At 42.2% G+C, this 544,081-nt stretch overlaps 1 protein-coding gene and 2 long non-coding RNA genes across 8 annotated transcripts; all 3 read left to right on the top strand.

Annotated features, from left to right (window-relative positions):
* Window positions 1-143,926: 143,926 nt before the first annotated feature.
* On the top strand, window positions 143,927-490,635 carry CADM1 (cell adhesion molecule 1). 6 transcript variants are annotated; one of them, XM_081544811.1, is made up of 12 exons: window positions 143,927-144,074; window positions 424,834-424,980; window positions 426,581-426,733; window positions 433,969-434,106; window positions 436,580-436,738; window positions 449,310-449,409; window positions 452,664-452,836; window positions 457,318-457,401; window positions 467,926-467,958; window positions 475,763-475,816; window positions 488,190-488,321; window positions 490,349-490,635. In XM_081544811.1, exons 1-12 carry the CDS (start codon window positions 143,948-143,950, stop codon window positions 490,465-490,467), a joined length of 1,419 nt encoding a protein of 472 aa, XP_081400937.1. In that variant the 5' UTR covers window positions 143,927-143,947; the 3' UTR covers window positions 490,468-490,635. The 6 variants fall into 6 exon arrangements, with proteins under 6 accessions (XP_081400937.1, XP_081400940.1, XP_081400938.1 ...); XM_081544814.1 differs by lacking the exon at window positions 457,318-457,401; XM_081544812.1 differs by lacking the exon at window positions 475,763-475,816.
* LOC145527209 (uncharacterized) lies at window positions 154,386-161,724 on the top strand. The gene is made up of 2 exons (XR_014069576.1): window positions 154,386-155,045; window positions 159,631-161,724. It is a non-coding gene; the product is annotated as an uncharacterized LOC145527209 (long non-coding RNA).
* A 22,876-nt stretch (window positions 490,636-513,511) lies between the features above and the next one.
* LOC145527935 (uncharacterized) lies at window positions 513,512-533,559 on the top strand. Its single transcript, XR_014070010.1, has 4 exons — window positions 513,512-513,804; window positions 520,665-520,798; window positions 522,564-522,765; window positions 531,171-533,559. It is a non-coding gene; the product is annotated as an uncharacterized LOC145527935 (long non-coding RNA).
* The last annotated feature ends 10,522 nt before the right edge of the window (window positions 533,560-544,081 follow it).

Genomic DNA, 544,081 nt, shown 5'->3' with positions numbered 1-544,081 from the left:
ATTTTTCTGGACATTATGGATTGTTAGTAGATTGCCTAGAACTTCAGACAATTTGAATACATGTCCCAGTTCTGAAGTAGAAATGAACAGGCACTCGTGGCCTCAGTTTTTTCCATCTCTGAAATGGAACAGCCATCCCCTTGTCACCACCCAGCTTTCCAAAGCTAAGGGGAAGATAAAGACATGATCCCAAGTGAAAATAAACACTAAGACAAGCTCAAAACCTTTTTCAAATGTAACTTGATTACCTCTAACTGAAAATCTGTGAGCTTCTAGGCCTATCCAGATACAAGCGTAGCTCCCACCCAGAGCCTGAGGGAAAGAATGCACTATTGTTCCTAAACTGGGGCTCGGCATTGGTGTTCACAGTGCCTCTGACCCTGCACACAGCCTCTGAGCAGGCCAGGGCCCTTCACTCCCATCCAGATAGCCAGAGGAACCCACCCCCTACTCACAGAGTCAGTTCAAGGATCTGGTGGGAGCCAGCGCCAAATACTGACTGCATCACCTCCCACCTAAAGCAAGACATCTCTGCTGCTCCAGAGAGGAGAGAGGAAGCCAGGCTGGGGAAGAAGCTTGAGCCCCCAAACCTCAGCCCCCACCCCCAACCCACGCCCCCTCTCCTCTCCCAGCACCTCCGAGAAGCCAGTCCTCTCCCCTTCCCTGGGGCAGTGGCTGCTTGGTATTCAAGCCCTGTCTTCCTCGCCCGTCTCCATTTGGAAAAGTCTCTTTTTGACCTCTCTGTATCCCTCGGTTGCCTTTGTGGGGGGGAGGGAGTGAAGGGGAAGGGAGAGAGAGATCATCTCAGCATTTACCCAATTAGTGGTAATTAGAAGGCAAGGCCCGGGCGCCCTCCTCGCAGCTGCTCCGAAGGGCAGAGACGGCTGCAGAGTAGCTGCTAAATGGCCAGTGGACACACTCTGTTTGCAGGAGCTCTGACCAGCCCGCTCCTGGCCCATCAGCCCTGCCTCACTCCCCAGTCAGAGGCCACCCTCATCTTTCTCCCCACAGCTGCTTCTCCCAGGTTATTTCTGGGGCTTGCCCTGAATCCTCAGTCCCCAAGCAGCAACCTTGGGCTGTGTCAACCAGGGCCCCCTCTGGGCCTGTACCTGGGTTTAGGCCTGGTTCCCATGGTAACCGAAGCCCCACCCCCAGAAGAGTACAGCTCCCTGAAGTGGACATCTATTTTCCCAGGGCACTTAAACTGCTTTGGTTTCTAGCTAGCCTTGAGGTACTCTGGTCTGAGGTAGGACAGCTGGTCCGAACTCTATACTGTTGGGTCACAGTTGGGCAACCTTCAGCTCATTTGGGTCCAGACAGCAGGTCTAGAACTGCAGTGAAACTTTCAATGTGACGGCATCTCAAGAGGTCAACATGCCTACCCCTTCTCAGCAGGTAGATCTCAGTAGGCGAAAGGGAATTGAGAAGCCATTTTTACTAGGAGCACGGCCTGCCCTGACCTCAACATAAGTAGCCAGCTGTTTGGAACTGTCCATTCTTATTAATGGCTCTGATTACCCTCCATGGAGATCCATTATCTCCATGCCAGGGAATATACTATTAATTCCCATCTGTGCCGGATTACTTACAGTTAGTGGTTGGTACTTTTCCACGGTCTCACAACACATCTTAATCAGATGGTGAGTGGGTTTAATTAGCCGAAGTATAGGTTTTACTTTTTTTTATTCATATAACTACTTAATCTAATGGAAGCCTATTATCTGTGGCTTTTTTCCCATGCATAATTATTGCCGTTTTTAATTGATGGTGCATCAGGGGTTGCGGCTACAATATGGCAGCTGGAACACAAAGTCGCCTCTCCCCAGAATGAAGGTTGAGAAAATGAGTTGTCAGTGAGGCATCAGATTTCTTGTTTTCACTGAGATGTGAGCTCCCATGTGGAAGCTGCTGACTCCTGCCAAAAGGAAGAAAATGTGGATCTCAGCTGGGCAACCCCTGGGCTTCACTGCTGCAAAATGCCCTTCAGGAGCCCTGGGGCTGGAGCCAAATCAGGAACAGCTGGGGAAGGTAGCTATTTGTCAATCCAACCAGATCATAAGCAACCCCAGGGCAGGAACCAGGTCTTTTTCTTGTTCTGCCTCCTCCATCTCACAGGCCCTGGGATGGGCTCAGGTACTTGTGTGTTCTCCATAGGCAGGCAGTGAATTAAATTCAGGGCTGAGATGGTGCAGGAAACCCAGACTCTTGCAGAGAGAGTCACTGTTTTGAATGTGAAGATGATCCTCAAGTTCTTCCCACCGAGAGGAGGAGTGACGTTCAAATGTGAACTGGGACTCTCAGCCAATCCACGAAAGATCCTAGCCATTCCCCTTCAGAAATAAGAACCTGGTCTTTAAATGGGATGGGCTGCCAACATTCCAGTGATTGATTGGGACAGAGTAAGATCTCTAGGAACCAAAAAGTGCCCATTTATCCAGATTGTAAGGGAAATGAGCAGAAAAGTGCAATGATACCTGGTCAAAAGTAGGAATCCATCCATTTTCTTTGTGTCCGCTTGTGTATGTGTGTGTTTATTGAAGTATAGCTGATTTACAATGCTGTGTTAACTTCTGCTGTACAGCAAAGTGATTCAGTTATACATATATAGACACTCCTTTTTAAATTCTTTTCCATTATGGTTTATCACAGAATATTGAATACAGTTCCCTGTGCTATACAATAGGACCTCACTGTTGACTGTTCCATATATAATAGCTTACATTTGCTAACCCCAAGTTCCCACTCCACCCTAAGCTCAACCCAACCCCCTCCCATTTGGGCAACCACAAGTCTGTTCTCTGTGTCCACAAGTCTGTTTCTGCTTTGTAGATAGGTTCATTTGTATCCTGGGGAATCCATTCATTTTTTTTTTAATAGCACTAGAAGGCTAGGGCTTCCTAGAGATAAGCTATCTTGAAGGCGTGGTAGGAGAGCCTGGCAGCCAGTAAGCAAATCTACTAACTGACCCAGAATGAAAGGATTCTGAAGTCTTTGATGAATTTCTCGAGTCCCTTGGGCTGAGCAGGACAGGGAGCCCTATTCACCCATGAGGGGAGCTGAAGCAGTGTGGTCAGGAAGTGGGTCCCCCTGACTCACCCTCACATCCCCACCCTCACTACACCTCTTGCCTCTGGCTCTCCCTGACCCGTTAGCTCCAGTCAGAGGAAATCTGCATAGCTGGGTTCAAGGTTTTATTTCCCCTCCTGCTTGTCTCTTCCTGTTAAATAATGTGACACAGAAAGGAGGCCACAAGAAGGAAAGGTGCTGGGGCTTTGGGGTTGTACCATCTCTTCCAGAAGCCTCCAAGTTACCAAGGCAGCAGGCATGGACTTTCTCTCCTGGCCCCCCGGCTCTGGCGGGCTACAGTTGGTGGTGACACTGGGCTTATTCCTTCCTTCCCATTTTGCAAAAATATGTGTACAGAGACTCCTGTGCCCGACCCACAGTCAGCAGCAGACAGGAGCCATGGATTCCTCTTGCAGCGTTTTACAGGGTGACGGATCAGATAATGTACACTTAGCGAGTGCACAAATAATGTGAATCAGGGTTGGCATAGTGCAGTGAGGTGTAAAAAAAGCAATTTGAATTGTTCTTGGGAGACGCCAGAGCCGCTCTGACATGCTTGCTTGCCAGAACGCTGCCCTATGCCCCTCCGGAGAGCTGAGCTCCAGGCTCCAGCCGGACTGGCAACGAGGCTGCCCGGCATGGCTGGTCTGGAGGGGAACTCCCCTAGAGACAGGAGAAGCTCTGCACACATGGAAGGGAGAGGGCAGGTGTGAGCAGGTGAAACAGAGCTTCAATTTGTGCTGGAGGGGACAATTGGACCCACAGAGCTGTCGAGACAATTGTAGGAAGGAGAGAGGGAAAGAAAAGGAGAGAGATAAAATTCTGCATCGCTGGCAATGGCCACACCTGGGCAGCAAGTTGATGTGGACGTGTGTGTGCTGGAGTAGACCTATTCTTAGCTTCCTTGGACTGCCAGGAGTCATCGTCCTGCCTCCAGACAGGACGATGCCTCCTCTCCCACACAGCAATGGGTTTTGAGTTTGTTTCAAAGCCTCTTCAAGAAGAGATTTCACATCCTCTCTTAGTCACCTGTTCCAAGCATCTGAGAACGCCCACCCTCTGGAACTTCTTCGCATGCAAAGTCCTCTAACAGCCTTCAGCTTACACATTTTCACAAGGGTCTGGCCACCCTCAATCTATTGATGGCACTCAAGATTACCTGTGCCCAAGCAGAGACCTGTCCCTAGTGCCAAGTCCTCCCTCTCCTGGTAGGAGGGGGGCTCATGAGGGGGTAACCACCTCATCTCTCAGGTCAGCCTTCCTCTTGCTGTCCTTTCAGACCACCCTGGCTGCCCTGAGCTGCTCTGTCGGGCTCCCCCCACAATCTGACTCTGCAAGCCAGACTCCCTGATGACACAGTATGGGTTGACAAGGCCGATCCTCCTCTGGTGCTGTCCCTATCAGCCTCTGTCCTCACTGCCCCTCCTCCCCCCACGCTGTTTCCATGAGGTTTCCTGTCCTGAGCAGGAGACAGGCTGTTTATCACTGTGACACCCGCCGGGCAGCCTTACCTCTCAGAGCCGCAGCATCTCTTCAATCCTCCCGACCCTCACCTCCCCCAGCCCCGACCATCATCATCTCCCGGCTTCCAGGGACGGGGAGCCCAGTCTCTGCACATAGAAGATGGTCGATAAAATGGTTTGGATTTATTTTTCAATAACAGCAAGCAGGCATTGCCAACCGCCTCCATTAAGTGCCCCAGTCAAACCAAGCTCCAAGCCCGAAACTCAGCATCTCGGTGGTTTACGAGACCTGGTCAGAGGGGAAAGTGGTAGGAAATCTCTTGATTGTTTCAAATGAAAGCCGATTACAGGGAGCAAGGGAGTTTCTTGGTGGCTCAGGAAGCTGAGAGGTTCAGGATAATGGATGGCCGGGCTGCCGCCTGCCCACCTGCATTACTGACCTCAGAGTGGCCGCAGGGAGCCCAGCGCAGATTAAGAACCCAAACAAAAGGGAAGATAGGACAGGCCTGGGGACAGGCAGCCTGCTGAGGGACTGGCTGAGGCCTCCAGATTTTTTTCCCAGGAAATCTGGGGACACATTTCCATGTTGTCTTTGCATAAATTTGTGTGCTGATTTGCATGCATTTGCATTTTTGCCTTCAAAACACCCAAACTCCCAGAATATAAAATTAAATGCAATTAATTAATTAATTAATATGATGGATGGCAAATGCAGCCATACTAAAAATACGGGATCGGTGAGGGACCTTGATCAAGGGACAGATTTTTGAACTTGTCCCCCTAAACCAGGATGGATCCTGGGGATATGGCACAACCTGTTCTGAAGTTGTCTGTCTCCCTGGCTAACAGTAAGCCCTGGGGAGCAGGAACAGACAGAACTCTTTGATCCTTACATCCCTGGGCTCCAGTGTAGGGCTTGTCACATATGAGACTATTAATAACTGTTTGTAGAATATGTGACTCAATGGCCAAATGCATGAGTGACTCCCTTGCAAACTTATGATCAGAAGATAAGATCAGAAAGAACTGACACTCCACCCTTCTAGGAACCGACTGGATGGGGTTCAGAGTTGCCCTCGGAGGAAGAAGTCTTCACAGGCGGCTAATCAGAGACATGATTCAGAATAAAGCCTCTGAGGAGGAGTTCTGGGAGCAGATCGGGAGTGAGTACAGAGCATGTGGGCTGCCCAGCCCAGGGGCTCTCAGTCCTGAGTAGATGTGGACACCGATCTGGACCACGTGATGGCATAAACCGGAGGATGAGGTAAAGACAGTGGAGTCTTCCCTCTGTGCCCAAACAATGAGGCTTTATGGTCTTTTTAACCCAGAAAGAACCCATTAAGTGACCTGGCCCATCTGCCCTCTGTGCCTAGCACAGGGCTTTGCACAGAAGTGACTCTCAGCAAGTTTTTAGTAAAGCACCTTCTACTGAATACTCAACAAATATTGATTAATCCATTGATTGGCTGATCGATTGATTCTCTGGTCACCTTTCAGCAGTCCTTAATCTTCTCCCCAAACCCAACAGCTCATTCAGTAGATCCCAGCCCTCCCCCATGCTTAGAGACACACGGTTTTCACAGACTCCAAGAGAGCCACCATCTGGTACCAGGTAGCCCACACATACGATGCTGTTGGCCCCACTGTTAATTCTTTGAAATGGGTAGTTCTACCTGGTGGCTCACCTAATCCCACTTACTATGACAAAAGTCTGTTCTTTCTGATTTCAAATTTTGAAGAAGTATCAGGAAGAATTGCTTTCTGTCCTATACACATCTCCCATATGTTGATCCACTGTGATAGTCAAGAGAATGGACTTTGGAGCTGCGTGGCCAGATTATTAATAGAATCCTGGCTCCACCCTCCCTTGCAGAACAAGTTAACTTCATCTCATCTGTAGAATGGAGATAATAATGATGTGATTCCATAGGGTTGTTATGGGGATTAAATGAGACTATATCCACTGCTTAGAACAGTGCTGGGCACATAGTAAATGCTACTCCAGTGTTAGCTCTTCTTATTATTTTACAATAGACCCCTTCACCCTCTCTTTGGAGAAAAAGAAGAGACAGAATTGAAAATAATGAGGAGATGGAGGGAGTTTCACAGAAGTGACTCCTCAGGACGCAGAGAGGAGATTGAATCGTTTTCTCTTCACTACGTATCACTTAAAATATAAACTCAGAATCTAACTCCCGGAGAGAAGCCAGGATGCTCTTTGGATAAAGAGGTGAGAGGTTCTCAGAAACTGACCCAGGCATCTTTGGCAGGCTGGGACACATGGCCTAATCAGGGACACCAGTAGAGCCGGGCATTGGGGGATGTGCCCTCCGGCTTTGGGGATCGGGCTGATATGAGTCTTGGAGAGCGGCTGCAAAGGAAGCAACCCTGCCCCAGGATTAGCAACCTGGGCATCCTCAGGCTTTGGGTGTTGCAAAAGACAAGTAAGAAAAGTCCTCAGTTAGGGGAGGCTGGAAAATACCAGAAGAGGCACTGGTGCTGACACTGTTTCTCTTCCCCTTGCCTGGCTCTAACTGCAGGTTGGACAAATGACCAAGAAAGAGGAGAACTTGAAGAAGAAACCAGCTTATCCATAAACTCCAAGGAAAACACCAAGTAGGGACCCCAGAGACTCAAAAATTTCCTTACTTGATGTGAAAGGCATCAAGAAAGAATCGGGTTTCTATCATGAGGCCAGATCCTTCTTTGCTGACTTTAATTCATTCTTCGCAACAACTCTGAAATGTAAGTATTATTGTTCCCATTTTACAGATGAGAATAGGAGAGACTATAGATTTGCTGAAGCTCAAAAGATAACTTAATTGAGGATGCCATGTTAGAGGGTAGGTCTACCTAGTTCCAAAGCCTGTGTTCTATTTACTACTCGGAAGGAAGAAGAGTACAAATTGGAAAGAAAAACAGGAGCAGAGGTGTTGGGAAAGGAAGGAGATGAAGGCACTTTGTAGAGGTTGGGGAGGGGAAGAAGCAGGAGCTAGGAAGTTGTGTGCATATGACATTAAGTGAATAGTATGCAAATGAGATGCAAAACAACATGCAAATGAGTAAGTGGAGGTTTTTTTTTAGCCAACCACTCAGCTCCATTTGGCACGATTGCAGCACGAGGCATACCTGCCCAAAGCTAGCAGTATCTGTGCCTCAAGCAGAAATAGTGTCTAGGCTGCTGAGGTCTCCTTCCTCCCTCCTCCTGCTCTGGTCCTTCACCCCCTCACCCCTGAGGCCAATCGCACCAGCATCCCTCCCTCCAGACACCACAGAAGATAATTGGCCTCGTCAACCTCCTAATGGACTGACTTCTCACCCCTGATCTATCTCCACTTCTGTTTACCTTCACTGGGAGGCTTTCTGGCCACCTGGGATCAACAGCTGCCATTTTCCTGACCCCACTTGTCAAATGAATCTCCCAGCCCAGTGCCTTCCTTTACCAAATGGCAGCAGAGATGAAACGTACCCTTTTAAGGGACTGCCTCTGACCCTGACCACACTCAGCAGCTTCTTAAGCTCAGTGTGACAGCTGCTTCCCTGCTGCTAGTCTCTGGGGAATCTGGGAGAAAACTTACAAGGTGATCTTGTGATGCCTCAGGTAGACAGTAGTTGGTAGCCCCTCCCTTTCTTAAAGGTGCTTGAAAAACAATCTAGGGCCAGTCCTGGCTATCAATGCCAATTTTAATACTTTCCTTTCTATTTAGAAGTTCTTGCCAATGTCTACCTTATATCCTCATGTTTATAGTGTTAGTCTATTCTCTGCTATTTTGTCCTTAGAGAAGATGGAGAATCTCTGCCCTTTCACCTTTTAATGTAAGAAAGGAATGGGGAATTGGAAAGAATACACTTAGCAATACAGAGTTGAGATACTTATTGACAAAATACTGGGCTTTTATTTTCTCCTGCCTGCCCAGAAACCATAGCTTATGTCAAGGGCTCAATGCCAAGGGTCCCAGAGACCTCCTGGCTCTTAGCATGGGCAAATCATGGAATCCAAGGAGGGCTGTGATCTCTTTGCACTATGTTCTTTATGTTTCCAAAAGGAGCTCAGGGTAATCATTTTGTTTTTAAAGTCAATGTCAGAAGAGCCATTTGCAAGATAGACTGTCCATGAGGGAGGTCACTGGAAGGCAGCATCTTATTGGCCAAAATGTTCTTAGCAGTTGACCTAGTCCAGCTTAGAGGCCATCTTCTTTGAGAAAACTTCCTCCTTTCTCTAGGATTCAGATCCAGATTCAAGCAACAAATATTCGTTGTATTTTGTACCAACCACTGTGTTAGGTGCCTTCACATACATTATCTTTTAAAAAAAAAACCTTCATAAAAAAAAAAACCAAAAACTCATCATCATAAGGGACTTCCCTGGTGGTCCAGTGGTTAAGAATCTGCTTACCAATACAGATGACACAGGTTCAATCCCTGGTCCAGGAAGAGCCCACATACCGAGGAGCAAGTAAGCCCATGTGGCCTAGCCACTGAAGCCCACTCACCTAGAGCCAATGCTCTGCAACAAAAGAAGCCACCGCAGTGAGAAACCTGTGCACTGCAACTAGAGAGTAGCCCCCGACTGCCACAACCAGAGAAAACCCACATGCGACAGCAAAGACCCTGCACAGCCATAAATGAATAAATAAAACTGGGGAGCTATAATAATATAGTATGGTTTAGATACAGGAGTGACTGACAACCACTGGGATAGAATGGCCAATTCAAATATAGATCTATACTTGTGAATAAATTTAATAAAAAAAGAAGAAAAATCTCATCTTCACAAATGCCTTCAAGATAGGTAATCTTGTTCAAACTTCACAGAAGAAGAAACCAAAGGTCGTGGCTAATTTAATAATTCCTCAGTCTCTTTGGGGACCTTAATATAGGCAGTTCGACCAGATATCTACCTAAATGCTTTCTTAATGATGCTTTCTTCTTATCACCTTCTGTTCCATTTATAGAAATCAGACAGTAAGCTTAAACTATCTTGGTGACACAAGGTTGGAGATGGTTGCAAATCCCATTCCTCAAACCCTGCTCCATCCCCCAACATTCAAACCCACTCCTCCATCTCCACTGGAAGGAAGGCAGCTCCCCAGAGAAAGTGAGTGAGCGGTGGTGGAAAGACCCTCTGGCAGGGTCACCAGCAGAGTGCCAATCCCTCGTGACCCTGTGGCTTCATTCTACAGTGACTCATGATTCCAACTTCACTCATCCTCTCTTTCTTTTGATCTTGCCATTCCTGGCATCTTCAGTAAAGAGGCTGGGGAAGCAGGCTGGAATATTAAGGGGACACACACAGGCTGGTGACTGCATTAAATGCTGTAACTTTGGCGTCAAAGTGGACTGCCGTTTTGATAAATAGAATTTCGTTTTCTGAATCTTTCTGTCATTGGGCCTCTGTTGATCTAAGGTTGGGCTGAACTATGTATGAAGTTAGTGATACAGATACTGTTCTGTCCTCTGGGAGTTGAGGTCTGACCCCTCTTCAAGATGGAAAACTCCATCAGTTGACACAAACACCCTAAATGCATTGCAACTACAACGTATAAAAGAAATCAAAGATATTAAATTGGGGTAGAACACAAATTATGAGGCTTCCTCTAGGCCATTAGAAAATTTCTATTTTCCCCTGAAAATTGTTCTATACTGATTCTTCTCCATACGTGGGGTCTCATGAGCTAGAACAGGTTGGGGCACAGAATAGGCAATGCATATATGTTATGAATGGCTAGATGAATGGATCTTAGGTGAATGGATAAATATAGCTGAATCAAGAGACAGTGTGGAGAAAGCCTTCTCTGATCCTCTAAAACACCATCCACATTTGGGCAAATGACCTTGTCTTATCCTCTAAGCCCGTCCACGCTCTGCCTATACCAGCCACCAGGGAACTTGGCTGTACCTTCCTCACATCTCTGGGAGAGACACTTTAGACACCTGTTTCTGCCTGGGAAAGCTTGTCTCTAAGTCTGGGGACATCTGGGATTATGCCTGGCCTGAAGTTCTTTATGAGGAAACCGTCGACAATGGAGGCCCAGCTCCTTGGGAGCCAAAAAGCTTTGTTTAAAAGACAGCTAGTTAGAGAGTGGACAGTATTTTTAAACGCATGAGTGTGCTGAATAATTAAGCAAAAAGTTTTGTTTTCATGGAAAAATTTCCTCCAAATGCTGCATCAAGGAGGGTACTGAATTTGCCACAGGCAATTGTTGGCAAAGATAGTGAGGCTGTGTTTCTTCCAGTCCAGGGAAAGGGAATTCAGATCAGACCTCCAGGCTATGGCCCCCAGTTCAAAGAGAGCCCATTCTTTCTGATGCAGAACAGTCACTCTGGGAAAATCAGATAAGGTCTTCCAAAGATCATTAAGCCTTTCCCCTGCCTGGTTACCAAAATCATTCAAACTCTTCCCCTGTCTAGATTCTCGTTGGGTCATAAAATTTTGAAGCAATTCATCGAGTCCCTCATTTTGCAGAGGAAAACATTGAGGGCCAGAGAGGTTAAGAGATTTGCCAAAAGTCCCACAGCAAGTGGATGGCAGAGCTGATTATTTTAAATGTCTGATTATTACCCTTTGCTACCTTCTCTGCCAACAGAAATGCAACCCATCATTTAATACCCTGCTCAAGTCTCCCCTCCTCCTCAAATACTTTTTGAACACAGCACCCTACAAATATCTCTCCCCCCTCCTCTGAATTCTTAAAACAGTTACTTCTTAAATTCTTAAAACAGAACATCTAGGGGCTTCCCTGGTAGCACAGCTGGTAAAGAATCTGCCTGCAATGTAGAAAACCCTGGTTCGATACCTGGTTCGGGAAGATCCCCTGGAGAAGGGATAGGCTACCCATTCCAGTATACTTGGGCTTCTCTGGTGGCTTAGATGGTAAAGAATCCACTTGCAATTCGGGAGACCTGGGTTTGATACCTGGGTTGGGAAGGTCCCTGGAGAAGGGAATGGCTACCCACTCCAAAAGTCTTGCCTGGAGAATTCCATGGACAGAGGAGCCTGGCAGGCTACAGTCCATGAGGTCACAAAGAGTCAGACATGACTGACTGACTTTCACTTTCACTTTAGAATATCAACCCTCAGCATCATTCATGAAATCATTGGTTTCCACTAGGCCATATGGTTAGTGAAGAATCACCTGTCCATATCTTTTTCAAAATTTATTTTGGGTCTGGGTCTTCATTGTGGTGTACAGGTTTTATCTAGTTGCAGCAAACAGTGACGGGGGGCTATTCTAGTTGTAGTTGTGGTGCACAGGCTTCTCATTGTGGTGGCTTCTCCTGTTGTGGAGCACAGGCTCTAGGTGTTTGGACTTCAGTAGTTGCAGCATGCAGGCTTCAGTAGCTGGGGTACACAAGCTTAGTTGCTCCATGGTATGTGGAATCTCCTGGACCAGGGAGATTCCTGCATTAATAGGAGGATTCTTATCCACTGTGCCACCAGGAAGGTCCCTGAACATATCTTTTTGATAAACAGATTCCAAGGTCTTAAAAGGAAGGAACTCTCTGTTACACCTCTTTTGCATCTCCCTTCATGGTAGAGCATGTAAGTGATACTTAATGGATATTTGTCAAAAATGTAACTCAGTGGGAAGATGGATGGATGGACTAAGGATGAATGATAATACTTAAAAGGTACTTAATGAATGAGAATAAATAAAATGCTAAAATAATAAAATTGTTCCAAGCATTTGCTTAAAGATGCAACATCTCTTTATTATAATATATATGTGTGTATAAATGTACAATATACATGTGTATGTATGTATAGGTACATACACACACATACTCAGAGTAACTAAGAATAGCAGTCCTCATCCCATTTCACCTTATATTCATTTTCCAGGTAATGAAACTGAATCACAGAGTAAAGGGAAGAAACCAGCCCCCTCCCATGGCCAGGAAAAAACACAGGAGAAATGACAGACCCAGTTGGAAATACACAGTGCACAGTCTACCATGATGAATTTTTGTTTCTTTAAAATGAAGGATGAATAATAACCTAGGACACCCTCCCATGGGTGCTCTCAGGCCCTGGGGGGCTGAGAGAAAATAAATCTGCTCTTCAGAAAAAGAAAAACAAAAACCCATATAGTTACTGTTTCTTCTTTATACCCCAAATTACAGGTATGACTGCTAGGTCATTAATTACAAGACTGCCTTCATAAGCTCTAATGGAAGCCTTTTTAAAGAAATTCTCTAAGTACTTGTAGCAAATTTTAACATTAAAAATTACTCAAGTCAAAATTATTTACCAGTATGGTAATTCTTTCCAAGACAACTCTAGACTTGAAGTCATTTTCCTTACCAGTACCACCCGATAGAATAATTGGCTGCAATTAGCAAATGACTTTGTCATTCCTCCCAGAATCTGGCTTCAGCATCCGTGAAACACGCGGATTCTTTTCTCTTTCCCAACAGGGACTCAGAGCTTCTGCAAATCTTGTCCCCCCTGTGCAATGCATCACAGCATCACAGAGATGGAGGGGGCATGCCATCGCTCAGCTCAGAGTTCCGCAGAAGCTGGGACCAAAGGTAACTTAGAGCCTTGAAGAAAATTAATAATTAAGTTTCTTTTAATCCACATTAGGAAAAAAAAAATGACTTGCACACCAAACCTGGGTATTTTGCATAGTATGTTTAGAGCGAGGACAAAATTTTTAACTAAGCCAATTGAAAGAAACATATTTAAAGTTCTGACAAAACTCATAAAAATACTACTTGAATAAATTGAAGTTTGGAAAATACTGATAGCCACATACCCTCATCTTTTGGGACCAGAAATTGAAGCCCAGAAAGGCAGCTATGGGACCAGAATTCAGCTCTGGGAATTGCCAGACCAGGCTTCCTCTCCTCTGGGCCCTGTAACATCTCTCTTCACCCCGGAGCAGCTGTCGGTAACAATGTGAGGTTGACAGATTTCTTCTGTGTCTAGGAAGCCGCATTTCAGGATTGTCCCTCCCTTTCTCAGTCTTCACCCACTCTTTTCCCCACCCCTCAATGTTCTGATTCCCCAGTGAATTAACATATGTTCAGATCATTCCAAAATCCACCATCTTATGTACACATATATGTACCACATCTTCTTTATCCATTCATCTGTTCATGGACATTTAGGTCTTTTTAAAATAGTGCTGCTATGAACATTGGGGAGCATGCATCTTTTCAAATTCGAGTTTTCATCCTTTTCTGAGTATATGCCTAGGAATGGGACCCCTGAACCCTATCATAACTCTATTTTTAGTTTTTTAAGGAACCTCCGTACTGTTCTCCCTAGTGGCTATACCAAATAACAATAATTTAATGTGCTGCTTCCCAGGTGGCTCAGTAGTAAAGAATCCACCTGCAGTGCAGGAGACCTGGGTTTGATCCTTGGGTTGGTAAGATCCCCTGGAGACGTGAATGGCTACCCACTCCAGTATGCTTGCCTGGAGAATTCCATGGACAGAGGAGCCTGCCAGGCTACAGTCCACAGGGTTGCAAAGAGTTGGACACGACTGAGCAACTAATACTTGCTGGTTACATCAACTGGATGATGCTATCTCAACTGGCTAGGTTTGGGATTTTGGTGACCCATTCTATGAAACAGTTGCTTGATTAACACTGCTTTTCAGATAGTTTCCAGCCAGGGCACCCTTCTTGCTGGCGTTATCCTTGCCCTCTGGTTTGAACTGCACAGACTATATTGATGACATTTTGTAAGGTTTGTATGCATCTCATTGAATCTAAATACAGGGGCAACCAGGTCACTGACTCTCCAGGCCAGGACCTTCCAGGGAGCCAGAAGAAAGACAGCACTGGTTGGTTAGCCCAGTTCATTGACTAGCAAAGGATGCCCCATGGGGAGTTGGGGCCTCAAGGACACCTGTCCCCTTTCAGAGTTTGGTCATCTAGGGGAGTGTCAGTCTCATGATTGCTCCTTAACCATCTGGCCAGTGCTAGCCTCCTTAAGCCTCTTTTTATCCCAAGTCTAGGTCTAACAGGGGAAGGTGTCCAATTCCCTGGCCTCTCCTAGCCAATCCCCATACAGTTTCCAGAAAGTGAAGTAGATCTGTCTCGGGGCTGCAGCTATATCAGCGTGTCTCAGCTGCCAAGTGAAGGCAGGAATGAGACCCGCCCCTCCCAGGCCTGTTTCCTTGACTTTAAAATGAAGGGATTTGGTTTAGAGAGCGTCTAGGGTGCCCATCCAGCAGTCCTTGACCTCTCCCTATCACCAAGCTTTCAAACATTTTTCTCTTGCGGTTTCCTTTCTGTGTCTCTTAATCGCATTCCCCATGAATGATAAAAGCGCTCTGGGTGCATCCATTAGATATCTTGACAAAGAGCTCTTCAGAGTTGCTTCTTGGCCTTGACAAAGACTTTAAAGCTGAAAGAGTGACAGCATTTTTTTTTCCCCTCTTGAAGGCCCGGTGTTAGAGAACAGAGGGCGTGAAGGAAGAAGATACTCTAGTTGGGAGGACAGGCTGTGGGGTCGGGCAGACCTGGGTTCTGAGCCCAGCTACACCATTGCTGGTCGAGTGCTGGGAGCAAGTTACTTAGTCTCTGTGGGCCTCAGTTTCCTCGTGAGTGAACTAAGGAAAAAATGGCACCTAGTAACAGAGTGGCTGTGACCATAAATGAGATCACTTGTGTAGCTGATACATGGAAGGTGCTCGGCTGGTGCCAGCTGTTGGGTTTGAACAACTCTGCCAAGAACAGAACTGATCCCCGTAGAATCAGTCTGCTTTGGTTAAAGACATTCTCCCAAACCCCAGACTTAAAATCTGTATTGAGTTTTATCCCAAAATAAAAGAGAGAAGGGGGAAAGACTGGATCAAATAGAGAAGAAAAATAACAGTGTTGGGGCTTCCCTGGTGACCTAGTTGTTAAAACTCTCTATTTCCAGTGCAGGTGACAGGTTCGATCCCTGGTTGGGGAACTGAGATCCCACATGCCGTGTGTCATGGCCAAAATACATATAAATTAAAGGATGTCTACCACTTTTATCCTCATAATGTAAAAATAAGGAGCATTTCTTTCTTTAACATTGACAAAAAAATACAGTGTTGCTCCAACTCAAATGGCATTGAACAGAGAGGGTGCCTGGAAGTCTGAGTCCAGGTTTCGGAGTTGCTACTTAAATCTGGAATCCGTATACCCACCACTATCCCCACCCCCACCCCACCCCCATCCCTTTTCATCTCTTCTCCTTTCAATCAAACACTTCAAAGAGGAGCCCGGAGAAGAGAACTGTGAATTCTCTGCTCACTAGTTTTCATGAGAGGAAACCAAAGAATCTTTCTTTTTGAAACTGCATCTGCTCATCCAAACCAATTTTACTAGCTAGGGGACCTGAGCTCACAGGCAGGCTCAGGGGCTGATGAAATTCAGATGTGAGGCTCCAGAGAGACTTCAACACTAACAGGAAAGTGGGGGAGCCCCGCGTGGCTGGGCAAAGTCAGGGCATTGGGGGAGGGGATTTGGAGATGGAGAGAGGTACCCAGGAAGAGACAGAAGAAGAGAGGAAGGGGACCAAGAAGGGCTGAAAAGGAAGAGAGAGATAAGACAAAGCCCAAGAGAGCATTTTATTTTTCTTCTTTAAAGAACAAAAAACAAACACGCTGTTTCAACTGATGGGAAATGCTCGTCTGCCAAAGGCATTATTAGGACAAGAGATAAGGAAACCACGGAGATAGGAAATAATTATTTTGTATCTGTCTTTATAAATGAAAATGAAGGACATTAACTTAAATAGGATTTAGATTTTCAGGGACAGAAGGGAATGAATTAGGGAATATTCTGATAACACAGGAAATGTTTATTAAAAGGTCAGGGGAGGGGGACTCTTGAAACTGACAAGGATTCCTGGGCCAGATAAAAACCAGCTAGACTGAAACGGAGACCAAGAGGACAGAGCTGTGGGGTCAGAGGGCACCACTTGTGCGAGATAACTCAGATCTGGATGGAAGATGGAAAGAAAAGGTGACTGACCCCTTCACCCTACTTGGCAGTTGGTGACCTAACATAACAGGTGTGGGTCAGGCAACTGTACCCTGAGCAAAACAGATGTGGGCAGAGGTATGTATCCAGGGCAGAGGCATCCCTCCTCCTCATTTCTGCACTCCCTGTAGCTTGTGGATGGGTGAAGTTTGGAGAAAGTGTGTGGAAAGGAAGAAAGGGAGGGAGCCATATCAGTGAGAAGGACAAGCTCACAGTCTCCGAGAATTCTACACTCGTTAGAGACTCACTAACCCACAAAATCCTTAACACTCGTCTCTGTCTTCTGGGTGTACACCCAGCCGGGCCAGACAGAACTATCTTCCCCATTTCTCCACTCTGTCCAGGGAGGCAGTGGAAGGCAGCAGTTAGGAGCCCAGGCTCCGGCATCAGATCGCCTGTGTCTGAATTCTGGTTCTGTCCCTTTCTAGCTGTTGGCCTTGGATAAGTTATTCAACTCATCTGAACCTCAGCTTTCCTAGCTATAAAATGGAAATCTAATGGGCATACCTCTTCCATAATATCATTGGTGGGATTAAATGAGACCATAAAAGAAAGTTCTTAGAACAGCAAATAGACTATACAATAAAATATAGTTATTATAACAATTTCTAAAGGCATTCTGGCTTACTTTCAAAGCCCAAGTTCTTCTTTACGTCTAAGCTTCATCCCTCTTGCTGCCATTTGAGCCTTTCCTGATTGAAATAAACACCTGCTCATGTCCACCTACACAGCTTCCTGCCTCGGACCTTGAGCTCTGTCCCGAAAAGGGCTCTTCCTCACTCTTTCCTGTCCACCCACTCCGACACCACCTTCAAAACCCCAGCAAGGCTGCAGGTGGAAAACTTTTTGATCACTGAAACCAAATGTCTAGTGGTTATGTTAAAGTCCTCACAGGAGAGAGAGCCGATGGATCGGGTTTAGGACAGAGGGAAGTACAGACCTGCCCCCTAACCTCCCCGAAAAATCCCAGAACCCCTGGAAGATGGTCACCGCTTCCACCTCCACTTCTACAATGGACTGGGTGATGTGTGCCCAAGATGCTTCCCAGAGGCAGGACTCACACAAGGACCCCTCTGCAGGTGTCTGAGCTTAGCATCTCCTGGAGCAAATCTGGGGGCTGGCTCCTTAGACTCGCTGAAAGCTCTCTGCTGACAGAATCAGATAATCAGCTAATACCCGACCCCCGTGGCGTCCTGAGCCTTGGGACGGATACATAACAATGTCATCAGGCCTGCCTTCTAAGAGCCTTAGCCAGCTTACTGCCTCTGAGTGAGTCTACCCTGGGTAATTATTCCAAATTCTGCTTGTGAGGAGGGCTAAGTGTCATGTCACCATAATCCTCTGGAAAGATCTGCCATTGGCACCATCAAAGGGGCTGCACACGGCTTCTTCTCTACATACAGCTCTCCCGAATTTCTGTGGCAGTTCCTGGAGAAAGTAGCTCACCCCTGATGTTCTCTATAGATGTGTTTCAAAGAGGTTGCTTCTGGGGTCCACAGGGGGCAGGGTCCAACCTCCAAAGTACCTCCCGTTCCAGAAGTCTCGAGCTGGAGTCAACCCTTCCCAGCCAGCCTTACAAATAGCCTCTGGCCCACTCCTTCAGGTCCAGGGAAAACTGGTACAAACTGAGTAGCAAAGAGGCCTAGGACATCTGACTGCCTCCAGTCCAGGGCATTCTTCTGCTTTTTTTTTTTTTTTAATTTTTGGCTGCATCAGGTCTTAATTGCAGCACGTGGCTTCTTCTTTGTGGGGCCCACAGGCTTGTCTCTAGTTGAGACTTAGTTGCCCTTAGCCTCTTAATTCCCTGACCAGGGATTGAACCCATGTCCTCTGCATTAGATTCTTAACCACTGGACCACCAGGGATGGCCCCAGTCCAGGGCATTCTGAGGAAGGGAAAATCTGTGATACAGTGATAAATCAATATTTGTGTGCAAAACTGAGAGAGTAAACTGCTCTTCCTTCTGCAGGGAAGACCAAGATATTGATGATGATGATAGTAATAATGACAATAATCATACCCTGCTGCTGTGGTAAGAATAGGGTCTCGGGAGACAGTTCTGAGTTGACATCCCAGCTGGGCCCCTCCCAGGCTGTGAGCTTCCCTTCACCTCTCTGAGCCTCATCTGTAAACAAGGGGATAATATGGTACCAACCTCACAGGGAGTTTTGTGAGGACTAAATGAGCACATGCACAGAACATGATGGCCAGTACATCGTGAATGCCCGATACATTTCAGCCTTCCTTAATTGCTTTTATAGTCATTCGGTATTTTACAGTTTACTAAACACTTTTACATATATTAATTAATGTAGTTCTCACCTCATCCCCGGAAGAAAGTCATGATGGCTCTAAGTTTTGCGTATGGAACCCCGAGGCTCAGAGAAATCTAATGACTTGCCCCAAAGGTCCATAATTCACATTTTAAAACAATCAAATAGATGCCAGAAGCTTGCGTAAGATTTTGAACATTTGGTTCAGGCATCGAGCGTTCAACACCAAACGAGCATCGTGACCTGCTCCTGGAAGGTCTGGCCCTCTGGTGTGACAGAGATTTCCCGTTCACCGGGCCTGCAGCTGTACCAGTCAGACCAGAACGCAGCTTTGTAGGGGCCATTTGCAGGCCTGGGGAGAGATAAGTGTCACAGAGCAAAGTAGTTCAAAGCCACAAGGATTCTGGCCTCTGTTGTAGCTCAGCGGAGAGTGTGCCGAGGGGGTGACAATGTCACACATGAATAATGCATAGAAGGTGCTAAGCTTCAGTTTCAGTACGGTCCAAATGCTCATTTCATCTTTGATTTTCCCTTCTGGCTGCGCCATTCCCTACAGCCACTGATCCCGGGGGCTTCGCTGGAGCCATCCGGCTGCCCGCTAAATCGGCTGTTCTTGATGGTGAATAGAAAGGGGGAGGGGCTGGGGACAGAGAGAAAAAGATAAGTCGAGGGGAGGGGATTAGGGAAGATGAAAGAGGGAGATGAGAGAAGGAAGATCTTTCACTGGACTCCTCTTACGCAGACCTCCACGGCCCCCGAGAACTTGGGGAGGTTTTGTTCCAGGAGAACTTTCCTGGTCTTCTCACTGTGCGGCTGTCACAGACTGAACTCTCCTCTTCCCAAGAAGTGGGAGGGGTGGAGGGCCAGTTCCTGCCAGAGACGGAGATCAGAGGAGGATCTCTGCCATGGTTTGTAGGGGAAGGAGAGGAGAAAGCAGACCCTCCTGGCAGGGCAGGACTGACCCAAAGCCCAGCCCAGCAGCTGTGTACAAATACAGGAGCAGCAGCGTGGGTCTGGATGCAGTTAGCCTCTGTTCTAGCTGCAAATCTGGAAACAAACAAGGGCTTCAGCCCGACATGTTGGGTCTAGTGAGAAGGCAGGCACTAAAGCAGCAAATGTCACCCTCACTAAGATTCCCACCCGGCCTGGGAATGCGATGAGGCCTCTGTGGGGTCAGAGGGTCAGAAGGTCAGAGCCCACAGCAGCATCAAGGGAGCTGGGGATGGGCGGGAGGAGGGAGGGCACAGAAAGGCTTGTGAGTCGAGTCACCCCTTTGTGGGGGACGGAGGGGGTCTTCTTTAAGGAGGTGCTGTAAAGTCAGACCCAAGGCAGCGGGGTTTGACAGTCACAACTGAAGATATTTCCTGTTGTCCCGTTCTTGAAAATCAGTAGGCACCCTATTCCAGGGTAAATCGCCCATTGCTTTGTTTTCTTGGGGCCGCCAGATGAAGCAGCTGCAGCAGATTTTAATGAGATGTAATAATATTCTCTCAGTTCTGTGAGCTATAGACTGAGCCCACCGAGGGAACCTGCTCAACCCCCCAGATGATCAGAGTTGTCAAAATATGATCATTTTGTTTCTTATTATAAATGAAAAGAAGATATGATTTAAGTGTCATCCTCTGGGCGTGTAAGCCAGATTCCTATAAATCAATCATCCAAAATAAACTCTTTGTAGTGATTTCACTACAAATATGCTGGAAACAATTTCTTTAAACAAAGCATGAAAGTATTACTGTAGCTCTCCAACATCAAAATGGCTTTAGACATGCATTATTGGGTTGCTGGTGTGTTCTTTGCTTAATATATGTTATTTATGGTTTTGTGCCTGACAGGCAGAGTCAATGCTTGTCTGCAAGAAACCTCCTACTTACTTCACATCAGGTCCCTGCAGTGAAACAGGGAGAGCTGCCAGGAATGGGGAGAGGTCTAAGGACCAGGCTGGGGTCCCTAACCTCTGCAGCTGGGACACTCCATTTCCAAACTGGGTCCCAATGAATGGAAGAATGGTAAGCCTTTAGTGGCAAGCTACATCCTGCTAGGATAGGATAGGATTCCCAGGTGTGTTACTTACTAGCTCTGAGATTTGGGCAAATCTTTCTTTCAGTTTTGTATCTTCAAAATGGGGACGATGAAGACAGTCTGTGTGTGTGCGTGCTAAGTCACTTCAGTCATGTCCAACTCTTTGTGACCCTGTGGACTGTAGGCCACAAGGTTCCTCTGTCCATGTGATTCTCCAGGCAAGAATACTGGAATGGGTTGCCATTTCCTTCTCCAGGGGATCTTCTCAACCCAAGAATTGAACCCACATCTCCTGCATTGGTGGGCAGGTTATTTACCGCTAACGCCACCTGGGAAGCCCGATGAGGACTGTAATGGCAGCTAATTCATGCAGTTGTCCATGGGTTACGAAGAGTGGAACATAACTTTACCACTAAACAGCAACATGAAGTTATCATAAGGAGCCAAGAGGGGTTAATACGGTAAAGCACTGAGAACAAAGTCAGCCATGTGTTGGCATTAGTAACCTACAGTTCAGTTTAGTTCAGTCGCTCAGTCGTGTCTGACTCTTTGCGACCCCATGGACTGCAGCATACCAGGCCTCCCTGTCCATCACCAACTCCCAGAGCTTACTCAAACTCATGTCCATCGAATTGGTGATGCCATCCAACCATCTCATCCTCTGTCATCCCCTTCTCCTCCCACCTTCGATCTTTCCCAGCATCAGGGTCTTTTCCAATGAGTCAGTTCTTCACATCAGGTGGCCAAAGTATTGGCCAAAGTATTGGCCACCTGATGAGAAGAGTGGACTCATTGGAAAAGACCCTAATGCTGGCTAGGATTGGGGGCAGGAGGAGAAGGGGACGACAGAGGATGAGATGGTTGGATGGCATCACTGACTCGATGGACGTGGGTTTGGGTAGACTCCGGGAGTTGGTGATGGACAGGGAGGCCTGATGTGCTGCAATTCATGGGGTCGCAAAGAGTCGGACACGACTGAGCGACTGAACTGAACTGAACTTAATGGTCTAGTGGTTTTCCTTACTTTCTTCAATTTAAGTCTGAATTTGGAAATAAGGAGTTCATTATCTGAGTCACAGTCAGCTCCCAGTCTTGTTTTTGCTGACTGTATAGAGCTTCTCCATCTTTGGCTGCAAAGGATATAATCAATCTGATTTCGGTGTTGACTATCTGGTGACGTCCATGTGTAAATTCTTCTCTTATGTTGTTGAAAGAGGGTGTTTGCTGTGACCAGTCGTTTTTCTTGGCAAAACTCTGTTGGGCCTTTGACCTTCTTCACTTTGTACTCCAAGGGCAAATTTGCCTGTTACTCCAGGTATCTCTTGACTTCCTACTTTTGCATTCCAGTCCCCTATAATGAAAAGGACATCTTTTTTGGGTGTTAGTTCTAGAAGGTCTTGTAGGTCTTCATAGAACCATTCAACTTCAGCTTCTTCAGCCTTACTGGTTGGGGCATAGACTTGGATTACTGTGATATTGAATGATTTGCCTTGGAAATGAACAGAGATCATTCTGTCATTTTTGAGACTGCCTCCAAGTACTGCATTTCAGACTCTTTAGTTGACTATGAGGGATACTCCATTTCTTTTAAGGGATTCTTGCCCACAGTAGTAGATATAATGGTCATCTGAGTTAAATTCACCCATTCCAGTCCATTTTAGTTCACTGACTCCTAAAGTATTGATGTTCACTCTTGCCATCTCCTGTTTGACCACTTCCAATCTTTCTTGATTCATGGACCTAACATTCCAGGTTCCTATGCAATATTCCCTTTACAGCAGCGGGCTTTACTTCCATCACCAGTCATATCCACAACTGGGTGTTGCTTTTGCTTTGGCTCTATCTCTTCATTCTTTCTGAAATTATTTCTCCACTGATCTCCCATAGCATATTGGGCACCTACCAACCTGGGGAGTTCATCTTTCAGTGTCCTATCTTTTTGCCTTTTCATGCTGTTCATGAGGTTCTCAAGGCAAGAATACTGAAGTGGTTTGCCATTCCCTTCTCCAGTGAACCATGTTTTGTCAGAACTCTCTACCATTACTTGTGCGTGGCTCATAGTTTCATTGAGTTAGACAAGGCTGTGATCCATGCGATCAGTCTGGTTAGTTTTCTGTGATTGTGGTTTTCATTCTGCTGCCCTCTGATGGATGAGGATAAGAGGTTTATGGAAGCTTCCTAGTAACCTTAGCCATTCTTGTTGTGTGTTGTTTTGTTAGTAAGCCAGGCATTTCCTGTCCCAGGGAAGTGCCATGGACCAAAGCTTGGACTTCCACAGACTTTGTCATTTGTCTTGACTTGATGTTTTCACTTCATTCTGTGAAGGGAAGTAGACTTGCAGAGGACAGTGGGTGGCCCAGTGCCATGGAGCTTTGAAGCCCCATTGGTGTTAGAAAAAAAACAGTACAGGGAAGGCGCGGGTCCTCAGAGGTCTTCCACAGAGTAGGATTTGTCTCTTGAGCCCCGCGTCTCACCCCTTCCCATCTCTCCGTGCTCACCAGGAGAGGCCTCACCTCCACGCTGCATTTTGTAATGCTCCAATCCATACGCATTTTAACAACCTTGTACATCAGTCGAGATAAAGCCTGAAAAGTTTAATATCATGTCAAATGAGAGAGCCAATAAAACTTGACATTATTAATAAGATGTCAAGGGTTTTTTTCCAACTGCTTAGGGAAAAAACATTGTGTCCCATTAAGTGTAGCTCCTTGCACTGAGAAATATTAAGTGACTTTTCAATGACTACCAGCTGGAACTATTAGTTTTTCTTCATAAGCGTTGATGCTGTCGATTCTGAGAGGCCAGTCGAGAACCTTTCAGGAAGACGCGGGATGAACCTGTGCAATCAGAACAGCTTTGAGGTTTCCCTGGGACCTTCTCTGCAAGTGGGCCTGAACATGGAAATGGGGCTGTGAATCATAGAAAGACTTAAATACCCTGGGTCGAGTAAGCATGAGATTTCAGACTCCTTTTTGTCCATTTATCCCCTAAGGAGCGCAGTGACCTATCAGGGTGATTTGGTGTGAACTTAGAAATCAGGCCAGTGCCTCCAGAAAGAGGGAAAAAACAGGGCCTCCTGTCCCTGCCCTGCTGCCCCACCCCAGCCTTCAGTGGGCTCTCCACAGGCCCAGAGCTGCTGGCGCTGCATGTCGACCCACCCCTGCCCCGGGGAGGGAGTGGGGTTGGCCACAGATGTTCTCACCTCAGCCGACACTGGGCTTAGCAAGGAGGAGGCTGTCAGGGAGCCGCAGGGTCCTCTGTTTCCCTTGGCCTGGGGCCATGGTCGCCTTCCAGCACGTGGCTTTCCAGGCCGGATTCCCTTCCCCGGGAAGAGGTCAGGCCTTAAAATAAGCTGCCGTGACTCATGTCTGAGTTGGGAATGCTTCACACAAGTGCTAGCTTTTCAGGAACTGCAGCTGGAGCAGCTGAAAAGAAAACTCCAGAGGCTCAGACCTGCGATTCTGGAGTCTTTTGGCTGCTCAAGCCCAGCTAAGATTGTTTTGTCTGTTCCCACCTAGGCCACTTGGGAGCCAACACCTTTCAGCCTCCCTGTGCATATGTACTTAGCCATATCCGACTCTTTGTGACCCCACGGACTGTAGCCTGCTAGGCTCCTCTCTCCGTGGGATTTCCCAAGCAAGAATATTGGAGTAGGTTTCCATTTCCTTCTCCAGGAGATCATCCCGACCCAGGAATCGAACCTGCATCTCCTGCAGCTCATGCAGTGCAGGCGAATTCTTCACCACCAAGCCACCCAGGGAAGCCCCGCTAAGCCACCCCATCCCCAGAGAAATAGATTCCATAGCATTTATCCCCTTTTGCATGCCACCATTTGGCCCCACTGTCTCGCCACCTTCTCTGTGGGATGTCTTTCATGGTTCCCAGCCCAGCTGCTACAGCCTCCTAAGACATGTGCCTGTGTGTTCATTCTTAGGAATCCAGGGCACTGGCTAAAGAGATGGTCAAAGGCTGGTGCTTATTTACATAAGGCTGCAGAATTTATTGGAATTTATTTATCTTTTCATAAGATCAAAAGGAAGACCTGGGCAGCAAACAGGACAGTCCTTATTTATCCTCTTCTGATGTTCTGATCGACATGCTTCTCTTTGCCCTTTGATCCCCCATCCTGTACCATCTGGGGGCACCTGACCCCTAGAGTGGACAGATGGAAGGCAGCTTGTCACCTGAGACTTGGGAGACCCTGGGGAGAAAGCCCTTGGGATGACCCTCGTGGCACCCGGAGCACTTATATCGCAGCTGCAGCTGTCAGGATCAGCGATGAAGACAATCTCCACTGGTCGATTCCTCTCTTCCCCGTGGAAGCTCAGGACTGAGAGATTCACCCAAGAGCAAAGGAGGCTGAGGGAGAGGTCTGTCTCTTACAGCGTAAATGACAGTGGCATCCCCTCTGTTCCCACAGAGCTCAGGACAAGAGGGAAGAAAATTATTATGATTGTGGAAGAGACTTGGGTCAGATGCTAGAAGGAATCTCCCCGCTCATAAGATGGTTCCTGGATGAAGCTATGGAATTGCAATTTCAGGTGTAATTTGGTCCCTTTGCTCTGAGCTCCCATCTTCACCCCAGCTCATATCTGATAGTGACTAACTGGCCCCTTTTCTTTCCTGGGACATGATCCTTAGATCATAACTGACTTGGGACTCTGAGGCGGAAACTCCAAGAAGATAGGAAAGAGGTAAGTGATCCTGGGATACAGAATGAAATATTCGGTTGGCCAAAAAAATTCGTTCTAATTTCTCCATAAGATGTTATGGAACAACCTGAATGAATATTTTAGCCAACCCGACACAACCAGCGTTACACACCGTGTTAGCGTGGAGGCAGCATGGTGGCGTAGAGGATGGAGACTGGAAGCAAGAGGTCAATAGATCAGGAGCAAATTCATCTCTACTCTCTTGGTGTTGACGTCACTGCCAGTAAAGTGAGGAAAATAAGACCCGCCTGGACCTACCTTAGAACGACTGTTATGATCATGTGAGATAATAGATATAAACTCTGAGGGAAAAAGGTAAATTGCTTTTAAAAAATACTCTTATCAGCCCACCCTTCCACTCAGAGGTAGAAGTAAGGGTGTCCTCTGATGTCCGAAGGCAGAGTCAGGTGACATTTAAGGTCTAAAGGTCTAAAGGTCTGTAGATATATTCTCCTCTCCCCCCACTATAAGTTTCCCGTAACTCACTCTTCATTTGAGGCAGGGCAAAGAGGCAGAGTGCATAAGCTGGCAACCCTCCGTTTATTAAGAGGAAAAAGCTGACATTAGGGGTACATCCTGTAACATGGATAAATCGTGAGGACATTGTGCTAAGAGAATTAAACTGGCCACAATAGAGAAATACAGTATGATTTCACTTGCATGAGATACCCAGAGTGTCAGATTCATAGAGACAGAAAGCAGAACAGTGGTGGCTGGAGGCTGGGGTGGGTGGGTGGGGGGTTATTATTTAAAATCATGATCCTTCAACCTTTTCAGCATCAGGGATGGGTTTCATGGAAGACATTTTTCCATGAACTGGTGGGGTAGGGGATGGTTTCAGAATGATTCAAACACATTACATTTATTGTGACGCCACTGATTTACTGTGGCAGGAGGTGGAGCTCAGGCAGAAATGCGAGTGATGGGGAGAGGCTGTAAATACAGATGAAGCTTCACGCCCTCCCCCACTACTCACTTCCTGCTTATGTGGCGGGAGTTGGGAACCCCTGATCTAAAAGGTATAGAGTTTTAGTTTGGAAACATAAAACAGTTCTCAAGATGGATGGTGGTGGTGGTAGCACAACAGAGTGAATGAACCTGATGCCCCTGAGCTGTACAGTTAAAATGGCAACTAAAGGTCTGTAGATATATTCTCCTCTCCCCCCACTATAAGTTTCCCGTAACTCACTCTTCATTTGAGGCAGGGCAAAGAGGCAGAGTGCATAAGCTGGCAACCCTCCGTTTATTAAGAGGAAAAAGCTGACATTAGGGGTACATCCTGTAACATGGATAAATCGTGAGGACATTGTGCTAAGAGAATTAAACTGGCCACAATAGAGAAATACAGTATGATTTCACTTGCATGAGATACCCAGAGTGTCAGATTCATAGAGACAGAAAGCAGAACAGTGGTGGCTGGAGGCTGGGGTGGGTGGGTGGGGGGTTATTATTTAAAATCATGATCCCTCAACCTTTTCAGCATCAGGGATGGGTTTCATGGAAGACATTTTTCCATGAACTGGTGGGGTAGGGGATGGTTTCAGAATGATTCAAACACATTACATTTATTGTGACGCCACTGATTTACTGTGGCAGGAGGTGGAGCTCAGGCAGAAATGCGAGCGATGGGGAGAGGCTGTAAATACAGATGAAGCTTCACGCCCTCCCCCACTACTCACTTCCTGCTTATGTGGCGGGAGTTGGGAACCCCTGATCTAAAAGGTATAGAGTTTTAGTTTGGAAACATAAAACAGTTCTCAAGATGGATGGTGGTGGTGGTAGCACAACAGAGTGAATGAACCTGATGCCCCTGAGCTGTACAGTTAAAATGGCAACTGTTATGCTATGTATATTTTACCATAATAAAACCAAACACTGGCATCAGGTCAAACAGCTATCAAGTCATTAATTCTGACTGAGTCACACTAGGACTAGCTTTAGCCACTGAAATGTACTCTCATAACAAAGTGACCTGCCACAGTCCCTCTGTTGGAAGGTTGGGAAGGCTATCCTATTCGCTGTCCGGTCAGTGACGGAGTAAGGCAGGGTTCAACATCGGGGTGGGGGTGTCCTCGGTACCCCTGCACATCCCACACTATTTGGGGTCCTGAGAAAGCATCACAGCTGCACCATCACAGCGGGGAAAGCCCAGTACCATCCTGAGCCCAGAAATCGGAGCCTTTCTCCAAGGGAATGGAAGGGAATTGTTCCCACTCCCTCTCACTGCAGCTCAACCTTCCTTCACCTTCCTGCTTTAATGTCTTAATCAAGTGGCAGATGAGAGGAACTGATCCATGCAAAGGACAGAAGGTTCGACAAGATGTGTGGAACCTACTGCTGCTCTTATCCCCTGCCCCAGAGTCCCCGCCCCACCAAAGAGAAAGACAGGGGAGCCAGCAAAAGAAAGAGAAAAAGGCGAGAAAGATTTTGTACCCTTAAGCCTCCACTGCCGCAGTTCAAAAGACCAATCTTTACTGAAAATAAATTTAAAGGAGAATTTTTGATGTATATTACGGTCTCTGGTGGTAGACAAGAGCGCTGCCGGCGGTATATGGAGTTATGCAAAGCCAAAGTGGGATTACTTTAAAGTGTCTGTAGTGCTTTGATTAACTGGTGTGTGTTTTATTTTTTATACGACACAATCACAGGCCTACATTGATAATATCTTGCTATTATTGTTTGACACTTAAAACTCTATTTTTCCTGTGACTTGGAAGTGGGTCTTGTTCAGTCTAGGGCAAAGGTCAAAGGATCAAGATGATCCCAAAAGGGATAAGATGGAGACATGCCCACACTACATTTTTTTTTTTTATTTTAATGCGATGTGCAAAAGCTCTAAGACCTATCAAAAGTGAAGAACTGGGAAGGCAGACCTGGTGACTCAAGGAGCACACGAGTGCATGGGCTATAAGAGAGTCCAACTACCTTCTGAAGTTCCTTATGTCTGTCTGGAAAATGTCCCCCCATTAATCCATCTTCTGGGAATAAGGCTCTGGGCCGGTCATGAAGCTGCAAACCCACCTTTCTGTGTTTTGCTTTGTGCTGTTGGGACTGGGACTCTGTGTTCTGGGCTGAGACTCTGCACGTTGCTTTTCTCATGCCACCCCCCACCTCCCACTCCCAAACCCAGCTTCTGTTTGGTTCTGCCAATAGAGGGAGGTAGAGGCAGACTGGAATGCTGGGGGCGGGGAGATAGCTCTTTCCTGTTCACTTGCTGCTTCTTCCCCAGCATAACAGCCTTTCGCCCAGAGGCGGTAGTGTTTCCAGGCTGTCCCAGTCCTGGGCTCACTGCACATCCCTTTAGAGGTCCCAGCACCAGCCAGGCAGTGCCCCTTCTTGGCAAATGGAGTCCCAGCTCTGCAGAGCGTCTCCTCCAAACTCCTGAGACACGGGCCCCTCCTTCAGGCTCTAGTGCATCAGAAGCTCGTTTGCCCCCCAACCCCCCACCCCCGTTAAGGTCTAGATTCCAGCTGTGCAGGGTCCCTCCCAGGAGCTTCTAGGTTCTAACAGCCCCAAGCTATTCTCACCCAGACCTAGGTAAAAACTGTCTGCGTCTGTTAAATCAATCCCCTGTGTCAAATCATTTCTGTTAAAATGCCTGGCTTGGTTTCCACCTTCCTAACCAGAGCCCAACAATATAAGCTCCTTGAAGCAACACTATTCTGAGCACAGAAGGTACCATTCTTCCTCGTCCCTGAGGCAAAGATGATGCAGACTGATGCTTGGGAGTGGCTGGGCTGCATCTCTGAAGCTCACAAAACCTAGAAGGAGAGGCCCACAGAGCCACATGAGAGAGGAATTGGGGGTGGGGGCGGGGGAATGGGGGTAAGTGCACCAATTTCACTTAGACTTGGAAGGAAATGAAAGGATGACTGCGCCTGTAAGATGAGGCCAGGGCAAATCCACTCTGGGAGCCCCTCTGACAATGAGACGGACCCCGGACCACATCTGCTTCACTTATGCAATGGGGCAAAGCTGCTGTCTTCCTGCCTAGCTTTCCCTGCCTGAGTCTCATGCCACCTGCCTGTGGAGCTCACAGGACAAACTCAGAGACAATTTTCTTTCTAATTTCCAGCACCCTCTCAAGGACAGATCTGCTCACACTAGACCCTTGTTCGTCCTCTATTCCTACTCGCTACCCTCATGAGCTCACACACAGCACCATGGAGCCTTGTCTGAAGCCTGGGCAGAGAATTCCATTGTGGACCCCAACATCTTCCTCCACTGGTCTCTGCAAAAGGAGCAAGTCTCTGTCCTCACTGGGCTATGAGGCATGTGTTTGAAGGCATGACAATCACACTTCTATGTCCATGGCTATGGCCTTCCTGCCTGCCTAGCTGCCCTGGCATGAACATGGGGCCTTCAGGGGTCATTTCATTTCCCTCCCCACCAGCCAGAGTCTCTCTCTAAAATTCATTCAAACACAGGAAGGAGGCCCCTGTTCTTGAAATGCACCCATGAAATTCCTTTAGCACTGACCTGTGTCTCTTTCCTCTCACTCAGGTAGACCTCCTTTTAGCAGAGAGAAGTCAGGAGATGGAAAATCTGGGTGAAGACTGACTATTCACAGGGTTGTTATGAGGGTCAAATAGGATAATATATGTGAAAGCATTTTGTGCACAGTCAAGCTCTGTACAAATGGGAGGAAATATTATCACAACAGTTGCTACCCAAACCACTCACTACATTATTATTATCTAAGTCCTCCTTCTGGTGCTTTAAACTCATTTCTTTTTGCTCTGTCTGCTTGGGTAATGGCTGTAGATTTCTCCCTGGGGCTCGAGCTGCACAGATAGAAGAAGGCTGAGGCAGCCGTGTGTCTCCAGCCCCGATTCTCAGAAACCCCTCCAGGCCCCAACCAGCCCAGCTCCCCAGAGCGTGGCCCCGCGGTCCCAGGGGGACCCTATTTTCAGGCCTATCTACTTCCAACTGCAGAGCGTCTTCAGGCCAGTCTGGCAGGAGCCCAGCCAGCATCTCCATGAATCATCTGTGCCGTGGCCTATTGTGCAGGGCAGGGCGTCTGTGGAGGAGGCTAGGGCCCTGACCTCAGAGGTTGCTGGATTATTTATTACCTTTGGCGTCATGGGCTAATTTGGGTCTTTGCTCAAGCCCTGAGGAAATGGCTTCATCCCCCTTCCTCCCCATGGACTCAGGGAATTCCTCTCTTTATGTTCTATCTCATAAGAATAAACAGTGGGGAGAGAGAAAAAAATGTAAGCACTCTTATATACTATACCGAATTATGCAGTTTAAAAGAAAAACAGCAACAACAGATTCAGGGGACACCAGCCTTCCAAGAGCTTATAAGGGGAGTGAAAATAATCACCCATGGGAACCATGCTGCTGCTGCTGCTGCTGCTAAGTCGCTTCAGTCGTGTCCGACTCTGTGCAATCCCATAGACGGCAGCCCACCAGGCATGCTAGACCCTTGCAATCAACCCAACCCAGCACCTGTGCTCAAACAGTACGAAGCAGTGGGGGCCTTCTGATCCGGGGAGGATTAAGGGAGGAAAGAACCCACCTGCCCATGCGGGAGACCTGGGTTTGATCCCTGGGTTGGGAAGATCCTCTGGAGAAGGAAATGGCAACCCACTCCAGTATTCTTGCCTGGAGAACCCCATGGACAGAGGAGCCCGGGAGGCTACAGTCCAGGGGTGTCATAAGAGTTGGACACAACTGAGCACACGCGCATGAGAGGTGAGAGTAATTAGGGAATATTTCTTATAAAATGTCCATTTATCTTTCTTTTTGAACATGTACTTTGTAGAAAATGAGAAAATGAATAAGTAAAAAGAAGAAAAAATTACCCTTAATCCCTACCTGAAGATAACCATTGTCTACAGGTTGATATATGTTTTTTTAGACATTTTTTGATGCATATATTTATATTCATACAATTTTAATAAAAATCAAATTATTCTGGGTGTACTATTTTATAACCTACTATTTTCACTTAATTTCCTGTCAATAGACATATATATCTTCATTATTTTTAATGACTACTAAGTATTCTATTGTGTGAATATAAAAGAGAACGTGCGATTTCTTTAACCAATCCTCTCTTATTGGACATTCCAGGGATTTCTTGTTTTGTGCCATCTTAAACAATGCAGCAGTGAACATCTTGGCATTTGCCTCTTCATATATATGTGTGTTTTGTTTTTTTTTCTTTAGAATAAACTCCTAGAAATAAAGTCACTGAGGCAAGGATTAACTATTTCTAAGGTGCTTATTGGGGTTCCCAGGTGGTGCTAGTGGTAAAGATCCCTTCTGCCAATGCAAGAGACATAAGAGATGCAGGTTCAATCTCTGGGCTGGGAAGCTCCCCTGGAGGAGGGAATGGCAACCCACTCCAGTATTCTTGCCTGGAGAATCCCATGGACAGAGGAGCCTGGTGGGCTACAGTCCATAGAGTCACAAACAGTCGAATACAACTGAAGTGATTTAGCACACAGGCAAGGTGTTTATTATACTTTGTCAAATTTTGGCATATAATATATAGTTTAAATTTTGCACCAAGATCCACTTATAACCAACAGAAAAATATCAAGTTTCAACTTAGGCTTTGAGGGTACGGAGAGATATGGACTGGACACTAGGCATGGAGACAAATTTGGCAGCTATAAATCACAGAGATGGGATCTAAACAAGTTGCTCCTTTATTCAACAAACATTTGTTTAACCCTAACTGTAAGCCAGGCACTACGCTTACTCAGCTCTGAGGTACGAAGACAACAAGACCTTTGAGTAACTCACAAAAGAATGGGAGTTGGAAGAAATATGAGTTTGGCTTAAGCAGAGCATATGTGTTGGAAGAATGGTATGTCATGGGGAAGTGCCTGGCGGTGATGGGCTTTGAGGACCTGGCTGAGGGGTGGGATGAAAGTCAGGTTCTGATAGTCTGTGGAGTGATGCTGAGCGGTTAAGAGGGAGGTGGTGAGTTACACAGACCTGGATTGCAATCCTGGTTCAGCCACTGTCTAGACCTATGGTCCAAACAAGGAATTTAACCTTTAGAGTCTCATTTCTTCAACTATAATATGGGGAATACTGCTGCTGCTGCTGCTGCTAAGTTGCTTCAGTCGTGTCCGACTCTGTGCAACCCCATCGACAGCAGCCCACCAGGCTCCTCTGTCCCTGGAATTCTCCAGGCAAGAATACTGGAGTGGGTTGCCATTTCCTTCTCCAATGGGGAATACAATAGCTACCATATCTGGCTGTCGTGAAGGTAAAACAAGGTACGCTAAGGGCATAGCATGGCACTAGCCATCATTCTCGTGTTGAACAGAGGTGGACAGCAGGTTGATGAAGATCTGAGAAGGTGCAACAGCCCCACATCCAGGGCCCAGAGGCAGGCTGTGTTTTGGTCAACCTATACTTTCTGTACATCTTAGGGCCCCTTTCATGTGGACCTTGTAAGGGTTGATATGAGGTGGTTAGCTCTCTGAAAAGGAAAAAAAAAAAAAAGCAAAAAGAAATAAAGCTGGCAAAAAAAAAAAGAACATCTCTGACCCTAAGAGACCCATGAGGTCCTTGGGACAGGACCTCATGTTGAGTGACCACTGTTCGACCCAGCACACCTCCTGCCCACCTATCACAATGCTGGCAGAGTTCTGTGGAACCCCCACCCTCCAGAGCCTGGCCTCGAGTTTCCAAAGCAGCAGGTCTTCCAGGCATCTCCTGTGAGCCTGTGATCTGTCTATTTGTCCAGTGACTACCTGTCAATCTCCCATGGTGTCACTTCTGATAAACAACTTGGAGAGAGTGACACCTTGATACATCAATTCCATCTGAGATTTCCCTGACAGGCCTCCCAGCTCCTGAATCACCAGGGATGATTCATGGCCAGGCATGAGCACTGAGGCGCCCTTCCCTCCTGGCTGGGCTCCATGTCAGCCTCACTCTGTCAAAGCAAACTCCAGCCGTCTCCTCAGGCTAGTTTTACCATCTCTTGCCTGCACCCCAAGGAGGAGGAGGGTTCTCTTCTGCATGCATGCACCCATGCACCCATCCATCCATCCATTTAGCAAATGTGTCTAGGAAAGAGCAATGTTATCAGGAGGCTCAGAGGGGAGGGAAGAGAGCTGAAGTCTGTCACAAGATCTGGGTTCCAGCGGCTCTTGAAAAGTCGTTTAACCTCTTTTAGATGTGTATGTGCTCAGTTGTGTAGCCTGCCAGGCTCCTCTGTCCTTGGGATTTCCCAGGCAAGAATACTGAAGTGAGTTGCCATTTCCTTCTCCAGGGGATCTTCCTGACCAGGGATCGAACCCACGTCTCTTGCATCTCCTACATTGGCAGGCAGATTCTTTACCACTAGTGCCACCTGAGAAGCCCCTCTTTTAGATTGTCTAACTGCAAACACTTCTGCTCTACAGATAAGCAGACACATTATGCAATCACAGAGTGTTAACCTCAAAGGGGAGATCTTCAGGATTGTCACGTTTAAGTGTGTTTATATTCATCCATTGAACAAATATTTATTGAGTGTCCATTTTGCATCAGGCACTATTTTAGTGTTGGGAATATAGTGAACAAACAGATTGAAAAATCCTGCACTCGCGGGGCTTATAGTCTAATAGAAAGAGACAGACAGTAAATGAAATAAATAAGTACAATACATAGTATATTGGGTAGTGATAAGTGCTAAGGAGAAGAATAAAGCAGGAAAAAAAAGGAATGGAGAGCATTTGGATTTAATTTTAAATAGAGTCGTCAGAGAAGACCTCACAGAGAACGTGATCTTTGAATGGAAGGAGGGATAAAATTCACGTGGCTCTCAGGAAAAGGAGAGGTCCATGTGGTGGAAGCAACAGCCAGAGGAAAGATCCCTGTGGGTGCCAGGAAACGCAAGCTCCGAGTGTCTGGAACAGAACGCACATGGGAGAGGTACAGGTGATCAACACTCACACGGCTTTGGAGGAAAAGGACTTTGGATTTTATCCTGGAGGAGATACTGAAGATTTTGAACAGAAAAATGATAGGGTCTGATTTATATGTATATTATTTTTGGCTGCACTGGGTCTTCCTTGCTTCACAGGGGCTTTCTGTAGCTGTAGTGAGCAAGGGCTACTCCCCGGTTGCAGTGCACAGGCTTCTCATTGTGGTGGCTCCTTTTGTTGCAGAACACAGCTCTAGGCACACGGGGTTAGCAGCTATGGTACACAGTCTTAGTGCCCCTGCAGTACATGGGATCTTCCCGGACCAGGGATGAAACCTGAGTCCCCTGCATTGGCAGGTGGATTCTTAACCAGTGGACCACCAGTGAAGTCCTGACTTATATTTTAACAGGATCATTCTGGTGCTGTGTTGAGACTAATATAAATCAATAATAACAGCTAATACTTACATAGCACTTCTTATGCACCAGTCAGTCCTCACAACAACCCTATGAGGTAGAGTCTATTGTGACTCCCATCTTATAGATGAGAAAAGACAAGCATAGAGAGATTATCGAGAACCTGGCCACACAGCACAGATTTCCCTAGTGACTTCAGATGGCAAAGAATCTGCCTGCAATGCAGGAAACACAGGTTCAACCTCTGGGTCGGGAAGATACCCTGGAGGAGGGCATGGCAACCCACTCCAGTATTCTTGCCTGGAAAATCCCACGGACAGAGGAGCCTGGCGGGCTACAGTCCATGGGATCGCAAAGAGTCAGGCACAACTAAGCAACTAACACTTGATGTTTTCTTTTTGCCTTTGGCCACACAGCTAGGCAGTGACTGAGCCGGGGATGGAATCTAAGAAGGGTGGCTTCAGATTCAGTGCCATCCACATCCTATGCTGCTGCCAAATCACACCGAGGGTGGAGGCAGTTAGAAATGCCAGTGGTCTCCACCATGGGGACGCTGGTGGAGAGAATGTCGGGCTGTATATGAAGGTAGAATCAACATGGTTTGCTGTCAGATCAGATGTGGGAGTGGAGTCATATTGTTGTTGTTGTTGTTGTTTTAACTTGATCAACTGGACAGATAGACTTGCTTTAAATTGAAGCAGAGAAAATGGAGGAAGGGAAAGAGCAGGAGTTTGGGATGCGCTGATTGAAATCCCTGTCAGGCATCTAAGTTGTGGGAGATATGAGCTTAAAAGAAACAAAGGACCTGAGAGTCTGGAATAGTTGCTCCATGTCAAAGAACTGGTTAGTGAAGGGAGGTTAAGCCTTCAAGTATGAGCTTTTCCCCCTCTTCATGCTTCTGAGCACCTTTCCACTTGCAAGTCTACTGTGATACATCATTTGTTTGTCAAAGTGGAAGTCAGGTGCTAGAGAAAGCTTCTCCTTACCCCCTCTTCCCAGGCTGGGGTGATGGTGCATGCCCTTGGTGGTCTGGGGAGGGATGAGGGCACTGATGGAGATGGGTAACCCAGGTAACCATCTCCTCAGGTGGTGAGGGAGAGCCAGCTCTAAATGTTTACAGTATTCTACTGTTTCTCCCTCTTCAGAGGGAGGAACTCCTGAAACCCACTGCAGCTGGGGTGTTTGGCCTCCCAGAAGTCCATCCCATGTTGACTGAGAGGTGGGAGATTCTGTGGGGGTACCACAGCAGCCCCTGGCGTGCAGAGCTGGAGAGAGCTGCCGGTGTTTATTTGGGTGGCGAGCTGCTATTTAAAATCAGGTTTTGTTTCTGAAAATGAGACAGCTGGGGCTACATTTGGTGGATAAAGACATTTTGTTGAACTTTCAAAATGGGGTATTATTTTCCATTTACACTTATTTCACGGAGAATTGTAAGAAGATGAGACTGTAGACGTGTCTGTGATATGCAGTAATGAGTGATGGATCTTTGAAGGTGAAAATATCTGTAGGATATTCTTTTTCTTTTTTTCCTTTTTCTCTCCTCTCTCTCTCCTCCGGGCCTCAGGTTGGGAGTGTTTAGGTTTGGTTTCGTTTTGTTTTTAATATCGAAATGGAGAGTGTCTCTGTTGGGAGTATAGACTCTTCTCAGCTCAATGTTTGTCTTAATAAAGGTTAAAAGAAATGAAATAATATTAAAAAGGCTCTCAGAAGACAGGCACACCAGATGCTGCCTACTCCCTAGATTGCTGGAGGAGGAGGCAGAGTAGCAGAGCTAGGGAACCCACGGGTACCTGGAGCAGTTGATCCCACCAAAGCGAAGAACCTCCAGGAACAAAGAAACAAGGGAAGACCACGAGGGCTAGAGGAGAAGAGGACAAAGAGGAGAGGAGGTCAGAGTCCAGCAAGACACCGCCATCTTCCCCCATGTTCAAGGCTCTCTCCTTCTCTAGGCCCTGCCATTGCAAGGGGTCTACATCCCAGAGGAGCCAAATTCAACATCTCACCCCCTGTTGCCCTCTACCTCCTCTTAATTGCCTCGGAGGGAAACCAAGAAAAGAGAAACTAGAAGGAGGAATAATGTTCAGCTTGATTTTCTTGGATAAGAACTTAGATAAGGAAATCCACGACTGTTTATTGAATAAATAAATGAATGAATCATTAGCCTATCAGCCACTATAGCAAAGAACCAATACTTGAATAGGGGAATGAATTACAGAATCAGTGAATCTGGCATAAACTCTCAGATTTCTTAACCTCCTGCTCCTGAACACAGACCTCTTTATCTTTGTCTATTGACAAAGTTGACATTCTCAAAACAAAACAAAACAAAACCCCCTTGGAATTTATCACCATCAAAGGCCTATGTCCAGCTATGGCCCCATAAAAATACTGGAAAAAGCTCTACCCTTTGTACGTAAGTACTAGGTATTAGAAACAAAAGTTTTAAAGCAAGAGAAGCAAATATTTTCCACTATACAGAGTTCAAACCAGACACTGCACACTTGCAGCCTAACTTAATGACTGGGCAGGGTTAAATTTCAGAGCATTGCCACCTACGAAGGTCCCTCCATCTGTGCTTTCCTCCTCAGTGTGTTTCAGCTATAACCTTCTTCCAGGTGACCAGTACTGATTGCTGTGATCAGTATTCCCTTCTTCTTCATGAGCTCCTCTGGGAACAAGTCAGTGTCTTCCCCCTCTTGGTGTCACCCAGCATCTCCAGTGCCCAGTGATGGCTCCAAAGCCATCAGTAGCTGCCTCTTGAACTAAATGTGGTGGTGTCCAGAGTTTCAGCTTTTCTCCCAAAGACCATGCTTCATTAAGCTTCAGCAGGTGTCAATCGGTGGTCAATTGTAAATAGCAACTTTGTTTTTCAAGGCCAAATACCCTGGAGTCATACTTGACTTCTCCCTAGGATATAATCCATAAATTCCACAGACACTGGTGAACCAGCCTGAGAGACACAGCAACTCGCTAATTAACTCTTCCTAACTTGAGATAGCTGACAACTTGGACACCTAAGATCCGGTGAAGAGAGTGCCTTGAACTTTTATCTGAGGACAATAGACCATACACAGAGCAAGAAAGGAAAAACTATTTGTCTCTGAGAGCAAAATTTGTATTCAATAAGTTGAGAAGGACCACCTGGAGGTCAAATACCAAGGAAGGTGCCAAAAGAAATTCTCCAGTCTGGGAGGGACTCCCTGAAATCAGAAAAGGAGCTGGAGGTCCTGAACAACCCAGGGAAGATCACATTTGTGGATTTTGGAGACAGAGGGTAGAGTGAATTGCTTTAAGGTTTCACCTCTGTTTAATGGGGAGAGAGGGAGGGAGACTGAGTGGAAGAAAAAGGTGGGAGAGAGGCAACAGGCTACATGGGAATGACACTTAGGGTACCCCAATTCCTTTTCCTTATCTGGAAGCAGAAATGACCGCCTTCCTTGATGTTAGGCCATGCGGGGGTGGAGACATTTGGCCTGAAGACCAGAGACTCCCAGAGTGTCAAGTAAAGAGCCCCAAGTAATCATCTCCCAGCTCCCCTACCTTATAGATGCGGAGGCTCAAGCTCAGAGAGGGGGCAGTGAACTGCTCCACCTAGAATCACTTCACCTCCCCTCTCGTGGCCTCTCCAAGGTCCTCCCCGCCATGCCCATTCTCAATCGGAGGAGGAGACTGATGCTTCTGGAGAGCACACCACATCTCCGGTCACATTTTTTTTTTTCCTACTGCCTTTCAAAGGAGTCCTGGATTTTGAATATAGTCTCCAGCCCTGATAAGTTTGAAACTGGTCCCTGTGAGTCCTTCTATTAAGAAAGTAAGAGGGACAGCAAGGGTGTAGGGTTCCCACATGCCAATCGCCTAGGAAGTAGTTGGAAAACCTGTTAAAAATGCAGAAGGGGATTCCCCGGTGGTCCAGTGCCTAAGACTCTGCACTCCCAAGCATAGGGGCTTCCCAGATGGCACTAGTGGTAAAGAACCTGTCTACCAATGTAGGTAGATGTAAGAGATGTGGGTTCGATCCCTGGGTCGGGAAGATACCCTGGAGTAGGAAATGGCAACTCACTCCAGTATTCTTGCCTGGAGGATCTCATGGACAGAAGAGCCTAGCAGGCTACAGTCTATAGGATAAGGCAGAGTCAGACATGACTGAAATGACTTAGCACGTACACACATACTTCCTATGCAGGGGGCCTGGGTTTGAGCCTTGGTCAGGGAACTAGATCCTGCATGCTTCAACTAAAGATCCCGCAGGTGGCAACAAAGATCCCACGTGATGCAACTAAGACCCAACACAGCCAAATAAACTTTTTCAGTTAAAAATGTACTTTAAAAATGCAGATAACCTTACCAGACCCCTGAAAACTGACTCCATACACCTAGCATGGAGCTCTATAGTTTTCGCCAGCACATTTGGTGATTTCCAACCACTGAGTTTGGGAACTCTGTCCTAGAGGAGAGCAGGTGGATGAAACCATGCTTGTAGATGGATGGGGCTGATTTCGATTGTCCATCCATACCCTGGGACCTGCCCCGTGAGTGGGTAAAAACAATCAATGGATCAAAAAAGACACTGGGCTGCTCTGAAGATGCTCTGCATACCTGGGTATTATTGATTCCAAGGTCAATTATCGTCAGTTTTATTGTTTATTCCTTGAGGGAAGGCTGACCTGAGACAGCACCATAACTGCTCCAAAGTGACACTTCACCCCACGGTCCACCTTTCGCCAGCCTCACCCAAAATACATATTCCAGCAACTGACCCCCATTTTGGATTAGCCCTTGATTTAAGGCCATGGGGAAGTAATTAACAATAATTGAGGATGCAGCTTGTAAATGAAGACATACTGCCACCCGGACAGTAATTAATCATCTCCTCTACCCTCCCCCACCTCCCTCTCCACAGCTGGCATTTGGTCGAGACCAAACTGGGCTCTTGTATCCACAGACTTCCAGTTCTCTCCCAAACTTTGACATGGTTGACAGACTTTGATTACCACCACTGCTCATCCTTCGTGTTCCTCACTTAAAACTCATAGTGCTCCCCACACAACATATGCATAAGCAGAAGCCCCCACCCATGGTTTCTGACCGTCTCACTTCCCTAAGTCTACCGTGGAACTTCCAGAAAAGATAAAGAGCAATGCTTTCCAGGTAGTAAATGTCAACCACACAGGTTCTCTGCACAAGCCCTGGGTTTTACGTGCCCCACAGTATTCTAAGCTGATAACAGTGATAACCCATCTGGCTGTGGCCTGCTTTGCCTCCCAGGGTGGGCAAGGGATTATGGCTGTTTTAACACTGGGAGACTCAGAGTTTGTAAAGAGCCCTGTGCTCTGAACAGGGGGACCGTTATATAAGTCCACTGAGTTTGGCACTGCGGGACAGCGGGCTCCTGGTGGCATCCAATTACTGGGAGGCTGATGGCCACAGCTGAAGATACTGTCACAGGACCCGGGTCTCGGCCTGCTGATGTCCTGCCAGCAGTTGCAGTAAAACGGAAATTAAGTGCGGTGTCATGGCCATTTAGGGCATTAGGAACGGAAGGCGCCCGGGAGCTGCTTCCTGGCCCCGTGCCCACCTTATTAAAAAGGTGCAAACAAGGACCTGTGCTGGGAGAGGGGAACAACTGGAGAAAAGAGACCTTCTCTGCAGGTAGAGATGTGAGGGGAGGAAGGAGATGCAGGGAGGCTGTGTCCCAAATCACCTTGGCCGAGAAGGAAATTGGCTTGATAAATGAAGAAAAGGCATCGAGCTCTAAATGGAAGTCTTTAAGGAACATTTTCCAGGTTGCGTATTTTCTCCAGGTCCTGAATTTCCACTCTGCCCACAACTCCCCACCCCAGCACACACGGATGCACAGCGAGGTGCTGGGGAGAGGCTTAGGCAGAGGATCAAGTCTGCATTCTTTGACACCCCCCCCACATCATCTGCAATTTGCTGGAGGTCTTGAGGCCCTGCAAGCCTTCACCAGCCTGCCAAGTTCTCTAGCTCTGAATCTGGGGAAATCCTGCCCTTGGCCACCAGCCAGCCCTGGATACTGGGGATATTTGCTAAATAAAGACCACAGGTCCCAGCGCTGGAGGAGGGGGCTGAGGGCTGCCTGCTTGCTGCTCACTTGCCATGCCTGTCCCCATTCCCATACACCCCAATTTCCTCTTTGCACTCATCCCTCACTCATCCTGACCTTTTTCTTTTATTGAAGTAGAGTCAATTTACAATTTCGTGTTAGTTTTAGGTGTATAGCAAATATATGTATATTTTTTCAGTTATATGTATATATATATATACGCATTGTGCTAAGTCACTTCAGTCGTGTCCAACTCTTTGAGACCCTATGGACTATATCCCACCAGGCTCGCCTGTCCGTGAGATTCTCCAGGCGAGAATACTGGAGTGGGTTGCCATGCCCTCCTCCAGGGGATCTTTCCAGCCCAAGGATTGTACCCATATATCTTATGTCTCCTGCATTGGCAGGCAGGTTCTTTACCACTAGCACCACCCAAGAAGCCCATATATATATTATCATTATATATAATATTATATATAATCATTTTATGTATATATTCATTTTCAGATTCTCTTCTGTTATAGATTGCTACAAGATATTGAATATAGTTCCCTGTGCTAAACAGTACATTCTTGGGTTTTTTAATTTATTTTTAATTGGAGAATAATCACTTTACAATGTTGTGTTTATTTCTGTTGCACAACATCGTGTATCAGCTATAAGCATACAGATGTCCCCCACACTCTTGAGCAACATGACCTTTATTTCTGGTCTTTGCCGATTCCTCCTAGAAAAGGCAGATCAGACAGATTTGGGGAACGCAGCAGAGGGAGGGAACACCATGGTTCCCTCTGCCTCTTTTTCACCCCACTCCCACTGAAACACACACACACTTCAGGGGCGTTTTTGTCACCTGCCCAACTCAGTCTGGCGTTGAGAGGACCTCAGGAACCTCTAAACAGCCAGCCTGAACCTTCCATTCTGTGCTCTGCTGTCTTATTTCTTTGCCAACAGCTGTAACAGAGGTGAACTGGGACCTGGGAAACACCAGCTCCCTTTGGATAGGGGAAAAAAATTAAAAAGCCCGTTTTTCTGTCCTGTCAGGTCTATTTAAGTATTTAATGAGGTGAGATAGTACCAATAAATTTAACATGGCACAATAACTCTGATGATGTGGGCCACAGACTAATAAGCTTCCATCCCAGGGACAGGAGAGTGATCTCGCCTTCGCTAGATCTTATCGGGTTTGATTGCTTTGTTCAGATATTAAAAAGGTTGAGCAAGGACTTTCGGGCACTGCCACAAATCTGTGCGTCCCCTCCCGGCCGAGATAGATTGAAGCCAAGCCTCGGAATACAAGGCTGTTTATTTTAATTGACAATCGAGAGGAGTGGAATAGGTGGAGGGTGGTGGCAGCCGCAGGGGCGCCCTCTGATTAGGTGGCTGGATTGTGTGTTTTCTCCTCTTCAAAGCTGTGGCCCAGCTTCAAATCTGAAGGTCTGTCCCATGGAGTGTCTGCTCCCGAGGCTTCAAAGAGTCTTTTCTCCACTTGTCTTGAGCAAGGAGACAGGCCATTGACCCACGTGTCACCAGTGGTTTCTGCCCTCGTCTCCCATGGGTGAGGCCTGTTGCGGGCATTTTCCGGGAAACTCATGTCCAGCCCAGACTTCTGCCCCCAGGGGCACAGACCCTGTTCTCCCAGTCATCCACAGATTCATGGGGCTCTCACTAAAGCTCTTTGAGGCCAGAGACCACATGCCCCACTTCTAATTCCCCTACCACACACAGCAGAGACCAGAACTTCTAGAGGATGACAGGAGGCACACTCTGGGGGCAAGTGCAACAATTTTACACTCTTGGCCAAGAACGCCCCCTTGAAGTTAACATTTAGATACATATCTTAATATTAGTGGTGTATAAGCCTAGTGCCACAAATTTGCCAGTGGTTACCTATTTGTCCTACAGTTTTCTTTCCTAGAACTTGTTGTTAACCACCAAAAGCAGTTTTGAACTGTATATTTGACCAGATTGCTAGCCTTTTCTGTTTCACTTCTTTTGAGAAATCTGAATTAAAAACATCTCAAAATTTTTAAAAATCATATATAATTATAGCTTATTGTGTATATATATGTATATATACATATACACAATGGCACACACATGCACACACATATACATATATAGTCACAAAGGCTTCCCTGGTGGCTCAGACAAGAAAGAATCTGCCTGCGATGCAGGAAACTCGGGTTTGATCCTGGGTCAGGAAGATCCCCTGCAGAAGGGAATGGCAACCCACTCCAGTATTCTTGCCTGGGAAATCCCATGGACAGAGGAGTCTGGTAGGCTACAGTCCATGGGGTCACAAATAGTCAGATACAACTGAGCGACTAACATTTCAAAATCACATGAAACTTCACAGGTATTATTATTCGGGATGAGGCAAAGGTAGACCATAAGTTTTAAAGATGAGTCAAGTTCAAGTAAATTACTACAAGAAGAATCCAAAAGAATCAAGTTTGGGAAACACCGTATTAGCTGATTCACTAATTGATTTGCTGGTTGGTTGCTCGGTGGCTTTCTAGTTGACAGATATTTTCCCCACAACATTTTATTATGAACATTTTCAAACACAGCAGAAAAGTTGGAACAATTGTGTGGTGAACGCCCATACACCCACGAATTAGATTCTGCAATTAACGTGTTGCTGTATTTGTTTATTACATAACTGTCCATCTAGCCATCTCCAGTCAATCTATCTTATGTTTTTGAATGCATTTCAAGGTAAACTGCAGACATTAGTACTGCTGTTGCTGCTGCAAAGTCACTTCAGTTGTGTCTGACTCTATGCGACCCCATAGACGGCAGCCCACCAGGCTCCCCCGTCACTGGGATTCTCCAGGCAAGAACACTGGAGTGGGTTGCCATTTCCTTCTCCAATGTATGAAAGTGAAAAGTGAAAGTGAAGTCACTCAGTCGTGTCCGACTCTTCGCGACCCCATGGACTGCAGCCTACCAGGCTCCTCGGTCCACGGGATTTTCCAGGCAAGAGTACTGGAGTGGAGTGCTATTGCCTTCTCCGGACATCAGTACACTTCACCCTTAAATACTTTAGCATGCGTATCATTAGAGTTCAGTATTTGTTTATGGCTGTTCCTTTTTTGTTGTTGTTGGAAGTAAAATTTATATACCACAAAATGAATAGGTCTTATGTGTATCATTCAATGAGTTTTGATAAGTGCATCCACCTGGGTAATCCAAAACCCTATAAAATTACAGAACATGACCATCACCCCAGAAAGTGACGATCATGGCCCTTCTCATGCCCCTTCCTTCCTACAGAGACAATCACCTGTTGTGACTTTTTTCACTGTATATTGATTTTGCCTTTCGGAGAACTTCATGTAAGTAGAATAGTACTCTGTGTACTCTTATGTAAGACCTCTTTCAAAGTGCAAGGCAAAATATTTTGCCTGATGATGTATATGTCAGCAGCTTGTTCCTTTTTATTGCTGTGTGGTATTCCTTTGCATGTATTTGTGCTTCCATTGATGGACACCTGAGCTGTTTCCAGGTTGGGGCTATATAGTCAATAACATTGTTATGGACATTCTCCTACAGATCTCTTTGTAAATACACATTTTTGTTTCTCTCGGATAAATCACTGAGTCATATTAGTGACCAAAAGATAGGAGTATGTTTGGTTTTAGGGAAACTCCCAAATCTTTTCCAAAGTGGTTGTGTACTGCCATCTGCAATGTCTGAGAATAACTGACACTCCAGTTTCTTTGCCAACATTTGATATTGTCAGTCTTTTTAATTTTAGTTACTCTAATGGATGTGTAGAAGTTGAGCACTTTTTCATGGGCTTGTTGGTCAACTGTAAACTTTCCTTAGTGAAGTATTTGTTCAAATCTATTTTTTTTTATTATATTTTTTATCTTTTCATCATTGAGTTGTGGTAGTCCTTTTATATTATGGATACCAGTTCTTTTTCAGATGGCTTTTACACTTTTGTCAAAAATCAAAAGTCTCTATATGTCTATTTCTGGGCTCTCATTTTTGTTCTACTGATTGATGAATTTTTAAGAACATATCCTTAGAATGTTGGAGCTTGCAGAAGAGGTTGAAATTCTTTAGTCTATTGGTTTGTAAAAATTTCTTGAATAAGACCTCTTTTAAAATGTAGTGAATATTTCGGATCATCTCTAAAGAAATTGCATACAGATACATATGTTTGCATATAATTGGGGGGTCATATAACTTTGATGCCTATATCTCAACTCTCATATTAGATAGAAGAGAGAATTGATGTGATTTAGCCAAAGCTATAGAGTTTAGCTAACAACAGAGCTCAGGCTAGGTCCCAGAGTCTTTCACTGTGCTGTACTGTCCCCCTCAAAAATGAACGGCACATTCTTTTTTATCCAAGAGCTTATGTTTTAGTGACAGAGTCCAACATATTCACAACTAACCATTAGAGAACGTGTTTTCAAATAAGAATCAAACCAGGAGTATGTGCCACAGGAACATGGAGATTCTGGGTAAGAAGGGAAGGCTCTGTGGAAAAGGAGGCCTCTGAGCTGGACCAGAGATATACAGAAAGAGCACTCCAGTCCAGGGTATTGCAAAATGAACAAAAGCTCTGGGGTAAAAAAGACTAAGCTCCTCAATGCTAACATCTGGATCCGCGTAGGTATGAAGCAATAGACATTGGCATATTAATAGAAGCATTTTGATGGTCATAATAATCCTCCTCACATTCCTTCTGATGGAAAAAAAAAATTCAATGGCTGGGGAAAACTTCCTACAGGTTGATATTTTTTAACACTCTGTCCCTGAAATTACCACAACTCTGAGTTGAAAACCCTGTGTTTCTGAGCGTATTTAGAAAGGCAGGTTGAACAATCTCAGGGTGAGAAAAGTGAAGGCAGTGGAGCAGAAAGAATTCATAAGTTGGTGTCGACAGACCTCAAACTGAAATCTGTCTTTTAAACTTACTAATTGTGTGATCTTGCCCAAGTCACGAAATCTTTCTGATCTCTCATTTCCCCATTTCCCCATCATAATACCAGTTTCCCTAGCCTGTTGTGATATGTCAAAGAAATAAAATTTGTGAAAGCACATCATCGTGGGCAGAAACATGCAAAAGAAAAGTAAGTCATCATTATTATAAGGAATTATTTGGGCCTCAGTTCTAAGAACCCAGACTACTGGGCAATGACTCAGGCAGGCAGTAGGGACCAAGGAAAATGAAGGCACCCATACTTACCCCCAATCCCTGAACAATGCCTTTCTTTCTCAAAGGCAAAGAGTTGGTGAATACGCACATGGATAGGCTTTACTTTTTATCTCTTCCATTTAAAGCTGTCCTTCACATTTATTTAACTCTGTCTCTACTGTGTCTTGGGGTCAGGAGTAGGGTGATCTTAGGAGGGGAGAGAAAATAAAACATGTCATCATTTCCCCAACTGCTTTTACTCCATCAGTTAGAATAGGCTAGGTTATGCTGAAGCAACAAATAAACACAAAGTCTTACCAACCTGGAACAACAAGGGGTATTATTTTGTGAGCAATATCATAAAATGTAGAAGAGAGCTGGGGACTTTGTTCTTTATGTCCTCACTCCAGGACTAGGCTTACAGCACAATCACCACTGCAAAAATTACCAGTCAGTGCGCCAAAAGAAAAGCCAGTTTGGGAAGATCCTGCATCAATAATAACAAGCTCTGGCCTGGAGTGACACTCGTGACTTCTGCTCACAATTCATTGTCACCTGGTCAAACATTCCAACCCAACTCTAAGGGGGTCAAGATGTGCAATCCCACCATGTGTTTAGAAAGCGCAGAACTAGAAATGGGATAAATAATGGCCCTCTTCACTGGGCCATCACGCTGTTCCACATTCAGTGGCTTTGTATGTTCTGTTTCTTCTGTTTGGAATGCCATTATCTCTTCCCAGAGGGCAGCTATTCATCTTCCAAGACTCATTCAGATGTGTCCCCCTCTCCAAGCCACTCCACAACTCCTTACCACATTGCATTGCAATGTTGAATTTATCTGTATGTTTCCCCACTACACTGAGAATCCCTTTACAGAACAAAATAAATGCCTATAGGCTGAATAAATGAATTCTGATCCTCCTTGCCCAACGTGGCCTGATCTGAATCCCCCCACCCCACGGCAGAAATGGCCCAGAATGTTATGGAAGGAGAAAAACAAGTTTTACCATGTCCTTTCCCTGTGCTTTCACCGTAATAGCTCACATTTAGGAAGCACAAGCTTGTACTGGGCACATTTAAGAATGCTGTTTATATCATCTCATTTAACCCTCCCAACATTATAAGGCCCATTGTGTTAAGAGATTACAATATGAAATGTTTAGCGAGGTTTCGTGACCTGTCCAAGGTCACATAAATCGTGAGAGAACTAGGCCTGGAACTTGTTTGATCAGAGGATGAAATTTGTGCTTTTAGCCACTCACTGGGTTGCATCCACAAGTTACAGAGATACACCACTGATACAGGCCCATCCCTGAGGGACTCCGATTGTTCCACTTTTCCGAAGCATGCCGCTGGCAACAAAGACAGAAGTCCCTCGTTCATTGTCCCTAATCAAATGTGTGCAAAGATTAGAGACTGAGAATATACTAGAAGCCTCACCCCATCACAGTTCCATTTGGCTGGAGCCCAAAGGAAAACCCAACATGGAAACTAGCCTGCTTGGACCACAACAAAGAGAAGATTGGAATGAATAGTTCGTTAAATTGAGATTATTTAGCCTGAAAAAAGAAAGCTAAGAGTGACTTAATAAATGTTGGTTGATGACCAGCTGTTCACTAAACCCACTGAGGATAAAAAAGACAGCACTTAAAATTCAACGTGGGGGATTTCAATTAGGCAGCAAGAAGACTTTTTAAAATATCTTTAACTAGTGAGGGGCGATGGAGTCTTCTTTGAGTCTAGAGGCCTATTTAGTTATTTGTTCGTTTATGTGTTTAGCTCCTTATTCATTCTTCAGCAATCATTTATTAACCAGATACTAGAAATACAAATATGAGTAAAAATAAATCTCTGCCTTTGAGACTCTCTTCCTGGAATCTTTTTGCAGGAAGTGAAATGTCTTTGAAAGATACACAACATCTCACAACACTTGAATGCAAATACATTGTTACATTTCCCAGGGAGGCCTTGGTTACCAGACATGGTGTATATTGCTGAAGAGGGTAGAGGCTGAATAGAAAGGGAGAGGAATTTTGGGGGGTTAGAATTCTACCGGTTTCCTATGGCTGCTGTAACAAATCACCACAAATTTAGGGGCTTAAATCAACATGTATTTAGTCTCTTACAGTCCTGGAAGCCAGAGTCTGAAATCAGTTTCACTGGCTAAAGTCAAGTTGTCAGCAGGGCTGACTCAGTCTGCAGTCTCCGAGGGGAGAATCTTTTCCTTGACATTTTCCAGTTCAAGTGGCTGCCTATATTCCTTGGCTAGTAGTCCCTTTCTCCATCCTCAGAGTTCACCATCACAGTCCTTTCCTTCTGTCATCACATCCCCTATCTGTGACTCAGATTCCTCCTCTTTCTCTCTCAGGACTGTTGCGATTACATCCTGCCCATGGTTATCATCTCAAGGTTCTTAACTTTGTTATATCTGCAAAGTCTGTTTGCCATACAAAGTCACGTTACCAGTTTCTAGGGATTCAGATATGGACACATGGTGGGAGGTGGGGTTGGGCATCATTCAGCCTTCCACAAGAACAGATTGACTATTACAGCAACTTTGCCCATTTGACAGTTGAATCAGGATTGACCCTGACGTTCTACCTCACTGAGGTCACCATGGATTATGGGAGAGTGTCTTGGCCAGTGGCACATAACCAGCTGATGCTGGCAGATTCGCTGGATTTACCCCATGATACGGTCGACCCTGTAGTGGAGTTTAGGTATTGTACTGGCTAAAGGCAAGAGAACAGATGAAAGAAAACTTACATCCATTCCAGTTCTAGAATGATTGTTAACACTTACTAAGCAATTATTATGTGCCAAGTACCATGTTAAGCATCTTATAGCTTTTGAAGTTATTTATCAAAGTAATCTGAGTACAAAGTAAACTTATCAAAGTTTAAAAAGATAAATAGTGCTAAAAGACTCAATCAGGAACTTCCCTGGTGGTCCAGTGGTTAAGACTTCACCTTCCAATGCAGGGTGTACAGGTCCGATCCCTGGTTGGGGAGGTAAGATCCCATATGCCTTGGGGCCAAAAAACATAAAACAGAAGCAATATTGTAACAAATTTGATAAACACTTTAAAAATAAAAATGGCCCACATCAAAAAAGTCTTTAAAGAAACATATATGAATTTTTTTTTAAATAAATAAATGAGTCAAACAACAGTAGTCATCTCTTCTACCCCTCCTCATCTCCTCTGTCCCACAGAATTAACCTCTCTCAACTCGGTAATTTCTACTGGCCTTCACCTCCAATTTTAAACAACATGCTTACACTGCTATTTCTTGAGTTATCAGATTTGTACAGTTTCTACTAAATTCCTATCATTGCAGTTGAGGATTTCACTCTCTTGGACACTACCATCTTCTTTCTATTGTCTCTCCCTTATCCTTCTGGTGTAATTATGTAACAATTAGGGGTTAAATTAGTAGCCTGTTTTTATACCATCATGACTGCACGAGTATTATTCACTGTTGAGCCAGATAGCTTACCATAATTATGTGTCATTTCTCGTAGATTGTTTTTCCTGGAGTTTCTAATTGCCTACTTTTTAAAAAAATTACTGCTTTATGTGAACCAATTACTCTTTTCTTTCTTCCAAATGTTACAACTGATTAATCACCTAGCAGTAATTTTCAAAATATTTATATCCGCCAGTTTCTTTTCTCCTCATGGTCCTCTATCCTCCCACTCCAACCTGGACTTTTCCTCTTGAGGTAGGTACAGGACTATTGCCCCAGGACTTGGCTCTTACCATCTTCCTACACGGGATACCCAAAGGCCCCACAGCAGGTAATTGTTAGACCTCAGATTTGAACCTAAGTGTGGCTGCATCAAAATCCCACACCCATAGCTACCATGCTGTGTGGCTTCTATAATTCAAACGTTCTAAAGAGTGGTTATAAAGTTTGAGCAGGAGCAAACTACTATATGGAAATAGTTACTATTGGTGGTTGTGTTGCTTCTGAACTCTACACTTGCACAAACTTTCAAAACAGATGACAGTTCTCAAAGTGTTGGGATTTGCTCCTCACACCTGGAATAAACAGCATGCAAACGGGGAATTTTTTTTTTAACCTCGCAGACATTTCCATGTGAGTTTGTTACCACTTTGGGAATCCTTCTTTCTTACTGTAAGGCTTTGTTCAGAAGTAACATGTGGTGGCTGTGGGGTGTTTTTCCCTCCCTGACTTATTTATTTTCTCTACCTTTTCCCTGAGGTCTAGGAAGATTTCCAGTGGGCATACAGTCTGCCCAAGCAGAGAGGCAATGTAGCTTCTATCTGAACCCCGCATACCTCTCCCTACCTACCCCCTGTCCTTGTGCACTCCCACAAATACACAGACTCCTGGGCACTCAACCCCAATTCTGCTGAAGACAAAAGAAAGGTCTGGTCAGTGTCAGAAGATAGGAGTCTTATCAACCTGTTTGGACTGGAATCATGAGAATGAGGGACACAAGGGGGAAGAAGAGAAAGAAACTAAGAGGGGATTTAAAGTTGCTTTAAATATTTCTAAATGCCATTCTGCATCTTCTCTTAAATACTTCCAACTCCAACACAAACCTAGACCAGATACCATGGAGAAGCCAAAATTGCAATCAGATTTTACCATCTACCTAGGTGACACCACAGAGTCCCCATGGGGTATAAATCCTTTTGGAAGCAAACGTCCACTGATGCATTTCCACTGCTCTAACTCCATAGCGCTCTCTCCAGCTTTCTTTCTCTTTTGTCCCTTTTCTTCCCCCTTCATTTTTCCTTACTCTCTTGCCCTGTTTTTCTCTGATGCTCCTTGCTTTAAAAAATTTTCAGTCACCCTCTTGTTTATCTGTTTGTGCTCTGTGCACAGAGCTTGGGGACCTCCCCAGAATAGTTTATAATGGCTTTTCTGTTTAGCTCGACTGCAGTCTAGCAGAGGTAATACAATCATGTCTCAGCTCCATATGGTCTCGGAGGCTGACAAGCAGAACAACCTCTGCTTTGTTTGTGTTTTACTTACGGTATTATGGGAGCCACGTGGGGCTGCTGGGCTAGGTTCCTCCCGCAGGACATATCAGAGAAGGAGCCAGGCTCCATGCGTCCCTGCCTGCTGCCTTCCATGCTCGCACGCATGTGCACGCGCACGCACACACACACACACACACACACACACAATCCATAGCAACTCAGGGCGTGGTGGAGGTGAGAGAACAAGGATCAAACCCAGAGAACATCAGGGGACACACAGGGAAACAGAGAAGGCAGAGTTTCAGGGACGGTGGAGGTGAGAGGGGAAGTGGAGTCATATTTATTGAGGTGTACACATATTCTGCTAGATTCTTATGTAATAATATACATCTCCTTGGAATGTATATTGTGCCCCATTTTCTCTCAGAAAACTGAGGTCAGGAATCTACTTGGCCTTTTCCTTATTAACTAGGAGGCCTGGCATTGAACCCTTGTCTATTTGATCCTCAAAGTTATTCACAGTTCACTACAATGTTTCTGTCTAGAGTGGGTGGTGGGTACAATTCTTGACAGCTCTTCTCAGAGAACAGCCCAGATACTATAGGCAGTGACACGGGATAGATCAGCACCCTCCCAAACTTGAACCAGAGCATGGTTATACAAAGTCACAGAGTTGTACCATCATCTTTAGACAGACTCTAGCAGACACAGGCTCCCCCAACCCCGGCCACTAGAACAAATGAGGTTCTGTGTCTCAAAAGCATTTTGAAAATGGTGAGGTTTCAGTGCAGCATGCTCACAAGGTGGTGTTATCATTGCTACAATTACAGTAATGAGGTTTCACCTAAAAATGCAGACGATGGCTTGGTGGGGAGGAGTTAGGAATATGTTAGAGATGAAACAATGGGAGACTCAAGCCACAAGTAATTACTGAGTGTCTTTAGGGTACCAGGGGCTAAAGAAAAAAAAAATTAATTTTAAATCATGTGGTAGGTAGATCCATGGACCACATTGCTTAGATTTTTCTGGACAATTCCAATTCTAAATATTCTCTTTAATGGAAGAGAACCAATGACAGGTACTGGAAGGTCCACAATCAAGCATCTGAGTCATATGAAAAAATAGCAACAGCTAATATCTGTTCCAGGCTCTCTGTGGGCAGGTTCTGTGCAATTCACTCACTATCTCATCTAATCCGTGCGACTACTCGTGATGCAGATACTGTTATTAAAAGTACCTAGCTCACAGAAGCAATCAAAAAATATTGTTAAATGAACATCACCCCTGTTTTCTAGACTGCTGCTGCTGCTGCTGCTAAGTCGCGTCAGTCGTGTCCGAATCTGTGCGACCCCATAGACAGCAGCCCACCAGGCTCCTCCGTCCCTGGGATTCACCAGGCAAGAATACTGGAGTGGGTTGCCATTTCCTCCTCCAGTGCATGAAAGTGAAAAGTGAAAGTGAAGACTAGACCCCAGAAAGATTTCATAGCATGTCCAGCATCACACAACAAATGAGGGCTGCATGGGATGTGAACCCAGGTAACCTAACTGCCACCTGCCCCCTAGATCCCCACCCGGCACAGCCTGCATTTCTAACCTCCTCACTCTGCTGTTTCTCCATAAGGCTCTTAGATGGACTTTCCCACCTGAAAGATCATGTGCCCCAGTTTCTAATTTACGAAATCTGATCACCCTGTGTGCAAAAAAAGGGGCAAAGGGATCCTGTGTGCCTCCGGGGGCAATGGGAATCCTCCAAAAGTTGAAGAAACATTAAAAGGGTGAGAGCTGGTTTCCAAGTAGATGCAAACTGTTTCCCTAGAGAATACTGAGACCAGCTTAGGCAATGGGCACCACCATTTGGGAAGACCCAAGGGTGGCTCCTGGGCTTCCCCGGTGGTTCAGATGGTAAAGAATCTGCCTGCAATGTGGGAGACCCGGGTTTGATCTCTGGGTCAGGAAGATCCCCTGGAGAAGGGAATGGCAACACGTTCCCATATTCTTACCTGGAGAATTCCGCGGACAGATGAGCCTGGCGGGCTACAGTCCATAGGGTCCCAAAGAGTCAGACATGACTGAGCGACTAACAGTTCACTTTTCTTTTTTTCAAGGGCGGCTCCTACAGATTCTGGGCCTGGAGGAGGAATTGGAGGGGAGCCTCTCTGTTCTCAGGAGGGTGCCAGCTCAGCTCAGGAAATGCCCTGGTCCCAGCCACGAGCCAGCAACGAGCAACGACTATCTTCTCCTTTCCTCTTTGGGCCTCAGGCCTGAATCACAAGGGGTGGTCCTAGCCACACATATGTATCTAGAAGCCTTCATCAACTTTACTCGCAGCAGTAGTAGTGGTAAGGGTCAGCATTTACAGGGCACTTCTTATGTGTTAGTAACTATTTACATTCACTCGTTTATTCTCCTCACCCGCTTTACGAGATTGATTTTATGAATACCGTTTTGCAAATGAGGAAACTGATATATTAGAGGTTAAAACCAAGGTTACACAAAGAGTCAGCATCCAAATAGGAATAAATAAATGTTATGGGTAGCCTTGAAGAAGAAAAAGAACTTTTTAAAAATCATACTTAGGACCTTAAACATGGGAAAAAAGTAAGAACAGAAGGTTTTTTCCTTTCCCCTGGAAACAGGAGAGGGTTATGGGGAGGGTGACAGGTACTTGACCACCTGTATTTTTTAGTACAAGCTAACTGAACGCCCTGATTCTCCTCCATCATCTGTGTGCCAGACGCACAATATTCCTCCTATCTACCCCCTCAGCAGCCCGTCACTACAGTAGCTTGGAGTCCACAATAGCTCCTAATCTCACCAGAGCCAAGAAGAAAGCTTTGCACTCTCTGCACCCACAACTGGGTGCTCCTATAAGAGTGTGCCCACAAATGAACTTATCTACAGAACAGAAATAGACTCATAGACAGAGAATAGACTTGTAGTTGGTTGCAAGAGAGAGGGGCAGTGGGGGAGAAATGCATTGGGATTTGGAGATTTGGAGATGCAAACCAGTATATATATGTAGTATGGTCCTACTGTATAGCACAAGGAACTATATTCAATATCCTGTGATAAATCATAATGAAAAAGAGTATATATATATATATATATGAATATATGTGTACATATATAACTGAATCACTTTGCTGTGCACCACAAACTAACACAACATTGTGAATTAACTATACTTCAATAAAATAAATTTTAAAAAAGAGGGTGCCCAGCATTCATTCATACTACAAATATTTGTTGAATCTCTGCCATGTACCAAGTACATTTCTAGGTACCAGAATAGACCAGTGAACAAAGCAAAAAAAAAAAAGACCCTGCCTTCATGGAGATTATGTTCTACCAAAGGGCTTATAGCACTGGGGACCGTCAGCCCACTCACCTTCGTCCAAGAAAAGTCAATCCACCAAGGAGCCCAGAGACAGTGCTGGAGCTTTAGGTGCTAAGTTCTGCATATGGCGCCTGTTGTCACATACTCTCAGAGCTGCCCTTCCCTCACCAGCCTTTTGTTCCAAAAGGGTAAGGAAATTCCAATTCCCCCAAGTCAAATTCTGCCCTCCAGAGCCTCTGACTCGGCCCCTCTCAGCCCCTGTTCTGGAGCCCTGTCTTCTCCAATGGTTTGCATCATAAATGTATAATGCCAGTCGAAGGAAGGCACCCAGCCCAACCCGCTCTGCCTTGCATCCATAACAACCTTATCAAAGGGTTTTTTTCTGAGCACGAAGAACAGAGAGCCCTCCAGGTTTTGATTCATAGCAGGTGAAGGCTGGATGTGCTGAAAGCTGATTGAAATCAGCGAGGTCAACAAAATACAGCTGAGAGTGCACAATAATTGGGTGAGAAGCACCGCTTCCTTGTTTTTTTGTGATCCCCTGCACTTTAGAGCTCCCGCTCTAAAAGGGAAGCCTTTGTCTTACACACTTCATGGCATCGGTGTGTGCTGTATTTGTATAAACTTCGGGTTTTGCTGACCCACAATTTCCTCTCCCTTTGTCCTACAGTCGACTGGGTATTTTGTTCGGGGTGGGGAAATGGAGACTGAAGGGGGAAGGGGCTTTAGACTCTAGATTTTCATGTTTGGGAGGAAACACACCCACACATCTTTACGTTTTGTTTCGGGAGAAGAAAGTCAGCACTCCACCGTAGCCCTTTGGTGTTGATAAGAGTACTGTATAGCAAGGCTGCAATTCTAACCAACTCAAGGGCAAGTGACTACACCGTATTCAAAGTCTGCATCCACACATCCTTACACACACATACACGCACACATACACTCCATTTAAAGTGGTTTTATATGAACTGAGCGGTCCCTGAAGGTAGGATCTTTGTCTTGCTCAGGGTCTCCCGCATACATATCACAGAGCTCAGCACAGGGTATTTGCTTGAATGGATGATTGCCCAGCTGAACCTTAATGATGCTTCTAAGTGTCTCCTGAGCCTCTGCTATGCCAGGAGAGATGGATCTGTGGGTGAGCTTCCATCCTCAGAGGAAAAGAGAAAACCAGCATGTGGTCACCACTTCAAGGGGGGATACTGGTGAGGCAGCAGCTAACCCAGAGCCTCAGAGGACACCGGCAAGGCAGTGAGGACTTAAATGGAACGTGACGTTCTCTCAACCAGGTCAGCACCTTGGGAAGCAAATGCTATGTGTTGGAAAGTGGTGCTGATGGGGAGGATCGTTGAGACTGGCTCAGGCAATTTTATCCGTTGGATTCCAACCAATCAGAAGGAACTCAACATCCTGCTCTCCAAAGTGCTGATGATTTATTGCATCTCATTCTGCATCCAAAGGAGTCTGCCGTCTATTTGAGCCCCTCCGTGTGAAGACAAGGCCTGCAACCTTAATCCCTGGTCACAAAGCTGAACTAAGGAAGTTCTCACAACCACCATCTGACCCCAGAATCTGTCAACAGTAAACCCAGAAAGATGTCTCTTCTTTGATTAAAAGCCCTTCCTGCTGGCTTAAAAGGGACCCTGAAGGCATATGCTGCCACCCACATAAAAGAAGTGGAAACTTCATTGTCATGTTAGAACATTCACCTCCCCTTTTGTAAATTTCTTAGAGATTAAGTCAAGAAGTTTCTTCAGTCAGTAATAACTTGAGCCACATAAGCAGCCATTCTGCCATCATCACTCATATAGGCCATGGCAAAGACCTCCTAATGGGACCCCCTTATGCCTGTCTATGTTTCAAACTGCTACCCTGTAATACTCCTGAGAAACAAGTCTGGCAGATAATAACAAGTGTTGGCAAAGACATGGAGAAACTGGAACCCTTATACATTGCCAGTGGGAATATACATTGCCAGTGGGAATGGTACAGCTGTTTTGGAAAAGGTTCGAAAGGTGAAACAGAGTTACCATATGACCCAACTATTCCACTACTTCCTAGCTAAGAGAAATGAAAATGTTGTTGTTCAGTTGCTAAGTCATGTCTGACTCTGCAACCCCATGGACTGCAGCATGCCAGGCTCCTCTGTCCTCCAGTATCTCCCAGAGTTTGCTCAAATTCATGTCCATTGAGTTGGTGATGCTATCTAACCGTCTCATCTCTTATGCTTACGTTAGAACTTGTACATGAACATTGACAACAGCATTGTTCACAAAAGCCAGAAGGTGGGAAAAAAACAAACATCTGTCAACTGATGAATGGATAAGTAAAATGTGGTATAGGACTTCCCTGGGGGTCCAGTGGTTAACAATCCTCCTGCTAATGCAGGGGGCAGGGGACAGGAGTTTGATCCCTGGTCTGGGAGGATTCCACCTGCCATGGGGCAGCTAAGCCTGTGCACCACAAATACTGAGCCCGTGCTCCAGAGCCTGAGCTCAGCATGAAGAGAAGCCATCTCAGTGTGAAGCCTGTGCATCACAGCTAGGGAAAGCCTGCATGCCTTAACGAAGACCCAATGCAGCCAAAGGTTTTCTTCTTTTTTAAATGTGGTATATCCGTCAATAGAATATTACTCAGCAATATGAAGGAATCTTGAAAGCAATATGCTGATGAAAAAAATCAGTCACAAAAGGCCACATATCATGTGAGTCCATTTATATGAAATGTCTAGAGAGGGCAAAGCTATAAAAACAAAAAGTAGATTAGTGGTTGACTACACACACACACACAAACATTGCATAATAGGTGAATTGTATGGTGTGTAAGTTGTATCTCAATATTGTTGTTGTTCAATCTCTCAGTGGTGTCTGACTCTTTTCGACCCCATGACTGCAGCACACCAGGCTTCCCTGTCATTCACCATCTCTCCCCGAAGCTTGCTCAAACTCATGTCCCGTTGAGTCAGTGATGCCATCCAACCATCTCATCCTCTGTCGTTCCCTTATCCTTTTGCCTTCAATCTTTCCCAGCATCAGGGTCTTTTCTAATGAGTCGGCTCTTCCCATCAGGTGGTCAAAGTATTGGAGCGTCAGCATCAGTCCTTCCAATGAATATGCAGGGTTGATTTCCTTCAGGATTGACTGGTTTGATCTCCTTGCAGTCCAAGGGACTCTCAAGAGTCTTCTCTAACCCCACAGTTCAAAAGCATCAATTCTGTGGCACTCAGCACTTCTTTATGGTCCAGCTCTCACATCCATACATGACTACTGGAAAGCCATAGCTTTGACTATACGAATCTTTGTTAGCAAAGGGTGTCTCTGTTTTTTAATATGTTGTCTAGGTTTGTCATAGCTTTTCTTCCAAAGAGCAGTATCTCAATATAACTGTTACCAAAAAAAATAAAGGTAAAAAGTTAAATCTGCTCATATCCCTGCTGAAGACTTTTCTGATTTCCCATCACCCCCAAACAAAACCCAAGCTCCTAGGGATTTCTCTAGTGGCCCAGTGGCCAAGACTCTGGGCTCCCAAAGCAGGGGGCACTGGGTTCAATCCCTGGTTGGTTAGGAAACAATGGGTTTGGTTGTGGTGGTTTAGTTGCTGAGTCATGGCTGACTCTTGTGATCCCGTGGACTGTAGCCCACCAGGCTCCTCTGTCCATGGAATTTTCCAGGCAAGATTACTGGAGTGGGTTGCCATTTCCTTCTCCAAACTAGGAGTTTACATGCTGCAACTAAAAGATCTGACCTGCCACGACTAAGACCCAGTGCAGCCAAATAAATAAAAATAGATATTAAAAAAAAAACCACAACAACAAAAAACAAGCTCCTTGGCCTGCCACCAAAAAAGTCCCTTAACAGTTTGGCTCTACCCTATTTTCCAGCCTCACCTTCCACTCTACTTGACAAGTACCCAAACCCCAAGCCTCTTTTGTCCTGGAACAGAAAGTGCTGTCGGTGTCCTGAGAACATGCAGTTTCACCTTATGCAATTGCAACATGGACTGCCTTTCCAGTCTGCACCTGACAGATGCTGCCTTATTCTTCAGGATCCAAGATGAACATCACCTCTTCTGGGAAGCCTTTCCCAGCTTTGCCAGGGATAGCTTCTGGGCTGCCAAAATATGCTTTATGGTCTGTTCTGGTGCTTATCACATTTTATTTTAATTACCTGTCTACATAATGCCTTCCCCCACTAGCCTGAACCGTGGGCACTTCAAGGACAGAATCTTTGCCTTGTTTATCTTCGTATCCTCCTCTCTGCCCCACTCCCACAACATGTCGATAAACAAGTGGACAAAGAGAGAGAGAAAAAGAGTTAGGACCTTGCACAGCTGCCACCCAACCCATAAGTAGCTAACAAATGTAAGAGGGAACTTTTTTCTTTTTCTGTAATTGAAGTACATTGACTTACAGTATGATGTTAGTTTCAAGTGTACAGCATAGTAATTCAATGTTTTTATAGATATAACTCCATAAAAAGTTATTATAAAGCCTTGGCTATATTCCCTGTGTTGTACATTACATCCTTGTAACTTATTTATTTTATACCTAGTAGTCTTACCTCTTGATCCCTTCACCTAAAAGGGAGCATTAAATATTTCCAATGTTGAGGGAGGGGGGAAGGGAAAGCAAGTGAAGGAGACAGACATTGGCACAGAGAAATAGGATTTGCATCTCATCCACTTGTTCAGACTGCGCTACCTTGGTTGACAACTTCCATTTTCTGTCACAAAACATAATACATAGCTGGGTGGTCTGATGATCACACATAATGACAGTAGCTGAGTGGTGACCCTGTGTTGGTCACTCGAGTTAAAGGAGTTTACATTAATCCCTGCAACAAACCTTTGAAGGTTATTGTGCAGATTTCACAGGTGGGAGAGCTCAAGGCATTCAGAGGTCTGTTTCTGGCCCCTAAAGCCAGAGTTTTTAAACACCTTGACAATTTGCATGTATAAACTGCTAGAGGCTACTGATTATTCCACTTTCAGAGGATCCTGGTAGTAAAAAGTGCTGAATACCATCCTAAGAACAGCTTCCCAACTTGGACTGGATTCGGTTCCAAGTGAACATTGGTTGACCAACCCAGGTCTCCCAGACTTTACCCCGAGGCCAAGTACAATGTCAATCTGCCTGCCCTGCTCTCTGCTCAGCCAGGCCTCATTGACTTTGAGGACCCAACTCAAATGCAGTCTCGTTGTAGACATCTTCTTAAACACTCCTATATTCTTCAAGGTCTTACACTCGGAATCACTTATTTTAACCACAGCCTCTAAATTTCTCCTTCCATTCATAGACGAAATTGTCCATTTATATATCCACTACCATCTCCTGACTGCCCACTGATTGGCTGGCACCCTGCAATATAGATTGTATTCCTCACCACTCCATTAGAACTACGTTCCGTGATGTCAGCTGCAGCCCCGCCTCAGCGCCATCCTCAGCGCCAATCTGACACATCCTCCAGGGTGCTGCTGCCTGGTCATCTCAGCACGTGACACATGAGAGCCCCGACTCTGCCCCCTGGAGCCTCCCCCTTGCCCCCCTCATCGGACATCCCTCCTCCACTGGCCCTCCCTCCCCGTTCCCCGCACTCCTTTCCCTTCCTGGGCCTGCCCGAGGCTCAGGTGGGTAGTCCTAGACCCTCCAGTCTGCACACTCTCTACCTTGAAGTGCAACGTCTTCTGTACCCCAGGCTCCAGCCCTGTCTTCCTTCCTTATCTCTAGTTGAGCATTCTCCAACCGCCTTCTGGACATTTCTACTCAGATACCTCACTGTCACTTAGCATTCGATCTTTCTGGACCCTGTGAGTGCTACTTTTGTATAATAAGATCTGTAAATATCTTGAGAAAATATAAAATACCTCTCTCATTTTTCATCTGTCCACACTAACCTGGTCTCTATTAAACCATCATATTAACTTGTTTATGCTACCAAGTGAGTCAGCTGAGATGAGAATATTCACTTTTTCAAGAAGATATCTAGACCTATCTAGATCTGTCTTAATATCTATCTATCTAGATCTAGACCTATCTTGATATAATATATCTATACCTATACCTAGATCTATATCTATATCAAGTGTTAGTCACTCAATCGTGTCCTCTTTGTGACTTCATGGACTGTGGCCCACCAGGCTCTTCTGTCCATGGAATTCTCCAGACAAGAATATTGGAGTGGGTGACCATTCCCTTTATCAGGGGATCTTCCCAACCCAGGGATCAAACCCAGGTCTCTTGCATTGCATGCAGATTCTTTACCATCTGAGCCACCAGAGAAGCCCATCTATGTATTTATATCTGTATCTATATCTATCAGTTCAGTTCAGTTCAGTCACTCAGTCATGTCCAACTCTTTGTGACTCCATGGACTGCAGCCCATCAGGCTCCTCTGTTCATGGGAATTCTTCTGACAAGAATACTGGAGTGGGTTGCTATGCCCTCCTCCAGGGGATCTTCCAAATCCAGGGATCAAACCCAAATCTCCTGCATTGCAGGTGGATTCTTTATTGTTTGAGCCACCAGGGAAGCCCAAGAATACTGGAGTAGTTAGCACATCCCTTCTGCAGGGTATCTTCCCAATCCAGGAATTGAACCAGGGTCTCCTGCTTTGCAGGTGAATTCTTTACCAGCTAAGCTACCAGGGCAGCCCATCTATATCTATGTGCTATGTGCTAATCTCTTTAGTCATGTCCGACTCTTTGAGACCCTATGGACTTACACTGCCAGGCTCCTCTGTCCGTGGGATTCTCCAGACAAGAATACTGGAATGTGTTTCCATTCTCTCCTCCAGGGGATCTTCCGAACCAGGGATAGAACCTGTGTCTCTTATGTCTTCTGCATTAGTAGACGGGTTCTTTACCACTAGTGCCACCTATACCTGTATCTATATCTATATCCATATCCCTATCCATATCTATATCTTGCCTGAGATATCCATATCTATATCTTGCCTGTATTTTTTACCAGGACTCCGTCAACAAATCATCAAGAAATCATTTGGTACCTACTCCATGCCTGGTATTGTGCTAGATACATCTTGAGACACAATGGTGACTGCTACAGAAAACCTATCATCAAGCAGATTACAGTGTGTGCCATCTCAAAAATAACATCATATAAAACCAGATTCATCATCTTCCCCCATGGCTGACCATCATTTCAGTCATCCATGTTTATAATATGAAGTTTTAAAAACACCACCAATAAAAAAAAAAAAAAAAGTGGTTTTTTTGTTTTGCTTTGTTTTGTTTTTTGGTCTGTTGCCTCTTCATCTTCTCCACCCTTGCCCCAAATCTGATCAATCCCCTAATCCTGCTGGCGCCTCTTCCTTAGCATCCCTTGTACCCATCCTTTCTTCCTCTTCACCTTGGCACATGAATTTAGGCCCTAAGTACCTTATGATGAGGTCTCTGCAATTGAGATCTTTCCTCTGCACATTTTTCCATGACATCTTACTCTCCTAAAGAAACTGTTCCTCAGACCTTCCAAATTAATCTTCCTAATTCACAGCTCCAGGAACTCACACCCTCCCATTACAGCAGATTGCTCAAAACTATGGAATCCTACAGTACAGGAAAAACCATGTGGGTCTTTGGGTCAAAACTCCTGCCCATCATCACCATCCTTCTCTCTACAAGGCAGCCTCCTCTGGAATTTACCAAGAAATAAGGAACTCACTCCATCTCAAGTGGCCCATTCCATTGTTGACCCTGATTGTTAGAAAAATCTTCTCAAGCTGCTTTGACTGTCATCTTACCATTTCCACCCATTGGTTGAAGTCCTCTGTTCCTGCTTCCTACTGTTCCCCTCCATTGCTTTTGTCTAGTTCCCTAACCCCTCAGAGACATTCTCTGCCCTCAGATTGCACTCCACCCAGCCTCTCCCTGACTCAAATCAGCTTTTATCCTCTTTGCCTGCATCTGTTGGGCAAAGAAAGGAAAAGGGCAGAAGGCTGATTGTAAAAAGAACATGATATCTGTAATGAAGAAGCACTGCCTTCCTCCCTCTGTATCTCCCCTGCCCATCTCTCTCTCTCTGTTGGTGTTTGATGCACTTGGCATGTAGTTTGTGGATTCCTATGCATGCAGCTCAGTTCAGCTGAGTTCCATTTTCCATGTTCAACCAGTGTTCTGGAGGATGAAATCACACATAAGCAATGCAAATGTTGCATGATGCTGAAATTGTTCACTAAAATACCAATCGCATTGAAATAAATCCACCTTTAATCAGAGAAGACTCTTCCAGGCATTTACTATTGTAACCACATGCTCACAGAGTACCTTATAAGAGTCAAGTTTAAAAATAGAGCCATAGGTCAATACTAAATAAATAAATAAAGCTGAGCTGTTGTTTACTTCACTGTTTATTACAGTTGAATCTGTAATACTCTAGACCAGTGGATCCAAGACAATTACCTCCACCCCCAGGGTCATGTGGCAACGTCTGGGGACATTTGCGGTTGTCACAACTGTGGTAAGTGCTCATGGCATTCAGTGGTCAGGGTTATTGCTAAACATCCTACAGTGCCCAGGACAAGCTTATCTCCAAAACAAAGAATTATGTGGCCCAAATTAGAGTAAGTCGAGGAACCCTGCTATACACTTACTCCTCTATTTTTATTTTCTCCTCTTGGCCTGCCTAGATTTGAAATCCTATGTACGTGGGATGGGTCAGAGCACTGGGAGACTGCCAAGGGAACGCCCACTCCCAGGGAACCTGGAGGTTTGTGGTGTGACCTCTTGTTCATGCCCTGACCTCCCAGGCCCCAGGCAAGCCCATTCAGATAATCAGGTTAGAAAAGCAGGCACTTGGCTGACTACCAGCTGCTGTGTCCTGGCTGAGTTTTCCCTGAGGGAGTGAGGGCAGAGGGCAGAAAAGAAAACAGAGGCAGGAGAGCAGGGTGGGGGAGAAGTCCAGGGAAGGAGTATGGATGAGGTTGCAACATTATGGGAAGCCTGAAGGTTTCTTACCTTCCATCAGCTAATATTCGTTGGAAGGACTGATCCTGAAGCTGAAGCTCCAATATTTTGGCCACCTGATGCAAAGAGCCAGCTCATTGGAAACGACCCTGATGCTGGGAAAGACTGAGGGCAGGAGAAGGGGACGTCAGAGGATGAAATGGTTGCATGGCATCACCGACTCAATGGACGTGAGTTTAAGCAAACTCTGGGAGATGGTGAAGGACAGGGTAGCCTGGTGTACTGTAGTCCATGGGGTCACAAAGAGTCAGACACGATTGAGCGACTGAACAATACCACCAAATCAACTAATGATAAAAACATGTCTCCTTACAGCCTAGTCAAGCCTTACAGGTTGCAAAGTGTTCTGCACCTATTAAACCTCATTTAATTCTCACAACCACCCAGCAACACAGTGAGGTGGTCACAACTGGCCTGTGGATAGACGGGGAACCAACTACTGGGGAGACTCCAGATCCCAAAGTGAGCTCAGCACCAAGTAGGTTCAGGAGAAATACTTAGAAGACAAAGAAAAGGAGAAACAGAGGGAAGAGAAAAAGGAAATGAAGTGCATATCAAGCAAGTAGAAATTCTTTGAATATAAGAGATGCTCCATGAATGCTTGAGCTTCACTCATCATTTGTCTTGCAGAAGATGAACTCTGTGTTAGGAAATGATATCATTACCTTAACAGCACAATGGAAGAACTCTAGACTGGGAACCTAACCACACGGGAACCTGAATCCTGGGGGATACCCCCACGTTTGCACTCCCTGACCTGCTGCCTCACCTGGCTGGACCAGGCTCATCTGAAGATGGGGTAGTTAAGTTCTACCATCTCAGGGGCACCTTCCAATTCTTCAATCTCCTATCTCCTCTTTTTTCAACTTCCCAAGCTTCTCAGCCCCAACTTCATTTGGCCACTAGGTCTGGCCAGAGTCTGCAGCAGCTGAACAAGGGCCATAAGGCAATAGCTGATAGCCGTATTTGTAAACAGAACTTGCTACCTTCCAAAGCACCGTCAGAGGCATTGCCTTGCCATGGGATGGTAGGCCCCTCCCTTTCTGGGCAGAGTCAGCACAGAGTAGCAGGAAGAACATCAAATGAAGCATCAAGAGGTGTCCTCTCCCCTAGGTTGGCCCATTCCCTTGCTCTTGCATCCTTCCACTCTTACAGCACTCCAGAGATTCTGTTTGCCATTAGCATGACACCTAGTCTCTTCACCTGGACCCACAAAGGGTCCCCATGACCCAGACCCCGCTTATCTTTCTGATTATGTCTTCCATCACTCCCTGCTTTGCCGCTCACTCCAGCAACATGGGCTTTCTTTCTATTCCTTGACGATACCAAGCTTAGTCGCTATGTAGAGCCTTCACCCTGGTTTACTCCTGTCTTGAGAGTTTTTCCCCAAATATTCAAGGGGTGGCTCTTGCCCATTATTTCAGTTTCTGATCAAAAGTCACCTTCTCAGGAGCCTTTCCTAACCATTCTAGCTAAAATAAGCCCAATATTCCTATACTCACCTGTTATTTTCTAACCTCTGATTTTATATTATTTCTTCACAGATTTAGGAGGGAGCATCACTGATGTTTCCTTACATGTGGGGGGGTGGGGGTCCTTGCATTAGACAGGGTAACACTACTCATCTCTCTCCCTAGCTTTTATTCACTTCTCCACAAGACAAGTGTCTTACCTGATTGGTGAGCTTGGAGAAGGTGCTGGGACCATCTGGTGTGGCCCTCTCTTTCTAGGATCTGCTGCACGCAGAGGGCATGAGCACTGCTCTGCCCTGGACCAAGAAGTAGGCTTCATGGTAAAGGTTCTGCCCCTTTAAAGGAAGGCTTGTGACTGACCATCTCTGCCTGGGACTGGATTACAAGTCTCTCTGATTCCAGGGTCAGCACCATGACGTCAATCCATTGCTACTGCACTCCGGAGCCTCATCCTCCAGCCTAGCTTTGATGAGCCATAAAGCTGCTGTTTGTGTCTCCTCTGACTCATGCATCTGTCTCTTCAGTGGTTCAGAACTCAGTCTGGGAACAGCTCTGTCATTAATGGGCTCCACTAAACCACAATATTTCCCTCTTCCTGAAATCATCATATTTATTGGTTGATTCATTTGTTTATACATCTATTGTTTACATCCACACCCGCCCCACTCCACCAACACACACACACACACACACACAAACACCTCCCTCTTCTACCATCCTCTACAGAAAAATAATTCCTTGAGAGCAGGAATTCTCTTTTGCGCATAGATCTTGTGCCTGTAACAGTACATGGTTCAAGTAAGAGTTAGAAAGTGTCTGTTGAATAAATGAAAAAATGTCCCAATGCCTTGGCTCTGCATGAGATGCCAGGGTTTCTGCATTGATGGGGAGTCTCATTGATGACTAAAACTAAATTTACAACTTGCTCAGAAGAATGGGAACTCAGATTTGGATTCAAGTTGATTTAAAGAAATTTTTAGAGTATGTCTTATAATCCTAAACTGCAGAGGAGATTCCTATCTGTGAAATATGATTTCCCTGAGATTAGGAATCTGAGGCACACCGAGGTCCACTTGCTGAGGACCCACAACCAGTGGTCAAGTCTGGATGGCTGCTGCTTTTCTCTACATCTTTCTGCACTTGCCACTACCTCATCCAGAGAACCACCGAGGCTGATTTTCCTCAGTCCTCGCCTTCTGCTGGGTCTCTCAGTCCCGGCAGGGTCTCCATTCCATTCAGTTGTATGCCCTGAGGACCTTTACTCTGCAGGCCCAGACTCTTCTACTCTACTCTTCTGGGTAGAAGCTGACTTCACCCAGGGGCACGTGAGAACTCCACCCGCACCCAGAGGATTGGCCTGGATTTTACCGTCCTAAACTCAGTGTCTCATGGGCTTAGGTCCCCTACGTCCTCCCTGAGCTTCAGCAGGCCCTACCAGTGCTGGCCTGGGCAATGCAGTGGGTTCCTGTTCCTATTTCCTGCTTGAGTCTGGGGCTGGAGAATGACCCTGACCCCTTCCCTACTTGGTCAAGCTTCCACCGTCTTACCCAGCTCTGCTAGTTTCCTGGCTCCTGCTTAAGGACTGTGCCCACTCCTGTTTCTGAGCCACTGCAGAGGGCTCTGTGTCAGACTCCAGAGGCCTGCCAGAGGCGAAGCTCTATCTCCTGACTGATGTCCAGAATCTCCACTGTCTGCATCATCTGGCTGTGGGTGAAAGGCCCAGCGTGGCGCTAATCTGACTTCATCTCTGGGGGTGTTGGCCTAGGATTTCTACACCCATCATTGCTCTAGAGGAAACCCTTCAGGACTGCCCGGTCCACCTGCCAACCTCATCCTCAGCTGCCCTTCCTGTGCATCGGGCCTTGCCCTGGTCTCAACCAGGCCCTCCAAGGAGCCATTTCTGTTTAGTACCTGCTGTCTGGCCAGCCAGAGGAGCAGCCCTGCCCTCCAGGGTGACTTTCTCCCTCCACTGGCTGGCCATTCTCCAAGAAGGCTCTCTTCCAGAGCATTCCAGCTCTCTGCCTCAACTTCTCTCTCCTCCCCCAAGTCCTTCCTGTAAATTTCACATTTGAAAAAAATACTGACTTCCTTACTAATGCCCATTGCCAGGGATGTAAGACACACACACAAACACACACACACACACACAGAGATTGCCGCAGAAAACAGAAAACATGGGCCTGCTACCACTTCTGGAAATGAGTGAGGGGCAAATAAGGAAAATACAGAGAAAAAACAGTGTGGTTTCTAGCAAAACACAGCAGCTGCTATTATTTTCTAAGTCTCTTCCTGACCCTGGCAATGAATTAAGAGCTCAGGTGGTGTGGTGAGTGTTGACTGGGAATGAGTGACCCAAGAGGGTTGTTTTTACATAAAATTAAAAACAAACATAAACAAAAAAAGTGTTGTAACTTTTCCCTCTTGTTATCAGAAATGAAGAGAAAGCCCACGTTCTGCTAGAATTCCGTGGATGCAGGACCCTGGGCCTCCGCTCTCTTTGCCCTCCCCCTCCCCCAACTCCCTTTTCCCTTGGCTAATAAGTAATCCTGAGGTTTGTGCACTTTGCTTATTGTATTTGGCTCAGAAATACATTTCCTTTATCACCCCCAACCTCAGGCAAATGCTTTCTGCTACCCATTTATATGCCTGAACACACGGAGCAATTGGGTTTAATGTCATTTTCTGGGTAACAGCAGGAAGCGGAGGGTCGCTGGGCACAGGGCGAACCTGGCCCCTCTGGGGGATTCGATGCCCAAGGCCTGGCCAGTTCCTGTCTCAGGCTCTGCCACCTTCTCCCAGCCCCACTGACAAGCCTCCAGGGCACATAACCAGTTCTACATCTCCAGCCTGCTCCCCTCCTGGGTAAATCTGGAATCTGGAATCTGCCAAAGACCACTTCACCCACCAAGGAATTTGCAGAGAGCAGGGCAATTTATTGAGACTTGAACAAAGCAGAATAACTGATTCCGAAATTACCTGAGTCTTGTTTTTCTCTGCAGTGGGCTCAACACAAAGGCACGAAAGGTATTTCCTTCCCCCCTTCCAGCCCCTCCCCAGGCTTTTGTGTCCTTGAGGTCTGAATTTCTTCACTTGGTTAATAACATTTACCTCTGTTTTGTAGCACAAAGGAGGAGTTGCCAGGGGCTATTATGTTTGTTAAAACTCAGGGACAATATAGTGATTAAATGGGATTTGTCATCCAGGGGAGGAGGCTGGTGGCTTCCAAGTTCTGGGTTTTGAAAAGAAAGAGCTGGTGGAGAAGGGCCTGCCACTGACCCCAGGGAGGATGACTGATGCTCGGGAGTGGGAAGAAGAAGGAGGAGGCCAACAGCTTCCAGAGAAGCAGAGGCCTGAGCCCCAGGGAACACAGACTTCTGGGCAGGGAGGAGTCAGAGCAGAAGAGCTGGCTGGGTGCCTGTGAGGACCAAGCACCCTGGATGTGTCCTTGGGAACCTTCATGAAGGGCCCCCCATGGCTGAGCTAGCACTTCTGCATCCATTCACCTGTGTGGGTCTGGACAAGGAGCACAATCACCATGAGGCAGCAAGCAGATCGGCCCCCCTCCCAGGGTAAAACGATTGGAGATTCATTCACTATGGACAGAAACTCCAAGATAAGACTAGCAGGACAAAAAAGGGAAAAGGCTGGATCCTGCGCAGACTACACAGTTCTCATTCTCAAAGTCAGGAGACCTCCCCGACCACACAGGCACAGAAGAGCTCCTTGGAGGTCAAAGGGCAATGATGCTAACTAATGCCAGGCTACCCACAGGCCTCTTTGGTAGAATCCAGTTTGGCTAAGAGATGTGTGCGCACACATGGGAGGATCCTGAGATATACCAAACATAAACTGTGAACCAGGCAAATCAAAATGATTAGCCAAAGGAAAACCTGAAGAAATATCCCAAAAAAGTAATTCAAGCTGCCATGAGAGCACACGGGATGAGATGATTAGATGGCATCACCGACTCGATGGGCATGAGTTTGAGTAAGCTCTGGGAGTTGGTGATGGACAGGGAAGCTTGAGGTGCTGCAGTCCATGGGGCCGCAAAGAGTCGGACATGACTGAGTGACTAAAATGAACTGATGAGGGCACAACTAACAGACTTACCCTCTGAGTGTGTTTTTCCATATGTACTGTACCTTTTTTCCCTTTTGTTGTTGTTGTTTAGTTGCTCAGTCGTGTCCCGTGGACTGCAGCATGCCAGGCTTCCCTGTCCTTCACCATATCCCAGAGCTTATTCACACTCATGTCCATTGAGTGGCTAATGCCATCCAGCCATCTCGTCCTCTGTCGTCCCCTTCTCCTCCTGACTTCAATCTTTCCCAGCATCAGGGTCTTTTGCAAGGAGTCAGTTCTTTGCATCAAGTGGCCAAAGTATAGGAGCTTCGGCTTCGGCATCAGTTCTTCCAGTGAATATTCAGGACTGATCTCCTTTAGGATTGACGGGTTTGATTTCCTTGCAGTCCAAGGGACTCTCAAGAGTCTTCTCCAACACCACAGTTTAAAAGCATCAATTCTGCAGTGCTCAGCCTCACATCTATACATGACTACTGGAAAAACCATAGCTTTGACTAGACGGACCTTTGTTGACAAAGTAATGTCTCTGCTTTTTAATATGCTGTCTAGGTTGGTCATAGCTTTTCTCCCAAGGAGCAAGCGTCTTTTTAATTTCATGGCTACAGTCACCATCTGCAGTGATTTTCGAGCCCAAGAAAATAAAGTCTCTCACTGTTTTCATTGTTTCCCCATCTATTTGCCATGAAGTGATGGGACCTGATGCCATGATCTTCGTTTTTTGAATGTTGAGTGTTAAGCCAGCCTTTTCACTCTCCCTTCATCAAAAGGCTCTTTAGTTCCTCTTTGCTTTCTGCCGCAAGGGTAATGTCATCTGTATATCTGAGGTTATCGATATTTCTCCAAGGAATCTTGATTCCAGTTTATGCTTCATCCAGCCCAGCATTTCCCATGATGTAGTCTGCATAGAAGTTAAATAAGCAGGGTGACAATATACAACCTTGACGCACTCCTTTCCCAATTTGGAACCAGTCCATTGTTCCATATTCGGTTCTAACTGTTGCTTCTTAACCTGCATGATATTTCTTAGGAGGCAGGTAAGGTGGTCTGGTATTCCCATCTCTTTAAGAATTTTCCACAGTTTGTTGTAATCCACACAGTCAAAGGCTTTAATGTAGTCAATGAAGCAGAAGTAGATGTTTTTCTGGAATTCTCTTGCTTTTTCTATGATCCAAAGGACGTTGGCAATCTGATCTCTGATTTCTCTGCATTTTCTAAATCCAGTTTGAACATCTAGGAGTTCTTGGTTCACATACTGTTGAAGCCTAGCTTGGAGAATTTTGAGCATTACTTTGCTTGCACATGAAATGAGTACAATCGTGTGGTAGTTTGAACATTCTTTGGCATTGCCCTTCTTTGGGATAGGGATGAAAAATGACCTTTTCCAGTACTGTGGCCACTGCTGAGTTTTCCAAATTTGCTGGCATATTGAGTGCAGCACATTTTTCCCCTCTTAATAAATGCTTTACTGTGTCAACAAGTTTTTTCTCTGTCTGTGTCTCATTGCGGCCCTGCAAATAGGTTCATCAGTGCCATTTTCTAGATTCTGTACACATGCGTTAATATACAATATTTGTGTTTTTCTGACTTATTTCACTCTTATAATAGACTCTAGGTTCATTCACCTCTTTAGGATTGACTTAAATCCATTCTTTTTCATAGCTGAGTAATATTCCATTGTATATATTTACCACAATTTCTGTACACAGTAGGGAAAGGAGAGTGTGGGATGAATTGAGAGAATAGCATAGAAACTTATACATTACCATATGTAAAATAGATAGCAATCAGGAATTTGCTATGTGACACAGGGAGTTCAACCCAGTGCTCTGTGATGACCTAGAGGGGTGGGATGGAGTAAGAAATGGGAGGGAAGTTCATGAAAGAAGGTACATATGTATACTTGTGACTGATTCATGTTGATGTATGGCAGAAGCCAACACAATGTTGTAAAGCAATTATCTTCCAATTAAAAAAAAATATTTGTTCCACTGCTTTCCATATTTGTGGGAATTCTTTTCTGCAAAGTCAAAGGCCAGGGCCCTTGTCACTGACCCCTGGTCTAGTGGCTAGGATCTGGTGCTTTCACTACCGTGTCCCAGCCTCAGTCTCTGGCTGGGAACCCAAGCCCCGCTCCAAATCATTGCAAGCTGAGGTTACTCAAGATCAATGTGACCCCACAGACCAAGGACTTCCAATCAAGGACATCTCACCTCGACCTTCTGACATCTGAGAAGCCCACCTGCATTATTACTAAATGGGAGGATGCCCTAAAAACATACAGATATTGGCAGCCTGGGAGTTTGTTCTGGGCTTGTTTGTATTACATGCTCACCCACCACAGAGCCAGGGAGTTAGGGGGCTGCTGCTTGTCTCTGGAGACCCAGTAGCAGTGCCTACCCTCTGGGGGCAGGAGTAAGAGGGGCTTTCAACAGTCACGCAGGTTCCCGGAAGCTGCTTCAGGATGTTTGCAGCTGGAGCCAGCAGGCATTTAACTGGATTCCTTGTTAGCCTGATGCTGCTCATCCGATTACTGGACTTCACCATCTTTATTTCCTCTCTGTGTTCTGTTGCTTTCTGGTCTGTGTTATTCTCTGATCATTGTGTCTATGATCCTATTACCTCCCAATTAGATCTTGGTGTTTCCCCTATTAGTCTCTGACTTCAATCTACTTGCCTTTAGGATTCAATATATGCTTTGGGTCCTTCTTATATTAAATTTTAGCTACTCTTGTTTTTCAGCCTTTGGAGCCTAGCTTCACATTGGAACAAATATCTGTGTTCAGTTTTCCTTCTCTCTGGAGCCTTTAAGCATACTTCCGGGATCGACAGTAGACATCTGCTGATCTCAGTCACTCTCATGGATTTCTGTAGATCTTTGACCCCTGGCTTCCTCCTACCTGGACCTCTGTCATCATCCCCATGGCTTCAGTCTTCAAGTGAATGACTCATCTAATAACTCTGAAGTTTTTTGACTTCTTTTACTTCGACAAATTTAACCTCCACTCCATTTAAGTGATCCACTTTTACAGCAGCACCCTAGAACTTGTCATCACCTAAAATTGTTCCATTCCCCAACTCCTAAGTTCAAAAAGCCCTCTCTCCAAACCCAACCTCTTATCTTTTCATGTATGACTCCTTTAGAAATGTTCATCCTTTTAAAACTTTATTTATTTATTGTATGTCTGTGGATCAAATGGAAATTTTTTTTTTCCCCATGAAACTGATAGATTCACAGGATTTCCAAAATGATTTTTTAACCAACTCAGATAATGTAATTTGTGATTGGTTGTTGGAAGAAACCTTGACTGCATTCTCCAGACAGTCACCTAGACATGAGAACAAAGATCTGACCAAATCTTTGGCCAAAGGTGTTACTCCAGGGAACCTTGACCCCACGTTTCTGCTTCAACCTGCCGCTTAAGAAAAACAACTTCAGAAATTCCACTGATGAGGGCAGGAACAGGGGATCAACCTTCCAGAAGAAAACAAGACAGTGAGCTTAGGAAAGATATTTTTAACTACATTAATAGAATCAGGATTCAAAATGTTTAAAAACACAGGGTTATATATCAACAAAGCCAATAAGAGCAGGCTCTCTTTTTGATCAGTTTGGTTTATGCCAAGACCCCAAGACCTCCAATCTCTTAAATTCTTCCCATCTTCTCTTGGCTGGTCTTTCTAATTTTCCTTCCTTTAGCTCCAGTTCAGCCATGTAGCCATTTGTCTAATAAGAGTGACAAATGCATGGCATTATTTGTGGCTAAGCCTAGTGAGTGCCTTCCCTCATCTTTTCCATCAATTTACAAATGAAGAAAATGAACTTGAGTAACTTGCCCAAGGCCCCAGCCAGAGCTAGCTACATAATTTGTAAGGTCCAGTGAAAAATGAAAATACAGGTCCCCTTTCAAAAATCAGAGGGAGAAAGAGCCCCTAAAATACTAATATATAAGGTTTTTTTCCTTTGAAAGATTTTATTACTTACAAAACATAATGAGATAAATCATCATTCTAAGTACTTTGGCCACCTGATGCAAAGAGCTGACTCATTGGAAAAGACCCTGATGCTGGGAAAGATTGAGGGCAGGAGGAGAAGGGGACGACAGAGGATGAGATAGTTGGATGGCATCATCGACTCGATGGACATGGGTTTGGGTGGACTCCGGGAGTTGGTGATGGACAGGGAGCCCTGGCGTGCTGTGGGTCATGAGGTTGCAAAGAGTCGGACATGATTGAGTGACTGAACTTAACTGAACTGAAATAAGGTAAGAAGTTTAAATTATTAGCATAAGTTTTACTGTTTACATTGTGTGATGCCAGTTTTAAATGCAAATAAAAGTGTTTAACTCTTATGCAGCTTGTGCATGCATTTGTATTTCACTCTTACCAGAATAGTGAAAACACTGCACAAAACTAGCTATTTTTATTTCACTTCTTGATATGCACACATTCTATCAATACTTCTTATCTTCAACTGGAAAGACTTAAAACTACAAGCAACTCTACCTTTTCCTCTTAGGTCATGATTTTCAATGTAAGTGACTGGCTAATGCAGGAATGTAATGCAAGTAAGAAAGGATGTGAGTGGGCTGCTCTGTTGTTCGGAAAAACTCCATTGCTTTTGTGTTCCCAGCAAGTTCTGGTTGGTAGGAAAGCCACACCTGGTTGGGGCTGTCAGGGCCCCATTTGCTCAGTTCTAGATTTGTTGGTATGCAGCATAAGAATACAATTCAGTGGACCCACAATGCATGTGAATTCAGCAAGACTCAGTGATTAGAAATTTCTGTTATGGAAGCTGCAGGGCATCTGGAGTGCTACCTGCAAGTGAGACAGCAAGTAACCAGGGCCATGCACATGGCTATTTCCTCTGCTCATATCCACACTCTGTGGTCCCATCCACCTTAACAAAATATAAGTTCAAAGACACAATTATTAAGAATTTCAAGACAGTGTCAACAGGGCTTTTAACCAAGTGCAGGACCTTTTGAAGAGCAGGACCCTCCCTTTCAATGGCACTTTTTGCATCCAACAAACCAACACTGTCCTTAATTAAGTGATGGTGTCAGGATTTGATGGGTGGTGCTCATGGTAAATGCAGGAGATGAAAGAGATGAAGGTTCGATCCCTGGGTGGGGAAGATCCCCTGGAGAAGGAAATGGCAACCCACTCCAGTATTCTTGCCTGGAGAATCCCATGGACAGAGGAACCTAGCGGGCTACAAAGGGGTCTCAAAGAGTTGTACACAACTGAAGCAACTTAGCACTCACGCACACAAGTCAGGGTTTGAACCTGGTTTTGAACTTAGGCTTTGAACCCTAAGTCCAGAGTCTAGGCTCTAAACCACTATAAACAGCTACACACTCTCAATTATATCACTTTTCTTACAGTATTAGTTTAGCTTTGTCCTGCTCATCACTGCTTCTCTGTCAAAATTATTGGCAATAATCATATCACTAGCTGTTTGGGACCATCAGGCTACTTGGCATTCCATTTATCAGACTCCAGAAAGCTCCCTTTCCTGTTTCCATGGTGGCAATTCTAAACCAGTTTTCAAACTTCCTCTCTAGATTTGAGTTGCCTCTTTCCTACTAAACCACGATTGTTCTGTGTTGATACATTGTTTTCTTAATTACTGCGTATTTTGTCCAAATAATATACCAGAATTTTCTCAGCCATTTACCTATTGCTGTCCATTTAAGTTATTTTTACTTTTTCTTTTAACACAACACTGCAATGAAAGGCACGCTTCCCTTATGAGATGAACTTGCCTTCAATTTCACAGAAGAAAATGGAACATCACATGAGCGAAATCCTTCTTTCCCAAATGTAGATACATTTCCACCTAAGTGAATTCTTCCTGTCACTGGCTGGGTTCACTGGGAAGCAGACTCTGAGAAGGAACTTAATATTCAGGAGATTTATTAGAGGAAGTTGTTCTCAGAGGCAACACCTGTGTGGGGAGGGAAGCAATCAAGACTGGGCAAAGGGAGAAACCGGGCTGCCATGACTGTGTGGTCTCAACGAAGCCTGCAGGAGGTCTGGAGCTGGGATGGTCCTTAGAATTGCCTGGGTTAGAAGGACGGAGCTGTCAACCATCCTTGGATGCAGGATGCCCCAGAACAAGGCTGGGCTTGCTTGAAGCAACTCTTTTCAACTGAGGCAATTTTCAAAGACGCTGGGAATGCCCAGCCATGGAAAAGATAAATGATGCAGTCCTGAAGGTCAGCTGTGGGCAGCACAACCTAGCATCCAGGGAACTCCCCACCCCCATCCCACCCCCATCCCACCCCCCTGAGAGAGATGCCCTTCCTCCTCCACTTCCCTCGAATCTTGTCCAATTAATTGTCCCCATTTTTCCTTATCTCTTCAATCTCTTCTCCCATAACAGCTCCTTTCACTCACCCTAAAAGCCTCAAGTCATCCCTTAATATCTTGTAGATACCCAAATCCATAACTGTTCAAGTCCTTTGTGTTAAATAATGCAGTATTTGCATATAACCTACACACATCCTCCTATCCTCCCATCCTTCCATATACTTTGAATCATCTCTAGATTAGTCACAATACCTAATACAATGTAGATGCTACACAGTTTCCAGGTGAGTGGCACCTCAAGTTTTGCTTTTTGGAATTTTCTGGAATATTTTGTAAATAATTGAATGATTTTAGTTGGCTGAATTTGTAGATATAGGGGATGTCCTACTGTTCTCAAATTTCCTCTCATTAAAAACATCCCATTATTATCTCTGCTTTAATGCAAATGTCCTTTCATCATTCTGCCCACAACCATCCTTCAAAGAGTAGTTTCCACGTGTGATCTCCAATTCCTCACAATGCGTTTACCACCCAACTCGTAGTCATCTGGCTTCTGCCTCCTGAACTCTCCTGAATCTTCACTCACTTAAATTATCTGCTCATCTTTATGTCCAGGAACTGCTCTTGCAACTTCCCTGACTTCCTTGCTGTACACAATACAATCAATCACTTCTTTATTTAAGACACCTCTCCTAAGACTTGTGTTTGCCAAGGGAAATGAGGGGTGAAGGAGAAATTGATTTGGATTTGGGGATTAATATATGCAAACTATTATATATAGAATGGGTAAACAACAAGGTCCTACTGTATAGCACAAAGAACTATATTCAATATCCAGTGATAAACCATTACGGAATATGAAAAACAATGTGTATATATGTGCAACCAAATCACTGTGCTGTATAGCAGAAATTAACACATAATTGTAAATCAACTCCACTTCAGTAAAATAATTTTTCTAAAAAGACACTTCTCCTGCTTTTATTCTTCGTCACAGTATACTTTTGCTCTTGTTCTACCATCATTTCTCCACTGTTCTTCTCAGGCTTCTTGACTGACTCCCCTTCATTAACTCTACAAAGGTTGATATTCTCCAGGACTCAGTTTTGCTCCTGTCTGCTCTTCATGATTGATTTCATCCTCCTTCACCTGTAAGTCAACGACTCCCAACTCCTTGTCTTCAGTGCCCATCTCTTCCCAAGACTCAGATCTGTTCATTTTATAAAAAATAGTCTTGATCATTCAATGCTTTAGATTTTAAAACACTTTTTAAAATAACACCAGTAATATTTGGTTTCTTTTTTTTTTAATTATTATTTTATAAATTTATTTATTTTAGTTGGGGGCTAATTACTTTACAATATTGTAATAGTTTTTGCCATACATTGACATGGATCAGCCATGGGTTTACATGTGTTCCCCTTCCTGGACCCCCCACCCACCTCCCTCCCCATCCCATCCCTCTGGGTCATCCCATTGCCCCGGCCCTGAGCCCTTGTCTCATGCATCGAACATGGAATGGTGTTCTGTTTCACATATGATAATATACATGTTTCAATGCTATTCTCCCAGAACGTCCCACCCTCACCTTCTCCCTCAGAGTCCATAAAATTGTTCCATGCATCTGTGTCTCTTATTCTGTCTCGCATATAGGGTTATCGTTACCATCTTTCAAATTCCATATATATGCATTAGTATACTGTATTGTTGTTTTTCTTTCTGGCTTACTTCACTCTGTATAATGGGCTCCAGTTTCATCCATCTCAGTAGAACCGATTCAAATGTATTTTTTTTAATGGCTGAGTAATATTCCATTGTGTATATGTACCACAGCTTCCTTATCCATTCGTCTGCTGATGGACATCTAGGTTGCTTCCATGTCCTGGCTATTGTAAACAGTGCTGCGATGAACATTGGGGTACACGCGTCTCTTTCAATTCTCGGTGTATATGCCCAGCAGTGGGATTTTAAAACACTTTTTAAAATAACACCAGTAATATTTGGTTTCTACCAAAGATTGGGACATGTAGGAAAGCCAAAAGAATATAAAATGCAAAAAACTGAAATTCAAACTTCCAGAGATAAGCGCTATTGATATTCTGATGTATTAAATACATCTGTTAGTCCATACCTAACTTTATGGACTTTTACTATGCAAAATATTGAATTTTTTGCATAAAAATTTCTCATTTTTAAAAATTTTGGTCATACTTTATAAATGACTTGGTAATCTTTTTTTTTAATTTTTGTCTTTCAAATTACTAAATATAATTCTACAACATTTTAAAGATTGTACAGCATTCCAAGGTACAACTGTATCAAAAATTCTTTTAAACTTTTCTTCCAATTTTTATACATTAACCTCATTTCAACACTTTCCACTACTATAAATAACACAGAGTAACCATCCTTGTGACTGAATTTCTGGGAGCAAGCATACAAACATTTTTAAGGTCATCTATAGATATTGTCAAATTACCCGCAAACAAGATTGTATCAATATATATACCAGCAGCAGTGAATAAGAGTACCAGTTTTCCCAAAACCTTACCAAGAACAGATAACAGTATTGGTTTTAATCTATCTATATATGTTTCTCATTATTTCCATAGTATTTCTTAATTCTTCCTATTTGTTGTCCATTTGGATATCTTTCTTTGAAAATTGCCTTTCTGTTTTCTTTGTCCATCTTATTCTATAGATGTTCTTTTATTTATGGATCATGAAACACCTACTCTTTTTAAGTACTTACATGTTGGCAATAACTAGGTTTCCCTAGTTATAGACCACTTTCAGACCAAAATTTCCACAGCCAAATTGATTGTCTCTTCCATAAAGACCAGTTAGCCCTGTTTCCCCTCTCTCTCTGTTAAAAGCATCACCACCTCCCAAGTCAGCCAAATAGAAAGAAGCATATATCCTCCCCTGCCTCTTCTAATCCAGTTACAAAGTCCTGTCCATTTGCTTTCAAAGAGTCCTCAGGTCTCTCCCATCTCTTCTATTCTCCCTGCCACTGTTTTAGCCTGGCAGTCGTCACAACCTCACACGTTAATCTCATCTCTTGCTTGAACCCCTGCAAAAGCCTCCTAACGGTAGCCATCTGTCACCTCCTGTTTTACCCTCCATTCTGACTCAAGAATATTTTTCTATCCTGATACAGCATAGGAAAGACAAATATAGTGGTGTCGATCCCCTCAAAGTCCTGCAGTATCTCTCCATCACCTCCCATGTAACATGACCGTCCTTAGCATTGCACATGAAGCCCTGTGCAACGTTGTTCCCGGTTACTTTCACATTCCTCTACACTATTCTAGCCTTTGCACCCACAGCCAGTCCTACTGAATACTGTTGCCTCCAAATGTTATGCTTTCATACAACTTCATGTCTAAGCATTTTTGCCTGAAGCCATCTGGTCACGACTCAAGACAGTACATCTTGCCCCTGGAAACCCCTAAGAAATAAGTCAAACACATACAGACTTTGGATCTCTAGCTAACTGGGAACTGGAATAAAACCTGACCCCTTATAGCTGCAAACTTGACTCAAAACAGCTGAAGGCGTTATCCTCGGCATAGCACAGTATCTAAGCAACGAACTGCCTGAGTTCAAACCCCAGCTCTGCATTGTACTGATCCAGGGCAAGTTACTTAATCTTTCTGTGTCTTAGTTTCCTCATCTTTGAAAGGGTAATCACAATTATTATTCCCTATAGGGTCTCATAAGTTAATATATGTAAAACACTTAGAAAAGAGACTCTTGTGAATTAGGGTGAGCCATTACTCAGTGTCACTCAGACAGATGATATATTTGGGGCAACGAATGTTTCTGCCATCTGACTGTACAGGTAAGTGGTTAATTGGATGAAATGGTAAAATGTGAATGCAAGCTCTTTGAAAACTTTAAAGCACTAGGGAATTTTCCAGTATTACTATTACAATACGTCTCTGTACTTCCAGGAATGTATACATCAGGATCTAACTCATAAGAGTTAGATCTCATTACAAGAATTAGAGAATTAAAATCACACTACCCCTATATACAATGGAATATTACTCAGCCATAAAAAGAATGAAATAATGCCATTTGCGGCAACCTGGATGGACCTAGAGGTTATCATACTAAGCGAAGTGGGTCAGACAAAGGCAAATATCATATGATATCATTTACTTATATGTGGGATCTTAAAAGAATGATACAAATAAATTTACTAAACAGAAATCGACTCACAGACATAGAAAAGAAACTTATGGTTACCAAAGGGGAAGTGGGGGAGACATAAATTAAGAATTTGGGATTAACAGATACACATTATTATATATAAAATAAACAAGGACTACTGTATAGCACAGAGAACTATATTCAATATCTTGTAATAGCCTATAACACAAAAGAACCTGAAAAAGAATATATGCACATGGCATTCCTAATCAGGCATAAATGCTGATTGAATGGTAGATGCATATGTATATATATATGCATGCTAAGTTGTTTCAGTCGTATCCGACTCTGCAACCCCATGGACTGCAGCCCACCAGGCTCCTCTGTCCGTGGGGTTCTCCAAGCAAGAGTACTGAAGTGTGTTGCCATTTCCTTCTCCAGAGGATCTTACCTACCCAGGGTTTGAACCCACCTCTCTTGTGTCTCCTGCACAATGGTTTCTCCAAGATCTAAAGATATTTGTGAGGCACTGGGCGTTCAGAAATGGTCATTGTTGTCATTCGGTTGAAAGACCACATCAAGACAATCTTGGCAGAAGGAATAAGGTAGACGCTTAGAGGAAGGAATTAAATGTTGAGGGATGTGGTGTGAGTTCAGAAAAACTGGAGGAAAATGACCACACTCCTCAGGTTACCAGCAGCTCAGCCCAGACTCAGATAGCAGCAGATTGAATCTCCAGGCAGAAGCCATTTCAAATGCTGCTATTTAGCCTTTATTCCATTCAGCCTTCTAGCATAGTTAATTATTTCTAGGTTTGTCTCCTCCATTAAACTGTATCTTCCTTGAAGTCAGTGACCTCATCTTTGTAAACCCAATACCTGCGGAGCACATGGCATTCTGAATCAGGCATAAATGCCTGCTGAATGAGTGGTAGAAAATAATACCATCTGTCCGGTGAACTCTTAGACATGTGTTCAGGCCAGTTCTTTCTAAATGAAATGAATTAAGGAAAGAATACAGAATTCTTGCTTGAAGAGAGAAGTAATGAAGGACTTGGATGGAAAATCCTAATTCTTAGAGAAATGTTTCTGGAATCATGGGGATTCAGACAAATTCTGCCAAACTGGACTCTACATTTATACATGTAGAGCTGGAACATGGCTGGAAGAGCAGCTGGTGTTCTGAGATCTTGCACAATGGCAGAGACAAGCAAAACTACAGCTACACTGTAGTGCTGACTACGGTCCCGGGAGAGCTTGGTGGGTGAATTCTGCTACCACCCCCCAGCCCATCCCCAGCATCCCCCACTAGCTCTGGAACACACTCATCACCATGATAGTCAGAAATCTCAAGTCTGCCAGATGAGTTTCAGGTTCCTAGAGTTTCCAAGGAACACTGGGTTTCTATATTGATGTTCTTTCTTTGGTTACTCACTTTCCTTTGCTTTCTGCTGACCCTGTTCGGCTTAACAGTTGACCTTCAGAGAAATGGTCAATAATCAGAGGCAAAGTTGCTTAAAAAAGCAACAAAACACAGTGACTGAAAGTTTCAAAGTGTTTGTACCTCCAGGGGTAATAAGGAAGTCCTATCTTATTCCACGGCTTCCCTGGTGACTCAGTGATGGAGAATCTGCCTTCCAATGCAGGAGATGCAGGGTCAATCCCTGGGTCAAGAAGAGTCCCTGGAGTAGAAAATGGCAACCCACTCCAGTATTGTTGCTGGGAAAATCCCAGGGACAGAGCAGTCTGGCAGACCACAGTCCATGGGGTCACAAAAGAGTCGGATAGGACTTAGCAACTAAATAACAAATCTTATTCCATAACCTCGGAACCGTTTCTCCCTGCTAGGGGGACTCTTGATCCATAGCTGATCCGGACTCTGGCGATCAAGCCTGATCAACTCTGATTAGGAGTTCAAGTATGATCTAACTGGGTCAAGATCAGCAGCTTGATCCTGATCCAATTAGATCTAGACTGATATAATCTCAGGGATCTAGAACATTAAGGATCCCCTGGGTGATCCCAGTGATCTCCAGAGGTTGCATCTGACCAGGAAGCTGGTGGAGGTAAGACGAGAAATAAGCATTGATCCTACAGAGTGCAACACAGCCGGTCTGGGCAAAATGGGGTCCAAAGCCACGCATCCCTGTGTGTTTTCCTTTCTCTTTTCTTCTTTGTTCCTTTTCTCCTTGTGAATGTTTTCTTTCCCGGAACTGAGGAGTCAGAGAAACCCAACAAACTGTTATTTTCTTCAGTATTGTAGCAACTTGCGTTCAGATTAGCCCTGCTGGTTTTAATCCGAGACATTTGCAATTCCTGAAGCCATGGGTCCTTGGAAAGCCAGCCGCAGATCGCAGATCACATCTCTGTGGTCTGCCAGGAGTGTTTCAGGGCCAGATGGGGGAGGGAGTCACACATAGGAGCCTTTTGTCTCTTGGACTCTGCATTAAAGTGAGTACAAACGTGACATCAAAGAAGAGATAAAAGGGGAAGCTGTGCTGCGTCCCAGTGTGAAGAAAGCAGCCTGTTCTGAAATTATCGGGGCTCCAAATACAATGTAATTTCTTCTTAGGCAGGGCTCTGATAGCCTGACCAGCAGGAAGCGCTAGATGCCAGGCACCCTGACTGAGGGACAGAGTACAGTGGGCCTGATGTTGCCATCCCCAGCCCTGGGCTCAGGTTCCTCTTGGCTCCCTTTTGGGGCACAAAGACCGCTGGCGCCTTCATGATGGGCTTGGACCCAATCTCCAGCTAACCTCCTCTAAGTCCAGCCACGCCTGCCTCCCCCTCGCCTACTCTTGAATCCCAGCCATACTTTGCCGCTCTGGTCGGGACTGTAAAGAGTCCTCCAGACGCAGAGATGATGGATGTGGCCACCTGAAGTCAGAAGAAAAGTTCTGCCAAGAATTCCAAAAGATCCAGGGACCAGGGAGCACAGGGAATATTCGGGTAATTCGCTGGTCCTTGCGGTAGCTTCCTCTTAAACCCTTGGGGAGACTGCCCTGTTGGTCCGGGGGTTAAGAATCCACCTTGCAATGCAAGGGACACGTGTTCAATCCCTGGTGGGGCTCTTTTCAGGGACATAGGGAGGGAGTGATGCTCACACCTCTGGTCCCCTGCCCACCACAAGCTCTAGGGGGAAATGGCTCCAATGTGGAGTGAAGGACTGTGGGGCTGAACTAAGATCCCACATGCCACAGAGCAACTAATCTCCCATGCCACAACTGGAAAGTCCATGTGCCGCAATGAAAGATATGGCAACGAAGATCCCTCAGGCCGCCTCTAAGACCCGATGCAGCCACATAAATGAATAAATATTTGGAAAAACCCCACACCTTGGAGATAGGATTTCTTGTTAAAGCCTTCACACAAAGATTCATCCACCTCCCACTGCACCCCATTCTAACACCTACCGACCCCCACATAACCCTTCTCCCCTCACCCCGAGCCCCCTCCCTACCGTGCAGATCCCAGAGAGCATCTCGTGAGTAAGAACGTCTCCACCCATATACACAAAAGTTTCTGCTACCTGTAACAGGACCCAGGAATCTGGGAAATTCAGAAGAAACTAGCCACATATGGGTAGGGCCAGCAGCATCCATTGTTTTGAGCGGCTCAGACTAGGCTGACTGAAGTAACAGGGGCATGAGCCAGGTGTCACTTCAGTTATCTGGGTCATTGTGTCCAAGCGACCTGGGTCACAGAGCTGCCTTTTCTGCCCTGCCAAGTCATGAAGGAGAAAGCACTCCGCTGGCTGGGTCTCCAGGTTCCTCTTGGGGGACAGAAGGGAAGGACTTGAATGACTCCCCCCACAGAGGCCTGAGACTTAGGAGTCCAGCTGGGGCCCATGACGCCCCATGTCCTTCAGCAGGAAGAGGGGTGTGGGATTCTTTTCAGGGATGCAGGAAGGGGGTGATGCTCCCACCCCTGGTCCCCTGCCCGCCACCAGCTCTAGGGGGAAATGGCTTCAACGTGGGGTGAAGGACTGTGGGACTGAACTGACATGAATCTGTGGCTTGGCTGTGGGCAGCCCACAATTTTTCTTAATTAGCTATGGCATCTTGCCCATCATCGAAATAAATAACAGGTGTCCCCTAAGGACACAACATGAGAGGCGCCATTTATCGCCGCTCTGAGAGGAAACTGACAACATGACGGCTGACATAGCAGAAATAATGAAGAAAAACGGTGGCGAGCAAAGAAGGGTCCCATGGAGGAGCCTTGCAATCAGTCCCCAAGGGGAAGCCTCCTGGCCAGCACCTCCCTCAGGGGAGCTGTGCCACCCACGGTGACCCTCAACTCCCGGTGAGATTGACATCTCCCATTAGCATCAGGCAAGTGCCCTGTGGAGCACTTCCAGGTCACCTGCCACCCCTCCTGTCCCAGCATGGGTCACTGTGAATGTGGGTCAGAGTCCTTGATGTGCTACTTGGAGAGTTTCATTCTTTCAGGTATTTCAAGTTCAGGCCACGCTTATCTGTCTGTTGTGGATTCTCTCTGCCAAATGGTAGGCCACTGATTGGTCACCTGACATCCTCTGGTCCCTCGCCTCATCTCATGGTTGCTAGGGCGAGTCCAAAGGCAAGGAGGTGGCTCTCTCCTGGTGAAGGTGTAGTTCACCACCTGTGCTCGGCATCCCAGGCCTGCTGCTGCACCATTTCTCTCCATCAGTCATGCTCTCTTTAACTGTTACCGACCAGGGCTCCGGGCCTTCCTTAATCAATAGAAATTGATAAAAGGCCAGACAAGAAATTCAGGCAAGGCTTTATTAGGGCTCCTGCTGCAGCAGGAAGGAGTGAAAATAAGTAACAGATTCCCTCTCTTGCTCCCTAAGAGGTGGGGCAAGAGACATTGTTCCTTGTACAGGGTCGGGGAGGGAGGTGTGTCCAGAGGTTGGGTTGGAGGAGTGGTTTATGTGGTTTGCCCACCTCTCTGGTGGTGTAGTATGAACAGGTCATCCCCAGCACCCCACTTTTGCTCTCAACACCCTGCTTTTGCATCAGGCTCTTCAGAGGTGGCAGTTGGGTTTTTGGTCTTTTTGTATCTTGTTGTACACAGTTTGCCTCAACTGAGCATGCATGCAGTTATTGTTAGTGTCTTATAGTTTCTTTGTATTCTGTTGTTCAAGGAGACATTTATCTTGCAGGTGCAAGCTCTGCAGCAAAGGGCCCCAGGCCCCAGGTTCCAGCCTGTCTCATAACCATTATATTTAACTCTTTACTTCCCTCAAAAGACATCGCCCTTATGGCAGAAAGCAAAGAGCCTCTTGATGAAAGTGAAAGAGCAGAGTGAAAAGTTGGCTTAAAACTCAACATTCAAAAAATTAAGATCATGGCATCTGGTCCCATCATTTCATGGCAAATAGATGGAGAAACAATGGAAACAGTGACAGACTTATTTTCTTGGGCTCCAAAATCACTGCAGTTGGTGACTGCAGCCATGAAATTAAAAGATGCTTGCTCCTTGGAAGAAAAGCTATAACAAACCTAGACAGCATATTAAAAAGCAGAGACGTTACTTTACCAACAAAAGTCCCTATAGTCAAAGCTATGGTTTTTCCAGTAGTCATGTATGGATGTGAGAATTGGACCATAAAGAAAGCTGAGCGTCAAAGAATTGATGCTTTTGAACTGTGGTGTTGGAGAAGACTCTTGAGAGTCCCTTGGACTGCAAGGAGATCAAACCAGTCAATCCTAAAGGAAATCAGTCCTGAATATTCATTGGAAAGACTGACGCTGAAGCTGAAGCTCCAATACTTTGGCCCCTGATGTGAAGAACTGACTCCTTGCAAAAGACCCTGATGCTGGGAAAGACTGAAGGCAGGGGAAGGGGATGATAGAGGATGAGATGGTTGGATGACATCACCAACTAGATGGACATGAGTTTGAGTAAGCTCCAGGAGTTGGTGATGAACAGGGAAGCCTAGCATGCTTTAGTCCATGGGGTCTCAAGAGTTGGACACAACTGAGTGACTGAACTGAACTTCCTTCAGGGCTCAAAAATACACCAATCGCTTCCATTAAAATCAAAACAATCAAACCAGCCCTCTCTGTAGTTTAAACTCCTCTTCAGCTACTACCCCCCAACATCCCTTCCTTTCTCAGTCAGCTTTTCCCAAAGCACCCTCATTTCTTACACTGACTCCACGGCTGACTTCAGGTAGGCTTTTGCCCCTGGACCACTGAAACAACTCTTTCCAAAGTCACCAATGACGTCATATGACTAAACCCAGCAGCCACTCTTCAGCTCTTACGTTACTTACCACTCCTCTTTCTGGAAATTCTTTTTCCCCAAGGATTTAGTGCGGCCATTCTTTTCCAATTCTACTTCAACTTCTTCAGTTACTTCTCAGGTCCTATGGCAACTCGTTTCCCACCCCACATCCCATAAGTGCTGGGAAACTTCAAGAGTCAGGCCTCAGATGTCATCTCTTCTCTTTCTGTGTGGTCCTCCCAAACAGACACCCGGTTTCAATGTTCTTCCATGCCTTGATGACAACTAGGTCTGAGGCCGCAGCCCGGGCTTCTGCTTTGAGTCCTGCCCTCATATATCAAATCATCTACTGAATGATCTCTATGTGAATGTTCTAGAAGCACCTCACTTTGACTATATCTCAAACTGAAGTCCTCTTTTGCTCTCTTCACACTCATGTACATGCATGCACACACATACATCAGCCAAACCTCATGCTCAGGAATGACATTATCAGCTACCATTAAACAGGGGAAGGGTGGAGAAAGAAAATCAATAGCCACGCAGTTGTCACACTGCTTCACGTAATCCCCAGAGCTCTGAGAGCAGCTGAACAAACCTTGCTGGCTGGAAATTTGAGATGGACCCCAAAAGTCTGCTCACACAAAACTGGGCTGAGGGCTCTCGAAGATCAGAGATCAGCACTGATAATCTAGCCACATGCGGCATGACTCCAGTAATGCACAGAGGGATGTAAAGAGATAGAATCCCACCAGGAAAGAACACAAACAAGAACTTTTAGACCCCAACATGGATGAGTTTCAGGGTAGCGGTCCCAGTTGGAGAAAGCTTGGTCTTTCCAAACAAGGAGTCCAGAAGAGAAAATGCCAAAGGGTGGCATTAGAGCAGAAGTCCTAGACAATGGACTGAGTAATAGCAGACACATAAGGACATGCTCTGACTAGCAGGCTCCTGGGCACCCAGAACTCACTGATGGGAACACAAATCAGTAACAGTCTCAGCGGGTGGTTGGACTGATGCCATTGCATCGGTGAAGATTGCCTTAGAAGCTAGGGAGGTTTGGCTGCAATCCCCTTTAGAAGATGGAGGAATGGGAGAGAACTAAGACAGGATAACAAGTTAGGGAGACTGAGAGCCCATGTGCTCTACAATGGGTGACTTGTCTGCGTTCTGTGCTGCGGCGTGTGGGGGTCAGCTCTCTGGTGAGCTGGCCTTCTCTCCCACTGTGTGCAGTTTGGTTGGGTATCGCATGTTTGAGGAATGAGTCGCCCAGGGTGCCTCAGGGCACTTTCTATGGGAAGCAACAGAAGGGTGTTGTCCTGCCAGAAGTTTTGGCCATGGACCCATGGATGGGCCAGGAGGGGCTTTCTCGTGTTTCAATTGAGTCCATTGAAGACAACATCAGGAAAAAATAGCCTTGGTGATGTAATAAATGTGGGCACCGAGTGCTAAGTATAGACACAGCGGGGATCTTTATGTATTGAGGATGTCTTTTGTGGGGGTGAGCTGCACTCCAGGCTCCACTCTGCCTTCTGACCGAAGCATGAAGGGGAGAGGATTGGGAGGGGGAAATTAAGAACTAGGGATGAGAGAAAATAAGTAATGCTTTCCTTTTCTTTCAATTTCTGTTCCATTATTCCTGGATGTAAAGCTACCAGCTAGATGCTAGCTGGGCTTCCCTTGTGGCTTAGCTGGTAAAGAATCCACCTGCAATGCGGGAGACCTGGGTTTGATCCCTGGGTTGGGGAGATCCCCTGGAGGAGGGCATGGCAACCCACACCAGTATCCTTGCCTGGAGAATCCCCATGGACAGAGGGGCCAGGCAGACTACATTCCATGGGGTCGCAAAGAGTCGGACATGACTGAGCGACTAAGCACAGCATGGATGCTACAGGAAAAACCTCTGCTCTCAGAGAATTCACAGATTTGGGGAAATGAATATGTAAATGGAACATCCTAATAGTACAGTACCATATGACGAACGCAATAGTACAGTAATGATGACACCTGACACAGACTGAGCCCTTATGATGTACCAGGTACCATAGAAAATGCTGTAAATTCATTCGGTTCCTACCAACCTCGTGAGGAAAACAACATTATTATTTCCATGTTGCAGATACAGGTGTGGTGGCTTCCACAGGTTCAGGTCAAGGAACTCGTTCATCTGCCATCACTTTGCTACAAGTTGAAGCGCTGAAATTCAAACCCATGATTTGCGCACGTGGAGCCTACTCCACCTGCTGCTGCTTCCCTAGTTAAAAGGAGAGGAAAACAGAAGAAAGGATGAGCAATTTTTCCCAAAGTGTTCAGAGATGGCTACAAAGAGGCAGCTTGAGTTGAATCTTGATAAATTAATAGAAGGGTGGGGGCAAAGCGCCCTCCAGGTAGAAGGAGAGTTGAGTAAAAAGGTGAGGTCCATTTGGAGAACTAGAAAGTATCTCCACCCCAGCACACACACAGACACACTCACATGCTCATACACAGACAAGTATGTATTCACACATTCATGTATGTGTGCACACATACACATATTCTTTATTGGAGTATAATTGCTTTACAATGTTGTGTTAGTTTTTGCTGTACAAGGAAGTAAATCAGCTATGTGTACACATATATCCCCTCCCTCTTGAGCCTCCCTCCCCCCTCATCCCATCCCTCTAGGTCATCACAGAGCACGAGTTAAGCTCCCTGGACATGTATGCATTGTTCGTATACATTCCTTCACACACATATGCACTCACTGTCACACACAATTACATACACAGTCAGACCTATGGGCACGCACAGACCAAGAACACACTACTTGGTCTATGATATGGCTGCCTGAAGGGGACCTTCATTCCCATTATTCCTCGCTCTTTCCCAGTTTCAACTCCACTGCTCCCATGATAGTAATAATAATTGTTCACTGAGTGCCTCCATGTTCCAGCCATTCTGCTAGGCGGTCTCTATACTTTCTCTCTAACACAAGAAACCAACAAGGCAGGTATTGTGATCCTTTTCACCTGAAATGCAGGAGACCTGGGTTCGATTCCTGGGTTGGAAATATCCCCTGGCGAAGGAAATGGCAACCCACTCCAGTAGCCTTGCCTGGAGAATCCCATGGACAGAGGAGCCTGGCAGGCTACAGTCCATAGGGCCGCAAAGAGTCGGACATGACTAGTGACTAACACTTTCAATTTACAGATGTGGTTACAGAACCTCAGGCATGCTTAGGATCTCCCCAAGGGCCACATAATTCATGGGTGACTTTTAAACCCAAATACATCTCTTTCTAGAGCCTGAGCTCTTTAAACCACCAAGCTGACTCTCAGAAGATAACAGCCCCTAGAGCAGACTTTGTCCCAGGAGGGAGTGGTCTGGCCCATACATCCTGGAGAGCAATGAGCTTGAGTGGGATGTGGAGTGTTGGACCCCATCAAGGCCTCCCCTTCTCCCTTCTAGCTGTGGCTCCTGTCAATGACAGCCAAGATGCTGGAGAGTCACTGAGAGATGTGAGTGCTTCATATCACTGTGGAGACAACAACCATCATCACAGAAGTCTGGAGTTCAAACTGACCTTAAAGGATGAGCAAAACTGAGGTGTTGGCCAAGGGTTAATGGATTGGAAAAGACCCTGTTGCTGGGAAAGATTGATGGAAGGAGGAGAAGAGGGCAACAGAGGGTGAGATGGTTGGATGGCATCACTGATTCAATGGACATAAACTTGGGCAAACTCCAGGAGATGGTGAGGGACAGGAAAGCCTGGCATGCTACAGTCCATGGGGTCGCAAAGAGTCAGACACAACTTGGTGACTGAACAACAACAATAACAAATCCATAAATCCAGAGAAAACTAGGAACACACCTGATTCTAGACCCATTCCACTGGCCACACTGCCCCCCAGCATTCCCATTGCACCTTAGAAGTCTTTACCATGGGTACTTTTGAGTAATTAACTTGCAAGAGTAAATATGTAGGGTTGGAGTCATTTGCATGTATGAATTTGTTTTGTTTCTCTGCACATGCTCTGGTTCCCAGGGAGGCGCAAGGCTGAGCAAGACCTGGAAGGAGCCCACCTGAACAGATGGCCTAGTTGTAGCCCAGTGAGATTAGCTGAAACAAGAAGCTTAGAATAACATCTTGAAGACCAGAATCTAGATCTCCTTTGTCCCAGATCTGGCCCTGCTGGGTTGGTACAATTTTTTTCTCTTCTTGTTATTTCCTCAAAAGATCACTCTTCTTCCTTCCTCTGATTTTCTGGGTCCCACACCTCAGGTCTGCATCCTTCCTAAGTGGTTATTTTCCTTCTTACTGGATCCCTCCTTGAGTTTCTCACTCTGTACTGAGCTGATTTATAGGCCAGAGTCGTTCCCTTGGCCGGGGCAGAAAAATAGCAAGGAGACAGATTAATGATCCCATTAGCACCCCCAGGAAAATGCCAGCCCAGGAGTGAGACACTGGTCCAACGGAAGCTGACACAGCCTGCATCCCAGTCCTGCGTGTGACTCACCAAGCCTGATGTACTCAGCTCAGGCCAACACATAGTCATGGGAGAAGGGAGGAAAGAGTTAGAGTGTCTCTGAGCATCAACTCTATCTACTACTTCTTTTATTATTAAAGGAGAAGGGAGGATCTGGGGGAGCAGTGAGAGAGCTGAAAAAGGGGATGGTCCACAGGGATTCCCTAGAGAATCTGAACTCCCAAAGCTGACATAGATTAAAGTTTCCGGATAAAAACAACCTTTGCTACATGGCTCCCCAACTGCACGACACATCATACATTCACACCCGCAGTTGTAACACATCTTAATACGCACGCATTTTTCTATACACATATCTACATGCAAAACCGTGTGTTCCTGGCCTTGGATCCTCCTTGACTTGAGGACAGGGTCTGCCCGTGTTGGGAGGCACCATGGCTGGAAGAGAAGAAAGACACGGACATCTTGGCAGCCCCGTGTCCCCAGCACGCAGCCTTAACTCCCACAGAAGCCCTGGTGGGCTAGGATGGCTCCCCTCCTTCCTCCTTTTCTAATTATGACAGGCCCCGGGGGGCCAGAGCGAAGAGAGGGGAAGGCTGAGTGAGGACTGAGAGTGGGAAAGGAGGGCACAGGAAGCGGGGAGAGAGGCAGGCGCTGAAGTCGTTTTGTTCTGGGGAGAAGAAACAAGGATGTGGCTAGAAGATGCAAAGAGTGGTCACTCCTCACCTTCCCTGCCCCTTTGGGGCTGTGAACCCGTAAGAATGCCATGGCCATGCTTGCTGATGGAAAAGAGAAGATCCTTTAGATCTGAGATTCAATAGTAGGCTGATTTGTCTCGGAAGCATAATTAGGTTGAATGTCATTTATTCCTCCAGTCCTTCTGTGAAGCTGGGAGATGCAAAGGGTTTTATCATTACTTACATGAAGGTAGCCTGAGTTGCCAGAACCACTTGACTAAAACCACAGGATCCAGGCTCTTTGCTCCCAGCCCAGGGGATATGTTACCGCTCTACCATCTTGGAGAAGGATTGGCTTCCTCTTCCATCCTTATAGGTGAACAAATAGATGTCCAACATCACCCATCACCATTTATTAATATAAACGAATTTATAGGTGAACAAATAGATGTCCAACATCACCCATCACCATTTATTAATATAAACGAATTCATAGTCACTGATCTAAATGAGTATATTTTTAGTGAGCATCCTGCTATTTGCCAGGCATTTTGCTGAGCGCTGGAATGAAGGTCTGGATGAACCCAATCTTGCCCTCAAGGGGTTTGTGCTCTCGTGGAGGACAGATGAATGGACAGTCCTAAGAGCCCTACTAGGGCTGGGACCACAGGAAGATGCTCACACCTTCTTAGCTAAAGAGAGATGGAAGGCTTCCTTGGTGGTCCAGTGGTTAAGAATCCACCTGCCAATGCAGGGACATGGGTTTGATCCTTGTCTGGGAAAATTCCACGTGCCATGGGGCAACTGAACCTGCATGCTGCAACTACTGAGGCCAGTGTGCCTAGAGCCAGTGATCTGCAACAAGAGAAGCCACTGCAACGATAAACCTGAGGATCACGCCTACAGAGAGTAGCCCCCGCTTGTTTCAACTAAAGAAAGCCCATCTACAGCAACAAAGACCCAGCACAGTCACAAATAAATAAATCTTTTTAAAAATTAAAAAAAATAAAGAGAGAAGGATAACCCTGGGGAGGAGGAAATCACCATGACACCCACCACTGTCTTAGCAGCTCTTGGTTAACCCAGTTCCCCAGGCTCCTTCTCCTCCCCAAGACCTAGAATTAAATCAGAACATCAACTCCTCTCCAGAGGATGGAATTTCTTCTTTTCCCAGATCCGTTTTGTTGTGGTCATGAAGACCTACCGGCCAAAGATTCGGAAATAGCAACTCTCCCAATTATGTAAAATGTGATTAAAGCAAGTGTCATGGCCCTTCCCAGGCGCCTTTCACTTAATTCTTGCCTCGCCACCCTTGCTTGGGCTGACAAGCATAATAGAGCTGCTTGATACATCTTGTGCTAAAATAAAATGTCTGGTCAAAAGTGCTTAGAATCCGTCAAGGCTGGGGTTGGCTAATGATGTCATTACTCCACAGGGCCGAGCGTTATTTTTAGGATGGCCATTTCCTCCCCCATTAAGGCTCATTAGGATTTTTTTTTTCCTCTGTAGTACTCAACCCACACAATAGAGGTCACACACAGGGCTGAGGCTGAGGAGGGTCACTTACCCTTTCTGAACAGCTGAGTTACCAGGAAGGCCACTTGATGCTGAAGGAAGCTTTTCTTTAAGGGTAGGAAATCAGACCAAGGTCAAAAGCTGTCTGGGTTGGGCTTGTATAGATGGCTTCCAATATTGCAACAGCCAGGTTTAGGTCACCTATGCCCCACTTACCTCTTTTCTCTTTATTCCTCTCAGGTACTAACCTCTTTAGGTCTTCCCTAGTGGCTCAGTGGTAAAGAATCCACTTGCTAATTCAGGAGATGTGGATTCGATCCCTGGGTCAGGAAGATCCCCTAGAAGAGAAAATGGCACCCCACTCTAGTATTCTTGCCTGGAGAATCACATGGACAGAGGAGCCTGGAGGGCTACATAGTCATGGGGCCGCAAAGAGTTGGACACAACTGAGCGACTGAGCGCACACACACACACACACACACACACACACACACACACACACACACTAGCATCTTTAAGACACTTCCAGCCTGGCTCAAATCACAGAGCTAAAATAGCCCTGCAAATATTCCATCATCCACAAGATGAGTTCTCTGCACTCCAGTGTGAGGCAACCTCCCACCATGCAGAGAAAAGCATTAATCTATATTTCTACCAGCACTGACTTTGCAATAAGGTTGGATCTAAGTTCAAATCCTAAGGCTGCCATTGACTGTCGGTGTGACCCTGGTCAAGTTTCTCTTAATATCTCTGAGTTGATTTGCTTCCTTACTAAAAGGAAGGTAATAATACCAACTGCCAGAACTGTTGTTGGAGAGTAAATAAGAAAATATATGTAAGGCACTTAGAATCTCTGGTACAAGAAGAACACTTACTACATGCAACTATTGTTATTATTCATCATCATCTCTAGTATTATTATAAACCACCGATCTGCAATTTTGAAACCCAAAAGCTCTGAATATTGAAAGATCCCTTGTAACTCATTCGGCAATAAAGCCTGACCCAAACTGACCTGGGTTTCTTTGTAGACCTCATTTATTCCGCTTCAGATGAATATTTGCTGCAGAAATTGGCACGGTTTTTCCTTCCAAGGTGCTGCTCCTGACTCTGCTGCAGGTTTTATGTAACATCTAGGATCTGTAGCATATTACTTTTCAAAAATCTAAAAAATTCTGAATTCTGAAACACATCTGGCCCCATGGGGGTTTGATAAGAGATTGTGGCCAATATTGTTTTTCAAGTCAGACAAATCTCACAATGCAGGACCCACACCACCAAGAGTCTTTCCGACCTAGAAAAATAGTAAGGATTTCTTTACTGGATGCATCTTCCTGAAAAATCACAGGGAGCCCCCAGGCAGAGAAATCTGCCTACTTTGTTACTCACAAACCAAATATATTACTAAACCTATACTGGTACCTTTTGGCAAATCTGAATCAAAAAAGCAACAGAACATCTTGGAATCATGTATTCTTATGTGCTCCCATATAAGTAGCATTTCCATTTACTGAGCACCTACTATGTACTTGGCTCTTTACATATGCTTTAACCTCTAAGCAAGCAAAAAGAAGGTATTACTATTCCCACTTTACAGATTTGTAAATGGGGACACAGAGATGGTGGAAACTCAGACAGTTCCCACTCTGATTTCAAAACCACTGTTTTCCTCTACAGCATTGCTTGCTGAGTCTCAAAAATCACAGAAAAAGAACAAAAAGGGAAAGCTTAGTTCAAACTTATGTTAGTCCCATTGCTATTATATTTTACATCTGTAGCATTATTTAAAACCCAGGCCCTAAATAAGGGGTCAGTTTGCAAGTTTGGGAAATAGTGACTTTTTCTACTGCCAATGGTACCCATGTTCTCAGAAAATGACAATGACCTGTTATCACTCAGTCTTTGATCCTTCTTCCATTGCCTGAAACTTGACGTGTGGGAGGAGTTTCAGGATTGCACTGGTGGCAGAGATGGTTGTTTTGGGTGGATCTGTAGCTGTATTCCTTGTTTGATCTGATGAGATCATTTGAGCATGAAGGCCAAGGAAGGAGATTCGGTAACCTTGGCACTGAACCCACCGGTGAGTGTTCAGAGGGATGCTCCTCCAGCACACAGCGTGCTACACTGGGCACGAGGCTCTATCCATGACAACCTGTCTTCCTTGGAGCCGAAAGTAAAAATCAAAGGCAGCAAAAAAGATTAAAAAGCAAGTGTTCAAAACCAGAGAAAGCTGCTCACCCTCCCTCATGACACCCGATGAGACAAAGACCATGAAGTAAAGATGTCGTGCTGTCTGCAGATTAATCTACACTATGCAAAAGTGGTCAGAGTCCTGCTTTCCCCCATAATAAGATACCTGGGAAGCCTCACAATGAATGCTTCAGTCAACAAGATAGCAAGAACTCCGGCAGGCTGGCGATGCATTGTTTATCGGCTACCTGGGGCTTTGAATTATGAAAAGATGTCTGAAAGAGACTTTGTTATCTCATTGTACTTCTGCAAGTTGCCACTCAGTTCCATGAGCAGCAATGCTCCTCTTAGAATTCCTGACTTTTGATTTGAGGATGTGATTTTTCCTCAGACTGACAATGGTAGGTAGGCTTGCAACTCAAGGGTGGCCACCCGGCCTGTGGTCACCTGCAAAAATGGAGGTACCTCTGGGGCTTCTGACAGGCCCTGGTGAATTCCAGGCCGCCTGCCAGGTGGCATGGCTGTCAGTGATCCATGAGGTCACTAAGCTATGAATCAACGTTGGCGGCATCCATGGTTGCATCCATAATATAGATGGTTCATGTAGCATGTCACAGGCCAATGAGAAAGTGACTTACTTGTCTTGAAGAATTTTTTCTTTTCTTTTGTTTTTTTATCCCAGTAGCAGAGAAAGCAATCATCCGAGAAATGGAGAGTGTGAAACAGAGAGCCCTATCCAGGTGGGATACTCCTGTAGCTCTGATATGTGGCCTTGGAAGTGGCATAAGTTCCAGTCACTGTGCCCCAAACTATAAAAAAGTAATGACCCCCTTCTTTCCCCATCACAAATAGTTAAAGCCATTCCCCTGCTCTGCTTTCTCAGTAGCTGCTCGAAGACTCACAGCAAATTTCATCAAATAATCACATTTTACAAACGGGAAAGCTGAGGACCAGACAAAAGAAGGGACTTTACCCAGGTCACAAAATACGTGGTAACAAACCAAGATGAATGTCCTCTTTTCTGATTCCCAGTGCTTTCCTTAGCACCCCCACTCAGAAACAAAGACCCCAAGATTTTCTAAGCCTGAGAAAAGAAACATTTAAGCAGGAGAATGTTGTAATTTAAGATGGAAATCTGCTCTAGAACACTGATGACAACTGGTGACTACTGATGCGTCTGCAGATGGCTTGACACTGACAAAACCAAGTGTTGAGGTGTGAATAAGTGTGATGCTAACAGACGATTCTCCATAATACAGTTTTCATGAGCAAATGAGATGATAGGAAATATATATTGCGGGAGACTGTGTTAATGTCATGTTTGTTTATGCTGTAGCAACCTGATATTCTTTGCATTATGCCGTCTCTGTGCCTGGAGATGGTATGATGCTGAGAAACCCAAAGCTGGCTCCAAACTTTTCACAAATGCAACCGTGGGTCTGTCCCCACCATATACACACACATCCATTGAAGGCTGGCTTCAAAAGACGGGTCTATAGTCTGGCAAACTGATAAATGGTAAAGAATTCCCTCCATTGTGGATCATCATCTAAGAGTCCTAGCTGGTTGCCATTTTGCTTTGGGAACATCCTTCCCAAAGCCCCAGTTCTCCTCCGCCACCATTACATTACTCGCATATTGTAGTCACTCAACATAGCACCTCTCAGTGCTGAACCCCAGGATGGAACTCCTCAGGGGAACTACATACCCTGTATGCAGGAGGAGGAGCCAGTCTCTATTCTTTGGGTGAAGCCCCAGATGTCCCCAGTGAGGCCCTTGGCAGTGGTGGCAGTGGCCACCTCCTACGACATCCCTCTCTTCTGGCACCAAGGAAGGCAAAGTTAGACTAACAACAACACTAACAAAGATTAATTCCTGCATCTGATGAGAGTTAATTTCTCTGATTAGAGGACTCTCAAAGATGTGCAACGACTAAATCCTGACTGGAAATATTCAAGTGGCAGAATGATGGGGCCCAGAACCGCAGTCACACACCAGCGGCAGACACAAGATCTTTCAGGGACCCGGCACGTTCCAAGTCAAACAAAGAATGAGCATGCAAGGGCAAGCTGGTAGGTGTTTATGTATTTATCTATTTCAGTTCATTTATTTATTATTTATTTTCCTTTCCAGAACTTCTCGGAAAGTCTTGTCTGGAACTACATGCATTCAGAGAGAAGAGATGAGAGGTGAGGAGGGCATATCCGCCTGGAGAAATACTGTCTGGTCCCTGCAAACTGATAACTAGAAGGCCTGCTGCACTGGTCCATCTGTCACCCCCACCCCCAGGAATTTGCTTTGATCATGGAAGGGGAAGAAGTTGATGGACGCCTGGGATGATCCCTCTCCAGACCACTACCTAGCTAAGAGCGTGTGCCCATGAGTCAGGCAGGTGGAGAAGGTCATCTGTTTAGAAACAGCTGACATTCTGAGTGACAGCCTCAGAGGGATCTGTGGTCAGAGGGAAAGTGGGAGGTGGTTAGAGAGATGTGAGCTTGGAAGGCAGATCGACTTGGATTTGAATTCTGGAGCCATCATTTACATCTGTGTTAATCTGGACAAGGCACATTGCTTCTGAGAGGCTTAGTTATCTCATCCAGAAGGAATATCACTTCATCTCTGTTAATTCCTTGGCATACACAATTTGTGAAGAGCCCCACAACAAGGGCCCCTTTGTCCAAATGCCACTCCCCACCTTTAGGCCTTAGAAAGAGAAAGGGCCACTAGCTTCACTCCAGGGAGACCATGGGGTCTGCTACTTAGTAGAGAAGCTTACCTATTTCTGGCTAAGGGAGAAATAAAGTCTTCCTACTTGCAGGTGCAGGGCTTCCCAGGTGGCGCTAGTGGTAAAGAACCTGCCTGCCAATGCAGGAGATGTAAGAGACACGGGTTGGATCCCTGGGTCAGGAAGATCCCCTGGAGGAGGGCATGGCAACACACTCCAGTATTTTTGCCTGGAGAATCCCATGAACAGAGGAACCTGGAGAGCTACAATCCATGGAATCTCAAAGAGTCAGACAAGACTGAAGCGGCTGAGCATGCAGCCACACACTGGCAGATGGAGGGCCGAGGGAAAAGCTACTTTTCTTTATCACTCCCCCATCTCTGCCCTCCCCTTCCCCTTTAGCCCTCCCTGCATTCATTCATCTCATAAGCACATACTGAGTGCTAACCAAGGGCCAGCACCAGGCTAGGAACTGTTCATAATGTGATGTTCCAACTCCCTTGAACAGAAGACTCCCCACCTTCCAAAGATGTTTGCCAATTCTGTCAGCATTTATTAAGAGTCTATTCTGGGCTAGGTACCAGACTAGCATCCCCCCAGATAGGGAGACAAAGTCTCTCTCCCAAGGAGCTCACAGACTACTGATGGAAAAGAAGCTGACTTCTGTCTGAAGGTAGTTCATTCCTTGGGGTTTGGGATGTGAATGTCCAACGCTCCGCTCTTGAACTGGGCTAGTACAGATGTAAAGCTGCAGTCAGCACACCGCTAATGGGGCTTTGAAAGTCTCTGCTTTATTAGGGCATCCAGGAAAGCCGATTTCAGCTGCAAATGCCTTCATTGCCTCCCCAGCAGAAATGGCTAATACCTGCTTTCTGGGACGCGCTCATCAAAAGGAGACTCTCAAAGCCCCATTAGCAGTGTGCTGACGCTGGCTGTACATCCTGAAAGAGCAAAGTCCATCGGCGTTAAAGGAATCCAGCCTATTTGTCAACACTTGCGTGAGTCAGAGCTCCCCACGCATCCCAGCCCACACCCCCATTCCTTACGATTTCTCAGCAGGGGGCTCTGCAGTCCTACAACCCACACACTCCCCCCCAACACCCGCCCTCTTTCAGCTCTCCAGCCTCCCTCCCTGCTTGTCTCAATTAATCTTGCAACCCTGCAGAAGCCTGAGCTGCACGCCCAGAAGTTCTCCCTTAGCCATCATCAGACACCACCTCGAGAAGCTCTTGGGCTCTGCTCCATTATCACCTTCAGGGGCCGCCCAGGCCAGAATCTTGAGTTTGGATGGGGCCTTAAAGGTCAGCGCCACCCACATGTGGTCAGTTGGTCTCCTATGGGGCAATGACAGCTGTCACCAGAAAGCCATTGGAAGCAAACAGACTTTCAAGTCCAGACTTGCACACAAGCTGTGAGAACACGCTAGTGCACACGGGGCGAGTAGGGAGAGCTGCCATTACTGCATGAAGATGCTAGGAAAGCCAATAAGATGGTCTTGACTGAGATTTTCCCTGCCAGCTCTCCCCCACCCCAGACCTCCTAAGACCTCATCTCATTTTCTGCAGTGGTCCAAGCTCAATGAAAAGGATACCCAGTACTGAGCAAGACTGTTCTTGCAGACCTCAAGAAGAAAGAATTGAAATTCTCTCCACTTTGTTTATTGTCCCATTATACAGTAGACAAGCAGGGTGACGTGGGCTACTAAGGAACCAGAGTCATTAGAAAGTCTAGCTACGAAAATAAGATTTCAGCAACACAGAGCAAGCCCTGCTGTGCTGCAGGCATGTGCAAGCCCCTGGGTGTACGAGGCTGAATAATAAACTCGAACCTTTACGTTGACGACTCAAAGCTTAGTGGGTGAAGACAGGCAGAAAGAGGAATTATATGTAGCCTGAAACACGCTTTGTTAGCCGTGTGAACAACTGCCTCTGCTTTGTTCCTTATCTTATTAGATGTTGCTATGGCGTTTGTCACTGTTGACCACAGCCCATTTCTTAAAATTCTCTACCTACTTAGTTTCTGATTTCACTTTCTCCTGGGTTATCTTTACTTCTGAGACCGCTCCTAAGTCTCCTTTATTGAATCCTCTCCCTCTGCTGACCCCCTAAATATTGGTACTCCCTAAAGAATCCATTTTCTCTCTTTATCATTCATTCTGCTGCTGACATTTTTCCTGGAAAATATGTTTTGCTCCTAAGTCCTGATGACACGTATATACTGACAGTTCTCAAATCCATGTCTCCTACCCTCACTTTTCTTGGGTGACACCTCTAAGACATACATTTTTTGAACAAACATTTCTTTAAAATACCAATATCAATAATATTCTAAGTGCTTTACAAATGTCAACTCTAACAACGTAACAGTGCTATGAGGTGGGTGCTATTATTATCCTCATCTTAAAGACAAGGAAATTAAGGGACAGAAAAGTTAGGTAACTTGTCCAGGATCACACAGCTAGGGAACACTGAGGCTGAGTTCCAAACGCGTGTGGTCTGGCTCTAGAGGGTGTCATGCCAAGCTGCCTCTCCACCTCTACATATTACAGGAATGTGACATATATTAGGCAAGTATAAATTGGTTATCAAGAAAATTTATGGACTGAAATAACATAAATATGTGTGGGAAAAAAAGAAACTTGGTTATCTTCTCCCCGAGTCTCCTCTTCCATTGGTATAACCAAATCTTCCACTTCTGCAAATGGCATCATCATCTCTTCAGGCTCAAAGAAAGAAACTTACAACCTGACATGTTCAGTGAAGGCTTCTGAGTTATATTGAATTGAACTATTCTAAACTGAATTGAACTGAAGCATGAAGGGAGCTCAGAGTGAGAACTTCCACTGGAGAATTCGGAAAGATTTTAGAGAAGAAGTGACGTGTCAGCTGACCAAAATATAACACATTATATCAAACATTTCATATTTATAGGCCTGAGAGACCAGGCAGTTCTATACTCTCATTTTACAAATCATGAATTTTGGGCAGGTAAGAGGAACCAGCAACAAGTTGAGAACTGAGTGGGGTAGAAGACTTAGTCCCTTATTATTGAATGCCTGGTCCACAGGCTGGTGGGACCTCCGATATTGTCATCACATCAAAGCTTCTTCCCATAGACCTTGTCAATCAGAATCTGCATGTTAACAAACCTTCAGGTGATTTATCTGCATGTGAATGTTGGAGAAGCATTGGCGGAAGGAATCAGATTATTTAGTCAAACCTCAGGATCCTCCTAATTTCATTGACCCTAGAACCCCTCTAAGTTTGGCTGCATACATCTGTTCTCTCTCTGCTCCCTGCCCCTGACAACCTCATGGAGATTAAGAGCAATATGATTGCATGCACACCTCTCTCTACTGTGTAGAGAGGCTTTCATCCTCAGCTGCTCAAAGGAAGCACAGCTGGGAACGATGTGGGTAAATGTTCAGCAGTTGGCTCTGACAAAGGAGGGGGAGACAGAAAGAGGAGGGTTTTGTCCATGGCGTTAACCCAGTCCCCCCGGTACTTGCAGTTCATGGGGATACTGGGCTGGCTGCAGTCTGGAATTAAGTGTGATGAAGGGAGCGAAGAGATCTTGTGGGAGCCAACTGCTAGATTAATGTGGTTGGGGGCAGGGGGTGTTGGCTAAAGTCCTGGAACCTGGAGCACCAGGACGACCTCAGCCTCAGAGTGTTAACGAGAGCTGGATGGAGACTCGAGGCTCCCAGTGGAAAAGAAACTGAGGTCTTGAAGCCTGGGTTTGTATCAAAGGTGGATGCCATCAGGATGGAAGGGAGGGAATGCCTGATAGAACCAACGATGAAGGGTGGCAAACAAGATCAGGAATCAGGAGAAAGTATAAAAGAATAGGCTACAAATAATGGAGAGGAGATAGTTAAATTAAAACCAAACAACCTTCAGTCACAGGGATTGTGTCTGAGGTCCATTCAACGACTGGACACAGGATCCAACCATCCTGGGGATGAAAACTGTTACTGATAAAAGGGGGAGTCTTTCAGGCAGCTCTTCACCCCAAAGTTAACTCTTTTCCTGTCTAAACCCACAGAAGATGATAAAATCCCTTCTTCAACAGCTGGGGAAGACATTCACAGACACTTCGCAGAGGCATTTTGTTGCAGAAGGCATTCATGGAACAAGTTTAAGTTGGAAGACAATTGCACGTCCTGAAATTCCTGCATTTGCATGAATATATGCACTAGCAAACAGGAGCAGAAATAGCTAAAGTGGAAGAAATTCAGGCATCTGTATACTCTGGAGTGAACAGTTGGAAGCTGACTACAGTTCTGCAGTTGGCCTATCAACTCTGCTACAAGGAAGGGATGGGTCCAAATTCCACTGGCTGGGGATACAGAAAGGGACTTGTGGCCAGGGCTGATCCAGCAGAATACAACTTAGGGAGCAGAAGGACCAGGGGTCTGGGGGTATCAGGCATAGGATGGAACCAGAGTTCTATTGGTGTACTAGGTAGAGCTGTTACCTGGAGATAAACTATATTATTCTTTCCACAAAGTAGAGCCTGAACTGATGCTCCTCGTTTCTGTTCCTAAAGAGTTTGGAGTTTGGGGGGAAACCTTTCAAGTGTTAACAGCTAATGGATACAATCTCCAAGACAGAAGATTAAAAAGGTAGCATCCGTCTTCCTTTCCCATGCAGTCTCCAGTCTTCTTCCCTTTTCTCCCTACCCCCATCTTTTCTCCTTTCCTTGGCTTTCTTCTGACTCTTCTGGCTATAAAACTAAACTAACATTGTTCTCTTATTATTTATCACAGAGAATTTTATGTTTCCTGGTCTTGGTTTAGAAAATGCACAAGCCAAGCCACTTTATTTATTGATACATTTAACTAGATTAAATTAACTCGACTTTTATGTTTTGTGTTCCTACCCCTCCCACCCTTTGCCCTAAGCGATGGCACTGTCAATGCCAAGATGGCATCTGCCCAGGTCTGGTACTAACACAGCACTTGCAAAGGATGTTTACAGAGAATGGTGTTGTAGATGTCTCCTGAGCTTGCCTGGTAATTTCAGCCCTTCGGAGGGTAACAGAAAACCTCTTATCTAACACAATGAACTGGGGATAGAGCCAGGGTGTATAGACAGGCAAGTCAGGTAGCAATTCAGCTGTGTCCACTGATTCTAGCGCTCTCTGTCTAAAGGTCACAGAATTCCTACTCACTCACCTCTTAAATCATTTGCTTCCATCTGCAGGGGGTGACAGAGACTCCAATAAAGAAAAAAATGAAAATGGTCATTTTTCAAGGTTAACAAGGAGCTGCTTAGAAGCCCCAGCGTGATTGTCAATAGCCAATCCAAGGGAACTGTCGGCGGCTCCCCTGAGGAAGGGCTTCAGCTAATGCAGAGAGTAAGGCTGGGGAGCCCACATACGGGGAAGAACCAGCTGTTTGGCCTCCTAGGTGGGACCCCAAAGCTGAAGGCAAAGGTTTTGTGCTTTGCCATTCCCCCAAGCAGAATGGATCAGAATGGGCCCCATGGGATGTCTACAACCAGGGAAAACTTGCTACAATCTGGGGCTCATTCAGTAAAATCCACTGTCCTCTCCCCATGATAGGGGTTCTCAGTTAAATTTCTCCTGTGGTCCCTTTTCTCCCCTAGTGATCTGGTTTTTTGCAAGACTTTTTTGTTTTTTTTCCTCAGCTACTGCAAGGTTGACTCAAATGGATATTATAATTCCAGTTTTGGATCAGATTTATAAACATAAGCCTCAGTTTCCTTATTTGTAAAATGATAGAGTGGTCAAATCCAAAAGGAAAACACAAATCACTCAGCCCAACAAGAATATGAGCAGGATTTTTTTGGAAAGAGAGTCATTTGAGACTAATGAAAATTAAAAAGCTTTTCCTTGAGGCTCCTCCATAATCTTTCATCTTTGAATTCAGTGTAGGAAGAAAAGGAGAAGAGGAGCAAGTGACATCATGTCAATTGACAGCAGAGAGAGAGAGCAGAACCTCTCAGTTCCTTTTATTTCCGCCTTCTCTTCTTCCACAGAGACTAATCTAGGTCTGGGAAGGGTAAGATGAACTCAAGTGGAAACAGCCTGAAACCTACAATGGGCAAGGAGATAGTAAAAGAGTTCAAGTCTTCAAGCCTAGAAAAATTACCTCCCAGACAGGAGGGACTGGGGAAACTACAAGCTGTAATCTTGGAGAAATAGTCTAAAGGAAGAGGTGCCAAGTGACTGGCAATAAGCACATTTGTCCCAGTTTTCAAAGAGAGGGAAAAGCTGCATGCTGGAAACCATAAGCTGCTGAGCTTCATAACCAACCCCTCACAAACTTCTAGGTTGCAAGATTAAAGAGAAGATTGGGAACAGTTAGTAAGACAAACAAGAAGCTTCAGACGCTGGCCTGGGGCCATTAACACAAAATCATTCCAGGGACAGTTGTTCTGATAGGATGTCAAGTTGGGAGAAACAAGCAGGATGCTTTTTAAAGTGTCTTTTACTAAAGATTGCATTTTAAATAGTATTCATTCATTCATTAATAAACCTCTACTAGAATATAAGCTTTATGTGGGCAGGGATTTTTTTTGTGGGGTGGAGTGTTACTGTTTTGTTCACTACTATACCTAGAACCAATGCTTGGAGTGTAGAAGGTGCTCAATAAATATTTTTGAATAACTCAATTTATGTGCATAATAAAATACTAGAAAGAGACATAGCAACGGTTAATTGAGATTATCCCTAGGTGGTTAGATCTTGGGTGGTTTTAATTTTCTTCTTAATAGTAGATTTTTTTTTCTCTATTTTCCATATTTTCTATAATAAGCTTAGGTTGCTTTTGTAACCACAGAAATAAAAAAATGCTATCCTCTTTCAAAGAGTCATAACAAACTGGCTTCATTTTATTCTCTTTATAAGTATCATTGTGGGCTTCCCTGGCAGCTCAGTGGTAAAAGAATCTTCCTGCCAATGCAGGTGACATGGGTTTGATTCCTGAGTTGGGAAGATCCCCTGGAGAAGAAAATGGCAACCAACTCCAGGATTCTTACCTGGGAACACCCATGGACATAGGAGGCTGGCAGGCTATAGTCCATGGGGTCACAAAGAGTTGGACACAACTTAGAGACTAAACAACGAGAAGCATCACTTTACTGGTAAACCAGGGGAATGTGGATTTCCATGAAGTGTTTCTCAAAACCTCCTCTGTTATCCTTTGACCTAGATGGAGAGTTATGGACTCAGCAATGGCTTCCCTGGGGTAGATTTGTTAAATGACTAAGTCTAACTAGTATTGATTAAAAGATCAATGCCAAGGAAAGTCTCCAGCAGTTTGATAGAGGGATCTGACTCATTCAGCGTGTTCTTCAGAGGCTCAGATGAAGACTTTCCTTAGAGAAAGACTTACATACTTAAGTTGTAGGCAACAGATATCTGGGAAACCTCACTGATATGTGGGAGGGTAGAATTCAGATCAAAAGATCTCAACAGATTTTATGGACCAAAACTGATGAAGTTAAACTTGATAGGTACTATGCTCAGATTCCAAAAATATCTATAGCCCAAATTCTCAAAGCAAAAGACCTGCTTAAGGATGGCTATGTGGAAAAAGACCCAAGCAATTTAGCCAGGCTGAAGCTCATGATGAGTCCACAGAACTGTGTAGCTGCTTGAAAAGCTAATGCAATCTTGGGTCCCATTAATAGAGTTCATCTGTCTAGATTTAATCTTCTTTCTGGATATAGCATTTTATGATCCATGACAGCATTTTGCAAAGCATCTTCTGGAATATTCCATGTTACATGGGAGTTTGATGGTCACATATTTTTGAGAATCACTTTTTCTGGGTTCCTCTTTTGGAGATGCACAGAGTTTATTTGCATATTAAAGGTGGTGACAAGTGCTGTAATAAAGGCCTTCCTATATTATTTTTCCAGGAAATGGCTATTTGGTTTTGTTTTTTGTGTTGTTGCTGTTCAGTCTCTAAGTCATGTCCGACTCTTTGGGACTCCATGGACTGCAGCACGTCAGGCTTCCCTGTCCTTCACTATCTCCTGGAGTTTGCTCAAACTCATGTCCATTGAGTTGGTGATGCCATTCAACCATCTCATCCTCTGTCTCCCCCTTTTCCTCCTGCCTTCAATCTTTCCCAGCCTCAGGGTCTTTTCCAATGAGTTGTCTCTCTGCATCAAGTGGCCAAAGTATTGCAGCTTCAGCTTCAGCATCAGTCCTTCCAATGAATATTCAGGGTTGATTTCCTTTAAGATTGACTGGCTTGACTTCCTTGCAGTACAAGGGAATTTCAAGAGTCTTCTCCAGGACCACAATTCAAAAGCTTCATTTCTTCAGCACTCAACCTTCTTTATGGTTCAACTCTCACATCTGTACATGACTACTGGAAAAACCATAGTTTTTTGTGTGACATCTATTAACAACTAGAGCAGGCCTTGGGAAAGGCAGATCTACCCTAAACTACACTAGGCATGAACTATATCCTATATATCTTTGTCCTCCTCATCAAATAGCACCGGGCAGGGCACAAAGCAGGTCCTCGGTGCATGCTTATTGAATGAATGAGAAACAACACACCAGAGTGCAGAAGGATCACACACTCTCCAGATCACATTGTGGAGAAGGAGCGCAGACACCCGGAACATTTCCAAAGGAGCGCTAGCAGGGTGTTAAACTTGGGACCTTGGTTCTCTAAGGGAGCCTTTGCCTGGAGAAGAGAAGACTGGTCAGAGGAAAGCCCTGGTAGTAAGCGGATGGGCTAGACTGAGCTTGGCTGGGATCTGCAACTGAGAGAGACCCACTGGGAAACAGCGGAGCATCGCAAGTGATTAGTAAAGTCCCAAGGTTAAACATGGGTTGGGAAGGGCAGTTTAGATCCCCACCGTGCTGGTGTGTACTTCTAAGGGAGAGACCCCAGAGAGGTCATTTGGTCCAGTGATTCTCAACTCTGGTTGACATATTAACCCCCTGCATCATAGTTTTAAAAATACTAGTATCTGGGCATCTTCCTGAACCAAATTCATTGGAATCTCTGGGTGTTGGCCTTGCTACTGGCAGAACTGGGACTAGGATGAGGCAAGACAGACTCCTGGGGCACAAAATGTACGGAAATACCATTCTTGGAGTCATGCAAGTGAGAGGTGAGCCCCAAGAGTGATGCCCTATTACTCTAAGAGCCTGATTCACCTCATCTTAGTCCTTGTCATGGAAACTGGTACTCGGTAAAGTTTCTCTCAGCTGTTTCTAAGTCATGGCTTCCCTGGTGGCTCAGACAGTAACGAGTCTGCCTGCAGTGTAGGAGACCCGGGTTCGATGTCTGGGTCAGGAAGATCCCCTGGAGAAGGGAATGGCTACCCACACCAGTATTCTTGCCTGGACAATCCCATGGACAGAGGAACCTAGAGGGCTACAGTCCATGGGGTCGCAAATAGTCGGACACGACTAAGCAACTAACACATACATGCATAAGTTTCCCTCAGCTGTTTCTAAGTTGTGGCTAGTTTTTATAACACTGATATACTCAAATGCACTTTATGTATGGGCTAGAAACAGGGAATCAGAGGTCAGGTTGGAAGTTGATGTCAACAGCTGGGCCAAAAAGGATCAGTGGGATCTGGCAGCAGGTAAGGGGCAAAGGAGAAAAACTTGGCATCAAACACTGGGACTCAGCCACAGGGGTGGGGTTTGACTCCAGTTCTAGGAAGGCTTTGTGAGGGAAGATCCAATCCAAGGTGGGGAGTCCCAGGCAAGGAGCTGAAGCAGGCATGTAGGCACGAGAGGATAAACATGGCCTTAGGCACTGGAGCTGGACCTCATTGTGAGCAGACATGACCTAGTGATGGGGCTGCAAGGGCAGTGCAGGAATTGGGACCTGCAGTTCAGGGACCCTCTGAGCTCCTTCCTGCAGTCCAGTCCCTGAACAGAGCTGAGTTGGCAGGTCACGGCTCCCCAGCACAGTGGGAAATACAAACATTTGGATGGAAATCATATGGAAAAAGAATCAGATTTATTCCATGGGGGTTTGAAAGGCCAGACTCAGACCAACAAGAGAAATGACGACTTTGCCCCGCGATGAGGCATTTCTACCAATTAGAGATTTCCAAAAATGGAGTCAAGCAGTGTGTGTGATTCGAGCGAAAGGATTAGGGGGTGTTTGAAGAAGGCAACTCCACTGTCTTGGGGGTGGAGGGGGGGGCGGTGGCACTGCTTCATATTAAATGGCTGCTGTTGCATTTCAATTCAAAGATTCCAAATCCCTGTTTTTAATTTTTTCTTACCCCAAGGAGCTCTGCTTGGATTCTCCAAAATGCTCTATCCAGTTACACAAGCTTGTAAGGAAGACCACATGAGGTATTTGCATGCAATTAGATTATGAAAGACTGAAGTTTGAATACACTGTGCAGTCTATTCACAGATAATTTTCAGGTTAAAATTACATCACTGCTCCCCTTATAGTCATCATCCTTTGATTCTCGCTTCTGTTTCTCCTCCTATACCTATTTACATGGACTCAGATCAAAGCTAATCAAATCAGCCAGCATTCCTGGAGTGTTTGTGGTGAGCGAGGCGATGCACTAGATGCAGAGAGAAGAGGAAGCACCTGCCATCAGGTTGTTGTTGTTATTCAGTCACTAAGTCTTGTCCAACTCTTTGGGACTCCATGGACTGCAGCACACCAGGCTTCCCTGTCCTTCACCATCACCTGGAGTTTGCTCAAACTCATGTCCATTGAGTCAGTGATGCCATCCAACCATCTCATCCTCTGTCATCCCCTTCTCCTCCTGCCTTCAATCTTTCCCAGAATCAGGGTCTTTTGAATGAGTCAGTTCTTCGCATCAGTTGGTCAAAGTACTGACACTTCAGCTTCAGCATCAGTCCTTCCAATGAATATTCAGGATTGATTTCCTTTAGGATTGACTGGTTCGATCTCCTTGCTGTCCAAGGGACTCTCAAGAGTCTTCTCCAGCACCACAATTTGAAAGCATAATTTCTTCGGTGCTCAGTCTTCTTTATGGTCCAACTCTCACATCTGTACATGACTACTGCAGTCAGATTGAGGGGGAGTAAAGAAAGTCAGAGTCTTAGGTGAACTTCCTGAGGCCGTAAAACTTCACTCCAATCCCTAAGAGCCAAAGTCAAGACCATGATCCATCCTGGGGAAACCATAGTGTTCCCACAGAGCTTCTGCAACAGAGTGCAAAAAGGAAGGTTCTTGGGCCAAGGAATCTGAGTGGTCAGCTATTGGGCAGAGAGTGTGAGTAATGCTGAGTCTGGAGGAAAGATGTGGATGAGCACTGACCTGCCCCAGGACAATTGCCCATGCTTTTCCACTGAGCCTAAAACTCAGTCATGCCCTCCTGTCTCCCACACCAGCGCCCAGAGTCCCTTCACCTTGCTCCCTAAATCCCTTCCTCCTCAAAGCATTCTTGATCCGCCAGATAAAATTGGTCATCTCTCCATAATAGCTTCAAATTTCCCCATGCAATATTTATCACAATCGTACCCAGTAACCAGTTGTATCATTTTCTTCTCTCTAGACTATAAGCTCCTGGAGAGGAGGGATCTTGATTGAATAAATGAATGAATGCCATGAGTTAGGGGTGTGAGGAGGAGGAAGCAGCAGCTGGAAGCAAGAGAAGCAGGCAAACGGAGGCACCAAAGCTGGAGTCTTGGCTGGAGCTAACAGGAAACCTGAAGGGCAAAGCCTGGGGTAAGACGTACATCAGATAAAGAAGGAAAAAGGGTTATCAGGCTAGGGCTGTTAGGACAAAGCCTGCAAATACCAGATTACAATAGTATCCCTTGGAGGGAAGGTTTGGTGCACCCTTCTTGGCGTGGAGCAAGCTTCAGAGAGGAGGGCTTCCACTGGACACCCTTGCTTCCAGCCCAGGAAAGATAACCTTCCCATGGAAAAACAAACCACCCAATATAAATTAGGCTGCATGTGGGTTTACGGGACATCTGTCTTCACACCACAGGGATTTGAGATCCCTACTTAGCAAGGCTGCCATGTCTTGCTTACAGCTGCCCTAGCCTTCTGTTGACTTTTTTTTCAACTAGAGCTAAAGGAACTCTGTCAGCCCCTCTCTCTGTACCTCGGATATCTGATGCCCTGAGTACCTCTTGATTACCCAACTGAGACCTCTATGGGAACTTAAAAGATAGAAGAAGGATGGTGAGTCCCAAGGGTGAGACAGAGTCATATCTGAGGACACAGCTGGGCATGGACTGATTAACTGCATTAGGACAGGGAAGACAGCAGGAGTGCTGAGATCTGGAATTAAGTTCATCTACTCAGGTGGGGCAAACACTGAGGGGAGACCAGAATGACCAGCCTGGTGCAGGGGACACAGAACGCACAATTTGACAGATGTGGTAACAGGTCACATGACGGTAGGGATAGGAAGTTAGCTTTGGGGCTTCCTTGGGAAATATTGGGGGCCACCTCCTGGGTGGATGGGTAGAGCGATGCACATAAGAAGTAAATCAAATAAGCACAGCACTCAGGAGTCCCAGGAGGCACGAAGCCATCTCTGGGGATGTCTCTTTGCAGGTACAAGGGCAAAAGGCAAGATGCAGACCCCAAGGGGACTGGAGACCACGGCAGGACACTCAAGCAAGGAGTGAATGTCCTCAGCCTCTGAGGCCCTGAGAACCAAGAAAATAACCAAGGCAGTGACTTGGGGACAGAGGTATATGTCAGACTATCCACTTGTCAGAATGAGTCACAAGATGTGGGAAAACAAGCAAGTAGCCAGGGTGACAAGAGCAAATCGACATTATTGGATGACAGCAGCTTGAATTTTCCCAGCCTGAAGTCAGAATTGCGCCCAGAACCTAGGCAGAGCTGAGGCTGCAGACCTGGCAGCCAAGCGGATTCAACATTGCGAGGAGAGGGGCACCAAGTCTGGGTACCAGCTAAGGCCTGATGGGACACAAAGGATGCCAGTTCTGCCCCAGCTCTTTCTGATAGCCTGACTTCTTGCTCGTGGGTTCAGGAAGGATGAGGAGTGAGTTGACTTGGGCCTTGGAAGGCAAGTGCTTCTGGCCAGGAGTAGGAGAGGGGGAAGTGAATGTGGGTCTGTCAGAGTGTCTAGATGTCCTGAGGGGCTGAGAGGGCCTTATCATCTGAGAGATCTGTGATTCAGACCCAGAAGAGGGTAAGTCCTCCATCTATGGGAAGAAAATGACTTCTCCATCAAGACTGAGAAAGGACTTCTCACTTGCTGAAATCGTTTCATATGTGGTTTCTCATTTTTCTTTCCTGTGTATTTGCTCAGCTTCTCTTTTTCCCATTAGAAGATGGCAAGGGTTTGGGCCTCCTTGATTTCTGTAACCTCAATGTCTATAATAGTTGGGCATAATAAGGATTTGCTGAAAGAAGGAAGGAAAGAAGGAAGAAATTTATGGTTCTGCAGTCATCATGCAGACTGCTTCTCGGGACTCATGAAGAAAACCTTATGCCATGTTTCATGTTTTCTGGAGTGCCCAGATGCACCTGGACCAGCCTAGCAGGTCTAGGAGTGCTGGTCTCTATAATGTAGCCACCTTCCTCCTCATATGAAGTGAGGGCAGCAAAACCCACATCCAGAATTAGGCTCCACATGCACGTGTCCAAGGCTGCCTCCTCCCTCTCAGGTATAAGCCATCCAGATGTGTTTCTGAGAATGTGGAACAGCTGCAGAGAAAGATACTCTGACCAGCTGGGAAAGACTGGCTTTTCATTACCCTCCATGGCCAGTCAATGTGTGGCACATGCCAGCACGTGGCATTCTGAGTGACAGATCCATTCATCCTGCCAGGTAACTCTGGGCTGGAGGGAAGGTGGGTCATCACTTGAAGTGAAATGTTTCAAGGAAAACAAAAACAAAAAAGCAACAACAATGACAAAACAGACAATCAGGGTTAGAGATGGCAATTCATTGATTTCCTTTGTATGTGTAAATTATGAATGGGGTGGGAAAGCCTGTCTCAGCCTGCAGCCCAAACTGTTCTATACTCACAAATCTTGTTTCCTTTTCCTCCTAGGCAGATTTTCCCCAGCTCCTTAGAGGGAGGTACGACTGGATTCCCAGCACTGAAATGTGGACAGAGAAGATGTTTTCCACTTACAGGTCTGACCCATAGACCTCTTCTCCTGTAATCCACTGTTTCCATTTCCTTTTTCTAGTTGCACGAAGAGGATTTTGAAGTTCTCCTTCCATAAGAGGGAAGGCACCTTAGTCCCTTCATGATCACCTAGACGAGAAGCAGCTTCACTGACATATAGTGTGAGTGAGGAATGAACTTCTATGGTTAAACTATTGAGATATGGGTGCTTATCCGTTACAGCAGCCAGCCCTACTTATCCCAACTAATATATAGCTTGCCTTCACCAAATTCACTCCACAAAGCCCCAAGAAGAGTCTTACTCTATGCCAGGCTGTCTGATTTCAGATGAGAAGAAGCACCACAGTACATAGAATGCCCATTTCTCTCTCTGAACAGCATTCTCTTATTGGAAGAATACAGATTTCATCACTCCCTCTCAAACTTAGAAGAGCCTCAATATCTCTTCTGGAACATTTTGGATTGCCTGTTCTGATGCCCAGCTGACGGAATTACAAATAAAGTCTCTAAATGGAAACAAGCAACTAAAACCAGTCATTCAATTCTATGTTTTTGCTGCACATAAATGTTCACATGAATGTGACCATGAAATTTTTCAGGAAAAACCACCTAGAGATGAAGTAACTAATGAGAGAAGACTCTTGAGAGTCCCCTGGACTGTTGAGGAGATCAAATCAGTCAATTCTAAAGGAGATCAACCTTGAATATTCATTGGAAGGACTGATGCTAAAGCTAAAGTTCCAGTATTTTGGCCACAAGATTCAGAGAGTTGACTCTTTGGAAAAGACCCTGATGCTGGAAAAGATTAAAGGCAAAAGTGTAGGGGGCAGCAGAATATAGCATCACTGACTTAATGGACATGAATTTGAACAAACTCCAGGAGATGGTAAAGGATCAGGAAACCTGGCGTGCTACAGCCCATGGACTTAGCGACTGAGAGTTGGACTTAGCGACTGAACAACAGCAAACAAACTAACAGGAGACATAATATAGAGTCAGAGAGTTCTAGATGTCGGGGGAAGCTTGTCTAGCTACAGCTAGACTGAGCAGAGATTCGCTTCTAACCAACTGCCCTGGCCCCAAAGAAGTCCGAGGCCATCATCTCTCCCCAGCGCTCCTCACATTAGCTCACAGAGCCCACAAAAGCGCAGAGCTCAGCTGCGGTCCGTAAAAAGAGAATATGCTTGGGGTTTTAGGTAATTTCATAGAAAACTCATAGAATGATTATAGAAATGGTTCTGTATTGCATGGATCAACACGGCGGCTATTATAAACAGCAGTAGCTAGACCTACAGAAATACAGAAATACAGTGAATGCAGATTCTGTACTTACAGAGAAAACTAAGAAGTTGCTGCCAGAGAGACTGAAAATTTTTTACAATTAGTATAAAAGGGAACAGCCATTCAAAATTAGGTGGACTGTCTATAATAGCAGGGAATATAGTCAAAGATCCAGAACAAAAGAAGATGAAAAAAAATTCAAACCAAAACAGGATTTGCTTGGCTAAAGATTTTTTAAAAATTTCCTTCTGAAAAGGGAACTGGAGTTAGAACCACATTAAACATGACATCCTGCTTGAGGCATGTTTACAGTTAATTTGATCAGGTATCATTCAAGATGGACCTGAACCCATAGACCTGGCTGAAAATTGCAATCAGGTTTCCTATGTTCCACAGTGAGGTGTTCAACACCACAGCACCCTAAAAGAATGAGAATACTGCCAGGTTTTATTCTGCGAGTATGTTGCACATATTATATAATTTCTTGAAAAACATGTCTAGATTATCAAAGCTCTTACCCCACAAATAGCCTTTGTAGAATGCCCAGTTAAATGTCTCAGCCATAAATGTGATTTGGGCAGTAAGATTAGGAAGTGTTACCTAGATTCCAACAAAGCCATCTATCAATTCTCATTTTTCTTACTTTGTTCTCCTTTCTCTCCCCAAATAATCCCATCTTTCAGACTCCCTCTCACTTTCCCATCTTCTTCTCCAGCCCAAGTCCTTGGCTTTCCTTGTCTATAGATTCTAGAAAGGATAACCCTGTACTCCTAGTCTGTATCATATTGAATATGTCCCAGTGTACCTGACCTGACTAAATGGGAACATCTTTCTGATAAAAGGACCCTGACCTTCTGCTGTAATTGACAACTATCCATGATGGCCCCTCCTGCCTGTTAAGGCCTTAGCAACTGCTGTGAGAACAACTCTGCATCAAAGGACCCAGGATGAATACCAGCGGCTCAGCTGGGCCCTCAGCAGACCTAAGGGAATTTGGCTGCTATCCTAAGAGATAGAAAGAGCCGAAGGGGCAGGAGAAAGCAGCAGGCAGAAGGTTGGGAGGTAGACTTGAGGGAAGGGGTCCTTGTGATAGAACTTCCAGAAGAAGCAGCCTGTGATGAGCTGAGAGTAACTCTCCCTCTGGGTTGATAATGCAGAGGAAGCCCTATCCCTTCCTTCAGAAAGAGAACGATTTCAACACTCTATTCCAGGACTTCAAAGGATTCCTTCAACTAATTATTATGGAGATGTGTATTAATTGGGAGGCTGCAGCAGCTTCTTAATACTTGCTCTATTACTGGCTTGAAAAGAAACTCGGAGGAGAAAATCCAGTCCAAGGTGATTGGGGTGGTGGGTAGGGGAGGTTGGAAGGGGCTGATGCTAACCCTCAGAGCATTAGCAGAACAAAACAAGATCTTAGCAGATTCAGCAATAAGATCAAAACTACAGCCAGTATGAAAAAATGGACTTGTCAACTTCAAAGTCCTACCATACCTCCAGCCTTCCTGACACCTCACAACCGTGTATCCTAAGCAAAATAAGCCAGACAGAAAAGGACAAATAGTGTGTGATTTCGCTTACATAAAATATCTACAGTAGGCACATTCATAGAGATAGACGTAGATTAGAGGTTCCCGGGGGGCCTGTGGGTGATTACTTAAAATTATAGAGCTTCTATTTGGGTTGATGACAACGTTTTGGAAATGCACATGATGATTCTACATTGTGAGCATAATTAGTGCCACTGAATTGTATCCATGAAAATGGTTAAAATGACACATCTTATGTTACCTATATCTTACAATTAAAAAAATTAATAATGTAATATACTTAAGCATACCCATTGGATCCTATACTTTAAATAGATGAATTCTATGGTATAGTGAATTGCATGTCAAAAAAGCTATTTAAAAAAAAAAGAAATCTACTAATGACCCTCAGCTGCAAGCAGATTCAAGCCTCTTCCAGCTTCTTCCTTCCTCATTCAATGAGAACTTTTTATCTGCCAGGTACTCTGCTACACATGGATGAACAGAACAGACACAGCCAGAATTGTTTAAGTAGCTTACATCTCCTTCTTCTAACTATCTGATGGTTTTAGTATTGAGTATCCCTTTACACTAATACTCAGGTTTACTTTCCTAATGTGAAAGTCGCTCAGTCATGTCCGACTCTTTGTGATCCCATGGACTACACAGTCCATGGAATTCTCCAGGCCAGAATACTGGAGTGGGTAGCCTTTCCCTTCTCCAGGGGATCTTCTCAACCCATGGATCCAACCCAGGTCGCCCACGTTGCAGGTGGATTATTTACCAGCTGAGCTACCCAACAGCATAATTATATACTTCCAGCTTTATTTCTGAGTTTCAGCTCACTGGCAGCCCCTTATTCTGGTACAGAGGTCTCTGTTTTCACCTCCACCCTGGGTTCCTATTCCACCACCTGACCAATCTCCAGTTGCCCTAGAAGACTCTATATTAATAAGTCCCTTTCTCACCACCCAAGGGCAGTAAACTTCATCCACTCTCTGGGTCCCTGAATCCTGTAGAGAGACCTCACTGATGACCATCTGTCTGATTTTTAACACCTACCTCCAGTTCACCGTCTTGTTTTTACCATATTCTTTTCCTTTGACAGGTAAGTAACTTTGCAACTTTCCCATGGACCCTCTGTTATTGACTTAGCATCTGTAGTGCTATTAGAAGGACTGTTTTTCAGTCTTCCTTGTAAGTAAGTTAGCTCCCCTATCAAATGTCCCAAAGAGTAGGTCTTGGTAGAATCTCATCCCTCTTGACCCACTCTGTGTATTGAACCATGACCACAGAATCTCAAGATATAACAATTGTGTCCAGTGCTATATCTGAAACATGGTCCCACTTAAGCTTAGAGATTCCTTACAAACACACACTGATGCATCTAGAGCAGTAGCTCCCAGTCCTTGCTCAGATTAGAATCACCTGAGACTTTTCAAAAATGCTGATTTCAGGGAGCAGACAACCTTCAAGACTTCATTTGCACTGTGTACTCTCCTGGGTCTCTTGCCTTCTAGCCTTCACAGAAGATTTTGGATTTGCCAGATTCTATAATCATATGAGCCAATCATATATATATATACTGACTATAGTGATTGAATCCTAAAGGGAATCAACCCTGAATACTCATTGGAAGGACCGATGCTGAAGCTGAAACTCCAAAACTTTGGCCTTCTGATGTGAACAGCTGACTTATTGGAAAAAACAAACAAACCCTGTTGATGGGAAAGATTGAAGGCAGGAGGAGAAGGGGACAACAGTTGGATGAGATGGTTGGATGGCACCACCGATTCGATGGACATGAGTTTGAGCAAACTCTGGGAGATGGTGAAGGACAGGCAAGCCTGGTGTGCTGCAGTTCATGGGATCACAGAGTTGGACACAACTGAATGACTGAACAACAACAGCTAGACCATATCCACAGAAATGCTGACTTAAATGGTCTGGGATGGGGTCCAGGTATGGGAATGTTTTAAAAGTGCCTCAGGTGACTCTAGGGTATCCAGGGTTAAAAGCTACAAATCTCAAAGGACCAGATGATATAGAAATATATTTATTCACTTAACAAGTGCTTATTGAACACCTACTATGCACCAGCCATAGAGTCCAAAGAAACAGTGAACTAATCAGTAAAGTTTCCTATTCTTCTGGAATTTTCAGTGTTTGGTGGGGGAATGAGGGGGAAAAAAGTATAATTAAAAATAAAATAAAATTAGAAAAATGTATAGATAGAAATAAGGCTTCCCAGGTGACTCAGTGGTAAAAAATACAGGAGACTCAGGTTTGATCCCTGGGTCAGGAAGATCCTCCAGAAAAGGAAATGGCAACCCACTCCAGTTTTTTCTTGCCTAGGAAATCCCATGGACAAAGGAGCCTGGCCAGCTACAGTCCATGGGGTCGCTAAAGAGTCAGACTTAGTGACTAATAACAACAACAATAGATAGAGATAGAGCAATCATAGAGTATATAAAGTGGGTTTGAAAAATACGTACACAAGTCTCAGGTACCCTAGATTTAGGTTATCAGAGCATACGAGTGGATGACTGGCATTAGGGACGGAGGTATCTCAGTGGAGACCAACCAGCATCCCACTGACTTTGGATTTAAGTGTGAAGTAGAAATGTCTTCCTTTAGAGAGTCAGAAACTCTTTCCCTGTGTCTTATTGTTGTTGCTCAATCGCAAAGCTCTGTCTGACTCTTTGTGACCCCATGGACTGCAGCATGCCAGGCTCCTCTGTCTTCTGCTCTCTTCCCGAGTTTGCTCAAATTCATGTCCCTGTGTCTTCCTGAGCTTTAACCCATTCGTAAAACAAGGGCGGTAGTTGGAAGACACAGCAGCTGTGTTTTCATGGGAGAAAGAGCCAATGACAGCGCTCTCCTTGGTACAGGGTTTAAAAAAAAAAAAATCAACGAAACAGGATAAACAGGTTTGAGGGCAGCCTGCGGAAGGCAGAGGGGGACTGAGCCTTCCGCTTCCCTCTTTCCACAATTGACACTTTCTTTTTCTTCCATTTCAAGCTGTTAAGAAGGAAACAGTATGGAGGGGGCAGGTTTCTTCTGTTCATTCTCCCTCCCCTAAACTCAGCAGGCCTTTGATTGGAGATCCCAGGAGAACCAGACTGACTCAGACCATGCCAGCCCATCCAGGCACCAGATCCTGTCAGTCTGAGCTGGGATCTGTGAGGTAAAATTACCCAAACAAGATAGCAGTTAGCTGGTTCGCAACCGTTGGAGCCAGTGTCTGACACGACCATTGTTGCTTTGAGGAAACTCCTGCTCTCAGGGAGCTTATAGTCTGGTGGGGAATTGAATAATAAAGTGCTAAACCAATAGAACATTGGATATTTGCAGGAAAGTGGACAGAGAACAAAGTAGAGTTCCATTTTAGATGGTGTTTTCAAGGAAGCTTTCTCCAAGGAAGTGATATTTAAGAAAAGACCTGATTGAAATAATAGATTCCAAATTCCCAATAAATAGGAAGCCTCTTACCAACATATGGTGCTTCCTTTTACCCATGCAGATAAGAAAATCTGCCCTCCTCCAACCAGCCCCAACCCCAACTCTTCTCCCCAGAAACTGCTTTCCAATGGTTTGGGGATATAAGCCTCCTAAATCTGGGATCTTGCTCCATGCATCCTTCAGTGAATATCTCCATCTACCCCTCGTCTACAGTCCCTAATTCCTGCTCTGAGTTCAAGTTTTCTTAGAGACTTGTGACCTTCCAAACTGATGCTCTTAAGGCTTAGATCCAGCTCTAACTCTTTTTCATAGATGGAGCTGGAAACCCCTTTCCAAGTGCTCAGATTTCTTACATGTCCTATGTTACCAGGGAAGGATGGTTTCCCCAGATTACCAAAGCTGATCACAGTCCTCAAGCCATCAGCCTTGATGCTCATTGTCAGCCCTGTTGGCTAGAAACAGGGAATGTGGGCACAGTGGTACCTCTTCTGACAGCCTCCTTCTCCCAGAGTCCAAGGTGATGAGGCCACAGTATCTTCTGTTCCCCAAGGAATGACCCTGGGAAGTTTTTCTATGTACTTAACTCCAGTCTCTTTTCTTCCGACATCCCCTCTTCTATTGCCTTTACCTGTGTCTCAGCAATGAGCTAGACAGGGAAGGGCAGGTCTTGCCCAGCCCAGGGTGTGTGTGCTTAGTTGCTTAACTGTCTCCGACTCCGTGTGACCCCCAGGGACTGCAGCCTGCCAGACTCCTCTGTCTATGGGATTTCCCAGGCAATAATACTGGAGTGGGTTGCCATGCCCTCCTCCCGGGGATCTTTCTGATCCAGGGATCAATCCCACATCTGTTGCATCTCCTGCATTAGCAGGAGGATTCTTTACCACTGGGAAGCCCTACCCAGCCCACATTCACCCCCAAACTTCTGATGATTCTTCTATTGGTGAAGAATAGACCTGAAAAGAGGCTGGAGAAGAAGGGAAAGGTGGATTGAGGCCCTCCCAGCCGCTCTTCCTGAAGCGATGGAGTTCAGGGCTGGTGGGCATGTCACAGCCAGAAGGATGATGTAGACAAATTAGATAAAACTCAGGAAAGAGCAACACACCAAAAAAAAGATGATGAAGAGGCTGGAGGGATTGAATGATGAGGAGAGATTAAAAGAACTAAATATGGACAGACTGGCTAAACGCCGATTAAAAGCAGCGATCAGAACTGTCTGCGGGTATCTGAACACCAGCAGGGAAGAGGGGCCGCACTGGCAGGTGTGGGGTCAGGCAGGGGGGAGGTGAGGTGGACTGAGAATAAATGAAGGGAAAGTGTAGCAGCAAACTGCTGGGTGGTGAGAGCTGCTATTAAGGGAAGAGGAGGGGGCGGGGAGCATAGCAGGGCAGTGGGCCTAGAAGAGGGGACCTTTAACACCTGGATCTCCCTTGGAGACTTCTAAATATACCCAAAGATGTTAAGTCAACCCTAAGAGGATAGAGTGCATGCCCCAGGAGACCCTAGATGTGTCACGTGGACTGTGTCCTTATGTAACATCTAAAACCATAAAAGTAAATTCCTGCCAGCCAGGGTTCAGGATGGTCAGCAGCCAGGAAGGACAGGATCACTAGTTGGAGCACTGGGACAGCGTAAAGATCAGACTGTGTGACTGTCCAGTGGATACTGACCTCTCATGCCCCCTTTTTGTTTTAAAAGTAAAATCCTGAACCAGAAATATTCCCCCTTCTGCAGAGAAAGAGGCAGCTGGTCAGCTTGACAGGCGGAAACTGCAGCTTTCTCGTTAATGTGCAATCCTGAAACGGTGATGTATGGCTGGTGATAGATCATGTTGGGTTTCCGGAGAGCAGGGAAGGCTAAAGCCGGAGCCTAATTCATGATGCATGAACGCATTGATCTTCCTAGCTCTGAAAATACAGTGTAATGAACCCCCGCTAACACATCATTTTTATTCCACTGCACCTCGCTAATATCTAATGATTTCACCTTCTACTGTGATCAAACATAATTGTATGGGAGTTTCAACTTTGTTCTTTGCTACAGGAACACCGCTGCCCAGCTCTGTTTTGCTCTTTACTAGTGGAGAGCCAGTCTGAAACTTACATGTGCAATGATTAAGATCCTACCAATGAGCTGCCCTGTGGGCTTTTCAGGGGCCCTATATGTGTGTATGGTTGTGTGTGTGTGTAGGTAAGCACAAAAATGTGTTATATGTATGTTGAACTGAAAGCTAATTGAAGAGGGGGGAAGATATTCAGGAGGTGTATCTTCCTTGGAATGGCTATACTCTTTCCCACTATCCGGCTCTTGGGAAATAGCAATTACTTAGAATGGAGATTATCTTGTAAATGTTATTGTTTGTGGAATCCCATCTGCTGATTGAAATCACTATAATAATTTGGTTTGAAGTCCATGAAGCTTCCTGAGGGCCTGGTGCCAGCCTGTCCTTGACAGCAGCCCATCCTGTGTGCATCTCATGTTTCTCGGATAGAGCTTTCAATTGCATGGCTCCATTCTTCATTCTAAAAAGCACTTTTTGGAAAAAATTAATAATAGTTTTATCACTTGAGCCATCTGGCCTGCAGGTAGTTGGTGTCTGCTGGAGGAATAGACATTTATAGCCCTTCTGTGGATGAGTTGAGCTCTCCTTTGCCAGCGCTGTAGTTGGAGGCAGTGGCAGGAGGCCATTTCCGACCTTGGATAAATCACTTGACCAGTTACTTCTTCTGGATCCCAGTTTCTCCCAGAGAAAAGGTAATTCTGATGGTCTTTCCTTGTCTGAATGCAGTTGGCTGAACCAGATGATTTTTTTTTTGATGTATCTTACAGCTCAAGGATTCATGGTCTATGACGTGGCACCCGTTCATCCTGAAACTCCTTTCTTCCTTGTGTCTGTAAAGTCAACATTCCTTGGGGATCCTGACCCTTCCCACAACCAGAGTTGGATGTGAATAAACCATAACCTCATAATTTGAAAAGAGAGAGATCTGTGCTTCTGTTGTCTTTTTTTTCTTAGTCTCATGTTCAAAAAGAAAAATGACAAAACAAGCGTGGATTAAGCAGAATGGTTGCCCAATTATTTAGATTCTTTAAAGAATCTGTAGCAATATTAAGTTAATGCAAACCTCAGTTCTCAAGGTCAAGCTCCAGCACAGCTTAATAGGTAAAACTCTGACCCCTGTCCAGGCCTTTAATTTTGGCCTCTGCTCTGTTCCATGAGGAGCTGCTAGAAGGTTAATACATAAAAAGCTGGTATTCCAGAGAAATATAGTCCAGAGCTTGAGATGTGGGTCAGGGTACAGTATCCGACTGCAATCAATATGCACTTAAATGTTTGGATCATCTAAACCTCCACTTGGCACAAAGGATCTCCAGAGAGACCTTTCTTAGGAGCAGAAAAATTACTATTCCAGAGGTGACTGTGGGTCTTCTCAGCCCATTTGTGTTTCAAGGGAGATGCTGATGAAAGGGGCAAGGGAGGTCCATTTGGAATGAATTGGCTGGAAAGTAAATAGACCAGGGAGTAGGCAGCCTTGACTCTAATTCTGACCACCACTGCTGAGAACAGTTTGGCCCAACTCCTAATTACCATCTTTCACTCTCTGCCTCTGCAATGGGGTAATTATTGAGACGTGTTTAACAAGGTATGTTGAAACCATTAGATAGAAGACAGACAGTGTTGTTTATACTCACAGACCTTGACAGAGCTTGAAGAGAAAACACTTTGAACTTCCAGCCGTTCATTGTTCTAACTGCAGGAGAATGGAATATGTCATCTATTCATTTTCATCCTTGCACTCCCAAATCCAGCTAACCCCTGACCAGAATTGGATTAGAATTCTTTATTTTAGCTTTCAATGAATCACACACCAGGGCTGGATTAGAACTAGAATCATTTTCTTATTACTTTGCAATTTCTTGCGAGACGTAAGGAATCAAAAGTGGAAAAGAAGTAGACAGACCCCTTAGAAGCTTGGGATCATGACCAAGAATAGGGGACAGGGGTGCAAAGTTAGCCTTAGGGTTGAAGGAGAGAGACCATAGTGGCTCCTGTTTTGGTGAGAAACAGAAAGAACAGACCTATAGCAAGATGAATATGTATTGCATTTATCATATATGGATGTCAATTTATATATTTCCTTAAAAGTTCAATGATATTATGGGGAAGATCTTTGGATGGGAGTGAAGCTTAATTACAGGCACTATCCCAGATCAGAACAGTGTGGCTGGTGGGTGTTTTGGAGGGAGTTGAGAGAAATGAAAAGGACGGATTTGCAGCAAAATCTTAAATTGTAAGGCAAGAGTTCAAATAGGCAGAATCTCCTGGTGTTACTTACAGACCAAATCGGAACAAGCAACTGCAAAAGCTAGAAAATCTCCTTCCATGATCATTTGGAAATGTGACACCCTTTCCTGAGTGGCTTGGGTTTGCTCCTACCTAGACACTTGGTACTTGACCAGACAATCTTGTGAGGTAACTATCAGGTGTAGAAGCAATGAAGGTAAGCCTTGGTTCAGCTCATGGATCAGCAATTCACCTTTTCCCTTCCATTCATTATCTTTCACTCCATAAATACGTTTTTTTTTAAAAACAAACAAACAAACAAACAAAAACCTTAAATGTGAATGCAAAACTTGGAGAAGAGGGAAAGATGTCAAATATACGAGCATCAATCAGAAGACATGATGTCTCCGCTGAAGGATTTGACCCCAGTAATCTAATTTTTGCTTTAAATGTGAAATGATCCTTCATTCTCTTATTAATAAGGCGCCATGCCGTTGGCTTTTAAAGATTACAATTTCTTTTCTTCCAATTGTCATAAATCCAATTGGCGCACCCTCTTGACTTGGAAATCTGCACAACAGCATGCAAAGGGCCGCGTATCCCTGAGGTGGCTCTTGGGAGGGCGTGCTTGTCTCTTCTGCTGGAGAAAGATGATGCCAGACTATAAAGTGAATCTCTCCTTCCCCCTCTCTCTCCCCATCCCACAAACCTCAATATAATCTGTGAAAAGAATACTATGTCTAAATTATAGCTGATTCCTCATTATCCGGCAGTAAAAAGGTTAGGAGAGCCAGAAAGCCAGACTGACTGTAGCTTCACATTTTATCTTTCCGCCTGGGAACAGTTCAGTTTCTCAAATCCATTTGAAAACACTTCAACTCATTCTATTCAATCTAGGGATTTTAACCTTTTTCTTCCTTTCTTTTTCTTAAAAAAAAAAATTTTTTTTTAAACTGGCAGTTTAGAATTATAACTGACCAGCCTATAGCCTGCATAGCTGTCTATCTGTCTATTGATCAGTCATGGGTCTAGTGTCTTATAACAGAACTTGACTTTTGGATAACATTTGGTATTGATTCGGAGATAAATTGGATGGATCTTTGAAGGACTTGGTTGTACAATCAAGGGTTTTTTGAGTGGTAAATCATCACAATAATTACAGCACTTGGTATCAACTTAGTAACCATAAGGCCTCTGGCACTCAGAGATATCCTTTGCTAACCAGTAAGTCTCCTTATACAGATGAGAAACTTGACCTCCAAACTACCACAATTTGTTACATTAATTAATATGAAACAAAGGAAGCCAGGTGCTCTGATCAGACCTGAAGCTGGAGGGCAGGGCGCCAGGAAGGAATCCTGGTGCTCTAGGAAAAGAGTAGCTCTAACCCAGAAAACATGGTTCGGTCTACAGGCAGAGCCGTTATTAACAACAAAGATGCGTCTCAATGACAGAGCTCTCTGTCATAAGCATTGTTACCTGACATAGAAATATATAGACAGTAGAAGTCTGGGGGCCAAGATACTAGACCACAAAGATTATGACCAAAACAGTATTAAACACTAACTAAAATATAAAATGGTAACTAAAATAACAAAGCATGGATCAGAATACCTAAACTGTGCTGTCTCCCTGGGACAGAGGGAAGGATGGGGGGAGAGCAGATTTAATGTTGTGGGGGAGCAGGAGAAAGGAAGAGGAGAGATTGAACCCCCAGGATGATTCTGTGTTGGCTGCTCACCAGAATCATCAGAGGAGCTTTTGATAAATCAGTTTCCTTCCCAGAGACTCCAAGTCAGGAGGTTTGGGGTGGGGTTCAGGAAGAGCCCCCTCCACAGAGGCTCTGATGTATATATAGCCAGTTTGAAACCACTGCACTAGACCATACACGTTGTGGGGAGAACAAGTGTCTGCTCACCGTTGTCCTTCCAGCAGTGAGCTTAATGCCTGGCTCGTAGCAGACACACATCGGTTTCATTTCAATGGCTGACCAAATGGCAGACTGACATACGGAATGAATGAATAAGCACTTATTGAGTGCCCACCAGATGCAGGCTCTGTCCTGCCTTATCTACAGTCTCTCCTATTGTTCTGCTGTTTCCAAAGAGGGAGATGTTATCTGTATTTCAAAATTGAGGCACCTAGGACTCAAGAAGGCTAAGTATTGGGTTGGCCAAAACATTTGTTTGGTTTCTCCATAAGATGTGGTAAGAAACCTGAATGCACTTTTTGGCCAGCCCTGTACTTTGTTCACATTCACATCCTAAACTGGAAAAAGGAGTCAAATCTAAGGGGTCGGGGAGAGGCAGAGAGAGGGTCTGGAACATTGACCATTTCAGAATTTCTATAAAGAAAGGATGTACAGATGACAATCTGACTGGAGTTTGCAGACTAGCCCCAAAATTCTGTTGGCCATGCAAAGCATTGACTTTTACCTCTCTGTTTACTTGCGGAACTTGACAGGGGAATGAGTTATGGAAATTTTGGGAGCCCCCCTCCCACTTCATCTTATCCAACTCCCCAGCAAGTCCCTGGTCTGGAGGAAAGAACTTGACAGTTCCCAGTGCATTCTCCTAATGTCTCGGGGAGACAGAGAAGATAGCTCAGGGTTCTCTTAACTTCCCTAATTTCTCTCTGTCTGCCAGCTAATGCCTGAAATTTATGTTAATGAAGAAAAAGTTTTGGTTCTCATAATTAAATATGAAAGCCTTAAAATACAAATGTGATTATATATTGCAACTCATTCACACTAAAGTCAATCTACCGATAAGAGTAAATGACTGATAGCAGACACTTTCTTATTTTGAAAGGCAGAGGGAGGAAAGAGCACGCCTGACATTTGCTACCAAGGTGGAATAAAGGAATCGTCCACGTCTTCAACAGATTTTCCTAGGATGAGCCCTATTTACATTCACCTGGGAAGGGACAAATAGAAGCTGTGCTCAGAGGTATTTTTGTCATGGGCAGCTGTGAATACATGCAGCTTTTCTTCAAATGATTTATGAAGGGTTTTTTGTTTGCTTTTAAAATGTGAAATAAAAGAGCTCCATTCCCCGAGGATTCATTAAGCGAGGTACCACCATCACCAAAGCTGCCTATAGAATCTGCCATGTACTGAAATCACCCAGACGGGAATCTGGGCTTGGGATTCGGGAAGCTCAGCTCTGCCCCCACCAGGTTAGGGTCCTTGAGCAAGTCCCTTATTCTTTTAGGATGAGAAAGATGGGACTTGTGTTCATGGCATATTTATCAAATATCAATGTGGGAAATATTTTCCCTGCTTTTTATGAATTAATCCTCATAACAACGTGACAAAGTACACACTCACATTTTTCAATTTTAGAAATGAGGAAATAAGTCTAACTGAGTTGTTCAAAGGAGCTAAAAATGGGAAGACTGGGTTTGAAAACGTAAGTCTGTCTGATCCTAGAGTCCACTGCCTTAGATACACAATGTTATGATACTACTTCACAGGGAAGTTATGAGGATAAAAAGAAGTGATCTGAGCTAACATGTTTTGGACAGTTATATTAATACATACATGCTCACATATTGTGATACACATACATATATACATATACGTGCTATATATTATTTATATATGTGTGTGTGTATAGGCTTCCTGGGTGGCACTAGTGGTAAAGAACCTGCCTACCAATCAGGAGACATAAGAGACACAGGTTTGATCCCTGGGTTGGGAAGATCCCCTGGAAGAGGGCATGACATTCTCCAGTATTCTTGCCTAGAGAATCTAGGAACAGAGGAACCTGGCAGGTTACATTTCATAGGGTCACGGAGAGTGCGTGCGTGTATATGTGTGTGTGTGTGTATGTGCATACATACATACATATTCATTTAACACTGTCCCATGCAGCCCAGACTGGTTTTGTTATTTAGTTCTAAGATAGGCATAGAAATCCATTTCTTGACACCAGTGCTTTTCAAAATGTGGCACCCAGCTCAGCAGCATCTGGGAACCTGTCAGAGATGCAAATCCTAGAGCCCCCACCCCAGGCTACACAGTTAGAAACTCTGGAGGTGGCACCCAGCAATCTGTGTTTAACAAGCCATCCAGGTGAATCAGATGCCTGTTTCAGACTTAGAGCCACTGAGTACCATTATGTGACATGGCGGAGGGTCTGTTCTCAGCCAATGACTATAAACGCACCAGACTGTGATGCGCTCATCCCCTCAGCTCTCTGCTGTCCTATAGAGGAAACAAAGGCTTGTCTTCTTGTCATTTATTTGTATTCTTGTTTTGAACCTAAATGACCAAGAAAAATTGTGCATGTAATAGTACTGAATTTACCTTGGAAAAAAAGAGGATGACTATTTTGCTGAGTGTTAAAAACTTCATGGAGGATTGAGTTGTGTTAAAATAAATGATCCAGGAAACAGAATTACAGATGGGTACATTTTTTTATATTATGGAGGCCATGGTAAGTCCCACTGTATCCTGGGACAATTGACCAATATATCTAGAAAGAGTAGCAGGAAGAAACTGGTTGAAGGCTTGTCATGACATCTGAGGATCTGGTGAGAAGCAAAGAGCTATTGTAGAGAACCATCTCCATAAAGATGATGTTGAAGAGAGTACATATGTGTATGTGTGTGTATGTGTGCTGTACATCCATATTATTTACCATATATCTGACAATATAGAATGAACTTCAGAATTAAACACACTTAGGTCCAAGTTCCTAACTGGTTCCACCACTTACTAATGGTTATCTTAGGTAAACTACTTAGTATTATCAACCCATAGTTTCTTTATCTGTGGTTAAGGGAGTGTGGATAAGAATAGTGTTTCACAATAAAACATAGTATTAGATATGATAGATAAACCCTGGTGTGCATATGGCAAGTGTTCAACACATTTTCATCATTATTTTTAATCGACATAGTAGCAACATTAATATTGTTTCCTAAAATTAGAAAGGTGTCTTGGAAAAGATGAGGTTTTAGTTGAATCTCCAAGGAGAAAAGGGTGGTACTGAAGAGAATCCAGTGACAGGGCCCCAGAAGTTTCTAGCCGAGCTTGTTCGTGGCTGATGCTGGTCTCCTTCGTGAGAACACAGGCTTTTCAATCATCGTTTTGTCCTAATCTGTGGATTGCTAAGCATGGGCCTTTCACAGAGTCTTTACTAGATTCACTGCAGGCTATATCTCTTTTTTCCTTTCAAAAGTTTCCCCTCTTGCATTTGATTTTGCTCTTCTTCCACTCTTTGATCCCCTGCTTTGGTTGTTTGCAATCATCTTGTCAGTATGGTCCAACTGTCTCTTGTGGGTTTTTGGTTTTTTTTTCAATTGCAATCTTTGGTATCTAGGTGTGTCTCCTTTAGTAGGAAGCTGTCCTCTGAAAGGTTTTTTCTTTTTCCTACAAGAAAAGCTAGGTTGGATCCTATTCACAGCCCTTTGCTCCTTCTTACAGCCCCTTCCACTCACAGCCACTCTGGCTCTCTTCTTCGGCACCAAACTAAGCCTTCGGACGGTACAAACCCTAACACATGGTATTCTATACTGTAGGGTCTAGATGAATGCTTGTGGCTTGAATGGGCCATGTAGCAGTTTACAGTTTAATAGAAAAGAAAGAAGGAGACCTAGAGAGCTCAGCCCCCAAAACTGCAAAAGGATTGGGAAAGAGGGTGGTGGGGAGAAGTGGGGGTAAAGACACAAAAGGGAAGAGATGAGGGGCTTTTCCTCTTTTTCCTGCCATCACAGATGATGACTTCAAGAGGGGAATATTGTCTGAGAAGACACTGCTGGAGTCAGAAAACCCTCATCCAAAGCTGATCCCTGTTTAGGGCCCCACAGCCAGTGTACCAGTTGGGACTTGTTATCTGACAGCTCCCCATGTGAATTACCCCAGGGAAGAAGTGTTGCTACAGGGCATACCTCCCAGACTGGGGAGGGAAGGCAACAGCCCTTCCATATTCTGCCAGTGGTTTCTGGGCAGCTGGCATCCCCTCCCACCATGCTGTGTATTTACCCAACTTCAAAGGCCAGGGCAGTCATCAAAGGGAGGAAGAGGAAACAGAGATGAAATTAACTCCCTCCCCTCCATCTCATCCTCCCTTCTCTGTTAGAAAGCCTCCTTTGCCAAAATGTTAACTAGCAATGCACGCTGTCACCATCAGATATGTGAGATTTGCAGCAGTAGCCCAGGAGGAAATTTGGAGTTTGGGGCCAAGATACAACTCCTGCAGCCAGGTAAGGGTTAAGCCACAGAGCCTGTCCCAAAGGGGACCTTCAGCCCCAAATCATTGTCAGTTTCCACAGCAAGAAGGCAATGGTGTTTTGTTTTGTCAGGATCTGAGTGTATGTGTTGGGCTAGAATAGAACCTGTGAAGCAGACAAAAGGAAAGAAATCTACACGTGTACATGTTGAAGCTGGTTACGTTTCACCTCAGGCTGGGTTATCCTCCCCTGACACAAGCACGACTGCCAATCAACAGTAAAGAAAAGCACTGAGAAAATATGATCTTATATGAAGAGCATGGGCTTGTGAAGTCAGACAGATCTGTGCAAGTTGTTTAACCTTTCTGAGCTGCAATTTTCTCATCCACATAATAATACTGCAACTCAGTTGTTGCAAGAATTAAATGAGATGTTTTATAGAGAGTAACAGACTCATAGTGAACATTCAATAAACATTAGTGTCTGTATTAGTTTCTTGAGGTTGCTTCATCAAATCACCACAAACTTGGCAGCTTAGAAAAAGAGAAATGTATTTTTCTCACAGTTCCAGGGGCCAAGAGTCTGAAGTGTGTTGTTGTTGCTGTTCAGTCACTAAGTCATGTCCTACTTTTTGCAACCCCATGGGCTGCAGCACACCGGGCTTCGCTGTCCTTCACTATCTCCCAAAGCTTGCTCAAATTCATGTCCATTGAGCTGGTGATGCTATCCAACTGTCTAAACCTCTGCTGCCCTCTTCTCCTTTTGCCCTTAATCTTTTCCAGCATCAGAGTCTTTTCCAATGAGTCAACCCTTTGCATTAGGTGGCCAAAGTATTGGAGCTGTAGCTTCAGCATCAGTTAAATACTGAAGTGAGTACCACTGCCAAAAGCAAGGTGTGGGCCGGGCTGCACAGTCTACAGAAACTCCAGGGGAGAATCTGTTCCTTGCCTCTTCCAGCCTCTGGGTGCTACTATTATTTTTTTGCAGTGGTCCTCAACCTTTTTGGCATCAGGGTCCAGTTTTGTGGAAGATAATTTTTTCACGAACCATGGCAAAGAGGATGTTTTCTGGATGATTCTCATAAGGACCGTGCAACCTAGATCCCTTGCAGGCACAGTACATAGTAAGCTTCCTGATCCTACAAAAATCTAATGCCATTGCTGATCTGATAGAGGTGGAGCTCAGGTGGTAATGAGAGCAATGGGTAAAGCGAGCAGCTGTAAACACAGCTGAAGCTTCATTGGCTCGCTGCTCACCTGCTGGGCGGCCCACTTCCTAACAGTTGGGGACCCCTGATTTCTCGGTTTGAGGCAGCATCACTCCAGTCTTCAAGATCAGCATCTTTCAATCTCCCTCTGCTCCTTCTATATACAGTGAGCTTCTCTGGTGGCTCAAACGGTAAAGCATCTGCCTACAATGCGGGAGACCCGGGTTCCATCTCTGGGTTGGGAAGATCTCCTGGAGAAGGAAATGGCAACCCACTCCAGTACTCTTGCCTGGAAAATTCCATGGATGGAGGAGCCTCGTAGGCTACAATCCATGGGGTCACAGAGAGTCGGACACAACTGAGAGACTTCAGTTTCTGCTCCTTCTTTGCATCTCTTCCTCTGTGTGGATGTTCCATCTCTTTCTGCCTCCCTTTTATAGAGATAACTGCAATTGCATTTAGGGCCTACGTGGATAATCTCCCCATTTCATGATCCTTACCTTAATGATATCTGCAAAGACCACTTTTCTATATAATATGAAAGTTGCCTATGAGGGAAGGTTCACAATTTCCAAGAATTAGGAGCTGGAAATTCTGGGGGGGCATTCATCAGCCTACTACAATGTCCTTCAGGCTTTTGAATGGCAGGAAAGGAGTGAGAAAAGAGTAGGAAAGGAGAGGATACCTTTTCCTATGAAATGAAACTACATGCAAACTTAGCATCCTGTTCTGATTTTTTTTCCTCAAGTTTGCCACTCAGAATAATAAGGTATCAATATGAGTAGATATGGGCTTCCCAGGTGGCGCTAGTGGTAAAGAACCTGCCTGCCAATGTGGGACATAAGAGAGGCAGGTGTGATTCCTCAGACAGGAAGATCTCCTGGAGGAGGGCATGGCAACCCACTCCAATATTCTTGCTGGGAGAATCCCATGGACAGAGGAGACTGGAGGGCTACAGTCCATGGGGTCACAAAGAGTCAGACACTTAGCACGCATGCATGCTCATGAGTAGATACATAATTTGGATGTACAATTATAGTAATGTTTTTTGAAATTTGATTGTATTTATGGTCAACTATATAAGACTTATATATATTATATAAGATCTTTTCATTTTACTCATATAAGAGACATAAGCAGTTTCTTGAAATAACTGCATCTGTATGATAAGAAATCATTTAACTGGATTCTAATATATTTGCCTAGCTTTTCCCCTTCTACATATCAGATGTTTTTCATATACTGCCTGAAGCAGTTACTTAACTTTCCACAGATCTTGCCTCTTTAATTCAATTATAATTCTTCAAGATAAGATATCATGTCTTGTACACTTCGTATCTTTCTTAGTGCCAGAACTGGTATATTCATCAATAAATATTTGCTTGATTGATTAAATTTAAAATACCCAGGAAAGCAATTGTAAAGGAAGATGAAGGCAGAACCATTTAACTTTTGAGCTTCATGGAAAGAGATATTAGGAAAAAGTACCTTAACCCTTAAGGGAAATATTGATGCTTCTCTCTCTTAGTCCACGTGTCTCAGCTTTGATTAAAACATGTACACTTTTGTCAAAATGAATTTCAAACTAACCAAAGAAAAATAGTTCTAAAGCATTTGAACACAGATTTTCTCTTATATCCATATCAGTTCAGTTCAGTCCCTCAGTGGTGTCCTACTCTTTGCGGCCCCATGAACTGCAGCACGCCAGGCCTCCCTGTCCATCACCAACTCCTGGAGTCCACCCAAACCCATGCCCATCGAGTCGATGATGCCATCCAGCCATCTCATCCTCTGTCATCCCCTTCTCCTCCTGCCCTCTATCTTTCCCAGCATCAGGGTCTTTTCCAATGAGTCAGCTCTTTGCATCAGGTGGCCAAAGTATTGGAGTTTCAGCTTCAACATCAGTCCTTCCAATGAACACCCAGGACTGATCTCCTTTAGGATGGACTGGTTGGATCTCCTTGAAGTCCAAGGGACTCTCAAGAGTCTTCTCCAACACCACAGTCCAAAAGCATCAATTCTTCGGTGCTCAGCTTTTTTTATACTCCAACTCTCACATCCACACATGACCACTGGAAAAAACATATCCTTGACTAGATGGACCTTTGTTGGCAAAGTAACGTCTCTGCTTTTTAATATGCTGTCTAGGTTGGTTATAACTTTCTTTCCAAGGAGGAAGTGTCTTTTAATTTCATGGCTGCAATCACCATCTGCAGTGATTTTGGAGTCCAGAAAAATAAAGTCTGACACTGTTTCCACTGTTTCCCCATCTATTTCCCATGAAATGATGGGACCGGATGCCATGATCTTAGTTTTCTGAATGTTGAGCTTTAAGCCAATTTTTTCACTATCCTCTTTCACTTTCATCAAGAGGCTCTTTAGGTCTTCTTCACTTTCTGCTATAAGGGTGGGGTCATCTGCATATCTGAGGTTATTGGTATTTCTCCCGGCAATCTTGATTCCAGCTTGTGCTTCCTCCAGCCCAGCGTTTCTCATGATGTACTCTGCATATAAGTTAAATAAGCAGGGTGACAATATACAGCCTTGACGTACTCTTTTTCCTGTTTGGAACCAGTCTGTTGTTTCATGTCCAGTTCTAACTGTTGCTTCCTGACCTGCATACAGGTTTCTCAAGAGGCAGGTCAGGTGGTCTGGTATCCAGTGATAAATCCAGTGAAGCAGTTTGACAATCTAAATCCCTTCAACAAAATTTCAAATAACATTCCATTCACCTTTTTTTTTTTTTTTTAGGATCAGAATGAGCCTAGTTCAAATTTTTCTGCCAGAAGGGACCTTTGTATGATATGCTTATCAGTGGAGAGCTTTCATAAGAGAATGCATGACTCAGGTAAGGCAAAGAAGCACATAGTCTGGCACATCATGTTCTAAAATATCAGCTTCCTCCTGTTGTCCTGCTTTTTCACCCTAATAAACAAATTTAAAAGTCAACGTAATGAGCAACTAACCTTCAGAAAAATTATAATTCCTTCCAGAGTCAAAGGTTTAACTGAAATGCAAAGTGTCTAAAATGATGCATTTTATCACAACTGGGAGACCTAAAAAGACATCCTGTAAATACTCTGAAACAAAAAAGACTATTTAGTAATGACCAGGGTGCTATGGTGGGATTCCCAGGTGGTGCAGTGGTAAAGAATCCACCTGCCAGTGCAGGAGATGGAAGAGACAAGATTTTGATCCCTGGGTTGGGAAGATTCCCTTGGATAGGAAATAGCAACCGGTTCTAGTATTCTTGCCTGGAAAATTCCATGGACAGAGGAGCCTGGTGCAATACAGTCCATGGGGCCGCAAAGAGTCAGACACTACTGAGCAACTGAACACACACAGACACACACACACGCAGGGGGCTATGGTAACGATCCTTTTAATGTGACTTCTAGGTTCTCCTGGTTGTTCTCCTGGTTGTTCTCCTGGTGTCCTTTCAGTGGTTTTGAACTGGGGAGCTTTGTGGGAATACCAGGATCAAGAGTACTAAGCTCTCTTGGATAAAGAAGATGTGTACATATACAGTGGAATATTAACCATAAAGTGTAAAGCGTCTGCCTGCAATGCGGGAGACCCAGGTTCAATCCCTGGGTTGGGAAGATCTCCTGGAGAAGGAAATGGCAACCCACTCCAGTATTCTTGCCTGGAGAATACCACGGCGGAGGAGCCTGGTAGGCTACAGTCCGTGGGGTCGCAAAGAGTCGGACACGACTGAGCGACTTCACTTTCATTAGCCATAAAAGGAGCAAAACTGTGCTATTTGCAGAGATGTGGATGGACCTACAGACTGTCATACAGAGTGAAATAGTGAAGTAATTCAGAAAGAGAAAAAGCAAAACAAACGTGACATAATATCACTTATATGTGGAATCTAGAAAAATGGTACAGATGAGATTATTTGCAAATCAGAAATAGAGACACAGATGTAGAGAACAAACGTATGGACACCAAGGCTAGAAGTGGGGAGTGGGATGAATTGGGAGATTGAGACTGACATACACACACTGCTGTGTATAGAACAGATAACAAATAAGAACCTACTACATAGCACGGGGAACTCTAATCAATGCTCTGTGGTGACCTAAATGGAAAGGAAATGAAAATAAAAGAGGTGATAAATGTATACATATGGCTGATTCATTCTGCTCTATGGGAGAAAATAACACAACATTGTAAAGCAACTATCCTCCAATAAAAATTAATAAAAAAAGAATGCTAAGCTCTCTTTAGTTGGGTCTTTCAAGGGAGAAAATGGGTTTTTTCTTTTCTTCATCTTATTTATTTGCAGTGCCTTTCAAAAGTAGAGGAGGAATCTCTTTTGAAAATGATGAGAATATAGAATTGGCCATTGTAACCTGATTCAGCAAACCAGTTCCATATGGGGTGATTTTTAGCCTGCCTCAGGTAGACAGAAATGGGCAGGTTGGAGTCTCCCCAGACCCTAGATAATTGAGTTGAGCTACAGTTGTGTACTAGATATTTATGCTTTAGCTGCAGCCCTCTTGCCCTCTGCAAAAACAGATATCCTTTCTCAATTATTCAAGCTAAATAAATCAATGATACTTTTTTTTTAAAAAAAAAAAAAGGAGAAGAAACACTAGAAATACTGTCCCCACTGTTTCCATATGGAAAGCAAAGTCTAAACTTCAGTGATTTTAAAGACGATTATAGCGAGGGGAGAGAACCTATCTCTATGGCTTGGCAAATTAATTTTAAACACTAGAAGATAAAAAGACTGAGTTCCTAGGAACTGGCATTAAAAGTCACCATCCCTAACAGTCTGAGGGATTCATGACAGGGGCTCTTTCATTTATTCCAAATACCTCTTTATCACTAGTTTTGAAAGAATACGGCTTTTTGCAAAGCACTGTCAATTCGGAAAAAAATCAGATAATGAAGAAGTGATGCTCCCATGATGACACGCCTTTAGGTCCTCAATAGGATTTCTTTTAAATCAAAAGACTTGTTTTATTAGCACTTACGATGGAGCGGGGGAAAGGAAGGAGAGGGCTTTTTCTTTTTTCTTTTTCATTCTCATAACAAAACACATATTGAATAAAAGCCCCTGGATGAGCTGCAATGCAAACCCAGAGGGTGGAAGACATAATTTTGTAAATTGTAAATCAGAAATTCTATTTGCAGTAGATGCTGAACATATGTAATTTACCAGCATAACATTGTGATGCTGAATACAAGTATGATGGATGCCTTGTAAGTTTGAGAAGAGGGGACAGAACAATTTAAACATCAAGTATGAGACTTCTAGGTTCTCCGTGATTTCACCCTCCCTGGGAGATCCTTTAGGAGAAGGAAAAAACCCACAGGCATTGCTTGGAGATGGAAGGCTGGACAAGTGACTGACTGAGAACCTCCCCCTTTGGGCTTGTTTCACTCTCAAAACAGGAATGGAGTCAGATGGAGGGAGCTGGTGGTATTTGATATTAAGATGAGCTTGCTTTACAAAGTGCATCTTTAGGAGACTAATATGCCAGAGACCTCATCAACTTGGAATTGCTAACCTTTCCTAAGTTTGAATTGACTTCATGAGATTTTTTCCTCCTTTGCATTAGCAAGCAAAACACAGTCCTCAGGCTCACATTATGAATTGAGAAGCCTGGTAATTGACTTTCCCTTGGAGTAGCTCTCTAAGAGAAGTATAGTCATTCCTCAGGATCCATGGGGGACTGTTTCCAGGACCCAGTTAGGTACCAAGATCCCTTATATGAAATGGCATAGTATTTGTGTATAATCTCCTGCCTACTTTAAATCACTTCTGTGTACATGTGTATGCTTAGTTGTGTCTGGCTCTTTGAGACCTTGTGGACTGTGGCCTGCCAGGCTCCTCTGTCCATGGGATTCTACCTGCAAAATCACTCTTAGATTCCGTATAATACCTAACAAAATGTGAATACTATGTAAATTGTTACTGGCACATGACAAATTCAAGTTTTGGTTTTTGGAGCTTTGTGGAATTTTTTTTTCCTGAATATTTTTGATCCGAGTTTGGTTGAATCTGCAACCCTCAGAATCTGTGGATACCAAGGGAAGACTTTAGGAGTTTCTAGGGTCCTGATTCTCAATTTCTCTTCTTTATCCTAGTGTGGTAAGCGGCAGCTCTATGCTTTCCCCAGTGGCAATGCTATTTCTGGGCCAAAGCTGACACAGACAAGAGGGACACTTTAGATGAAAGATAAATAACAATTATTAGAAATCATGAAGAATTTTTTGTGTGTAATTGAAGTCATGAACTGTACTAATTGTCTCTGAAACTATATGCTTTTTACTGCATTTTATTAACTGCAGCATATGAGAGTATGCCTGTTCTGTCTATTGGCATCTTGTAGATATATTGAGATTTTTGCATAAATGTGTTATTCATTACAGACCAAGCCACATAAATAAAATATATAGAGAGATATTAGTACTGTAACGAAAGTCTTAGAGAAATAGCTTAGGAAGTGACAATGCTGTCAACGAACATGAAAAATTGAAATTAAGCCTTGCTTTTCTTCAAAACATGGTCTTTAAACAAACCGAACTTCAGTTCTTCACTCTGGGGACAGGTAAAAGACAATATTCAAAGCACCACGTAGGGTTCCTGCTAGCTGATAGAACGATATCTTTGGAGAGCTGAAATAACTTATAAAAAAGGAAAACAAGGGCTACTTAAATCTGCAAAAGAGTAAGATGAGTCTTCTCCTTCTGGAACCCTTTGGACAAGCCCCTACAGTTTCAAAAAGTTGCATGGGACTTAGGCAGGCACCGGCTTTAATGTAAGCTGCATGGCTACATTACGTGTCGTCCTTTGGAAATTGTGGGTTTGGTTGTTTGATATAAGTCCGATGATGCTTTGGTTTAACTTGACAGTTTGAAGGATGAATAAACACGGGCGCTTCGGTGCAAAACTCAAAATCTCAAACTAACCCACTAGTCAGGCAGGGATAACTAGGAAGAAGAAGAATGTAATATAATATCAATTCAAAATGCAGTTGAAGGATTTACATGTCATTTGAGATTAGAAGGTCAAACATGAAAACTTGGACAGGGCCATCATAAGACCCCCAGGGATGGGCTTGTGAGATCATTTTCCTAAAAGCTTTGTGGACTGCAAGATAAATTATCAAGACAATTTCTATTCAGAACTTGTCCTGTTTACAACTCACATTACAAAAGTTATATTACCATTGTCATCTTTTAGCAGCATGAGTGATACAATCTCATATTCATAATATGGCTATTTTATATTTGCAGCTTTATGAAAATCTATAGATATCAATATCTGTCTTTAATGGATCTTGCTGAAATCCTGCTGCCAGGGAAGTTATGCTGTACTTCTATGAAATTATCACAAAGCTAGATCTGACAATTATGATATCATATCAGGGTAATGTGACTTTTAAAAGTGTTGGGAAAAACTTTTACAGCATCATGACCAATCATATTTTAGTTTGGAAATAAAAAGTAAAGTTATATGTGATAATTAGTTGAGTTACCTCAGTTGCAAGGCTCCCTCTATCCCACCCAAGGTTGTCTGTCAGTGTCAATGAAATTGAACGTCAAATTGAGAAAACTCTAAAGCTATTTCCTCCACATTAGAAAATCACTAGCAAATCACATCTTTCTGCTCTACTGGCAAGATAAGTAAAGTTAGCACATATCTCTCTCCTTGTTCTGTCAAACTTGAATCAAACTGTTTGCATGGAATGTGAGATTGGTCACATACTGGACCTCAGCATTTCATCTCTATTGTCAGCTCTTGATCATTCTTGTGAATGTACTTTTTTACTTATTTGTAGCAAGAAATTAACATGGTTAACCACTGCCTCTTCCTTATTTAGCTCTTTTTTAATTTTTACCCCATTCCCAGGTTTCTCTTTCTCAAGCTCCATCCACTCATTAAATAACTGGTTTTCATCAAAGTGGTACACCTCGCTCATTTTTCAAATGTCCTTCGATAGATTCTCTCTAGGTGACTTCCTCTTCCCCTTCTCCCCACCCCCTACTCAAGTCCATGGCTCAGCTTCTGCCTACATGTCCTTGACTCCTAGCTCAGTCACTTTTCTGAGTTCCAGACCAGCATTTCAGACTTACTGCCTGGCTAAATATTTCAAAGACACCTCGAAGCCAATTTGTCCCAAAGTGAAATCATCATCTTCTTTCTGCTGCCCATCCCCTGAACAAAGAAGAAGCGATCCAATGGACTCATTCCATATCCTTGTACTTGTCTTGAGTACCAATATTTACTAAAATGCTGAAAATACAAATCCAAGCTTCATTTTAAGACTTCAAACAGACAAACAAACAAAAAAACCATGATACCACTTTCATGGGCTTCCCTGATGGCTCAGTCAGTAAAGAATTTGCCTTCAGTGCAGGAGACTTGGGTTTGATCCTGGGTCAGGAGGATCCCCTGGAGAAGGGAAGGGCTATCCACTCCAGTATTCTTGCCTGCACAATTCCATGGACAGAGGAGCCTGGCGGGCTACAGTCCATGGGGTCGCAGAGAGTCGGACAAAACTGAATGAATACCACATACCACTAGCATTATTCTTCCAGAATATAAATCTGACCATGAAATTCCCTTTATTCAATGGGTTCCCATTACCTATCATTAACAATTAAAACTTCTTAGCATATCAGTCAAGGCATTCCCTAGTCCCTGTATATTTTCCTCAGCTTCTTCTCTTGCCTCCTGTCCTCTGGCAACCTATGACCCTAAACTTTCCTAAGAGATCCATATTTTCCTAAGATTTGAGGCCTTGTAAATGACCTCCCTAGTTACATCTCCCTCTATCCTTGTCCACTCTGTGGTGTCTTTTTCAATGTCCAGCACTCAGCTCATGAACATTTTCCTCTGTGAATTTTCCCCTGACACACAGACATTAACACTTGCCTCTTGGGTATATTTATGGTTCACATAGTTCTGTGCACATATGATAGAAACACTTATCATATATAAAAACTGTGCTGTTCATCTGTCTCCCCAACTATACTCTTAAGTTCCTTGATGGTAGTTTCTTATTCATCTTTGTATTTCCATAACTTAACAGTGACTGTTCCACTAGGGTGTGCTATATGTTTTTTTCCTTTCACTGAATATATATTTGGATCATCCATGTTTACCTGTACATATTCCTAGATATGATGGAACAAACTGTGACATGAGTCTCTATAACAAATTACCCTTCCATGTCCATTGGGGCTGCTTCTTGACTTAGTGTATGTGTAGTAGTTTCCGCCTTAGAGAAGGAAATGGCAACCCACTCCAGTATTCTTGCCTGGAGAATCCCAGGGACAGAGGAGCCTGGTGGGCTGCCATCTGTGGGGTCGCACAGAGTCGGACACGACTGACGCAACTTAGCAGCAGCAGCAGCAGCAGTAGTTTCTGCAACCTACTTTGGTGCCTCTCTTTCCTTCACACTGATATTCAGCTCTTGATATTCAAGGATTTACTGTCAACTTTATGAATCTAGAAGAATAAACTTGTGGGTAAAGTGTTTAACTACTTCTTTAAAAATTTGGATGCAGGGGATTAATCTGCTGATTTAGTGGTTGAGAATCTGCTTTCCAACACAGGGGACGTGGGTTCCAGTCCTTACTAGGAAACTAAGATCCCACATGCTGTGTGGCAACTAAGTCCATGACACTGCAATGAAGAGCCCATATGCCCACAACAAAGATCCAGCACAGACAAAATAGTAGTAATAACAATAATATGGATCTACCTGGCTTTATTTTTCACAAAGATTCATAGACTCATGCCTCCAAAGATGAATTGCTTGGTCTTAATAATCTAAGTATAGGTGAGATGTCTACTAGGTAGACCAAGAGTTTCTCCAGTCCAATATTGAACATAATGCTAGTTTAATTTATGGAAGGCTTTCCACAAAAATCTGACATTTGTTATAATTTTAATACACCTTTTGACAATGGAAGCTGAGGCCTAGGGATTATTTTAGGCTGCTCAGGCTGCTATAACAAAATGCCATAAGCTGAGAGGCTTCAATAACAGACATTTATTTCCTCACAGTTCCGGAGATTGGAAGTCTGAGATGAGGGTGCCAGTGTGGTTGGATTCTGATGAGAGCCCTCTTCCTGGCTTGGGATGGCTGCCTTCCAGCTGTACTCGTATGACTTTTAACAGAGAACACCCTGCTGCCTCTTCCTACGGCATTAATGCCATCACGGGTGCTCCACCATCATGACCTCATCTAAACCTAAATAACTCCCAAAGGCCCCGCCTCCAAATATCACCACATTAAGGGGTGGGGTTAGAGCTTCAACATATGAATTTGGGGGTAGGGGGTACAAAAGCATTTCGTCTGTAAACTGATTAAACCACTTTAATGAGTACTCAAATAATCCTGGAGCAAGGCCAATGCTGATGCCAAATATTGTTTTCTTTTCCCTAATAATTAAAAAGCAGAGACATTACTTCATCAACAAAGGTCCGTCTAGTCAAGGCTATGATTTTTCCAGTGGTCATGTATGGATGTGAGAGTTGGACTCTAAAAAAAGCTGAGCACCGAAGAATTGATGCTTTTGAACTGTGGTGTTGGAGAAGACTCTTGAGAGTCCCTTGGACTGCAAGGAGATCCAACCAGTCCATCCTAAAGGAGATCAGTCCTGGGTGTTCATTGGAAGGACTGATGTTGAAGCTGAAACTCCAATACTTTGGCCACCTGATGCGAAGAGCTGACTCATTGGAAAAGACCCTGATGCTGGGAAAGATAGAGGGCAGGAGGAGAAGGGGACGACAGAGGATGAGATGGCTGGATGGCATCATTGACTCGATGGGCATGGGTTTGGGTGGACTCAGGGAGTTGGTGATAGACAGGGAGACCTGGCATGCTGTGGTTCATGGGGTTGCAAAGAGTTGGACATGACTGAGCGACTGAACTGAACTTCTCTAATAATTTGTCTTTTAATATATGATTTCCAGTAGTCATGTATGGATGTGAGAGTTGGACCATGAAGAAGGTTGAGTGTCAAAGAATTGATGCTTTTGAATTACGGTGCTGGAGAAGACTCTTGCGAGTCCTCTGGACAGCAAGGAGATCAAACCAGTCAATCCTAAAGGAAATCAACCCTGAATACTCATTGGAAGGACTGAGGCTGAAGCTAAAGCTCCAATACTTTGGCCACCTGATGTGAACAGCCAACGACTCATTGGAAAAAACCCTGATGCTGGGAAAGACTTAAGGCAGGAAGAGAAGGCGGTGACAGAAGATACGATGGTTGGATGGCATCACCAACTCAATGCACATGAGTTTGAGCAAAGTCCAGGAGATAGTGAAGGAGAGGGAAGCCTGGTGTGCTGCAGTCCATGGAGTTGCAAAAAGTTGGACACGACTCAGCAACTAAACAACAATACATACACACTCAAATAATTAGCATTTTTAAAAAATGCATTTTAAAGTTCTCATTGGTTGTCTCTGATGTGTTCCCCCAAACACAAATCTTCCTTTTGTGTTTATTTTTCATTTATGTTTTCCCAATATTTCTCCACTGTTTTAGGGAAGGGAAATAATCGAGGGTCCCTTTCTCTCTTGCCCTGTCAAGTTTTCTTATGGAAAAGAAAAGAGCCAGGCTCTTGGTGCTTCTGGTAATTTTATTCTAATACAAGCAGCACCCAGATTGTAATTCTGATAACTATTTCAGCTCTTTCTTAAAAAATTAAATTCACAAAACAATTGATTATCAGTTATAAATAGCAAAAACACCATCTGGTTTTCAAAATTGGTTAAATTCATGTAGCTGGGGGAAAAATGTTGGAACTCATAGCTGGCGAGGAGTTCTAGTCCATGAAGCAGAAAATGACGAGCTTTACTATGAGAAAGCCAGAGTAGTCATAACTTGTATTTAGCGGCTGCAGGAATTTTGATACGTTCTTCACATGTTCCATATGTTAAATCATTTGGCGAGATCTTCAGTGTGAAAGAGCTGAGGGTGGCAGAGGAGTGTGGCTAGTGGAAAGGGTTGCAACAGCTTCATCCTAAATTTTCAGCTCTGGTTCTTTCTATGAAGACCTAGCACTCAAGATGTCCCATGACCTGGGAAATTGGATGTGCAAGTTCCTCAAACTTATGGCAAGGGTGGCATTTTCTGGTGGAAGTTTCTAAAGCTATTTGTAATCTTCTGGGGAGGTAAGTCATACAGCATTAGCATTTCCTACAGAAATGTCCCGTGTTGTTCTTTGCCAACTGGAAATCTGCGTAGGTGTTCATTGATGTGCCAAGAGAATGAAGGTAGATGAAAACATTCCGCATCTTCCAATGTCCCCATACTGTGTTCCTTGTGTGGGAGGGCTGGGGCCTGACTAGATTCTCTTGGAGTTACAGCCTCATGAGGAATGCTTTTCCTTAGGAGTATAATGCACTCCTGTTATTTATTTATTTTTTTTTAAAAACCACGTTTCTGAGTTGCTGGCATATTTTCACCTTATGTTAAAAATGTAGCTTATTATTCATGCTCTATAATGTGAAATTTATTCATTCATTTAACAAATATTTATTGAGGCCCGGTATAATACAGTGGTTAATTGCATAAGCTTTGCCTGCACCTTACAAACTTTGACCTTGGGGCAATCACTTAATCTTTCTTCGTTTAAAAAATACAAGACGGGAGAGAATACTATGCCATGAGGATTGTTCTAAGGATTAAATGAGATTACACATGCAAAATACTTAGAACTCCATAAATGCAAAACAGTAATAATAGTAAATACAAATTTATACTAGGGTTCTAGGTTTACTGGGATATACGACCTTGAAAACCTGAAGCTAAGTTGTTCAGTTGTGTCCGACTCTTAGCAACCCCATGGACTGTAGCCCGCCAGGCTCCTCTGTCCGTGGAATTCTCCAGGCAAGAATTCTGGAGTGGGTTGCTATTCTCTTCTCCAGGTCATCTTCCCCACCCAGGGATCAAACACCGGTCTCCTGCATTGCAGGCAGATTCTTAACCATCTGCGCCACATCTTTTAGCATACATATGGTGTCAGTGTTTTTCTCCTGATCATGGTGGGACCCTGCTTTGCATTTAGCCTGATCGAAGTAGCTTTGTTTCCGGGGGTGATAAGAATATGTTGGACTTTGCCGACTGGACATTATCCCAGTGACTATGTGGTGATGGTTTCCAGCCTCCTGTAGTGCTGTCAGCCTGCTGAGCTTTCCGACTTCTGGAGGACTGCCTGCAGTTCATGTATTAGGGCCTGTAATTACAGAGCAGAATATCCAGGGCTGTGAAGACAGGGCAGTCTTGAAATTAGTTTATGCATAATGGATAATAGGAGGCTGTTTTTAAGTGTAACTCATTTGGTGGGTTGGCAGATCTTGATTTCCTTTTTGATATGTAACATTTATTTATTTATTATTTTTTTTTAGCAAGATGAGGACAGAGGGCTCCTCTAGACTATAGCTCAAGACAGCAATTTACATTCAGTAATCTCTTGGTCATTTAGCCACAGATAATTTGTCATGGTTTGTTTTAGCTGTTGTGATATTGATATTTATTATGCAAATTGTATTTCCTACATCTTATTGTTCTGCATTCTATGAATACTTAAATTATTATAAACCTTTACACTTAATATGGCTCGTCCTTCAATTTGATGCTTGAGCAACAGAGGGTCAGAGCGCACACGATCTTCTAGAGAGGAAGAAAATAAGTAATTAAAAAGCAGACAAACAAGAGAGCCGGCTGCCTGGTTGAGAAGAAAGCAAAGGCAATTTCGGGGAGGGAGAGCGAGTCCGGAGAAGCGAGTCGCTTCAGCCTAGAGCTTCTTTCTCCCAGAGACGCGGGAAGCTCAGAACACCTGTTGGTCCCCAGCCGTTTGAGGCGCGAGTAGGGGCAAAGAGGCGGCAAGGGGAGTGGGTTTGAGTCTTGAAGGAGGACGATGGCAGACCCTCTCTTCACATCCCATGCCTCCGCCCTCCACCTCGAAGTCTTCACAGAAAAGATTTTCTGTTAAGTGTGTGTAATCGTAAATATCTAATAATACATGTGCATCATGTAAATACACATTTGTGACATATATATTAAAGCCAGGTAGGAGGCCTTCAGCAAGCTGGGGGGATCCTGAGTCAACCTTCCTCGATCTACCTTTCCCGAGAATCTGCCGCAAAGACACCGACTCGAAAATCCGAGAGCCGGATTCCGGCTCCTTTCTCCCAACTATGCCCAAGTCTACCGCTAGGTTGTTGAGCGGGCTCTCCCGCTCCGCCGGACGTGCAAAGCACGCATGCACTTCTCCCAGATTGTTTTGTCAATCCGGGGACCTGCCTTCTCACTCTCTACTCTCGTACAACCCCCGATTCCCAAAGATCTATTCCGTCGGTGCAAGGTGAGTGACGGAAATTTACAACGTTTGGTTTCCTGGCGGGTTGCACCCGGTGTACCGGGCAGGGGAGCCTCCCAGAGAGGTTCTCGTCGTCGGTCTTCTGGAGCGATGGCTATAAACATTCCTAATAAAGGTGTACAGGAAGCTAGACCCCGCCCCCGGAGCTGAAGCCCCTTACACGCCAGGGGCCCAGGAGAGAACACTTTTTCCTGGATCCGGGGGAAGCGAAAACGAATTTTAACATAAACATATTTGCATACGCCCCTCCCCTAGCCCCGCCCCCAGGTGGCGCGGGCGCGCCGCCGATCGCCAGCGCCAGGGGGCGGGGTGGGGGAGGGGGCGAGTCCTCCGAGAGCCGGGCTCGGCTCGCGGCTACGTGATTGGTCGGCTGGGACTCCGCCTCCAGCGCATGTCATTAGCATCTCATTAGCTGTCCGCTCGGGCTCCGGAGGAAGCCACAGCCGCCAGTCTGAGGCAGGTGCCCGACATGGCGAGTGCTGTGCTGCCGAGCGGACCCCAGTGTGCGGCGGCGGCGGCGGCGGCGGCGGCGCCTCCCGGGCTCCGGCTCCGGCTTCTGCTGTTGCTCCTCTCTGCCGCGGCACTGATCCCCACAGGTAGGTGTGGGCGCTGGCCCGTTGGCCCCCTAAATCTCTTAAGGCGCTCTAGTGGCCGTAGCCATGGAGGGGGGAAACGTTTCCATGACAACCTTCCCCCACTTCCTAAATCCAAATCGGAGGGAGTGTGGAGAGAAAACTCAAGGGCTGAGATGGAAAGGGTTGAGGGGATCGGTGAATCCCCTCTTCCTTGCCCAGCTCGGTGCGAATTAGAGCCCTTGGGGATGGCTGCACCCACACCTTTCCTCCCCTGCTTGGTGCGGAGTGCAGTGAGAATGAGGGGCCCCGGGGGCTAGAGAATGTAGGGGAAAGGGTTGGATCGAAGGCACCCCCCGCAAACCTTCCGGACCCTCCCAAACTCGCCGCCGTCCCCGTAACTTGCAGGTCTTTCCGCCTCCCAGGGCTGCCCCTTGGCCCCCACCTCTCCAGCGGGCCCCCCACTCCCCATCCCCGTAACCTCCCCATGGCTGACTGGCGGCCGCCTCCTGCGCGATTCCTCGCTGGTCCACAGGACATCCCGACTCGTCTGGGCTGACCGCTCCTGCTGTCCCTGCGCTTTGCCTTTCCTCCCCTGTCCCTAGCCGCTCGCCCCTCGTGTCTCCCTCCAGCCGGATCGCGGCCCCCCCCGCACCCTCTGCCCGGCTGCGGGCTGCCTTGGCTGGGCTCCAGGCAGTGAAAGTTCCCCGGGCCCGGCTCCATGGGGGGGCGGTTGCTGTCGCCGCCTCTGCGGGCAGAGGCGGGAGTCCGCAACCCGCCTGCCCCACGGCGTCCTCCGCCGGGAGTAGGAACACCGGATTTCCAGCCCGCCTGTCATTTTCGGCAGCTCGGGGGTGGTGGAGGGAGCCTTCGCGGCCTCTGCGGCCAGTTGGGAACCCTGCGGGCCTCCGGGCGCCCTCTGTGTGCGGAGCCGTCTTGGGAATTTGCCCAGGGACGGCTCTGCACGCCCGGCTCCTTCCCTGAAGACGCCGAGCACTCGGCGAGGAGCACGCTGTGTGGCTGCCCGTGTGCGCGGCGCGTTGGCGCGGTCGGGAAAGAAGAGGGCAGTGTTTGCTTTTGCTAACAAAAGGGAGCCGGAGCTCTTCCCCAGCGGAGAGCCGGGCCGTGCTGCACCCTGCCTCCCCTTCCCGCCACCGCCGCGCTCCGCGGCCGCGCGGCGTCCCCGCGCCCCTGGCCGCCCGCCGCGGGCCGGGAGCGGGGAGCCAGGGCTCCCCGGCTCAGGGCCGTGGGGGCGGGGAGGTGCTGGAGGGGCTGCAGCAGGGCTCGGCGCCTGCAAAGCCCCTCCTCACAGCTCGGGAGCCGCAGGACCCGCGAGCAACAAGTGGCGGAGGACACCGAGAGCTCAGCCCCCACCTGCGGACCCCCCGACCCGGGCGGGCGCAGCTCTGGGGGCCACGGTGCGGCTTCTGGGGCGCCTCTCCACTTGGGCTGTGCCTTTTGTTTACACGCTAGAGGACACACAGTTACGTAAACACCGCAGGAGACACGCCGTAGGAAATGGGGAGATCTGCGGGGCGCTAGCTCTGGATTTGGGGGAATGCCGGGTTGCTTGCTCCCTCACTCCCCGGGCAGGTCTGCAAGGGAGCTCGGCTTGGGAAACCTATCGGGGATCCATTGGGGTGGAAATCTGGCGGCAGCTTCAGTTCCAGAGCTGAGGAGTTTTTCGTCCCTGCCACTGTCTCCGGATGTTGTTTATGTGTTTTTCCACTGTGAATTCTTAATTTATGAGTTACGAGATAATTGGGTTCAGCCGATGCTGTTGTGGTTACAACTTCATTTCGGGTGATGTCTCTGACTGGATGGGTTCAATAAAATGTTCCTGAACGAGATCCCTCTGCTGCTGCATTGTAAAAAGCGCCAGTGCTGTTTAAACGTGAGCGTGAGTACAGGCTCAGTAACTGGCACATAATAAAGGCAACAATAGACTTGTATTGGCTGCAAAAAAAAAAAAGGCTGGGTGGGGGGAGCGCTGGCCAGGGATATTGCTTTTGGACTAAAAATGGGAGCCGTGCAATGCCGCTTGGCAGCAGAACAGGATCAGATTATACGTCCTCTGTCCAGCCTGCTCACTGAAGGCTCGGGGTAGTAGCGGCAGTACTATATTTGTAAGCATCTCGCGGTAAGAAGTTGCCTTCCCCAGCGAGGGCTGTATGCTGACTTGGAAAGGAGCGGTCTGGAGCTCAACCGTGCATGTCAAAGCTACAAGGAAATTCTGTTGCCAGTTACCATGGAAGCAGCTTCTTGCTCTTGTGTACATCCCTGTTTGTACGCTGGTTATCAGATTGTGTTCAAATTAGAAAGTAATTGGGTTTGATTTGTAGTGAGGGGATGAGACAACTTTCTTTAAATCTTTTTTCTTTGCTTTTAATGTGTATTTTGGTGCTCAGTTTGAGAAGGGGTTTTGGCCTAACCCCAGATCCTAGACCTGGAGAGTAGATTTCAGGTGAGGACCCAGGGACTTCTCATCCTTACTCTTCTTTCAGCTTTCTCAGAAGTCTCCAGTTCCTACTCCAGGATTACAGAAACCTGTTGGCACTGCCTTTAAACTTCATTAGGCTTGTGTCATTCACAGCCTCACTGGGGTAGCCATCCAGGGCCATTGTGGAGTGGGGTCCCGGTTCTGTCTTCCCCTGTAACTGAACCAATCTATCCCCTGGAGAAAATCTCCCATCCTTCCTGTGGTGTTTGGAAGAAATGGATGTTAATGGAAAGCAGCTAAAATGGGATCGTCAAAGCTCACTCAGTGTAAATCATGTCCATTAGGTTTGGGGTGCTGGCATGCTGTTGTTTTTGGCCCTCAGTGAACCCCTGGTTGGTCACCCTCCTTTTCCCTTTTCAGCTGTAGAAAGGATGGCCAATGGGTGGGGGTGTGTAGTCTGCTGGGGAGCCCAGGGGCTGAGTTTTTGCTTGTCGCAGCCTGTTGGGGCTTGTGTACCGGGGAGGGTTAGGAACTTGACAAAAGTGCCGCCCTGCTATTGTCGCCTTTCCCTGCATCAAATCCAATAGCCGCGGGAGGGACTCACACTTGTCTGTGATAGCTTTGATAAAATATCCCTCATTAATGCCACTTTATATTTACAGTGTGTCACTGGAGACGCACAAGGCTTCATTTAGTGACTTGTGTGACGAGACAAGCTTGCATTATTTGCCTGGGACATTTTGGTGGAACAAGAGACCCATTGAGCAATCTTTTGAAATGAACAAATACGGAAAAAGGAGGGAAGAAAAGAGCAGGCAGTGCTCCGGAACAAAGAGCTTTATTCATATGGATGTTGTACATGCTTTATCCAGTTTTCCCCAATGGCCCTCCTGGGAAAGGGGAGTGGGACAGGGAAGAAGCCAAGGCAGGACACTGGCGCTTCCTCTCTGGTTTCCTGACTTCATATTCTTTTCCGACTTGGTCCTCGGCTCCCTGGACTCCCTGACTGCTCTGCTCAGCTCGCTCGGGCTCCCTCTAAAACCTCCGAAGGTAATGGTTTCCTGGGTCTAAAAGGGAGATTTTGAAATCCTTTCTTCCAACTCTGAATTTAAACGGAAGAAAGTGGAAGCTACCTGTTGAGACGAATGGTTGTTGGTGGATATATCGGTTGAATGGAAAGAGATATCACTTTTCTATGACATGTGTCAGAAAGTGGTTGATAGTGACAGATGGGTAAGAGATCTTGCAATTATAGTATTAGCCTTATTATTTATTTTTATAAAGAAATGCTTTGAAAACTAAAATCCAAAATTTACATGATCATGAAAGGTGCTTTTGGAGTTTTCAGTGCCTTTTGCCCACACCTGGTGCGTTTTGGCCTTAAACATAAGTGAGTTGTTTTTTTTTTCTTTTTATTCCTTGGCCTACATTGCTAAGTGATTTTCAGGCTTTAAAAACTTTATAATATTGCTGTGAATATAAACTCAGTCTCTCAGTTTCTGTATGTGACATTTTGATGCTTAACTGGCCACTTAGAATTTACATTTTAAAAATGGTTTTGTGTGTGCCTGCGTGTTAACAAAATGTCCATTTTTATGCAGGGGAATCTCTTAAATTGGGCCAAACTAATCAATGCTATGATTTGAATGGAAATTTACCAGCATATGAAGAAATTTTATAAGAAATAAATCCAAAGGATTCAGATATTGTGTCTCTTGGGAAGAATAGCAGTGACCATCACTCTGGGCATTTTTAACAGAAAGTCCAGGACAGAAAGGAGAAATCACACAGCGACATCTGTTGCAGTATTGAAAATTTGCTGCTGTGAGTTGCAAGCAGTTAGTCCCATATAAGCACCTAATGGTATCAGTTAGCCTGTGTATGTGTGTGTTTGTGTGTACTCACACAAATATGTATATAGCCACATGCATATGTGTATATATATATGCACTGACACAGAAGCTCACCCAGTATTCATAATCATATTTAAAATTATTTAATAGAAACTTGTAACATTTTAATGCAAGGTTCTTTTTTTTCATATCACCTGTTGAGGAATCAGAGAGTCTTACAGTCACAGAATTTTGGAAAGGAGAAAGGTATTAGAAATCATCGGTAAAATCTCATTATTTTGCAGTGTGGCAGCCAAAGCCCAAACAAGGAAGGACCACTGAACTGAGGCTAAGTTAGCTACGCTTCCTGGACGAGGAGCCGGTCTCCTGATGTCCAGCCTGTGAACCGTCTCTCCCATCTCCCAGCGAGGATGTCCAGTAAGGGATTTGCATCGTGGGTTAGCCAGCATTGTTGGTAGGAAGAGTTTGTATGCTGAAGGCAACAGGAATAATTGTTGTTCTCGGTAATAAACTAATGGATCAGAGGTGTGATCTCTGGGCAGAAAGGACCAGTTTTTGGTAAGGTTGTCTGTGGTGTTGACAAGTGAATTTGAAACCTGTGGACTTTATCTGGCAGCCACCATGTGAATGTTGTTCAAAGCACCTGGGGAGGGGAGAGCTCTGGATTTGTATTTCGGTCCTAGGTCAGATGCGTGAAAACTAGGCTTCACAGAAGCTTCAGCTTTAGACTTTTAAGCTTCTGTTTTGTCATTTCAAGGAGTGATGTTAACAGTAGAACTGGTTCCATGTAACTGAAGACTAAAGGAACGGCCCTTAACAAAAAAGGCATCTTTGATTTTCTTACCAGGTACTTGTCCTTTGCATTAAGCCTGGGCCAAAGCTGAGCATTTCTTAAAGACAAAAATTATGTTATTGTTGCAAGATGACCTTTTTTATGTTGATTGTATTTTCTTTATTTTTTCACTTTATTGTGGAAAATTTCAACTATACACGAAAGGAGAAAGAATGCCATAATAACCCTCTGTGCAAATCATACGGTTTGATAATTATTTACCCATAGTCCATCAACCTTCCGTATACCTCCTCCCCATCCCAGGTAATTTTTAACAAATCCTGCATATCCTACCAGTTCTTCCATAAATTACTTTAGAAGGAATCTCTTTAAGATACGGCTCTTCTTGTACACCCGAAAGCACAGTATCCTTAGCTGAATGTACATTTTCTCCACTGGTAGAATTTTCGTTCTAGTCTTGCTGCCCCCAGGAAGGTGGAGTGAAGGCTTGATACAGTGGGTAGGAGCTGAGGCAGGCAGCAGAGAAGCCAGAGCGTGATTACCGCCTGCACTGAAGAGACCTTTTCGTGTGGTTTGGTTTATTTTGAGCAAGTTTTGTTTGGATCAGATAAGATGAGTTTTATTGTTGTGTAAATATGGTTGTGTAAATATGCAGTAATTGTAGCTAATCCCTCAAATGTGGCAAGCTATGGAAATCACCCTTGTTGAGATTGGCCATTTCTAGACTTTCTCATAATGAATACTCTGCATCGGGAGACTTCTGTAGGAAAGGCTATTTTAGTTCAATGGCTGTGAGACACCCTCATTCGGTATATTTTTCTTTAAATGTCTCCGTGGTATAAATGCCTTGACGTTTTGTGAATATCTGGCTTAAAAGAAAAAAAAAAGTTTTTTTGGATTAGCTAAGTGCTAATTTCAGCTTGTATTCTGTAACTGAAATCATCACAAAATGCCTTCTTTGGTGTGGGAAACCCATTCAGAGCTGTAAGTATTTGGGCTTTGTTTTTGTAGAATGGGGGTACTGGGTGGTAGGAAGAGAAAATGTTAACTGCTTTTACTTCTCGGTATTTGTACATTAATTTAAAATGTAAATTAAAAATTTCAGCTAAAAATGTTCGAATAGTTCGGTGTTAATTTCGAAACTTTTTTTTGTTTCTCGGAAAACAGGTTGGTTCCATTTTCCAAGGTTCTTGAAATGTGAGGGGGTGTGTGTGTGTGTCTTTTATTTAATTTAATTTTTTAAGTTATTTTTTTATTGGAGTATTGTTGCTTTATAATGTGTTATTTTCTGCTTTACAGCAAAGTGAATCAGCTATATGTATATCTGTTCTTTTTTTTTGGATTTCCTTCCATTTAAATCACCGCAGAGCATTAGTAGAGTTCCCTGTGCTAACTAATGAGTAGATTCTCATTAGTTCATACGCAGTGTGTGTATGTCTTTTAAGAGGTTCTTACTCAAATGTTTTTAATGTAGACTATAAATCTGAAGCATTTGGGTTTTTGGTTTCCAGCCAAACAAGTAATTACACATGAGATGGTTTGCAGGGGGGCGTTGGAGCAGCCTTGGCCAGGTAAAACCCACCTCCTGTACCTCTTTTCTGAGTTGACCTGGGCACCAGAAAAGCACAAAGGAATGCCTACATTCAGGGTTTGGGGAGCGCCACCAAAATCAAGTAAAAAGACTTTGGAAACCATCAATGAACGAAGGAACCCACTGGAATGTTTGTAATTACAAGTGGCACCTCCTTGTTTAAATTTCAGAAGCCACAGTTTCTTTTTCAGAGATTTAAATTGCAGGTTCTAGCCGGCAGCTGCTGTTGTGGTTAATGGGCACTTTCTCTTTGAAGATCTTCCAGTGCTGGTTCTCAAAAGCTTTGGAGCAGTTGGCCTTGAACTAGGGTTAGAAGAAAGGGAGATGGAGGTATTTATATACATGCATGGCAAAAGTGACATGTGCCCTTTATTGTTACTCAAAAGAGGAACTTGACGGGTAAGATTTCTAGAAAGATGAGCAGGAAGGAAAATCTATTATGACTGACAGGTGTCTTGAATGGGGTGATTATCTTACGAGAGATGTGGGGTGGGGAAAATTTTTTCTTTTGGTAGATGTTTTACTGGAATATAGTCATTTGACCCAACATTTTGATCTAGATATTTCAGAAATGTTAAATAGGCTTGAAATGAAAGTGCTCTGATATATATTTAAATGCTACTCAGTGTTTGAAGTTGATATTCTAGTGACATGGACTTTTAAAAATGCCTAGAGTAAGTAGCTTGCTCTTGGCAGTCTTCTGTGGTAAGGTAGGCAGGCACTCTAAATCCTCTTGAGCCATCCAGCACTAGACGGCAATGTCAAGTTAGAATTAAGTTATGAGATCCCCCGAGGGGGCAGGGAGGAATCTGCCTAAAAACAAAAGGTTCCCAGGCCCCATCTCTCCTATTATCTGTACCACATCTCCACTTGGCTAGCAATAATCTAGAAGTTAACATGTCAGAAATTGAACCTTTTATCCTAAGTCTCAACTTTCCTCAGTGTCTCTATTACTGCCAATGAATGACACCATTGTTATCCTGGTCTCCAAGGCCCTGAAATTTGGAGTCTTCTTTTTCTCTTCCTTAGCTTTCACCCTTGGACAGAAACAAGATGGAATAAAATGGGGCTGATTATTTCCCTACTATATTTTCTGTAAGCCTCAATGTCCTCTCCAAACCATGTTTTACTAGCAGAAGCTCCCTACTGACTTCCCTACTCCCAGCCTCTGAGAGTCAGAATTTAAGTCCACCTTCCACAGATGTGGGCTTCCCTGGTGACTCAGTGGTTAAGAATCAGCCTGCCAATGCAGGAGACATGGGTTCGACCCCTGGATGGGGAAGATCCCTGGAGAAGGAAATGGCAATCTACTCCAGTAGATTGGAAAATCACATGGACAGAGGAGCCTGGCGGGCTACAGTTCACAGGATTGCAAAAGGGTTGGACACGACTTAGCAACTAAACAACAACAACTGCAGCTGTAATTTTTTCCTGGACAGGATCATGACACTGCCCTAGCAGAAAACCTAATCTCAAATTCTTGCTCCTCGCACCAGATTCAGAATCCACACTGTTTTGTCTTTAGGTTGTTCCTTCCTCAATTGCTTTTTCACTCCTTCTCTAACTGCCCTCGTTTCTTATTACTTTTCAGCCCAATCCTGATGAGACTGGAAGACTGGTGATTCTCCAGTGAAACCGAGGAAGAAAGTGGTTCCACTGATCAGCCTTCAGCTGGTTGCCTTTGCATAAATCTGCTCTGTGTTCAGTTTTTCTCTTAACTCTTTCGGATTATAATTGTAGGACGGCTGAATCCCCTTGCCCACCTTGAGAATAAATCTCTTTCCTTTGCATCTTCCAGTTTAACTAATACGTGATTATCTAAAATGTATGCCGACACAGACGTTTCTTTTTCTGCTTTACAGGTGTAGACATGACTCTATTTCATTCCAGTAAGCTACAGTGTGTAGATATTATCACCAGTATTTTAATGAAAAATTTAAACCTTAGGATGCTGAAAGTGTATTATGTCTATTTGTCAGTGTGTGTTGGAATATGGACATTTACTATAGCTTGAAAACAGCGTAATTGAATTAACAAATTACAAGCTGGCTAAGTTAAGATTTTTGGGCAAAATGTTAAGTAAGCCTTGAGGAGTTGAAGGCTTTGGAAGAGTCAGAGTCGAGGCCCTCGTCTGGAACTGCTGACTTGGCCCACATGAGATCAGCCCCTCTGAAGATTCCAAAAGACACAGCCTTAGAGGAGCAACTGGTGCTCATGCCTTTGGTGCTGTGTCAGTTATTAAGAAGTTCCTACCCGGGGAGCCAGAAGGAAGTGCACTAAAACCCAGGTCTTTGCGACCCCATGGACTGTATAGTCCATGGAATTCTCCAGGCCAGAATACTGGAGTGGGTAGCAGTTCCTTTCTCCAGGGGATCTTCCCAAGCCAGGGATTGAACCCACGTTCCCCTCATTACAGGCAGATTCTTTACCAGCTGAGTCACCAGGGAAGCCCAGGAATACTGGAGTGGGTAGCCTACCCCTTCTCCAGGGGATCTTCCCGACTCAGAAATTGAACTGGGGTCTCCTGCATTGCAGGCAGATTCTTCACCAGCTGAGCTACCAGGGAAGCCCAGGTCTTTATTAGCTAACACCTTAAATAGCGTTGACTTTGGGAGCAGCACTGCCTTTCTAAACACAGGCTTCTCCCTCTATCAGGGCTGATCGCATTTTAGTTGATTACATCCAGGGTGAATTGTTACTGGCTTAAGAAAAAAAAATGAAATCTTTGTTTCTCAGTCTAACTGCTAAACTTCTTATCTGAAGGATCTTTTCAAAGCTTTTATCTGATATGAATATCTGCCACGGTTCTTCTCTTGTTTATGTTTTTCCCCCCGGCCGGTGTCCTGCCCCTGCAGAGTTCAGTTTTTGCTACCGGAAGGCTTTGCAGCACAAGAATTCAGTGATCTGAACACTTGATTATCATGGAGTATTTGGGGACAGTCTTGGGATTGTCCCCAAGATTGTATGTCAGATGTGGTATGTATTTGGCTGTTGATTATCAGCCTGAGATAAGCCGAGCCTTGCAGAGGTTACTACACACCATCAGCTTCTGAATAGAAGAGGACCTTGCTTCTTGCAGAGACACTTAAATAACGAAAGCCTCAAAGATAGGGAAGGAAAAAACAAGTTAATTCAGTCCTAAATTACTGCTCAAATGGTTTTATCTCGAGGTTTGAATAGAGATTAGCTTAAATGACACCGAACTTACTTTTCCTTGTGCATGTCTTGTACACAGCATTGTGAAGAGACCTTTCTTTTAGTTTTGTTAGTAATCGCATGAATGCTAGTTGCTGTTTGTTTCCTTCTTCTGAAGCAAATCTCTCTATCTCTGGGCCAGGTTGGCAAGAAGAATACCCAGTTTAGGTTACAGAACAGTATAAACCTAGTGCTTTGCTTATGTGCTAAAAACAGCCTGTCTTACAGGGTGTTACAAATAAAATAAGATCACAGATATAAATGTTCTTGACAAGGAAGTATTTTATACATATGGCTTTTATTAAAACAGCCATGGCTTAGTGATGGGTGTTAGGTTTCTGGCTACTATTACTACTAATCACATTTGTAAATCCCTCACACATTTGAGACTATTGAAAAATTCTGTGCTGAAAGGATTAATTCAGGATGTACTCAACTGTCTCTAAGGTGAAACTGAAGAATAAGGTGGCAGTAAGATTAAGATCCCACCCAGAGTTGAATGCTTTTTGGAAGTAAATAGAATTACCCAGTCACCTTGGAGAAATAGACAGTGATTGTAATCTCAAGTTAGGGGACTTTTAACACAGATGAGACTTTGTGATTTTACTTACTCCCTATATTTTATATATTATATTTAAATCAAGAACTTGTATTTCTGTAGCTAACCCATAAGGCACTTGGTAGAAAAGTGAGAATTTAAAAATTATTGTGAAATCAAGTTTTTATACCAGGCATTTTCTTTGGTGCAGTCATTGTGGGGTACACTGACTCCTGACAGATGTGGTTGCCTTTTATTCTCAATTTTTATCTTGAAAACTGTCAAAACCACAGGAAAGTAGAAAGTATAAGGAATGCTTGTACGCTCCTTGCTTAGTTCATCAACTGTCAACATTTTGCTCATTTGTTTTATCTCTAGCTCTCTAAATAATGTATCCACGTATCTTTTTTTGTTGTTTGTTTTTTTCTGAACCATGTGAAAGCAAGTTGCAGGCATAGTAACATGTCATCTTGAATACTTCAGCATGAGATTCTGAAAATAGGAACATTTTCCTCCTTGACCTCATTACATTCAAGAAATATAATATTCACCATTGTTATTTGGGCTTCCCTGGTGACTTAGAAGGTAAAGAGTCAGCCTGCAATGCAGGAGACTCAGGTTCAATCCCTAGGTCAGGAAGATTTCCTGGAGAAGGAAATGACAACCCACTCCAGTATTCTGGCCTGGGAGATCTCATGGACAGAGGAGCCTGGTGGGCTACAGCCCATGTGGTCACAAAGAGTCGGACACGACTGAGCGACTAAGCACAGCATAAGCATAGCATTGTTATTTAATGTCTAGTCCATATTCAAACTTCCCCAGTTGTGCCATTAATATTCTTTATCTGTGTTTCTTTGTCCTTCCTGATCTAGACTCCATCAGAGATCCCATGTTGGATATGGTTTTCATGTCTCGTTTTCTTTTAATCTAGAACCATTCCCTGCCTTCCAGTTTTGTGGGGTTTTTTTGGTTAAGATTCTTTGAAGGAGTGTGTGTGTAGGGGGGGATGTCTTTCATGGCATTGACATTTTGTTGAGTCCAGATCTGCTGTTTTGTAGAATGTCCCATGGTTCTGTGGATTGTTTTCTTGTTTCCTCATAGTTCGATTCAGACTATAACCGTAAGGAAGAACATTGCACAGCTGGTTTTGCCACTTTTTAACATAACATCAAAAGGGACATAATTGCAGTTTGTCCTGATTTTCCTGCTGACAGGTTTGATCCCTTGGCTAACTGTATGTTTAATCACGTGGTGGAAGTGGATTTACAGAATTTTCTACTTTTGTCCTTTTGTCATTAATAAGTAATTTGTGGGATATTTTGAGATTGAAGATCCTGTTCTCAAGCAGTTTGTCTAGTGGTTTTAGCAGCATTGATAAACCTTGTCTATATCAAGTATTGCACCAGTGTTTACAAAATTGTGCTTTTTCTAATTGTCATTCCCCTGCATTGGGTAGAGGCCTTCTTGAGTAAACAAGAGCTTGCCTTACCCCTATTCTCTCTCTCTTTTTTTTTTTTAAATCAGAACAGACTCATAAATAAAAAAATTAATGTGATAATATTTCCTTACCATCAAATTCGGCCAGAGAGAACCCCTTCATTCTGACTCTTGTATCCTTTTGATTTATGTCTGTTGATTTTTAAGTTCTTTCTTATTTTAGGTCACAAGAAGATGTCCAAGCTCACCTTGTATTTTCCTGTTCCAGATCTGGAATCAGCTATTTACCCGAGAAGTCATGGTTCCTTTTAGTGAGTGTGTGAAAAAGTGAAACTAGCCAACCAAGCTCCTTTGTCCATGGAATTCTCCAGGCAAGAATACTGGATTGGGCAGCTGTTCCCTTCTCCAAGGGCTCGTCCCCATCCAGGGATTGAATCCTGGTCTCCTTCATTGCAAGCAGATCTTTTACTGTCTGAGCCGTGAGGGAAGCCCCTCCTCTTAGTGGAGAAATGGTATTTCGATACCAAAGAGTTGTTTTCATTGCAGTTGACTTGTTTCAGTGGACAGAACTTGGAGATTACATGTATATTTATTATTATATAAATAAATTTACATATCTATCTGGATACATTTTTAATTTATACTTATTTATTTAAATGATGAGTTCATATTGATGTCTTCAATTCTAGTGTAAGACTTAAGATTTTTTCTTCCTTTCTCTCATTCCTTATTTGTATTTTTTCTCCATGGTGTGAACCTTGGTTCCTAGCCGTATCAATGTCTTTAATGCAAAAATAGTTTTGGAATTACTTCACAGAGAACAAGGTAAACGACAAAACTACCAAGTGAAGCTGAAGATTTTTGCCATTCTTTTTGCCTTTAAAATAGATTCTTTCCACCTTTGAAGGTTGGTAATCAGAGTACTGTGTTCACAAGTTCACAAATTAGTTCCTTCTACGTGTGAGTGTGTGTGCGCGTGCGCACATGCACGCATGTGTGTGAGATCAATGAGATGTATACTTAGGATCATTAGTTTCTCTTTCTGTTCGAATTTCAGTGTTTTACCTATCCTTTTTGATTTAGTTTTTTATGTTGAATATATAAATTATTACCGTGGCTCGAAAATCAAAACTGTGTAAAGAAGTGTCATCCTTTCCCTGTACTTTCTGGCGCATTCCCACTCATCTCCCTATAGTAGCCAATTTCATTCTTTTCTCATGTATTTTTCCTATTTTTCCTTTTGAAAAAATAATAAGTAGTGCTGTTCTTTGTTTTCATACTTTTTCATGAACCATGTTAACGTCTGCCTATAATATCTTCTTATTTGACACATCCTGGCTTCTCTTAGTAATTTGATGATGTACCTCCATTTGGCTTTATTTTACTTTGGAAACCATTTTTTTCCCTTTTTACTATACTCATGTCTTTTCATTTCTTCCTTCTAGGGTATTAGTTCTTTTCGAGTAGTCAGAAGAATTCTGTATCTATTTTTTTCAATTAATTCACCAAATTGCTTGTAAGAAAATAGGGACTGCCCCTTTTTATATAATGCAATATGTGTCTGATGTTTAATAACTGTGCCTACTTTGCTTCTCAGCAGTCATCATTTACCCTTCTCCTCATCCAATAAACTGGCAAATCTATGCCTCAAGTCCCAGTGCCCCAATTCTTCCTACCTCCCCTTTTCAAAAAAAGTTATTAACACAACTCTACGTAATGTAAAGTAAGTAAACACTTTACTTACTATGAAGTGCATAACCTGTTGCATCTAAACCTTTAGGTCATGATCCAAAGCTGCCGTTGAACATCTCAATCTGATATTCCACAGTTATCTCAAATAATGTTAATGACAAAAGAGCAACTATTATTTAGTAACTTTATTCATGAAATTTAATCCCTACTGTCACCCTGGAAGTAGTTAATCTCTCTTGCTTCATTTTACAGTTGAGGAAGCTGAGAGGATAATAATAGGTCTCTTGCCCAAGAGGCACAGATAATAAGGGATAGAACCAGGTCTATCTTCAAAACCCATCATTTTAAACATTCAACTACAGTTTCCTAAAGCTCAAGATGTCTAAAACTGAACTTAGCATTTTTATTCCCCAAACCTCCTGCTGTCCTATTTTTTCTATCCTGATGGAGATTATCACTGTCCACCCAATGAGTTAAATGAAGCAGCGAGACATCTTAGAGTACTTCCTCCTTTGCTGCCCTTTCCCTCTCTGTTAGTAACTAAGTCTTGCTTATCTCTTGCATTCACTCTTGTCAGTTTTACCACCACTGTCTTAATTTACCCATATCCTCATTCCACAGATGAGGAAAGTAGATTTAAATTGATCTAACAGTCCGTTAGGGCCTCCCAGATGGCTAGTGAGAAAGAATCTACCTGCCAGTGAAGGAGACGCCAGTTCGATTCCTGGGTTGGGAAGATCCCCTAGAGAAGGAAATGGCAACCCACTCCAGTATTCTTGCCTGGGAAATCCCATGGACAGAGGAGCCTGGTGGGCTACAGTCCATGGAGTCACAAAAAGAATCATGTATGACTTAGTGGCTAAACAACAACAATCCCTTAATTGGTCTGTTTACCTGCAGTCTGATCCTCTCTAATGTATCCTTTACACTGCTTCTAGGAAGATATTTCTAAAACACACATTAGATTGTCACTTTCTTGCATAAAATCCTGAAATGTCTTCTTGGCATCTTGCAGAGGGCGCTTATGCTCTTCCTGCCTGGCCCACAGTGCCCTTCATCACTTCTGTCTTCCTCTCAAGCGCACCTCTTGCCAGCTGTGCACACGGTGTTCTTCCGTTAGGATTTGCTTTAGGAGATGCACATTGTGTTCTTTACTTAACGAAAGTAAATGTGCCCTAGATACGCCGTGCTCTCTCAGGCTTTTTATATGTCACCTCCTCCTCCTCAAGCACCCTTATCCAGATGGCTATTCCTACGTATCTTTCAAGATCAAGCTCCCAATTTCTCATGGAAACTTACACGATCTCTCAGGTGGGTTAGGTGCCTTTTCTTTGTGGCCCTCTTCTCTACTTCCTTAAGGGCTTTCCCGGTCTTATCTTCTTTCTTCCTGTCAAACATTCCTTTCCAGATTGCCCCAGGTTCCATCTCCATACCAGCACGCTTGTTTCATGCTTGTCCAACTTGTTTTCACCAGCACGCCCCTCCCTCTGGTCTTCCTGGTCACCAGGTTTCAGTCCTGTGTATACATAAGACCCAAGTGCCGTGCTGCTTTTTCAAATCTTAATGTGCTTTCCAGCCTGAAAGTAATATTTTCCTTCAACTTCTGTTACAGTTTCTCTAGCCATCTCATGATACTAAACATCTCTTACATTATCATGCTTCCCAGGTAGTGCTAGTGGTAAAGAACCCTCCTGCCAATGCAGGAGCCGTAAGAGACGTAGGTTCCATCCCTGGGTTGGGAAGATCCCCTGGAGGAGGGTGTGGCAACCCACTCCAGTATTCTTGCCTGGAGAATCCCATGGACAGGGGAGCCTGGTGGGCTGCCGTCCAGTGGTTCGCAAAGAATCGGACGGTACTGAAGTGACTTAGCACACACACATTATTATATGTTGACGTGTCCATAGATATGTGTTTCCTAGCCTTTCTACAAGAAGGACTATTTCTTATTCATAACAGCACAGAGTGGATGCCCTAGACACAGTATGTGCTCAATAAACATTTGTTAAAGCTATGAATGAATAGAGTTTCCCTAATGGCTCAGATGGTAAAGAATCTGCCTGCCATGCTGGAGACCTCGGTTCGATCCCTGGGTCGGGAAGATCCCCTGGAGAAGGGAATGGCAACCTAATCCAGTATTCTTGCCTGGGAAATCTCATGGACAGAGGAGCCTGGCGGGCTATAGTTCATGGGGTCACAAAGAGTTGGACACAACTGAACAACTAACACTTTGAAAGCTATGAATGAATTGGAAATTAGGTATCCATTAGCCATGAAGTCACATCTAGCCCTGCAGTATAAATGTGAACGAGAATGTGGTGATAATAATTCAGTCTCGAAGACCAATGTAAAGATGCGTCACTTCAAAGGTTGTTTATTTACCCACTGTTTTTCTGTTGTTCAGTTGCTTAGTCTTGTCAGAGTCTTTGCAATGCCATAGATTGCAGCATGCCAGGCTTCCCTGTCCTTCACTATCTCCTGGAGTTTGTGGTTTTACTGTTACACAATCTGACTTCCAATGTGTATATAGCCTATCTTTTCTCATTTGTCATGAATACTGGTAGTTGGGGTTTAGAATTCTCACTAGGCCTTTGTGTATGAATTTAATTTAGTGGATGTCTAATTATCAGTTTTTAGAACTGTAATTCTTGGTAGAAGTTGTTTGTTCTCTCATAATAGATGAAGGGCTGTCACAGTCTGATGCTTTCATAGCCTAAAGGACTGACTTCTGGTGTGTTTGTTCATCCTTAGTTGTTGGGTGGTCATTGGAGACAATTAGATACCAGCTCAAGTAAGAGAACCTCTTCCCATTTACTTAATCACTGTATAATCCTGGCATAGCTGGAGTTCGCGTCATTGCTAAGACCATAATGGCACGTTAGAGTTGAAGCAACAAAACAAGAAACTTCTCTCTGAGGCCATCTGCCTACCCCTTGGCCCCTCAGTTTTCATGAGAGTCTTGTCTTAAAACAGATACGTTCTCAGGAGAGGCATGGTGCACATAGGGAAATTTAAACCTCAGGGTAACAGTTTTCCTTGTACCATAATAAAGATATATGTGGAGTCAGTGACTTCAGGATCAAAAGATGGATCACAGTCGTTGGATCAAACGTGAGACATGGCTTGTTGCTGTGTTTAAAAAAAAATGAGATGGGTAAAGCAGTCTGTTTTGTGGAGATGTTTCCACTATTTGTGTTACTGTATAGTTACTGCTAAATAAGACTATGACAAAATTAAGCTTATAATAAAGTTAATCCCTTCAACTGCTGTAGTTTTAGAAAGATTTCTTGTTGTTCTTCCCTGGAAGATGGGAGAGATTTCATATACAGGCAGAGGGGGAGAGTTTCCTAACATAACCTTTTAATTTAGGAGAAGTTTGGAGTTTGTTCTTTACTGTGAATATAGAGGTGGAACCCACTCTAACCAGAGTTTATTGCTGTAATATTTTTTAAATGCATTTGTGACACTGATATATCTGTGACCTTGTCGAGGCGTTTTTGAAGGGGAGGGGGTGGCTAGCCTTTTTCTCACTGTCATAAGTGATGTCTGCTCAATAACTCTAACTTCCTGACAGTATTGGGAGGGGAGGAGGACCTATCGTAACTTGTTTTTATGGCCTATTTCTAAAGTGTTTCCTTCATATTCACATCCATCCATTTAGACTTGTCTTCTCCCTGCCTAAGGCTTGCATCGAGCCTCGTCTGTGTTTGGTGCTTTAAATGCTTTGAATTATGGAGAATCGTAGCATTTTATCGATGCTTCCCTTGTAGCTGTCTAGCTCTGTATTGTCTTAGGTTACACAGCTTGCATTTCTTAGGCATTGTGGATGGATTATTGCAGTTAGTTGAGGTTTTGAGTGAAATGACATATCTTCTTGATTTTGTACCATTTGCCATTTTTCCTTTCTTAGTAGACATTTTTTCAGGGATTGCCTTCTTAAGAAATCCTTCAAGGTAGAGGCATTAAACCCTTCCTTTCCACTATAAATCTTGGTAAATATATCTTTATCACTGTGACCTGCTGTCAAGTTAATAATGATGTGATAGCGATGTTCACGAAAAATTGTATCTTTGAAATACACATTTTGTCAGTTTGTTAATGTATAGTGTATGATTGGTATTACCCAAGAAAAAGAAAAGATTAGTAAATCAGTTTCTTCTAGCTAATGCTTCAAGCATCCTATTTAAAAACAATTGCTTCTAGGTCCTGTTGGCAGGATTGCTTTTTTCATTATTCTGGTCATTTGCATGAAAACAAGTTGATGATTCTTTAAATAACCACCACCTTCAGTCTTCTTTTCCTCCTGAAATGTTATTCCTCCAGGAATGTATTCCATTCATGCAATAGCATGAATCTGGTCTGGAAAGTTAGAATTTTAGGCTAACATAGTAACAGAACTTTTCTTCACCTTTATTTTTTTTAAACCAAAAAGTTGTCTCATTTTCATATTAATTTAGCCATGATTACATCCCTTTATCCCTGTTTCATAAGGTGAGTGCTACAGTTATGTTTTAATAGAATATTTTTCAAGGTCTTAGTGTTTTTTTTAAATGAGGTCATCACCTTGAAGATTTTGACCTGAACTTTTCATGAACTAAAGGAGCAAGAAAAGGATCGACTAAAAAAAAAAGATGAATATATAATCTACTTATAATGGAATAACTGATGAGAATTAAATTCATTTTATAACATTTATCTGGTGCAAGTTCGCAGAGCACTCTACCGTTTCAGTAAGAGAAGCCCCACATTTATACGTTGGCTCTCTATAGGAGTCCCTTTGAGAAAGTGTTTCCCTCTTTTAAAAAAGATATGAAAACCTCCAAGATCGAAACAGAATGAGTCCTTCAGATTCAAAACAACAAGGCTCACGAGAATGACACCCCAGTTCCTGAGATTACAAGCAGGCTGAGGCCAGAGCCATAGACAGAAACAAGGACTGCTCATCCACCTCGTCTTTCCTTTCCTCATATTCTCTTTGGGGGCCCCAGAAGGTGTGACTGTGGCCATAGGAGAAGACTGGGTAAGGAGCTAAGATTGCAGGTTACTCATCTCTGTCTTAACTTCAGAGGGCTATAAAGAAGGGAGCTAACATGGAGTTGGGGTGTTTTTGGCTTTTCATTTAAATAAAGTCTTGAAAACACGGGGAGGACTTCCACAGGTAAGGAGAGTACATTCCAGGTTGAAGGAGAACCATGTGAATATAGGCTTACAGTTAGGAGAGCCAAAATGGCATGTGAGAGGTGGAATTAGCAAAAGATATCTGGGGGCCAGATTGTGGAAAAACTTTGAATGCCAAATTTAGATTTAATTCCGGAGGTCACTGGGAACTATTGAAGGGATTTTGAACAGGGAAGTAATGTCAGATTGGTGCTTTAGGACTATGAATCTGGCAATGGTTTGTGATTAGATTAGAAATGAGAGATTGGTTAGGGGTATAATAGTTCAAGTATGATTTTATGAAAACTTGCATTAGGGCAGTGGAGGAAAATGGAGGTGGAATTGACTGGAGAATGGGAATTGAGGGGAAATGAAGACTAGAAATGAAGAGGCGTGTTTTGATTTTGAACTTGAGTGGCTTTGAAGGATGGCTCTTCCAATGAACAGAAATAGGAGTCTTATGGCAGGTTTAGTAAGGGAAGGCAATGAGCTTGGTTGTGAACATGTTAAACTTGTGAGCTACCATTAGAACATAGTAGAGATTTTAGAAGGTCATTTCAAACATGGTACTTGAATTTGGGAGAGAAGTTGAGAGTGGAGCTAAGAGATACGGATTTGAAAGTCGTCTGTAAAGTCCATCGCTGAATTCTATATGATGCACTCAATCAGTTACTTCTTTGATACACGGGTACCGAAATGCCTGATGTGTGCCGTTGTGTTAGGGGCTGGAGAGGAATGTATGTGTGGTCCTGAAGAGGATCATAGAGGTGGAACCTTGAGGAGGGTCTGTTTTTAGGGGACAGGAAAAGGATAAGGAACTGTAATGAGCTTGTCAGGTTAATGCTGTGAAAGGAGAAGGGAGCTGTAGGCAGGGCTGATGAAAGTTTGTTAACTTAGTTGCTGAAGAGACTTGAAGGAGGGAGGATCTTCTTGGAAGTGAATGAACTCTGGGGAGGGGGTGGTATAAGAATGAGAGTAGCTGAGATGTGGGAACACTTATTCCTGATTCCAGATTTTTGGACTGGAACGTACTCCAGTGAGTCTGGTCCTCACTGGAGTACAGCAGCCCAGCCCTCTGTGCCTTTACCACGGTATGGGGGGCTGTGAGAGCCTGCTCAATCTGTCCATAGAACTTGAAGGGCTTAATTATGATTCTGGAGGTTGTGATGTTGAATAAAAAGCACATTAGTGAACCTCATGGTTGTCGTTGTATTTCACGTAATGAATGACCACTTGGGCAGGTTTAAGCAAGGAGGCAGAAGAGACGGAAGCTGTTTCTCTGAAGTGTGCTTCTTTAACAACCACCACCAGAGAACAAAAACAAATCCTAGTGTAGCGCAGGGAGCACTTTCAGGATGGCAGGAAGAATCTAGGTCAGCTTAACAGCAACTCCTATTCTTTAGGTAGATGAATGTTTGCTACCCTGGCTTTCAACATGCTGCGTAAAGTCCAGAAAGACTGGACATGGTTCCTTCGCGCATATTAGTCAGTAAGGGGTCACGAATTAAATTGATGTTTGGAAGCATTTTGATTTACAGTTGACTAGTGAGAGTGTAGCACAGGCCTAATACGGCAGCCTGCTGAGTTGTCGTCTGCATTTCCTTAACTCTTCGTCTGCATTTCCTTAACTCTTCGATGTAAAAAATAAATCCTTGTGGAATTTTTGCATATTAGCTTTAGGGCATGATGGGTCTCCTCCTATAGGAAGAAGGATCAGAAAGGAAGTGGTTTAGCAGTGGAGCTCTGATCTAGCAACTTGAGCCTCTTTTTTCCAGCCATGAGTCTCCAGCGCTTTTCAGTAGAACTTTCTATGATGATGGAAGGATTCTTTAATCTGTGCTGCCCAGTGGCGTAGCTACTAGCCATCTGTGACCATTGAGCACTTGCGATGTAGTTCGTATAACTGAGGAGCTGCATTTTTAAATTCTTTTTAATTTTAAGTAATTTGCATTTAAATAGCCCCATATGGCTAGTGGCTCCCATATTGGACAGCATAGCTCTAGACTAAAAAGTAAGAAGCCAAATTCTCATGCTTACTGTTATTGTACAGAGGTTGCATGAGGGTATTAACATTTACGCCAAATTCAGTAGATTCATATTGAATCATGGATTCAGCTGCTGTGGGTCTCCAAACTGTGCATTTTCTCTTCTCTTGCTTTTCATACCTAAAAGCTGCTGGGATATCTCAATTGTCCTTTCTTCATCTGAAGAATTATCCCTTTTGGCCTTAGAGGGGTATAGCTTATCTAGTGCCCAGATTAATAGCTCTAGCTTTGTCCTTAGAAAGCGAAATCTTGAAGGTTACTGTTACACGACTGTACTGCCATATGCCAATTCACATTGTTATCTTTTTTGGATGATGCCAAAAGTGAGTGAAATGTGAAAAAAACATTATTCATTTTAAATAGTTTTGACTGCCAGGTTAATGCGGCTCTTAAGCAAAGCTTCATGAGATCTGGCCATAGTAACTGCTTTTAACTTGATTTAAAGTTCTTAAACATTCTGAATTGCTTCACCTAATCTTTTTATACTGAACGTACAATTTTCAGGCTCTTTTTTATTTTCAAATCCATAACTGACAGCTGCTCAACACCTCATTCAAATAGTTTTAAGAGTTTTAGAGAAAAGTTGCGACAGCCTGGATTTACTGACATCAATTGGATTGAGATATTGTGGATTTAAAGATGATAGAGAGGGAGAAAGAAAAATATGAAATAATTATTGCATGTTCACTGCTTGCCCAATGACAGTGACTTGAAGCCTAATAACGAACCGAACTGAGAGATTAGCAGAAGGACATTGGAGTTAACTTTCAAAACTTAACATTAAAAATGAATATTCCGTTTGGAAACGGAATTTTCACTTGTGGTCCCATTCATTTTATGACATTTTACAGAATACTGATGCATAGAAATGCATATATACCAAAAACTCATCACAAATTTTTTCTTAAAATATATTCTATAGATTCTGAGACTATAAACTCCTGAAAGGAGTCTGATGGCTAGTGCACAGCTATATTTCTCAAGTGAAATCACCCATTTTATAGGAGAAACAGAATCATAAGTTTCCCACTTTTACTTCCCATGACAAATGTAACCCGCTCATGACTCAACTCAAGAAGGCTGTGTGCTATAGTGAGTATAGAGAAGCTTCAGGGTGTGATGTTTGTCTAAGAGTTAAAATTAATGTGACTTTAAATTTTGTCCTCAGCCTTTTAAGTAAATACTGCATGCATATCTGTGTGGGTTGTGGGTGTGGGTGCATGTATGTGTATCCCATACTATGTGCTGGACTCTGGTATAACTACTAGATTTACAAGGATGAATTATATAGGGCTTCTTTCCTTCAGAGACTTACATTTCAGATTTCTTGTGCAGGAGACAGTAAAACTAATAATGCTGTGTGCTTAGAAACGTAACAGACATGGTTTGGGAGTACTGCATGAGTATGGAAGAGGGATTCTTACACTCAGTTTGGAGACTTAGAGTCAGGAAAGAGCTTGAGAGGTCCTTGAGTTGGATCTTGAAGGAACAGTAAGAGAGAGCCATGCGGGTGGTATTAGGATTTTTTCCAGGTAGAGAGATGACATGTGGACAGATGAAAGATAAGGGATATTCTGGGAACTGCAGATAGTTCGGTGGTCGGGGGGAAAAAGCCTTCAAGGGTGCAGCAAAAAGTGAAGCTGGAGAAGGCACATGGGGATCAGATCCTGAAGGGTCTGTGATGATGAAGCTTGGTGATAATGAGGAGTCGAGGCTTATGCCTCGACTTATGCTTGGCTGTGCATGGAATGGATTGGGATCAGAAACCAGAGGTAGGAGAGCAGGTAGGGAAGAGCTGTGGTGTGGCAGCGGGGATTATGAGGGCTTTAGCTAAGGTGTCTGCTGCGTAGCTTGGGAGGAATTGGTTTCAGGGTATTTTGAAGAGCACAGAATTTCATGACTGAACAAGGAGTGAGAGGAGGGGGGTCTAGACGAATGATCTAGTGCTGGCTTGGCCCCCTAGATGGGTGATAGATACACTACCGAAGACAGGAAGTTTAGAAGGTGGACGGGGTTGGGAGTTGAAGATGCTGTGCTTAGCTTTGGAGGCAGCTGTGCATGTCCAGGTGGAGGCATCTCCTGTACTTGTTTGGAGCCGTGGCCATGATGAGCTCTCCTAAGACTGGATAAGGAGAGAAGAGGCCAGAACCTGAGGAAACATCAACAGTTAAAGGTAGACAGAAGATGATGTACCAGGGGCAGGAATGAAGAAGGAACTGTCAAATTTTGAGGAAAACCAGCCAAGACTTTTGGGATCCAAGAGGGAAGGGAGTTCTAAGAAAGAAAGAGAAGCACTTTCAAATGCTACAGGCGGGTCAGATTGCATAGAGGAGGCTGTTCATGGACACTGCTCGTAGGTATGTACAGGGAAGCTCAGTCTAACAATTTCAGTGCTGAGTGAGTGTGGAAACTGCGTAGCAGTAGGTGAGGCAAATGGGGAGCGCAGAATAGGAGTACAGAATAGGAGAATAGATACATGTTTTAAGAAGTGCAGCTGGTGAGGCTAGGGTGAGAGGAGGAAGGGGAAATGAGATGTAGGATTGAGGAAAATTTAAATATGTGTGTGTGTATATATATATATATATATATTTTTTTTTTTTTTAAATTGGGAAGACTTGAGACGGTTTATATAAAAACCAGAGGGATAGAGATGAAGTGGTAGTGATCACTAAAGGAAGGAGGGCCGTGATGAAGGCCAGGATGGGATGGGGGGCCTTGATTTGGAGAGGAGGAGGGAGAGAGAGCGTTTGTCTTGGGATGGAGGTAATGAGAAAGCCTTGAGAAGAAGTATGGGTATAGGCTGGATTGTATGTGGAGGAGCTGAGGACCCAAGAGATGGAGGTTCTCTTTGGGAAAGTTGGAGTCCATGTTGTGTAAACCTGCTGACGTTGGATGTGATACTGACCAGGGTTCTTGGCCTTCCCCCAAACAATAGAAATTGGGCTAGAGGTCAGACAAGAAATTCAGGCAAGGCTTTGTTGGGGCTCCTGAGGCTGCAGGAGGGAGCAAAAACAACTAACAGGTTCCCATTCTTGCTCCTCAAAGTGGGGTGAGCTGGTTCCTAATATGGGGTGAGAGTAGGAGTATGTCCGGTGGTTAGGCCAGAGGGGCCCACTCCTTTGGTGATGTTGACTGCAGGTGGCATGTGTAGTATCCTGTTTTTGCTCCAGTTCTGCAGAAGGAGTGGTTGGGTTTTTGGCCTTTTTGTATCATATTGCCCAGAATTTGTCCCAACTGCGCAGGTGTGCAGTTATTTTTAGACCCTTTTAGTTTCATTGTATTCTGTTGCTCAAGGAGATGTTTGTCCAGGTCCTAGGTCCCAGGCTGTCTCAGATGGAGCTGGAGGGAGACATGGGAAGGCTTGAAATTTCCTCCTGGGGTGAGGTGGGGGCTCCTTAGAAGATTATGGAGAACACCCAGCTGTGGGTGGCAACCTCACATTGCGATGACCTAGCCACAGTCCCCCTGGCCTCTCCTGGGCAGCAGACTGAACCCTCCTCTTTCCCAGATGGATACTTTGCTCACGAGGAGTCCTTGATCCTTCTTCTCTTTTAGAGGGGTGGCGGATCATTATATCATGATCATTTAGAGCCAAAGGGACTTCCGAGGGCATACAGCCTTCCCGTCTTATAAGTCAGGAAACTAAGGCTCTGAAAAATGAAGTGATTTACCCAAGTCCAAGGCCAGGACTGAGCCCCAGGCTCTGACCTGCAGCATGGGGCTCTTTTCTGTACCCTTGCTGCCTCCTTGATAAGGATTATGAATACATTCCATGCATTGTAATGCTACTAATATCCTGTTATGGGGACTTCCTTGGTAGCTCAGTTGGTAAAGAATCCACCTGCAATGCAGGAGCCGCTAGTTTGATTCCTGGATCGAGAAGATCCTCTGGAGAAGGGATAGGTTACCCACTCAAGTATTCTTGGGTTTCCCTGGTGGCTCAGTTGGTAAAGAATCCGCCTGCAATGCGGGAGACCTGGGTTTGATCCTTGGGTCGGGAAGATCCGCTGGAGAAGGGCATGGCAACCCACTCCAGTATTCTTGCCTGGTGAATCCCATGGGCAGAGGAGTCTGGTAGGCTGCAGTCCATGGGGTCGCAAAGAATCAGACACGACTGAGCACACAGCACACACACATCCTATTATGAACACTGTGAATCCAGTGCCATTTTCTTTTTTTTTTTCAACTTTTTTCCCCTTCTCTCTGCCAGGTTCAAGCAGCTATAACCATACTGTCAGCTACTGAAAATAAGTGGGCTTATCTATTTTTTCCTAAGTGGAGCTGATGTTTGATTAGATGAGAATATTATTTGGGACTTGTAAAAAGGTAGAGCTTAAATGGTGAAATGTTTGAAATTTCTAGTCTTAGAAACTATCTAATTTGAAAGATAGATGGATTTATTCATTCATGCATATATTCATTGTAAGTTTCAATTATTCCATATTTCCAGAGTAAGTGCCTGCTAGGTGCCAGCCATTGTGATGATGTAGTAGCGTGAATTCCCATATCTGTCCGAATGTCTGTAGAGAGTTAGCTTTCACATTATACCCTCTCCATCTAGGATATCAAGTTTAATATCAATAACTTGTGAATGCCTCCTTGGGATCTGCCACCTCCAGCCTTGGCCTAGGCAAGAACTAAGAAGCAGATAGTAGCATGTCTTTTAGTTAAATACAGATTTGGCAGGAGTTATTTAGTGTGGAGCAGGGGACCTTTAATTAATTACTATTGTTCATAGTACATTTTCCTCCTTTGTTTCCAAGAATAAGAATTATTCAGCAATATGATTGATAAATAAAACATAAAAAGGTCAGTTATGGTTGCCCTGGTAACTGTATTTCTCAGCAAGTATTTTGTTTGCCATGAAATATGTCCTGGATGATTTACTGGAAATCAGACTCTGAATGTCATGACTTTTTGCATTTGAGTTTCTTATGCACTCATTTTGGAGTGACAGTTTTGTAGGATTTTTTGGGGGGTTGGATTTTAAAGCTGTGTGTGTGATGGGGATCCTTGTGTATGTATGTATTTTTCTTTTTTGGTAGATGAACAGGAAACTGTGATTACCGTGAATCTACTTGAATCAAAAAGAACTACCAAGTCTAATGTGGGACTTAGGAGGATTTGAATGATTTGGTGGAGGGGGGTACAGGAAATTTCTTAAAACTGGAATATTTGCTGTAAAATTATACAAAGTGTATTTTCTAAGAAATGATAAAGAATGTGTTAAAACATACCTTTTGATTTAATTCCTTTGCAGTTAATTTTGAGTAGAATAAATTATTCTCAAAAAAGTATTAAAGATGAAAATCAAAATCATTAAGCAATTAAAGCAATTGCTACCTTGAAGATTTTTGGTAGTATGAATTAAAGTTAAGTGGATAATTAAAAAAAAACTTGAGCATATTCTGTGACCCCAAACAAAAACCTACTTCAAGGAATTCAGCTTACAGGAATAGTTTAAATATAAACACAGTAGGATGTAACTGCTGCATTGTTTTTAATGGCAAAAAACTGGAAATAACCCAAATGTTCATCAGTAAGAGAGTAGTTAAGTAAATTATGGTCTGTACATATAATAGAATACTGTGCAGCCATTAAAAGGAGTGATGTTGATCTATGTCTACTGACAGGAAAAGATTTTCAAGATGTATATCAGTAGGTTGCAAAAAAGCACCTTGCAGAACACTATGTATATGGAATGATCCTATTTTTCTTAAAAACTTATGTTTTGTGTATAATCTATAATGCATACTAGCTAATTAGTATATTCATTTAAAATTTGAAGAGCAAACATAAAGCTGTTAACAAAAGGTATGCCTGGAGAGTGGGATTATGAAGGACTTTTACTTTCTAAGTTATATTTACATGTTGTTTGAAATTTCTATAATGAATATGAAATACCTTTGTAATTAGAAAGAAAAGATGCAAAGCCTGCTGTTTAAAAGGTCTAAAAAAAAAATCTGTTGAAATGGACACTGCATGTAAATATAGTAGGCTTTATAGAAACCTTGTATTTATGGTTTGTTTTTGTCAAGATACCTTGGACTTTGAAGAAGCATTATGTTTATGTCTCTATACCCTTTACACTTGGACATGAAGTTGGCCAACTTTGGGAGATGGTGAGGGAAAGAGAGGCCTGGCATGCTGCAGTCCATGGGGTCGCAAAAAGTCGGACATGACTGGGCAACTGAACAACAACAACCCTTTATACTGACTGATATTTAACTCTTTCCTAGATATCTGCCAGCTGTTTTATTTTTTCATGTTTCATTTGCCTTCCAGTGTACCTTTCTCCGTAGATTATCACTTTGCAAGGCAGCCTTTTTTATTTCTGTTATTTGGTTGCTATCATTTATGCTTTGATGTCTCGCTTTTTTTGTTAAAAGAATTTTTCATGGCCCAAATACTGGCTTTCTTCTATTTTAAAGTTATATAAACTCTGTAAACCATGGAATTGAGGAATAGAATTTGTGGTCTTCAGGATTTCATCTGCTTATGATTTGCTAGCTCCTGACTCGGTTGCACCAAAAGTCTAGGTGTGTTTGTGTGTTTGTGTGTGTCTGTCTGTTTGATCCCAGTCTCTGCCTGGACCCCAACTGCATCAGCAGTCTGGAGAAGAGGCTTGTGTAGTACAATCAGTTTGTGTGTTTTGGAGAGGAGTCATCAATGCAAATAGGATTAGGAAGAAACTGCACATGGGCAAGCCCTTTATTGCCATTTTCAGGGTATAAGCTCAGAGTGTTAGCACACAGAGTGGAGCAGAAAAGACCCTTGCTGTGAGTGAGGCTGTTTCAGTTCAGTGATGATGTCTGTGAGGATAAAGCTGCACACTGAGGAAGATCTTAGGTCACATTGCTGACATTATGGGTATGTTTTACGGATCTGGTGACATAATACAAATTTAGCTTGACATTTTTTATGTTCTCCCCTTCTGCCTTGGCTACATAAAGCTGGATAGGTAATTCTTTTTTTAAAAAAAAAATATCCATTGGATTCTTGTCCTTGGAAAGAGTGTGAAAACATGCTTTTGAAAAAGTTTTAAGACAAGTGATTATTATACCGTGGGCTAAGATTTAAGGCAGTGTTTTTTCCAAAAAATTTAGACCACAACCCATGCAGTCATATACACAATAAATTGCTATGTTTAGTGTGCCTTGCTTTTTAAGTGTACTTGCATGTTTTTCTTTTCCCTTTTCTGTCAGTCCTAACCTATCTCTGTATCTTGTCCACTGTAATCTCTCCATTCATTTTTGTATCCTGTCTTACCCTGCTGTACCCTACTCTCTTCTCCCCATCTATTTCTAGTCTATTTCATTTAAACAAATGCTGGGTGGGACCCATTCAATTTAAGGCCCACCATTTGAAAATCACTGATGGGAAGGATGACAAATTGCAGCAAATGAAATTGCCAGAGGGCTTGGATGTTATATTTATTTCTTGAGTGTTGTCTGCCATTTCCTGTGGAAGTCAGTGTGTTAGCTTTCAGTTATGGTTTGTCCCCATGGTTTGATTGAGAGTGTAGTACGATGCAAACACTAAGCCGCCTCATTTTGAGATATGTTATTGTTGCTCTAAGCCATCTTTCTTCTGGGAAAGTTTTTAACCAGGACATCTTTATCATCCAGAGTCTCTTATCATGTAAATGTTGAACAGTCCAAGTACGTAATGATGCTAATAAAGTCTGCATTTTCACAGTGTGGGTGATGCAGTACAGAGTGTTTAATTCTAGGATGCGTTTCTCCTACCACTCAGTATGTTTCTGGTCCCCTCTTGCTGCCATCTACTGATTTGCATAAAGAATAGAAATCCATTGTCATGTTGGACTAAGCCTCTGGGCCTAAGCCTCAAAATGAGGTAAATATGCCTCTGAGGGGGAGGGGTGAAGCAAACAAACAAGCAACTCACCAATCCCCCCAGTATACTTGAAAGCCACATGGAGAAGACCTTGGATTATCTGGCCTCAGGCCTCTTTTATTAGTGGTAATTTAGTGTTGACTTTGCTCCTGAGCAAGTCTACAGCTGAATTTTTAGTTTTTAGATTATAGAATCAGAACATATATTCTTGAGACATTGGCTAGAGTACAGACACTCTGTATATCTTTTATTTACTGTAGAAGCCAGCTCTGTGTCAGAACATAATTGATCCTTGATAATGTATTGATTTGATTTGAATGTGATTGCATATTAAATCCTGAGACTTGCTAATACTATAAGAATTTTAAAATTTATGGAGTGGTTACTCTTAGTACATATTCATCTTGTTGTGTTCTCACAACTGCTCAAGGAGGTTCTTTTTCTAGTGATAACTTTGTTTAATTGATACTTGTGGGAATTTTAAAAAAATTTACATACACTAAATTTTTTTTTTTTTTTTGAGAGTGCCAGGCCAGAATACTGGAGTGGGAAGCTGTTCCCTTCTCCAGAGGATCTTCCCAACCCAGGGATCGAACCCAGGTCTCCCACATTGCAGGCAGATTCTTTACCATCTGAGCCACCAGGGAAGCCCGCAGTTCTGTAAATTTTGGCAAATGCACAGAATCGTTTCACTGTGACTACCACAGTCAGGATTCTGCTCCCTCACTTACCCACACCCCCTTGTGCTGTCCCTTGGCAGTCAAACCTTTCCCCCGCCCTTTTAAAAGAATTTGTGGTTTAATTTGATTTTAAAAAGACATGTATAGTATTTTAATGAAATAATTTGTAAAATACACCTTTCATTTTGAATGTGAGTCAATAAAATTTTGCAGTGACGCAAAGTGAAAATATAAAGGAATCAGTAAAAATTCACATTTTTAAATTCAGAAGACATATCTGTTAAAAACTATTCATATACTTTACCTTTATTTTGTTCTTTATGCAGAGGGTTTACTAAATTTGCCAAGATTACCATGAAGAAAAAAAATTTAAAAAAAACCATTCTTTGACATCTTTTGAATTGATACTTGGAGTACTGTGATTAACCATGATGTATGCATATCTGCATCTCTTCTCAAGAGGGTAGAAAGTCTGCTTCCTTTAGTGTTAAATTTACTAATCTAAGCCCTTTAGTATACATTTAAAGAATGCACTTTAGTCCACTTAACTTTAATTCATTAAGCTCTGAAATAAGTAGCCACCGACCTGTTCTCCATTCCTATAGTTTTGTGTCTTTTCTAGCATGTCGTCCAAGTGGAGGGCTTCCCAGGTGGCTCAGTGGTAAAGAATCCACCTGCCAAGCAGGTGATGCCTGTTGTATCTATGGGTCAGGAAGATCCCCTGGAGAAGGAAATGGCAACTCCAACCTGACTGCTGTTGTTGAGCATCTTTTCATGTGCTTATTTGCCATCTGTATTTCTTCTTTGGTGAAATGTCTTCTGTTCAGATATTTTGTCCATTTTTTAAAAATTGGGTTTTTTTCTTGACTGGAGAATCGCATGGACAGAGGAGCCTGGCAGCCTACAGTCCATGGGGTCGCAGAGAGTTGGACACAACTTAGTAACTAAACAGTAGCAGCAGCAACAGTGTGTAAGTGGAATCATACTGGATGCAATCATTTGATTCAGTCTTCTTTCACTTAACCTTTTGCATCTGAAAGGCATCAGTGTTGTTGCGTGTATCAATCAGTAGTTCATTCCTTTTTATTGCTGTTACGTTCCATTGTATGGATGTGCTGCGGGTTATCCATTCATCTATTGACAGACATTTAGGCTGTTTCCAGTTTTGCCAATATCAGTAATGCAACTATAAATATTTGTGTACAGCTTTTTTTGTGGATATAAGTTTTCATTTCTCTTGGTTATATGCCTACAGGTGGGATTACCAGGCCATATAGTAAGTATAACTTCTAATAGGTTTAACTTTAATAAGAGCTGCCCAAACTGATTTCCAGAGTGGCTGTACCATTTTTCATTCCTACCAGAATGCATAAGGATTTCATTTGCTGTGCATCCTCATCAGCACTTAACAACATCAGTATGTGTGTGTGTGTGTGTGTTTTAATTTTAGTCACTGTAATAGATATATAGTGGCATCCCATTATGGTTTTATTTTATCTTTCTCTAATGACTGCTGTTGTTGAGCATCTTTTCATGTGCTTATTTGCCATCTGTATTTCTTCTTTGGTGAAATGTCTATTCAGATATTTTGTCCATTTTTTAAAAATTGGGGTTTTTTTACTGTTGAATATTGAAAGTACTGGATATAAGCCCTTTGTCAGATGTGTGATTTGCATTTATTTTGTCACAGTTTGTAGCTTGTCTTTTTATTCTCTTAATAGTGTCTTTTTACTGAGTTTTTAGTTTTTATGAAGTCTAGTTTATCAGTTTTGTCTCTTATGGATTGTGTCTTTGATGAGGTAACCAAGAATTGACTGCTTAATCCAAGGTCATGAAGATTTTGTCCAGTTTACTTCTAAAAGTTTTATAGTTTTACATTTAGGTCTGTGATTCATTTTGAGTTATTTTTTGTATAAGGTAGTAAGCATGGATTGAAATTTATCTCTTTGCATATGAATGTTCGCTTGTTTCTAAACCATTTGTTGAAAAGAGAATTCTTTCCTTTGAATTGTCTTTGTACCTTTGTCAAAAATCGATTGGCCATATTTGTGTGGTTCTATTTTTGGACCTTCTTTTGGTTTAATTGATTAATATGAATATCTTTTTGCCAGTTGTGGTAAATACTCTTTAAATTTCAGATTACTGATGAGGAAACTGAGTTTCAGTCAAATTAAATACCTTGCAAATGGTTGAACCAGTGCTCAGACTGGTTTGTCAGGCATCAAAACCCATGTTATGTTGAGAAGTTGTTTTGCCATCTTAGTTATTTTGCTCCTGGTTTAAATTTTTGGTTCTAAGGAACTGTCTGTGCAGTCTGATTTTGGAAGGCTTGATGTGAGAAGTAGATTGTATTGGATTATCTAAAATGTGTAATCAAAAGTTTTTTCTGCTTACAAGGCTATTAATTACCAGACTATAATTAGTTATCAATACCTTTAACAAGGTATAACCTTTCCTAAATCCAGGGTAACGGTGTGTCATTTTCCTTTATTTTAAAGAGAGCAATAGAAATATATGTTTCTTGTATGGCAAGAAAAGAATGTTTAGGATTTGTGAATGTGAGAACACAGATGGGTGAGAGTGACTTAATCCAGATGGCTTATGCAAGGAACTTAGTGAGAGGTGAGAGTGCTGCTAATGTGGCAGTGAATAATAAATTAACATTTCAATATTGGCAAACTGGGGAATTTTGAAGAATATCATATTTAGTTAACTTCAATTTTTAAAAACCAAGCTGTACATCGATAGGTTAATACCTGGGAGTGTGTGCATGAGTGTGTGCGCATGTGCACACACACACGCACGTGCACACGCACACAGACGCACACACACACCTATAAATATGTAGTTTTTGAGAATTATCTTTAATGACTTAAGCCTAGGCACTCTGTGATTTTTCTTGTTTTTAAGAACGGAGATGTAATTGTTACATAATATATTAATTTCAGGTGTACAACATAATGATTTGATATTCATACACATTGCAAAATGGTCACTAAGTAAGTCTAGTTAATATCCATCACCAACATAGTTAGCAATTTTTCTCTTTTTTTTCTTGTGTTGAGTACTTTTAATATGGCACTCTCTTCTTAAATGGCTTCCCTTCGTAGCTCAACTGGTAAAGAATCCGTGTGCAGTGTAGGAGACGTGAGTTCGATTCCTGGGTCAGGAAGATTCCCTGAAGAAGGAAATGGCAACTCACTGCAATATTCTTGCCTGGGAAAGCCCATGGACAGAGGAGCCTGGCAGGCTACAGCTCATGAAATCACAGAGAATTGGACACGACTGAGCTACTGACACTTTCACTTCACTGTTCTTAAATATGCTCCTCCTTGTGAGAACCCATTTTTATTCACTTGCTTCATAAGACTAATGACTCCAAAACCCGTATCTACATCCCTTTGTTAACCTTGCTTTTGCTCTTCAGCCTCTGATGGCTAAATCACGAGAGGACACAACTGTTTGATGACCTTTTGAGGCTGGAAACTTACACAAACCTGAGTTCTCTTTCTCCTCCGCCTCACAAGTTAGCGACCATTCTCAGTTTTCCCTTTATTTTTTGTAAGATGGTCTTGCTGTTTGGAACCTCAGGATCACTTTAACCTCTCTCTTTCTGGCCCTGGCATGGTTAAGTCCGTAGCCATTTTCCGTTCATTGTTTCTGCACAGGTTGGTTTGGAGCTGGCTCCTCTTCTTACAGTTTCTTCCGGGGGCCCCTTGCCTCTTTCTCCTCCCTTGATTCATGGCCATCAGCTTACTTCAGTGCCTTACTAGTTCCTATGCAAGCACCCCATGTGTTCCAAGCCAGATCTCTCTCTCCCTTTTTTTTTTTTTAGCCAATTTTCGTGCTACTCATTCCACCCAGAACGCTTCCCTTCTTCAGTATCTGCAGATTGAAAACGAGGGCATAAGTCAGCTACCCACTCATCTTTGAAACCCTCCGGTCCTCTCCAGTGGGCATGCTCCCTCCCTCCTTTGATCCTGGAAACTGTCAGCAAGGTGCTCCAGCCAGCAGCAGCAGCAGTGGCAGCACCACCTGGAAACTTGTAAGAAATGTAAAACTCCAGCCCGAGAGGAGCTTGATGCAGGGATGGGAAGGGCCTCGGCTAGCAATCTCCATTTAAAAAGCTACTCCTAGATGCTCACTTATTTGATAACCACAGCCCTCTCTATGCTCCTGTCTGTGTGCTGAGTCCAAAATGCTGCATCGTATTACCCTACTCACATCCGTTTCTTGGCATGTGTCGGTTTTTCATTTTGAATACCCTCTTCTCTCTTTTGCAGCCGCTTGTAGTTCCCCTTGTAAAATATCATGAGAATTCTCTTCCGTGAGGAGGGCTCAGCTTACTCTCTGAGTAAAGGTGTTGGGGTGTGCCGTTCTCATTTCCCCTCGAGCCTGCTCTTTTGGAATGGCTTTGGTTGATTGCTGTAGGTGTGCTCCATTTTTCAAAAGGGAGGATGATGTGAGGTGTTTCCTTAAACAGGTGTAGAATATATTTGGCACATATTTTTGATACATCAATTTCACTGGAATATTTGAGAAAAATAATAAATATAAAAACAGTAAATACATATTATCGTAAAAAATGAAAGTGAAAAGTGTGTTGCTCAGTTGTGTCTGAGTGTTTGTGACCCCATGGACTGTGGTCCGCCAGGCTTCTCTGTCCGTGGAATTTTCCAGACAAGACTACTGCAGTGGGTTGCCATTTCCTTCTCCAGGGCATCTTCCTGACCCAGGGATCAGAACTGGGTCTTCTGTATTATAAGTGGATTCTTAACCATCATAGCCCCAGGGAAGCCCCGTATATGACCATATAGAACGCAGAACATATATGACTTTTCAAGGTTAGTGATATCTGTATTCAGGTAACATTTGGCTATGTCTTAAGCTGCTTAGAGTCATTAATTCTCTCTCCTATGATGCTTGAGGTATCCTGGATAAAAAGGCCAGGGCACTTTAGATGACGTGAGGTAAGGGGACATGCACTGCAGACAGTGGGACTAGTCTTGACTTCTGGGTCCTTCACTACTTATAGTAATTGATGTACGTGTTTGGCCTTAGTTTCCTCATTTGAAAGATCAGGATAATGCAGCCCACTAAATGTGGTTGTTGTATTGTGGGGATTAAGTGTGATTTCATAGGTAATGTCCCGTACAATCTCTGTCCTACATTAGGGGATTTATAAATGGTACCTTTTATTATTAACTCCACTAGAACAAGGTATTTTTAAAGAAAATGTCAATCCACAGAAGCAGTTCTGTTCTCTGCATAGTAGGCGCTTAGTAAATGTATTGGCTGGTATGTATGGCATTTTGTGGTCCTGCTGTACGCAGGCATCCTGATTGCACAGAGCTATGAATTTTTAGTGCTTTATAATTGTTAATGAATAGTAAGAAATATTACTTCTTGACAAATCTATTGCATTTCGTAAAAATTTTCCATTCAACTTTATTTTTAATGAATGATAGCTTACTTTCTAATAGTATCTGAAAGACTTTTATGTTTTTTTTCTAGTAGAATAAATTAGGCTAGCTAAATGGTTGTTTTTTTTTTTTTTTTTTGACACAGTGCCCTACCACGAATGTTGTTTCATAGTCAATGGCTAGTTTAATCAGTGTTATTTGAAGACAGTTTCAAACTACGCTGGGTATTTGGTTCTTTATTTAGTTCTAATTCTTTTTCCTACCACATCTAATTAATGAAACTGTCCAGTGGTCTAACATGAAGAAGAAGAGAAGGTGGCATTATAAGAAGGTTGGCCGGCATCACTGACTCAATGGAAATGAATCTGAGCAAACTCTGGGAGATAGTGAAGGACAGGGAAGCCTGGCGTGCTGTAGTCCTTGTGATTGCAAAGACTTGGATACGACTTAGTGACTGAAAAACAACAAATAAAATGACAACTAACATTTCAGACAAATGCTATAGTTTACAAAGTACTTTAACATTCATTGTATCAAATCTCACTATCATTTGAAGTGGGCATGGTTGTTTTCTTATTTTGCTGGTTAGAGAGATGATGTTCAGATTAACGACTCATCTAAGATCTCGGAACCAGAAATTGAAGGTCATATGGTTATGATTAGCAGTATCACTTCCTCATGGGGTTAGACATAGAGATGAAGTACAGTTTCATGCCATCCAAAAAGCACTGTCTCTCACAATTTGTTTATGTGACACAGGAGTCCGACCACATGCAGTTCAAATCCTGGTCCTGCTACCTCCTTTCTGAGTGACCTTAGACAAGTCATTGAACCTCCCTGAGCCTCAGTTTCCTCATTTGTCAAATAGGGAGGATACTTGTATCTACCTCATAGAACTGTTGTATTAAAGTTAATAAGTATAAAACTATTAGAACTATCCCTGGGACATAGTAAGTACTATATGTGTGTTAACTATTATTTTTATTATTATAGTGGAGAGGCTGAAGTGCCTTGCTTGAAAGGTAAGTGATTGTCCTTAGACGTAACTAAAATTATAGAAGTGGAAATCAGGGCTTCCTTTTCTAAGAGTTTATTTTGACAGAATTGTGTGATTCGTAAGCCAGCCTTTGTTATGGTAGAATAGATACATTTTAGACAGGCATCATTTCCCATGTGAATTTTCATATAGACTTAGTTCATTTACTGCTCTGGGATAAATGAAAATTTGGAGTACCTGATTTTTGTTTCGAAAAACTCAACCCATATAAGAAATACAGTAAGGTGCACCCCTGCCCCCATACCAGCAGACTCTTTTGCCTTCTGAAAGAAACACACTCACACCACCCACATGGATACCATACACACACACACACACACACACAGCCTAAGATAGAAATAAGGTACATTAGCCATTTTCATGATAACTAAGTTGTTAATTGGTTTCTTTAGAAATTGTAGTCTTTCTTTTAGGATTTGTGCAAGTGAAACAAATATCCTATTCATGAAGTTTTGTCTGTTCTTTTCTCCTGGATTTGGCAAATCACTTGTTCCAGGAGAGCCTTCATTATTGTCGAGAATGCTCCAGATCTGGCTGTCTTCAAGCTTTTTTCTTCCCAGTCCTCCTGTCTCATCTCATATAATGTAGTGCCAAGGAGTACAAGACTGACATTACAGTACTTACAGCCTTTCTTTTTTGTAATTTTCTATGTGGCTGGAATCTTTTTTCAGTGAACATGTATTTGTTTTATACAAGGTGGAAAACTCATTTAAAAGTTGAAATTCTGGTAAATGTTGAAAGTAGAGAATTAACATTTGCAAAATTGCAAATTATTCTTAAAGTTTATACTTACCTTTCTTATAGATACTATATACAGGATGCTTTTGCATTAGTGAAGTCTCTTTGTATATAAAAGTCACAGGCTGAGTGTCGCACCTGGTTATGAAATGAAATACTTATAGAAATGTATTCACTTTTAATTTATTAATGGCTATAATCAAGATGAAAAGCTTTTCTTAATAATTAATGTCAAGAAGACAAGTGTAAACTTAAGGCAAGTTTATGACTTCTCTCCAGAGGATGTACAGATGTGACTGAGTTGATTAAAACAATTTTTTTTTCAGTTCATTTGATTTTTTTTTCCCCTTGGTTTGGAGGTCCTTACGCTTCAGCATTGACTTGCTGTAGAGTTAGGAGCCAACCCTAGTGTGCCTATAAACTCATTCGCCTAAAGGATGAGAATGTTTTAGATTTCTTTCCTCCTTTAAAGAAATTGTATGCTTGCACTGGTGTTGGTCCGTGGTCCCTGCTATGTATGTGTCCTCTCTTTTCCATGCTCAAGTCAGCATGTTTATTTCTTAATGTCTTGAAATACCTAGCAGAACTCTAAATGGAAATGTCCTAGAAATCCAGCTGCTTGGGTGGCCCCACCAGCATTTCGGAATCCCTGTGTCAAGCTGTTTGTGGGCAGCTTTGGTGCTGGTTCTGGTGCTTCTGTGGGGATCATGGGTCTTCTAAGGAAAGGGTGTGCTTGCCCCACCCCCTCAAGATTTTCTACCTTCAATCAGTTGGGTGTGCGTATTGGAGCATATTCCATCTTGTGACTGGCAGCATTTGTGTTAGGCACCCACTCTGAAGTGTTCCGTATCGTTGAGAAGGTCGAAGTAGTCATCAGTGACTGAAGCCTAATTTAGATTCTTAAATCGAAATCGTTGTTGAAGAATACTGCTCTTCCACTACAGACGTCTTCTGCATATCATGAGTGTGTTCATCAGAGAACAAGCTCTCACCCGGTCTCTCATAATATAAAAGCGCTTTTTAATCCCTCTTAACAGGTGCTGCTGCAGTTTATTTATAACCAATGCATTAAAATGAAAAATACTGAAAGGGTCCTAAGTGGAAGGCGGCTATTGAAATATTGCCATATTTAAATTATAGAATTTTGTCAGGCTGATTTGTGGAAAGAACGAGTCAATGTTGGCTGGTAAGTGATGTACTCACTGGCTTCCTGTAAGTTTGGAAGGTGCTTTCTGCAGTGGATAAGAGAGTCAAGCAAAATCTGGGTCTTGCTATTGAATTGATTGCTCCCTTGCATATTTATAATCAGATTCATATTTGGCCAGCTTTCATGCTCCTTGACATTTCTGATCTTTCCGAAGTATGACATGTGTTAGAACTCTCTTGGTCTTCTAGACTCACTGCAACGCAAAGACTGGAGATCCTTCACTGAAAGAATTGTCAAGAGGGGTCTCATTTAACCCCTTTCATCCCAGTCCAAGTTTGGGCTCACACATGGGGAAGGTAAATTGATCCTTTAATATTGTGCAACACATTGAAATTCTTGTTGATTTGTATTTCTACTGCATTTTCTCCTTCCTGAAAAATCTCGCCAGAAACTGAAGTAGTTGGGCTGTATTAATGGATGTTTATGTTGTCCTGTGACAGCTGGTTTTGCTAATTTGTTTTTACGGGGCAGTTTATAGTAAATGAATGGCATGCTGAATATTTTACTGAGATTTCAGATTATCTACAGAATATTTTCCGGTTTACTAATTGGTAGATAATGCTGAGTACATTGATGTTGACATGAGCAAATGGATTTAAAATGATTTGAAGTGAGCTTCATTAAAAGATGTTATAATCAGTCAGCAGGAAATGTCAAACTAGTTCTGCCTTTGTTCACTCTGGTGGGCCAGAACCCTTGTAGACTCGAGGTGTGCTACAAGCCCTCACGGTTCTGGTTTTAGGGTGATCCAGCCTGAGAGATAGAGAAGGCAATGGCAGCCCACTCCAGTACTCTTGCCCGGAAAATCCCATGGACAGAGGAGCCTGGTAGGCTGCAGTCCATGGGGTCGCTCAGAGTCGAACACAGCTGAGTGACTTTACTTTCACTTTTCACTTTCATGCACTGGAGAAGGAAATGGCAACCCACTCCAGTGTTCTTGCCTGGAGAATCCCAGGGACGGGGGAGTCTGGTGGGCTACCATCTATGGAGTCACACAGAGTCGGACACGACTGAAGCGACTTAGCAGCAGCAGCAGCCTGAGAGAAGTGATAGAGGCTTTTTCATAGCATTTTTGACTCATAAAGTAAATAATGTATCAATTATTAATTACCTGTATGGTTAAATGAACATTCTTTGAAAATCATGGTTTTACTGCTAGAGTCCCATAATGCATTATGGATTGGATACATGGAAATCATATTTGTTGCCCACTCTGACCTGCAAGGCAGTAAATTACTTGATACCCATTCCAGCAGAAACCTATTCTAGAATTAATGCTAATGTGCTCATCAAAACATCAAGAAAAACCTAGGCAAATGCATTCTAAATTCCCAGGTTAAAACTTACAGCACTGGTTCTACTTGTCATTCTTAGAAAGAGCAGCAGAGGCTTTTTGATCAAAACTGACCATTTGGGGAGAAAAGAATCGAAGGATATCAAATACAAGGAGTAAGTATATCAGTGAAGAAGGCAGACTCTGGAATAAGACTTTTCAGAATTCAAATCTCACTTTTCCCCATTCCAGTTGTGTGTATTTGTGCAAGTAACTTAACCTGTCTGTGACCTAGTTTTCTGGTCTGTAGAATGGGGATAATATCTCCTTTGTGAGGTTATGGGAATATCTGTGTATCTGTGTCAGCATTTATATTTCTGTCTATATAATGCTTATCAAAGTACAAGGCACTTGGTAAGGGCACCATCAATGTCAGTTACTGTAACCAAAGTCAATCTATTTACTCTTTCAGATACCTATGGAAAGGCACTCAGCTTCAAATGCCAAGGCATTAACCAGTCATCTTATTTTTATTGACTAAGTTTTATGAAAACCTCTTCTGTCATTTGGAACACAGCTGTCTAAAACAACTGAGAAGTTCCTGATGAGGATACGGTATTGGCTGTGATGAGACTGTCCCCAGATTCATGCAGTAGGTTGTGTGGGAAGCTTGCTGCAGTCATCTTATTTTTCTTTTTGAATCCCATCAAAATGCCTTTTTTCCTTCCATCACTGACACAGTGTGTTGAGGGAGTAGTGTTCCCAGGCAGAGATCAAGGGCTCTAATTATTTCCCAGTAAAAGTAGTATGACACAGGAATTTGCCTGATGCTAGTGAAATCTAGCTATGTGGCAGGCAGCTTGTCCTTTTCAGTTTCCTCATTAGCATCAGATTCACACTGCCAAACAGCTGTACAGCTGGGGTATCTTCTGAAGAGCAGTCATGGGGGTCAGCCTAACGTGTAACATGGGAAGCTCTGTGCTCAGCAGTCAGGAGAGCCTCCTGGTAATCACTTTACAGTATCAGACCAGATTAGGAGATTGATAAAGTATGCTGATTTGTTGTTTAGTCACTCTTGCTCAGTTTTGTCCGATTCTGTTGTGATCCCTTTGACCGTAGCCCACCAGGCTCCTCTATCCATTGGATTTCCCAGGCAAGAACACTGGAGTGGGTTGTCACTTCCTTCTCCAGGGAATCTTCCTGACCCAGGGATTGAGCCTAGGTCTCCCGCATTAGCAGGTGGGTGCTTTACCATTGAGCCTGTTCGGACCATGCAAACAATGTCCCTAAGTGGGCTACGGTTGTTGATTCTGAGCTTCTGGCTGTGTTATATGTGAATTTGGGTTGTGTGCTTGAATAAAAATCGTTCAGCTTATCCATCCAGGGTTCTGCAGGGTGGGGAGATGGTTTTTCCCTCCTCCTTAATGCCACTGTGTGTTTTAAAGCAGAGAGAGGGAAAAACAAAACAAAATTCTCCCTTGAATGACCTCTCAGCTTTTCACTATTTCCTATAAACTATGCTGGAAATGTAATAATCCTGCTTTTGAGTGCAGGACACAGCCCCTGTTGACAACACCAAATGTGAAAAATGGCTCACCAGACTGTAGATGTGGTTTGTGGGTTAGTACAGACTTCCCTCATCAATGGGGAAATGGGGCCTAAGTCAGGCTTAGAAAATGAGAAAAATGCTTAAAGGACATGACTAGTGTCCGCCATACGCACTATGCTGCATAAACCCATTATGCGCTTTAATTTAACGTTCTCTACAAAGATTCAGGACCTGTCAGGAGAAGGAAAGAAACAAGCGATCCATCTTCAGTGAATTGTGAATAGATTTTTATATTTTTTTAAAAATACACATTCACCTAGAACCTGCTTTTCCCTTCATTCAATTTTCTCCACGTCTGGTCCGTTCCCTGTCTCCCACGGCCACTCCCCAGGCTGCTTGAGAATTGTTTTGTTCAGTGAAATATGACTAATGTGTTAAATATTTAACATTGCTAATTGATTCAATGTAAAGGAAAAGGGAAGAGAGGCAGAATGCCCCGCGTCAAACAAGGCTGCGGAAAGTCGGAATTGAAGATGATTCATCTCCGAGGCTGTTTGCCTCTGGATAATATAGTATTTCTTGCAAGTGGTGATGGGGCTGAAATGGGGAAAAGATTAACTTCCACCTGGGAGCTGGAAAACCGAGTAACTGTTTTCTACAGAGAATTTGACTCTAATTCAACTTTTTTTTTTCTCCCTCAGAGCCTTTTGTTTTCAGGCTTCCGATATAGATTGGGAGATGGGCAGGTGATGTAGACTTCCAGCAGTGTCATCTTTTTTGCATGTTGGGAGCATTAAAACACTTACTTCTTCTTCACTAAAGCAAGCTGAAATTTGCTGATGATTTTAATTGATGAGTGAGGAAGCAGAAACCCCAGTGGGTCAGAGAGAATTTTTCCATTATAAAAACATAACCTTTCAGAGTACCCAATGGCAGTGAAATGTCAGGTACTGGGATTTTTACAAAGGAAAGGGAGGCAGGCCTGCATTAAGTTTCCTTTAATATGATTCTGTAATATGAATGTACATATAGGCTTCATTCTTTCTTGAAGAAAGAATGTTTTGTTGGTCGCTGTGTATAGGTGAAAAGCAATTGTGACAGTGATATCAGTTTTGGCTTTGAATTGATTTTTTTTTTTTTTTTAATCCGAGAAGTCTAATGGCATGGTAAGAAATTACTTAGAACCAGGAGATATAAATGTTGAAGCAAATGTTGGTCTTAGGAGTTAGTCCGAACTCTTCTGTTTTTCTGGATGAGAGATGTTAGTAAACTGAGGCAGGGATAGACTTGTTTCTGTGGTTGTGGTCAGAGTGTAGGTGCTGGAAAGAATCAGTTTGGTGACATCAAGCATTGGGCTTCCTTGTGGAGGTCCATGAAATCCCTTAGGAGATACATGCATGGCCTTCAGCAGGTCTCTTGAGTTTCCTAAATTACATGCCATGTTCGGTGTGCATTTTTCTGAAAGGATCTATGTTTTAATAAATAAATATACTGAAGTTAAGCCACTCCTGCCAGCTATCTCAAGTGCCTATTTTACAGGTTGACATGAAGTTTGTGTGTCGCGTTCTTTCCCTTACTTGTCACTGTCCTCTTCTGCCGAGCACACCTATGTCTGCGCCGCCCCCCTCCATCCCCTTCCCTTCTTTCTCCTCCTTTACCCTTTACACTGCTGCTCTTATTTGTGCACGCCTTAAAAAAAAAAGATGATCTGGGTGCTTGCCAGAATGACTGACACACAAACTTCAGGGGTCTTTCTTAAACCATCCTTGCCTTCACGTCAAGGAAATTGACTCCCAGGCTAGGGCAGAGCCATTAAGCCTTGTTTGATTACACCCCTAAGCTCATGGCTACTCAGCATAATGATGGTTTTCTGACTTCCCTTTCTCTCCTCCCTCCAACTCCTCCACATCAAAAAGAAATTATGTGTAGAATATTTAATGGGTTCATGGGGCTCTGCTCCAGCGTTAGCTGTTTTCATTCTGGATGAGATGAGATGAGGCACTTGTCAGCAGGGGCCACTGATGATGTCGGACCCCCTAATGGAGCACAGGTCACTGTGGCCTGCAGACCTAAATTGGGGGGATCAGCAGAGGAGCTTCATGCTGTGGAGTGGGAGGATTTCTGGTAACCCGAGGTGCCTCTGGCTGTTCTGCAGGTGAGATGCCGGACTCTCTCTTTCCGATTTAACTGTTGCCTTCTCTGCTGCTCTCCCGCCATCCTTGTGTCCAGCTGAAGCAGTCAGCCTTCTGAGCTGGGTCTCGGAGTTTAACTTCTGCCCCCTCCGTGGTCCTGAAATGATACTTTTGAAGGTCACCAAGCACCAGAGGTTCTTAGTTAGGCCTCATCTTCTTTGCTGCCTTGAAGTACTTGGCACTGTTAACTCCTATTTCCTTTGAAAAACGCCACTGTTTCTTCTGCAACACCACCTTTTAGGTTGGTGTTTTTGGTGGCACTTGTGTGGACCTTTTTTCTTTCTTCTCCCAGCTGCATTTTTTTGCGCAGTGTTTTGTCCTCAATGGTTTTGTTTTCCAGAGGCCCTCTTTGGTGTTATGGATCTCATTCTATATCTCATTCACTCCCATAGCTTCAAGTGTGGCTTTTCTCTCCAGACTGATTTTGTTTTTTTTAATCCCTGCACTACATTTAATCCCTGCACTGACAATGCACTGCATTGTCAACTTCTTGCTGTTCTTGTCACCCCTGGAACCCTGGGAGTCCCATTGCCCCCTCAAACTCTGATTTCTAAAAGTTTATCCGCACCTGTTCCTTGTCTCAGATCACAAACAAATATACAAATACACCCACCAAAGACAAAACCCCCAATTGGAAAGACTGTCCCTGCAACCCCCTCCAGAAGCAGGCACCTGCTACCCAGGTCATTGCGTGTTTCCCTTTTTCCTTTCATCACTCACCACCCTTTTTCCAGGCAGCCCCAGGCCTAAGTCTCTGCAGACATCTTCGTCTTCCTTCTGCACTTGGTGTACATGCAGGTGCCAGGTTCTCTTGACCTTTCTGATAAAACCTTTCTCACCTTGCACTTCCCATTGCGATGGCTCACTGTCAGCTATTTATTCCCTTGTGACTTTTGTCCTTACGGACCCCGTCCATCCCATGGACTGTGGATGGGTTTATCTTCCTTAAACCCTCTTCTGATCACTTGTTGGTTCCAAAGCTTCCTTGTTTTAAAAGCAGAATTCTTTGACCTGCTGGACTCACCAGATTCTTCCCTGTGCCAGTCCGTTTGAGACAGGCTGGGACCTGGGACCCTGTGCTGCAAAGTTTGCACCTGGACACACCTCTCCTTGAGCTACAAGATACAAAGAAATTATATGAGACTGGAAATAACTGTGTGCAAATGCAGTTGGGGCAAATTCTGGACCAAAAGATACAAAGAAAAAAAAAAAACCCAGCCAACTGCCATTTCTGAAGAGCCTGGAGCAAAAATACTGGGTGTGTGACACCAAAGCAGGGTACTGCATATGCCCTTCTGCACTCAGCACCACAAAGGGATGGACAAACCACCTAAGCCACTCCTCCAGCCCCACCCCTGGGCTCACCCCTACCCTCACCCATATTTTAAGGAACGAGCTCACCCTGCCTTGGGGAGTGAGCAAGGGAAACTGTTGTTTGTTCTCACTGCTTCCTGCTAAAGCAGGGTCCCCAATAAAGCATTGCCTGAATTTCTTCTCTGGCCTCTAGTCAGTTTCTATTGATTGGAAAAACCCAAGAACTGGCGGTTATCATGTTGACCCAACTTGCCATCATCCATGGTTTGTAACTTCTCACCTTACAAAGTTTTTTTATCTTCTTTCATGTGCTTGCATTGAGATACTATTCATCTTTTTTATCTTTTACATTTCTGTATGAAGATGGAGCCTTCCCTGATTGCCTTGGCTTTATCAGAACTACTATTCTCACTCTTGTATGAGATCTATACTATTCAAGTTTGTTTAGAGTTATTTGTGTTTTCATTTTATCACCCAGTTCTGTGCTAAGTCGCTTCAGTCATGTCAGACTCTGTGCGATTCTATGGACCATAGCCCACCAGGCTCCTCTGTCCATGAGATTCTCCAGGCAAGAATACTGAAGTGGGTTGCCATGCCCTCCTCTGGGGGAATCTTCCCGACCCAGGGATTGAACCCTGGTCTCTTAACATGTCCTGCACTGGCAGGCAGGTTCTTTTCTATAAATACTGACAGACTAGGAGCTTAATCTATTATATATATATACTGCCTAATACAGTACTGTCTACATGTTAGGGAGTCCAATAAATATTTATTGAAAGAATTAATGAACTCCCACACTGAAATTCTGCTTCATGTTGGCAGTCTAACCCAAAGTTACTAAAGACCTCTTCCTACTAAAGATTTTGTTTGTTTGTTTGTTTGTTTATAAATTTATTTATTTTAGTTGGGGGCTAATTACTTTACAATATTGTAATAGTTTTTGCCATACATTGACATGAATCAGCCATGGGTTTACATGTGTTCCCCTTCCTGGACCCCCCACCCACCTCCCTCCCCATCCCATCCCTCTGGGTCATCCCATTGCCCCTGCCCTGAGCCCTTGTCTCATGCATCGAACATGGAATGGTGTTCTGTTTCACATATGATAATATACATGTTTCAATGCTATTCTCCCAGAACGTCCCACCCTCACCTTCTCCCTCAGAGTCCATAAAACTGTTCTATGCATCTGTGTCTCTTATTCTGTCTCGCATATAGGGTTATCGTTACCATCTTTCAAATTCCATATATATGCATTAGTATACTGTATTGTTGTTTTTCTTTCTGGCTTACTTCACTCTGTATAATGGGCTCCAGTTTCATCCATCTCAGTAGAACCGATTCAAATGTATTTTTTTTAATGGCTGAGTAATATTCCATTGTGTATATGTACCACAGTCCATTCGTCTGCTGATGGACATCTAGGTTGCTTCCATGTCCTGGCTATTGTAAACAGTGCTGCGATGAACATTGGGGTACACGCGTCTCTTTCAGTTCTGGTTTCCTCGGTGTATATGCCCAGCAGTGGGATTGCTGGGTCCTACTAAAGATTTTTTGACTAATTGTTTTTGGAGTCTTTCTACTTAGCCATGAAAATTAGCATGGGTTCATAGATTCAGAAACTGAAGTAAATTAATCTATACTTGAAAGAAACCAGGCTGTGACTGCAAAAGGATTTTAGTAAAAGAAAAATGGGGAACAGAGAACCAGTGACGAGTAGTTGATGTGATATGATCTTCTTTTTGTGTTTTCTAGCACATGGGTAGAATAAGGTGGCTTTTACATCCAGTGACCCAGACCAGAACCACATATGGTTAAAAGAGCTGAGACATGGGAGAATGAGATCCATGAAAGAAAGAAAATACAAAAGCCCTGACCATGTTAATCACTCAATAAATAACTTCATTATTATTATTACTGTTGCCACTGTATTTTCACCGTTTATTGTCATTTAAAAAAAAATACTGTGTACAGTGCATTTAAAGATCTTCAGAGGGAATAATGAAAACCGAGTCATAAGAGGTTAATGCATGCTTCTTAGGCCCTTAGACATATTTCTACAACATTTTGTTACTGGTGAGGGAGGATTTTTGTCAGATTTACCAGTAACACTGTGTGTAACTGAGGTGTATTGTTTCGGGCTATTTGTAAATAATATTTTGTGTGACACAGTTCCAGCACCTGGAAAAGCCTGATCTTTGGGATTGATCGGAAGAGCTGTTTACAACTGTGGCAGACCAGTACCCATGGCCAAAGGGAAAGGTTTGCACTGGGAGTCAACTTAAATGAAAAGGGAGGGTGTGTGGCTTCCTCAACCCTGTGTGGACTGGCTGTACTGCAGCATTTGTTGCCGGAAGATAAGATTGAGAAGCTTAGGAAAGCCTCAGCATTGATGAGAGCTCCTCTAGAAACAGAAATCTCTTGTGAGCCTACCTGCCAACTGGAGAGAAAAGGTGCCAGGTGTTCAGGGGCTGCTTTGCAGCTACCAAAGCCCCTCAGTACATGTCCAGTTCCAAAATTTAAATCCTATTTGTGGGAAATCAGCAGAGGGTTTAATAGAAGTTTAAACAAATTATACATATACACACAGAAATAGTCTGGCCTGAGTGTGGAGAGGCCGGGAAGTCCGAATGTTCTGGTGAAGTACTATGAGGTAATTTATTTTTAAAATTTATTAAACCCATTGAAGCATAAGTGTTGAGGATAAGAGAAGCCATATGCACATATGGCCCAGAATGAAATTTTCAGATTTCTGAGATGGTTGCAATCAATGACTAAGCCATTTTGAATGAACTTGGTGTGTGAAAGTCTTTCTGATTTGGCCTATCAGGTTCTCTAGTGGTGGAGAGACAACTAATGAGTCATTGATCTGGTTAGGGGGACTTGCAGGAGGGAAATGGGACCCTTCTCGTCCTGACTCTGGGTTGCTGTCTCTTTTAGGACTAGAAATGGGATGGGGTGGGGGAGGAGATCTCTGCATTTCTTTTCTGGAGAGCAAGACAGGTCTATATGAAATTTTATTCAAAGCTTTTGGTCTCTCGGGGGAAAATTGTGACATTGGATTGAGAAATTTTATGTTTTAAAAACATAAAACTCAGTCAAGAGACTAGACATGGTTTTGGTCAAGTTTTAGAGTTAGGCCTTTGATTGGATGCGGGAAGTAGGTGCAGTTAGTACATTTGTAGTAGAGTGGAGTCTGCAGGAAGATCTAATCAGAGGAAGAATCTAGAGGATGCAGACCGGAGAGACAAATCACTGAGCAGGATACAGAAGGGCATTGTGTGGCAATAACACTTCTTTCCATTCATTATTGCAGTTATAATTATGGAACCCAACATATTTAATTGGCCCGGTGTACTCTTCTCTACTGAATAGATTGCATTGTTCCTGTTGAAAAAACCCTTCTGCGTCGGCGATCCGTGCACATGCTGCTCATCGGCTCTGGAGAGGTTTCTTTGTTTCCATGATGTGTGATGAACTGAATTGTGGAGGCTTGCTAGGCATCATCCACGAAAATGAAGAGAAAAGGGGGTATCTGTCCTACTCTAACTTTGAAGGGCTTTGATTAATTAAAAAAAAGTCTATTAGATCTTTGTAAGTATGTATGCCTTAACTTAGAAATATGTAAATGGAAGGATCGGTTGAGTTTGATATCGGGATTAGACTTTTATGGGGCTTCCCTTGTGGCTAAGGTGTTAAAGAATCTTCCTGCAATGAAGGAGACCTGGGTTTGATTCCTGGGTGGGGAAGATCCCCGGAGAAAGGAATGGCTACCCACTCCAGTAATCTTGCCTGGAGCATTCCATGGACAGAGGAGCCTGGCGGGCTACAGTCCATGGGGTCACAAAGAGTCAGACATGACTGAGTGACTAACACTTTCTAGTCTTTTATCTGATTCCAGAGGCCCTGTTCAAGGAAATTCTGCCTGCTAACATGTTATTGGTGTGTGCAGTGGGATTTCAAGTTGCAGAGGTAGTGTGTAAATTCAAGAATCCTTCAAGAGATGTGTGGTGACTGAACCCCTATAAATGAGAGTGGTGCTAAATGTGAATGGAGACAAAAGGGACCTTATTATAGGACTTGTTGGTAAATACCGGAGACTTTTTTCCCTAACTCACAAGATGAAATGCAGGTACAGACTGGGGCAGGGTGTAACATAATTTTTATTATTAGAGTTATTACAACTAATGTTTATGAGCACACATTGTATCCCTCCAGGCTCCTCTGTCCATGGAATTTTCCAGTCATGAGTACTAGCGTGGGTTGCCAGTTCCTACTGCAGAGGATCTTCCCTACTCAGGGATTGAACCCACCTCTCTTGTGTTTTCTGCCTTGACAGGTGGATTCTTTACCATTGTGACACCTGGGAGCCCTACTGCCTGCAAAGCACTATCCTAAAGCATTTTACCTTCATTGTTTCACTGAATTCTCACGCTAGTCTAGTGTCTACTATTGTCCCCATTTTACTGATGAGGAAACTAAGCCTTGGATAGATTATTTCATTTTCCTGTCTGAAGATCACGGAGTTAACGAAGAGAGGGGTTCTTGATTCCACTTGCTCTCTGCTGTAGCACAGGCTGGAAAGGCATAGCTCATTGTTTTAAAGCCTTTATTATTTTAGTCATGTTGTTCCTCACTACTTATAAGTATTTCTACATCTGAGAGCGAATCAGAGCTTGATATGGTTGAAGCATCTCTGTGGAGATTTGGGAGGTATCTTAGCACCCCTGGAACATCAGGTTGTTGCTTCACCCAAAACTGTTTTCTGTGGGCACCACAAGTAGTCCTGCTGCTCTGGATGCAAAAGATCTCTAGTTCAATTTCTTGCTGGAATGGATTCTTCACAAATAAGGATAATCTTTCATTTGATGTTTGCTCACATGAATTCCTTCTGTATTCTGTACTGTCCACATCAGGCTTTGCAGTTTTTATATATTCTTGCCAGAATTCACTTATTCATTAGCTGTTTTTATTAGTGTTACGGTTGAGATGACATTTTCCATTGGAAACTCCAATTTTCTGTGGCTTTTAATTTTACAAAACAATTACCTATCAGACTGAAACTCCTTAGGCTGGTTTTCCTCTCAGAAAAGAGGTTTGGGGGGAGGTGTTAAAGTCTGTTCTACTTTTCTTGGCAGCCTAAGCATTTAGATTCATGTAAGTGCTCTTTAAATAAAGTTGCAATTGCTTAATTATTTAAATAAACGGGAGCTGAATTATTTAAGGGTTTTCTGGCAAGACAGAAGATCCCTTTCTCTCCTACCCCTCACTCAGTTTTTGCCATCCCATTTTGTGTTGGCCAACAAAGAATGAAGTTTTCACTCGTGTTTTGCTTTTGCTTTATCTGCTAATCTAGGTGCATTTTGGGGAAATCTTACCCAGGCTTAAGCCCATGGAATTTAAACTTTCAGTTTGCAATTTTAGTTTATTGTCAAATGCTTTCTTTTAAGTTATGTCTTATTATGTAACATGGTTAAAATGAAACCTTTAATCAAATACAACTCCTTGGGCATCTGCAATGTGAAAGGGAGAGTAGCAGAGTGGAAAGAAGACACTTTTGGAATACAAAAGACCTGAGTTTGGAGCCTGACCTTGGCGTTAATGTAGCTTTATCACCTTTGCAGAGTTATTTAAACTGTCTGAGCGACAGATTCCCCTTCTGTTACCCACCTAATAGGGTGAGGCGGGGCAGGGGGTGGGGGTGGTTAAGGAACCGTATAAGAAAGTCTGATGGTATCTAGTGTTCAGTAGACACTCAATATGCAGTACCTATGAATTCTATGCCAGGCATTCTGCCAACTTTTAGGAATTCTGAGGTGGTTAAGACAGAGAGATTCCTGAGCTGGTGGTAGTCTGGCAGTAGCGAAGCAGAGGAAATTTCAAGCAGGACTAGCCTGAGCAGAGGTAGGTTTGGAACCATGAAAGTTGGTTATTTGGTGAACTGTTAATGTTCCAGTGTGTTTAATCTTAACACCAATATAATTGGAAATATTAAATTGATGCAGTGTTTTTGAGGTGTATAATACACATGACACATATTATTTCATTTGATCCTTGCAAAACCCCTGTGTGGCAGAAAGGGATTACCGTCTCTATTTTATAAGGGATTTGAGTGATTTACCCACATTCATATAGGTAATGGAAAAGCCAGGATCAAAGTCTGGGTTTTTGCATTTCCTGTCCAATGCTCTTTCCACTGTATCATTCAACTAGTGGTGTAGATCATCTATATACACAGATGCTAAGCCTTTAATGATAATTTAATGAGATTTTAAGGATGTTCGTTTTGCTTTTTTTCCCCTAAACTCAAGTTTGTTTTTACTCAAGTTCATCTGACTTAAGATAAAATTATACAAAATCAAATTGAGGTTTTACTTTAGTCTCTGTATGTAGGTCACTTGCGACCTTGTAATTAAAAACAAAATAAATAAATACATTTTAGTTTGGACTTCCCTGGTGGCTCAGATGGTAAAGTGTCTGCCTACAATTTGGGAGACCTCGGTTTGATCCCTGAGTTGGGAAGATCCCCTGGATAAGGAAATGGCAACCCACTCCAGTACTCTTGCCTGGAAAGTCCAATGGAGAAGGAACCTGGAAGGCTACAGTCCATGGGGTCACAAAGAGTGGGACACGACTGAGTGACTTCAGTTGCACTTTCCCTCTCGCTGGAGTAATGTAGAACAAAATCTCACCCTTGAATTTTACTTAGAGTGTAGGTTCCTTTTTGTATTAATATGTTTTGTTTTCTTACTGAATGGACATATCACTAGTTAGACGTTCAGCTTTGCTGAGTGTACAGTTAATAGCTGCATCCACCCAGTTCTGACTGTTCTTCTCCATTAACGATGAGAGTACATAGTTTGGGGGAGATATTCCCTTTAAAGGCCCACTTTTGTTTCACTATACTTGATTCAAACCCACTGGAGTTTTGCTGAAATTTTTAAGATTACAGCTCTTGCGCCATCAGTGATTTTTAAAAGTAAATGCATGGACGAGAAACTAACCACCTCCACCCCCCACCCCACCCCCAACCACTTGCATTCTCTTTGCTCTCCAGGAACTGTGCCACCGTGCCAATTATAGGATGCTCAGTACGCAAGGCAGAAGTATGGCCCCACTTCTTAGAGAGTACTTACTTGAACCCAAGGCGTTGCTTTTGGATCCTGCCAGTTATTGGCATTCCCCAATGAGAATGCAGAACATGTGAGTGCTGTCAACTTGATCTTTGAATACGAAGTTGCTGTGAATGGATGGCAATGCTAATGTGCCAGCGATCTGTGAAATACTTTATCTTGTTGGGCACACAGCAAATTAACAGGTTCTTTCCTTTGCTGAGGAAGAGAGTTTGCAAGAACTGGCTGCTTCAGGGTTTGCAGGGAAGATAATTTTATAGTTGTTCCTTTCAGTTAGTAAAGAAGTGGGTGGCTCAGGTATGTGGATTGGCTGTGCTGGTCACAGAACTTGTGTGGCCTTCCTGGAATACTGAAAGATTTTCTTCAGAGACTTAACTCTGTTGGAACCTTTTCCACAGTTGAGAGAGTCATTGAACATCCAGAGGCTTTGCTTACATTTTGAATTCTGTTTTTTTTTTTTAGAAGAGAGATATTTATATAACATTCAATGATATTAAACACTTGTCTTAGTACTTCGTTAGATTTGATCATAGTAATAAATATGATTCCCATTTTACAGATGAGTAAAGTATAACTTAGAAAATTTATAACTTGCTTAAAGTTGCATAACTATTAAATGATAAAAGTGAGAGTTAAAAATTTTATTGAACTATATAGAAAAGGTACATATTAATCATACATGTCTCAAAGTATTACAAAGTGAATTACTAGTGAAACTTGTTCTTCAGTCACTAAGTTCTGTCTGAGTCTTTGCAACCCCACGAACTGCAGCATGCCAGGCTTCTCTGTCCATCACTATCTCCCTGAGTTTGCGCATACTCGTGTCCACTGAGTCAGTGATGCCATCGAATCATCTCATCCTCTGTCGCCCCCTTCTCCTCTTGCCCTCAATCTTTCCCAGCATCAGGGTCTTTTCCAATGAGTTGGCTCTTTGCATGAGGTGGCCAAAGTATTGGAGCTTCAGCTTCAGCCATCAGTCCTTCCAATGAATATTCAGGACTGATTTCTTTTAGGATTGACTGGTTTGATCTCCTTGCTGTCCAAAGGACTCTCAAGAGTCTTCTCCGGCACCACAGTTTGAAAGCGTCAGTTCTTCAGTGCCCGGCCTTCTTTATGGTCCAGCTCTCACATCCATACATGACTACTGGAAAAACCATAGCTTTGGTCGGCAAAGTGATGTGTCTGCTTTTTAAAACACTGTCTAGGTTTGGCATAGCTATTCTTCCAAGGAGCAAGTGTCTTTTAATTTTGTGGCTGTAGTCACCATCCACTTTGATTTTGGAGCCCAAGAAAATGAAATCTGACACTGTTTCCACATTTTCCCCATCTATTTACCATGAAGTGATGGGACCAGATGCCATGATCTTAGTTTTTTGAGTGTTGTTTTAAACCAGCTTTTTCACTCTCCTCTTTCACCTTCATCAAGAGGTTCTTTAGTTCCTCTTCACTTTCTGCCATTAAAGTAGTATCATCTGTATATCTAAGGTTGTTGATATTTCTCCCGGCAATCTTGATTCTAGTGAAACTAGATTCTAGTGAAACCAGGAATTCTAAGACCATGGGTTAGTTGTCTACTTCTGAAATTTATTTAATTTTTTAAATTGAAGTATAGTTGATTTACAATATTGTATTTGTTTCAGATGTACATCAAATTGAGTCAGTTATATGTATTTATATATGTATTTTTTCAGGTTATTTTCCACTATGGATTATTATAAGATATTGAATGTAGTTCCCAACACATTTTGAGCTCTTAGCACTTTTTATTTAGAGTACATATGGCGATTTTTCACCAGACACTTCCTCAGTGTCTTTTATCTATATTTCTTACCCTTTTTTTTTTCCTTGAAAGTACTTCCCTGCTTAGAGGTACTCCTGCTCCCTTGCTATACAGGCCTTTTTTTTTTCCTAAATGCATTGAAGATTTGCAAAGAAATGATTATTGAACTTTTCAGTGAAGGTTTCTCAAGAGTTTTTTTGGGCTTCATGCATGAGGCTTTTTGAGTTTATTTTGACTTTGCAATTGTGAAAAAATGGAAGGGCCTAAAGCTTGGAGCTGGTGTAATCCAAGAAGGAGTCGCCATATTGATGAAAAGAACCTGGGAAAGAGAGCCCAGAAAGAATGACTTCCCCTCCTTTGAGCCCTTTTCCAGTTTCTCTTGTTAGGGAAGTCCCTTGTCCATCCCTGGCTGGAAGGAAGGTCTGAAACTTCCTCTCCAGTCCTTCCAAGAGATCAAAAGTTTTTATTTTATAAGCCTTCTGATTGTATATACTGTCAAGAAAACTGGGTAGGGGGCAAGGAAATGGTTTCTTTCTAAAATATCAGAAGATAGGGTACAAGACTTGTCCCTTAAGATAGAAGGTAGACAGAAAAGCAACAGTAAATGACATATCCTTTAGGATGAAATTTGCCCAAAGAAATGGTCTTTGACCCTCTCTCGTGGTATCCTGAAATGAACTCTTGAAAAGACCCAGAGTCTTAGTTTCACAGAGAGGAGGTGGTGTCTTGACAGCAGGCAGGTGGATCCTGGCCTCCATTGGAAGGGCAGGCATGTGCCTTACGTCCCATCTCCTGCTGGAATTTAATGAGCTTTTTGATTTGTCATTTTGCCAGGAGCTTTCAAGGAATTTGAAACGTGATATGATCCAGTGTCATTGCATTTTATGAGGTTACATTGAAACTCTTTTCCTTGACCCCCCGGCAAAACCAGCTTCTTAGGGTTTGAAGATATTTTTAAAACATAGCACAAAAGTGAATATGAAACCCTGAAAGAGAAATGTCTGCCTGGCAGATTGTGATTCTGCTCCAAGAGGAGCAGTTTACTTCCACCTTGATTTACCTGGCAGGAGAGTATCTTTTGCAGGCTTTACTGAAATTTTTCTTAAATTCCTCTACTTTGAATTGTGTCTCTGGGAGCCATTCATCTTTGTCACCTGCTTTACTTCTGCTATTTTTAGCCAGGTGCCAAAGACCTTACAGCTTTCTCAAGTGAAGGATAAAAAATTAAGATCTGTTGTAAACAAAGGCTCATCACAGTATTGTTTTTCTGCTGTTAGAGCTTCCTTCAAGTTTTCCTTTGAGTCAACTTTAATTGCCTAGAACCTAGAGGAGTTAGATTTTCTAGGAGAGAGGCCTTTGTCAATTTTGCTTCCAAATCCTTGGAGAGGTAAGGGCTTTTTTTTTTTTTAAAGAATATTCTAGTAGCAGTGACTTCTACTCGTCCGTCCTTGTTCTCATGGTATGTGTGCTTAGTTGCTCAGTCGTTTCCAACTCTTTGTGACCCCGTCCACTGGAGCCCACCAGGCTCCGCTATTCATGGGATGCTCCAGGCAAGAATACTGGAGTGGGTTGCCATTCCCTACTCCAAAGGATCTTCCCGACAGAGGGATCGAACTTGGGTCTCTTGCATTGCGGGTGGATTCTTTCCCATCTGAGCCACCTAACGATAGATTATGTACAGTCATTTAAAAAAAAAAAAAAAGTGAGTGAAAGTGCCTTCCAGATCTAGGCAGCTATATCTTATATATTGATTGATTTTGGAATTCACCAGTATTTTTTTAGCTCAAGGATAATCTTGGGACTAAGGAATTATAGTGTTTCAACTTCTTTAGGCTGCTGTGTGTTGGGGGAAAATATTCATGAAGCCTAGCCTCTTTGATTTGGAGTTGTGATCAGAAGGTATGTTTTTGGTGTATTAATACTTTGCAACCACCTCTGGGAAGAATGTTAAAGACACTTGCCCTGTGATGAGTGTCTTTCATTCCATGTGACCAGTGTATTTACATGACAACTAGACTAACTAGACAACTAATGTAATTTTAGATTAGATAAAATTAATCTAACTAAACTAATATAATTTTCCACGCCAATGTTAGATGTTTACAGGTTTGGTTTTTCCCGTCTAAGGAAGTGAGTCTACCTCTGAATCATTTCTTTCATCTGAATGTTAATCACTCCCTACTTCCCCCCTTAAAAATTATCTTGGAGACTGAATTATAATAGATAATTCCCAGTAGTGATATTTCTTTCCCATGTACTTCATACTTATATTTTTTTCTTTTTTAAAAGACAAAGAACAAATATACAGTGAAATATTACATACACACAGAACCCCAAAATTGTATTTTACTCTATTATTCTTCCAAGTTGAGTTTTGTTCTGGTCTTATTTTTATCTCTCCATCTATGTTTGCAGGGCTGTCTGCTTCCCCCAAGTGTTAATGTAAATACATTTTATTTTGAGACAGATCAGTTCACTTCCCTCTGGAAATCCATTCCTATAATGTGGTAAACCTCAATATAACTCTCTGGTCCGAATGACATTTCATAACTGTTTACAAATCAAACACACTGTTGATATTAAATGACAACATTTAATGCTAATGTCAACAATTCACTTAAGTCTCATTTCATTAAAATACTCCTGATCGGGAAAGAAGCCGCTTGTCTGAGCAGATCAAGCACTTGACTTTCACCTCTAGTTTCCAGGTGAAAGGGCAGTTGGTGAGCTATAATTCAGATGGATTTCATAGCTTTTGGCCAGGGGGATTGGTACTGAAATCTAGTTCACATAATCAGAGTAAACCTTGGGTCATCTGGACGAGAGAGAGCATCCAAACCAGAGATTTTGGCTTTATTCTGTGTGTAAATCAGTTTGTCTCTGCAGGTGATCCTCCCCAAATCTCTGATATAAGAAAGTTAAATAAGAAATTAACATAGTGAAGAAAGTTAACACATTTCCCTCCTTATTCTCCCTCCACTTCTTATCCTTCACAGTCAGCTTCAAGCCCTTCACACTTGCCTTAAAACTATTTTGAGAACCTTTCTGGTCCCTTCTGGCACTGGATGCGCTGCTGTCTCTACCCAGGACCCTCTTGAGGAGACTGGCTTTTAGAGTTTTCCAGAGCGTAATCCTAATTTGTGTACTGGTCTTTTATCCACATTTACCCCTCTGATAGTTTCCTTGTAGTTAGGAAAGAGGCCCAACCTAATTAGGAACTCCGTCCTAATGCCTGCATTAGCAAGGACAAGTGTTTCCCACACTTCCAAGGTCATGGTATCTCCATTTCAAGAGTAGCTTCTTTGTTGGGATGACGCGTGCCTTATGCCGAAGCCTATGAATAGTCTATAACTTGAAGTGGTCTATGAGGGACATTTGCATAAATAATAATAGTTGCTGCTGTTCTGTGAATAATCCTGTTTTTGTTTCATGTAACTCATTGAAGTGTAGGGCTGGGCTGCAGATCACCATCTAATCCCCTTTTGTGTTGCATCTCCTGAGAGCCCTCAGCTAGTACAGGATAATGGGAGGGGGGCGGGGTGGCATGCACCTCGTGGCTGAGAGTAACTGACATCCTCCAAAGGCTGCAAGTAAAACTCTGAGATTGTGCTGAGTGTACACATACCTGTGTAAACGCAGAAAGACCTTGAGATAAATTACAGCACTTTCCATAGTGGAACCGCGGCCACGTGAAATAAGTGGCTGTTAGGCTTCTCTTGGGTCTTGATAACTTAGGGAAGGCAGATAATTAATACAGTCACGATGACAGTGGGCCATAATTGGCTGTGCGTTACGAAGTTTAGACACATTCCTCCCTACTCTCTCCGGGAGAAAGAAATTGCTCTAGCATATGTGTGTAGAAGACATAAAACGTGCTACAGTGGTATTTTTATTTCCAAATTATTCTTAAAGCTATTTAAAAGTCACCACAGAATGTGCTTTACAGAAGCAATTTCATGGCTCCTTTAGGTTTTTGTGCAAATCCAGGTAAATGAAATGTTAGCCCTGATTCATTATTGAAAAGGAAGGAAGAACACCAAAGCAGATGGTGAGGTCCAGGTACAGTATAAAGGACCTAGTGGTTGGGGATTGGATCTCATCAGAGCCTCTTCAGTTCTTTCAAAGAATCTCTGTTGTGATTGCTAATGTAAGGGGCATTTGAAAGATGATCCTTCTTTGAGAAATGTTTCTGAACTTTTAACTTGCCTGCTTAGAGTCCTGTTAATACTCACTGGCAACGATATCCATTTTCCATTCCATGAGATCAATTTGGAACTTGAGCATAATTTTATTTCTGCTTCACAGTTCTTAAAATCCTGTTTGGAAATGTCATTAGGAGGATAAGGGATGTAATGAAAAATACGTTTTCTCATGTACCAAATCAAAGTGTATAGTTATGGAGCTGGCTATCTATACCGAACAACAGTTAACAAAATGAATTGGCGGCTTTCTGCATTTGAAGTTGTATAGTGTAAAATTCAATGAAACATTCAATAACTGGAAAGATCACATCAGCATCAAGGATGCATTAGCAGGTTTCTTCCTCCCATATTACCAGAGTAGAGGCATAGTTTAGAACCAAGAATAAAAGCTGTGAATGAAGTTGAGATCGTGGGAGGCCTGGAGGTAAAAAGTAAGTAGCAGTGACTGTGCCTGGAAAGCCAAACTTGGATGCAGGTGGAAAGAAATGGACCGAAAGATGGGCCTTTGGGGACTAGTATTTTATAAGAATGGTGCTCTTGTCACATCTTCTATTGAAGCCTTGAAGTCATATTTTGAAATTGGCATCGGTTAGACCCCTCCTTAGGGGAAAGGATCTTGTTTCAGCAGTTGAGCTTGCCAGGTCAAACAGAGTGACTGTATCCGATTCTCATGTAGTATGGAAAAACATAGGATGGATGAAAGGAGCTCTCTTTCTATCCAAAAAAATTTTAACAGCTTTTTAGTGTGGGAAGTTATTTCATAAATAAATGAATTGAATGACTGAATGAACGAATGAAAGAAAAAATAAATGGCAAGGTTTGGTTTTTCCTAAACAGGTTTTGTTTGCTGTTAAGAGATCTGGCATGATCTTGTTTTCTCTGGTATAAAATGAAAAATCCAACAAGAACGCATACTTTTAAGGGGTGTGTTTGTGTTTGTATGTGTTTGTTTCACTATATTATATAAGAGACTGTTGAACTCACTAGAATGCTTGGAACTATAAAGTTAAGCCGTTTTGAAATCTTACCCTGTTACACATTGGTGTAGAGAAATACATGTTTTCATATAAAACTCCATGAGCATTAAGTGATGCCGCTGTTGGGAAGCACACCTTGCCATCTCAAGCAGTAGATGCAACTTTTAAGAATGCAAATGTGCAACACTGACAGTGGAAAATTACAGGAAGCTCACATACTCTCAAGTTTTCTCCATCTGAGTTTTCAGTAGGGGCTGCTTCTGCTTCTGGCTCTTCTCGGGGGATAAAACAGTTTTACAGGACTGACCTTAGTGCAGAATGGACAGTAATTCAAAGCCCTGAGGGGGCTTAAGAAATGAAGGTAGCTTATTGGTTTTGGCAGGGGAAGGGTTGGCTGGTAAGACCGTTGAGCCCCTTAACTGGAAACACTGACAAGCTGAGCAGAAAGCATGTGTGCTATACCAAGCGCGATCATTATTTTCATTGGCAAAATGTATTGCTCACAGTTTTGGGTAGTCTGTCCGTTTTGTCAGTAATTTAATCTAGGTCAGAAAAGGCATGGGGTGGAACTGCTATTGTTGAGCATCCCTGCAGGCATCGCTGGCAGGGTCCATTCCAACTTTTAATGAGGAGCCTTGCTTTATGTTGGGGTCCTGCGGTGGCACACAATATCTATTTTGGGGTGTTTTAACATGGGGGTTAGCTCTTGAAATCGGACAGGGTGCCTGCCTGAAAGATGATGAGGTTCCCCCCACCCCCATCCAGTCTCTGCTCCTGTTAAATAATTAAGTGAGACTTTTAGACACAAGTAAAAATACAGATGACGTGGGATTGTGTCAAAGGTGAGATAGCTTTTCTTTCAGAGGAAGAATAATTCTGAGGATTAGAAATAAAGAATTTGAAGACAGAAACTTAATACATTTGAGATTTTCTATTTTTTAATAATTTCATTTCAAAATATGTGCCAGCAATACATGACACCTTGAATAATGTATTTTTACACTCCTTTACCCAAGAATTAAGCTGGTACATTTGCAAGATGAGGAAGTACATGTTGGTTTTGTAATATTGCTGCTAAACCCACCGTTTCTGCCCCTGGACGTGGTGCTCTCAACCCCATCCTCTAACACAAGTTCATCAGTTATTCGAGGATAGGTAATGTTCTGTATTTTCTATTATTTTTCAAAATATTGTAGTTTATTATTACCATGAGTTGAGACAAGAGGAAATAAAATGACTGCTATTTAAATTTTTTAACATACTAATGAATTTGGTTCTTTAGGTCATTTTGGAAATATCCTTGGCCTGAAGAAGAAGGCATTTTCACACTTTGTCACATTGTCTTAGGTCAACCAAGGTAGTTGCAAAAAGCATTTTCTAAGCTGCATGCTGAATAAGGGCCAGTTAGTTGGAAGGCAGTGTTCTTTTTAATTCTGTTCATATATTGGACAGAAACTTTTGGAGCATTCTTTTTCTACTTATTCACCATGTAGGGGTTTTTGTAGTAAAAATAGGTTCATGTTCTGGTCAGTAGAATGAAAAAGGGAAAGGAGTGCGTTTTAGGAATAGGGATGAGAGAAACTCCAACATATATGGTTGTTACAGGTTTAGTCATTTAGTCATGTCCAACTCTTGCAGCCCCATGGACTCTAACCACTATGCTCCTCTGTTCATTGGATTCTCCAAGGCAAGAATATTGGAGTGGTTTGCCATTCCCTTCTCCAGGGGATCTTTTCTGACCCAGGGATCAAACCTGGGCCTCCTGCATTGCATTCAGACTCTTTACCAACTTGAGCCACCAGGGATGTGCTGTTTATTGAACATAAACTGTATACATCAGACACTAGTCTATGAAACTGTATTAATCTGGGTCCAATTAAGAGAGAGAAAGCACACAGTTATTTGAAGAGGTAAAGACTCATTCTCTTGAACAGAGCATTGGGATAGTGAGGGAATTGCTAGTAGGATTTAAAGAGAATTCTAAAGAGTATAGGAATAGCAGATATAGAGCGGCCACTGTGCTGAGACTGGGACAGAGAACCCTAGGAGGAGCTCCATCCTCCCACCCCAGGCGGTACTGCAGTGGGCACAGCTGTGGCACACTGTGGCAGGAATGTTGCTGTGCTTCTATGGAACTTGCTGGAAATCTGTTCTCTAGTATGCTGGGGGAAACTGTTCCGTAGAATGTGTCTCTTAGGATGCACTTTGATACAGAATTTCCCTAAAGAGCATCCTGGGGAAGCTGCAAGCCTCTGGATGTTCTTGGTCAGTCAGCTCTGTTGGACCTGAGGAATCTGTGAGCACCTCATGAGCTGGATACTGGAGAAGCCTAGTTCCTTCTGCAGTGTCCCTCCAGCGCCCTCTACTGACAAACTTAATAGTGTGTCAGTGGGTTAAGGAAGAACATTTAAAAGGCTCAGATCCATCTTCTCAGAGCAGGCAAAAAGTGTGAATTTGAAGTTGAGAGGCAGTAAACCAATAACGACTCTTGAGAGTCCTTTGGACTGCAGGGAGATCTAACCAGTCAATTCTAAGGAAATAAACCATGAATATTCATTGGAATATTCATGCTGAAGCTCCACTACTTTGGCCACCTGAGGTGGAGAGCCAACTCATTGGAAGGGAAAGATTGAAGGCAAGAGGAGAAGGGGGTGACAGAGGATGAGATGGTTAGATAGCATCACCGACTCAATGGACTTGAATCTTCAGGAGATAGTGAAGGACAGGGAAGCCTGGTGTGCTGCAGTCCACGGGGTCACAAAGAGTTGAACACAACTTAGCAACTGAACAACAACAAGCCAATAACCAGGAAGGAAGTCTATGCTTCTTCTCATTTAATCCTAAAGAGACTAGGACTAGCTATTGTTTATTCCTCTTCAACAGGAGAAGAAATTGATATAAGCTCAAAGAGATTAAATGACATATTCAGCTAATAAATGGCAGAGCCACAACTCAAACTCAGATTTATAACTTTTAAGGCCTATGTTCTTTCTACTGGCCTCTTTGAAGTGCAGATGTTTACATCCAATGTTTACAGTCCAATGTAGAACCTGATAATTGTACCAAAGACCCTTATCTAGGTAATATATCAGAGATAATATATTTAGTTCATCATATAGTTCAGGTCCCACTGGACCTACGGACAAGAGGGATGATGTGGAGAATAATTTGTTCTGTTTTTACTATAGTTGATCGTATTTTAGGTTTTAAAGCAATAGGTTGTACCTATTTCAGTGGCATCCAGAAGCCTCTTATTAACCGTATTGTAGTCGAGTTCAGGCTCCATACCTGTTTGGCCAGTTGACAGCTCCCAGGGTCTCAGCCTGGGCTCTCTGGAGGGTAGGGGAAGATGGTGGTGAATCTTGGCTTTTTATTTGAAATGTTACTTTTTCTTACCCCAGCCTCTCTCCACAAGGCTGCCTTTCCAGGGTACTTGGCTCTTGTTTGCTGGTTGAGGCTGAATTTGTAACCCTGTTCTTCTGGAACCTTTGTGGTCCTGTTAAGCTTCTTACTTTCACCTCATTTGAGATAACGATTTATACTTAACATTTTTGTAAAAGAAGTGTTATTTTCATACTAATTTGTACTATAATTTTTACAGCTACTTTATCTTTTGACTTTAGGTGAAGTACTTAACCTCTCTGGGGCTTAGTTCTTTTCTTTCATTCATTCTTAAGTCTGTAAAGAGGGGTGGCCTTTCTAATGCTCCTCTCATCTTAAAAACACTCAGTGGCTATTTCTAGTTTAACATCTTTTGGCAGCAGTTCCAAACATGTGAGCTTTTGGTTGCCTGATCCTGTCCCTGGCAAGTAGTTGATGAATTACAAATAAATGGAAAACAGTATGATGTACTGGTGAGAATGTGGCTTTGAAGTCAGATCCACGGGGGTACAAATCTTAGCACTATAACTTCATTGTTACGAGGCCTTGGCCAGTAATTTATTTTTCTGTTTCCTAGACTGTTATTTTGTGTCATAGCCACAGCAATGCCTGGCTCATTGTATTCATGTGAAGTAAGAGAAATGACAGATTTAAAGCTCTTTATATAGCTACTGACACATAGTAGGTATAAGCTCCTTAAGGCCAGGGCCCCATCTTGTTATTGCTGTTCAGTTGCTCAGTCATGTCCAGCTCTTTGCGACCCCCATACTGCAGCAAGCTGCCAGGTTTCCCTGTCTTTCACCACCTCCCGGAGTTTGCTCACATTCATGTCCATTGAATCAACGATGTCATCCAACCATCTCATCCTTGTCGTCCCCTTCTCCTCCTGCCCTCAATCTTTGCCAGCATCAGGGTCTTTTCCAGTGAGTCAGCTCTTTGCATCAGGTGGCCGAAGTATTGGCGCTTCAACTTCAGCATCAGCCCTTCCAATGAGTGTTCAGGGTTGATTTCCTTTAGGATTGACTGGTTGGATCTCCTTGCAGCCCAAGGGACTCTTAGTCATCCTTGAATTGCTTGTGGGCACTCAATAATATCCTTGCTTTGAACTAAGGTGCTTACATCCACTAGGAGAGTCCTTTCCAAGCTGAGTATCTTTGTCAGGTAAACACTTTTCATAGGAATAACCACCCTGGAGTTTATCTATTTTGTAAGCTTGATTGTACATATTATTGTGGCTTTAAGCAGTCATCTTTATAATTTTATTAAATTTCTTGTCAGTAGTTTTCTGATGACATGACTTTTTTAAAAAACCACTCTTATATGGCATAATAGTAATAATAGTAACATTATTAAGGATTCACTATGTGTTAGGCAATGGCACCCCACTCCAGTGCTCTTGCCTGGGAAACCCCATGGACAGAGGAGCCTGGTAGGCTGCAGCCCATGAGGTCTCGAAGAGTTGGACACGACTGAACGACTTCACTTTCCCTTTTCACTTTCATGCATTGGAGGAGGAAATGGCAACCCACTCCAATATTCTTGCCTGGAGAATCCCAGGGACGGAGGAGCCTGGTGGGCTGCCGTCTATGGGATCACGCAGAGTCCGACACGACTGACGCGACTTAGCAGCAGCAGCAGCAGCAGCGTATGTTAGTCATTAGTCCAGGCAATTTACATACACTAATCCTTTAATACTTACACCCTTCTTTTAATCTTCACCTTCTAGACGGGAAACTGAGGCACCCACAGGTTAAACAGCTTGCCTCAGATCATGCAGCTAACACGAGGGGGAGCAGCCGTCTGACTTCTGAGCTCTGTTCTTCACTCCGATATCGAATTACCTGGTTCAGCTTGAGTTTTGAAACACTTCATCAGAGGTCACTGATGAAAATCCAATCAAATTCAAATCAGCCCAGTCTAGAATGAAAGGGAAGGTGTATACTTCAAAGCAGCTTGACAAAATCTATTTTTAAGCCTTTAAATATATTTCTGGGGGATTGCCTTCCTCTTTCCAAGTAACTTCTGAGATCAGGATGAGCAAAAGCCAAACATGTGTAACTGTTATGTTTTAATATTAGAACTGTCTTTGACGCCAGGGTCTCTTGCAGTAGTTTTTGGTCTTACATCCCTCACACTTAGCCTCCCCTTTCCTCTCCACATCCCTGTCCCTGACAACAGAACAACAGCAGTAACTGCCTCAAGCTCTGTGCATGTCCACTTCCCTGTGTGGGGTCTAGGGTTAGTTTCTCCCTGTAGTGTCCTAATCTGTTTACTGACATTGTCTTTGCCGTGTAAGTAGTCTTTTAAATATGAGGGCGATAAAGAGGATTTGATTTCCTACTGATGATGTGAAATATTAGTAATTAATTTCACAATATTGATGAATTAAAAAAAAAAAAAATGGGACCAGTGGCTTATTCTCATATTACGTTAAAGAGGCCCCAAAAGTTGTCTTCTGGCTCCCGCCTCTAGACAATTTGGAGATAGAAACCCAGGAACTCAGGAACCTGAATGAAGTATGTGTTCCGATGCCAACAAGCTTATTCTGTTTCTCCCTTTATTTTAGTAGCAGCATGATTTGCACTGTTAGGGAAAAGATTGGCTTGGTAGACTTCAGGAACCACTTTAGTCAGTGTGGATAAATGAAAAAACAGAAGTGATCAGCTTTCATCATGACAAATGGAAACTGTCATTTAATTTTTATCCCCAATTATACAGCTCCGGGACCAATTTTTCAGGTGGAATGTTGGAGCCATTAAAAAGAAATAAGTAAACTATGCCATATTCCATCATTTTTCTGGCAGCTAACCAATGATCTGTAGCCTTATTACATGTACGTTTTTATAGAGATATTTTTCTCTGAAGTTTGTAGAAAGCTTTATTAACTCTTTACTGATTTCTTCTGGAATGTGTTTTTCCAAATGAATTTTCTCTTTATCACTGAGTGTTTGTTGGGATTTACTTTTGATTTTGACTGGCAGCTATTTTCATCTTTTATATTCTTCGATTATTAGAATTGCATGGAGCACTGTTTTTTTTTTTTAATTTCAACTAGAGTTATGTTAATTGTCCTAATGTTGGCTACAGAGTATATTCATTTGGATTTCAGAATTGATTAGAAATATACTACATATAACTCAACCACTCACCTCTCATCTTCTACCTTGACATGAAAAACGTGGGTACTCCCTTCTGTGCTCCTATAGCATTTTGTCTATTCTTCTATTGTAGCACTTCACATGTCATGTTATACTATTATATCTGATTTCCTGTTCCCAAGTATTCTGAAATTTCAGGACTATGGGCAGCCTTACAATTTGGTTGTTTTATCCTTGTATCCACAAACACAGCAGAATGCCTGGTACATGTTAGAAAGGCAAAAAATATTTTTCTGGAAGCCTGATTCAATGCTTTCTATTTCTTCTTTGGGAGTTATTTATAATTAAAAGTTATTCAACAATATTGAGATCCAGCATCTTCTGAGGACATTAAAATCCTTTATAACCATGTATTTAATCATTTTTATTCCATCTAGAAAAAATTTGCACATTACAAGTAGTCTTTGAATTTTAAAGGTGAGAGAAATTGAGATTACAGGTTACTAATGATTTGCCAGCTATTAAAAACTCCAGTGATAGCACTATGTGTGAAATCTAAAATATGTCTCAATGGAGCCTATCTATGAAACAGAAACATGGACACAGAAATTAGACTGGTGGTTGCCAAGGGATTGAGGGATGGGTGAGGGAAGGATTGGAAGTTTGAGATTAGCAGATGCAAACTGGTATAAATGGTTAAAACAACAAGGTCATATTGTATAGCACGGGGAAACTATGTTCAATATCCTGTGATAAACCATAATGGAAAAGAATATGAAAAAGAATGCATATGTATGTATGCTGCTGCTGCTGCTGCTGCTGCTAAGTCGCTTCAGTCGTGTCCGACTCTGTGCGACCCCATAGACGGCAGCCCACCAGGCTCCCCCGTCCCTGGGATTCTCCAGGCAAGAACACTGGAGTGGGTTGCCATTTCCTTCTCCAATATGTATGTATAGCTGAGTCATTTTGCTGTACATCAGTAATTAACTAACATGACATTGTAATTCCAACTATACTTCAATTGAAAAAAAACATCTCTGGATAGAGGCATCACTGGGAATAGAATCATTGATTTCTGGCTTCCATACCAAAAGAAGTTCAGAAAAAACTTCAAGTTACACTGCTTTGGGACTTTGTCCTCAGATTGTACACTCCACCATTACTTGTATTGTAAAAAATACCAGTTATATATTTTTGATGCATAGTTAATGTATAAAATGGTGATGGTTTGAAAACCAGGTTGTTTGGCTTTTAGAGAAGCTGGTTAATGGATGGGTGGGGCCTATTAACTGTGTTTATATACATGTGGATTTTTTTTTTTTCCCTTGGTTCAAATCTTTTCCCCTTCATTCACCTAATTAATAAATCCTGGAAGTCTTTGGATCAGAGCTGGAGAATGTTTGTCTGCTTGATGATGGAATCAGAATAGTTAAATTTAGTTTTCAATAGAAGAGGTCCTGGAGTGTATTGTGAACAATGTGCAGCATTTTCTTCAGCTCTATGCCTTGGCATATGCTTGGAGGAGAAATGATACCCTCTTGTACCTACGTACAGATCTGTCATCTGGTACTGTTACCATTAGAATATGTGAGTAAGCTTATAAACATGCTGATGAGAGGACTCATGGCTTGGAAACTTGTTAAGTAAAAGGTGTTTGATCATGTATCTTGTCCTCAGGGGTTCTGGGCTAAATAGCTGCACTTATCCTTATTAATGCCTGCAGACTTCTGCTTCTGAAGATGCAAATGCCTGTTGTAAGAGTTGCTATAGTACCAAGTTTCTTTTAGACAAGCTGTTTACTGGGAATATTAACAGCCTGATATTAGCTTGGCAAAGAGCAAAAAACTTAGCAGTTTGGGAAATAAATGTACATGATTGCTGATCTGTCATAAATCATTGCTTGTGGTAGGTATCTATTTTTAAGGCTACATTAGGTCTTCCGATGGGAGGAAGAACTTCTGGATTTGGCTAATGTACCTGCACTGATGGAGAGAGGGTAATATCCTGTCTATTCTCTCGTGTTACAAATGAGGACTTTTCTTGCAGAGCTGGAAGAGACCTTAGAGACTGTACTCAGCATAAGGCTTAGAATAGGCTTTTCATAGAGTCACAGATGTAGAAAACAAGCTATGGTTACCTGGGGGGAAAGGAGGTGAGGGATAACTTGGGAGATTGGGATTGACATATACACACTACTATATATAAAATAGATAACTAATAAGGACCTACTTACGGTATAGCATAGGGAAGTCTACTCAATGCATACTCTGTAATGGCCTATCTGGGAAAAGAATCTAAAAGAGAATGGATATATGTATATGTACAACTGATTCCCTTTGTTGTACAGCAGAAACTAACACAACATTGTAAATCAACTATACATCAATACTTTTTTTTTTTAAAGTAGGCCTTTTCATGTTTAGATAGCCGTATTGGAACGGTCTTACATAATGATGATGATATTAATTATCCTCTGTAACATCCACTCCTCTGTCCCTTTCCTTGCATCCCAGAGTCTAATCCTTTCTTGTCAATTGTCCATTTAGTGTGGTACCCTTGACTGTGCAGTCTTAAATTCCCTTATATATCAGATTATTTTTTAGATTTTATTTTTTTTAAATTGAAGAATAGTTGATTTACAGTGTTTTGTCAGTTTCTGATTTATAGCTATATATGTATATATTTGTTTTCATATTCTTTTCCGTTATGGTTTGTCATAGGATATTTCCTGTAGTTCCCTGTGCTATACAATAGGGTCTTGTTGCATCAACTAATCCCCAAACTGCCAGTCCCACCTCCCCACCCCCACTTGGCAACCACAAGTCTATTCTCTGTGTTCATGAGTGTGTTTCTGTTTTGTAGACGTGTTCATTTGTGTCATGTTTTAGATTCTACATATAAGCAATATTGTATGATATTTGCCTTTCTCTGACTCACGTCACTTAGAATGATAATCTCTAGGTCTGTCCATGGAGCTGCAAATGGCATTATTTACTTCTTTCTATCATGGCTGAGTAGTATTCCATTGTATGTATAATTTCAGCTGTTCAAGCATCTCCATGCCATTGTCATATGCTGTGCCCTCAACCTTCGCCATCCTGATCGTTGAGTCATTCAGTTCAGAAGCCAGTTCCTCTGTACATCTGTTGCTATCATTGTTTCTCCATCCCCTTGGGCCCCAGGTAGAGTTAATGATCTCACCATGTTGTGCCCCACTCCCCTCTCCTCTCAGCCTGCTTCACACTTCCCTTCCCACGTAACACATGGTCTTATGTGCCTGTCCTCTCTGTATACTTTTTCATACTTTCCTATTTGTTCACTGGGCTCCATGCTGAACTGAATTCTGTGAGAGCAGGGATCAGACCTTAATGTATCATAGAATTTAGGGTTCCTAATACAGTGCCCAGCTCTTAATAATATATGTTACTCAGTGTGTATTGCTCCTATCAGCTTGAAGTAACCATCACTTTTGTTTTTTTTTCTATAGGTATAACTTTTAAGATATCTGATTATGCATTGTTCATTGAACTTAAGATCAATTGAGACTCTTAGGACTGTCATAATTGCCTGGTATAGGGTTTTATATAATATTAGAGATTGTAAAATAACAAGAGGGATGCTGAAGGGGCCCCTGAACAACTTTTCACTGACTTCAGAGTCCATATTTCTTTCTGAAAATAATTAACCTGCAGTATCCAGGTAATTGGTATAAATGAGGGCCAGTATTTTGCCCACTTTCTATAAAGTTCAATCATTTTCACAGATTGACTAGCACCATGAGCAGTTTTTTCACTCAAAAAATTCCCTTACCTGATCTTCAGTGTCATGAGAAAAATTCACCTGTTATTCCCAAGCAGTGAGCCTAACCTTTTCTCCAGTGTTTTTGCAGTTCCTTGCAGGAGTTAAAATTATTAAATGTCTTGATAGAAATCAAAGAGTGTTCTCGTTTTCTTTCAATCTCGGTTTTGTCTCATGGCATACTAAGTATCTCTGTAAGTTCCACTTTCTATTCGGATGCTCAGACCTTCAAGGAGTTCTCTTCTTTGTTGAGTTCCGCCCTTCCTGGTGCAGAGCCCTGTCTATTCACAGAAGGGGAGAGACCCTCAACCAGCACCTGCAGGGCCAGGCCTGAGAAGGCAGGGACTTCACTCTCTGTTTTACACTTATTTTTTTTCCCCAGGAAAAAGACACATTTCTATTCCTTATTTCTAAGAGTGCTGCTAAGCTGCTAAGTCGCTTCAGTCGTGTCCGACTCTGTGCGACCCCACAGACGGCAGTCCACCAGGCTCCGCCGTCCCTGGGATTCTCCAGGCAAGAACACTGGAGTGGGTTGCCATTTCCTTCTCCAGTGCATGAAAGTGAGAAGTGAAAGTGAAGTCGCTCAGTCATGGCTGACTCTTTGCGACCCCATGGACTACAGCCTACCAGGCTCCTCCGTCCATGGGATTTTCTAGGCAAGAGTACTGGAGTGGGCTGCCATTGCCTTCTCCGATTTCTAAGAGTGGTGACTGCTAAAATCTTGAACTAAACTTAGCTTGAAAGTGAAAGTTGCTCAGTCGTGTCCAACTTGCTGCAACCTCATGGACTATACAGTCCATGGAATTCACCAGGCCAGAATACTCGAGTGGGTAGCCTTTCCTTTCTCCAGGGGATCGTCCCAAGCCAGGGATTGATCTTCCCAACCCAGCTCTCCTGCATGGCAGGGAGTTTCTTTACCAGCTGAGGAGGCCCAAGAATGCTGGAGTGGGTAGCCTATCCCTTTTCCCTCAGATCTTCCTGACCCAGGAATCAAACTGGGGTCTCCTGCATTGTAGGCGGACTCTTTTCCAACTGGGCCATCAGGGAAGCCCAAACTCAGATTATTGTCCTTGAAAAGTGAAAGCCAAAGGGCCACTGAGTATCCAGTTTTCTCAGAAGCTCCGAAGGAAAACTTCAAGAAGCAGAGTCCATTGGCTCTTTATTCAAGTGGTGGTCTCATGGACCCATTGGACCTAGTGGCTCACTCCATGCGGTAGTGGTCTTTGCCCCAAATTCACCTTTGCTGCCTGCATGGAGTTCATACACACATACTTGCCTATGAGGAGGAACAGTTCATGTCTCTCTGAAGTAGTAAAGCACCCTATTGCATTTAGTTGATTCGTTAGAGATTTTCCTGGGTGGAGTATGTCATTTCTGTCTTTATATTTGCTTTTTTTTTTTTTCACTCCAAAATTTTGCAGGTATTTGCTGAGCACCCATTGTGTACCAGGCACCATGCTGGATATTGGGATACTGGTTAACAGACAGATAGGATGCCTTTCCTCCAAGAGCTCAGAGTCTAGTAAGAATAAGGACCTGAAACAGTTACCTCATATTATGTATGATAAGTATAGGGAAAATCTCTGTCAGGGGATGAAATGTGTGCTGTTTGGCATAATGATGCAGTGATGATATATTCTGAACCAACACCCCACAAAAGATTATGAGAAATGAAGATTATGCCAAATAATTTTTTTTCTGCCAAAATGTGGATGGAGATATTGAAAATATAGTTTGGACATTGAGTTATATGAATTTCTGGGACATTTCAGTCACCCTGGTGGGCTCAGATGGTAAAGAATCTGCCTGCAACGCAGGGGACCTGAGTTCTATCCCTGGGTCAGGAAGATCCCCTGGAGAAGGGAATGGCTACCCACGCCGGTATTCTTGCCTGGAGAATTCTATGGACAGACAAGCCTGGCGGGCTACAGTTCATTGGGCTGCAAAGAGTCAGACACGACTGAGCAACTAACACACACACACACACACACACACACACAGGTACTAAGGGGATAGAATATTTGAAATCAGTGCTGCCTTGGCAAATTCAGGATAAATGTTTGCTGTTCTTTCAGATTTCTGCTACTTGTAGAGCTGTTAATACAGGGAACAGATTTAAAAAAATTTACAAATGTATAATAAAAACATAACAGAATTTATTAAAAATATGATTTACTTTAGAAATTCTGAACCCTACTCCAATGTTTTGATGGGAAAAAATAAACTAGAAAAAAGTGAGCAATTGTTCATGTTCTTCGTGCAGATATTATGAAAAGACCTTCTGTACTGCTGCAGTGTAATGGATTCCCTCTCTCGAAACACCACTTGGCTGTGCTTTGTCACTAGAGTTGATATGACAGTTTCCCTTAGATAATTCTGAAATGGGTATACATTCATGACTTTGCATAATAATTGTATGCCTTTAATATTGCTGAGGTCAGCACGTGGACATCTCTGCAAAACATTAATTGGAGAATTGGTTCTCTTAAGCTGCAATCTGTCAGCAGAACACATCCTTTGAGGCCACGAATAGGAATGTGTAGTGCTTCAATGTATTTGTTGTTGTTACTCAATTGCTCAGTTGTGTGCGATTGTTTGTGACCCCATGGACTGCAGCACGCCAGGCTTTCCTGTCCTTCGCCGTCTCCTGGATCTTGCTCAAACTCGTGTCCATTGAGTTGGTGATGCCATCCAATCATCTCATCCTCTGTCGTCCCCTTCTCCTTCTGCTCTCAACCTTTCCCAGCATCAGGGTCTTTTCTAATGAGTCGATTCTTCGCATCAGGTGGCTAAAGGATTGGAGCTTCAGCCTCAGCATCCCTCCTTCTAGTGAATATTCAGCATTGATTTCCTTTAAGATTGGCTGGTTTGATCTCCTTGCAGTTCAAGGGACTCAGTGTATTAATCCACAGCAATCAGTGAACCACAGACCAACAAGAGTGGTCTCTTGTCTCTAGTGAAAGAACTAGAAAGAAAACATATTTAAAGTCCTGAATGGGTTCTAGACAAGAGCATCTATCTGGTCTACCTCTTACCTGCAGTCAAGGTTACACCTAAATCGTCTAAGATGGAGGGACTTGCCGGGTGGTGCTGGTGGTAAAGAACCCACCTGCCAACGCAGGAGACATAGGAGACACAGGTTTGATCCTTAGGTTGAGAAGATCCTCTGGAGGAGGGCATGGTAACCCACTCCAGTATTCTTGCTTGGAGAATCCCATAGACAGGGGAGCCTGGCAGGCTACAGTCCATAGGGTCACAAAGAGTCAGACATGACTGAAGTGACTTAGCACACACTAGGCTCTTTTTAAGATGCCGTGGCACCGAATCTTTGGGTATATGGTCTTCCTTGTGCCCCTAATATCATCTCTCCCTCCACTCCAAGGTGGTAGTGGTTAACCTTTCATTATAAAATCCTTGCACTAAGAGCCCCTTGCTGAAGTAGTGCTGGAGGCTTATAGGTTGCATGTTTGAAAAGTCCTTTGAGTTGGAATAAGTTTTGTAACTGCTTTGCATGGCAGGAAGAAGCCCCTCTGATGACTCACTGAGCCCCTCTCGGAGTGGGTGCTCTGATGATAATACGTCACCTTTAATACTGCTTGACAGGATTTAACCACACATGCAACAAATCAATGCGGTCCCAGCACAGATGCACTTGATCTATATTGTTTGTCTTCTTTTGACTGATGCAGACCAGAAAAAAAAAAAACTTGATAGCTTCTTGGTTAATACAACTTTGGTCTGAAAAGCAGGCTGTGATGTATTTAAGGGGTGCGTATGGCCAAGGCCTGAAACAAAGAAGATACTTATCAGTCTGGACAATAAATAGGCAATATCCAGCTAAACAATGCTACAGGAGGAACCTGGTTCTTTGGCACACACAATGTTATGTCAGAGTTCTCTAATACTTTATTACTGTTGTTGACAAATACAGCTCACTAAAAATCATAAGCGATCATTTTAATGAAAACTGCGTCTTTTGTGAGTGGTACTTGCCTATACTTATTCTTAGCTGTGAAAGTAAATTAGAAATAAGGCTGATGGTTCTACTTTCTTCTTCTATTTATTTTTTGCCCCTTCCAAACCTTCATGAACAGTTTTGACTGTCTGATTTGTTTCATCGTTTCCTTCCACTGCCTGTAGAACATCTTTTGGAAAATAATGCTTGTCCTCTCATTTTCTTTAAGAATCAGCAGCAAACCAAAGTGTGTGTTCAAGGTGGGTGCCAGCATTGCACTGCTGCTGCCACCAGGCTACTAGAAAGATGGGATTGATCCTATTGTGGTAAAATTCACTTTTAAAAAGATCTGGACACCTCGATTCAGGAATAGGACATTCATCCCAAAATGGACCAAGCAGAACACCAGCAAAGATGTGATTTTTGGGCCGAAGGCACAAATACAGGATGATTATTGCCTGTTATTTAGTGTATGATTCTTTGTTCTAAGACTAGGTGATACTGTTTTTGCTGGAAGCTCACAACAGATCAATAGTAATTTTGTTATGGGCCAGATGTCAAAACAGAAATGTGCTCTCAAATCCTACTGACTTGCTATGACAACTAGTATGCTAAAATACATTCGCTCAGCAATCAGGAATTTCACAATACTCCTCTAGTTCTGTTTTTTTTTTTTTTTTAATTCATGTGGAGCGTTAAAGCTAGGCGTTGTTAGCAGAGATTCTCCTGTATTTGTTTTTCTTTCTCTAGTACACACTTCTTTTGATTGAGAGGAGAGAAACCTCCTCAAACTCTCCCTTATTCTCTGCCCTGATAATGAGTTAGGTGATGTCTACACTGTAACTCCTGGTGACAGGTATCATTTTCATGTCAGTAAATAAAAAATCTGTGGTAGGAAAGTGGTTCCGAAGGAAAGCCAGCCAGCAAGAGTGTGTTCTTTGTTTAGCTCCTCTGTCATCCAACTTTGAAGTTGTCATTTTGGTCTGATTTGGACTGGGGAGTTCAACAGTTTGGAATGAGAGGAACTTCAGGGATATTACTAGCCTCTTGCTTTGGGACATTCCTCTTTCTTTTTTCCGCTCCTCTCTTTAGTGAAGTTGCTGACTATCTACCAGCTTTTGGGTAGGATTAGGAGAGCATTCTGTAGTCATGAACACTTCTTCTTGTGCTGATTTGTTATTATAGAGACATTCAAGATGAATCAGGTGGCAACAACTGACAAATTCGGGCACACGTTTTGTCAATGTAACTTAAAGTGGTGTTAGTTTCTTAAGTCTGTTTGGTCTTGCCCTTGATGTCTTATAAATCTGGGCCTAGCTTTTTTCTTCCCTTTCCCTCAAATCAGGAAAAGTAAAAGGGAAAGGCTTTCTTTTTCAGACCATGAAAGAACTGAACAAGCTGAGAATTATTTGTTCAATAATGTGATAGGTGGAATATTACTCAGCTATTAAAAAGAATGCATTTGAATCAGTTGTAATGAGGTGGATGAAACTGGAGCCTATTATACAGAGTAAAGTAAGTCAGAAAGAAAAACCCAATACAGTATATTGATGCATATATATGGAATTTAGAAAGATAGTAACAATGACCCTATATGCAAGACAGCAAAAGAGACACAGATATAAAGAACAGACTTTTGGACTCTGTGGGAGAAGGCGAGGGTGGGATGATTTGAGAGAATAGCCTTGAAACATGTATATTATCATATGTGAAACAGATCACCAGTCCAGGTTCAATGCATGAGACAGGGTGCTCAGGGCTGGTGCACTGGGATGACTCTGAGGGATGGGATGGGGAGGAAGGTGGGAGGGGGGTTCAGGATGGGGGACACATGTACACCCATGGCTGATTCATGTCAATGTATGGCAAAAACCATTACAATATTGTAATTAGCCTCCAATTAAAGTAAGTAAATTAATTTGAAATGAAAAATAGGTTGTGATACGAATATAAATTCAATAAAGTCATTTTCAAATGGTTAAAAAAAAGAAATAATGTGATAGAGGCACTTCCCTGGTGGTCCAGTGGTTGAGATTCTGTGCTTCCAATGCGGAGGGTGTGGGTTTGATCCCTGGTTGGGGAACTAGATCCTACATGCTGCATGATGAGGCAAACAAATAATAAAGTGATAGAACTTTCCATTCTACCTTTGGACAATTCTTGCGTTTCTTACCATTATCGAATTTTCTGGGAGTAGAAATATCTCTTAAGTGGGAAGAAACATTCCATCCAAGGATGTAAGTACTCTGAGAGCTTAATACTCTGCCAGATTTTGTTGTCTATTGTTGTTCAGTCCCTAAGTTGTGTCCAACTCTTTGGGACCCCATGGACTGCAGCACACCAGGCTTCCCTGTCCTTCACTATCTCCCGGAGTTTTCTCAAACTCATGTCCATTGTTGTCTGTTAGTACATGTAATTCTTGGTGCTGCCCCACAGATTTTTCCAGCAGACATTTTACTCACAGAAAGATTACTTGGGTTCTATTGTTCTTTCATATCTTTATTGCCACTGCTATCTAGAGTGCTGAAGCTGCTAGGAGTTAAGTGAAGAGAACAAAGTTCAGCTCAGACTCAGGTACCTTTTGTAGTAGCTCTTCGATTTATTGACTGACCACTGAAAGAGGACCTTTTTAAAGCAAAAATTAAGTGCGCTGTTACTGCATTCCAGGCTCTGTGTTAGAAGTAGAGGGGATGGCATGATCAGTAAGTCAGTCCCTCCCATTTCAGAAACAAGCACGTTGTCATACACGGGACACTGCTCTTCTTCTGCTGGGGTGGTGGGGAGGGTGGGTTTGCAGGCATTTATCCCCATTCTCTTAGTTGTTTCTACTGAAAACTAAGTGCATGAATTACTGAATTATAAGACAGAGTAGCTAAATGGTCCACTGAGAATTAAGTTCAAGACTTGGACTCGTGGGCCAGAACTTACACTTATTGTCATTGTTATGACCACAGATGTGTATAAGTCCAAAAGAGTCAAAGTACATGACAAAGGAACTTGAGACATAGACTAGAGTCAAGAAGAGAATGCCAGGTGGGCTCCCTGCCCCAACAAAATTCAGTAAATAGGTGGGAGTTGAATTTGAGAAGTGCAGTTATTAACTGAGAGCAAAGTGGAAAAGACACTCAGTAGGTGAGTCATGTTTCCAGGAATACGTTTGGAAAAGGCTGTAACAATATTTACTCAAAGGATATAAAAGATTTCAGAATTGGAAAAAAAAAAAGAAGATATGTGATCATCTTGACCCTTTGTGTCATATGATGGACATAAAATAAGCATTTTTAAAAAATTGAAGTCTAGTTGATTTACAGTATTGTGTTAGTTCCAAGTGTATGGCAAAGTGATTCATTTATATGCATGCTAAGTCACTTCAGCTGTGTCCGACTCCTTGAGACCCCATGGATGTAGCCCACCAGGCTCCTCTGTCCATGGGATTCTCTAGGCAAGAATACTGGAGTGAGTTGCCATGCCCTCCTCCAGGGGATCTTCCCCACCCAGGGATCGAACCCATGTCTTTCATGTCTCCTGCATTGAGAGGTGGATTCTTTACCACTAACGCCACCTGGAAAGCCTGAATCTATCTATCTATATACATAATCTATAGATTATATATACATACATATACATATATGTACTTTTTCAAGTTCTTTTCCATTATAAGGTATTACAAGACATTGAGTATCGTTCCCTGTACTATACAGTAGGTCCTCGTTTATTTGTTTTGTATGAGATGTATATATGTGTATATATACACATATAAGTACTTTTTTCCTAATTTATTTTATTGAGTGAAGTGGGTTAGTGCATAAAATGAAGAGCAGAAGATAATTAACTTTTTCATATTCAGAGCCTCCATCACCATGATATATATTATTAGCCTAAACCCTGTTGCCTAGTGTCTTTGTAGAGATACTGAAGCAGTGCCATTTATGGTTTTTCAGAGGGTTTTGTGGATTTCTTAAATGTTCACCATCATGTACTAAGCTTTTTCTAAACCAGAAAATACTGGTCTATACCAGGAATTGGAAAATGTTTTCTGTAAATATATGAGGCCTTTTGGACCACAGATCTCTGTCACTGAGTTCACTCTGTGGTTGTAATATGAAAACAGCCATAGGAAATGCATATGAGTGTGGCTGTGTACCAGTAAAACTTTATTATGGATACTGGCAATCTGGATTTCATGCAATTTTCATGTGTCATGAGATATTACTCCTCTTTTGATTTTTGTCAACCGTTAAACAACATAAAAATCACTCCTAGCTCTGTCTGGGTTTGGCCCACAAATGGTAGTTTGCCAACCCCTACTCCAGATCGTCTACTGTTAATGTTTCCCAACCCATGTTATTAGTGAATCTGAAGCTTTATCTTATTATAATGGAATGTGGTAGCAACTATGTGAGAAAGCGAAACATTCATAATAATCCTCAGAGAACTGATACTCTAATCGGAACTCAGCTTTTCAGAAAATCTCATATAAGAAGTGTTGTTTGTTCCATTTGATTTCTGGCAGCGGCTTGAAGAGTAGGGAGGAGAGGTGAAAACCGGCCGGAGACAGGGTCCTTGCCTCCCACCGATACTGTGCTCTTGCTGGGCGCAGATGACCTCATTTAATCCTCGGGAGATTTGCCTGACGGGAGAACTGTTTTCAACCCATTGTATGGATAAGGGAACAAGGCTTATAGAGCTAGGAAACTTGAAGGTAAAATAGTAAATGGCACAGCCTGGATTCTAACCCAGGATCTCTGCGGCAAGGTAGGTAGGTGGAGTAGGAAACAGAAATCACTTGGCTGATTTAGAGCACTTAGCTGGGGGCCTGGCATATGGTAGGTCCTAGGTCTGTATTAATGTTATTGGTTTGTCTGTTACAAAGGAGAAGGGATGGGTGATGGAGGAAGGAATAATGAGGCTTTAGAGACTAAAGAATATGATACCTTTGTCAGAGATTCAGTTGAACCTTGCAGTCAGCCTGTATCTTGTCAAGCCAGAATATGCTTTTGGAAACCAAAGAGGAGTCATAAAAAATAAAAGTTCAGAGAAACTCATGTATTTAAAAATGTGGCAAATCATAGATGCAGAGAACCCAGTGTGAAGGTCCTTACTCCTGAGTTCATGAACTCCCATTTGATGGCTGGAGTGTCGTGTTTTAGAAAGCTAGAGGGAATTTTTTGACTCATTGCCAGTCATTTACTTAAACTTAAAAGATCTTTGCATTAAAATTACTTACTTGAAGTGCTGGCAGGCTGATAAATTCAGGGGGCTATTTTAAACATTGTCAATCTAAAATGTAATCCTATTAAAATAATGGGGTATTTTTTGAGTGGAGAATTCCCTTGTCTTCCTGTCCACGGCTCGCAAGAGAACAACATAAAAGGCATCCCAGAATGTCCTCTGAACATCATTGAACCAGCTGACGTGTTTGCACAGAATGGTTCTCATCAGCAGAGCATTTCCTTGCTGCACCCCTTTAAAAGGCAAAGCCCCCCCGTAGTGACAGGTTTATTCTAATCCTTGGATAGGGGGATTCTATTGCTATTTGGAATGATCCCTTGTAGGTTCTGGAAACCTTACTGGTTTCTTCATTTATGCTCATTTCTCTGTGTGATCGAAGATCCTGTGTAACTTGAAACGTTAGCATTTTCTTCCTTCTGTTCGTTTCTGGGGCTCCTTTTCATCCAGCAGTGTGGGTTACCTTGAGATAAATTGGTTTATGGCATGCCATTTTCGGTAAAACTCTGCAAAAGAAATGGTCACATAACTCAGAAAGGTTTGCCCTTGGAGTGATTTAGTCATGCTGGATGATAGCTGAGGAGGCTTATTGACTCTGAGCTCCCTTTGGAACCAGATTCAGAAAGCTGTGCACTTCTGTGGCACCTGGGAGACACTCAGTTGAATAGCTCTACGGAGAAAAGCATTTCAGTTATTGGCATCTTTCCTAATGCATTTTGTATGTGTCTATACCACAGGGAGAAATGTGTGGTTATTGTTGAAATATTATCTACATGGCTTTGCAGAAGAAGAAAAGGCCGCGTACAACAGTCAACACATTAAGTCTCGTGATGTTGTAATGGTTTGGGGGCTGTGCGTCTCTCCCCACCAAACACTGGTGCAGATATATGGCTACATCATTTGGATACCCTCAGTAGACTTACAAAAGCCCTTAAAGGGACCTTGAACTTGACAAGTTGAACCTTGAACATTCCATAATTTGGAATGTTGTTTAAACATTAGTGTTTTTGTTGTTGTTCACCTGATTTTAACCGGGAAGCTAGGCTTTGATCATCTGAATGTGCTGTACGAATCTAGGTAGGATGTCAAACTCTCAGAAGTGCACAGAAATTAATTTCTTTCTCCTTCTGCACAGATAGACTCCTGTTCAAATGAAAATGTGTGTGGACAGATTTTTGTTTGTCATGTATGAACTGGGCATGTTGCGTTGGTCTAAAGGGAACACTTTTAAGTGGGTGGATATGTCAGACCCTCCGGCTATAAGAGCCACCTTATTCATTTCCACAAATCTCTTCTCATATAACAACATTGCAGGAAGTTTGGATAATTGATTCTCCTGAGCAATACAAATATTGGGATGCTTAATCATTCCAAAAGATGGTCAGAGCTACTGCTTTTATATTTTTTAAAAAACATTTGTTTACTCTGCTCAGGCATTCATTAAGCATTTATTGATCGACAGTCTACCATGGGCCAGGCTCTAGGCTAGATGATGAGGATGCCAAGGGGGAGAAAGGCATAATCTCTGACCTCATAGCTCACCAAGGAAGGCAGATCCCAGATGGATAATTGCAACGCATGCAACAATTAATTTAGGATGTTTTTATTTAATGAGTATGTGCTAGGTGCTGAGTGGAAGAAGCCAGTGGTAAGCAAAAGCAGGTTTGGCCTCTGCCCTCATGCTCCTTGCAGTCAAGGAGTAATTATTAAATATACTTAATATAATTATTTATTAAGCGAACATTGCACAAATGTACAATCATAAAGTGGTCCAAGTGTCATGGAGGAGAAACCTATAGCTCAATGGAATCATGAACTAAGAGAACTTGATGTGGTCTGGATGGCCAGAGTGGGAACCACAAAAGAGTGATGATTGACCTGTGACTGAAGGGCTGGTGTGAGTTAACCAGGCCATAAATTGTCGCAAGTGCTTTCCAGAAGGAACCGAGTGCATTAAAGGGATTGAAAGAAGGCCATTGTGGCTGGAGTCAGAGGGCGAGCGGAGAGGTGGATAGTGGTCAGGCTGCTCAGGGCCCTGTAGGCTCTGGGCAAAATTGGGGGCTTTATTCTAATAAGCACGGAAAGGCTTTGAGAGGGTTTAAGAAATTAGGAAGGGGTAACGGGCGCCTGGTGGGCTGCCGTCTGTGGGGTCGCACAGAGTCGGACATGACTGAAGCAACTTTGCAGCAGCAGCAGCAGCAGCAACATGATCCTAGTCATTTTCTGAAAAAGAGCACTCAGGCTCCAGTGTGAGGGTGTATGAGTGGATGCTGATGGGGACCCATAGCTTAGGAGGCTCCTGTCTGGACAAGAGGTGGCAGTGGCTTGTATTAGGGTGGTGGTATGGGGGCAAGGAGAGAAGTGGGTGAAGTTGAGCAGTATTTAGGGGCCATATCTGCAAGCCTGGTGATGGACTGCATATGGGCTTATGAGGGAGATGGATGGTCCCAGGATGATAGAGTCAGAGGTCGTTTAGTGACACTTTATTCTGACACTTAAATAATTCAGAATAATTCATATTTCACTGCTCCGAGGTTAAACTGGGAGTATTTCTAATAGAAATTGTCAATCTGTTTTCCAATTTTCTGGGACATTTTTTGTGTCTTTAAGAAAGGAAATCACAGTTCTTACCCCTCCTGTTCCTTTTAGTATAATTAAGGCCGTAGAAGTGCTCAGTTATGACTCCAGAAAGAAGTGCAAAAAGACGCAGACCCAAGCTAGAACATAATATCAGAGTGAAATATTTCCAGCGATGTCAGCAAAATGTAAAGATATCATCAGACACAAACATCTCCTCCCTCCCACCTTCCCTGCCAATTTTAATTCAGAAAATTGAAATGATTTTTCTCATATCAAAAATGAGTGAAAATACTACGGAGTCTTTCTATTCCTTATAAACTGAAGTCAGAGTAATTTATTTTATCTGGAGGAGAGTATTAAATTAGCTGTCAACTGTGCTACACAGGTGGATGGTAACTTTGGAATTGAAATGACCAAATCTCCAGTCTTGAGGCATTCATTTTAATCTCCACTTTCCATTGAAATAGGCAAAACATGAAATGTTGAGATAATGGCACTAAAATTCCAAGTAATTGCTTTTGTTAGCTCAACTCATGTTTACTCATATTAATTACTGAAATTTGATAACCTCTTTGTTTTCCACTTAGCATGACTCTGAATGCAGGGACAGAGCCATCAATCAGGTAGGCGGTTCTCACCAAAGGCTGGACTCCTTTGCTTTGATGTTGGCAGCTTAAGGCTAATTCCTTCTGCTTGATAGGTTTATAATTCAAGAAGATGTGATTTAATGTTGATGGAATTTATTTTTGAAACACATTATAGGAGGAAAGCCTTTCAAAGTAAAAAATGAAGTTTTGAGGTAAATCTTAAGTAAACAAAGGCTGTCAGCCTCTCTCAACACCCAATTTTAGAGATCTCTATAGAACTGTGGACCTATGCCATGCATGTCCACCCTTTAGCTGGAGGGGATGAGGTGGTGAAAAGAGAAAATGCAAGAGCTCTTGAGTCTTAGAAAGGAAGTAGGCAATTAAAGACATCAACTTTTTCTTTCTTCTTCTCTTTCTAAGTTTGTTTCATGTTGCCTTCTCTTCCGTATATACCTTTTCATTCCTTACAAATTGTTTTTCTAAAGGTGAACCTGAAATATTAAAATTTTTAATATTTCATTCGAACTCTACTTTAGGTTTGTAGAGTTTGGAGAGATCCTGAGTCCATTTGTTTTCAATTTACTGATTCATACATTTCTTCAGCCTCTCATTCATTTTATGTATACATTCATGCCCTCTAGAAGTGTTGAATTCCAGTCACTGCTCTACACATGGGGATCAAGCAGGTAACAAGCTACACTAAGTCTTTGCCCTCATGGACATGTTTGTTTTGGACACTACTATTATTAGAACCCGCCTGCCAATGCAGGAGATACAGAGACTCAGTTTCAATCCCTGGGTCGGGAAGATCCCCTGGAGGAGGGCATAGCAACCCACTCCAGTATTCTGGCTGGAGAATCCCATGGGCAGAGGAGCCTGATGGGCTACAGTCCTTAGGGTCACAAAGAGCTGGACATGACCGAAGTGACTTAGCACACACACACATTATTATTAGTAGTACCACTTAAAATCACCTTATCCATTTTTTCTTTTTTTTTTGGTAATGTCATGGCATTGACAACTCAGTAGAGCTCACCAGACAAACGTAATGCCTGCTGTTTGATGAAAATTGTCCCAAAATGGCATACACAATTCTCGGCCTTTTAAAAAACATAGGAGATTGAATTTTGTTTTGTGTGAATAACCCAGGATCTTGTAGAATGCTAATCAGCTTATTTGAGTCCATTCATATGGATTGGTTGTTTTGTCCATTCTGCACTCAGAGAGATGGCTATGCTTTTCTTAGTTCTCAGTAATTTTTAAAAATGGTTTTACTTGTCTCTTCTTTTGCCCTCAGCTTTTTCTTTTAAATTTTTTAAAATTAGTTTTGATTTTGTTATAAGCTGGAACACTAGATAACTAAGACTACCAGATGTATATGAAAAGTATGAGTAAATGGTGATGGCCCATCATCTTCCATTGAGTAGAATCTTGTCCATGACTTGCTTAGGGCTTAAGTAGGCCTGTGGTGTTGGAGTGACTTAATGCCCACCTGTAGCTCTGACACTCCCCTCTGATGCTCTAGGAAGCTGGACTTGCTGGATACCTGGCCTCATAGATGAGATCCTGCTAAAACGATCTTGCCTGAGACACGTTCCAGTCCTTTGAGGTGAACCTGTTAACCTAATGAAGTATCAGTTCAGTTCAGTTCAGTCGCTCAGTCGTGTCTGACTCTTTGTGACCCCATGAACCGCAGCACGCCAGGCCTCCCTGTCCATCACCAACTCCCGGGTTTCACCCAAACTCATGTCCATCCAGTCGGTGATGCCATCCAGCTATCTCATCCTCTGTCATCCCCTTCTCCTCCTGCCCCCAATCCTTGTTTTATGATTTTATCCTCTCTTGAGTTTCCATGCATGGGTGGAGACAGACAGACAGACAGACATGCACGTACAGAAGTAGCTTCTTCTCCACAGCCAAGCTTTCTTGAGTGAAGTCTTTAAAATGATATTTCTATATTCTGTCAGTTGTATGTTAAGAATTATAACGAAGCACAGGGTTATGAAAATAAGAATTGAGGAGCTCATAGACAATCGCAAAGCTTCTAGACTGGATGCTAGAGTACATGAATGCATAACATATTGATTTGGGGAATAAGAGCTATCCGTAGTTCAGATACAAGCTATGACAGATGGGGGTTCACTAACAACAAATATGATGACTTCTAGGCACATTTCCAACACAAAAAATTCACCAGATTCAAGGACTCTTGCCATTCTTAATGGATTCACTTTTATGTAAATGAGTCCCATTTATATATTTTCTCCCATGGCCAGTTATCCTGAAGGTGTTATAAGAATTAATATTTTATTATTTTTTTCCATTTAATGGATGTATTGCGATGCTGTAGTAAGGTAGTTATATTGATAAAGTTGGCTCTTTTCTAAAGGAGCCCATAAATATTTAGATGTTTAAAATAAATGTCTAGATATTTTAAACTTACATAAATTCACCATCTACCAAAACTGTTTTTTTCTAGATATTAGTATCCTTGTCTTGAAATGCTTTTCAAAATTAACACTTTCAGAGAAGGTAGAATAAGTTCATCTGCTAGTCCTTTGATAGAACTTGAAAGACTCAGACGTAGTTCCTTTAGATCTTGACGTTGTCCCCTTCAGTTACCTCCCAGTTTATTATAAATATATTTTTTCTTTAACTTCTAGTTAGTCAAGAAGTATGTGAATATATTTCCCTTTAAAAGTATTTTAGAAAAGGCTGAAGTCCTCACTGATGGATCCCTAGCTGGGGTCTGCTAACTTAGCTAACTTCTGTTTTCTTCTGTATTTTTTCATGTATCTGTCTACCTACCTGTCTATCTGTGTGTCTATGTCTATCCATCCAGATGTAGATGTAAACATTTAATTCATGGAAATGCTGTGGGATGGCATATGTGCTAGCATACTGCACACATCCTTCTGCAGCTTACTCCCTTCCTCAGCGGTGTCCTAGAAGCCTGGCCATGTTGTTACATACAAGTTTTGCTTGTTCCATTTGCCTGCTACCTTGTATTCCAAAGCACACATACACCTGTCTATTTAGCCATCCCCCTATTGATAGGCATATGGGTGTTTGCAGACTTTTCTTACTGTAAACCATACTTCAGTGAAGATTTGCGTACGTGTCTCCTTGTGCACTTGCGCCAAAGATACCCACCAACAGAGAGCATTGCTGGACCACAGAGTCTGCACATGGAAAACTTTCACTGATATCTTCTACAGCTGACTGTTGGTCATTTTAAGCTTTCTGTCAGTAACTAGGTGGGCTTGTTTTGAGTTAACAGAATGGACCAAGTGATGTTCTCATACGGAGCGGAAAGAAAGATGAATTTAGTAATTCCTCTTGAGTTCCCCCACCCTCTGGATCTGTAGCATTCTTGGATAAAATTAAGTAAAGTTTCTTAACATACATGCTTTGGGAGACATGGCAGTGTTTTCCTGGCTCTTGCCTTATCCATCCACTCTCTCTGTTTCATCTTAGTCTGTCCTCGTGAACGGTAGTGATCCAGCCCTGCCTTTCCACCTAAAATTATCCAGGTTTTAAAAAGAACTAAAATAGGTCAAACCGTCTAAGCTGTGGAAGGACCCAGAGGGAGCAAAGGAAGGGATGGTGAATGGAAAAAGAGCTTCATGGGTGACACCCACCGTGGTGCAGCGGACCCCACAAAGACCTTGCCCCCCTGAGGGAGTGGAGGTGCTTCTCCAGCCTGGTGCCTCTACATCAGGTGTATCTAGGGGCACCTGGAGGCAAAACCCTTTGAACTCCTGCTTCTCTGACCACAGGGGTGCACGTAAGAGGGGGAAGGATTGCTCAGCAAGCCGAGACTTCAGGTAGGGACTGAAGCTTCCCTGGGACTCCCACCCCTCTCTGCCTCTGAAGAGAGCAGGCAGCCGCGCCTTCAGTGGCACTGAAAGGACAGGAAACAGGCTCTGGGTCCACAAGAGGCTGAGGCTTGAAATCTGGTGCCCTGTCTGCATCCTACTCCTGAGTGTGATTAATATCCTTCAATTTCATATCCTATGTGAGAGAGATCATTCAGCCCCATTGATTAGTTCCCTTCAATTCTATATCATCTGTGAGAGAGACATTTAGCCCCATTGACAAGCTGAGGTAATAAAACATTTTCTGGCATCCCCTAATCATGTAGGATAAAATATTCCTGAAGCTCAAAAGAAAATTCATGTTTGGGAGATGCCTTGTGCTGCTTGCTAAGATTTATTTTCTTTTTAAAATGTCAGTGTCTGTTGCCGTTCCTGCAGGTGCCCCTCCTGCCTCCCCGTCGCCCGAGTCCTTCAGCATCTCAGGTCGGGCTGCATCTGCTCCCGCAGAGCTTTTCCTTTCTCCAGCAGAAAGCTGGTTTGTTTGGCTGACAGATGGGGTTCCCGCTTTGGCCTGGATGCGCCTAGTTAAAGGGTTTCTGTTTGAAGCCTGCAGGTGAAGCCCAACTCCACACAGACCCCTGCGTACACAGTTCCCTTCATGGTCACGTAAAGCAGTAAGGAAGTTTTTAATTGACATTGTCTACTGTTAAGCGGGCAGAGTGTGGACATCTTTCGAGAGGGTTTACTCTCTGTGAAGTGTCAGGTTATCAATTCATTGGATGACGCAGTGGGTTTGCTCGGGGGAAGAGAGAAAGATGTTATTGTAGTGTATCTTTCAGAATCTCTGCACATAAAAAATCCCCTCAGAAGCAACCATCCTCAAAACCTATGTTGCAATCGAAACCAAAGCTTTAAACTGTTGGAGTGATAGGTATGGTTAAAATAACAGTATTTAATGCCCAAAGCACATCAAATTTGGGCGAAGAGGATGCATAATGCTGGGAGATGTCTCGTTATGGTGCGGTTACCTAGCAACAAGTGGAAACTGTATGAAAATGCGCTGCTTATCTGTTGTTGGAGTGGATGCAATGAAACTTATCACGCTAGCCTGTTTTGCTTGGCATGTTATTAAAATCATAGCTAATGTGGAAAAAGCTGGAGCCTGTTCCCATTTGATACAGAAGGAGTGTTAAATGCAGCTACTGTAAAATGCCAAGACTTTGGTCAGGAGAGTAGACACGTGCAGCCTCCTTAAACACCCAATATTGAGATGTTAGGATTTGATTTATATTATCAAAGGTTTATTAATAATAAAAGCAGACAGAACCCCTAGGGTGCTGAGGAAGTGGCTGGATGTTTAGATTTCTAAAAAAAAATCCTGAGAGCCATTTATAGTTTCGTCTGTATCTGTAATAATAGCTTGGTACAGCTCTGCTTCTCGCCAAATTGTATTTAACTGTCTGCTGAGCTTATCGATGCATCCTAACCACACAGCCTTCTTAAGTTTGTTTAAGTTACAGAACCAGGATGCACTGTCACCATTCTTAAAGCTTCTATTTTTAATCACTTTAAAACAAGCTGCAAATCTTTCACAATATACACCAGTATCTATTTAGGGCAATGGAAAAGCTTCTCGTCTTTGGGTTATCATGGAGCTTTGCTGTCATTTGTGTTTCAGAGAAGTGAGTTTTGCCCCAGGCCTGTCCGACCGCTTCTTTGTGTGTACTTCAGATGGCTTCGTACTGAAGTTTTGTCTCACATTTATTTTTTAGTATATGTGCTGCCAAAGCGAGCACATCTCACATTTATTTTTAAAAAAATCGAACTGGGAACACCTACTGAAATATCTTCTTCTGTGGGGAGCCCGTGATCCTAAGATGATATAGCACCAGTTACCCCACAGAGGAAGAAAAGTTCAAGTACTTTCTGTGCTCGTCAGACACCTGTGAAGACACACAGAAATCTGGCATCCAGGACTCGACTCTGTTAGTCGTATTCTGACATGACTTCTGGGGGCTCTGGAAGGTGTTTATGTGTAGCAGATGGAGCTATTAGTTAGCTGTGCTATCTTGAAGAATTGCTTTCCCAGGTAATCAGCTCCGCTCATTTAGGAAGTCATTTCTCCACCTCAACTTGTCAGCTCAAGAAGCAGGAAAGATGAATCGCAGTGACTGGACAGTGCACTGGAGTAACTCTGTAAGGGGATCCATCCCCCGATGCTTTGCAGTGCTCTGAGGCCCAGCAAACAAGATGGGAAGGATGACCAGGATGCTTCCCGAAGCTTACCTGTCAGTGTATAGAGTTGCTGTGGCAACCTGAAGATTTGCAATTCATGGGAAGTGTAGAGCGAGACAAAACCTTAAGTCATGGCTGTCATTACAGTGGAATGGGTGCCACCAACACCTGGCAACCTCTATTACTTCAACTTGTTTCTTTTCACGCTTGGAGGAATAAAATGCATAAAAGATTAATATGCATAGTAAACCTTTTGGTAAAATATGTATGTGCTCTGCATTTCAGATGAGTGAAAAACATCAAGAGTTCCCTCTCCACTTAAATCAATATTAGTTAATAATGTTCAAAGTGAGCTTGTCGTCATACTCTCGGAGAGAAGAGGGACCATGATGCAAGGCTAGAGAACACACCACCTTTTCTAATTAAAAATAAGGGATCAATTGCTATGTATTTGAAACTTTGTTGTCCCTCCTGGAAATGCTCATAATGTATTAATCTAAATTTTGTGTTTCCTCTGCCCCTTGTCCCCTGCCTCATAGTGATGGGTATTTTAAGTTTATCCAGGTGCAAGTACAATCCATTGGAGAAGGCAATGGCACCCCACTCCAGTACTCTTGCCTGGAAAATCCCATGGATGGAGGAGCCTGGTAGGCCACAGTCCATGGGGTCGCTAAGAGTCGGACACGACTGAGCGACTTCACTTTCACTTTTCCCTTTCATGCACTGGAGAAGGAAATGGCAACCCACTCCAGTATTCTTGCCTGGAGAATCCCAGGGAAGTCGGAGCCCGGTGGCTGCCGTCTATGGGGTTGCACAGAGTCGGACACGACTGAAGCGACTTAGCAGCAGCAGCAGTACAATCCATAAAGATGAGTGAAAAAGCATACCATTAAAGATTTTCTTTCTGGGGGGGGGGGGGAAACAACCACTGATGTTTCTAAGTATGGTCACATCATTTATGCATATTCTGCCATTTCATCAGTTAATGGAATTTGTAGGACTTCCAGCATCAAACTAATGTTAACAGTTGTCCTACATAGGGGTTCCCTTGGATGTTGGAGGTGGGTTGCTACATAAATTAGAACATATTTAAGCTTTACCTTGTTGTCACTAAGGCTCAGCTTTTGTCTTTGCCATCTTAAAAATGCAGTACTTAAAAAAAGCAATGCCTGCAGCATTTTCTAGGTCTATATTTTACTGTACTTAGTAACATGCTATGATTTTTTTTTTTATTGGCTGCAGAGGAAAATGTTTTCTGTAGAGAAAATGTTTCTTTTTTCCAAGTGTGTTTTAAAAACAGTTAAATAGAACTACTTGGAATTTTCTGGGGTGCAAATCTTTTGAAAATCTTTTTCTGAATGCCGGAAAAATGTATGGTTGCAATAATACCATCACAGTCAGTATCATGACAGGTGCATTAAGCCTGGAATTAAATCTAAAGGGCTGATGTGTTAAAAACACATTAAATATTTAATATTAAAGATCATCTTATAGTTCTTCTGTCTTCTTCTCCAAGGGCAAAGTTAACCATCAGTGCCCTTCTAAGGAGTTGCACTTGTGAAAGGGTCTATCCAGTTTCAACTGGGATCCAGAAATCTAGGTTTATGGTTAGGAGGATGAGAAAAGAAATAAGAGGTGTTCAGATTCTACACAAGGGACTTGATCGCTTAGCTGCCATGTTGCCCCTGTTGAGATGGGGAAGCCTTTTGATTGGGATGTTTCCACCCAGCGCTACATTGGGCATTTCTTCAAACCAGCACTGTGTTGTAATTGGAGATCATCTTCTCGAAGATGGAGGCTTTTATTTTTGTGGCTTTCTAGGGAGTTGTAATGCCTGCCTGCTTTTCCTTTTAATCAGATGTTTGAGAGCTGCAGCTTTGGGTCAAACGAGCATATTCACACCTGATTTTTACAGGATTTTCAGTAACTTGAGTATTATGTTTAAATGGGAAACTATTCTGGATAGTCCCCTTTTAGGAAATGGTCTGCCGAGAGAGCAGCATTTTCCAGCATTTGGCGGATTTGAGAGAAGGCACTGAGACATATAATTTGTAACCCAGTTCAAGTTGTTTACCTTGTCTGGACATATTTGTGGACAAGGGGAAAGCTGCTTATTTAAAGTTTAGCTGTGTAATTTTACTTGTATGCCCAGATGTCCTTTAATTTATTTTCAGGGGAATTGATAACAGTAGCAAGATATTAAAGTTAATTGCCAGATTTCAGTAAGGATTCCAACGAATGGACTGGAAGAATACCCTTAGGGCATAGGTCTGTGTGCAGATATGTGACAAAATGCTAGTTCTGAGTTCACATAATCATCGTACAGAAATATTTAAGATGAGGATCTATCAAGTCTTATCTGTTGAGATGTGATCTCTTTAGTATCTGGCAGGGCTCGTGCAACAAATTTTCTTTCTTTTAAGTGATCTCAGGCTGTCAAGTTCATTTGCGTGAACTGTGCTTGAGGGAAACATGTACCATTTTCTCTGGCAATGGCGTGCTGCTGGTGACATATTTTTAGAATTAGCTTTTTCTCTCCCCTACCCTTCTAGAAACTGAACTTTTATTTAAGCTCCCTGCTGTTAACATTGGAAAGAAAGTTTCCCGTGCCAATGTTTGCCCAAATGGAAGGAAATGTTTGCATTTTGTATGCAGTGTTCATAAACTTGATGAGTCTAACAATTTGGCTCCGCTGATGAGCACGTCTGCTTTGAGTTCTGAAGGGCAGGCAGAAAGAGCGTGGAAAAGCAGCGTAGATATGGGGAAAAGGTATGGCTGACGGTAGCTGAGAGCCTCTTCTCAGAGGCTGGGGGCCAGGAATTCAGGATTCACTTTTCCTAGTGCTTTGGAGGTCAGTACTTAGGACAGAGATCTCTGGTTTTATCAGGTAGATGCGAGCAGTAGAATCCTTTCTTCTCTTATTCATTTGATCAAGGTTAGCTGGAACTCCAGATTTATTTGATTTCTCCAGGCAGGGTGCAGGGTGTTCTAGGAAAGCCTTTTGACCCCGTCTTTCTAGGCATTTAGTTTTTGTTGTGAAGACCTTGTCAGACTTTGCCAGGGTGCATTATGGTTTTTAAACTTTTGTTCTGGAAACTGGTGCCAACATATTAAGTATCTGCAACATGTTATAGGAACACTGGAAAAAAAATGTGGTTTGATTTCACATAAAGTCAGATTTTTTGGGTGTGTGGGATGCAGTATTCAAAGAACAAGAAATTTGAAAATTCAAAACCCTGCACAAATGAATTATTTGCATAGAGATGCACCATTGGATGATAAGGAGGGTGAATGCATCAGGGAATTAACTGATAAGTGTATGGCAAATGACCTAGCCAAGGACCCAAGCAAGAGCGATTTGCTTCAAGGACCTGTGTAAGACAATTTAGGAAGATACACTTTTCTTTGGCCCCCATCCTACAGCAGCATTGAATCAGGTAAACGAAACTGTTTGGCTTTGCTTACTTACCATCAGTAAGCCAAGAAGAACATAGCATGGGTCATTAAGATTTACAGCTGAAATGTAAATAATTCAGGGCCCACGAACAATTAAAAAACCAACTGTGGCACTGCTTAGAGTCAGGTCCTCTGGGTCTCCTTTGAGGGGGAACCTCTCTTGTTTTGGCTGGAGACCTGTCCATCTGGGTACAGATGGTTGTAAGAGCTTTTTAATGACCTTTGCTAATGCCGGTGAATGTGTCTTTGGACACCATCGTAACCAATGGATGAGGAGGGCGGAAACAGCAGGATGGTGGCAGCTGAGGAATTAAATGTCCTGAATTTGTTAGACATCTGCAGAAACATGCAATTTGTTGGGCAGGAAATTGTAAACAAAACAGACTGAGTCAATTATCAATACACCTGTGACACTCCAGGATGCCAGCTCTAGTGATATAATGGCAACTTTCAAAGTCCATACCCCCCGGAGCAACCTGTTGAATATTCCAGAGGAGTGCCAAGGCTACTGGATGCTTCCTTTGCCCAGGGGCCCAGAGCCTGGCTGACACTTCAACCAGCAGAGGAGGAAAGGATGCTCACCATCAGGAGAAAGTCAACTTTAAATTCTCTGCTCATGCCTGTCTCCTTCTTTATGGGGTGATCCTGTGGGTCTTTGCTTACTACATTATACCCATTGTCTTCCATTCTAAGTTAGTGGTGCTCAAGCAGTGCTGTGCTTCAGAGATGTTTAAGGAGCTTAAAAACTAGACCCATTTGGGGGCTTCTTCGTAGAGCGTCTGATTCAGTAGTTGTGGTAGGGGAGCCTGGGCATGTGCATTTCTTCTTTAAGAGACCCCTAGGTAATTCTGATATTTGCACCAGTTGAGAAATATTCTCTTGAGTGTCTCCAAGGAAACATGGAGCGTATAAGAGGTTTTGGACCAGGTCATGGGAATCCTCACACTGAATCCATTGATCAAGAAATCAACTCATTATGCAAAGAAATATCATTTGGGTCTTGGGCACAATTGATATGAAAGAAGATAAAGACAGAAATGTGTTCCCATGACTCATCTCTGTAGAAGAGCCACGGGACTGACTTTGGGCTTGGATGGAAGCCACTTCCTGATTCTAGCATCTGTTCCCAGCTCTGGATCTCCCCCATGTAAGGTCCATTCTGTCATTGTGTTCACCCAGTTTAACTAATCAGATTACTGACTCTCAGGGGCTCATTTTCAGGTTCATGGGCAGAGATTTCTTAGTTCTCTAGAGGATTCAGTTAATTTCCTACTTTAAAAGACCAGATGGGGTATTGGCTTTATGAACCTGAAAACATAGCTTTCATTAACTGGGAGATTTTTGCAAACTGGGAATCTCTGGTGATAGTAATTTTTAATGATTATTAGGAGTACTTGGGAGTTTAGAAAATTTTAAAAGTAATATATCTATTTACAGTTTTTTTTCAAGTTTTTTTTTTTTTTTTTTAAATGTGGACCATTTTTAAAGTCTCTGTTGAATTTGTTACAGTATTGCTTCTGGTTAATTTTTTGTTTTTTTGGCCACAAGGCATGTGGAATCCCCAACCTGGGATGGAAGCCACACCCCCTGCGTTGGAAGGTGAAGTCTTTACCACTGGGAGCTTCCCTTGTGGCTCAGCTGGTAAAGAATCCGCCTGCAATGCGGGAGACCTGGGTTCTATCCCTGAGTTGGGAAGATCCCCCTGGAGAAGGGAAAGGCTACCCACTCCAGTATTCTGGCCTGGAGAATTCCATGGACTGTATAGTCCATGGAGTCGCAAAGAGTCGGACACAACTGAGCAACTTTTTTTTTTTTTTAACCACTGGACCACCAGAGAAGTCCCTATGGTATGTTTCTTAAAGGCAGGGGATGGGCATCAGAGGGAGCAACCAGCCTTTTTTTTTTTTTTTTTTAACCTTATCTTGGGATTGGGAAAAGAGGGCAAATGGTAGAAATGTTTCAAATTACTGGAGTGTTTAAGAGTGTTTTAGGGGATTGTGAGAAAAGAGAGTGGTTAGGAGATCAGAGCAAAGGGGCAGCCTATGTTGGAAGAGGCAGATGATGGAAAATTCTTTAGGAACTGCAGAAAAGATAAAGGTATGTGATCATGACATATAAGGATGGAATGAAATGGGAAGGCGATTCTTAAGGATAAAAACTTCAAAGGCGTCTGTCTGGGAAGTACAATATGCTGTCAGTAGCAGACCATAGCAAAATAAGAATCGCATTTTGCTTTGTGTTAATACACTTATATTTTCACCCCTTATTAATCTTGTCTCTTGCCTTCAAAAGAACTTTCACTGCACATTCATTTATAGGACCCAGTTAGCGATACAGTCTCCTTTCCTTCCCTGCTGGAATATTTGTATTCTAAATTATGATTTAATAGGTTCCTGAATCTTTTATCTTTAGTAGATTATGATATTGTATAGTTTATGTAAATATTTGTCTTCAGGTGTTTTAAGTACTTGCTCCTATAAAGTCTCACATTTGAATTGTTTTATTGCAGTCACTCTGTTTAAATTAAGCCCTAATCTCTTCAATCCTATTGTCAAAGCCTCATTCTTGGCTTGGGTTTAATGGAGATGAAATTTGGTTGGTTGCTTAATGTGGTATGTTTAATTTAATTTTTCAGGTAGTGATAAACAGTGGAGTTTGGGCTATAGGCTATTTCACATTAATATGTATAAACTCTGATCTCAAATATGGAGCGATTTAAAGTGTTGCACTGAATACAGTTTGCAGCAGCGCTTTTTTTTTTAAGCGTAATATAGAGTAATATTTCTGGTTCAGATTCTGCTGAAGCAAACCCCCAATGGCTCATGCTTTCCTGAGGCTAATAGAAGTTTTAGGGAAGCCTGGAAGGGTAGTAGTTTGATATTTATCTCTCAGTTCTCATGTACTCTAGGAATTTTCTAAATATAGCCATCTTGACTGTAAATAGATCCCATGGAGCAGTAGAAGAGTGGATGTCCCTTCTTGTTAAGCTAATCGTATAAACCACTTGAGTGGCCCACTTCCCTTACACCCCTGGGCTGTATTATTAAAGAATTTTCCTTTTTTGTGTGTGCATTATCAAAATTTTGTGTGAGCATCATCATAGAGCCACAGGTGACCTTTGTATTCCAGAATGAGTCAAGCAAAGGTTTCAATCTTAGTGTCTTTGTTAAATCTTACTTTGTTGAAGAAATAATTGTTTTTATATGTGAAGACTGGGAGAGGGGTAGGGGAGCAGGTTTTTTCCTTGTCCAGTTTAAGTCCTTTACTACTCACCAGTATTGCTTCTTTTATTTTTATTGTGTTTAAAACTTGTTTGAAGTCTTTACTGAATTTGACGCAGTATTGTTTCTGTTCTATGTTTTGTGTTTTTGGATGCAAGTCATGGGGGATCCGGAGAAGGCAATGGCACCCCACTCCAGTACTCTTGCCTGGAAAATCCCATGGATGGAGGAGCCTGGTAGGCTACAGTCCATGGGGTCGCTAAGAGTCGGACGACTGAGCGACTTCACTTTCACTTTTCCCTTGCATGCACTGGAGAAGGAAATGGCAACCCACTCCAGTATTCTTGCCTGGAGAATCCCAGGGATGGCGCAGCCTTGTGGGCTGCCATCTATGGGGTCCCACAGAGTCGGACACGACTGAAGCGACTTAGCAGCAGTAGCAGTAGCAGCATGGGGGATCCCTTGACCTGGGGTCGAACCCACACCCCCTGCATTGGGAGGCAAAGTCTTAACCACTGGACCACCAGGGACATCCCACTGATACTGCTTCTTATCCACTTCTGAATAAGGTGTCAGAGAGCCAGCACTATAGACCTTGAGGTAGATAAGGAGAAACACAGCATCTTTTCACTGCAGGTATCCTCGGCTTTTAGTTGACTTGATATGTTAAAATCTGAGTAATTTCTGTCTGGGGTGATATAGTTACCTTAGCGCAGTAATGAATTACTTCACAAATTTCCTCTAAACAGTGAGCTGCCTTAGTCATGTATTGCATGATTCAATTAAAAATGTTTTGATTTACATTTAACTTTGCAGGAATTGACTGTCAAGGTGATATAACAGTTTAATGAGCTACAGGGGGAAATTGTGTAGTCTCCAGCCAGATAGTTTTCAAGTGAGTTGAAATCTATTTTTCCCTGAATGGTGAAAGAAAGACATCTATTGGACCCCATTTTCACCTAAACATTTCCCCTCTTTTGCGTTTCTGTAACTGCACCTACACTTACATATTAAAATTATTTAAAAGTCTCTGTTTATAGTTAATAAATGTCCATCTCAAAAAGCACTCAATTCATTGAAACTGCTTTTGCTATATTGTTTTACAGATTTTTTTCCCCTTTCTCATCTCTGTGTTAAATTGAATGCCCTGTGGCTGATAAGATTGAGTCTAAACAGTAATTATTTGAATAGTTTAAAAGAGCCAGAAGAGTGTATAGAACATTTTCTAATTTTATTTCTTGACTAGCTGATCACATCTTGTTGCTTGCCTGAGTTTTTAGACTGAGTACAAAATCAGCCAGTTTGTGCTTGTGCGTCTATAATCCTTGCAATTAACCAGCATGAAGGGGGTCAGTGGCTACAGTCTCATATAGGAGACCCAGCAAGTTAGCATGGTGATTGTGTGTTGAATCCGAGAATAAGCCATCTCGGTTTGTGTAGGACAGACGACTAGGACACCAGAACAGCAGATGAATTTAAATAGTGTGGTGTGCTTTATCTGTGGTTGTTGGTTCTAACTGTCTCTGCTGCTTAAATACTGATAAGGAGAGACTACAAGAATACTCGATGTGATTTGTGCTACTTGAGTTTACTGTTACCCAGCAGATTTATTCCTTCCTTCCATGTTTACAATCTGAGCAGTTCGCTTCATATCAGGGTTTAGTGATTCTGATGGGCCAAAATAGAAATATATTGTTTTGTATTTTTTCACTCTGGAGACATAATACAGGAAAGCAGGGAATGATTGGCCAAAGATGCACAGCTTTTGAATATGATTCCTGCTTTTCACAGAAATGTGCCTTTGATTATCTCTTCATAAATGCATGATGTGAAGCTAAAATTTTCTGTCACTGTCTTCAGTGGAGTTGTATATTAATGGCTTGACTTGGTATTATCAGCAGATGAGCTATGCCACTACAGTATTTACACTGCATGCCAGGTATGGCAGGTGGCACGGGAGATAACTAATTGGACGTCTTCACAAACCCCATATTGCTTTGTCATCATTTGTGTTTTGGGGACTCCTTTTACAGGGACAGAAAGGGGGTAGGATGAACAAAATATAGTGAAGTGGATGTAAGGTCTTTCTGATTTAAACCACTCTGATTTAATCTTTCTTTCGTGTAGCTTCTTTCAGGAAGTCTACCCTGATTATCCTAGTTGGAATCAAACTATTTCTTAGGAGTACCACTATTTCCTGTTTTTACAGCTTTAATATCATATTACTTATTTGCCTTATGTGCTAATTTTTTAAAGGAAACCTTTTCTTGTAAGCTTTGAAAACTCACAACTCAAGCAGACTTTTAAGAACAGACATTTTGTTTTAGTTTTTGGTTACTTCCCTCAGCCTCTAAGGTATACAACTAAAAGTCAATCAATATGTAATATATGAATGATGAATGCTTGGTGAAATTGACTATCAACTCATGGAAATGGCAGTTGAGTGTTTAACAACCAACATTTCACTGACATGTGTGCTATCTCATTGTCTCCCCAAATGAGCACCATGAAGTAGGGAATATTCCATTTTCTAAGTAAGCAAACTGTCTGAGACAGGTTAAGAAATTTTCCCAAACTCACTGTGGCTATTGTGCAGTTCAGCAGGGATTAGAAACCAGTTTTTCAGACTCCAGACTCTTCCCCCATTAGACTGCTTTGCTAGGAGGCATACTAGTTCTCCCTCATACCACTCTGAAGTTGTGAATTCCTTTTAAAATGCAGGACAGGTACAGGAGATCCTCCTTATTTGAGGATAACTGATGCCTGGAAAAGGTCACTGAAGTGAATTCACTTGAAGCAGGTACCAGAATTTCATAGTAAATAGAGTTAAAGGGATTTGATTGAACTTTATCGTGGACAGTGAAGGTGAAGTGAGGAATACTATTTTATCTTATATTTAACAACATTTAAAATATAATTGCAAGTCTGTAATTCTTAGAATGAGCAAAGGATCAAGTGTTGACTGTATTTGCCTTGCAGTTTTCCTGATGGATTGGATGATTGAATATCCCTCCCATCTCCAAGTGTTTAGCCTGTTTTTATCCTTATTTGGTCTAACTTTGCCAGATGCTCTTTGACTGGTTAGAATCTTGTGATTCTAGAATCCTGTGATCCAAACAGTCTTTATCATCATTTTCATTGATTTCATGAAATTCTACTTCTTTGATAAGAGCTACAATTTTATGTGGATCTTCCCAACCCAAGGAACGTAAAATTGTACCTCTTGTGTACTGAATTCTGGAGCCAGTCCTACCTCTGCCGTTTATTCACTATGTGGTCGCATTCAAGTTATGTAGTCTCATTGTTCCAGTTTCCCTGTCTGACAGGGGAAATACTTACAGAATCATCCTCCCAGACCTGTATTGAGAATTAAATAATATTTCCCAAGCATCTAGAATGGGACCTGACATGTAGTAAGTACTCAATGAATGTTAGCAGTTGTGATTCATTGTTTTAGATTACTACGAATAATTTCGAGGTTTTGCCAAAAGAGGATCCCTGAAGAAAACTGGTTTAAATTGGACTGAGAATATTGGCCCATCTTTTGTTTTTGTTGTCCACAAAATAATAATCTCATAAACATTTGTTGAAAGAAGAAAGTGTGATTTATAAATCATTATTGATTTGCTATATGTTGAATGACATATGAGAGCTCATTGCACTTTTGAGCCCATATTTTGAGATCTTTTCTTAATATTTAAATGTATAAATGTACCTTCTCTCAACTCCCCTCCAATGGGTGAATAAAACCAGGCATTTCTTTAAGTTTTTACCAAGAAACCTTAAGGTGACTAACTTAATGGCTGAAGGAAATGGTAGTTTTAAATTTCTTTTCTTGTGTGTAAACACAGTGGAAGTTCAGTGAGAATTAATCTTTCAGTTGACTACTTACTTTGGGTTTTAGGAGTGATGATGACAGATGAACAGTAATTGAGGTGTGAATAAAATTTTGGAAAAGATAAATGATATCATTTCTTGTGGAAAATATTACATTCTTCCATCAGGGTGCGTGGCTATTTATTAGCTATTTTTAACGGGTAAGAGCTCTTGCTGCTTGTAAAACATCTATAGTTTTGAATTGGCTTGGGATATGTTAATGGTAAATGATGCTGTGGAAGTAGATGCTGGTGGTCCTAAAGGACAGACTGAGTGCAAAACAAATTTCAGCAACAAGACTTTGCTTCTCTTTTTGCCGGAAGGATAATGACTCACAGGAGGGCTGTGTCACCGAAGTGCTCGCTGCCTCCCTGGTCCTCTTCTTCAGCATCAATTGGGACACTCTATTTTTCTCCCTCATATAGATGTGAAATTGTGAATCATTTTTGAAAAGCAGATTCAATAGATTTTTTTTAAATACTGAAGTTTGCTTCATAAAGCTGTTTATAAGAGCAGATTCAGTATTCATTTTGTAAATCGCTTCTGTCCGTTTCATATGCCTGTTTTATACTTTGTCACATCAACTTGATTAGTTGTAAACAAACAAACAAACAAAAGGCACATATTACTAAAAGTGAAACTAGAATATTTCCAAACGTTACATGAAGAAAAAAATCTTGAAGTCTATCATTTTGGGTTTTGTAAACATTTTTGTTTTTAGTCTGGTAAGGAAGTGCTTCATAAAAATCAGAGAACAATTAGAATGAAGAGACTTAATTATAGTCTTAAGTTATTATTTGCTTTCAAAGCATTTGTAGTGTTTTAATTGACTTTGTTTGTTCTGTTATTAAATTCTGGTTCTATGGGACTTCCCTGCTGGTCCAGTGGCTAAGACTCTGAGCTCTCAATACAGGGGGCCCGGGTTCAATCCCTGATCAGGGAACTAGATCCCACATGCTGCGATTAAGACCCGGCACAGCCCAATAAATACATTAAAAAAAAAAAAAAATTCTGGTTCTGTTTGGAGAAATGAAACTTCAGAAACATAGGAAGTACCACGTTGCCAATGTTGTTGTTTAGTCGCTCAGTCGTGTCTGACTCTTTGCGACCCCATGGACTGCAGCACATCAGGCTTCCCTGTCCTTCACTATCTCCTAGAAATGCCAATTTGCCCAAGAGGGTGTATAAAATGACATGGGTGCATGTACATATGAATGACTGAGTTCCCTGTGTTGTTCACCTGAAACTATCACGGCATTGTTAATTGGCTATAACCCAATACAAAATAAGTTTTTTAAAAAAATGCATTGACATGCAACAAATGACTGATGATTGCCTTTGTTTTTGTGAAAGTCTTCCAAATAGGATTTCCATCGTCTTCCACTTTCTTTGACCACACTTTTTAAACTGTTTCAGGGTGGAATTAAGTCAGAGGCTGTATGAGGTCACCAATGGGTAGACTTGTTTTGTTGTTTAAATATCAATGGCAGATTGGAGTCAGGCTCTCCTAATTCTTAGCCTATCTCACTTTTTATTAAAGCTTAAAAATGTAAGCACTTCCTATCATTCCATAACTAAATATAGTAATGAAATTTTATCTGAAGTCAGGAACATTATCCAAATCTGATTTGATGTGTGTAGGACACTGCACATTCATTGAGTGATACAGATTGTGTTAAATGGGCCTGAAATAATGTTCAGGAAAGAGAATCACTTTCTATTCTTCTTGACACAAACAGTTTGTCACAGATATGCGTTCCTATCCCTATCTTGTTAGTATAGTCGTTGTAGTTTTCATTGTAAATTTTATGCAGATAATTCTAGTTTTCCTTGATTAGGTTTACATGAATACATTGCAGTTGTAGACTAGGTGTTATTAATATGTGTGATTAAACTTGTAATTAATATGTGTAATTACATAGTGAGAGGTATACAGTGCTGGGCTCTATGCTGATTTACTGTATAAATGCTGCATGCACAAAGACATGGTTAGAATTTTATGCTCAATGTTTACTCCCACTGTAAATCTGCAGTGGTTTGTTGTTGGGGTACATGCTCTTTCATTTGAATGCAGGAGAAGCATTTCTATGGTCTTGGGAGTGACTGGGTCATGATTGTCTTTTACTGTGGCTATGTCAAATATTCTACCCAGGGAGCCCACAGAAGAAAGGTTTGGCATGATGTTATGGTCCTTCCTGAGTGTGTGAACCCTGTGCTAGGCTTAGCCCAACTTGAGAATATACAGATTTTATATTTTCTCAAATTTTATATTACTGAAGTATAGTTGATTTGAATGTTGTGTTAATTTCTGCTGTAGAGCAAAGTGATTCAATTTTATATACATATTTATATATATGTTATGTATATATATATATATATATAAACACATTCCTTTTCATACTCTTTTCCATTATGGTTTATCACAGGATGTTTTAATATAGTTCCCTATGTGGTACAGTAAGATCTTGTTGTTTACGCATTCTGTATATAATAGTTTGCATCTGCTAACCCTAAACTCCCAATCCATCCCCCTTCCACCCACCATCCCACTTGGCAACCCCAAGTCTGTTCTCTATGTCTCTGAGTCTGTTTCTGTTACATAGATAAGTTCACTTGTGTCATAGTTTAGATTGCACATGTAAGTGATATCATATGATATTTGTCTTTCTCTGACTTACTTTACTTAGTATGTTTATCCCTGGGTCCATCCATCCATGTTTCTACAAGTGGCATTAGCTTGCTCTTTTTTTATATCTGAGTAATATTCCACTGTGTGTATGTACCGCATTTTCTTTATCCATTCCTCTGTCAGTGGACATTTGGGTTGTTTCCATCTCTTGGCTATTGTAAATAGTGCTGCTGTGAACATAGGGGAGCTTTATGGTTCCCATATTACTGTTTGTCCTCCAGGAGTGGGATTGTTAGATCATATGTCAAGTCTATTTTTTAGTTTTTTGAGGAAACCTCTGTACTGTTTTCTGTAGTGGCTGCACCAATTTACATTCCCATCAGAAGTATAAGAGGGTTCCTTTTTCTCCATACCTACTCTATAATCTTTAATTTTAATTAATTGATGAAAAATTTTAACTCCATATTAAATTTGTTTTGTTTTGTTTTGTTTTGCAATCAGATGTGTTAGCAGAAAATCTTTTCATCAGTTATTTACTATACTAAACCACTGAGGAACAGAAACTTTTATAGATCAGGATTACAGAGGGCTTTCTTAAAGAAGGCTAAGAATCTGGCAGAGTCCATATAGTAAGTAGGCCTGATTTATGATGTTTTGCCTCACAGGAACAAAAATATCAAGTTGCAGTGGGTAGAAACTATGGCCCGCTGTCTGGGAGATCGGATGGATAGACAGATAGCATGAATTTCAAACCCTGTGAATTCAAATAGTCATTGTCATCCAAGTACACGTAATTGTATCTTTTAAATATGTTTGGTTACTTTGAGCTAAGGGAGCTGACCTACCCCCTTTTTATGCATCTTGAGAGCGCCTTTCTGTTTTAATTATACCCATCTGTGCCCATCATATTCTCACCCATGTCAGCATCATTGCACATTTTCTTGAAGCTCTGTAAACAGGCAGAAGGTACTCTGTTTCCTTTTTAGCATTTATTCTATTGCTCTTTCCCCATCTGCCCCCTTCCCTCCCTTGACTGTGTATTTCATTTGTTTTTAAGAGAGGAATTCTGACTTAAACTACGCCAAGAGTAGAAAAATGGCAGAGACAGGATTAGAAAGGACTAACAAGGGATAGAATCTAGTAAGATTATTGAAATCTACTGGATGTGAGAAAGTAACAAGGGGAGCCGGAGTTGTTTCTGGGACATCATATGTAATTATGCTGGCCAGAGGCATGGTCAGCTGGAAGCTAGCAATGTAGTTGATAAGAGGGGGAAAACAGCAATTGAAGGCATCCTTACGCTTGGTATTCTTACTGAGCAAAGCAGTTCAGGTCATAGTTGATTGGAGTCTGCTCAAAACCTCGTGTGGAATGTTCTCAGTTTTGGTTAGAATGTGGGAGATGACCCAAGGGCCCAATAACTACCAGCATATAATTTTGATTTGAGTGCTTATGTAGATATGCTTTCCTGAAAAAACATGAGCATTAAAGGTTGACTTGGATCCGTAGTCGGCATGTCTCCAAGGGGGACCTGGGAACAGATGTGTTGTCTGCTCTGAATGCATCGGGATCCATCCATGTTTTGCTTACAGACCCCCTTCTGTCTGGTGCACTCTGCCCTCTAAAAGCTTCCTCAATTGCTTTGTAAACAAGGCAGCTACTACAGCTGCAACTGTTGGATTTGGACTATTGCCAGCTTGAAATTTATCCCTGCCCTAATGCTATATATCTGGGAGCAGGCAAAGTGGATTTTTTTTAAGCATGTGGAAGCATTCCCTGAATAAGACTGTATTGAGGGTAAAGAGCCCAGATTCCTTAAGCTGCACGCTTTCTCCATGGGTTTATGTTGACTTTACCTCTTTGCCACTAGGTCAGATTTTAGCACTCCCACCTCCCTATTACTTAGTCAGTCTCTTGCTTCATTAAAAACTCATCATTCCAGTGCCCTTTTTCTTGGTGGGCCCCATGGGTTCAAGAGGACTTTATTTAGCCTCTTGAGTGAGTGAAGATTCTTTTTTCAAGATTCCTTTCTTTAATATGCTAATATTTAACAATGAAAGAAGAGAAAGAGAAAACAAAACAAAATGAAAAGCCAAAAAACAAAAAAGGGATAAACTAGACAGTGCGATTTCTTAAGAAATCTTGTTTGGGGATTAGCCCTACCTGGCAGTTGCTTCAGTGACTACATGCTACAGGGATTTCAGGATTTCACATTTCCTTTGTATACGGAGAGGTGTAGCGACAGCGTCTCCTTTGAGTGCTGAAACGCCTGTATTCTTGCAAAAATTGAAGTTTAGTTTTGCTTTATTATATTCTTGGCTTGTTGATGAGTTTTCCATTTAAGCCTCTTTCTTTGTCCTCCCTTATCTAGCTTTTGAAGTCTTCTGCTCAGGTGGACTCCTTTATGCCTTCTCACTATATCAGGATTAAAAAAAAAAAGTGCACTGTTCATTTCTTCATATACTTTATAACTGCCTGGGCTTCTTTTCTGACCTCTTTGAACTGATGTGTGACATTGGGCAGCTAGAGTTAGTATTTGCCAGTTTGTCTGCTTTTGGTTTGTTTCATATTACTGGATTAGAACTCAAATCTATTTCATTTTAGTAGCAGCAAAAAGCACAAAATCTTGAAGTTCCTGCCAATATCCTCTTCTTGGAACAATTTCAAATGTAACTTTTCTGTTTGGAGTTAAGTATTTTCTGGCCAATATTTCCCCCTGCCCCCAGCTTCTGTGCAATGAAATAACGCTGACTTCCTTTATTGCAGGACTTTGATTACTTAGAAAGCCCTTCCACATAAGAGTGATGTCTTCACTAATTTTCTTAGAGTAGATTTGATTCTGCAAAAGTGCTAAGAGGAGGAGCTACATAGAATCTTTGCGATGCAATATAACATAGTAAAGGGAAGATTAAAGGAGATTTCCTGGGATTTTGATGGGCACGCACCTTTCCCATGTCATGTAATTTTAGATCACTGACCAGCACAGTTGTGAACTCCCCTGCTGCTTTTGGCTGCTCCTCATCTTAGGCGAGTCTGGCCTGCTTGGTGGGATAGAAATCCAGGCCTTCACTGATTTATTCCTTTTGGTTTCAGTCCCAGATCTTGAGCTGTGCAGTGATTTCAGCTGATCGGGGATGGCCAACTAGCTGTAGTATAAAGAAATGAGCTATTGTGTTGGGGAAAATTTGTTGTTTGAGAAACTAAGATTGACACATTTTCTTTAGGCAGAGGGAAGTTAATACATTGGATTGCTATTTGTTTTAAGGCGAACATCATTGCTAACTTCTTATTCCCAGTGTTCACATGAAAAAAAAAAAAGTGTGGCTTTTGTTTAAGCTGTTGCCAGTACCAACATTTACCACCTCCTCCTTCTAGTTTTTTAAAGGACTCTGTTGACTGAAAATTTGCTTAGGATCAAAACTTGTCATTCAGTTTCTGGGCCCATGGGCAAATTATTCCCCCTCCCACCTTTAGAGCAAGGAGAACACTTTAGAAATTTGGTAGCTAAGGGGCTTATTTGCTATTTAAAATTGCTTATCCTTATTCAGTATACAAGAACTACAACTGTGGCTTTAGAAAACAGCTTGTTATTTCAAAGTGAATGTTGAAACAAAAGTCATCCTCTTGGCATGGGTTTTGGAAACATTCTTGACATCGACTATCAGATTGTTGGTGCATATCTAGTTGTTTTAGCAGCATTTCAAATGCATGCTCCAGCCTTTCTCCACTGAGATGCTGCTGGTCCAGCCTCCATACCAGTGCTTCCGTTCTTTTCTGTTATGGTAATGGTGGATTTGTATTGAACTGTCTAGTGGTTCAACTTGAAAGACAGTAAGCCAGGGTTAGGAAACCAGAGCCCTGAATTTTTTTTTCCTGTATGAAATTAATATGTGGGAGAAATGGACCTAGTTTCATTGTCTCATTTTTAGTTAACGTTATTAACCCATAGAGCTCATAGTCTTTGAAAAGTGCAGTGAAGAGCTAAAGGGGATCTTATTAGCCTTCACTCAAAACTTTGTAGCACTTCTAAGGCTAGAATGTGTTCACCTTCTAGGTGTTGAATCAGTATAGTTATGAAAGTCAGTAGCAATAGTGTATATAACACAGTGTGATATGGAAAACTACTTTTGTATATATACTCTATGCTAGATTATTAAATTTTCATCATGCTTCCTCAACCATTGGGTATTTCACAATTACATATTACTTTTCAACATACAAATTGTACAGTAATGTATAACCTGACATTCATTATGGAAAATGCAATTTTATTTGGTTATTTAATCTCTGCTAAAGGCATTGTAAATGAGCTGATTTTTTAAAAATCAAATTTCTTTAAAACATCTTAACATTCTGATTATATTCTGGGGTCTAACATACTCCAGAGGGATTTGGTTGAATTTTTTCTGAAGCAACTGAATAATATGAATAATGAGGGAGGAAGTATACGGATACTTTTAAAGAAACAGAAAGCAGCTTTATTTTTAGAATATGGAGTCTAAAGATGCCCTGTATGTTTTTATGCCAATATAACCAATATAAAAATCAAGAAAAAGGAAATAACCTTAAAAAAACTGCAAAACCCCATCATAGGTAAGCAAAATCCAATTGAAGAGTCATTGAATAATAAAGGCCCATACATTATTATGCGTATTCTTTTTGAAATGATATATTTTGCATTTATTTAAAAAGCTAATGGAAAGTAATATAGGAAATACTCACAGGTGTACATCTAGCTTTGTCACATCTTAACACTTTGCCATGTGTGCAAAAAAATCTCTTTTGGATTTGCCTTTCCCTCACCTCTTTCCAAGGGTTAAACTGTGATCCTGAATTTAGTGTTTTTTACTCCCATATCTCTTTTAGTCATTTTCCTACAAGCATGTGTCCATGTGTAGTGTGCAGTAATTTTTGCATGTTTTTAATAAAGTGTTAAAAATGATATAAACACCATGCTGTCGGATTCTAAAATTGTTTTTTACCTTTACCCTTTATATGTGAAATTTATTCATTTTGATGCATGTGAAAGTGAAATTGTTAGTCTCTCAGTTGTGTCTGACTCTTTGCAGCCCCATGGACTGCAGCCCCCAGGCTCCTCTGTCCATGTACTTCTCCAGGCAAGAATACTGCTGCTGCTAAGTCACTTCAGTCGTGTCCGACTCTGTGCGACCCCATAGATGGCAGCCCACCAGGCTCTGCCGTCCCTGGGATTCTCCAGGCAAGAACATTGGGTGCCATTTCCTTCTCCAGGGGATCTTCCTGACCCAGGGATCAAACCTGGGTCTCCTGCACTGCAGGCGGATTCTTTACCGCCTGAATCACCAGGGAAGCCTTTTGATGCATGTAGCCCTAGTTTATTTATTCTCACTGTTGGTGATACATCATTTTGTGAATATACCGCTATTTATTTACCTTTTGATGACCTTCTAGGTTGTTTCCAGTTTTTGACTCTTATCCCCAGAAATAGGATAAACGTTCTTGTATGGAGCACCCTGTACAAGTCTTCTACTTTTGAACACGTGTGGGAATTTCTCTAGGCTACTACTCGGAAGTGGAGTTACTTTGGACACCCCTCACTTCTCTAGATAAATCAGTCTATATCTTTCCAATGTAACTGTGCTCACTGGTCCTCTCACAGGTGCTGTGTGAGAGCTTCTGTTGCTTCCCTTCTCCATCCCGGTAGTGCCCGATGATAACATTTTTTTGACAATTTGATGGCAGTCAAAAGGTATCTTCTCGGTTTAATTTGCATTTTCCTGACTCGTGAGGTTGAGTATCATTTCATATTTATTGGCCGTTTGGGTTTTCTCTCCTGTCAGTTGCCTGATCAGATCTTTTCTGTTTTTCTATTGGATTGTTTTGTCTTTCTGTTTGATATGTAGAAATTCTTTATGTTCTGAATACTAATCCATTGTCGGTTATATGCGTTTCAAGTGTGGCTTACCTTTTTACTTTCTCTATGCTCTTTTGTTGTACAAAGTTTAATTTTAATGTAGGCAAACTCAAGGTCATGAAAATATCCTCTCTTTTTTTCGTAAGAATTTCAGTGTTCTGTTTTTTACTTTCAGTTTACTGATGAGAAATTTTTGTGTATGGCAATGAAGTAAGGATCTAATTTTAATTTTTTCCTTGTGGATGTCTGATTGTCTCAGTGCCTTTGAGTTACTTTTTTTTTTTTTTAAGAAGCTGTTTTTTATTTTTTAAGTAAAAAGAATTAACATAAAAATAACTTCAGACTTGCAAAAAGTTTCAAAAATCATACAACAAATACCATAGACCTTTCATCCAGGTTCCCCAATTATTAACATCTTATGTAACCAAAGTGGGCTTAGGGGTATCAGCCACAGTTTCCCACAAAGTTATAGTTTTTATCATTGCCATTTTAGTATCCATTCTTGCTTGCAGTGGTTGCCAAATGTTTCTTTGTTTCTATAATCCTTCATTTGTTTATTGGAATTACATTGGCAGCATTTATTGAAGAGTCTGTTTTTTCTTCACTGTCTTTCCTTTTACCTCCATATTGATTTAGAAATCTACGTTTCTGCTGTAATCTGCCAAGTCCCCTTCTTCAGCAGTTTGTTCCATTTTGCCTTCTCACCAGCAGTATACAAAGGTGCTGTTCCCCCTTTGTCTCACAAAGTATGTTGCCAAACTTTTGGATTTTTGCCAATCTAATCAGTGAAAAATGAATGCATGTCTCTTATTATGAGTAACATTGAGTTCATACGTTTTGGGCCATTTTCACTTACTCCTCTTATACTCCCTGTTTATATTGCTTGTCTATTTTGGGGGTAGGGGGGCTGTTGGTATTTTTCTTTTAGATTTTTTTAAGGAACCTTGTATGTGACACATATTATTATCCTGTTGTAAGTTGCAAATACTTTTTTCAAGTGTATGATTTCCCTTGTGGCTAGTGGCATTTTTTTGCTATGCAAAATATTTTAATTTTAAACACATTTTTAGGTAGACATATTTGTTTATCTTATATCCAATTCAGTTGTTCAGTCATGTCCTACTCTTTGCGACCCCATAGACTGCAGCACACCAGGCTTCCCTGTGCATCACCAACTCCCAGAGCTTGCTCACACTCATGTCTATCCAGTTGGTGATGCCATCCAACCATCTCATCCTCTGCTGTCCCCTTCTCCTCCCGCCTTCAGTCTTTCCCAACATCAGGGTTTTTTCTAATGATATCTTTTATTATATTTGTTTTATTTTTAGTTATTTATTTTTTATTGAGGTATAGTTGATTTATAGTATTAGTGCACGTGTACAACATAGTGACTCAATATTTTTTATAATCTTTTGTTATCTATGGAGCTTCCTTTTCTCACTTAGTTTATAGTGGAGTTCACTCAAGTTTTCTTCCTTTCAATAATTGTCTGATTTTACTTCTAAGCTTAGATATGTGATTCATTTGGAATGTACTCTGATATATGATGTGAGATACAGATATAATTAATTTTATTCCAGTGACTATCCAGTTGTCCAAACACTATTAAAAAGTCCATTTTTTCCTCCATTGATTTGAGATGGTACCTTATCATATACTAATTTTCTGTGTATACTTGAGTCAGTTTCTGAGCTTTTTGTTTTGTTCTATTGGTCTATTTTCTTATGGAACAAAACCACACTATTTTACTTATAGAAGCTTTCTCATGTGTTGTTCTGTCCCCATCTCAACATACAGGACACACAGAGCTTTTCTTTCTCAGGTTTTCTCGATACTTCTTTGTTTGGTTTGTTTGCTTTTAACTTATTTAAATTTCGACTTTAATTGCCAACAGATCTAGTTGACATCCAAATAGTTTTTTTTTTGCTATTACCAGAGACTTTCTTTGCCATCTAGTACTGACCAATTTTTCAAATGTCATTTATCTATTTGCTGGGTACAAGCTTTTGTACATATATTGGTAACATTTTTAAGAATTTAAAGTTTATGTGGGTTCTGAAGCAATTTGAAGCATGTTTAAGCTTCAGAGATATCCTTCATACCAGTCTCACATCAGATATTGGTCATAGGGTCAGGGGGTGGACTGCAGGAGGGCTGTGAACCCACTGAAGCTATACAAAGGAGATGTCTCTGTAATTTTATGGAGAGAGGATTCATCAGTCTTCTGACATCTCAAAAAATTAAGACTGTGATGGTAAATACGATTATTTCCTTAATTTCTCGTATCTTTTGTTGTTAGTGTATAGAAATGCAACAGATTTCTGTGTGCGTATTAATTTTGTATCCTGCAACTTTACCGAATTCATTGATGAGCTCTAGTACCTTTCTGGTAGCATCTTTAGCATATGGTAGCATACTGTATCGGAGAAGGCAGTGGCACCCCACTTTAGTACTCTTGCCTAGAAAATCCCATGGACGGAGGAGCCTGGTAGGCTGCAGTCCATGGGGTTGCTAAGAGTCGGATACGACTGAGCAACTTCACTTTCACTTTTCCCTTTCATGCACTGGAGAAGGAAATGGCAACCCACTCCATTATTCTTGCCTGGAGAATCCCAGGGACGGCGGAGCCTGGTGGGCTGCCGTCTCTGGAGTCACACAGAGTCGGACACGACTGAAGCAACTTAGCAGCAGCAGCAGCAGCAGCATACTGTATGGATAGTATCATGTCACTGTAATGACAGTTTTACTTCTTCTCTTCCAGTTTGGATTCTTTTTATTTTTTTCTCTGATTGCTGTGGCTGGGACTTCCAAAATGAGTCTGACATTAACAAATACACTGTATTATATATAAAATAGCTAACAAACAAAGGCCTCCTGTATAGAACAGAGAACTATGCTCTATATTTTGTAATAACCTATAAGGGGGGAAAATCTGAAAAAGGAAAAAAAATATATATATATATAAAACTGAATCACTTTGTTATATACATCTGAAACTAACACAGCATTATAAATCAGCTATACTTCAAGACTATTCTAAGTTAAGGTGAATGAATTTAAATACGCAGTAATGAAGACTGAGAGCTGGCTTTTGAATAACTGAGAGATATGAAGAACTAGCTCTTCTTTATGCTTACTGTGCTCAGGATCCATTAACTGTAAAATGAAAGTAAATTTGTACATTTCTGTTGATCTAGGTTCTAGGAGGCCAGTGTTCCTTATTAACAATAATGTGTTTTCTCTCATCTTTCTTTTAGGTAAGTGGCTGTCTTCTGCTCGGATGCATCGACTTCAGAGTGGGTGGAGGTTTGCGGGCTCCGTCTGCTGTCTCGATGCTGTGGTAGTAAGTTGTGGTTGACATGCTGTGGTCTGCTGTGGGCAAGGGGGTTGCCTTGATCAAAGAAACTAGACAGTTTCCTTTAAATCCTTTGCCTCTTACTTGTACATGTTTGTTAAGAACTCTTTGTACATGGTCTCTCGAGATGACATAGAAAAATTAAAAACCAGGGTTCCTGCTTTCAAGAAGCCTGGATTTTAGTAAAGATATAGCAAAAAGAATTTGAGTTTTAGAACTGTATTGAGTTTGAATTTCACTCTTCCATTACTAATTATTGGGTATTTTCTTCCTCAAGGTCTTCATTTATGAAGGACATATAAAAATACTTGCTTTCTTAGACTGCTGGGAAGATTAAATCAGGGGATAGTTGTGTTTATCACACTATTCCAATACATAGACTTGGCCCTCATTTCTTCTTCTCAACTCTAGCTCTTTATCCAGAGTCTCAGAAAGAAACTGCAAGGTCTAGAAAGCAAGAAAATAGAGATCCGCTGTCCTCCTCTTATCTGAAGTGTCTTTGGCTGAGAGTTAGGGAATCTTGCACACCAGGCGCCAGAGGATTTTGTGAAGGAATCTGTAGTACACCTAAGAAGGAACTTTCCAAAACAGCAAACATCTCCTTGAACTTCGTGTCACACTAGAAAAGCCTGGTTAAGAGCAGCTTAGGTGTTGATTCACAGTGGGCCTTAGTGAAGTCTCTGAGAATATGCTGGAACGTTATGTTGGGAAAACATTCCTTTGTTTAATCCAAGATGGAATTCAAACAAATGACTACAGAATGTAAGCTGAGGTCTTTTGATCTCATGTGATTCTTTAAATAATTGTCACTTTGTTGTGTTCAGAATTATCTAGCTATCTGCCTTTAGTAAACGGAAGAGCGATATTCACTGAGAAGGGGAAGTATCTCTAGTTTGGAAAGTAGAAGGGAACTGTGCCAGAGTTGGAAAGACACAAATCAGAAAATGTGGAGGGATCTGCACAGGTGAAGTGCATCTGAGTTGGTATGACTAATGCCTCTTACCAATGGCAAAAGGCCTAACTAGAAATGTCCCTCTCTAAGGAGAGGCTGGGGCCAAGGGAGACTACAGTTCATTGCACATTCAGAGATTAAAATATCTCCAAATTAGTTCCAGTGAATCATTTTAAATTATTTTAAAAGCTCTTTATATTTTAATCAGAGCCTATTCACGACCAGATAATTTGGATGGCACTTTCTAAAATTACTTTCCTCCAATGATGTGTTGTGCCGTTGCCTTAGAATGCAGAAAACCTCATGGAAGAGGGAAGTAGGGAAGTTCAAAAGTACTAAGGAGCTGTCAATCATCATTAAATGTTTACCTGTTTGAGAGATTAAAGTTTGGTTCTTGCCACCTGATTTAGAATGGATCATGTTAACATCGCTGCTTTTGTAGAGTAAGGCAGTGAATCCACAGGATGCCAAAGATCTAGCAATGTGCCCACTTCCCCACGTACTTGGGGAAGATACTATGACTTTGCCCTTTCAGACTTGGGTGTAGACTTTGGTTTAGTGAAGTACTTACTGCTTTAGCAGTCTTTGGTCATCTCGAAATGTTTGTCCACCATTTTGGTTATCTTTCCTACAATTAGTGCAACTGCAGGCCTTGCACTAAATACATGGAACTCTTCCTTAGTCATTAAGGTAAATGTCCTGGAGTCCAGTGTTCTTTAGTGTAACCTCAGGAGCAACAGAGGCATATATAGATTTCAGTTATCCTAGTTGGATTTTATGTCTCTTGCTTAGCAGTCCATTTCTGTGCCTACCATCCCATACCTTAAGAACAGACTTTTCATTGTGGGGAGAAGGCAGCATCATTTTCCTGGAAGCTGTTCATTTTGTGATAAAGGTAGAGGAGCCAGTTCTATTCAATGTTTCCTTACTTTTACCCCCAAAGTGTTGGTTTGAATGATCAGAATCCATCTTGGAATGTTGTATATTATCCATTAGTTCCCTTTTGCAAGGGAAGAATTAAAACAGGAGAAAAGAGCTGGATAGGATGAGTTTTCAGATCATAGCACTGAGTAGCAACTGCTAGTCAAGTTTTTTTTTTTTTTTGGCAGTTTGCTAGAGTCTCATTTTAAAGCAATAACATACTCAGAGTTGTATTCAAACACTGAGATAAATGCATCAACCTAAATTCATGGTTTTGTTTTTTTCCATGTAGTTGCTAATTATTGAACATAACAAGGCTTATTCATAATTTCTTTTCTCTTGCTTGATAGCCGTAATCCTGTATTTGTGCTGCTGTCATTCCCATGGTAACAGACTAATGTCTAAAGCATAAAATTATTAAATACAGAACAGTACATTAAAATAATGCTAAGGTTCTGACTTAACAGAGAGACTTTCACTCTGGGGCAAACTTCAAAAAAGAGAACACTTATACAAAAAGCAATTTACTCGGCCAGTAATGTTTAGTATTCCCATAGCTATTATGGAAGAGATTTGTTTGAATTATAGCCTCTTCCTTCCCAGCCCATCATCTCCTTTGGCTTTGCAGCCAAGTCTTAATCTGGTGTTTATGATGTCAGTCTGCTGCCATGGGACTTATTCTGTCACAGATGTATCGTGACTTCACTGCAGGATTGAGGCAGAAGAAAATGTAGGACAAAAGAGAACAACTCTAAATTTCTAGCATATCTGTTCTGCCAAGAAGTATTCCCTTCACCTTCATCCGCTATTAAAAAAAAGAAAGTTAAACGGTGCTTTGTCGAAGGTTGGTCTGGCATAAATGTCATTGAAATCACCAGAATGCCAAAGCCAGCACAGAGGAAAAATGTTTTGCAGCTTGACCTTAGGTCTTTGAAGAGTGGTCCAGATTTATGTGTTTAATCCTATGCTACAGTAATGAAGCAAACCATGTTTGTAGCACATAAATTGATGCAGCTATTCTCCTGGTTTTCTCTGAGAGAATTCCTTGTATCTTAAATGGAATGTGATTGCATGCACAAGGACATGCTTCTTGCCTCCTGCCCTTTGCTTCCACCACCAATAACAACTATGTCTTTACTATTCACGGAGGTCTGTGGAAGCACTGCCAAACTCAGAGCGTCTTTGAAGCCAAATTTTATAGCGCTCATAAGCATGTTAGCATTATGGTCCCTCTGGGGCCCCTTCATCATCTGGTATCTGGGACATTCTTCCATTTGGATAGCATAAAAATAATCTATACTCTTTCCTAGGGATGAAGGATTTCTGCAGATTGAAGCTAAGTACACAGGTGGTGCTCTGTACATGATGAACTCTTTGAATGTCATGAACCAGTAGTACAAACAGAACACATGCACCTTACTCATTTTTTTAGAGATGCAGGGGATAGAAGGGTTGAGAGGAGAAGACAATGTTATTTAATGAATAAGATCTTTCTGGACATCTGTAAGTATTATGAACATTCAGAAAATTAGCTGCAATGAATCCTTTTTTAAATGAAATTAAGGGTTTGGGATTTTCTTCCCTCTCTCCTTCTGCATATTTATACTAAACAGAAGGTTTTAATGTCCTTTCCCTTATTAGAATAAAAACTAAGGTAGGAGGCTAAGCAAGTTGATGTGCCTCAAACATCTCTAATTGCTGCCAGTTTGTCACTGGAAAGCTGTGATAGTCACCTTGGAATCTACATCACCTCATTTTGAGTTTATAATAAGACACTCTCCCTTCTGCTCCTTCACCCAAATCAGCATCCTTCTCAAAGGAATGATGCTGTGCAGTATAAACTCATGTCAGCATAATATGCCGTGTACTTTGATAATGATTTTTTCCAGCATTTTGTTGAGCCAGCTTCAGTAACAGCAGTAAGTATATGTGTAAATGATTTTCTTTAAAAACAGGTATGGATTAATGCATTGGTTGAGTGATTTTTCTTTCTTTTCTTTTTAAATTCCCTGGGATGACAGCTATGGTAAATTTCAAAGGAGAGATAATTTATTTGGTTTCTGTACTGTGTGTCAGGGGTTCCTAAACCTGGGGAGCTTCAGAAACTCTGATGCCTAATTTCATTCCTCAAAGATTGTGGTCTACATTACTATATATATATATATATATATATATATATATATATATATATATACACATAAAAAATATGTATATATAATAGACAACTTCCAAGGACCTAGATAACCACCAAGGACCTACTGGTAGTTAGTTGTACAAGCAACTATACTCAATATCTTGTAATAAGTAAAAAAGGAAAATAATCTGAAAAAGTATATATATATATTCTTGTGAATAGGTGAAACTGATCACTTTGTTGTATACCTGAAACTAATACAACATGATTTGTAAATAAACTGTACTTCAATTTAAAAAAAAGAGAGGAAAAAAGAGCTAAAAGTAAGTGGAACAAAATGTAAGCAATTAATTCTGGATGTGTTGATGCATGTTTTTTAAAAAAAGGATTGTAGTCTATTTGGAAGTTGGACCTGGGCTTTGGAATTTTTAAGAGCTCTCTAGATGATTCTAACATCCAGACAAATTTGGCAATCCTCAGTTTTATATGTAGTAATGGCCAGAAATTGAAATATCAAGGACAAGTTGAAGTATCACAGATGTATTATGATTTTTATAAATCTGCTTTGTCACTCCTTACTTTAGCTGAATGAATCTCCCTGGTACTCTCTCACTTTCTCTTTCATAAATACACACCATTAAAATAATCCAAAAGTTCTGACCCCCTATTTTGTCTTTTCTTCTGAAATGAGAACAGTGGGTAAGAACTAATTACCTCTGATGTTTTCTTTGACATGCTACGTTTGTCTGTTAAAAAAATTGACTCCAAAATTTTAGAACATTTTGAATTAAGATTGCAAAAGAAAATCAAAGCACACAGCTAGAAGGGAAAAGAACAGAGTTCCTGTTTTAGAAACTTGATTAGCACTGGAAATTGAACTTGAGTTTTTGACATTGGGTTCCACACGATGCACCATCGTGCTCAGCCTGCATGCAAATTGTTTTCCTTAAGCTCTTTATAAATGATGAGATGACATTAAAAGAATAGTTTAATCATGTTTTCGTTTTTCAATATGTAACGCTAGAGGAGAAGAGGAAAAGTAGATTTCTTCATCTCATAAAACAAAGTATTTTTGCAATAAAGTTCTAACTAAAACTTAACCTGGCATTTTTTCATTTACCTTGGTTATTGCTTTTCACATGTCTCATGGTTCTTGTAAACATGCTTTATTCCCTGTGGAGCTAGATTCAAAGCAAAGGTTATGAAGAAAAGTCTTGGTATTTGAGCATCTTGCTTCTGATGTTTAGCCTTAAGAAATAGATTTGAGCTTAAAAGAAAAGTAATAGGTTTGCTTGAATTTTCTTACCTTTCTTTACATTCGCTTTTACTGCCTCTATGGATAGCCCTAAAACTTGGTTTAGATAGAGATCTGATGTAATTTCATGAAGCAGTGCTGTCAGATGATGACAAAGGATGTTTGTATTTGTTGACACAGTTCTGTAGATCCTTTCCAAAGAGCATGTGCAGATGTTACGTCGGCAGGTCTCTATCTGTAAGCACAAATGTTTTGTTTTGAATGTTTAAATTTGTTTTAGAATAGTTTAAATGATTATTCTGCCTGTACGGATGTTTAGAGGAAAAAAAAGGCTTTCCTAAGAGTTTGGATAGTTTTTCTTCTGACCATCTAATAAAGATAGAGCTTTTTTTGTTTGTTTTGTTTTTATAAACTCAGCCTTTTCCTAGCAGATGATTTATAGCTGTAATCAGTGACCCTATATTTGGCTGATTGATTGAAAAGTCCATTTATTGTCAATAATTTGTTTATATTTATGGCAAAGGACACATGCCATAAATGTTTTGTATTTTCTCTCCCTCTCTTTTTTTTTAAAGATTTGTTCCTCTTTCATAGCTACGTGAGTTAGGAAATAAAACGATTACCTGTCAAATTTCGTATTGAACTTTAAAAGAAAAATTCTAAGAATATGCTCTTGGAATGAAAGAACCTATAGAGGTTATTCAGGGCTGTGGTTTCTTAATTGCTGCTTTTTATTTAAAGGGGATTAAGGGTGTTCTCTTAAGAATGCTACTCCTGTGTTTTTGCAGATACTCCTCTAACATTTACTGTGTTTTTTTTTTTCAAGATTTTATTCTTCTTGCTAATATGGAAAACTCATAAAAACATATTTTGTCTCAACTCTTCTATGAAATCTTTCTTTCATTTAAATTTTCTTTCTATTGTAAAGGTAGAGCATGTTTAAAATAAATAAGAAAACCCATGAGCATATAGAGAATAAAATTCATCTATAGTCCTACCACTCAGATAAATACTCTATATATTTCTGCCTTCCTTGCATATCACCCTACACATGGTTCAGAACAGATTGACTTGCTTTCATTTACAGTAAGTCCCTTGCATACGAATCTTCAAGTTGTGAACTTTCAAAGGTATGAACGTGTGTTTTTATGTCCAATCATGTAAGTTAGTTCACATGTCTGGTATACATTGTCACTCGCGTGCATCCTCTACAAGTTGTGCCTTTGTGTGCTTTGTTGTAGAGTACAGTAGTACAGTATTTTTATTTCAAGCCCAGCATATCCAGAAGCAAGCGTAAAAGCCACTGTGATGTAACTAGTGCTGCTAAGATGTGCCGAGCAATAATGATAGAAACAAAGGTGAAAATAAGTGAGTGGAGCGACAGGGGGAAGAAGTAACCGAAGAACTGAAGAGACTCATGACGCAGGAAACGGCAGGGGGATTTTCTTTATTTGAGGAGGCACTGGTAGCTTTTGAGGCTCAGGACCTGAATGTAGAATGGTACATGAAGGTTGCAGCAGCTGTTCAGAATGCAATTCAATGCTCCCGTGTCATTTATGACAAGAGAAAAAGAGCTACTACCCAGACATCACTGGATCGTTTTTTAAGAGGGTAGATAGAGTTGAATACAGCAAACAGCCAGAACCTGGGCCATCAATGTCAGGTGTGAGTGAAATTGCAGCTTACCCTCCATCTCCTGTTGCTGACTATCCGTCTCAACCATCTTCCACCTCCTCTCCCTCCTCCAGTCAGGAACTCTTTTTGTCTGTTCACTTGATGCTAGATCCTGTATATCAGCTGTTATACTATACTACTGTACTTTTCAAGGTATTGTACTGTAAGATTAAAAATGTTTTATTTTTGTGCGTATTTTTTGTGCATTATTTGTGTGATAAGTATTAGAAACCTATTACAGTACAGTACTGCATAGCCAATTGTGTTAGTTGGGTATCTAGGCTATTGTTGGACTTACAAATATGCTCTTGGAGCAGAACTTTTTCACATGTAGGGAACTTACTGTATTTGACATTGTATTATTCACATTCTTGTCCTTATGAAAGTTCTTCAAGCAGGAATTGAACTGGAGTCTCCTGCATTGCAGGCAGATTCTTTACCAGCTGAGAGCTACCAGGGAAGCCCTTTTTAAAGACTATATAATATTTAATTTAGTGGCTAGACCATAATTGACTGAGCCATTTCTCTATTGTTAATCCCCTGGATTGTTTCCAGAATTTTGCTATTGTAGATAATACTTTGATGAGCATCTTTGTATTTGATCTTTGTCTATATTTCAAAGTATTTATTTGCAATAAGGGTTCACAAAATGAAATTCCTGGGTTAGAAATATGGACCTATTTAGCTCTAAATTCTTATTTCCAAATTATTCTCTAGAATGTTGTTTTAATTTTATCTGCACTGTCTAGGAAGGATCATCTTACTGCACTGTCATTGTGATAGGAATGTTTAGTTTTAAAAATCTTTGCTAATTACTCAGAGGGGAAAAAAAAATCTCCTTTTGTTTTAGTGTTTATTTGATATTAGTATTTTTCTTCGAATATTTTTAACCACTTGGTGTTTTTTTTTTAAACAGCTGTTGTTTAGGGTCTTTACTCATTTCTGAATCAGTGTTTTAGAGAGAGAGAGAGAGGTCTTTAATCAATGTAAATAGACTTTTTATAGTAAAGATAATAACCCTTTCCTGCTGCTGCTAAGTTGCTTCAGTCATGTCTGACTCTTTGTGACCCAATGGATGGTAGCCCGCCAGGCTCCTCTGTCCATGGGATTCTCCAGGCAAGAATACTGGAGTGGGTTGCCATTCCCTTCTCCAAGGGATCTTCCCGACCCAGGAATTGAACCTTTTATCTGTCTATAACTCTTTAAAGGTTTCTTGCCTAATTATTGCCTTTTCTATTTGAATAAGAAGAGCTTTAAGAAGTCATTTAGTTTGATGAATGATTCATTCATTCGTACGACATTTATTGAGTGTCTGTTACATGCTGAGATATATTAGTGGACTGAACAAATATCCCACCTTCTAGAACTCACAGTCAAGGAGAGCAGAGGATGGGGAGTGAGAAATAAGCAATTAAAGTAATAAAGGAACAAATCTTATAGTGTTTTGAGTGTGGAAACAACTATGGAAAAAATAGAGCGGGGAATGGAAGGAGAGTGGTTACAATTTTAGATGGGATGATCTGCATTGGGCATAATGAGAATATATGACAGCTGAGCAAGATTTGAATTTATTGTTTTTACTTCTGTAGAACTCTATCCTTACTGGTGGGATTGTACCTGTAGGCCAGGAATAATCCAGGCTTAATTGGGTTTAAGTCTCTGCTATGTAGGTTATCTCTTTTTTAGGATGGCCAACAGAAATCCATCACCTTGGTCTAGAACCTTACACATTGCTGGAGGGTTTTTGAAGTAGGTCTTTTTGTCTGAATGCCTTCATCCTTGGACACTCTGCTTTTGGGGCCCCACCAGCTGCAGCATCAGAGTGATGGCTTTGTGGTCTCTCTATGTACAGCTTCAAATATGTTTTATAAACATGGAGTGTGGGGAGGCAAATGGTAAAACTGGAGTGAGATTTATTCACCACTTGGAAAGAAAAAATCTAATCTGTCCCACAGTAAGTCCTAGTGTTAATGTTCTGTTTCAGGGGAAAACAGGAAGAACAGTGATGGGAGTGAGTTTTCCCTTTTCATTATTCATGTGTTAAAATTGCAGGGGTTCCCCCTCCCCCTCTTTTTTTTTTTTTTTTGCCCTTTCCTCCTTTTATTTCTACCCCTTTTTTGTGCTTAATTTTAGAATTTGATAATGTTGCTCCGTGTTATTTATTCTCTGGCATAACCATTGCGGTTGCCTCTTGGAGCTGTGTTCCCAGGCTATTCATATTTGAGAATGGAACTATGTTGTTTTGTCATGCATCACTCAAGTCTGAAAGGCCATTGTAACCATTTTGCTGATAAAGAACAGGAAATGCAAAGAAGAAATAGTGGTAAACCAGACAGCCCTGTAAGTTGTGCTGCCTTGAAAGGGAACATGGGATTGTAGAGGCGCTCTTTATTTCTGTTCATTCAAATTGATGAATTCTTTAAATTGTACGTCTAATTGTCTTCATTTTTTATAGTTAAGTGCAGATAGGTTATAAGATTCTAGAAATTAATGCACATTGATTTCTTTCACAAGTTTGGACACAATTGTTGATTCATAAAACATGACAGGAACTTTGGGTAATTGTCAATTGTCTGACTATTTTTCTTCTTTGCATTCCTATTGCTTTGCTATCGGCAGTCATTAAATTGATTCAATTGAAATCTGAATGAGAAATTAGTGTATTCTTATGAATGTACCTCGCATAAATTTTAAATGAAGTGTTAGACTTTTTCATCCAAATCAGGTTGGCAAAAGAATGTTAATTATTTCATTGGCTGAGTTATGAGATTCAAAGTTCAAGATTACTCACACCAGAGCATATTAAGAAATAAGTATAATTAAATGCTTCCAAATGTGTGTATCTTAAACAGGAACTGAGCTCTAATAATTGTTTAATCTAGAAGCTTCCTCTTTTGTTTACTGTAATTCTCTTAAAAAAACAAAAAAGAAACAACCCTTTAATAACCTGACCTTTTGGCAATGACTGTGGGAGACTTTTGTGCTGTTAGAAAATGAATGGTGATGTGTTTCAGTTTTCCTTTCAGCCTTTGAGTTAACCAAACATTTACATCTCATCGTCTTCATCTACTTTTTGGCCATGCTATGTGGCATGTGGGATATTAGATCCCTGGCCAGGGATCTAACCCATACCCTCTGAAGTGGAAGCCCAGAATCTTAATGGCTGGACCTCCAGGGAAGTCCCACCTGCTTCTTAAAAGCTCTGATGTTTTCTGCCCCCTCCTATTCCCCTCCTTACTATCCCCCCTTTTCCCTCCCTTCCCCCCGCAACATACACACATGCACACATACCTCCTTTCTCTGCCTTCTCCCAGCCCCGGTGACTACCACAGTGAACCCTATGTGCAGAGGCAAGTTCTCTGCACAGAATAATTGGGCTGGACCATTTCCCTGTGGAGCACCAAAGCTGTTGACTAGGACTGAATGGAAGGATTTCAGCTAGAATGTCTGCTCTCCGACATCTGAGCAGGAGTAATGAGAAGTGTCCTGTTGAGCTTAGCCAGGTGCAGGGCAGTAGACAGAGGCCCCATCACGTGCCAGTCCCTGTTGGTGCCCTGCTTCTCTTTTCTCCTTCTTTAAGTTCAGGCGTGGGGGGCGGGGGGTTGCAGTGGTATAAAGTGATCTCACCGTCTTCCCATGGCTCAGAATAAGGAGAAAGGAGGCATCTGTGGCTCATGAACGTACAGATTCACCACCTTAAATAAATTCTACTAGAGACTGTCTCCTAGCATGACTCTATTCTGTTTCCCATCTTTGAGACCAGAAGTAGGTCAAATTAAATTTGGATGGTTGAACATCCACCTTAAGTATACAGTAAGTATCCATGAGGAACTTAATTAAACTTATTTCTGTTTACTTCTACTATGTTATTATTCTAAGAATAAACCTTATTTTTATCATAGCATTATGACATAAGCATTACATATTTGAAATCTAAAGAAAGCAGAAGGGAAAAAAGTAGTCCATAAACCATCTCTGGGAGAGAGAACCAGTGTTGGCATTTTCTTTTTTTTTTTTTTTTTAACATTTTCTCTGATTTTTTTTTTTCTTTGTCTGCTTTATCTACATGAGATTATACTATATGTCATCCTTAATCCTCCTGTTTTTCATTATATATTTCCAATTGTTATTATATACTTTTGTATGCAGATTTAAAGGCTGCATAGCATTGAGTTTATGTAGCATAATTTTATTATCCCATTTTTTTGTAAATACATATGACAGTTTTTTGCAGTTATAAATACTGTGACCAGCATCTTTGTAACACTTTCTTCACATTTTAAACAGAAATAAAGTATGAGATTAGGAACACTACATTTGTCATTTTAAATTCTCTGGGTCATTTGGGGGAGGAGTTGTTTTTTTTTTTTTTAACTTTTTGGGGAAATAGTTTGAAACTTACTGAAAAGTTGCAGGAATAGTACCAAAAAACATCCACATTCCCTTTCACATATTTGTCTCTTGCTGTCCTTGAACTCTGTATGCTTTATGGATTGTGTGTTTAAACACTTCCTTTCTCTGTTCTCTTTCCCCATCTTTATTCAATTTTTTCCTAAACCATTTGAGGCTATGCTACATAATCATGTCCCTTGGCTTCCAAATACTTAAGAGTGTATTTCCAAAGAATGAGAATATTTCTTGGTCTAACTACAGTATACTTACTAACTCCAGGAAACTTAACATTGATACGCTATAATCTTGTGTTCATATTTCAGATTGGTCAATTGAGCTAATGATGTCCTTTCTGGCATTTTTCCTCCTGTAGTACTAGGACCATTCCAGGATCACACATTGCATTTAGTTGTTACATCTCATTTAATGGTGCTTTCTTTGTTATGTATGACACTGACATGAAAAAATATATAGGACTCTTTCTTTTTTTAATAAAAATGTGCTCATTTGGGTTTGTCTAATGTTTCCTCATGGTGAAATTAAGACCATACATTCCCAGCTGAAATAATTAAATGACATGTCCTTACTGGAGTATTACATCGAGAGGCACCTAGTGTTCTTCCCTTCATTGATATGAAATTTATCTGCTCAAAGGATTAGCTTATTTTTTCCACTGTATAGATACTATACTTTCCCTTGAAACTAATAAGCAATCTGTGGCAACATGCAAATATCTTATTCCTCTTCCAAAATTTCCCTTTAGATTTAACTTCTCTTGATGATTCTTGCATGAACTAGTCTTTCCTATGATGATTTAGAATTAGAGCATCAGCATTTACCAGTTAGCAGTCTGCATTCTCTTGTAAAGAGGAATCCTTCCAGCCACCCACCCATCCATCATCTATCCATCCATCCATACATACATTCTCTCTTCTGTTATTGCTATTGACTCTTAGACTCCCCATTTTAATGGTTTATTACTTATTACTTTTCTTAAATATATTTATGCTCAAATTCTAGATTTAATCAATGCGAGTATTTAATCAGATTGCGTCACCTGTGTTCTTTTTGACATGCCTCCACCATTTTTTTTTTTTTTTTTTTTTGAGCACTAACTTTCTGATATAAGATGCTGTAGGCTTAGGCTCATCTTGTACCTTCTCTACCATAGCCCTGAGGTCAACCATCTCTGGAGATTTCTGGGTCCTTTTTGAGGACAGTGGTCTTAGAAACTGATGTTACAATGCTGGGTGTGCTGCTTAATAATGGAGCAATTGCTTCTAGGCCATCTTTAGGAGTCAGTGAGGAAAAATACATACATGCATGCTTGCACACATGTACATAGTTTAGAAATCATGCATTTGAACTATATTGTTACTGAGCCCAAGCTTATCCTGCTTACCCCACGACAAGCCAATAAATTGGGAGACGAGTTGTTATAAGAAAGAATAACAATTTTAATTGGAAAGCTAGTGGACAGAGAAGATGGCCGACTGTCATCTCAAAAAACCATCTCCCCTCAGTCCCAATTCACTCTTCTTTTATACAGAAAAGGGGGAGAGGCCCACTGTGGCACCAGCCAATCACTGAGCAGGACCACTAAGGGTCACTGGTTGACGGTTGCTCCCTATCAGTCCTTTGCTTGGGGGAGAGGCCCACTGCGGTGCCAACCAAAGGCTGAGCAGGGCTGCTATAGCTCTTGCCTGCCCCACGCTTTACAGTACTTCCAAGTCCAGGCCATTTCCAAGGAGGATGCTTACCTCCATTCTGTCAATATATTTGATTCTCCTTCCACAATGAAAATCCTGGCTCCTACCACAGTTACTCATTTATTTAGTTTTATAGTATGTCTAAAAATATTTTCCAAACTGCTTCACTCTTGCCACTACAGAAAACTACTAAAAACAAACATTCAGGAGGTGGTTTGCTGTTTTCCCTCCATGCCTCCTCAGCATGGAGAATATAGTAAAATACTGAGGTCATACTTGTATCTTTTCTCCTCTCCGTTCGTAGTGGTTAACGTTGTTAATTTGAGGGACATTTGTGTTCATTTGGTTCACTGTGCTTTCAATTTTAGGTTTTTATTTTTCCCACCCTTGTTTATTTTAACATTCTTTTAGGATTCCATTTCTTTATTTTTAAATTTATTTGTTTTTAATTGGAGGATAATTGCTTTACAGTGTTGTCTTGGTTTCTGCCATACATCAACCTGAATCAGCCACAGGTATACATGTGTTTCCCCCCTCGTGAGCCTCCCTCCCACTTCCCACCTCATCCCACCCCCTAGGTTATCACAGAGCACCAGGTTGAGCTCTCTGTGTTACACAGCAATTTCCCATTAGTTATCTGTTTTACATATGGAAATTATGTATTTCAGTGCTACTCTGTCAATTTGTCCCACCCTCTTCTGCCCCTGCTCTGTCCGTAAGTCTGTTCTCTATGTCTACATCTATGTTCCTGCCTTGCAAATAGGTTCATCAGTAGCATTTTTCTGGATTCCAAATATATGCATTAATGCATGTTATTTTTCTCTTTCTGATTTACTTCACTCTGTATAACAGGCTCTAGGTTTATCCACCTCACTAGAACTGACTCAAATTCACTCCTTTTTGTGGCTGAGTAATATCCTTTTGTATATATATACCACAACTTCTTTATCTGTTTATCTGTCAACGGACATCTGGACATCTAGATTGCTTCCACGTCCTGGCTATTGTAAATAGTGCTGCAATATGTAAAACATTATTAACGTGTTTCCCAAATTCCAGACTCTGTATAAAGGTATACTGAGACATGTGTCACTGTAGGAAGTTGGTCATTTATTTAAAGGAAGTGCAGCTCATTCTCTTGAAGTTTAAAATCATCCTCTTATTTTACTATTCTAATTTTTTTTCATCATCAAGGCTATTTCTTGGGAATTAAAGGGAATAAGAACCTTTCTTGATTCTTGCACCACTCTTAAGTTTTTGGTAGAGAAGATAATCAGAAGCACTTGGTTAACAGATGGGGCAAATGCCTGGTAATTTGTGACCTGCTCTTTCTTAGCCCATTTGTTGGTGTGTCTTGGGGACCAAGTTCCTTGATTTTATACACTATTGTTACCTGTTTGACTTTTTTCTTTGTCTGACTCCTTTATAAGCTTACCGATGATACATTTTATTAATTTCCACCCTTCTAGTTTCAAAAAATACAACTTTTAGAGGTCGGCGTATCAAATGTGTGCATTTTTCAGGCGTCAAGCTCCTTATTTAAATATCTTTTTTTTTTTTTCAACAGCAAAGTTTAGAGTGTGTTTAATATGAAAAGACTGACATATACTCTAGTTCTGCATGGAATGTGAATATGTTCTCCCACTTTGGATCAAGGTGAAAAGTATAGTTTTTCTTTATTAAATATTTGGAATTTGTGAACTTACCCGTGAGATATTCTTTTATCTTCTTTTTGTTCAAAATTACAATTGGGGTTTGTGGATTGATAGACTCACAACAGTTAGTCCTAAATGCCTAAATGAACTGCCAGATAGCTTCAGGTAAAATAGTGTTCCAGGACAGGCTTGATTTGTAGAAATGAACTTCACAGTTGCTCCTTTCGGTCCGGCAGGTAATTTTGTTAGAGGTAACCTACGTAATCTTAATATTAGAATGTGTCCAATTTTGTCCTGTTCTTATATAGGAAAAATCCCAGTGCACAGAAAGCAATAAAGCAGCTTGTACACCAAAGACACTTCAGAATTAGTGACAGCCAGCTTTATTTGTATACAGTTGTGACGCTTGTAAGTCAAATAATTAGCAATGGATATGAAAGGAGGCTGCGTTTGTGCAGCCCATAGCTATTCCAAGGAGCCTATTTGAATGTTGAAGTTAAGGCTTTATATGTGAGGGCTGTCTGACAGATTGTGAAATTTCCTTAAGTTAGCCACTAGGCTAAAATGTACCTAACTGAGGTGAGTGGCTTGGTTTTTTGTTTTTGTTTTTCTTTAATCCTTCAAATTTTCCTAGCTATAGCAGTTAAAAATTTGGCTTCATATTGATAGCCCTCATATATATTCCAAGACAGATTTAAAATAAAACGCATTATTTTGAATGCATGTCTAATAGAATAATTGAGGTGATCATCAAAAGTCTGTCCCCTAGTAATGGTGTATTAATAACACTGAACAGCTAGAAGGAAGCATTTCTTTATAGCCTATTTCAACTAGGAGAAATGAATAGATGGAAACCTGTACTGAAAAGTACTGACACACAGGAAAAGTGTGGAGTTTCTTTAGCATTTTACTCAGGAGCAGGAAATCTTATTTCTACATTTCTGTATTTTTTTAACATGTCATGTTGCTGAGACTTTTTTTTTTCACCTACATTTCATGTGTTTGTTGTTTTTATCTTGTTCTTTTGAATATTTTAATTGCAAACGTATCTGTTTCTTTAAAAAACCCCATTAAAAATAAATATATATGTTAAGCTGTGTGGTAAAAACTAAAATGAGTATGAATGTATGTTTTCTGTAAAGGTTCTGAAAGCAATAATGGGATCTCTTTAAGCTCTACTGTATAGGAAGGCGAGCGATCCATCAAAAGCACAGTCTTGGATTTGGGTCTTCTATTTAGATTAGGAATGTTAAGAAAGATAGATGGTAAATGTCTTTTAGCTGTATTGTCCCCCAAACATGAAATGAAATCTAAAGACTCTCAAAGAAGGTTTCAATTACACTAGCAAATAACTTGAACAAGGAGTGGGTATGAGGAGGTCACGGGCCAGTGGGATGCCAGTTGTGGATTTATATTGTTTAAAATGAAAACATTATTTCTATTAACCCCTTTCCACTCACATCTCCACCAGAGTTATTTTCAGATGGTACTTTTGTAGGTGTTAGTCATACTTGATAGAAATACTTTATCGCTAGTGTGAATTGCACAGCCTGTCTATGGGTGTATTTTTTTCCCTTGGCCAATTCACAATCCAAGGTTTCATTTGGCTAATCCTCTAGAGAGATACTGGCATCCTTATGTTCTCCAGGCTTGATTTCAGAATGTAGCAGTAAGCCATCCAGTTGCAAAGAAGCATTTATAAATATTTTAATTAAAAACAAAAAATGGATTCCCTATTGTGGTTTTCCAAGATAACGGCTAATCGACTGCCAAATCACACTGTGTACATGAGTTGAGGGAGGGAAAATTCTCGTTTTCAGGGTGACTCTCAATAGATTTGCCCTTAACTGTACCTGTGGGTTTTTAGTGTGGTTTTTGCCCTCTTATTACAAATGGAGTAAAGAGTTGGTAAGCAGAAGAGGAAGCATCCTTTTAATGAGTTGGCTATAGTGTGCACTCAGGGCAGTCACTTTAAAAGAGCACCATTAATTTGAATAAAACAGGAGAAGGTAGGTACTTTGTACATCCGTAAAGCACTGAAGGGGATAAATCCAATTATCTGTTCAATATTTAATGGCCATAAAGTTAAAAATTTTAAAGGCAGTACCTCGGAGACTGCTTAGTCAATTCTGTCCATATTATTTTTGACATTCAAAAGTCAAGGTAGACTAGCCACATTGACAGCAGCACTCATCATGTTGGTCCGCCGAGTTAGTGGCAGTGACCCTGGGGTTTGTATTTCTCTACACAGTTGAAAATCAGTGGCTTTTTTTTTTTTTTTTTTTTTTAGGAACTCAGGGAATTTTTGTGGTCTCCTGAGTTGACATCTTTTTTTTTGTTTTCAGTTCCTTTCTGTTGGTTCTTGATACAAAAGATAATTAAGAATGATTGATGAAGAAAGGCTGAAAACAGAGGAACCAGAATAAAGATCAGCTGTTTGGACTAAAATATTGCTTTTAAAGAAAACAGGATTTTTAAAAATATATTTCAAAAATTCCTGTCTAAGAAATTCTTTCAGAAACTCTGTTCAATCCAAAGCCTATTTTCTCACTGTGCGTATTTCCTAGCAAGTTGTGAAGAAAAATGATAATTTATTAATTCTGCCACCTCCATCCATTTCTCTTCTAAAGCTGTATTTAGCCAGCCATGCAGGTGGGCACTGCACTGACTGTGGTTCAGAGGCAGCTGAATCATGAAGCTTCTAAGAAAATCAATGTGCTAGCGACATTTGGAATGAATGTCAATATGACAGTGATTTTGTGATATGCTGAAGCTTTATTCTTCTTTCCTGTTAGCTAATACAGGATTCTAATTAACCATTAACTTGCTCTCACCTTGTATGGGCCAAACTATAGAGGCATATCTCGTGTTTCAGAGAATGTCACTGCTAGTTATCTTTTTACTGATTCTGTTTTATATATTACCTTTTGCATAGAATGTTCCCCTTTTGTATGTTTTGGCTATAGAACTCTGTGCTCCCTGGGCATTAAATCTCTTTCAGCATGGTTTCAGTTGCCTGTATGTAGCTTTTATTTATTTATTTTATCAAAGAATATTTTAAACTAATACTGTGTCTGGATAAATTTTGACGTGATGGAGGGTTACTATTAAAATGTTGTAGAGGAATCATGCAGGAAGACAACTTCAAGAGAGATTAAAGAGCAGAAGTTAATACATTGCATGAATTATAATATGATAAGAGGACATTTGTTTTGTTTTTAAGATAGGTGCAAGTTTCAAGAAGGTGCTGTCTGTTGTGAGTGCTTTTAAGGAGTCTGTGGCTTTCCTTGGGAATACATATGAAGTGCTTTTCTCTTATTTTGCTATTCGTTTCCCTTGAAAAAGGACACTTAGTTTGTTTTACTCAATTTTCAAATGCAAATTCAGCTTATTGTTGTGGCATGTAGAGACTCTAAGGATGAGACTTGCTAAAATCTAAAACCATTTCACATTCTTGGATCTTATAGTTTTAAGTAGATTGCTCTTTGTTTTGTTCCAAGTGTCTTGAGTGATTTGGGTGTTAAACCAGCAGAAACCTTTGTTTTCTTGGTTTCCCATAAAGAAAATAAAGGTGAGAAAAGAATGATTTCCTGGATAATTCAAAGAGAAGATTTAACGCACAAATCCCTAACATGCTACTATACAGGAACTTCCAAATCAGCTTATGTTACAACTCAGCACGACAATTGTTAAACTCATTTATTTTTAAAGGGCTTTTATATGTGATACATATTAAAAGAGCCAAGAAGAGGGGGACTTTAACAGCATTCTTCTGAATATGACTCTGAACTTGAAATATATGGCATATTTCATTTGTTTGCTCACTTGTGATCCGCACAGTCCTTAGACTAAACTTTTCGATGACAGAAACCCTCTTGTGTGTGTGTATTCATATATATGTATGTGTGTGTATTATGTATTTATGTATATATTTAACATAGTATTTCTTTCCTGTATTTTTTCCTTAACTTTATATTGCCAATATTATTATTTATATACTGTTTCCCTTTAAGTTGATTAATCTTTTTACTCACCCTCATCCAAATAAATATTTGCCATGAAATTACAGGGTTTTAGGGGGAGCTGTATTTTCATACATGTTTAAATTAAAATCTCAAATATTAAAACTTTTGAAGTTTTAGATTCCATTTAAAATTATTTCATGATTCACATTTGAGAAACAGTGTCCCAGCCTTACACACTGAGCAAATATTTTTTTAGTGTAGGTGGGGAATCCAACCAGTCAGTCCTAAAGGAAGTCAGTCCTGAATATTCATTGGAAGGATTGATGCTGAAGCTGAAGCTCCAATACTTTGGCCACCTGATGCGAAGAACTGACTCATTGGAAAAGACCCTGATGCTGGGAAAGATTGAAGGCGGGAGGAGAAGGGGACGACAGAGGAGGAGATGATTGGATGGCATCACCAACGTGATGGACTTGAGTTTGAGTAAGCTGTGGGAGTTGGTGATGGACAGGGAAGCCTGTCGTGCTGCAGTCCATGGAGTCGAAAAGAGTCGGACATGACTGAGCGACTGAACTGAGGCGGGGAATTGATGTATGGTGTACTTATTGTGTCAAATACTGTTTTCAATAGTTTGATGTTTTCTTATTTAACCCTTTTAATAACCCCAATAAAGAAGATATTACCATTTTACAAATAAGAAACCCAAGGCTCCGTAAGGTTAAATGACATTCCTAAGGTTAAATAGCTGAATAAAAATTAGAACTGAGATATGAACCCAAGGCCACTGGATTCCAAATTCTATGCTATTTTTGCTGCATGTTGCTGACTCCCTGTTGGCTAATAAGGTTAATGAGTTAACCTTATGCATGCATTCATATAATGGTTGGTTTTACCCATTGTTACTCCTTTGTGGTTGAAACAGTTTCCTCTGAGTGGTATTTATAGTTTGTGATTTTCCTCTGGAATTGCATTTTACATGATCTTGAAAGCTGTTGTTATCACCTTCCTTTTAGGTCTTGTGTGAAAGGGAGCCCCTCAGCGCTTCTGAGGAAATCTGCTCATTTTTTATTTTTTAAAATTATCACTAATTAAGAGTTGAAAACAAATATTGAGCTCCTTATTTAAGTTAATGTCATCTCTGTAGTTTTCATTTTATATGGCTTCAATCATGTTATACTTTGGAGATAAAGTTTGGAGATGATCTGATCCAATTCACCAGCCTTATTCAAAATGAGTGCTTGAATCCCTTTTCAGCACACATGCATGATCCTTTGCTTGATTACCTCCAATTATGGAGTCTTACTCTCTACTCTGTAACTGTTAGTGAAAACTGAGAGAGGGTTTAGGCGACCCTAAACTTAGTACTTCAAGACAAATTTCCTAATATTTAAGAGTTGAAAGATAGCTTAATGCTTGCTTATTCAATTTATTTATTTTGGTGGTAGAAAATAGAAAAAGGTTTTAAAATTACTATTTGTCTTTTGATAAATTAAAAAAAACACATTTTCTATTTCCCTTTAAATTATTTGGTTCCCATTTCAGATCATTATTAGAGTTTCCTTTTCATTCAGCTGGATGGCATATCCAGAGATTGTTTAGTGGCATCACTTACATTGATGATGGTTTAGTATTTTGAGTATAGCACACAGTATAGCACTTTTAAGAGAATGATCAGGACTGGTATGTGAGGAATGTGAATTGCTTGAGTTGGACATCTCAGTTCGTGTAAGTGCACTTTTGTGGAACTTCTCTTCAGTTGCTGACCCAGAGCACTTTATACTTCTTTATTTTTTTTCCTCCCAGATTATATCCTTCTTGATTTTCCTGTCTGGCTTACTTACTGTATTCATTTTTTGTTTTCTAAATTATGGAAAGTGGGGAAATAGAGGAACTGCATATCTTGCTTTTTGATTATAGATTTTAGCTGCTCTGGTTTTGAGTGCAATGGAGGTACTGGGTCTTAGGAATCAGTGTCTCATGAGAGCTGGAATTAGTGCATCTTCATAGCCGGTGTCAAATAGGTTGTTTTCACCCCATTGATTTGGCCTATATCTGTTGATTTTATTATATAGTTTATACTGTAGAGGGAGGAAGAAACTGCTGTTTTATTATTCCCTCATAAAATTAATTGGTGCCTAAAACAAATATTATTAAAGATACTGTATTTTATAACATACCAAGATGACTGATATAGTTTCAGTATGGAGTTTTATGTTCTGTGTGTTTATGTCAATAAATACATAAAATCTGGAAAATGAAACGAGCCAGAATTTTGTTTTTAGTCTGAAAAGGTGAAGTGAATCGAGGTGGTGACCACCTAGTTCCCCCAATGGCTCAAACAAGCAAGTAATTCAACATGCCCACCTAGAACATTGCTCATTTCAAGAAACTGGTTCACGGCTCCTTCCCTATTCCGTGTAGAGAATTTTAGCTTGATTGAAGCCAAAAATCTAGTGCAGCTTTTTGTCAGTTAGAGGAATATTTTGAGCTTCCGTGTTTTGCCTTTTGTTTTTTTCCCCCCTACAAACGTGTGAAATGTTGGTATCACAAGAAAACCAAGCTATTTTTGGTCTTCTAAAATGTGATTCCATGGTCCCCATGTTGGACTGAATTCTTTTTAATGTGCTGTTTTCTTCAACCTAACCTTTCTATAGGGAGGAGTAATAAGTTTATTGTCAGTATTGTGGATATTTTAATTGAAGATAAATGAGTTTTCTTTTTAAATGTCTTCCATATTATATATCTTCGGTTTTATTATCCTAATTTCAGTAGATTGGCAAAGCCAGATAAGCTTAACAACCCTGACCTGATTCAGCATTCATTACTGCTGCTAAATCAAATAAGACCTGGCTAATAGAAACAGAGCTTGTGTAGCCATTTTTCAATTTAATTAGAATATTGTACATTGTATTGTACTTATATGTGTATACCAGAGACAGAATTTGATCATCAGTTTGGAAACATTCATGCTGTACTCTCCAGCTAGAGAATTTTATCATTTATTGTAAACTCTCCTCTTTGAGGTTGGGGGAGTCTTTAAATTATTAAATAATTAGGATTGCTTGAAGGTATGAAGATGAGACTATCTCACTTGATATGCCATCCAAGGCACGGAATTTAGGTACCACTTCATTATAGCTGAGGTTGGCAAACTTTTTCTGTCAAGGGCAAGGCAGTAAATCTGTTACACTCCTGGGGCCATAGGCAACCAATGAGCATGGATATGTCCCTGTAAAACTTTATTTATGGACACTGAAATGCAGATTTCATGTAATTTTCTTGTTGTGATTTTAGCATTATTCCTAAAAAATTTTTTTAAACAATTAAAACTGTAACAACTATTCTTAGTGCATGGACTCTACAAAAACAAGACGGCAGGCTGAGTTTGGTTCCTGAACCTTAGTTATTGACCCCTGAGCTGTCAGATCCTGTTTCTTATTCTATCTACCTACCTATCTATCTAGTTATTTATTATACATACAGGTACATCCATCCTTTTTCAGATTATTTTCCCATTTAGGTTATAAAAGAGTATTGAGCAGAGTCCCTTGTACTATACAATAGGTTCTTGTTTACAATACAATACTTGTATTATACAGTAGGTTCTATTTTAAATATACGAGTGTGTACATATCAATCCCAAACTCCCAATCTATCCTCCATACCACTCTTCCTCTCTGGTTCATTCTCTAAGCCTGTAAGTCTGTTTCTGTTGTATCAACTTTTTTTTTTTTTGATTCTGAATATAAGTGATAACGTTTGTCTTTCTCTGTCTGACTTCACTTAGTATGGTAATCTCCAGGTCCATCCTTGCTGCTGCAGATAACATTAGTGTGTTAGTTGCTCAGTTGTGTCTGACTCTTTGCGACCCATGGACGTGTAGCCCGCCAGGCTCCTCTGTCCATGGGATTCTCCAGGCAAGAGTACTGGAGTGGGTTGCCATTCCCTTCTCCAGGGGATCTTCCCGACCCAGGCATTATTATATTTTTATTTTATTTATTTGTATATTTGCTGACTGACTTCTCTTAGGTGATTTGCTCTGTATCTCTGCTTGTTCACTTTCCACAATGCAGGAAATGTGGGCCGACTGACTTTTTCCTGTCATCCCGTTATCTGCCAGTCTCTGCTTGATGGGGGAAAGGAGAATCCGGTGTTGAGCCATCAGTGAGAGTAATTTCTGTTATCATTTGGTAGTTGCTTTTAATTCTCGAGGTGCAGACAATGCAGCAGAATTGACTTACCTCATGTTCACATTCCGAGAGATGATATGTTAGTCCTGAGAATGCTGTCATTTTTCCAGTGTTCCTCACCCTGAGTGGTCATTAACAACAGCGGAGTTCATAAATTGATCCCAGATTTGAGTTGTAAGTTGTTGGCTCTGCAAACTTTGTGGACAAACTCTGCTGTCAGTGTTTGTGTTGATGGGTCTCTGAGCGCGGCTTCCTGACTGCAGCCTAACGGTTTAGTACCCATGACAGTAGATTTTTAGGTTGTGTTGTAATAGGGTTCTTGTTCCGGAAATTTGCTATCAGACATATTCACCTCAAATTTTTATGAGGCAATGAATCATTGAAACTTAAGGTTGGCGTTGTCTTTTTTAAATGGTTTTCAAGAAGGACTGGATTAATTTATAAGATCCAGATTTTGAGAAATTATTTTCTCTTATAGTGAAAGTTCAATTTGCTAATAAATCAGTGAAAACTCTGTCGTTTGACATTATGGATGCTTGTCTCTTTATAAATATAGAATTAGTCATTTAAGCTTGCCACTGGCATCTTTTGCAAGAGTGGACATGCTCTTGTCTTTCTGTAAGATACCTCTGAAAAAAAAATGGAAGTGTTAGTCTCTCAGTTATGTCTGACTCTTTGCAACCCCATGAACTGTGGACTGCTAGGCTTCTCTCTCCATGGAATTCTCCAGGCAAGAATACTGGAGTGGGTGGCTATTCCTTTCTCAGGGAATCTCCCTGACCCAGGGATTGAACTCGTCTCCTGCTTTGCAGGCAAGTTCGTTACCATCTGAGCCACCAGGGAAACCTCAAGATACCTTCTAGATTTACTCGAAAAAAAGTGAGTCTACTAGTTTTCTCTCTTGGTTGGTGGAACTTAAAGATAGCTTTCATTCCAGTTCAGTCGCTCAGTCGTGTCTCTTTGTGACCCCATGGACTGCAGCATGCCAGGCTTCCCTGTCCATCATCAACTTCCAGAATTTGCTCAAACTCATGTCCATCGAGTCGGTGATGCTATCCAACCATCTCATACTCTGTTGTCTTTAAGTATATGAATTATTACTATTGACATTTGTGAATGATGACTGTTCAACCGTGGTAATTGCAGCCAGCCTACTTCTAGAATTATTTATTAAAACATTTAACTAGCTCTCTCTTTTGTAAGTTTAGCTAAGTCCTTCCTGATCATATAGACCTGTGGTCTCCTGCAAAAACTTTTATTCCTATTTCACATCATCATGGAAGAAAAATCAACAAAAAGATGAGTGCTTGCTCTAACTCCGGGCATTTTATTTTGGTTCATTTCTCTTTTTCTATGGTCTCTGTAAGGTGATTAGAACATAGCTGATTTCTTCAGAAAAGTTCCACCATTTCCTTCCCCCATCCATAAGCAAATTATTTGCAAATGACTTGAAAGTAGCTCCCAAGTATTGGAGAGCCTTCTTGGTAACCAGTGCTGGTAGTTGTAAGGTGGTACACAGAGTTCTGTAGGTCAGCTTGAAATCATAATGCTTGCAAGGAAAAAAAAATTAAAATTGACTTCAAAGGACAACTCTGACACGGTCAATTAATAATTAAAACAGTTTTTTAATGAGCTATGCAATTACCTGTATGTCCCTGGAGACGATGGTTTATGGTATTATTGCAGTGCCCTTTCTTTAGTCATGGTGCATGACATTTGTAATTTAAAGCCGGCTAGACATTAAAGTGACAGAACTTTCATTAACCTTGTCTAAAGTTTGCTGATGACAAATGACTTATAAAACATGCTGTTGTCAAAATATACCACATATTTAAAAGTACCTTAAAAGTCCTGTGGGCTCTGAGTGGCTGTGGAGCCTCAGAGAGAGACCAGGACCACCACTGTCCTCCGGAATTACCTGACGGATCCCCAGTGACTGGCATTATGTCTTCATGCTCAGGTAAGTGGTACCTGCTTCAGACAAGAGCTAATATACTTTTCATGGCTCTCTGGTTCAGGTGGGTTTCCCAAGGGTTTTGCACCGCATGACCTGATTCTGTTGACTAGTGGTTTATGACTATGGAATAATTTCTTCTAAATCTGCTTTGCAGTTTTATTTTTTCAGCCTAAAACCAGTGATTATGTTTTGATCCTACCTTTTCTGGTATCTTGCTTTTACGTTTTTAGCCATCTACTTGTGCTGTGTCCTGTCCCCCTTTATTTTTGTGTGTTTTTTTTCCCCTCTGATTTGAAATAAAGCAGTCTCTTCTTTTTGCAGAGCCCATGATGTATAAACATTTTGCATTTGTAATTTTCTTAATCATATTTCTTTGAGAGGAATATTTTGGAACTACAAAGGGAGATATTGCAGAGGGGTATCCTTTTATAATTGCAACAGTAATAAATACATGGTAATTAGCATTTAATGAGCAAATGCTGTATGCCAGGCACTGAGCTAAGACTTCTGTCTCATTTAATTCTCATAGTAACTAGATGTGGTGATATCACTCCATTTACAAATGTGGAAACAAAGGCACAAAAAGATTAAGTACTTGGTTGATGTTGCAGAACTTGTAGATGAGTGAGGATTCCTGTCTAAGACTGACTAACACCAAGGATCTTGCTTGTAACCATTTAGCAACATGATTTTCAACTCACTTTGGCTTTTTCAAAACAGGTTATGTGTTTGTTGTGCTTTCATCTTTGTGCAGTACAATAGTTCTATTAGTTTTACCTTTGTATAATATACCAGTAAATAAATGTAGACTGGCTAGTATACCAGCAAAAAAAATTATAAGTCAAAGTTGAGTATTTATACTTTATTTAAGAGAATAGTTAAAAAATTTATAAACATCTTTTAACTCAATTCATGATAGGTATTTCCTATTGTTTTTAGTGTATTCCTTGTATTTAATATGTCCTGATTCTATCTTATGGTTAGTTCCTATGAGATTAAAGGCTGGAATATAGCATTTACAACACACTATCTTTTTTCCTTTTGATGAATGTCCGTAAATTTCTTACACACTATGGGAATATTATGCATTATGGAATACTAAGTATTGCCATCTTATTGATTAATTATATTGATGAATAGTAACGTAGATTCTGCATGCTAGTCTTAACTAATTTTGGTTGATGTACAACAACAGAAAGTTGCACAAAGTATAAATGCTCAGTAATACCACAAAATAAGCACTGAGTAACTGTTTTTCAGCTCAAGAATTAGACTTTAACCTATACTCCAGAGGTCTCCCTTCATGCCCTCTCAAAATTACTACTCTTTTCTTCTCCTCAAAGATAACTTTAATGCCATAGTTTTGTAGTTTTCTTAGTTTTTGCTTTTGACATTTTTAAGCTTCTTACTGTGAAAAATGTCAAACATACAGAAGTAGAGATAATACTGTATTGAACCCCCTAATGTTCTCATCACTTAACTTTATCAGTTGTTAACTCAAGGCCAACATTATTTCATTAATAATCTCACCCATTTCTATGCTCTCACGCTGCTGAATCATTTTAATGTCGTCTCTTTTAACCTATAGTTTCTCCCTCATCCTTTCTCCCCCCTTGAAGTTTATTTGTTGAAGAAACTAGACTGTTTGATCTATACAGTTTCCTACAATCAGATTTTGGTTTTTATGTCCTCATGACGTTGTTTAGTATATCTGTCTCTTGTTGATCAGTTGCTGAGTCGTGTCTGACTCTTTGCAACCCCAGGAACTGCAGCGCTGCAGCACACCAGCCTTCCCTGTCCTTCACTATCTCCCAGAGTTTGCTCAAGCTCATGTCCATGCAGTCAGTGATGCCATCCAACCATCTCATCCCCTGTTGCCCACCTCTCCTGCCCTCAATCTTCCCAGCATCTGGGTCTTTTCCAGTGAGTTGGCTCTTCACATCAAGTGGCCAAAGTATTGGAGCTTCAACTTCAGCATATTTGTTCTTAATTTCTCATAAATCATAGTTGAAGTTTATCTGATTTGGGTTTGGTTTTCTTTCTCTTTTGGGGGGGTGAGTGGGTATATGAAGGGCAAGAATACTCCATACGTAGGCACATCGTATATGTACCTTTTATGGGGTGTGTGATGTTGGTAACTCTTTGAAGAGCAATGTTTAGATTCTTTCAATACAACCTACAAGATAGTGGTAATCTTACTTTGTTATCCCTACCTCATAAGGAGAAACTTCCTTTTATTACCCTAAGGTACAATATGTATGGGAAGGACACATAAATGATTGATTATTTAACTTTCCAAATAATTAGTTGGTTCTCTGGTATCCTTTAAAGATAATCATGGGAGTTTGTTTTGTTTTAGTATTATTTTGAATTTCATAGCTTGAAACACACTTTTATCTATTGCAATTATTATTCTGTTGATGCTCACATTATCCTGTTTTTGCCTCTTCATGTTGGTTCCTGAGACCTTTTAACATGATGCTAGATTCTTTGTTAATATCACTTTTCTTGATATGATGATATATTCCAGGTTTGTTTCATAAGGTTTATTTTTTCTTTTTGTTTACCCCTCACACCTGGAATCAGCTATTTCTTCTAGGGACTTGTTCCTTTTGGTGGGAAATATTATTTAGAAACTATAATCTGGTCACTAGCGGATGCTTATTGCTTCCAAGTAGATCATTGTTTTTAGATCTTTTTAGTGTACAGAGATGGGGGATGCATTGTTGTTATTATCGTAAGGATAAAATGCATGATGACTTCATCTTGTCTCTTCTAGTTCAGGACTACACAGATTTTACTTAAAAATCACACATTTACTTAAATCACATATTTTTTCCTCATCTACCAGCTCTGTGGCCATTTCTGATTTCTCCTTGAACAGTGCTACAAGGCTGGAAGTGGCTTATGCATGCCGCCCTGTAAAGCATGCATTTGTGTTTTCATTTATTTGTTTACCCCTCAAATGCTGGTTCCTAATGAGACTAACGTTAGAGGTTCTCAGTATCAGACACACACTGATGTAACCTCTGGTGGATAAAGTTTGGCATCTGCATTTTAAATTTCCATAGGTGATTCTAATACCAACATGTAAGAACTGCAGATCTATTTTATGAAATACTTTTATGGTATAGATATTTAACTATGCCTCCAATTATCTTCTGAGAAGTGCCCATTTCTTCCCCCACCCTTTTTCTTTTTTGATTGGCTGTATTTTTGATGAGTCACCTGTGTACCATCTGAAGTCTCTTTTCTTGTTTAACTCACTGCTTTACACATCTACTAGAAAAGACTACAGTTAATAGTATTGCACTCCCATAAAAGCTAGGCTGCTGTTATATTTGACCACTTGGAATGCTAAAATACAGGTGAACCTCACAACTAAGACTGTGCCTGAGGCCAGAGGGAGAATTCTCACTGCTTAGAGCAGAGTGCCTGGTACTGGAGTAGATTTGCTTAAGGGCAATTCTTCATTTGATAAAATATCAGAGCAATTTATGTCCTTGTACCCTTGTTCCCTTCCTTTCCTCTTATGCAGAAATGTTAATTGACAATCAAAGGAGTAACAAGTGCATACCTGAATTCACAAGTCTCTGGGGGCCTATCTTTAGCACTTCTGCAGATGCAGTCCTAGTTTGGGTTATGCCTTCTTTCATCCATGCGCACCTGAGAGTACCAGTGTTTTCCTTGCTCTTTTTTCTGCATTCAGAGTTCTGAAATCTGACTGTGTCTGGTCATTTTATTATTCCTCCCTTAGAACATGCTCTAGTTTTCTATGGGTCCCTCCAGTTTTGAATTATTATTAAAAACGGGGGGAAAAAGAGTTAATCTGGAAATGACTGCTTTCTTAAGATCAGATTTCGGTTTAAAAATCTAACCACAATTTTCCTTTAGCTTCATTTAATATTGATTTAGCTTTGTTTTGCATTTGTTAACATTCACATTTTATTAACGTTCTTAAGGGAGAGACAAAGTGGCCATTGTTACTACTTTATGGTGCAAAATGAAACTTCAGAGCAGTTATCAACCTTTGTAGTTTAGGTCACACATGTTATAAGTGGTGGAACAAATTCACTCATATCTTATTCCTAATATTCTTTCTGTTGTAAAATGTGACTCATAAAGAATCCAAAGTAGTTTCCAGTGTTATAGTGCAAGCAAAATGATTTTAGGAGACTTCAGCAACCAATTAGGAGAGAGTGAAAATAATCCTAAGTGCTGGAGAGTGGATTTAATTTTAGACTTTGGCGCTAAATTGAGCTTTGGCTGTCTGATTGTTAGCCAAGACATAAAAGAAAAACTTTGGCTCCTATAGTACTTACCTGATTAAAGAAAGCAGATGAATTCATGTGGAATCCAGACATTTTCCAAGCACTGAATTATGTAAGGAAAATGTAAATTGAATATATGTTTCTCTAAAGGATGTTTGTTACAATGAATTATACTTCCCCAGATGATTTTGTAAATGATATAAAAATGAATTCAAAAGAGCCACTTTCATACTTCTCTTAACCTCTATTATGTGAATTCTTTGATAGAGTTTTACGTATGAGGTATATTACACACTAGAAATACAGTGCTTACGGGAAACATTTATGCTGGCTTTTAGTGTTGACATAAGTCTTTTTCCATCTTTTTTATTTTTAACCTACTTGTGTCTTTATATTTTAAGTATTTTTCATGTAGTAAGTATAAGGCTGAGGCTTGCTTTTTGAGATACATGCAGTCTGACAATCTCTGCCTTTTAATTAGAGTATTTAGATCATTTACTGTTGATGTGATTATTGATGGGTTAATTCATCTTGCTATTTGTTTGCATTTGTCTCATCTGTACTTTCTTCTCTTTTTCTTCTTTTTCTGCCTTTTATGTTAAGTGAGTGCTCTTTATGCCAGTTATCTCCTCTGTTGGCTTATAGCTGCAATTGCTTTTAGAAACATTTGTGGTTATTTCAGGGTTTATAGTATACATCTTTAACTTGTTAAAATCCATCTGCAAGTGATATAATAACCCTTCATGTACAAGAACCTTATATCCTATACTTCTAATTTTATTTCCCAGCTTATATGCTATTTAGACCATACATTTTACTTTATAACATATGCTAGAAACTTCACAGCACATTATTATTTTGTGTAAATAGTCTGTTAATTTGCTTTAAAATAAATATTTAAAAGTATCTTTTAAATAGTAATAAACATTCCTATTCATTTATCCATTTATTATTTTTGGGATACTTTATTCCTCTTTGTAGAGTTATATCCAGGTGATTTCATCTTTCGTTTGCCTTATCAACTTTCCTTTACATTTCTTGTAATTCAGATCTACTGATGATTACTTGTTTCAACTTTTGTATGACTAAAAATGTCCTTTTTTTTGTTTTCAGAAGAGCAATTCACTGGATATTTAATTCTAGGTTGACAGATTTTCTTTCTTTATATGCTTTAAGGATATTGTTCTACTGTCTTTTTGATTACATTATCCTAATGATAAATTTGATGTTATCTTTATCTTCCTTTTTATATAAATAGCATGTCATTTTCTTTATCACTGATTTTGAGCAATTTTATAGTGACATGATTGGGTTTAATTTTCATCTTGTTTCTGCACTTGAAGCTCATTGAACTTATTATGTCTGTGGTTGTCCCACAGCTTAATGATTATTTTTGTTTTATTTTGTTCTGATTTCTTTCTTTGTTTTTTCTTTGTCTCTGTTTCATTTTGGAAAGTTTCTATTGCTTTATTTTCAAAACTTTTTTTTTCTTCTGAATGTCTAATTAGCTGTTAATTCCAGTGTATTTTTCATTTCACCTCTTGAAGACTATTTCTAGATGTTTTATTTGAGCTTTTATTTTTTTTATTTATTGTGGCTACACTATGTGCCTTGCAGGATCTTAGTTCCCTGACCAGGAATTGAACCTGGGCCCCAGCATTGAAAGGGCAGAGTCCTAATCACGGGACCACCAGGGAATTCCCTATTTGAGCTTTTTTTTTTAAAAAAAAAATCGTTGTCTCTATTTTGAACACACCTGGTGCAATTATATTATGTCTTTTAATATCTTTGTCTGCTAATTCTATCATCTGCGTCAATCTGTATCAGTTTTGATTGGCTGATTTTTTTTTTTTTTCTCAATATGGGTTTATCTTCCTGCTTCTTTGCATGCTTGCTAATCTTTGATTAGTTGCTAGACATTGTGATATTTCCTGTTTGGTGCTGGATATTTTTGTGTGTACTCTTGAGCTTGGTTTTGGTATGGAGTTATGTTACTTGGAAATAGTTTGATCCTTTTGGTTCTGCTTTTAAGATTTGTTAGGTGGGACTGGAGCAGTGTTTAGTCTATGACCGGTTATTCCCGCTACTGAGGCAGTACCTTTCTAATTGCTCTATGTAATACCTGGGAGTCATGAGGTTTTTATTCTGTCAAATGGGAAAGAGCGCTATTCCCAGCTGGTTGTGTGTTGCTCACCATTCCCTCTAACATTTCAGATAGTTTCTTTTCTCCAGCTCCGGGTAGTTAATCACACTTATGCCCTGATTAGTGTTCTGCTGAGTACTTGAAAGGGACCCCCTACAGATGTCTGGGGTTCCCTCGCCAGGCTGTTCTTTTCTCCTCAGTACTTGGTCCTGCACAGTCTAGCTGCCTTGGTCTCTCTGAACTTCACCTCAGTTTGCCTCCCCGAGGCTGTGTCCAGGAAACCTTTCTAGACTGGAACAGCAGTGAGGCTCACATCATTTGATCCCTGTCTCTCAGGAACCAGTGACCTCTGTTTCCTCATGTCCAGTGTCTTGAAAACCATTGTTTTTTCCACTCACTTTGTAGTTGTTTCAGGTAGGAGGGTCAGCCTGGTTCCTGTGACTCCATATTGGCAGGAAGCAGAAGTCTTAATTAGTTTTAAATGTAGGTTAAGTAGCCAATAATTAACGCTGACTTCTTTAATAGTGGAGTTGTGATGGCATTAGGTATTCACCATAGGATTCTTCTAACTCTTTCTTCAGAGGTGGGTACGTAGGAATCAGGGAGACCAACTTCAAATCCAAACTAAGGGTGCAGCTGCGTTAGTCAGCTTGAATTCTGAGATCCTTTTGGCTGACTGGTGGGAACAGGCACTACTTCCAGCCTGGTGTGTGTGGCTCACCATTCCCTCTAACATTTCAGGTAGCTTCCACCCCCCCCAGCTCCAGATAGTTCGTTACACACATGCACAGTCAGTGCTATGGGTAGGTGCTTTCTTGCTGTGTGCTCACATGACCTCTTTGTGCACAGAGAGGGAGAGGAAGCTCTCTGGTGTCTCTCCTTATAAACGCAGGAGTTCCACTGTGAGAACCCCACACTGATGACCCCCATCAAGCCCTCGTTACATCCCACAGATCCCATCTCTAAACATTATCATATGGGGGTTGTGGTTAGGACTTCAGCATATGAATTTTATGGGGATACAAGCATTCAGTTCACAACAGCAGCCATAAGGAAAGTGTGAGTGTGAAAGTCGCTCAGTCATGGTCCGACTCTTTGTGACCCCATGGACTATACAGTCCATGGAATTCTCCAGGCCAGGATACTGGAGTGGGTAGCCTTTCCCTTCTCCAGGGGATCTTCCCAACCCAGAGATCGAGCCCAGGTCTCCTGCATTGCAGGCGGATTCTTTCCCAGCTGAGCCACAAGGGAATCCAAGTGTAGTGTCCTATGAACCTGAATCTTTCTCTGTATAACTTGAATATCATTGAGGCCCCCTGAACCACACATCTGCTCTGATCTCTCTTACTGCTCCAGCAGGCTCCGTGGCAAAATAAAGAACATTTACCCATCAAGAGACTAGAGTCTTACCTGTGCTTTTCTGGCATGAGATTTTTTTGTTCTCATAATTCTTTTTAAAGTGCCAAGAACTCACTTCCACTGGATTAAAGAAAGCAAAATTATCTGCTTGAATCAGGAGCAACTTGTGGGAAGAGATCAGGGCTATGAAGCCTGTTGGGAGATCTGCATTTATAAGAAGTTGGCTTCAGCAAGGATAAGTCATATCTTAACATCTTAGTCTTAAGTGACAGATTTGTTGCAAAGAAAATGGAAGTGGATGGAATCAGTGCTGTGTCTTTTTTCCTGTGGCAGCATTTCAGAATAATGTATTGTAGCTCGATTTTTGCTTGTGCTTCTCCCTTCAGTTAATATTAGAGTCAGAAGCCTGATCAGACATGGTGCTGTTTTTTTCTTTCTAATCAATGCTTGTGGACAGGTGAAATCTGTGAGGATATTAATAAAATAAAAAATCATCTGTGAGTGATGTGGCTGAATTTTATTTCAGTTGTTAATGTTGTGAATGCAAATATACTTGTTTTGTTACAGAGATTCTGGGATGCCAGTATGCCCTGAGCTTTGTTTGGAATTTTTTGTGGCATCAAAATTTTGTATTTTAATTTACTCTTTAACTTGTTAGCTGTCTTTTCCTCTGCAAGTCTGAGAAGTCTGAGTTTTCTTTGCAGTTTTAACAATTAACTGAAAAATAAAATGATGACTATTGTTTTGTTAACGCATCTTCTGCCCGCTTCTTGTAGCAAATGGGATTATAAAATCTTGCATGTCCAGTTTATATTTCTTTCTCTGAACAAATGATTAGCCATGCCCATAGAATCCTAGATAGTTTAAAAATAACTGCCTCTCCAGTGTTTTGAAGGTTTGCCCACAGGTTGCAACGAAGGTGCCATAAGAAATAATTTTGGATTGTGGAATTTGTTTTTCTTTCAGGGGCTGCTCTGCAATGAGACTGGGTTGTCCTGCTCCTTTCAGTGATTCCATGATGCCCTTATTAAGGAAAAGAGGCCTCTCTTCTTAGGATTCATCTAAAAAATAATTATTGCAAGATAAAGCAAGAACAAGGTTCCTCTCGCTCTGCTGAACAGTGAGGGATAGGAAGCTGTCAGAAGGACTGACACATTCCTTTGCCCTAGAGGTGCACTATCAAGCAGGATAGCCAGTAGCCACCTGTGGCTATTGAAATTTAGAACTAAAGTTCGTTTCCTCAGTCGCATTAGCTCCTTGACAAGTGCTTGATAGCTACATGTGGTTATTGGCCACCATGTTGGACAGTGTAGACAAGAACCTTTCTCTCTCAGCAGAAAGTCCTCCTGGATAGCGCTGCACAAAAGGCTATTATACTAATTCATTTATCCCCAAATGTGGTTGTCGTAGTGCTGTTTTCAGTCTTAGAATCACAGTAACCAGGAGAGAGACAGGAAAACAAACACAAAAACATGCTACAAGGAAAATTCATGGGCTATTAATGTGTTCTTGTCACTATATGTGCTGGTAACATTAGGATTCTTCCCCCCAAATGTTATTCCTCCAAAAGAGAAGTCATTATATATATTCAAGTTCATTAAAAGTCTCTCATATTATAGATCAGTCTCTCAATTACTTTGAACATCAAAACAGTCTTCCTGAATGCTTGCTGAATATGCAGAGTCAGATTCAAAAGGAGAGAGAGAAATCTAACACAAATTAAATGATTTAGGTATGACCTCTAAATGACATGTTGAATATTATTGTAAACAAGCCTTTTTTAATCCCTTAAAATTTTTTTATTGAAGAAAACTTGATTTACAATGTTGTGTTGATTTCTGCTAATACAGCAAAGTGATTCAGTTATACACATATACATTCTTTTTCATATTCTTTTCCATTATGGTTTATCACAGGATATTGAATATCATTCCCTGTGCTATACAATAGGTCTTTGTTGTTTATCTGTTCTATATGTAATAGTTTGCATTTGCTAATCCCAAGCTTTGTATCCATCTTTTCTCCGCTCCTCCTCCCCCTTGGCAACTGCAAGTGTGTTCTCAATATCTGTGAGTCTCTTTCTGTTTCATAGTTAAGTTCATTTGTATCATAGTTTAGATTTCACATAAAAGTGACATGACATAGTATTTGTCTTTCTATTTCTGACTTACTTCCTTAGCATGATAAACTCTATACGTCTATCCATGTTGCTGCAAAATGGCATTATTTCATTCTTTTTATGGCTGAGTAGTATTCCACTGGGCTTCCCTGGTGACTCAGATGGTAAAGAATCTGCCTGCAATGCAGGAGACCCAGGTTCAGTCCTGGGTCAGAAAGATCCCCTGGAGAAGGGAATGGCTACCCATTCCAGTATTCTTGCCTAGAGAATTCCATAGACAGAGGAGCCTGCCAGGCTACAGTCTATGAGGTTGCACTGAGTCAGACGTGACCGAGCGACTAACACTTTCACTGTCTATATGTACCACATCTTCTTTATCCATTCATCTGTCAATGGATATATAGGTTGTTTCTATGTCTTGGCTATTGTGAACAGTGCTGCTATGAACATAGGAGTATATGTATCTTTTTGAATTATAGTTTGTCCAGATATATGACCAGGAGTGGGATGGTAAGATCATATGGCAACTCTATTAACCAAATCTTTTAAAAAACAGATAAAAAGTATTGCAAATGTCTTTGCTATGAAGACCTCAACCGTGTGCCTGAAAGATGTGTGAAAAACGGTCCTACTACTTAGTGACTTGGTGCTTGTGGCAACTGTGTCATACGTGAATTTTAAAAGTGCTGTGTCTAAGACACCCTCTAAGGAGAAATGATTTGCTCAGGATGGTGTCCCTAAAAAAGGAGCTCTAGGGATGGTAAAGACAATTTTGTGCCTGAGGAGTTCTTCATGAAATGTGAAAGAAAACAGCAAAGCACTTTTCTCAATTAAACACACTCTGCAATATTCCATGTGATTTTGAACATGTACATAAAACTAAATGAAGGAAATATACCTAGACATTTAGCCATCTCAATCTCAGTCCTAAAAGGTACTATAGTCAAGTTAAAAACAAAGCAAAAAAAAAAACTTCATTTTTTGAGGGGATCATCTCATGGAAAAAAAGGGAAATTTTCTTACCTTTAAGATTCACTTAAATTTGGACCTATCAAATGTCTACTTCTAGAGATGATCTCACTGAATTTTTTTTCTGAGAAAGTCTTTTGTTCACGGAGGAGAATCATCTCAAATTTATTAAACCAATGAAAAGAAAATCAGAAGACAACTGAATAATCCTCTTAAAATGCTGTTAAAATTTATAAAATTGATGCATATATCAATGTGCTGAAAATGCACAAAGTGTTAAAAACCTGGAGTAAAACAAAACGCTAACAGTGGTTGACTCTGCGTGGTGAGCTTCCTGTGATCTCTCTTTGCTCCTTTATTTTTTTCTGTTTCATTTTCTATGATGAATATGCATTCATCTTGTAATTACAATAAAAAGAAAACTTAAGTTATCACTTAAAAAAGAACGTATTAAAGCGAGCTATTGATTTGATTTATGGGTCCATACTTTGCACGTTAACTCAAGTAAGTGGGAAGGAGCTTCTTTGAACAAAGACTGGTTCCAAGTGGGCACTGCACGCTTTTCTAAAAGAAAACGTACTGTCTAGCCAGCTCCTATTGTTTGTTTTCATCTTTAACAGTACTCAAAATGTCATACAAAAAGTAATTCTTGACAGTTTTTATGTAAATCATTGAGACTTTTGTTTTCCTCAATATATATGAGGCCATGACCCATCCAAGGTCTGAAATATTCTACATTCCCACTGCCATGATGCTAGGATACTAGGGGGAAGGATTGACTGCATGTAAAGTAGTTTCAAAGTGTTCAGCTCTTTTCAGACCATTTCACATTAATTCCTGGTGAAATAATGTAGAAAGATTACTTCTGAGGTGAAGGTAATTTAGGACTACTATTTTTTTTTTTTTTGGCATTGACTTACTATGACCTTGAATAAGTCAAATTATATATTTCTCTTTTCCTCAGTATTATATTCTTCATTTGATTTCTTAAGGAAGCTTTGTTTTTTTTGGTGAAATTATTTGACCTACTTTGAAGAAATGCATGTTCTAAGAGATGTGAACACTTCTCTTCTTGGTGTGCAGCTTCTCTTTTCTTCTCCAATGCCACTTGTTACATCACACAGACTCAGTAATAAAAAGACTTACTGCTCTGCATGTTGTGAGGAGTAAAAGAAAACGATTAGAAACTTGCCTCATTTTGACAGAGACTTTTTTAAGGTATCCCAGGGGATGTGGACTCAAGGTCCTACAAGGCTAACTCTCTTTACAGCCTTACAAGAATACAGTACAGATGACCTGCATGTAAAATATGCTGCCTGTTGCTTTGGACATCACTTGACACTAAAAAGCTTTGCATTTTGGATTTTTTGCATGTCAGAATCTTAGCCAGAGGAATTAAAAATAAATATTTAAGTAGGTTCCTGACTTTTCCTATCAAGGAGGCACGGAGACAGGCAATTTGCTTAGCAAGTCTTTTTATTCGCCTGTTTTTGTGCTGCAGAGAAATGTGATGTTTGCTTCTGATGATTCCAAATGCGCATGCATTATATGATCAGAGCAGAGTCTAGAGCATGCCAGCGCTATCTGTGGAAGGCTGTATGATAACATGTGACCCTAGTGACAGAAATCACTGGGCGCTGGCAAAAAAGGAGCCATTAATCTAGATGAAAATATTACCACACAGGTGTGGATTAATCCTGGCCCTTTCATGGCTGCAGCCCTTATGCAGAAAACCTACTCCATGCTCACACAAGTTGCCTGGTCACTAGATCACTAAACCATGTTAACTGTGATGGTTGGGGGTGGGGAGGGGCGGGGGGCAGAGGCACTTGGGTAAAATCCTCCCATATTATCAAGACTGAATTTCTAAATGCTCTGATCCTGAAAATTGCTTCCTGGTTTAAGCAAGATTAGCAGTGTGACCATTTTAGCATTTTAAGTTTGATATTTTGAAAATACAAATTTGTGTCTCCCCACCAATATTTTTTTGCTGCATTAGGGACACCTGAGCTATTATATGCGGTCAGTAAAAAGTTACAGTAGAAGTTTTCTTGTCCAGTTTGGTTGATTCCAGTAGTTGACCAATCGAAAAATACTAACATATTTTTTAGATTCTGTCCAATCTAAAAATTATAAATACATGCTTTCAGCTTTTTAACATTTATAGTTACGTTTATCATGCACATAGATATTTTCATTTTTTATTTGCCAGTATTTGATGTTAAGTCAAAAGAGTCAGACACGACTCAGCCACTAAACATCTACAGCAACTAAACAAAGCATTTTCTTTGCTGGTTGGACTTCCTGTGTCTTTCTTGCATAAACCACACCCACAATGCAGTCCCTCTGATTTCTAATCCATATTTGTCTGAATCAAGCACGTTACTTAAAAGTACTGTGAAATACCTACATGCAGAATCCTTCCAGACTTATACTAAATTTCCCCCGAAACTTTTATCTAACCTCCATGAGTCAGTGATAATTGCTAAATGACTCATCTGTATGAAATTCTTTCAAATATTCTGCTTAATTTTGATAGAAACAGCAAATCACTCTTTTTACACTCATATTTCATTGATTTATATGGTATCGTCTGTTCACATACAATTTAATTAGATTTTGAAATTACGTTAACAAAGAGAACTAGAATAAAAAGGTTTGGGAGCAAACCCAGTGAACTCATGGTAAGTGTGCAACTCAGCTGGTAGAGAATCTCAAATGTATGACTCTTCAGAATACCCTGAGCTTCGGTTAACATGTTCTACAGGGAAATAGGGAGCATTGTTTAATCAAGCCTATCAAGTTTTTCTATAAACACCTACAAAGATCTACAGCTGAAAACTGATAAAAGATTTAATTTTTACCATTGTTTTCCTTTCTGTTTTTCAAATTAAAAGCCAGATATAGTGATGTAGATATTAAGGAAACTATTATTAAATGGGGTACATGTCAACGTTGATATATGTTCTGAATTGGTAATTTTACTACTTTGAGCATTTATTATATATAGCATATTAATTAATAGATTCGTGATGCTATTTAAAAAATTTTAAGAGTACAGAGTGATAGCTTGCCAAATGTGTAGTAGAGTATGAGAGGTGAAATAGTCAATGACTTAAGTATAGGACTGATTGTGACAGGATTCTGGAAGAGTCATGGATATTTATATACTCTGTCAGAAATATGATGTTGCCGGAGTGAATCTGATCCCTACCAAACAAGTTAAATAAATGGCTTCTCCTCCTCCCCGCCCTCATTTCCTTCTTCTTCTCCTCTTGCTTTATAACTACTCTGCTCTAGAAAATGCGTGGGTGACTTTTAAAATGGTGACATTTCTGGTCATAAGAGATGTGTGCTTCTACCAGGCCAAGTCCAGGTGTTTTCACTAGAAATCGAAGGAAGGAATTGATTTAAACAAATACCTCCTTAAAAAGAAGAAGGAGGAATGAAAGAAAGATATAAGAGAGTGTTGATTGGGGGGGTTTCATGTATAAAGGAGACTTAATGATGGGTCTAAATGTAAATGTTAGGAACACTTTTGAAAGGAAAACTTGGCCTTAGAAAAGAGTTTGTAGAAGCAAGTATTTCAGGAACTGAAATAGGTTTTGAAAATGAGAGACACTCGATGCCAGAATAAGAATGAACATATCTTAGATTTCACTGAGAGGGATCACACGTGTATTGAAAATTACCAGAAGAAACAGTCCCAAGATCATTTGATTCAGGCCCCAGTGAAAGCCCTGGAATAGTCCAAGAATCTTAGCTTTTCCTATTAAAGAGCAAAGTACATTCTTCAGCTTTTCCTAGTTGAACTGATGAACTGATCAGTGGACCTTGAATCTAAGGAAACAAATTTCTGTTTATCTTAAACCTCCCCTATTGTGTTTTTGCATGTATTCATCTTATTCTTTCCATTATTCTTAACTTAGTCATCCAGATTGCTGTTTAAAAAGGAAAATTACCTTAAAATGGACTTGGCAAATAAACAGATCTATCACTGTCTGGGGTTTCTGAATCTTTTTTTTTTTTTTTTTTAAACATATTGCTTATAAGAAGAGAAGGAACGGTTTTCTTTAATATTGAAAAGCCATTACCTGGAGCACCCCTCATCAACCTTGGTACACAAGTTCAGTGATTTGGTAGAATTTAGAGGGTTCTGACATTCAGAGAACAGCGGCCAACTGTCAAAAAGCGGTAGGAGATGGTAATAATGACCTCCATTTAAGGTCACTGGTGCTTGAATGCATGTGGTACTTTGGCACTAGCTATGCCATGTCCTGCTGATTGTGAAACTGGTGCCAGGTGTAGTGTGTTGTAGCAACAAGAGGCAAAAGAACCCGAGCTCTCAGCTTGTACCATTGATCCTTATGGGAAGATTTATCTGGATTGGGCATGTCTGTCTGATTTTTCTGTTGGCAGAGGCTTGAAAAAATGAGTGAATGAGATAAACATGAAATTCAGATCCTTTAGCAGATAATGGCAGCTTTCTCTGCGTTCCTGTCACCTAGCACGTAGTAGGTGCTTGATCATTGAAAGATCAGTGGCACTACACTTTCTGGATAAGACCCCTTGTGTCAACGTCTAATAAAATGAATCCCTGTGTGGGATTTGCAAGAGTGATGATGAAGCTGGTATATGAATAAGCAATAAGAAGTACTTCTTTTGAGGTTGTAAGCCTAAAAATAATCAGTGACCTCATAGCTTTATTGATGCTTATTTGTGAAGAAGGATTAAATAGTATCTTGCCTCTTTTACTTTGCTTTTAATCATTCATTGTTAAATACAGGCTTAGGCCATCTGTCTCTGACAAGATCTGCCTAGATACGGAAGACTGTATTATAGAGATACTAAAAAAAAAAGACAAACTCTAATAATCTGTTTATACTATTATTCTCCAAGCATTTCCCTAAAACAGTTTTCAGTAAATTTCCTACCAGCTAAACCACAAATTTATCTGTAATTAAAACTATTTTTATTGGTCTCAGTACTCTTGAGGCCTGTGGGAATTGCCTTTTGCTCTTTTTTCTCTTCAAGATAAGATAGTAAGAAAACCTTGTCAGGTTTAAAAGGTAAAACGCAAAACTGTCAGTTTTCTGATATCGAGGTATATTCTTTTGAGAATCAACATTCCAAATGGCTAATCTAGTTAATTCTCAGTGGTACAAGATGGGGGCAAAGGGGATTGACCATGTTTTGGCACCTGATTTCATTTTATTTTATACTAAGTGCTTCTTAGGCATTTCTGCCTCATCAGTATTCCATAGGGGTAGGTGTCATTAACCTCAGTGAAGAGTTTATTACAAGCCATTGTTAGAACTTGTTTTTGAATAATATTACTCCGTCATGTAAATGAGACATACTGCACCAACCTATACCCATACTGAACCAACAGAGTTTAAACCTGTTTTGAACGTGGAAGGATCAGGTTTGAGTATGTGATTTGGGACAGTGTTGCTTGCTTGTGTGTGTGTGTGCAGGCGCGTGTGGGCATGGGTGCACGTGTGCCCCCAGGCATGCACAATCTGAAGATACAGTATGAATTTTCCTTGGCATAAATTCAGTTCTTAGAATTGCTTCCTTCTCACTCAGATGCAAAATATGGTGAAGAACTATAAGCAGTCATAAATAATGGCTGTATACACGATTCAGGGTCACCTTCAACAAGACACAGGTCACGCAAGACATTCAGAGACTACAGTGCTGAATCTACTCTGGGATTCTTAAAATGTTTTCAGTGAGTCCTGACTAGTTATAGGTAGAATCTGAGTGATACAGTCTGATTTCCTTTATGAGCTGGAGGTTAACTACAGCACTGGCTGCTACTTCATTATAATCCTCCGACTTCTCTCTGTTAAGAGAATTACCAGCATACCCAGCTTTGCATGTGTGGAAGACTGTTGTAGCACCAGTTTAATGATATTTCAGGGACAAATAGTAGATATGGAGGGTGATTCAGTGTTTCATGCTGTATGAATGGTGTTTTACTTGCTTTGGTGCTGTTTTATTTTTCATTTTTTAGCAAAGTCCCCCCAACCCCACCCCATGCCCCTCAGCCTTTTGTCATTTTAGCAGAATTTGAAATCCAAGAAGCAGAGCATTCTCAATCACATTTGGACACAGTCTTTTAGAGATTCTTGAGTCAAAATGTAAATTATAGGTTAAAATATAGCTTGAGTACTTCAAAGGCCAAGTCCATTTGTAATTGGTAAATATTAGTGATCGCCAGGAGGACCACAAATGTACCCAGGCAGCTTCATCTTACTGTCAAGTGAAAATCTCACAAAAATAAATTCTTGTTGAATCTTGTGAGTAGGCTGCAGGGGCCCAGTAAGACTTTAAAGAAAGAATACCTTTTAGAAGGGGCTCAAGGTCACAGTCATCAGTCTGTGTTTGAAAACCTGTGAAGTGCGTCCCAGACACTTTTATTTCGCTTTCAGCAGTGTTTGGTCTAGGGGCTCTGCTGACAGCACGGCCACACACTTACAGTTCCCTTTCTGTGCGTCAGCACAACCGGAGACTGCCAGGCTGCTCTGGCCTCTAGGATTCCGTCATGGAATGTAAGGAATTTGCAACAGGAAATGTATCTAGCTTTGAAATATTTTTGTCTGCTGCAGTCACTGAACCTGCATGGCTTTTGGGTGTCAGCATTTCATTCTAGGATTTCATCTGGAATGTGTGTGTGTGTGTGTGTGTGTGTGTGTGTGTGTGTGTGGTTTTCTTTCTCAAGTTACTCATTGGATGCGGTTCATGTACAGTCCCCGTTACCATTCATAATCACGTAAGCAGTGTTAGCAGGTTTGGGCAAATGCTCCATTTCATCTATGCCTAAGAACGGAAAACTTTGATCAGCAAGATAATTTAATTTCACCGTATATTTTTGGTTAGGTTGCAGCCACAAAGTCAGCAAAAAGCTCAAGTTGTTTTCAAGTAGCTCATTTGTATTGTAGTTGTGTTTATATAGTTTGGCTGCTTTTTTGAGTCTTCCATTTCAAGTGCAACATCAGTGTCAGCTTTTTCTATGGACTTTAAGCAAAAGTCAAAATAACAGGTGTATTATTTTGTTGCCAAAGAAAGGCTTATGTATGCCCTTCTCTGTGTGATTAATTTTCTTAGCCAGCTGACATAGCAGTGCTGCGCGTGTAGTAGGTACGCAATGAACAACAATAGACCCAGCCATTAATGTGGTTGTTATTCAAGCCTCTCAAAATAAGTTTGAGGGAAAGAGACCAAGGGACTGAAAGATCCCGGTACACTTTTTAGTGTATGACTTCTTTTCGAGAGTCTCAAACTTAACCCTACCAGACGAATTGTGTTTGGAACGGTACAAAGCCAGTGTGTGTGTGTGTGTGTGTGTGTGTGTGTGTGTGTGTGTGTGTGTGTGTGTGTGTGTGTGTGTGTGTGTGTGTGTGTGTGTGTGTGTGTGTGTGTGTGTGTCTGTGTGTGTGTGTGTGTCTGTGTGTGTGTGTGTGTCTGTGTGTGTGTGTGTGTGTCTGTGTGTGTGTGTGTGTCTGTGTGTGTCTGTGTATTTATTTATTTTTTATTTTTTTTATTTTTATTTTGTGTGTGTATTTAAACTAAAGGAATTTGGAGCATTCAACAAAGTTTGAGTCAGGATCATTTTGTCTTTGTCTTTGTATGTGTGTGTATGTGTGCTCAGTTGTGTTCAACTCTTTGCAACCCCATGGACTGTAGCCCACCAGACTCCTCCGTCCTTGGAATTTTCCAGGCAAGAATACTGGAGCGGGTTGCCATTTCCTTCTCTGGGGGATTTTCTAACCCAGGGATCGAACCCAAATGTCTTCCATCGCTTGCACTGGCAGGTGGATTCTTTACCACTTCACCACCTGGAAGCATTTTGTCTTACTTGTGCTTAAAAGAGCCTTATTCAGGGCTAGGCACAGGAAGCACTCAGTAAGTTGTTTATTGGCCATCTAGCTCAGGACTGAATACGTGGGGATCATAACAATTTTTTAGAATGACTGAAAATGTAGGATCCACAGACTTCCCTGGTAGTCCAGTGGTTAAGACTCCACACTTCCACTCGAGGACATAGATTCGATACCTGGTTGGGGAAGTTCTGCATCCTACCACAGTGGGGGCAAAAAAAAGACAGTCAGTGAAAATGTAGGATTCATTGTAATCAAGAAAGGGACTCATTTCTCTAAGGAGGTTTGTAGTATGATTGTGTCTTATCTTTACTTTGGGCTGATCTTCTATTGAGGTACCTATCATGTACCAACCATTGTACTTAGTTCTTGAAATGTATCATCTCATCTTGGTGTATGACACTAGTTAGAGCTATAAGAAATTTCATGTTGAAAGAAATTTTTAATCCAGATTTTATATCCTGACATTACCTAGTTGTCTATCAGAAGCCCATGCCTTTGAACAGTGTACTTGAGCACTCAGCTAGAAAATAGTCAGTCTTCATAGGAATAATATTTTAGATCCTAGAACATTGGTGGAATAGTTTTTCAAAAATCCCCACCATCTTATGACAAACCATAGAGATTGTCTCTCATTTTGTAATATTTTTTTAAATGGTAATGCATATATGTATACAGAGCTATTCTGAGAGTCTGCTTTGATGATTGATTCAAGATTACTCATCTTAGTTTTGCCTACTTGATGTGAGAAACGAAAAACATTTCTCCTTCTGCTCTGACAGTAAAAAGAGTGGTCCGTGTGAAATACTCAAAGGGGATGTGAAACACTAACTAATGGGGAGCAAGTATTCAGCATGGTGTATTTGGGAGGCAAACCTTTTGAAAGTGGTTAATTCTAGATTGATTTGTACTCCTCAGGGTTTAAAGGGGTGAATTTAGTGGGAGAGATGAGATTTGAAGCAAAAGTTAAAGTTTTGTGTGTGGTGGACTAGAGGAGATGACCCTATTGTCCAGTGTGTTTTAAAATTACTGATGAAATATGAATGAGGATTTCCCAGGTGGCTCAGTGGGTAAAGAATCCACCTGCCAAGCAGAAGATGTAGGTTTGATCCCTGGGAGGGGAAGATCCCCTGCAGAAGGAAATGCAGCCCACTCGAGTATTCTTGCCGGGGAAATCCCTTGAACAGAAGAGCCCGGTGGGCTACAGTCCATGGGGTAGCAAAAGAGACACAGCTCAGCGACTAAACAACGACATGAATGGATCTCAGTGTAATTGCTCTGAGTGAAATAAGCCAGGTAAAAAGAGTACATATTCTACGATTCCTGTTATGTAGAATTCTAGAAAAATGCAAAAGAAACTACAGTGAGGAAAAAAAAATGGATTAATGACTGAGAGGTGATGGGAGGTGGTGGTCCCAGAAGGAGGGATTCCAAGTGTGTCCAAGGACATTCAGGGGCTGGTGCATCAATTGATTATCTGGATCGTGGTGATGGTTTCACAGCTGTGTTACATATGTCAGCTCTATATACATTACATATATGGAGTTGACTCTGTGTCAGTTATACCTCAATAAAGTTGCTAGGCAAAACATTCTTATGGCTGTTACTTATAATCCATCGACTTCTTTAGTATCTTTCTCTTATACTAGACTGTGAGCTCCAGGAAGATAGGCTTTTGCTATTTTGTTTCTGTGTCCTCAGTGTTTAATGTGCGTGGCACCTACTAAGTACTCATCTGAGTGTGATGAGTGACTCAAGGGACATGGTACTCATGTCACATGACACACAGACAGCCCTCGTTCACAGATCACTTGCTATGTGCCAGGGACTTTGCTAAGATATTTTATTAATCTTCTCAACATATTTTTTGAGAGAGACAATTTTTTGGTCCCCACTTAACAGAAAGGATAACAGGGCTCAGAATAGTTAGGTAACATGCTGGGCATCACTGACTTGAGGGTGGAGGGGCAACTAAGGGCAAGCTGTCTGAGTTAGTCTGTGATAACCTTTGCCCTTGAACCCTTTGGCATTTCTTTATGGCTTATGTGGATTTTTATGAAGCTATGACAGGGCAATTTGCAAGAATATAAGACTCAGTTCCTGGCACTTCACCTTCAACACAATAGACACTCAGTAAACATTTAACAGTGAATGAATAAACCTGGCGCTGAAGGGTCTTCTTATAGGAAAATCCTTTTCCTTTGTTTATTTTCCCAGTATTGACAGAGCAGAGCTGACATATTACATGGCGCTCCGTTTGTACTGTGTGAGACCTGAACGAGGTGTGGGGCCAGGCAAGCGGAGGAAAGCCCTTCCAGGTGGGCTTTTGCCCACACCTCCAATGGGGGGTTCCTGAGCAGGTCCTCTCCATTGTCATGTTGTGAGTTTGTGCCAGGAGGGGAGAAGACAGCATATATTAAATTTCCTTCACAGTTGTATTATTTGTAAGGTTCTTCTAAAAAGCCGGTTGATTTTTGTAAGCTAACATTAGAATTCCAAAAAGGGATTACAAAAATGTTTGCATTGTACTATTATAACATGGTTGGAATACATTCTTTTCCCCTTTTGGTTATAATACCCATCCTGTTTGAATTGTAGAATACAAAGGATGGATACGTTGTTGAAAATACATACATTTTTTTCTTTTTTAGGTAATTATGTTTTTTTTAAGCCTGTTATAACATCCATTTATCTCAGGTTTGTGTGTGTGTGTGTGTCTTTTAATGGTAGTACATTAAAGTTACAAAAGCTGCCAACATTTTTTGAGTTTAAAAGGAGTAGTTCCTAAACAGTGGTGTCATTTCTTGTATACTACTAGGTAGGGGGTCACTTTGGGATTTTATGTGGACTGTTAGTTTTTCTGTAAGTGCTACTTACAAAAAAAAACTATGCTTTATAGCTCCATTAAAAAAAAAAAGTATAATATACCATTCATTAGATGCATCATTCATTGACATGTTCTTATTTGTCCATCTATTCATTCAGAAACTATCAAGGCCACATTCCTTGCCACGGTCTATGTTAAGTATGGCCAATAAATGGTACGTTCATAAATGCCTTCTGCTTTCATGGAGGGAATTTGTCCTTTCTGCCTGTAGTTTTGTTTTTGCAGATATTAGAAGCATCAGAATTGTTAATGCTTTTATATTGACTTGTCAGCTCTGCCAAAATCACAGGTTATTTAGGTCAAGTTGCTTGGCCTTATTGCCCTCATTTCTTATTTTATAAAATGGGCATAGTAACTGCTTCTCCCATGTGAGTTATGTAACAAATAATGTACTTCAGGAAGAGAGTTGTAAAAATTCACAAGGTATAAGAGAATAATTTAGTGATTAACCCACTTTCTGAGTTTGTGCATGTGACTGTGTGTGTGTGTGTGTAAGCATGAGATCTGAAGCTGAATTAAATCGGTTTAGTTTTTGATTTCTAGGTAGTTTGCCTATCACTTGATTTCTCTTGAGATGACCTTTGAATTAATTATTTCCTTATCTTTCTGTTCTGGATGGAAAATGCTGAAAGTTTGGGGGTTTGGAGTTTGATAATTTCAGTGAGTGTCATTTCACCAAATTATACTTCTCCAAGATGCATTAGAGTGTTTTTGTTCAAGTAGAAGGGAAATTAGCACGGACACGATTCCTTTTAACTGACATAGGTGGATACATTAGAGATGTTTAGGGAAATCCTCTCTACAGTGTATTGGCGGTGAATAAAATGAATGCATAATATGTTATAATTAAGTTAATGATCACTAATTTGTAGAGAGTCCTTCGTTTTAATGATATCGAGAAACACTCTGGAGACTCTGAGGTGGTTATCCTTAATTTCAGTATTTTTGAAAAATTCTAGTTACTATAGTGCTATAGTTCCCAGGGAAATTTCTTATGCACATAAACTTGCTTTTTCTCATGACCTCCCTGTTGCTATTTAGGGTTTAATTTATCCTAAATTATAATTATCTGGCTGCTTGCAAATCCCTTAAAGGCAGAGATTATGGCACATGGAAGTTTGTGTCTCTAGTACTTTGATCAAGGCCTTTTATACAGTCAGCTTTAGAAACTGTTGGCTCACTTAACCGAAAGGTCCATCGGAAAATGCTCAGAAACCTTGTAGTATTTCTTGATCCTCCCCCTTGTCCTGCTTTGAGCACTCGATTCCCAAGACTTGAGAATCAGGATTGCGTGGGTGCATCGAGTCCTTGGTTCGAGACTGCAGACAGATCTAAGCTTGCTTATCTCCTATCAACTGTGTGACCTTGGGTAAGTTACACATTCTCGGGGCCTTCATTTTTTTAATTTGAAAGTGTGAATCATCATGCTTAGCTTGTAGACTTGTGAAGGCTAAGAAAAATAATGATCAGCATAATGGTTGCACATAGTGGATCCTCAGTAAATGATAGTTTCCTTTTATAAAACAGTTAACCTTCTTCAGTAATTTAAAAAATCTTTCTTCACACCAGATTATAATAGCCTGTTAAGTGTTTTCCTTGATGTTTTCAGTCTCTTCTGCTTTCAGGTTAGGTTAGATGTAGCTGCTAGATTAAATATTTGTTAATTATTGACTACATGATATGCACTAGGCTTTTTCTGTCCAGTTCATGATTCAAGATAAACAAAGACCCCATCACTGCTTTGACCTAGAGACTGAAATTTACTTCGGTTGGTATCAGTCTGCACCAAATCTAGTTATCTAGCCTCATCTTCTACCACTTGCCTTCACTCTACAATCCTTACAAATTGAACCCTCAGCTCTTCCTAGTTATTAAGGATTGGGATGAGATATCCACGGACCCAAGTAGGTTCAGACCCTGTCCTGTCAACCACCTCATCCACTTAACTACCCTCTCTTTCCAGAGCAAGAAGGTACAGGATGGGAATCTTAAGCACTAGTACCCGAGGCTCCACTGCAGAGCTCTGATAGAAGCTGGATAGGATCGGGGGGTTAGGCTTGAACCCAAGTGATGCCTTCGATTCCTCTGTCTGTTCCAAGTCTTAATCTTGGAATCTTATTGCTTTTTGGCAACCACACTAAAGACAAACTGAGACGGAGAAGAGAGAAGGAACAGCTAGAGCTCCAAAGTGAAAGTGAGTGCAAGTAGGGCAGTCAGTCTGCCTCAAGAGATGAAGCCTTTTCTAGCTCTGCTTACTACATGAAGCCAGGAAGCAAGAAGTTAAAGAGAGTATTGAAAATAGGTGCCGAACCTCTAACACCACTCCTATCCACTTGGAACCCTTAGTGCTGTAGACTCTGTGTTCTCATTATAGGTGAAAAAATCCTGCCTTCTTGGAGATGAGTTGGATGGTATCTAGAAAGGCAGTGGGTAAAAGTGGATGGCATGGGAAAAAATGGGATAAATGTTTTATTCTCTTGACTCCTGTATATGACATGAGCTGATAATTGATAATGTTTGTGATATTCCCTTTGCATAAAATTTACTGTAGCTCATGTGCCCCTTAAAATGTCTTCCCAATTTATTCTTTATTCCTTTTCCTGTCAGCCCAAAACAGTCTACAAGTTCTTTGTATCCATTATGGTAAATATAACTTGCATCTGTCATTATCATTTTTCTTATATTTTATTTAGTTCAATAAGTGTCTCTTCATGCCTACTTGCCTGAGAACTATTGTGCTCAATCCTGGAGATATACAAAGTAGGGTTCCTTGAAAAAATTAAGGTATACAAACATATAAACAATTTTGCAAGGTGTTTATTAATTCCCCCCAAAATTCAAGTGAGTGATGAGACTAGAAAGATCATCCCTGACTAAGTTACTGTGTCCAGGAGGTACCATACTAAAGAGCTTGGATTTTATAAGAGTGAGAACTCACTGAAGGATTTTAACCAGAAGTGTGCCCAGGTCAGATCTACATTTTAGGAAATTTATTCTAAGAGTTTTGTGAAAGATGGATTTTAAAGGGGCAATACTAGAGGAAGGAAGCCCAAGACAGAGACCATCACAAAGATCCAAATGAAATGAGGCACTTACTGGATATATACTCTGTGTCAAATTCTGGACCAAAAAAAAATGTGTATATAGTATGTGAGTATAACTTTTGTACATCTTTGCTTCTAATAAGAAGAGCCAACTCATTGAAAAAGACCCTGATACTGGGAAAGATTGAAGGCAAAAGGTGACGAGGGCGGAAGAGGATGAGATGTTTGGATGGCATCACCGACCCAATGGACATGAATCTGAGCAAACCCTGGGAGATAGTGAAGGAAGCCTGGCATGCTACAATCCATGGGGTCACAAAGAGTTGGACACGACTTAGTGACTGAACAGCAATAACAATGTGCTTTTGTAATATTTTGTGTTTATCCTCATCATAGCCTATAGTAGTTGCCCGGTAATATTTTTGAATGAATTAGATGAAAGATTCCTGAAAGATTGTTTGATAAATACTACTTAGAGTGAAAATAATTTCTGTTGACTCCATCACCCCCCACCAACAAACACATATGCTTGCAGGAAATATAGATAATCTGACACTTACAAATTATCAAAGACTCTATGTATGTCAGAATACTTTTATCACTTTTATGGCAAAATGAGTAGTTATTGAACTTCGACTTGTGAACTCAGAGCCAGAAAGTTGCTAAGAGATGATTTCACAAAGGGTGAAATCTACAGCATCTTGTATTTCATTAGCTGAACATCATCTATGTTATAGAATGAAACTGAAGTGTAAGTAGAAGCATGTGGCTATTTACACTTAGACTTAAGTAACATGAAAACTTCAGTTCTCCAGTTGCTCTTGTGACACCCCAAAGGCTCAGTAGCTACACATGGCTAGTGGTTTTTGTATTGGACAGTGCAGATGTTGACATTCCCATCATCACAGAAAGTTCTGTTGAGCTAGTGCTGTTACAAATAGTGTAACACGCTCTGGCACTAACTGTCTGGCGTTGCTGTCTGGCTGTGCCAGGCACTAGCTGAACGAAACTTAGCTCTGTCTCAACTCAGCCGAAAGATGGGCATAATAATACCAATTTCATAGGCAGTTGTTCGGTCACTAAGTCATGTCCGGCAACCCCATGGACTGAAGCACACCAGGCTTCCCTGTCCTTCATTGTCTCCCAGAGTTTGTTCAAAGTCACGTCCATTGAGTCAGTGATGCCATCTTACTATCTCATCCTCTGTTGCCCCCTCCTCCTCCTGCTTTCAGTCTTCCCTTCCAGTGAATATTCAGAGTTGATTTCGTTTAGGATTGAGTGGTTTGATCTCCTTGCTGTCCATAGGCAACTGAGTGGGTGAAACTAGTTAATTCGTATAAGAGACTTCAAACAGTGTCTAGCACCAAACAAATGCTATGTGTTTCCCATCACCACCACCACCGTCATCATTATCATCATTTTCTCTCTTCTTATTAAGAAAAACATGCTCCTTGAATATGGAAGAGAAATGAGTTTACTTTGCTCACTCTTAGTTGTTTTTTTTTTCTCCTGGAGATGAGCTCTTACCTGGCTTCTGGGAAAAAAAAAGTAATCCATCTATTTCAGCCAGCACTTTACATAGCCTGTGTCAATTTAGAGGTGCTAGAGGCTGTTTTGGAAGACTATTCCGTATAAATTGTTCATTCGTTCATTCATTCAACAAGTGTGCAGGGATTGCTTCTTGTGTGCAGGGCACTGTGTTTGCATGCGCTGGGGACGCAGTGGCATCATTCAATGCTGAAAAGCCCTGTGCCGGAGGGATATCTACCCTTTGTACGAAGCTGAGATAGACTTTCCTTCACAGGTCTGTTGTGAGACTCTCAGCTGAGATGTTGCACTGAATTCCCTTCTGTAGATTTATACTATTTGGGAATTTTTGTTATGGTAACTTGGGGACCTGTAATTTTTTTTTTATGAGTTTTTTTTTTTAATGGATTCTTTAAACAGCATCCTTCTCACCACTGCACATGTACAATTTGTTATGGGTGTTATTGGGAATTTCCATTGTTAAACATTCTGTGACTTTTGGGAATATTAATAAGCCTCTTAAAGCACTTGTTCAATTAGATTCACTGACCTGCTGTCCAGAGGCTGAGGCATCATTAACGGAGGAAGCTTTCTATGGTTGAAGTGGCGGTGGGGAAAACCATTGTTTTTCTCCTTACCTTCGTCTTGCCTGTTTTGCTGACGGTCTCCCTGGGAGCAGTGGAAGAACAGGGCACCTTCTTCTAGAGCTCCAGAGGGGCTTTCATGCCCTGGAGAAGGAGAAAGGGAGAGCCAGTTAGGTTTTATATTACTGTTGTGCCTAGTTTTGATTTAAAAATGTTTGCTAAATCCAGAGGTTTGAGAGATTAATAATTTGTTTTACTAATGTGGAGAATTGCGTCTTTCTGCCTCAGGCATCAGAGTCAGAGTGCCATATTTTATTTGCATACAATTTAAAGTATTTTCTGTTAGGTCTTAGAGGAGTGAGTTTGGAGACTTAAATTGTTCGCTGGTTTCAGTCTTACTGTTGCTGGGCCTTCAGATCAACTTGCCTAGAATAGAAAAGCTATTTTTTCTTTAAGGACATTAAATACTGTCTTTCGGGACTCCCAAGTGGCCATGAAATACTTGGACTTATGTTGGTACCTCATGCTCTCAGCCACCTATCTGTTGTGAAATTCTTTTGTTGTCAGATTTGTAGTTTCCTTTTCAGATAATAGAGCATCTGATTTAGAGCATGAAGATACACCTTCCTAAGTTTCTATGACAGAAAGGTATTGAGGATGAGGGAGAAAAGCCAAATACCAGATCTCAGACAAGCTGGCAGGAAATTGCAAACATGGTGGAATTTCCAGTGCTTTCCGTTTTTTGAAGTCATGGATAATTTAAAAAGTACTAGCTTTTACTTTTGTTTGTTTCTTTGCTTGGAACCACGTCTATCTGCCAACCTTTCTAAAATGTCATGATGTAATTATTTTAACAGGCACTGTATGCCCCTTTATTTGGGGGATATTAACCTTTCTAAACAAAAGGAATGTTGTTAATATACACTGGAGACACAACTAATGGGATTTCATTTTTCTTGTTAGGCAAGAAGCTTGATTTTTTTTTTTTTTTAACTTCTCGTAAAAGAATGCAGCAAGTGAAATAATTGCCTTAAGCTAATCCATGATAGCGATTTTAAACGTGACTTTCCAGATCACTTTTATATGGCTTAAAAAGAATAATGTGATTTTCTTGTTTTTGTTTGCTTTAGCTAAACAGTGTGGAAGGGTGATATAAATTCAATGAATTCAAAACAAAGAAAATGCTAATTGCTAACGTGCTGAGTTCTTTTAAGGCATGAAATATAGTGTTTAATTCATAAGCATTGTTTAATTTTATATAGATTTAGTTAATTTTTTGAAAGTTAGTATAGGGCAAACTCAGAATAAATTAGCTAGCTAGCCATTTTCGTTATCACTGTGTATCCCTGTTAGATGTTTAAATATATATGGCCTGAATATGTTGTCCTTTTAAATAGAAAGATAGTGGTCATAGGCTCTGAGATAGGAAGGCAGAGCATTTTTAAGATTTTGCAGGGTAATTCCTCTCTCTCTGGTTCTTTCCCTCCTCCCTTCCATCTTCCTTCCCTCCCTTTGGTGACTGGGATCCACTGAACCATTTTCATGCACTTCCCGAATCACCCTTTGACCAACAGCACGCAATTGTGATTGGATGGCTAGCACTAAAGATGGTAAGGCAGTGAAACAGATGAAAACAAATTGGTCCACGTGGGTGTCACGCCCATGATTTTGACCTTGTAATTAAGGACTCTGTCACCGAACTGAACTGCCCAGCCTCACAGTTCTGTGGACATGTACCGTCTGAGTGAGAAATGCATCATTAATCCCTCTGCTGATGGGAGGACCTAGACCAGTGGAGTGGTGGCTAGAGGGAGGAGAATGTTGTTGGACTGAACTATGATCCTCTCTGCCAAGCCCTGGAACGGCTTTTCCTTTAAGCCACAAAGATGACAAGTTTTTGCTATTTTGGATTAGTGAGACGGTCTGAAATGGTTTCCCTTTCCTTCCAGGCAAAAATACCAACAGAATCCGCCTTTGGAACCAAAGTGCTAATTTCATTTGGTGACTTTCAGACTTGAAATATGGGCTTGAGCAGGAATTGTGCATTAGTCAGCTGAGGCAGTGGAGGTTATTTTTACAATGCTAATTATTATTTCATGACAGTGATTTACTTTATGTTGTCTGCCGTTTGCACCCACGAACTAGCCATTGTTTTGGGAACAGAATTGGTTGGGCTGTCAGGCTCTTTTTCCAAGACAAATCTTACTGTTTTATGTGTGTAGATACTTTCTTGCCATAAAAAGGAGAGCTTTCTCACATGTGAAATGCAATCTGGATAAATACTCAAAACTAATAGGTTTATATTTTAGTCTTGATTTGGAAAGTGTATTTTTGTGACACCATAATCGCCCACCTTTGTCTGCATTAAACTTCATCTTTACCAGGATGTTTTACAAGGATGTAGCTAAATTTTTGTTCCTCACATTGAACTTAGAAAGGAGTGCCACACATAGTTAACAAATAAATACAAAATGAAATTTAATATAACTCCTTGATGCATGAAAGAAAATGAGTGGAAGACAGTTGATTGCATGTCTGGAAGCATATCTGCCTGATTTATGCTCTAATTTTAGTACTGAGTTTCCTTTGTAATAGTAAAATGTCACATTAGCATGTCCCTTTTAATAATCTAATACGCTACCAGTGACAGTGAATCCACGCGCTGAGGCTCGCTGAGAGTTTCTCAAACTTCGTAGCCCTGTGACCCTTCCCGATGTAGTTAAATTGCCCAGACAACCCTCCTGTCATATATTTTTAATTGTAAAGCCCTTGAAATTAATCATGTTTTATTTCTTTTTAAGTAAGCACCTCAAGTGCAGTGGTGAGCCGTTTTGCTCAGGACGCTTATCCACTCTTAAAGAAAATTAAAGGTTGGAAAGGGCCTGGAGCCTCAGTGACAGCCAAGCCATCCATCCACGCTGGGGGACAAACAGCACAGATGAGAACTGCAGTGAACACTTCTCTCCACAGTCCCTTGCCTGCATACTTACTGAAAATTGGCCTCAGCGAAGAGAACAAAGTAAAAGCATTTTGAATTATTACCACAAACCTTCAAGTGGTCATAATCCAAGATTTCAAGTACCTCAGTTGAAGACTCAGGTTTTCTACAATGTGTATGGTAACTGAGTGCCTTTCATTTAAACTACACTGAGCAAATCTTTTGGAGAATTGGAATCTGCCTCCGAACTAATTATGATTTACAGAAATTGATAATTTGTCTTCTCCATGTGTCTGCAGGAAGGAATTACTATTCAATTTGATTAACAAATGACAGATTTCAGCCTGGTAATTTGCCATCTTTATTAGCAAACTTGGAAAACTTCTAATAGTGATCTTTTTACTCACAGCAACTCTGTTCTGGTAAAGTTTATCTAAAAATATCAGAGGTGGTATGAACCCACCTCACCTTTAACAAATAATTCTGGGTGTGATTTCTCTTTTCAGTCCTCGAGCACAACCTAACCGCTCAAACTGAATTCCTGTGAAACTTGAAACTTAATAAAATGTAATTAACTTCTAAAAATGAATGCTCCCTTCTTTTGAATACATTTCTGAAGAACTCCCTCAAAATACATAATGTTGTATAAAAGGAAGCAGAGCATTATATTTATTTTATTTTTCATGCTCCACTTTGTCGAATGTCTTTCTTTCTTTTTAAACGGGTGGTAGTTGTGTGTAATGGACAAAACTGTTGTTGAAAGCTCAGCCATAATATGCAGTTGACATTGTGAATAATTGTGAAACCTACTTTGAAGGTACACAACTGAGATGTAAAACTATTGTAGCATGGCAGTAAAGAAAGGGAGTTCAGCTTTCTTCACATGGGTAGCAGGGTACAGTTTTTAAAAGTATATTAGTGTACATATGTTTATACAGTTGAAAAAAATAATACACTGGCCCGAGTGGCCTAGTAAAACTGTCAGTGTGCTTACAAATGCCCTTTCCTATTTTCATGTCAGAAGAATCTTATCTTCCTGCATGTCAAAAAGGGAAGTTGAACTGTTAGCCTTTTCAAGACCCAAAGGTAAAGTTTAATTTTATAATGACATGAAATAAATGTTCTATTATCTGAGTAACAGTTCACCAGAAAAGTCTGAAACGGCCTCTGTTCTCAAGGAGGCAGCTTGTGTGTGATGCTAATATTAAAATGGACCTGCCAGATTGAGTGATGGGAGGTGCTAATAACTCCAAGTAGGAAGATGCAAACAACATATTGCACACACCTGCTCTCTGCTTTATGTCAGTCTCATTAGGTTATTGAATGGGTGAGTGTAATGGTGAAGGAGGGGAGTGAGACGTATCCTAGGAAGAAGCTCTGAGAGGGGCTGATGCTCTGCAGCATTACGAGTAAGCTAGGTGTCTTTTGCTTAGAAGTTTGGATTGTTAATAGCAGTCTATTATGGATAGATGTATTGGCAGTGAGGTTGGTTTTACTTATCCATACCCCTGGCTCAGGTTGGTGTTGCATTGAAAATGTATACTTCTCTGACTTCCCTGGTGGCTCAGATGGTAAAGCGTCTGCCTACAATGCGGGAGACCCAGGTTCGATCCCTGGGTCGGGAAGATCCTCTGGAGACGGAAATGGCAACCCATTCCAGTTCTCTTGCCTGGAAAACCCCATGGAAGGAGGAGTGTGGTAGGCTACAGTCCATGGGGTCGCAAAGAGTCAGACACGATTGAGCGACTTCACTTTCACACTCATTTTATTTAGGTACCCTCAATTTTTCTTCTATCTTTTTGACTTTTGAAATGAATCTGTAGGTATTTTCCCCTGACAAGGTAGGGGATATTAAGTTATTCTTTTTTATGTAGGGCTGTACCTCATCTAATCAGATAGAAGGAATTATTTTGAAGAGTTTGCTAGCAGTTTCTAGTAATGGTCATTAACCCAAACCTGAACAATGTTTTTAAAGTCTTTATTGAATTCGTTACAATATTGCTTTTGTTTTATGTTTTAATTTTTTAGCTGCAAGGCAAGTAGGATCTTAGTTCCCTGACCAGGGATCACACCCACATTCCCTGCATTGGAAGGCAAACTCTTAACCACTAGACCACCAGGAAAGCCCCAAACTAGAGCAGTTTAATGACAAACAAAATATAAAGTCCTCATGAAACATGATGGATTCTGGAAGACTCCAGAGGGGTCCATCTCCCAATCTGGCCCAATCTAGGCCTCTCCCTGGCAGCTTCTATTCATCCCAAAGAAGCCAGGGAAAAGTGGAGTTCCAAAAAGAATGCTGGTCAGCTCATTATTCACCCCAACAGAAAAGAATCTTTGTGGAACGTCTTTTGACAGTGGGTTCCTAAAATTATTTAGAGTTGATTTTGTGATGTGTTATAAAATTTACCCGTTTTGCTTATTCTCACATTGACATTCATTTACAGTCCCTAAGCCCAAAACTTCTGAAGACAGGTCATGCCATGTGCACGTTCATGTTCAGTTGTGTCTGACTCTTTGGTACGCCATGGACTATAGCCCACCAGGCTCCTCTGTCCATGGGATTTCCCAGGCAAGAATACTGGAGTGAGTTGCTATTTCCTTCTCCAAGGGATCTTCCTGACTCAGGGATCAAACCTGAGTCTCCCAAGTCACCTGCATTGCAGAAAGATTCTTTACCACTGTGGCACCTGGGAAGCCCAATGCATCAATGTGGGATTAAAAAGGCTGTCTGGGATAATGCTAAACTACACGTGGATATTTGAGAGGGGACTGTGTTTTCTGTGTCCCTGTCTAGCTTGCAAACTGAGGATTTCTGGGAAGAGGAACTTTTTAAGATAATAGGATTCGTATGAGCAAAAGGATTCATCAGAGGTGATGTCAGGTTTCAGTGGTGATGACCAACAGATACTGTACTGAATGTGGGATAAAAAGAAAGGACATCCACAAAGTCTAATGAAGAAAATTTCAACTTACATTTTCAGAGAAATCAGTTAGACACATATACATTTTCTATGTAAATTTAGAATTCAAAATATAAATAAATAAAATTGAAGTGCAACCAAAAATAACTGAGTAAAGAAATACTTGAGCATCTGGGAGGTGAAGCAAGAGGGTCCCTGGTTCTTAGCTTCTGGTAGGGTGAGGAGCACCGTGGTGAAAGAAACTTTGGTACAAATGGCATCCCTGCCCCTGGCCCCTGTCAACAAGAAGTGCTTCTTGGAAAGAATAACAAAAAACAGGATGTAAATAAACATCAGCAACTTAAGTGCTCACCAGCTCAGTTGTTAGGAATAGAGGTAAAGCTGAAGATTAAAGACAGCTTGACAAAATCCTACACACCATCCAGCTGGGCTTTACACATTATGAGATGTGGTAGGACAGAATGAGGATGTTTAAAAAAATTATTGCTCTTATGTAGCTGCAGGGCGTTGGGCTGAGTTGGGAATATGCCAGGAGAACTTGTGCTGCTTGTGTAGATAAACTTGCAGGACTTCAGCTTTCAACTCCATCCAATCCTTCCTGTCAGATTCTCTTAACCTTGTCCTGTCCCTTGCTGAGCACTGACGTTTTCAGAGCAGAAGAAAATCATGTTAAATTTATGTATGAGGAGGGGGGATGTCTGTGTGTTTTGCTAGACTCTGGTCTTAAGTGTTTGGGCTCTTTTGATTAGTTCTGTCCTGGGTTTGTTTTGTTGTCTCAGAAGAGCTTATAGATCAGTGCTGGTTAGGAGTTTAATTTGGATTCTCGTGTTCTCTGGCCAGCATGGCTGCGGTTGGTTCTTTGTGGTGGGTTACAGAAGAGCCTCAGCCCCTTCTGAGGAGCCAAAGAGCCCCCTGAGTAGCATGCTGCTGCTGGACCGTTAGGTCCAGGCAGTGATGTTTTTGTCATTTGAACTTACTGGTTTTTTTCCCCAAGATTTCATTTGATGAAAGAGTTTAGAAACTGAGAAATATTTGAAAAGGTCTGGTATTGGAGACTCATGAGAGACAGGCCTAGAAAGGAAGATTGGGCCAAATTGTAGAGGCTTCTGAACATCTGACAGAAGTGAAATGCTTTTATTTTCCCTGCAGACAGATAATGGGGAGCCACTGAGGACGACTGGGCTGGAGAGAGAGAATATAAGGATAAACTGGAGAGTCTGGTTAGAGGACTATTGCAGCAATGCAGTCGTGACATGATAAATGGCTTGTGGAAAAGAGACAGGAACAGTCCTGGTTAACAGTATGGAGACCAGGGATGAGAACTGGGTTTCATCTTATATCCCAGCTCCAGTCAATGGCTCTAGCTCCTTGGAGTCCTGTGCTAGTATGGACTGTAGAGCCATGTCTGGGCTCAGTCAAGGGAGTTCTGTGATCTGTTAGTGATGTCTGTCATGGTTGAAAGAATAGGGGATGGTGCACCTATTGTATGCATATGTCACCCCTGCTAAATATAACCTACAATCCAATAGAAGAAATATTAGGAATTAGTGACAGCCTGAAGAAGAGAATCAGGATGTTGGAGTAATAAACTGTGACTGGACCTGACTTAGAAAAATGCCAATTAAAGGAGAAACATCCAGTAAATAGAGATACAGTATTAAAGTCTGGGACAGAAATCAGTGCCAGAGAATTACACTGGAGATGGTTTGCAGAAATGTGAAATTGATTTTGCTCTTACAATTTGATTGGGGGTGGGGAGCAGGAGAAGGCTAGGGATAAATTAGTAGAGACAACTCAAGTTGTTATGTCCATATTGGTGCTGAACTCTGCATGTGGATACTTTTATATCTCCAGTCGTATTGCAAGCAGATCAAGAATAATCTTGTAATTAATGCTGGTGTAGTAAGCATTTAGAAGTAGATGTTAGTGTGCTCTATCTGGACAACATATAAATTTTGTTAAATCTCCATTGAAGTTTTTTGGTTTTTTTTTTTCAAAGCTCTTACCTGAACTTACTGTTTATTAATTGGCCAACTTAAGTGTTGACTTGAACAAAAGTTATCTTCTCTACTATCATGAGATTATATAGAATATTGATGCCAAGAAGAAACTCCATCTGAATTCTTATTATAGAAGAAAAAACAAGGGCTCAGAGAGGTTAAGATTTTGACTAATATCACCAAGATAATAGGTGGTAGCTTGTATCTGAAACTCAGGTCTTCTGATTCTCCTTCTATATGCTTTTCCTCTTATTCCATGCTATCTTTTCTAGAATGTATGTGATACAGAAATAAACTTTATGTGTAAAAATAAAGGATAAATGATGTGCATATTTTGATGGAATAATTTGGAGAAATGGAGATATTGGCAGTCCCTGCCTTTTTGCCCTTTACATTTTGCCTCTTCATTCATATATTCATAAATATTTATATTTAAGCCAGTCTTTGAATATCTAGGTAGTTTCTAGTCATTTGCTCTTTTAAATATGAAAAGAGAGCTAGACTGTCTAGGTTTAAATACAGGGCTTACTGTTTCTTGTCTGTGTGATCTCTGATCAGTTTCTTAACCTTTGTGCCCCAGTTTCCTTATCTGTAGAATGGGGACAGTAATACTGCTGACCTTAGAGGGTTCTTATGAGCATTAAATGAGGATGGGTGTGTGAAGTATTTAGGACAATCTTTGGTACTTGGCAAGCTCTGTATAATTCCCAGGTGGTGGTAGTGGTAAAGAACCCTTCTGCCAGTGCAGGAGATACAGGAGATTCTATCCCTGGGTTGGGAAGATCCCCTGGAGGAGGGCATGGCAACCCACTGCAGTGATCTTGCCTGGAGAATCCCGTGGACAGAGAAGCCTGGTGGGCTACAGTGCTTGGGGTCACAAAGAGTCGGACACGACTGAAACTACTTGACATGCACCCACACATATAGTAAGAACATAGAGACTTTGGAGTCAGACCTTTTGGGTTCAAATTCCAGCTCCATCTTATACCAGTCGTTTGACCTTGGACAGTTACCTTAAACTTCTCTGAGCTTATATAATAATATTTTTCTTATAGGGCAGCGATGAGAATTAAGTGAGGTAATATAGATAAAGTGCTTTCACAGTGCTTGACTTAAAATAAGGACACAATACATGGTAATTGTTTTTATTATTGCCATCATAATCATTATAGTTATGAATAATGCTGTAATGAGCCTCCGCACACATAAACCTTTGTATGTCTTTGTAAATGTTTCCTTAGGGTAAATTCTTAGAAGTAGAATTGCTGTGCTCCTCTTGACTTTCTAAAATGTCTTTAACAAACCTTCATATGTTTTCACAAATGGTAAATTTCTATTGAGCATGTAGTGGGTGCAATTTACCGATCTAGGCATAGTAAGTTATTCAATAATGAACATTTCTTTATTATAATGACCTTATAATCTAACGTGGGCTTCACAGATGGGGCTCAGGGTAAAGCATCTGCTGGCCAATGCAGGAGATGCAAGAGACGTGGATTTGATCCCTGGGTTGGGAAGATCCCCTGGATGAGGGCATGGCAACTCACTCCAGTATTCTTCCCTGGAAAAATACCACAGACAGAGGAGCCTGGTAGGCTACAGTCCATAGGGTTGCAAAGAGTTGGACATGACTGAGCATGTGCCCCCCCACCCCCCCACCCCACACACATACTCTAACGTGAGAGTTAAGAGATTAAACTCTCTGTGATAAAATGTGCAACATGACACTTGTCGTTGAACAGGAAGAAGTTTCTATGGAAGAACATCAATTGGAGAGACTACTTTTTGCCTGGGGAAAATTAAGAAAGGCTTCATGAAAGAAATGACAGAACTGAATATTGGTGGCACTTAGTCTTTTGATAGATGGAGAGCAGAAAGGTTCCTCTTGACAGAGCAAGACTTGCCATATGGCTGTTTCCGTCACTGAGGCCCTGGGGTTTAAACACATACACTAGCCATTGCCTTTGGAGACTTAAAAACTGGTAAGAAGCTTATCTTCTCCACTCACTGTTTCTCCACTTAGGTTCTCTTTATCTTCCCTCCATCTCCTTCAGAACGCAGACAGTTGTTGGGGTTCCTAGTTTCTCTTAGAAACATGATACTACATCATGTGTTGCAAGTGTGCTAAGTCACTTCAGTCCTGTCCGACTGTTTGCGACCCTGTGGACTGTAGCCCACGGGGCTCCTCTGTCCGTGGGCTTCTGCAGGCAAGAATACTGGAGCGGGTTGCCATGTCCTCCTGCAGGGGATCTTCCCAATCTAGAGATTGAACCCACGTCTCTTATGTCTCCTGCATTGACAGGCAGGTTCTCCACCACTAGTACCACCTGAGAAGCCCACATCATGTGTCACTCAAGTCTTATTCAGGCTAGACTACACATGCAACGTTCCTCAACTTGAAATTCATTTTCTAGGTTCTTTATGATTTTTGTATCTGATTTCTCTGAAGAAAAGTTAATCTCTTGTTATAGTGTTATGGTGAGACTGTGCAAGTAAAAGTATTTTAATGTAGTCAAAATTCTTAAGTTAAAGCTTTGCAGTTGTTATTTTTTTCAGTGACAGTTGTGAAAAATGGCTGGCATAATTTATTTTTGCTTTGTAGATGGGTCTAACTGGGGATCTTCTATATCAGATGTGCATTTTTTTATGAATTCATAAAATTTCAGATTAGATGCTAAAGCTTTTGTGTTGGCAAGCAAGAAGTAAATTGTTTTCTGACCCAGTGTGTATAATCATGTGCAACCCATTTCACTATGCTTGTATTGGTAATTTTGCATTGCTGTGAGACTTACGCTACATGTATAAGAGTTGACAGTCATTTCAGCATGTGTTAGACTTAAACTCCATAAGGTAAAGGAGAAGTTCTGCTACTTAATTTCTGTTCCAAACAGTGAAAAAAGGATCCTCATAAAATTCTCTGCCACATACTGGTAAATCCACAGTCTAACTGAATCCACCAATAACCAATGCTGTGAGCTGCTTGTTTCCTTAAAGCTTTCATGTGACAAATTTATAATTTTATGTGTTATTTCTAGGCCAATAGTTAGATTAATGTTTTATCTACTGAGCAAAACACACTGCTTCTTTGTAAACTTTCTTATCTTACTCAAACTGAAACTGCAAAACAAAGAATTTTCTAGTTCTCACATTCCTCCATGGAGAGCTTTGTTTATATAGAGGTTATCTAGTGGTCTATTTTCTGTTCTACTTAAGTCTAAATTTTCTGCAGGTGGAATAAATATCCTATTTAAGGCTTTCAAATCTTATTAATTGAACTAGTTAGTAGTCATTACTGATTGCTTACTCACTTTTATTTATTTTTGCTTTGTTATAACCCGGCAGGAGGCTACTTAAATTGATCAGAATATAAGCCGGTTCCGCTCACTAAAATATACCCAGTGCCTGGCCACAGAAAATACTCAAGAAATGTTGAATGAGTAAACAGATTCTGTTTCTGACTTGGGAGGATATAAACCTAGAAAAGTAGTTTAGAATATGCAGACCTGTCCATCAGTCTGAGAGCTGGTAACTTTGGGCATTTTCTTTTGTTTTTTGAGTGAGTATGAATGTAATTTTTTTCAGGTAGGATATGTCACCAGTTCTTAACTATGTGCAGGAGCTCCTCTTCATGTTATTTTTGAAATATATTGCCTTTTAGGACATCGTACCAGTCTTTTCTTCCATCTGCATGGATTGAAAGTTTATTTTGTTTTGTAACTCTCAGACTACGGGATATTTGATTTTAAATACATCCCATTATCTCACATGGATTATGCTCTGACTTCTTTTTTGTTCTTTCTGCAACTCCACCCTAAAATTCTAGTACATTTTGGCTACTACGTAAACCTCATTATTAAAAACTCTTTTCAGTATAGCCAATTCTAGCTGTTTGTCAGAGAGTTCCTAGAAAGACACATCATAGAAGGATTTGTCCTAAAGGGTTTTGTATCTCCTCACAGGAACAATGGAACTTGCATTTGCAACCAAAGATAGAACTAAGATAATCGTAGCTGTGACCCAAATGCCATAAAAGCAAAAATGCAGCCATAAGCCTACATGTTACTTTAGCTTTCTTTTTATTTAATAAACCATTTAGTTATGTCAGATAGGAATCTTAAAGTAGTCACTATGCTCAAAACAATCTTTCAGTCATTGAGGGAGAAAGACATGATCAGAGTGGACTCGGAAATAACCATGTATGAAGTCAGCCAGAGTTCAGTATGTACACTGGGTAATTTGGAATCCTGTCCTTATAATTCAGATGCTCTGATTAGGATAGTGAAGCTGACATGTCAAATTTATTTTGTCAAATAAACTTATTTTAAATTTGATCCCAGGTAATTTGGTGATCTTATTGGAAAAACAGACAAAATTCAGAATACCTAGAGAGATCAATATGTTTTTCCTCTACCTCTTTTCAGCTAAAACATTGTGAATCTCAGTTGGGCTTATGAAATGGAGATTGAAGAGGGTTCACGCCTGAACTCTCTGGTAAAAGCTTTGATGCTCTTATTCTATGTTGTAGATTGAAAGGAAATTTGTTCTCTTATTTGATGGTTAAGAGACTTGGAAAAACTAAAGTTCACCAACTGGTGGTTAATTTTGGAGCTAATACTCTTTTCTGCATTCCCTATATTCTGATATTAGGTATCTACTTGTATGGTCATTAATCATTGAATGGAGAATTTAAAAATGAAAACTAAATTCTGAATTAAGTAAAATGAGTGAAGAGGCAAAAGCTAAGGGCAGCTTCTATAGAGCAGGTGTGACCAAAGCTCCGTGAAACTTCGATGAGATGTGTTTGCTTTTTAAATTACATCTTTAAATGGTAAAAAAGATGGAACAAACCTCTTTAATACAAAGGTATAGGATCTTATAAAATGCATAGCACTTGCAGTCTGCTTCCCCTTCCTTAACAGCTCTATGCCAGGAAAGACTGAGGAGTCTGGATATTTGGAGAGAACACAGAGGGAGATGTAATTGCCCAGTATTTAAGGCGAGTTGAGCCGTGGCAGAGACCAGAGTAGGGATGCTGTGACCAATTACGGCAGCAGGCAGAGACAGTGCTTCCTGCACAGTGTGGCTCCTGTGTGTGGGCATCTGCCATGGGTCACTAGGAGCCTTCAGAGGGCTTAAGTGATTATGATACTTGAAAACCATGTTGGGTTCACAGATTTCTGATATTCTTCAAAAAGACAGCAACGTCAAGGTTATGGGGAGAGAGTGCATTAGTGTGTGCCCTAGATATTAGTAGTTCTTTAAATCTTTCTCCAAATGATAATTTCTCTAAAATTTGAGACAAAAACACTAGGTAATTTAGTACTGGACAAATATTTTGAACATTTAAGAGGATTTATTGCATCCCAGCTCTATTACTTAATAGCTGTGTAACCTTAGGCACTTGCATATTTTTTTGAGTGTGACTTAGTTTTGTCATCTATAAAATCCAATTACAAATTCTCAGAGTTTTGTGGGTATTAAGTGAGTGAACATGTCAGGTGCTTAGAATAGTGTCCGGCTAAGAGTAACACTATAATGTGCTAGCCGTGATGGTGGTGACGATGAGAAGGAGGATGATGGTATTCTCTTCCTCCTTCTTCCTCTAGTATATATAGAAGTGTGAAAATGTTAGTTGCTCAGTTGTGTCCAACTCTTTGTGACCCCGTGGACTGTAGCCCACCAGGCTCCTCTGTCCGTGGAATTTTCCAGGCAAGAACACTGGAGTGGGTAGCCATTCTCTTCTCCAGGGGATCTTCCTGACCCAGGGATCAGACCCAGGTCTCCTGCCTTGCAGACAGATTCTTTACCATCTGAGCCACCAGGGAAACCCATAGAAGTGTGAGCTTTCTCCTAATTCAGTCATTCCCTGCTTCAGGAGAACCAAGCTTCCAGACTAGTATTTTGTATCCCACGATAATTACAGTCCACTTAGGACCAGTCAATATGTCACCAGCTTTGTGCTTATTCCCAACTAATCTCTTGGAGGCAAGTCTTACAAATTCAGTCTCAGTTCAGTAATGGTAGTTACTGATAACCAGATAACTCTGGTTATCCCGGAAGTGATTTATTACTAGAAGCACCAGTGTGACCCTCTTAAAGCATGTTTATCTAATACAAGTTCCTTAAGAAATGGATTTTTAATAAATCTTTATCACAGCTCCATAGAGTATTAATTCAACAACATTTGCAGGCCTCTAGTTTATATATACTGTTGTGATAGAAGTTGTGGGAAATACAAAGAGGGCAAAAACAATTACAGCTTCACTGCAGAGATATAGCAAGTACATATGGAAGGTTAAGTAGCATTAAGAAAGATAAAGACAGACTTCCCTGGTGGTCTGGCTGTTAAGAATCCACCTTGCAAGGCAGGGGATTCGAGTTTGATCCCTGGTCCGAGAACTAAAATCCCATATGCCACGAATATTAAGCCCATGCACCACAGCTAGAGAGTCTGTGCACCTCAACCAAAGTTTCTGCATAATGCAACAAAGATATTGCATGCCAAGACTAAGACCCGATGCAGCCAAATAAATAAAGAGTGAAAGATAAAGAGTGAAGGGGTAGAGAGTAAGGAGACAAAATACCCACCGCCTGTCTTAGGAAAGACTTCATAGAGGTATAAAAGGCAGGATTTCAATAGGCAAAATCAAAGGGTGCAGGCTGAATGGTAGAGGAAGACTGTGGTGTAACTGAAGAAATCATGAGCCACCGAGTTTAACTGGAAAAGAGAGTTTATATCGAGGAATAATTGAATAGCAAGTTGGTAAGCTGGGAAAATATACAATATGTGGAAAAACTGAAATTTGTGTTAATTATGAGACGATATCTGTAGAACATCAAATGAATACATGTATTTAGCAATGACTCCACCAGCTACATCTCCATAGGAAGCTAGCTCACTGGAGAACATCAGGGGTCTATTCACAGGCACTCATGAGAGCTGCTGGCCCAGGAACCCCTGAACAGAGGCAGGAACTAATAGGTTCATCTTTGGAGTCAGTCAAACTTAGATAGGCTAGTTTTATTATTCACTCTGTATAATAGCTCTAGGTTCATCCACCTCGTTAGAACGGACTCAGATGTGTTCCTTTTTATGGCTGAGTAATATTCCATTGTGTGTATAAACCACAGCTGCTTTATTGGAAGATAATTGCTTTACAGTATTGTGATGGTTTCTGCCATATATCAACATGCATCAGCCATAGCTATACATATGTCCCCTCCCTCTTGAACCTCCTTCCCACCTCCCACCCCATCCACCCCTCTAGGTTGTCACTGAGCATCACAGAGCATCGGATCTGAGCACCCGGCATCACACAGCAAATTTCCACTGGCTGTCTATTTTTGCATATGGTAATGTACACGTTTCGATGCTACTGTCTCAACTGCTCCCACCCTCTCCTTCCCCCTCTCCCCACCAGCCACAAGCCTGTTCTCTATGTCTGCGTCTCCACTGCTGCCCTGCAGATAGGTTCACAAGTACCGTCTTTCTAGATTCCATATGTATGCGTTGATATGCAATATTTGTCTTTCTCTTTCTGACTTACTTCACTCTATAATAGCTCTAGGTTCATCCACCTCATTAGAACTGACTCAAATGTGTTCCTTTTTATGGCTGAGTAATATTCCATTGTGTATATAAACCACAGCTGCCTCATCCATTCATCTGTCAGTGGACATCTAGGTTGCTTCCATGTCCTTAGACTGGTTTTAAATTCAGCCTGGCTACTACTTGTTTTAGTAAACAGTTAATTCTCTGAACCTCAATTGCCTCAAGTGTAAAATGGTGGTAATATTAAAGGAAAGTGGCAACTCTGAAATAAAGATTAAATGAGGTGGATAATATATGTAAACCTCTTATAAATTCGAACATATATAGTGACTACTTCTAATAACAGCAACACAGTATGTTTCAACCAGAGAGAATAACTTTGATTCATTTTTTTCCCCCCATATTGAGATGCCATGTAAAGTGTTAACTATTTAGTGTTCCACTTCTTGAAGAAAAAGTTGGAATGACACTCCTGGTATACATTTATTTTTAGCCTTACTGATGTTAAAATGATAAGTGCTTCCAGTTATGGCTATGAGACCTAGTAATGTTTTTAAAAGAACTAAATTGTGAACAAACGCTTCAGGAAAGGATTTAAATTTGGTATTTTACTAAGTTAATGTTTTGGTCCCAATTAAAATATTTTAACTTTTTAAGAAGAGTAGGTATCAAAAGAGCAAGTATAATGGAAGAGTTAAGGATAAAATTAAATAAGGGTTTCCCTTTACCGAGTGTTTTTGTAATAAAGAGATTTTTCTGTACTATGAATCCCTCCTTCTCATTTCTCCCTAAATTTGTCACTCAGTTTGTTTTTAAATACCATAAGTCCACTTTAATTTTCTATGCAGTATAATAAAATAAAAAGAATACAGACTGAACAAAACCCTAAGTCACATTTCCTCTGAGCCGTTTTTTACCTTTTTTAAAGATTTCATAAACTTGAGTCTCACTTTCTATAAAATGGGGATGGTCAAGATACTTAACCTACGTATTTCACAAAGTATTTAGGGTTGACTAGAATAATAAATTTGAATATGAATTGTATATATATATACATATATATAAATATATAAAATATGGGGCTTCCCAGGTGGCACTAGTGGTAAAGAACCCACCTGCCAATGCAGGAGATGCAGATTCGATCCCTGGGTGTGGAAGATCCCCTGGAGGAGGGCATAGCAACTCACTCTAGTATTCTTGCCTGGAGAATTCCATGGACAGAGGAGCCTGGCAGACTACGGTCCATGGGGCCACAAAGAGTCAGATATGACCAAACGGACTTAGCATAGCACACGACGTAGCATTTATTGAATGTATGTTTTATATCTTTTATAAACTCAAGTGTAGTTTTCAAAGTGTGACCCATGGATACCTGGGAATCTCTGAGATCCTTTTGGGGATCGATAAGATAGAAACTGTTCTTACAGTACGAAGATATCATTTGTCTTTTTTGACTTGTTGATATTTACACTGATGGCACAAAAGCAGTGGTGGGTAAAATTACTGGCACCTTAATCTGAATGAAGTCAGTGGCAACCAAACTGCCCTAGAAGTCATTATTTTCTTCACCTCCACACACTCCACTCTCAGTGAAAAAGAATGTCTTGGTGAAGCAGTAGAACTTATTATCAAATCTTGACCTTGAGTATACATCTTTTTCGTAGTCCATGATGAACGGGCAGGTACAGATGAAGTACTTCTGCCTCATGTCAGTATGATGCTTGTCTAAGGAAGAATATTCCTGAGATTGAGTTACAAGCTGAACTAGCTGAATGTTTCACGGGGCTCCGTTTTACTCAAAAGAACAATTAACAAACCACGGGTATTCAAAATTGGGTGTTTCGCAAGGTGTTTTCTTGAAGGTAAAGTGAACCTGTCATTTTAGGGGAAACAACGGACAGTGTTTGCTGTCAGTAGTAAAATTCAAGCTTTCGAATGAAAACAAGAATTTTAGGAAACTTGAATCTGACTGTGAGCTTGACAGCTTTCAGATACTTAAAGACTATTCTGATAAGCTTGGTGGTGATAAGTGTATGTAGTTTTTTAAAATAATAATGAAATGTGTCAACATTTGGAAGATCTGTGTAACTTAGTGAACCCGTATTTCTCAAAGGGCCAATGCATGTTGCTAAAAAAAGAACCAAGCGTGGGTAGAAGATCCATTCAAAATGCAAGATAGACCAGTGGATTTTAATGTAGTAGCAGAGGCGAGTTCTTATGATAGGGTTTCTGATTCTGCATTCTAACTTAGCAGTAAGCAACTGCCCCTCGTTGAGTTTTGGCATAGTATCAAAGAAGAATATTCATAATTATCTAAAAAGACTATTAAAATATTTTCCCTTTTCATCTACATATCTGCATGAGGCTGATTTTTCTTCATTTACTTCAATCAAAACAATATATCACAACAAATTGAATAAAGAGGCAGATATAAGAATCCAGGTCTCTTATGCTAGGCATACGTTAAAGAGATTTGCAGAAATCTCTCCCTATTCTTTTTGCTTTGGACAATGTAGTTATTTTCACAAAAAATATATTATTTATGTTAGCATGTAATGGATTTATTGGTATTTTAATTTCATTAATAGAAATATGTAAACTTTTGGTTTTAAATAATGTGGTAAAATTGATAGATATAACCCACATAAGGGCTTCCCAGGTGACTCAGCAGTAAAGAATTTTCCTGTGATACAGAAGACGCAGCAGACATCATGGGTTTGATTCCTGGGTTGAGAAGATCCCCTGGAGAAGGGCATGGCAACCCACTCCAGTATTCTTGCCTTGGAGAATCCCATGGATAGAGGAGCCTGACAAGCTACAGTCCGTAGGGTCACACCAAGTCAGCCACGACTGAAGCAACTGAGCATACAACCCACATAAACAGGACTCTTTGGGGTCCTCGATGATTTTGAAGAGTTTTAAAGGGCCCTGACATCCTAAAGTGTGAGAACCCCATTTCTAAAGAGAAATTAAGACTTAATGATTTTTACCATTTACTAATGCATGATATCGCCATCTCGTGACAAAATAGGGAAATGCAGGCTTTTTAAAGCACTCAGCAGTAAGGCTCTTTTAACGTTTTAGAATGACTGCTTCTTGGAAATTAATCAAGAGAAAAAGAAAAAAAACGAGAGTTCATATTTCGGAGGGATATGTCTTGAGATATATGTGCCAAAAATGTTAATTTTCGGAAGTCAAGCAAAGAACAGGTAATTAAACGATTATTTTTAAAGGCTAACATTGGTTTTAGGCCAGTCTTAAATAAAAACATATTTAGTTTTTGTATTCAGTATGTATATTTCATAGTATATAAAAGCTGCCTCATATATGATGTTATAGGCTATGAAACATGTTATCTACTGTTTGAAATTTACTGATTACTGTTTTGGGCGGTATTTCATTTTGGTGGCATCATCATCTGTGATTGATTTAAGATTAAGTCCTTGGTCAGTAACACAACTTTGATGACCACATTCTTCTGAAGGAGGATGTGATCAATATTTTGTGATGAGGAATTTAGGCCTACACTTGGCATGAAATTTGGATCTGCTGCCATTGGATACGTCCTGGCAGTTCTAGGTGATGAGTCCTGTACAGACATGCAGTGTAGGCATTGTTCCTTGCCTTCTAGTTTCTGAGAACTAATATATACCATGTAAATATGCACAAACATGTTGCAGGACATACAGACAAACAGAGTCAAAACCAAATTGCGGAAGATGCAGCTGCAAGAAACCGGCTCATGAATAATGAACATTTATGCTATGGAATAGCTTCAATGTGCCTGTTTTTGCATCGATGAGCTATGTGAAAAGCAAGGAATCTCGCTTCATTTTCATTCAGTTAGAGGAAGGCCCATTGGCCACTGTTTTTTTTTTTGACTCAATTCAGCTGATTGTTTTCAAAATAACCTGTTCTTCTCAAACAGTTGTGTGTGTAGGGACAGCTGCACTCTGATGAAATGACTGTGAGCCCTACCCTCTAACTACTGTACTAATTTTCTGCCTATATTCACTATGTACCCACTGACCCTGCTGATGAATATTTTAGACATCTGCATGAATAATCAGACTGCCCACGGGAGAGCCACTTGCTTGTTTATGAGGCTGGAAATGCCATCAAGATGCTGCTGACTCTAATTCTGGGTACCAACATGAAAATAATAAATACCTAAGTAAATTCTTAATCTGGATTGTCTTTGAACATCCACAGATGCCCTGAAACTGGATGCCAAGTTGTACATGCAGGTAGATGGTGATATTTATATTTTGGAGAAAACTCCAGAGCTTTTATCAGACTCGTCCGGGTTCTGACCCCATAGGAGGCTAAGAACCACAGGATAATGCATTATAGCCTTGAAAGTGCTTCTACGTACATTTTTATTTGATTCTCCCAACAGTTCTGAGGGAGACATGGCAGGAATTCTCTCTCTCTTTCTCTCTCTCCCCTTAAAGGAGAAGATGACTGGGAGCTTTGATAGATTTGAGTTTCCTCCTGTAGGCATGGGGAGCCACTGGAAATTTTAAGTGTGAAAATGATCTGATCAGATCATTGTTTAGAGAGAATGCCCTGGTGAGGGTGCAGAGGATGTTTCTGAAGAGTGAAAAGCTGGCTAGAAGGTCAGTTAGAAGATCAGGTGAGAAAAAGATGATTGACCCTAAGTTTGTGGTAGTCAGATTTGAAAACATGATGAATTTGCAAAATCATTGAAATCCTTGGGATTTGTTTACCCATTGGTTTTGTAGGGAGACCTGAGTTGGGAAGATCCCCTGGAGAAGGAAACGGCTACCTGTGTCAGTATTCTGGCCTGGAGAATTCGGACCCGACTGAGTGACTTTCACTCACTGGTTTTGTAGGGAGGGGGAGTGTAAGGGGAAGCAAAAGTTTTTGAGGATGACTTTCTGTCTCTCTTGATGAAGTAAATACAAGCAGGGTTGATGGGGAGAGAGCAGCAAGGTTATAAACTTAGTTTTAATCATGCTGATTTGAAGAACTGATGGGACAGCCAGAGAGAAGGATGAGCGATCAATCTAGAGTGCTGGGCTGGGGCTGGTGAGGCGAGCTTGACATTGCTTTGAGTGTGTAGGCGAGGCAGGGAAGGGTGCCAGGGGCAGAACTGTGAGAAGATAGCAGCCAGTGATATTTTAGGGAAGCCCCTGGGAAATCCAAGAGGACCATCACTACGTTTTTTCCCTCTAGTCCCGAGTAGAGAAGTAGGAATTAAAGATTCTTCTTGACTCTCTTTATTTACTATCAGATTACTCCATCATTGCCGGATGACTTTTTCAAAAGTTAATTTATTTATTTTAATCGGAGGCTAATTACTTTACAATATTGTAGTGGTTTTTGCCAGAGAAGGCATTGGCACCCCACTCCAGTACTCTTGCCTGGAAAATCCCACGGACGGAGGAGCCTGGTGGGCTGCAGTCCATGGGGTTTCGAAGAGTCGGACCCGACCGAGCGGCTTCACTTTCACTTTTCACTTTCACGCATTGGAGAAGGACATCGCAATGCACTCCAGTGTTCCTGCCTGGAGAATCCCATGGAGAGAGGAGCCTGGTGGGCTGCCGTCTATGGGGTCGCACAGAGTCGGACACGACTGAAGCGACTTAGCAGCAGCAGCAGCAGCAGTGGTTTTTGCCATACATCGACTTGAATCAGCCGTGGGTGTACATGTGTTCCCCATCCAGAACACTCCTCCCACCTCCCTCCCATCCCATCCCCTAGGGTCATCCCAGTGCACAGCCCTAAGCACCCTGTCTCGTGTATCGAACCTGGACCGGCGATCTGCTTCACATATGATAATATACACGTTTCAGCGCTACCCTCTCAAATCATCCCACCCTTGCCTTCTCCCACAGAGTCCAAAAGACTTCTTTACATCCGTGTCTCTTTTGCTGTCTTGCATATAGGGTCATCGTTACCATCTTTCTAAATTCCATATATATGTGTTAGCCCTGTAATCTGTCTTCAAGTCAATGGAGACATCAAGCCAAGGCTGTATTGACAGGATTCCCAAGTGGCTCAGTGGGTAAAGTACCTGCCTGCAATGCAGGAGATGCCAAAGATATGGGTTTGATCCCTGGGTTGGGAAGATCCTCTGGAGGAGGAAATGGCAGCCCACTCCAGTATTCTTGCCTGGAGAATCCCATGGACAGAGGAGCCTGGTGGGCTACAGTGCATGGATCTCAAAGAGTCGGACACGACTCAAGCGACTGAGCACACACATGCATATTCTTAGATGTGGCCGTTGACACTGTATCAGCCATATGTAATATCATACCAATCCAATTTTAAACACCTCCCCACTCCCCATAGGCTCCTCAGCTTCCCAGGAACAATTCCAGAACCACAGTTGCTTTGAGAGTGTCTCAGTTTCTTCAGTGATTTTTAAGGCAGGCTCCTCACTAAGTGTGTGTAGCATTTCTTTTGATGACTCTGCTGACACCCAGATCTCATAGTTCTCCTGCCTCCGCTGCAGTGACCTTCATCTCCAGTCCACTTCAGCTGTGCACACACACGCCACACCTAATAGACCAGCTCCACTTTCAATATTTCAAACTCCATTAGGCTCCTCTTTGGAAAGGCCTCCTTGATCTGCCCACACCCCACCCCCACTTTTGCTCCTGAGCTTGCGCTTTTCTCTCCTCCTCCTTCCTGTCCCTGTTCTCCTCCTTTCTTCTGTCTTTGTTTTTGGGTGGTGGGGTGGACATGGGGCGAGAGGAGGCTGGCTACTCCCTTCAATTGTGTCCAGCTCAGAAATAATCAGGTGGTTGTCATGATTGTGCTGTGTATTCCCTCACACAGTGTGCTTTGATAATTTCCAACTCAGATTCCTTCCTATCACTTGCTTTTTTTTTTTTCCCCTCCTACTCTCTGGCAATGGAGTATTGTTAGAAAACCTCACAGAAACTGGGGCAATTGGATCGATAAATGTATGGTGAATAAAGGAATCTATCAACATCCCCCCTGCTTGCAACACATGCACGCACACTCAGGGAGAAGGGAACGATAGAACTGTGCTGAAGAAAATAGATCTGTATTTCATTTTAGTTCATTTGATCATTTTGTGTGTGTGTGTGTGTAAATATGTTGCATGCATCAACTGATATCTCAAAAATTTGGGGTCTTTGTTTTTGTTAGAAAATCAGCCTTTGTACCCTCATGTTTTTCCTCAACAGGTATAGATGGGATAAAAATCTAGGTGAAAATTTCCCCCAGATACTTACCTTTTCCAGTTAGGAATGGGACTTTGCAAATGCTTTTTCTTATTTCTAAACTCTGAGCGATACTTATTTATTTCATTTTCGTCAGTCGGCTCCATGGTTCATGAATTCTTTATTATAGCAGGAGTCATCAGTTGGATGGAGAATCATTGAAATTGTAAGTTTAGGACATTAGTTGGAATAACCTGAACTACGTGCTTACCTATTGGGCCCTTAATTTAATTTAAAATTAAATGAGTCTTATGATGGCAAGCTTCACAGATATGCCTGCAGGGTTTGCAGGCTGGAATTGTGTGTCTGTGTGTGGGGGACGCTCTTTTGTTTAGTTGGATGGGCCAGGAAATCTTCGCCCCACAGCACTCATTGTTTTCAGTGCATAAATAACGGAACATATTGTTAGTGAGTAAGTTTCTTTTGAGATTGAACCACTGACTTCCAAGAATATAGCGCAGTGAGTGGAAGTTCTGTGAATAATGTCTTCCTTATTTCCTTTCAAAGACCCATGAAATTGTCTGAAAAGGAAACAAATCCCCAAAAGTGACCACAGTGAGAGTCAAGCATGGAGCCCATTCTAGTTTCTGGGAGGAATTTTGATTCTTCCTTGTGGTTGAAAACAGAGGAAGAGATGCCCATTCTTCAGTGACCCCCATCCTGACCTGACCCCCACCGCCCCCACAACCCCCACTCGGGTCCTTTTCTGCGTCTCGGCAGGACTCCTGCCCTCTACCTGTACCGACCTGTTTTCCCTTTTGCTCATCTCCAGCACCTCATTGCTTTAGCTGAGTTGGTAAACATCAGCTACCTGCTCCTTCTACTTAGCTTTTTCGTGGGGTTCAGGGGAGGGAGTGCAGATTGATTTCACTGCAGATAGCCTCTGGGCCCTCATCCAGTTTCTGGCTTGGTCTGTGACCTTTGGTCCTCCAGCATTTGCACCTGCCACACCTTCCCCTGGTCATCCTTTGTTTCCCTTCATCATAGTCTGCATTTTGTTCATCTCCCAGGTTGGTAAGCTCTGTAAGGGCTGGGAAGGGAAGCTGGAGAGGTGGTGGATCCTTTCTTGTTGAACCCCCAGCAACTTGCTCAGCTCTTAGCACGTGGTGATCATTGAAGAGATTGTCAAATGCATTAACGAAACTCAGTCATTGGTAAGGGCTTTAAAGCGGTCCTCACATAGGGTAAGCATTGAAGACCAAGGTCAACAAACCAAGCTTAATGATGTACAAACGGAAGTAATGCACATATTATAGATGACTAATTAAAACAAAAAGCAATAAAGCTCTAAAGCAAAGAGGTTGTAGGAATCTGCAGCAAAATCTTGCAGAAATAGATTTGCTTTATGAAACAAGAATCTGTCAGAAAAGCTCTGCTGTGTAAATTCAATGAGATTCATAAAGAGGTTGCATCTAGTAAATGAGAATTTTTAGAAAGGGTATAATGAAATGAAAACTATAATAGGTAGAATAAATCTTGGTTGTAAATATTAGAAGGAGACTTCATTTGGAAAATGCAGCCAGCGCAGGGAGCTCAGCTTGGTGCTCTGCGATGACCTAGAGGGCTGGGTTGGAGGTGGGAGGAATGCTCAAGAGGGAGGGGGTCTATGTACACTTAGAGCTGATTCATGTTGTTGTACCGCAGAAACTAGCACAACATTGTAAAGCACTATCCTCCAATGAAAAAAAAAGAAAACACAGTCAATGATGGAGAATGAAGTTCATGAAACTGCCCAGAATGCAACAGAGAAGTCAGAAAGATACAGCTCCAACCTAGAAATGACAGGGGTATTGAGAAAGACAGTGCAGTACCCGTGTATCAGCTGTGATAATTATTGGAGGGACATTTTTCAGATCTACCTTGATCTTAGGTATTGATACTACATTCCAGGTGGAGTTTCTGATTTCAGATCAACACAAGAATATTCTGATGACTTTTCCTTTTTTAAATGGAAAACTAGTAGATAGAGTAAGGGAAATAAAAGTGCTAAATTACGAGTCTTTCATTAAAAGATTAATGTGATCTTTTGGGGTTACGTTGAAAGTAGATACATAATGTTTTCAGTTCAGTTCAGTCGCTAAGTTATGTCCAACTCTTTGCGACCTCATAGACTGCAGCATGGCAGGTCTCCCTGTCCATCACCAGCTCCCAGAGCTTGCTCAAATTCATGTCCATCGAACTGGTGATGCCATCCAACCATCTCATCCTCTGTTGTCCCCTTCTCCTCCTGCCTTCAGTCTTTCCCAGCATCAGGATCTTTTCAAATGAGTCAGTTCTTTGCATTAGGTGACCGAAGTATTGGAGTTTCAGCTTCAACATCAGTCCTTCGAATGAACGCCCAGGACTGATCTCCTTTAGGATGGACTGGTTGGATCTCCTTGCAGTCCAAGGGACTCTCAAGAGTCTTCTCCAACACCACAGTTCAAAAGCATCAAATTCTTTGGTGCTTAGCTTTCTCTATGGTCCAACTCTGACATCCATACATGACTACTGGAAAAATCATAGCTTTGACTACACGGACCTTTGTTGGCAAAGTAGTCTCTGCTTTTTAATATGCTATTTAGGTTGGTCATAACTTTTCTTCCAAGGAGCAAGTGTCTTTTAATTTCATGGCTGCAGTCACCACCTTTGGTGATTTTGGAGCCCAAGAAAATAAAGTCTCTCACTGTTTCCATTCTTTCACCATCTATTTGCCATGAAGTGATGGGACCGTATGCCATGATCTTAGTTTTTTGAATATGCTGCTACTGCTGCTAAGTCGCTTCAGTCGTGTCCGACTCTGTGCGACCCCACAGACAGCAGCCCACCAGGCTCTGCCGTCCCTGGGATTCTCCAGGCAAGAATACTGGAGTGGGTTACCATTTCCTTCTCCAGTGCATGAAAGGGAAAAGTGAAAGTGAAGTCCCTCAGTCGTGTCCAACTCTTCGCGATCCCATGGGCTGCAGCCTACCAGGCTCCTCCATCCATGGGATTTTCCAGGCAAGAGTACTGGAGTGGGGTGCCATTGCCTTCTCCAAATGAAGCCCACATAATGTTTTAAGACTTATTAAAAGTTTTTATAATTAGATAAAGAAACAGGATGCCTATAAAACTCAGTACAGAAAATAGAATCAAATGAACACGATAATCCCATCTAGGGATCGAAAATCAGAATAGTTATAGAAAAACAGAATAGTTTTATATTTCTCTCCTTTATTTGTTTGCAGACTCACTTTTATATCTCATTTTCAAAGAGAGATTGAATTTTGAAATATAATATACATATATACTTTTAGATAATACATGAATAATTAATTTGACTCTTGAAAGCTTTAAATATTCTTTTCAAACAACTTGTGTGATCTAGGCAGACAACAGAATTTAGTGCCTAAACCTTCATCTTTTCATTGCAAAACTGTATGATCCAACTACTACGGTATTAGTTAAAGAAATGGACAAAGACATATATAAATTAACTAACTATATTCTTGGAAAATGTAATTTCACCTACAAACAACAGCTTTATAAATCATTACTCTGTTTCTCCCTTATTATAAGAGAGATAAAAATATTTTTTACTCTGAAATCTGGACGAAACATCTGTCCTGAGGTAAGACACGGGGGAAATGTGGAGATTACCATGCAGTAATGAACATGTTGGTAAGTGCTGGGGAAGGCAGAAGTCAGAATTGTAAATAAGTCTTAATTTTTAGGCTCTCACAAGGTTAATTGAGATTGTTCTGGATGTCGTCATATCAGAAAGATTTGGCCAATCTGGTAGGAAATCAGAGGTCAACAGAAATGATTAAGCAGCTAGAAAAATCAGGCTCAAAAAGAAGATCCTAGTCTGTAATTTGGAAAAAGAATTTGAATCTCTCTAAGCCCAGAGAAACAGAAGGATAATTTAGAATGATTTTTAGAGCTGTAGAGCTGATAGCATAAAATTGATTTAGAAAAAATGCTTATTGAGTGTAAGACAGTTCTTAATAGACAAATTAAAGAACCATATAGCATCCAAGGAAAGTAGTAAAGATGTTTTGATAAAGTCTGATACCCTAAAGGAAGACAACAGCTAACATTTATTGAGTGCTTGCTGTGTGTCCAGTACCCTATATGCATGACTTCATTTAACCTCCTCAGTAATCTATAAACTAGATATTAATTGCCTTCTTTGTTAAATGTTCATGTTGAGGCTTGGTCACATGGCTGGTAGGAAGTAGCACCTATTTTTCAGCTCCAGTCACATGGCCAAATCCCAATTACCATACACTTCTGCCTTCCAAGCTAGGCAGTTGGGTATCTTGTTGTTATACGGAACAGATACAGTGTGCAGAAACTTGACAGAGTTGGGTATATTTAAAAAATTTTTATTGAAGTATAGCTGATTTACAATGTTGTCTTTATGCTGACTGCAAAATGCCTGTTATATATATATTCTTTTCCACTATGGTTTATCACAGGATATTGAGTCTAGTTCCCTGTGCTATAGAGTAGGACCTTGTTGTGTATCCATCCTATAGGTAATACTTTGCATCTGCTGATCCCAGACTCCTAATCCTGCCCTCCCCCTTGGCAATCGCAAGTCTGTTCACTATGTCTGTGAGTCTGTTTCTCTTTCATAAATGTTCATTTGTGCCGTATTTTAGATTCCATGTATCAGTGATATCATGTGATATTTGTCTTTCTCTGTCTGACTTACTTCAGTTAGTATTGGGTTGGCCAAAAAGTTCATTTGAGTTTTTCTTTAAGACCTTATAGGAAAACGCGAATGAATTTTTTGGCCAACCCAATATGATAATCTCTAGGTCCACCCATGTTGCCACAAATGGCGTTATTTCGTTCTTTTTGATGACTGAGTAATATTCCACCAGATATATGTAACATCTTCTTTATCCATTCATCTGTTGATGGACATTTAGATTGTTTCCATGTCTTGGCTATTGTAAATAGTGCTGCTGTCAGCATATATCTTTTCAAATTATAGTTTTATTTGGGTATATGCTCGGCAGTGGGAGTACTGGATCATATGGCACAGAGTTGGGTATATGGAACAGGTATATTGTGCAGAAATTTGAGAGAGTAAACCAGCTGCTCTTCCATATGCTAAATACGTGATCTCAACAATCCATTTTTAATTGAGTAAAAAAATAATAGTAATAATAATCTCTTCTGTCGTCCCATCAAAGGTGCATTTTTGTTCAGTCTTCTGGATGAATGAATCCTTACAGAAAAAAAGATCTGTATACTATAAGACTTACTTAATGCAAATGTAAAAGAAATAGATATTAAACTTCGGGACTCAACAGAGTAAGCGGTATCCAGCAAGTGTCAGCCCTTCAGGAGGTTTTATACGACAGCAAACGGGCTGCATAGTAGTGTACAGGGGATTGGAGAGCTACACCTGGGTGAGGAATTCTGCTCTACCGTTCATTTATTCATGACCTCAAATAAGTCATCTGACCTCTCCAAGGAAAACAGTAGCTTAGCTTATGGCATAGGAAATTTCATAATGTGATGTATATGTAAAGATAGCATGAATGTATGCAAATAAGGTAGTTTATAGGGCTTCTCTGGTGGCTTAGTGGTGAAGAATCCTCCAGCAATGCAGGAGATGCAGAGATCCATCCCTGGGTCAGGAAGATCCCCTGGAGGAGGGCATGGCAACCCACTCCAGTATTCTTGCCTAGGGAATCCGATGAACAGAGAAGCCTGGCGGGCTACGGTCCATAGGGTTGCAAAGAGTTGGATACGACTGAAGCAACTGAGCACAGCACAGCACAAGGTAGTTGACATGTGAAGATGGCATGTAGATAAGGTACCATGTATACTTCAAAAGCATGCATATGTATGTATATATGTAAAATACTCAGTGCCTGGCACATAATAACTGTTCACTTCTTGCAGTTGGTGGTGTTAGTGTGCATTGTTCAAATGTAGTCCTCAGGGCAATACTTTAGAAAATACAGCCAAGTGGTACTGTAAGGTGGTAAGTTTTCAAAGATTAAAAATTAAAAAGATTTTAGTTTCATGCAGTACTCTCACCTGAGGTATTGTAAAATTTCACCCTCTGTGTAGCTTTTTCACAGTTTGGCAATTAACAGAACACTGTGGTGCTTTCAAGGCAGTAGTTTGTTCACCGAAAACATAGCTTATGACAAATTCAGTGGTTGCTAGGCTCTAATATGTTAGCAGGCAGAAGCATGCTTTTAATATTCATCATCTTTAAGTGCTACCAACTGACATTCAGTACTAAATGTGCAGATATGGGTGCCGAGCAAAACAGAGCGAGGAAGAGGACGTGCTGATTTGTATTCTAGATGGAAATCTTAAATTAGTTTCCAAGATTTTTAAATGGATTTTTAAATGCTGGGCACATAGGAGATTGAGTTCATATTAATATTTATGAGGTTTGAGAAGATATTTAGTGAAATATTTGTATAATTTAATTTTGGTCATAATCAAGTAGGAAACAGTAACAAGGACACTGTAGTTTGGTGACTATTTTGTGCCTCAATATTTGGAATAGCCTGAAAAACCTTGGACAACAGAAACATGCTTAAAAAGCCCTTTTCCCTTAGAATCCAGAAGTCAGGGGTTATTTGTGTATAAATTCCTTGGCTTGGACTGTTTTATGTTAATTTCATTTACGTTAATTAATTTAGAAATCAGTCTTGGTAATGATTTTTTAAAAGCATTTATTGACAATCCTGTAGAACTCTGTAATCTCGCTGCTTTTATATTCTTCATTATACAGAACAGCTCCTACGCTGGTTCACAGAAAACCTGCTTCCTGTAGTTTTGCTTAGGGCTAATTGAGTTTAATGTAGTTTTGTGTGCAGAAGGTATTGACTTGTGCATAGTATTTAATTTGTGTAAATATGTGTGTATGTAATGTTTTGCCCCTCTGAGTTTTATTTTAAATGTAACCCTTGAAACTGGGATAATAGAAATTCTTAGCTTAGGCCTGCTAGCAATTGCAGGTGCCAACGGTTTAAACTGCTGTAGAAATACAATTATGAGCAGCCAAGAGCAAATCTTGTTTTAAGGTCCATGTGTAATGAATGCCTGTTAGTATCATAGAATACAATTAAAAAGAGGTTTGCCTCTGCGGAGCTGTGATTGGTCCTTTCTGATGGAAGTGTAGAGTCCCCTGAGTAGCATGTGTGTTCAGCTCCCGGTGATTTAGACACCAGTGAGCCTGGCATGCTGCAGGCTTGGATAAATTCAGGGCAGTTATAGTCAAGCAGAGATGGCAAAAGACTGAAAGATTAATGAGGGAGCTTAAAACAAAGCTCCGAAAATGAGAGCAGTGCACTGCTTGGTCTTATGTAATTGTGCCGAATGGAAGTCAGCCTTGGCTGCTGTTTAAAAATTTTAGGAGGTTGGCAGGAAATGTTTGTTTTTTATAAAAATTGGATCTAGAGGAAGGGTAGTGAAAACCTAGGACAAAATATCTAACTCCAGCAGCAAGAACCTGCTTGCTTCTGTCCTCAGAGACACGCCCTTCTCTTCATCCTCCTTTTATCCCACCTTGACCAAACCTCCTGTCCCATCCCCACTCAACCCCCAGCTGATCACCACTGCTTGTTTGAGGCAAGGACCCTGGTTGGGGACTCATTGAGAACTGACCCGTGGCTGCCTCCCAGAGCAGAGCCCCCAGGAGATGCATGTCTGAAGTGTATTTCTGGAAGCTGGCACTCTTTCACCTCAAGGCCTGAGAGACTGGGAGCTTAGAGGGGCATGAGAACCCTCTGAGAAGGTAATCCAGGTTGTCGTTGATTACCTGCATCTATTGTGGGGACCAGAAACAGTTTTCTGTTGTTTTTCTTTCTGGTTGGTGGTTGTAAGTAGCAGTTTTGTCACATTTCTTCCTATAGATTTTAACTTCCGGAATCCAAATTGCTTTAAAATGCTATTTTCCCTTTGAAAATCCTTTTAATAGATGCTGTAACGAACCTTCCATTTATCTGATGGACACAGTTGAGCTGTGTGCAGTGAAGATGGTCACACCGTTAATGTGGAGCTAGGCACTTCGCATTAGAGGGGGGGAAAGAAGCGCATAAATAACGTGATGTGGGTGAACCACTTCTGAAATTTAAAGCTTGCCAATACAAGTGAAGAAAAGCTGCCTTGAAAGAGCAATTGTCAACTAACAAGCAAATCCTTTAGCGCTGCCCTCTAGACACACACCAGCCCTTTAACTTGGCTGTCTCCGTTTCCTCTTCAAGGAGTTTGGCGCCACCTACCGGCAGCAGGAAGCACAGAAATCAGTGCAGTCGCTCCCGTAGCACCTGGGGTTCTCCCATTGGTCATTCCTCATCTTTAGTTTTTATAAATTTGATCACTTGTTCATCATACAGTATTTATCAAGCTGCTTCTTGACCACGGAATGAAGCTAAGCTCAGTGGGAAAAAAGGTTACATCTGTACTAGCGGTTTAGCAGGAGGTTGCTCACCCTTAATTGCTTTTTAAGGTCTCTGTTTCTGCTGTCATGCACCATATCCACGGACACTCCAACAAGAGAGAACAGAGATGGATTGGGAGCCTGGAGTATATCGCCTGACTGCTGACTCCTTTACAGTTTTGCTTTTTTTTTTTCATTTCTTGTAGAGAACGTGGCATCCAAATCATCATGCTTATTGTTGATGCCGTTTATTTATTTTGTTTTTTTTATTTGTCTTATTTGGAGAGAAATGTTATGAAGTTTAAAAAACCTGCACAGAGAAAAAAGTTGAAGGTGCATGAGTCAGTTCAGAGAAGTCTAAAGGGAGACACGTGATCACTTTTACAGGCACAATAGGGAGGATCAGTTAGTTTCATTCATCAGTATCTCATAACTATATCACTGAATCAACTACTCCGTTTGCTTTCAACAAGAATGATTTGGTTTGAAAGGAGTTAAGAACAGTGTTGGGCTTTTCTCTGTTGTGTGAAGAGACTGCAGTTCTTTCTTTTCCCACACCTTCTCCTTAGCACTATCTTGCAGGGTTTTTTACATGGCTCTCCCCTCTCCTGCCCTGGAATAGCACTTCACAAATACCAGACCAAATCCACTGTGGCCCAGATTGGATTAATCCCATTTATTTTCCTTTTTCATATCCCTCTCTTTAAAAGAGCAACAAAACCCAGTACCATATAACTGGTCCTTCTTGAGTGGATCTGCTTTTTGATTTGCTCCTCTCCTCCCCCTCCTGATCCTTCCTCTTTTTCTGGGCTAGTGACACCATAATTCATCCACTTTCCTAGGAAATAACTCTTTGTTGTTGTTGTCATCCTTGTTTAGTTGTTAAGTCATGTCTGACTCTTTTGTGACCCCATAGACTGTAACCTTTCAGGCTCTTCTGTCCATAGGATCTTCCAGGCAAGAATAATGGAGTGGGTTCTGATTTCCTTCTCCAGGGGATCTTCCTGACCCAGGGATCGAGCCCAGGTCTCCGGCATTGACAGGCAGATTCTTTACCCCTGAGCCACCTGGGAAACCCCAGGAAATAACTCTTAGTTATCTACAAAATCTCTCCACACTATTGTCCAGAGCTGTTGTTTTACCTCTCTAACATTTCTTGGATTTCTTTGTTCTGAAGCTGAATTTGTCCTTCATTTTCTTCACCATCATTTCCTCTTGCCTAGTCACTCAGTTGTGTCCAACTCTTTACAACCTCACCGACTGCAGCCTGCGAGGCTCCTCAGTCCATGGGATTCTCCAGGCAAGAATACTGGAGTGGATTGCCATTTCCTTCTTCTCATTTCCTCTTGCTGAATTTTAATTCAGCCACTTCCAAGTCACTTATCTTCTTTAGAAATTCTTATTAGTTGACTTTTACTAGATTTGGAAAATGAGCTATTGGCTAGAAAGAACATACTAGTCAAGCGAAATTTCACTCACCCATTCTTACTCCTCAACCCACGTTAAATTCTGCCACAGAATTTTAAGACATTTTTTTTGTATTTGGATGTATATGTTAGTGTTTTCATTTAAACATCAAAAGGAACTTTAGGGTAAGAAGATATATTCGTGGTTTGATGGAAAATGTCACACATTGGTGCTGGAATATCACAAATATAATGCTTCATATATTTCTACCAAATGGTTGATTTAAAGTTGCACAAAATATGCAACACATCTCTCAAAAGAAGATATATAGTTGGCCAGTAAACACATAAGCTCAACATTATTAGTCACCAGAGAAATGCAAATCAAAACCAAAATGAGATACTATTTCACATCCACAAGGATGACTAAACTAAAAAAAGACAGCCAATAATAAGTGTTGGCAAGGATGTGGGGAAATTGGAATTTTCATGCTTTGCTAGTGATAATGTAAAATAGCTAATTTGGAAAACAGCTTGGCAGTCCCTCAAAAAGTTAAACATAGAGTTACCATATGACCCAGCAATTACACTCCTAACTGCATACCCTAGAGAACTAAAACATATGTCCACACAAAAACAAGTACATGAATGTTTATGACAGTATTATTCATAATAACCAAAAAAGTGGAAAGAACCCAAAAGTCCAGCAGCCGATGAAGAATAAACAGAATGTGTGCACACACACAAACACATACCGGAATATTATTGAGCAGCAAAAAAGAATGAGGTTCTGACACAAGCTGTAACATGGTCGAACCTTGGAAATATGATGCGGAGTGAAAGATGCCCAAAGGTCACTTATTAAGTGATTCCATTTATATAAAATGTACTGAATAAGAAGTCTATAGAGACAGAACATAGATCAGTGGTCTGCTAGGGGCTGGAGGAAGAGAACAGAAGTAACTGCTACTGAGTGTAAAATTAGTTTTGAAATGAAAATAATCTTCTGAAGTTAAGAGTGATAGTTGCACAACTCTGTGAATATATGAACAATTGTATACTTTGAATAAATTGTATGCTTATGAATTGTATTTAATTAAAGCTCTTATATAATACACACATAAACATATGTATATACATATGTGCATATATGTATATACATACACACACATATATCTCATTAATAACTGCACGCTTAAAGTCTGCATCTGATTCATCTTTGTATCTTCTAAAGTACTAAACAGAATGCCTTGCAAAAGTAAGCCTTTGATAAATGGTTGAAAAAGGAATGAATGAATGAATTAATTAATGAAATAACAAACAAAATTATGAGTAGTCTTATAATGCACTGGCAAACTCCAGGAGACAGTGAAGGACAGAGGGGCCTGGCATGCTACAGTCAGTGGGATTGCAAAGAGCCAGGCATGACTGAGTGACTGAACAGCAACAACTTATGATATGCGAAATAATTTTTTTGGCAAGTACTACAGGAAAGAGATAAAGACAACGGCCAAGAATGGAACCTTCTGGTCACTCAGGCTGACAGTTCAGCTGTCCTGTCATTGATCTGTGACCAGGACTGATAGAATCAAGTGATACCTAGATGTCAGCTAGTTGGTGTCTTCCTTTTTTCCTTTGAGTGATAGGTTGACAAAATATACTGTAGCAACTGTATGTTATGCAGATGATGCACGATGCTCAGACTCTGTTGTGACCTTTATTTTTATGAGCTGTGAGAATTAAGAACCTACCAGTTTTAGTTTAATTAAGCAGTAAGACAGAGCAGATGGTGCGTTTGTGGGTGATGATTGCATTCCTCTGGTTCCCTCAAGCAGGGCTCTAACCCCATGGAATGCGTTGCCTAGAGTGTCACACCACTGGTGCAAAATGACTTGGAAGACAAACAAGTGGCATTAACGTAGAAAATCTTAGAGAACATTTTGCAACAAGACCTGACCACCACAGGAAGTTCTGATAGTTAGCAGCTACTGGAACTAGAGTGTTCGGAAGAGGAATCCATGACGTGACATGGTTGTAGTAGTTTACTGCCTATCTTTATTCTCCAATATTTGCAGGTAGAGCATAGGAAGATTTTTATTACCCTGGTATTCTTTTATGTAATCTGGGTCAAACATTAAGAATCCACTGGAATACAATTTGCATGTTTTAAAGTGCTCAGAGAAGAATAGGTAAATGGGGAAGCGTTGAATTTATGGCAGGTTGTTTTATTATGTTTGCTTTAGTCACTAGGAGAGCCTAGAGAGTGTCCCACAATATGCATTTTTTCCCCCAAATACTGTGTGCTTACCGCTAGCATATTCACTCCGGAGGATGTTTAAAAACATAGATAAGCAGGGAGAATGTGGGATTAATCCGGTGCTTCTCACTGATCATGTGGCTCTTTGGGGAGAAAACCGAAATGTTAAGTTGAATTACTTTCTCTTTATTGTTAAGAGAAAATATCTGTCTGGTTCAGATTCATTTCCCTTTACTGTCTTTGAAAAACGTAATTACTTGAAAGCTGGTATAAAACTTGTAATTACACAATGTTTTAGATCCTAAGATAATATACCTCGATTTTTCTCATTAATAAAATATATGAAATCATCAAAATGAAATACAATCACTTACTGGCTATAATGTTGTTAAAAGTATGAACTATGTGGATATTCTAAAATATAGCTAGCATTGCTTTAGGTAGAAGAAAGCATTTGTCTTGTCTCTTTGCTACAAAGACTGGAATTCTAGTTAAATCACGAACTTCAAAAGTAATATTGTAACAAAGAGGATATAATTTCTCTTTGGGAAAGCCCACGTTTTATACTGATCTTTTTTTAAATTATAAAGAAAGGATTTCTTTTGCTTTTTAAGGTTGTTGTCACCACAAAAGCCAAAACTGCATCATCCTTCCAGATAATCTTCTAGAAGCCCTTTTAAAATTAATTAAATGAAGCATTTCTTTTCTGGATTCCCACCAACTCCATACAGCACATTCCGGCACTGAAGTTATGAAATTGAAGGTGTACACACTAATCTTGCAATTTTTCTTGTAGGAATACAAGATTTTAAAACTTTTAGTTAAAATTCACCAGTGTGTAATATAGGGAAATATCTATAAACACCTAACTGCGTAGGAAATCCAATGTAATAACTTATTATAGCCTGTAAATTATTAATGATTATGACAGGAGAAATTATAAATTATTTTGTTATGAAAACATACTTCATTGCAAGATCAGTAGTATTTCATTTCTTTACAGAACTGGATTTTTATTTATCCAACTAAAATTTAGGAAAGAAGGAACTAGATCATTTCCCATTTACTTGGTATATAAGTAACTTGCCAGTTCTTTTGTAGTTCTGCTTAGTAATATAAATTCTTGTTCATTTGCTCAGTTGTGTCCAACTCTTTGCAACCCCAACGACTGCAGCATGCCAGGCTTCCCTGTCCTTCACCATCTCCTGGATTTGCTCAAACTGATATCCATTGAATCAGTGATGCCATCCAACCATCTCATCCTCTGTCGTCCTCTTCTCCTCTTGACTCCTCTTCCCAGCATCAGGGTCTTTTCCAGTGAGTCAGCTCCATTGAATCAGTGATGCCATCCAACCATCTCATCCTCTGTCGTCCTCTTCTCCTCTTGACTCCTCTTCCCAGCATCAGGGTCTTTTCCAGTGAGTCAGCTCTTTGTATCAAGTGGCCAAAGTATTGGAGTTTCAGCTTCAGCATCAGTCCTTCCAATGAATATTCAGGGTTGATTTTCTATAGGATTGACTGGTTTGATCTCCTTGCTGTCCAAGGGACTCTCAAGAAATGCTTCATTTAATTAATTTTAAAAGGTTTCCTCAAAGATTATAGTAGGATTTAGTTTTGGCTTTTGTGGTTACAACACCCTTAAAAAGCAAAGGAAATCCTTTCTGTATAATTTTTTTTTTTTTTTAATATTCTACAGGACTCCAAAAGAAGACCTTACCAGGAAGATAAGATCATGCCTGATAATTTTAGGAACGTTAGAATTATTTATTTTCATTCTCTAAAATCAGTAATATGTTAATTCTCTAGCATCCAGATTGTTTATCTAACGATAATACTTCCCTTTTATGATGATGCTGAATAGTTTGCATTATTTTTGTATTAGAGGAAGTAATGAAGTCTATCAAGATGTGCATATACCCATAATTGACAATCTGCACATACGCCTGATTCTCTCCTGAGTAGTCGGACCGTTTTGTTGAGAGCATAGGACTTAGAATTAGACTTGCCTTCAGGTCCTGCCCGTGCTACTATATCATTTAGGAATTCCTTTTGGCTCTACAATAGACCCCCCAAATGATGGCTTAAATACTCGGTTATTTTGTCACCTAAAAGTAGTCTGGAAGGGGGCCAGTTCAGGGCCTCCACTCAGTCTTCAGGAACTCAGGCTCCTCTTTTCTGCTTCATAGTCCCCCGTTGGCGCCTTCTAGTCTAGGATGACTGTGGGGACTTCAGGTAGAGCTGCTGCCCCTTAGGGAGAAGGAAAGACAATGAAGAATACTCCAAGCAGAAACAACTTTTTTTCCCATCCCACACAGCCCTTGTACTGACAGTGCGTGACCTACCCGTGAGGGAGGTAGGAAATGCTATCTTCACTGCAGCCAGCTAAAAAAGAAGGCTTCTGTTAACTGAGCACTAAGGGAAGAATAGATATTTGCTAAGCAACTAACATCCTCTGCCATAGTGACCTTGAGTAATTGAGCCCCCGCTTCCTTGTCCTTAAAAATGGTTGTAAAAATAGAATCTAATTCATAGACCCTACTATTTCAAGTATCAAGTGAGTTCATACATCTAATGCCTTTAACACAGTGCCTGACATATAATAAATAAGACATAAATGTTATTATTCTTTCTAGCTATTTCCTTAATATCTCTCGGTTAATATCCCATAGATATTGCAAACTTGAAGTGTTCAAATGTATTACAGATCCTTATTGCCTTCCCTTGCTCACCATCTATCTAGTCTTATAAGCTAGAAGCCACAGAACAGTCTCTGAGTAGCTCTCTGTTCCCATTTGTACTCAGCAGTCACCAAGTATAATTCTGCCTGCAAAACTGTTCATGGATTTCCCCACCCTGTGCCTCCATGTCCATTACCACTATCAGAATTCAAGCTGTCTTCATCCCTTGCTTTCCACAGGTCTTCACTACCTACCAGGTAACATCCAAACTCCTGAGAACAGTAGTCAAAGTCTGCGTACAATCTGTATAATCTGACTGCGATATTGGCATTACCTCGATTCAACCGCTCCCTCTGAGTTTTTCCAGATCACACCTTTCTTGTTCTCTGGCTTCACTGAAAACTCCCCTTTGTCCGGATGGGACATTGTGACTCTCATTTCATCTCCAGGATAACTGTTGAAGAATTCTCAAGTTGAAACATGAGGAAACTAAGCACAGATGCATTTCGGTCAGTAATTGTGAATATCTAGATTTGATTTCTGGCAACTACTTTGGGATTTTGTTTATGAGGCCAGTGGATAGATAGGTATACCGGCATGGCACTCCTTATCATAAGGAGTACCTTATGTGTGTAAGGATAAAAGAACAAAGGGCTCTTGAGTGAAAGGAGTGGGTTTGCGGGGAGGGAAGTTGATGTCTCTCAATGGATAGGTTAGCATGTTCAGCAATTTTCAAAGTATTGGTTTAGATCTTGAAACTCATTATTTTTACTTTGCTAGACAATAGCATTAGTTTAGGTACTTAATGTGAATGCTATGGATGCATTTTGCTTTCAAATTGAAATGAAGTAGAGAAGGTTAGCTTTTTTGAGGTTGTGTGTGTCTCTGTGTGTGTAGTGCCTAACGGGATGTATAATATAATTTCAAAGCCCTCTGATGCAATATTTGGAAAACTAAGTTTGTAGTACAATTAAAACATATCTTTGGTCATAGATTACTTGGCCTTTTGCCATTCTCGTAGGCAGTGTCCTACTTAAATAGCCTGGATTGGCTGAGAAAAATAATTGCTGCTATGAAATAATTTTGCAATTACCGCTGTAATTAAGGGCAGTTTGTTAATGAAAGTGCTTGGTGAATAATGACTGCAGGGCACTCCATCTTGCAGCTTCATGCCAGATGATTGGTTCATGTGGTGGAGGCAGTTAGGGAATTAGTGACACAGCTGTCATGGTTACGGGATGGATGTAAATATCCTTTGCAGTTGATGATGAAGAACCGTCATTAGCCTCCTGCCACTTGGGAACTGGTCAGATGAACAAAAATAAACTTAACACATGATGGTAAAAGCCATTCCTTCTGTCTCCTTTTCTTCAGTTTGAACAATTAACATTCTAATAGAAGCTGCAGAGAGAGTGTAGATGAACCCTCTCCACTTTTCCAGGCATGTTAGTGTGATACATGTTCCTCCTGGTAGGGCGTTGGTTGTTCACAGTTTATAACCGCTCTTATTAGCTTATGGGCCAGTTAAAAACTGCTCTTTAGAGACCCACAGGCCCCATTTAAATTTTTCTTGTTCATCTCTAGGTGTTGTGGATTCAGTTTGACCCTTTGACGAGTGCCTGTGGATGGATTTTTGCATGCTGTCTGCATGGCTGCAGAGCCAATGGAAGATCAGTTTTCTGTAGTTGGGTTTATTTGCTTGTGTAAAATTTATGTTGTTATGAAAATGACCTGGATGCTTGTCTGATCTTGCTTTGTAGTTTGAAAAGTCCTTGTTGAAGGTTGATGATCCTTTTTTTTTTCTCCTTAAAATAAGACACCCTGGGTGTCTAAGTGTGCTTCCTATTTATATTCATTCCACTTCCTTGGTGTTTTGATGTTGTTTTTCATTGTAAATTTGCTTAAGCAATCTTTTGTAGAGTAATTTCATAACATGCACACACGGTGGTTTTACATTGAGATGCTCGTGATCTGCAACTCATTAACTTTTGCTGACTGGGAAGTCAGTATTTACGCTGTGCATTTTCTCTTGCTTTATCTTGCTATCTAGTCAGTTTTATTCCTTGTAAGAGATGTTCATCGAACACTTCCAAGGAACTTAAGCACAACTCCTCTTGATGTCCAGGATACTAAATCTTCTCTTTGGGACCCTAAGGAGGGATCCCTGGAGTTTGTGTCATTACGTCAGAGTCGATCACCTACCCTTAAAGAAGGGACGTCAACAGGTTTCTGGGTTTGAGTTCACAGTGACTGTTCATGGCGACACTGTGCATATAAGAAGGATGGGTTTCTTGCTCCTTGTGTTTGAGTGTTTCTTGGACTTGCCTAATGTTCTCTTTGATGCCTGGGTCTCCTCTTGGCTTTAACAAGAGGTGTTGGATGGAAGGGATGAGAATTCTCACACCCACCCACACACACACACACACCCACACACACACCACACTGTGGCCCAAACCTCTGCCTCTTCATTTTGCCTTCATTGGCTGTCATGGAGAATGAAAAATGTCAGCAAGTTCAGGTATGAACAGAGCCTTGTTCTGATGTTGAAATGCTCCCTTGGCTACTGAGTCATCTGACTCCCTACTTCAGATAAACTCCTTACTCCTTTTCTCATCATTTGTCGATAAGTGACTCTAGAGATTCTTGTAGCCAACTTCATTGTGGTCAGATACTCTCAGTTACAGGCTAGCTTGCTGGTCCCAAATGGTGAGTCCCTAAAAGTCAAATAACTTGAAAAACCTCACATTTTGAACATTTTAAAACAGATATGTGTGTGTGTGTGTGTGTGTGTGTGTGTGTGCACATGCACACACACACACATATATATCTCAGTCCAATAAATGACAACTCCTGAAGGGTATTCTGGGGCATGGTCACAGCTGGCAAAGTGATTTGGGTTCTAGTGGAATGTGACTTTCCAGGCATTGTCTTCACAGAGTGTCCGGGTGCAGGGGGAGCTGGCAGCAGGCTTTGGATTAAATCAACAGCGGAAAGCAGGCCGAGAGGACATGTGCTAGAAAACACCTTCCAAGCCTCAGGAAAACTGCACTTCTGCTTTTAGCTAGAGTATGGGCTTGTGTGGCAGGTCAGTTCAGTTCAGTTCAGTTCAGTAGCTCAGTCGTGTCCGACTCTTTGCAACCCTGTGCACTGCAGCACACCAGGCTTCCCTGTCCATCACCAACTCCCGGAGCTTACTCAAAACTCATGTCCATTGAGTCAGTGATGCCACCCAACCATCTCTCCTCTGTCCCTTCTCCTCTCCTTCTCCTCCCACCTTCAATCTTTCCCAGCATCAGGGTCTTTTCAAATGAGTCAGTTCTTCGCATCAGGTGGCCAAAGTATTGGAGTTTCAGCTTCAGCATCAGTCCTTCCAATGAATATTCAGGACTGATTTCCTTTAGGATGGACTGGCTGGATCTCCTTGCAGTCCAAGGGACTCTCAAGAGTCTTCTGCAACATCACAGTTCAAAAGCATCGGTTCTTCAGCGCTCAGCTTTCTTTATAGTCCAACTGACATCCATACAGGACAAGATAACTGCAATAGGAAAGGAAAAAACGATTGTGTCTTTAATTGGTGTGGCTTGAAGTAGGGGGATTGGGGAACTTTTTTCTCCTTCAGGAGAGATGTGACATGCTGCAGTGTTTAGATATTCAGTGTGTGTTCCCGTTTTTGTTTGGTTTGGTGACGTTTTGATTTTTTTTTTTTTTTTTGGCTAAACATATGAGACATGAGTTTAATTGGATTTCCAAGCCAACTCTGCAGGTGCCCTCATAAAGTATATTTAAAGATGCTTTACAGATCCTTAGGAGAGGCGGCCATGCGAATTTAAGAATCTGTGGGGGGCAGGAGGGCAGGTTCTGAGTTTGGATCAGTAGTTGAAATTCCCAAGCAAAACTGAGTCTGTTCTCCTGCAGTTTTCTGGGCTAGTTTGGACAAGAGTCAGAGTCTGCCTTTTTCACATAACAGCTCTGTCAAATTTACCTCATTTCTCCAGGACAAGTCAAAAACTTTCATCGGTCACCACAGTGGTAACGGATCGTGTCCCATTCTGTCCTATTGCCATCCTTTCTATGAAAGCAACACTAATTATAAAAATTGAACATAAATTTGTACTGTTTAATAGGTTTGGGTTTAATTTTGCCTCAGTGGGAAGGCTTTCGATTAAAAGAATCTTTTTTTCCTCTCCTCCTCCCCCCTTTTTCTTTTGGTAGAACAGTTAGTAAAGGCGTAGGAAATTGATTTTAGTGTCACAGAGGACATTTCTGACAGGCATGTACGTTGAAATGATTCAAGGCATCTGTTTCTCTTGCATGTGCCCAGTGCAGCTGAGAGCTGTACCTAAATTAAACTGTTGAACGTGTCAGCTCTGAATCAGATCACAATTTACATCCAGTGGCTTGGGTGGAATTTCTAACATATCATGAACTTCCTCCCCTAATTTACGAAACGAGTTCTCATTCAAAATGACCATTTGTTCTAGATGCCAATATGTCATGGTCAAAATCGATTGAGCTTTAGAGTTATTTGTTTTCGTACGGTCACTTTGCCTATGAAACGAAATCCTCTCTACAGTCTGTATTTCTCCTGGCAGGGTTGGTGGATGATGGTTTGGTGGGTGTTTTTGTTACTTTACATCTTTCCCCTGGTTCTGTGCCTGTCATGCAATCTGGCACCAGGAATTCTGCTGGTTGGTAATAGTTCCTGAGCACAGGAATTACATGTACTCTGTTTACAACTGTATCCAGGGCATCCGGTGTAATACCTGGGAGGCATTAAATGAATGAAGAATGAGCATTTTCTACATGATCGTGCACTTGTCTTAGACTCTTGACTCCGAGGGCCCGCTTGTCTACCCTGCTCGTGTTTCTTAGGAATTAGGAAGGCTCACTTGTATCCATTATAGTGAGGCATGTCCTTTGAAGTTGAAGGACAGGGGCAATTATTTTGTGTGTGTGAACTTTTTACATGCACAGAAGAAATAATTTACTGGGAATGAGAAAGAAAAGTGACTCTGTTGATACATAATAGGGACTGGAGCTCGTTAACTTAATTGCTTAGTGGTTCCTGACAATGCTTTTCTCCCCCTATGTTCACCCTCTTACCCTTATGCAGTATTTACCCATGGGCTTGGATTAGAGAATCCAGAGCAGAGTGGCTTCCACCCCGGCCCTTCCCTGTGCTTGCGGGTCCGCACCCAACTGAGGCTCACGGGGGTGTTTGTACGGGGGGTCCTGAGGCACTAGTGCTGCACGGACTCACTCTCTTGACCCTGACGATTAACAGGTCGCTCCTGATGAGTCAGTTGAGAGCATTATTCATAATTTTGTCATGGATACACTTGCATCTCTAATAGCAGTTCTCTGAGAACCTATTAGTGAAGTTAGAAAGCTGCACTTTTGCAGTGAGTTGGATATTTAGAAATTAAGTTTCCTTTGCTTGATAGTTTGAGGTGGATATTCTGGTTCTGTGGATCGTCTAGCTCTACCCAGCCATTCAGTGACCAAGGCGAACAGCGGCTCTGCCACCTTCTACAAGGAGAGTCTGGAGTCATTCCAGTCGTACCCTTTTAGCCTCTTGTAAGGGAGAAAGGGAAAGGGGAGGGGAGCAGCCTGTTCCTCGGACACACATCGCTTCTGCTCACACCTGCAGGACATAGTCACCTGACCAGCCTAGCCACAGGGACCAGCCTAGCCACGGGGACGGCTGAGAAATGCAGAGTAACAGCCGCTCTTGTGCCAGGCTGCCTGGATGAAGGTGAGAGTGGGTGAGTGACAGCAGGCTCTGGGCCACAGGCTTGCTTGATCTTGCAAAGTTCCATTGTTTACCATAGACTTTAACACTGTCTGCAATGATTATTCCCCGCCTTTAGTTTCTTGAGGTCAAGCTATTTATGAAGATGATGATGTAAATCACTGGTCGAGCAGCTATCTTATGTCCTTCTGGTTAATATCAATGCACGTATATATTTTTTACACTTTGAAAGTAACATCAATCCTCTGACCAATTTATCTGACCATTTTTTCACATTGGAATGCTTATGTAATTTCCCTCCACTTTTTTGTCTTTGGCAAGCATGGTAGTATAGAGACATTTTGGTAGATTCGTAATCCCTTTTTCTTCATCTGGGAAGATATTGTACATACCGTTGGTATGTTCATCATTATTCAGGAAAACTTGGAAGGCATCAACACTGTTGTCTGCAAATATTATTGTCTAGTATATACAGATGGTCACTGCCTAATGTAAAATTAGGTTTTCTATTCAGGGTCTTTGTTCAGAAACAGTTCTTGAGTTGACATGAGAAATTGTTGCTGGTATTATCGGTTTTGACTTTTCTAGTATATTTCCTCCAAGGATCGACAACAGACTTTCGCCTACCTTGATTAGATTTTGGAGACAATGTCTGATTCTCTGCTCACTTCGTTCAGAGAAATTATACTCCCAGCCATCTCCTGATGCTTTAGGATGGAATATGTCAAGATCTTTGAGGCATTTAAAACTGTGTTGAGATTGGCTTAGTATCCTTTGCTACTTTACCACAAACGAGGGATTGTCAGTTCTTGCTGTGCAAGAAATGTTATTTTTAAAGAGAGGATTTAAATGATAGTCATCTGACTTTTAACGTTTTAGCTCAACTAGACAGTTTTGGTTTTATGCAGACACAAATCACCTTGAGTTTTGTTTTATTTTTGGTGAGAGAGGACCAAGAAATAAGTTAGGTATATTCTAAGCCATGGTCAGGAGATGTTCTTTATTTTATGTATGGGATAGTTTCATTTTAAATATACAATATTTTGATACATCTTGTTGCTCCAGTATTGATAGTGCATAAAGTAGGAGTTGCTGTTTTGTGAAGTGCTTTCTGAGTATGATTCATTATAAGGTCACAGTTCTGTGATTTCAGCTGTATCGAAGCTACTATTAATGAATGAGTACATATCTGCCGTGTATTTATACAGCTTCCTACTCTCCAGGGATCAAACCATGAGATGCTTTAGTGTAGAAGGGCTTGCTAAAGGTGATGGGCAGAAAACACGCTCTTCCAGTAGTAATATTAATCTGTCTTCAGTGTCTTGTGAATGTGCTGAACGTCTAGGGTATATTAAGATAGGAGTTATCCAAAATAAAGTTCTTGAAATGTAAATAAAGTAGCATTGGAGCCAGAAACAGATCACTTTTTCCCCGTGGTATTTAACCAGTCACCCCCTTCCTTGCTCACTTATTGTAGCATCTCGTGTGACTCTCACTGCTCTGTCATCATTCTGTAACTCTGTGTTTATATTTCCGTCTTCCGTACTAGACTGTGAGCTTCTTGGAAGAAGGCGACATGTTCATTTCAAGTTTGCATGGCATATCTACTCAATAAATGGGTGACGAATGAACTAAAGGAAGGATAAGTATCTTCAAACAGGAAAATCTTGTCCTTATGTCAGTTGGTGGAAATTAATCTAAAGACACTTCCTCAGAGTTTGGGGAAAAAATGGTATGTATGTTTTCTGGACACAGAGAATCTTTCGTTGTCCATTTCGATGCTCATCTGCCCATCTGATTACTTAATCTTTTCTTTAAAAATTAAGAAAAGATACACACCAGGTAGATTGGTCTAAAATGATGAATCTGTTGTTTTTATTCTCCTCATTGTAAAAGCAGAAGCTTTTTGGGAGGGGGGATTTTCTCCTATGACAAGTGTCTGACCCACCCCCCTCCCCTGCAAGCTCGAAGCCCACCCTGAGCCTGTTTACTCCCCTGTGCAACTGACAACCTCACCAGGCTCTGTGTGAACTGAAGGAGACACTTCAGTCCAGGGGCTCGCGGGTACTAAGCTCCCAGTATGCATTAGTTATAAAGATAACGAGGATAATTATGATTTGTTCTTTTCCTCAGAAGTCATCCTTGTTTAAATATTTACTATGTCTATCACTTATTTGTGGTTGTTTTCCTTTATTATGCTCTTAAACAGAACTGTTTCCCTAGAAATCAAGTAGAATCCTCCATACCTAGGAACAGGGCTTAGGGAAAGTTTGGTGAAGTTAGTTCTGTTCGGTCACGGAAAGCAGGAGGTAATAAGATCACCTTTCTCCCTGCTTTATAGAGGTGTCAGATCATGCATCGGATCAACTATGTAAAGTGGCACTTGTTTGTTTTTTCAGCATATAATGCCTGTAAGGGATAGAATCTCTTCCTGTCAGATGTTTCTGTAAGCTTGCTCAAAGCCCAGTGAAATGAGAAGATGCCACAGATTTTTGTGTTACTGATAAATATTACTCTTTTTTCCCTTCGTTTTAAAGAACAGATTTCTAGGTCGACACTTGTGTTAAGGAATTTTCTATTCTGTTTAGGCTCTAGTGATGTGGTGCAGTGCCTCCTCGCTTATCTGGAGGTCTGAATATCAGATGACCTCTGCTATCTGGAACACAGCGGCGGGGCCCTGAGTAAACCAGAAAAGCCTCTTGAACTGCCTGCCATAAAAAATGTCACAAAGTCTTTTGTATGAAAATGTATGCAAATCACTCAAAGAAAGCACCCCAGGGTTTCACCGAGACCAAATTATTTCTGAATTTTACAATCCTATAGAACTTGTACAAAATCTTATCTATCTTGTTATTTTTTTTTTCTCCCAGTGTCCATACGTTGGAGTCAGAAGATGGGAGATTTGAGAGGTGCAGAGTAGGGGGATGTTGCTCGATTCTAGCAGCCTCAAGTAGAAGGAGAGGTTCACTGCTAATACTGGGCTGGATGCCTTATGTGACCTAAACCGGCTGTGAGAGTGAAATTCTTTTTATTTTACTCATTTAAGATGACAGGTATTACATAAACTTGTAGAACATTGTCCTCAATATAGTTTAAATAAAAAAGAAACTGATTTTATGGAAACATTTCATGACGATTCCAGATGAATCAGGAATTCTCCCTTCTCTCTGGCTTTTTCTGCTGTTAATAGCATGGCATTCCTGAGGCATAAACCTTGGTCTTTTATTTTCGAGTAAGTTTCCTCTTCTGCTTTTCCCCATTGTTCATATGTAATTCTCCTCAACCTTAGTTTTCCCCTTAAAGGATTTAGAACAGATACTTAGATAGCTATAGAGAAACTTAAGATGTCTCGAATATTTGAATTTGTCAAAGTTTGATTTTTTAGTGTTAAGCATCCCATCCTGCATTAACACTCTCACCCCAAATACAGAACAATAATCAATATTAACCAACAATAACCGTATTAACGTCTACTTCCCCTCCGTAACTACAGTTAGAAACTTGAGGCAAGGGGTTTTTCTGCAAAGCGTCACCAGAATCTAGCACCATGCCACACGCAGAAACAGTGCTCAGTAATCCTTGCAGCAAGAATTGTTTGAGATAGAAACTGTTTTTATCCCCATTTACAGATGAAGATTTGGAAGTTCAGAGAGACTGAGTGGTTTGCCTCTTGTCACACAGCCAGAGGGTATAGCCACATCAAGCATGGGCAGTAGTCCCTGATGCCAAGGCTGTATTATATTAGCTGCCAGGCTCACTGCTCAACTTCAAGAGAAGCTTAGTGTTCCTGGACTTGCCATTTCAATTCTATATAACTTAGAAGAACTGAGTTCCTGTTTCTTAATTGACAAAAAGAAAAAAAAAAAGACTGATTGAAATCCATTATTAAACTTCTCTAGTTGATTGAATTGGCTTAGCTGCCTAGCTCAGAAAATGAACTATTTTAAGAGCCCTGAGATTTCATGCTTAAACCACTCCCCCCCCGCCCCAGCTGCTCTTTTCTTTTCTTTACTTTGACAGAATTCTTGGGTTATACACTGAAAAGCCCATGAGTTACAGCTAATCTGTATGTTTAAAATTATACATTGACACTCCTTTTGGTTTTCCTTTTTAAAACTTTTTTTTAGAAGGTTGACAACTTTAAAAGAAATGGCATGTTCCTTTAACCTCAAGAACATTTTATTTAAATTTAGTCACTGGTTTGGGGAAAGAATAAACAGAACCTTCACTTAAATGTTCCCATGTCTTAGAAGAATGAATGGGTACTGATATGATTTATAGCTGGAATAAGAGTAAAGAAGATAAAAAGAAAAATGAAACCCCAAATTATTGGTTTCAGCAGAGCATTTCTGATTTAATTCAAAACTGTGAATACCGTTTATGCCCTGCTTGAATGTTTCCTGCCAGGTTGTGGAAGCAAATCCCTACCTTTTGTGTAAAATGTAGTGTAATTCAGTGCTCATTGTCTACATAGATAATTTAAAGTGAAAAGAGGTAGGTAAATCACCATCCATAAATATATTCAGCACAGTGCCTCAATAAATCTTTGTTGATTGACTAAATAGAAGAATGAACAAATTTCATTCAAAAAGTAAAAATTGATGTATTAGCATTTAGGCTATGTGTAACAGTTATAATTTACAAAAGTTAGTGATAAAAACTAGAAAAAAGTTTTTTGTGTCATTGATACCTGTACCTTGCTACAAGAAAACCCAAGTACAAAAAATGGAATATGTTGCTTTGTTAAAAGAATTCACTCTTAAGATTCTAATATTTTCCAAAGAGACCCCAAAGATCAGCTTTGTACTAAGTGGAAGTTCTCTTTCCTGGACTTTTAAACGCTTTCTAATATATTTAGTGATTGAAAACTCAGATTTAGAATAAATAATGGTTACAGGTTCTATATATCTAAGTACATTTACTGCTGTCTATGACTTACTCTTCTTAAGTCTGAACTTCAACCATAGATTTCCCCAAAATTACTTCTAGAAAACAGAGTTGTATTTATTCAGCTGATGGTAGAATGTTTTGCTCCAGAGTATGGAAATTTTCTGTTGTGATGTTTAAAACTTTCTCCAGTTAAGGACAAAAACCTTGTTGTAGGTTAAAAAAATACATAAATATACTTTGTGTTTTTTATAGTAGTCATTTTAGAAGTCATATAGTGATATTTCATTGAGGCTGTCATTGAGCAAAACCTTTTTTTTTTTACTTCCCCTTATGCTTTTTATTTTGGGTTATTTGAATAGTCTCAGCAGTCGTGGATCTTTATCCTTTGGGGAAAATTAATATATTTGGAAGCAGCCCAAAGTCACTTGAAATCATGCTTTGTGGTGGGCATTGTAGTTGTGGCTTTTTTCAAAAGGAATGGCCAGATGTAGCTATTAGACACTAGGATACAAGTGTGTCACGTTGACTGTCGTGGAAGAGAAGATAAAAGAGTAGCTCAGCTTTGTGGGTGTCATGGCAGCATAAATTGGGTAAGCAGATAGCCTTTCAAGACATAAAATAAAGTCAATAATAATAATATAATTGTAAGGATAATATGTATTTACATTTTTAAATCTATAAATTCATGTGATTTTTCTTGAATGTGTTAACCTCATTAATTAAAGCCTCACCCTATAAAGACTTGAACAGTTGTGTGCAGCACAGGATGAGAAGAACCTAGGTCCTTAGGACCTGTCATTGTTTCATCGCTCAGTCGTGTCTGACTCTTTGTGACCCCATGGACTATAGCCCGCTAGGTTCCTCTGTCCATGGGATTTTCCAGGCAAGGATGTTGCAATGGGTTCCCATTTCTTTCTCCAGGGGATCTCCCCGACCCAGGGATCAGACCCACGTCTCCTGCATTGGCTTGCAGATTCTTTACCACTGAACCACCCGGGAAGCCCACTTAGGACCTGGTTGGTCTCAGACATGAAGGAGAACGTCAGGTTCAACATCAGCCTTGGCATTCGTTAACACTAGTAATTGGGCCACAGCATATTTTTTTTTCTGGCTTAAGTAGTTGAAAATCCATTTTAAAATCTCCTTCTGACCTTGTTCTTTGGTGTTTATATTTTTTGCCTTCTCATCTCATTGGAAACAGTAAGTGCTCTTTGGTCCTCTTCCTACTGTAAGGCTTTTTGCAGAACATATTTTCTGACTTACAGAATATGGCCACCGAGGGAGGGCATTTTACCTTTCCAAGTTGCTTTTTGCAAAGGAAAACTATGTCGTCAAAAAATTATTTAGGCTGTAGTGATCATACATGCTTACTTCTGCTTGAAGTTTTTATCAAGCAAGCAAGACCAACAAATACTTTTAATGGGTTGGGGGAGAATCCATAACAAATATCTCTGCAATGTGGGAAATTAAATCTGCCCTTAAGTGTGGAAATCTAGATCAACAGAAATGAAAGCATTTAAAATATATGTTATATATATCTTGTAACAAGCAAGTGGTGGGTCTGAAATACTTTCTTTAACTGTTTTACTGCAACAGCATGATGCTAGCTCTGACGTTCTGACTCTGCACTCCTTGCTTGCTCACCCGATCGATTATTCATAGGCAACTTAAATCTTTCTCATTTTGAAAAGTGAAGCATGAGTAATTAAGTGATGCATCCATAAGTTGGAAATCAGGTTTTTACTGAAGCCCAATAATGAATAAAAAGTGCATTAGCCAAATTAAAACTCTTGCCTGTCTATATATTGGCTATTGATGTGACTGTGAATTTCATTACTGTAGAGTGGAATCATGTTCATCAAAGAGCTTCCCAGAATTTTCCCTTGTATTAAAGTTCTGGTTTACTTCTAAACTGGTTAGGGGGCGCTAATCCTGTGACAGTTCATCTTGCTCACCAATTTATGTAAGATAGTTCCGATTATCAATGACTCGGAATTCTAAAAAAAAAAAAGAAAGTTACAGGCTTTTTCTCTTGAACTGTATTCAGTACACAAGTAAACGTTTCCTCAGATTCTGGTCTATATCGATGGTCTATATTTGGGAATCTTTTAAATGGTGCATTGCTAAAGTGAATGGATGACTAGCAGTCTCAGCAGGTGACGTGTATGTGTGTCTGTCTGTGTGTGTGCTGTGTGTGCATATCTGTGTATTTCTCCCACAAATATACCTTAAATAAAATATTGAGGTTCAGTTCAGTTCAGTCGCTCAGTCGTGTCCGACTCTTTGCGACCCCATGAACTGCAGCACGCCAGGCCTCCCTGTCCACCACCAACTCCCGGAGTCCACCCAAACCCATGTCCATCGAGTCGGTGATGCCAACCAACCATCTCATCCTCTGTCATCCCTTTCTCCTCCTGCCCCCAATCCTACCCAGCATTAGGGTCTTTTCCAATGAGTCAACTCTTCGCATGAGGTGGCCAAAGTATTAGAGTTTCAGCTTCAACATCAGTTCTTCCAATGAACACCCAGGATTGATCTCTTTTAGGATGGATTGATTGGATCTCCTTGCAGTCCAAGGGACTCTCAAGAGTCTTCTCCAACACCACAGTTCAAAAGCATCAATTCTGCGGTGCTCAGCTTTCTTCACCGTCCAACTCTCACATCCATACATGACCACTGGAAAAACCATAGCCTTGACTAGACGGACCTTTGTTGGCAAAGTAATGTCTCTGCTTTTCAATATGCTATCTAGGTTGGCCATAACCTTCCTTTGAAGGAGTAAGCGTCTTTTAATTTCATGGCTGCAATCATCATCAGCAGTGATTTTGGAGCCCCCCAAAATAAAGTCTGCCACTGTTTCCACTGTTTCCCTATCTATTTCCCATGAAGTGATGGGACCAGATGCCATGATCTTAGTTTTCTGAACGTTGAGCTTTAAGCCAACTTTTTCACTCTCCTCTTTCACTTTCATCAAGAGGCTCTTTAGTTCTTCTTCACTTTCTGCCATAAGGGTGGTGCCATCCACATATCTGAGGTTATTGATATTTCTCCCGGCAATATTGAGGTTACATAATACTTATTACTTAAAGTGATTTGATGCTTACAAAAATGTGTTGAAATTGAATATAATAGAAATAGGATATTTCACCGCCTGAAAGTTTGCATTGCATATTCTTTAGTTTCATTTGAAACAGAATTTTTTCAGAACTAAACATCCTAAAATGAATAATGAATAGTGTTTCTATCTTTAACATGAGTCACAGATAAAACATTGAGTGCACTCTTGGCGCTTCACCCTTTTGAATGCTTTAGCCCATCCCCCCAGAATTTGAACTCAAGATGCCAGTTACCTATTGGCTACATAAAACACAACAGTGAGGGAGATAGTGATGGTGGAAGGAACTGGGTTTTAATAGAACTTTAAAGAATCCCTCTTTCACTGTGGCCAGCTAATGCTCTATTTATCCTTTATCTCGTTGTGCTGTGACTCTCCAAGCTTGCCAATCAAAGTGTGGATAAGAAGCAGAGACCAAAAGGACAAAAAACAAAACCTGACTAGAGGAAGCAGAGGACTGCCAACACAGAAAGGGAGAGGCATTTCAAAGACAGGATTGGATGGATACATGTTGAAACCAGAAAGAGAAGAAAGTTCTTTCAAATAATGCAAACTGGGTTGAGCTCTGTGTACATAATCAGTGACTTGTCTGAGCTGGAAGAAGCCCATGAATGGGAGTCTAGATAAATCTTCTGGCCTTCTGGGAGTTGGAAGGCAGGTGAGGCGAGAATCTCATTTTTTTCTATCTTTGACATCATCTCCATTAAGCACCTGTCAAGCAGTGGCTTGAGGGCTCCAAGTGACTTGGATTCTAGTGTAACCCTCAGAAGTTGGTTTCACACTTAGTTGAATGAGTCTTCATTTCACTATCTGAGCTTCTGTGCCTTCCCCCTAAGGTTCTGTTTCTTCCATGGTGAGATGATCTTCGCCATCTTGGACTGCTGTACCCATGAACAGGAGTAGTCATTCCTTCACTCTCCATCTATCATCAGAGATGGCAGGTTGATAGGTTTTCCCACTGTTTGCATAATTGTTGTGCACAACTTTGGACACAAGGCAGTAATTGCATATTACCAGGTAACTTAACTAGTCCAAAAACAAGGACAAAAATTGACTCTATAAACATGGGGACTTAATCAAGTGAAGCTTGTCATTTGTTTTGTTTTCCTTATTTGAGTTGTGAATTGAAATATATTTGTTTGTTACACATTTTATCAATATTTATGTGTGTGTGTAATAGGGCTTTATTGTAGGCAGTTTTTAATTCTTTGTATGTCTGTATACCTGTTTGAAGTATGCTATCCAATAAGATTATTTCTTTGATAATTCCAAGATGAAATGCATAGGTAGTAGATGTGTCATTTTTAGCACAATGTCTCTATTTAAGTTTCCTTTGAAGCTAGGAAGTTTGGGCATAAGCTGTTTATTATGCCATAGTTGTATCTCTTCCTAAAGAAAACCACCATTGAATTAACTTTCGCATAGTGTATTTCTATCAAAGCATTTGATCCTTGTTTCTGTAAGATAATCCTAAGAACTTTTTATTTTGAGAATAGAAAACCATGATGGATTTAATTCATAAAGGGAAGCTGCTGCAAGGAATGTAAATGTAAGCGCTTGATAAGGTAGGATTTCCTAGTTGCTATGGCAACCTTTGGGTCATGAGCCTGAGAAAATATAAAGTAAGTCCTGAAGCTGTGAAGATGATTATAAAATTTAACTGTCATTCTTCATTTAGAGTTGATGGCAAACATTATTTACTTAAGTTTATCTCAAGGCAAGTAAGGATCCGTTTTTAAAAATCTGAAACTCAGATCACAAAGGAATCTATGTTGCACATGTCTAACATTATAAAGCACATGCAGCATTTTATTATTCTAACCAGACTATTTGTACATAATATCCCTGTAGATTTGGTCACCTTCCTATGGAAGCCAACAGTTTTCGTCTCTTGAATTCTTAATGAAGACTGTAGAAGGCAGCTGTATACATTGAGTAATTTTGCAGAAATGTATGTGTGTTCCATGCCAAAAAGAAGGCCTAGGGGATTGTGTGGAAAGAAGGCCTTTGTGCCTTCTTTTCAGGTTCAAATATAAATAAACTGTTTAGGGTGGACAAGTGCCAGGAAGGGATGTTAATACAGTTGTATATTTTCAAAATATATCGCAACCTGGAGACTAAAGAGGTGGGTTACAATCTCTTTCATTAATGCTTCCCTGCTCCCTTCCAGGACATAGTGGTGGTGAAATCCATTTCTTCCTACTATGGAAGAATGACTACAAGGCATCATATCTCTAAATTGAAATATGATGCTTAACCATGTAGTATGACAAAGTATCTGCTTTTCTTTCTTTATCTTTTACAGAATGCTGTTAATTTGTACTAATGACCTATGAGACCCATTGCAAATTACCCAGTCTTGCAAATTAGTGAGTATGTGAACAAATACTATAAAACTATCAGATACAGCATCAAACAAATGTAGTTTATTGCAGGAAGAAAAATAGACTTGCATATTGAGAGGGAACATATTTTTACAACCAGATAAGTGCTTTCCTGTCGTCTGCTTGCCCTTCAGGGAGCGTCAACACATTATATGGTCTGTGGCAGCCAATGGCTTACTGGCTCTTGAGCAAAAAAACATCATTTTTTTTTTCTTAATGCAGGCATAGAAAATCTCTGTGATTATATGTATACTGGAATCTGGTGTTGAAATTTTTTCCCATATCCTTTGCCTCCTTAAAAAAAAGATTCCTCTTTCCAACTTTGTATGCTGAACCTTTATACCAAAAAGAACAGAATTTTAGGTTATTAAGAACAGAATGTATACTTGGCTGGCTTTTCTGTACCACACCCATCTGAGTCTGAACCTGCAGGATTATTCATCCCCTCCCTTTTGGAGGACGAGGGAGAATCCAGCCCACACACCCAGCAGCATATACTCTGCTCATCAAAGCACTTTTCTCAGTTGGTTTGTTTTCATGTCTAGCAGCAGAAATAGTTGCTCTTTTTCTTCCTTTTTTTTTCCCCTTTTTCTTCTGGCATCTTGTAATTGCAACTGGTAATGTGTCTTCTTCCTAACCTGGGAGCAGCACAGAGACGACTGCACTCTCCCACTCACACAAGCCTGGCTCCCAGCTGGAGCCCAGTGGCAGTTGGTTCAGCTCCGTTTCCCTTTCCGTTCCCCTTTCCGTTCCATCCCCCTTTATCAGTGAGCCTTACCTGGGTCTACCAGTTGCCTCCTTTATTTTTATCCCCCTTGTTATTCATATTCTTCTGACTTGCTAGTAACAACCACAGCAACAGCCTCAGCAGCAAAGGCCACATTTGGTAATGGGCACTTTTAAGTGCTAAGTATATGCCAGGAACTGTGATCAGTTCTGTGTTGTTTATTTGTGTTTATTGAATGCTTTACCCAAGGTTGTTATACTCGCTTATAATAACACACATATTTTATGTTTAAATTTTCATTTTAAATTATCATATGTTAGGATTTCCATTTTTTCCTTTTTTGTGTCCAGTTCTATAAATTTTAACAAATGTGCATGCATTTCAAGCTTCAGAACACCCCAAATTTTATCATGTTACATGATAAACATTTTCAATGCGTTTTATCCTCATGATGTTATGGGATCTCTTTTTAATTTTTTTAATTTGTTATTTATTTTTAATGAGGAAAATAAGCATCAGAGAAATGAAGTAACTGAGTCAAGGTTGTATACCTAATAAAGAATAAAGCTAAGATTGGAACCCAAACCTGGAACTTTAGACCCAGATTGTCTAAAGTCTAGAACTCCAGCTCTCAGGCACTGTTCCATATTACCAATTACCAAAAGCAGCTTGGGGTCATATTCTCAGGAAAGCACAAAGGTCTTCATATGAGTTTTAAATGATGTTGCAGCTTGTAAAGGATCATGGATATTTTTATGTGATACACCCTCCAAAGACCCTAGTAGGCTAGGGCTTCATGCGTTTATTTTTTTATCTTTATTTTTTTTATTGGAGTGTAATTGCTTTACAATGTTGTGTTAGCTGCTGTTATACAAGTAAGTGGATCAGCCGTATGTGTACATATATCCCCTCCCTCTGGGACCTCCTTCCTTTGTTTTGACGTCAGGTAAGACTGGAAAGAGGACTGAATTGAACATCTTTTTGGTTCACCTAGAAGCCATGAATGCTTTCTAGACCAGACCAAACTGCCCAACGCCTGCGTCTCATTCTGTCATGCAACCCTGCCCCTGCAGGCTGTGTTACCCAGCTACACAGAAACCAGAGCTGGGCTTTTCCATTAGCCATGGTCAGCTCACACTGTCCTATCTCTCTTTTCAAAAATAAAACCTTTTTCCGTAGCTGTGGGCTCTTCTGTGAGGGTGAGTCAGCTTTAGGAATAATAACTAGAATCTTTCATCCACGCTTTCACTCGAATGTACTGATGCCCGAATCATCCTAAATATCAATACAGAATTTTGCTTCAGACAAGGGATTCTTCTGTCGTCATTCAGTATAAATCCCCTGAAGTGCAAAAGAAACTATGAGCAATAAAGGAAGTAGTAAAGTTGTATTTGGAGAAAAATTAGGGGGCAAAATGCTTTGTTCAGGGAGAGGCGAGTGCTTCGTAGATAGTCAGAGAAGCTCCTTTCTCAAAACTTTCCTAGTGTAGAGTGCCATCTTAAACTGAGCTCGATGAGGATAAACGTGATTATGACCAGAGCGTACGTGCATGCTAAACAGCATTTACCTCTTTAGAGTGGCCACAGTCGCTGATAATCATGGAGAAACCACATGTTCTCATTTTCTTGTTTCCTTCTCCTAGTTTTACTTTTGATACAATCATAATAGATCTAGGCTAAGATACATTGCAAATAAAAAATATGAGCATCCCCTTTACAAGTTCAGGAATATTGCTCCTGAAATTTTGTTTCGAGTTCTTCTTCAGGACGAATTTGGATAGTACTTCCTTTGTGTGATATACATGTATGTGCTCATATTGGTAAGACCCACCTCATATTGGTAAGAAGAAAAGGAAAGATGCCTGATACTAACGTGAAATCTTTTTTTAGATTTGTTGATCCCTTAACGTGATCCTTCCTTCTCAAAGCAGCATCGTAGACCTTCCCTCCTGTTGGAATAGACGGATGACAAGCTCTGTTTTTAAAGTGAGGATGTGAGTATTAAAAGTCTAAAATCAGAAAAAGAGTTTCTTCTGTTTGCAAAACTATTCATGATGAAGAGGGTAGGAATTACTGCCATAATTTAGCTGAAGGAGCCCCCTGAAAATTCTTATCTTGCAATAACTTGTCCCTAGTAATGTTATTCACGATTATCATTGAGCAGCTAATAGTACTGTGTGCTTTATGTCTCTATTTAGGCAGGTATGGGTAATTTTTTATTATTTTACTATTTTACTTCCCTATTTGTAGCCTCATTTAGGCTGGATCAGCTGAAAAGTCTGTTGCATTTGCTTTCTATAATGCATTTAGACTAGCTAATCTGAAATCACACTTTTCAATCAGAAAGGAATATTGAACGTCTTTATGGAAAGATTACTACAAACTAAGTTTTCTCTCCTTGTTTTCTGATTTAGATTCCTTGAGTGCTCTTTGCTAATGTTTGAACATTGAATCCAACAGTATGCTTCTCCCACTTTTAAGCATTGCAAATTCAGGATAGGGGCCTCTGCTTCTGTCTTCAAATGAACGAGAATACCATTTTAAGGGAAGACGGCTGTTGAAGTGTCAGTGCTCTGTATCACCTCTATCAAAGAGACTGATTACAATGTTGATGGTGATTTTCAAGGCGATCTCCAACTTGCTCCTGCTTCTTAAGAATGTATAATGCCGTCCAACCTTAAGACAAATAGGTCAGACTGCAAAACTCTTCAGCGATAGAAGAATGAATTTCAAAATAATAAAACGGTCCAACTTTGAGATTCTATATACTGTATAAATATCTCTTAACTGAGAGGAAATACCTGTTAAATGGCTTTTCCATGATGATGCATATTGGTGTCTAGGCTGCCGTCTCACTCATTTTTAGCTCTTGTTTCTCAAGAGTTACTGATTTTTAATCTTTAATGATGGTTGAAGGGGGAGAAAAGTCCATATTCAGTGTTCGCCAACTTTTGCTGCTAATGAACTCTGGAAAAAATAAATTATTCTCCTGTAGGGCAAGAAACCATATTTTTGAGACTATCCCAGCTGCAGATAAAGTAAGTGGCCATTTCTGGACCTGCCAAAGATAAAAATAAATGCAGTGTTCAACTATATTAAATACCATACTTGAGCATAAGGGAGAGTGCATTTGTCTCATTTCATTTGTCTTCCCAGCCCGAGCCCATTCAGCACCGCAATAGCAGTGAACTTCATGGGCAGTCAGGCCTACTCTTTGACGTTTCCTTCCAGTTCTAAATTGAAAATATTCTCTTTTGAAAAGAACTATGACAAAAGCAATTTGAGTTACTGATATCTTGAAAGAGAACCTAATTTAAGATTACCTTTGTGGTTGGTCATTGTTACCTACAGTAGGCAGATGTCATGGTGATCTTCTTAGCATTAGTATTCCAAGAGAGTCTGACCTGACAGTGGTTCAGGTAACATCACAGATTGGACCGTCATATTGAGATTTCAAGTGGTTGTGCAAAGGGCTGCTCGTGGAAATCTAGTCAGCACAGTGACTGCAGAGCCATGCTTTTCTCTTGGCCCGTGCTCTGTGACATACTTTCATATTTAGCAAAAGCCGTGTGATATTGAGTGGCTGATTAAAGTCTATTGGGAATGGGCCCGGTAGCCGTAAAGTGGAGGGAAGGAAAGGGGAAAACATGGATGTGCCTTGGCTGATTTTCCGTCCTGTACGTGAAAATGTTGTCTCTCTCCATTTTCTCATCCAAGAACCCCCACTCTGCACTGGTATAATGAAATCAGACCTCTCAGAGCCGTGCCCTTACAGTTGTCGCAGGATCAGTGATTCATGAACATATGGAGCTAAAGTCTTTTACAAGATAAAGTGATGACTCTAGAAGGAGAGATTGTTGTTAAAGAGGCCATCTGTCTTTGAAAGTATGATTTACTGGGGCATTCACCTCTGCCCTAAGCCATAAAAATAGTTCTAGTGACTGGATCTCTCTCTCTCCGCCTTTTTCCCTTTCTCCTTGCCCTCTTCAACCTAACCTTACAGCCAGAAGTCAACAGATTTTGTGAGAAATGATGCTATCGTGAGTCATATAGCTTCTTCTAAAGAGTGGGATGTAATATACCGGCACCTTACTTACATTCCTAAAATCCCTCCCAGACAGATAGCAAGTGTTATAGTTGTCTCCGTGTGTCAGAGGAGGAGCCCAAGACAAGGAGATGAATTGGAATGCCTAACACAGAAGGGTGTCGGTAACAGTGCTGAAGTGCTGAGAGTCATGCTCAAGTCTCTACCGTATGGATTATTCACAGCCACTATGATTCCCCAAAGACTCCCTAATTACCACCTACATCCCTGTCAGTTGGTGTGTGATCAGGGAGTCTGCTCTCATTTTAAACTATGCAGAAATGAAATGAGAAGCCAGCATTACTTCGAAGGGACCATGCAGTGCATACCAGAGACAAATAGGAATGATATTTAGCGCTGCCATTTTGACTGGCCCACGTTAGCGCAGCTCTCCTTTCTTCTAAATAATCAAGAGTTAGTCCTTCTTAAGCCTCCATATCCTGCCTACTGGCTTACAGTTTACCTTCGTTTTCCAAATTTCCCATCCTGTAGTTTGCTTGGCTTTTAAATCCACTTTGGTGCTTACAGTTTGTGTCATGTTCTTGGCCCTTGGGAATGTTTCAGATCACATAGGATACACTATTGAATATATATTAGTTTCTTGATCTCAGCCGAGTAATGGATGCTGATATATTTCAGAAAGATGTATTTTGTAAAGATTCACGAACTGCATACTCTGCCTGTGTCAGAAGCACAACATGTATGATTTTATTTGTGGCTTAATCAACAGGAAAAAATGCCAAGCGGCTTTGACTAGCTGGCAGTGGATCTGTTTGTGTTTGCCTTATTTTCTCTATAAGACACCTGGTGGAGATGAGAGCCGGCAGAAACACCGAGTAGGTATCCAGGGCTTCATTACAGCAGTATCTCTAATGATCAAAGAAACCTTTTTATACTGTCTTGTTCCTGATCATGCAGCTGAGCATCTGTCTACCTGTCTGTCCACCTTATAATTGCATCATCCCCGTCTCTCTGATCCTCAGCGGTTCTGTCAATGCAGCTCAGCTTTCTACCATTTCTGATCATAGTTAACACAAAATTTTCTGCAAAGCAAACCAGTAAAACCGAAAACTTTCTAATAAACGTGAACCAAACCATTTTAGGAGAAGTTAATTTTCTATTGCAGATCCACTGAGGCCCTTGTGCTAATTTATCCTTCAAAGCCAAATACCATATAGCAAGGAGGGAAGTGTTGTTTAGGAGTACTTGAAGCATTATGTTTATTGGATACAAAAGGAGCTCGTTGTCAGATGCAGCAATCTACTAAATACTGATTTCGTTTAAAACAATGGCAGTAGGAAGGCAGGAATTTAATTCACTCGATTTGTTCATTTGTTAAACATTTATTAAGACAAGCCCATTATGTGTAGGACTGTGTGTTTCATTCATAAGTGAAATACTGCACCCATTCTACAAAGAGATGAGCTATGTATATGTTAATTATAAGAGAAATGTTATATGTTGATTTTGAGAGAAAAGTACTCGTAAAGTGGTCTGATATTCAGTGGAGAAAGAACTCACTTCTAGTTGAGCAGGTCAAAAACAGCTTCATAAAAGAAGAAACCCTGAAGTTTGGCACTGACAAATGGGGAAGATTATAACATGTAAGATTACAATTAGTTGAAGATACTCTACATAGAGGGACCAGCATGAGATAAAGCATAGGAGCAGAAAATCCCAGCTCATGTTGGGAGGATGGTGTGTTATAGGCTAGTTTATCTGAAACCTGGAGAGTCTAATCAGGAGAAATAATGCTGGAGAGGGGGATCATAGAGGATCCTTTAAAGATTTCAGTATTATGTTACCAACTCTGGATTTTCTTCAGTAGAAACCAAGAAGTTGTTGAAGACATTTAAGAAGGGGAAATAGTGGAAGTACCTGTGAATTGCAGAAGGGACCAGCTGAAGGTTGAAGGATCGTGGTGGTCCAGCCAAGGGGTAGTGAGAGCTTTAACCAGGACCAATACAGTGAAGGACAGATATGATCTCCAGGGTATAGAATTCTCAAACTCAGGGCAATGTGAGGGGTCAGATGACTTGAGAGGATGCTCTTAACAGGGGCCAGGAAGAGGGCCAGCTGTACGGATGGATGTGATAGGCTTTGTTGTTGACTTGCTGAGAACCCTTTGATCCAGGTGGAAATGTCCCAGACTCTGTTGTCATTATGGACATGGGAGTGGACGAAGTGTGTTAGGCTGTTGGGGAGGGATTTGAGAGTCTTCTATATACAATTAATAATTGAATTGATAGGAAATTTTTGATAAAATTTGCCTATGGAAACTATATTTATTAAGTAATAAACATTGTGTCTCATTGAGCTGATTAATGCTATGCAAGGGTTAGGAGCTTTATTGCAAATACGTTTTGAAAATTTGACAGTTATCTGAGATTCCTCTCTTTATATTGCTTATCAGGACTCTCGTGAATAACTGTTGATACATTTAGTAGATGGGAAGAGGAAGTGAGTTGAGGAGAAAGGAACAAAAACCAGAAAAGTTGACAGGAAAATGGGGACTCCCAAAGTTGAGGGCAGGGGAAGTCTTGAGATGGGAGTGGGTCAGTGCAGGGTTAAATACTGGAAGATATTCAGGTAGATGAGAACAGTCTATTGGATGTAGTGTTCTGGGACGATGTTGTTTCAAGAGGGTGGGTTCTGTGTTTTGTTTGCAGTTGTAAGAACTGGCAGCAACTATGGAGAACAGAATAGAGGTTCCTTCAAAAACTCAAAATAGAGTTACTATATGATCCAGCAATCCCACTCCTGGGCATATATCAGGAAAAGGTGAAAACCCTTCATTTGAAAGAATACGTGTACCCCAGTGTTCACAGCAACACTATTTACTATCGCTAAGACATGAAAGCAACCTAAGTGTCCACCAACAGATGAAGGGATAGAGAAGATGTGGTACATAGGTACAATGGAATACTACTCAACCATGAAAAAGAATGAAATAATGTCATTTGCAGCACCATGGATGAATGCAGAGATTATCATACTAAGTGAAGTAAGTTAGAGAAAGAAATAATCATATGATATCACTTATATGTGGATTCTAAAAAAATGATACAAATGAACTTGTTTATGAACCATAAACAGACTCACAGGCATAGAAAGCAAACATACAGTTACCAGAGGGGAAAGGATGGAGGGATAAATTAGGAGTTTGGGATTAACATATACACACTGCTGTATATAAAGTAGATAATCAACAAAGACTTAACTGTATAGCATAGGAAACTATATTCGGTACCTTATAATAACCTAAAATGGAAAGGAATAGGAAAAAGAATATATATGTGTGTGTGTATATATATATATATATATATATATTCAAATATATACATATATATGTGCGTGTATATATGTTTGTATATACATATATGCATGTGTGCTCAGTGACTTCAGTTGTGTCCAATTCTTTATGACCTGTGAACTGTTGCCCTCCAGGCTCCTCTGTCCATGGGATTCTCCAGGCAAGAATACTGGAGTGGGTTGCCATGCCCTTCTCCAAGGGATCTTCCCAACCCAGGGATCAAACCCATATCTCCTGCATCTCCTGCATTTCAGGCAGGTTCTTTACCCACTAGGCCACCTGGGAAGCCCATATACATATAAATGTGTATTGTGTGTGTGTGTGTGTGTGTGTGTGTGTGTGTGTGTGTGTACGAAACTGAGTCACTTTGCTGTATACCCTGAAACTAATGCAATGTCGTAAATCAACTGTACGTCAATTTTAAAGAAAAGTGTAGAAACTGAGGGAAGGAGTGTTTGGTGAGGAAGTGGAAGCCATGAGTATAGACACTAATGAACAGCAGGCTGGATTTTCATGGGGTACAAGCCTCAGCCGCCTCTCCTTGCAAATGTCTATGATTCGAGATTCTCCGTGAGGAGTCTTCAGGGGCACATGGTAGGGGCCTCCTAGAGGCAGCATCTGAAGAGGCAGACTGGCTCTGATATGTTTCCTTGCCAGTAACCATATGAGCCCTGTCCTGGTTAGTACCTGTGCTGCCAAGATACACCTCTCCACCCGGTGCCCTAGACTGCACCATGGCAGCCCTTGGGAAGCCCCTGGTTAGTACCTGTGCTGCCAAGATGCATCTCTCCACCCAGTGCTCTAGACTGTACCAAGGCAGCCCTTGGGAAGCCCCGGGTTAGTACCTGTGCTGCCGAGATACACCTCTCCACCCGGTGCTCTACACTGTACCATGGCAGCCCTTGGGAAGCCGTATCTCAAAACTTGGCTCTCTTCTTTGTGCTTGTGAAATAACTTAAGATGTGTTGTCTTGATTTTCTTATTTACTTCTCTTAGTTATAGAGTCTGATCCAAAAGATTGTTTATGAGGTATAACCAGTCTAATGGTTTAGAAGAAAAAAGATTTGCTTTCTGTTCTGTTTGTAGGCCCAAAATGAGGATTTAACTTAGATAATGTTGATTACTAATTGAAATCAGAAAAAAATCCAGGGCTGTTTTTTAACTTAAGCAGCATAATAATATCAGAACTAATTAAAGCCAATAATAAGAAATAGTATTAAATGATGATCAGACAAAAAGTACTATGTTTATTTCATCAGCAGTATTAAATGCAGAGCAGTACAGTATAGCATTTATTTGTTTGCTTCAAATTAATGGTTTTGAGTTAGATGAGACTGTCATGTAGAAACTTTAAGTACAAGTTAGCTTCTGTTGTTTATGTAATAGAATAAAGGATAAAAACCCCTGAGATCTTTAATGGATTTTGTGGGATCTCTGTAGAACAGAAGAGTTATACTTAATCTTTTAGCTATTAAAAAAAGTCATTGAAAATTTTGATTTTTCTGCTTATTTCCCTTTTTTCATGTGATTTCTTCACAGTAGTTTAAATGACAGATAATCATGCTGCAGCATTTGGTAAATGTCATGTACCCTACTTTCCTAAAAGCAGTGGAGTAGTGTAAACATGTGGCTTCCTTTTTCAAAAGATCTGTCCAATAATTATCCTGAAGGCTATTACAATATGCAAATAGCAAGGGGCGTCCTTGTCTCCTAAATTAAAATATCAATATTGATTCAACATATGCAAAAAGAAAACAATATTTTTGACCAAATGTTAATCCGTCTCAGGACAGTGAAATCTGGATGTCCAGATTTAATCAGGGTTTGAGTTCTAACCACCACAGCGAGTGATCTGTGCAGTATTAGCTGAGCTGCCACCTCTAGTGTCATTTTCTTCATCCACGGAACGGTTGTTTGCTGACTGTCCTGCCCAATACAGGTTCCTGGAAGGATCAAATGTGTGACATTCCTAGTACTCCATAATATGCCAGACAAATGTAGATTATTACTATTTCAGAAGAAACTTTGTCATCTCTGAATTCTTAATTATCACTCATTTAAAATGTATGAAGCATCTGATTTGTTCTGGCTTCCACAAAGAATTTACATTGGCCTTGGATAAGGATGTGATGGATTTCCACTCTCTCATGTTAGGGAAACTGAGGCACGTAGAAATAAAATCAACTGCTTTTTGTGTTCCATTTGAGTCGTTTTCTTTTGCCTATTGTTAACGAACTTAATACACTTAGTAGAAATGAAATTCAGCTTGCCTGAAATTGCTGCATTAAGCTACAACAAAGAATTTCTTCTGAAAGTTAAAAGATAGTCTTACAAATGCCTGCCATTTTAATGTAAACAGGACAGCTTGCATTCTGTTCAGTTCTTCCATATGGCTGTGCTATATGTATTTGGAATCCCTGAACTTCAGACTTGAACAAGGTTGGCAATGACTGTTCAGAAATGAGTGTTTTTGCCATCACACTAGGTCACTGACCCCTCCAGCTGTCATTTCAGTGGGTGGTAAGAAACCAAGACAAGCCCCCAGTCGTCATGACTCTTGGGCTTGAAATTCTCCCAGTGTGTTTTCTGTAGGTTCCCAACATACAGATTACTTGCTAATGTCACTCAGACACCCATATTCTGAGAAGTGCCAAAGAAAGACTCTTCTGTAATCTCTCAGAATTATTTTCCTGGCTGAATTTGTTGGGCCAAATTTAAAAGAGCAACATGCAGTTAGATACTCATTTTTATTTATTTATTTTAATTCACTTACTACTCCAGATCATGGGTTTTATACGATTTCTCTGACTCTGTAGCATTCAACTCTGTTTATTATTATTACTGTTCATTAATGTTCCTTTTCAGGGTCAAGTGATTGTGAGATTTGGCTGGCCATTTTGGCAAAGTAATGCTAATTCGTAGGTCCTTTCAGTGGAATATTCTGGAAGGGTGTAATGATAATATCAAAACTGCATTTAATTCGTGAAGAGGAAGGAAGGGTAGCACATGAGAGACAGAAATCTGCTGTTCTCTTTGTAAGTGAAAGGTCATGCTACTGAGCGCTGCAGGGTGGATTGGTGAGAAATGAGCTCCCGTTTGCTAGGAATTAGAATGAGTCTATCTGATTTTCCTTCACTTGTGACCTTTAAAGATGCAGCTTTTAGATTGATAAGCAGGTGGATGCTTTTAGTAACCCAATGCAGAATTTGTTTCATATAAGAAGACTATCTTTCAGACACTGAAGATACTGCTTCCACAAAGGGTGTTTTTTTTTTCCCCCCTCCAAAGCCTCTGGAGAAAGAAATTCAATGATTATATCTTATCTGTCACACAAAAAGAAAATTCAGAATTACTGTATGTTCAATTAGAACATTTTTTCCCCCTCAAAGCATTAATCATTTTCTGGAACACACATCCTCATGCTAAGCATCTCCAGGAAGGTTTGACAGTGGGCAGTCCTCAGGGCTCTCCCCTCCAGATCTTCCATCCCGCTCCACTCTGCACAACCTTCTCCAGGCCGATAAAAGAGCTTCCCGGGTTGCTATAGTAATCCTTTCATGTTGGGCCCTGCGCTATCTTGAAGGCAATCAGAGGAGAACACGGAGCGGGGAGCAATGCAGAGTTAATGTCAGGCGGCCGAAGGGGATCTGCAGTATTATATCTGGAGATGTTTTGGTTTGCTGAAGACTGGGTGGCGTTCAGTACAAACCCTCAACCCACCCTGGGCCCAATTTGATGTTTGGATATTTAAAGCAGATTTTTTTATGATCTAGGTAGACTCTATACCTACCCCGCCTTTGTATTTAAAAAGGTTGAAATCGCTTACTTCCCGTGGCCAACCAGCTCAGATTTCTCATCTTCTCTACTTGTTTTCAGTTCTTAATTACATCATCCATCTTATTTGTTCTAATTTCCTCTTTTTCTTTTCCTTATCCCCTCAGCCATCAATAGCTCCAGCCCATCAGCATCTGTTTTATTTTGTCAAATGCTGGTGTTTTATTGGGCTTCTGTGCTGTTTCTGCGCCTCGTTTGATATTCCACCCTGATAATAAATTCTTCATAAAGCACCCCTGATCAGATACATTAGGTCTTCTTTCTTTTCTTGTGTACAGGTTTTAATTTCCTACTCAAAATCACAAATGAGGTTGAAAAAATGCGTGCCTCCTGCACTGTGTATCCAACTTTTGAAATGTTTGGAGAGAGCGGGGAACCTGGTGACTTGTGTCCTGCCAGCCTCCTTGCAGCGGTCAATAATAGCAAGATTGGTCAGCAGTTAGAGTCAGCTTTCATATCAGAAAATTTTCTTTCATTTAAAGATATTGTTTTAAAAAACAAACACAGCTGTGTGTCGTAGAGTCCGTGTAGAAAAATGGCCCCACTCGAGGTGTCTCAGAACTTCAGAGCCACCAGGAGTAGAAAAAGCCAGTGTGTCTGTCCGCCGTGAGCACAGCAGGGCCTCTGCAGACGCAGTCCTCACCCTCTCATCCTTCAGCCATTCACGGGTGTGTGGGTGCACGTGTGATTCCTTAGACACTCGCTGAGAAACCTCCCAGACATGGGCCGTGAGCATGATGAACAAGGCTCTGGTCCTCGTGGAACTTGCATCCGAATCAATGTGGACCTGTCTGAAGGAGAGGACATCATGATAGAAAGTTCTAGAACTGTGCCGTGCCTCACAGAAGCCACTCAGCCCCATATGGGTATTTGAATTTAAGTCGAGCAAAACTGAATACAATTAACATTCAGTTGGTAAGGCACCCTAGCCACACTCCAGGCGCCGTGGGCGTCCGGGGGCTACACTGAAGGACCGGGCAGGTGGAGAACAGGATGACTTCCAGTTATCACAGGACACTCTGCCCTCCCGGCTGCTCTGGAACGTCCCCATTTCTGAGAGCTATGTAGTGATTGAAGAGGCAAGTATGTAAATAAGCAACACTCTTAATCTTTGACCTCCAGAAATGTTTAAGCGTCTTTGGGTTTCTCAATTCTTCTTGGTAAGAGTCATCCTGAAACACCATTTGTGAGCAAAATCAGCATGGGGCTCGTCATCATCTGGGGGCGGTGGGAGGTGCATCGGCCCGGGACTGGGAGGGGAGGAGGCCCAAGAGAGCCGAAGCTGCCTGTGGGCTGTCTGAACCACGCCCTCCTGGTGGAGGGGGCAAGGTTAAGATGGGAAGGCTGCGCCCTATCCAACTTTTCATCCGTCCCTTCCACAAACTTTTCTTATTAAGCATTGAGAGGCCATTGCCGTGAAGGACGTAAACCCCTTGTATCCTAGTGGAAGGAGGCAAGTGGTAAACAGTGACAGGACAGAATGGTGGCTGCCGTGGTGCAGGAACGCACGAAAGTCTCTTACGGCCTCGACCCTGACTTCCGGCACGTGGGAAGAGGGCGGGAAGTGGGGGGAGGGCCCTCAGGGAGGGTGTCGGCCTGTGCTTCCGTGGGGTTTGTGTTCAGTGTGCCCTTCTTTAGCATAAGCACTTTAAAACTCTAGGCTGTGTAGAGACAGGGCTTGGTGATTGTCAATTATAATAAAATAAGCCATCATAAAATTCTTCAAGTAGCAAAGTTCAGTAGTTCATTTGAAATATTTGCTGTAAAATGTAACATTTCTCCTGGTATTCTGGAAGGGGAGTAGTCTTTTATTTTGTTCTAGGTGTGAATTCCTGGCAGATGAGCCATTTTTCTCTCTGTTGCCGTCTCTTACTCTTGGCCGTGCTGGCTTTCTTGCTGTTTCTGGAACACAGTAAGCCCATTCTCCCCGTAGGGCCCTTGCTTTATTGCTCTGTTTGCCTGGAACTAAAACATGCCTCCTCTCAGATATCCATTGTACTCTCTCCCACCTGTCCTCTGGATTCTGCTCAGATGTTCCTTCATCACTGAGGCCTTGCCTATATAGAAGCCTATATATTAATAATATATGAGGAGGGATATGAGGCCTACATGAATATTAGCCTCCCACCCATGGTACTGTCCACCTCCCCTTAACCTGCTGTATTTCCAAAGCACTGATCATCACCTGGAGTATTAAGTGTTAGTGTCTCTTTCATGGTCTGACTCCCATCTTGAGAACATAAGCACCATGAAGATAGCACTCAGATTTGTTCAATATCGTATGCTCGGCACTCACTAGAGCACCTGGCATAGAGTAGGTCTCAATAAATACATGGTGAGTGAATAAATTCTATCTTGATATTTATTATCAATTCCAAAAGGAATAGTTAAACTATTCTATTGATTGTTTTTTATAGCTTCTGAAAAGATCACTGATATTTCCCTTTTATAATTCAGTAATTCTCTATAACCAGATCAGAGTCTACTCCCATTTTCACTGCACCAAGTAACCATTTGGCAAAGCTGATGCCCTGTACTGTCCCATCAGATGCCAAGGTGAACTCTCTAGGATGGCACCTTCAAGTGCAACTTGCTGCGTTTGAACAATGGCACGTGACCGCAGTGCTGGCAGTGTGTGGCCAGATCGTGGAACTGTCACAGGCCCACCCTGTGGCTCTGATTTTAAGCCAGACGTTGGGCTTGCCTCTTTCCTGCCTTTCTTCCTCCCGTTGTTCTTTTCAACAGAATAACGACACTAATAGTGAAACAGTCCCTATCGAGTCTCGTGCTCAAGTCACAGCCCCGAGAACCTTGTTATTGGTGCTGTAGATTATCAATGTAGAAACATTAGAAGAAAAACTTTGGTGCAAGACATACACGGCCCTTTCCTTGCATAGTGTGTCTTCCTTAAGTGAGAGACCACAGTTTGCCCTTGCTTCTCTTTAGATGCTTGGGCCTAAATCTAAACAGGAGAGAAAAGGAGAGGCGATAGCTCAGACCGGCAACCGTTAGGATGGCAGGTTGGGAGAGCACTACTTCTCTTTTATTGATTTTGTGAAATTGTTTGAAGAATAATTCAGCATTTTGGGGTATAAAAATAACAGCTTCCAGTCGCTTTTCAATTAGGCGAATATACTTTCACTGAAAGGTTCTGTTGTTCTTGAGACGCACTTTCCTTCTGTTCTTTCAGAGCCTCTTTAATCAGTCGTGATGTGTCAGGAGGTGCAGCCACCTTCCTGACACCCCCCTGCTTCTTCCCTTCCCTCTCTCTTTTGTGAGGCTGAGTCTCCAGGAAAACTGATTGGCAAAATTGTTCCTTAATTGGAGAGAAAGGTAGTTCTCTAAAGACAGGCGCTATCCAGAGCATAACAAATTGAACTACCAGAGTGTATGTTTTACCCGAGTTAGGTTTTGTTTCAACTAGAAATCATGAGCATCCATGGACTGGGTTTAAAGCAGGCGTTTATCTGAACATTGTAATATTACCGAGGTTTAATTTTTTTTAGATTATTATTTAGAGTATGGTAATGAGAATCTTGTTTCATTATTGTGTCCATGGTCAGGTCACTGCATTTAAATTTCCCTTAAAATGCAGACAGTAATGAGTTTTGTATATAAGCTGAATGCCCTGAGCTTTAGCAGAATGACTAATAGGTGTTTCCGTGGCCTGAGAAAAAGAAAACCCCCTTTGATGTCCTTTTTTGTTTATTTGTTTGTGTGTCTGTGTGTATGAAAAAAGACATTATAATGTAGTATTATATTACCCCTTGCTGAATAGTTTAGTGAGGTATACGTGTTTGCTCAACATACAAAATAAACCTCAATGGACATAGGCCTAGTAACAATTTTAAGTTCTCTAATTTTTAGAATAAAAAAAATTAGTTATACACATCTAAAATATCACTCCCTTCAGAAGAAAAACAGAAAAACTAAAAACTCATTGTGCTTATTATTCTTTATACTTTTACAGTTTACCCACGTCTTTGACTTTAGAGGGTCCATGATGCTTTCTGAGAAATTATTGCAGTATCTAAGAGAGGTGATGGATGTGTTACTCACCTTTATTGTAGTATGTGTACATGTGTCTCAATGCTTCTTGATAGTATTAAGGATTGCTTATTTACATATATACAATGACAATGGCTAATTTATACGGATATAATGCTAATTTATACATCTACAGTGGCAATGTATAGGTACATTAAACTATCATGTTGTACACCTTTAAAGAAAATTGTGTTGTATAACCTAAATACATGGGGGTTCCCCGATGGCTCAGCCGTAAAGAATCCGCCTGCAGTGCAGGAGACAAAGGAGTCGCAGGTTCGATCCCTGGCCCAGGAAGATCCCCTGGTGGAGGAAATGGCAGCCCATTCTAGTATTCTTGCCTGGAAAATCCCATGGACAGAGGAGCCTGGCAGACTACAGTCCGTAGGGTCCCAAAGAGTTGGACACAACCAAGTGACCTAGCACACATACAGCCTAAATATATACAATATATATCCATCAATTATGCTCCAATAAAGGAAATCAACCCTGAATATTCACTGGAAGGACTGATGCTGAAGCTGAAGCTCCAATACTTCCAAGCCACCTGATGCGAAGACCTGACTGTTTGAGAAAGACCCTGATGCTGGGAAAGATTGAGAGCAGGAGGAGAAGAGGGCAACAGAGGATGAGATGGTTGGATGGCATCACCAAGTCAATCGACGTGAGTTTGAGCAAGCTCCAGGAGATAGTGAAGGACAGGGAGGCCTGACGTGCCACAGTGCAGTCCATGGAGTGCCACAGGCCATGGAATCGCAAAGAGTCAGACACGACTTAGCAACTCAACAACAAAAGCTGGGTGGCAAAATTATTTCATCTTCTCACAACAGCCACATCTATGATAATTTTATAGATGAAAAATGCTGAGGCTCAGAAGAGTTAACATCACCCGGTAAAAGCAAATCCTGAATGTCAAGGTTTCAGTTTTCGCCTAAGCTCAGAGGACTCATGGTCTCCAAGAGCCAAACTCTGTCCTCCAGGAAGGGACCTGCAGTGGGGGTTCATCAGAGGTCATGAGTTCTGGTCCCAGCCGTCACCACCTGTGTGCTCTCATACAGATGACTTAATTTCTCTGTTTCTTCTTCTATCAGAATGAGGCTACTGTTACCCACTTTGTCTTTGTTCTAGGATTCAATGAAATAAGTGAAAACATTTAATAATCACTAAGCAAAAGTTAATTTTTCTTATATTTCTATCCCAAGTCTAATGTTTCCCCTGGTAACCCCACTTTGCATCACGGATACCACACATATAAACGTCCATCTAAGTTTCCAGCTTCAACACTTACGAGCTGGTGACCTTGAACAAGTTGTGCCTCAGTGTCCTTATCTGTAAAATGGGGATAAGAGCACCACTTCATTGGGTTTTTGCTAAGAATATACGAGTTAATGCAACTGAAGTACTTTGAATAGCTCCTATCAGAGTACGTGCTCAAGACATTACTGAATATGATGAGCTATAATATTAGTTTTTCACCTTTATAAATTGTATTCACAAATATTTTTACTGTGCATCTATTAAAACATTTTAGTCAGTTCTGATGTGTCTGAGCTTATTTTAAACCCGAGTCTTTGGACTGTATAAATCACGGGGTTGGCAGTTTGGCTTCTGATTCCTTGGCATTGACTGATCAACATTTGGTTCATTGGTGAGCATTTAAGAGCCACCAGTGAGAACGTAAGAAATTAGCAATCCTTCATACTGTCAGGAAGCATTGAGATTGAGCTGTCAGTGGCCGAGGGTGAACGCTTCATTGGATTGAGTCAGTGAACCAGTTGGATTCTTTGTCTTCCATGGCATTCTTGGATAGAGTCCATTTAACTAGGAAGTAAAGACTTTGGTCAGTTCATTTAATAGGAAAGAACTCAGAAAACCTTGTGTTAACCATTTGGGCATGTTGGAAATAGGAGAATGTTAGTTATTGAGCTTAACACCTTAGAAAAGAAATCAGGGAAATACTATGGCATGAAGGAATATGTAACCTTTGACTTTAACATACAACCTAAATTGTACCTCTAAGGCATTAGAAATTTTTTTTTCCTTGTCTTTCTTCTGTAATTCATCAAAGTGACTGTTTATTGGATGCTGGGGTAGAGTGGTGGGGAGGAGAACATGGGAAAGGAGAAACCGAGCCATTGGCATTGTGACTGGTGACAGATTCTAAACTTATGGGAATGTGCTTTATTCTTTTTTGATGACTATCTTCCCCTGTGTTTTTTCTTAAAAAAAAAAAAAACACAACCTTGTCTGACTGACTATAACCTTTAAATAATTGGTAAACTGAAGCACTGAAACTGACATTAAAATCTAATGAACAGACTGGAAGGAGGGAGTTTTATTCTAGTAAAGGGCTGGCCAGCCTATTGTCCCCCATTGTCTACTGAGTGGGAATGATTTCTTCTGACAACAGGCAACATCGGCAGTAGTAGTATTAAAATATTTCAGTCTATTTCTGTTAGTAATAATACAATAATACATCATCTCTAGGACTTGAGATGAGTGACCCATTTCTAGGAGCAGAAAGTCTTCACACTGGAAGTGCTTCTCTGTCCAGCCCTAGTCTATATGCCTTGCCTTCTCTCCCTGGGCACACGTGTGCTCACACACGTGCACACATGCACATACAGAGCCTGTGCTCAAGAGCCTCTGCCCTGGTTCCTGCATGTCCCCCTGCCATGAATGCCTCCTTCAGCCTCAGTAATTCTATCATCTTTAGGAGCTAGTCCAAGGCCAAATCCGCTTAAGAGCTTCTCCTTACTCTTCCTCCCTGGATTGTGTTCAGTCCAATTCTAGATGTATTTCTTGAATGTGAGAGGCCCTGGAGTTCCCACGCTGAACAAAGTGGGCCTAGCCTCTGCTCTCAGAGACCTTAGGCCAGGGGAGATGCGGGTGAGGTCAGGCTGTGCAGCAGCATGGCAGGTGCTGAAACACGGGGTACAGGGTGCTTGGGGAACTCAGACGGGGCTCCTTGTCCAGACCTTGCCCAGTCTTCCCAGGTCTCACCTTGCACTGAACATCTAGAGTAGCTCTAGAAGCTTCCGGGGAACTGGCATTTAATTTTATGCTGCCTTGCATTGCTCTCTTTCTTGTGTGCTATCTCCCCAGCTGAATGGTACCTCCTTTAAGGGTAATGGCCTTATTTTATTTTTTATGCAGATTTTTGAATCTCTATAGGGGTCTTACACAACACCCAGTGGATGGAAAATACGCAGTAAACACTGATTTACTTAGCACCTCTTCCTTCCCCTCCTTCTCTTCTGACTTTGCACAGGAATGCTTCCCTTGGCTGCATCCCTGCATGAGCCCATAATTCGAAAATGGCTGTTTTCTGACCCTTGTTTGCTTCTGGCCAGTGAACTCCAGCAGGTTGGTTCCCAGGCAGCCATGTGAATTTTTTCTGCTACTACATCCATCCTCCCTCGTGAAAGTGAAAAAGTAAAAGTGTCAAGTCGCTCAGTCATGTCCAACTCTTGCAACCCCATGGACTGCAGATCTCCAGGTGTCCCTGTCCATGGAATTCTCCAGGCAAGAATACTGGAGTAGTAGCCATTCCCTTCTCCACGGAATCTTCCCAACCCAGGGATCAAACCCATGTCTCCTGCATTGCAGGCAGACTCTTTACTGGAGCCCATCAATTTAATTATACTTCAGGCTCTCTAGGCACAGATCTACCATGCCCTCTTTTGCATAGCCTCTAAAATGGTGTCCTCTTTCTGGGACTGTTTTCCTAATGAGGGTAGAGTATAATTTAAGGGCTTAATTTTAGAAAACTCTATGAAGCAGTACACCCATAAAATGTTATGATTCACGACCACTTGTTTTGTTCTCATAATGCAACCTAAACTAAAAAGCCATTCCTCAAAGCTATAAAAACTGTTCATGGCTGTCTTTAGTATATCACGTGGAGTATAATTCAGCCCACAGAGAAAGCAAAAGATGGATTCGTGGGGCCATTTGCCTTGGTCTGTGGTAAAGGCCAGTAATTTCTAAGCTCTGTGGAAGACCCTATTTTACTGTAAACCCTGAGCTCTTTCTTAATCCCACTTAGTTTCCCTTTCCATTTTAATATCAGTGTGTCCTCGCTTATAGACCTTCTCTTTCCCCCTATAAATTATTGCCAAGACACCAACTGTGCCCTCATCCATGGCCCTTCTAATATCTGCTGTCTTCAGCTGTTGAGGTTGGTATGTGATGATGCATTGGCTAGAAATCCAAAGTGCAGCCTCATGGAGAATCATTTTGGTCATTTATCAGCTCTGACAATCCCTGGGAGAACCTGTGGTCCTCCCCTCACACCTCTCCAGAGGGCAGATAACCAACATTTTCCTGGAAATGAATGAAAGAACGCTGTCCATAGTAGAACCTCAGTGTTGACTGTTAACCCGGGTTGCTAACTCTAGTGTCCTCAGTAAAACTTAAGATTGTGATTCGTATCTGAATACCAAGGATAGATCCTGTGTCTGACCTTTTATGTTTCTTCATGATCATGTTATCTAGGTCATCACACTTTAGAAAGTACGTATGTGATAGTATTCTGGAAGTTAAGGGTTTAGGCCACAGAGTAGATGAACCTGGGTTGGAATCCTGGCGTAGACATTTATTCAGCTGTGTACCTTAGGTTACTTAACCTCGCTGTTCCTCATGTGCAAAATGAGGTTAATCACTGAACCTATCCTATGAGATTTCTGTGAAGAAAGCATGACATAATCCACATAAAAATCACAATAGTACTTGGCATACAATAATTACCAATACTTATTTATCAATGCTTATTTTAGACATAGCTATCAGAAGGAGAGGAACTCAGAAGGGACTTTCCAAATTCCAATAAACTCAGGAGTTTCAGTCAGACTCCAAGAGGGATGACTTGTATGTCTTTGATCCATGCTGTACTTGATGAAGCCAGTTCAGAACATGGTGTAAATAGAAGTCCTGAGAAATGAACTAGTTATTTAACTCCATGATTAAATGTCGACGGTATGGTGTTTTGTCTCTTTCTTCAGTTAGCCATTAAATGCAGTATTATGACTTTTACTCCTTGCACATCAGTTGTTTAGCTGAAAAGTAAACTCTTTGTTTGTCCTAGGAACTAAGTTTTTTTTTTCATTGTAGTTATAGACAGCCGTGTATTTCCACTTAAGGTGTACCTTGTACTGCATATTTGCCCTAAATCTGAAGACCCATCTTTTTTTAGCAGACTCATTTCAAACTCTCGTAGAACTAAGTGATTTCCTTGAAGAGCAAGTTTTACTGTTTGGTAGATGAAACTGGCAGTGGCCATTCAGAATCATAAGGTGGAGAGCAATGATTTTTTAAACCTCAGCAACTTTGTAATAATTTTATGCATTAGTAATAATAGGATAGTGTCTAAAAAATATTGGAGAATTGTTTTGAAAATATCTTTGTGCCCCTTTTTAAAAAACCCATTCCCCCCCCGCCCCCCACCAAAGGTAAAATTAACATTTATCTTGGTATTCTCTTTAAGCTTGAGTCTTGAGGGGGAAAACTTTCCTAGAGCCAATCTCTTGATTTGATGAAATTAATACTCCCATTGTTTATTATTTATTTTCATTGAGGGTTCTGTGGCTTCCCCTGTATTTCAAAAGAGCCCACCTTCTACGCTCTAGAGAAGTTTGGTAGCTCAGAATGGCTTGGCGTGACTGTGGTCAAGGGTCTTCCATGAGCCGTGGCTTTAGGAGGGCTCAGGCAGAAAGACACAGCCTGGTTCTTTTTCAGCCCTTTTCCATAATGTGGGCATAGATTCTGCCTTGTACTTGGGTGGGTTTCCCGATCTGTTGGGAGTCCAACCCATTAATAGCCAACATTAGGTCCTGGCCAGAGGGCCGTGGTCCCCGCGGTTGTCATTAGTGAGTTCTTACTTCTGTCCCATTGAGAAGCTGAAATTGACAAACTGTCTACAGAGCTGCGTGTCTCTTTGCTGCCTGTTTTTGAGCAGGACACATTAAGGATAAGTTACTTGTCATGGTGGAATTCCTCATCATTCATCACAGGGGGACCACATTCCTAGGTAAATCAGTAACCTTGTTGATAAGGCCACATCTTGATAGAAAATGTACCTTTTTGACATCCTCCTGTCTGGTGGCCTGGTCCGTGGCGCTGCCACACACCCAGAGCCGGCTGCCTTATTCCATCCTGATGACGGTAATACACTGTGGATCTGTGAAGATCTGAGTCATCGCTGCTGCGTGAGGCCCGCTTTGATTTGTATACAATATGAATAACTGTGTATTAGGCATGCTGTAATTTTTTCATCTTCTCTGCCTACAGGAACTATATTACCATATCAGGGTAAAGTTCATTCTGTCGGACTGATAATTAATCCCTCTGTTCTTTTTCTCTTTTCTGCTTTCTTATCTGGTGACTACATTATATATAAATTCCAGCATTTTTCATCACTATGCCAAATAAAGCAATTTGGAGATGCAAGCAATAAAAAGCTTATTTTTATAACCCCTCTAGAAAGAAAACTGCGCAGATTCAATTTTAGTGAAAAAAGGCATTCCATTATGTAGCCACATTTATATGTACTGCTCAGACCATGTGCTGGACACATAGGACAACCAGCTGCAACTGAGACATGAGTCTGGTCTTCTGAGAGTGACCCAGAAAAGATGGTGAATCTGTTTGAGACATTTCTACTACCAGTGCATTTTCTTCACACACCCCACTGTCTGTTCTCCTTCTCTTGCTTCATAGTTTTTAAAACAGAAATAAGATAGTCTGTAGAAGGTATTGACTTGAGCTTCACATTCTTAACTGGATAGCAGATGTCTTACTAATTGAGGCTTGTATTTAACTGGGTTAAATGCAGCGGTTTGATGTTAGCGTACAGTGTGGCCAAGTCCATTGTACTTTGATGGGAAGGGCTCAGCTTTGTACCACCCTGCAGTATGCAAGTCTCATATTCATCCTAGGATACTGGTTTTGCTGTAATTTCATTTGGGGACCAGGGAACATTGCAGCGTGGTGAGCTGAGTAGGAGCTAAATATTTCAGATGGAGGAAGGAATATTGTTCTAATTAAACTGAATATGGTGCCTGTGGCAAAGTATGTGCTTAATATATTGGGGTATGTGTGAAAAATTGCATGTATTTTCATAAATTGTTTTTTTTCCCTCTCTCATCCTTGCTGAAGGGCTTTTGTTTTGGATATTGTTTGCACAGAAGAATTATTTCATTACTGACGTGGGACAGCATAATAAAATCTGGAAAGTCGTAACAGTTACCCTGGCCCTGAAATGTTTCTCTTCTTTGGATGAATAGGGAATATGAGTTCAGACTTCTCCTATAAGGTGGAAAACAAAAGAGCGTTATTTTTTCTCCATTATCTAATGCAGAGAGCTTCCCTGATAGCTCAGTTGGTAAAGAATCCGCCTGCAATGCAGGAGATCCCTGTTCGATTCCTGGGTCAGGAAGATCCCCTGGAGAAGGGATAGGCTACCCACTCCAGTATTCTTGGGCTTCCCTTGTGGCTCAGCTGGTAATGAATCTGCCTGCAATGCGGGAGAGCTGGGTTTGATCCTCGTGTTGGGAAGACCCCATGGAGAAGGGAAAGGCTACCCACTCCAGTATTCTGGCCTGGAGAACTGCCATAGAAGAATTATTTCATTATTGATACCAGACAGCATAATAAAATCTGGAAAGTCGTGACAGTTACCCTAGCTCCAAAATGTTTCTCTTCTTTGAATGAATAGGGAATATGAGTTCAGGCTTCTCCTATAAGGTGGAAAACAAAACAGCATTATTTTTTTCTGCATTATCTTAATACAGAATCCCATGTGCAGATCTGTGGGCTCTAACTTGTTTTCATTTAGAAAAGAAAAGCAACTTTAGGATGAAGTAGATCTTGAATATTCAAGAGAAGGTCAAAGCTGAACACAGGATTTTCGTCGTCTTAGCCTGACACTTTTCTGTTAAGTGTCCTTTGTGAAATATTTGACTTAAGGGGTCAAAAATGTTAAGTTTGGCCAATTTCAGTTGATAGCCCATTGATAGGCATTGACTGCACCCAAATGCCATTCTTATAACCTTGAAACATCTCTGTGATGATACTGTAATTAGAAATAAGTGCTAGTGCATCTAATTTTCTGATTTGTGGGTTGTTATACGGTCGGTTGACGAAGGGCCCAGTGGGAGGTGAGCTCGGAAGGGATAACATTTTTAGTGACTGTCCTGCCTGATCCTGTTTTGCCTACTCTCCAGTGACCTCTGAGGGCCTGATTCAACTGTCATGTTGATATATATGACTCCCAAGTCTGCCTTTCCCTTCGTCCTGTGAAAATGTACAACTACACATCACTCAACTATAGAATACACCCTCTGTTCTTCACTGCCCGTGTCCTTGAGGCCTCGCATCTTCACGGAGGAGTCCTAGCCCTTCCGACTCGCTCTTGGCATTTCCCTCCTCTGTCACCATGCTTCTCCCACACCACCGTTCAGAGATGGGCCAGGTTGTATAACTTCTCCTTTGTGATTCTAGGATCTGATCTTCCCTATTTATGACTGCTGCTCCTACCCTTGTTCAGGCCGCCCTCGGCTTGCCTGACGGTGCTCCAGTAACTTCTCAGCAAAGTCTCTCATGTCTGTGGTCCCCTGCTTCCCACCCTCATCACACACACACAACGTTCTGTCCATCTTACCTCTGTAGATCCCTCTTCCTGAGTATGGTGTGGTAGATGATACCTCTTACTCCATTCCATCCACACTCATAAGCTTAATGACCCCTCTCCCTCTGCAGCATCCAAAGATTACAGTCTCTATTTTTTCCCAAATGTTGAGACCCCTTCATAGTAATCTCCAAGTAAGGCCCAGCTTTGCCGACCTTAAGGCCTACTCTCCTCTAAAATATTCACAGGATCTTTATCACACCCTATCTTTTATCTTAATTCTCTGAAGACCCGTCTTGTCTATCCTACTAAATCTTGAGTGCCTGGAGAGCAAATTCTTTTTCTTTAGTTTACTTATATCTACCACATGTCATAGCTACCATGTAATCAACAGACCAATAATAAATACAGCTGACGTTTGCTGAGCATTAACTACGTGCTGATTATAGTACTATTCAAAGTGCTTTACATACATGTTTTTTTTTTCTCATTTGAGTTCATGAAAAGGTACTATTATTGTTATTTCCTTTTATAACACAGCACATGGAATTCAAAGAGGCAGACAAGATCACTTCTCTGCAACATAGGCAGGCAAGGCTTCGTGATAATCCATAGGGTACAGTAGGGAAGAAGTTTATTGTGCAGATGGGCAGCCATCAAACAGGCGCCTGATGACATGATCAGAGAGGGGGCAAGAGTTGCAGAATAGGTGGAGAAATACATGGGACTGTAAGTATGGTATCAGGTGGAAGGAAGAACAGATGGAGAAGAATATTGTACCTTGGCAAACAGCAGGGAAAGGAGTCCCACAGAGCTCCGTGTCCACAGCCCTCACTCAGTACTTAGCACAATGGGTTTTGTATTCTTCTGCTCCTTTTTATTTGTCTATCCTGTCTCTACCCCTAGCCCTGAGGTCCTTTAGGAAGGGAAACATAGCTGATTCATTTTTGTAGTTTCAGCATTCATTCTGTAGTACATGAACAATCAGTGTCATCTGATGATGACTGTGGTGCAAAAAATTAAAATATCATAACAGGCAGCCTTCCCTTTGTTAATAGAAGCCTCCTTCCTGTGAAGCAGGCAGGAGAATAGTGGGGAAACCCTGTTGGGAGGAGGGACTTTACAGAGTAGAGAAGGGCTTCTCAGTTTTCCCTTTTTACCAATTTGACCGCACTCGTTGTATTGTCATGACCTCTGTTATCAGAAGGGATGGGTTGGGGTGATTATAACTAGCACTCCTACTAGTTAAGTTCTGGTTTCATCTTGACATTCAGTGGAATGGTCACCATGATTTCAGTGGACTGTTGTCGTCGTCGATATTAATGATGGTTTCCTGCAATTCCGTGCTACTAAATTGAAGAAGAAAGCGTACCTTACTCTTCTAGCCTGCATTTCAGACAGCTGTGAGCCCTGTGCATTTTGTCAGGCTGTGCTTTCATCAAGTCTCTGTAGTAACATTAGAGCGTGGTGACTGAACGTCTGCTTTCAGGGTACCCATGCTGTATAATAATACTAATAGGTAAGAGAAAGCAAAGCAAAAACTTGTCACAGCAGAAGAGATTTCTGGGGCCGACTTTGTGGCGGGCATGGTATTGCCGGTCAGCAATATGTTCTTGTCTACTCAGGCTGGCTATTGGCTACCAGCTGTGAGATGCTCCCGTGCTGCCAAGCCTCCCCCACTCTGTACTCTGCCCTCAGGCTTGCAATTTACTGGATGCAATCTTGTTGAGAAAATGTGGTCTTTATTAGTGTTCGGCACAGATCGACTTTGCTTTGTCCGCTTCCGCAGGACTGGTAGGACGCTTCAGTGTGGGGAGAGAACAGGGGACAGCGGACAGTATGGGGACCGGAGAAGGGAGTTTTCAGGTGCTCAGAACCAGACTGCCAGCTTCACACAGGGACGGTCTGAGCGCATGGTGGAGAAATAGCTCATTGGCACCCACGGAGCTTTTGGGGGCATTCTGATTGACGACTAATCACAAGGAAATGTACTTGTCAATAAAAATGGAGTAACTTAGTTTCTAGATACATGAACAGTAAATTTACCGTACATGTGAGAGACAGCTTTTGCCCTCTAGATATGTATATGTATATATCATGAGAACACAAAACTAATGTGTGTGTTGATAACCCTCCAAGTGATACGGCGGACATATACAACTTTATATATAATATTCTGTTTTTCATTGTGAGGATGTATCCGCCTACTCTCAGATACACTTCTCTATCCGTCTCCACCTAGCTTTGTCTGTTGCCTTGGCTCTGTTACGTTGGTCTAATATATTCTACAGAAAGACTTGTGAGTGGCTTGCTGCGCCTCTTCTTTCTTCTCCCATATGCTGCCTCTTTAACAAACCTCCACACATGTGACTTTTTTCCCTCCTAATCCTGATGGTGCCTGTTGTTTTAAACAAGTTCCTCGATTTATAGGTGTGACTGGGTAGCTTCTTAAGCACAGATACAAATGCTTTGCGAGTAGAAGTTAAATGCCAGAGAATCTGTAAGAAATAGAAATCATAGTCATTTAAAATAGTCATTCTATAAAGAACTGTAGAAATGTGAAATTAATAAATACTAGCATAAGCATTAAATATTCACTGCCTGCTACTTCTGAAATGGTACAACAGCATCATTTTTTAATGATGGATAATGATAAAACACATCAATTCTAAATAACCTGTTTTCTCCTTCCCTCTTTCTGAAGCTATGAGTTGGCAAACTTGAAATTAAATACAAATAATGGTAATAACTAAGCTTCTGCTAACCTTAGTCATGGAATAGACACTTTCCTGTGTTTTCTAGGTGGTCTGTGGCTATTTGAAAAGACTAGCAAACTGAAAATTGCTGCTAATGGGATCAGCTTGAATTTGAAGAAAAAATACATCTCTGTTCGTGGAAAACAAGAAATATAGAACCTTAACTAGCAAATGCACCATTATCCTCTAATGCATTCTTATTTGTCTCCTTATTAAGGCTTACTGAGTCCTCTTACAATAGTTAAAATGAATCTTTATAATACATTTCTACTCCTTCCCTTCCAACCCCCCCCAAATCCCTTTAAAGATACCTTTATTTTTAGTTATGCTTCACTTGTTATTTAATAAGGGACTTACAAAATACAAGAGGAGCAAATAATGATAATATTTTGAATTTTTATGTTTCTTTGCTATCAAAGAACTGTAGATACCTTTTATCTTCAATCTTTTTGCCACGCAAATTTAATTGACAGATTTTTCTCTCTGTCTTATAGATGCGAAACACTAAAGCATCTGTTTCCTAAGGTTATGTTATAAAGTGATTAAACAGCTTGTAAGTCCCAGGACAGGGAAACACAGGGTGCCGTGGGACCTACCCTCTAGGGATCCTGAGCCTGACTGGAGACGATGGAGTTTGGTCATGTCTCGTGAAGGAAATGGTAGGTATCTGAGCCAAGATCTGCAAAATGAGCAAAAGGGTGAGAACGAAGTAGGGAGAGAGCAGGTTGCTATTGGAACACACAGAAATAGCCGAATCCCTGCAACCATGGCGAAGCTGAAGGGGCACCATGATGCTATAAGAGGACCTGATTCTGAGTAATGAGGCAGCACAGGAAAGGTTTACTTGTGGAGTGAAAGGAACTGGGTTTTCCCAAGAGTTTTCTGATGATTCTGCATCTCGAGCTGGTTGAGAGAATTGTGGGTGACCCTTTAGAGTGGTTGAAATGAGTAACCTTATATGTGTGTGTGTGTGTGTGTGTGTGTGTGTGTGTGTGTGTGTGTGTGTGTGTGTGTGTGTGTGTGTGTGTGTGTGTGTGTGTGTGTGTGTGTGTGTGTATTTGGTTTTGCTGGGTCTTACATGAGGCATGTGAATTCTTAGTTGCGCATGTGGGATCTAGTTCTCTGATGAGGGATCAAACCCAGGCCCCCTACGTTGAGAGTATAGAATCTCAGCCACTGGACCACCAGGGAAGTCCCAAAATGGGTTATATTGATTGATGGGGAAAAAAGACCTCACATGCCTCTGCTGAAAGGGACCGTGGTGGGGATGGAAGGTGTCCTGAATCAAGCTCATGGGAAAGGGGTTTGAAGAGGAACCAGCCCATGTGAGAGGAGCCAGCACAGGGACAAAAGGAGAAGCGCTCGTGGTGACGCAAGTCCAGGCTGGGGAGAAGACACGAGGTCTGCACTCCCGTCGCAGCTGTTGGGTCCCTGGGAGGTGGACCGCCACTGCCACCCCAGGAATCCTGGTACTTATAGATGCTTGAAGCCTTCAGCTGGTAAGGAAAGATAAAATGAAGTTATTAACAGCGTGAGGACTGTACACATTAACATCTCTTCAGAGGGATCTACTTACTTCCTTTCTGTACCAGTCCAAGAGCTAGTCATTGTTCCAGCTTTTGTTGCTTTGTTGTCATCCACCACTCCCCCCAAGCCACCCCCCAGTTTTTAGGCACCGAGGTATAAAGGACAGAAACATTGCCAATAGCATTATTACCCTGGCCCATTGTCAAGATTTCATATTAACAAGTTGTGTGAAACGGAAATGGGGACAAGGGGAGAAGTAGACTCTTTTAAGCCCAGCCATTTTGTTTTTCAAGGGACAAATCTCCCTGGGTGATAACTGCCGGATTGATGGGGAGAGTGAAATGGCACTCAGAAAGGAGAACTGTTAGCACAGTGTGCGAGCCGAGCTGGTGCCCGTGCTTAAGCACCTGGGCCGTTGCGTGATTCAGAGCAAGAAATAGGAAACAAGCCCCCGCCGTCTACAGAGAACTTGGCAGGAATAGTCCCTGGGTTTCCATCTGAACACAACTCCATTAAGAGATTACTAACTAAGAAGCACTAAAGTTTGTGGTTGAATAAGCAATTGAAATCAAACCTGAAGCTCATTGAGATGAATTCACACGTTCCTCTACCTGCAGAAGTTGGCTGGAGTTACACACCTCTGATGGCAATGTTTAGGAGCGTGGGACAGGGGGAATGATTTTCCAGGGAGGAAAGTAGATCTTGAAAGCCCACTGAAATGTACTGTGATCAGGAGACTTTTCTAGAGAGAACGGAATTTCTATTAAATGGGTATGAAGATCACCACTTTAGTATGTCAGCTGTATGTTTTTCAGTGACACTTCTTTGTCATGTACTTTCAAAGATGGCATTAAATTTGTCACTAGCTCTAGCCATCTCCTTCTTTCTCCAGGCGATGTTTTGATAAATGTTGATGAGTTTATAACTGTAAAACCAAATGACATTTATAGTGTGATACATGCTTTACCCATTGCATAATTATATCTAATGGCTTCACATGTAGAAAGGCATTTACCATTTACTTCTGTGTAAAATGACAATCTAAAGCCTCAGGCCTGAAATTTTTTTTTTTTAACACAAAGATAAAGACTTAATTAAAAACCCAACACAATTTATTTTTGTATCTGGCATTTAAGGTACCTAGTTCTTTGGTTAAATCTGTGATAATCGTGATGCTTCTAGTAACAAAGATCAGTGGGTTTCGTGTTTTCCTCCTCTCTCTTTGAAACATGGGTGAACTCATTTAATTATCAAGCTGATATCTGCTATGACTTCTTGTTTCTCATTTCTAGTTAAAAGAGCTATTTTGAAATTTAGCACAGAATTGAATAATCTGTTCAGTTAATGAGGAACATTTAAGCAGAGTTTCTAAAATTAATGTGATAGCAAAATGATAAACCACCATGGAGGTATAGATAGACAGTGATGATGTTTCAAGCCTGTTGGTTGTGGTCAGGCCAAGTTTTGTGGGCTTTTACTTTTTGATTTGATATTTTCTGTATTCTGACATCTAGGACTTCCCTGGTGGCTAGTAAAGCAGTAAAGAATCTGCCTGAAATGCAGGTGACATGGGTTCCATCCCTGGGTCAGGAAGATTCCCCTGGAGGAGGAAATGGCAACCCACTCCAGTATTCTTGCTTGGGGAGTCCTGTGGACATAGGAGCCTGGAGGGCTACAGTCCATGGAGTTGCAAAGAGCCGGATGCAACTGAGCGACTGAACACCCATGCACGTATTCTGACATCTAGCCTGGAGATAGCCGTTTGGAGCTTTTAGAGCAGAGGTCTCCAACCCCTGGGCCACAGACTGCTACAGATCCATGGCTGTTAGGAACAGGGCCATACAGCAGGAGGTGAGTGGTGGATGAGTGAGCAAAGCTTCATCTGTATTTACAGCCACTCCCCATCACTCCCATTACCTGTCAGATCAGCAGCAGCATTAGATTCTCATAGGAGCTTGAACCCTACTGTAAACTGTGCATGTGAAGGATCTAGGCTGTGGGCCCCTTAGGAGAATCTAATGTCTGATGATCTGATTCTGCATTATGGTGAACTGTATAAATTATTTCATTATATATCATAACGTAATAATACTAGAAATAAAGTGCGCGGTAAATGTAATGCGCTTGAATCATCCTGAACCATCCCCCCACCCGTGGTTTGTGGAAAACTTGTCTTCCACAAAACCAGTCCCTGGTGCCCACAAGGTTGGGGACCACTGTTTTGAGCACTTATGGTCATAAAGGAGGTGACTTAATACCGCAAAACAGTTTTGTTCTCTAGCCTTCATGTCAGACCAGAAATACAGCTTCCAGTATCTGGCTAGGATACCTACTGTGTGTTCACAGGTAGACAGCTGAGCAGCTTTCCAGGAGACAGGCTAGTATAGTAGTGGTTTATCTTTCCAACGCTGTCTTGACCCTGCTGCCCCGAAATGAAGGCCTCTGACCTGCCTAGCAATGAGCAGAAGTTAAAGTTGTCTTCTCTGTCTGCTTTTCCATTGTATAAACTTTGTGATGTTTTTTCTTTCTCCCAGAAATAAAGCTCAGTTGGAATAGGTGGCTTCTAAAGTGTTTAGTCATAGGAATATTCTTGTTTTGAGTCTCTTCTGGAAAACAGTTACTGAATGATTCCTGAATATTGTGGAATCTGTCGCCCTGAAACAGTTCATGTCGGATCCTGTTGAAAGCTTAAACTCCGTGGAATTCTGGAGGGGTAAAGATTTTCTTCTTTTGAGGTTACACTCATCACAATCTAGTTAATAAGTTTCATTTATTGGGTTGGCCAAAAAGTTCATTTGGGTTTTTCCATGGCTTACAGGGAAAACCCAAACGAACTTTTTGGACAACCCAGTAGTTCTTAGTGACTTTTAAATTAATTGTTTGTTTTGTTTTTTGCATGTTAAAATAGGAGCACCAGCTATTTATGTACACCTGACTAAACCTGAAACCCTAGTGAACTATTTGACAGCAAACAAAAATTCTGTTTATAGTGCTTGAGCTCAAAAAGACGATTTCTGAGCTGAGATAGAACAGTTGAAGACATATTGCAGCTGACTATAATCCCTTGGCTAGGAGGCTTAATAGAAATGAGAAATGCACTGACTACAATTAAAATGCAGGTGTGAGACTGTTGCTGGTGTCTCAGGTCAGGATTTTAATAACACATCTCTGAACTGCTTTCCTTTGCCTTTAACAAAATCATAGGGCAATAGTCGGCAATTTCCAAAAAAAAAAAAAAATCTATAATAGAAGAAGTAATGTTAAACCAACATTTAAGACCTCCCAGAGAGCCTTCAGAATTTATTGGAAAAAGGAACAGAACAATTTTTTGTGAAAGAGTGGTTAGGAAGAACCATTTTCATGCCTTTAGTCTGGGACAGGTGGTATAGATTAATGTTGAATACATATAAAATCTATTGAGACTAATTAAAGATGCATATCCACATGGAATACCACATCTCAGTGGATCTTTGGCAGCCAATCCAACCAGCACACAGAGTGTTTATGCCAAGCATTTTTCTAATTTAGCCAAGAATGGTATTAGTGAAACTTCTGAAAACTGCCTTGAAAATCCTTAGTCTTTGTATTGTAGTCTTCTCTTTTAAGAGTCTCCATCTCCAAGAAGTACTTCTTTTAATAGAAATAATTTATAACTTGTGTCCACCTATAATAGGTACAAATATACAGCAGTATAGAGTAAGTAGTTGACTGTAGCTAGCCCCAAATCTTATATGTAGAAGAACTTCAATTTAATAATTTGGCAATGGCTATAATTATATATCTTGTCCCTTTACTTCCTGGGAAGGCATCCATTTCTAATCTGGTGCTTAGCCCAGTAAAGATGAAGCTGTGTTAAGGATGTGTCCCTGGTGTTTAATCCAGGACAGGGAATTAACACATCAGTCCCTAAGCCTCTGTTCCTCATCTCGGTTCGCTTAATACCCTTTGGTGACTTGGTCATTTCTCACAAATAATAATGAATACTTTGACACTGTAGAAAAACACAAGCTGTTGGTTGTATTCAGATGTTTTTAGTACCTGCTAATGAATAAACTCCCCATGGTTCACAGGTAGCTGAAGGAAGCCACGACTTGAGGTGTGTCCCCAAAATGATTTATTAACTGCCTTAAAGAAAATGGATTTTAGAGAAAGTGTGAGTTTTTTTTTTTTTTTCCCAATTCTAGGATCAGAGTAAGGAGGACTCTATCTTAAATAAAGGAACTTAATCATCTTAGATTGTACTCCATATTGAAGTTTTTATTGGGAGTAGAGGTGAGAGTCGGAAGGATATACAGACAGATAAGAGTGCCTGTTTATCAGTTCATAAAAGAAGTATCAACATTTGTCCACAGAGCTTTCTTTTAAATAAACATTGAATTGGAGCTGTACGGGGCCATCACCTACCCAGTCAGTAATGGGCTTCAAAGAGGCTACCCTTTCCAGTCCTTTTAAGGTTTAAGCCAATAAAGCAAATCCTGTAGATGCAGCGAGAATAAGGGGGAAATGTTCTGGAAGAAAAGGGGAGGGGGCCACTGAGAACTTATGGCGAAGAGATTAATATTTATAGACATCAGTGCTGGTCTCTTACCAACATTTATAACTCCAACAGTGGCAGATTGAGGGCTGAATCAACATTTTTCCCCCCTCTGTAAAATAATAAATACAGTAAAGTAGCTCTCAGAACTGCCTTTATCATAGGGATAAATCAGGACAGTTTGTGTTGCAAGAGAGACTTAAAACTTATAAATATGTTGCCCTTTAGGCTACTATTCATCAAAGTGTCTGATATGAAATCTAGACTAAAGGCTTTTGTTATTGTGTCTGCTTATTCTCTTTTAGAAGTATAAATTGGAAAGAGCACTGTCATTTTGGTCACACTGGCCTGCTGTGCTGCTTAAATGCATGTGCCTTTTGGGATGTATTTGAGAAGGAAATCGTGGGAGCTGACTACTGCACAGTTTTACACAAATCCTTCGTCACCTAAACCTTCCTTGCAGAAGGCATAATTTCCAGCAGGAAAAATACAGCACATAACTGCCTGACAAATGGCCTATTTTGGTGCAGTCAACTCTTTCTAACATACTCGAGCAGAGAAGTTATTCCTTAAAAGCCTCATAAAATCCAGAGGGACCCAGCTTCCCTTCCAGGGGCCCCTATCCAACTGTGCCAGTGTGCATGCGTACTTCCACTGTGCAGAGGGCAAGCGGGCCGAGCTGCTGACAGATGCTTTCAGTCACGTGACTCGATAGGTATTATTGCATGTGAAATTCACACTACTTTGCAATTCTGAACCTGAATTTCTTGGCTTCTGCGGTTGGGAATCAGAGTGGAGGCTCGAGCTCTGCTCTCTGCTCCCCCCCAGTGCCTTTAGATGTTGGATCACATATGGCGTGTGGAATCACCTGCCGTTCGGAGGCCCCCACAGAGTATGTACTAAGCAGTTTTCCTTTTTGAATGTGTAGTACCGCTCCTGGTTTTCAAGAATAACTAATTGGGAGCACCAACCTCACTGTGCCCTTGAATGGTCTGCAGTTTAGGAGACCTGAATAACGGAAATGGAGGGTCGACAAAGGAGGCATTGAAGCAGGCTGCAGTTTGACGGTTTGCCCACTTGGCCGGGGAAAGCTGCTGGTGTAGAGTTGCCCTGGGAAGAAACTCCAGGCGCGCTCAGGTCTGTGGGTTGTTTCTGACAGTGCTTAGGGGGATTTTAGGGAGCTGGGGAGTTCTCACTGACCACTCGGGGTCCCTGTCCTGCCATACAGGAGCACAGCTTGGGGCACCAGGTTAGTTTGAATTTGCTTGAATGCCAGCATGTTGAAGGTGCTTAATTGGCCTGCTGACGTCACACCATCATGCTCAGTCATGTGTGGGGATAGTTACTCTGTTTTCTTTCTCTCTCTCTCTCTCTCTTTTGTGTGTGTGTGTTTGTGCCTCATAGCTTGCAGAATCTTAGTTCCCTGACCAGGGATTGAACCTGGGCCATGGCAGTGAAAACGCAGAGTCCTAACCACTGGGCCACCAGGGGATTCCCACAAGGGACAAGTTATTCTTGGAACACCAGTCTAGCAGCCAAGAGAAAGACTTCAAATCAGAGCATCCAAACATACCGGTCCCTATGTGATGCCCAAGCATTTTCACCCCCTGCTGGTCAGTGCAGCTAACCGGAATGGGGCAGTGCTGTGAGGTCAGGTTCACCGTGTGAGGGACTGAAAGGAGGCCAGCTCAGGGGCTCCCCTGTCCTGTCGAGGTGGTGGCAGTTTGACTTGCCAAGTCAAATTTCTTGTTCTCCATACAAGTTAGAATGCCCAACCTTATCACTGGTAACTGACTCTAAAGAGGGGCTCATGACCAGGAGAGCACAGGTTTTCTCTTTATCGGATGCCTTTAAAGCCGCTTCACAGCACATCCCTGTGATTGCTAACACCATTATCAAGATTGACAGTTTCATCAAGAAAGCAAAGAAGAAAACGTGTAGACAATAAACAGATGCAGCGCTGGACCCGGCTCTGGGTCCTCTCATTACTGCCTGCAGGGCCCTGAGCCGGGGAGGCCGGTGATCCTTTGTTCCTCCCGCATCTGGGGCCTTTTTACTGAGCACAGAGCCAGAGGTTTTTGGTGGCCCCTTTCCTGGGCTTCCCTGGTGGCTCAGACGTTAAAAAATCTGCTTGCAATGCAGGAGACCCGGGTTCGATCCCTGCATCAGGAAGATCCCCTGGAGAAGGGAATGGCCACCCACTCCACTATTTTTGCCTGGGAATCCTCATGGACTGAGGAGCCTAATATGCAGAGTACATCATGAGAAACGCTGGGCTGGAAGAAACACAAGCTGGAATCAAGATTGCCGGGAGAAATATCAATAACCTCAGATATGCGGATGACACCACCCTTATGGCAGAAAGTGAAGAAGAACTAAAGAGCCTCTTGATGAAAGTGAAAGAGGAGAGTGAAAAAGTTGGCTTAAAGCTCAACGTTCAGAAAACTAAGATCATGGCATCTGGTCCCATCACTTCATGGGAAATAGATGGGGAAACAGTGGAAACAGTGTCAGACTTTATTTTTTGGGGCTCCAAGATCACTGCTGATGGTGATTGCAGCCATGAAATTAAAAGATGCTTACTCCTTGGAAGGAAGGTTATGGCCAACCTAGATAGCATATTTAAAAGCAGAGACATTACTTTGCCAACAAAAGTCCGTCTAGTCAAGGCTATGGTTTTTCCAGTGGTCATGTATGGATGTGAGAGTTGGACGGTGAAGAAAGCTGAGCGCCACAGAATTGATGCTTTTGAGCTGTGGTGTTGGAGAAGACTCTTGAGAGTCCCTTGGACTGCAAGGAGATCCAATCAATCCATCCTAAAAGAGATCAGTCCTGGGTGTTCATTGGAAGGACTGATGTTGAAGCTGAAACTCCAATACTTTGGCCACCTCATGCGAAGAGTTGACTCATTGGAAAAGACCCTAATGCTGGGTGGGATTGGGGGCAGGAGGAGAAGGGGACGACAGAGGATAAGATGGTTGGATGGCATCACCAACTCGATAAACATGGGTTTGGGTAGACTCCGGGAGTTGGTGATGGACAGAGAGGCCTGGCATGCTGCAATTCATGGGGCCGCAAAAAGTCGGACACGACTGAGCGACTGAACTGAACTGAGGAGCCTAACAGGCTACAGTCCATGCAGGTTGCAAAGAGTCAGACATGACTGAGTAACTAACACTTCCCTGGCACTAATAGGTACTCTAAGAGTGACTGGGGAGAGGGAGAGAAACTGGTTTTGTTGTGATGGTGAGAGGTTTTTTTTTCTTTGCATGAAAAGGATGGTCTCAGAATAAGCCTCCATCATTTTTCAGCTTCTTTTCCACCTCCCGAGCTGGGATACATATCCCCAGGTCTGCAAATATTTTAGTACAGTGGCCAAATCAAATGGACCCAAAGCTCAAATGTAAAAACCAAGATTGTCTTCATGGGGAAGAAAATTTTCTTTTTTGTATAAATCAGAAAAACACCTACTATGCAGAGTTCGCTTGTTGACTTCAGCAGGTGCAATGGACTGGTAGTGTTCATTCAGATTTTAAAATTTATCTGAATCTTGGTTCAAGTAATTTGGAATCTACATGTAATGTTAACTAGATTGGATAGCTTTTATGTTTCCACAAGTATACATAGGCTCTTCCCACCCTTTTCAACCGATATCCATTAGTTAGTGAACTTTGTAAACTGGCATTGAAGCATGATAAGAGTGTTTTATTGCACCAGTTTTATAAACTTTTACAGTGCAATATATGTTAGTTTTCAGAGACAAACCAAAGGTTAATTCCTCAAGGCTCTAGCTGTTTGCTTTAGCAGCATTTGATGAAGAATCTTTTATATACATTTGTAATAGATGAAAAACCAGATTGCAAACGCTTTTTGTTTTTTGAAGCAACTATGTACCAGGTTTTTGGTCCAAACTGTGTAGGATAAGTTAAGTTGCATTCTATTAACCCATATGAGTATATTTCTGTAAGCATAGTTATGTTGCAATAAAGTTTTAAAAGCAAAAAAGAAAGAAAGGACACTGAACGTCTTTGTATTGTGAGTAGATATCTACAGCTGAGAACCCTAGGCACCAGCCTCCTACCCCCAGCTAGCTGCCCCTCAGATGCGTGGGCTGTTGCCTGCAAGGCCAGCAGTGTGAGTGATTCAGAGCAAACCCATCAACACCACTGGCAAAACAATTCTTAGTCAAGACTCACTGCAAGATGATTCCGTGAAACCATCGGCAGAAGGGAGCCGCTGTGTGACATCACCACTCCTCTGAGTTTGACATGTGTTAACGATATAGTCTCAGAAGTAAATAACCTTTCTGCTCACAAGACCAACCTTAGTTACCAAGTTTTATTCCCTTGAGGTTTGAATTCAGCCCCATGACTCTGCATAAACACAGTTCTGACCTCCAGGGGGCAGGGTGGTGGGTACTGTTCCTAAATCTTCTTCTTTTGAAAGTGTTCTCAAAGTTTAAACTTGCCACCCAATTCGATTGCCTTACAGTCACCATATTCTTTGGTGGAATCAAAGGGGTTAATTGGTTTCTTCAGGGAGGAGACTTCTGTGGAAGAAAGCAATTTTAGGTTCGTTTGTGTAGTAGCTGGGGAAATGCGTTGAAAGGGGTGGCACGTGTTTCTGTTGGACCGATAACCTACATACAGCTTTAGCAATGTGTGATTTCCAGCGTGGGCTAAAATAAGAAGTGCTTGTTTGATTTATCTCCCACAACGGTATGGCATTCTCCTCTTAAGTGGCATTTCATTCGCAAGCCAGGCACTGTAAATTTGAACTGAATATGTAGGTAAATATCCCTCAAGGAGATAGCAGACTGGCTGGCCTCGCCTGAGAACACGCTGCTCAAAATGCAGCTCTCGGCTCTTGGGAAAAGGCTCCACACCTGAAACGCATTAGCTTCCAAAAGGCGGCAAGGTGGACCAGCCAGCCCAACCAGCTAACGGTTAGTTTGAGCTGTAATTACAGAGTCACCTACAAACAAAATCATACTTGAGTGATGTCACTGCCATGTGCCCTCAAGCCCTTCAACTTACGTTCAGTCCATTGGAACTCTGCTTTAACTTTCTTGGTTTGGCACATCGCCTTAGTACAGGCAGCTCGGTACATTCTAGCTTTTACCATAGCATCTTTGCATGGCAGGAACAAAGACAGTGACGGTGTTTTATCAAGTCCTAACAAGATTGCCTCTGTGCATAATTGTTAAACTAAAGGGCTGTCGATCCACTGATGTGGAACAGGCGAGAAGCTTAAAGAATGGAGAAAACCCATAATCGCAGAGTAACTTGTATTCTGATTTATTATTTATCACATCATGGTTAAAACTATTTCCTACAGTTTTGTGTATTTTTAATATTATTTTGACATTGAATTTTCAATGTCTGATGCAAAGGCAGGTTTCAGAAACTTTTTAAACATTTATGTATTCAGGTAGTTAAGGGGGAAAATCCCTTTTTTATTAAGCTACAAAATGCATGTTTATCAAAATTCATCTCAGATTCCATTTAGAAATAAAGATATCTTAGGTTTGAAAGAGCTTAGTGAACTACAAAGGATGACAGATATTACTGACAGAACAAAGTTATGAATGATAAAAGAACCCAGGAAAATGTTTATACTCATGTGGCTATAAATTAGCGAGCAGTTGAAGAAAAAAGTGCTGTTCTTTGGTTTGCATAGAGCAGGTATTAAGTTGGTAAATATGGAAAACAACACATCGTGTATGTCGTGGTTTGCTTCATGGCGAGGTACCCAACCTCCTCTGTGGTCCAGTCCTGCGTGGCTGGAGGTGTGAGCCCACCACCCCCACTGGCTGATGGATGCTTCTCTCATCTCTCCTAACAAGAGGCCACGGGCGGAGTAGGGTAGCACAGTAAGCCTTGTGCAGAGATCCCAGCTGAGAACCAGAATAACTAGGAGTTGCGAATGTTAGTTATGGCTCGGAAATGATGCCTTTTGTGGTTATGAACAGCATCTGTCAAAGACACTCTAAAGGACAGTTGCCTGATTTTAAGGCACAGCTGATAATGCTGTGTTTATCTTAATGTAAGTTAACTGATTCACTGGAGTAACTGGTGCACCCAGGCACTCTGCACATCCTTGGTTGATGCCCATGGTGCACCAGATGTTGGCAGGTAGAGGCTACCCATCTACACTTGTACATCTCATCTCTCACCACAGTGCTGCTCAAACTTCAGGAGTCATCAGACTCACCAGGAAGTTTATTGAAACAGATGGCCGGGCATCACCCTGAGAGTTACTGATTCCGTAGATCTTGATAGGAGCCTGAGAATTTGATTTTTATCAAGTTTTCCTTATACTGTGAGACTGTGGCCCAGGGACCACAGCTTCAGGACAGTATCCTGCTAGTTAAGTTATATGCTCACTAAGAAGCAACCTCCCTGATTCTCAAAGCACTTGAAAGAAAAGGCTTGGATTTTACATAAGAGATTGGTCAGTGAAAGTACAGCTATATGTGTTGTTTTTTTTTTTGATTGGAGGCTAACTACTTCTAAATTAAAATATTTACAACATGTATTATTTTCTGTGCTCCTTCATGATGCCATGTTTTTGACCAATGGACTGATGGCCCCAAAAACATCTGATAAAACATTCTGTACTGTAGGAGGAGCGTTTGTGCTTAGCCACAGGAAGGGATGGTCAGTGGCAGAGAGGAGGAAATCTTTTCCACAACTTTATGAGGGATTAGTGCTGGGGCCTTTAAGAACATAAGACATATATGCAGAAAAGCATTTTCTTTTTAGAGGGAAACAGGGCAGTGGCTGCTTTTAGGAGGGATAAAACTGCAGGAACTCAAAGACATACAACAGTAGGCATGCACCAGCCACAGGGCCCAGATTTTGGCATAAGACACAGAGGCTGGGGACGATTAAAACCAGGCATTCTTCTCATTTGCAGCAACATGGATGGACCCAGAGATGATCATACTAAGTGAGGTAAGTCAGAAAGAGAAAGACAAATATCACACGACATCACTTCTATGTGGAATCTTAAAATACAATATGACACAAATGAGCTTATCTACAAAACAGAAACAGACTCGCAGACATAGAGAAAAGACTTGCTATTGCCAAGGGGGAGCGGGGTAGAGGAGGGATGAATTGGGAGTTCGGGATTAGCGGAGGTAAACTGTTACATATAAGAAGGATAAACAGCAAGGTCCTACTGTGTAGCACAGGGAACTATATTTAATATCCTGTGATAAACCATCATGGAAAAGAATCTGAAAAAAATGCATAAATCTGTATAACTGAATCACTTTGCTATACAGCAGAAATTAACACAACATTGTAAATCAACTATACTTTAAGAAAATAAATTTTAAAAAAAGAGCCAGGAACTCTTCTAGGTGCTGGAGAAGGAACCAAGAACAAAACATACAAGTTCCTTCCCTCACAGAGGTTAGACTCACCTCTATTGAATTCCTGAAAACAAGTGGATGGATGTTAGGATTCCTTGATTTTAAAAATTATCTGACCATTGTTCTCCAGATAAACCTGAGGCAGTCTAACCTACTTCATTTCAAGTGCAAATACAAGTCTACTTCGTGCCATAAATTTTTCTTCATTCTGACCAGCTTTTCATTACTAATGTAATGGTTTTGCATATATCCATTTCCTTCCTAAAGATAGAGAAGTGCAACCATCTGCTTCTTCCATGGCACTCCTGTTTGGTGACTGAAGTCACCCCACTTACAGCTTATCCTCGTGTTTTAGGAAATGAGGATCTTAAGAGAAATCATCGTTATTATCGTACAATCCCAGTGTTGGTTGAGCCCTTGTATTGTCAGGCCCTGGGTACAGTCATCCCTTCATTTAATCTTCACATTAGTCTTCTGCAATGGTCCTTTTTTAAATTGAAGTAGAGTTGATTTACAATATTGTGTTAGTTTCAAGTGTACAGCAAAGTGATTCATTTATTCTTTTCCAGATTCTTTTCCCTTACAGGTTATTAAAAATGTTGAGTTTAGTTCCCTATGATATTCGGTAGGTCCTTGCTAGTTACCTATTTTATACTTAGCAGTGTGTATATGTTAATCCCAAGCTCCTAATTTATCCTCCCCTACCCTCCTTGGTAACCCCAATTTGTTATCTATATCTGTGGGTCTATTACTGTTTTCTATGTAAGTTCATTTCTGTTATTATTTTTTTTAATTCCACATATGGCAATATCATTACAATATTTGTCTCAATAGTTCCATTTCTGTAGGTGACAAAATTGAGGCTTAGGGGAAATTACTTCCTCAAGGTCACAGAGCTTCACGTGGAAACAGGATTTGATCCTGGATCCATCTGACTTCACCATTCCCACCACAGACATCCTTGTACAGGAGCTTTCATTCTGTTTATGGAAAAACTAGGTCTCTTAAACCAGTGTTTTGTACACAGTGCTTTTCTGTGGTTTTGAGATAGGGTGCACCTGTCCTTGGTCACTGCAGTAGGTATCGGGGATGGAAGTGACTGTTTTAGAATTGAATGTGCCACCTATTAGCCCATAGAAAGGAGCCGGTTTTTGAATGTTTGTTTTTTCTAATTGTGTGTGTTAAGTAAAGTGATTGGACAAACAGTCCTCTCCCGCCTGCTAATCTGCTATAAATCAACCTTCAGATGTTAATAAAACAAGTCAAGACAGACAAAGGAAGTTCCATTTGTATTTTAAACTCCCAATTCATCAGGGTCTCCTCCTTTAGATCTTCTGCGAGAGTGTCCTTGGTCTTAATGTAGCTGGAAGATAAAACACAGATAAAAGAGCCATTGTCTCAGAAGAACATTAATAAAAAATGAATGTTGATCCTAATTGAGTAATATTTAAACATACAGAGTGGAGGCTGCAGTCTGCAGGGAGCATCTGAGTCTCTTAGAATTTGACTCTGTATCTCATCTTCTTCCTCTTATTAGTGTGTTCTTACCTCCCAGCTGCCTTATAAGAATGTAAATGGTCCTTCTCATTGGAATTAGAAAATGTTTCTGTAAACATAGTATTAAGGCAGATTCCCACACCTTTTGTTATTATTGTTCTTATTTTGAAGCAATGATGTACTTTTCCTCTCTTTATCTTTTTCTAAAATCTGTTTCAAAAATGTTGTTCAATTGGCTTTATGTTTTTTCCACTGTTTGCCTGTTTTCACTGGTTCCTGCTAACTTAGTTTTAAGCTCTCCCTAATTTTGTTGGGCCGGCTGTAATAGAAAGAGCACCCCCTGGCCAAGATAGAACAATTTGCTCAATAATATTACTCATGATAGTATTGGATTAAAATCAAAGAATAAAATAAACATCCATTTGAGTCCATACTAATATAAATAAATATCTGAATAAATAAATGGTTAGGAAGAAAGGGAAAACTCTTCTATGCAAGAGAAATTCCATTAAAGGAGTAGGAGAAATAGAAAATTACGACTTGAACACCATAGTAGTGATTGCTACAGGCAAGATCCATCCATGAATGCTGAAATTAATGAGCAAAAGTTGATGGAGAAAGAGGGTTGTTGCATGGCCTCAAAGTATCTCCCCCAAAATATGTATTAATTACTCTAGTGATTTCAACATGTGTATATATCCACACATTCTTTAGATTTCTCCCTCCAGGAGGTGGACCTGAATTCCTCTCATGGACAGAAACTTAGTGACTCTAATTCTAACAAACAGAGAGGGACGAATGGTTATTTTCCAAGGTGAATCCTGGCATACTTCAGCATAACCAACTGGCCAAGGTTTACATCACCAGTAGAAACTGATATCTGTCTAGGCTGACGTGATGTGAGAAGGGCTTCCCCAGTGGCTCAAGTGGTGAAGAACTGTCTGCCAGTGCAGGAGATGCAAGAGACGTGGGCTTGATCCCTGAGTTGGGAAGATCCCCTGGAGGAGGAAATGGCAACCTGTTCCAGTTTTCTTGCCTGGAAAATTCCATGGACAGAGGAGCCTGGTGGGCTACAGTCTGTGGGATCACAAAGAGTTGGACATGACTGAGCACACACGCATGCAAAATGTTGTGAGAAGGGCACATGACCTCTGTGGTATTCTTCCCCCAGATCCATGACCTCAATCAATTTATGTGAAAACATCAATGAAACCTAAGTGGAGGGACATGTTACAAAACAGCTGACCAGTACTCTTCAAACTGTCCAGGTGATGCAGTGGCATTTACAATGTTAATTTCAGTTTTGATCATTGTGCCATGTTTGAATAAGATGTTCACATTAGGGGAAAGGAGGTTATAAGAACTCTACTATTTTTGCAACTTTTCTGTAAGTCTTAAAGCATTTCCAAATAAAATATTCAGAAAATGACACCTCAAGGGCATAGAAAAGTTAAGGTAAAAAAAAATGGTCAGTTGAAGTCTCTCTTATTCACTCATTTATTTGATCATTCATTCAGCAAATATCTGCTGCCAGACACTGTATGGAATCCTGAGGATATGGTGGTGGTATAAAAGATACTCACATGCTCTTCCTTTGCAGAGCTTGGGACAGTGCTTCAGTTCAGCTCAGTTGCTCAGTTGTGTCCGACTCTTTGCAACCCGATGGACTATAGCACGCCAGGCTTCCCTGTCCATCACCAACTCCCGGAGTTTATGCAAACTCATGTCCATTGAGTTGGTGATGCCATCCAGCCATCTCATCCTCTGTTGTCCCCTTCTCCTCCCTCCTTCAGTCTTTCCCAGCATCAGGATCTTTTCCAATGAGTCAGCCCTTCGCATCAAGTGGCCAAAGTATTAGAGCTTCAGCTTCAGCATCAGTCCTTCCAATGAATATTCAGGACTGCTTTCACCCAGGACTGACTTCCTTTAGGATGGACTGGTTGGATCCCCTTGCAGTCCAAGGGACTCTCAAGAGTCTTTTCCAACACCACAGTTCAAAAGCATCAATTCTTCAGCGCTCAGCTTTCTTTATAGTCCAACTCTCACATCCATACATGACCACTGGAAAAACCATAGCTTTCACTAGATGGACAGTGCTTGGGTCAAAGGAAATATTTGGTCATCCCTTGTTTCTGTTAGTATCACAGTTTCATGGAGCATGTAGAGGTTTAAACAGGTGCTGAAATAGGACAAGTGGTGTGCTTATGGGAGCACATAAGAGTGGCACTTAACCCATCTGTGAAAGACTGTAAGGGTTCCCTGGTCACCCTTTGCAATATGAGTAAATTCACTGTTTAGTCTTTCAGTTAAAGTGTTTGCAGTGTTTGCTATGGGAACAACATACTTATGACCTAAATTTAGAAGTTGATTTCATCTTCTTAGTTTCTGAATGCCTTTAAAATAAGAACAATGTCATAATTGTTTTTGTGTGCCTCAGATCCAGAGGAATGCGACATAGTTTTTTGGTTTGTTTGCTTTTTAGTTAATTTATTTGTCTGCTTCGAGTCCTGCGGCATGTAGGATCTTTGTTGCATTATGCAGCATCTTTCATTGTGGTGCACGAACTCTCTGTGATGCATGATCTCAGTAGTTGTGGCTGCCTGGGCTGAGTTGCTCTGCAGCATGTGAGATCTTAGTTCCCCCACCAGGGATCGAACCCGTTTCCCCTTCCTTTCAGGGTGGGTTCTTAACCACCAGAGAAGTCCCACTACATAGTTTTTGTATGAGACCGAAGCATCCTCAAATCCGTTTGGGTTAGAATCATTATTATTTTGAGTTGTAACAACAAAAAAATACATAACATAGGATATGAAGATGCCACTGTGATTTTTGAAAAATTGAGTAGTAAAACTGCATTGGAGTCCATGAAATTTTTGATGTTAAAAAGATGTTCTTGATTTACACTGAAATCAGAACAAATATATTTGCAAAAGGATTTTCATTGTAGCATTTGTTAGAATCATAAAACTTAGAAGCAATCTAAATTTATAACAAGAGCAGGATGTCTAAATTACTTTTCTGGTATACTTATATGATGTATCATAATTTAGTAATAAAGAATTTTATACACACACAGACAGGCACGCACACACATTCACATGTACACCCCATTTATGTAAAGAACTACACTAAAATATTAATAATGATTCATTCAGAACTGTGGAATTATTTCTTTATACTATATTTTACTCAGAATATACATAATTTTTATAATTAGAATAAATTTTTGAGAAGAATATTAGTTCTTAAAAGTGGTCACGTAGGGGTCCCAGGACTCCTAATGCAGTGGTTGAATAACAAATGCCTTCAGTAAGATGGGGCTTCTCTGGTGGCTCAGATGGTAAACAATCTGCCTGCAATGTGGGAGACCCGGGTTTGGTCCCTGGGTAGGGAAGATCTCCAGGAGAAGGGAATGGCTACCCACTCCAGTATTTTTGCCTGGAGAATTCCATGGATAGTGGAGCCTGCTTGGCTATAGTCCATGGAGTTGCAAAGAGTTGTACACGACTGATCAACTAACACACACACAAGATGAGAATCCTCCCCAGAAAGTTCTTAGGAAAGTGAACCCCAGTCATCTTGTGTGGCATAAATAATAAGTTTATATTAGCTTCATTTTTGTGTACCTTTTCTCAGTATGCTTTTAAATAATGTCTTTGATAGTTTCGTTCAGGAAAAAAAAAAAAAAACATTGCTTCAGTAATACTTTGGTAATTGCTTCGGTGCTGAAGTACACTCTCAGGACACTTAGCCCACCTCATGGCTCCTATCTCATGGCTTGTAAAGTCTCAAGCATTGAAAAGTATTTGGCCTGTGTAACAAGTGAGTGAATTTTACATTGCAAATTCCTAAAAGGTGCTGATAGTCTCATTAAAAGCATTTGGAAATCTTTTCTTAAAATCGATTATAACCTGGTAAATAAGCATGATTCCTCATCTGTCAGTGTCGGTCATTCTCATGTGACCATTTCACCTATTGTCAGCAACTGTGGCCATCATTATTCCAAAAACCTAGGTCTGACCTAGGCCGCTCGGGTCATCAGGCACAAAGCTAGAGATCCACTGGCCACACTGGGAGCTTCCTGATAACAGTATGCTTAGGTTTCAAACCAAGGAAGGGACCGGTTCTTAAAATGCTGAGCCCTGCCTGCCCAGACTTATTCTATGTCCCTAGATCATTAGAGGCTGTTTTAAGACCAAGCCAGAGAGGCCCTTCCAAGCACTTGCAAACACGAGGTTGAAGAAGAGCTGCCATCTTGAAAATGGAGTAGATGATGGAGACGCAAGTCAATTGATAAAGGCGCCAGGGCTTGAGACAGAACTAAGCAAATGGGAGGCTGGAACCAAGGTGAAATGTGGAGGAGAGGCGTGGAGCCAGAGGCAAGGATGCAGGAGAGTCCAGGAGATCTTTGGATGACATGATTTCTGACACGATCGTAGTCTTCTGAGGAACCCTTCCTTTAGCTCCATTTGGGCTGTACTCAGACTTGAAGGTGTAGACTTTTAAGAGGCACCCTAGGCCTGCTTTTTTCTGTAGATAAAGCAACTTTCCCTTGGAGAAAAAAAAATCAAGTTAGAAAGTTGACTTGCCCTCATCAAAACAAACAAAAAAAAGCTTTTCTAGGGCATCTATAACTACCATTTGGTTTTCTTAATGCAGTGAGTTACAAGTATTTAAAAAATGAAAATATTGTGCTTTTTATCTTCATTTTCCCCTAAGCTAAGACTCTTCCTATTGAAAGATGAATGGAGAAAACAGCAAGTATGTAAACCTACCATATCTCCTTAGATTTATTTAGCCTTTGCCCTCAAAGAGCTCAAATATCTTATTGATCTTGGCTGTGTGTTATAATAAAAGTAGATTTTTAACCTCTTTTGACCTTAGCTCCCATGACAAAGGGTCACCAGAGATGGTGTTGGACCCAGGGCTTAGTTCTGAGCCTCACTGTATTATGTGGCCCAAATCCTCAACAGATGGTTGAGCTCCAAAGCAGGTTCTAGATTAGGTAGGGACGCCATGGTGACACCATGCCTCTGGGATTCTCTCTTTGACCTGTTCACAGGCCTTTCATTGAGTCTTGTTTACCATGTTTTTCTTGTGGTTTGTGACAGATAAGAATTGTATTGATTCCTAGCATCTGCTGGCAGTAACCTTTGAAAGGGCAGGCGATGCATCACCACAGAATTTTATCTATCGATATCAGACTAATAGAAAGACAGGGATGACATCTAATCACAACACTGCTGGAAGATCATAAATCTGCGCTGATATGGTACTAGTAATGGGCAGTAGAAGAGGGACACGGATTAACATTCGGATAAAGTCAAGGGGACATTTAGAGAGGAAGGACAGGACTTGGCTATGGGGAAACTCCTAATGGGAATGGTCACCCTCACGGAGACCTGGAAAAGTTAAGTATCTTGATGTAGACAGCTATGAAGTGTCATAGCCCTTCTCGGAGCCTCAGTTTCCTCATCCATAAAATGGACACAGTGAAGGATTCAATAAGATGTTGCCTGCCAGTTCTCAAACTATGGTCCCTAGGGTAGCAGCATAACATTGCCTAGGAATTTGCCAGGAATGCAAATCCTTGGGCCCTGACCTGCCAAATTTAAAACCCCAGAGTGGGGCCCAAGATTCTCACACATGCCAGAACACATGGAGAACCACAGGTGTGGCAAAAGAATCAACACGGTGCCTGGCACAGAGCTACAGTTCAGAGAAACAGCATTTAGTTAGTGTTCATTATTATTATTATTTAGCCCTACCATTTATATTAATAATGTATTCTGCTTACAAACTCTACAATCGTCATACTTTTGTTGACTCACAGATGAATTAGGAAAATGAAATGTTTTCTGACAGATCGACATCAGCGACATGTAAGCAGTGCCATAGAACTGGATATCTAATTCCAGCGCTCTGAATTACAAGGCTAGAGGACACCAGAATCCTAAAGGTTAATGTTCTAATGTGTGCTTTGGACATATTAGTGCTTTTGACATGTCAGGAAGCTTCCAGCCTGGATAGTGAATAGTGCAACAATTTAATAACATAAATGGAGTCTGTCTGATTCTGCAAAGAAACGTCCTTCCTTAGGGCCCAGAATATATAGTCCCTTCTGTGGCTACACTCACAGTATTTTTAATCATTTCATGTTTTTATTATACCCCAAGTACAAGGTGTTACAAAGAGTCCCTGGTGCTGGCAGTCACTCAAAAATTGACAAATCTAAAAGGTGAATAGAACAGCAAGTAGCCCATTAGAGATTTTCTTTTCTCTTTTCTGTATTTTTTTTTTTTTAAAGAAAAACCTTATAATGTCGGAAGCGTTGATTTTGGCATCTTATACATGAAAAGTAGTAGTAATAAAGTTCCGCAATTGTTGCTCTTTTCTCTGCATAAATTATGGCTGTGCACAACTGTGGAGTTTTTAACTGTTTTCCACCAAAGTCCGTAATTCACACACTAAATGTGACAAGCGTGACTGGCCGTAAACCTAATGACTTTTTAAGAGACTGAAATTCAGAACAGTATTCTCTCTGAAACTGCACTTTGGTAACCCCACAGAAAACCCTTCAGAGATCTGCTCCCACTGCAAGAAAGGCATCTGGGTGTGCCAGCTGTCAACATCTTAAAAGCTTTCATATAACACACAAGTTAGAGGAATGAAGTGAGAACCAATTGTCATCGCCGTTTATTAAGCAACCAGAAGAACAGAAACTCAGCGGTGGCAATGACTATTGTGTTGGTCCATCCTCTCTTCCCTCCCGTCAAAAAAAAAAAAAAATTATTAAAGTTTGCTAAGAAACTTACACAATAGTCAAAATTCTTTTTTTATGTTTTAGGCATTTTATTTTAACTTTTTATTTTGTATTGTAGTATAACCGATTAACAATGTTGTGACAGTTTAAAGTGAACAGCGAAAAGACCCAGCCATACATATATGTGTATCCATTCTCCCCCAAACTCCTTTCCCATCCAGGCTGCCATATAACATTGAGCAGAGTTCCATGTGCTATACAGTAGGTCTTTATCGGCTATCCATTTTAAACATAGCAGTGAATAAACTTATGGTTGCTGGGCGGGGGGGGGGGAGGTGTAGTTGGGGAGTTTGGGATGGACATGGTTAAAATTCTAAGTATATAAAGTTTCAGAGTGATAGGAGAGAACCTTTCCAAGCTGAGGTTCTTAGGCTTAGGTGAAGGCTTTGCTTCTTTGCTTTCAAGGTAAGTGTCATTTCTTCCAGTGAGCAGCTGCTAAGGATGCTGTTAGCCTGCATCCGGAAGGCAAAGCACATTCGCTCCAGCAGCTGGTCCAGGTTGATCCATGGATGTTCATTAAGAGGCTATGGAAAAGTGAATCTCTTGTTTACCTTTTCTCCCCCTGAGCATTCTACGAGGCTCTTTCTGTGCTCGCTTTTTTCTGCCTCCAGCTTAAGACTCTTATTATTTCCCTTAAATGTCTTTTTATGTCATTACCTGTATTTTTGCAGCAAATTTTATCTCCTGGACAGAGAGTGAAAAGGCCTGCTCTAATGGGATAGTGTAGCTCCCCCCCCTCCCTTCAGATCATATAATTGAATCTCATCACTTTCGTAACAAACCTAGGCAGCCTCTTTTCAGTTTCCAGTTTGGACCGCTTGTTTTATTTTCCTGTTTGTTGTTTTGTCTTCACTGGCTCAACGCACACGAGCACAAAACATACAGTAACAATAAAACCGAAGAAGCAAAAATTAACTGGGTGCTGCGTGCAAAGTGACAAACCCACTGAGTGTGAGAGCATCGGCTGGAAGAAGTCGGGGGTTTCTTTGCAACTGAAAGCAGAATAATCTATTTGCTTTGGTTGCAGTCAGCCAGCTGCTTTGAGAGAGGATTTTTCATTTATGTAGTGGTTGTTCTGTGAAACTTGAGGAAGAACCCAAGGTTCTAGTTCCTGTTGACTTTATGAAGCACCCATGTCAATTTATCACCATCATGCAAACTTGAATTTTTAAGTCAGTGTTTATATATACAGAGAAGTTGCTGAAGCTGTGTTTATCCCTGGAGGTGGACCTCACTTGGCCATGGGGATTCACGTTCTTCTTCATCCCATGGCTCACTGATTACTAGTTTCCTTGAAAACTATTGTCCAGGAACAACACACTTCTTTCTGTGATCTTCCTTGCTTAAGCCATCAGTCTCATTGTTTATGATCATGACAGAATACTATACTATAGGCCAGAGCTCCTCCAACTGTAATGTCCATATGAATGATCCAGGTCTCTGGTTAAAGTACAGAGTCTGACTCAGTCGGTCTTGTATGATTTAAGATTCTGTATTTTCAATCATCTCACAGGGATTTTCAAAACTGCTGGTCGACCACACTGAATAGCAAGGCTCTACTGGGAATGAGGGCTTCCCAGGTGGCACTAGCGATAAAGAACCCACCTGCTAATGCAAGAGACATAAGGAGATATGGGTTTGATCCCTGGGTTGGGAAGAGCCCCTGGAGGAGGGCATGGTAACCGACTCCGGTATTCTTGCTTGGAGAATCCCGGGGACAGAGGATCCCAAGGGCTACAGTCCCTGGGGTCACACAGAGTGGGACACGACTGAAGCAACTTAGCACACACGCACGCACACAGTGGAAATGAGGGCTGGGGTGGGGGCAGCAACCAAGTTTCCTAATTCTCTTTTTGGTACAAGTGAGGCTACAAAAACCCCTCTCAGTGGTGATCATTGGTGATCAGTGATGAGAATGCATGTGTAATCTGCCTTCCAGCTCCTTCTGATCTTTTCTTAGAAGGTCACTAAACACTAGCTGGAGTTAAGCAGAGATGACTGAGGAGTACTCAGGGCCCCCTTGAAGAAGCTGAAAGCCCACTGATGTGCCTCACCTGGAAAGGCTCCCCATCCTTCCTAATCTCTCCCTCCTTTCACCCTGAGCTCTGCCATCCCCCTCTGGATTCCCTTACTTGGCTCTTATCAACTGCGAGTACTCAGTGACTGAAGTCTCTTAACTGATCTTCTTGACTCCAGCCTTTTCCCACCTCCTGTTTTCCCTCCCTCTCTCTGCACAGACATTATCTTTCAAAACACAGGTGTGATCATATCACTCCCTGGATTAAAATCACTTAATGGCTCCCTATTAATTACAAGATAAAGTGCAAATTCCTTAGCCTGGCATACAGTGTCCTTCAATATCTGGACCTAATGACCTTTCTAGAAAGCGCCCCTTCCTGTCCCTCTTCAGAGCATATCACACTCTTTCCTTTGTTCTAAACATGCCGTGATCCTTCCTTCCAAAGTCTCCTCTTCATCCTCTCTGGAATATGCACCCCCATCCCAACAGAGTCATTACCACCTCCTCCAGATTCCCATAGTTCATTAGCATCCTTGTGATTAGTTTTCACCACACTATGCTGTCCTTTTACATACGGATGTCTTTCTCCCTCAGAATGTCAGGAACTTCTGGAAGCAGGGCTGTTTGCTCTGTTGACCACTGGAGGCACATTATTAAGGCCTTTTTCTTTTCAAGAGCCTTATGAACATGGTCAAACCATGGAAAGAAAATGATTAGCTTCAGAATACAACAGATGATTGGAATTAATCATTTCAAAAGCAAAATTATGAAAATTCTTGATATTTTTAATTCTTACTCACAATTATATTTAATGTGAGGTATGGGTACAGGGCTTCCCAGGTGGCTCAGTAGTAAAGAACCTACCTGTCAATATAGGAGACACAAGAGACTCAGGTTCGATCCCTGGATCGGGAAGATCACCTGAAGTAGGAAATGGTAACCTGCTCCATTATTCTTGCCTGGAAAATTCCATAAAGAGAGGAGCCTGGCGGGCTACAGTCAATGGGGTCACAAAGAGTTGGATACCACTGAGCACACGCACGCACGCACATACACACACACACACACACACACACACACACACACAGGTACAACTTAATGTTTGATGTTAAGAGACTTGTCTCCACAAATAAGAGTGCCTCAGCGTAAAGGTGTTAAAGCCCTTCATTAGTAACTCCACTCAACAAGCATGCTCTATAAACTGACCCTGTATTATGCTTTGAGAATACAAAGATAAAGATAGTATAACTATTCTCAAGGAGCTAAAATAATAATTTTTAGACCCATTTTATATGTGTAAAACCTGAGGCTGCCAGAGCTTAAGTAACTTTTTCAAGGCAGTGCTAACAGTTGAATCTAGATCAACATTTTTAAGAAAAGGAAACCACCCTGTAAAGGATGATCAAAGAACTGTTCAGTGTCACAAGCACCAAGGATAACAACTACAACGCACTGTGAGCCAGAAGTCTAGGAACATGGGGAGGTATCAGAGCTTCATAAGGAAAGCGAATGACTTCCAGTGGAACCCTGCGGCATCTTCCGTGGTCAGTTTACCTGCCTTTAGACACAGCTTAGATGGATTGGATCAAGTAGCATTAATATTAGAAATTACTGTCAGTAACAAAGTAGTGTAAGTTACCAATTTTTATTGCTTTGCCTCCTGCATTCAAAACTATATTTTTCCCTAAGAATGTCTATTAGTGTCAAAATAAAATTGTCAAACTAAGCCAACTATTATTGTTAATTAAATTTTGTCTGCACACTTTTCTTTCCTCCAGTGTTAAATGAAGGGGGAAATTGACACCCCCTTCATGCCACAGTAACATAACACACCGCTTAGTGAAGGTTAGGTTTCTAGAGACCTCAAACCTCCCAGATTAGTAAGCAGGAAATGTCTTAGCACCAGTAGCTTTTTCAAAACTCTTGCACTTAGTAATCAAGGAAGGAATTATCTTCCAGAAGTGACAGGCAGCATTGGAGGGGAGCAGCAAGGACATACACAAGCCTAACAGGAATGCGATTGTATACAGAAGGGCCACATAGTCCTACATATGTCATTAACTCATGGCATCCTCTCTAGATAGAAGCATAGGACAAAGAAAGTGGCAAGTCAGCAAGCTTTGTGAAAATTGTTTTTGTTTCGTTTCATTTCGTTTTAATTTTGGCCTTCAGAGAGAGATTCAATGATATGGAAAGCTCACGTTTGTGGAACAGCATATTTGGTAGCTAGGTATCTGAGGTGTTGACAGTTGAAGTTTTCCAGCAAGGATGTCATGTGTTACATGACTAACCTAATGCAACCTTAGAGCATGGAGAGTGTTCACTGAACTAATTATGGCCATATAATTAAAGGAGAGAAACCATAAGATAAACCACAGATTGAACCTAATTTCAAATGTCCAATCCTCTGCCAACATCTGCTATTTACCTTATACTTTTCTTACTGAGAATGGTTTTAGTTTGCAGTTTAACATCAGTGATGGAGATGTTTTAATTTAGTCTGTGCTTCTTAAAGTTAGCCTTAGAATGAAAAGAATAATAGCTAAAGCTCTGAAATTGAAAAAAAAAATCCAGCACATTATGGAAGCTCCTAAGAAGCCGTATAGACAGAGACTGCACGGAGACAGTGATGATGCTAATGAAGAAGTTGGAGAAGGAGAAGATTGTATCCTTTAGTTAGCATTCATAGAGCTTGAAAAATAATTTTACACACATTTTCTGACTCGATTCTCATAATCCTCTGGGAGGAGAGACACCATTTACCCTTTTTAAAATGTGAAAACAAATTCAGAGTTTTTCCCAGTTTCATCACCAGTAAGCTCAGAACTACAGCACTTATTCCTGTTTTTCAAGTCATATGGTCTCATTTTCCTTAGACACCCTCTTAACAAGTAAAAATAAGGCACAAGTGATGTCCTTATCACATAGCTCTAATTTCAGTAATGATTAATCAGCAGCCCACATTCAGATGATACTAATCAAGTTATTTTCATAATAACACCACTTCGGATAGCTGCAGTGCATGTCTGACTGACATAGGCTTTGCAATGGAGACTTGGTCCAAGTCAGGAAAGTAGACTCTGGAATCTCCTTTGACCACTGTCCATATGCAATTTCTTCATCAAACCCTGGCTAAAGAAGCACCTTCTAACCTGTATGTTTCTTCCCAGATTCACTGGGACCAGCAACTCAAGAGCCCAGAGGTTAAAAAAAAAAAAAAAAACCTCTTGCCTTAGTAATAATAAGGGCCTTAGTCACAGAACCCAACTTTCCAGCTAAAAAATTGTCATTTCATAAAATAGTCCAAAGCTGCTTGAATTCCTGATAGGAGACGTGAGTGAGTTGAATGTTGCCACATTATCCAACATGATGATTATCATGGCTTTACAGGTGTTTCTTGAACAAACCATATTAGACTCACTTGGCATACTCTCTAGAATAAGAATGTGAAACGTCCGTCCCCTCCCATTTCCCCGTTTTCTGTTTCTGCAGTCATGTCACTTGAAGCTGACATTCACTCTGAGTCCGTATCTGATGTGTTCCAACTGATATCCTTACTTGCTTGTCCTGTCGGCTCTAAGCTTTAAATTTGGAAGGTTTTCAGTGGCTCTTGTTGGAAGGAAAAAATGAACTAGGAGATGTAGAGAGAGACTGCTATTACAGCCAAATTTCAGTCACATAGATTGTCAATACTAATGAATGCCCTTGAAGCAGATACTGCAAATGCCTGAAGTTGGAGTTGAACTGCCTTATGAGTCAGAATCATTCGGCAGAACAGACACCCTCTCTCTAAATACTGCTGCTGCTGCTGCTGGCTAAGTCGCTTTACTCGTGTCCGACTCTGTGCGACCCCATAGACGGCAGCCCACCAGGCTCCTTCGTCCATGGGATTCTCCAGGCAAGAATATTGGAGTGGGTTGCCATTTCCTTCTCCAGTGCATGAAAGTGAAAAGTGAAAGTGAAGTCGCTCAGTCATGTCTGACTCTTCGCGACCCCATGGGCTGTAGCCTACCAGGCTCCTCCGTCCATGGGGTTTCCCAGGCACGAGTACTGGAGTGGGGTGCCATTGCCTTCTCTGCTCTAAATACTAACAGCCCAATATTTAGATTCCAGTTATAGAGCTAATTGAATCGCTGGAGCATATTGTAACATGCTGATTGCTGATAGGCTTCAAATTCCTTCTATGCTGAAAATATTATTTTAGTTTTATTCCTAAATCATATAAATGAGATACAGTAGATTCTTTCATTAATTCCCCACCATTCTTTAAGTAACATACAATAAAGCTTCGTTAACATACTGTAATTGTGAATAATACCAGAACTAAGTAGAGGGAGGTTTGGATTTTGGTTCCAACCACTTACTTGGTCCCTCTAAATCTCAGTTTCCTCATCTGTATAATGGGGATAATGATAAGATATGGAACCACATAGGACTGTTGTGAGAATTAAATAACATAAAATAGTAATATAAGATAACATAAAAAAACAATGCCTGAGACATAGAAAACATTTTAAAAGTATATTAGCTATTGTTATCATGCACACAATTAAAATAATGCCCCCTCCAGAAATAATGGGAGTTTTCTTGATATTAAAAGAATTAAAATAATAATGAACCCTATAGAAAAGAAATAATTTGTTTCTCTTGCCTCCAGACATGGAAAAAAGCAGTCACTTCCCTTTTCCTTTCTGTGTAGTAATTATTGTTATATGTGATAGCCTTGTGATTTTAAATATCTTACACTAATTGTTAGTCTTTTAACACCCTGAAGGCAAATGTAAAGAAAAAAAAAAAGCTTTTATTAAGTTGAAGCAAGTGACCTGGTTTAATAATGGTATCTCTTATCAATGGGAAAGGTGATATTAAATTAGTTGCTTAAAAGCCGGGTATAAAAAAATAGGGCAACTACAGGTGCCATCTTCATTGAGGTTCTAAGGAAATTCAATATAAAGCACTTTCTAGAGGGACAGTTACTAACAGCAAATATTGCAAACAATCTCCATCTCTAATATGCTTAGAACACAAGGAAATTGAGAAGTAGCAGTTAAGAAGTGATCATAGTAGAGTTGGCTGTGTCCATAGCTTTGAAATCCTAAATTTCTTTTCATATGGTTAGAAAAAAGGCAACATTATACTTTCTTACAGAGTGAGGGTTCATCAGAGACTGCTTCAGTGTGTATAGTAAATGGCTTGGCTACCAATATCTCTTCTGGGGTATGGAAGAAGTCCCAGTTCCCTTAAATCTTTAGAGGAATAATAGAGCCTAGTATGTGTATTGTCGTTTGTGGTTTTCAAATATTTTAATACGTATTTTGCATTTTCATCATGTAAACCTTTTGTTTTAGTTATGAATAGCTTGTGATTTGAGAAATGTGGATAGTTCTATATGTGAATTAAAATCATCCATTCCCATTACCCCAGCCATCAACTAACTTTGGGACCAGTGACCACCCCACTGGATGCTGTGAAGGTCTGTGCTTCGTTAGTTACCAGCTTCTCCCTACAGAGATCATCCCTTTTAGAATGTGATTTTCTTTCCCAATAGTCCATGCTCATGGACAGCAGGATTGTACAAATAGTTTTCACTCTCAAAGTAACCATTTAATACACCCCAGAGAATAGAATATCGTATTATCGGTTCATTAGCAAAGTGGTTGGTGCAGAAGATCAACAGTTGGCCTTCAGCACTGTTTCATCTGAAAGAGACAATGTATTTTGAAATGCTGGAACACTCCCCAGCTTTGAATTGCTACTGAAGCAGCTCAAAATAAAACTGCTATTTTATTCTTCTTTTGCCATAAATGAGCATCACAGAATCAAATCCATTGAGAAGAAATTCCTTGCTTTGCCAACACAATTAGTTTTGTAAGAAGCCTCTGTCTTCAGATTGTTCTCCTCCAAAATCCAAGTTGGATGGCTGTGGTTATTTTTTAATTAATATTTTTTTAAGAGCCCCTTTTCTCCCAAGAGCCTCTAAGCAGATTTAGCAGGCTTAAAATGACTCTTCCACAAGGTGATTTCAATGCCATCTTACAAGCAAATAAAACAGTGACTTTCCTACTTTATTGGCTCAATTTTTCCCTCTCTCTTTTAATTCTCCAAAATCCTGTCCACTGGAGGGAGTTTTTCTTCAGGGTGAGGATATCTTCTCTCCAAAAAAGATGCTATCTTTTTGATGAACAAAAAGACCATGAAACCCGTCCAACCGTGAAAAGGAGTAAGAAGAGAAAAAACATTTCTGTGTGAGGAGCAAAAGGATTCAGTGATTATTATTATCTTGTATGGTTTATTCTTTATTCTCTTTCTTTGATTGCCTTTCACTTCTTGGATAAGTGGATTTTAATGGAAAAGCTAATTCAGATCTTCACGTTTAGTGGATGGGTATCACTCCCCACAAACATTGTATAGAGGGCATTGCACCTCTCCACTTTATGGAATCAGGCAGCTCAGATCATAAGCATCGTAATTGCTTGGCCCCCTTAATGCTGTGGGCTCTGATTAAAAAGTCCTATTGAGCTCAGAGTCTTTTAAGAGGAAGGCAGCTAATGTGATGGTTAAAATTGAAATAGCATAGGCAAAGATGCTGTAACTACTTTTCTTTTGTCACAGTCTTCCTGGAAAAGAGTTTTCACACATCTAATCAATGTTTCCTTTCACAAAAGAGATTCTCATCCTATATGTAAATACCAGTTGGACAGTGCTTGACCACAATTCTTCAGCTTTAATGCTAAAAACCAATAGACCCAAAGGTAAGAAACAGCTTGATGCTTATTAGCCTTTAAAGTTAAGACTTGCGTCACCTTGGGTTTGGCATGGTATAAGGGCTCATTCTCTTGGCAGAGAAAAGCAGAAACAGCTCTTCTTACAAATGAAATAGCGCAAGATTAAAGGATTTCATGGGGACAAGAGAATCTTGACATCATCCTGTACAATAACCTTTGTCCTGTTTTCAGTCCCGACCACTTTCTAGTTTGTAAGTTGATGGTGGAATTATCAAAATCTATTCATTAGGTAGGCTTTGTTCACCTTGGAACCATCAAAATCTTGGGTTGGGAAATTTGAAGGCAAAATCTGGCCGTGCTGATTTTCAGAGCTACCCCTTCTAGAAAGGATATTATTGCAAGACATGAGATTTGCAGAACCAGACCTTTGTGTAGTTGGTGTGGCTGAATGTGCTGTGGCAAGTCACCACTATGAGCTTCAATATTCTCAGCTGTCCCTCCTTCGTGTGCATTTTGGAGTTAAAGGTGAAATTCCATCTTTAACCCCCTTATGGTTGTCTGAACAGTGATTAATGAACTCGATGTGATTCCTTGCAGACTTTTCAAAGAGTGGATGAAGGATGGAATTTCAGCCTCTTTCTTGAAAAAAAAAAAACACCAAAACCAGGGCTTTTGCATCATACAGCTTTTAAAATTAATGTCCTTTCTTGAATGTCAAGAAAACAAAGGGAATTTCTCAGAAGTGTATGCAGCTTGACACAATAGGCCTTAATTGGTGTCAAGGAGATGTTGGGATGAATGAGGAAATGCCCATTTAGCTGATAAGACTGAAAAGTGGAGCCTTGTTATGAGCTGTCATCTCAACGTGTATTTAAACTATAGCAAAACTGAAACATATTTGCCATATAGATCATAATGACTCCAAAGGAGCCATTATACTCTATTATGTAATTACATAATCAAAGCATGCATAGTAATCAGCTTTTGGAATTCAATGCTAATCAAACATACCTATAGTATGTGTTTAAGCTAAAATAGAGAGCGTTAATTTGCCATTAGTCAACTAAACAAGAATGTGTATACAGAATATTCATGAATAGCTTAATGTTGTGTCAGATGATATTTTTTGTTTTGTATTCAGAGGAAATCAACAATTTTAATTGAAGAAAAAACCAGCACTGAAGGAAGATTACTCTTTAACTTGCTGTTCAAAAATTTGCCTCACCTTTTACTGATTATAAGAGGAGATTAGATTAAATTCAACATTTTTTTCCCCCTCCATTAGCTCTAGTGATACAACAGTTACTACATTACATGAGATTCTTAGGAGATCCTGACTATCTCCATGCCATAGGAGAAAGTGTTACCAATATTACACTTGAAACAAGCCTTTAATAAATATATAAACCAGCCTTGAACATGTATTACTTTTGTAATTAGAAACAAATCAATAAATGTTATTTAGAAATAGCCAAGAATAGAAATACCTTGATGAGCCGTTAGGAACTGTGGTCTCACACTTGCCTGTGGCCTCACACTTGCCACATGATCTTATGTATCTCCTCCCTGGATCTCACTGTCTTCATCTGTAAATGAGAGAGTTGATCTGGAGGTTCCTTTTAGTTGGGTTGCTTTGATTCCACAAGGGTTCTATGAGAAAGAAGATGACATAAAGGAAATATTTTGGTCCATGTCACATACTGTTGCCCACTCAGTTATTTATTGAATTGGTTTAGTTTATTCTAACTCTTAAGTTTATGAACTGTATGGTTTGCATTCATAATTATTTTGACTATTGAGTAGACAGTTCTTGGAGCAGACAATCAACAGATTCTACTTGTGGGGATGGCAATACATGGGTGAGGATCAAAAAGGTTAAGAGCAGCTTTGTAAACAGCAGACAGATTGAATGCTTTTGATTTTAAATGAATATTCAAGTATTCACAAAGGTTGAAGTATTGCCTCTCTTTGAAATAAAGAATTGTATTTATGTTGAAGTGTGCGCGCCCTTAACCTTAATACATGGTTGATGGGCCCATCTTTTTCGACACTGATTCTCACTGCCTTTTATTTGCACGCTGGGTGACCGAAAATGTTACTGTAATATTTAAAGGGGACTAAATTCTTTCATCAAAAGCTTTCATGGCTTGAACTTCATATAATTTATTTTCAAATTACTTTTACTGTAATTCTTATTAATTCAAATAGGTTTCTGATTTGATATAAAACTCTGTAAATGGAAGGAACAGTTTAATGAAATGAAAGATAGGGTTGAGTCTTTTAAAGGAAATGTACAAAATATGCTGACAATAATTGCTTAGATAGAAATCAAATCTTAATGGCTTTGTTAATGATTTGTAGTGAACACTGTGTTTACGTTGACTTGGGAGAACGTAAAGCAGTTAGAAAGATTTTTCCCTCTGGATTTCAACAGAATCTTCTCTCTCTCTTTTTTTTTTATTTTTTATTTTTTCTCTTCCTGAAATGTACTCAGTTCGAGTGCAAGCTCTCAGAAAAGTTAGCAGGAATTGCAGTGCCTCTACCGGTGATGGTTGTATTTGGGTTGGGGTAAGGCATTTTTCTTTCAAGTTGAGTATGTAACTGACATGGTTATAAAAATGGGATCCAACTGAAATGAGAATGGGGGAGAAAACATATGAAGTTTTAAGACACAGGGGTCACATACAACAGGAAAGAAGGGCTTCAAAATCATGCAAGATTTTTTGACTCTGGAGAATCTGAACTCAGATGCCTCTTAAAGGGAAAGAATTGACAATCCCAAACCTTGAATTGGTGTGAAATTTCAAGAACTCTGGTGGCTTTTTTAAATTAGTAACTACCATGATCATTAGCAAGATGGTTTTTTTGTTTGGTTGGGTTTTTTTAGACAGCCTGTACTGTTGGTTTCACTTTTGCCTATTCAGACAACCTGACTGTGTTGATTTAATGTTAGTTTCAGTCTTCCATACAGCAGAGGGTAAAAAAAAAAAAGAAAGGTTTCCCTAATATGATTTTGCTGCTAAAGGAATAGGTCAAGGGACTTTATTTGCTCTTTCTCTGGGCAAACTGTTCCCAGTGAAGAGTCATCGGTGCTCCTCGAAGTCAGTAAGAGTTTACATAGTTGCCATAGTATAAGCTGAATCCTGTTCTAACTGTGACTTGCCCTTTTATTATAGACTTGACTGGAGAGATTCCCCCAGTGTAAATGAAGTGCTTTATTTATTAACAGCCAGGCGGTGGAGGCCAGAGCTCTCCGTGCTGGCAAATGCCGGCCATGCAGTGGTAATAAAGGCATTCTGCAGGGGCAGAGTGTGCCGAGTGCTGAAAGAAGGAAGCAGCGGTAAACAAGGTGTTTTACATTCAGGACGGGTTCTCTCTCATCCTGAAGTGTGTAATTGTGTTCTGGATAAATTACGGAAATAAAAAAAAAGTCAGAAGTTGCTCACAGGGAAATCACCCTCTTTAAAAACAAGTAAATTTTCCAAGGCAGAGCCAGTAAGAACCTTGGCAGCAGACCCTGAGTTTGGCCGGTTGAAAAGTACAAGCTGTATGGGCTGGAGAAACTGACAGAACTGGATTCTAACACCAGTTTGGCCACCTAGCTTAATTACATTAGACAGCTTATTTCAGCTTCTCTGTGTCTCAGGTCCTTCAAGTTGGGATATTGAAAACTCCAGGAGTTTGAGAAGGAAAAGCATTCAAAGCCACTGAGAAAGCGCCTAGCATCAGATCAACTTATGTTTCCTTCCCCCACGTCCCTGTGCCTGAGAATGCCATTTCTCCTTTCAGCTCCTTGTTTGAAGATTTGCGTCATCCCCCAGTTCAGGCAGTTCTCTTGTTGGTCCAATAGATTCCAACCCAGGCCAGTGTTCTCTGTGATGCCATTTACATAGTGTTTGTGACTAAATGAGGTTTCAGGAAAGAATCCAGGAGTTAAGTCAATTGATGATTGAATTAATGGGGGATTTATGAGTCCATTGCATCCACTCCAGCCCTAACCACCTCAGCTGAAATGGTCTTTAGTGGTCATCAGAATAAATTTTATCTTTTTTTCTGCTTTAGATAAGATGCTTTTTCTTTCTTGTCATGAATATCTTGGCAACTTCTAGAGTACTATGGGAGACTTGCTTGTGAGTGAATGGGCCTCTAATGCTGAAGTTTTGTTTTTAGAATTTGTGGGGCGAGTAGGCATGTTATAGGGAATTCAGTTGCTGGTCTAAATTAAAACCTAGTTTCGTTCTGTCTCTTAAACCTCACCCACATATACCAATTAGCAATCAAAAATGCCTATACGTGTCAGACATTGTTCCACCCTTAAAATAAATTACCTTGCTGCTAACAGCCTTATTTAATGGCTATGGTTATATCATACCTGCTTGAAGCCTCCTTGGTTTCTTTTGCCCAGAGCATGTGCTATTTCTACCTTGACAGTATATCTGCTAACTGAGTTTTAGAAAATCAGAAAGGTTTTTAAAATGGATTATTTAAGAAAGGCACTAGAGTTGCCTGTTTGTATCCTTCTGCTACACATCAAATTGTGTTTTGTAACAACCTAATTGTCATGATATCTATGTCAAGGGGAAATTTATCAAGTCACAGTGCACCCTTCTGTTTGGAAGAAATATTTGAGGATGTGAGCAGAAATTATTTTTACATAAAGGCTTCAGATGGTTAAGAGGACTGACATACATATCGTATTTTCATCACTGTCATTCACTTGCTTTGCCTCCAATAAATAGGTCATTATTATTCCATTGCAGCCATCTTCTGATGCTCCAAATATGGAGCTCTGTTTAATATAACTACTGTCCAACTGACCCATGTAATTTATTGGTGATTTTTACAGACTGATACCCTTGGGCCACCACCATCCATCAAGGCACTTTGATATCTTTCAGCACTTATAATTTTTTAGCATTAGTATTGTAACCATGTTAACATAGCTAGGAACTGTCATTTTCTGAGACACTGGATTTTAGGTTGGCCTTAGCAATTTCATAAAAAAATACAGTAATGATGATGATACCACCATGGACTTGCAGAGCATGTTATGTGCCAGAGCACAGCAAGGGCAAACATTTGCCGATGGCAAAAATTTTACCTGAATGATTTACTCAGTAATGACACATTAAAGGGATCTGGTCTTATATTACTTAATTGTAAGTAATAAATAAGAATGTTGAGACTTTTTAAGAATGAACAAAGAAATGAAAACTTCTCTGGTTCTGTTGTAATACTTATCTTGCTTAAACTACAAAATCACGGTCAACTCCTCTGCTCCCATCTCCTTTGCAAATGTTTCATAACCTTAATATGAATACAGACCAAATATACTAGGGTTCTGAGTAAAGACTAAAATTAGAGTGTACAGTTATTCCACAGAAACCATCCCATTAGAGCATAATTGAATTGCAGTTGGCTTCAAGTCCTAGTATCTGCAATGGTGTGTGTGTGCGCTCAGTTGTGTCTGACTCTTTGTGACCCCATGGACTGTAGCCCACCAGGCTCCTCTGTGCATGGGACTTTCCAGGCAAGAATACTGGAGTGGGCCGTTTCCTACTCCAGGGGATCTTCCTAACCCAGGATCGAAGGCATCTCCTGCATTGCAGGTGGATTCTTTACCACTGAGCCACCTGGAAAAGCCCCCTGCATGATGTAGTCAGGATCTATAAGGCCAAAGGGATTAAGGCCTTTTGCTGGATAGCCTTTCCATGTGTTCCTTTTATAAGCTGAAGATTCCTATTTGTTGCTAATAAACTTCCTTGAGGTAGAAGAAATCTCCACAATCCAGCGGACCAGTTTGGTATTCTGATCTCCTCAAGGCAAGTCCCATGACTTGACACTGTATAGCATTGGAATCATGCAGTTTAATGTTTCCTTAATTTTTGTACTAGATTGGGTTACTGGAGGAAATAGGGTATTGCCCTTTCTGTACAGACCTTCTCAAGGGCCAGCGAAACCACCATGAAAAGCATGCTTGATTGGCAGGAATTCCCTGTCCCTTGTTCTGTTCTCAGATCAGGGAATAAGCTGCTCCCTCCAGCTGGGTTCTGAATTCTGTGTTTGTCACAGTAATCCACCGAGGAAAAAATAAACGTCCCTGCTTTTCCTCTGATCACTCTTCCTCTTTGTTGTTATTCTCTCACACTCTTCAGCCCACTAAGCTTTCACTGCTGGATCAAGCTGGGGAAAATTTACCTTTTTACTCGCTACAAGCCCTGTGGGCCTTGTTCTTACACCCAGGTTAATTCCCTGGATCAGAGGCCTCAAGGTTGGGTTTCATTTTGGTTTGCTCCTCAAGCATCAGGAATTCTTGTTTATCTGTGGCTCTAATAATTTTTTTTTCTTATCCCTCTAGTTTCCTCTTTTCTTATCCTCTCCCATAGGCTGGTCTATTTCTAGTTGGATTTGGCTTAAAGCCATCTGAGACACCCTTTCTCACACTTCCCCACTGTGTCCTGCCAAAAAAGGATCCTTCAGCAGAAATATGACAGCAGGTGGAAATCCTCCATTTACTCTAATTGCACCTCTATTTATGCAGTCTCACTTTTTTTTTAGAATAGTGTTTATCTTTGACCTTCGTTTCTTAATGTGACAAAGTTTTTTTTAGAGAGTGAATAAGCCGCCCTGAGTTGATGCATAATTACCTAGAGAGCTCCTTGAGTGCAGGGATCATGAGCTTTCATTCTTGTATTCATACTACCCCCAACACCTATAGTCGCTTAGTTTGGATCTGACATCTAGAGAAGTGATGGTGGTGATGATAACAGCTCCCATTTATTCAGTTTTATGAGAAGCTAGACACAGGGCTAAATGCTTTACATTTATTATCTTTCTTAATCCTCCTAGCAGCCCTGTGAGATAGCTTTTCATTACTGTCCCCATTTTGCAGATGAGACACAGTCTCAGGGACTTGAAATAGTTTGCCTAAGATCTTACAGCTGAAAAGCAATCTCTCTTGTCCCCTTCCTGATTGGCCATCATACCTATCGCCTGTACTCTACCTTTTATTCTGTAAGTGGGGATTAGAGATCAGTTTTCACCAACACTGCAGCTTCTTACAGGCTAGGACAATGTCATGTACTTCTGTATCCCCTGCTATGCCAGGTGCAGAATTGGACATTCAACATTATTTCATCTTTTGCTTTTGAAGTCTCCCCTCCTCCTACCTGTGCTGTGGATCATTGAGGACATTTCTGAGGGCCCCTGGCTGCTTTGCTTGTCTTAGAAGCAACAAACTAGAGCAGATCTGGAGATAATCCAGGTATCAGTGGACTGAAAGCCTAGACTTTTGGAAATTTTCTGGGGTTTCCCAGGTGGTAAAGAATCCGCTTGCCAATGCAGGTTACACAAAAGACATGGGTTCGATCCCTGAGTCAGGAAGATCTCCTGGAGTAGGAAATGGCAACCCATGCCAGTACTGTTGCCTGGAAAATTCCATGACAGAGAATCCTTGCAGGCTAGAGATCATGGGGTTGCAAAGAGTTGCACACGACTTAGCCATTAACAACAACAACAAAGAGCTTTTCTAACTGGCTGGAAGAGGGTAGTCTATAGAAAGGGCGTGGTTCAGAGTTGCCTGGGGCTTTGGGTGAGTCATGAAGAACAGGGTAACAAACTGAACTGTAAGCCTTCCTAGGATTTTATTGAGATTCCAAAGAGTCATAGTTAGTTCCCCACCCCTACACAATAAATAACAGAGCTGCATATATTCGGAGAATCTTGACATCCACTAACCAGGTGAGATTGTTTACTGAGCCCCTTGAGTTTTCTGTGAGGTGACCAAATAGCTAAAGGATGTGTGAGGAGGTGAGTACAGTCATTCCTTGGTATCCGTGGGTGATTGGTTCCAGGTTCCCCACAGACACCAAAATCTCAGGATGCTCAATTCCTTTGAAGTGTGTACTTTAAGTCATCTCTTGATGACTTACAATACCCAGTGCAATGTAAATGTTATGTAAATAGTGGTAAATACAATGTAAGTACTATATAAATAGTTGCTGGCATGTGCAAAGTCAAGTTTTGCTTTGGAGAACTTTCTGGAATTTATTTTTTAGTATTTTCTTTCTGTGCTTGGTTGATTTACAGATGCCCAACTCTCAGATAAGGAAGGCTGATATCTGTGTATTTCCCTTGCTCCGTTTGTGAGAGCTGCCGTTCCTCATGACAGCCAATACTCTGACCTTTCCTTACCTCTCCAGCATACATGCCGTAAGTGAAGACACCAGAAGCTGGAACACGGGCATCATAACTTCTGGGAGCACGCTGATTCCAGACTTCGTTGTATTCTGCCCCTAGATCTATCTCAGCTTAATAGACTCGTTTTGTGGACTATGGAGAAAGGCGTGCAAGCCTTGGCAAATGTTACTGCTTATGTCTATCTTCTTTTTTGGTCTTGCGGCTTGTAGGATCTTGGTTCCCTGACCAGGGATTGAACCTGAGCCTTTGGCAGTGAAAGCATGAAGTCCTAACCACTGGACCGCCAGGAGATTCCCATTGTGTCTATTTTCTAATTCGCTTCTTGTTTCTAATTTTAATTGATGGAAATTTTTTCTCCTGTTTTTTTAAAGGTGATGGACAGAATTTGTTTACGAAAGACGTGACAGTGATTGAAGGAGAAGTTGCAACCATCAGCTGCCAAGTCAATAAGAGTGACGACTCTGTTATTCAACTACTGAATCCCAACAGACAGACCATTTATTTCAGGGACTTCCGGCGTAAGTTTCCATCTCTATAGCATTCGATGACAATTTTTTCTCCTACATGTTGTCTTGATAAAGAGATTGCCAAGGCCTTTTTTTTTTTTTTTTAATTTAATGTTAGATGCTTAAAGTTTAATCAATTCTTCAGCGGGAAGAAGAGACATGGAATCATAATCTTCCTAATAGAAATCTTGAATGGTCCTTTTTAAAAGTAAGGCAGTCTTCTTTTGCAATAGGAATTGACTGTAGTAATTCAAGGTGAATTGCAATTGAGTCCCAAATACTTAGCTGACACAAACAACTCAAATAGGGTTAAGCAAGGAAAATATAGCATTCTCAAAGGTAATCTGTTTGGTTTGAAGATTGAAGTTTTCAAGGCAATCTGTGCCCATAAAGACAAAACCAAATCTCCTGTCATCTTAGCCTGTGGAAGATGGAGGTGCCCATGTGCTGAAATCCTTCCAAATGTAAGACCACGAAAGCCAATAATCGAAACTTAATTGTATACTATAGCAGTGGCTCACATGGGTGCCAGGGCTTGGCAAGAGCAAGAGTCCGGTCTTTCAAAAGATTGCTGTTTGAGAGCATTGGTGCCTACAAAGCGGGTTCGGATATGTCGCTTCCTACCTGCTTTTCTCCATTTTCCCTGATGCCTCAGAACATTCATGACCCGTGGAAAGAATCGACAAACCTGAGGAACATTAAGGGGCTGAGGGAGGGTAAGAGGAGAGAAGCCAGCTTCTCATTCTGAGAATGAATTTTGTCATTAGTATATACTGATCTAACCTTTGCCAAATTAATAAAAGGATTTTAAATGGATATTAGAAAACAGTAAAAAGCCCACATACGTTATTTTTGTGATGACTCTGAATTCCTGCTTTATGTCTAATCGGTTTCACACTGTGAAGCTGAATACATATAGAAGATAGGGTCAGAGCTCAGGGCCCCCTGGGCCCCAGGTCACAGACTTTTGGCAGCTCCGCCTCAAATCACATCAAACGCAGAGATGCATCCCAGTTAAATTGGATTGTTTTGCTGTAAAGTTTTTTTTTTTTAAATGATTTTCATTTTGCTTTTGAAATTACTAATGATTTTTAAAAATTTTTCTCTCATAACATTAGGACCTCTATTTCTTTTAAGGCCTCAGATTTTTAGAGACAATTTAAAAGCCCGTGGGTGGGTTCTACTCCCTGAAATTTCAGTGCCCAAAGGGGCCTCCTGGCCTGCCCTTTCTTGCTGCTTTCATTCTGCCTATCTCTGATAGAAGATTCGAAACAGTTTATGAATAAGTGCTCAAAACTGGCAGCAAGAGGTGTGTGTGTGTGTGTGTGTGTGTGTGTGTGTGTGTGTGTGTGTGTGTGTGTGTGTACAGAAACACACACCCACGTGTGTGAGTTTCCTTTTCCAGCAGGAGCGTTTGTCCACATGCAGTTAATGCAGAAGCCCTAAATAGGAACTCAAGAAGGACGAAGCAGTACCCACCAGGTGCAGGACGACTTGATCCGCGTGTCTCCTCTGTAGCTGGTTTTCTGGTCACCTGGCTTCATCCTCCCCTCCGGAAGGCGAACAGACAGTCGTCTTTCTCACAATCACTAACTCTGTGGTTTGTTTCCAGCTCTGAAGGACAGCAGGTTCCAGCTGCTGAATTTTTCGAGCAGTGAACTGAAAGTGTCGCTGACAAATGTCTCCATTTCTGATGAAGGAAGATACTTCTGCCAGCTCTACACTGACCCCCCGCAGGAAAGTTACACCACAATCACAGTCCTGGGTAAGGAATGCATCAGGGCTTGTCCTGGGAGGTGAGAGGGGTGGCGCTTCCTGTCAGATGGCTTCCAGCAGCTAGGAAAAGGTTAATGGTAAATTTAACTGTTTTAGGAAGACTCACCGCCCATCTTGCGGAATTTTAAAAATAGCCTATTTTACCAAACACTCTAAGGAATGGCAATCAGCAGGCTTTATAGATTCCACCTGCTCTTGGGTTTCAACCCTCAAGCTTCAGAAGCAAAGATCAAGGGAATTTAGAGCCCTCAAATGAATCACTCACCACATGCAATGTCATTGCTTCTAACTTCTAGGATTTTTTTTTCCTTCTGTGCAGAAGTGGGGGTGATAAGCTCCTACATCTGCACCCTGGGCAGAGCTCTGTGATGAAATCCGCTTAATGATTTTTCCTTCTGAGTTACATCTTGTTTAATATTGTTGATCTCCTTTTCTTTGGCTTGACTTATTGCCTTGTTTATTGCTCATACTCAAGATGATGCTGTAAAAATCATACCCCATGAACACATACTTTGCCACAAATTGCAACCATTGGACACAAAAGAATGAAGAGCTTCTAGGGAGAGAAGGCTGATACTAAGCAAGGACTGTGCACTGGCTGTCGGGTACACTTCTTCCTCTAACAAGTTGAGTGTCTTCATTCAGTGGTCCCCAACCTTTTTGGCACCAGGGACTGATTTCGTGGAAGACGGTTTTTCCATGAACCAAGGGTGGAGGGGGTTGGTTTGGGGATGATTCAAGCACATCGCATTTATTGTGCACTTTATTTCTAATCTGATGCTGCCACTGATCTGACAGGAGATACCAGTCCATGTCCCTGAGGTTGGGGACCCCATCTTCATGTATGATCACTAGGTTGTGACTTTCAGCAGAATCCCAGTAGCCAGGTTTCCATGTGTGTGTTTTGACAGAATGAGCAGATATTCCTGTGGTAAACGTGGTCTGAATTAGTCACCTTTTAGACAAATATATGCTCCAGTACATAACACCAGCTGCTTTGGATTTTTGAAACTGAGTTTTCGAGGACATACATATAACAAGAGGCAAGATCTCTGATTTACACCTTTGGGAAGATGATGAATCAAAGTCTATTTGAGGCAGCAGACCGCAGCTTTTCAGTGTAATGATATGAAGATTAAAGGGGAAAGATAAATATGAAGGACGATTTTGCTTAGTGTGTGTGAACATATATGTATTTATGGGTGTATGTATTAAGCTGCTGCCTCATTGCTTTATTTAAACACAGCTGTAATAGGGAGCATTTTTTTAATTCATTGAACTAAAATGTATCCCTAATGCTTACATATAAGTTATTGATGAGAGGAACACTGATTTTAGAAAGTCATGTTTTATGTCCAGCCATTGTGCTTCTTCTGTAGTCTGTGTTTGATGGTGTATGTATATTTATCTCTAATTGCACCTTTGATCCCTTTTAGACTGACAGAAATAGTAAGTGTGGAAGGTTTGGCTGGGTGACTATTTTGGTATTTGGCAGATGTACCAAAAGTTTTCAGTAGATGTCTTTGAAAGCACTTGTTTGCTTATTGGAGTAAGTCATTAGCTGCCTAACCTTCAAATTGACCATATTCCCTTTGACCCACCGTTGTCTATGGCATGCCCACAAAAGAAAACTAGATGGAATATACTTAAGGCATTTTGAATTTTCAGAATGTTTGTTTCATATACCTTTAAGTATGAATGTCTTTATTTCAAACAAAGAGATAACAATAGATATTAGCCATCTTGCCCAGGACAAAGCACATGGTGAGAATCAAGAATTTTAGAGTTTGAAACAGACCTTACCCTTCTGGCTCATAACCTCTGGGTCTTCTAGTCTAGGTTGCTTTCAGTAAAATCCTGAATGTTGCTGTTTCAAGATTTTCCCTCTGAAGGTGACATATTTTGTTCGCAAGAGTGTATCTGGTCTTTGGCAAGCAGTTACTGCCTGTCAGTTTTCAGTACTTGGTACATTTGTTCTCAGACCCACTGGATCGGTCCAGTTGGACTGAATACACCCAGCACTGGACTTTTGAGAGGCATTATGCCTGTAATCCTTTTGGAGGTCTGCTTATTCTAGAAGTAATAGATTTCTTGCTTGTATTGTATAGAAGCATTAACTTAGAGGTACTTGAAGGTAATACTGGTAGATGCCCCTTTTGCATACATTATGCATTCATTTAATATTCCTTCCATTGAATTTATTCTAGGATTCCTTGACGGAGTCAAATTGTTATCATCAGTGTATATGAGTCTTTCATATTCCAAAATCTGACAATTTCCACTGATACTCATGTATTCAAAGCTTCCTCCTAAGGTTTAGCATTTTCAGATATTATAATGAATGAAGAATGATCTATTAGCATCATCTTCATTTCTATCTGTGGTTCTCTGAAAAGGACCCCATATGTACTTACACAGCTGTCAGACTTCTTGATCGGTTGAAGATGCTCATTTTAGTGCATGCATCTTTATTAGTTGCTTGAAGCTTTCAGCATAATTATAAGTCATAGAGATGGGGATTTGTTAGTTACTATTATGTTTATTACCTTACCCCTGTAAAAACTTAAAACTCTCCACATGCATTTTGGTGCCTTTTAGGATATTCATCCACTCCTTCCACTTGTGATGAGTTTGTTCCTGTCTCCAGATCATAGTGTTGTTGCTTAGTCATGTCTGACTTTTTTGGAATTCCATGGACTGTAGCCCACCAGGCTCCTCTGTCAGTGGGATTTCCCAGGCAAGAATATTGGAGTCACCATTTCCTTCTCCAGGGTGTCCTCCCGACTCGGGGGTTGAACCCATGTCTCCTGTTTGGCAGGCGGACTCTTTACCGCTGAGCCACCTGAGAATCCACAGGCACCGTCGTGTAGGACTCTCTTCATACTACTGTTCATGAGAGGAGATGAACAAGAGAGAGAATATACTGCTTTATGATTAATATAGTTACTGATAATAATCACTAATATTATTACAATCCTGCCCTTCTAAGATTAGTGTTCACTCTTAAGATTCCAGGAACAGGAGAATCTAATTATTTTAAAGGGTCTTAGAGTGAGATTCCACGTACTGATCAGCTTTAAGGCTCCTCTTTTGTTGTAATTAATGTGGCTCATCTTGATATTGCTGATTTTTTTAATGTTGTAGGTGTAATGTTTATAATTAGCACTCTTATAGATTTGAGGTTAGCTAAGAAGAACCTTGACATTTCTCTGCTATTTTCTAGTATTTCCCTCTCTGTGACTTTTATTCGTATTTCCATATCTATGCATCTCCATACATATATCTTTGGTTATTTTCATTAATGGCTGCAGTTTTTACTAAATGTGTCTGTTTAGTGTACCGTGTATAAGTGTATTCTCTGGTTAGTAGCAGGTTTAATTCATTTTTCCTTATAAATGGATTTTTATACTTTACTAACCTCTTTCATATTTGAATAGACATTATGAAGTTAAAGGGAAGACAGGGGACAATGAATAGACCAAAATAAACTTTAAGATTTTCTTGTCCAAACCTCCTTTTTTCCCCCAAAAGGTAGACTTAAATCACCTCATATTTTCTAAAGCTTTAAAAAAATCTGACAGAAGTCAACTTAATAACTGATATCAATGAACCATGTTGACTCACATTATTGGATTTTATTTTGTATTTGTATACCAAACAACCCCTGCTGTACTTGACTGTTTATTCTTCCAAACTTAGTAAAGATCAGAAATACTGTTCACAATCTTGAGAAAACTGTTTATGGACTTGGAAACAGTCATTCAGCCATTTCTCAGGACGCTCTTCTCAACAATAAACAAGTCCTTTCTTTTTCTACACTGGTCATATTTCCCAATACTTTTGAAGTTTTCCACATGTTTACCTCACCTGTCAAGGAAAAGGAGATGTCAACTCTGCAGAAGCAGCTAGCAGTGGTACAAGAATTACTAGTAAGGGTTAAGGAACTGTGAATTGTACCCACTGCAGCAGAGGAAGCATTAACATGGATAATACCAAACAATGGGTGATCCAGATAAGGACCTATTTGCAGCCAGTCATGCTCTCAGCCCCTAAACAAAAATCTAAGAGACGTTGGTAAATTTTCCTCTGGCCTAATTTATATGGTTTTATTGTAATTTAGTCACTAAGTCACGTCTGATTCCTTTTATGACCCCATGAACTGCAGCCTGCCAGGCTCCTCTGTCCATGGCAAGAATACTGAAGTAAGTTGTCATTTCCTCCTCCAGGGGATCTTCCTGATGCAGGGATCAAACCCATGTCTCCTGCATTGGCAGGTGGATTCTTTACCACTGAGCCACCAGGGAAGCCCTAATTTATACCTGCCCCTTGCCATTTCCTTACTTTGAATCACTGGACATTACTGATAATGTGAAATAACACACACTCATCCTTATGACCATCTCCATCTGATGGAGAGAATTAAGTCCTTCTTTCACTAAGAAACAGCGCTGAAGGTGAATTGCCAGTGGAGGTTAGGAGGAGCCTGTGAGGAGGAGAGAGAGCTCTCCGATAGTCTTCAGGATCAACACGAAAAAGAAAATGAAGGGAAGATACCCAGGAACACAGAGAAAACAAATACCTGACAGAGACTATGTTTGAACCTTAATGCCATCAAGACCTGATGGTTGATATTTTCTGGAACCTTTTAACAACTCCTGGATCTGTTCCCATCAGGAAGATTCCCGGTTTAACAGAGAATGACCATCTAGGTGTTTTTCCCAAAGTTATCCATGCACACTGGAATTGTTTTCATCCCTCTATTTTATTTCTGCCTGGACCTTGAAAGAATTAATACTGTTTGACTGTCATCCCTACATTTGTTAAGAGGACATTCCTAGCTCTTTTACTTCTTACTTAGTCCCTTTTTGTCTAAGCCTCTTATTCGCTTCCTCACAGCTCACTGAGACCTTATTTTCTTTAGTCCCAGACAATCTTTTTGTCTGACATTTGCTCTAACAATAGCATTTTTTTCAATATTCCCATTATACTTCACTCAGAATTTAGTAGTATTTGTTGGCCCTACACATCTAGTCTCTCTATACATCTCTTGTGTACTCCATATCAACCATCTAGGTACATGTAATGAAAATCTGTAACCTACCTGATTGTCATCTGCTACTGCTGCTGCTAAGTTGCTTCAGTCATGTCCTACTCTGTGCGACCCCATAGACGGCAGCCCACCAGACTTCCCCGTCCCTGGGATTCTCCAGCCAAGAACACTGGAGTGGGTTGCCATGTCCTTCTCCAATGCAGGAAAGTGAAAGGTGAAAGTGAAGTCACTCAGTCGTGTCTGACTCTTCGCGACCCCATGGACTGCAGCCTACCAGGCTCCTCCGTCCATGGGATTTTCCAGGCAAGAGTACTGGAGTGGGGTGCCATTGCCTTCTCCATGATTGTCATCTAGGAAGACTAAAGTACATTGAGGAAATAACTAGCCGAAGCCGTCCCATTCACCTTCTGTCTCTTAGAATACTGGCAGACATGCAGCTCCAAATTGGATCTTCGACTGTATCTCTTTATGTAATGTAAACTAGAGTAGTTCTTTGCCATGTTTAACTACTCATTGGGGCAATATCTCTTTAGCAGCACATCCGGTTGAGCAACTGTGTTAGTTTCCTGTTACATAGGGAACAAAGAAGAGGCTTGCTTTTGCTGTGATGGTTATACTCCCCCACCCTCAAACTATCTTGCTGAGAAACAGATACAACAAATCATTTTCCTTTTCCTTTTCCATCATTCTCTATAGGAATTTTCAACTGCTTCAATTCAGTGTAAAAGTCTTCCTGTGGGTAGAATTTTCACATTGGACTAGAACAGTTGGAAATCCCAAATACATGGTTTAATCCCATAATTTATTGAAGCCGTATCAGAGATTTATTATTCAACTTGATCATCAGGATGGCATGTTTATACATATTTAATTTCTTGTTTCTCTTCTGAGTTGAGAAACTTATTAATCATAAGTCTTAGAACCATCTTAGCTTATTCATGGTGGTCAGGGCATATATTCTTAGCTTCAGTCTGCTGAATACAGTATTCTCACTGATTTTTATTTCTAGAAGCTCAGTTGCAAGGTAAGGTTGCACCTTATATGAAGCTTCCCTGTCACCTCACTTTCAGAAAAGAAAACGTGCTTTCTTCATCATCACCATCATCCTGCATACTTCATTCAGCCTTTTAAGCCCCAATATTTTGTTCTAACCATTTTATGACATACATGTTTAATATGCATAGAGAAGGGTGGTTTTCATTCTGAAGATGAAATTTACTTACAAACTCTCAATAATCCTTTTCACCTTTGGTTTTCCAAAATCTGGAGCTTTGGCTTTCAGCATATGGAAAATCATTGCAAATTAACTGGCGTTTCCTATATTACTGCATCTTCATAGCTAACGGATTTTATTACTACACCACCCATCAGAGGTCATGATCATATTCTGGATTTTATGAATAATTTTAATTGAGTGTAACTGGTTGTGAGGCACAGTTTTTCTATGGATGTCTATGGTGAATGATTCTTTTAAGGGACTCCTTGTTTTAGATCTTTGCTGGTTGACTGCAGAATCTTTCATATGAAGAGTGAAATCTAAGGGTTGAATTCAAGGAGAAATATTCTTTTCAGAGACTTCCAGATAAGGAGGATGTCAGTAGTGTGATTTCCTGTTATTTTTTTAATCTACTTCCTGGTCAATTTTCTAATGACTGATTGATAACTAACCTAGTGTCTATAGAGGCTTCCCTGGTAGCTTAGATGGTTTGGAGACCTGGGTTTGATTCCTAGGTCAGGAAGATCCCCTGGAGAAGGGAATGGCTACTCACTCCAGTATTCTTGCCTGGAGAATTCCATGGACAGAGGAACCTGGTAGGCTGTAGTCCATGGGGTCACAAAGAGTCAGACACAACTGAGTGACTAACACTTTTACTACTTTCACTAGTGCCTATATTGTTATAGTTTGGTCACTCATAACGTAGGAGTTGAAGACTGGTCATTTTATCAGATAACTTTAGGACACAAATGCTAATTTAAGCGATTTTACATAACTTTATTTGATGATGACTTTTTCTTTTTTCTGTTCCCTGCAGTGGCAGTTTGTTTTAAATTCCCACCAAGAATGTCTATTATTTATCTCTTTTTCTTAAGAGCAATGGTCCTAATTTCTAATGAATAGAATAGTATGCCCAGAAATAGATTCTGTGTTTAAAAAGGATATGTTTAATTTGTAGTCCCACCACGTAATCTGATGATCGATATCCAGAAAGACACTGCAGTGGAAGGTGAGGAAATTGAAGTCAACTGCACCGCCATGGCCAGCAAACCAGCCACGACCATCCGGTGGTTCAAAGGGAACAAGGAGCTCAAAGGTAAGACGTGAATTGCCCAGGACTGAGGAAGCCAGTCCACACTTGGTCCCAGAAGGAGTACATCTTTGTGGACTTAAAAGCAAATACAAAATAGACCCCAAAACAAAAATACTCATCTGTATATGGTTTGTCATCAGTTACTAAGTGTGTCTGAGGCCAGAGTGTAATGGCATTTTATTGTTCTATTCATATCCTTATTCTGGTGCTTTGAGGGTTCACAGTGATATGATGCTTGGTGATAATAAGCATCTACTTTGCTAGATGCTTACTCAAAGGCTCAGAGAGAACCAGACCCATAAACTATTGGGTTGGCCATAAAGTTCATTTGAGGTTTTCCATGAATGAGATGTTATGGGAAAATCCAAACGAACTTTCTGGCCAACCCAACAGAGCTCTCTAGACCAGTTAGAATCACTGAGTTACCCTCTGAGCTCAGACTGGCCCTGTCTGTACCCTTAGTTCTCCTTGTTTTTACCCCATGACCCAGAGTAGATCAGGACCCCAAACTTGTGTTGTACATTGGAAAAAAAAAAATGCATAGCAGTTTTGGCCACGGTGAATACCAAGTCATTCTAATATCTGTTGGTTGTTTTGACAACCTCCTTTCCTGCAAGGGTGGTTATGCTAAGTGGACTAAGAATTTATCTTAATTGTAAACTTGCAGACACCACCGTTCTTATGAAATCTGTAATTCAGTTGCCCATGTCAGCAGCCTGTTCTTTTGCGAGGTTCTGATTTTGTGCTGGCAACAGACGCATCTCCATTAACCCTGCTTCCGTTGTCTCTCCCTCGGCACTGGGCCATCCAGATCTGATTCCTGGATCCTTGGATACCTACCCTCTTAGGCACTGCATTGGCTGAAGGATACAGCTAGTCCCCCTTTGATTCTTTTTTTTTTTTTCCTGTCAGTTATCCTAAGTTTCTCAGTCATGTCTGCATTCTGATTCCTTTCTTTGCAAAAGATTGTCTTGCAAGTAGTACCCAGAACAGAGGACTCAGGGGCAGAACAGCCCTGGCTGGTCATTTGACAGAAATGCTTGCTGTGTGCCTCAGTTTCCTCTACAGTGGAGATATTAATGTTTACATACCTTGTGTTATTCTTATAAAGATGAAATGAGTGAATATTTGTAAAACACAGAGCTGATGTCTAAGCCAAGGTAAAGTGCTTTCTATGTGCTTGTTAAATAAATAAAGAGCACCAGGAAGAAAAGAAGTCCTTTTAGAAAGGGGATGTAAAAATCTATATCTAGAAACAGAAAAATCTATATATAACGGCTTAAGTTTCAAAAAGCTTGCTCTGTTTTAATCTCCTATTTCCTAGGTATGGTTTTGGGAAGGAAGGAGTTTCTCATTTCCCCTCTGCTTTTCTGTCTAAGTGAACTGAGCCATTAAATGTGTACCGATAAGTACAAAACATTAAAAGAAAGTTAATGGTGCGCCATGTCCCAGGGAGGGCTGAGTTCAGGAAAAGGGCCCCCTTGGCCTATTCATCCGATCCGGAAGCCTCCTCCCGCCTTTTCTGGGTGTTCTTGGACGTGGCTCCCTTCTGGCCTGAAGCCTATATCTCACTTCGCTCTGCCCACTGCCGTTGCACTCAGTTGTGTTCTTCCAAAAGTCTCCGAGTTTAAACATTTCAATTACAATTTCAATTATGCCAATCCATTTAGCTGCTTTCCCTCTTAATTGTTGCTCACGGGGGTGGGGGAAGGGGGTTGTTTATATTTCTACTCCGATTGAATTACTTAAGGATGTGGGTGATATCCTGGAATTTTTACACTGCATGACAGCCTAGTAGATGTGCTAAGTTCAGATGGTTCTCAGGGAAAAGAAGCACTTCTCTTCTCCTCCTCCCAAATGCCTTAAGCAGTCAGATGTCAAAATGGGTCAAATTGCAGCTGCCTTTTCGTGGGAGATTTTTAAGATAGAAGAAGCATATATGTCAATAAAAACAGTAAACAGTAGGCTTCCCTGGTGGCCCAGTAGATAAGAATCCACCTTGCAATGCAAGGGACACTGGTTCAATCCCTGGTCAATCCCTGGAAAGATCCCACATGCTGTGGGGCAACTGAGCCCATGCACCATGACTACTGAGCCAGCAGTCTAGAGCCTGTGCTCCACAGTGAGAAGCCCACACACCACCACGAGGGAGCAGCCCCTGCTCACCATACCTGGAGAAAGCTGGTGCACATAAATGAAGGCACAGCACAGCCAAAAATATAAATAAATGAATAGTAAATAGTATGTGGAGGTGATTTTATCTTAAATACTTTCCCATGAGGCTGAAAAGCAGGAAATTACCTTTTAATCAGTTATGTACCCCCAGATTACCCTTATCCCAGATGACTTCCGTTATGTGTGTTTGTTAAAATAGTAATATTGGGCACAGGGAGGGAGGGGGGATATTTAAGAAAAGAGTGACATTCACTCAGCTCTGGTTTCCTGGTATGTTTCCTGTCCACCCACCGTCCCCCAGGCAAATCAGAGGTGGAGGAGTGGTCAGACATGTACACTGTGACAAGTCAACTGATGCTGAAGGTGCACAAGGAGGATGACGGGGTTCCAGTGATCTGTCAGGTGGAGCACCCTGCCGTCACCGGAAACTTGCAGACCCAGCGGTACCTGGAAGTACAGTGTGAGTAGCTGTCTCAGTCCTCTCTGGCTGTGGTGACAAACTGCCACAGGCTGGAGGCTCCTAAACAACAGAAATGTATTGCTCGCAGTTCTGGAGGCTGGGGAGTCTAAGGTCAGGTTAACACCATGATCACGTCCCAGTGAGATCCCTCTTCCTGGTTCATGGCTTGTGCCTTCGGGCTATGTCCTTGCATGGTGGCAGGGCTAGAGATCTCCCTGGAACCACCTTTATAAGGGCACTAATCCCACTCATGAGTGTCCCACCCTTCTGACCTAATCACCTCCCCAAGGCTTCACCATCACGCTGGGGATCAGGATTTCAACATACAAGATTTGGGGGGACACAAATACTAAAACCATAAAAACCATAGCATTACCCAAGTATTTTATTCTGAGGATATAGATTAGCAGGTTTTTTTTTTAAAAAAAAAAAAAAACACTTCAGAAGCCACTTATTAAATACATATGTTTTTATATAGTTTAGATAGAATTTTTATCTTGTTGTCTTGGTAGAAAAATAATCAAAGGATTATTTTACTGAAACACTGCCATATTACAGAGTGCCAATGAGGATTTTGAAAATGCTACATTTAACCCAAATGTAAAACTTGAAAATATTTCCAATCTGCTCTAGCGCATGACTTAATTAATTAAATTTTGTGAATATTGACTGTAATCATTTCTATGCCAACTTCAAAATCTAGGGTAATTTCCACCCCCTGGCTTTATTAACCCCATCATAAGTGCTGGATTTTTTTTTATAGAAGGGATTTTATTCCCAGTGAACGTCAGCATCTTGTTTTAAATTGCACATTCTCTTCCATTTTAGCTTAAATTATACTGACGAGTATAAAAGTGGAACTCTTTGGGATGGGTGCCACGGTTTTGATGGCTTCATCAATAAAAGCTGGATCATGATAAGTGAGGTCTCTCCTCTCTAAGCCCTGTCTCCTCATCTTCTCCTCTGGACTCTCCTACTTGTGGATAAGAATAATGTGTTTTCTGCACACAATTATTCTTGCACTAAGGTTATGGCTAAGTAGTCAGCTTCTCAACTTTTTATCAAAAGGCTTCTGTAACTTGACCTCTGCAGATCCAGGTGTTGTTTGAGTGTGCATAGTGAAAATGTTACACGAGTTTGATTGGATGACAGTGACAGAGCATTGAATAAAGGAAAAGCATTACTCTCTATGATTATTTTATTAATCTTCTAGGCCTGCCATAACAGATTACCACAAATTCAGTGGCTTAATAAACAGCAGACATTTATTCGCTCACAGTTCCAGAGGACAGAAGTCTGAAATAAAGGTGTTGGCAGGGCAAACTCCCTCCAAAGGCTCCAGGAAAGGATCTTTCCTTTCCTTGTCTAGCTTCTGGTGACTCCAGATGTTCCTTGGCTTGTGGCCACATCACTCCAGTCTCTGTCTGCATCTTGACCTAGCCATCTTCTCTTCTCTGTGTGTCTCTTGTAAGGACACTTATTGGACTTAGGGCCCACCCAGATAACCCAGAATGGTCTCAATTCAATATCCTTAGCTTAATTACATCTGCAAAGATCCCACTTCCAAATAAGGTCACAGTCACAGGTTCCAGAGGTTAGAAAGTAGGTCTATATTTGGGGGGCCATCTTTCACACCCCCTATAATTTTTATCACTTGTTTAAGTTGCAAAACAGGGGATGGGGAAAGTTATAAAAAGTTACTTCTACCAGGCTATCCCACTGCAACCTACCCTGTGAGCTTGGCTCAATTTAACATTACATAATGCAGGTTTTTCTTGTTAACTCATTTCGTCTACTTCATTATGGGCATCATGCTCATAATTTTCATATCACTAAAACTATTATTGTCCCTATAATGGGAAAACAGAAACGATCAGATATTACCTAAATTGGCAGATAGTAGATTTCTTGTGACTTTGTTAATATGTAATTCATTTAAGCAAACTTAATATCCATTAACTTTCCTTGTAGGGGCTCATTAGCTTTAATAATGCATTAGCTCTTTTGTGAGACCTGAGTAGTTATTCAGCCAGTTCCCACCCCTAAACTCTTAGTTTCCCAGGGTGTCTTCTAAATAGAATATAGCCCCACCCACCTAAAAAATTATACTCACTCCCGAATGCAAAATATTTCAAGCACTACACCTCCTACCCCTTGGAAGACTTGCTAATGATCTTTATAAAGCCTTTTCTTTTGAAGATTCAAGTGTGATTTGTCCTTCTAAGAAAAGGAATAAAGCTGCATATCTGAATCCATTTGACTTCAATCTTACAAAGTGTTGTTAGCCCTTAACTGCAGGAAAGTGACTGTAATGCCTTCCTCAAATCGAAGACACATCTTTGGATCCTTTTTAGCTTTAACATGGCACCTTTTTATGAGAGCATGTATTCTTTTACTCAGCATAAGCCATGCAAACATCTTATCCTTGATATTCTGCTTCTTGGAATGTGTGTGAGAGAAAATGTCATGTCTTTTTGTGTAAAAGAGGGTTAAGAATTACAAAGTGTTACGTTAATCTGAATGGAATTCATAGTCTGGTTTCGCACCTTAAATAAGATGCTCTGTTCTCAAGAAAGTCACCTGACAGTTCCTTACCCTCCCTTCCTAGAGCACTACTGAAAAATTTGCCCAGTCAGCCAGAAATTGCTTAAGTAGCATCTTCAGACATGATTGGAATTCCATACTTCATTACCTACCAGCTTTACTCTGCTTGAACACCAGCAGCAATGGATAACAAAAAGCCTCATGCTTCAGATACCCAAAGCATTCAGTCATTGTGTGCTAGAACTTTCTCATACCTTGGCCAGTGGTGTTGGGGGTTCAACTCCATTCCTCTCATGGTAGCCCCCCCTCTACAGACAAGCCACACCACATCTTGATGGCTTGAGAAAAGAAGAGATGCTTGAATAAATGTATGAGACTCAGTAGCCAGTCTTCCTGGGTGGTGAATTATTCCAGATACTCTGTGAAAAATAACATTAGACCGTTATTTTTTTAAAGTGGAGTTCATGGATTTCCCAGGTGGCTCAGTGGTAAAGAATCTGCCTATCAAGCAGGAGACTGATTCGATCCCTGGGTCAGGAAGGCCCTCTGGAGAAGGAAATGGCAACCCTAGTAGTCTTGCCTGGGAAATCCCATGGACAGAGGAGCCTGGCAGGATATAGTCCAGGGGGTAGCAAAAGAGTCAGACAGGACTGAACGAAAGCAACAACAGCAATAGTTCATTTACAATGTTGTATTAGTTTCAGGTGTATAGCAAAGTGAATCAGTCATACATATATATATACTCCTTTTTTTAGATTCTTTTCCCATATAGGCCATTACAGAGTATTGAGTAGAGTTCCCTGTGCAATATATTAGATCTTTATTAGTTATCTATTTCACTGCAGCACTATTTACAATAGACCATTATTTTTTTAATTGGCCCAAACCCTGGCATCAGCGGTTCTTAACCTTTTGTGGATCATTGACCCCTTTAAAAATTAAATCCTTTTCCAGCTATAGAGCTGGAAATGATGAACATTCTCCACATTTTGCTTCCAGTATAAGGAGTCTATTTATCCTATACACTTTTACTAAGTTTAGTTATTCGAGGGCCAATTTCATCACAAGCCTTAGCAAATCCACAGGTCATCTGTGTCCTTATCTCATTTAGAATTTCTCATTTTATTTTATTACTTTAACCTAACCAAGACCTGTGCAAAAACACCTATAAAATTATGAGTTTTACTTGCTATGTGTATTCTATTCAGTAAACATTAGAATAAGCATACAACTATTATTTTTAAATTTCCTTTCCTTTGCCGTGTAAAAAGATTTCTTATACTATCAGTGATAAACATTAGTTTATCACCAGGACATCCTGAGCTGGTCCATGGACCTCAGACTAAGAATTACTCTACCCTGGGTAAATGAGACTGGAGACAAATCTGACCTGATAGGATTGGTATTAAAGATACTCAGTTCAACCCTGGCCCTTTTGCAACAAGAAATTTTATGGAAGCCTCTCTGTGTCTCCTCTAAGATGGATGGATATTAATCAGGATAAGAACAGAGTAAAATGACACATAATGGATTTGAATGCTGTATAAATTATGTCCTTTTAGAAAATACTCTTTCTAAAAAGGAAATGAAATCATGAAACCTACACTGTATGCCATTAAATATCTTACTTTTTAAATAATAGGAGCAAGGAGGGGGGATAAAATGAAGGGAAGGGTTGCCCAGCCCCTGGACACAGAGTGCCACCAAGTTGCCCAGAAGACGAGGCTTGAGCTCCAACTTGGAAACCCTTTGGTCTTGTGGATTCAAGACCTAATTAACTGAACACAGAATTTTGCAGTGTTTGTTTGTTAGGACACTTATTTGTGGTACCAGGAGAAATTGTTGTGCCCAATTACGTGAAAAATCAGCCAGATGTGTATGCTGTCATACTCTTAATAATCCTTACATTTTTGGCGAGTACAGCTATTAATTGTGTAGTATGCATTGAAGTGATTAACATCGATGTAATTTATCATCTGGAGATTTCTGAACATAAATAAATGAGTTGTTTTGTTCAGCAAGGTGTTGACCTCTCAGAATTAGTGAATTAAAGTCCCCCCTCCCTTTTTTTATTATAAATATGAAAAGCACCACAATCAGCCAAGTGTTCAGTTATTTGATTTTCTGGGGCATTAGCCGCTCTTGTTTGTGACATTTCCCTGTTGGGTGCTCGTTTGCAAGCTCATTAATAAGGTTTTCTCATAGGACCGTTGCTGGGAAGGAAGAACGTACAGTAGGGCTCTTAGTTTTCCAGCTTTCATTCTGAGTCTCAGCAAGGATACGGCAGCAGCACGCAGTTAAATGTTTAAAACAGAAAATAATTATGCTCGCGAGCTGGAATTCAAAGCTCTCTTTCCTTAGATGTTAGGCAGAGAACAGTTTTGCTCTTTAATGTTCTGAAATGTATGACCCTAAACTCTTTCTGTGCGTTTTTTTTTTTTTTTTCTTTCCTGTGTCTGTGTATATAGCATTGCTGAAATTTACAGCAGGGTTGATTATAGCAGAACGTGGTAGAATTGTAGCACGGTTAGTGGAGCTTCAGATCTGAGCGAACACTCTTGTCAAATAAAAGCCTGTTTAAAGGAGAACAGTTCACTGTCTGAGCGTTAAAAGAAAACTGTCTAAATAGCATCAAGGTGGCAACACATAGCGACATAAGCTGGGAATTCAAAGAGAAGCTGTGACCCTCAGTGTGGAATTCAGATTGCTGTGTAAGGGGGAAAGCCTTACTCTGGACCGATGTGAATACAAAGCTCTGGAATTACTGTTATGTGTCTTTTGCTTTCCCCCACTGTAGCCTTGCTCTTTAAAATGTTTTGCAAAAACCCTCATCTAGTAAGGGGTTTGTGTGTGTGCATACCTGAAAAAAAAATTTTAAGTGATGAGTTTTGAAAGGGCGAATGAAGACAAAGACTCTAAAAATGGGTGTTTTGAATGCCTTCCCTGCTCTGATTATCATCTGCCAGTTAATCATGTTCATGAGCATCATTTTCAAAATGAGTTTTATTGACTTGATGTAGCCAGGTATTTTGTAAATCCATATTCTTGTTCATCCAGGGTCCACCGAAGGCTGGATTTTTTTGTTTCTTTCCCTCCTTCAATTGGGGGAAATTGGGCATTGAGGAGATGATCAAAACCTGTTCTTTATTTGGGCCAAAATAAATGTTTCTCTTGTATCGATGAGCCCTGCAGTGAAGGAGGGAGAAAAGCCTGGAAATGGGGAAAGCTTTCCTCTTTGGAGTGGAGGATAAGGCACTGTTTGCCACGGCAGCTCCCATGTCCCATCCTCTCTTGCATCAATTCTATTCCCAGGTTGTATTCGTCAAAGCATAATAGCTGTCATTTTCAGATTTGGCCTGTTTCTCTGATCTCTCTCTCTCTCTTTTTTTTAACAGAATATGCTCTTCTCCCACTCTCCCCTTCTTTTATTTTTTTTTTAAAGTAATGGATTGAGTTTCAGGGAAGTTATTTCAGTATTTACTATTCCTTCTGAAAATTAATGAAGACATGGGGGACCCCCAAATTGAAACTAATGTTTTAAACTGTTGTTTTTTGTGTTAACACAGAGTAGAGGCGGGTCCAAGTTTCCGATGCTATTAACTCTTTGGCATGTTAGCAAGGCGTTTTGCAGTGCCCAAAGAGGTGGGAGGCTGAGTCACCAATACTCAAAAATCAAAGAGAAAACACGGGGCCAAATCCATTGTGAGCAAGACTTGAGTGACATGACTCCCAGGGAAGAAAGCCTTTGCCATCATCCCTGCCTCCTGCAGGCACACCCTGTAGAAAGAGGCTTGTCTCCCCACATCTCACCTAATGTCTGACCTAATGTACTTAGGAAAGATGAGTCTCTGAGGCTGTGAGCGTTGAATACTGTGTAGTGAAACTAGCCTTCTAATGTGCACTCTCAATGGTTTTTAATTCCAGGTCAGATTTTGAGTCTGTGGAAGTTTAAATGGTTGTAGAGCTAATATCTCAAATTCGAAAAAGAATGCTCCAAAGGGGATCACAGGGGATAAGAGGTGGGTGAGATAAATTAGGACATTGGGGTTAACATATGCACGCTAGTATATAGACTAGGCAAGCAACAAGGACCTACTGTATAGCACAAGGAACTAGACTCAGTATTTTGTAATAACCTATAATGGAAAAGAATCTGAAAAAACATATATATATATATATATATATATATATATATAAATGTGTGTGTGTGTGTATATGAAACTGAATCACTTTGGTGTACACTTGAAACTAACACAACATTGTAAATTAGCTATACTTCAATTTAAAAAGAAAAAAAGTTTTAAAAAATATTGAACAACCAAAGAAAACTTCCTATACTTAAGGTGATTAACCAAAAAGTAAATAGAATGGCTCAACACCATCCTTTATGATTTCTCTTAAGATACCACCTTGGAATAATACCCAAAATGCTAAAGAAATGTGTCATGAAATGAAAGTATGTAAATCAGAACACATGGGTTGATCCTCAAATTTGGGGAGCTAGATTGTTTTGCAATAAGAGCTGTTAAAGTGGCCATTAGACCAATGGCCAAGGAGGCCATTAGACCAATCTAATTAGGTGATTCTAATACCTTGGTAACTTATGTAAGCAAACCAAAACCTAAACCAAACCCAATGCACTCCAGGACAATAAAACCTAGCCAATCACAGGTAGCTAACCAGGCTTCCCAAATAAGGCAACTGCTTAGCTCTAGCCAATCAAATAATTCCCTTGCTTTTCTTCCATGTCGTCTTTATAGAAACCTTTCCCCCAGCTCCTTTTGAATTATTTTCAGTTGGACTGCCCTGTTGAACTGGATGTGTGCTCAAAGAAAAACCTGAAAATTTGAATGTGACTTGTCTATCTTATAACAGGGCTAAGGTGGATTCATGGTCTCCTAGTTTTCGTTTAACCAGTAGCAGAACTAGATGTCCATTCCCCAACATTTCCCAACTTTTTCATTCATTCATCCACTTGGTAAATACATACTAAATGCCTACCGTGTTCCAGTCACTGACATTGTTCTAGGCACCAGGGATACAAAAACCAAAAACTTTTCTTGTTACAGAGCTTACATTCTTGTGCAGACACTCTTGCTATGAGGGTTTTCTCACCCTGTGTTCACTTTCAAATTTTGAAGATTTCTCAAAGATCTGGAAGAGTGCTGTGTGGGTGAGTGTGCACCCCACTTCAAAGGCACTGGGAACAATTCTCTGTCACAACATCACAGAATAAAATTTGATTCTGTTGGGTAAACAGTCATTTCAGTATCCACAAAGCTACTTACAGGTTGCAACAAGAGGAAATTGTATTTTACTGTGTGATGTGGCACATGCTCTTTGGTCCCACATCCGTCCTCCAAGGCCTGACTCATCCCACTCATCATGGCTCAGCCCTCTTCGAGAAGTGCCATTTAAGTGCTCCGATTCATACAGCAGATGTAACAGCAGGAGGGCCTTCACCTTGAAAACAAACAAAATAAACGGCAGTGAAAATTATTCATGAATGTATGATGACAATGGAAAGCAAGCCTTTTGCAAGATGTTCTCTTTAACTCCTCAGAGAGCTTGCTGTGTCTCTGTTCTCTCACTAGCCCCAACCTCCTTGTGTCACTAGACATCGCCCTCCTTCAGAGCAAAACCAGCCTGGCCCAACAGTTTAGGCAGCCGTGTTATAAGGGCCAATTCTTATCCCTAACCCCTCACCAAATCTCAGGTTCATCTTGGCATTGCCATGCTCCTCCAAACTACAGTCACCCTCCGTGATTGACAAAGACCCTCAGGTGAAGCTTCCCCACCTGAATGCACAGGCACCGACCCATACCGCCCTCCCGCCGGTCTGCGTCATCTGGGCCCCCACCCTCCCTTGTCTTTGCTCAAAACAATGAACACTTGGTCCAGAGGCCTCCAGTCTCACTCTAACAGGTATTTCAGAATGCTGGAGGAAATCTAAGTCACACGAAGAGCCTGCAGGAGCACATTGGCACTCGGGTTTCTAGACCGGCTTTGCAGTCAGCACATCAGCAAACAGGTGAGGTCCATGTCCTCTGACTTAAATTCCCAGGCAGGGAAAGTGTCAGGAGCCCCTGGGCTAACAGGTCTTCTCCCACCATGCTGTCTTATTTCAGCAATGCTCCTTTCTGGTACCTGGGAAGGATAATATCCCAGGCAAAAGGAAACCGCAGTGTTCTTTTTTAAAAAATAAGAAACTGTAAAGACCTGATATGTTAGCGCAGTAATCTAGAGAGAAGGAGACTGTGACTTTTCATTTACATGGGAAAGTGAAATACGGGTTCCAGAGTCTTGAGTTTCATCTTCTGAAAAGATCATAGAATATGGTGCAAGGTCAAACTGGCATGAAATCAATTGTAATCTGCCAGCAAGCCATTCTAACCTCTTTAAGAGTTTCCTTTTATATATATATATATATATATTTTTTTCCCCTTTATAGAGAGCAAAGTCCATTTAAGGAAAGTCTCATCAAATCAGAATGTCTTCTAATATTATTTTTTTAATTGGCTGCTACTGTAGTGTGACCTAAAGTCTCCTGGTATTTAACCCTCTGTGCGACTTTGATTAATGGCCAAATTTTGTCTGCTATAGCATTCTTGCTAAATGTCTTTTATGGGATTTTTCAAATATTACAGTGTATTATGAAAACCTCAGATCCCTCGACCTAATTGATTGTCTGTTGGTGATGCCATCTCTGTAACTGTAATATTGCATGAGTGCACAGACCTAACTATTTTTCTTATTTTTATATAGCAGTTCCATTTTATAATGACATTAAGCCATTCTGAGGGATACATTTCTGGACAGTTATTGCACTTGGGCAGAAAGTGTCATCTGGCTTTTAGCCTTGTGCCTTCCAGCACCAACTGAGGCGTAAAATGATCACCCAGAAAATGTACTAGGCCTTACTTAGCTCATTACTTAAAAATAAATCTTGGAGTCTGGTTCTGTTTCAGAAAAGATTTGGTGGGTTATAATATTTGATTTATGAACATAATTAAAGCATAAATGATGAGCTCTGGACTATTCCATCAGCCATCTGGATTGTTCAGTATTTTGACACACTCAGATTGTAGTCAGGATCTTCCTGGGAAAATCTAACAACCTGGGGTTCTAGGGGTGCCAGCAGAGCCCCAGGGCTTCTATTCCACCTGTTGAGAAGACTCAAGTTCCTCTTTCAGGACAAAGGTATGGGGATCAAATTTGTTTTCTAAGTTTCCTTCACCCAGAGATGGATCTTGGCACATAAACCCTCTGTTTGGCTTCTAGGTTTGGCGTAAATATAGCTCAGCTGCCCATGGTCGAATAATATGCCTATAAATACTACATGTGTCAACAGAGGAGGACATTTTTCTGTATAATACAAGTGAGATTAATATTTACCTTTCTAGCCAGCTATTAAGGTAACCGTGGCAGCTGTACCCATAAGTAGATGGTAGATGTTTCTCCAGAAACCTAAAGAGTAAATTGGGAAAATCAATTATCAAAATTGAAAGTGTATTTTCTAAGGCTTAGTGTATGATTTTTTTTTTTTAATGTAAATCCCAGGTATAGCAAGACCTTAGCATGTTCTTCCTAATTTATGTGAGCCACTGACAACTGGTAAATAGCCATTAGGAGCATAAAAGGCATTTAACTAAAATAAACTCAGTGGTACTGAAAAGGCAGGGTGGATAGGTTTTCAACACTGTCTTTATTATTAATGGAAGTTGAGCATGTAAAAACCCTTAGTGCACAGTGCTGAAAAATATGCTCTCTCTGTTTGCTTGTAAATTACACAAAGAAGAAAAAGGACTAAAAAAAGCCTTCCACATCGGCCAGCAAGCACTCTGCTTCTCCTTAATTAATGGACTGAAGTCAGCAGTGCATGGAAAATGTAGACCTTCCGTGGATCAGAGATTAACCTATAAGCAAGTGTTACATTTCAGCCCAAATTTGGGGCTTTGAATTTAGCTTTCCTCAGAACGGTTCCTGGGTAAGGATGACAGACGTTTCCTAACCAGAAACTCTAGAAGTGCTGCTGTTTTTGAGTATGAATTGTAAGGGAGCCAGGATTTTATTGTCTGTGTTTTCAATGGCATAACCTTCTTCCCCTTTTTTCTTTGATATCTTATGGGGTTTTTTTAAGTAAATTTTACCACCCAGTTCTGTGTGCACATGTATTATACCACCAAAAATAGTAGACCCGCATATGTCACCCACTGGTTGCATATAGCCTACAGTATTATTTGTAACTCTCAAAGGAGGGTGTCCAGGAGCTCTTGACCAGCAGTCAGTGTTCATTCAGGGCCATCCTGTTTGTGAGTATTTCTGCCTTTCTTTAATGACTAGCATCCCCACCCAGTTATCAGTATCTGGAGACCTCTATGCCATTTTCCTTTGCCAACAAGTCTAAGAATAGAATTGTGTTGCTTGCAGGAGTCAGCTGGAGCTTTCAATCCCGTTAACTTACGTTCTCTGGCAAGTGACTTAGCTCCTCGGAAAGCGTTACCAATTCAGCGTGCAGTGCACACCGATGCACAAGAAGCCTCTCTCAAAAGGTTTTGGATGCCACATGGTTTTCAAGAGTCAGAAAGATCCAGTGCTAGGAACATGACTATAAAAATGCATTTGCAATGCAGCCATCCCTAGAGAGGACCTCATGTGGCTTGTTTGGCTGTGTGCAGGTTGATACGGTTGAGCCCTACCATATTTCTCATTGTGCCCTGATTCCATGGGGCGAATGATAATGAGCGAACCACTGCTTATAAAAGGCCAAGAGGCTGTTGTTTGGGTGATGCGATTGTCCAGGAAAGTAAAGTTATGGAAATTGACTTGACCTTTCAGCCAACTGATGTCTTGCCCTCTCACATTTATTACCTCTTGGGTACATTTCCAAAAATATACATTTATGGAGCCACAAAATTAAATGAGAAAACTGATTTAGGGATTACTAGCCTGTTGGTTCAGCATAGGGGGAAAAAACCCTCCCAAACCCATTCAGATTTTATTTGTAAATATATTTGTGTGTGTATTCAAATTAATTCTGACCCCTCCCCTTTCCTCCCTAGTCCCTGTACCTCCTAGCATTCCTCGCTCATTCCCACACCCCCACAAACTCACAGTTTCTAAATAGGTAGTGGAAGTAAGAATACCTATTCATCGTAAACTTTCACATCGTAGAAGTTCTCTCCCTTGGGAGAATGTCATTTCAGAATACCTGAGTACTTGACTGCATTAGGAGGCTCTACTCGATACACTTGGCTTGAATTATGGATTGCCATTGGGAAATGTGGTTTGAATTCCTATAAACATACATTTCCTGGGACTGTCTCATTATGTTATCTCTATGACCTTGGACGACCTACATCATTCTCTAGGTACCTACCAGTGTTCTCATCCCTAAAACGGCATTTCCCGCCACCAGTGGTGGTTCGTCCCTTAGTAGACCCTCGGTAACTGTCAGTCTCCTTCCTTCTGATGTGTTTACCTTGCGATGTCATAGAGTTTCTTTAGGGGCCAGCAAAACCTCCCAGTTCTTTATTCTTAGAGCCAGTTGAATGGAATTCAGAAGTTTTGCCTTTCCCATTTGAAAACAAGAGGCAAACTTATTAATATGCAGTGTCACAACATATTGTCACATAGTAATATATGATCTATGATAAAATGTATCAATTCTGAGCACCACAAATATCTGTGGCTTCACCTCAGCATGAAGGCAAATGAGTTTCCTTTAGCTTGAGTGAGTCTGGAGATAAACTTCAATGTAACAAAATGTGTTTCACAGGAAATGTTTGATGTGGCGCAGTTGGCTTATGAATCTCTTTATCTATTTGTGGTTCACTCCTTAGAGTTATTAGGCAATTTAATTTGAGCAAATGCCAGGATTACTCACTAATTAGAAGGATGTTACTGAAGGCATGAGGATGGGGAGTGTGTGAGTGTTGGTAGGATGGGGTCTGTGACAGCATGCAAGTCTGGTTCTGCCTGATGATATCGTTTGCTAAACATTATACTTTGTGTTGTTGTCACACAGATAAGCCTCAAGTGCATATTCAGATGACTTACCCTCTACAAGGCCTGACCCGGGAAGGGGACGCGCTTGAGTTAACATGTGAAGCCATCGGGAAGCCCCAGTAAGTTCTGAAGGCCAAGGTTGGCAGAGGGTCATGAGCAGTAAATGTCACAACACAGACATACGCATTCACAACTCATCGGCCTGTCACCTGTCTCCTGCTGTAAAGGATGGAGGATCTTTTTTCAGGAAATAAAAGAATATTCGGTGAAAAGTGGAATAAATATCTGTGGTTCTTAAGGGTGAGGATCGGGAGAAAAATGAAATGCCAGCTAAGATTGAAATCTCAGCTAATTCTATTTTATTATCATCAGCATGATTGTCAGAACTATTTTCTCTTACCCACATAAAATAATCCTAATAAATTTTTAGTGTGCCCACAATCTAGTGATATATCTGCTACCTTCTGTGCTAATGTCTTAAGCTGCTGGAAAGATGGTTTTCAGACTTAAATTAAGCTGCTGTGTTTAGGGCCAGCTGTAGGCAAATGAATTTGCCTTACTTTTCATTTTGCTTCTTCCCTCAAGGAAAAGTGACTCCTAGAAATATTTTTGTTAGTAAGGAGTGGTTTGGGAATTTTTTTCAAGGAATGTGTGTGTGTGTATATATATATATATATATATATACATACATACACTATTGCAGAAGGGAAAAGAACTGACTTTTACTCTTTATTTTATTGAAAAGTGTAAAAAAATAAAAAGCTACTTCACTTGCCCCTGCTAAATAAATGAGTGAAAGTGAATTAGAGAAACTACATATGTTACCACTGATACAGCAAAAGCCATGTGGTGGTACCACTTTAGCTCTTGGTTTCGTTTGGGGAGGAGGAGGAGTCTTTTCATCTTTCTAAGAGAACAGAGATTGTTTTTACCTGGGAATAAACACACTGAGGGGAAAGACAGTCTGTGGACTCATCACAAGGAACCATAGGTCAGTGTGGAGATCCGGAGCACTCAGATTTTTTTTCATCCCCAACAAAAAACAGCATTGAGCTCCCTCTGCTGTCCCCACACTGTGGTTATCTCCCCCTCTCAGAGTTTTGCTAACCAGCATCTGTATCACAGTTTTCATACAAGGACCTCAGAGCATCTTCACATCTTCACAAAGCTTCCCCCAAGTCCTCGGAAAGAATTCTTCCCGTGACAGCTAAGCGACGAACTCTGAGAGAACAGAGAGCCAGAGGGGGCCTGTGGGCCCTCTTCCCACCTCAGCCCTCCCTATTTCATGCTTGCTTCTCCAGGGCCGAGAATTTGCTTCTCTCTGTACTCACCGTTTGGAGCTGTAAAAATGACCTTTAGGAAGAAGGAGGTGGTCTTCCTTTTGCTTTCCTTTTCCTCAGGTGTTTCGAAGTTATTTGGTTTTAAGTGCTTCCAGCTTTACCAGAGCAGTCTTCTCCTTTGAACACTGCAAAAGCTTCAGCTCTCTCTTTGTGTAAACTGTTTGAATTAGGTCCCCGTTAGCAGCTTACCTTCCCTCCAAAACCATCCAGTGGCGGAAAAAAATAAATTCTCTCCCCGGCCTCTTGCCACACGTAGTACCGGCCACATTAACCACGTTTACAGAATATGGCTTGCTAACCTATATTTTGTTTCTGAATTTTTTTTTTTCCTCTGAAGAAGGTACTGTGTTCAATTGAATGTGCCACGGGGACAGTAAATTACATGTTTCCTTTGGGACATTGATGCCAGAGAGGGTGTTTGCTTGTTCCTCTCCAGTCGGCCCGGGTACACGGTTTTCTGAGCAAGCACGCATTAGTTGGCTGCTGGCCCTCCTAGCATATTACCTATTTATTTTCTCAAGAAATTGCATACAATAAAAATGGTAATTTAACTTGCCATTAAGTGTTGTGAATGTTCTCGGCGTTCACCCCCACTGATGGTTTCAGCTGTCAAGCAGCGGGACAGTAGGTCTGATTGCCAGGCAGACCCATTCGCCATTGCCTGCGAGGAAGACATATGCAAGGCTCATTTTTAAATAATTTACTAGGTGGTGCTGACAAACCCATGTGTAATTAAAGAAAAATCATGACTTCGCATCCCACTGGAAAACTGGAATGCTACTTGACAGGGCTCGCTTGAGTGTCCGTTCCTTAGGAAGCACGGGTCTTTGGTCCTGATGCTGCTCCTGGAGGTAGTGCATGAAATGAAAGGAAGCTACTTCCGTGCTCGGATCCCTGTGGCCCTGCCTTGAGGATCCCTGTGGCCCTGCCTTGAAACTGGCAGCTTTCAGACCCGGTCCTAGATGTGGCCTCGATTTCATAGGGGCTGCCTTGAAGGGTCATAAATTCAGTGAGTTTGAAAGAGAGTGTGTGTGTGTGTGTGTGTGTGTGTGTGTGTGTGTGTGTGTGTGTGTGTGTGTGTGTGTGTGTGTGTGTGTGTGTGTGTGCGCGCGCGCGTGCAATTGGGATCTGGAGTACCTTGTGAAATTTACAAATACGGTCTTTGATCATGAAAACAAACTTGCCTCTGATGAGCCAGTGCTGGAGGCCCCCGGTGGTCTGCATAGAGGTATCATCACCCCATAGCCGCTGATCTGGGAGCCTGTCCCTGGGCACCTGCAGGCGCACACGCTGGGCAAGGGGAGTAGCACCGAGAGCCTTGGAGAGCCATGGAAGGCAGGCACTTCAAGGAACACGTAGATTGGTGGATGTGGCCTAGGAGGGTGTGGTGGCATCTTGGGTTGGTGGAGGGTAGGTTAAGGGTAGGGAATAAGGGGGCAGGAAGTGACTGCATCTTTTCAGAATGAGAAGAGGTGATTTTTTTTTTCTTTTTCAAACAGCAGAGACCAAAGAAAGCACTATTCAGAGGTAAAAGTCCATTCCTTTCTGCGAAACAAGAAACCCACTTACGTATCACAACTCTCTAAGCCAGTATCTCTGTGTGTTAGTAACCATGAGATTAATGCATGTGTCACTAGCCCAGGATTTGATTTTTCCCCCACTAATTAATGAGATTAACAATGGGTGAGCTCTGTCCTGTCTGAATTGGTGTGAAACCACACAGCAGGGCATAAAAATAGGGCACATGGTTTATTTGCTGGTTTGTTGAAGATGGATTGGAAATAATGAGACTCCTGCTTGTGGCCCGTTGAAAGTTTTTCAACATCTGATAATATTTTTAAGAAAATTATATTCCAAACAGATTTGTGGAGCTTTCACAGCTGTAATTCTGTGAACTTAAAATTATCTCCAGTAGGTCCTCTTTAATTGTGTCACCCTGCATGGGATTCATTTACTGCGTGGGTGAGAAGTTTGATGCAGACATCTTGGTGGGAAGTCATAATGCAACCTGTCTCTCTCCCTTCCTTCTGCAGGCCTGTGATGGTGACTTGGGTGAGAGTCGATGATGAAATGCCTCAACACGCCGTACTGTCGGGGCCCAACTTGTTCATCAATAACCTAAACAAAACAGATAATGGTACATACCGCTGTGAGGCTTCCAACATAGTGGGGAAAGCGCATTCGGATTATATGCTGTATGTATACGGTACGTGAGAAGACAAAGCCCTCTTCCATTTGACTCATTTACTGTGTAGCTGATGCTTGTAATTCACTCCTAAAGCTTTTGGTCAAGTTGCAAGCCAAAACACCAGTTTGTTTCCTTCAGGAATTGAAGAAGCCAGGCCCGAGGTGGACCACCCCAGTACCTCCACTAGGAGGACAGCGCCTTTTCTTTTCCTTTTCTAACCGTGGGGGTTTCCCACTAGATCACAGACTCTGGTCATACTGAGTAGGAAAGCTGTGTCCTCAGGCAGAAGCTACGGAGATTATGTTAGAAATAATGACTGCGAAATTCAGCCTTACCAATTAATGGCTTTTCAGCTTAGAAAGTCTATTCCCAGTGGTATTTTCTGATGATACCTGGGCTAGCCTTTCTGCTGCTTTGATGAGCAGTACTATCCTATTTTCAGCATGAAGCTATTACATCCCAGATGTCGCAAGCCAGTAAATACTTGGAGAAAAATAGAAGGTCCCTGGTAGCTCCGTTAACCACTATAGCCACTGCCTTAGACACAAATTTTTTTTTTTTGTCTGTTTTCTTAATATCTTTTTGCAGGATTATTAAAGCACATGATCAGGAATTTCACTCTCTAGTCAACAAAAATATATTGTGCATCTGCTTGTACCAGCCATTTTAAACTTATTTCCCATTTACAGCTTACGGTCAATTTTGTGTCAAGTGAATATTCTCTATTTAGTTGAGGAGTGCACTGCTTGTCTAGTCTTATGATGACAAATTGAGTCTCTCCTGTCCAATTGAATCTCTCAGTTAGTTTTACACCAGGAAAAATAGTCATGAACTGACTTGACACAGAATGAATAACCATACACATGACAATTTCAGTGTCGTGTGAATATATGAACAGGAATATGCATTTCTCTCATGTGAGCCATGTAAATAATCCAAGAATAAGTGTATGTGATATATACACACACAAATCTACATATGGGAAATCTACTCCATAACATCTTAGAACCTGACCACTTCCCCTATGAAGAAAATAGGAGTAGCAATCTTTTTGATAAAATAGAAAAATCATTTGATGAAATGATTTACCCCATGTCTACATGGATATTAAAATACAGTCCTTAACTTTACCTGAGGTTTTTTTCCTTAACATAGAGCAGCATTAAAGGCTCACTTCTAATCACTTGATGTGTAGACTTCTAAAGTGTGTTTTCTTTACACACAACCCATGTTGTCTGTTGTCCACACATTATAGCGTTAATTCTCCCCAGTAGTTCAGATCAGAATGAAGGGAATGGCTCTCCATGTCAATGCAAAGAGGTTCTGTGTGCCCCATTTTCAGCCACCCCACTTTTTGCTTCTGTGTACCCCCCCCTTAACATCAGGGTTTGAGCCTCATGCTAGGCCCCAACCTTGCTGTTAACCAGGTTTACAGACTCTCGTTCAACTCTTTTTAAAAATGGAAGATGTTAAAAAAGCAGAGACAAATTTTTACCAGTCTATTATATGCTTCCTTGATTCAGAAGACTTAAGTTATGTGGAAAAACAACTTTGATTTATTGTACCCACTGTTATGACATTTCAAGATGAGAAACATTTTGTGGATTTGATGGGCAGGTAGTTTTGAATAATTTTGGATCCCAGCTTCTGGCTTAATGTTTATTGAGGGCTCACTCACTTCCTTCCACGCGCTAGGATGACAGTCTTACATGCATGATCACCTCTAATCTCCATAGTAACAAGATGACCAGGTAATGTCATCATCCTCCCATTTTACAGATGATAAAATGAAGTGAAGAAAGGTCACATAAGTTGCCCAAGCACAAGTTTACTAAGTATGTTTTAGAGTCACTATACTTGGACTCCAAAGTCTATAGTGAAATGTGTATCTTTCTTTGTAGTTCCTGTTTTTCTCTCTGCTTCCTGGTAGAACAAGATTGTTCTTTGGGAATGAACTGTCTGGGCCAGAGTGTATTATTGAAAAGACAAGAAACAGAGACCCATCCATTTAGGCAAGGGCATCTATATCCACCTATCTCCCCAGCCCAGCATGGGGCACTTTGCCTGATCTAGGCAATTTGCTAGATCCTCAGAGTGCTACCTCCCTTCTGTAACCTGTGCTAGCAGTAATGCTTGGAGTGGCAGGCTAGCATGCTCACTCCAGTTGTTGCTGCTCTAGTGATAAAATATTCTAGCAATTTGAGAAGATGGTAAGTAGGTTTTCGTTTCAAAGCCAATTGATTGCACTACTACAGTAACTTTCAAAGTTCTTTATGAACTCAGAGTTAACGTGCCTTTAAAATGTTTAATTCTCTGGAAGTAACTTCTTTACTTGGAGAATCTATCCAGTTAGTGCCTCAGCCCCAACTGGTTTTGTTCTTTTAGCCTCTATGTGTCAAATAGCTCGTTAGCTCCACTCGGTATTTTCTTAAATAGTGACCTCACATTGCTCGTGACACTGGAAGTGATCTAAGCATTATACCTGGTAACGGAATCTAATTCATTTAGGTCACTTTTGCCACATGTGAAGAACAAATTACCCCAGTAGTGGTAAAAATAATTCAAAGTGTGTGATTTTCACAAACTGAAAGGGACTAGTGACCTTTTTTCCAAAATCTCTGCCCTCGTTAGTTTCTGTACCTCTGCTTGTCTATAATCGTAATTTCAAATCACCTTCAGGTGCACTTTGATTGTGTGGTGGACATCACACATTTTGTGCCAATGCATTTAGAAATAGGGACAGAAATAGCATTATAGTGTATCAGGGGAGGTCTCCCAGCTACAGATGTTCCTTCTGAGTGATAAATATCGTCACTGGATCAGAACAAAGAAGGCACGTCTGGGTGCAGCTGAGTTGGGGCGCGGGCAGAGCAGCATATCTTGAGGGACCAGTGCCCCTTGCTCGCCTTGCGTCCCCACCTCACCTGTACCTGCATCTGCCACGGGGGCAGGGGGTGCATCCAGTGGTCTGCCGGCTCACCAAATGCTTCCCCACCTGTGGCCTCCGTAAGCAAGTATCCACAAAGCTCCACTGAGCGTACTGTCTGTTCTTCTAAAAAGGTAGTTTGAAATTATTAATTTAATCATTTCTACTTCTTGGAGGAGAATGAATTTTTTTTTTTTAATGGATTCCTTTTGGCACTTGTGTGAGGCTACTTTCACTAGTAGTTTGCTGGCACCCTCAACTTAAATGAACAGAGTCTCCCCTAAAACAGACCAGTCTGCTATTGATTCTTCCCTGTCAGATTTGTACATTTGTTTATGTGTGAGAGAAGTCTGTGAGGAAAATTAAAACCTCGGATTGTTGATCATTGGTAGAAGCTTTTAAGCAGACCGTCTAACCAAACACTGAGCTAATGTTTTTTGTAAACTTCCAGGAAGGTGTGCCAACAATAAAGGTACAATATATAATTAAAGCTTGGATGTATTAATTAGACAGTCTGAGAGCTCACTTGGAGATAAAAGGACACCAGATGTGTCAAGGAGAAAAAATTGACGGGCTTTAGATAAAATTTAAAATCAAAAGCCTTCAAATCATCTAATGCTCTATTATAACAGAATGATTGCTTAGCTCAAAGTCTTGCTGACAATTTAACACATTCAGTTTGATCATTTGGGTCGAAAATTTTTTTCTCTTTCCTATTTGCCTTCCCTTTTCCCCCCCGAATAATTTTTGAAATGATAGAAGAATGTACAGTATATCAAACACCTGACAGAGAACTCCCTATCACATTTCCTGGTTTTGAGGGTCAAGTCTTGTTTATGTTTAGTTCTCTTGTTTACAAGATGGAAATGTTCTTCGGTGTTTTATCACTGTCGCCCACGTAGGTCAGGCTTAAGCAAAGGCGACGAACTCATTAATATTTATAAGTTGTAAAATTTATTGACTTTTAAGAAATAAAATCTCAGTAAAATCTCACATGCCTGGAACTTGATATTTAGTGGTGACATTCTCTCTTCTTTGTATTTATTACAAGTATAGAAGTAGTTTTACTTCCTGCTGGGATGTATTGATGGAGAATAATGAAGTTAACAGTCAGAGAGCAAGAGGCAGGCGAGTACTCTTCCTTGACCGATAGGAGCCCTTTAGATAGAGCAGCGCCATCTCCTCCTTTCCCCGCCGGTAAAAGTATAAAAGAAATGGCAAACATTGTACCCTCTCCGGGACTGAGTCGGTCTAACCCCACCCTTTGAAGTTGGATGGGAGGGTGTCATATGTTTTCATTTTTTCCTCCCTTTTCTACTTCTCGTCTTCTCATCCCTAGTTCACTTCATTAGTACAGATTTTCTTTTCTTCTTTTCTTAGCTCTTCCGAATAAGGCTTTGGGATATAATTAGAAGACATAAATCTTTGGAGGGGGTGGTGAGGTGGGGATTTTGAGTTTTAAAGAGGAAAGTCATCAAACAAACATCTCAGTGTCTTCATGCCTTTGTTTTGTCATACTGGTCATTGTTGTGTTCAGCATTGTGGGTTTGATTTTCCTTTTTTTTTTATCCAGATCCCCCCACAACTATCCCTCCTCCCACAACAACCTCCACCACCACCACCACCACCACCACCACCATCCTCACCATCATCACAGGTACGGTACCTTCATTGCCATTGAAAATGTCCTGAATGTATATTGTCTTTCTGGTATGTATAAAAAAAGAAGCCTTAAGAGGTCCCTTTGAATCCCTGGAATCGAAGTATTCCTTCATTTGGTAATTTGAAAGACATTAGATACTATGTTCTCAAGTTGAATCTTAAGGACCTCAGAAAAATCTTTAACATCCAAGCAATTTAACAGTAGGATCAGTTATTTTGCAGAATTCTTTTTTAAGCATCACCCTGCAAAGCACAATGCTAGGGAAAATGGCAGCCTGGCTCTTAGAGGCTGGATAGCTTGTGTTTAGCCACGGTTGGCAAAATGGTAAGTATCCTGGCTTTGGATCCTCTCCTTGTCTTAATTTCATCTTAATCCACATGAAAGAAAATACCCACCCTTTACCATGCCTATGTGGGCCATGTTCCTAAATGCATCATCCTTTTTGTCCCAGAGAACACTTGCTGACAGTATGTCGCCTGGGGACCCACCGTCCTTTCCACGCTGGGCACTCTTGTACCCCTCGCTGCCCTCCGTTAAACGTTGGAGGAGTGGGAGAGGCAGCCACAGCAGTTATCACTCTGTGGTTTAGCTCCTTGGACTCTCTGAAACTTACTCAAAAAGTTTCACTGTCTCCTATTTCTGACCATCGCTGAAGGAGGAGGTATGCCTTCCAGTCCCTTCTTCCTGGTCCTCAGCAGCTCTTAATGCTTGACGTTGCTTGTCTGGGAGGCTTGGAATTTTCTCTGCTGACCAGGGTGGGAAAAGTTACAGCCTTACCATGTCAGCTAGTCATGCAAGATTTCCTTACGTAAGGCTGTACCTATCTGCTGTCGACAGGTACCTGCCCCAGAAACACAGAAAAGTATTTATTCTATGAGACCGAAAAAAAAAATCTCTTTAAAAATTAACTTTTGCAGTCCACCTCTGAGCCATGTGCTCTGGTGTACAATCTTATCACTGGACTTCTTTAAAATCGCTGAATAATATACTCATCTTTATCCTCCTTACCACCCTAGATATGGCAAACATCCTTCACATTAACTTTCTGGAGAGGTTTTCAGTTTTCACAGGTCTCGGTGAGATAGACAAAATGAAAACTCTAAGTGATCAGTGAAAGATGAGGCCTCATCAGTTTAAGAAATATAACAGTAGATGGTCTAATTTCAGTTTTCTTCACCTTTCTTAAGTGTTACAGTGGAACAGAGAACTTTGAAATAAGCCACTGGTGAGGATGGTTTTGAATGGTGTTTGTGAAAACATCAGTGTGTGCCCTTAATTGAAAAGCTTCTGAAAATCCATCAATTGGTGTTTGTGTCTCTCTAAACTCAGCTCCATCAAGGCTGCTTCCTAAATTCTTATCTGTGTGTATTTCCCTTTTAGCTTTCTGTTAGTTTCTTCTGCTTCTTAAGTAAACTCAGTTTATCAGTAGAGCAAGTAGATTCCTCCCACTTTTTGTATCGTTAATAAGGACCGCAAAGATGCTCCTTCCTGACTCTAATCTCTAGAGCAACCATGCTAACATCTCTCCATGCTATGGACCAGGTGTTTTCCTTTCATGATTTCTTACCTCTCATCCCAGTAGTGAGCCAATTAAGCTTGAGCTCCTATTACCAGGTTTTCATGAATTTTCCTATGAATGACCCTTTGAATGTCATTGTAGATTACATCGGCCCACTCGCCACTGCCCTGCCTGTGTGAATCCATCCATAGTCTTTTTCTTTGCAGAAGTTGCCCAGGTATGAGCCCACCTTCATTACCTCTCCTTGTAGAAGGTTCCATCTAGGTAACCAGTCAAGTTTACAGCATAAGCGCCACATTTCTCCTTAGTGTGGAGCCAGTACTTTTCATTTGTGGCTGGCCTCTCCCTAGCTTAGGCTATTTTTGTTTGTTTTAAAGACCTTTCTTAACAGCCCCTGAACTCCTCCTCCCCTCGCCATCAGTCTCAGCAACTCGGCAGCGACGCTTCAATCACACTCCTAATCCTTCAGTCCAGACTGAAGCTCATCCCACGTCCTGAAACAGCTACAACTCGCTGTTATCACAGTTCCAACCACAGAGACTTCATTTAAGAGGAAATTTTAAAAACAAGCAATGCTATGTCTCTGGCCACATCACAGGTACCTTTATAGGGACTTGTCTGCTCCTTTTTCTCTCCTGGCCTCTCAGCTCAAGGTCAGGTAAGATGATCTCATAGATGTACTTTTGGCCTCTTGATGTTCCTAGCTGAACCCTCTCTACACACAAAATGCATTTGTGGTGATGAATGCCCTGATTTCTCAGTGGCACACCCAAGAGTCGTTAAAGTAAAATTGCCTCTAAAACAACACTGGAGAATCCGTTGCCTTAATGGATGTGATCTCACAGGCTTGCTATGTCTTAACAAGCAGTCTTATATATATTTGTCTTGCCCAGAAAGTGTACTTGTGGAATTTAACATTTGCTCCTTTCTTCAAACAGATTAAAGGTTACGGAGCTGAATGATTCCATGTCCCATTTTAAAGGTCCAGGCCATCCCCTAGATTTAGATAGGTCCCTAAAAAATCTTCCAGACTGAATCTTGACAAATGGAGAGCTAAATTAATTTCTACTCCTCTTCTTTCTTATACTATTTGGTACATTACAGCTACCATTAGCCTTAAAAGCTTCAACAGCTAAATCTAGTGACAGTAACATAAAGTGCTGGCTTTAAAAAAAAAGGAAGTGGAAGCCCACAGGCATCTTATTTCTTTTCTCCCAGGCAAATGCAGTGACTGAAACCCATTCCCTAGGTCAGAGTTTCATTACGAGCAAAATGTACAAATGCAGTTGAAAAAATGTTTTTGAACTTGAAAGGTCATAGTTGATTTCTGATGTCTCTGAAAGGAAGTGTTCCAGTATTGTCTTTTATCTTCCACAACCAGAATAATTGAATTGTTCCCCTTGTTAGGGAGGCAGGCCTTCATGAGTTCTCAGTCACCTGACTCCCTCAAAAGATGTTAGCGCTTCATTCTGGAGGCCCTGGTGAAAGAGGCATTGTGAGCCCAACCTGGGGCTTCCCACATGGCTCGGTAGTAAAGAACCCGCCTGCCAATGCAGGAGAAACAAGTTCGATCCCTGGGTCAGGAAGATCCCCTAGAGAAGGAAATGGCAACCCACTCCAGTATTCTTGCCATGGGCGATCCCATGGATGGAGGCGCCTGGTGGGCTACAGTCCATGGAATTGCAAAAGAGACAGATATGACTTAGCTACTCAACAACGACAGCCTGACTTGATGCTGCCCACCCAGAATCATAGGTGGGTGGAGAAGCAGGGCATCCCTGCCTCACATCCATTCTGCGTGGGGAAGCTCTCCTGACTTACATGTAAAGGCCACATCTAAAGGTAGCTTCATCTTTCGAATATTTTTGCAGGCTCTAGAGGACTGAAACGATGATTTGATGTCAGTTTGCCATATGAGCATTGTTGCAGCTTTGTAGCTATTCACCCACCATTAGAACCTTTTTCTGAATAAGAAGCCATTTGAGGGATAGAGCTGGGATGGGAGCCACACAGAGCCTCCTGTGATGTCCCGTAAGATTCTTTGGTGTCTCTGTTCTCCATGTACATTGATCTTCTAACCACATATTTCTGTTTTGACTATTGCTACTGGCAGGCCCCCACTTATTTTTTTTCTTTTAACATCAAGTTGTCTGTGTGGTTTCATTCATGAAGATACACGCTATAATATGAAAGTGCAGACTGCATAATTTAAATTGTCCCTGGCATTCTCTTCTAAAATACAGAGACAGCCAACCATTACCCATGGTAACAGTCCTCCATAGAGATTCCTTTCAGAAACCAGAATCAAAGAAAAATCTATCGCCGTAGAGGCGGGAGCATTGTTTTGTTTTGTTTTGAACTTTCTTTGAAATTGGTTGATTTTGTATATCAGATGTACATAAAAATACCTGTTTTGTGTTTGGGAATAGTTTTCGCCCCTGTCTGCCAGTTGGATCGGTTAGGAAAATATTCTGTGTTTCCTTCCGTAGTTAATGTAGATATTGTATTGTTTCTGCTTGGTTGTGCCCTGGGTTAGACGCTTGATGAGAAGTACCATAGAAAACAGTCAGCACTCAGTTTTAAACACCCTTAGCAGCCTAAATATAAAATTCAGGCTGGGAGGAGTTCAACCTGTAGGTCACACTTATACGTGCAACTGTCATAAATTAAAAAATTAAAATCACCTTAGAAGAAGAAATGAATAGCTATAGGGCCAAAATCTGAAACACATTTAAAAATCCTTTCATAAGAATGAAGTAGGTCATTTCTAAATGAGTTCTTCTCTTTTTGAAAGTACATATCCAATTAAATATTTTGTGTTTCTTGGAAAAGAAAACAGCATGGAGTTTCTTATTGCCATCTGAGCACCCAGTATTCAATATACCTTGAAGAAAGTGTGTTCCCCTGGCTCACATTATTATTTTGGCTTTCATAGTCTCCTATTCGTAAGCTTTTCTGTGTGTAATGTGGGTCAGATCACATAAATAAAGGAGGTGAGAACAGCCTTTATCCCTCGGGGACATTTGTAGAAGATGCCAAATTGGGGAAACTCAACACCCTGGCACATGTTTTTAGTTTCCTAAATGCAAAGGAAAGAAGCACACGAGTCTTAAGACTGACTATAGAGCTTTGCTCTACATTGAGCTGTCTGTTCTCCAGGGTCCTACCTTCACGATCCTACACTCTGCTGTTGACATTTGCATGATACAAAGGGTAACGCTCATAAGGCATTCATTCACCAAATATCAAGGACCCATAATACGTAGAGCACTGTGCTAGCACCCATGGAGACAGTAAATTCCTGGAACCCCTTGAAATATAGCTGAGGGAATAGATTATACCCACTGGAACTCAGTAGCAGGAGATACTGTGCACTTAGGGCTGATGCAGAAGATTGACGAGATCATCACAGAAGTAGAATCCGGTCTGTGCCATCAGGGAATGGATAGAATGTGGATACGAAAGGTTGGCATTTTGGAAATTAAGCATGAAGACCTAACTTTACTTCAAGCATCTATCTTCAGTGTGTGTGCATGTCTTGTGTGCGTTTATATCCTGGGTGTATACTAAACCATTGTTGCTAGGAGATACTCATCTCTCATCCTAGAATGTTTACCAAATTGCCTTTTTTATTGAATATGTATCTACTCCATTAAGACTGTTTTTCATTCATCATTTATTGAATACTTACCAAATGTTACTGATATATATGCCAGTATGTCTGGTGACAAGAATATCATTAGGGCACTAGCAGACACTCATGAGCCATCTTTGTTGTAATGAGCTCCCTTTTCAGGTTTTTGCCCCCTAAGTGCATTGACCATTTTTTTTCCATACTGTCTCAAGTGTGTTCCATTTTTATTTTACTGCTGCTGATAAGCTTATTACAAATACTGTCAATAGCCAACTGGTTTTGACCCATGTTGACTTACGAGAGAATGGAAGAAATTAGTGATGAAGGTCACCTGATTCTGCATTTTTTTTTTTTTAAAAGGGGATGAGGGATAGGAAGTGAGAATTTTTCTAATGCTTCTAATCATCATTTCTGTCATCATCCATACTGTTATGTTCCTTGTTGACAAAGAGTCCAAGAGAGAAGGAATGGACATGTTTTCATACTGAAGGCTGATGCACAACAGTGCAAAAAAAAGACATCTCATTTTAAATACAGGTTTCTTAGGATTAGGAAGTTGGAGCTATCTCAGTGTTGGGAAATGTAGGACTTGGCAGGAAGGACCCAGCCCTTGGACCACCATCAGCCTCCTATGTCCCCCTCTTCTCTCGTCACTGTGCCTCACCCCTCTCTGCCACTCCTCCCACCCAGCGCTGACATACAACGTGGGAGAGGAATTGTTCTCCTTGTTAAATGAAACCACGGTACAGATTCCTATTATTTTCAGAACATCTGGTTTGCCAGTACAAAGATCTCAGGGGCATAGCAGCACTCGTGAGCAATTCTGAAGAAGCTTTTAACAAAACTTGAAATTAACCAAAAGAAAAAACCAAACCTAGTCCCCTTCTTGCAGATCCTTGGTGCACAGTTTCTTCCCTCAGAGGAGAGGTGACGTGAAGACGAAAGGGAGTTTCTCATGGGTCAGTCTCTTCCCTCGGAGGAGAGGTGACGTGAAGACGAAAGGGAGTTTCTCATGAGTCTCCTACTCGGGCTTGTTAGCTTCATTCCTATCTGCTTCGCCCATCCCTGAGAAATGGGAGTTTAATTAAAACCTAACATAGATGGATAGAAAATTAACTGGGAAATGGGTAGAAAATAAATTTCAAAGTTTAATTTTTCAGCACATATGTTTGCTTTCAATAGATTTCAAGTATGTCAAAAAGAAAGAAAAGGAAAAAAAACCTATAATATATATTGGCTAGTGCGGCACAACTGTGAGAATGAAATTGTCAGGGGAATTCCTTGCCTGCCCCAGCATCTAGATTTAAAGCAGTTCCATAACACAAACTGAAAGGGAATTCAATTAAGAAAACCCATTGGCTCCTTATTGACTTTAGTTAAGAAAATAAACCAAGGGAAAGTGTATTAAAATACGTCTGGACTGCTTAGTATGCTTTCATTTAAGCTTATGACAATCAAAATGGCAGAATTTAAATTCTTTACAATTAAGCTCTTCTTTCGAGCAGATTGGGTTCTCTGGGTTATTACCCTGTGCATTTTTTAATGTACACCCTACTCCCATCCGTCCCCACCCCCCACAAAAAAGGCAGCCTTGCAGTGAATCTGGGTATTGTAAAGCAGGAGCACCACAGAGCAATTGGAGAAGAAAAAGTATTTAAGGTTGTAAATTTAATTTTGTTCTTGGATTTTCATTTTCATTTATGGCACCCGTTGTGTTTGAGACCACGGACTAATTTATGGATTAGTTTTAAACCCCCAGTCTGTCACACTCAATGAACAATTCTAAGTTGGAGAGAATCCATATGAAAGGATTAGAATGTGCCACAGTGGAGCTTACACATGACTGTTTCAACTAAATAGTGTCCAGCTGCTTCACAAGCATTTTTTGGTGGGTTTTGTTTTGGGGATTTTTTTTTTTTGCTTCTTGGTTAAACAGCTAATGTCTCTAATCTGACATATCATCCGAACCTTTTGATTTTGAAAATATACAGCCACGTGAAATATAGGTGATGTTTAATTTATTCAAGGTAGAGTTCCATAAACTGTTTGTATGGCTGGGACTGAAAGTCAATATTTAGCGAAATGTTCATCTTTCAAACAGCAGTGCAGGCCCTGCCCTTGGTTACCTTGTTTAATTACACTCATAAAACTGCTAGAGAGTGACTATTAAGACCATACACACTTACTGGCTTTGCAAGAACGTGGGATTGTTTTTTCTTGACCATATAAAATAAATGTATGATAAATTTCTCCCTCATTGTAATTAAAATCAAAATAGAGACAATAGCTCAACAAGGTCTTTTTAATTTCATAGCCCTATACCACCGTTAAGTCCACCTCAACTTTCTGTGACCTATTTTTCTCCTAGGCTTAGTGCAAAGATTATTTTTTAAAGACAGCCACAGAATGAAGTTTGAAAAAAGCCTCTGTTAGGGCAATTAGGCACTCTCATTTTTCAAGTTAATTACAGCCTATGTTATCTTCTACTGGAAAGTTACTGTTTGCGTCTTGCCTGTACGCTTAGAATGTTGTAAAACAATATAGTGACCCCACAAGTTGAGTCACAGGAGTGGGCTAGCACATCTCTCCAGCGTTCTGATTAGGATACCTTAATAAATTCTACTTCACAGAGCCACACTCACTTCAGAGCCAGGGTGTCTGTGGTTTCTGTGTGAAGTCGTAATGCAATTATGAAGGAGAATTAGATTCTGTCACAGTGCTCTCCTGCAGGGAGCACAAAGTCACTTCTAAAGGGTTTTGTTTTTTTTTTTTTTCATTCTTTACTTGAAATAGCCTCTGTTCAGATACCACACCAGATGCTCTTAGAGAAATGGAATCAGCAACTTCCCCAATATACCCTCGATCTCGGTCTCAACTTTGTAGCCAGCCTGTGTGTCTGCTGCGGTCTCTGCTCCATTGCTGATCCCTGGTTTCTGCCACTCCCAGCTGCAGTAACTGTGTTGTTTACTTGAACATGTGTTTGCTTTTAACTGTTTTAGAACCGTGTGTTTTCCTTCTCAACTTCCCTTTCTCTTCCCTGTTGGGTGCAATTGATGGATTTTGCATCCCCAGAACAGGGAGGCAAGCTGCACTGTGAGCTTCTTTTGTTTATTCTCTAGTACCCACAGGGTAGTGTACACCCAGCTTCTGTTCGTTTGATTTTGTCATAAAGCCAACATGATATTGTGATGTAGGAAGACAGTAACTTGTCTTCCTACAAGTCATCTGTTAATGCTAAGACATCATTTTTGAGGACCCTTAGGTTTTACCCCAGTCCCATTCTTTCATTTTATATTAATGATTTAACTGGTGAAAATAAAGCATATTAGAATACTGCTACAAAAATAATGAACCAAAATGTTTATTGCTTTTTTTTTTAATTTTGGAAAAGAACCAGTGTCTAGCCATAAAATGTATAAATTTGCATTTAAGTGTTTCTGTACAAATGTGCATTTGATTTTGCCCCTCCATTTGAAAGCACTGCAAACTAACATTGAGTTGAATGTTTAAAGTAAGGAGATGTGTTGTGAGCATCTGATGTAGAGATGTTTCAACTATACAATTTTCGGTATTGTTTTTTAACTGCTATTTTATGCGTACAGACTTGTAAGTAAGTATTGCGTTCTGATGTGGTTTATGTTTTTCTTTCCTTCATCTGTTCTTCAGAAACTCAGCTATAAGTTATATTAAGCTGCAATGGCCTCTCAGACTTGTAGTTAATTCTGGCTCCTTAGAAGGGATCTAATTTTTTGATGGTCTAGGATTCTGAGGAGGGCATGCCAATGAAGGGGAACACCGGTGTGAATTTATGTGTCATATTTATAAATCAGAAGCACCAGGCTCCTTGGACCAAAAACAAAGTCACATTTGGCATTATGGTGCATTTAAACATTGCCTGTGTCAAGTCCGAACGAGTCTTCTGGAGTCTCTTAAACTCATGAAAATAATTACCAGCTGCATGATTAAACAAAAAAGAAAAGAAAGTACAGGTAACTACTCCCAGTGTTAACCCAAAATCCCACTTCCCCTCAACATGACCAGCTCGTGTGTGGGTGTCAGCACTGCTCTCTGGCCAGAAGGGGACCATGGAGGGAGACACCTCGAGAGGGTGAAGCTGAACATTAAAACCCGGCCAGACGGGTTGACAGTGGAATGAAGTTGGCTAGAAGAGTGGTGTTAAAATGACTTTGGAAAAAGAATGTCACCAAGCATTTTGTTAGATATTTATCCCACTTCCCCTGTAGCCAAAATGAGAAAGGAAATTTCTGGAGCCCCTTGGGGAATTTTCCATGAAGAGGAGCCAATACAGCAGGCCTGATTTTGAAGCCTGAAAGGTTTTGAAGGAGAAAACTTGAACAGCATTAGAAATAGAAGAAGAAAGAGACAGACCAGGGTTTCTTCCACAGCAAGTGCATCTGGCAGTGAAAAAGCATCACGTGCCATCTCCTAATTCACCCTGGAGGTAGGACTCCTGGCAGCTCACAACAGTGAAAGTGGTTCTGGATCATGAGCTAAGGGATGACTGGATGCTTTAACTTTGGGAATGTCACATGATGAGAAGTGGCGTTTTGCAAATTATGTGGACCTGGTTGTTTCCATGCCAGACTTCTGCTCTTAAGAGTGTAACGTAGTAAGATCTGCAGAATGAAGGATGGGTGAGTGGTGAGTGTGTGTGTGTGTGTGTGTGTGTGTGTGTGTGTGTGTGTATAAAGACCAGTCTGAAAACCTTTAACATGTTCATCCCCATGACCTCCAAGTTAACTGAACTTTCCAGCTGAACTCTGCTGAAATAACACACTAGATGAAAAACTTGAAACCCTGTATTCATCTGCAGGCATCTGCCTATGAGCCGTAAAAGGATCCTAAACATGCAATTGACTCAGTGACGCCTGATTGGGAGTCATAAACCCCAAGTTCCCCGGGTGGGTTGGGTTAAAACAAAGGCAATGTTTGAATGTATGAATCTGTTGCTCAGCCAGCCTCTTGACTGAGCTTTTGTGTTGCAGTCCTGAGCCTTGATGCGTTCAGAGCCATCCACCAGTCACTGAGTTTGCACTGGTGTTTCTCATCACTTTGCATGTTCCCCTGACTCTTGACTAGCAAATAGATGTGTCCTGGCAAGCCCCCAAAACCAAAGAATTTACTGTTATCCTCACTGGCTCGCAGCTTTGAGCTGAAGGCATGTCTTAAAACAGTGCAACTCACTTCAAATGCTTTTGGCTTTTCATTTATTATTGCTTGTCACGCGATGTTCTTTGAAAGCTTGCTCATATATTATCTGTTCCATTTTTTTCCATTTTCCCTTTTTTTGCATGCCGTTCCTCCTGTTTCTTCCCTTCCTCCAATCCTCTGTTCCCGTCTGTAGACACCACGGCGACGACAGAACCAGCAGTTCACGGTTGGTACCACATTACTGTTTATCTACTTTCTCAGCACTGCTGAGCGGCAAGGCAAGCCTGGGAAAAAGAGAAATGTAGTCTTCAAGGGAAACTGTGTTCCAAGTAGACTGATCTCATAAATGTACTCTAATTTGTGAGGCTTGAAAGGATGTCGAGTCTTGTCATTTCTGTTGTAAGTTCAGTGGCCAATGGTTGCAGTCTGAGATGAGGCCGCCTCCACACCGGCTAACTGGGTTAGAGGAAGTTTTAGCTGCATGTAGCCCTTATTTCTATAATGCCGCCAGGCCCTGAAACATAAGGGTCTCCAAAAAAAGAACTAATATTTGCCTTGAAATCATAGCATCTGGATTAAAGGCCCAGTTGCTTTCTTCATTTATAGCCTAGAGTTCCAGGTACATCTTGAAGAGGAGTCATTTGTAGGACAGATCAGGGCGAAAGATTCCTGTTTCAGTGCATGACGTAGGGATGAGGAAGAAGTTTGTTCTTTAATTATATTCCCAATCGTATTTACCTCCATGACCACGTGTGCTTAATCTCCATGTGTGCATATAAGCTTATGCTAACATTTGACAGAAAACATCTCCAGACTAAGAAGGATAGCGTATATACATTTCAACAGCATTAACTGAGACTTGAAAAAGATCATTTTGGGGGGCTATCTTGTAGACAAAATACTAAAAGAACAAACTCATTATGATTTCAGCCAAAAGTGGATAAAAATTGAGTAAGTGAAGCTCGGGAGCGGGTATCAGGGAATCCTTTCCCCAGTTTCTCCTCTGACTTCCTAGGTTGGAAGAGGTCTATTCACTTTTCTATGTCTCTCCCATTAGAAAATGAGAATCATGTTTCATCTGTATATTACTTTATTACTTAGCTCAAATCTCACCCTGCTGATATTGTGCTTTGGAGAAAGACACGTTAGTTAAAACTAGGCTGAATTTTAATAACTGAATCCAAGGGAATTATTTGGTAAAAGGCCTACTTAAATCACTTTGCACACTCTGACAGAGTTGAAATCCATCATTTAAATGACAAAGGGTGATCAGCCAAGCCTATGTTGTTCATTCAACTTTTAGAGAAACAGCTCTTCCTAGCACGACTGACCTTCTTAAATAGACCTACATTTAGACCTTACCAGTTAGAAATCTCTGGCAAAACCTGTGTAAGCTGGCCATGAAGGTCAGGCCTTGATACTTGGCAGACCACCTCCATACCTGGACCTTCTGATGAGAAATTCTAAGAAAGCAGAACAAAAGTGGGTATGGGGTAATACCCCTTCAGGCCCTAATTCACCTCCCCCCACCCTTTCCTGTTATTGGCATAAAGGGAAAAGTTCATAAAATTAGTTAAAGGCCCAGCTACACCAACAATCATGAGAAATTAATTAGGTATAAAACTTCCACTTTCCAAGGTAATGCCCCATAGTGCTTGCTACATCTTAGGCATCACACTCCATTAAGCTCAGTTATTTGTAGGTTTCATCATTAATTGAGCACTTCCTGACTTTTATCGATTATTCTCAGAGCTTTAAGGCTATTTTAATGTAGTTCAAGAGATTTTGTTCTATTCTTTTTAGGATGCTTTAAGTTCTGAGCTTTCAATAATTAACTCTAGGGTCAAATGTAACCATAAGATGCCTGAATTCTGTGAGTTCTTTTGAAGAAGTATCGATCATTTATCTCCTAAGACTCCAGACTTCTGTTTTCTAGGTCCCTTTAATAAAATTTGTGTACTTATATGACTCTAATAGTTTTAGATCTTGGAGTTGGGTGGGATAATCCAAGGTAAAAAATATGTCCCTTGACCTGAAAAATAAGAAATTAACTTTGGGGCCAGTCCTGATTTTAGGATACTGATATGATCAAAAAGAGATCACCTTCACTTTTTCTTTCTCTGTATGATCATATATTTATCTATGGGGAAAGAGAAAGTGAAGGTGATCTCTTTTGAGGGTATAATAAAGAGACACTTGGAATAGAACTCACATTCCTGTGGCAGGAAACAGAGATGCCTGTGTACCGTGAGAAGCAAGCACTTTCTTACTAGTTCAGGGATAGTGTTCAAGTCAGCAATATCTCAGGTAGGATGCTGTTGACCAGCAGTGCTTGAGAAGTATACCTTGAGCCAAGAAATTCAGGGAGAAAAAAAGGAAATAAGAATAATATGTATGTATATATATCTATATTACATATATGATCCCTTAACAGCAGGAGGAGAGAAGTGATAATCCAGGTTGATTCCTATAAAATGCATTTATAAATACATGCCCCAACTTATCTAAAACCCTCATAGCATCCTCATAAAGGGATCCTACCACTTTTAAACAGCATACTCTCCAACCCGCAGCAGAAAGCTTAAATGAAAGCCAAAGTAATATCTAGAATTTGACTTGACAGAGGAGGAAAAAGTCTTCCAGGTCAGTTGCCAGGATATAAAAGGTAATAGAATGTGATGGAAGTTACAAAGCAGGCGACCAGATTTCCAAGGAGATGAGGATATAGAACTGATTTAATTGAAGTGATTTATTGGTAAACCCATGTGACTAAGATTCACTTGAGACTTATCTTGAGGTGTTCATGTTGGGGATCTGGGCCTAGAAAAATGTGGTTTGATAACTTGGCAACTTAAATGACAAGACATACTAGGTCAGCCAGTTGTGACCATTGTACTGGTCCTAAAGTTTTCCAGGTGGATTTCCTTCCATATTTCTCCTTTCTAAAAAGGAAAAAATATTTTTTTTACAAAATGCTTTCCCTTTGAAGACTCATTAAAATGTTTTATTCAAGCTTGTGTTGCTAGAGTACGTATGAAGTATATCAGTTGTTGATGTATGTTGACCTTTTGTTCTTACAAATATCTGATTGAAATAAGCATGTATTGGAAGGTTAGAAGTGCATGGGCATGATTCAAAAGCAAATGGATTTTCTCCAAAAAGAAACCAAACAACAATCAGCCACAGTGTGTCTTTAAGGATCTAATTGATAGTAAAGATAAATGTGAGTGTAAGAATGGTATTCCTAGACTAGGGTGACTGAAGGGATCTTCTTTGAAGAAGGATCTTGAGCATTTGCGTTTTTGGAGCTCATCCTTAAGGCCTGGACAGGAAGAATCCTGTGTCATGTGTGCATGTTGAGCAATGCCAAAAAAAACCCAAAAAAAAACACTCTGCCAAATCCTGGTACCATATGGTCTGAAATTGATGGCAGAAATGCATGAGTGATGTAAGCACGGATGGTGTAGTCGTTCTTATGGTTATTGACGTGTGGGTGCGTGTGATGGTTTTTGTTTGTTTGTTCCAATGTGGGTGCTTCTCTGTAAGTGTCTTGTGCATTGTTCTTTTTGTGCCCTGTGTGTCCCCTCTCTCTTCCCCCACCCACCTCCCTCTTGTGAGGTTTTGGGTGACAGCATGCCCATGGTCTGGAATAGTGCTTGTGCTTTTGCTGCACTGCAGTCAGCTGGCTTCCTCTGGGTTTGGGGTTTTCTCTCTGTCTTTCTCTCTCTCTCTCTACCCTCCTGCTTTTTTTTTTTTTTTCAAGGCTACCTGTCCTTTTGCTTTCCACCTCTTAATACATTAGAGGCTGATGGTCTCATGATTTATAACCTCAAATGAGGTAACTAGTTTTTAATTCAGTTTGCAAGTATAGCGAGACTCACACCGGGAACCCCTCTGACATAATTTTTCATTTTCAGTTTTGGTTCCAAAACGTTTGCCCTGTGCTAGATCCATGCTCTTCTCCTAGACCACTGCCCTTAGGTAACTACCCCACAAATCTCTCTTTCCCTGACTTATTTTATAAGTAGTGCAAGCTGTGATGGAAGTCTAAAATCACATGAAATTCCTTATCTTTCTGTTCAATTGTGGGGAAATTCTGAAGCCCATTTTTAAGCAACAATAGCCAGCAGTGCGCATTATTACAACCTCTATGTCCACCATCTGTGTATGCACCTCTCTGCACATCTCTCTGTTTGAGCTCACAACAATGGCATTCGAAGGCTGTCATTCAGTCAAGGGACTCTGCAGACATGTGTGTTCTACTCAAGAACCAAGCTAAAGAGGTTTACGAATGGCTGCAGGACCTGAAGATTGTGTTTCAGCCTTGCTATGCAGTTTGCAAACAATATGCTACTGTTTAACGGCGTGAACCAAATTTCTGCTAATGGGATGAAGGGAAAAACTCTCCAGAAAAGCTGACAAAGCAGGAAGAACAGGATGACTGACTGAGCTTTTAGAATAAAACAACCGGGGGCGTCTGAACTCTTAATGGCTGGTGATGAAAGTAACAGATTCCATAATATGGCCAAGTGATCAGATGTGTGCTGCTTAGGTAAGAGAGAGACCATCGCCTACTTTTTCATAACGGGAATAATACTAGGGCCAGTGGGAAGTTTTTTGTTTCCTAGAGGTTTTATTTGCTCATTCTGTTTTGTAAGTTTCAGGAAAAAACAGGGAAACCCTGATGAACTCAACCCCCAAACATTCAGATTTTACTTGACCTTGAATTTATTCAAATATCCCTAGGATTTCTTGCTGTTTCTAATTTTTGAAGTTTTCCTTAACCTGGTTTAAAATTACCATGCCATTCCTACCATCTTTAGAAGCCGGTGATTTCTGCTGGAAAGGAGTAACTATCCCAACAGCAGAAGCACTGTCTGCAGAAAGGCATGGGATAGGCAGCCCATAATAGCATCACGAAGAAGTGAGATTCCTGTCTGTGGAAGAGATGATTCTGATGTATTAAATCATCATGTTTGCACCTTAGGATTTTATTAATTGCTCAAAAGAAAATTCCATATGGACCAAAAGTAAACTTTCATTTGTTTAACGAAGTTTAGAGAAATGTGTTGAATACATTTTAATTGAAGTGATGAGGAAAGGCTTCAACAAGTGATAAGAGCAAAACTCAGAAGTAATTTCCCACTTATTGTTAAATGGCAGAGTTTCCTTTTGAAGACTATTCTCTGCCTCATAAATTGCATCTTTGTCTTTTTCTTTGAGAAAATGAGAGCTGTATAATTTTTATCATGAAAGAAAACTACCTAAGCCAAAGCAATTTTAGGAGGTAAATTTTGCTTGTCTTTACTTGTACACTCAGTGCTTCAGTAAACTCTTCCTAATTATATTTATTCTGAAATTAGCCAACTATGGAGGAGCACTATAGACTCATAAAATGAGCAATAGTAGTGCAAAAATAAATTTAACACCACTAACCTAAATGGCTTCCCACTTTCAGATGTAATATGAGCAGTAGATTCCAGATGATTTGGTATATTTTAAAGTTTATGCCGTTAAAAATGACAGTTTCATCTTTAATGAGGTGTGTATAAACTGTCTGTCACTTTTTAATGGGAAACTTTGCATATCAATGATATTTCATAAACATATTTGTCTTTATTTTGTAAAATTAGCTTTCTAATGCCCTCCCCAGGGAAACAAGCCTTCAGCGGTAAAGCTGCCTACTTGAAACATCCTCGTTTAATATGGTTCAGTGGGTGCCAAGCACATATGTAGAATGCTTTGATATTCATTGGGCCACATAAAAGTGAGGGATTAGCCTCCTGAGAACTGCAAATTCATAATTAACTACAAAGAAGTTCTTTATGTTGCCCATTTATAACAATTATTCAAATAATTGTGTTCATCAGTCTTTATACAACGAATAAAGCCAATTAGAAATGGGAACACTTTCAACCAATCAGATTTCAGAACCAGTGCATACCATCCCTACTCAGTAGCCTCTGTAATTTATTGCATTTCTCATTGCTTTCCCATGGTTGCCTAAATCCATAGCTTGGGAACATCCATGAATTTTGAATCCTCCCATGTCTAATTGGCACATGTCCTTGAATATTGGCACCCAAGGGTCATGATAGAAAGTCTTCAAGAGCTGATATGACTCTTTCACAGCACCAACGTAGCTATCAATATTCATTTGGCTTCTTTATAAAGGAGCTTCCCTGATAGCTCAGTTGATAAAGAATCCACCTGCACGCAGTAAACCCTCGTTTGATTCCTGGGTCTGGAAGATCTGCTGGAGAAGGGATAGGCTACCCACTCCAGTATTCTTGGGCTTCCCTCGTGGATCAGCTGGTAAAGAATCCACCTGCACGCAGTAAACCCTCGTTTGATTCCTGGGTCTGGAAGATCTGCTGGAGAAGGGATAGGCTACCCACTCCAGTATTCTTGGGCTTCCCTCGTGGATCAGCTGGTAAAGAATCCACCTGCACGCAGTAAACCCTCGTTTGATTCCTGGGTCTGGAAGATCTGCTGGAGAAGGGATAGGCTACCCACTCCAGTATTCTTGGGCTTCCCTCGTGGATCAGCTGGTAAAGAATCCACCTGCAATGCTAGAGACCTGGGTTCAATCCCTGGATTGGGAAGATCCCCTGGAGAAGGGAATGGCTACCCCCTCCAGTATTCTGGCCTGGAGAATTCCATGGACTATATATATATAGTCCATGGGGTCACAAAGAGTCGGACACGACTGAGCTATCAATATTCATTTGGTTTCTTTATAAAACAACTTACAAAATCCAAGCTTTTACTGTCCATTTCTACATAAGTGTTTCTGTTGATCTGGGACCTTTTGAATCGTGTGATCAGTTTGACATTGCTTATTTCCAGAGCATTTGTTTTAGTTGCTATTATGCTCTTGCTGGTAGTTCACTGAGCATTACTCCCAAATCATTAATTCAGCAAATACTTACTGAGTATATTTTGTGCTTGACCATAAGAGAAGAGAAAGATGGAAAAAAAAAAAAAGCATGCCCCTCATTCCAGTTTAACAGGTCCACAGGTATCTTCAAAAGTGACAAATCTCATCGGAGAAATATTAGCCAATTATTGTGCAGACGAGGGGACCTGGAGCAAGTCTGCTCAAACCAGACACGACTTTGAGCTAAACAGGGAGAAACAAGTAAAGGCCCACTAGATTGCCTAACATTTTGTGGTGCTTTTAACTTCATTAAAGGGAGTAGCCTGCAAATACAGCAAGAGGAAAGGGAGGCCCGTCTCCTTGCTAAGCCCCCCATGGTTTATCTGTTTCCGTCTTCACCTCTTTCCTTTCCAAACACAGCTAGCTGAGAGCCCTCCCAGCTGGCCATCATTGGTGCTAACTCAAATACAGACATTTCAGGCGCCACTTGATTATCTCCTGACCTAACTGCTTTTTCAGCTTTGAGGGTTTCTTTTTTTTTTTTTTTTCAGGAATACCACTGGTTTTTGAAATTCTCTTTTTGAAAAATATTTTGCAAATCAGATTTTCTGATGAAAGCATAACCTGCAATCTGCAGTTAGCAGATGCCGCACCATTTTGAAATAAATGATCCAAGATCATCATCAACTGATAATGAACTCTGTTTGTCAGTCTTGGCCAGGAATTTCAATTTATAGTAAAATGTGAACTAAAACTTACATACATCAGTATGTAACATCTAAATATATTTGTATTTAAGAGCTCTGTCAGAGCATCGACAGCGAACAATCAGGCTTTATTTTTTTTTTCTTTCTGCATGCTGTTATGAATGAGTGATTTGAAACATTCACCTTCATGTTTCATGTGCTTTGAAAGTGGAGACTGAGGAATCTTTCTGCCTTGATTGTGTATCCATAACAAAATGAAATGATTGGAGAAATGTACTTATGGATTAATACATTTAAGCTCTCCAAAAAAGAGAGAGAGATGGCAAGAGATTTGGCTCATGTTTTTTTTTTTTAATTTTTAAGAAATTCATCCTCAGTTCTTAAGTGTTTTGTTTATGTCCCTTGAGGAATGAAAAGAAAAACGATTTGTTTTTACTTGTAAGGCCTTACTCAGTTGCCCAATTCCGCAGAAGAACTGGACAGTGAGGACCTCTCAGGTAAGGGCTAGTCATTAGGTAAAAGGCTCTGCAGTGTCCAACCTGTGGGCCCTGCGTCCACTTCCACAACATGGCCATTTGCATCACTGAGCAGTTAATTCAAAACTGTGGGTTTTGAGACTAAAGAAAGAACAGATTTTTATTAACACTTTCTTCCTCCCCACCCACCTCTCTTCCCTGTATATTTCTCTGCTTGTATATTGCATATATATTTCAGATTGGGGCTGACTCTGTAAAGCAGTAGAGGTCAAATCATCTTTGGGACTGTGCTAAAGCCACTCTGTTCAGTGGCTTAAAAGAATTTTTATGTTCTAAATATATAACTGTTCATGAAAAATTTGTTGCAATTCAAAGCTTTTTAAGGATGTTGGATTATGAGACAAGATCTTTATTAACAACAACAACAAAAAACTCATATTGATCATCCCCTTCTGTGGAATATACTAGAAAAGCCAGGTCATAGTTAATCTTAGGAGGGGGCAGGGAGGGGAAGAGAGGAAGGGAGGGGGGCAATTGTTTTGTCAGATACCATGATGTAAACTAATTATCCACCTCAGACCTTTTTCACAGCACGCTGAGCTCTTGCAAAAGTAGGTTTCATGCTTGGTTCCAGGATTTAGGTGTTACTAATCCAGAAGAAGAAGCATATCCTATAAAGGAGGGGAAGGAGGTTTAAAATGGTCAGAGCTAAACAATTATATGATCTCCCATGATGTCCTGGTACTTCACTGCCAACCTGCTATAGCTCCTGAAACATTTTGATCAGTTGCTTCTTAATAAGTCAGTAAGGAAGGGCCCTTCCTCATTAGGAGAAACCAAGGCAGAGGACCATAGATGCTGACTCCAGCCATTTGGAAACAAGGGTTCCACGTTGCCCTTCTTGGAGAGATTTCACTGCAGCTCCCTTGAATAGTTGGTTGTTGAGGTGTGGCTTTAACTACAGGTCTTACTTACCCAGTGAGAGACTGAGATAGTACCACTGTCTTTCACAGTCAATAGATTTATTGCCTCCTCTGTGCTTCTATCAAGCCTCAAGGATGCCTTTATTTTTCTGCTATGTAGCGTGTCCCAGTTTAAATTTGAACTGTTGGATTTTCCCGCAGAGTGGAAGCTCCAGGAGGCCATATTGGTTTCGTTCACTGCTGCACACCTGTTGTGTTGTAAGCTCTCAAGTGATGCTTGTTCGACGAATAAATGAATTCCAAATCCCAAGGAATTTAGACAGATAAATAAATAGAAGATTAGAAAGATAGCTGGCCATCAAACCAGTGTTTTATTTTTTGCCTCCCGTTTGTGATGGATTTAGAAAAGTTGCAAAAACATTAGCCTAATCTTTTTTTTTGAAGTGAGAGTAGATGAGTCCTTCTCCTTGCTTAGAATATCGTGCTGAGTGTAAGTAGTCCACTCATTTCTGACCCTGACCCTAAATAAAATAGCCCTGTGACACAGTGGCAATTGGATTGTCTCAAGGAGCCTAAGAAGGGACTGAGTTCTCCTTGGCCCTGATCCCTCTTGGCATATCAGCCAGACAAGGATCTCTCAGATACATAGAAGTCATTTTTCTTCTCCTTAGGAAAATGGGACTAAAGCAGCCATCACCCTTTCCTCCAGCATCATCAATTAAGGACTACTCTGGGTCTCTCAGCTCTGCACCAAGTCAGATGCAGCCTTGCCGCAGCTCTATCAATCACCCCTGAGTCAGGAGCAATAAACCAACAACTGTTTGTGTTCATAATAATTCGGTTAAATTAATAATTACGTTGTTCCCCCCCTCCCCATCCAGGAACACTGCAGTCACACGTTGCACGGAAGCCATAAGTCAAGTAGAACCCTGATGATCCATCAGGCAGGGGCTGGGCTGCCTTTGCATCTGGTTTGATGAACTAATCAAAAACTGATTAGCACCTTTGTTCAAAGGGGATGCTGATTAATCAATTACTATTGATTGTGAGCATGGCTTCACTCGGCAGCAAAGAGACATCTGAAGGGAAAAAAAAAAACCACCCAATAAAAATTGAGCAGCTGTCATAGTGTTTAAATTTATTAAAACAAAATACATTATTTTTTATGAAGCTGTCTTGAAATGGGTCACTGAAGGGGAGCATATTGATTGAGAAAGGATGAACTTCTCAAATTTCTGTAGCCTGGAGACTGAATTCAATTATAAGACAAGACAAACAGGTTAACACCCGTCTTAAACAGTCCATCAATAAATTAGAGGAGGTGTTGCACATTTAATGCTAAACTGTGGTAATGAATAATATTACCATCCATTCCCTGCTCCATCTGGGTAGAAATTTCATTCTTTCCTTGTTATGGGTAAATGTTACATCCTGCTTTTTCCTTCAAAATAATGCTGGTCTGTCTTCCGCTTGCCCCCTGTTTCCCTCCTCCCCCATTCACCACTGCCACCTCAGCTAATGACAATTGCATAAGCACCATGTGGTGCCCTAGCCTCACCGAGCAAAGCAAGTTGCCCAGCTGATCCTCCTCTTTAATCTGCATTAAAAAATTATGCTTGTGTGTAGTTCAGTGATTTAATTATTGGTGGACCTGGGGAGCTTCTCCAGTTCTACTTTGAACCCTTTCATTGACTTTTTGGGTGTTAACTTTATTGATGATGGATCCACAAGAGTTTTCAATTGTTTTATCAATTACATCTGCTGTTTCCCTGTGACAGCTGGTGGTTATTGCCACTCATGTGGAATAGAATGGCTTCAAGCCTATTATTCTTCTATTTTATTTTAAAACTTTTTAAAAAATGTCTCCAACTGCCTTGCTCCCTTCAGCGATGGAAGGGCCTTTAGGGACTGTTTAGTGGAGTATGGTGGTAAATATACAGCGTGCCAGAGAATAGCCCTCCGGCACAATCAGAGCAATCCATCAGGCTTCTGCTTTTGAAGCAAAGGCACCAACAAGAAATTTCAGAGCTCTCATGCTTCCCAAAGAACGGTTTCAGTTCCAGCCCTAATACAAGAAAGTGATCTGGAAGAAAAACCTTTTCCCTCACAATCCATAGGAAAGTGTGGATGGAAGGCAATTTCTGAGTGGCCTTGATAATTCATGTTAGTTAAGGAAGGATCTAGGTGAGCTAGCCCTAGTCCCTTAAATAGATTACAGAGAAAAGGCAGGCTTAAAATATGGTCTCGGTTTAGTTAATGGAGCTTCCCTGGTGACTCAGATGAAAAGAATCCACCTGCAATGCAGGAAACCTGGGTTTGATCCCTGGGTTGGGAATATTCCCTGGAGAAGGAAATGGCAATCCACTCCAGTATTCTTGCCCAGAGAACTCCATAGACAGAAGAGCCTGACAGGCTACAGTCCGTGGGTTTGCAAGAAGTTGGACACAACTGAGCAACTAACACTTCGTTTAATAGAAGCCCTGAAAGGCCTTCAGATCCAGATTGTCAGTTCTGGGGTGGGATATACAACCATCTGTCTGGTGGGTGTCCTCAAAGTCTGACTTAACTTGCTTAAAATATGTGTAAGGAACTGTCAGTAGACCTAGTATTTGGGGGGACTCTTTCCTTACTGGCTCCCACATAAAGTATGGCCTAGATTTGGCAAACAGGCAATTGCATTTTGTTGTTGTTGTTGTTAGACTAGTAATAATAATGATGACGATAAAGAAAAACATCAAAACCCAGCTGGACTATGTAGACAACTTTAAGATATGGCCTCTAAATTTCAAGTGAGGTCTTCTTTAGCTTGTATTTGTATAGTGCCTGAGCACTTAGAGAGCTCATGCACACACGTAATCTCAGGGATCCACATTCGTTCAGCAATTGTTTGAGCTCCTATGTGCTAGGCACTGGTCTGGGCACCAGGGATGCAGCAGTGAACAAAACCAACCAGAGGCAGGAGCTGCCCTCGATTTCACACGCCAGGATCCTGCCCCCATACAGTTACGTTCTTGTCCGGGAGACAGGCTCAAAGCCCAATGAAACGTCAGACTACTGCTGTGGGGAAAATAAACCTGGGTAAAATGAAAGCAAATAACTTTACTGGGAAAAGGTGGAGGGTACAAATGCGCACAAGGGGAGGCCAGTGGGACAGGAAGACCACGAGACGAGCATGAGCCAGCACGGGAGGATTGTCCCGAAAATCCTGTGAGATCGTTGAGGAAGGGTTGTTTACAATTGAAGACACTGGGGCTCCTGAGGTTAAATGATTTTCTCAAGAGACAGAATCAGAATTTAAACATAGAATTTCCTGCCTTTTTAGGATACAGAGACTTTGATTTAAAAAGTGAGTATCCTTCCCCTGTGAAATCCACACTTCCTTTGTTCTGGGATCTTGAGAATCCTTTCCTCTTGGGCCCTTTTTGATTCAGTCTGTGCTTGCAAAGAAAGAGGCAGGGAAAGTTGGTTTCTCCAGAGCCCATCAGGTATATTGCTGACAACAAGGAAAGATCTTTTCCAGCATTGAATCAAGCTTTTTCCCATCCAGTGGCAACCTTAAACTCTGCTCACTTGTTTTCAGTACCATTATCCCATTGATCTCCTAAATTGTGGGATGGATTTCCCCTGAGCCAGTCCTAAATGCCATGGGAAGGTGTTGGGTTGCAGAGGGTTAAAACGTGTAGATTCCCTTATTTCAAAATCCCATTTAGTACAAGGCAGTAGACTGGCAAATCATACTGGGTCTGTGCCAGCTTGGCCATAACTTTACCACAACATGGGTTTGAACTTCATGATGTTGCTGATCTTCCCATAATCCAACATGCTACTATTTCCCCCATGGGGAGGAAGGAGACCATCAAATAGGAACTTTTCCTTCCAAATTGAAAAGTTGACGGGCTCCAACACAAAATGTAAATTCCAGTTCTACAGGTTGGACACTGCTTTGGGGTGACTTCACCATATTCATTAATCCATCCTTACACCCCCAAATGCCTGAGGTCCACTGACGCATCTTTCTCCAGAGAGAGATTCTAGTGGGAAATGTATGTTTGGAAATACTTCACAAGTCTGTCCTCTTTATGAGATGTCTACTTCTTTAAGGAAAACTCCAGTCTCATCCTCAGTTCCTTCCTGTTGCTTAAAATGGAAAAGGCAATCACACTGCTAAGTCCTCATCATTAGATGAGTAGAGAGGACTCAGGAGTGTGCCTTGTGGTCTCTCTGGTGATGCTTAATGCCTTGGGAGCGTTTGCATCCTGTTGCATCAGGTCATTTCCACTGTTGGTTAAATTAACAAGATCAAGTCACTTGAGAAGGGAGAAAAATCATCATTTAAAAAGGAAAAAAAATCTTGTTCTCATGCTTAATATCCTGATGCTTAAATGGTACACCTGAATTATAACTTGGACGGGGTGGCCTTCGGCAGGCCCACAGCCTTGACCGCCACCCCAGACCACCAGTCACACTGTGTGCCATTCTGCATAAATGAAAAGAAGGGGCTTGGTGACTTCACCTCAGCTAATGTCTCTGGGGCATCTTAGCCTCTGAGAACAGCACTAAGTGTGCAGTACAACCCTTACTCCAAAGTGCTAGAAGTATTTGCGTGGAGTCAGTGATTAGCACTGGAATAAAGCCTGCCTTGGGCTTTATGACAGTGGATTTCAATTTGACCAACACCTGTTGAGTGCCCATGACATGCCAAGCCCCAGCCCAGAGAGGCCTCTTCATATTCAGCAACACACTGGCTCCTCAAAACAGTCCTCTGAATTGTATGTCGGTGCTCAGTGGCTGAGAGTGGCTCATTGACCTGCCTGAAGTCACGCAGAAAAGCAGTGAAGCCCAGCTTCTAGCGTGGTGTAGAAGGCTGTGGGCAAGTCCAGTGCACTTTCCAGCAGACTGCGCAGGAGGTGAGCTCCTACCTCTTCCAGCATCTCCTGTTTGGGCTGTTTCTGAAGGAAAAGATAAGACAGTAACTGCCTAAGAGCACGGGTCCTGATCGTTGTACAACCGGAGCCCGTGCACAGTCCTTCTGATGTCAGTGAATGCCTACGGAGCTCTGGGCGGCAGGATGGTGGCGATGATGATGACTGCAGTTTTTCTTTAAGTAGCTTAACATAGTTCTTTTGAAACGTTGGCATAGCTGGAGTTACATTGCTAGAATGAGATGCAGCCGAGGGGTAATCTTAGATGCCTGGGATGCTGTATGAGAACCTTTATGATTTTCTTGCCTTACATTTATTCCTTCCCTTCCACTCTCTCAGAAGACAGAAAAGAAAGGTTATGCTGCATGGAGGCTGGTGTGCTCCAATATGTATTAACATCTTAATGGGAAAGCTGTGCATGTACTGTATACATTTACTACTCTCTGACAAGAGGGAATTAAATGTCAGAAGGATTTGTAGCATCTATAATTGAATTGGTGCTGAGAAAAGCAAATCTTAAAGAAGAATAACATATTAGGATTAGCAAATAATGTGGCATTTTGTCAGCGCATGCCATTCAGTTTGTTCCCCTTCAGTAATAAAGTTGTGCTTTTTAAAATGCACACTTATTTTTGTTGTTGTGATGGGAGCTACAATAGGTGATGAGAATGAGAAGCTGCAGTTCTCAGATGGTGCCAGGTTTGGGGACTGGTTTTATCTTTGAGGTCAGATTCTGGTTTCATCTCGGATGTGAAAAATCCACTGTCAAGCTTTTTCTTTCTTTCTAGTAAGAAGTAGCAAATGACGTCATAGTCATTAAGCATCCTCTGAGATCTAGTCATCCCTGTAGCCCTAGGAAGTAGGGGGCAGCATTTCCGCTATGAACACTGCTTCTCAAAGTTTCTAATTAAACTCACTTGTCCAATCAGACCTCAGCCCAGGAAAAAAGAATAGAACTAAAGCAAGTGACAGACAGAACTGTTGTGAAAAGTCAACAGTTTCACTTTTCCCAAAGGTCATCAGGCAACAGTCATTCATAGAGAAGTGGCGGAAGGTTAAATATAGGATAGTCCAATAAATACAGGTAGGAAGACCCATCTCCTTAGAACCTCTCCTTTGGTATTAATTTTAAAGATGAGACCTAGGGTAGTTTATAACCTTTGTTAAAAAATAGTATGTGTATTTTAAGGGGAGTGTCTAGCTCTCCCCAAGTTTTTGAGTATGCCTTCTAGCCAAGGCCAAGGGAGGGTTGAAATGTGAAGGAAGCCAAGGTAGGGTGGTGGTCCCATCCTCCACCGTGTGTTTGAGCTGTATGACTATATCACACTTCAGCTCCTCCAAGGGGACAATCTTAGTGTCCTGTGTGTGTGGCCTGGGCTGAAGGTAGCCCTGCTGCAGCTGCAGTGGGCGCTTGGCTCAGCAACCCCCCTGCCAAAGTCCCTGTCTGCCAGGAGCTTGTCTAGGCCATCCTGGCCATTCCGTGGCTGTCCATGGATCTCTGCCTCTGGCAGCGGAGGCTTCTAGGCTTTTCACAGATCCATGATTAAGGCATTCATACAGCAGTTGATGTCAGGCATCCCATGCCAGGTGGCAAAGTAGCCATAGAAATCAAGATCTGTTACAGCACCCTGTTTTAACACAGGTGATGTGACTGCCAGAGCCTGGCACTCAGGAGACCCTGGCAAGACATTTGGGGAATAAGAGCAAGTAGAGAAAGGGGAGGCCCCCGGAGGGAGAGGAAGGAGACCGAGGTTCCCTAGCAGTCACTTTTCTTGTCGGGCCCTAGGGAAGAGTGCCTTTAGAACTTACCCCCTGCACATTGCCCATGAGGAAAGGATCAAGCCAGGTCACCTGGCCTCAAAGTAAAAAAAAACTGAGCAGGACCGGGCATCACTCTTGGGACAGTCTTTGAAATTTTTTGTCCTTGCAGTTTCTAAGATGCTAATAGGAACCCCGGGTAGTTGAAACTGTGACCCAAGCAGTGGTAGCCAACTTAGTATTCTGTAAGCTGCTCGTAAACCCTCACCTGGAGTCAAGTTGTTGCAGCTTCCGGCCCAAAGAAGAGCTAACTCACGAATACTAAACAGTCCACGATTGATCTGTCCTTAAAGAGTCTCATGTCACACACAGAGCCTGCAGGGCCTGCAGCATGGGACAATGCAGGAAGGATTGTGCCCCATCTCTGAGTTGACACTTCCCAGCAGTTACATAGTGCCCCTGAAAATCCGGCTCACAGAGGGACAAGGCCTGAGTTACCTGAAGTCCCGTGAGAAGTGATTGATGAGGAACTCTCAGCAGAAGTAAACAGTTACACCCGTACTGAGAGGGACAATCGTGTCTCTTAAAGATAGGAGAACACTCCCTTCTGAACCAGGAGCTGTCCACTTGCCTGAGGATCAGTGCTTTAATGCACTTTAATGTTTTACTAGTGCTTTAATGCCCACATACTTTTTTTAATAAGTAATTTTTCTTATTTTTAATTGGAGGATAATTGCTTTACAATGTTGTGTTGGTTTCTGCCACACAACAATGTGAATCAGCCATAAATATACATATATTTCCCTCCCTCTTGAGCCTCCCTCTCACCCACTCCCCACCCCTCTAGATCATCACAGAGCACTGGGTTGAGCTCCCTGTGCTATACAGCCATCTCCCACCAGCTAGCTATATTACACTTTAGGTAATGTAGAAGCTAGGGCTTCCCTGGTGGCTCAGCAATAAAGAATCCACCTGCCAATGCATGAGACATGCATTCGATCCTGGGTCGGGAAGATCCCCTGGAGAAGGAAACAGCAACCCACTCCAGTATTCTTGCCTGGGAAATCCCATGGACAGAGGAGCCTGTCAGGCTACAGTCTATGGGGTCACAAAGAGTCAAACATGACTTAGCAACTAAATAACAACAGTGTAGAAGCTGAGGGTGGCTGTAGAATCTGTAGGTTTCCTTCTTTGTCTGATTCGAAAAGCAGCCTGAAATCTGGAGAGGATGTTCCCCAGGGAAGTTAATGGGGACCCGAGGGAAAGGCTCTGCACCCTGCAAGGAGCAGGATGTGTGGGTGATGGTGAAAGGCATGGGCATTTCCATGGTTTTCTCTGTGAGGTAATTGTCCAAGGGACATCTGTGAGCAGGACAAGGAAGGTCACTTGGCCAGTGGACCTTGTGGGACCCATGCTCCTATTGGTTGCTGACACTGTTCTGGGGTCCAGTTTGCATTCTACTCCCGTAGCCTGGTTCCTGTCTGTGTAGCATCCTGTGTAACTGCTTGGGGCTATGAGTGAGGCACCAGCCCACAGCATCCAGGGGTAGGGAACCAGCCTTCACCTGGGGCCCCCACACAAAAAGTGAAAGTTGCTCAGTCATGTCTGACTATTTGCAATCCCATGAGCTATAACCTGCCAGGCTCCTCTCTCCATGGAATTCTCCAGGCCAGACTACTGGAGTGGGTAGCCTATCCCTTCTCCAGTGAATCTTCCTGACCCAGGAATCGAAGCAGGGTCTCCTGCACTGCAGGCAGATTCTTTACTAACTGAGCCACCACCTTGGACCAATCAATGACACTAGACAAACTACCCACGCAGCCCACACGTGGACACACAGAAAGGAATGAGACAGGTCTGGAGACAGCACCACTCTTCATAGAGGATGCCAGGCCACACCAGACCCTGGAGGACGGCCGGGACTCTATCAGGGCCTCCCGCAGTAAACCCCGGGGCAGGCCAGGGATGGAAAGAGGTGGGACAGAGCTGCAGCCCACTCTGTTGCCTGTAAATTCAACACCACTTACCTTCTGTGTCCGTCCACAATAATTAAAGGCAGGAGAGATGTCTCAGTGATTAAGTGGTGGTAGTAAACTTTCTGATCAAAATGAGTATCAGAAGATAGCTGGAAAGATTATCCTTATAAATAAGTATCTATAAAATATGTATGTCCCTGAGGATGGGAAAGATAACTAGAACCCAGGTATTTAATGTGGGCACAGGGCAGGGAGAAACGAGCCTCGTCAGCTCTGAGTTCCCGGAAAGCAAAGGTCAAATGAATGATTTTTGGCTGGAGAAATTAATCCCACAGATATGTACCCTGTGATGTTGGTTGGGTGGTTTTCCCTTATCAGAGCTTCCCCCTCCTTCTTCATCTCTCCTCCCTCCCTCCCCACTTCTCTCTCTCCAGCTTTCTTTCCCTAGGCTTCTAGGATGGTCCCCCCTCGGCATGGAGGAGGCAGTCTTGGAACAGAGAGCACAAGAGTGCTTCCCCCAGTGCGTTAAGTCTAGAAGGGGCAACTTCTCTCTGCTCCATCTTCCTGGGACAGGACCTCTCTTCACCTCTCGCCTCGTGAACCCAGCTTTTCCCGCTGCTCAGTAGCTGGAATCACTTTGTTTTCCTCACCCCATTCTAAGACACAGGGAGTTAGTTGAAAGAGCCTCATCTTTCAATAGGTCTGAAGCTTGTGGCCATTGGAGAGGAGTTAATTCTCATTCCCACAAGAGCGCCTATTTTGACAGCTCCCTAAGGGAAGCACAACTTTCTGGCTTATGCATGACTTTGGTCTCCCTGTGAGCAGTTTTGAACGTGTGCAGTGGGGTGAGAGTCTCTGGCGTGTAAAGCATTACCCTCCAGCAGATACCACGTGTCGTGCTGCCTCCTCCTGGGAGCTCGCCCCTTCAACAAGCCCTGTTGTCTTAGAAGAAAAAAAAAAGTTTCCGTAGCTGAATTCTGCCTTGTTGAAATGACTTTCAAGACACAGAGGCTGCCGCCTCTGCAATAGGCAGCACTTTGGGATGCAGGGGGAGACTCCTCTCTGCCACATTTCAAGTCGAGCTTATTAGATGTGTGGCTGGAGGGGCCCGCACGTCACGGAGCGGGCTAATTGGCTGCAGTGTACTCTGCCTCCAACCCATCTCCATTCTCCAATTAAACTCCCATCATCCTGTTGTCCTGGGTGACCCGCTGCTGCCTCCGATTCCATCCACATTTCTGTTTGGGTTTGGAGTGGGGATTTTTTTGGGGGGGGGCGGGGTCGTCCTTCCAATGGTAACTTAATGAAACACTTTAAATACTCCACTTTTTAATTTAAACTCTTTTAATTAAAGCACTTTTCATGGAACCCTCAGTCACGAGTTATTTCCCCACATCCTTCAGTACTTAATCTCAGAGCAGAATTGGAAATATCGATAGAAAGTGTAAATCATGCCCTCCTGCTGAAAGCGTTGTATCAGGTTTCGGCTCAAAAGAGCACCATTACCTTTAGCTGTCACGGATCTGTACACTTGATCGATAAACTTCAAATATTATTAGAGGTGGAGGCTTCAGAGATTTGCTCTGTTCTTTGGAGAGAGACAGAGATAAATCTTTCTTAAAAATTGACTCGAATTTGCACTCTCCGTCTTCCTGGTGAAATGCATTTCTCTTAGGCGTCCAGCAACTGCTACGGGGACAGATTTATAGGCCATGTGCTTCTTGTACTGAAAGATTTAAATGGTAAATCCTTCACATATGACTTCACAAATCATGTAAAGTTAAAAGATTTTTACCGTTTCTGTTGCTGCTGTGCTTAAATTGTAAGGTACAGCTAGTAAATCATTTTAATGGAGGTGTCGTACTTGACTCAATAAAAAAAAAGACAATGGTTTAGCTTCCACTCGAAAATGTTAATGTATTAATCAACGGGAGAATAATTGTTTTTTACTACATTATAAATCTCGGGTGCCATTAGAATTTCAGCAAGGGGTGATGTAGCCACATTCCTAAATTAAAATTGTTTACACTGCCATACATCCATTCTGCATGGCCATAGCTCATTCGGGGTTCATTTTGGAGTTGTTCCCCAGCCAAACATGTCGTTCCTCAGTCGGAAGAAGACATCCCCAGGGAGTGATGCTTATAAAGGAAAATTAATTGCATGATGGAGTGTTAAATAAATAAAAGAAAAACCATCTGTGGCAATGGACAATTATTCCTTGCTGTCTTTTTTTGAAATAGGTTTTTAGGTTTTTAGACAGAGGCTTACTCCCTCATACATCGTAAATGTAGCAGGCATGTCACTTGTGTCTAGTCCCCTAATCCTTGTTTTATCTCTAGGCAGCTGGGGCTTTTGAGCTCCTTGCTTTTCCCATGCAAATGCCTAGTGGGGAATAAGTCGCGGGGCATCACTAGAAAGAGCCTTCCACAGCTCCTGTCGCTGCCTGAAGGTGCCATTCCAAACTCCCTTAAATAGTTAGGTCAGCCTCCTGCATAGATTCTGCAGCTGGTTACAGAGAGGGTGAACGCCAAGACCAGGCCAGGATTGGACAGACTCTATTTCTTCTCTCTCTGCTCCCTAAGCGTGTTCACACGTGTTAGCATCCGACGCCGCTTAGGATGAAATTGCCTTGAGGGGAGAACAGGTCAGTTCAGCACTGGACAGGTCCCCTCGGTGGCACTCCATCCATCTCGACTATCCTGACTCCTCCATTAAGAAAGAAGGTGACCTCTGATCCTGGAGGCAGTGTCTCCAGGGTTTCTGGTGTCTCCCAACAGACTCTACATCCCTGTTCCTCTTCTGATCTCAACAGATTCCCGAGCAGGTGAAGAAGGCGCGATCAGGGCGGTGGATCACGCCGTGATCGGTGGCGTCGTGGCCGTGGTGGTGTTTGCCATGCTGTGTTTGCTCATCATTCTGGGGCGCTATTTTGCCAGACATAAAGGTAAGCCAGGGGGCCTCCTGTAAGCTTGGGCAGCCAGGAAGCCTCGTGTCACCATGGCCGCTGCCTTTGCAGGACTTGGCAAGCTTGTCCTTGAATAGGCAGTTTGGTTTCTGGGGCCACAGAGCCTCTTTGATTCCTGGAAGTGGGAGAGGGGAAAAAAAAAAAAATCTTAGCCGCTGATTAGGAAGGACTCTGCGAGTTGATGAGTAGCATTCGTTGATTTGGATTTTTCTCTAAATAAAAAGCTTTATAGGTTTGTTATTCTACAATCCATCATTGGGGATAGAGTAAAAAATATAAGGGACTGGTGTGTGAGGTGTGGCATGAACCCCAAAATGATAAAGAGGGAGAAAGCACCCCCGTGACCTTCTGCTTTGTGGGAAACGTGGGCTAGCCCTGTGCCCCGGACCCCAATGCTGGGTAAGCTGGTCACAGTGGCTGGAATACTTCAGTTTGATGTGCCTTAAAAGCCACATAAATACGTATTTTTAAAATTATCAGTGCAATTGATTTAAATTGCCATTAATCATCACACTTATCAACCATGCAGTCTGGATGGGCAATCATCTTTGCGAGCGCTCCTCTACCCCACGCTACTCTGAGCCTCTTCTTCCTCTCGGTAATTTATTCTTCCTTTTCTTTGTTGGCCCTGGTCTTTCTCGGGTGTTTTTCTCAAGCGCTGTGCAGTGGGCTACCGGGCCTTTCCTGCAGTATAAACTCGAGGCGCTGGCAGATTGCCGGATGGTAGACCTTGGGTTCAGGGTGGGTCCTCTGAGCACAGCAATGGAAGTCCAAGGTGCTTGACAGTCACCTTTAGAATCCAAAGTGCCCATCTCAAGTGTAAAACAGTTTGGGGCCCTCTGTACTGGGGGTCCTTCTGCCTACGCCCACTGCTCTGCATACACTCTGCCCACCCCCAAGAGGCAGCCTGTTTGGCGGAGAACTCCCAGCCTCTTGGTGTTAAGCTTGATAGAGCCAAGGAGGTCAGGCGAGAGAGCGGGGCTGAAGTCTGCACAATACCTGGGAGTTGCTGGGAGGAAGGTGTACTCTGCAGAGGAAAGAGGGACACGGGGGGACCGTCCGACTGCCTGCCTTCTCGGATTTTTCACCGTGAAAATGTGAAAGTTCAACAGCCTTTTCTTACTTAAGAATCTTTGCGAGCTCGATGCCTAACGGGAGGAGGGTGACTTGATTATCATGGGCAGTGCCAGCTCTACCTGCATTTCATACAGAGGTGCAACCCTTGTCTTTCTCCACATAAACCGTTGGGACTTGCTGATAAAGAGTGTCACCAACTCCGTTAATGTTCTGTCTATTGTCATTATAAAGTGGCTGTGCCAATTAGCAAATCCATGAATCTGGGTCCCGGCTAGAGTGACATCAGAAGCAAGCATCACTTGTTTCTTAAGGCAGATCCCTTGCCTTGCTTCCAGCTGTTAAGACATCAAATTATTTCTCAATCTGGAACCCCACTCTGCAATGGGAGGCAGAAGAAAAATCAAACCTACTTGTGCAGGTTCAAGCGCACGCTCACCAGTGGACAGGCGCCAGTGCTTCCTGAAGACAGGAAGCGAGGGTTCACATAAACGATGTGACATGACGGTAGAAAATCAGCAGGGCCCTAATTCATTTATTGGCTAATTGCTCTTCCTTGCTTTGGTCTTTAACCATGTACGTGCACATATCTGGCCATTGGTCCTGGGCGTTTACTGTCAGCAGCTCTCCAGCTTCCTGCATTTTTAGCTCCCACTCACGTCTTCTTCTGCTGACATCCTCTGGTCATAATCACGGCTCTAATGTCTCATTTGCTGAATTATATCGCAGCGGTTCAGTTGGAGTGGTGCCTTTGGAACCCCCGGATCCCCATTTGTCTCACCCACCTCGCTCTCTCCTTCCAATTGTTTTTTCCCCTCTGCTGCCTGCACACCACTTCGGCTGATGATGGCCATAAAGCAAGTTGCCATCTCTGTACCACTTTACACAGCGGCCATCAGACAGTCACGGTGCTTTACCCCTTCATCTTTCAGGTACATACTTCACTCATGAAGCCAAAGGAGCCGATGACGCAGCAGACGCAGACACAGCTATAATCAATGCAGAAGGAGGACAGAACAACTCTGAAGAAAAGAAAGAGTACTTCATCTAGATCAGCCCTTTTGTTTCAATGAGGTGTCCAACTGGCCCTATTTAGATGATAAAGAGACAGTGATATTGGAACTTGCGAGAAATTCGTGTGTTTTTTTATGAATGGGTGGAAAGGTGTGAGACTGGGAAGGCTTGGGATTTGCTGTGTTAAAAAAAAAACGAAAAGAAATGTTCTTTGAAAAGTACACTCTGCTGTTTGACACCTCTTTTTCTGATTGTTTGGTTTTTCAATTTTTATTTCTTCCTACCAAGTCAAACTTGGACGCTTGGATTTAGTTTGGATAGATTGCAGAAAATTCTGTGCCTTGTTTTCTGTTTGTTGGTTGCGTTCTTTTTTTTCTTTTCTCTCTCTTCCTTTGTGCGAATTTATTTTTCCCCAAAAATTTTTGGAGTTTTTTTTTTTTTCCCCAAAATCTTCTGTTTTGGAATTTGCCTGCTGGGATTCCTTAGAACCTTTTGACCCTCCTTATTTTGTTATTGTTGTTCCTTTCCTTTGTTTATTTTTGAAGTTTTCTGTTCAAAATTCAGTTTCATAAAAGGAGAACCAGCACAGTTTAGATTTCATAGTTCAGAATTTAGTGTATCCATAATGCATTCTTCTCTGTTGTCGTAAAGATTTGGGTGAACAAACCATGAGAACTCTTTGCTGCTGCCCATGTTTCAAATACTTTAGAGCAGTGAAGACTAGAAACTTAGACTGTGATTCAGAAACTGTTCTGTTTGCTGTGGAACTACATTACTGTACAGGGTTATCTGCAAGTGAGGTGTGTCACAATGAGATTGAAACTGTCTTTAATTCTGTATCTGTAGACGGCTCAGTATAGATAATACCCCACGCTGTCCAGAAAGGTTTGGGGCAGAAAGGGCTCCTCCTTTTTCAGTGCCCTAAACAGACCTGACAGGTGAGGTCTGTTCCTTTTATATAAATGGACGAATTTGAGTTGCCACAGGAGGGGAAGTAGGGAGGGGGGAAAGATAGTTCTGCTCTGGTTATTTCTGTTCCAAATGATTCCATCCACCTTTCCCAATCGGCCTTACTTCTCACTAATTTGTAGGAAAAAGCAAGTCCATGTGGTGTGCGAATGACTGAATGGGACAGGTCTTTTTTTTTTCTTTTTCTTTTCCTTTGTGCTTAGTTAGGAAGGCAGTGAGATGTGGCCTGCATGTACTGTATATTACAGATATTTGTCATGCTGGGATTTCCAACTCGAATCCATGTGAAACTTTCATTCCTTACTATTTGGCTTGACAAAGGCAGGAGGTACAAAGAAGGGTCGGTATTGTTCTCAGACCGGTCCGCGGTCCATCTCAGTTCTCGAAAGGTCAGAGCAGAGGTGGAAAAACAGCATGTAGGGGTTTTTCAGTTACTTAATCAAAACTCAGATGTGAGTGTTTTTATCTTTTTACCTTTCATACACTAGCCTTGGCCTCTTTCCTCAGCCTTAAGAACCATCTGCCAAAAAATTACTGATCCTCGCATGATGGCAGCCATAGTGCATAGCTACTAAAATAAGTTACCTTGAACATATCTTAGATGGGGAGCCTTGGGAAAAGGAAGAGGAGTCCAGTTACCATTGACATTTTTTTAAAGAAATGGGATTTTCATTGAAACATCTAGGAAATCTAGAAGTAGTCCTGACGGACGAAAACTAAACTGTTACCATATGCTTTGGTAAGGCTCCAGACTCCAGAATACAGTCCCTATGGAAAGATGGCATCAAAAAAAAAAAAAAAGATAGATCTATATATATATAAATATATATTATATAACATTTTCAGTGAGTAATTTTGGATTTTGCAAGGTGCATTTTTACTATTGTTACATTATGTGGAAAACTTACGCTGATTTATTTAAGGGGAAAAAGTGTCAACTCTTTGTTATTTGAAAGCGTGTTTATTTTTCTTGTCTTTATTTTAACCTTTGATAGAACCATTGCAATATGGGGGCCTTTTGGGAACGGACTGGTATGTAAAAGAAAATCCATATCGAGCAGCATTTTGTTTTCCCCTCTCCTATCCCTAGGCACTTAACCAAGACAAAAAGCCACAATGAACATCCCTTTTTCAATGAATTTTATAATGTGCAGCTCTATTCCGAGCCCTTAGCACCCATTCCGACCATAGTATAATTGTATCAGAGGGTGAGAACCATTTAGCATGTCGTTGAAAGGTTTTTTTCAGCTGTTCTTTTTAGGAAAAAAACAAAAACAACAACAAAAAAAAAAAGAAAAAAAAAACCCCTACCATCGCTCATCGAATTGGCATCTCATTTTTGGGGACCTCCCATCTTTCTGTTTTGACAAGTGTACAGTAGTGCTGTGCCCCGATGTGACTCTATGGCTTAAAATGTCGACATGTCTCAGGTTCATGTGTTTTGATTGGTGTTTTCCGTCTCAGGTAGATTGCAAAGTGTAGGCCCCACGCATTGGAAAAATAATAATAATAATAATAATAATAATAATAATAAAACAAGCAAAAACAGGAAATTATGGATTTTAGTTGTATATTGGTTTATGTATTTTTTTCTTAAGTATACAGTGCACTGTTTGAAATGTATTGTTGAGTATTACTTTGTACAGGTTGATCACTTTTTTTAGAGTGAAGAAAGAACAAACTTGTTTTTTGTGTTTTTTAAAGGAATATAAAATAATGAAGGATGTATAATTGATGCCAAATAAGCTTGTTCTTTAGTCACACCGACGTCTGACTTTTCCCTCTAGGCCAGTTCTGTTTTGAAGGTGTACATGAACGATGTTACGGTGTAAGAAATTCCATATCCATATGTTCCATTCACATTTTGTATTGGTTCATGTATACCATTTTTACAAAAAAAAAAGAAAAAAAAAAGAAGTACTATAAAATATCTGTCTTCTTAATAAAAAAAATTAATGTTACAAAGTGATCCTTTCATCTCATTATGGACTTCTTACGGACGCCTCAGCCTGGGAGAAGATGGGCCCCTGGTCCAACGTCCCCCTTAGGACCGAGCGCAGGGCCGGAAACACGGGCAGTAGATGCTCGGGGGTGCTGTTGGCCGGGCTTCTTGGAACCACCTTCTCTTCCTCTGCTCATCCTTCCTGTTCTCGTTCTCTCTTCCCCTCTTAGCGGACAGGTGGGCCAGGTGTCTGGCATCGCGCGCGGACCCAGCGATTTATGCAGGTGCCCCAGCTGCGGTGGCAGGCCGGCGGGGAACGGCCCCTCCAGTGGATCCGTCTCCGGCCCCCACTGCCCTGTTTCCACCTACCACCCCACCCACTCACCTGTGTTGGCTGCTCCACCTGTCTCTTCCTTCGGGATTTCGTGTCTTCACAATCATCCTTCCTTCTTCATTTCAAGTACTCTCTCCTTTAACAAAAAGACAAGATCTGCAGAGGACGAGCCTGGCTGCCTGCGGGAGATCGTTCTCACTTACTGTCTAGGCTGCTGGGGCTTCCGGGCCGGGTGGACCACCTGATTCGGTCTGTCACCTTCCCCCTTGCCTTGCAGGCCCAAGCGAGCAGTGACCACGGTCCACGGTGACCGATCTCTCAAATGCTCAGATCACACATGAGCGGCCCCAGACGGCCCTTTCCCACCATTCACCCAGCTGTGGCTGAGTCCGTCCCCCTTTTCTCTCTTCAGGCAAGTGATGGGGAGAGCTCGGCAGTGGGAGAAAAGGTAAGCTCCAGAAAATCCAAATGAGGCTGTGGGCCTCATTTCAGCCTCTCCCATCCCGGCCTGGCCTCTCAACCTGTCTCTGTAAAAATCAGCAAATCAGACACGCAGTTATGGAGCTCCTGCTGCACATTCAGCCTTGTGAGAAACAGGGAAATGTAAGGTCATCCCTGGAGACTAACCGGGGCATCAGTGACACCCACAGGAAAACACGCAATGGTCCCCAGCCATGGGGGAGTTATCCCAAATATAATTAAGGAGCCCAGAGAGTGCCAGGGGAATTTCTTGGAGAAGGGAAATCAGAGAAGGCTGGAGACTCAAGACAGCGTCCTGGAGGAGCTGGGACTCCAGCTGGACCTTTAAGGATGGTTTAGTGGAAAGAGGAGTGAGTCCAAGGTACAGACAGCATTAAGCCCAGCCAGCCTGCTGATTTGCATGGGAAGAATAAAGCAAAATCAAGGAAGGCATGGAGGGTGGGATCAGTCTTGTGGGTGTTCTCAAAGTCCAGACAAGAGCTAAGATTCCAGAGGCCTCTCCCAGCCTCTGCCCCAGGGCAGGGAGCAGTGGGGAGTACTGATTCATCAGACTCTGTAAAAAGACCTGTAGTGATAGAGCCTAGAGATCAAGGGAGACTGGAGAGATCTAAGAGACTGCCTGGGTCCCTATCCCCACCCCATCATTTGTTAGCTGTGAAACCTTGGGCGAGTTCCCCCAGCTACCTGGCCTTGTTTTCCTGCTCTGTGAGGGAGGGGTCACCATGTTAAGAGAGAGAAGTCAGATTGTCTGTAAGTGCTTAGCAAATAATATGCCAGATGTGGACTAAGCACCCATGACATGTTAGTCATAATACAGGATGGACACAAATGATGGTTAAAGATAGAAGGTTAACCAAGATGCAGTTAGGACTCAAGTGGAGGGAGCTATCTGGGCTCCTGTGCATGTGGACACCTCATGCCCTTGTGAAGCTGGTCTTAGAACGTCCAAGGATCCCCTTGTCCTCACCACTCACTAGTGTAGTTATTCCAGGCCACGCGGCATATGGAATGTTTAGTGTCCCACACCCACTCCCCTTGACTGTAACGTGAGACTCCAGATTCAGCTGCAACCTGCAGAGAAGGGGGTCCCAAAAAAGACCTTAACTGAACTGAGGCAAATGTGAGGTGGTGATTGAGTTGCACAGGGTATACAAAGAAGGCGCCCGGAGCACCCCACGTCAGCAGGAGCTTGATAAGTGGCCTGGTCCTTCCTTTGGTGTGGGAGTGAAATGGTCCTCAGTTCCTCCAGAGAGTTTTCACAAATGTTTTGGCCAGCTTGCATTCTCCAAATACATCAACTGGAACCCCGAGGTGCTATGTGGGTGTTAATTGGTGCCATCTTTCACTGTCCTCTGTCTACTTGCAATGTAATTCTTGCACTGCTATGGACTTGACTCCATGGAGAAATGTTCCTTTGATTCTGCCATCCAGAGCCTTTAAACAACCAGGCAGTCACCGTGCTATGGGTGGAAGGACCCTGCTAAAGCAAAGGCATTTTGGTTTTATTATAAAATCATGCCTACCTAAGACCTTTTTTACACTCACACCCTTTTCTCAGGATACTAAGTACATGGTCCTTAGTCATGAAGAACTGGCAGCCAGATTCCTTCGGGGTGAAATTTGTGCCCACAGCTGCACATATATAGTTGGGAAGTATTTTCAGAATGAAGCACTTAGACATCCTGACACACAGTACAAGAGAAGATAAAGCGACTCTTGGCCGTCGTCCAAAAGAACCTGTGGGCCAATATATTGAAGTCAGTCGTAGGCACGTAGTAGGCACTCAGCAAGTAGTAGATCATTACAGGGAGACAGCCAAGCATCCGATTGCCCGAATCTCACTTTCCACTTAGTCTGAACAGGTCACCAATTCTGTATTTCAATCTTTGTCATTTATAAGTCCATTCCCCATATAGCAGCTTTCAGATTGGACTTGCAATAATGAGCCAGCCAGCCCTATTCAACCCATCATTCTCAAGGACCTGCTGGGACAGCACATCTGTCCTTCCCAGTGGGGGATGACGTTTTTGGGAACAGCTAAGCAAACCCTCACCCTTGCCCACATATATTGTAAGGAGCCTTTAGAATGAGGTATGCCATGTTGGAAAAATACACACCATATTCCCTGCCTTGTGCTCATCTCAAAATTGTGAAATGTGACTCCAGTAAGAGCCACAGTATTCAATACCCCCATACCAACCCCTAAACCCCTCCACCTGCCCCCCCCACCAACTCCCCCCAACACATGCCACATGCTGGCAAGAGGGTGATAGGCACAAGAATAATGTGAGCGCCCCAAAACTGAGACTTGAAACCAAAAATCATTTTCAAATCTTTAAACCCTCAGTTTCCAGGCAAAATCTGTTTTGTTTTTTTGTGTATTTTTCCTTCCCAAGTGAACATAAAATGTCTACTGCCCCTGGTGGTCAGTGCAGGAAATGCAACTGGAACCTTGCGTATTGAAATATGGAATTAATTTCAGCAAGGAAGTTAAAATCTACTGCTTTTTCTCTTCACACACGTACACACCCACCCTCAATTCCCATCTTACTCCCTCCTAATCCTTGGAGGTGTTGAGCTGTGGGTGGTGATTCCAGGGAAAATGAAGACTGTCACTGAGGGTGAAAGCAACGCAGGACTTCAGCTGCCCTCTAGACGCACACTGCTCACAATCATATTTCAGACATGATCGTCTTAAATCTTCCTTAAGTGCTATCTTCTCAGGTTAATTAATCACCAGGCTTAAACTTGCTGTTACCAGCAGGAAGTCCATCCTGAAGTCAGCAATGTTACGATTGCATCTTCTAATACTGTTTATCCTGCATTAGTGTTTACTTAGGGGGAAAATTGATCCGTAATTGATATTTCAGTCTTCCAGAGCTGGTGTTGGAAGAGCCTAATGCAAGCCTTTAATAGCAAGCAAATATTTAAATCCCTTAATGGTTACTGAATATTGAAATGTGTGACTTTATTACTCTTTTTGGTTTGTTTTCTCTGTAGTTGTGTATTTCATCGTTTAAACTTGCAACGGATGCTGGCAGGCTCCAGTCTAGCTAATCCACAAAAGCTGTTTGCCCAGACACAGCAGCCCTGATTAAAAAGTATTGCTATGGAAGGAAGCCTTCTGCACTAATCAGTCTCTGTTAGCTAGTGATGAAATTACTATCCATCTCTCTCTCTCTCTCTCTTTCTCTCCCTCTCTCTAGGCCTGTTTTCTCTAACCTCCTCTCCCAGAATAAAGTGATGGGGGCAGCTATAGTGTTGCAATTAGGAGCATGAATCTTTTATCGTTTGGACAAGGAAGGGAAAATGCCATTACTGTCAACTGAAATGTCCTACTTGGGTTTTTTTGCTCCTACTTCCCTGCCAAAGCCCATTGCTGCTGCTGAAAGTGTGTAACATTCACAGCTGTTCTTGATGGCTTGATTCTTAACACAGCCAGAAATGTAGCCCGGGAGATGCTTAAGACAGTTTATGGAAAATAATAGATTTCCTTGCAGAGACACCAATGCATCAAGAAGGGTTCTGAGTCACGCTAGACCCAGCCAAGATCACCAATTTTCTCTCTCTCTGGCTTCAGTAACAGTGGCTATTGTTAAAAAAAAAAAAAATCAGGCCCTCTTGAATCCTCTGTTTTCCTGGTTGGTTTCTATCAGCACCCACAAGTCTCTGGCTACGGTGGCCCCTGTCTCACCATTCACCTCCAGCAGCCGTGAAATCTGACCAGAAGCAGAGCCGGCAGACGCGGAAAGGGAAGGACGCTACAGAGCAGAGAAGAACTCCCGGGGGAGCCAGCCGCTCAGAGCTGAGACTAGGTGCACCCACAGAGCTCCAGAGACAGAGGTGGCCGTGTTGAAGGTCACGGCTACCATCCTAGCACAAAGGTGGGGTCCTTCCCTGTATGGCACCCCCACGTGGCCATCAGGAATGCCAAGAAGTGGCATAGGTAGTTCTGTGAATTTCAGCCATCCAGCCCCATCACCATGCTGCCTCCCAGAGCCAACTCTTAGTTAGGAACCTCTGGGAGGAAAAGCCCTCCCTTTGGCTGGTCAAGAGGGAGTAGCTTCTCCTACGCAAATATTTGGAAGGCTGCAAGGAGGAAACAGCAAACAGTGCATCACAAGGTTGCAGCTTTCAGACTGTTTCTGCAAAGGCATGTCCAAAGCCATGTGTCTCTTCACCCCAGAGTGCCTCCCCAGTCGTGCCTGCAGGAAAGGTAGAGGCCACTGGCCAGATCTCCCCAACCCTTCCGCCGTAGGTGCAGCCACAAACACCCCCAGCCGGGTTGCTGCCTCTCCCCCGCTGTTTTCATTCTCAGCTTCTCCTAAATGGAAACCATTAATCATACTAAATTGTGCAATGATTCTGTGATAGGGAGAATGCTGATGGCAAAAATCATTCTCCTTTGTTGTGCCAGGCAGGCAAGAGGCAGAAGGATTAGCTCGTTGCCCTGCCTGGCTCCTTGCAAATGCTGACCGTGTGTTTGCCCACGCAGCTGCCTCTGTGCACACAGCTTATTTTAGCACCGGTTCTAAGGCATCCAACTGTTGACAGAATATGAGGCGCCCAGCCACTTCTTCCTTATTCTGAGGACCGCTAGTAAACTTGTAACTGTGGGCACTCCCAGAAGTCTTTCCAATCTCAAGAGCCCTGGATCCAGGGGGAGGCATGCTGTGGGACTCGTGACAGGCCCAAGGTGGCCTCAGACAGGATGAGCTGGTGGGGTGAACCGCGCCCCCCACACTCCTGCCAGCTGGGTTTCAGGAAGAAGCCAGGTGTGGGTACCAAGGAGGTTTTTTTTGCCTTTCAGAATTTGATGCCTGCTTCGCTTTCGACAAGCCTCTTTGTAAGCCACCCCTTCTGAATTAGAATCATTTTCCAAAAGCTCTTAAGCTATGATTAATGCCAGGGCTGTTTTTTAACAATCATCCTGCCAGTCTTAAGCTGTAGTCATTTTCAATAATTTGGAGTGCTCAAAGGCAAGCCAGGAGTTTGTTGACAACAAAACCCATAAGAGCACAGCCAGGCAGCCACAAAAGATGGAAAAGCCAAGGGACCGTTTGGGCTTAGCTGGCTTTCTGCTCCCTGAGTTTCACCACTAAAAGTTTGATTGAACGCTTGCAATGCATTAAGGATCCAACTGTGAACATGGCTCGGTGAGAGGGCTGCCAGCCTGGCTTTTGTGTGAACAAATGAGCAGTGTGTTTGGAGGGCTCCTGGTTTATTTATGGACACGTGTGGTTCATTCACGCCGTCCCCAAACCAGAGAACCCTCGTTTGTCTTCCCTTTGCCAACATCAAAAACCGGGGAAAGAAACGTGGTTGCTTTGCTCTGGGGCTGCATACTTGCTGTGAATGCTGAGCAAGTCCTGAGCCGGGATTGGGGAATCCGGCCCCAGCCTCTTCCCCAGCCATGTGTATTAAACTAGCGTTCTCTTTTCACTCTTGGCAATTTCATGCTAGAGGATCCATCTGTTTGAAAGCCCACATTGAATCCGTGGCTCAAAATGTCCATGATCACAGATCTACTTAGACTCAGCTTCCAATGGCACTTATTTCTAGCCCATTACTTCCTGCGATAGCAAAGGGTCAACTCTGGTTGATGGAGTTTAAGCCAATGAATTTTGATGCGATTGATAGATGTCTGTGTCTCAATTCAACATGCCATTACATAGGTTCCGTTTCTAGTCTGGGAGAATACAGACTTCTGGATATAGCTTGGAGCTTTCATGAGCTAACATCCAATAAACTCCCTTCCCAACTATGAATTGCAACTGGAGCCCCAGTCCAGTGTTCAGCAGTCTTAGAGGTGCCCATCTAAGAAGGAACATTCGTTCTTCATCCCTGCTAGTTTCAAGCACCTTTCTTCTGAGGCCAAATGGAAAGATCTCTAGTGTTTGGTCTCTGGGCCACATTTCTGTCTTGGCCAGGAATCCCCATAGAGAAACTCATAGTCTTCTACTGACTCCACATCCCTAACTCTCCACAACTCTTAGTTTTGCTGGGTTTTCCTGACCACTTTCCAAGGGCCCTGCTGGGGCATGGCTCCTGCCTTAGGATCATCAGGTTTGGGGAAAATGAAAAGTTTCTCCTCCAAACCCGTTCCTTCTCTTACATCCCCTTTCTCAACGAATAACCAGAAACCTGGGAGTCATTCTTGAGTCCTCTCTTATACTCTTCTCCCACTTCCAACTGGTTACCTATTCCCACCCACTGTCCCCTAAATACGTCTCCAAACGGCCCACCTCACCATTTCCATGGCACTGGTCATCTCCAGGCCCTTTCCTTCAATGGCAGAAATGCCATGGCCTCTTCCCTGGACCCCCGATGCCTCAGCCCAACATCAGCCGTAACTGGAGTGCGTGTGATCCCTCCCCTGCTTGGAAACCATTCTTGGCTGACCTTAGAGTGCAGAATAAGTCCAAGAGCTCATAATCTGCTATCAGTTTAGTTTGATACTTTTCAGTCCGCCCCGTGACCCTCCATCTCCTCTCACACCCACTTTCCTACTTGCCCCCCTACCCCCCACACCGCACCTCACTTCCCCTCGAGTTCCGTCTCATTCCTGGTCACACCTCTGTGCCTTTGAACCTTCCAGGAGCATCTGCCTGCCTTAGGTGACTTCTCTGTGCTTTCCCAACCTCTCCTGCTTACTTCAATTTGTGTCCTTATCGCATATCTGAACTGTTTGTTTACTTTTCTGTCTCCCTCAATAAAACAGTAAATTCCTTGAGAGTAGAGGCTGTATCTGATCCGACTGTGTATCTCAGAAGCCAAGCACAGGATCTGGCCCTGTGTTCAATAAATTATTGAATAATCAGAGAGAGATTTTTTTTTTCTCATCTGTGGTTGGATTGGTCTTTCATCTATTCTTCTTTTTTTCCTGGAAATATCCTGGTAAAGCCTGCTTTCTTCCTTTTTTCTAACCAACAGTTCTATAGTTTTGAGGACTCCCTCTGTCTGCTTTGTGACATTTGTCTCCATGTGGCTTCGAGTCTGTTTCTTGCTGTCTTAATCAACATTGTTTTTTTCCCGCCATCTCTCCCTTTTTCTAGCCCTCTGGGCTATTTTAAGGTCAATACATATAGTGCCTATGTCTTATAAACATTTCAAGGGCCTGGAAAGAAAAAAAATATGAGTTCTAAAAGGCAGAGAAGCAACGTGTAAAATCCAAATTATTAAATGTTTAATTAAATATCTACAAAGCCATAACATTATCAGCCAGCAAACTTCAACCAAACTCAACTGGTAAATAATCATGAATAAATTGTATTCAGTGTGGGATTGTAATATATTTGATACAGTGTGGCACAGAGCCTCCTTACCAAGAGGTCCTAGGGCCTGCAAAGATTTTAAAACAGGCCCACCTCTCTATTTTTATCTTTTTCTTTTCCACTTTCTTCTTTTCCTCTCTCTCTCTCACCCTCTCCCATGCTCTTTCTCCCCTCCGCCTCTGAATCTCCCCTGCCAACCCTGGGTACACAGACCAGATTCTGGAGGGAACCGACCAGAGAAAGGCGAGACCTGCTAGGTGGGCTGAGAACAACTGTTGTGTGAGCCATCAGGCTCTCCTGGAAGGCTGACACCTTGAAGAATCTGATGAATACACTCAGGAGCTCAGGCGGAAAGCCAGGCTGCCCCAACAAGCGTAGAACCCTATACATTTTCACTAGCAACTGCTTTTCCTGGTTTTAGCCCAATAGCAGTCTGTAAAGACCTCTGACCTACATACTCAGCTTCCATTCTGTACAGCAAATTGTCACCATGGACAACTTAGGCATTGGAGGGCATGTGACTTCTCTGGTCTGCTGCTGTCTCCTGACTCTGGGGGCTTGTTCTGGCAGGTGTGAGGAGGCGTAGACTAGTGGTGATGAGCTCTGACTGTGGGAGCCAGTATTCATGCCCACTGTTGCCAGCTGTCCCTCCGATTCAGCCCATGACCTTGGACAAACTGCTTCCTCTGTGGGCCCTGCTCTCAGCTATAAAGAACCTTCACCCCAAACTGTTTCCAGTTATTTGTTTGTGAAGTACTTTGACGTCTCAGATCCAAAGCATGGCAAAAAAAAAAAAAAATACTGCTGTCGTTATAGTGCATTTAAAATCCCAAATAAAATGTGTTGTCGGTTCTTGCGTTGAAAATGAAAATGCTGTAATAATTAACGACTGATTCTACTGTTGCTTTATGGTATCCTTGCCATGCTGAAACCATCCCCCTTTTGGCCATTTTTCTTTAAAAATAAATAAAGGTTCCTTTGCGAAGAATGGATTTCATTTAGTAAATAATTTTGACTTGTGTAATTACGTCTGTGACTTTTCTTAACAACTTGGCTTAGCCGGAAAAAAAAAGCCTCACCCCCCCGCCCCGCCTTTGGTCCCTGGTGCTCCATAAAGTAATTGTGCAATTAGGAAGAAGTGGCTGGGGCATCACGTTTCTCTATATTTTAAGTTGGGAGTCTGACTTTGACTCCCCGCTTGCTGGAGTGGGTGAGCCAGCCAGTTATTAAAAAAACAATTATGCTGTTAAAAAATCAGGAGCTCCACAAGTGAAGAGCATCGATTGGAGAGAGCTGGTCAGTTATCACCAGAAGGTCCTGACAACACACTAATAGGTTTTTCTGAAGATCCAATCAAATTTTCTAGGCAGAGGCTTGAGGTGTTCCACATGGGATAATGCTTGTCCTGGCCAGTATTGATTTCACTGTGGCTCTCCCCTCTCTCTAGCTCGCACTCTTCAGCCGCTGCTACCTTTTGCTTTTCTTTTTTTGTAATAAAGACTTGAGCTTTGTATTTCGTGTTAACAGTTTGATGGGGGAGGGGGCCCCCAGAAAGCCTTGTCTGCCCTTGACGGCAGCGCCTCTCCGCACTATCTCCTTTGTTACTCCATCCTTAAAGTCACACACAGCATTGCTGCTTCCGGCTCTGCTTCTCCCTGACCTTGTGGATTGTATTCTCCCGGCAGCTCCCAGCGTAGCCAACCAGCCTTCTTAGAAGAGATTCAGTTAGAAAGCCTGCGGGGAAGGAGGGATGAAGCAGGTTAAAGCTACAGAGGTTTCCAGTCCCCCCTGGGAAGTGAATTCCCTGGGCAAGGAGAGGGTGTAAGGTCTGTGGGTGTGTGCGAGCGCGCACGTGCTCAGGCTCCCAGACACAGCTGTATAGATCATTCCCTTGACCAGAGTGTCAGATCGAGCAGGTATGTCTGGACAGAGACTCAGCCCAACTCTGCTAGTGCAGCTTGGGAACGTGATGTCCAGTTGCACCTGCTTGGAGGAAGACGCACCTTTTCCCCACTCCACACAAAGATGTCGTGTGACCTATTGGTGGCCTAGAGAGAAGCAGTGGAAACCTCGAGCTGCCAGAATGCAGAGGGGCTCAGTTACTACACGCTCTGCTCCATCTGAGTCCCGGCCACTCCCCTTGGACAATCCCGGACGGAAAAGTTAGCAACACAAAACACTTCTTGCAGCCATTCCACCATCCTGAGCATCCCCAGAATTCTCAGGAACCTCAGGGAGGCTTCTGGGGTTCAGAGTCGGCATGTCACCCACCCAACCTCTTGGGTGACTTCCTGCCACCCAGTATCTCCTCGCTTGCATGGTCACTCGCGCTCCCCTGCCCAATCTTTCAAGGAACATGGGCTTTGTTCTCAGCAGACCTGGGTTTGGATCCAAAACTCTTCTCTTAATAAAAGCTGACTTTGGGCTGGCCTCCAAGTCTGTTTCTTGCTCCTTAAACATGCCCACCTATCACCAGGCTGTGGGTACCATGTAGGTAAATGCCATGCTGTGACACGGATGGTAGTCACAGGTTATTGTCAAATGTCTGGTTCCTCCCTGGGGCTTCCCAAACCTTGCCTGGAGCCCCTCAAGAGATTCACGCCAATTAGCACCTGGTTATAGGCTGACACATTTTCTTCTCATGGTTTCCAGCGTTTGTGTTGCCTCCACAGCAGGCTATTAGTGCCTTTCGCAGCAGTGGGGTCACACCCCACACTGGTCCTGGATTCACTGACTACTCCACAACTCCATGACTTTCCTGGGCACTGGTTATTATGCAGGTTTCCGTTTGTACTGCTGTCCGCCTAGGAAGAGACTGATATGGACCTATGGCTCTGGCTGAGCTCATCCAATCACAGACTGCTGAATGTCAGATCTACAGAACACCTCAGAGCTCCTGGGCTGAACCCCATCATTTTAGACACCAGGGTAGCAGGCAGCCTCACAGACAAGGACCAAACAGCAGCTCCCCAGAGACTGTGCTGTTCACTCCCCTCCCCCAGCCAGGACTCTTGAGCCAAGTTCAGGAGAGAAGGTCACCTTGCTGCCCACCACCAGGCAGCACACCACAGGCTAGTGGGTCTCAGATAGTAGGAACCGAAACTACAGCAGAGCGTCACCTGGACCTCATTAGCAAATGCAGATTCTCGGGCCCCACCCATCTCTATGGAATTGACAAACCAGGAATGGGGTCTAGCCATCTGCATGTCAGGGGGTCCTCCAGGAGATTCTGATTCCTGCTCTAATCTGAGAGCGTCTGGCTACTGTAGGAGAAAGGGTGCTGGACGGGAAGCCAGCAAACCTGAGTTGAATCCAGGTCCTACTTGCTAGGGAGCATCAGAGTCCACGCCGGGAAAGCAGACGAGCTGCAGGGCCCACCTGGCCAGGCTTTCCAGACACCGGCCCAGGTGACACGCCCAACACACAGTAGGCATTTAGGAAACGTTCGCTGAATTTGAATTGCCACTTGGGTTGGGTGAGTGGTTGAATGGCTGATTGCAAGACTGATTGGAGGACATGCAACTTTCATCACTTTCATCAGGAAAAACAAATCTATTAAGTACCTGAATGCATGATATCCTGTTTTCTCCATTCTGAGGGGAAAAAGCATGTCATAAACCTGGGAAGACATGGTAGAGTGCACAGGCCAAAGGCTTTGAACCTGGGAGGATTCTTGGTCAAAAGCTCTTCCACTGTGGGCTCACTGGGAGACCCCTGAGCCACACTCATGGACACTCTCATTCATTCAGCAGACACTTGGGGTAAGGGGCTCCTGCTACATGCCAAGCAATGTGCTCTGCATGGAGAACACACAAGAAAACTAGCTGGATGAGGTCCTTGCAGCAGATCAAATATTCCTCTTGCTCCCCTACATACTGGAGCTTTGGTAGCTCAGGTGGTTTAAAGAATCTGCCGGTGATGCAGGAGACCCGGGTTCAATCCCTGGATTGGGAAAATCCCCCAGAGAAGGAAATGGCCTCTATATACATCCTAGTCCCCTACCAGCTGGACAGACAAGGTGACATGGAGCAGAAGGGACACCCAACATCTGGGGCTGAGCCCACAAAGTCCCTGCTCACACGTGATTCTCCAGTCTCTCCCTTCCCCTGCTGTAGCCTCCAGGGAGCCTTGGTGTGCCAGATGGTGCTGCCACAAGTGCTAAAGCCTCCACCATCCTGGATCCCTGAGTGACCAGGTCAAGAGAAGCCTTTGCTGACCTGCATGGGACATATAGCAGCAGAGATAAATGTGAGATTTGGGACTTTTGCTTCCACTGCTTAGCCCAGCTTCTCTTGACTAATACAGGCTGTGCCCTATGAGTCTTGCAATCTAATAAGACAGAAAACACACACCCACACAGTTGAGTGTTTAGTCACAGTTGTAAGAGATGCTATGAAGGAAACACAGTGGTTGCTATCGAAGCATACATTAGTGGGGCCAAGAAGACTTCCTGGAGAAGTGCAGGTTAAAACCCGAGGGGTGGGGCTTCCCTGGTGGTCCAGGGGTTAAGAGTCTGCCTTGCAATGCAGGGGACACCAGTTTGATCCCTGGTCTGGGACGATCCCACATGCCACGGGGCAGCTGGGCCCATGCACCGCCACTACTGAGTCCGAGCTCTAGAACCCGAGAGGCACAAATACTGAAGCCTGAATGTCCTAGAGCCTGTGCCAGCGCAATGAGAAGCCTGCACACCACAACTGGAGAAAAGCCCACACACAGCAACAACAACTCAGTGCAGCCAAAAATGTGAAAGTCACTCAGTCGTGTCCGACTCTTTGCAACCCTATGTACTATGCAGTCCATGGAATTCTCCAGGCCAGAATACTGAAGTGGGTAGCCTTTCCTTTCTCCAGGGGATCTTCCCAACTCAGGGATCAAACCCAGGTCTCCCGCATTGCAGAGAATTCTTTACCAGCTGAGCCACAAGCTAAGCCCCAAAATAAGTAAATAAATAAACAATTTTTTAAAAAATCTAAGGGTTAAACAGGAATTATTTTAGCAAAGCAAGAAGGGGAGGTCAAGCCCAGGCAGAAGAAACAGCATGTGCAAGGCCCTGGAGTCAGGGTGGGGGGGTCGGGGGGTTGTGATGCGGATAAAGAACAACTTGGCGAGGTGATAGGATCAGGCATGAGTAGAGGATGAACAAGCAGGTGGGTGAGAAAAAGATTACGCAGGATATTACAGGCTGTTCAGGATGTGGGGTTTTTTCCTAAAACAAAGGGTAAACTGAAAATTTTGAACTAGGAAGCAACAAGAAATCTGCTTCTTAAAAATTCTTTGAGCCTCACCTTCCTCATCTGTACAATGGGCATAAAAAATACACATGCTTCAAAGACATGTGAGGATGGAATGAAATAAGCTCTGGGAAATGTGCTACCAGCTGGATCCAGTCTTTTATTTTTAGTTCCCTCCTGCCTGGAGTTTACTTCTTGCACAAGCCTTCTGCATGCTCTTTGCAGGGGATGCTGAGATTGGAAGAAGAGACTCAAAATACCTTTGCAAAAATATCATAGCTAATGTTTATTGAGCACTTACTGTATGCCAGATACTGTCCTAAATATTAACTCACCACCATCTTCTGGTATAGCTATTATTATTATCATACCCATTTTATAGATGGAGAAACCTAGACACAGATTACTTAAACTATGTGCTCGGGATCACAACTGGTCAACAGCAGAACAAGATTTAAATCCAGACACTCTGAACCAATTATTACTGCTGTTTAGTCTCTAAGTCATATCTGACTCTTTTGTGACCCCAAGGATTATAGCCTTCCTCTGTCCATGGGATTTCCCAGGCAAGAATACTGGAGCGGGTTGCCATTTCCTTCTCCAGGGGATTTTCCTGCCCCAGGGACCAAACCTGAGTCTCTTGCGCCTCCTGCATTGGCAGGTGGATTCTTTAGCAGAGAGCTACCTGGGGAGCCTGGTCAGTAGCAAAGCAGGATTTAAATCCAGACGCTCTGAGGCCAGATTCTCACTCTTAATTATGACGTTTCACTGCCTCTTTGAAAGACATAGGATTTTAGGGACACAAAGTGATCACAAGGAGCAGCTCTGGCCAAACCCAAAGAGGTGAGAGGAAGAGACAGACCCATCCTTAATGCTGAGCAGCAACCTGTGAGAACCGTGGGTGTGTCACACCCTGTCTGTCCTGCAGGGCAGAGGGAAAACTTCAGATGACCCATGGTGTCACCCAGACCCCACACCTTGAGCTCTTAGCGTCAGCTCCATCAGCTTCACACACCCCTTCTGGAGCTGATTTCCTGCCGGCAAAGCCCCACTGCACACAGCTCCCTGCTGGGTGAGACCCTGGGAGCCACAGGAGGCATTAGTAGGGGCAGTGGGCCTGGCACAGCCTGCAGGAAGGTGCCTGTGGCACTTGGCATGGGCAGAGCCCTCCAGGAGGGCCGGCCTGGCTGGGCTCTGAGGCTGGCCGGCAGGACGGCCGCCTCACGCCCGCTGCTCTCTGCAGTCGACCAGAAAGTCAGAAAATGTGCTCGGCGACCAGTGAAGCAGATGGCTGAGAATATCATGTGTATACAATATTTATGAAATGTGAGCCGAGCAGAGCTGTGGCTGAGACTCCTGTCCCAGGCAGAGTAATTCAGCCCTGTGTGATGAACAAGATTGTAATTGGGGTAGTTCCAATTTACTAACCATTTGCAAAAGATTACATACCTCTCACATATTATCCTCTCCTAATCTTACTTTAATGAACACTACTCTATCTGGATGTATAATTTCAGGGCGGGGGGGGAAAACAATTTCTAGCCTAGAAGGCAAAGCTGTAGCTAATACATTAACATCCAAATTAGAGAGAGGGAGAGTAATTGTGAGATCTATAGCTGAAGTCATTTAAAGCCTCCCTCCCCTTCCTCACAGTAACAGGCAGATGTACAGAGGAGGCGATTCCTGGGACAACCAGCCACGTGGATATGGGGGTTGAGGACCTTCCCTTCATGATGGCAGTCTCACCTGAAACCTCTCTCTTCACCCAAAGAGGGCACCCCCCAGGAATGTGCTCTTCAGCTGGTCTTCACTGCTGGACATGGGCCATGCTTGGATTAGAAGGGAAGGAAGTCAGACTAGCAGAAGAACTTCTAGGGAGTAATGACTGGTTAAACATGCCTTCCCTCAAAGCCCAAGGCTACCAGGGATCCTTGAGTTAATTAATCCAACTCAACCTCAGTTTTATCATCTGTAAAATGGGAATGGAATGGAATGATGACGCAACTTAGTTCATTCCTTCACCCAACAATCTTTATTGAGACCTACAATGTGCCTGTCACTCTTCTAGGAGCTGGGAAGACAGAAGATAAGAAAAAAATGAAGTTACTGCTCTCATGAAGCTTACATTTTCTTAGGGAAAGAAATAGAAACAAATATCCAGTTTATCAGATCAGGGATCCCCAACCCCCGGGGGCCACAGAACAATATAGGTTCATGGTCTGTTAGGAACCCGGCTGGATAGCGGGAGGTGAGTGGCAGACCAGCAAGCAAAGCTTCATCTGTATTTACAGCCCCCATCACCCACTGCCTAAGTTCTGCCTACTGTCAGATCAGCTGCGACAAAATAAATGCAATGCACTTGAATCATCTAGAAAGCATCCACCCGCCCCTACCCCGTGGAAAAATTATCTTCCACAAAACCAGTCCCTGGTGCCTAAAAGGCTGAGGACCACCGTATTAGATGGTAGGACAAGGACAGACCCCTGCCTCTAGGGGGACTCTTGATGGGCTTGCACTTCTTCAAAACCGAGGATGACACACCTGACTTCCCAGGCTTTGGAACCAGAAAAGGTCTTCGAGCCAGCACCCTGCTTGTAGGGTGTCCAGCATGACGTGTGTCCCCAGCCTTCCACCGGTTCCCTTTAACAAGAGAGGTTTGCATTCGAAGTTTGAGTGACATCCCAGATTTGGGGGGAGGCAGTGCCGCTCAGTGTCCACTGAAGAGAGCAGAGGAGCCCCTGCCCGGAGCTCTGCCCTGGCTGATGGAGGTAGGAAGCCCCTTCCACCAGCCCAGTGGTTCACGGCGGGACTTGTGAAAGGTTCCAGGGGTGCAGGAGGAGGTCAGAGAACACAGGCAGCAGAAGACAACACTTGCAACCCCAGAAACATCCCTCCGAGTGCCTTCTCTGGCTGTCACTAGCAAGGCAGGGCAGGACCTCAGAGGAGAGGCGCTCACCTGTGCTCGCTCTGTTCCTCATGATCCACCAAGTCCCCAAGAGGGGACGAAGAACAGCCCAGGCCCCTCTCTCAGGGCCGGGAGCCCCGCCACGCACCTGCTGTGTGCTGGGAGGGGAGGGTTTCCCAATGCCGCTTCTCCAGCTGCAGCTCTGCGTCCCTGGTCAGAACCGGCCCACACAGCGTGATGCCCCGAGGCCCCAGCCCCTCCTGATCCCTGACCCCGGGAAGGTCAGGGAAGAGAGAGGGCCAAAACCCGGGGACCCATCTGTTCTGAGTCCTGTCCGATCACCTCCTGCCTCGTCTCCCGCCCCTGTTCTCTCTTCAATTCTCACATGATTGCCTCTCAGAACTGTTGGCCAGGGCTCTGTTGGAAGATCTCGTCCATCAGACCTGCCTACTTGCAGAGGCACACACAAACTCGCTCCTGCCCGCACTCCTGCTTGCTCCCCAGCCACCTTAGGACACAGGGCTGGGGCTGGTGCTCCAGCTCGCCACCCCCCTCCACGCCCCCAGTCACCTCTGGTCACCAGTGTCTCCAGGGCCACCCAGAGGGAGTTTGGACTTGATGAGAAAATGCTGCCTCTGTTTTCCCCAGGAAGAACCACTGCATTAAAAAGCGACAAGCGTGGGCAGAGCCCCCTGCTGGACCCCAGGCCCTGCCTGCTAATCTCACAGGCTTCCTCACCCCTCCGTAGCTGGCTCTGGTGTGTCTGTGCGTGCCAGTGTGAACATACTAAGGACCAAAGGGGAGATGGGAATCTAGGCTAAATAAACAAACACAAGAAGGGAGGGAGGCAGTGAGCGGAGGACGGAAGGAGGGAAAGATGGAGTGGGGGATGTGTTCCCAGTGCAGTGTGCACTAAGCGGCTGCATGTGTGACTGTGCTCCCATTGCTGTCTTCTCGGAGGTGGTTCTTGGTACAGGATGACCAACTTTGCAGATATGCCTGGGAATAAGGAGGTTTCTTTTTGTCCTTCATTGGAAAAGTCCCTGATGCTGGGAAAGACTGAGGGCAGAAGGAGGAGAGGCCTTCAGAGGAGGAGAGGGCTGGATGGCATCACTGATGCAATGGACATGAACTTGGGCAAACTCTGGGACACGGTGAGGGGCAGGGAGGCCTGGCATGCTGCTGTCCATGGGGTCGCGGAGAGTCAGACACGACTGGGGGACTGAACAGCAACAACAAAGGAGGTTCCTGAGACGGGGGCTTTGTCAGTGCTCAAACCAGGACCAGGTGGGTGGTGGTCCTTGTCTACCTGGTTCCATCTCCTGGTAGCCTGTGTTTGAGAGCAAGGCCCTTATTTAAACAAGAGTGGGTTCTCACATCCCACATGGAGTCTGGGGACAGGCTCCAGGGTCTTGGGTGAGTGGGGAGAGATCATCTTAAAAAGAAAAAAAAATGACCTCATCTTTCTTTCTCCTGCTCCTGCATCTGTACCATTTCCTCTCCGATCCTGTCACAGTAGTGGTTTTGTATGGTGGTAGTCACTGGGCTCATAGCGCTATCCAGGGAACTGTACACAGTGCTGACAACCTGGCAGCCACAGCTCCAGGTAACTCTCTTTACTCCTTGATACAGGTATTATTATTGTTGTTTACAGGTGAAGACACAGGATGAAAGAGTTTACACGTGCCCAGGCACACAGAGCCTGCAGGTAGTGGGTGGAGATTTATTCAGTGTAGACTGTCTCCAGTTGCCTTGCATCTGGGCCCCAACCTGACAGCCCCATGGAGCACTAGGGCATTCCAACCTTGTGTTCTTATGGGAACTAGAGGGTTAGGAGAAGCAGGATAGCTGGGTTTTTTCCCCCTCTGGGAGCCTGAGTGGCAGGACCTGGGCATGGGTCCTTGCAGCCACTGAGGCACTCAGAGCCCCCAGGTTTATGAGTGGGTCTCTGGAGCTGCCTAGCAGCCCAGCTACACTCCCATTCTTCCAGAGCTTATGGTCCAGCCTCTGTCTCCCAGGACTTAATGACCTGCTCCTCCGCACCATCAGGAAGCACGTGGAAGCAATTCTGCAAGCCCGAAAAAGAAGCAAAAGGAATATTTGATCACAGGTGGCTGCTGTCAGCCCATAGTCTCTGAAGTCCTGGATTGGGTGCTTCCTGCCCTCTGGGAGTCCACCAGGCCCCCCCTTCAAGGCCACAGCCCTCACCCAGGACTCTACAGCCACCTCGGTAAAGGGAGTAGGCAGGATGCACCTCTCAGGTGTCACCCCTGTTTGCCATGAAATGTGGTTTCTTCATCTGAGTGGTGAGCAGTTGCGAGCTGTGGTGAGCGGGTCCTACCCGAGGCTGCATAGAAACTCCCGCTGAGCCCTCGCTGCCCACATTCCCCGCTGCCTCTTTCCAGCAAGAGAGGATGCGGGCCTCCAGGAGAGAGAGACTTTTGAAACCAGTCGGACTCGGCTTCAGATTCAGCTCCCATGTACAGCCAGCAGTGACCTTGGCAAAGCCGCCAAATTCTGCATGCTTGTTTGAGGGATAAAACATCCACTTGCTAGGTCTGAATGGACGGGTAATGAAACAGTATTCCCAGAGTGTCTGGATGTGCGCCCAGCGCATCGAGGAACTTCGTAGATTGAATTATGGTGAGTCAGGAAGCTCAGAGGGCAGTGGGTCCATCCACCGTCGCCTCTCAGAAGAGGCACGTGCGGAGTCTAGCCCACACTGCGATTCTTGAAAATGCTACCCAATAGGAAGTTTTGAAACTTCCTGTTGGGTCCGGTTTCATGTTTTAACAATGCCCCTCTGGTGAGAATTCTTCTTTTAGGTCTAGCCTGAGTCCATCGGGCTGCAAGTCAAGTTAATTTTCTTTTGTCTCCTTTTCAGAAGAGAATGACAGTCATTTCATCTCCTTCTGATTTTTCTTCAAGAGTATAGAGACCTTTTCCTTCCAGCTGCGAAGCACAGAACAGTGACGTTCACGGAGTCCTACGCCTGCTTCTGAAGTGCAGAAGAGGTCCGGAGAGGCACTTGCCCCATCCAGATTCATGAAGGCGCACCCGCGGCAGGGTCAGGGAGCAGAATCCAGGTCCTCTGACTCCTTGAGTCTAGCTCCTGAGATCCCGCCTCCTGTAATCCCATGCGCTCTGCCTTCTCTGAATTCTCTCCATTATAGAACAGTCTTTGCTCCTTTTCTTGGATTAAAAGAGGGGTGGCGGTGAACTGAAGGGAGAGGGAGTAGAAAAGAACTTTCCATGAAGCCTAAACGTGTTCCCCATCTAAGGAAGAGACATGAGATCCCTAAGTGCAGTTCGGTCAGGGCCTGAACGCTGGGACCCGGGAGCTCGCCAAAGATGCGGGACTGGGGGACTCAGCATTCCCGCCCCGCACATCCCCGCCCGGCGCATCCATCCGCAGCCCGGCCCGCGCCGCGCCTCATCTGTAGGCGCCGCCTGCGCTTCGCAGCCACTTGCTGTCCCATAATCAGCACCATTATCTCTGGATAATTTTCCCTTCTCTCGGCAATTCGGCCTGTGAAAGGAGCCCGAGGAAGGACCGGTGTTTCTGAAACTAGGAGAAGGGGGGACGTGGCCTTGATTGCAAATGAAAAATTAAGCCCGCGTGTCTCGCGTTCACGCCGGCATGATTGCGCGTCCCCCGCCCGCCCGCCCCCGGCTGCCTGAAGGGTAGCGATGCTCTCTGTCTACCTATTCTTTGGCTCGCCTCGCGTTTAGCAAATCTATAATGCCTTTAATCTCTGAAAGCCACAGCGCTTTGGCTCTAAATACCTAATCTGCTGTCGAGAGCTCCTGCAATTCGCTCTCGGCCATCCTGTTGTTGAACCCGAGGCTTTTGTTTGTCCCACCGGCGGGGCGCCACTCGGGGTGGAGCGCGCCGAGTTTGCCTTTGATCTCCCCTCTAGAGGGAGAGGGAAAAAACACAGGAGGGGCGGCTCGTGGGCTGAGTCCCCCAGCGCACCCCACAAGCGAGCTGCCCAGGGAAGTAGGAGCATCCCTCTCCCACGCAAAACCTGGCCGGCGCTGCCAAGATGACAAGCAACCAGCTCCTTCCTCCAGGAACTGAGCCGCTGTTGCGAGGAAACAAACCGATACACGAATAACTACCACACAATGGAATCAATGTCTTAATAGAGGTGTGTGCCAGATGGTGGGGGAGAGCAGAGGAGGAAGTGACTCATGTTCTCTCCGAAAGCTGATGAAAGCTTCTGCAGCCGCAGGGTGAGCAGAAGTTCATCGAGTGAGCAGGCTGAGAACCCGGCGCTCCTGGCTGGGGACAGCGGGGCCAAGAGGGTGACCTGTCCGGGAGACGGGCACGAGTGGGGTGCCAGTGAAGCTGTGAACAGGGAGTGATGGAGTGGCGGTCACTGAGGAGGCAAGGAGGGCCCCCACTTCTCGGATTAGAATCTGTTCTGACAATGGAAAAGCAATGGAGGGGCTTCATGCAAGAGTATACATACACACACAGGTAGAGATAGGGCCCTAGATATGTAGGTATATTGTGTCTGCGTGATCACTCAGTTGTGTCAGACTCTACTCTGCGATTTCATGGACTGTAGCCCTCCAGGCTCCTCTGTCCATGGGATTCTCCAGGCAAGAATACTGGAGTGGGTTGCCATTTCTATTGGGGTGGGCCAATTCGTTTGGGTTTTCCTGCAAGATGCAATAGAAAAATCCAAACAAACTTTTTGATCAGCCCAATAGATATATAGATACACATACATACACATGTATATACATCTTTATTTTAAAGTATATATTTATTCGTATTTATATGGCTATTATATGATTAAATTTATATATCATATTAGTATGCTAAAGCTGCTATAACAAAGTATTACAGACAGGGAGGGCCAGAGAGGGGCAGCAGGGAAGTTAAACAACAGAAATAGGTTTTCTCACAGTTCGAGAGGCTGGAAGTCCAAGATCAAGGTGTCTGCAGGGTTGGTTTCTTCTGAGGCCTCTCTTCTTAGTTTGTAGATGGCAGCCTTCTCCCTGTGTCCTCACATAGTCTTTTCTCTGTATGTCTGTGTCCTAATCCCCTCTTTCCCTAAGGACATCAGCCATACTGGACTAAGGCCCGCCCCTATGAGCTCTTCCATGACAGAGTGAGTGAGTAAAAGTCGCTTAGTCGTGTGCAACTCTTTGCAACCCCGTGGACCATAGCCTGTGAGGCTCCTCTGTCCATGGAATTCTCCAGACCAGAATTCTGGAGTGGGTAGCTGTTCCCTTCTCCAGGGGATCTTCCCAACCCAGGGATCGAACCCAGGTCTCCCACATTGCAGGCAGATCATTTACTGTTTGAGCCATCACTCTGAGCTACCATGATGAGCCTTTAAAAACAAATTATTGGAGTATTGTTGATTTGCCATGTTGTGTTAGTTTCTATTGTACAGCAAAGTGAATCAACAATATTTACATATATATCCCCTCTTTTTTGGATTTCCTTCCCATTGAGGTCACCACAGAACATTGAGTAGAGTTCCCTGTACTATACAGTAGGTTCTCATTAGTTATTTGTTTTATACTGGGCTGCATGCATGCTAAGTCATGCATGACTTAGCTTTAGTCATGTCCAACTCTTTTCGATCCCATGGACCATAACTCACCAGGCTCTTCTGTCCATGGGATTCTCCATGAATACTGGAGTGGGTTGCCATGCCCTCCTCTAGGGGATCTTCCAGACCCAGGGATGGAATCCGCATCTCTTACATCTCCTTCATTGCAGGCGGGGTCTTTAACACTAGCGCCACCTGGAAAACTCTAGTGGTGTGTATATGTCAATCTCAATCTCCCAATTTATCCCACCCACCCCTTTCCCCATAATAGCCACTTTAAAGGCCCTAAATCCAAATGCAGTTACATTCTGAGGTACTAGGGGTTGGGACTTCAATATGTGAATGGGGGTGAGGCACAATGGATTTACAAATTTATGGATTTTAATGTTTCTTCCAGCAGTGCTCCCCAGTCCTTAGCCTTTCCCAGCAGTGGCCTGATGGGAGGGGAGGGCACTGTTGCACATACCCTGCACCCCACTCCCCACCCAAGGCAGCAATGACGTGTGTCACCCTCTGCTTCTCCCAACCAACTCTTGGGCTTTTGAACAATTCAGCCCAGTTGTTCCACTGGTTCTGGAAGCAGCCTCTATTATCCGGTAAAACCCAGGTACCCCTCAGTTCAGAGGATTGGGGATCCCCAGAAATGCCAGGCAGATTGTGGTCTTTCCTAGAACGGAGATTCCACTCTGAAAGTGGCTCACCTCCCACCAGGATAGAGGCTGAAGCCAGATAATTGGGCTTCTTGACTCTAGTAACTGCTTATTCTCGGTCAATTAGGACTCTTCTGGTTGTAAGTGGCAAGACCACAAGACTCCAATAGGCTTAAAATCAGAAAAAGATTTTATTGGCATGTGTTCAGGCATGCTAAGTCGCTTCAGTCTTGTCTGACTCTGCAACCCTCTGAACTGTAGCCCTCCAGGCTCCTCTTTCTGTCCATGGGATTCTCCAGGCAAGAATATGGGAGTGGGTTGCCATGCCCTCCTCTAGGGGAATCTTCCCAACCCAGGAGTTGAGCCCATGTCTCCTGAGGCTCCTGGATTGCAGGTGGATTCTTTATTGCTGAGCCACTGGGGAAGCCCTTTATTGGCATTTCTAACTGCAAATTCCAGTGGGTAGATAGACCTAGATTTTCAGGAGAGGCTGGCTTCAGGGGTGTATGACATTTCCATCCAGGAGCTCTACTTTCTCTTTTTAAAAAGTTTATATTGAATTTGTTACAGCATTGTTTCCATTTTACGTTTTGGTCTTTTGGCCTCCAGGGATGTGGGATCCTAGCTCCCTGACTAGGGATCGAACCCACACACCCTGCCTTGGAAGGCAAAGTCTTAACCACTGGACCACCAGGGAAATCCCTCTGCTCTCTCTTTTTATGCCAGCTTCTTTCTCAGGCAGGGTTTAGGTGGTGGCAAGATGACTGGCCTTAGCTCTAAGTCCATGTCCTGCCAGGCCAAGTCCAATGTCACACACACAGAGAAAAGAGTTCTCAATAAGTTCATTTAAAAAAAATTATATTTGAATGTCTTGTGTCTCATTGGATCTGCCCAGGTCCCAGGAACATCTCCAAAATCATCACTCTGGCCAGGGAAATAATTGACTATTCCAGGGTACCCAGCACACCCACCCCATGGAGCCAACTACATCCGAGGCATAAGTACAAGTGATTCCACAGGGAGAAAGTGAAGTTCTTTTCCCCCAAAGAAAGCCTACTGAATGGCTGCTGGTGCGTCAAAGCCAAAAGCGTTCACTATAGAATCGGAAAGAAGAGCTTCTGGAACAAAAGCTTAGCAAACTGTCATGTATGAGACCGTCCTGGTTGAATGGTAGCACTGAATGTAATTATACTACAAGTTTCCTGCTTCTTACCTAAACTAATTTCATTTCTGTGAAGTGGAAATTTGTGTTTTTTATTTAAAAAAAAATTCTTTTCATATGCAGTTTAAAAAAGTACAGCACCATGTTAAGCAAGACCTAAAACTCTCAAGCCCCATTGGGCCACTTGACAGTCATCTGATATTGAGTCACTGACTTAACCTCTCTGCACCTGTTTTCTACCTACTCACTAGGGTTAATAAAAGCTGCTTCTCATTATGAGCCTTCAGTGAAAACATGGGCACAAAGTACTTAGCACGTAGAGCTGGTAAATGTGAGCCGTTATTTTTTAAAAGATTTCAAGACATCACAGACTCACTGCATTGGCCCTGAAAGGATGTTTCGTCTACAATTTCCAGGAAGCTGAACAAAAAGGGGGTGAGTGCTACTGCAAGGTCACACAGTTCACTAGGCACACAGGTGGTTTGGAATCCAGGATCCCTAGTTCCCAGCAGAGCCAGCTGCATCGTGTTTGAGCCAGTCTCCTGCAGCAGTCCAGGATGATAACCCCATGCTGGGGACATGAAGTCCCCAAACCCAGTCTCTTTGAGCATCTGCCTGGGAGGTGAGCTGCATCTTTGCCTTTGTAGTCTCCTCTATGGTGAGGGCAAAGCTCTTGTGCCCGAGCTCTGGAGGCGTGATGGTGTGTGTGTGTGTGTGTGTGTGTATGTGTGTACTTGCACATGTGTGCTCTGGCCCCACCACTGAGACTTGGCTCTCTGAGGAAACAGCTGTAATCATGAAGCAGGGAGCAGCCACCAGCCTGACCCCGAACCTGTGTCATCTCCACAGCCCAGGAGTCATCACTTTGCCAGAATGGCCCCATGCACCCCATGGTTTCAGGCCCCAAAGAGACAAGTGGAGAATCTTGTTAAGGGCTACAGTTCCTGACAAGAGTCCACTTTCCTCTGAACCGGGCAAGAGAGGAATGTGCCTGTGATTCTTGTCTTCTCATGAGAAGACATAAGATCTTACTCTGGTTATTTAGTGGGTAGATGCCAACGTCCAACCTTGATACACCCAGGGCCCCGGGCCTGCAGAATGCTGGTGCCCTGCGCCCAGCTCACCGAATGTCTACACATGTCTTTGGAGAGGACACGGTGTGTAAAGTCAGGCCCCCTCTGCCTCATCCTGACCAGGCGTTTGCCTGGGCCAAGTTCCCGGTCCTTTCCAAACCTGTTTCTTGACCTGTGAAATGGAGATAAGCAAGCTGTCTCAGAGTTGCCATCTGATATAACAAAATACCATGGACTAGGTGGCTTCTAAAGCGCACAAATTTATTTCTCATAGTTCTGGAGACTGGAAGCCTCCAGATTAAGATGCCAACAGATTCTGTGTGGGGAGGGCCCATTTCCAGGTTCATGATGTTCAGTTGCTAAGTCATGTCCAACTCTATGTAACCCCATGGACTGCAGCACACCAGACTCCTCTGTCCTTCACTGTCTCCCAGAGTTTGCTGAAATTCATGTGCATTGAGATGGTGATGCTATCTAACCATCTCATTCTCTGCCGCCCCCTTCTTCTTTTGCCTTCAATCTTTCCCAGCATCAGGGTCTTTTCCAATGATTTGGCTCTTTGCATCAGGTGGCCAAAGTATTGGAGCTTCAGCTTTAGCATCAGTCCTTCCAATGAGTATTCAGGGTTGATTTCCTTTAGGATTGACTGGTTTGATCTCTTTGCAGTCCAAGGGACTCTCAAGAGTCTTCTCCAGCACCACAATTTGAAAGCACCAATTCTTTGGTGCTCAGCCTTCTTTATGGTCCCACACTCATATTATACAAGATTACTGGAAAAACCATAGCTTTGACTATACGGACCTTTGTCAGCAAAGTGATGTCTCTGCTCTCTAGGTTTGTCATAGCTTTCCTTCCAAGGAGCCAGTGTCTTTTAATTTCATGACTTCAGTTACTATCCACAGTGATTTTGGAGCCCAAGAAAATAAAATCTGTCACTGCTTCCACTTTTTCTCCTTCTATTTGCCATGAAGTGATAGGACTGGATGCTATGGTCTTAGTTTTTTGAATGTTGAGTTTTAAGCCAGTTTTTTCACTCTCTTCTTTTGCCCTCATCAAGAGGTGCTTTAGTTCCTCTTCGCTTTCTGCCATTAGAGTGGTAGTATCTGCATATCTGAGGTTGTTGATGTTTCTCCCAGCAATCTTGATTCCAGCTTGTGATTCCTCCAGCCCGGCGTTTCCCATGATGTACTCTGTATATAAGTTAAATAAGCAGGGTGACAATATAAGGCCTCGTCATACTCCTTTCCCAGGTTCATAGATGAAGTCTTTCGGCTATGTCCTCACATGGCAGGAGGGATGTGGGAGCTTCTGGGGCTTCATTTATAAGGGCATTCGTCCCATTTCTGAGGGCTCCACCCTCAGGATCTAATCACTTCCCAAAGCTCTCTCCTCTGATATCACCGCATCCGGGGTTGGGAGCTCAAAAGATGAATTTGGGGAGGGGCACAAACCTTCAGTCCGTAGCAGATGCCGTGAGGAGGAAATGAAATAATGCAGGTGAAAACTACTTTGTAAGCCATAAAGTACTATATGGTGCTATGGCTGGGATGAAGTCTTGAAAACTGATGCCAGGAAAGCGACTGGACATGCTCCAGAGGGAGACAATCACCGTCTTGGGCAGGTGATCAAACTGGGCTAAGGAGTGGCAGTGAAGCATGTCAGGGAGGCCAGGGTGCCCCAGAGCCATGGGAGACAAGCTTGAGTCAGTGTCCTGCTCCATCCGTTGTGGCTGATCCCTTCCCCCTGATACACACATGATGACCTACACACACACACACACACACACACACGCACACACACACACACACACACACTTTCCCCAGCAATGGCAGCTTCAGCTAGAAGCCACTCTGGGAAGAATGGAGAAGGCTAATCAAAGTGTCACAGTATCTCCACCGTGACCAACTGTTACCCCAGAGAAGGAGACACTGAGGCAGATCCCCTAAATGGGGGGCTCCTAGGGAGAGAAGACCTCCAAATCCTGTCATATGGGCCCCCTGGTTCTCAAACCTGCCTGCGCATCACAAACATTTCGGGAGCTTTGGAAAAGCAAACACACGGCTCCACAGGTCCTACCCAGACTCCTCTAAATCAAGATATCTGAAGGTGGATCCTAGGACTCTATAATTCTATTATTGTTGCCGTTTAGTCACTAAGCCATACCCGACTCTTTGCAACCCCATGGACCGTAGCCCACTAGGCTCCTGTGTCCATGGGATTTCCCAGGCAAGCATCCTGGAGTGGGTTGCCATTCCCTTCTCCAGGCGATCTTCCTGCTATAATTCTGTAAATGGTCCCAAATGATTCTGCTACACAGCAAGCTGGAAATCCCTAATAGAATGACCATTGACTCATGAAGACAGCATCATAAGCAGCCCCTCTTTCTCCTGAGTGTCCCAGCCCTTAGCAACAATCTGTCCCTCCTAGGCCCCTGTGTCAATTGCTTCTGAAAACAGAAATGAGCCTTCTTCAAAGATTTATGTAACTCCTGGCAGACTGAGCTGCCAAGTCCCTGGAAAGGCTGGCATGAGGGGTGGCAGCTCCCACCCCCTCTGGACAGCTGGATGGGCAGGGTTTCTGGAGCGGGCGTGCCCACTGGGGCTGGGGCTCCTGTCTGCAGATGCCCATGTTTACCCAGGGCGAGCTGGAAAGACCTGGATGCTGAGCCTGGTTCTCGGGAATTTGGACAGCTGTCCCTGGACAGCCACCAGGACTCTGCCTTCCAGACCGAGACGGAGAACGGAGCACGTGGCCTCTGTGCGGATACTACAGGTAAGTGGCTTGGTCTTCCTGGTGTTTTCTGCCAGACCGGCATCTGTCACCTTACATTATTGTCATCTTCCATTTAGGTCCCTGCACTGTGATTCTTTTTTAAATAAATAAATAAAAAAGGCAAGAGAAGCAGTCTGTGGCAGGGCTCCAAGCTTCTCTTAATTGCAAATACCCTTAAGTACCACTTCCCTGGGGCTGCAGGCCCTGTCTGTTAGTCAGGACTGCTTCAGCCCGACTGATTTTTAATAGGCATGTGGTAATTTTCAGCCTCTTCTAACTTTCCTTTTTGTTCACCTGCAAATCCTGGCGTGCCCTCATCCTGTGCAGGGGATCTCAAATTATTAGAAGGAAGCTGCCTCTTTCTTTCATCTTTATATTTAAAAGAAAGAAGCAGAAATGGTGGATGATAGAAGAGGGGAGGGAAAGAGAGAGAGGGAGAGGGTGGGGAAAGGAGTGACTGAAATGGAAGTGATTGAAACTGGTTCACAGGTGGGGCTGGTATTGGAGCAATAGGACTGTGGGAGTTGATCGGATATTGAAATGACGATGGACTCACTACCCTGAGGCTTTCACTCACTCCTCTTGCTCTTGTCCATCCCTTGAAACCTCATGGGCCTAGAAAGAGTTCACACTCTTGGTCTTTTTTTTCTTTTTAAAATTTTTCATATTGAGGTATAGCCAACATACCATAGGATATTAATTCCAGGCCTAGACACTAAAGGGTCAAGGCCCCTGGCACAACAGGGGCCTTTCAAGACCATGCTGAGCCTTAAGGCATTTGTTCTGCTTGGTTGGTGCCCTTGCCTTGGAGGATGCTAAATATTTTGAATATCACCTTGGGCCAAAGCATGCGAAAAAAATGGGGGAAGTTTTGCTCTTTCTCTTAGGGGAGATGGAGAGAAGAATGGGGAAATAAAAACCAAAAATGGAAGTGGCAATCAGGAGGCAGCATCCCAATGGGGCAGGTCAAGTATGCTTTGTGTGACTCGGTTTCAGCCTTTGCAAAATGGGCCTGAGCATATCTGTAGCCATAGCACTTGGGAACAATGCAAGTCTGTCATCAAAGATCCCAGCCCTCCATGAGAGCCCCAAGGCCTTGCTCTGGGAGAGTCTGGCTTGGAGTGGGTCTGTCTCCCAAGGAAGCAGGGCTGGCCCCAGGCAGTGCCTGCTGCTGACTTCTTGTAGCTAGGAGAGGTGATGTCTGTGCAGGAGATGCAGAAAGCCCTGGGAGAGTCAATATCAGAAACTGCTGGACTGATGCAAAATACACTTGCTAAATTGCCCAGGTGCCCTAGGAAACAGTTACACAGTAATATGGAGGGAGTGAAGGCCAGGAGATGGGAATTGTTCTGGACACTTCATTCTTCCCTGACTCAATAGACCTTCTCTCCTGTGATTGCCAGGCAAGTAAACCTGGCCAGCCTGAGCCCGGCAGGGTCACCAGGGACCCAAAAGCAGGCTCGTCACTCTCTGAAGGCAGTGGCAGCTCTGAAGGGGAGGCATGGGCAGGGAAGTAAGTGGAGCTGAGGAGCCCAAAAGCTTTGGGCCTTGAGTCCCACCACCTGGTGACCACTCAGTAGAGTTAGAGCCCTGGAGGCTGGCTGGACTCTTTCCATTGTTTGAAAAAGAGGATGAGGAGAGCTGCGGAGAGATTCACCCCGATTGCCCCCACATACAAACCCATTTAGGCTTAGTTTCTATGGCTCAAACCAAGTGGGAAACACCACCTAAGACTCAGTGATACTGTACCTCCTCATTCCCTTAGGGCTGTCTATGCATCACCCCTGTTAGAAAGAGAATGGCATTCGGAGCCGGACACAATTGGGACTTCTGCTTGGAGACTGCATACTCTGGACCTCACTGAGTCCCAGCTGCCTACTCTGTAAAAATGGGGTCAGTGGTCACCACAGCCAGGTCGTGGGGAATCACTGAACTGGAGGAAGAATCTACATGGCACCCGGGCCACGGTGAGCACTCAGGCAGTGAGCCGCCCCCTTCTCTCTGCACGCCGCCTTGTGGTCATCCACTCCTGCAGCCTCAGCCTCCTTTCTGTAAAGTGTGGATGCTGATACCCATCTCCCAGGGCTGTCGGGAGGAGGAAGTGGACATGGGTGCAAAAGGCCTGGCACTGTAGGTGCCAGACAGATGGAGGCTGCCTCTCTCCCTTTATCCCATCTCCCTGCTTGTTCCCTTCCAGCTTAGAAACAAAACAAATGTGTTCATTTATTTATTTTTGGGTGCATCGGGTCTTAGTTGAGGCACGTGCGATCTTTGTTGTGGCATGCAGGATCTTTCACTGTGGCGTGCTGGCTTCTCTCCAGTTGTAGCGTGTGGGTTTAGTTGCTTTGCTGCATGTAGGATCTTAGCTCCCCAACCAGGAATCAAACCGACGTCCCTAGCGTGTGAAGGCAGCTTCTTAACCACTGGACCATGAGGGAAGTCCTGCCCTTCCAGCTTTGATCCTAGAGGATCCCAACCTTCCTCTCTAGAGATGGAATTCTGGTTATCTGGGGTTTGGGGATGTGCAATCAATCCATACGCGTTTCTGACCAGAAACAGCATTCTGCCCCAGGCTCAAGGAACACTGGCTCCATCTGCTGTCATCTGGCTTCCCTCCCGGTTCCCTGTTCTGTCTCAGCAATGCCTGACCTTGCTCTTCCCCAGTACCTCTCTCTCCTCTGGGGCCCAGAGCCCCATCCCCGCCAGTAATCCTGGCTCTTGGCTGCCCCACGCCCAAGGCAGATGGTGTTGAGTAATGGGGCTTCTTCCTCGGTTGGATGGGCCAGCAGAGGCAGAGCTGACTTCAGCATCATGCTGGCATGTGGCTTTTTGGAGCTTAGCACTTTCTCTTCCTTGTGATCTGGGTGGGGAAGGGGGAGGGAAGCGGGGATGACAGTTTTGGAGTCTTTCCTGCAGCAGGGGTATTTGTGGGCAGATTGCTTTCTGAGCCTCCAACTTCCCTGCCACTGAACTTCCCCCGAAGACATCTCTCTTTGTTTGCCTGTATTTCACTCTGTTGGTGTCTAAAAGGCTTCTTCCATGTGCTTTTATATATTCATTTGAAATGACTCCTCCAATATTTAATCTTTATCAGAACCGGGAAGCCTGGTATTTATTTTGCAGGTCAGTTGCTCATCCATTTTCCTTGAGGCCTCTGGCAGGAGGCTGGAGAGCCCGATGCCCCCAGGGGGTGCTGCCATCAACATTACTCCTGGTGACAGGAGGACAAATCAAAGCCCTGCAGGCTACCGGGGAGAAGATAAATCTGGCAAAAGCCTAATGAGTAAACTTGCCTCGGCAAGAGAGGGCCTCCAAGATTATGGGGTGCAGGGGGATCATCTTCCAGGAGGCTGGAGTGAGCAGGCATGTGGTTGACATGGGTTGGGTTTTTCCAGTGAGGCACTGGGCACCAGAGTTTAAACTTCCAGGCAGTGGCAAAAGGCAGTGAGCAAGGATGTCACTTCTCAAAGCATCTGGCTTTTATCTCCCATTGGAGAGAAGCCCAGGAATGTACTTACACTGCAGCATGAGGAATTTGGGTTAGATACATGAAAGGATTTTTAGAGGATAAGCCTTGACCAGATACTTACAAAAAGTAGCAAAATAGCTTTCTTTTGTAGTTCCAGGGAGGTGGTGCTAGTGGTAAAGAACCCACCTGCCAATGCAGGAGACATAAGAATGCGGGTTTGATCCCCTGGAGGAGGGCATGGTAACCCACTCCAGTGTTCTTGCCTGGAGAATCCCATGGACAGAGGAGCCTAATGGGTTATAGTTCATATGGTTGCAAAGAGTCGGACATGACTGAAGTGACTTATCACGCACATAGGTCCAGGGATGGGTTAGAATGCACACTCATATGTCTAAACAGGGGAACGGTCATCTATTTCATCTCCAGATATGTATGGAACACCTATCTTGTATGGGCACAGTGCTAAGTTCTTAGAATATAAAGATAGTGCCTGATTGCAAGAAACTTACAGGGGTACCTGAAAACCTGGATGGCAGTTTTCTTTTAAATCTCCTACTTAATTTCATTTGATTAGAAGTGGTTGCTTAGAGCCTTGTGTTAGGGAAAATTGGAACTCTTCATCTAGGTTTAGGAAGAAAGCATGTAGAAATCATTTAGCAATGTCTGCACTGGTACAGCATGGTCAGTGGTGTCTGTTGGCCCTGCCAAAGGAAAGGGACATATCTAATTCAGCAAAGATGCTTCAGGCAGCTTCCAGGTGCCCAGTCCTATGCTAGGAACTTGGGGGGAAGGGTGAGTGTAAGTCTTCAGGCAGACTCCCACCTAGTTGGGAAAATACAGGAAATAGTGATGAAACACTGTTAATCAGCACTGTCTATTCCTCAATGAGGGGAGCTGGAGGAGCTCATGGAAAAGGGAAGTACAGGGGAACTGGAATTCTTGGGAAGGCTTCTTGAAGCGGCAAGGGAGAAGGGGAACTTAGCAGAGGACCCAGGGAAGCCCACCTGGAACATCAATATTCCACCATCAAAAGCTGTTCTGGAAGAGCAGATGAGAAAGGAGGGACTGAGGAGGACAGGAAAGCCCAAGTGAGCCAGCGTGTTCTTCCTTTCTTTTAACTTTCTCTGCCCTCTTCTCTCAGAAGCCTCTCTGGCTGGGAGCAGCCGGCCTGGGCTGGTGGATTTCAAAGCGCTACCTGGGTGGAGGGAGCTGTTTCTGGGGAAGCGGTGCTGACCCCGCTCTTGCAGGCATGTGATGAATATTTTATAGCCCAGATGTAATCCTGGCCACAATTTTCTCCTTCCCCTTGCCAGCACCCCTCTCCTCGCGGTCCTCCACCTCCACCCCAGCTCCAGTCCCCAGCCGCTCCCAAGTCAGGAAAATCAGTCAAAACATTTATCAGAAATCGGTATGAACCAGCCAAGCGCTGTGAAGAGCTAATCTGTGCAGAGCTAATAAGAATGAACAAAGTCACCACAGACTTCGCCATGGGCATCGCTGATAAGGATTTGTCAGAAGAATTGCAGGTAAAGATCAGAACAGCCCCGGGAAGTGGAATGCAAATACCTCCCTTCCCAGGGCTCTGCCAGCGCCCCCTCTGCGCTGCGGGTGGACCAGAGGCTCCAGAGCAGTCAGAAACTCACCCGGGGGTGGGGCAGGAAGGGAAGACAGCCAGACAGGGGTCCTGCAGAGAAGTGGGGCATAATCAGCTGGGCTGGTGGCAGCATGCACGTGGACAGGGGTGGGGAGCAGAGGGTGGGAAGGGGAAGGGAGAGTTGCTTTCCTCCACTCCCTAGCAGAGGGACCATGGTGTGCAGGCTAATGATGGGGGATTACATACAGAAAATAAGCTGAAACTCCAGTACTTTGGCCACCTGATGCGAAGAGCTGACTCATTTGAAAAGACCCCGATGCTGGGAAAGATTGAAGGCGAGAGGAGAAGGGGACAACAGAGGATGAGATGGCTGGATGGCATCACCGACTCGATGGACGTGAGTTTGAGTAAACTCCAGAAGCTGGTGATGGACAGGGAGGCCTGGCGTGCTGCAGTCCTTGGGGTTGCAAAGAGTCAGACACTACTGAGCGACTGAACTGAACTGAAGATCCCAAACAACTGGGATAGTGCTGAAGACCGGAAGAAGGTTTGGGAATTGCCTACCTGGAAACAGTGATGGCCAGAGTGAGGTCCGTGAGTCAGACAGACATGGCTGAGAATCCCAGTTCTGACAGTTTCTTGCTGCTGAGACCTTAAGACAGTTGTTTCACTTCCCTGAGCCTCAATTTTCTCATCCATCTATACAACTAGTATTACGTACTTCGTAGGACCACTCGTGAGAATTAGACAAGGTAACATTCCCATGGGCACGGCACCGTGAGTGGCACAGAATAAGGCTCAAAAAATATTAGCTGTTGTCCTGTAATCAGCTTTACAGGCAGTTTTGCCTAAAGACAACTTATAACCTAATGGTGTCATCCAGGCATAGGCAAACTTTTTCTGTAAAGGCTAAATAATATATATTTTAGACTTTCAGGCCATATGATCTCAAATGCAATTACTGAACTCTCTTACTAGAGCACCATTGCAGTCACAGATAAAACTAGCATGGCTGTGATCCAATTAAGCTTTATTTTAAAGCACAGCTTTACTATAAGGCTTCCCAGGTGGCTCAGTAGGTAAAGAATCCACCTGCAATGCAGGAGACACAGGAGATACTGGTTCAGTCCCTCAGCTGGGAGGATCCCCTGGAGGAGGGCATGGCAACCCAATGCAGTATTCTTGCCTGGAGTATCCCATGGACAGAGGAGCCTGGCGGGCTATAGTCCATGGAATTTCAAAAGAGTGGGACGTGACTGAAGCGACTGAGCACACACACATAAGAACCAGTAAGCCAGCTAGATAGGTTCTGGGGGCTATCATTTCTCTAGTGTAATTGGTCTGCAAACTCTTTTTTGAATACCTTTAAAATAAATATTTACTTATTGTGGCATTTGGGATCTAGTTCCCCAACCAGGGATAGAACCCAAGACCCCTGTATTGGGAGCTCAGAGCCTTAGCTACTGGATGACCAGTGAAGTGCCAATCTGAATATCTCATGGGGACTTCAAAGGGAGACCAAGGGCCAAGGTGCCTTTGAGCCAACAGGCTGCCTGCAGAGGCTGGAGGTAGCTGGAGGGGTGAGAACCCACAATTTTCAGGCTGTGGATAGGGCATGGGTGGAGGGCAAAGTCTAATCAATCTCTGAGAGGATTTCCCTATAAATGAGACATTACTGTCCTGACTGCATTATGTTTCCCCTCTATGCATCTCCACTGCAAAGTTTATTGTGGGGCTGATGCATTTTTACTGCATCTCCTAAAAGTAGACACATTTTCATCTTTTTCTTGAAATACATATCGTTAAATCTCTCTACCAATTCCTTCTGGCTTATTGGACTCGGGAGCAAGCTGTGAAGAATGATTTGTTTTCAGGCCACAAAGCCACCCCCAAGACAGGCCTCTGTCACACCCCTGTAGCCACAGGGGAGAGTCAAAGTAGGCAGAGAGGGAGGCTTTGGTGTGGGTGTAAATGAGGTTTTGGAATAACATTGGTTTCCCGTTCCCTCACATGTTTTAAAATCTGATAGTTTTCTCAAGTGCTGAACTTGCCACTCTCCCAGTGCAATAATATTGTCTTGCATTTGTGTGGGGCTTTACAGCTTAGAAAATACTTTCAATATATATATTACCTCTCAGTCCTCACCACCACTCTGTGAAGAAGCCAGCAGATCCATAAAAATTGTTTCTGTATCACAGAGGGATAAACAAGACTCAGAGTGTCTGATCTAGGACATTTGGACACCCGTGCAAGATCAGAAGAGGTAGGGAGAGGGTGTGGGAGGTGAATAGTGACCCCCGAAGATATTGCGTCTTAATTGTGGAAGCCGTGAATATGTCCTTATTTGGAAAAAGGGACTCTGCAGATGTGATTAAGGATTCTGAGATGGGGGACATTATCCTGAATTTTCCCCTGTGGAAACTGCCCTGGAGAACAACTCCTGCCCCGGAAGGGTCAGGCTTACGGAGATGATGCTGAGCTTAGCCAATCAGTTGATACGAAATGAGCCTTTGGTGAGATGCTCAGAACTTCACAGAGAATTGGAAACGGTGGTCCACACCCTCAAGATGCTCACGGCCTGGCTCAGAAAGAAAGAGACACAGGCTTGAAACAATTAGCCACGGGAACAGGACAGTGCTTGATGAAGTGCCTGCCTATGACATATGCACCTCAATTCCTGAGTTCATCAAGCTTCTAGCACAGCTTGGAAAATGCCCTGGCTTCTCCATGGAGGGTCCAGGAAGAGGACCGAGCCCTGTATGGACTGCTTGTCCCCCCAAGAGCCTCTGAGACCCTTTGCTTTAGACATATTATTGGTGTAAAGCAATGCACTCTACAGTCCAGGCGTTGTCCTCCTGTTTTGAGGATGGAAGTGACCATGTCCAGGCAGGGTCAGTGACCAAGTGCCAGATGTCCAGGCTCTACCCAGTGGAGGGGATGGTGAGGGTGACATTAGATGTGATCTCAAGGAGGAGGTAGGGGCAATAAAGAGAAGAGTGAAAATAAATTAAAACAGAATTGGTTTCTTGTGTCTAATGGAGCTTTTCTTTCTCTGTGTCTTTTTGTTTTTTTCTGAAACAGCATTTGGCATATGTAATAAGATACTGTCTGAAGCCACTCCAAGGAGTTGGAACTAAACTAAAAAAAAATGGAGTGGGAGGGGGCTCAGCTTCTTGTGAACTTCCCCCAAATTCCCAGGGTCCCAGGGAAGTGTCAGCTATCCTAGGACCACCTTGATGTCCAATCCTGGGCAGCCCAGGTAGGAGCGCTCTACCCTCTGACCCAGGCTTTCCTGGTGGCTCAGTGGTAAAGAATCCACCTGCTAATGCAGCAAACGTGGGTTTGATCCCTGGGTTTGGAAGATCCCCTGGAGAAGGAAATGGCAACCCACTCCAGTATTCCTGCCTGTGACATCTCAGGACAGAGGAGCCTGGTGGGCTACAGTCCATGGGGTTCCAAAGAGTCAGACAGATTAAACAACAGACTACAAACCCTCTGGCCCACCTCTGGGAAAGTGGGCAAAACCCCAAATGTAAATATCTTAATTGGCATCTCATTAGTACAAGCTGAAAAGCCCATTGTTATGGAAGAGAAATCTCCCAATCCCCCACCAATTAATCTTTGGCTACTGGAGGCTCCTGCTCACCGTGCTCACCCTATCAATAGGGGCCTGGGGCTCTGGAGCAAGCTGGGAAGGGGGAAAGAGTGACAGGCAGGATCTCTGAGCTGGAGGACTCCATCCTCCTGGGGTCCCGGCTCTGGCTACCCTCCCTGGGTAGTGTCCCCCCTGCAAGTGCAAGGAAGACGCCTGCTGCTGGGTCATCCCGTGGGCAGTGCAGAGGGGGATGCTGTGGAAGACAGGATGGGTGGTAGACAGCTATGATGCACACCCGTGGTTTCTTTTTTTTGCGCAGGTCGTGGGGGCCAGCGGTCAGAGGCATCTGAGTACTTTGCTGGTAGAATGGGGAGTCCCCACATTCTGAGTCTTGTTGGGACACAGATCATGCTCTTCTCTTTAAAAAGGGACAATTCTAGCTATTGCTTCCCAAGCAGGGTGGGCACGTGTCCTCCGGTGGGCCAGTCTGGTCCTCCCACCTTAGACTGATCCGCTCAGTGTCAAAGACAGAACAAGGGAGATCCGGGGGACGGAGGTTCATGAAGCTGATGGTGACGCTGCTGCCCTCCGAGGAGGGCCAGGCATCTCTTTAGTTTCTAATTCTGTGGCTGCATGGTCACCCATTTCCAAGCCTGATTTTCCTGATGACCTTCCTGAAAACTGGGCACTCCTGGACATCTTTTAAATACATTCATTTTCTGCTAAATCTGCCAGAGTTGGTTCTCTTGCTTGGAGCTAACACATCTGAGTACAGTCATGCATTTCAGCGGACAGAACAGGAGGCCAGGAGGGAAATTCAGATTTCTGGAGAACATAGCATGGACTGGGCTCTGGAATTGTTCCATCTGATTCTTACAAAGCTCTTTGAAATACCTGATGAATCATTTCCTACACTTTCTAGTTGAGGAAGCCGTGGGCTGTACAGTAAGTGGCAGATACCCTTTGAAATCCAGGTTGCTGCCTTCCTCGCCCAGGTTTTGCTCCATGTCATGCCCCTCCAGGTCCTTTCGCCCCCACCCCCACCATGGCCCGACCAAAGGGAGTATGTGTCATGCTTTTGGACTGCCCCCTCTTTCTGGACCATCCCCAGTCATATTTTAGGAGTTGATGTACACTTTTCCTGGGAAGTTCCCCCAAGATCCCACACCCCAGGTCAGATTTGACGCCCCTCTTCCCTGTTCCAGCAGTGTCTGAGCCGGTCCTGTCCTAGCACAGCCCCTCTCCTCTCTGATGTTGCCTGCTCATCTTTAGAGACAGTACGTTCCTTAAGCCCAGGGATGACGCCTTTGACTCACTGCTCTCCTAACGTTGGCATCTAGCATTATACCTCACACTTTTTGAGTGGCTCAATAAGTGCTTTTCAAATTAAATTAATAAATCATCCAAGTCTGGGCAATACAGATAAAACAGAGTAGCTACATTTTTCACTACAAGAGGCACCATCTGACCCAATAGAGGGACATCTCCTTTGTGTTTCCGTGGTAGAACCCAGAGGCGGAAATGGTCTGGTTATGTAGAGGCCTTTGTTCTAATGAGGATGATTCAAAGATGAATTCAGGGCTGGGATCTTCTATAGACAAGCCTCCATTGGCCCTGGGGCTGGTCAGTAGTGAAGATTTGCTGTGGGGCCGAGGCAGTGGTGGTAGCTGTGCCTGTTCCTGTCTGCACATTGCCTCTTTGTGAGTTCATACAGGTCCTCTGGGTGATGGCGGATGCCTGTGATACACTTCACATCTCCAGTTTTCCACTCATACCTCCTGAGAATGGCCCAGCTCCATGAACTTTTCTGGAAAATGAATTTTAAGACACCAGGGCAAAGGAAAGCAGCCCGAGGGATGGTGAGAGTGGTTGGAGTGCTTGTCACTCAGCTTAGCTCCCTCACTGGGCTGTGCTGACATTCTGGCTACAAGAGACACTTTGCCTGTAGGTGGCGCTGCCTCGGCCAGTCGGTTCCGAGAGGCCACATCTGCATGTCTGCATTCAGAAAAACTTTTGATCAGGTGAGCACTCCATAAACATGACTCAAAAGACTGTCCCAGGCCACCTGTTCTGCATCCACAGGTGGCCTTGGGAGCAGCTCTTGTCTGAGAGAACTTCTCTCCGTTTCATTATAAAACTCCACTTTCTGTGGCCCAAGGTCTCCACCTGCCTGGAGCTCAGCTGCATGAGGCGGGGGAGAAGACTGTCCTTGGATTGTTCTCATCACTAAGTAATTTCCAGGCAGCTAGGCGGGAGTCTCGGAACCATGCGAAGTGTTGTCTGGAGAAATCTTGCCCAGATATAACATTGAGACAACATTTAAAACCTCATTTAAGTGAACACAAAGAGAGGGCTCCTGGGTAAAAGAGACTTAATTAATCTCGTTTCTGTGTAGATACTTTTAATTAAATGTAACTCCACATTCCTTCCAAATAGATTGGAAGGGCCGGGCAGTCTTGCCACTTGGTGGGGCTGAGCTGAGGGAGGCCAGCAGGTGGGTTCAGGTAATCAGAGGCATTGGGAAGTGCGCTGCCAGCCCAGGGCTAGAAAGCTGGGATGCAGCCCGCCTCCTCCTCTCTCTGTCTCCGAAGCCAGATGTCCCTCCAAGTATTGGCTCTGCCTTCCCACCAACCCTTGAACGCCTCCTCTCTCTTCATCCCCCAAGCTCAGCTTAGGGGCAGGCCCTTGACATCCGTCTCCCAGGGTGATGGCAACCATCTCTTCATTTCTTCCTATTCCCAGACTCCATCTCTTTTAGCCCATTCTTTAAAAAAAGATTTTTATTTATTCATTTTTGGCTCTGCTGGGTCTTCTTTGCCACATTACTCTCTAGTTATGGTGCCCAGGCTTCTCACTGCGGTGGCTTCTCTTGTTTCGCAGCAGGGCTCTAAGGCACATGGGCTTTAGTAGTTGCGGCACATGGGCTCAGTAGTTCCCAGGTTCTAGAGCACAGGCTCAATTGTTGTGGTTCATGGGCTTAGTTGCTCCACAGCACATAGGATCCTCCCCGACCAAGGATCAAACCTGTGTCTCCTGCACTGACAGGCAGATTCTTTACCACTGAGCCACCAGGGAAGCCCTCTTTTAGTTCATTCTAATTCATCCAACTAAATGACTCTTTGTTTCCTACATCTATAACTCTATTTCTGTTTTGCAGATAAGTCATTTGTACCCTTTTTTTAGATTCTACATATAAGTGATATCATATGATATTTGTCTTTATCTGACAGTTCACTCAGTGTAACAACCTCTAGGTCCATCTATGTTGGTGCACATGGCATTATTTCCTTCTTTTTTGTGGCTGAGTAATATTCCATTGTATGTAAATGACTCTTCTTAAATTCTTACTTTCACTGTAACTATTACACCCCTGGTCAATAGCTCAAAATAACTTCCAATGTTCAGGTTAAATGCAAGATTTTCCTCTTGGAGTGGCCAGAGTAGGGTATCTTGGAAGTTTGCTCAAGTTGAGGAGTGGCTATAGTGTCTGGAGAAGAAAACAAGATGAGGTAGATCCAAGAAGTTTCCTGGTGTGGAACTAACCAGAGTCAGGCAGACCATACAAGTCCACTTGAAGAGTCTGGGTACAGCGGGTTTTAGATCTGAGGCAGCCGAAACTGAGACATCTAAAAGAGAGGCAGAAATCCAACTGTAGGTGATACTTAGAGAAACTTTTTGATCCTTGAGAAGTTAACCACAGGGAATTTTTATACGGTAATTGCTGCCTTGGACAAAGAGGAGAGACCAATTTGGTATGGAGAGAGAGTTACACTATAGCTGTGGCAAAGATTGGTTGTTCATCAATACCTATGTTTCTCCTTTTAATCCTGGCATGGTTCAACCACCATTTTGTGTTTGTTTGTTTGTTTTTACCTTGTCTCAACTTACCTGCTGATAAATGGGGTCAATGAAATTTGGGTGTCAGCGATGTATGCCACTTCCAGATCCAGCCCCGAAAGTCACCTCTGAGGCCTTCTACATGACGTCTTTTGCTCAGCATCTGGCTGAATGAAGTGGATCCATGAGAGGACTCCAAGGCTCTAGAGAATGACAAAGACATTATATCGATGGATCCTGAGTCTCTGAAGCAGAACTCCCAACTGTACCACCACATTGGATTGTGATGTGATCTCACTCATGCACTATGTCAAGCCACTGAGCTTTGGGGATTGTTTGAGGCAGCAGTTACTCTGTCCTGACTGATACATTAGGTATCCTACATTAGGTATATATTAGGAACACATAGAAGAAAAAGAAGCAGGTGGGCTGGACCACATTTAGCCTCTACAGTGAAGGCTTGTGAAGGTTGCTTCATAAGGATAGAGCCATCTCTCAGCCTTATCAGCTTCTGTGGGCCCTTCTTCTCTGTTCCCCTATAAACTTGAGGTGGCCCCTGATGACTAGCAGAAGAGGAGGAGAGTTAGCGTAACTGTGTTAGTCAGATTTCTGCTGTGATGCTACTGCAAAGCTACCAGTTTACAACAAGTGGCATTCACAGGCCTCGCTCACAGATTTGTTTGTAGGTAGGGTGGCAGCCCTGCTTCAGGCTGAGGACTGTGTTCAGATCTGCTCCACATGTCTCCAGTTCTGGGATCGCAGCCTCGTGGCAGATGGCGGAGGCACAAGCCACCAGGCTAAACCACGTAGGCAGGCTTCAGCTCCCACTCATGGTGCATCCACTCACATCCCATTCATCAAAGCAAGTCACGAGCCCAGAGTCAATCAAGTGGAGATGTTTACCCTGCAGTCTGTGAGACTCGGCAGAGTCTGAAGGGAAGAAGGATTGTGGAGAAATCATATAATGTACAAGGACCATCTTTAATAAGGCATTGTGTGTGTGTGTGCTCAGTCATGTCTGATTCTTTGTGACCCCCATGGACTGAAGCCCACCAGGCTCCTCTGTCCATGAAATTTTCCAGGCAAGAATAGTGGAGTCGATTTCCATGCCCTCCTCCAGGGGATCTTCCTGACCCAGGGATCGAACCTGCATCTCAAGTCTTCTGCATTGGCAGGCAGGTTCTTTATCATAGTGCCACCTGGGGTATGTGTATCTGAACCACTTTGCTGTATTCCTGAAACTAACACAACATTTCAACTATACTTCAGTTAAAAACAGTCTTAGTTTCTCATCCTGCTGTGAGTGACCGTGCACCTTTGGCAAGTCACTTCTCTCTGGGCCTCAGTGTAACTACTGGGACATGAGAGTGGTGGGCAGGGTGATTTCTAATGTGCTTTCAAGCTCGTATTGTATGACACCGGTCTCTGTGATCCTAAGCCCTGACTTCTGAGAACCTATTGTCTTCAAGCCAGAGGTGTGTGCTCTGCCCCAGCAGAGAGTCTGGGAGGGGGTGCTTTCTGCAGAGCCCTCCCCGCCCAGGGACAGTGGGGAGGAAAGAGGAGCTTGAAAGCGGACTCAAGTATATTTCTCTGTGCACTTCTAAAAGCCCTTAGATCAGGCTGCTCAGGGCCTGATAATTTTTCCATTAAGAGGAAATAATTTTCTGGGTCTGTTTTGGTTGTATTTATCTGCAGTTGACAGCATCAGCCGCCGCAGCCGTGACACGCCGCCCGTCCCCCAGACCAGGCATGTGCTTGTGGGGGAAGCAGAGGGTAGAGGTCTCCGCATCTCCCAGCCTGGATGAAGGGACCAGACAGCTATTGCCCGACCCCGGTATCCATCTCATCTGACCCAGTCATGACCTCAGGTACCTCCCACTCCATTTTCTTTCCTAAAAAAAGAAATGTAAACAATAGCCCAACCAAAAAACCCACCGCTGTGCTGTCTTCACCCCAGGCCCCCCGCCTCCTGCCTATCGCTTCTTCTAAGCCAGCTTGACAATAACCATTCATCACAAAAAAGAAAACAAAGTACGGAGAAACAAAAACCAATCTAAGGCCGCAAATTGACGTCAAACTTTGAAAAATGGACTGTGAGATGGTGGTGCAGTGAGCTCCTTCTGCTTTTCAGAGCAGATGGGCCTGGGCAGCGCCTGTCACAAGCCGACATGGCCCCAAGTTCATCTCGGAGGTGACTACAGTCCAGGGAGCAGATCTGACTTTCAGAGGTGACATTGGGCGGAGGAAAGGAGGAAGAATCCTCAGGGAATCGTGGGCAAAGGAAAGTCACCTCTGGTGCTGGGAGGATGCTCGTTCTGAGCAAGGGTCTTGAACGGGCCAGGCCCGGAAGACGGTAATTCTGGCTCCATGCCATCCTCCTGGATTCTCTTCCCTGTGGAGCTGGGGTATGAATGCCATCCTCGCAGATCTGGCTTTAGGAGAGGGAAGAAAGAATTCACAGATCTGGGTTCCTCCCACTTGTACATGTAAAGGCCTTTACCAAGTTCAGGGCACTTTCAGAGACACGATTTCACTCCAGGCAAGCTGGGAAAATAAGCAGAGTAGCTTGTCCTGTTCCAGAGCTGAGAGAATAAGTTGCAAAGACACTGTATAACTCACCCCGAGTCAGAGGGTTGGACTTGAACCTAGGTCTTTCTGGCTCCAGAGCCAATGATCGTTTTTGGTTTCAGGACGCGTTGAACTGGTAGCAGTGTGAGGCATCATCACAAATGCCTAGGTTCTTCAGAAGGGGAATCTCAAGACCAAAGAGGAGAGCTTATTTAGTTAACGTTCCAAATTTGTCAGGGTCCAGAGTGTGGGTTTCTTGAGCCCCACAGTAGTTGAAAGGGCCATGCCTTGAGACAAAGTGCTCAGGGCCAGTGCACTGGGATGACCCTGAGGGATAGGATGGGGAGGGAAGTGGGAGGAGGGGTTCAAGATGGGGGGCACATGTACACCCATGGCTGATTCATGTCAGTGTATGGCAAAAATCACTGTAATATTGTAAAGTGATTAGCCTCCAATTATAATAAATAAATTAATTTAAAAAAAGAAAAAAGAAAGGGCCATGCCTGCAAAACCCCAGCGAAAGCTAGGAATCCTCCAGTGGGATTCCCCCGGGAAGCAGCTAGGACGGTGATTGGTGGGAGCCAGATAGGATATTTTGTTCCTTGGCTTTATTTAGGGATGTGGTAACTTTTGTCCCTTAGATCAGTCAAAGGATAACAGAGAGATGGAAGGGATGGCCATTTGTTGTTGTTCAGTCGCTAAGTCGTGTCCAACTTTTTTGCGACCCCATGGACTGCAGCATGCCAGGCTCCAATGTCCTTCACTATCTTGTGAAGTTTGCTCAAATTCATATCCATTGAGTTGGTGATGCCATCCAACCATCTCATCCTCTTTCTCCCCCTTCTCCTTCTGCCCTCAATCTTTCCTAGCATCAGGGTCTTTTCTAATGAGTCAGCTCTTGGCATCAGGGTACCATAGTATTAGAACTTAGCTTTAGCAACAGTCCTTCTAAAGAATATTCAGGGTTGATTTCCTTTAGGATTGACTGGTTTGATCTCCTTGCTGTCCAAGGGACTCTCAAGAGTCATATCTTTTTGTCTTTTCATACTGTTCTTAGGGTTCTCCAGGTAAGAATACTGGCGTGGGTTGCTGTTTCCTCCTCCAGTGGACCACACTCTGTCAGAACTGTTCATTATGACCCATCTGTCTTGAGTCTGCATGGCATGGCATGGCTCATAGCTTCATTAAGTTATGCAATCCCCTTCACCACAATAAGGCTGTGATCCATGAAGGGTGTGTGGCCATTGGCCCCCAGCTAACCATGTGTGAAGAAGGGTCATTCCGTTTCCCCAAGGAAACCACTCTTCCCTCCCTTCTCCTCTTGGAACCATATATTTACTCTCTAGGCTGTTCACCGGTGCCGTTGCATGCTAAGTCGCTTCAGTTGTGTCTGACTCTTCATGACCCTATGCACTGTAGTCCGCCAGGTTCCTCTATCCATGGGATTCTCCAGGCAAGAATCCTGGAGTGGGTTGCCACGCCCTCCTCCAGGGGAATCTTCCCAATCCAAGGATTGAACCCATGTCTCTTACATTTCGTGTGTTGGCAGGTGGGTTCTTTACCACTAGTGCTACCTGGAAAGCAAGGAGTAGCAAATACTGTGGGCATTCCCCACCGCCTCTCTGCCTGCAGGCAAACTTCCTTTTCTCCTGATCCATTTCTTCAAGGCTTGCCCTCTGTAAGAGGATCCAGCTAATCTGACAGGCTTAGTGAAGGTGGACTACCTGGGTTCAAATCCAGGTTCCACCACGTATTAGCCCCATATCCCTGGGCAAGTTAATTAACCTAGGTTAACTGCAGTTTCCTTATCTGAGAAATGAGACTAATCATACTTACTTCATAGGGTTATTGGGAGTTTAAATGAATTTATGTAAAGAACTTAGCACCATGCCTGAAGCATAATAAACATTCAATAAATGTTAGTTATTTTTAGTTTTTAAACCTATTCATGTTGCTATCTGGATGGAGGCTAATGATTCACTCATTCCAAAGTTAAAATAGATGTGTTTTGCAGCATGTATAGCAATTTGCAATTGTACATTTCCTTGGGTCCTTATTATATGCCTCCTATTAAATTCCTCATTGCATGGGGGTCAGATCACGTCCATCTGGTCTACCACTGCTGGGCGACAAAACCCATCAGGTCCTGTGAGTTATTTAACCCGCAAATTTCTGGGATATACTTTGAGATACTGCTTCCAAGGAGTTCTGGGCAGAGAAAGGAAGGTGCACGTCTGCAGCTAACAGGAGGAGAGTGGACGGCACGTGAATCCACAGGGACGCTCACCAGACCCGAGCGGCTTGTCTCGGACACCTTCATCAGCACTCTGGGGACCCTGCAGCCAACAGGCTCAAGGCTGTGTTCCCTTCATCCCCAAACCCGGGAGCCAAGTTCTCGCTGGACAAAAAAAAAAAAAAAAAAAAAAATAGATGTGTTTTTCCAGAGACCTAATTGAGGAAAGGCCTTACCAGAAAGAGATGGAGATTTTAGTCCCAAGACACTGCTCCGGGAAAGAGCCACTTTGAGTAGTGGTGTCCCTCACATAGAGAATTCCATGGACTATATAGTCCATGGGGTTGCAAAGAGTCAGACACAACTGAGTGACTTTAACTTTCAAAGGGCTTCCCTCATAGCTCAGTTGGTAAAGAATCCACCTGCAATGCAGGAGACCCTAGTTCGATTCCTGGGTTGGGAAGATCCACTGGAGAATACCCAGTCTAGTATTCTTAGGCCTCCCTTGTGGCTCAGCTGGTAAAGAATCCACCTGCAATGTGGGAGACCTGGGTTTGAGCCATGGGTTGGGAAGATCCCCTGGAAAAGGGAAAGGCTACCCACTCCAGTATTCTGGCCTGGAGAATTCCATGGACTGTATAGTTCATGGGGTCACAAAGAGTTGGACGTGACTGAACGTCTTTCACTTTCACTTTCAGCTAACCTCAGAGCACATCATAGGCTCCAGGGATGGATCACCAGCTGAAGTTTGGATCTGTCTGCCAAGGTCCTGATTTGAACATAAATGGTCCTAGATATTACACTAAGTGAAATAAGTCAGACAGAAAAAAGACAAATATCATACAATAACCACTCATATGTGGAATCTAATTTTTTTAAAATGATGCAAATGAACTTATTTATGAAACTGAAACAGACTTACAGATACTGAGAACAACCTTGTGGTTAATAAAGGGAAAATGTGGGGGAGAGAGATAAATCAAGAGCTTGGGATTATCATACACACACTACTGTATGTAAGATAGATAACCAACAAGAATCTACTGTATAGCACAGGGAACTCTGTTCAATATTCTGTGATAACCTATATGGGAAAAGACTCTACAAAAGAATGAATATATGTATATGTAGGACTGAATCACTTTGCTGTATACCTGAAACTAACTCAAAGTTATAAATCAACTATACTCCAATAAAATGTACATATTTGGAGAAGGTATTTCATTTCTATAAACTTCCATTTTCTCTTTGGGACAAGGCTGAAATAGATATCGTAGATAAAAAAGCACTTTGTAATGACATACTAAGGTATTATTTTTGCTTTGCACAGCCTTTGATTGAAGTAAAGTAATTTTAGATTCAGTAAATACTCAACTAGTGCTTCCCTGGCGGCTCAGTGGCAAAGAATCCACCTGCCAATGCAGGAGACACAAGAGATGAAGTTTCGATCCCTGGGTCAGGAAGATCCCCTGGGGAAGGGCAGGGCAACCCACTCCAGTATTCTTGCCTGGAGAATCCTATGGAGAGAGGAACCTGGAGAGCTACAGTCCCTGAGGTCACTAAAGAGTTGGGCATGACTGAGCAACTAAATAATAACCAAATATACTCAAACACTTATGAACTCTGTGGGGCAGAGCAGGGATCCTTGAACGGACACTCAAGTGGTGTAGAGGGGAGGGGAGAGGTTGTTGAGGAAACAGGCATCTCGTAGGTGTCGGAGGACAGGGGCTGCAGTACTGCGAGGCTGCATGGGCAATGAAGGTGATGGGGAGTCTGAGTTCACAGTGGCCCTTGGGAACTGCTTCTCTGTCTCCCTTGGCAGCCTGGTGTTCCCTTCTCAGCATTCTGGCCTTTCTCTGTGCACCTGCTCCGTTCCTTCCCCATTCAGTCACCTTGTGCTACTTACTCATCATTTCTCCTCACTTAATGTTTCAGCTGGTTTGTGCCCATGGCCTCCTCAGCCCTGTCTTTGCACAGACTTTCTGCTATACCACTCGCTACCACCAATGGCAGTTTTCCTCTGACAGTCTTTGCTCAAACCCCAGGAAGAACCTGATCTTCCTTATTCTCCTATACCATAGATCACTAGCCTAAGGATCAGTTTCTCTTAGGTTCCATGCCTGCTTCTTATGGAGTCATCTCAGGCTGGAAGAGTGGGGTCATGTGTTACTTATGTGATGGGGGTTTAAGGTGGGGCAAGTTCCCTTATAATGGACTATAGATGGGTTAGGAAGTGATCAGCAGTCATCAGACATGTAGGGAAGTCATAATGTCTCAATACCAAAGTCTCCAAATTCTCATCTGTAGATGATGTAGATTATTATGTAGATTAAATGAGTCAGTAAAAGTGCCCAAGGTAAATCAGGTCCCTCCTCCCTATCCCCATGGCCACTTTCTCTTTTTTCATTTTATTGGAGTATAGTTGATTTATAACTTTGAGTTAGTCTCAGGTGTACAGCAAAAGTGATCCAGTCCTACATATACATATATTCATTCTTTTGTAGAGTCTTTTCCCATATAGGTTATCACAGAATATTGAACAGAGTTCCCTGTGCTATACAGTAGATTCTCGTTGGTTATCTATCTCACATACAGTAGTGTGTGTATGATGACCCCAAGCTCTTGATTTAACCCTCTCCCCCATATTTCCCCTTTATTAACCATAAGGTTGTTCTCAGTATCTGAAAGTCTGTTTCAGTTTCAAAAATAAGTTCATTTGCATCATTTTTAAAAAATTAGATTCCACATATGAGTGGTTATTGTATGATATTTGTCTTTTTCTGTCTGACTTATTTCACTTAGTATAATATCTAGGACCATTTATGTTGCTGCAAATAGCATTATTGCATTCTTTTTTATGACGAGTGGTGTTCCATTGTATGTGTACCACATCTTCTTTATCCATTCCTCTGTTGATGGACATTTAGGTTGTTTCTCTGTCTTGACTATTACAAATAGTGCCCATAGTCACTTTCTTAATTCAGGCCTTTCCCATCTCTCACCTGGAATAATCCAATAGTCCTCCGACTGGACTCTTGATTTCCAATTTTGCGCCTCCCCTCATTGGCTCAAATCTATTTTAAACAGAACTGCCATATTGAGCTTTCTAAAATGTGAAGAGCTACGGTATCAAGGACTGGTGAGGATGAGATGAAACAGGCATCCTTTATTTTTCTGATAGGACTGTATATTGCTACAATTTTAGAAAAAGTAAGCTAGTGATTCTATAAAAATTTAAAATACTGTAATCTTTGATTCTGCATTCCCACTTTTGCTAATCTATCCTATGGGAATAAAAGCACCTATATGTACTACTACATGGGTAAGACTATTTATTGGAGCTCTATTGTAGGTGTCAACATAATTGTAAATGATCTAAATGTCCAACAGTAAATGGTTGAATAAATTTACTACATCCATGCACTGGAGAATTAAATAGACATTTAAAAAAAATGAGCTAGTTCTCTATCTATTGACTAGAACGTGTGTTGCTACAAGCAGGTTCCTTAGTAAAGGATATGATGTAGTTTTTTTAAAAAAAAATCAGTGCAAAAAATGGCATTAGATGTGTACGTGCTCATATTTGCTTGATGAACACAGAGACCGGTGTGGAAAATTGCTGCATGTAGGGCAACGGTTCTCAACTTTTGCAAATATCAGAGTCACCTGAAGGGCTGGTTCAGTTCAGTTCAGTCGCTCAGTTGTGTCCAACTCCTTGCAACCCCATGAACTGCAGCACGCCAGATCTCCCTGTCCATCATCAACTCCCAGAGTCCACCCAAACCCATGTCCATTGAGTCAATGATGCCATCCAACCATCTCATTCTCTGTTGTCCCCTTCTCCTTCTGCCCTCAATCTTTCCCAGCATCAGGGTCTTTTCAAATGAGTCAACTCTTTGCATCAGGTGACCAAAGTATCGGGGTTTCAGCTTTAACATCAGACCTTCCAATGAACACCCAGGACTGATCTCTTTTAGGATGGACTGGTTGGATCTCCTTGCAGTCCAAGGGACTCTCAAGAGTCTTCTCCAACACCACAGTTCAAAAGCATCAATTCTTCTGTGCTCAGCTTTCTTTATAGTTCAATGCTCACATCCATACATGACCACTGGAAAAACCATAGCCTTGACTAGATGGACCTTTGTTGGCAAAGTAATGTCTCTGCTTTTTAATATGCTGTCTAGGTTGGTCATAACTTTCCTTCCAAGGAGTAAGCGTCTTTTAGTTTCATGGCTGCAATCACCATCTGCAGTGATTTTGGAGCCCAGAAAAATAAAGTCTGACGCTGTTTCCACTGTTTGCCCATCTATCTGCCATGAAGTGATGGGACCAGATGCCATGGTCTTAGTTTTCTGAATGTTGAGTTTTAAGCCAACTTTTTCACTCTCCTGTTTCACTTTCATCAAGAGGTTCTTTAGTTCTTCACTTTCTGCCATAAGGGTGGTGTCATCTGCATATCTGAGGTTATTGATATTTCCCCCGGCAATCTTGATTCCAGCTTGTGCTTCCTCCAGCCCAGTGTTTCTCATGATGTACTCTGCATATAAGTTAAATAAGCAGGGTGACAATATACAGACTTGACGTACTCCTTTTCCTATTTGGAACCAGTCTGCTGTTCCATGTCCAGTTCTAACTGTTCCTTCTTGACCTGCATACAGTTTTCTCAAGAGGCAGGTCAGATGGTCTGGTATGCCCAACTCTTTCAGAATTTTCCACAGTTTATTGTGATCCACACAGTCAAAGGCTTTGGCATAGTCAATAAAGCAGAAATAGATGTTTTTCTGGAACTCTCTTGCTTTTTTGATGATCCAGCGGATGTTGGCAATTTGATCTCTGGTTCCTCTGCCTTTTCTAAAACCAGCTTGAACATCTGGAAGTTCACAGTTCACGTATTGCTGAAGCCTGGCTTGGAGAATTTTATGCATTACTTTACTAGCGTGTGAGATGAGTGCAATTGTGCGGCAGTTTGAGCATTCTTTGGCATTGCCTTTCTTTGGGATTGGAATGAAAACTGACCTTTTCCAGTCCTGTGGCCGCTGCTGAGTTTTCCACATTTGCTGGCATATTGAGTGCAACACTTTCACAGCGTCATCTTTTAGGATTTGAAATAGCTCAACTGGGATTCCATCACCTCCACTAGCTTTGTTCGTAGTGATGCTTCCTAAGGCCCACTTGACTTCACGTTCCAGGATGTCTAGCTCTAGGTAAGTGATCGCACCATCGTGATTATCTAGGTGGTGAAGATCTTTTTTGTGAAGGGCTAGTAGTCCTTGCATTTACTCCATTTTTTTGAGGTGTAATTGACACATAGTGCTATGTTAGTTTCAAGTGTACAACACAGTGATTTGATATTTGTATATATTGTGAAATGCTCACAATAGGTCTGGTTAACACCTGTCACCCCAGATAGGTACAATTTTTTTTTCTTGTAATGAGAAGTTTTATGATTTACTTTCTTAGCAACTTTACAGTGTTTGAGACAGTATTGTTAATTGCAGTCAGATTGCGTTTCTAACAAGCTCCTGGATGATGGAATGCTATTCTTTTGGCGAATAAACTTTGAGAATTGCTGGTGCAGGGGGTAATAGCAATGAAGCGAAAGAAATTACGAAAGTTTTCTTCACATAGCATTTTTTTCTTTTACCAGTTTTCGTACACTTAGGTAACTGTTGCCAGTTTTTTAAAATTTATTTATTTTTAATTGGATAATTGCTTTACAGTATTGTGTTGATTTCTGCCATACATTGACATGAATCAGACAGGTATACACATGTCCCATCCCTCTTGAACCTTCCTCCCACCTCCTACCCCTCTAGGTTGTCACAGAGCACCGGGTTTGAGCTCCCTGTGTGATACAGCAAATTCCCGCTGGTTATCCATTTTACATCCGCTAGGGTATCTGTTTCAAGGCAGTTCTCTCAATTTGTCCCACCCTCTTCTTCCCCAGCGTGTCCACAAGTCTGTCCTCTACATCTGCGTCTCTGTTG

Source organism: Giraffa tippelskirchi, chromosome 11 (assembly GCF_054371585.1).
Source record: "Giraffa tippelskirchi isolate mGirTip1 chromosome 11, T2T-mGirTip1v1.2.pri, whole genome shotgun sequence".
NCBI classification, from domain to species: domain Eukaryota; kingdom Metazoa; phylum Chordata; class Mammalia; order Artiodactyla; family Giraffidae; genus Giraffa; species Giraffa tippelskirchi.
The sequence above is the reverse complement of the archived record's forward strand: the minus strand, read 5'-3'. Positions and strand labels throughout refer to the sequence as shown.

Bases quoted from the DNA above. Each gene is read 5' to 3' on its own strand.
- CADM1 (XM_081544811.1), top strand. From the start codon at position 143,948: ATGGCGAGTGCTGTGCTGCCGAGCGGACCCCAGTGTGCGGCGGCGGCG. The intron at 436,739-449,309 runs GTGAGTAGCTGT...GTTGTCACACAG, and splicing joins GCGGTACCTGGAAGTACAGT to ATAAGCCTCAAGTGCATATT. The intron at 449,410-452,663 runs GTAAGTTCTGAA...TTCCTTCTGCAG, and splicing joins GAAGCCATCGGGAAGCCCCA to GCCTGTGATGGTGACTTGGG.